The following is a 436,301-nucleotide window of genomic DNA, read 5'->3' on the forward strand; positions in this document are numbered from 1 at the left end:
TACAGAAAATTATCATGCTGGAGAAGGAATTGCAAATAAAAAAGATACATTCTATCTTTAACCATGAAACGGATTGGGTTAGTTATAGATATTTTCTGCTAACTGCCTTTTTATCCAGTAAGGGTTAAGTCTAACCATGTCACCTGACATTCGAGCTTCTACAGACTCACACTGTGAGATCCCAAGCTATTTTTCAGGTGTTCCTTCCTCCGCTCCCCATTCCAGTGTCTTCACTGGAAAACTAAGCAGCATTACAGTTATATTACTTGTAAACCCTACTGAAAAACAAACTCAAATAATTGTTTTTCTTGTATGCTAGGTGCCAATGAAAATCTATTTTAAGTTTAGAAAGCAGATGGGATTCTCTGTTGGGATTCTGTGTGCAATGTACATGCTTTGGGGGTGCTGGGGAGTTCAGTGGAGGTTTCTAAAAAGCGATGTTTAGTTTGTGACTTCTCTTTGGTTTGATGTTGAAGAATTTCTTGATTGCTACACTTCAGGTTTGCTTGGGGGTACAGGCAAGTAGGGCTACTGGGTAGTGTGGATCAAAGAGCAAAATCAGAAAAAGTGAAGGAAAAGATTTCTCCCCCCAAATTCTAGGGTGAAAAGCAGTACTCTGGGTCATGTGATAGGTATGCGTTTTGGCGTTAAACCCAATTTCACTAGGTAGTTTTTCATCTCAGCTTGCACCTAACTCCTGACTCGAATTCTATGACTTTTGGCAAGCTTCCCTTTCTACTATCACTTCTTCTCTATCTGTAAAATCGTGAAAATAACAGTACATACCTCACAGGATTATAATCAAAACTAAACAATACACTGCAAATTACACGCATAGCAGGATACCTGACATATGGTGAAAACGCCATAAATGTGTAACTGTCCGCTGTTACTGCTCAAAGGGAATGAAAAGAGGTACCTCCAAATGCCTTTAAAATCGTCATGAAGAATCCATATCCTTCCTCAAGTTTATACAGACCCTTCCCTAATTGGGAGGTCCTATCTCAAAGAGTGCTATTACTTCTCTCTCGAATGGTGATAGGAGATGAGAAGCGTGTCCCTTGGGAGTCTGCATTTAAGTTCAGTGTTACCAAGACATGCAAGATGCACAGGAAAGACAGACCCAAATGAAGTCTCCATGCTAAGAATTTACATTAAGTACAACCAAAGAGATAAATGCATTTTTGTGGTTTACTTCTTGAGACTTCTGGTATGATGAGTTGGCTCATTACATTTTTTTTTTTTTTAAAGGAACCTCATAAGACATTATCCAGGGAACTTTTCAATCCAATCTAATTGTGATTGCATCTTTGTTTTCAAAGAAACTATTTTTGGAATTGTTGGCTTAGAGTTCCAGCTCTTGGTGTTGTCAAAATGAACTAGATAGAGATACTGGGCAGAATGTAACTGAATCAGCTAATGGAACTCATGTGTCGAAGAAAAAATTACTCAAAAAAAAAAAAAATCGAAGGTTGTAGGGGAAAAAAAACTACCTTTGGGAATAATAATATGGTATAGAATATCCCTGAATTTTGGAGTCTGCAAAGATTTCATATCCTCCTCCTTATGGAAAGGAAAGTATCCTAAAATAGTAGCCATCTTCTTCTTTGTAATTAAATTCCACCCAGATAAGGGATCTTCATCTTCTTTTATTCGGGCTTGCTAACTGCCAGCTGTGCCCTGTGCCAGATAAACAAAACACCTTCCAGACTCAATCCATTTGGGATAAGCTCCTTTTAAAGCAATGTTTTAAGAATCAGATAACCCATAATATCCTTTGGTAGGGAAAGAGAAGCCCCTGTTTATTTGGGTAATTGAAATCACTGAGGCCTGAGAGAAAGGTTACCAAACAAAGAGGTATTTAATCTCGTTCTCTTTGCGTGTCCTGGGGCGAGGATAAGTAAGCAATCACCTATTTGTCGTTTGAAGAGCTCCGGGAGGGCTTCCTGTCCTTTAAAAGAAGCAAGCAAAGCAACAAAAACAAACCCCACTTATATCTGTTAGCCCCACCCAGGTGCTCACAATTCTTATATTCATTCATTCACCAGTTACTGAGCTCTGATGGTGCACAAGGAGTGTGCCAGGCGCTGGAAACCGTTTCTGCTCTCACAAACTTACATTCTAACTGCATTAGGCAACCCCTTGGTGAAAGAGGACTTTCTGAAGTGTCTTTTGGGAAATCAGCTCCTTGTGCAACACAAATTGCAGTATGTAAATAAAAAAGGGAGTTCTGTGAACACAAACACGTGGGAAACAAGGAGTTAAATACCACAGATACAATTTTTTCTTTCCTAAAACTTCTTAGCATCTTTAAAGTGCCCTGAAACACTGCTGAGTGCCTCCGAGACGGCAGGATGGATGCAGCAGCGCGTAGGGAAGGTCTGAGAATGGCCAGACCCCTCCAACGGCCCTCTCAACGTCTCCCACCATCACTGCATTCCAGTTCTACTGTCACTCCTTAGTTTTACAATAACTGTCAGTACGCGATTGTGTTTGTGTCTCTTCATGGGTGCCCCAAGCTATATTTTCTTGGCTATTCGATTTCTCATTACTTGCACTGTTCCGAGATGAGACATGGAGGAAAAGTCATGGGTTTGGGACTTAAAACAGCTTTGGCGCACAACTGCCACAGAATGGAGCCGTGACAATAGTAGTTGGATAAATGAACCAATGAAAGCAAGTCGACCTAAGTTCTGGCTCCACCGTGTCCAACACCCTGAGCCCTAGTTTCTTCCACTGTAAGGTGAGATGATGCTACCCGTTTTAGAAGAAGGTGACTGACACATCAGCTCTCTTCCCTTCCGGTGGAAGTACATTTTTCTTTTAACCTATAGAGATATCTGAGGGACCATTTCAAAGGCAGTCACCATCTTTCCTTTCTTTCTTTCTTTCTTTCTTTCTTTCTTTCTTTCTTTCTTTCTTTCTTTCTTTCTTTCTTTCTTTCTTTTTTCCCCTTTTTTGGCTGCCCAGCAACATATGGAATTCCCAGGCCAAGGACTGGATTCAAGCTGTATTTGCAAACTATACCAAAGCTGCGGTGAGGCTGGATCCTTAACCCACTGTGTCAGCTGGGGATTGAGCCTGAATCCTGGTGCTGCAGAGAGGCCACAGCGGGAACGCCCATCATTCCTTTCTTCATTCCTTCATTCATCCAACAATTTAATCGAATGCCAAGTATACGGAAGAGTGTGCCAGGCAGTGAGGATACAGCAGACAAGGGTGCTACCCACAGGAATATTAGCAGCACAAGAAAACACTGGGATCCAGAATTAGGGGCTACTCATCTCCAGGCAGAATGGGTGTTTGAAGTATCCAACGCACGAATGGGAAAAAAGCCATAAGGAAGCTCAACATGCCAATACTGCAGTATGCCAGGAGTATCCTGAGGGTTTTAAAAGTGAAAACATAAAAATAGGTCATATATAAAGAAACAGAATGCGAACACCAAGAGTCTGCTCACCAGCAACCCCAATGGTCAATGCTCTCAAAACTCTTTTGCCTCCCATTATGGTTTCTCAGGACATCGCTGGAAGACATGTGCCAGCAAAATGAGGATTAAAAGAAAAAAAAAAAAAAAAAGATGACCAGGAAACAGGGGTTTCAATCAAAAAAGTGGAGAAAACTAGGGAGAGGATTGTGAAGCAGGTGTAGGAGGCTAACTCTCCGGATCGAAGCAAGGGGGCAGAAACTTCTGGAAGAGACGTCTGTATGAAGAACGGGAGAACCTGAGGGGCCAGATGGTCCGGTGGAACATCTTAAAAAGGATGTGCACAAAAATTTTATAAGTGAAAACCTTAGGTCAATCAGCAGAGGGAAAGGAGCCAAGCAGCTGAATTAGGGTCCTTCGAGCTGCTGTCGCAAAGTACCGCCAATTGGGTGACGTAAAACAACAGAAACTTACCTCACAGGTCCAGAGGCTAGACCTCCAAAGTCCAGAGGTGAGCAGGACAGTGCATTCGTTGAAGCTGAATGCAACCCTTCCTCTCCTTGCCCGGGCTTGGATGGTGGCCGGCCATCCTTGGTCTTCCTCCGCTTTCAGCTGCAGGAGCCCCATCTCTTGCTTCTGTGGTCACATGACCATCCCTCTGAAGACTGTATCTTCATATGCTGTTTCCCTCTTCTTGTAAGGATACCAGTCATTTGGGACTAGGTTCACTCTCATGACCTCATCTTAGTGGAGTTATAGCTGAAAAGATTATTTCCAAACAAAGTCACCTTCTCTGGGACCAGGAGTTAGGACTTCTGCATATTTTTTAGGGGGGCACAATTCAGCCCACAATTACACCCACTGCTGAATTTACTAAAATTAGTGCTATGGAGATTGAAAGAATAGAAGGAAAGACTAGAAGGCTGGTGATAAGGTTAAATGCCTATCTAATAAAATATTGTCATCTTTAGGTGCTATCTAAAATATTTAAATCAAGCAGTAGCAGTATAAACCCATTATTGAGAAATGTGGAAGCAACTGCTAGAAGGAACAGGCAGCTAATAGTTTAAAGTGATCTCTTTCAGAAAACAGGACAGGGAGGTAAGAAATGATAGGCAGGGGTTATTGGTTTTCATTATAAATCTTTTGGTATTAGTTGAAATTTTCACTGTGTACATGTATTTCCCTATTCAAAATAGAAAATTCAGAGTTCCCGTCGTGGCGCAGTGTTTAATGAATCCGACTAGGAACCATGAGGTGGAGGGTTCGATCCCTGGCCTTGCTCAGTGGGTTAAGGATCCGGTATTGCTGTGAGCTGTGGTGTAGGTCGCAGATGCGGCTCAGATCTGGTGTTGCTGTGGCTCTGGCGTTCGACCCCTAGCCTGGGAACCTCCGTATGCCATGGGAGTGGCCCTAGAAAAGGCAAAATAAAAAATAAAATAAAATAAAATAGAAAATTCAAAGGGAAAACAGAGGAAGAAACCAGTGTTGAAAATATTTGGGTTTCCATTACTTCAAAGATTTTTATTTATTTTTTAATGATATTTATTTTTTCCATTATAGCTGTTTTACAGTGTTCTAAGACTTTTAGTACAATTAAACATAGACTGGAATCTTCCTGTGACCATAAAGAGTATTTAAGTAATTACCGAATTATAACAACAATACCTTGAGGGTAGAAAGCATATGATATAATGGAAAAGGACTGGTCTAATTTTTAGTCTTAATTCTGCAGTTTACCAGCTGTGTAGCTTTGTATATTCATAAGGATAGGCTGATAAGAAAAATAAAGGTGCATTTCTATAAAATAAGTATCCACTAGAACAATTCAAAAGTAGCTTCTTAATCTAATTTTATATTCAGCTATGAAAAATAAAATATGGAATGTACAAAATTCTTCCTCACCACAAAATCCCAAAAAGCCCTTCAGCAGACTGAAGTTCTCTGATGTAAAGAAACTGTATCAATTTATCCATAGAAATGAATGAACTGAATATCCTTCTCAGAACTTTTAGGACTTTTGCGCAATATTAGGTGAATCCATTTGGAACTGGTGGCTTTTGCTCTGATTCATTCCGATCTTTTTTAAAATCAACTTTTTCTGGGAATAGTTGAGATTGATAGAGAAGTTGAGATGATAGTACAGAGAGATCCTGTGTGTTTCACATGAGTTTCCCCGTCATAAACCTCTCTCATTAGTATAGTACGTTAGTCACAACTAAGGAACAGATATGATACATTATTATTAATCGAGTTTATGTTTTATTCAGATCTCTCTCTTTTTTTTTTTCTTTTTCTTTGCTTTTTTTTTTTGTCTTTTTAGGGCTGCACCCACGGCATATCAAAGTTCCCAGGCTAGGGGTGGAATTGGAGTTGCCAGCTTACACCACAGTCCCAGCAACGCCAGATCTGAGCCATGTCTGTGACCTACACCACAGCTCGCAGCAACGCTAGATCCCCGACCCACTGAGTGGGGCCAGGGATCGAACCCACATCCTCATGGATACGAGTCGGATTCCTTTCCACTGAGCTGCACCGGGAACTCCCAGATTCCTTTAGTTTTCTGCCAATGTCCTTTTTCTGTTCTGTGATTCACCCAGGACAATGAATTAGTCATCATGTCATTTTAGGCTCGTCTTGGCTATGGAAGTTTCTCTGTCTTTTCTTGTTTCTGTTGGTAGTTTTGCGACGTCTTGGTCAGGTATTTTGTAGAATGTCCCTGACTGGGATTTGTCTGATGTTTCTCCTCATGATGAGACCGGGGTGTGGGTTTTTAGGAGGAAGGCAAGAGAGGTGAAGTCTGTTTGCCGCACACCATTCCGAAGGGAGGGACCCTCATCAGGAGTTGTCAGCATCAGTAAGAGCAACCAGCTCACCTGGCTGAGGTAGTGCTCGCCAGGTCACGCCACTGTCAAGCTACCCCCTTTCCTCTGTTCCAAACTTTCGGAAGGAAGTCACAATGCACAGTACACGCTTAAAGGGGAGGGGACTCTTTTCCTCTCCTCGAGGACAGTGTGGTCGCAAAGACTGTTGGGAATTCTTCTCCATGGGCGAGCCCTCTCGCCTCTGGTTTGGGTTTTATGAAGCAGTGGTCGCAGTGGCAGCACCACAGTGACTGTCAGCATCATCATGTGGGGGCTGAACCAGTACCCTTAACATTTTAAAACTTCCATGGGCAAAATAGAAACTTGGGGAAAACATTCTGTGAAAGGTGCAGCTTTCTCTTTTTTTCTTTTTTTATCTATGATAAAAGGCACATTGAATTTTTATTTACATTTATTCTTGAGTGGGTAATATGTTTGCAAGATCCCAAAGACACACAAAATAATACACAGTAAAAAACTTCATTGCCTCTCCCATTTTTTCCCCCTCTCCATTTCCTCCTTGCTCCTATAGGTAAACATTTTCATATTTTTTTGATATATGTATTCTTCAAACGTTTCTTTATGCCAGTATAAGCAAATACTAGTACCTGCATAAATATTTTCCAGTTTCTCCTTTCATACATCAAGTATAGTGGTGTAATAAATACAGAAAGTGCTTTGAGTTTCCTTTTTAAAAATTCGTAATATATCCTGGAATTTTTTTCTATGTTGTTTACCTTGTACGGAAAAAGGGAAAATGTCTCCTCTCTTTCTAGTTGTCTCAGAGCTGCCGTCGTAAAAATGTATTAAAATTTTTCAGAAAATGTTCCTGAACCAATTGAGCTTATCATGGTGTTTTTCTTTCCATTCTATTATGGTGATAGTTTACATTGATTTTCTTCTGATGATCCATTCTTGTATTTCTAGCATAAATCTCATGTAGACATAGCGAATAATCTTTCTAGTATGCTTGTAGATTAAATGTTTATTTCTGTTTGTAATTTTGCAAACAGTTTTCTCAGTTGCAAGCCATGAAGGCCCTGGTCTTTGGTGTTCCTTTTCTTGGACAAGCTAAGGAGATGGGTCTATTATGCATCCGTAACAAAGGCCATTGTTTGAACCTGGGCTGCTTGAGGGCTGCAGTTCTAAGGAACTGCCCTGCGTCATGTTTTATGAAGGGTCTTTCATGGTATGGGTATACATTGCGGGTAAAAATTTGCAAACAAAACCTCCAATGTTCTATAAATGGTGTGTTTATTTTCTCTAAAATTTGTAAATCCGATTCTGAATCAATGCCATCTCAGCGATGACGGCATCTGACAAAGGTCCTAGAATTTTAGACACACCTCCCTGGTCACTCAAATGTGAGTTCTCTGTCCAGTCCTGCCTGGACTCTTCCTGTTGGTCGCTTTGCTAATAATTGGCACTCTATTTTGATTGCATCCTTTACTCTTCTGTAATCCTGAGCAAAGGCAATAGTTGCTTTACAAAATCAAGGGTATTCTCAATGTCCATAAGCTCCCCAACTGGAGTTGGAAGTTGTTCTTAGAAAGTAGAAATCACCCACCCACTCCTCTTAAAATTATAATCTACAGTTCAGCTCAGAACAGTTCGAAGGTTGATGATTTCGCAAATCCCATGAGAAGTTTACCCAGTGCCTAATTTTTCCTCTTCAATGACTTGCTTTATAATTTGGTAATGTTGCCTTTGTAGGAGTAGCTTTGCCAATTGTTAATAAAATTGCTGACCACCTGCAAAAGAAATATTGAAATATCATGGAAAAACACATTTCAGAAAAGAAAAAAAAAAAGCAGAGTAATTAGAACCATGTATTTTCCCTTACTGTGGCATTTTTTTTCCTAACTACAAAATCCTTTTAGATAAATGCTGGGTTTCTAAGCTTTGGGAATTAATTGTAATGTGGGATTTCATATAAGTAGATGTAGCATGCTTTCTCAAAACAGCAGAGTCATCTAAATGTATTCTGAATTTTTGATGCTTGCAGGTTAGTTCTTTTAATTTAGAAATACGTCAAGTATGTCTAAATGAAATCCACTTTGAACAAACACTCTTTGGGAAATCTGGATCGGTTGTGAAATTTGGATTTTTAAATAAAAATTTGAGTGAGAAGCAAACAATTTGCTTGGCCATTTGACATGACCAATAAACCAGAAATACCTCCCAATATGATCTGAAATATTTCACAATTTTGGGTGGACAGAGTGTAAACTTTTCATAATAATTTTAAAATAAAGAATTCAGTCCAATTTATGAACTCTTTGGGCCATTTAATCAATCCAGCTGCAGAACTGTCGGAGTTAAACAGCACGACTACAAAACGGATTTTCAGCTCTTCAAGGCAGGGGCCTATCATGTTTTTCAGGGTGAAAGTTGGTGACATCTCTCTAAGAACATCAGAACATATGTGAACAAGTCGAGGATGCTTCCTACCAACCCCGGGGGACAGCGTGGTGTCAAATCCACTCAGAGCCAGTTCTGCCACGTCCAAGCATTTAAAGAAGCTACACCATGTCCTGAAACCTTGGGTAGATATTTCATGAGGCTGCTGCCTTTAAGGTATTTTTGCTATCGAAAGCAAGCAGTGTTTATGCCAGACTTAAATGAATTACACCATAACCTGTGGCTAAAAGTTAGACTTAAGCCCTGACTCTAAAGAGTCATCCTTAAGGCCATCCAAAAACATCTTGAGAACTTCTTGTAATGGAAGACATATGAGTATTTCTTGTCATGAGTGTATGCACAACAAAACAGAAGAGGAGGAGGAATAAATAAGAGGAGGAGGATGACAGAAGAGAGGCACAGGGGAATTTTAGGATGAGTTAGATTTAGAGGATGACTCAGAACAAAGTAAGTAAAGGAGGGATTTAGGAAGAATGGGAACCCCCTGAAAAGTCAAAAGATTACTAACTTTATGCTGGTACGTTTTACTAATATTCATCAAGTAATCACTTGTATTTTGGGTACTGCTGTTTCACCAGCAAAGACTTCATTGTGCCCTCCAAGGATGAGACTATGAAATAGAGCCTTTCCTAAAGTGGTCCGTTTGCCCTGAGTTTCAAAGCAATCGTTCAATGAAGTAGTACAACCTGTTCAGACTGACCTCTTAGAAATGCCCGTGTTCCATTTTTTCCCCCCAAATAAGTGATCAGATTTCCATTTTGGAAACAGTTTTACTTCCACATTCTCAAGTACGTTTTTCTGTAAAGGGACAAAGAGTAAAATTTTAAGGTTTCTGAGACTGCGGTACAACGATTCAACTCTGCCACTGAAGTGCAAAAACAGCCTTAGATCCTATATTAATGTAGGCATGGCTGTGTCACATAAAGATTTACTTGTAAAAACATACAGCAGACTGGATTTGACTTATGGGCCATAATCAGCCAGTTCCTGTTCTAGAGAATCGAAACCTTTGTATTTTACCTTTATGTCTGTTTCCTTCCTGAAAGATAACAAGATTTACCCAAAGGCAGCAGGACAGTGTAGTAAAACCAATGTCACACACAGGATGCAAGAGCTATCTTACGTTAAGACAAGAACTCATAGCCTCATTTACCTCCCCTATTCCCTTTGTCAAGAAGAAGAGAAGTTGGTGATCAGACATAGAGAAAAAAAATTTTTTTTCAGCCACTGCAGCACAGGATCCTTAACCCTCTGTGCCAGGCTGGGGATCTAACCTTTGTCCCAGTGCTCCAGAGATGCCTCTGATCCTGTTGCACCACAGTGAGAACTCCTAGAAAAAACTTGAGTCATCAAAATGGTAAAAGCCTAGCAATTATATATATAATAAGAGTCAAAAAATAAGACAGGAGTAAATTTAAAAGGAATTCATTATGAAAGGGCAAAAATTAAAAGATATAATTGGGAGTTCCTATTGAGGCTCAGTGGGTTAGGAATCCGACTAGGATCCATGAGGATCTGGATTCGATCCCTGGCCCTGCTCAGTGAGTTAAAGATCTGGTGTTGCCATGAGCTGTGCTGTAGGTTGCAGATGCAGCTTGATCTGGTGTTGCTGTGGCTGTGGTGTAGGCTGGCAGCCACAGCTCTGATGAGACCCCTAACCTGGGAATGTCCATATGCCACAGATGAGGCCCTAAAAAGAAAGAAAAAAAAAAGGCCATAATCAATTTTAGACAACACCTAAAATGCACAAATAGTTATCTTACTTCTGGAGGAAACTGAGGCCGTGGCTGTGGAAGCAGAATGGTGTGCCCCCTATCTGAGTGTCCACAAAGACAGCAGATACCTGATCCTGGCACTCAGACTCCTTAGTAGGATAGAGTTATAGACCTGAGGAAATTCTAGCAACTTACAAATTCTGGTGTATATACAGCAAGCATGAGTCATCTTTAGTCATTCACTTATTCAATGAGTAATAATTTGCTTGGAGTCTTCAAAGTGAAAATCCATGGGCTTGCACGTTGCCCCTCTTTCCCACAAGAACCCATGAAGGAACAAGCAAGCTCACAAATCAGGAAACCCCCAGCTGGTACTCGGAGAAAGAGCCATCCCAAGAGCTCCTGCCTTCACGCCGGGACTCAGAGAGCTTGGTCCCCCTAGAACCATCATTCTCTACTCATCCTTCCTCCTTTTACTCCCGGCTCTGGCACCCATCATACCATGACCATGAACCTACGGGCAAGCCCTCCTTCTTCACAGAGCATTGCTGGACATTTCCATTTTCTGCTCATACCAACGAAAAGCACTTCGCTGGCCCTCATCCTCCCTCATCCCGCCCCCGCTCCCCAAATAGCCGCACCGTCACCCCAGGGCATTGTTGCCAGGCAACTTTGTGCTATGTCCTTGTTGTCCTCCTCCGCTCCGTGAAGAGTGCGGCAGTGTATGGTGTGGCTGTGGCAGGGCTCGTGTTTTGAGGATAAGCAAGTATCAAATGTATACGTGAAAGTCTTCCTGGGATTTATAAAGCTGTTAGAACTTAGCACATTAAAGCTCCATGTCATTCTCCAAAGACTGAGGTTGAGTCCTAAGTGTCCACCGAAAGGACCTCGTTCCACTGTACCTGTAAATGCAGGGACTCAGCACACATTAGTAATTGCCGTTCTTTTTACAATCACATAGCATTCCTGAAGAAACTTTTTAGGTATTATGTCATTGGAGTCTCACAAGCACCCTGAAAGGATACCAAAGAAAGTTACAGATGAAAATCCAAACCTCAGAGAGTTTAAATGCCATTACTAAGACACCATACTTAAAAGGTGGTGATAAATAAGGCAACGGAAAATAGAGATTTTCTGTCCCTGAACTCCTCTCTCTCTCCCCCTCCCTCCCTCAGATACTTTAGCCACTTTTAAGTGAAAGATAAATACTATCCTAATAAATCCTATCCTAAAGCTAATATACTCTAAAGTCTATTTTATTTATACTGAAAAAAAAAAACTAGGATCACTATACAAAGCACTAGATTTATTGGAAGAAATTATATGAAGGAAAATTTTATTCCTGAAAATTTAGGAAGAAAGACAGTCATGTAAAAGAATTTCATTCCAGATAATTTTCATTTAATCACTCATCTCATTTAGGAAAACTATAAACTTAGCGTTGAGCGTTTAGATTGACCATGCAGTACTCTGATAGCAAAGTCAAATATACAAGGGTTCTGATATAATACTTTCTGAAATATTTCAGACGGGTTAAGGTCACCTAAATTTGGTCGCAAAAGTAGTCAGTTGATATCTGAGACTTTGGGAGAGAACTGGATGTGTGATTGGACAGGGTTCCGTTGGCCTCGTTTTCTGATTTTAGGGAATCAGATTCAGCCTCCATGACCTTCCCTGAGTTCCAAAGGGCCAGTTTAAACAGATGCTAATTAGAGAAGGGAGGGGAGGCAGAGACCAAGGAGGAACAGTCAAGAAACAATGGTGCAGACATGGGGCAGGGTCCTGGTTCCTCCTCAAGGAATATACAGAACAATCTCTCTGAGCCTTTACTCAGAAATAAAACCTCCAATAAATGGAAAACTTGACAAAGCATTCTCCATTCCAGAAAGAAGGAGGACCACAGAGCCAGTCTCAGGGTCCCTAAACACCAGCTTTGAGAAACAGTGCAAGCTCGCCTCTATCCTGATCCTTATCTGTGTTCCTATCTTCCACTCCCCAGACTCTGAAACCACCCCCTAACCTCTCCCAAGGGGGTACAGTTTTGAGCACAAGTCTGCTGTGACCCTCCTTTACCTGGCAAAACAGTAAAGCCGTCCTTCTCTCCTTCACCCATGTCTCCACACAGTCTCTTCAGCCCTGGTGGACAGAGGCCAGGTTTCAGCAGCAGTTGGAAGACTTAGACCATGTCACACCAGCCCTCTGCCTGTCACATCAGTTGCTCATAATCATGGGGAACTGGGTGTCTTTGGGGCCTCACTGTTATCTCTGGACCCCGCCAGGAGTGGGACAATGCAGGATGGTCAGATGAGGACAGCCCGCCTGCATGTCCAGGAGACATCCATGACGTCGTCGCTACTTCCATGCAGAGCAGCAGAAACCAACAGCCAGACGTGTGGAGCTCGGCTCGCCATGCTTCTTCACCATAGCCTGACCCTACCGCCTGCTTTGTCCGGAAGGACCTCCTGTCCCCTTAGGCTGATGCTTCCGTAGGAGCGTAACGAGAGAGCAGGCCCAGGAACCAACACGGACAAGTTCAAGCCTTCATTCCCTGCAGCCAGTAATGTGACCTTGACACAGTTACTTGACCTGTTTTGTCTCAAGTAACTGCGCCAAGGTCATACAGCTAATATACCTTGAGGGCTGATTATAGGCCAAGTATTCTTCTAAGCACTTAAATGTATTGGCTCCTTTAATCCACGCAACTGTTATCAGTATCACCCCATTGTATAGATGAGAAAACTGAGCCACAGACTGTTTAAGGGACCTAGCCCGAGTTCATAGCTAATAAGTGGCTGAGCTAAGATTCAAACACAAGCAGTGAAAAGCCCATATCCTGATTTTTCATTTCTGTGCTTTCCTGGCTTTAGCTGTAAAGCCAAAACAGTTTAAAATCCTATTTTTCTGTGTGACTCTTAGTCTAATGTCTGTCCCCTTTGCTAGACTTAAGTCATCTCACCTCGTTAATCCTCAGTCACTTCCCTTGTAGAATGAAGACAGTAACCACTGCACCTACCTCATTGATTTCTTTGTAGGATCAGGGAGGCATACACACAGAGCCTTTAGTACAGGGCTCAGCACAGGGAGAGCCGAATTCAAGGTGCTTGCAGCATCCATACTTCCGGTGATCAGGATGCATTTATCCTGCGGTTCGTTCCTCTACCGTTTTGATCCTTCGTACAAAGATGCCATCTCCTGTCTAATTAGGTCTTTACACCTCAGCCGTCTTATTTCTTGCCTGTATTCAGGCAGCCCACAAAGAAGAAAAATTTCCAACTGCGACAGTTAAAGAAAATGCTTACCATTTCTGGAGAATTCTGTAGCCCCTGAGGTCCACATTCATTACAGAAGCATTTTTATTCCAGCGGATCAGTCACTTTAAAGAACACCTAAAAATGGCTTTTCTGTTTCTATAAAGTTGTAAGATCCACATGCAAGAAACATCACAAGAAGCTCGGTGTAGACAAATGAGCCCCACATAACTGAGCCCCGAGTCTCCTAAGCGGGGGTTTACACTCTTTTGCTGGAGCCGTGGGTGATCTTGGCTCGTCTGCAGAGAAACTGAGGCAAGAGGTGAAACACGGCCATGTCATCCGCATGCATCTACGCTTCTGACCCAACAACCCGATGGCGCTGTCCTAAGAGAGAGATTTTATAAAGGATTCTGGTCTCTAGCAAGTTATGTCATTAGTATTTCTTTTTTTTGGCCCCAACCTCTACACATGGAATTTCCCTGGCCAGGGATCAGACTGGCACCACAGCAGTGACCTGAGCCCTAACAGTGACGAGGCAGGATCCTCAACCTGCTGAGCCACCAGGGAACTCCTGTCATTAGCCCTTTTTACACATAGAAATGGTTCCTCTCGCTTCGCCCTCCTAGGGAGCTCTCAGCTTCCAGTTCTGTCCCTTGCAAAGTTACCACTCACATTAGAGAAGGTTCATAGTGCGAAAACAAAGGCATGACTCAGGGTTGGCTTTTGTCATAGAAGTTCGTTTCATTAGCTCTTGTCACCATTGTTTCGGTAATAGGAGCCACGGAATTATCGAGATGAGCAGCAGTAAAGTCCAAGATGACTGAGACCTTTAGTATTTTACTTCATTTCATTGCCACAGCAACTCCATCAGGCGGGTTCTTTTGTATCCTTTTATGAAAGAAAAGTAAGTCTTAGAGGGGCTATTTATCTTGCCAAGGCAGTATGTCTAGAAAGAACCAAAAAGGTGAATCAGATTGTGATCACTCAGCCACCTCCCAATTCCATTCTAGTAACATGCACCCTGGTTTACACAATCGTTAGTCTTACGAAAATCAGTGTTAAAACACCCTCAAGTTTTTTAAGGTTTCCCACTTGGCCCTACGGATCTCTTGATCTTCCTCATCTTATTAATAAAAGTCTTCTTGGACCTCCTGTCATGGCACAGTGAGGTAAGGACGAGGCCTTGCTGCCTCCGTGGTGTAGGTTGCAGCTGTGGCTTCGATTCGATCCCTGGCCCAGGAACTTCCACATGCCATGGGTGCCGCCAAAAAAAATAAATAAATTCAGAATAAATTAAAATCCCCTTCATTGATGTTGCCAAAGCTGATGCTTATACAACAATTTGTAGCTTTTGCATCCATCTCTTCTAGTGCAAAAGTGCTGAGCTCAAATGGAAGAGCTTTTCTTGCATTAATAAATGTTAAGTATGGTCAGATCTGTAAGATGTCAAAAAAGATGTGATCTTAGAGACATAACATAAACAGGAACCCATGAGTCACCTCTTCTGAAAATGTCAGGTTGTTTTGCGTGTGAGGGTTTGAATTTTTTGCGCAGATACTTTACACAAGGAATGCTGCAGATGCAGGCACCCTGTGAACTGAGCTTTGCGTTCCGGAATGTGAAATGCATTATTCCCACCCAAGTTGCTCTGCAGCTTAAGAAGATAAAACTGGAAGTTGCCCAACCTTTCCTTCATCCCCTCGACCTCCCTGCAGGAGGATGACAGTGAATCTGGTTGTCACGGGTGCCCTTGCCCATGTTAGAAAATGATGGTTATAGGAGATGCTCACCAACCAACAAGTTCTGCTTCACTCTTTTTCCACGACCCTTTCTTGTTCTGAGCTGCAAAACAGCATTCACGAGCTCAGGAATGTTTGAAAGTTTTCTTTTCCATCTTAATTGTATTTTGAATGTGTAGGAAAACCAGAAATGGCCAATTTTCCCATTTAGAATATTCCATCAAAGTGTGTGACCCAGGACTGTCTCTAAACACAAAATCCCAAATTAGCTTTCTTGTAACTTTGGCCCTTAGGCAGGTACCAGCTATAAAAGGCTGTGGCCGTGATCAGTCTGCCTGGGAACATTCTCTCAAAAATTTCCAGATCTTCATCTTGCCATGACTGTTGGAAGACTTTTGGCTTCACTCTGAAAGCCATAAAACCATAAAGCAGATCTGAGCAAAACCCACAGCTGCATACATCTGATGACAGTCTTAAACTGACTTTCCAAAGATAGAGGGCTCAGCAAAACCCAAACTCCATGATGTCAACAACACTGGACCTTCGCTTTTTTAAGCCAATGGGTTCTCTGTGGAAGATTCAATCCATGTGTTCCTGATCTGCTTACGGTTAACTCATCGAAATGCCATTTGCATAAGTGTTTCCAAAATTTCATGAGCTTTTATTTCTTGGATGGATGCTGGTGGGAGTCAAGTTTTACCAGGGAACCACAACTCCCAAGGTCTAAGTTGTTTTCAAAACCAAGACTTTGTAAATTTCAAGTAGCCATTTTAACCATCGCTTACAATAGTTTTTATTTTCTGCAACAGCACATCTCCTCACTCAAAGCGTAAAGGACCAGCCTTGCACCACCCCACCAGAGTGGGACCAGCTCTTTGCCAGTCTTCCTGCTTCCTGTGTTTTTCCATTGCAGCTTTAGAAGCACAGTCCCTGACCTACAGCAGCTTACAGTCCAAAAAGGATTTGGGACTTGGGCACAACTAACACACCACCCATATGTTTAGGGTGGCTGAAGATCCCGCATGGGTTCCCTCTTATGTCAACATAAAATTCGTTAGCTATTACCTTCCCATTTTCACACACAAGTCACTTTCTCAAACTCAACCTCCCAACTGCAGGTACATTTTTAATTTCACACCACCTGCCACATTATCCTGCCAATAGTTTTATTGCAGCCTTCTTATGTATGGATCAATAGCTAGGTAAAGACTAGTCTATGGAGTTCCCGTTGTGGCTCAGTGGTTAACGAATCCGACTAGGAACCATGAGGTTGCGGGTTCGGTCCCTGCCCTTGCTCAGTGGGTTAACGATCCAGCGTTGCCGTGAGCTGTGGTGTAGGTTGCAGACGCGGCTCGGATCCCGCGTTGCTGTGGCTCTGGCGTAGGCCGGTGGCTACAGCTCCGATTCAACCCCTAGCCTGGGAACCTCCATATGCTGAGGGAGCGGCCCAAGAAATAGCAACAACAACAACAACAACAACAACAACAACCACAAAAAGACAAAAGACAAAAGACAAAAAAAAAAAAAAAAAGACTAGTCTAGCAGGGTGACAATCCACTAACTTTGTGTGTGTGTATGTATTTGGATCTCCGTATGTGTGTGTGTGAGTGTGCGCACACGCGTGTTTGCCTCTGCTGAAATCTGACTTTATCAGGGAGACGATGCTATTACTAGCATTGAGCCTATTTTACACATGTGGGAAGGTAAATCAATATTTCTTGAGTTGCCAAGGTGGACACTCCAAATTGTCCATCCAGGGATGGAAAGACCTCAAGAGAGATAGGAGAGGAAACTTGAGGAAAAACAGAAAGCAGTGTACATGCACCTGCTTTGTTCTTTGGATCCCGCTCCCCGCGCCCCACCATGGCGGGCGTGAGAGTGATCATATCATCTCTTTGCTTGAGCATCAAGACCACACAAGCAAATCTCTGGACCATCACATAGCGACAACTGAAGTCAAAACTCTCATGCCTATTTTGGGATTGCCTTGTGGTATCTTTTGTTCCCCAAGCTGAATAAGCCATAGCAGAGACCCCTGTACATATTTAATCTGAACTCATGAGCCATTCAGTAAGTACATATGGAGTGACAGTCCAGGTTAACCTTGTATAGTTTAACAGAAAATTCACCAACACATGAAGTATAATTCCTGCCCTTAAGCTTGTCCTTAGAACCAGAACGAACCTCTAAAATCCAAATGCCTCACTATCCAGGTGAGGAAACGGAGGTTGGGGAGGTGATGGGACTGGCTTCAACCAACATCCTCTCTAGAACCCACGGGCTCTGCCTCAATTCTTTGATGCTTTGAGAAAGTATCCTTGTCTTGTAGATATTGTATCCCTCCCTCGCTGGATCATGGATTTCTTGAAGGCAGGGAGTAATGTCTCATAATTCTTCCACATTCAGGCCACCCAAGTATGTTATGCGTAACTGGGCAGATTTAAGTATTTAGTAAATGCCTGTGGGATGAACAAGTTAGGAAATTAATGAATGAATAGGTAACATTAACATGAGTTGCTAAAACGAGGGAGGAAAGCCTCAAAAACCTACATTCCTTCCCATTCCATGCCTTTCTGGTGATCGTCCTTTGGTTTGTGGCTTAGTGGCCATTGGTGTGAAAAAGATTTAGAGGCTTAGTTGACGCAGTGACTCAAAATACTATTGTAAATTAGGTCTCATTAAAGGACAGACATTGGTGTCCAACTAGTGGAAGCTATAATTCCACTCTCAACCCTTTTAATGGTCCATACCTTGGTATTCATTTTTTTTTTTTTTTTTTTAGGGTCACACCTGTAGCATATGGAAATTCCCAGGCTGGGAGCTACAGCTGCCAGCCCACACCACGGGCACAGCAAACCAGATCCGAGCCACGTCTGCAACCTTCACCACAGCTCACCACAACACGGGATCCTTAACCCACTAGGTGAGGTCAGGGATTGAACCTGCATTCTCATGCCTGCTAGTTGGTTTCGTTACCAGTGAGCCATGACGGGAACTTCATGCTATGACGATTAAGTGAAGTAATACATGTGAAGTGCTGAAGCATGGTGCCTGAAACAGAGAGGGGGTTCCCCCATTGTTAGCAACTGTGTTCTGTCGTTCACAAAAGGCACACATTGCACTGAACTGCTTTGATTTAAGAAGACAGTACCATCATCTCTTTCCCGGGGTTAGCTATATGAGTATTCTATCCTGATGGGAAAGAAGAAACATCACTGGCAGTGAATACCACTTTAGAAGCAGGATGGATATGAGAGCTGGATATGAGGTAAGCTGAAATGCTGCCCCCCTGCCAGCTTTTTGAAATGCAGATTCATCCATCTCTTTGATGTCCCTAGCCACTTCCAATGAGCGTCTTTCGGCACATTATTTGCTTTCCCAACCACATCACTTTTCACCGAGTTCAACATTCCTGGAGGATTCAAAGGATCTTGGTACATTTTTCCTAAATGAATTCAGAAGGTAAGTCAAAAAGAAGAGGAAACATCTTTGAGCAGGACTGTGGGTTCAGACTGGGGGCGGGAGGAGGTGGGGGCTTTGTGAGTCAAAGGACTGACGGTAAATTCAGCTCAGGCTTTCCGTGTGCCAGTCTGCTCTGCCAGGGCCCTGATGACTAACCACAGCCAAGTAACCCATTGTGCTCCTTTGAGTGGGTGAAGAGGTGGCCCTGGGTGTCTCCTGAAGGGGAAGCAGGAGGACCACACATGCAGTCTCAGGGTCTCTTTGGGCTTGTGGATGAAAGGAGCCATCACTTTGTCTTCCCTTAATCCTCTTGGCTGTTTGAAGGGCTTATGTTTAATAATAGAATATTCCTCCCTGTAAAGGTAAGCACTTTAACTTTCTTTTTCACATGTTTCATCAAAACCCAGATGCAAAATATGGCTCCTCGGGAGCCCTGTTAGCACCTGTCTCTAAAGTGCAATGAGCAGCATGGCAGTAGCCTGTGTTCATGAGTTTGGGGTTTGCTTCCTAGGCTGTGAGCTCCTTAAAGACAGAAATGGGTTTTTATTCATTGTGTGTCTGGGGAAGGGTCAGAAGGTACACTGGTCACTACGCATCTGACTTGCTTAACTCTCTTAAATAAATCCTTCTTACAGAAAACCACATTCTGGTGGAGGCCAGAAAGACAATGTTAGGGTAGTTTTGCAGGCTCCCTTGGAGCCAAGGTCCACTCTTGAACCAGCTTCTAAGAAGCCCACCCACCCAAGTGAGGTTTGAAAATCTCAGGATTGTGTAGTAGAGCCATGCTCTTGCCACCAGCATAGTTATAAATGCACCTGTATTTTCTGTGGCAACTGGAGTCCCAGTTTCCAGGCTTTAGCTATATGGGTATTGTCCTAGAGCACTGGCTTCCAGAACTTTCTATGTTGTAAGCCCCTAATTAAATGTCTTTCTGGTGAACTTAGTTGAGTGGCTTCTGTTATCTGCAACTGAACTCATCAAAAGTTTGTGGGACAGGAGTTCCCGTCGTGGCGCAGTGGTTAACGAATCCGACTAGGAACCATGAGGTTGCGGGTTCGGTCCCTGCCCTTGCTCAGTGGGTTAACGATCCAGCGTTGCCGTGAGCTGTGGTGTAGGTTGCAGACTCGGCTCAGATCCCGAGTTGCTGTGGCTCTGGCGTAGGCCGGTGGCTACAGCTCCGATTGGACCCCTAGCCTGGGAACCTCCATATGCCGCGGAAGCGGCCCAAGAGATAGCAACAACAACAACAACAAAAGACAAAAGACAAAAAGACAAAAAAAAAAAAAAAAGTTTGTGGGACAAACACACTAAGGACACGTTGGTTTCATCAACGAGGTCCCCTTTAAATCAGTTACTCATGGAGTTCCTGTATTAGTTCAGCAGTAATAAACCTGACTAGTATCCATGAGGACATGGGTTCGATCCCTGGCCTCACTAGTGACTTAAGGATCTGGCATTGCCATGAGCTGTGGTGTAGGTCACAGACACGACTCAGATCCCTCATTGCTGTGGCTGTGGTGTAGGCTGGCAGCTACAGCTCTGATTTCACTCCTAGCCTAGGAACTTCCATGTGTCACAGGTGCGGCCCTAAAAAGCAAGAAAAAAAAAATCCCAGAAATACTTCTATTAGGATTCTAAAATGCCATATAAAAAGAAAAAAAATTACTGCAAAATATCTTTCAGTCAGAGGGGTGGGTTTTTTGTTGTTGTTTTTAATCTTACTATTATCTAGAAAACCCATTAAAAGGCTTATTCTTATCACGTAGTTTTAAATTAAAACAGGGTGCTCCTGTATTTTCTAAATGACCACAAAACTGCAAGTGATAAAAGATTATTTATTCAAGTTTTACATTCTGGAATAAATTGTTTGTGGGAAGTCGGGGAACAAGCAGAATGATTAGAGCGAAGCAATTCTTTCAATGCTCAGATTTGGGTCAGAGGCTTGACCTCTGAGAACATACATTTAAGATGCTGTTTATTCTGGTGAATCCCATAAAAGGCTTTTGGAACACTTGAGCTTCCCTGGATAAGCTCGAGGCTTGGAGTAGTAAACCTCGGCCTAAGCATCCAGAGGCGGAGCTTGGCTTCTGCTTGTGCGGGTGAGAAAGACAAAGCGCTCACCTCGGAGTTTCTTTGGTGCAAGCATAACTGTTGGACTCCTCAAGCTAACACTTTTCTTTAAAATTACCCTCTTGTTGGGAGTTCTCACTGTGGCCCAGTGGAAACAAACCAGACGAGTGTCCATGATGATGCAGGTTCGATCCCTGGCCTTGCTCAGTGGGTTAAGGATCCGATTGCTGTGGCTGTGCTGTAGGCCTGTAATTGTAGCTCTGATTCGACCCCTAGCCTGAGGATTTCCATGTGCTGTGGGTGTGGCCCTAAAAAGCCAAATCTAAATGAAAACAATTTTTAAAAATCCATTACGCTCTTGTCGTTACTGAAGCCTCCTCGCTGAAGATTATGCCTCCTCACTCTGTCTGAAAACAATGCCCTCCCCCCAGCAACTCTGTGTTATTCGACTCTTAAGGCTGACTTATCGGCACTGACTCAGTTTAGCTGAGGATTACTTTAGCTCTCCCCAATGTTTCGGTGATGGATCAACGTGCTGACTGATGAGAAGATCTGCAGTCTGAATGGAGATTGGAAGAGGGCTGACTTGCCATCGAGAGAGGGAGGGGCTAGGGAGCCCCTTCTACAGCCACGACCTAATCAGTGGTACTCTTAGCAATCCTGCCGTTATAACCAAATGGGATGCTGTTCTGCATAGAATAAGAAAGCAGGGCTTTGGACCTAAAATAATGGTCCAGCCTGTCTGGATTTCATTACCCCTTATGCTGGGAGAAAGCATTTGCCTCTTGTTGCTTCTGCTCTTTGCTATGGAAGATAATTAGTGAGCAGCTATCGTGTACCAGGCTCTACCTGGTAGGCACTGGGTATTCCTGGGGGCACAAGAGATGCGGCATCATTGCTGTCAGGGTGATTAGAGTCAACTGGAGTGAAACAGACAATGAAAAAATAAACAAATAGATATAAAATTACAAATCCTGGAAGCGCTTGCAGGAAAAGAGGAGGCTCCTTTAGTAAAGAAGAATGGTGAAGGGATGTCTTTACCTCCGCTAGTGTCACCTGACTGTTGAGACACAGTGATGGTGGGAGGAGGGAGGCAGGCTTGTTCTACTGTTGGATGAAGCTAGGAGAGGGGATTCGGAGGGGGTCTTTCCCCTCTCTGAGAATGATGTCATGTTGCTTTGAGCCTAGGACCCCCTGGGGATGGTTCGTGGAGCTATGATGTCATCCTTTTTGAGGCAAGAGTCTACTGAAAAAAAAAAAGCATAACCTAAAAGTTGAGAATTATGTTTTATTTGGCTGACAAGACTAAAGACTTAAGCCTGGAAGGCAGCCTCTCAGATTACCCTGAGGGACGGCTCTGAAGCGGTCAGGGAGGAGCCAGGACGCACAGGAGTTTTGCAACAAAAACCAGGTAATAGGAACATCAAAAGATTGTTGTCAATTAAGAAGACCCAGACATCTTAAGTTAATGAATTTGGGCTTTTTTTCCTCTTTTTTGGCTATACCTGCCCCAGATGGAAGTTCCTGGGCCATGGATTGAATCTGAGCCTGAGCTGTGACCTATGCCACAGCCGCTGAACCAGCGCCTATACAGAGACAAACCGGATCATTAATCCTCTGCACCACAAGAGGAAGTCTCTTTTTTTCTTTTTTTTTTCTTTTTGTTAAATTTTATTGGAGTATATTCGACTTACAGTATTGCATTAGTGCCAGGTGTACAGCAAAGTGAATCTGATCTGGCAGGTGGCATTCTTCATCCACACGAGAAATAAAAATTCCAATCAAACATATCTTGAACAGTAAGAAAATTTAAAAACTGAACTCCAAGGGGATTCCAGGCATGGTCTAGTGACTCAGTGATGTCATCAAGGACCCAGGAACGTTCTGTTTTCTTCTCCCTTTCTCAACACGTTAGACCTTTCTACTTCAATGGCTTTTCAAGATGTTTTCCTAAACAAAGACAGTTTCTTCTTTGAGAGAAAAATAAATGGCAGCTATTAGATAAAATTCAGCATTAATTTATTTACTGAAAAGTTATTAGCTTTTAATGTGCATCTCTTTGATGGGTTTAGTTTACAATGTTATCTTAATGATAATAATAATAAAAGATCAGGGAGTTCCCGTCGTGGCGCAGTGGTTAACGAGTCCGACTAGGAACCATGAGGTTGTGGGTTTGGTCCCTGGCCTTGCTCAGTGGGTTGAGGATCCGGCGTCGCTGTGAGCTGTGGTGTGGGTTGCAGACACGGCTCGGATCCTGAGTTGCAGTGGCTCTGGCGTAGGCTGGCAGCTACAGCTCCGATTCGACCCCTAGCCTGGGAACCTCCATATGCCGCGGGAGCAGCCCTAGAAGGGGCAAAAAGACAAAAAAAAATCAATGACCATTTTCTCACTCATAGAAAGCAGATGATATGATTTTGGAAAAGGCAAAACAATAAAGAAGAAAGCCACAGCAAACAATAGGAAAATTTATTTATTTATTTATTTATTTTTTGTCTTTTTGTCTTTTTGCCATTGGGCCGCTCCCGCGGCATATGGAGGTTCCCAGGCTAGGGGTCGAATCGGAGCTGTGGCTGCCAGCCTACGCCAGAGCCACAGCAACGCAGGATCCGAGCCGCGTCTGCAACCTACACCACAGCTCACGGCAACGCCGGATCGTTAACCCACTGAGCAAGGCCAGGGATCGAACCCGCAACCTCATGGTTCCTAGTCGGACTCCTTAACCACTGCACCGCGACGGGAACTCCAGTAAAATTTATTTTTAAAAATAAGCTACAGGATCAACATAAAAGATAATAATCCACACATATATTCAAAAAGGCTATTTAGGAGTTCCCGTTGTGGCTCAGTGGTTAACGAATCTGAGTAGGAACCATGAGGTTGCGGGTTCGATTCCTGGCCTTGCTCAGTGGGTTAAGGATCCGGCGTTGCCATGAGCTGTGGTGTAGCTTGCAGACGTGGCTCAGATCCCGCATTGCTGTGGCTCTGGTTTAGGCCGGCAGCTACAGCTCCGATTAGACCCCTAGCCTGGGAACCTCCCTATGCTGTGGGAGCAGCTCTGGAAATGGCAAAAAGACAAAAAAAAAAAAAAAGGCTACTTACACTATATAGTAGAAAAGACAATTCCACTTATAATAATGAGAGATAGATCAAACTTAGAAAGGAATGTCAGCACTTTTATGATGAAAACTCTGTAACACGAAAAAACACAAAAGTAGACTTGAGCAAATAGACATATTATTAGAAGGAAGGCTCAATGTTACAAAGATATTAATGTTCCCTAAGTTAAATTGTAAGCTAACATGATACCAATATAAATATCATCACACTAGCTGATTCCAAAATCATTTGAATGAAAAAGAAACAAAGTAAAAATATCCAGAAATAACTGCAAAGAAAGCAATGGAAGGAGAGAGCAATACTATATATTAAAATACATTATAAAGCCATTATGATTAAAACTGTGTGATATGAGTGGGTGAAAAGATTAACAGACCAGTTATAAAAATAGAAATTTTTGAAAATGATTTGAATGCAAACAAATTTAGTACAAAATAAGGGCAGGATCTCAAATCAGTTTTAATAAAGCATTTTAGGATAAATTGAGTAGCCATATTTTTTAAAAAGCATAAAATTGTATCTCTCCTTCACATCATATCAGGATAAAAGTGAAATATATCAAAGATATAAGTGAAGAAAATCTAGAATGTACTAGTACTGAAAGGTGACATAGATTAATTTTTCTACAGAAGTGGATAATTTCATTATTTCTGAAAGTTAAGATGCAAAAAGAGAAAAGATTGGTGCAATATCTGAGTATGCAGAAGTTTTCAAAGAAAACATTTTTTTTATAGGGTTAAAAGAAACACCATGGGCAAATAAAGTGAAAAACTTGAAACAAATTTTTGCAACTTTTGCAACAGAGAAAGAACTATTAACCTTCACAGATGAAGATCTGGAAAGAGAGAAGAAAATGAACAAAATCCCAATAGAAGAAAAATCAAGGGGCGTGAACAGACGGTTCACAGGGAAGGATATGAGTATGGTTCTTAACAAATGGAAAGATGCTCAAACATGCTCATGACAACAGGAATGGAAACAAAACTACTCCAAGATAGGACTTCTTGCCTGTCAGATTGTCAAAAATTCAAGAATTAGATAATGTATGAACTACATTTCTGCTCTAAGTGATTAAGGTATGATCTCCACAGAGATAAATTTAACAGCTTGTAGTAAAACTACATATGCATTTATCCTTTGGTCCAGAAATTCTATTTTTTTGAAACCTATTCAAGAGATTAAGTGGCAAAAATATACAAAGAAGTATGCACATGGCTAGCTATTGTGGCTCTATTTATAAAAATAAAAGACTCAAAACAAATGAACATCCATCACTAGGGGCTTGGGTGAATAAGCTGTAGGACATCCACACAATGGAGTATTATGAAGCCTAGAAAGGAACAGGGACTATATTTAGACGTGTCACCGTGCTGTGATCTCCAGAATAGCTGGTTAGCTGATGAAAACCAAGTCGAGAAAGTGTGTATTGGAAGCTAACATGTGTTGCCTTAAAAATATGCACAACCTCAAAGTTGAGGGTCAAGTTTTATTTGGGGCACAATGGGGTCTACAGCCTGAGAGGCAGCCTTTCAGAGAGCTCGGAGAAACCGCTCCCAAGGGATGGGGGGGAGGTCAGTATATCTGAGATTTGGTGACGGGGCAGGTCCATGCAAACAAACACACATTTTGCAGAAGATCGCTGCCAATCCCAGGAAGGTCACTGCTAGTCACGAGGAGCAGACGTCGCCATGAAGGATTTCAGTGCTTTTCTACACATGAGGTGATGCAAAAACTGGGCTCATAAAATCTTCTCCTGAAAATATCTATCGGAAGACCTGTTCTGCCAGTTTTCCCAGAGCACAGAGCGCCTCACCCCTGGTCTCCACCCTGAGCTCCTTTTGAGGGTGTTGAGGGTTGGCAGCTCCAGTGGCTCCCAATTCAATCGGTGTGGAGGCAGATGGCAAGGGCCAATTTTTAGCTCACACATTTATTTAAGAAAGAGAGCAAGGGTATTTGTACACACACACACACACACACACACACACACCAGACAAATTCTTTTCAGTAACTGTATTAGTAGCAGTGCTGCCTTTCATTCATTGGAAATTCAGTATTTTGAATATAGAAAAAGAAGAAACAGATGTAAATTAAATTAGATGAAGCAGAAACCCTTTAGTCGTGAATTTAAATTGGAAATATTAATATGACTTCATGATAATTTTATCTTTAAAAAATATTCACTAGGAGTTCCCGTTGTGGCTCAGTGGGTTAAGAACCTGATGTAATATCCGTGAGGATGAGGGATCAATCCCTGGCCTTGCTCAGTGGGTTAAGGATCCAGCGTTGCCATGACCTGCGGTGTAGGTTGCAGACACAGCTCAGATCCGGTGTTGCTGTGGCTGTGGTGTAAGCTGGCAGCTGCAGCTCTGATCTGACCCCTACCCTGGGAACTTCCACATGCTGCAGATGCGGCCCTAAAAAAGAAAAAAATAGAGAAAAAAATATTCATTACTTCTGTCCATTGAAAATGTCTAAAAACAAATGTCAGTCCAAGAGGGTGTCCCCGAAGAAATTGGCTGATGTCAGATCTGGGAAGGAATTCTACAAGACGAGCCTGAATTACCTTGTACACAAAAAAGTCTACTAAGTCTATGTCAAAAGGATTCAGAAGCCGTCCCATAGGTCAAAGATGGGTCAATTTAAACCTCAGTCCTAACGCAATCGATTGAAAGACATCAATATATTTGACTTTCTCAGTTCATAGTGACTAAAGAAATAAAAAAAAGCAATTGATCGCTTTTGACTAGGGAGCTATTAAATTATCTTGAAAATCAATGAATAAAAAACTTAAGCATTGGTTCTGACTTTCTTACACCATATATTTCAAGGAAACTAAATAATTGATGAGAAGGATTTTCTCTTTATAGAAGGACTCCAGCTAAAAAAAAATTTCAAATGAATGACAGAATTGTCACATCTCTGTTTTGCTACATCCAATGAAATAATATATCTAAGCAACGATAATCAATCCCTGCTGACATCACAAAAGACATTATGTGTCTTAGTAGAGGTCCGCAGTGCTGCCTATGACGTAGACTCGTCAAATATACCCAAGCTGAGTCTGATTGAGCCTCTAGATCTAGCGAATAGGCAGAGGATGTCATACATGAAGCAAAAGGATTTGGTTAGCAAATCTTAGCCGTGGGAAACACTGCAGACAGACAACATGTCTTCTTCGCTGCAAATTTAAAAAAGAAAGGGTAGGAGAGAGACTGAATTTAGAAACTGAGATTTAAAGTAATTTTAAAATTTAATCTAATTTTTTTATTTTTATCTATTTATTTATTTTTGCTTAATAGGCCCCCCCGTGGCATATGGAACTTCCCAGGCTAGGGGTCGAATCGGAGCTGCAGCTGCCGGCCTTCGCCAGTCACCTCAACACGGGATCTGAGCCATGTCTGCGACCTACACCACAGCTCACGGCCACTGAGCTCAGCCGGATCCTTAACCCACTGAGAGAGGCCAGGGATTGAACCCGCCTCCTCATGGGTACTAGTCGGATTCATTTCCACTTCGCCACAACAGAAACTCCTAAAAGAACTTTTTTTAAAATTCTGCTTTGCAGATATTTTAAGCTTTTCAAAATTATAACAAGATCAGAGAAATTTGGATACAGATATTTAATGACATCAAAGAACTATTATTAGTAGTTGGATAATGGTATGGTGGTAATTTTTGAAAGAATATATTTTAGAGATGAAGACTGAAAACGTTTTAGATATGAGGTCTGAGACTTGTTTGAAATAATCCAGGAGAGGGTGGATATGAGTAGGGATGGAGATGAAGCAAGATCATCCGTGTGTTGATAACTATTTATGTATTTATCTTTTTATTTTCTTTTGAGGGCCACACCTGTGGCATATGGAAGTTCCCAGGCCAGGGGTCAGATTGGAGCTGCAGCTGCCACCCTATACCACAGCTGCAAAAATGTGGGATCCGAGCTGCGTCTGTGACCCATGCCGCAGCTTATGGCAGCTCATGGCAACACCGGATGTTTAATCTACTGAGTGTCGCCAGGGATCAAACCCACATCCTCATGGATACTAGTTGGGTTCTTAACCCACTGAGCCGCAAAAGGAATCCCTGGGTTGATAACCATTCAAGAAGGTAGTTGATATATGGCGGCTTGTTACACTCTTCTCTACGCTCACGTATGCTAAATAGTCCTATTATTTCTCACATATGACTAAATAGTCAAAATACTCTAATAAAGCTTTTTTTTTTTTTTTTAAAAAAAAAAAGGTATTGGATAGCTTTAGAAAAAAAAAGTATTGTAAGGGCCAGAGAATCAAGGCAAAATAGCTTCTTGGAAAGACCCCAAATCAAGTCTCAGACAAAGTTTAGTGAAGAGCATCCGGCAGACACCACCAAGCATTAGAGTCTTCTGCTCTGTTCCTGGAGCCAGTGAGAAAAAGAGACAGAAAAGAGAGAGACGGAGACAGACAGACAGACACATACACACAGACGAATCTCGTTGCCAGAGAGGAAGGGCTCACTTCTCCTTCTCCTCTCTCAGGAACTTGTGAGAGAAACTCTAGAACTGATGCCTCTGAGTATTAGAATCTTGGCCATAGCTGCCAACGAGCCTAGCAAAGTGGGGGAAAGTCAGCATCTAGTAGCTTCTGTTCCAATAGCAAGAATATTTTTTCTAATTGAAGAACTGTTGATTTACAACGTTGTGTTAGTTTCACGTGTACAGTAGTCATTCACTTATACCTACATATATGTATCTATCTATATAAGTATATATATATTCTCTTTTTCAGATTCTTTTCTATTATACGTTATTACAAGATATTGAGTGTCGTTTCCTGCGCTATACAGTAAATCCCTGTAGTTCATCTTACATATAGTAGTGGGCATATGTTAATCCCAAACTCCCAATTATATCCCCTTCCCCTTTGGCAACCATATGTTTATTTTTAGAGTCTGTGTTTCAGTTTTTGTTTCATAAATAAGTTCATTTCTTTCATTTTTTTAGATTCCACATAGAAGTGATATCACATGATACTTGTCTTTTTCTACCTGACTTACTTTCACATAGTAGGACAATCTCAAGGTCCATCCATGTGGCTGCAAATGGTATTATTTCATTTTTTATGGCTGAGTAATATCCTGTGTGTGTGTGTGTGTGTGTGTGTGTGTGTGTGTGTGTGTGTGTAACAACTCTTTTTACCCATTCATCTGTGGATGGACCCTTAGGGCACATCCATGTCTTGGCTGTCATCCATAGTGCCTTCAAAAGCAAGAAGATTTTACCTACTTTCTCCCCATTACTATGGACTGGAGAGTGAGCAATTCCCAAAATATAGAAAGAAATTCAGACACTGGACACAAAAATAGATGAACAATGATTACCTCACTATGTTAGTCACAATCTCTCTGGGTTGCATTTTCCTCCTCTTTAGGATGATTAAATAAAGCCTGCTATGAGGACCAAAAGGATGCTGGTCTGTGAATTAGCACAAAAGTCTCTTAGCATCTTTCCTTCCTCCTCCTTTTCCCTTCTCCCTTCCTTCCTTCCTTCCATCCCCTCTTCCCTCTTGTCTTATTTGGGTTGCTACCTCCTTTATTTCCCCAGGATAATATTCTGTTTACTTAAGGAACACAAATTAAATAAAATGTTTTGGAATTGAATTGGATTGAATCGAATCCACATTTTTACAGGGGGGAAAAAAGTTGCCTTTTCCCTGAGCTCTTTTTGAACACCTGGCTTCACAGGAAAAGAAATTAGCATTTGGAAACACACATCTCTCTCAACCACAGGTGAGATATTAAAGCATTCCCACATGTACCAAATCCTCAGCCTTTGATCAGCATGATGGGAACTTTCATTGCCCAATAAAGCAATAGACAGACTCTGTTTTATTGAAGTCAGGACTTCTCATGAAATCGCTCCCCAGGAGGGAAGAGCCCTGCCTGTCCCACCTGCATCTCCTCAGAGTCAGGTGGCGCTTCAGGCTTTGACTGCTGTGGGCTGGATTGACTCAGCCCCGTTCACTGACTTTTAAGTTGTTTCTTCCTGCCTGTCCATGCACAGCATCGGCCAGAGGGAAAGAGCCCTGTGTCATAAAGTCACCACGGCTGGGTCGGTCTCTCCCACTGCCAGTCAGTGTGATAATTTTGGAAAGGGGCTGGAACATCTGTCTTTATGACTACAGGAACGCTGTGTGACAAATGATGACTTTTGTCTTTGGACTTCAAAGATTGACTCACCGAGAGAATGAGCAATCTATAGGTCAGATATTCTACAGGCCGAACATTTTCTTCCTTGGGTCCGGAATTCAGAGAACTGAACACCACCCAGCTGTAAAACACATCTAACCTGTCAGCAGAAAAGCTGACTCAATGGGCTTCTGAGAGGAATGATTTAAAATAATGCTATGCAGTCTCCCCAAAAGTTTGTGCTGAAAAATGAACAAGTGGAAAATCGAACGCCTAGCGGATCTATACTTTATTCATGTACAGTGGGAAAATAAAATAAAATAAAATAATATACTTTATGCACAAAGCAAGATTATTCTCTTATGTTTCTGTCCTCTCTGGTTCAGATATTTTGCAGCCACTTTAATAAGCGTAACTACTTTTTATCTAGTCATTGGACAAATATTTAGTGAGGGTTCTCCATGCGTAAGAACCTGTACAGAGTCACAGTGCGATGACGATACAAATATACATGCCAGCACTCATATGTTAATGCAATTAATCACCTCTAATATGTCTATTCACCTTCACATTTCACAGTGCCTTAATGTGTCCTAAGTCATTTTAATAGTTCTTAAAATTGAATGTGAGGACTTTAAATTCTTTTAAAAAAATTAGGTAACCATTATATTTCATCCTTTCGTCCAGGTGATAATATGTTTAAGATACTCAGCCTATGAGTTCAAGAAATAGTAAAACCCTAACTTCCCCAGACACGTCAGACCATGCGTACACGTGTGTGCTCACATCAAACACGTGTCACAGAGCAGTTTTCTTTTTCTTTTTCTTTTTCTGCACCAGAGCCACAGTTTCGGCCTGTGCCACAGCTGCAGCAATACCTGATCCTTAACCCACGGCATCGTAAGTGAACCTCCTGAGTGGTTTTTATTTTGTTCAGCTAGGAGGATGTCATAACTTCATACCGAGTGTGCCCAGCACACTCCCTCCTCTTTTGCCTTGACTTAGGATTCTGACGCCTCGGTGTCTGCAGGTGGAAAGAGCTGACGCTACCCGCTTCATAGGAAGTTTGAAAATCCCCGGCTCTTCCCAGCCATCCCAATCCGTCAGCCCCTTGTTCCACGGTCATCTCGACAGCCCTCTCGAATTGACTCCCACACCTGTTCATCCTATTAGGAATGAAATAAAAGCAAAGGCTGTTTAAAAGCCCTCTTCAGCAAGGCCTTCTGTTTCGAAATTCTGAAAGGGTCCCTGGTCTGTTCCCTTACCGGCTGTGGCCTTTTATCTCCTCAAGAGAATAGCTGCCATCACACAAGGCAAGGCCATTGTGCTTACAGACGCCATAAATATCCCCCCTAAATCCTTCCTGATAGACTCCCCTCTGATTAATAAAGCAGATACTGTAATGTGCACGTGGGGAGAAGAGGGGCTTTGGGGATGCGGGACTAAGCCTCTGCAGAACTCCCGCCCCTGTCTCCAGAATTTCACTGCCCGAGACAGTGAGAGTCACAAAAACCACAGAAAACACAGTCTGGATTATCCACTCTTTTTTTTTTTTTAAGCTGGTTTCCAATTATGGACAAACTAAAATTCACTTAGGCAGAATCCAAAGCACATTGAAAGTGTTAAAAGTACACGCGGGAACATGCCTCTTATACCAAATCACGATATGCTTTTTACGGTGCAGTATGAAAAGAAAAGAAAAGAAAAGAAAAGAAAAGAAAAGAAAAGAAAAGAAAAGAAAAGAAATCCTGTGGCAAATGAACAGTAAGACACAGGACTTTGGTTTTTTACATGAACTTGAAATGCCTTTATCTCTGACTCCCATTCTGCCTTACTTTTGATTTGGGGAAAGACTTTGTGCCTATAGTGTGATTTTTTTTTTTAAATGGCAAGTTTCTATTTGTAACTCTTAGTTGGTCTTTCCATAAATTAGGTTGCTGGAAAGACTGAGCAGGAAAAGAATATTCCTGGATCAAATGGAACTGGCGAGCGGAAGTACACAAACTTGAGAAAGCATTTTCAATTCTGATCGCCTGACCAAAGGAGCCCGATAATTTCTGCATGTTTTAATGTCTGTGTATTCAAATGAAACATTTTTAAGTAGATACCTGTCAGGAGGTAAAAAAGTATAAGTTAAAAAATATTTGTATGTTTCTCCCGACTTGGACCTTCGTTTGTTGTGGGACGTAGGTTTATGGGAGTTTGGGGGGCTTTTGTTTTTCTTTTTTTTTTTTTTAGAGTGATAGCCCTTCGTGATCTGAAGGGAGTAATGTGGACAGTAAAAAAACCAAAAGGTGGGCAAAGAGCCAGCCCCCTGACTCTCCTTCCTTCTTGAGCCTGCTCCATAGACGCCAAGAAGAAGGTGAACAATGGAAAAGGAAGCGAAGGAAGCAGGAAGAGAAGGCAAAGGGCAAAGGCAGCTTGGGGACCAAGGTGAAGAAGCTGAAAACCTCTGTTCATTTATCTGTGGTCCAAACCATGCATTCTGTACGCAGCCCAGACCCAGTGGCCATTCAACGCCAGCCCCCAGGACACACGGCCTTCCCGCTCCACCTCCCTATCCTGCCTTGGATAAGAAGACACCAGGCACCACGTGTTTCGCTAAGACATTTGAAGTTAGTCACATCCACACTTTGCTCAGATGGAGGGTATAGGGTCTTGTCCACTGATCAGAGCTGAGCGTTTGCTTGGGTTACTCAGTTATCACGGCTCGGTCTCTGTAGGTTCTCCATTAACAGCTGGAGGCTGTTTTCCTTGGCCCGACAGTGTTGCCCAAACTCAGCCTCTGTCCACCGCTGTTGAATAGAAACTCAGAGACAGAGTTTTGGGTGAAGGAGAAAAAGATAGTTTTATTGCTTTGCCAGACAAAGGAGGCCAGAGCAGACTAATGCCTTAAAGACTGTGCCCTCCATTGGGAAACACGTGGGCAGTTTTATGGTAAAAAGGAGAAAAATGGGGTTTCAAATAGGAATCAGGATTGGGGCACACATGCCTTCTTCTTTCTTTGGGGGAATCTGAGTCATCAGCGCTGGCATCAGGAGATCTATTTGACATGAGCAGGTTGGTGGTCTTCTGGGTTATTGCCCAGAATAACTGCACTTGTGAAAAGGGCATATTGATCAGAGATGAGAACAGATAGGAACGTTCCTGAAAAACATCACGTGCTACCACAGGCAATGGTGCTCGGGGCACCTAATCTTTAGCTTATGGGTGAATGTGTTTAGGGTGCAATTAAGCCAGGGAGAAGGACAAGGAAGGACTCTAGGCTGTTCAGTTTTAAAGTATTCATTTCGAAAAGAAGCATAAGGAACATCACTTTTCTCTTAGGTGTGTACGATGCCTATGTCATTATGTGTATCCCTTGAGAGGGAACCAGGATCTTGCCCCAAGGCTGCACTATTGTTTCTTTTTTCTCTCTTTCTTTCTCTCTTTCCTTCCTTCTGTCTTTCTTTCCTAATTTCTATCTCCTTCTTTCTTTCCTTCCTTCTTTTTTTCAGTCTTTTTAGGGCTGAACCCATGGCATATGGAAGTTCTCAGGCTAGGAGTTGAATCAGAGCTACAGCTGCCAGCCTACGCCTCAGCCACAGCAACGAGGGGTCTAAGCCACATCTGTGACCTACACCATAGCTCACAGCAACACCAGATCCTTAACCCACTGAGTGAGGCCAGGGATGGAACCCATGTGCTCGTGGATGCTAGTCAGGTTCCTGACCACTGAGCCACAACGGGAACTCCTGCACCATGATTTCTTGACTGCATCCCCACCCTTCCCTGATCAGCAACTGTCTGAACCTGCCCCTTGGGACTCAGGGAAGGTTGTGGAGGCCGAAAGAGGCCCATCTCCTAAGAACAAGAAATGGGGGCCACAGAAGGGCTTTTGTGCCCAGGACCCCACAGGGCCCTGCTTGGTTACAAGAGGTGCAGCTTTATTCGTGGACTCCAGTGCTCTTAGGTACTGCGTGGAGCGTTTCCAGTGTCTTGGCTGTTCGGGCACCACCCTGAGGACACTCCTGCCTGATCCAGCCGGGATGGAGGAGAGGGAACTCCCTGGTGGAGGCTGCCACCCTGCTGATTCAGCCGCCACTCAGCCTGCCATCAGAGGTTACTGGCTTCAGGCTGGAAGTTACAGGAAACCTTTCGGCCTCGACGTGGTTATTTATAGAGGAGTTTATAGGATTCTTCCACAACTTGAAGGAGGAAAATCAAACACATGTCACCTCCTATTATCGTGGCAACTAAGTTCCACTCTGAAAATAGAAACTGGGACTTTAACCCCTGCACTAGGAAAGCAATCCACCGGTGTATTTATATTTTAGCAACACTTTTATGTTTAAAGGAATGCTTTCAAAATTTACCTCCTCTAGAGAATTTTCCTGATTAAGCCCACCTTCTCTGGCACTCTTTCATACCTACGTGTGTGGGACTCATTTTTTCTTTTTTTCACTTTTTAAAAATTAAAGTATCATTGGTTTACAGTGTTGCGTCAATTTCTGCTCTACAGTGTGGTGACCCCATCATACGTTTATATACATTCTTTTTCTCCTCCTAGCTTCCATCATGGTCTGTCCCAAGAGACTGGATATAGTTCCCTGTGCTGTACAGCAGGACCTCATTGCTTCTCGATCCTAAATGTCATAGTCTGCATCTACCAACCCCAAATCAACCCCCCCGTCCATCCCTCTTCCTCCCCCTCCCAATATGGACTTCAAGTGCCCAGAACTGAATTATTCATAAGACTTTCCCACCTTCCTTTCTCCTTCTTCTTCCTTTCTTTATCCCTCCCTTTCTACTTTTTCCAAATGCGAATATAAAAGTCACTCTGCGCCAGGAACTGCTCAAGGGAATTCCGTCCTCGTGACAGCTCTAGGGGTGGAAATGACTATGAACCCCCCTTCATGGATGAGAAAACTTGATTTCTGATGCACTGTCATTTCAGCCCTGTGCATGACTCTTTCTTCACTTACTCCTGTTTATCCATTTGCTTTTGCCTAGTTAGTAACGAGACCAACCACACAATCTGACAATTAGAGAATGAGCAATATTTCCACCTACTTCTGCCATGCACTCCTCGCCCACGACCCTGCGGCACTGGTCTGACATGCTGAATTGTGTGTTTTTATTATTTTTCGTTCCTTTGTAAGAATGATTTTAGGGAGTTCCCATCATGGCTCAGTGAATGAATCTGACTAGCATCCATGAGGGCACAGGTTCGATCCCAGGCCTCACTCAGTGGGTTAAGGATCCAGCTGAGCTCAGTTGCCATGAGCTGTGGTGTAGGTCTCAGATGTGGCTCTGATCTGGCGTTGCTGTGGCTGTGGAGTAGGACAGCAGCTACAGCTCTGATTCAGCCCCTAGCCTGGGAACCTCCATGTGCCACGTGTGGCCATAAAAAGACCAAAAAAAAAAAAAAAAAAAAGAATGATTTTAGTACATGTATGTTTGCTTAAAAATTGTATTGTTTAATTTTAGTAATCTTTGAACATTTATAAGAATATCATGCTGTGGTCATCTGAGAACTTACTCGGCGTCATATTACTACATAGTTGTGGTTCATTAATTTTCACTGGTGTAATGTATTCCAAAATATTTATTTCCCTGTGCATAGTCATTTATTATCTGTTCTTGCTATCACGAATAGTGCCATTATGAATATTTTCTGTATGTATCTCCTGGTGAACAAATGTAAGAATTTTCTTTTGTAAATGCCTGGGAAACTCTTGGGTCATAGGGTAGGTAAATATTCAACATTAAAAATAATGCTGGGAGTTCTCCTTGTGGCTCAGTGGTAACAAACCCAACTAGTATCCATGAGCATGAGGGTTTGCTCCCTGGCCTTACTCAGTGGGTTAAGGATCCGGTGTTGCCGTGAGCTGTGGCATAGGTTGCAGACAGGGCTTAGATCCCGCGTTGCGTGGCTGTGGTGAAGGCCGGCAGCTGCAGCTCTGATTTGATCTCTAGCCTGGGAACTTCCATATGCTGCAGGCATGGCCCTAAAAAAGCAAATAATAACGATAACAACAACAATAATAATAATGCCAAGTAGATTTCCAGAGTGATTAACCGGTTTATACTAGCAATATGCAAAATCTGGTTGATCCATAAACTCTCCAACTTTTGGTCTAGTTTAAATTCTTAATTCTCAGATTTCCCTTGTGGCTCAGGGGGTTAAGGATCTGGTGTTGTCACTGCGATAGCTCTGGTTATAGCTGTGCGTGGGTTTGAGCCCTGGCTGGAGAATTCCACATGCTACAAGTGCAGACCCCCAAAAATAAATAAATAAATAAATAAATAAATAAATAAATAAAATTCCCAAGTCTTGTCAATAAGTTGGGCATAAAATGGTGTCTATTAGAGCCTTGTCTTGCTTTCCACTATCTGGATTTGCTGCTCTTTATTACTATTAAATGCTGAGCCTCCTTAATGTGTTTTCAAATATATATTTTTCTCCTTCTGTGATGTGTCTGCTCCCATAGGGTCTTTCATTTTAAAATCTTTCTACTGAGCTGTTTGAATTTTCCTTTGTGCAGGAGTCTACATATTCTTGATACTAAAGTATCAGTTTATTGCCAGTTCTATGTGTTACATTGATTTTCTCTTAGTTTATAGCTTGCTGTTTCACCTTCCTCTGATGAACAGAATGTCTTAATTTTAATAAAGACAAAATCATAAATCTTTTCTGGTTTGCACTTTTTGTGGCTGTTTAAGAAACACTTCCCTACCCCAAGGTCAGAAAGATATCCACCTATATTTTTCTACTGAGTGTTTTCAAATTTGCTTTTGACATTTAAATCTCTAATCCATCTGGAGCTGATTTTTGGGTATGGTGTAAGGGTGGACTCCAAATTCATTTTTTTTTTCCAAATGACAACCAATTTTTCCAGCTCCTTTTATTGAATAATCCCTCTTTTCTTCACTTAAATGTCAGGCCACCTCTGCCCCCATTAAAGTTCCACATATGCATGGATCTATTTCTGGGCTTTCTTTCTGTTCGATTCCAGTGGTTCATGTGTCTGTACCTGCAGTGTGGTGAGCTGATAAAAGCACAGGGCTCAGAGTCCCATCTTGTCACCCATAATCAAGGGAACTCGAACAGGTCATCTGACTACTTTGTTTAATTTTTGCACTTGTAACACATGAATAACAATTCCTCAGGGAGTTCCCACTATGGCTCAGAGGTAAGGAACCCAACCAGTATCCATGAGGACTTGGGTTCGATCCTTGGCCTTGCTCACTGGGTTAAGGATCCAGTGGTGGTTGCCGTGAGCTGTGGTGTAGGTCACAGATGAACCTCGGATCTGGTGTTGCTGGGGCTGTGGTGTAGGCTGGCAGCTGTAGCTCCAATTCAACCCCTAGCCTGAGGATTTCCATATGCTGCAGGTGTGGCCCTAAAAAGACTATATACATATATATATTCCTCCCTCACAAGGATTCTGTGAAGATCAAATGGATATGCTTTGTCATCCATAAAGTTCCATAAAAACTTCTCTCCTGTTATTTGTTTTATAAAAGCTCTCAAATGTTCCTTTCTTCTTTTATTTTCTTGTCTTTTCGAGCTCTTTTGGTTGTCAGCAACAGAAAACCTGACTTACACTGGCTTTGAAAATAAAATGTAACCGCCCACATGGCAAATATTCCAGGGGTAGGGCTGCCCTCGGGTGACGCTTCCAACAGTGACTCTGCAGAGATTCCCAGAAAGCTTTTTCCACTGCTCCTCCCCAATCCTGCGGTGTCGCCTCCTTTGGAGGCCTCCTGGTCACAACGGGGGCTGTCCGTGGCTCCTGGGGCTGTTCACATCCAGCCTGAAGACAGCTTCCCTCCAGGGGCTGTCAGAGGAGAAAGGGACATTCCTCCCCAGACAGACCCCCCAGGCAGGGTTCTCACGTCTCACAGGCCTCGTCAGGGCCACATTCTTGGTCCCCAACCCAGCACTGGGTGCACGCGATGGCATATGTGAGGCTAAGGAACCTGTGCAGGGGTGAAAAATCAGGGGACTTCCTATAAGGAAGCAGAGAATGAATACTTAGGCAGGGGACCCCATGGCAAATGGTCATTACATCCTTCTTTTAATTTTTTAAATAAAATAACACTAGGTAAATGGCCACAGAGCAAGTCACAAAAAGAGGGCTCAGCATGGAAAAAGCAACAGCTGCTCTCATCAACCCCCATCCCACGTCTAGAGGGACGTTCACAGAAATATTCCATGTTCCTGGCAGCTGTTGTCCTCACTCTAAACGGCTTTGTAACCTCTTTGTTTATGCCGTGCGCGTTGTCCGCTAGACTGCATTTATACGCCTTCATTCTGACGACGTATTTCAATGTTTGATAGCAATTTCATTATGTTAAAATACATTATTGTTTACCTTTGTGATTTAAAAATATATATATCTAGCACAAACGATCCTATCAACAAAACAGAAAAAGACTCAAGGACATAGAGAGCAGATGCGTGGCTGCCAAGGGCGAGGAGGAGGGAGGAGGATGGATGGGGAGTTTGGGCGAGTAGAGGCAAACCGTGACCCTTAGAATGGATGGGCAAGGAGGTCCTTCTGTACAGCACAGGGATCCATATCCAGGCACTTGGGATAGACCATGATGGAAAATGATAACCAATCTGACTTGTATCCTTGAGGACGCAGGTTCAATCCCCGGCCTTGCTCCGTGGGTTGAGGATCTGGTGTTGCCAGGAGCAGCAGTAAAGGTCACAGACGCGGTTCAGATCTGGCATTGCTGTGGCTGTGGTGTAGACCAGCAGCTGCAGCTCTGATTCGATCCCTAGCCTGCGAACTTCCATATGCTGAGGGTGCGGCCCTGAAAAGGCAAACTAAATAAATAAATAAATAGTAGGAGAAAAAGAAGGTGCATATATATCTATGACTGGGTCGCTTTGCTGTACAGCAGAAATTGGAACAAAATTGCAAATCAACGATAATTAAAAAAAAAAGAAAAACTACCACAGAGAAAATGGATAAACAACAGGTCTTACTGTAGAGCACAGGCAGCTATGGTCAATATCCTGAGATAAACCATGACGGAAAAGAATAAGAAAAAGAATGTGTATGTATGTGTAGGACTCTGTCACTTTGCCTTGGCTCAGAAATAAACGCAACATTGTGAATCAACTCTACGCCACTAAAAAATAAACATAATAAATAATGTTATCTATATACATTTCCATCAATTTTCATCAGTATCTCAACTTTCTCCCTGAAGAATTTCGGCCCCCTTCTCACTCTTCTCCACCCTTGTCCTGTTCTTCCCCGTTCTGCCAAATCTCTTTTGATATTTGTGTTGCCAGCATTGTGAACATTCATATTCTTGCCTTCAACAATAAGTAAGACTTTCCTGCTCTGCACATGTTACAAGTTGAATTTGGGGGAAAAAAAAACTATTTTTTTTTTTTTTTTACCATGGGTCTAATTTTGTGCTGGAATAATATTTCTTTTCCTGCGTGTCCAGCGTTCCTCCCAGTAGACACCCTTTCAAGTAAAACATGCATGAGCAGCAAGGTTAAATGGAATCTGTGTATCGTACTTTTTCAATTGTGCTTCTAATTTTGTAGTATTGGGATCATAGCTTTCTACTAGGGATTCCGTTTCCCTTAGAGTTTCTAGCAGTCCTCGTTTTCTGTGATTATCCCTTCATTTATACCTTCAACTGCTTGTAATTCCTTTTCCCTCCCCACCCACCAGAAACCTCCTTCATAGATTTTTTTCTGGGGGGGGGGATTCTTTTTTTAAATTGAGGTGTAATTAATTTACAATGTGGTGTCAGTTTTAGGTGTACAGTGGAGGGATTTAATTATACACACGTGTCTGAGCGTATTCTTTTTCAGATTATTTTCTATTACAGGTCATTGTAAGATATCGGGCATAGGTCCCTGTTGCTCACCTGTGTTACCAGGAGTGGCGTGTATGTATCATTTATCCTCCTGCGCAAGCTGCAGGGCTCTCCCTGGGTCTGATTTACGGTGCTCGCCTGGAGACTTGCCTTCTCTTTTCTGTGTTGGGTCCACTATTCTCTACATCTCCCATCTTCCATTCCTTGTAGTTTCCCTCCAGTTGCTTGAGTAATGGCACAACTTCTAACTTCCTGAAAAAGCATCATTACAAGATCTATACAGGAGTTCTCCTGTAGGCAGTGGGTTGGGGATCTAGCGTTGTGACTGAGGTGGCTCAGGCTGCTGTGGGGCGCAGGTTCGATCCCTGGCCCGGGAACTTCCACACGTGACAGACCTGGCCAAAAAAAAAAAAAAAAAAAAAAAAAAGTCAATACTACCTTTCCTCACTGTCAGAAGATACCTTTATTCTGCTCTCACACCTGGTTGGTATGTTTTCTCAGAACACTGATGCAACATCGCTTCCTTGTCATGTAATATTTGGTTGTTTTTGAAAAGTCCAGTATCAGTCTGATCCTAACTGGTTTACATATGGCTTTTTTTTTCCTTACCAGAGATTTTACGAACATTCTTTTATCCTTGATGCACTATAATTTAATCAGAACATTATATATAATTCATCTTAATCAATATATTCACATAAAATCTGTATATATTAAAGCCATCTTGCTCTGCCATTGGCGAGCTCCTTCTATCTAAATATTCCAGGAAGTCTCTTGTGATATTTTAAAATATAATCTTCTCCCATTTTCTCTAATTTTTTTTCATGTCATATATAGTTCCTTTGGGACCACCTGAATTAGTCTCTTGGTTTTTGTGTTCTTTAATTTTTATTTTGTTTAACCGTATGTACCATAAAGTAAACAGATCTTAAAGTAAACTGATCTCAAGTGGATCTACATATTTATGTACATAACCACACAGATGAGACATGGAACGCTTCCAGCCTCTCAAACACCAATGCCCTCATTACTCAAGGTATCATTAATTAGTTTGGCCTGTTCTCGAACCTTATGTAAATGGAATAATACAGCACAGACTCTTTTGTCTGGCTTCTTTCACTCAACACGAGGTCTGTGAGAGTCAGCCACATGATTGGGAATGTCAACAATTGGTTCTTTGTTTAATTGCTGTAGAATATTCCGTGCTCCACAATTTACCTCTTTGTCTTCCTGTTGATGAACAGAGTGGATGGTTCCCAGTTTGAGGCTATTTTGCAAAATGCAGATGTGATCATTCTTATCCATGGCTGTTGATAGATACCTGTGCTTTTTTTTTTTTTTTTAAAGGAATATGTCTCTAAATGCAATTGCTGGCTCACTATATTTAACTTCATCAGAAACTGGTAAACATTTTTCCAAAGTGACTGCACCAGTGCACACTCCCACCAGCAACGAACGAGGATTCCAGTTACTCCAGGACCTCACCGACATGTGTCACTGTCAGTCTTTTTAATCTTAGCCATGCTGGTGGGTGTAAAATGGCATTCCATTATGGTTTTAATTTGCATTTTTCTGATGAGTCATGATGTGGAACACTTTTTTTTCTTATGCTTGTGGGCCTTCTGATAGCCTCTTTTATGAAATGTCTGCTCAAATCATTTGTCGATTTTAACATTGAGCTATATATGTTTTCTCATTTTTATGTAGGACATTTTATATATTCTGGACACCCAGTGCTTTTTAGATGTATGTATCCTGACTGTCTTCTTGCATTCTGTGCCTTGTCCTTTAACTCTATGGGTTTTTTATATGCATAGAAGTTTTAAATTTTTTACAAAATCCAAGTTCTCTACTTTTCATTTACGATGAGTGCTTTTGTGTGTTCTTATTAAGACCCATTTCCCTACCCCCAAGTTTATGCGGATATTCTCCTATAGGAGAAGAGGCTTTCACCTGAAAGCTCTATTTATTTATTTATTTTCACCTTTCCTGTTTAGGTTTAAAATCTATCACAAATTAATTTTTGTGTGTGATACAAGACAAAAGTCAAGTTCATTTTTCCCATAAAATATGTAATTGCTCCACAACCATTTTTATTGAAAAGTTTACTCTCTCCCCTGAAGGGCAGTAGCACTTTCGCTGTAAATCAAGTGTCTTTATATGCATGAGTCTCTTCAGGACTCTCCATTCCTTCCTATTGATCTACTAGCCCAGCCTTGTCCCAATAGTGCTTAATCACTGTTTTTACTATGAACCGTATAATCTGATAAGTGCTGCCATATTTTCCTTTTAACTTTTTTCAAAATTGTCTTGGTGAGTTTAAGTTTTTTAATGGTTCCCTATGTATTTTAAAACTAGCTTGTCAATTTCCACGAAATGTCAGGCCATTGTTTGATCGGGATTGCATTCAAGCTACAATTCAATTTGGATGGACTTGAGATCTTAAAAAAAAAAAGACTTCCATGCATATGGTGCGGCCCTTTATAAATCTCCACTGTTTTTAGACATATTTATTTTCTCCCAGCAATGTTTTGTAGGTTTTGCCTTAGATTTACCCCGAAGGTATTTGATAATTTTCACTGCTATTAAATATGGCAAATTTTCGATTTTATTTTTCATTTATTTTTCGCTAGTGTATAAAATATTTGAATTGTGTATATTGAGCCTACGTCCAGTGTTCAGACTAGCTTCAGGCTAGCTTCACGTGTTATTCTTCATAGTTTCTTTTCTTTCTTTCTTTTTTTTTTTTTTTTTTTTTTGTTGTTGTTGTTGGGTTTTTTTGTGTGTGTGTTTTTTTTTTTTTTTTTTTTTTTTGGTCTTTTTAGGGTCACACCCGCAGCATATGGAGGTTCCCAGGCTAGGAGTAGAATCAGAGCTGTAGCTGCCAGCCTACACCACAGCTACAGAAATGCGGGATCCGAGCTGCATCTGAGACCTACACCACAGCTCACCGCAACACCAGATCCTTAACCCGCTGATTGAGGCCAAGGGATCGAATCTGCATCCTCATGGATGCCAGTCAGATTCATTTCTGGTGAGCCACAATGGGAACTCCCTTTCACAGTTTCTTTGTAGTTTCTTTTGGATTTTCTATATTCCCAGTTGTTTCATCTGGAAATAGCAAAGGTCTTTTATGTTTTTTATATTTTTTTCTCATGCTTTTTCTTTTTCAGCCACTTTTGTTTTATGTACTGGGTGATTCCCTTAGCTTTGTTTTCCATGAAACTTGAGTTTTGCTTTTCATTTGGATATTCATATTATCACTCCTTAGGACTATCTTGTCCTCGGACTTTTTAAGAGGATCCTATACATGTTTTGTGGATGTAATAAAATTTCAAATTACTCTAATTATATTTGTGTTGCTTTTGTTTCCTGAATAGTATATTGTTTCTCTGTAATCAGTTTCTGTTTTGTTTTTGTTTTTTTTTAACCTTTCCCTTTCACGCCATTTGTTCTCATGTATCTCTTGTTTCTTACTTGCCCTTTCGTGTTTAAGAAATAACTGCTTGGCTAATAAGGATTTCCTCTGCTATTGCTTCTCTTTCTCCTTCAGCATCTCTCGAAAGAAAATATACCTAGTTCCTAAGCATGAGACAGAGCAGAGGATGTAATGGATTGGCTTTCCTTTGCGAGAGTGGGAGGAAACACTGTCAAATTCTTTATCCCTGTAAGAACGTAAGGAGAAGATCTGAAATCTGAGATGTCAGCCTGCACGCTAGGCACTTTCCTAAATGGCTCATTCCATTTCTTTAGAGAAGAAGCCGCCATATTTGGATTTAGAGAGGAAACTTGGTTCCCTGTGCTGTAAGGGAAATTGAGGGCAACTCTTTACAGTTTGATCCTACAAGCATATATGATGTCACTTCTCCAAAGCCCCCTTGAAGAATATTCTATCAGTGGCTTTACCATACACAATCTCCTTTAAAACATCAGGAAAAGTAGAAATCTAATAAAAAACAGAATCTAATAAAAAAGGATGGTATTGGGGAATGGGAGCTGTCAACTGAAAAAAACAAAACGCATATCCTGAAAATACTTAACCACCTAAAGCCTGGTTCTGCCAGTTGGTCCCAGAGCACAGCGTGCCTCATTCCTGACCTCCACCCTGAACTCCTTTCAGGGGGTGTCAGAAGCTCAACGACCAGAGTGGCTAGTGATGTCATGCCTATAGAACTAGATGGTAAGTGACAGTGTTTAGTTGGCAGGGTTACTGAGAGGGGCTTTTTAAAAACTATCCAGTTTTCATTCTTCCATGAAGTTTCAATGTTTTTGTCACTTGCAGATATGTTGATGCCAAGATTAATTTAAATGGGTATGTATAGGGAAAAAAAAAATAATTGGAAACACAGGAACAAAACAAGCCCAGAACTGAAGTATGTTAAAAAGAATTATATCTGAATAGAGGGAGAAATTTGGGGTGATATTCTCCTGTAGGCATAGTTTTTAATCATAAAAATATTACAAGTTTAATTTGGAGACTGTGACAACAAAGAAGAAAATCATTTCAAAAATTAACAAGATCAAAGATTTATCTAAAGCAATGGCTTAGAAATATATAGTGACCCCTTCAGGCAAAGGCCAATGTCCGGCATCATCTTTGCCCCCTAACACAAAAATGAAAATGTATGTCTCACAGACACAGAGAACAGAGTTGTGGTTGCCAGGGGGTGGGGGAGCGCTGGAAAAGGGATGGATTGGGAATTTGAAATTAGCAGATGCAAAATATTATATAGAGAATGGATAAACGACAAGAGCCACTTTATATCACAGAGAATTATATTCTATATCCTGTGATAAACCATAATGGAAAATAATATATATATACATATACACATATGTATAACTGAATCTCTTTGCCATGGAGCAGAAATTAACACAGCATTGCAAATCATCTAAGCTTCAATAAAGTAAATTTAAAAACAAAAGAATAGGATGTTTACATGGTTTCAACCTATTTCCTCCCTCCACAAAAGATGCATTAACTACGAATGGAGAAAAGAGTAGCTATACAGTTGAGAGACTTATAAACACCATTTTCATCAAATAATCAAAGTGAACATTCCTGGTAATGGGCCAAATTGAAATCACGGGCACCTATTACTAAATCATGCTGTGAGAACACAGTGTCACTTCTGTGATAGCTCTACAAAGAGGCATAACTTGAATCCAATCATGAAAAAATCATCAGAACAACCCAAATCGGAAGCATTCTACAATGTAACCAGCTGTCAATCATCAAAAGTGTCAGGTTAGTAAAGTCACATGAAGGCTGTGGTACTCTTCCAAACCAGAGGAGGGTGAGGACCTGAGAGCAGAAAGAAACGTGAGGGATATTACTGAAGAAATCGGTGACACTTAAATGGGGTCTGAAAATTAGAAGTAGTGATGTATCAATTAAAAAAAAGAAAGTATATGTTTTAATATGGACCTACAGGTTCTAAGAATCCTCAGAGATCAAAGAAAGACGCGGCTGTGTTTTCTACATGGAATTTTGCTGCAGGCATTTTATAAGGATTATTTGAAAAGTGTTGAAATAAGAATGATTTTCTGACTAACCTGCATTAAGAATGATTTTCTGACTAACCTGCAATTAACCATAACATTAAGCCCAAGTGTTCCAGTCCCCTAAAATTCTGTGTAATTACAATCTTCCCAGTTCCTCCTGCTTACCTCCTTAGGATTCTTTGCCAGTGTGTTATTCTGTATTTTAAACCACCAAAATACAGTCCAGTGAGTCAAAGCTGAAGAAGAAAACCCAACTTCTCTCTATACTCTAACTATGAGATCTGGTTCTTTGGGATTGAGGAGACAAGTCCCAGTATCCTTAGAACAGAGAGACTTTGTGGTGCAAGGAGGAAAAATTAATATTACAAAAGCATCAGTGATATTCTTGCATATCTCTTTCCTAATCAAAATCCTAGTATGTGAGCAGCCCTCTGCAAAACATAGCAGAGGACCTAAAAGAGGAAAGAAAGATCTGTCTTCAAGAAGGTTACAACTCCAAAGAAGAGACCAGATACAGCAAACCAGGAAAAAGCTTATGAACAAGTTGCTTTAGGAGCCTCATCAGGATGAACTGCATGGGAAGGTAGAGTATACATCTTCAAGGGAATCAGAAAATACAGTCAGGAACTGAACACTATCCAGCATTTTATGCAACTATAATAACGAACTCAGCTTGAGACTAAAAGAGATTCAGATGTGCCTGGGGACATCTGGAAAAAGGGCAGTGTCAGCCTCTGGAAATCTATTTGCTGAAGACTGAGAAATCTGGAAGGGAACTGGTCCCAGGGAAGGACAATCCAGACATGATATAGTGACTCAGTCAGAGAGCCTTAGTCATTGGATGTGGAAGATAATTCTGAACACAGTGAGTCTGAGATTTAGCCCCTTCTTAACCCCAGCTGAGCTTTGTCAGGATATTACCGCGGTTCTCAGTAAATGCAAAAATAGTTGTTTGACTCTGTGACCTAAACAGATCCGCTTTGGGATCCCTATAGCAGAACTGAACAGAAAGGGAAAGTCACTCTCCACCAGTTTTACATAGGTCGTTACACAGGGTTGGCACCCTGAAGACACCAGTGTGGTGTCCAGCAGAGCCAGCACTGTGTCTACCATGCCTTGTCAATAGTCTTGAGGATGGTCAGTTGGGAGGAAATGCCATGCTTTTGGATCAATAACAGAGACAGGTATCTGGCAGTGGAATCAGCATCTGACACAGGCTTTTATACCCAGCTCAGCATTAGCAAATGCCAGTGAAATACTGCTGAACCACAAGCAAAAATGCCGAGGCTGGCAGAACAGCAATGTACCTGTCATGCCAAGGAGAGCAGCAGCAAGCTCAGCTTAAGAACTGCTCTGCTCAGCACCATGAGATCCAACTCTGTGGCCACGTTAGAATGCAGGGTAAGAGCGCCTGCAGGGCAAGAATTTCCAAGGTTTAGGGAGGTCTTATGTCCACATAAACAGACATGAAATAGTGACAACTTTTTAAGTGTTTAACATTATCATACCCTGGGCTATCTGCAAGAAGGAGAGATCTTGAGAAATCTAGGCTGTACATTAGTTATTTCTCCAACTAGAGAAAAGAATGCTTTTAGCATGATATTCAAGATTCAGTTTATAGTGAAGTCAAAAATGGCATTAAGCATGTATAAAGAAATAGTGTCTAAATGCCCCAGGATGTTATTTATTCTACAGAAGCCTTGGAGAATCACAACCTTAGTGGGTCACAAAGGTAGACATCAAGTAGACCAGTCATCGGATGTTCAACAATGAGCGTGAGACCCAGGAGTGGTGGAATAGGCAGAGCAGAAATCTGACTTCTGGTCCAGGGCCCTTTGAATAGCACCATGAGTACTCAGGGAAACCAAATGGGAAAGAATAAGCCTAGACCTTCTGATTCCTTAATAGTGTCAGTAAATTACCTTTAGGCACTCCGTACAAATGAAAATCAAGCCGGAAATTTAAGAACTGTCAAACTGCTCTCTCCTTGAACGTAAATGGGTTTACATGTATTTCTACCAGCTCGGAAATGTAAATTCCTGGATGGATTTCCAAATGTGGCTCCTTAAAAACGAGAAGCGGCACTACACTCAGCTTCAGAAGAGTAAAAGGTTGCACAATTTTTTGTTTTCTTTTAGGAATGGATAAAGAAAAACATGGCGGGAAATGAAGGAAGCAGGAATGCAAGCAAAAATGAGAACCAGAATAAGGAAGAAAAATAGAAGAATAAGTAAGTAGAGGAGAAAGAGCCAAATGGGAAGTTTGGAGTTGCCACATGAATGAGATGAGGGGGGTGACCTCCACCAAGAGTCTATTGAATGTGAAGTTCATCTGTTTTAACGGGTGTGATTTACTTGACAGAAGTGACAGACCGAAACGGACAGAATAATCATCTGTCAAACAATCAGCTTGACTATTTCTTGACTGTCCCAGCTATTGTTTCCTTTTTTTTTTTTTTTAAACCTAACCTGGCTGTTTCCTTGACCAGTCAAGTCCAAACAGACACCCAATTTGCACATGTCAACACAGGCTCGCTCTTGAGCTAATGGCTCAGAGTCTGAGTCACTGCCCTTCTGAGAACCCCCGATCCTAACTTTCCTCTTCTTCTAAATTAGAATGAGATGGCCTCTGTTTATACTCGCATTAAATAGAACCACATGATTACAACCTTTCCACTGGGGGGGTTAGCAGAGAATTTATTAGCATGAGCCAGTATCCTTGACTGTAGGGCTGCTTTGGTAGTGATCCAGGCATGGCTGAGATACACTCTTGATGTGCAGTTTTTCCTCATGAGCTCTGCTTTAATGGGTTGCTTCTAGAGGCTTCTAGGGGCTTGTGTCCAAATACTGAAGTCAAAAAGAGAGATTTCGTTCACGTGGCCCAACTGTTTCTGCCACTCCTATGTTATAAGAGATTTTCCTTGGGAGCCTAAAGATTCTCTTTCACTTGTCCTGGGATAAAATAATGCACAGATTGCTGGGGAGGGGTGGTGGGCTTATTAATTCGTGATCTTTTATTACATGTGATAATTACACTGGCGTTTTCTCAAGGGTGTCTTCTTTTTATTTCAAAGGTCCTCTCCCCTTTGAATTCTATATCCTTTGAAACCCAGCCTCTTCGACGACTGCCTTGATACCCCCTCCACCTGAAAATCCATATATTCTCTGGAATTCATCATTCTTCCTCTGTGTCCTTAGAACGGACTTTCGTGTCCTCTGCTGTGTATCACGCTGTTCCTCCATTGTGACAGTTCCCTGATGACAGAAACTATGTCTTAATGTCATCCTTTTAATGGAGTAATGGGTATTTGTTAGATTAAATTGAACCACAGAAGGCAAATAAGGTGTCTGAAGAAGAGGTAGGGAGATGAAGGGCAAGTTTATTGGTAGTTGAAGGAACTAAGGGGAGATAAAGGGGATGGGACAAGATTTCTTGGCATTATTGTAGACAAGGGCAGAGGATGATGTGGGGCTCCTTGCAGGAAAGACAAGAGGATGACCAGACAGTGGATCACTAGGATGAAAACAGAACAGGAAGTGGTCAAAGGGAGCAAAGTTCTGCACACCAGTCAATGGCACACCAGGTCCCCTTGTGATGGCATCTCCTTCTTTTTGGCACAGGGAGGAAACTAAGGAGATCAGGAAAGGGCAATCGTCTCACCCCAGAATACCCCTCCTTCCCCCTTCCTCCAGGCAGTCCACCTTGTTTCTCAGGCTCCTGAGCCTCAGCAATGCCTTGCTGGTTTTGTATGCAGTCCCTATGCATACAAAACAACAGGTGCAAGCCTATTGTTCTCGCAGCTCCAGCATCACATGTTGAGATGAAATTCCCCAGGTCTGCTCCTTCTTTTAAAGATAGATAAGACAAATGTTACTAGATGACAAAAATATAAAGTTAGCATGTATGAGAGGTCTTATTTTTCATTGGTCTTAGTACAATTATAGAAAGATACATAGAATAGAAGAGTGAGGCTTTTGTATTTCTATTTCCCTTCTCTCATGATGAAGTAATCACATTCACCATGAAACTTTAAGAAGGATGTTGAGTCCTTGGTAAAATTGAGGAGAAAGTTCTGATGTTCAGAAGCAACAGGTGTTGACAATGAAACCAAGAGGCCAATCCACAGGGTTCTAGGAAGAAAACATGAAGGTGACCGAGAGAAGCCTGGACCAACAAATGATCTTTGAGGATGCCCATGGAAGAGAAGGTCCTCTCTACGAAGGAGCCAGGCTCTTGTCTCATTCCTCAGTAGGCTCTGTTTCTACTTCTGCGTCATCTTCCAATCTCTCAACCCCTTCCCTCCAGATTGGGACCATATGGAGAAACTTGAACAGGCAGGAGCCCTTCACCCCTGCTACTGATGAGGTTTAGCAAGGAAACGGAAGGGGAACCTATGGTTCTGTTATTTCAGGGGAAGGTGAACTCATTTTCAAATGGCTTCATATATGTTGTCTTATTCGATCTTTGCAATAACCACCCAGTGAAGGATGGAAAACAACTTTGATTACCTGCCCTCCTCTCCTTATCAAGTTAAAGAATCTTAGGGCTAAAAGGATTTCTGGGAATTGTCCAAAGGCACAGGGTTGATGAGAGTACAGCCTGGCTTTCTGCCGCCAAAGGTGGCGTTGGTTTCACTACCATTCCCATTTCTTGGTTCACCCATGATGCTTCTACGTTAGGAAGATGAATGCTGTTTATTGACTGCGTTCGGGTCAGAGAGACTTTTGTGAACTGGGATGACCTGGGGAACTAATCATGAGACGTGACTTTATTAGAAAAATTTGTTCTGAGTTTGAAACAACTGATTTACATACAATAGTTTACTCCACAGCTCCTTTTAAATTGAGGACTGCCTGTCCTGAGCTTCTAGCGTCTAAGGATAGAAAGATAGTCCTTTGTATTTTTCCTGTTCTGCTTTTGGAAACTACCAACAAGGGTGCCAATTAGCACCAGATGGGACAGTGACTGTGTGATGTGGAACTCCAACCACTGGGAACTGGAACATAGCCACGAATGTATTAAGCAACCCAAGAGCCAGAATTGGGGCAGGATTTGAGTTTGGCACAATGTAAACTTCTGATCTGTAAAGGCCCAGCTTTATACACAAAATCTGTCCCTTCTCCACTCACTGCCTTGGAGGAACGGCGAGGACATCACGGATTCAAAACTAGTACTTTCACAAGCATGTTGCCTTTCTCTCCATTTTGAACTTGAACTAGCCTTTACAGAATAAATAAGTAAAAGTGCGATGCCTGTCATCTTGGGCCATGGATTTTTAAGTATACAATTCTTACTTAGCTATCTTTACATTTACAAACGTGTCGATTTTTGAAATTAGAACTTTGCATCTGTGCAAAGTCAAGGGTGGGATGGAAGGGTTAGACAGGTAATGTGAACTTAAAGGTAATTCAGACTTAGATGGTGTATGTTTACGGAAAACATAGGTCTGTGAAGCAATGCAGGAATGTCTATTGATATTCTTCAGGTAATTGTTTATTTTTGTCCTCGTTTAGCTAGTTGTGTGTCTTTGGTGCAAAGGCATAGAGTGCAGCACAGGCCATTTGCTTGCTGATTCTATCACTTACCACTCACTACCTCGGTTCTCCCGGGCAGTGATCTAAGTCAGCTTGAAGCCACCTGAACACAAAGCAAATTGAACACAGTTTGGCCTCAGCTTGGGACCAGCTTGAATTGAATGGAAATGACCAAAGTTGGGCTTCATCCCTAAAATTAATGGGTTGGATTTAAACATTTCTTCGTGACCTTTTTCTCATTCTGGCACACATATAAAAGGGCATTATTTTGCAGAGCTCACAAAGCGAAAAGACAGCTCATGTGCGGAGGGAGACCCCTGAGGGCTAAAGGCACCTGAGAGCCTGCCCTGCTAGTCCAAGGGCTGAGGAAATCATTATCTCGGTTCATCTGGGCTCATGGGTAGCACACCAGTGTGTCACCACCTACACCTGGGCACACACGTTTGGAAGGTCTGGAGCAAAGGATGTTCATGGACCCACTGGGGATTCCATGACCAATTTTTAGCATAAATACACGCGGACTTAACCACTGATTTGTGATTTGAGCACCAGAGTCCAAAACCTTCTAGATAATAAACTGATGCCAGAAAGTGAGTTTCTTGGTTAACAGCATTGATGAGCCACTTAATGCTGGGGTGACCACTGCCCCCAGTGTAATCAGAGCTGAGGGGTTTTAGGGAATACTCCTGTTGTGGCTCAGTGGTAGTGAACCTGACTAGTATCCATGAAGATGCAGGTTCCTGGTGTTGCTGTGAGCTGTGTTGTAGGTCACAGACGTGGCTCGGATCCTGTGTGACTGTGGCTGTGGTGTAAGCCGGCAGCTGCAGCTCTGATTCAGCCCCTAGCCTGGGAACCTCCATAGGCTGTGGGTGTGGCCCTAAAAAAAAGAAAAGAAAAAAAGAAAAAGAAAACAAAAGAAAAAAAAAGACTGAGGGTTTTTTCACAAAATATATGAGATTTTTCAGGGCTAAAACTAGGACAGTCCTAGGCAAACCAGGGCAGCTAGTCCTCTACCTATGATTTATTCAAATACTCTAATAAGGAAACCAAGAAAAGAAGAAGTACGCTTTCTGCTCTCAGAGGCTCAAGGGTTTGTTGTGGTCCTCTTCGGGCCATTGGAACCAGAGCTGGCCCCTGAGTCCAGGGCTAGGGTTTATAAACCAAAAGCCTGCGACTCTTCTTATGAAATGCTGTCCTTTGCAGAGTTGTTTTTGCCAATTCAAGAGGAAATGGCTGCAATCAAATGGCATGACTGAATGAGGGCTAAGCAAATGATTCGTGCAAACTTCACTGGAAACATCCAGACTCACAACAATAGTAGTTCTGACATGACTACCCCTTGCCTGAGAAACTCATAAACATGGCCTCCAGGCTACACTTTTGTTTTTTTTGTTTTTTGTTTTTTTTTTTTCAGCAGCTGCTGGTCCTTTAATTTAATTACAAGCTCCAAGTAAGCATCTTAAAGAGGCACTGTGAGTACCAAACCGTGCCCAGAGTACACTCTGTTCGCAAAATTTAAGACAGTCAGCACTGTTGGAATTACATGTTCTAATAAGGGATGGGTGGACTGGTGTGGGGGAAATAAGAACCACCCCCGCCCTCCCTCCCTCCCTGACTCCAACCAAAATTGTTTTTGAGGTTCAAAAATATTCACATGACAGCTTTCTATGTTTGGCTGGAGCGGACTAAACTGCAACGCCAAGAACTTGGTTTCTTCTATCTTTTATGCTAATACAGATGTCACAGGACTTAGGAGATTCACAGCCCTGGCTTTCTGCGCTCAGGTAGAAAGGCCATTTCATTTTTTCATATCTATTGCACACCTACGATGTGCACCGAACCAGGCTTTGCCCTGAAGGAAATGAGAAATAAGGAGGGTGAAATCCCTCCTTTGCTGCACACACCAGGACTTGTGGCAACGTTGTTGCAGCAAGTAACTTTCACACAGAGCAGAATAAAATCTGTGCAGCCGAAAGGTGAAAACAGGAAGGAAGGAGGGCGTGGTCTTTGAGCTGGTGGTGCTTGGCAAGTAGGAGTCAGCGAAGCGGTGACATGGGACATTCTAAAAATAAACCACAGGAAGGCTTCTCCTTTGGGACAGCCCATCAAGATGCACACGCCTTTGCTTCCCTGACAGCCGTATCACATAGGTGCTCCCTTTCCTGAACAGACATTGACCTTGAAGTTAGGTAGACTTGAGTTTGAATTCCATCTCTGCCTTGTATTAGCTATAGATCTGTGTCAATTATTTAGTGTCTCTAAACCCATTCCTACACTATAAGGGAATTAATGACGAAGCAGTTTCACTAACGTAGAAAAGGTAAAGTGAAATACTACATGTAAAATTGTGTGACAGAGACAAAGACACAGAGAGGCGGAATTTCCAGGGCTATTTACCCATCTCTTTCTGATTTCTTGTGAAACCCACTGTGTAGAAGCCACACTTATTATAGTGGGATTACTTGTACGGAATTCTTAGTAGTGTGTAAAAAGCTCCCATTTCTTTTATTATCTGGGAAACCCACAAATGTGTTTAAAATTAAAGCTATGGTTGAAGTAGGTCCTTTTTTTTTTTTCGGTATAAATGTCTTGCTACATGGAAGAGGGATTTAAAGGAGAGAATGCTGGCAAAGAAGAGGGGAGAAGGTATTTAAGTAAGTAGACACCCCCAAACCTAAAACAAACAAAACATGGATCTTATTTTAGAGGACTCAGTCCTTAGACATAAACAGAACAGACTGCCTTGTAATACTCAATAGTCCAGTACCTACCCCTCTTGTCCATGTCGTTTATCACATTTTGGGGTCCTGGCATTTGGTCTAATGTAAGCAGAATGCTCACTAAACACGCCGAGTACCACTGACAACAACGCAACTTTATTCTGATGGAGAAATTGTTGCAGGTGTTGCAATACGGGGTTTGCAGCACATGCAACATTTTGGCACATGCTAGTGATAGGATTGCAATACTTTTTTCCCTCCTGAACACATTCCAGCTCCTTATTTGAACGTCTAATACGGCAGAACTAACGAAACAATGGTTCAGGGCTGGCAGGTAGGATAGGATAGCTGTAAAAGTCAAGTTCCTCTGCTCGCTCCCCCCTTAGCCATCATTTCCACTGCTCAATTTCTTTTACCGTTCGTAATATTTTTTCCAAATGCTGATTTTAGCTTTTTCTTCCTCAACAAATATCCATCTTAAGCAAGGACAAAAAACCACACTCATTAAAATTGCAAAAACAATATTATGTTTTCCCTTTTGGGCTCAAACATGGAGGGAGCCAGAGAATAGGTAGAACTGGACCGAGGGAGAAATTGGTGTGAAGAGAGAGAGAAAAGGAGAAAAGCGAGCATCATCTCCACGCTCCTCTGATGGGAGCCCACTTTCCATTGTCTCCTTCAAGCGTGTTTTTTTCTTCTTCTTCTTCTTCTTTTTACAGCCACCCCTGTGACAGATGGACGGTCCAGCATGGAATCAGATCTGCAGCTGCAACCTACGCCACAGCGACACCAAATCCTTAAGAGGCATCATTCTAGGGATCGAAGCCACACCCTCGCAGAGACTATGGCGTCATCCTCACTGAGCCACAGGGAGAACGCCTTTTGTCTCCCGTCAAGTCTTGATCAATTCCAAATCGACACGGCAAGCGACTGTGCTTCTACCTGGTTTCCATTACCTTAGAAGGAGGCCAGTGCCCACAACACATGTCAGTGTGTGCCTTGGAAAATTCAGTCACTCCACTGGAGGATATTGGCGGATAAGGAACAAATCCCATTTCCACTAAGTCTTTCTTTTTAAAGTCTCCACATCAATTTCCTTGTGCTGAATGAGTCAAATTCTTACAACTCTGGTTCTGTCATACTTGGCAGAATAATAGTACTTATTGATTTTTTTTTTTTTATGGTTGAGAAGAATCCTATGATCCTCAGCAAATTTGCCTTGTTCTATTACTGGCTTCTCTTACTCTCTATCTTTGGGATTTTTCTTTAAATGATCACGATATTCATAGTCATCAGCGTAAGCAGCAGTTGTGGCAGGTCTATTATTTTTATGAAATGCTAAAATTCCTCTAAGAAAACTTTTAAGGAATTAACTACAACAACTACGCAGAGAAAGAAATCTAGACCTGTTTATTCATGTATTTGTTCATGGATATGATAGTATTTACTTTGCTCCTACTATACATGGGGTTATAGGCATTGGTAATATAGTCATGGGGAAAAAGATCCTTCCCATCATGAATTTTATCATCTGCTGTGAGGAGGCGGAGAATGGACATAATACATATTGGGATTACCTGGGATTTTGAAGTGATAAGTGCCTTAGAGAAAAGTGACTTGGACTAAAAGAAATGAAAGATGCTGGATGGCAAGAGTGTCATTTTATTTTATTTTAGTCTTTTGGGGAACACACCCGAAGAACATGGAAGTTCCAGGCTAGGAGATCCAAGCCTTGTCTGCGACCTACACCACAGCTCACGGCAATGCTGGATCCTTAGCCCACTGAGCGAGGCCAGGGATCAAACCCACGTCCTTATGGATGCTAGTCGGATTTGTTACTGCTGAGCCACGATGGGAACTCCAAGTGTGTCATTTTGATTGGGATGCTTGTGGACATCTGAGAAGGTGATACTGAGCAAAAAATAAAGGGGGTAAGGCTGAAGCAGCCCAGACCTCTGAAGGAATACCACTCCTGGCAGAGACCCTGAGGGGGGCGTGTGGGGCACACTAGATACAAGATGTAATGGTTACTTTTATGCCTCAACTGGCCTGGGCTAAGGGATGCCCAGATAACCGCTAAAACACTATTTCTGCGTCTGTCTGCGAGTGTTCCTGGAAGATGCTAGCATTTCAATCAGTAGGCTGATAAAGGAGGGCACCTTCACCAAAGCTGGTGGGCAACCCAATCTGCTGGTGGCCTGATGAAAAAGGCGGAGAAGGGGCGAATTCTCTCTCTCCACCTGTGCTGGGATTTTCCTCTTCTCCTGCCATGGGACACCAGCACTCCTGGTTCTTGGGCCTTCGGATTTGGACGAGGACTTACCCAATGGGCTCCCCTCATTCTCAGGCTGACTCAGAGGGACTCACACCACCAGCTTTCTTGGGTTTCCATATTTGAAGCTTGCTGATGGCCAATCTTGGGATTTCCTGGCCTCCATAAGCATATAAGCCAATTCCTATTTTCTAGAATAAATCTCTCTCTCTCATCCTATTGGTTCTATTTTTTTGGAGAACCTTGACAAATGTGCCAAATAATAGCAGCCACACCTGCTGGCCCTATTATTTTAGGTTGTATAGTCAGGAAAACAATTTTACCATGGCATTTGAAAATGAAGCTAATAACACATGTTCCAGTAAAATATTACTCTATTTCCTTCATATTAGGTTCAGAAAAACTTTATGCTAAGTGAGATCAGTGTTTCCTCAGTTTAGATTTATTGATTAGAGTGTATAAAAATGTCCTAAAAACATGACACTGGAGCAAGTGTTATCATTATTCAGAATCAGGTTATTACATTTTCCATTGTGATGTAATGAATATACACATACAAACACTGAGATTTTTGCTTTTCAAAAAAAGTAAATGCTGGAGTATATTCTACAAACATTGTTTAAGTTATGATATAAAGTTTCATTTTATAGGCAATTTTATTGGTCTTCTATCCATCAGCCAAAAGTCTCAGGTGCTTAGGTTGGTGGAAAAATAAGCTACTGTCTGTAGAATTTTCAATAAAACAGTCAAAAAAAGAGGTTGATTTTAAAGAAAAATTGACATAAAAACTAGTATTATTTTAGGGACTTGGGGATTTTTTTTTCTTCTTGACTTCATATTATGCACATTGGACTGCTTTATAAGTTTATTTCTCTCAAAAGATTTAGGTTTTTCCAAAATGTCAGTTTTGTCTTCAAAGTTAAGTTTAAATTAAGATTGAATATATATATATATATATTTTTTTTTTATTTTAACAAAAGACATTTATTTTCCTACAGCTCTGGAGGCCAGCAAGTACAAGGTCATGGTGCCAGCTGACTTGGTTCCAGGTCAGTGCTTTCTTCCTGGCTTGCATATGACTGCCTTCTCACTGGGCCCCACATGACAGAAAGAGTGTGTGTTCTGCTGTCTCGTCCTCTTTTAAAAAATAATTTTATTAGGCGTTCCTGTTGTGGCACAGCGGAAATGAATCTGACTAGTATCCAAGAGGTTGCAGGTTCGATCCCTAGCCTCGCTCAGTGGGTTAAGGATCCGGTGTTGCTGTGAGCTGTGGTGTAGGTTGAAGACGTGGCTTGGATCCTGCATGGCTGTGGTGTAGGCCGTCAGCGACAGCTCCAATTCAACCCCTAGCCTAGGAACCTCCATAAGTTGCAGGTTCAGCCCTAAAATGGAAAAAAAAATTTATTAAAGTACAGTTGATTTACAGTGGTGTGTTATTTTCAGGTGTACAGAAAAGTGATTCAGTCACATATATACATATTAACATTCTTTTTCAAATTATTTTCTTATAAAGTTTATTGCAGAATCTAGAGTAGATTTCCCTGTGCTCTACAGCAGGTCCTTGTTGGTTATCTATTTTATATATAGTAGTGTGTATATGTTAATCCCAAATTCCTAATTTATCCCTAACCTCCAGAAAAAAAACCTATATTGTAAACTCTAATAATTGCTAATTCTTTTTAAATCATGTCTTTATTTGACATTGGGCTTACCTGCATGAAAACCCCCCAAAAGACATTAGCAATCGTCGAAAAGGGTATCTGAGTCACCAGCAGAAGGAAAACGTACATTTTCAACAGAGACTCTAAGTAAAACTGATATAGTCATCTTTTTCCAAAACAAAGTAGGAGAATTAATGGCAAATAATTAAATTGGGTTTCTAGGCTGAATGATAACTTTGCAGAGCTGACATCTGATCACTGAGCTCACCTATCCAAATAAACGTAGTATTAGTTGGTCTGTTTTTCTTTCATTATATTTGAAGCTAGGAAAATCTAGATGGAATAACCAGCCTTTCGCTGACAACTGTTTTTTTCCACTGCAAATGAGCTAAGAGTCTGTCCTCTTTTTTTTTTTTTTTCTTTCCTGTTTTAGACAAAACTCTAAATAAGTTTTATAAGTTTTTGCAATTTACATATATGTACCCCAAGCCCACCTGACTCAAAAGTAAATAAAGTTAAAGTTAAGTAACCTCCTTAGCTTGAAGTCCACGCACAGCATCCTCCCCAATGTCACACCAATGTCACACCAAGATTCAGGGGCATCCTTGGTGACCTGTGGAATCTACTCCCCTCCATGAAACTGATCCTCTGATTACCGGGTTCTTTAAGTTTCATTAGGCAGCTGGCTCATTTGTCGAAGCTAACCCACACAAACATGATATTAGCATGTTACTTCTAACGTGACAACCACCACACTGTGCTGAGAGAGTAAAGTGAACCAGGAATATCATGACAGCAGATTGGAGAGTGTGTTGACTGAACCAGTAAAATCTCATTAAAGGAAGAGGCCAAAAAGAAAAGTGAATGTCAAAGGCAAGCATCCTCATTGACTTAAACCAAAGGTACCATGTGCTGAAGGACTGTCAGGTCAGGTGTCAAAAAGGACTGGAGAAACTAAGCTGGGAAGGCACTTATTTGAGTTAATAGAAACTTGTAAACATTTGAGACCAAAAAGCATTGGTCCTCCGGAAGACCAGACCATTCCTCTGAAGAAATGGTTTCAGGAAACTCCCCAGGAGAATTCAAAGTTTACTGAAGTCACCATCAATTTCCATGAGCATAATGAATGCATTCAAATGTCAAGACCACCCAAAATCTATTAGGAAAGGCAAGCCCTAGACAGGAAGCCTGCTAGAAAGGGATGTTTACTGCTTAATCACAGCCGACACATTGTCGCCTTGCGTAGTGTAGTTCTGGAAACTCAAAGGGACCTCCAGCTGTGGATCCTGAAGGTACCAACAGCTCCTCCCTGTTGCAAAGAATGGCCCGTCTCTGTCTCGGCCACCATGGTGGTCAGGGCTTGTGATATATCTCAGCTTTTCATTCACACCATCTTCCCGGCAAATGGCCTAGGGAGAAGCAGCCCCTATACGACCAGGTAGTTTCCTAATAGGTCTCATTAGGAAAACAGAATGGTGTCATGGGAAGAGCCCTGGGTTGCAAGGCAGGAATCCTGGGTTCTGGTTCCAGACACCCCAATAACCACCCCGTGAGACCTTAGGAAAGGAGAAGGCAGATACAGGTGTGGTGAGCCTCTCCTCTGTTCCAGACCCTTCACCTGCTGTTTACTTAACCAGCAAAACAGTTTTACCATGGTTAAAATTGCCTCCTTTTCACAGTGGAGGCCCCAGAGTTCGAGAGGGGCTACAGGTTTTACCAGAGGCCGAACGTTGAGGAAACAGAACTGAGAAACAGAACTGCCAGTAAAATTTTTTGTCTTCTGGGTCTCAATTTTACCTATGACATAAAGGGGTTGAGATGCAAATGGTTCAATGTCTGCATAATTTTTCAGAGAATATTTAAGCTATTCCCTGATGTGTAACTGTTACCACAGGAAGTAACCATGATGGCAGGAAGTCAAACAGAAACTGACTGAAAAAACAGGCAAAATTATTAAGTATACGAAATTGAGTTAATAGCTTTGATTATTGTTTATGAACAATGCAGGTGATCTTTACACAGATGCCTTGCACATCACATTAAGAGATCTGTAATCTGTAAACACATGGGACCTAATCAAACTTATAAGTTTTTGCACAGCAAAGGAAACCATAAACAAAATCAAAAGACAACCTGCAGACTGGGAGAAAATATTTGCCAATGATGTGACAGACAAGGGCTTACTTTCCAAAATGTACAAACAGCTCATACAATTCAATAATGACAACAACAACAACAACAACAAAACCTTGTTGAAAAATGGTCAAAAGACCTAAATAGCATTCCTCCAAAGACATTCACATTGCCAATTGGCACAAAAAAAGAGGCTCATCATCAGTAATTATTAGAGAAACGCAAGTCAAAACTACAATGAGGTACCATCTCACACCTGTCAGAATGGCCATCATTACTAAGTCCACAAATAACAAGGCTGGAGAGGGTGTGGAGAAAAGGGAACCCCCCCTACACTGTTAGTGGGAATGTAAATTGGGGCAGACACTATGGAAAACACTTTGGGGGTTCCTCAAAAAACTGAAAATGGAGTTGCCATGTGATTCAGCAATCCCACATCCCACTCCTGGGCATCCACCCAGACAAAACTGCAATTCAAAATGATCCAGGCACCCCTATATTCATAGCAGCACTATTTACAATAGCCAGGACATGAAAAAAATCTAGATGTCCATCAACAGATGAGTGGATAAAGAAGATATGGCATACACACACACACACACACACACACACACACATGACTCAGCCATTAAAAAGAACTAAATAATGCCACTTGTAGCAACATGGATTCCGGACCTAGAGATTATCGTACGAAGTGAAGTAAGTCAGAAAGAGAAAGACAAATACCATATAAAACATGACACAAATCAATATAACAAAACAAAAACAGACTTACAGATATAAAGAACAGACTTGAGGTTGCCAAGGGGGAGTGGGGTGGGGAGTCTGGGATTAGCAGATGCAAACTATTGTATACAGGATGGCTATCAACAAGGTCCTACTGTATAGCACAGGGAGCTACACTATCCTGTGATAAACCACAATGGAAAATAATATGAAAAAGGATATATATATATACACATACACACATATATATGTATGTATAACTGAGTCACTGTGCTGTGTAGCAGAAATTAACCCAATGCTGTAAATCAACTATACTTCAATACAATTTTTAAAAAATTATAAGGGTAAAAAAAAGACATCTGTAGGAAGTTTAAATAAAATGTTACAGGAATTCCACAAATTATTTTCATTTTCATGTCCTATCTCTTCATCTGCTCAGAGGCTACGGGCAGTGCAGCTGTTAGTGCACAGCAATCTCACCTTGGTGTCTGGACTGAAACTTCAAGGGAAAAGTCTGCAGACTAACGAATGGACACACTCATTTGGACGCACACCATTAACACGAGGAAGGGAAGCTGTTCTGTGCTTCTTCCCGCCTCTGTCAGTCAGTCTAAACGCGAGGAGAGTAATAGCTTTCTCAGATGAAGGAGCTAGACAGCCTGGTACGCTTGTTTCACTGGCTTGTAATAAAAACTTTGCAGCCAAGGACCAGGCTGCCATAGCTCCCTAGGTAAGGGGGCTCCCCGCCCCCACTCCACCCCCGCCAAGCAGAAGGAAGCTGGGGAGCTTCTGCTTCACCATACCTATTCTGGGGAACAGAAGGCAATGTCAGCTTTCAGAAATGCCAATCCAGCACTCACAGAAGTATTAGGGTCACTTAAGTAATATAAGCAATAAAAAGGGGAAAAAAAAGGACTTTGGAAAACTATCAAAGACTTAAGAGACGCAGACTTTGGGCAGGCAGAAAATGATAAAGGGTCTTGGGTTTTATGTGCTTAAGAGAATTGAACCACAAAACCATAAGGAAATTCTGGCTCAAGTGCCATTCTGCCTGTAAGTGCAATTTCTAAGAGGGAGAGTGGATTCGCAAGGAAGGCTATGATTTGTTTGGGATTTTTTTTGCCCCCAAAGCGTAAGAATAGCTTAAGCATTAGGTATTCCTAATTTGTTATAACTTGTGAGCGACTGGCTACGTTGGCAACTGTAAAGAGGCTGGGACTGCCTCGGAGGCTAATAAAAGCCCTAATAAAAGTTTTAAACTAGTTCACACATCTGCAGTCTAATGGGGGGTATTACCTAATCTGTGCCATTGCCACGGCAGCCCCACCCACCCACCCGACTGGATACTTGCTGGAGAGTGAGGGTGGGGAGGGTTTTGGTGCACCATTCCCTCGAGGCAGAAGTTACTGCTTCTTAGAGAACCACAACCATCTTCAGAAGAACCAGGAGGAGGTTTATTTAAAGAAATATAGCTCTTGCGTTTCCACAATTTGCACTCTCAAAAATCTTTAAAAGGGGCTGAAGCCTGCCTCTTCAATGTTGAGGTATCTTCACCAGGAGACAAAAATTAAAGTCTGGCATTTTAATGCCCCTGTGCAAAAATAATCAATACACCCCAGGTTCCCAGCCGTGGTTCAGAGAGAGATCTTCCCCAAGAGTTAGGATGGCAAGATATTATTCCAGGGCAGAGGAAGAAGCAGGGAGCTGGTGGCAAGAGGTGGGAAGCCCCAGATTTCTTTGAATGCTTTGGAAATTACTCTAGAACCTTAGGAAAATATCAGAGGAGAATTTGTCATGACAAACGTAAAGCTTTGGAATATGTTGTTATGAAAAGCAAAAAAAAAAAAAATTCTTGTCCCATTTCAGAATTAGTGTTAGATTTTTCAGAATGTGTTTGCACTCTAAGCTGACATTATGTTTAATTAGGTGATTGTAGAGATTATTCTAGCACCGTCCATAAACCTGTCCCACATGTAAAGCCACATTGCTTGCTGGCTGGGAATCAAGAAGGTGAGCAAAAGGCACTTAGCTGCTAACAGTAGCAGCCTTTAAGACCTGTACCCACTGGGAACACACAGATCAAACTGGCTCTTAGAGTCTAGTCACACATGGATATTAAAAGGGGAAAGTCACCTTCTGGGATTTTTCCAGAGCTTCAAATAGTCTTGCTTCTCTCAGCTCATCAAGCTTAAAATGGCTTCCTTTGTTAGCCTTCAACCCACCCTCACCTCCCAGGCTAAGGAGATTTGAAACCCCTCTCCCTGGGTTATGGGAGATACAATGGACTTTTCAGTTCACCATATTTTCCTGAAAGAAAATCTCTCTCATAAAAGCAACCCCAAACCACACACCAGTGTGGGGCCGGGGGAAGGAGAAAGCCGGGCTCCAACCCTGGTTCCATCACCCTACGGCAAGGCTGAGAGCTGCCAGGGGTCCTGTGTCAGATGATTAGCATCAGGTGATCCTTGGGGCCAGACAATTAGCAAAATAATCTGCCTTCGTCTAAGAAGCAGAATCATCACAATGCATTTATTGTCCTAAACATGGATGCGCTGATCAGGGCTTTTCTGCCGCGCACCCTCGGACCAAGAAATACAGACCACAGACCTGCTTTCACGGCAGTAGAGTATATCGGGTTCCATGCCATGCCCCCCGCCCCCCAAAGCACTATTAAATTTAAATCCAATAAGGAACCACAACTACAAGGATGTCAATTCCACTTGAAAAGCTTAAATAAGAAAAGCCTGAATTTGAGTTATGGCATCAGTTCCCGACAACTTCATAAAGTCCCAGCACGCTTCTTCTCCTGCTTGAGGTCTGTGTACCTGGGAGTCTGATGTGGTTCTCACCTGTTTGAAGGCTGTCTGAGGCCTTGGCTTCAGGTCCTGGGGAAGTTGCGACTTAGGAAGGCCGGTTCCTGCAGGTAGGGAAAGAGTTAAGATTCAAATTCAAGTCTCTCTGAGGTTAGAATCTACACACTTCCGTACTTGTTGGTGCTTGAGGCTTCTCTCTGCCTAGCAACACATAATAGTCCTCGAGGTTCTGACTCGGGGCTTCAAAAGGCAAGGAACCCATTCAAGAAAGAGTTACCCCTTTACCGTCCTGAATTGCAACTTGGAACAATTACCCATTTCCCCACCACCGTGTTTTCTGGCTAAGAGACAAAGTGACTGCAGGGGTCTGGAGCAGAGGCAGTAAGCAGGTTCTTCAGAGAAAGTGGTACCTACGGTTCATTGGTGGGAGGAGAACTGGGAGAGAGGCTGGACCAGAGGAAATTAGCCAGGTAGAAGGAGGAGCCCGGTAGAGGCTCTGCCAAATCTGTGTCCTGCCTGGACCCAGGCACCACAGAGGGGCATTGCTATGTATTCAAGGTCATGGACCCGAGATATTTTGTGGCCAAGTTACCAACAATGTCTAGTAGTGTCCAGAGTTGGGTTTGGGTGGGCACATCAGCCAAATAAAACTTTCCTTGTGGCTCGCTGCTATTATTTTTCAGTGGCAGTGATAACTCAGAAAACAATGGTCGAAAATACACTTTGTCACCGTGATGCTCTCCCTCGTCGTGTGGCAGTGCCTCACTAACCCAGGTGGAGCCACACTCGTTCCAGTTTTCTGCAACCACCGTGCTTGACATTTGGAGGAGACACCAGATGCATGTGATTCTCCACTCCAGGCTCACTGTTTTACTCAGTCCCATCCCTCCAGCTCAGAGGTTCTCCACCCTTGCTGCAAATTAGGATTTCATAGAGAGTGTAATCAGCACGAATATCAGAGTCAAAAACAGAAATAGAACATATGTGGTGCCCTTAATAGAGAATGATTACAAAACACAATCTATTTACATATTTGAAAAGGTTCATCTTCATGCTTAATCCCAGTTTAGGACAAAGAAACTATCAACGGTCAGTAAATGATGTGTTGATTTTTTGCTAGAAAACCAGATATGATAATAGTACAAATGAGTAAAGGTCAGAGCTCTGAGTCCATGCTAAAGACGGTGAAATGTGACTTCATTCGCAGAACTCCATGCCTCTGAAATGACCCGTCAGAAGCTATAATACACAGTTATCTGCAATTATGATAATGTGGAAATAAAATATGTTAGGCGTTATCATTTTTTCCATCTCGAGAATTGCTTTTTCTTTCTTCTTTTCCCTTTTGTTTGCTTGCTTCTTTGAAATATTGAATGAGATGTGGGAGTCTCCTGCTTGACCGTTTGGTATATTATTTGCTTTTCTGGTGCCTTTGTACAAATAAGGAAAAGTGAGCTCTCAGGATCATTGCCTGGCAAGGGAAAGCTGCACTTTTCGGAAAGAAAAAGGTGCCTGCCTCTTCCTCCAGGCAGGATGGAGCGCAGACTGGATTTCAGATCTCTGCTTCCTCCACCAGGTGTTTATGGGCAGCATCTGAAATACGCAGCCTGCACCTATAACCTTAAAGGCTTGCCCATAGTCAGTTCACAACTCCTCTTCTTCAGGGTCCTTCAAAGAAGTTTCTAAGGAACGTTAGAGGACATTGCTGAAATTTGCCGTGGTGTTTTGGTTGAGACAAGGTTTGAGAAGTTTTTAGCATTGGGTAAGAAGGGACCAGAGGTGTCCGATGTCTTGCAACTAACTGGTTTAGTTCTAGGTGGTGCTAAATGACAAATAATTGTTCCACATTCTGCAGGTTAAAAAAAATTTGTTTTTAACTGGTATAATACCTGAATTTGACCTGAATTCTTTAGACATATAAATTAAAGAATTTATTTAACAGTTTCTATACGCATTACCTTTTCCAAAAATGCAACTACTGTGTAAACTAAGAGATGACTGTATTTTGTTACTTTACAAAGATTTTTCTCAACATTTTGGAAAATAGCACAATGAAAAGAAACGCAGGTCATAGGATTTGTGCTTCTAACACAAAACTCTTGTATTAGTCTGTATCACTAGTTGTTCTATTGATTGAATATATGTAGAATATATATTTATTTAGATCTTATTTCAAAATATGAAGTATAAAGGAAAGCGACAACAATATCCAGCTAACTATTTTAAATTGAGTTTTATAGTTTTACCCATAAAAGTCATCATTGTACTTCAAGTCTTATGTGCTTTTTTTTTGAATGAAGCAACAAAAGCATTTAAGATCAAAGACACATTTTACAACAGAACATCTTAATAAAATTGTTAAAGATATGCCGCATCTCCAGGTTATCTTGTCTCTGGGATGTTCATAAATAGTCTTTTAATCAAAAAAGAACAAATCTTAGAAAATAGTACAAGTGATTATAAAATGTGTTAACCTATACACTACTAGAGAAAAGCTAATCTTACTAGCGGTATAAGAATTTACTAGAATGGTGATGTTTTACTTTTTTATTAAGCAATGTTACTATTTCAAGAAGTCATGATGAGATGGCCAATAGTATTGAAAAATTAGCCTTGTAATGAACTTGCAACAAGCAAATTTTGGACAAGTACATGAACGTATCCTGTAAGAAAATAAAGATTTATTGTTCACAGATTTGCAAGGAAAGAAAAGTTGTGAGAAACTATTATTTTCAAAATTACTGATAGAGGACAAAAAAAAAGATGTCAATAGTTGAAATAATTTTTAAAATATTAAACAGAAAAAAACCCTCATTTTCAACATCATTTTTGGTACCATAGATGGACCAGCTATGATTTATCACCAACAAGGTTTTATAAACAGTTTTAAGTAGCATGATGTGTTAGCACTTGATTCTATTTTTCATAGAGAACCAGTAGACAAGGATCTTGGTGAAATGTTTCACAAATGAATAGATGTTTTGATCAACCTTAAGTTGATAAAATTAAAACTAATCCTTTGGCGTTCCTTCCTGGCTCAGCAGTTAACAAACCCCACTAGAATCCATGAGGATGTGGGTTCGATCCTTGGCCATGCTCAGTGGGTTAAGGATCTGGCATTACTGTGAGCTGTGGCATAGGCTGGCAGCTATAGCTCCAATTCTACCCCTACCTCTGAGAACTTCCATATGCTGAGGGTCTGGCCCTAAGAAGCAACAACAAAACAAACAAGCAAAAAAAATTATTTAGACAAATTATTTAGAAACCTGTGTCAAGGCAAAGTTATTAAAAATTTATCTGACGTACTAATAATTTTTTTCCTGCATTTGTGATGGCTCTCAAACGAAGCTGCTTACAAATATTTTGTTCACTATATGATAGGGTTGTAGAGTTATTTCATTCAACTAATGACAAATTAGTGACAAATTCAACACCAAAATTAAAAGGTTGCCAAATGATGTGTTTATTTTTCAGAGTTCTTGATGAAGTTAAATGAGACATCCTTGAGATGCAACTTAAAGTAAAAGGAATTTTAATAGGAATTATCAATAAAAATTTTTTTCTTTTAAAATCACCTTTGTCACCAAGCATTTTCCTTGTTCTTTCCAGTTGTTGGCTTGGGTTAAATGTAATAATACTGATTTAGGCATATATTCCGCTTAAATGACTAAGCCCAAAGGATGAGATATAAAGAGCTGAGTGACTTTTCATTAGTGATTGAGTGGGATTTTATTTCTTGGAATGGGACAGGTCAGTCAACATTTGCATTTACCTGAGAAAGGAAGGAAGGACAGAGGCCAAAGAATTTAATCAGCCTAATTACAAAGTTATGAATTCTAAACCTGCCTCTTTGGAAATAAGCTAAATTACTTACTAGGGCATTTCCAACTGCCTGCTTACTTGGAAAGAGTTCCAGCACTATCTCACCATTACTACAATGTACAGTTATCATACTATTGCAATGGTCACTGTAAATACACTTAAAAACATCCAGTAAACTTGATACTGTTTTAACAAATTAGAACTAAATATTACTAAGTTAGTGCAGTGTTCCATGAAAAACTTTAATTGTACTATGTGTTAAAGCTTATTTTAGAAATGTTTCATGCTATTACTCATGTATATATAGTAACTCAGTAATAAAACAACATTGTGAAAAAATGCATATTTATTTTGTTTGGGTTTCCTTTTTTCTGAGAAATGCAGTATTTTATTGAGCCAGTTGTTTTGTTAGAAAATTATGTTTTACATGAAATGTGCATCTCATCACAGTCTACTTTCAAATAATGTCATACTCACTTTATGAGTTACATAAGAAGTTTAGAGTCGTATTTTCCCATTTTCCCCTCCAATCCTTTGTAATTTATTTTTCACTTCTGTGCATATTATAAACTCCACATTACATTGTTACTTACGTTGCTTTAAACAGTCACTCGTATTTGGAGAAGTTGGAAAAATTAGAAAATATCTTTCATATTTGCCTGATACTTGCTATTTCGAAAGCCCTTAACTCCTTCATGTAGATCTGATCATGGTACATTTCTCCTTTAGACATAAGAACATCCTTTAACATTTCTAATAAAAGTTAGAGAACAAAATCTCTCAGCTTTTGTTTGGGTGAAAATATCTATTTCATTTTTTTTTTTTGAAGGATGTGTTTGCTGCTCTAGGATTCTTTTTTAAAATTTTATTTTTATTAGCGTATAGTTGATTTACAGTGTGGTGCCAATTTCTGCTCTACCGCTTGGTGACCCAGCCATACATATATATACATTCACTTTCTCGTGCTTTCTTTCATCATGATCTACCCCCAGAGATTAGTATGGGTCCCTGTACTGCAGAGTAGGAACTCATTGCTTATCCATTCTAAATGTAACTGTTTGCATCTTCTTCACTGACAAGAATTTTGTTTTGCTTTGTTCAGTATTTTCAAAATATCATTCCTGTCCTCTGGTTTGCATTGTTTCTCATAAAGTCAGTGGTAATTTTTATCTCTGTTTCCTGGTACAGAAAAATGTCTTTTTTCCCTCTGGCTGCCTTTGAGATTTTTCTCTTTCCCATGGGTTTCCAGGAATTGTATTATAAGGTGCCCCTTTGCAGTTTTCTTTGTGTTTCTACCATTTGGAGTTCATTTGATGTCTTGAACCTGTATATTAATAACTTTCATCAAGTTGGGATTTTTTTTAAAACATTATTGAATGTTCTTCAGGCATTCTTCTATTCTCCCAGTCTCTTTTCCTGGGACCCCAAATTACACATTTATTAGACCTTTCAGATGATCAAGAGGGAAACTGGGAATCTGCTTTTTCACGTTGAGTACACTTTGATTTTATTTGGAATGATGTGAATGTTATAATGTCAATGTTCTTTGTTTTGCTGTCTTCCTTTCAAGAGTGTGGAATTTTTGCTCCTGCAGTAGTTAAATTACACGTGGATTAGCTTAGGTCTTTGAAGTCTTGAGATTCAGTTTTACTGGGTCAAACCTTAAGTAACTGGTTTGGCCCTACTCTAGGGTGTGGCTTTTCCAGGACCTCTCCTAAATACTGCACATGTTTAATGAGGTCCTTCCACTCTGATTAGACCAAATTCAAACTGTCATCAAGCTTGCATATGCACTAGTAGTTGCTCACCCTATAGCTCCTGGGGACTTCTCTTTTCCCAGTAGATGCTTTTATCCAGCCTCATGGAATTTAGTCCAAGATTCAAGGGGACCTGTGTGCAAAATTTCTGGCACTTTCTCTGGACTTCTCCTTTCTGTCTGGATCTCTGCCCTGCACATTCTACCTCTCTCAGCCTCGTTGAGCTCTGATCTCAGGCCCAGGTTCAGCAAGATGGCTGGGCTCCTTGGAGGCTGTGCCTCCCCGTGCTGTGGTTCAGAACCCAGCTTGACTGTACCGTAGTCCAGAACCCGGCTTGAGACCAAAACCTAAAGCAATCAGATGACACGCCTTACTTTTTTCCCATCTCTCGGGAATCGCACTGGCTCTCATCCAACATCAGAACACATTTGTTCAGATATGCGCTGTTGACAGCCGGAAGGCTATTCCAGGACTAGCTCCTCAACCGTGACTGGAAGCAGAGGTGAGTTGCCTATTAATTCTGATTTTCCTCTTATACTTCCCCAAGAAACAGATCATAAAACAGTCTTCTACAGCCTCCTGTGTGTATTACCCTTTTCTTTTCTTAATCCCTCCTCTTCTCCCTACCACCTGCCAAAATATTTGGCCTTCAAAGTCTTAATAAATAGCAGAAACTGAAAGTATTCCCCAACACGTGGCAGGAATTTAAGCTAGAAGATATGTTTTCTGTGCTACTCTGTCACGACTCTGCCTTAGGTCGTTCCGTATAAATTATCTTGACCCCCTCTTACAAGTGAGATCTAACTCATTTGTCAGACTGTCACACTTCCCCGTTCTCTACTCTCTTGCTCTGCAGTTTTCCTTGGCATGTTATCCCAGCTTCAATTAAGGTTATTTCTTTCTCCCTTATACACGAATGAATCGAAGTCATTACAACCTATCCAAACACTGGTTTTCATTTTAGTGTCACTCAGACCTCTGCTATTTCATTTTCCTGCTTTTCATACAGGGTAGACTTTTTTATCTTTTTACTCATTGAGAATCCAGACTCACTCATTGGACTATCTTCTAAGTAGCCCTGTGCAAGTGTTACATAATGAAAGCATGTTGTCATAAATTGCTTTTCTTTTATTTGTTCTTTTTGTGATATTTACATGGAGATTATATTAGTGTTTTTGAATTATGTGTGTAGATAGATATCATTTGTTACTTTTCTTTCAGCACAGTGAAAAGCATGTGACAGGAGTGCCCGTTGTGGCTCGATGGGTTAAGCACCCAATGTAGGGTCCATGAGAATGCGGGTTTGATCCCTGGTCTTGTCCAGTGGGTGAAGGAGCCAGCACTGCCACAAGCTGTGGCATAGGTGGCAGGTGTGGCTCCAATCCAATACACACACACACACACACACACACACACACATATTTTTTGTCTTTTGTCTTTTCAGGGTCGCACCCACAGAATACGGAGGTTCCCAGGTTAGGGGTCAAATCGGAGCTGCAGCTGCTGGCCTACACCAGAGCCACAGCAACACCAGATCCAAGCTGTGTCTGTGACTACATCACAGCTTATGGCAACGCCCGATCCTTAACCCACTGAGCGAGGCCAGGGATTGAACACGCAACCTCATGGTTCCTAGTTGGATTCATTTCTGCTGCGCCACAGTGGGAACTCCCCAATCCAGTATTGCTGCGGCTGTGGCGTAGGCCTGCAGCTGAAGCTCTGATTCAACCCTTAGCCTGGGAACTTCCAGATGCAGCCCTAAAAAGAAAAGAAAAAAAAAGCACATGTGAAATATTGGCTATAAGGGGGCATTGTGTCTGAGAGTGTTGGAAACCACGGGTTTACTTATTTAAAACAAATTAGTAATTACTTTCCAAGTTCAAAGCACTGACTTATATAAAATGAAAAGGTGGAATAGATATCTTCAAGGAGTTCAGCCTAATAAAAGGGGTACCCTGGAGTTTCATGAGTCTAGGGCTCACATCTGTTTTGCTGGCTGCAGTATGCCCTTTCCCTACAACAGTCACTGAAACAGAGAGGGCGCTCAAGAACTGCACCTTGAATTAATGAAGGTAGGTCTTCAAAGAGCTTAATCAAAGGCAGTCAGTGAAGAATGAACTAATTGTGGTACAAAGGGAACACCGGGAGTTTAGGAGAGGAAGATATCAGATCTGCCCTGTGACCATCACAGGTTTCTTGCAGGATGACATTTTCTCCTTTACACCGTGCCGTGCAAACCAGATGGACACACAGGAAGCCGACAAGGTCATCTCAAAGTTGGGGGACAAGCAAAGGAATGCAAAGGCAGAATGACATGGACGTCTGGAAGACTGATCCCGACACCAAGTTTGTCTGAGCCTTAGTAACTAGTTCAAGAAGAAGAAGAAGAATCAGGAGAGAGCAGGCTAAGTTCAAGTCAGAGCTGGCCAAACTGTAGAAGGGAATGACACGCCACCGACGGGAGAAACCATTTATGGTGCAACAAAAATCACATTCCAGGAAGGTTACTCTGGCACCGCTGTGCAAGGAAATTATGATACGCACAGGACTTCACCTAAAAGATCTTCTCCCAATCAAATGCCCACCAAATGCGTGAGCTGCAGAAAAACCTCCTTTTGAAACCAGTAAACCTCAGAATGACATTATTATTTTTAATATCCTGTACCTGCCATGGAAAGATAAAGAGGAATTAGGTGGCACAGAAGTCATACATGGGTTTAGGGGCAAAAAAGAGAGACTCTGTCTGAAATAAAAGGAGAATGTAACGAGAGATTAAGAGGTTCACCCAGGAACTTGAGGGGTTTGTTCCTCTTCATTCTTCAATATGGACAATTTTACCACCATTCTGGGCACGAGGCACTGGGACGAAACCTACTCACGGTGGTTTCAGTTTCAAGAAAGCTGCCCCCCACGAAAGAGGACAGACTGGACAGCTCAGCTTTGGTTCCTAGCCAAAGAACATCGGAAGATGCATGACTGACAAGACAAGACCCCCGCTTCGTGGGAATTCGCTATTTTTGAACTTTCCTGGATGCTTTATCATTTCTTCTCAGTCACAGAGACTCTGGGTTGTTTTTGTTTTTATTTCTGTTTTTTTTATTTTTTATTTTTTCAATCTGTTTTGGCTTTGCAGTTACCTGAGAGAGCTAGACCTTAGACTCCAACGGCATCTTCTGTGCCGCCATCCCCCGAAGCCATGGAGTCATTCAACCTCTAAGACAATGGCTGATAACTATTTATTCCAAAGACTGAGCTGCAAGATAAAGCCTCCTCCAAAGACTCCAGCTAAGATGACACATGGGGGCTGGAATGTGGATGCGAATCTGCACTGGTCAGAAGAGATGGATAGTCCTGTAATCTTGTGGTCTAACATTCGATCCTCAGCACACACCACAGAAGCCCATTACCGGCCCAGAAATCCCCTGGTTACTTCCCCCCCACTCCCTATGAAAATAATTGCTAGTTCATGCCCAAAGATTAAAACAGCCGCAGCATGAAACAACTTCAGTGTTCCTCTTAGCATACTTATTTGCTTAAGGCTTCTTCCAGAATATCCCATCAGTCAGAATTCCAGGCAGTGCTTAAAATGGGCAACGTTGCTACGCTTTCATCTCGGGCTATTTTGACTCGGTCCCAGGCTCTTCCTCTAAGTGGGGTGTGATTTTTATTTTCATTCTTTTTCATATAAATCATACCTTTCTTCCATTTGATGTCTCCTGGTTGAGCTATGGTAACCAGGAATGAGCCTTCTTCCATGCTAAGTAGAAGAAAAAAAAAAAGGCAATGAAGGTGTTGTTTTTCTTTTAATCTGAATTTGAACAGACAAAACCTTTTTTCTTTCTTTATTTTAACAGCCGCCTTTGCAGCTGTGGCCTACACCACAGCCACGACAACACTAGGTCCAAGCTGCATCTACATAGCAACTTACTTCCATGCCAGATCCTTAACCCACTGAGTGAAGCCAGGGGTCAAACCCACATCCTCACAGAGCCAACATCCAATCCTCAACCTGCTGAGCCATGACAGGAACTCCGAACAGATAAAATCTTTGCATGTCAAGTAGGCGAGAGGAAAAACCAGCATTCTGTGAATGGATAGGGTGATTCAAATTAATGTGGGCAATTGAGATGTTAATTCTCATCAGTTGGAATCATTAATTTTAATTATAATTAATTCTAATAGCCAAACTCTTGCCAATTTTGTCATCATCTATTGCACAGGTAGGAAAACATTTGGCTGTAAACAGCACTGAATACACTTAAATGTCCTAAACAAATTAAAAGAGGTTCACTGCCCAGTATAACATGAAGTCTGGGGTAACTGGTTACAGAAGCAGGTTCAGTAGCTTGGCAATGTCATTAAGGACCCAGGCTCTTTCTGTCCATTCACCATCCTCCACACAGAGGCATGGGGGGTTGTCACTGCGGAGGCTTTGGTTATAGTTGTGGCATAGGTTCGATCCCTGGCCTGGGAATGTCTGCATGCAGAGGGCATGGCCAAAAAAAAAAGGGGGGGGGGGACATGAAAGAAGAGTGAGCTCCAAGCCTTAGGTCTATGTTCAGGTCCGGAAAGAGGAAAGAGTATGAACCAGGGGCATTCGTCCACTTAATTAGAAAATCAAAAGCTCTCTCAACAGTCCCAGATGAGACTGCTTTGACATTCTGCCCAGATCTGTCACATGGCTACATCTAGCTGCACAAAAAAAAAAAAAGGCCGCAAAGACAAAGCAATATTTTGGGCAGCTTTTATAGGTGGAAGTAGGCAAGAGAGAAGGAGATCAGGATTGGGCACAGAGATAGTCAACCAACAGTATCTGCTAAAAAAGTAAATATTCAGTTAAAGAGGCTCTTAGCCAGTTCTAGCTGCTATAACAAAAGGCATTTATTTCTCATAGTTTTGGACACTGGGAGGTCTAGCATCAAGGCCTCAGCAGATTCGCTTCCTGATAAGAGTCTTCTTCCCAATTTGCAAATGGATGGCTTCTTGCTATATGCTCACTGAGTAGGAAAAGAAAGATCTTGTCCCTTCCTCTTTTATAAGGACGTTAATCCCATCACGAGGCCCCACGACTTAACAATTCCCTTCCCGAAGCCCCACCTCCAAATACCATCACAATAAGGATGAAGGTTTCCACAATAAATTTTGGGAGGGGGCACACAGACATCCATTCCACAGCAGAAAAGACTATTTGATTAGCATCTCATAGCTTTTATTCATTGGTAATAGAATTCTTATAAACCCTATTTTTAAAGAGACGTGGTCTTGTGGAAAGCAAACAAGTAGTTTTCAGGGTCTGACAGTCCTGAGTAGTGCCTGTGTGCAGGTGCACTCTGGGGCATAGAGAGGATGATGCACCCAGGTCTCTTGACAGGTATGGGGAGAGGGTGGACAAGCAATTCAGATTACTATGCAAATAACTATAAGGTAATATGTGACACAGGCTATGGATCTGTAGCGAGCCAAAGGCAGACTTCAAAGGAAGGAGAAATTATTTTTCACTGGGGAGAAAGTTTTGCTCCATAAATGAGTTACTTGACTATTGTGTAGAGAGGGGAAAGAGACTCCTTGCATAAATGACTTTCTAATGGTAAAAGTTGAGATACGAAGGCAAGCTTGTGTAAGAGGTAAAAATGCCCAGTGTAAGTAAAAACAACAAAAACTGCTGCAGGGATAAGAGTCTGCCTGACAGTGTTTGAGCAGAGTGCCAAGGATCAGTGCCCTGGATTGCCCCTGGGGCAACGTGAATGTGAGCGTTCTTGATAAGCCCTGAGGTTTATATACCACCATCAGCACCTCTGGGATTTTCATGGCCCTTAATCATTTCATCAGTTTGAGATTCTAGGGTGCTTTGGGACTGAGAAATGTTTGGTGTGTTAGAGAAATACATAACAATTTAATTGTGCTTGGAGACAGAGGGGCTCAATGAGGGAGGCTAATTAAGAAACATAAATAAACCTGGAGTTCTGCTTTGCCTCACATCATATCGTTATGGTTCAGAATGAACTGCTAAGCTTCATTATGAGTCAAAGAAGTGATCAGAGTCAGGGATTTGGGAACAAGACTAAGGGCTATATGTCCCATATAAAATATAATCTACTACATGATCAAATTATTATTGCTATTGTACATTTACTTTTATTGCACATTTACTTCACCAAAAACACCACCATGGGGCATACATCATGTGCTCTGGTGTAATCTCTGAATCCACTATAACATTTTTTACTTAATCCTCACGTTAAACACATGAGATGAATATCCTCATTACTTTTATTTTCTAAATGAAGAAATAAGATGTTCAAGTGACACACTCAAGATCAGACATTCTTCCCTGGGTACCTAGCAGGTGACACACTTTGCTTTGAATCATGACTTATGAGCCACCCCCCCTCCCCCAAGAACCATGTTTTTAATCATCATGTAAACTGTGATATTTCTGTAACCCAAAGAAAAGACAAAAGAACTCTGGAGTCAAGGAGAGGTTGGCCGATTCCAGGTCTGCAGATATTTATCTTGAAAACAGGCAATGAAATATAAACACGTTTGCTATGGAATACTCAAATGCATATGGAAATTTTTCCATGATTAGATGTGATAACATTTATACAGCTAACAATACTATGTGAATGCTTGTTTCCATAGCAGCATAATTAATAGTGCTAAATGTCCATCTACCTGCAGGAGTTGGCAAGCTTTTTTGGTAAAGGCTATTTAGTAACTATTTTTGGCTTTGTGGGTCATGGAATTTGTCACAATTACTCAGCTCTGCTTTTGAAGTACAAAAGCAGCCATAGATAATATATAAATGAATGAATGTGATTGTTTCCAATAAAACTTTATTTACAAAAACAAGCAGTGGTGGACCTGAACTGTGGTCCACAGTTTGCCAATCTCTGTGTTAGAGGGCTGAAATCATTCCATTTCATTGAGGAAATTCTAAAAGATGCTACACTTGCACACAACAGAAAAAGATGCATTTGAATTTAAGTTATATCTAAATCTTATGATTAAAAAGGGAAGAGGTCAACATGATTTTTGTTCTTACTTGCAAATGTAATAAATGGTAAGAAGAAAAGGATTTATGCTAAATGAGAAAATAATCCAGTAATTCATAAGGAAGACTTTTTAGCTGTCAGATTAACTAAACATTGGAACGTACTCCAGAGGTGATATTAGCACATAAAATAATAAGAACCGAGTAAAACTCAGTATCAATCAATCTATACGTGTTTAATGCTGTAAGTCCTGTTGGAGAAATACAAAGATTAGGAAACAAATTGAAACAGAAAAAATGAATGTTAGAAAGCTAAACATATTTCACTTATGAGAAATTATCATGTGGTTAGTTAGTACTGCTATTTATTTAATGGTGAGGAAAATGCTTCCATGGTTAAGAGGGCTTAGGTTACTTGCATAATTAAAAGTCTATCTGAGAGCCGTCTCTAGAGATAAGAAAGAAGAAAACAGATTAGCCTTAACAGATTTAGCCTTTTAATCATCTGAAATCATGGAATGTGTTCATATAACTTCTTAAAATCAATTTATAGCTCTATTACTCCATAAAGCAGGCACCAAAATGAGCACACATATATGTACACATATATATGCATCTATGTATACATGGTGTGTGTGTATACACAGGATATGTACATATATTTTATACACATATGTACATTAGTTATTTTTCCCTATTCTCTGTAGAGTATATACGCAGTGCATATATTATACATGACATGTAGTGTATATATATGCACTGTGTATATCCTGTGTATGTACAGTATATAAAGTATACATAGCATGTATGCTGTATATAATATAGATGGTATATGAAGTATACATAGCATATATGCTGTACAAGATATATGTAGTATATGAATGTAAATCTACACATATATAGTGTGTATACAGGATGTGTGGTGCATATATACATATATATTGCATTCCACATATATATATATCTACTGTAGAGAGAACAGAGGCTAATATTGGTAAGGTACCTATTACCAATATTTCCACATCATTTTTCTCATTAGAACATCCCATCAACAGATAATACCAAAAAAATGCAAAGTAATTTAAGCAAAGATAATAGTGAATTTTTTTTTTTTTTTTTTTTTTTGTCTTTTTGCCATTTCTTGGGCCGCTCCCGTGACATATGGAGGTTTCCAGGCTAGGGGTTGAATTGGAGCTGTAGTCACTGGCCTACGCCACAGCCACAGCAACACGGGATCTGAGCCACATCTGCAACCTACATCACAGCTCACGGCAATGCCGGATCTTTAACCCACTGAGCAAGGTCAGGGATCGAACCCGCAACCTCATGGTTCCTAGTCAGATTCGTTAACCACTGAGCCACAATGGGAACTCTGTGAATAGGTTTTTAAGAAGAGACCAATGCAACCTTACTGCACATCACAGACAGATGGTTTGAAGTTTCTGCCCTCTCTTTCCCCAACAGATGGCACAGAAGAGAAAAATGGGACTCACGTTAGGTCATGCTCCAAATCATCTCTCTTCTCTAAAAGGTGGGAAAGCCATCAAACTGGTAAACAAGACTTTTGTAAGGGTGCATAAAACATATTCAATATTTGGCAGCAAGGGATTTCCATGAAGCTTTCCTGGGGGTTAATAAATCAACAGAAACCACTTACTGAAACGTTTTCATGGGTCCTGTGGAATTCTAAGCAAATATCAGGTTTAAGAATGAAAAGTCAGTTATATTTTCAACATAATCTAACGTTCAAAGGAGTGTAAAAGATGCTTAAGTGTGAATATTTTATGTTTCCCTGCTCTCAGCAGTAATCGCAGCCCATTAAAAAGAATGCTAAGCCATAGCTGTTAGCACTGGCAGAAGCCCAAGGAAACACTGAACCTTCACAGAAGGGGGCTAATTGCTACACCAAGAGGTAATTTCTTAAGGAACACTGAAGCCCTGTATACTCCCCAACGTGAGGCTGAATGCCACAATCTTATGTGAATATCGCATTTGATCATCTCGGCCTTTTGCTTGGTGGACTTCAGAACAAGCTCAGTTCAACGATACAGACAGGTAGAGGGAAGAAACGGAGAGAGAGAAAACTCCAACACCGTTTTTCTCTGTGGCTCCCATAAACCTGCCCCGCCCCTGACCCCCCGCCAGGAAATCTGACTGCTCCGTAAAGTTCCTGGTGACTGATGAGAAAGGCTCATGCAACTATCAAGTCAAGGGGCAACGTCCACTTTCTTTATTTGCCCAGATCTGGTGCTTCAGTCATCTTTTGCGAATTAAACAATTTTCTACCACTTGTCAGAGTTGGTGTTTGCAGAACCACATCACACTGAACTAGCCCTTCCTCTCAGCACAGTTTAGACCAGTGCCATGTGGCTTTATTAAACATCAAGTGACAATAAAGTGGAGGCCCCATGAATCCCTTGCCTGACGTCTCCCTTTTGGCAGAGTTTTGTCTCAACCCTATGGGTGCCTGGTTGTGTCTTGAGCTTATGATTTTTGTTCTGAAGGAAGAGCCCCCAAAGCAAGTGTGAGGGCAAGGTGGTTCTGAAGAATCATTTTCCCTAAAATGTTGCATGAGTTTCACCTCTTTGTCTCACTTTTTAATAACTGTAACAGCCAAATTTACATTGAAGAAAAATTCCCTTGAAAAAATAGGGTAAAGATGAAACAGTGGTTTCTCTAAAATGCATCACTGATGTGTCTAGATTTTTCTACTTTGCAGCTTGGTCCTTTAGGCATCTCTGGTCCTCCATAAATGAGTGTTTGTGGAGTCCTTGTTTTGCTCCTGGCATCAGGTTGAGAGCAATGCCATAACAGAATACAAGAGGCATACAGCGCATGGCCCCACCCTTATGGAGTCATCAGTATCCTAGGAAAGATTAGAAAAAAAGAATTTATATGAAACAAAGAAACATTTTATCATAGTCACAATATGAATGATAGCAGAGAGGGCTCGCAACATCGGCAGATTTTGATGGGTCTTTATTCAGCTCCTTTGTTGAACTTCTTTTTGGCTTCATGCTTTCTTTTCTCCTCTTCTACCATTTTTTTCTGTAATGCAATGGCACTTTCTTTCCCTTGATCTGCAGATGCTGAAAGCCAATATCTGGACGGTTCACAATCCACTTAGCACCATCCATCCTTGAAGGGCTTCACAATCAAAATTATGTCTCACACTTGAGCCCTTCCCCCAAAACACCCGCATTTCTTCAGTGTCAGTCAGCGAGGTGTTTGGGAAAAAATACCACTTAAACCAGATGACACTCAAGCATCCCCTACCTTCATTTTCCTCTTCTCCTTCAAACCTTCCGTGGACTATCCAGCTTTGAAACATTCTATCCTCTTCTAAGACTGTACCCTGACCATGGGTCTGGTGGTTGCAACACTATCTTTAAATCAGAGGAGAGAACAAGAAAGGCCCCTTTCTCAGCTTCGGAGGGCTGTTCATCCCATCATCTCCTCCTCATTTAACAGCAAATCCCATTACTATTCCTGATCCTTTCTTATTTAGAGTTGGACGTGCCAGCTGCTGTACTTGATACTAGGAGAGAGAGGGGACCACTCCTCTTAGAGAGCACCAGGAGCAGCGAGCCCTAGGTGGACATAATGCTTTCCAGCACCAGGGTGGGGGGCTGTGCACCTGTCCTCTGGGGACCCCAGAGGACTGAAGGCAGACAGGGTTCCCACTGGAGAGAAAGAAGGGGCTTGGCTCCCCCAGGATGCAGATCCGTGTGGCTTCAAGTTGCGTTCTCTTCCCCCCTCTTTCTTCTCTCAGTTTGGAACTCCAAATTCGCGCCCTGGCTGTTCGTAATTAATACTAAGCATGACATTTTCTATTTGTACCTTTAAAATATGCTCTAAAGAAAGAAGAATTTTTAATTTTTTTCCTGTCAGTTTTATTTTTTCATTCTTTATACCTCACAGATGCTTCCTAAATGAGACCAATGTATATCGCTAATGAGGGCAGCCTCTCTCCTAGATAATTTTTCATCTGTCCCTCATGCTAAGCAAATCTGAAAGTCATTAAAGGTCACTATTCAGCTCACAATATGAAATCAAACATACACACACGTGAACACACACACACATGTCCATGTGTCAGTCCTTTTTGTTTTGTTTTTTAAAGAAAGCTGCCTGGATGAGGATCTTATTTCCTGCAAGTATTCCATTGAGGAATGTCTTAGCTTTTTAATCTTGAAGCTCGTCTCGGGATTTATCTAAAAGGAATTCTTTTGGTCATCGAGGTCTACACCCCTTTTCTTTCTCTCTTCTCCTTTTCAATTGCCTTTCTAAGGAATTGGAAGAAAATGCAGGCAGATGAGTAGTTAAGTAAACCCAGCACCATGCATGTCCCTTGGACCTGAGCCGGGCACATGTAAAGGTCTCCATTTGCCAAAAACACACCAGGGACCTCTTAAGCAATCCAGAATTGCTACATGTGTGCAAGAGCTAACATCCCGAACACAACAGAAATCTGTAATTCAATTATCCCCTGTTTCTCGTACATTCTTCCTCTGAGCATCCGGATACGCTGAAGCATGAAGTTCAAAGTGGAAACTACGGAACCCACCCCCTGCATGGGGACGGCCTTGAGGTCAGGCCCTCTCCAATTCACAGAGGCGCAAAGGAGGAGGAAGGGGCACTTGGCGCTACCCTCAATTAAGCCCCCGGGGAAATGGGAAGGAAGGGAAACAGTAACAGAGGAAAAAGCAGACAAAGGAGAAACCAAAAGCAGGAAGAAGAGTCAGAGTAACAAAGCCAAGCCAAGAGAAACTTTAACCAAGTGCTAATTTCTACTGCTCCTTGAGTGCTCTTGGGGGTGCGGGGGTTGGGGTGCTGATAGCATTCTTGGGAAATGGTCCTCAAAAAAAGGGAGGATGTCTTTGCAGGAGTTCAGAAGGACTTCTTTTTGCTGTTGGCCTGTTTTCTTCTTAAAAGGAGATTTACCCGCTCCGGTCTTTCCCATGTGCAAGTGTTCTGCTTCTGAAAGTGGGATCCTCAAATACACAAGACATTATTCACTACCTGCATATGATACGAAAATGAGAAAAATGGGATCCCCTGGCAGTTTTGCTCACATTTATTACAGTGGGCCAGGTCGTATTCCATAAAAATGAGTAACTCCCAGCAGGCAAAAAAATGTATAGAATGTGCTGATCTTGAACACAGATTATTTATATAATATATTTTATCACCCAAAGACCTTACAAAGCTGGGTTTCTCTCCTGAGATCCACTGTTAATATTTCAACCTCTGTATATGCCAAATGGAAACAAAGACTGTCTGAAAAGGTAAATACAGCGCTGTCATTCTTCTTGGCACAATACTTGTGCAGTATATTTAACTAGAGTTACTATGAATATTAGTACTTTTTTTTTTTTTTACAAGATGTGGCAACATTATGCAATTAATGTTGCACTTAAATCCTTTTAAGCACCATGTGTTAGGCAAGGTTCTTCTGATTGCAAGTGACAGAAACCTAACTCAAATTCATTTAGAGGGAATTTACTGGTTGATACTGAAACATCTCAGGTTATCAAATGAAGGGTTAAGTAACCAATTCATTGGAATGATACAGATGCTGTTAGCTCCTCAAAAACAAATGAAGGAATTCCTGTTGTGGCTCAGCTGCAAAGGAAACCAACTAGTACCCATGAGGAACACAGGTTCAATCCCTAGCCCTGCTCAGTGGGTTCAGGATCCGGCGTTGCATGAGCTGCAAGGTAGGTCGTAGACAGGACTCAGATCTGGCATTGCTGTGGCTGTGATGTAGGCCGGCAACTAGCTCTGATGCGCCCCCCAGCTTAGGCACCTCTGTATGATGCAGGTGTGGCCCAAAAAAGAAAAAAATGGAGCCAAAGTTTCAAAACAGCTGGGATTTTCTTTCATTTTGTTTTTTAAGCTTTCATTTTTTTTTTCCCCCCGTAAGTTGGCGTCCCTCTCTTTTAGTCCACATTTGTTCCAAATTGCAGGGAAATACAGCCCCTGGCCAGTCCTAGGCTTCACATGCTGCAGCTTTTAACAACAGAAAAGGTTTTACCCTTTTCCTTATTCCCAGTTGGAAAACCCAGGGAAAGAATTCGGACTGGCTTGGCTGTATCAGATGCCAGTGCTAAGTCAAAGAATCACCCTCATATCAAGTATCAGAATATATTCTTCCTTGTGCCTGCAGTGCCTTCTTCCTGTTTAATATCTACCCACGTGCAGTGAGTGTTTTCTCTTCCTTTCAGTTCAGCACCACGAGCAACATCATGAGAAGTAATCTCAGATGCTGAAGATCTTATGTGAAGTCCTGGATGGGCTACTTGGAAGCTGAGACCTTCAGGAAAAAATCACTCAACTCTTCAAGTTGGAGTTTCCTGCTCTATGCAATGGAAAAAAAAAAGAGAGAGAGAGAGAGAGAGAGAGAAAAAAAAAGAACCCTTTCTCAAAAGAAATGCAGATTGATGCAACAACACAGTTGAGTCTTATGTTCACATAGTTTCCAGCACTATAAGACAGTTTTTGCCTTTTCTAGAATTTCATAAAATGCAATGATATACTATGCCCTCTTTGGCTTGTGGTTTTTTGCATTCAGCCTAATGAACATAAGGGATTCAGTAATACATATATACACATTCATTCTCTTCCATATTTTTTTTCCACATAAATTTTCACAGAATATTGGGTAGAGTTCTCTGTACTCTACAGCAGATCCCCACTGGCCAATCATTCCATTTACCTCAGTGTGCATATGCCAACTGCAAACCCCCCATCCACCCCCACCTGTCACTTTAAATTAAATAAAGTTTCAGGCCCAGCTTTGCTTTGAATTTAACAGAATTTCAGGTCCGGCTTCCTACGGGCACTTGTTAAAAGTCATAACTCAGATAGGCTTATGCTGAGGAGGGTGGAAGCCCAGTGGGAGGGCTCCAAAGCCAGGGTCTGAAGACTCCTTTCCAGCAAGTGTGCGATGCCCTCCTCAGCACCACCAGGGTCTCCAGTGGCCAAATCTACCAGGTCTTTTCCATCGGCTCGGTTCCTCTGAGGTCCCTTTTCTCTCCCCCTCTCTCCCCTGATGAAATCTTACTGATCCAATGACCTGTTTCTTCCAGGATCAACTGAATCACGAAATAGTGTTGACGACTGACAGCAGCTTCCTGGGTTACCTCTTCAAGAGATGTCTGCATGCGGATTCTCAAAGCAGAAGCCAGTGATCCCATAGGCATGAAGCTCTCATGCAACCAGGCAGAGGCATGAGGGAGCACCGGGGCCGAGGTCCCATCCCAGCATTCCTTACGTCCTAGGATGTGTGCAGCTTTTCTCTGCCTGGCAAATAAATATGTCTACTTTAAAAGCCCCACTCATTTTCTCCTGGAAACTGTGTGGCAAAAAACAAAACAAACAAAAAAAAAACTTGGTACATGGATATCAAGAGACGTATCACCGAGTTCTGGTCGTGGCTCAGCGGTAATGAACCTGACTGGCATCCATGAAAATGTGAGTTTGATCCCTGGCTCTGCTCAGTGGGTTAAGGATCACGTGCTGCTGTGAGCTGTGGTGTAGGTCGTAGATGAGGCTTGGATCCTGTGTGGCTGTGGCTGTGGCTGTGGCTGTGGTGTAGGCTGGCAGCTATAGATCTGATTCAACCCCTAGCCTGGGAACTTCCTTATGCTGTAGGTGTGGCCCTTAAGAAAGAGAGAGAGAGAGAGAGAGAGATCAGAAGAGAGCCCTTGATTTCTTGTAAGTAAGCCACCAAAACAGCCTCGTTTGTTTTTGTCAGAGACCACTATGCCAGAGCTTTGGGTTCTAGGAATTGATCAAGACCTAGAGCTTGAGGGGCAAGTGTGGTCACTGCAACACCACACGGCTGGGGTCCCGCTAACTGTCCAGGTGCGGGTCTGCTTTGCTTTAATGACGTGGAGCAGACTAATCAACGGAACAGGCTACATTTTGGAAAATGAATGGAGCCCAGTACCGGAGACTCTTGGGTGGAGTGTGTGTTAACCCTCTCCTGAGCCAGAAATGGGACCTCTGAGGTTTCTCGTGGAAATTACAATATTTGTGGAATCGAAAATAGAGAAGCGGCCAAATCTTCGAAGCTGAATGAGAATGACTCACTTGGGGAAGATACTTCGCAGGCTGTACAAACATCGCTCAGTCACTGTCAGGACTGGAAACGTCCTTCAGTGGGCTCTGAAAAAAGCCCTTTGGGTTCAAGTCCTGGTGACCACAGAGAAATTAACTTCTGTGCATCTTTGTTCCCCCATTTGCTGGTTTGTTGTTGGTTTTTTTGTTTTGGGTTTGTGTGTGTGTGTGTGTGTGTGTGTGTGTGTGTGTGTGTGTGTGTGTGTGTGTGTGTATGTTTTGTCTTTTTAGGGCCACACCCCTGGCTTACGGAAGGTCAAATCGGAGCTGCAAGCTGCCAGCCACAGCCACAGCCATGGCAACGCCAGATCCAAAATGCATCCTCAACCTACTCTGCAGCTTGTGGAAACACTGTATCCTTAACCCACTGAGTGAGGCCAGGGATCGAGCACATATCCTCACGCACATGAGTTGGGTTCCTAACCCACTGAGCCACAATGGGGAACTCCCTGTTCCCCCTGTTTTAAATGGAGATGATGAGAGTATCTATCTCAGATATTATGAGAAGTAAGAAAGGGCTTTGGAGCATTTTGAATGCATTTTGTGCCTGTGTCACATAGTAAATGCTCAACAAATATCCCTCATGCTTATCTAAGAATTGTCATCTCTTTATCATGTTTACTACACATCAGAGTAGCTGGACAGATATCCCCAATAACAGTAACCACACAGACATCTCTCTATCATGGGAATGAACTATATGCTTGCATTTAATTCTTGCTTCCAGGGATTTACGTTTCTAAGTATGTTGCCCAGGCTTAGCATTCTCCAAGCTTAGTCAATTATCGGTGAGGGGGATGGCCCAGCAGTACACTGCCAAATAGGAAGAAAACAGGCCAGCCTCCCTGGCCTCGTGCAGACTTAAAATCCTGTGATTTGGGGCATAAAACTTTCAGATGACTAATCCACAACGTGCCTATGTCTCCAATAGTGAAAGATGCATGGACATATTTTATTAGGAAAGCATTTCTTTGGGGCTCCCAGTGCTAGGTAACAACCCTTTCCCTCCTAATCCAACAAATGTCTTTCTCTGCTGAGCATCAGTTATTCAGTCCAGGACAGAGCAGTTGTGTTTCATCACCAGATGACCCAACAGATCTTTTATCTTTGTCAAAGTCCTCTGTATGTTCTAGATGGCACTCCCTCAGAAGTATACATATTTTTATGGTGGAGCATAAAATAAGCAAATGCAATGATACATCAAATACACACTGACAAGTTGAAGCAGCAGTAGTACCACAGGGGACCCAGGTAAAAGTGCTAAAAAAAAAACAAAAACAAAAACAGAATTTAACCCTTTAGAATACTCAGCCAAAGCTTCCAAAATAGGCAAATTCATTCATTCACTCTGAAAATGATCTGGGTATTTTCAGTAAGGATTCAAAGGCAGAACTCAGCATTATTGACAGAGTTTCTATGCGTGGTTTTCTCAAACTCTGACAAGTCCATGGACCTTTTAGATCTTGGGAGAAAAGATGAATCTCTGTCAATGGGACATGAGAGAGAGACAGCATTGACGGTTATGAATGAAAAACTAGGTGAGTTTTTTTTTTTTTTTAATGCAAATCACCTGAAAAACTCAGACTTATCCTTTGAAGAATAAAAGTATTCTTGAACCTTTACAGCAAAGCATCTGTCCCCAGCCCTCTCCACATGGAGGGGATGCAATGAGAAGCCCTTCACCCTCCTGTAGTTTAAAATCTGGTGAACACGGATAATACATCAATAATCAAATAAATACATGGTACAATTCCGGGTAGTGCAGTGAATGAAAATGGAACAGGGTAAGATATAGAGACAATGGGGTTGGGAATATTGCAGCAAGGGGTCAGGGGAGACAGACTAGTCTGGACCCCTTGTTTCTGGAGCGCCATGATGGAGTCAAGTGGAATCCCTTTGTGTGTTGATATTGATGGAGTCAGATTTAACTCCACCCTCTTAGATTTGTAACTATGCCTGACCTTGAGTCAAAGGGAGGGACATACGGAATGGTTGACAGACATGCTGGCTTGCCTGAAACCCCCCACTAGCAGACTTTCTGAAGTTTCTTTCAGCCCTGGAATAAACTCTCCTTTATCCATTTATCTCCAGAAGCTAAGATGCACTTGTCCCCAAGTACCCCGAAAACTAGTCAGAAGGAAAGAGTGACTATGCTTTAAAGGGTTTGGGGTTCCTCAACTTGCAGAGTCAGTATAAATAGACTGTGTTTTAAAAGGTAAGCCAGAACACCCTCCCCCCCAAAGGTGGAAAAATAGAGAAGCTAAAAATAAATGACTAAAAGAGAAAAGTTCCTGTAATTTTAGGTTTAAAATACGAGGTTGAGTAATCAAGGAAAGTATTTTTACTGCCTTGTCAATATTTTTCCTGGAAGCGCGAGTAAATAGACCTTCTTCAGATCTGCAGTGTGCGTGCCTGATGGTCTTAGGTATCGCTGACCACAGAATAACTTTATCCCTAAGAAACAGAGCAAACAGGAACTTTGTGGTTTTAGCATTCCCCACAAATAAGTAAATATATGGATGTATATTTTTAAAAGGTTCAGCGCCATAGGACAGATCATTTGGGTCTATTCGAGAAGTGTTTCCCCTCTCGTGGCATCTTGCGTACAAACCTTTCCACTCATTGAAAGGTAGCCCTGTTGGCCGAGACGGGTCATCCTATTTTCTGTGTCATTCATACTCCCTTTCAATTTACTGATGAATGCCCAGCAGTGGTGCAGAAAGCAGAAGAGAGGGCGGCCCTTCTCTAAGTTGAGTCCTCATTTATTTACCCTGCTGGTGAAAAGCCCACTGGCTTTCATCTCTTCTGAATCTGTGGCCAGGACAAGCAGGGGGTCACAAACGCTGAACAGAGTTTAAGGAGGGGGAGGTAACATCATAAGAGCCTTCGAGCACACACTGCTCACAGTTCTAGCTGTCCCTGAGTTTTATGAGGCCTTTGCCCAAAGCCCAGCTGCTCAAGCAAGGGGAACAGCATGTGGTTTTGTTGGCAGCCAGGAGCTCTGTCTCTAATTGGGGCATGCTTCCACTGGCTGATTCATTAGGCTGTACTGGTCCTAGGGTTTAACACAAACCCATCAATTGAATAATTGGCACCCCTCAACTTGTGGATCCTTGATTATTTGATGCTGGGTGGAAAGTAGGTGCTGGGATTGTCTGGAGAAACAAATAGCATATCAGATGCCCATCCATCACCTCGAAAGCCACTGATACAGTGTGTGTTCTCCAGTCAGACAGGACGAATATGTCTTCAGTCTGGACTTGGCCAGTGTGAACCCTGCAGGGTTAACAGAGAGGAAGGCTCACTCTCTCTCACCGGACCATTGAAAAAAGTCCAATGGAAACTAATATCTCCGTTTGTCAGAGGGCTCCTGGCTCAAAAGGTCACTTGGAGACCGAAGTTTTTAAATTGGTAAATTGGTAAAAAGTCATAATTTTACCCCAGAAGGAAAATATAATTTTGCTCTTCTAGATTGTTTGGCAACCTCTGACTTCCTCAACATGCCAAAACGTCCAGTTTATTCAGTCAAAAAAACCAGTCAGACCAGTCATTTTCAAGCAAATAAAGGAAATATTTCTTCAAACAGCAAGTAGCAAATGATTTCCAAGACATTGCGTGGGTTGAAAATATCAGCTGCTCTAAGAAAGCCTTAGATAAATCTACTGTGAATCAATCCAACAGAGTTTTTTGCGGAAAAGCTAGCATGTCCTAAACTCATCCATAACCAGACTAACACCAAAAAGGACAGTCACCACATTTTTATACAGAATGGCTGCAAAAGCCAAAATGCAAAGTTAAATGTGAATTTTCTGATGTTCTTGAATTTGATATAATGTGGCCAAAAATGAATGAATAAATAAATAGATAATAGCTGAGCATTCTTCTGCCATGTCGAGGCAGCCTTGTTTTTACCTCCTCCCAGGACATATCGGAGATGACTGTCCTGTATACCGATGTTGTCCTCACGTGTGACACGTCCATGCTTATTTCTCCCTCCAGAAAAGCAGTAAACAGTAAGCAAGCAAGAACTGTTCTTTTTCCCACAGTGTCTTGAGTCTGGTCCTGTTTATCTCCTATAACAATGGAAACAGATGTATTCCTGTGCTTACAGCTTTCCCAGATGTATTACTCGGAAATTCCATCTGCTCTTCAGAGATGTTGCTAGTTTTTCAAGTAGCGAGGGCTTTGCCAAGTTAACTGCTTGACTCAAGACGTCGCAGTCTCTGCGTGGGAAGCCCCCTCTGCAGTAGCTGGGGTCCTCTTGTCGTGCCCTGTGATCATAAATGCTCAGCCAAGTGGGCCTCTGCGTGGAACTTAAAGTTGCTGGAAGTACTGTGTGACAACATAAGGAAGACCTGGAGCTCAGAATCAGTGAAGAATCAAATCGCTTTAATCCTACCATCAGCTTTGGTCAGAACTGATCCCAAGGCTCTGTGCAATGGCTGGGGTCAGGCTGAGGTTGACTATCCCTGGTTATGGGAAGAAGCAGAGCTTGAATCTGGGTAGAAAGTAGGCAAAACCTGACCATCAGACTCTACTAGGGAAGGCTGTTTTGAAAGGAGGATCTTTCCTTTGCTGTACATTATAGTATTCCTTCAGTAAGGGTGCTTGTTTCATCCACTAACTTTAGCCTTTACCAAAAAAGCACACAGTTTTGTCTTTATAATTCTCCCTACCGGGGGAGGCAGATTATGCTAAGCAATAAAGACTGTACAAGGATGCTCAGTTTGAAGCTGTGTAAAACTCAGCACTGACAACAACAGTAAACTATACCCTTTTTTTGGAGTTCCCGTCGTGGCGCAGTGGTTAACAAATCCGACTAGGAACCATGAGGTTGCGGGTTTGGTCCCTGCCCTTGCTCAGTGGGTTAACGATCCGGCGTTGCCGTGAGCTGTGGTGTAGGTTGCAGACGCGGCTCGGATCCCGCGTTGCTGTGGCTCTGGCATAGGCCGGTGGCTACAGCTCCGATTGGACCCCTAGCCTGGGAACCTCCATATGCCGCGGGAGTGCCCCAAGAAATAGCAAAAAAAGACAAAAAAAAAAAATATATATATATATATACACTTTTTATTTTTCATTTCACACAGACTCATCAGCCAAATTGACTATATTCTGGGCCATAAAACAAATGTTAATGAATTTAAAATAATAGAAATCCAAAAAAGTATGTCCTTGGATCATAAAGGATTAAACTAGATACCAATAACAGAAAGATATCTGAAAAAATTCCCTAAGTATTTAGAAATTTAAAAAACATGTCTAGATAACCCATGATTCAGATAGAAGATCTGGAGAAATTTTAAAATACTTTAAGCTGAAAAAAAATTGAACTGCAATGTAACAACATCTGCTGGCTGCTGAGAAAGCTGTGATTACAATTTTCCTACATCAGGAAAGAGAGATATCACTCATGATTCCATAAACAAAAAAATAATGAAATGCTACAACCAATGATATGCCCCCCAAATTCAATGATTTATAAATTGAATTGGAATTGAAGTGGAACTGACTTATTCCTTGAAAGACACAAACTATAGATATTTATACAAGAAGAAGTAAATAATAAGAAACATCTATTACAGAAATTGATTTTGTGGAAAACAGTATGGAGGTTCTTCCAAAAACTAAAAATAGAAGTACCATATGATACAGCAATCCCATTCCTGGGCATATATCCAAAAAAAATTATGATTCAAAAAGATACATGCACCCCTGCATTCACAGTAGCACTATTTATAGTAGCCAAGACATGGAAACCACCTAAATGTCCATGAACAGATGAATGGACAAATATGTGGTATATATATATACAACGTAATACTACTCAGCCATAAAGAAGAATGAAATAATGCCATTTGCAGCAACATGGATGCACCTAGAGATTATTATACTAAATGAAGTTAAGTTAGAAAAAGACAAACACCATATGACACCACTTATATGTGGAATCTCAAATATAACACAAATGAACCTATCTATGAAACAGAAGCCGACTCACAGACATAGAGAACAGACTTATGATTGCCAAGGGGGTAGGAGTGGAGTAAGGATGGACTGGGATTAGCAAATGCAAAATATGCTACAGGGAATGGATAAACAACAAGATCCTACTGTATAGCACAGGGAACTATACTCAATGTCCTGTGATAAACCATAATGGAAAAAATATATATCATAATATGTATATTTATAGCACATGCTTATATATTAATATATTATATATAAATATATATTTAGAATTAATATATAATTTATAATATATATTATAAAAAACTGAATCACTTTGCCAAACAGCAGAAATTAGCATTATAAATCAACTATATTTCAATTAAAAAAAGAAGAAATTGAGTTTAAATTACAAACTTTTACACAAAGAAAACTTCAAGCTTGGATGATTTTACTAGATAATTCTATCAAAAATCTAAGGAAAAAATAATACAAATTATGAACAATCTCTACCTGAAAATAGAAGGGGAAGAACTCCTCAGCTCACTTAATGTGAGCATTGTTACCCTAATATCGAAACCAAACAAATCATTATAAAAGAAGTGAACTACAAGTCAATATCGCTCATGAAAATACACACAAATTCCTCAGTAAAATATTAGCAAACAAAATCCAGCAACATATAAAAAAGATGCAATGTCATGCTCAAATGGTGTTTAGCCAGGATAACAAGACTGATTCAACACGTGAAATATCCACCAATATTATTCACTATATTAACAGACTAAGTGAGAAAAACTATACTACCATTTCAGTAGATAGAAGAAAACTATCTGACAAAATTCAACACATTAATGATTTTTAAATCGCAGCAAACTAGAACCATAAGAGAAACACACCTGATAAAGAGCATCCATAAAACAAAATAAAACCCGCTTCCAACATCAGGATGTTTTCTCAATATAAGAAACAAGGCAGAGATATCCTCTCTCACTGAACCCATTCAGCATTATATTAGATGTCCTAATCAGTGCAATAAAATCAATGAAATAAAAAAAAATAAAGTGTATACAGATTAGAAAAAAAGAAAAAAGAAAATGGCCTCGAGTCACCAACAAAGTGACTGTCCACATAGAATCTAAGGAAGGTAATAGAACTAATAATTAGGTTCCAGGAAACAAGGTCAATACATGGAATCAGTTGTATCTCTATAAATCAACAATAAACAGTGAGAATTTGAAGTTCAAAAAAAGTACCTTTTTACGATAGCACCAAAAACATGAAATTCTTAGGTACAAATGTTTTAAAATGTGCAAGATCTGACTGCTAAAAAGTACAAAGCATTTATCAAAATCAAACAAGATCTACATAAATGGAGAGAGAGAACTTGTTTATAAAGGGGAAGAGTCAATATTGATAGCTAAGGTATTACTTCGGATCAAATCATTCTATGGATTCAATGCATTCTCAGTCAAAATCCCAGCAGGTTTTTTATAGATATTGTCACACTTACTCTAGATGTATACAAAAAGGCAAAGAAAATTAGACTAGCAAAAAGAGTTTTGAAAAATAAGAAAGTTAAAGAATTAACACTATCTCATGTCAAAACTTACTGTAAAACTTACTCTAGGCCAATACCCTTCATGAACATAAACCTAAAAATCCACAACAGGAATATTCATTTAAAAAGTCCAGCAATATAGTAAAAGGTTAATATGCCATAACCAAATGATGCTTATCCCAGAAATTCAAGATACATATCCCATAATTAAAATAGTATGTATTAGTGGAAAAAATACACCTATGCTAATATCTCATCAAGGCGCCAGCTGGGCTGAGCTTTCATCTGGAGACTCCAGGGAAGAATCTGCTATCAATCGCACATGGTTATTGGCTGAATCCAATTCCTTACAGGTGCAGAAAGAAGGTTTCCTCTTCTTTCTGGCTTACAGAGGTCAGTTGCAATCCTTGTCAGGTTCACCCCTCCATCTTCAAGCAAGTAAACGCATCTCAAATCCTCTTTATGCTTAGACTCTTTGAGACTTCCTCTTTTGCTACCTGCTTGTACAATCTCAAAATATTTCTTCAAGACATGTATTGGTGGCAGTTCCCACTGTGGCACAATGAATTAAAGACCTAAGTGCAGTGGTTTGGGTCACTGCAGAAGTGCAGGTTTGATCCCTGGCCATTTGCAGTGGGTTGTGGATCTGGTGCTGCCACAGCTGTGATACAGGTTCAAGCTGTGACTCACATTCAATCCCTGGCCCCGGCATGGCTAAAAAATAAAGTAAAAAAAAAAATTTTAAGAAAATATTTATTTATAAAGGCAAGTGTGGCAACTTTACAGTGGAGAAACCCATCAGATACCATCTTAACCATGTAAGGTGCCATGGTTAAGTGCCACTTCTGTGGCATTCTGGTGAAAAATGTGTAACCTCAATCTAATTATGAGAAAACATTGGACAAATCCAAATAGAAGAAAAATCTACAAAAGTACTGAACAGTACTTCATAGGGGGGTCAAGGTCATGAAAGAGAAGAAAACACTGAGGAACTGTCACACATTATGAGGATAATAAATAAGACATGACAACCAAGTGCGATGTAGGATTCCAGATTGAATCCCAAACAAACAAAAAGACATCAGTGGAAAAACTGATGAAATCCTAAATAAAGTCTCTAGTTTACTTCATATGTTGTTAATTTCTTAGGTTTGATCATTGTACTATGACTATGCAAAATATTAACTTTGGGGGGAGCTGGGCAAGAGGTATAAAAGAACCTGACATTCTTGCAGCTTTTTGGTAATTGTAAAATTATTTCATTTTTCTGCCTCAATTATCCTGCTATTGACTCCTTGAGTGTATTTTTTTATTTCAGATATTGTGCTATTCATCTTAGTTTAAATCCTCTAGCTCATGGTTAGACATTAATAATTCAAGAAGATACTTGCACCCCAGTGTTCACAGCAGCACTATTTACGATAGCCAAGACATGGAAGCAATCTAGGTGTCCATCCACAGAGGAATGGATAAAGAAGATGTGGTACATAAGCACAGTGAAATAGGAGCCATAAAAAAGAATGAAATAATGCCATTTTCAGCAACATGGATGGACCTAGAGATTATCATACTAATGAAGTAAATCAGATGGAGAAAGACAAATATCATATGATATCACTTATATGTGGAATCTAAAAAATGATACAAATGAACTTATTTACAAAATGGAAACAGACTCATAGACTTGGAAAAGAAATGTATGGTTACCCAAGGGGAAAAGGGGAGGGGAGGGATAAATCAGATGTTTGGTATTAACATATCCATGCTACTATATATAAAATAGATAATCAACAAGGACCTCCGTTGATTAGTAAAGGGAACTCTGCTTAATATTCGATAATAACCTATTTGGGAAAAGAATCTGACAAAGAATAGATATATGTATAGATATAACTAAATCATTTTGCTGTACACCTGAAACGAACACAAAATTGTCAATCAACTATACCCCAACATAAAACAAAAATTCATTTAAAAAATTGTTTTGAATTAAATAAAAAATAAAGATATTTCAAAATAAAAACATAGAAAAATAATTAAATGGCAAGAATGGGAATAGATACCAGTTGCTGGTCTATGGGAAGTATAGAGTTCTGATGGGTAGGACTTTGAAGTCTCCCTGTTCTGGTCACAGAGATAATCTCTTTGTTCAAACTCGTTCTGCTCACAAAGAGGAACGTGCATGATCACGTTTTTCATCCTCCCCAACACTGAACCCTGATAAGTTTTCTCCGTGTTGATTTCAGATTTATTGAGCTGTCATTGACAAATAAAATGGTAAGATATCTAAAGTGTACATCTTGGTGACCTGATAGATGGATAGAGTGTGAAAGGATTCTCCCCATTTCGTTACCATATCATCAACACAACATTTATCTATATGTGTGTGAGAGAAAACATTTCAATTCTACTTCCTTACAAAGAAGCAAATTTCCATGACACAATACAGTGTTATCCGCCAGTCACCATGTGTTAGATCAGCTCCCAACCTTGTTCATTTTATAGCCCCAAATGTGTGTGTGCCCTTTTGCCAACTTCTTCTCCCTATTTCCTCCATCCTTCAGCCCCTGGAAAACCTCCATTTTGCTCTGTTTCTATGAGTTTGATTTTTTTTTAACATTACACATATAAGGGATACGATGCAGTATTTGTCTCTGTCTGACTTGCTTCACTTAGCATCATGCCCCGAAGCGTCCCCCATGTTGTCACAAATGCCATGATTTCCTTACTTTTTCAGGGCTGAATAATAATCCATTGTAGACACATGCCGCGTCTTCTTTATACATCCACTCGTTGGTAGACATTTAGATTGTTTCCAGATCTTAGCTACTGTGAACAACACTACAAAGAACTTGAGGGCAGATGACTCTTTGATAAGCTATTTTCATTTCTTTTGCCTGTATAACCAGAAATGAGAGGGTCAGATCATAGGTAGTCCAGCTCCTAGTGTTTTTGAGGGACCTCCACCCTGTTTGCTGTAGGAGCTGCACCAATTTAGATTCCCATCAATAGCAACCAAGAGGTTACTTTTCTCCACATCCTCACCAACACTTATCTCTTTGAGAATAGCCTTTCTAACAGATGTGAGATAATGTTGAGCAACTTTTCATGTGTCCATTGACTATTCTGTGTGTCTTTGAAAAAAATGTCTATTCAGATCCTCACCCATTTTTAAATTGGATTGTTTATGGGTTTTTTTTTTGCTACTGACTTGCATTAAGTTCTTTATTTGTTCTGGGTTATTAACCCCTTATCAAATATAAGATTTGCAAATATTTTCTCCCATTCAGTAGGCTGCCTTTTCATTTTGATGGTGATTCCTTTTGCTGTGAAGGAAATTTTTGGTTTGATGTAGTTCCACATGTTTATCTCTGCTTTAGCCACTTTTTTTTTTTTTTCAGCTACACCCATGGCAAGTGGAAGTTCCCAGGCCAGGAACTGAACCCACACCACAGCAGTGACTCCAGCCACAGAAGTGAACACCAGATCCTTAACCCACTGAGCCACCAGGGAATCCCTGCCTTCATTGCTTTTGATTTTGGTGTCGAATCCAAAAAATGATCGCCAAGACCAATGTCAAGAAGTTTACTGCTTATGTTTTCTTCGAGGAGTTTTATGGTTTGGAGTCTCATTTAACTCCTTAATCCACTTTGAGTTAGTTTTTGTGTATGATATAAGATAGTTGTTTGGTTTAATTCTTCTTTTATGTGCTGCCCAGTTTTCCCAACACCATTTATTGAAGAGACTGCCCTTTCTCCATTGTATATTCGTGGCTCCTTTGTTATAAATTAGTTGGTCGGATATGCGTGGGTTTATCTCTGCGCTCTCTATTCTGTTCCACTAATCTATGGCTGCATTTTCAAAATTCTGGTAAGTTCTTGTTAGCCCATTATCCTTCAAGGCCACGTCTAAAATAGATGTTGGGAGCTATGTTCTCTTGGCAACTATACAGCATTTATATGGTATTTCCTGCTGGTGCAGTTTTTTCATCCTGTGAATTGGCTAAAGCTTCAATTGCCATTTCTTTGACAATACAATTCCCTTAAAAAATTAATAATAGACTTTAGATATTTTTGCTTCCATTTGGTTTCATGTGTCAGCAAACTACCTAAAGTACGTTTTTGGACATATTTCTAATTCCTACTTCACTATTTCCACTTGTGACACATGCCTCTTGCTCACTTGAATGACAGCTACTTTGAGGTCTTCTGAACCACAAGTCTGGTTGGAAAGGCCACACCCTTGGTCTGTTCCTTGTCCATCTTATGTCCCCTTGATGGGCTTAAATTTTTTTAAGGTTACATATAATGACTCTTCTATTTGAGGTATATAAAGAGTTAGCTTTCCCTAAAATGAGAGACTCCAAATTTCTAGACACTGTCTATTTCTTTTCTGTTTGCAAATGAGCCACTTTTTTTTTCCCTGAGATTGTATCTTTTTTGAAATGCCTTGCTAAAGCAGCAAAGACTTGGAAACACACACTAAGATTCTGGCTTCTTATTGCTTCTATTTAACCCACAGCCTCAGTGGACATGGGCCATACAATTTATTGCAGGATACAGCTTTATCAACTGTTTTGCCACAGCATTATAAAGGTTATAGGCTTGCTGGCATCTCCAGGCCACCTGGTGCCTGACCACTAAGCCAACGCATGTATATTGGTTAAGTTGGGAAGAACCCCACTTGTAGTGCTGATGTCTGAGTTAACTAAGATACAGCTGGGCAAACAATAGTGTCTTAAAGATCAAAGAGCCTTAATAGTAGTACCTCTTAAACTATACAGTCTTCATTTCTCTCTCATCAACAGTCCCAGTCTGAGCTGCTCTCCTCCATCTTTCCATCTTCTTTCCCTACCATCCTTAGTGCACTGTTCTTATCTACATGACGGAATCTGGAGACAGAGCACGGGAGAGAGCACGTGCAATGTGATGAGGAAACAGCCTGGAAATGGCATATGCCTTTCTGCTCACGTTCCACTTGGGGCATTTAGCACATGGCCATACCTCAGTGCAACAGCTGCTTGCAAATACAATTTTTCAAAGGGTAGGCATTTGCCCAACTACTATTCTAACTCTGCGGAAGAAGAAGAGAATGGATTTTGGTGGACGCTTATTCTCCATCACACTCTTCTCTTAAATTCTCCATACCTGCACTTTCTTGACCTCCTTCTCACCCTCCATGCCATTTCATTTGCCTCTTTCCTAGGCTTTTAACATCATCCAGCCAGATGCCCAAACCAAAAACACTTCAGAGATATCCTTGATTCATGAGTCCTTCTCTCATTCCACTCAGACCATCGGTCAGCAAAGGCTTGGTGGCACTGCTTTGCGATGGAGGCTGCACTTGTCGAGGGCAGGCTGAATAATGATTTCCAGAGTCTCATCTCTAGAATCTGTGACTATGTTCGAGGACATGGAAAGGGAACCTTGCAGTTGTGATTAAGTAAAAGATCTTGAGTGGGGAGATTATACTAGATTATCTGGTAGATTCAAGGTAATGTCCCCTGAGGTCATATCCTCATGAGAGAGGGTCAGATCAGAGAGAGGGAAAAGGTGATGAAGTGACAATGGAAGTACAGGGAGAAAAGGGCCACAAGCCAACCTATGAAGTCAGCCTCTAGACACTGAAATATGCAAGAAAATGAATTCTCCCCTAGAGTCTCCATGAGGAACACGGGCCTGCCAACACCTTGATTTTGGCTCAATAAAATCAACTGCAGACTTCTGCCCTACACAACTGTAGGGTAGTAAACACGATGAAGAAGCCACTAAAGCTGTGGCAATTTATTATAGCAGCAACAGGAAACGAATACACTAATTGAAGTTTCCCTATTTCCTCTGTGTCTACCATAACGGAGGGGTGGTTGAAAGCACTGACTCTGAAGCCAGACTATCTGTATTTGCATTCCAGCTCTGCCTCTTAACTGCTATGGACAAGCCTTTCAAAATTCCTGTGCCTCCGTGCTCCCCCCTGTGAAATGGATTAGTGATAGGATTGCAATGATGATTCTGTGAGTTGCCACACTGAAAATGCTTACAACAGTGCTTTAGCACATGGTACACCTTTTATAAGTGTTTCCTGTTATCGCTTCTGTAATCTAGGACCTGGATAGTTTTTCCATGAACCACTTTAATACTTTTCTTTCTCTGCATTCCTCCCTTGCCCCTGGAACCTCTTACTCACAGAGCAGTAAGACTGGTATATTTCCAACACATCACAAAATTCCCAATTGTCATCCTCCAAGGACTTCCCATTGCAAGAAAATTAAATTCAAAATTCCAGCCATGGCCCATCAGGCTGGCTATGTTCTGGTCCACTGTATCTGCTTCTCACTCCCTTTCCTACTCTGCCGCTGACTCTGTGCCCTAAACACACCAAACTTGCTTTTGCCTCAGTGCCTCCAACTAGGCTATTCCTCTGCCTGGAATGCCATTTTCCCAGATCTTCTCATGTCTGGCTTGTCCTTGAAATTCAATCAAGTTCTCCTCCTTGGAAAGTCTTTCCCTCATCACTCAAAATAAAATAACTAACTCCCATCACTGTTTACTCATTTATTTCATGTTTCTCCCCAAAGAGGAGCCCAAAGCCACATCCTCAGTGCTCAGAGCACTGTCTGGCATACTGTAGGCACTCCATCAATATTTCTTAAATGAGTAAATGGTTGGCTAATGTGCGTGGAGGCCATGTGTTGAGATATCATATTGGTGACTCCCATGTACGTTATGAATTAGATTAAGAGAGTTGTAAATCTTCCCTCTCTGCAGAAAGGTTCTGCCTAAAGACAAAGTTTTTGCCAGGGATGATTATGTAAGTCTCTTTTCTCACATTTTTCTTCTTCTTCTTCTTTTTTTTTCTTCTTAACAAGTGCCTCTGAGGACATTTTCTACCACATTTCTGAAAAGGGCATTTTTTATCGTATTGTGTGAGAGGCTGAACTGTGCTTAACCTCTAAGCCCCATTGTTTTCACTCTCATACGTTTTCTTGTTTTAATTAAATACAGTTGATTTACAAAGTTGTGCCAATTTCTGCTGTACAGCATAGTGTCCCAGTCATACATATATGTATATGCCTTCTTTTTCTCATACTATCTTCCATCATGATCCATCCCAAGAGACTGGATATGGTTCCCTGTGCTGTACGGTAAGATCTCATTTGGAAACAACCTAAATGCCCAGTGACAGACGAATGGATTAGGAAGATGTGGTATACACACACACACACATATATATTACTCAGCCATAAAAAAGAACTATACACACACACACACACACACGCACGCACGCACGCACACACACAATGGAATACTACTCAGCCATAAAAAAGAACAAAATAATGGCATCTGCAGCAACATCGATGCAACTAGAGATTTTTATCCTAAGTTAGGTAAGTCCTTCTAATTCTTAATTCAGTTGGGTTTCTATCTTAAGTTGTTTTGGGGAAGAATGAAAATCAGTGTGGACTATGGCATCTTCTTGAGGTGATCTTGCCTTACTGCATAGCACTTTGGAGATTGATGGTTGAATGAACTGGGAACTCACTTCTCTGAAGATGCAAAGAGAACTGAGATCCAGTAGCAAATGGAAGGCAGATCTTGCATGGTCCATAGACTAGTTCCCTTGAGGTCCCCGCATTGCATTGGCCCATGGAATGTGGGATGAATTTGTACTCCTCTGTTGCCTATTCGTCCATGTTTGTTTTATCCCCTCTCTCTTTCTCAGTCTGAGGGTTTGTACAAAAACAAAGAGGGCGTTTCTCAATCTCCATCTCTCTAAAATCTTTCCAGTAATATCCCTTAAAATTCAAGACTCTTGGTATTCCCTTTGTGGCTCAGGGGTAATGAACCTGACTAGTGTCCATGAGGATGTGGGTTTGACCTCTGGTCCCAATCAGTGAGTTAAGGATCCAACGTTGCCATGGGCTGTGGTGTAGGTCACAGACATGGCTCAGATCCCTGGTTGCTGTGGCTGTGGCGTAGGTTGGCAGCTGCAGATCCGATTTGCCCCCTAGCCTGGGAACTGCCATATACTGCAGGTGTGGCCCTAAAAAAACAAACAATAAACAACAAACAAAAATAAAAAATAAAAATTCAAGACCCTTCATGTGCCTAAAGTATATTTTCAGATTGACGGGCTTCTTGGGTGTTTCACTGTGGATCTTAACTGGCTACTTTGGAGCCGGTAATCAATCTTTGGTCATTTGTAACAAGTTGTGATGCTGGGATTTAGGGTTAATGGGAGGAAACAGACCCCTGGAGGGTGATTCACGTTTTCCCCCTAAAGACAACAAAATGTAATCCTAGGGTGGCCTTGTCCCCGTTGCAAGTGAATACCTGGCATTTCAACTGACAGCCAGAGAGTGTCTGCAATGACTCAGAAGAAAAGATGGTAGAGCTGATAATCTGAGAGAACAAAGACTCCAGTTACTTCGTCTCTCTTGCCTGAGGGTCTGGAATTAATTGTGTTCCTTTATACCCCATCTAATTTTACAAAATCATACTTCTCCATGGCAGCTTGCTAATTTACCACCTCATCTAAGATAAGACTTTGCCAACAGTAATAACATTTCGAAAATGCTGTCAGACCTGCTGAGAATGCTTTCTGCCCTCCCCAACACACACACACACACCCTACACAGCTCACTCAGACCTTAAAGCAGGTAGACCTGGCCTCTGAGGACAACACATCAGAATGAATGAGCTGGTGCCTCAGAAATTCTCAAGGCAAGTCAAGAATACCTGAATCTACTCAGAGACGTCTTTGGGTCTCTGCTTCAGTATCCGTTAAAGAGTAAATGTTGTAGGAAGAAATAATTTGCTTTTCAGGAAAACGTTTCATGGGTTTCCATGATACACACTGATTGTATACTTACTGTGTAAAAACCACTGTATGGTTTACCTCCTCTCCAAGACTGAGCGGAAGGGAAGTGGCACATTTTGAAATAAGCATGGAGACATCAAGCCTGAAGATTCTAAGTAGGAAAGTTGGTGTAATGGCATATGCGGGGGCTGGAAGGGAGGTGGGGCTTTTGATATTCACTTCAACGGCACAGTCAATGCTATCAACTCCTACTCTACTCTAGGGTTTGCGCAAATAGGCTCCGTATACAGATGTCTTCTAAATTCCACCCCTGTAGTATGGTTTATATATCTAGACTCAGCAGAGGAAAATAGGGCAGAGGTTACCCAATTCAACTGCGTTTCCACTGGTCTATAGTCTCTGGGCCATCAAGCAATACATCCTTGATCTTTAAGCATGATGTGGTGTGGATGCGTGAGATGTGTGCGTACATGCGTGTGTGCTCACGTGAGTGTGCGAGTGTGGGGTGGCGTCCAAAGCAAAGCAAAATACTGTATGTTTCTCTTTTGGTTCAGATTCCATGCATAGATATAATGGTTTGTTTACCATAGTCACACCATATTATGTTACATTCTGTGATTTCTTAGCAAAAGCATGCTCTTTAAACTCTACTTTCCCAAGCAATGATCATTTCTTGACATGTTTTGTTATTGGGAAATGACAAAGACATTTGTTATATCCTCAGACAATAAAACATGCCCTTGCTCAAATACCTTCATGGAATATTAAACAGAGTGAATGCTGTTCCCTTTCCTGTGTTTATCATAGCATATTAAAAATGAAGACGTAGCCCTTATGTTTTCTTTCCTGATAGACAAGACACTGGAAAGAATGAGTTTAGTTTACCCTTCATCCAACTGGGTTGACTTAGCGACGTCCAAAGCCTCCCACAGTGTCGTTAGGGTATCATTTCAATCATCCAGCTTCTCAAAGCCCAGTTCTAATGTACCTTTCTTTCAAATCCTCATGAAGAATAAGATTCAAAAATTCTCCTGTAAGTTTGCTCTTGGTCTCAACTCCAGGTTCAGTGAGTTTCAGACAGTGACGGGAAGAGCAAGAAGTGGGGAGAGATCCCACAGGAGGAGGAGGAACGAATCTCCTTGGAAACTGGTGTGGACCAGCCTTATTAATCTGTTGTAAGTAATTACCAGGCAACACTCAGGATCATTCTGAAACCAACAGCACTAACATCCTGAACCCAGCCAGAACACAGATTGGGACTTGAACCCAAAGTTTTAAATTAGAATCACTCACCCTGTGTCTGGACTCACTGGGGTTCAGGTTCTTCATGTCTCCCTGCAGAAGGAATTCAGCAAGAGACAAAGCGATAGGCAAGAAATAGATTTATTAGGATAGGACGCTTGTGAGAGATGCAAGAGGGCAGGCACAGAATCTCTGCCCTGAAGATCCAGTGGCTACGGTTTTATCCTCCAAAGGCCGTGGGGGTTGTAAAAGCCCACCTCTTCCTTTCTGGGAGTAGTAGCTCCTCCTGAGTATCCGGTAAGGTGTATTCAAATCCACAGAAGGCTGGTCCTCAAACTCTTGCCCTTGGTCTGAATCTGAATGTAGGCCTCATCCCATCCCCACCCAACGACCTGAGGCAATTCTCAAGGCTCCACTAAGGAAGGAAACCTGCCTTGTTCTGATGGCTTTTTGGAGCAATTTATTTACTTGCAGAGATCTCCCAATGTCCCCTAAGTTTCCCTCTTTAAATATGGTCCTTTATCAGGACTTCTACAGCTACCTGTGTCTACTCCATCCCTATCAATTCCATGTGCATCTAAAGACCATACAAGACATACAGAAATATCAAAAACATCATCTCGTCTGAGTAAGCGGTTACCTCTTCACAGGGTATAACACGCCCACAACGACACAGATATCCACATTCATTTTTGCAGATTTTTTTTTAATAGTATTGATTGTGATGCAAGGCCACCATAGAGAACAATAAATCACGCTTTGAGTTTCATCATCTGTGAGATTTTTTTTTCAGTGCTACACGTACGGTTAAGTCGAATCCATAGCATGTCTGTTTTTCATTTCTCATTAATAGAATCAGTATTAAATGGAAGGGAGCTTTGGTGAACACCCAAAATATAAGCTAAGGAAACATATGCACTTTTTGACATGCCTGTGGAACTACAACCTTGACAGTCTAAAACAACCTCAAGCTTAGAGTCAAACAGTCCAGGTTCTACCCTTTTTTTTTTTTTTGTTACTACCTTGTTTGAATGTAAGCTAACCAACTATATTCTCTATATGGGTTTTCCAATATTCACTGGAGAATAGATTTACTGGGAGGGGGCTGGGAGAATAAAATGAAATTATGCAATCAGGGTAAGCTTTCTGGGAGGACAACCAGGACAGCTGTTGAGGATCCTGCTCTCAGAAGAGCCAAGCATTTTGTCTAATGCTTTCCGACTTGAAATTCTGTATAATTTTGCCCTTCCCCATGCAGTCTGATGAGGAAGGAAGCATGAGCAGAAGAGATACGCCAGGCATCAGCACATTCGTGTGCAGACTTGGATCCTCTGGTAGAGTGGACAAGGGCAGAAGCCTCAGGGGTGCCAGCCAAGGCCATGGCCATGGCCCAGGCCGAGGGTAGGGGCTCTGCAGAGTGGCTGCCCCATGACCAGAGGCGAGAGGTCGGTTTGCCCATTCACCCCCAAACACTGTCCTTACAGCATCTGTACCAAACCTAACTCTGCAGTCTGAGGACTAGAATAGGCTCAAGCCATCCGCTTTATAAGTAAATGCTTAGAGAACATGGCTATGCACAGGGACACTGCAAAAAAACATGTTTGCGAATCGTTAAAATGCTTCAAAGGATTCAGAATCTCTGATTTTGAAAACCTCTACAGCACTGCAAAGCAAATCTCCACAAACTTAGATATAGGAGTTAAATGTAATTAAAAAATAATCTTATTCTCACATGAAGCTTCGGATACTGTGAACAAGGAAAGACATGTTAAAAATTATTTTCCCCTTGTAATTGTGTATGTTGTAATAGAGTGGAGAAACAAACATTCCAAATGGTATGTAAATCTTGTAGCCACTTTTGGTTTTTCATATGACCTCTGCAAGTCACAGGCAATGTTAGAGAAAACAATAAAATGCCGCCGTATAAACTTACAACTAAATTTAAATTCGGACTTAGGTGATGTGTATAAAAAGTTAATTCTTTTTTAAAAAGTTATTCCTTAAGAGTTATCAGCTCTAGATAATTTATTGCCATGTTGTCAGTCTATAAAATACTATTAACAGCCCCAATAACAGTTGCCTCAACAGAAAAAAATTCTTCTTAAAATTGAATATGCAGAAATGATTGGCAAACTTGCATTGACCAGGAGCACTGACACTGCTTTCAAGTACATCGATTGCAAAGGAAATTTCTAAAAGTATAAATTTTGATGACCTAGTACATTTGCAGAAAATGGAGTCAGAACAACTTTGTGATTAATCAAGATATCACACTAGTAAAGCGTAATTTATTGAAAACTGTGACACCGATCTACCATTGCACACTGTAAGCTTGGGTTGCTACTCAGGCATCGCCATTGTCTCTATTATGCATTAGGAGTAACAAACTGTTTGCAAAGAAAAAGCTTTTTAGTTTCATGCTTTTAATGACATTTTTCCCCCTGGTGTTTGAACAAGGAGCCTTGCATTTTCATTATGCACTGGACCATGCAAATTATGTAGCTAGCCTTGGATATAATATAGTTCAGATTTTTGCCACAGATTTGCTGAGTGGGCAAATGAGTGGGCTCATTTTTCTTTAAACATTTTAAGCATACTCATTATATGTTATTTACCCAACAAGTCTGCCTCATGGATATTTGCTTCTCTGTGTGTTACATAAACTGTGATTAGTGTGTTTGTGTTCGGCTGGTGTGTATCATCAGCGTTGACACCTGCCCCTCCAGTGGGAATTCGCATGTTTCTATCAGACACCCCAGGATGCTGGTGAGCATCCTGTTAATACCTTAGTTTGTGCTTTACAGGTCAGGTAATAGACCATTGGCCCTAAACCCATATGATGGCAGGTGAACATTAAATATCCCCAGGAAATTTGTTTTTCTAACCAGAACCCAAACAGAAAAAAAAAGCAACCTTCCTTATCATTTCCTTTTCTTGGGATTCTTTTTCTCAGTCCACATTTGGAAAGGTGTAACCTTCAGATAGCCCAGCTCTCCCCGCCTCTGAGCCCCCCGGGGCCCAGGCCTTGCCCTGGATTCTCTCTCAACCTGAACCAAGAGTTCAAAATTGGCATTTAGGTTAAGAAGTGTTCAGGGGAGTTCCCGTCGTGGCGCAGTGGTTAACGAATCCGACTAGGAACCATGAGGTTGCGGGTTCAATCCCTGCGCTTGCTCAGTGGGTTAACGATCCGGCATTGCCGTGAGCTGTGGTGTAGGTTGCAGACGCGGCTCGGATCCCGCGTTGCTGTGGCTCTGGCATAGGCCGGAGGCTACAGATCCGATTGGACCCCTAGCCTGGGAACCTCCATATGCTGGGGGAGCGGCCCTAGAAATGGCAAAAAGACAAAAAAAAAAAAAAAAAAAAAAGTGTTCAGGAAACCCAGGACCCTTCACCTGCTGGTTTCGACTTGACACTTACAGTTAGTCCCTAGTAATCACAGCTACTTTACACATTGGAGGTAAGATTGATGACACGTTACACACCTTTTCGAAGTGTCCTGTAGAAGATCATGCTAACAGAGACGGGCGTACCGGCACCGAGGTATATGGACGACTGGCCAGCGGACCCTACTGCGGAGCCAGAGAACTCTACCCCATGTTCCATGATGACTGACGTGAAGAAAGAATCTGAAAAGGAAGGGAGGTGTGTACGCGTATCACTGAATCACTCTGTTGACAACAGAAATTATCACGACATTGCAAATCAACTATACTTCAGTACAACTTTAACAAATGAGAAAAAAAATTTAAAAACATTATCTTAACACAAGGCCAGAAAAAGGCAGTTGGGTCTGGCCTTTGTTTTCTCTTAGTAATGTAGACTTATTGAGTTCGATAAACACTCAATTGTAGTTCAATCCTTCGATCTTCCCCTCAGTGTTTGTTGAACACTTACTAGGTGCTGGATACACGGTACAAGGTACAAAGGATACAGAGATAGATAAGATATGGTACCTGCCCACAGAGAGTCCACGGTTAGGTTGGGAAGAGAGAGACAGAAATACAAAATAAAAGGAGGCAATACAGAGTTCCCGCTGTGGCTCGGTGGGTTAAGAATCCAAACAGTATCTATGAGGATGTGAGTTTGATCCCTGGCCCAGCTCAGTGGTTAAGAATCTGGCGTTGCCACAAACTGCGATGTAGGTCACAGACACAGCTCGGATCTGGCATTGCTGTGGCTATGGTATAAGCCTGCAGCTGCAGCTCTGATTCTACCCTTAGCTTTAGAACTTCCATATGCTGCAGATGCAGGTCAAAAAAAAAAAAAAAAAAAAAGAAGAAAAAAACAGTGGCAATATAATGATAGGCTTATGCACAGGGCAGCATGCAGTATGGATCAGTGACAGCGTCCAGCAAGAATTGAATGGTCAGCCAAGTGTGGGAAGATGAGCAAAAGTTACCCTTGTGTTTGAGGGAGGGGAAGGGGGAGAGGTGCCACTGGAGTCGAGAATGTGATTTTTAGACAAAGGCGGATTCATAGTGACAACTGAGATAAAAACACACAATGTGAGAGCTATGAGTTTCAGTTTTATTTGGGGACTTACTGAGGACTACAGCCCAGGAGACAGCATTTCAGAGAGCTCTGAGAGCTCCTCCGAAGAGGTAAGGGGGGTGACGGCATCTATGTGATTTCAGAGAAGGTGTACATGCAGTCAAGCTCACGTCTCGGTAGAAATTTGCCGCAAGTTGTGAGGAACAGATATCTTATTCAATGACTGGTGCTTTTTCTAAGTATGAGAAAATGTATGAAATGTGGTTTATAAAATCTCCTACTGAAAATATCTCTCAGAAGGCCTGTTCAGCCAGTTTTCCCAGAGTGTCTCATTTCTGATCTCAGTCCTGAACTCCTTTCGGGGTGCGTTGAAGGTCAAAGACTGTAGTGGCCAATGACTCAGTCCTCGTAGATCCAGATGGCAAGCAACATTCTTTAGGTGGCAACAGCAAATGGACAGAGGTAAAAAAGAGTTAAATGAGAGTTGACTGATCCAATGAAACAGCCGTGTTCTCATCAGTTTTTATAAAGGATACTTGATAGATCCATGAAAATAGAAACTATAATTGTCCATTCAGTTCTCCTGATTTCAATACTTCTTAACATAACCCAAGGAGATTTATTTTAACTTAAGGTTTTGTTTCTTTAACTTGACTACTTTCTAAAAATTTACGTAAACCAAAACTATACCCTGGAATAACATGGGCTTTTAACAGCTCAAGCATAAAAAGTGTACAGCAAATTACAAATCACTTGCAGATATAAGAACAATGTAGAAATTAATCAAATCCCTTCTCTAGTGTATTAGTCCCTTGGCCAAGCTGTCAAGAGAAATATTTTTGCCCTATTTCCTGTTTCTGTTGTCTCAATGCTGTCTCCAATCCAAATCGTATGTGGCTGCGATTCTCACTGAATCAAGCTGGTCTGATTGCTTCCCTCCTAAGAGGGCTCAGTCCTCAAGTCTCTGCACCCGTTCCAGGTTTCCATCTTAAGACACAGGATTTTGGCTTCAACTGTGCTAAGATGTGCAGCAGAACATGTCCTGCTTTTGCATGTTACTCCTGTTCCTGGTATTTTATTGCACAATTCCATGCAACGTTAAACCTGTAAGAGGTGAGGGCCCTCTCAAACTCAAGGCGGCTCTGTCCTATGACTTTTAGAGGGAAACTCTCCTGGTTTTCAGATGGGTTACTTTGTGAACTGAGTCGTCTGCCCCATTACTCGAGTGACCTTTCCTTTAAATGTTTCCTACCCCACATTACAGATGTTCCATTGAAGAAGGAATTGCTTTTACCCTTTCAACGGAATTGGCCTGAAATTCTACTGTTTAGCTGTTCTGGGTCCGTTGTTGCCAGGTCACAAATTCACTTTGAAATGGTTAGCAGTGGTATATATAAATGCAAAGCACTGTTATTATATGTAAATTACTACCTACTTTGTATAATTCTTTCCTTTCCCTCTTCAAAAAAACACATACTTATATTAAAGTTCAATATGCACATTTTTTTCTGCAGATTTCTGTGAATATGAATATGAATATGACCCTGAAATTTCACCAACTTTGCATTTTCTAACAATGTAAGTGCCAAATTACTTTGTGTTTTGTGCTACAGAATGTGAAACATTCCACTTTGAGGGTTTTTCTTAATGTCTTTAAAGGGCAGTGTTGTGATGTTTGTAGCTTATGTTAAAATATTTCAGCATATACATTCTCTTTTCTTTTTTGCTTTTCTTTAAATTATTTAAAAAAATTTTTAGGGCCACACGTGTGGCATATGGAAGTCCCCAGGCTAAGGGTCGAATTGGAGCTGCAGCTGCTGGCCTATGCCACAGCTATAGCAACACGGGATCTGAGCCCTGTCTGTGACCCACACCACGGCTCACGGCAACGCCGGATCTTTAATGCACTGAGTGAGGCCAGAGATTGAACCCACATCCTCATGGATACTAGTCAGGTTCGCTACTGCTGAGCCACAGTGGGAACTCCTTATTATGACATTTTAAATATGCCATTGAACTTAAGCTTCAGCTCTAAGGACAGTCACTTCCTCCAACTGAAAATCTGCATTCTGGAAAAACCAACTGGCATTGTATCAGAAAGGCTACATGTGTCTACTAAAAGCACTGCCATTATTCATATCTTGATCAACCTCTGAGACTTTGATAATCAACATAATACATATCGGATTCTTAGAGTCAGTATTTGGATGAATGAATGTTACAATTGGATGCTTATCAGTGAAATTTAAATATATTTGAGATGGGGTGAAATATTTTATTAATTAAAGGTATTGAAGCTATGTACATTGGAAAGTGGATGAAATATTTTGAATTCACTCCTTAGTCTCTGGTGAACTGTACATAAGAATTTTACCAGCTCTCAGGATAGTGGTGCAGATACATTTTTTTTAAATAGTTAAAATCAGGACTCTATGATATAAAATGAACATGTATTGAAGATTTCATTTGATTCATTAAATAATGATGAAACTGGAATAGAAGTTACAATTTGTTCAAAGGAAACCTCAAAGACCAGATAAATATATAAATATAAGTCCACTGGTTATAAAATGAATTTTCTTTATAAGCGCAAAGCGGGCTTCTTCTGCCATAGAAAATGAAAGTCAATTGAATCTCCACCGGACAGACTGTCTTTGAATGGGTACAGACAAGAATTATTTGCATGATCAGCTTTCTACAGCTTAAATCTACAGAGTTATGGGAGAGCGCAAAACAGTGACTGGCAGAAACCCCAGAGAAGCAAAGAACCCCAAAGAATACACTCTAAACATAGCTCTCTACGAAAAACACCTGGTAATCTTTCGGTCTATCTAAAAGTCTTCCACAATTTTCCTTTCAATAGACCTATCTCCAACCACTGATTTTCAAGGATTTCATCTCGTTGCAAAACGGGGAACAGATGGCTGCTTCAAAAAGGCTGTCTAGCTTTCCTTGGGGTAAACTTTCTTGCAAGATATTGATCACAGTAAACAAAAGAAGAACTGTACCGCACGGAGCTTACGGAACAGGTTGTCTTTTGCTTGCTTGCTCATAAGAGTTTGTTTAAAAAGAAGTTCCTGATGTGGCACAGTGGGTTAAGAATCCAACTATAGCAGCTCAGGTCACTGCAGAGGTGCAGGTTCAATCCCCAGCTCGGCACAGTGGGTCAAAGGATCTAGCAATGCTGCAGCTGTGGCGTAGGGCGAAGTTGCGGCTCAGATTCAATCCCTGGCCTGGGGGCTCCTATGTGCCGTGGATGTGACCATTTAAAAAAATTTTTTTTTGTTTAAAAATGTCCGTTGGAGTTCCCATCATGGCTCAGCTGTTAACAAACCCAACTAGTATCATGAAGATACAGGTTTGATCCCTGACCTTGCTCAGTGGATTAAGGATCCAGTGTTGCCATGAGCTGAGGTGTAGGTCACAGACACAGCTTGGATCTGGTGTGGCTGTGGCTGTGGTGTAGGCTGGCAGCTGCAGCTCCAATTTGACCCCCTGCCTGGGAATGTCCATATGCCACAGGTGCAGCCCTAAACAGAAAAAAATAAAATGTCTGGATCTATGATAACATTTTTCAGAAGCTTGCTTTCATTACAACCTTGTAGCAGAGATGGGGGAGAAGAGTAGCCCTTACCAACCTCAAATATTTGGGGTAATTGCCTTTACATCAGAAACAACCCCAGAATTGTGCTTATCCAAATTAACTCAGGGAACTTCATGACAAGCAGAAATTAATATCAGAGTTGACCCTTGTCTATTCTTCCTTTGAGAGAGGGTTATTAATTCTGCTTACCGAGAGTGAGAAGTATCCGCTGTAAAAAATCTGGACTGACCTCTAAGGGATCCGCGCGGACCCTGCCTGGCTATTTACCCTCTGTTCCTAATTGTACTGTGGCATGGATGTGACCCACTCAACCTGAAGTAAGAGAACCCACGAGTTCCCACTGTGGCTCAGCGGAAATGAACCTGACTAGTATCCGTGAGGATGAGGATTTGATCCCTGGCCACGCTCAGTGGGTTACGGATCCAGTGTGGCTGTGGCTGTGGCTGGGGGATAGGCCAGTGGCGGCAGCTCTGGTTCAACCCCTATTCTGGGAACTTCCATATGCTGCTCTGCAGCCCTTAAAAAATAAAAAAGTAAGAGGAACCAGAAAACACAGTTTTTATTCTTTATTTATTCCCACCATGTCCCCTACCCACAGCCCCTAGACTCTATATCCTTATCACCGCCGCCTGTTAGCCAATGTCCCGAGGAGGTGGCAGGGGGCAGGGCGAGGGGCAGGAAAGACCCTCAGACGCAAATCTCTGAGCCAGTATTTTGTGCTCTTTTTCAGGAAGACTGTCTCACTGGACTATAAGATATTTTGGCAGTAACGACGTCAAAATGTGAACACATAGGACGGGTGAGCAAGCTACGCTGGGCTTATCCAGCTTGGTGGCAGAAGAATTAGAATTTCCATACACCCCCCCAATGAACTCTCAAAGGCAGGCCCCAGTGAGAAGGTAAAACAAAGACTGCGACATATGGTTTATCTTTTCAGTAATTACATTTTCAAATGTAATCCTATACTCTTTTTCCCCTTAAATAAAGTCTTGTTTAAAACCAAATGTTTCTCTGTTAACACAGAGGAGGCAAATGAGAGTCCGTGCGCGGGTATTGAGATACGCGGTGGTTTCATGGTTTTGAAAAGTTTGAATTAACATGCTGTACTTGTGGCCTCCTGCAGAATGAGGCTGTGCAAAGGGAAAAGTGGTTAAGGATGCGGCTTGTGTCCTCCACATGGACAAGCTCTCTTTCAGGCCACACTCAACTGCAGAATCAGCATGATTTTTTTTTCTTTTTTCTTTTTTTTTCAGAGAGGACAGCGCAGCGTGCATTCTGCAACATTTAGCATATTTCTGAATTCCAAGTCCTACCTTTAGATCCTCCTCTTGAGTAAAAGGTTTCCACTGAGCTCTTTATAGCTTTCAAGTCTCTCCAGAGGGAAAACATGGATTTTTCTAGAAGCTTTAAACTAGCTAATAGGACCAACCCTATTCATGAATGATCACATTCCAAATATGTTTTCTGCTCTTCTGGTGACAAAATGAGGTTTCCACATCTTTCCCAATACCTAAGTTTTCTGTTGATCCGCCATGGACCATGTTACTCCTTCAGGGAGAAATAACCCTTATTTCTGCTGTGGTGACTGTACAGGACATTGGTGGGCACTAGGACAGGCCCGGGACACTAATCTGGAGCCTTGGAGGTGGGCTGCAGCAGGCTGAGGAGTGGAAGGGCAGATGGCATTTAAAAGTCAAGAGAGGGAGTTCCCCTCGTGGCTCAGCAGGTTAAGAATCTGACTGGTACCCCTAAGGATGCAGGTTTGATTCCTGGCCTTGCTCAGTGAGTTAAGGATCTGGTGTTGCTATGAGCTGTGGTGTATGCTGGCAGCTACAGCTCTGATTCGACCCCTAGGCTGGGAACTACATAAAAACAAAATAAAAGTCAAGAGAGTGTAGCCGACACTTTTCTCAGCCTCCATTCAGCCCTCTTTCCTGGTTCTATAGAGGTTAGTGAACTGAAATCAGCATTTCCCAGACTCCTTAGCAACCAATGAATTAGGTTCTACATTTAGATGCGTGCATTAGTCCGAGATTTAGATAAGAATCCGTTTCCTATTTTCATGCCAAAGTCCTGCTGGCAAACCAGGTCACAGAGAAGTAACTCCTGAGAAGCCCTTTTGCTGGCATGTGCAGGAGGCCAGTGACGGATGTCAAGTCTTCTGGGTATCCAGAGGCAGTTACTATGGCAGCAGAAGGGACCACAGTGGTGTGGCAGCAGCCAGCCTCCTGGTGCCTAGGCCACAACCATGAACTAATTGGAATCACTTTCTGTCTGGAACATCCAGAGCCACTGTGCTGGCCTATACCACAGCCAAGTATCGCCAGATCCTTAACCAATGAGGAGGGCCAGGGATTGAACCCACATCCTCATGGATATTAGTCAGGTTTGTAACCACTGAGCCACAATGGGAACTCCCTGTGGCTTGTTATACAGAGAGGTTCAGCTGTCCTGAGCAACTTCTTCCAAACTTGTATGTCCAAACCTACACATATGTTGACTTTGGATGCCAACAGAAAAAGATCTAGATTAAGCAGTTAACTCAAAAATATAAAATCCAATAAAAACTACATCTGCAAAATAAATAAACAACATTTATAAATAAAATAGACCAGTCCTCGTTGGGAAAGGAAACACTCCTCAGCCTGGGTTCGTTCAGTCTAATGGTGTCAAAAAAAAAAAAAAAAAAAAGAGTGGATATGGGATTAATTCAACAATTATCTCAGCAACTAAGAGGAAAAGAAATTAGTCAGTTAGGCTAGCGAGAACCATTTTCATCAGTGCAATAAAATAGCCTTGAAATAATGTCACTGAAAATAGCTCTGACTGTTTCTCCTTCAACCTCATTCATCTTTCTTTCTACTTATTCATTTATTCAAGTGAATAAATGTGAATCCTCTGTGTGCAGGGACTGTTTCAGACACTGTGGGTATAGCAGTAAGTCAAACAAGGGCCCTGCCTTCATGGAGTAACATTCTGGTAGAAGAGAGAGATAATGAACCTGTAAACAGATGCATAAAATAAGGTCACGCAATGGTCAGCACTAGAAAGAAAACGGATCAGGTAATGGCACAGGGAGTAGCTGGGAGAGGTTGGGCCAGATTGCTGTGGTGGCCTCTCTAAAGAAGGCCCTACTGAGCCATGACCTTCTTGGTTAGCAAGGAAAAGGAATAGCAAAGAGAATTCCAAATGTGGGAAGAGCAGAGGGTGTGAGGAACAGCAAGGAGGCGGCTGGAAGGTGAGCAGAGGGAAGGAGGGAAGTGCTGAGAGCTGGTATCGGAGAAAGAGGCAGGCCCAGGTCACCAAGAGTCTTGGGAGTCTTGATAAGGGAAGGTGGGTTTTATCACCATCGGCACAATTACACTTCTAGCCGTTGGCTGAAATTTTTGGGGGGGAGAATCCGAAGTAGACCTACATAGTTCTGTCTCGTTTTTTCTTAATTAGCTGGCATGTGGAGCTTCGGTAATAATGTAGGACATCAGAATTCAATCGAAAGTTAAAAATATTAAAAACCCTAAGGCCCATGCCCACACTCACACACATCGAAGGGGCCCGGCCTTTGTCTTCAGGGTTTTACATGTAGGAGTGCCCATGGCATGTCATCAGGCACCTGCACGGCACATGGCCTTCTGCTCCTGCAAAATCCATTTCTTTTTTTTTTTTTTTTTTTTTTTGTCTTTTTGCCATTTCTTGGGCCGCTCCCTCGGCATATGGAGGTTCCCAGGCTAGGGGTCGAATAGGAGCTGTACCTGCCAGCCTACGCCAGAGCCACAGCAACGCAGGATCCGAGCTGCTTCTACAACCTACACCACAGCTCATGGCAACGCCGGATCGTTAACCCACTGAGCAAGGGCAGGGATCGAACCTGCAACCTCATGGTTCCTAGTCGGATTCATTAACCACTGCACCATGACGGGAACTCCAAAATCCATTTCTATAAACAAGAAAACAAGTCCTTGCAATGCTATGCCCCAGGATCCCGATTTCAGGCCACAGCAGAAGGTAAGCACTTTGAAAACTGGGCTGCATCCTCTTTTAAAACCCAAAAGAGAACCACTCTGGACTTTTCTGTTTCACTGGGGCCTTGGGATGACTCTGAGGCAAGTGCACATGGTTTTGGGAAACTGGATTCCTTGTAGTCCCTAGAGACGGGGAGGAAGAGGCAACTGGGTGCCAGAAGAGTGAGCTGAAACAAATTACGCAGCGGGCCTGACAGAAATCCCACCATGTGACGAAATATTCGCTCTCTCTTAATTTATGAAAAGTTCTCCCTGGCATGTTCCACGCCCATCTCTCCTGGGGCTTCCCAGGCCATTTAAACTGCATCACTTAAGAATTAATTTTTTTTTCTACAGCCAAGAATATTAATACAGCACAGCAAAGACCATGGGTTCAGATGGACCCCTTCAGGAATTCTCTTCCTCCTTATTCCAATATGATGCTGAATAACACCCATCCACCCCAATTTTGAAATAGAATTGATTTTACCCACTTACCTAGAAGTTAAAGGTATACAGAGCGATGGCTAAAGATGAAATCTTTTCAGTAACCTCCTAAACAGAATAATGTCTAATCCCACAGTAAGAATACAGTTTTAAGTAATGTGGGAAAACCAACTGACTGTGGAATTGCAGCCCGTCCCTTACTCCCTCTGGATCTCAGTTTGTCCACATATAAGAAACTAATTAAACAGGAGGAGGAAAAAAGCAATGTGAGCTAAAATGCTCATTAGGACATTAGCTATAATGGTAAAAAATTCGAAACAGTTTAACTTCCAAAATGCTAAAATCATAACAATTGTTTACTGGATTTCATTAATAATAAAAATGAGAATTCATGGATCATATTCCTTTATAAGACATTTGCAAGTACATTGCCTGATTTGCAAGCAGCCTAACCAAAAACAGACCAATTTGTGGTTTTTATTTACTTGTATTTCACAGATGAGGAAACCAAGGGCTCAGATAGGTTAAGTGATGTGTGTCGGGTTACACAGGTAGTGTGGGACAGAGCCAGAACCCAGACCCAGAGTTCGGATCCAGGCAGGCTTGGCTTAGAATTCTAGCTCTGTCATCTTCTGTTCTTCTGTATGCTGAAGGTTGTTTATCAGGATAGACCTCAGTTTTCTTCACAGCAAAACGGGGTGGTGGGTATTTTATATAATGCAGTATCTAGCATATTGTTGTTATAATAAATTAGTAAATCCTACCTTTCTTTCCCTTCTTCTTACACCTGCGGCATTAGGAAGTTCCCAGGCTAGGGGTCCAATCGGAGCTGCAGCTGCTGGCCTACACCACAGTCACAGCAATGCCAGGTCCTTAACCCACTGAGCGAGGCCAGGGATGGAACCCGCATCCTCATAGATACTAGTCGGATTCATTTCCACTGAGCCACAATGGGAGTTCCTCTTTCCCGTCCTTTAATTGGTCATCCTGCAGTCTCTCCATTAACCACTCCAGGCGACCTCTGCCATCACTGGCAGCAGTTACCAGGTAATTCTCTTCTCCTTATCTGCCCAGTCTAGGGCAATATATTTTCCAACAGGCCACCGACTTTATTAATACCACCCACGCCCAACAGATAGAGAGAAAACAATCCTTCCCTGGCCTCAGTGACCTCTAGTCCTGTTCTTTCGGGCCCTGACCTCTGTCGGAGTTTCTGCCAGCCTCTAAATCCATGGCACTGGCTGGCTCCTCGTTGAGTTCCCTGCTGTCAGGAAACAACGTGGAGATTTTCCTGTTTCTGCATGTTGAAGGCTCGCCAAGCAATCTGGGTTAAAGGATGAAGGAAGAGCAAATAAGCTAAGGTTAAAGAATAAATTACCCAGGAGAGACGTGTGAATGGATCTCCCTGGAGCTATCTATGTCCCCTCCTTCCAAGAGGTCGTAACACCCTAGAGGCCTTTCCCTTCTCTCTGCCGAGAAGATTTGCTTACACCAGAGAGCAAACATTTCTGTCCTTCTCCCAGGAGAGAATTAAAGACACCTGTATACCCACTGCTATAGAGGCGCCAAGATTCATCATTTCAGGGTTCAGCTCCTGTCCTAGTCACTCCCGCCCCTCCACACAGGCCTGCAATGGTGCTTTTATCACATGACCCTGAGGGGAAAGGGGGCATAAGTAAACAGATCCACCCCCCTCGAATGCAAACTTGTGTTTACCGTAAGGATAAAAATAAATACAGATAAATATAAAATAGTATCAGAGTTCCCACTGTGACACAGTGGGACTAGCAGCCTCTCTGCAGCAACGAGACGCAGGTTCCACCCCAGCCAGCCTGGCACAGTGGGTTAGGGATCTAGCACTGCTGCAGCTGGATCTGATCCCTGGCCCAGGAACTCCACATACTGTAGGACAGCCCCACCCCCACAAAAAAGAAGAAGAAAAGAAAAGAAAAAAAAAAAATATATATATATATAATATTATCTCCTTGGCTTGATTTCTCACCCATAGAAGCCTGAAAAATCTTTCGGCCTCCTTCCTGCTTGGTGGAACCTGGGTCATTCTAATTTACAGAGTCCCTGCACACAAGCGCGTAGGAAACATTAGACATCAGTTTCCACCCTAATCGGGTAGAATTAAATGGGAAAGAGAAATCTGCCTATCTCGAGCATCAGATTTATGATCCTCACTGAAACCCTAAATGCTCTTTAGGGAGGATGGGAAAAATAGAAGTCAGAGGAAATGAAAAGGTGCAAGAGACCCACCCAATTCACCAGTTACTCTCAAATATACTATCACATTATCATATTAACTATTTCAACCTAAGAGACCACCCAGGTACTTTCTGGCCAGAGCAAATGAGCTCCCAATGAAATCATGGCCCCAGTGACAAAGAGGCTGGAAATGACACGAGAAGGGTATGGCTGGCCTTCCTCTACTTGCTTCTGCCAAGAGGTTGAGAGCAAAAAAAATCCTCCTCAACCCAGTGGCAATCAGAATCTTCAGGTTTTAGCAGCTTTTTTTTTTTTTCCTCCTGCATGGTTGTTTTAGGGTGATCTTTGTAAGCCAAAACCCTCTTCCTTCAGAAGCACATAGGAAGTCAATCTCAACAGGGTGAGGTCAGAGACGTTAAAAAAAAAAAGAAAAATTATTATACTTTATTTACAATGTTCTGTCAATTTCTGCTGTATAGCAATGTGACCCAGTTTTATATTTATACACACACACACACACACACATTCTTTTTCTCATATTATCCGGCGTCATGTTCCACCACAAGTGACTAGATAGAGTCCCCTGTGCTCTACAGCAGGATCTCATTGCTTATCCACTCCAAACGCAGCAGTTTGCATCTACTAACCCCAAACTCCCTCCAGTCCACCCACTCCCTCCCCCTCCTCCTTGGCAACCACAAGTCCATTCTCCATGTCCATGAGTTTGTTTCTTTCCTGTAGGTAGGTTCATTTGTGCCATATATTAGATTCCACATAGAAGTGATATCAGAGACTTTTAGAAGCCTCTCAAAGGGCCCTGGATCCAGGTCACCACAAGGTTGGCTGAGTTAAAACCCATGAGCCATATCAGCAAGAACAGCAATAAGCACAACTGGAGCCAAGCTGCAACCGATCACCGTCTCGTAGCTCTGATGAGTTCGAGTTTCCAAGCTCTGCCCTCAGGCTTTAGATTTCTGGGGCCCTTCAGAACAGGCCTTGGTTGTCCATTTGTATAAAGCCTAGAGAGGTCCTGCTACTCGGCCATATGACTGCTTTCTCGATCCAAAGCTCGCATCCCTTGCAATCCACCCTCTGGCCTCACCTCTTCCTGCTCTGTCCAATTAGGTCAGCATTTACCAAAAGAGAAAATTTGAAAAGCCTGGTTTCCTTTATTATCTCAAAGATAGATGGATTCTATGGCTTGAGACCAGTCATTCAACCCTTCCTAACTCTGTTCTTTTAAACCATACGTAGCCCCGCCTGGCTTGTCAGTGCACACCGTCCCCCATGCTTCCAGGGGTGGCATTGGATAAATTATAAAAACCTCGCTGGAAGTGTTAGTTTATCCAAAGCAGGCAAATTCCAACCTTGGAGAGGTTAATCCCATCCCCAAACAGCATAAAAATCCCGAGAAACTAAGTTTCAGAAGAATGGAATCTGACTCTAGCTAGATTGTTCTGCCCTAAACCCCAGCCAATGTCATGAGCCAAAGAAACCTTAATAATTAAATGCAGTTGGATAACACAGTGGCAAAACCCACTTCCTGAAGGATGGAAATCATATCTACGTCCCCTCCCCGCACCCATGGGTTTCCTCTTTGCATGATGGCATGAAAACTACCATGGCAAAGCTATTTCATCTGGTAATTGACCAGTACTAGAACATACTGGCTTCACAACTTTGCATTTTTTGAAGAGAATAGAAAAGATCAGTGCACTACCATTTTGAGATATTAACAGTACTGAAAATGTCCATAAATCTAATTTATTGGAAGAGGCTTTTGATGACTGGGATGATCCTCTTTGCCCGTGAAGTTCAGCAGTGCGGCTGCAGTGACAAAGGCGGGCTGTTTCTATTTTTTCTGATTCTGTTCTAGGTGTAGAGTTGGCTTCTGCTGGGGTCTGGTGATCTGGGAAACTGACCTCTTTGCCCTGGGACTGCAAAAGCACAGAAGCCTCTGGGTCCCACCCAGCTCCCTTTGAAGGAACATTGAGGCAGTTCTACTCTTTACTGGGGGAGAAATTATATGAACAGCTTACACCCAAATTACAAGGAGCATGGTCTCTGCTCTATCATGCACACATCTACAGACTCCTGCACCAGCTTCAGTGATTAGGGCAGCCTTGACTTTGAATTGGACCACGTCAACCAAGCTTATCTCATGCGCTTTTATCAATTTTGGACAATTGCGTTGTGTTCAAGCCCAGTGCAAGACTCTGTTATCGGCTTTTTTGTTTTGTTTTGTCTTTTTAGGACCACACCTGTGGCATATGGAGGTTCTCAGGCTGGGGTTAGAATCGGAGCTGTAGCCACTGGCCTACACCACAGCCACAGCAACACGGGTCCCAAGCCGCATCTGCGACCTACACCACAGCTCACGGCAACACTGGATCCTTGACCCATTGAGGAGGCCAGGGATCAAACCTGCGTCCTCATGGATCCTAGGCAGGTTCATTTCTGCTGAGCCACGACCGGAACTCCTATCCGCTGTTTTATAAACCTAACATTCCCTTCCCACCCAGAATGGCCCGTGAATATACCAGGGCTAAATGTTTGAAGAATTACTTCACCATATGGAAATAGCGAATGAAGAATATAAAAAGCAGACAGATCTATGCCCTGGTGGATAGTGGTCTCAAATTCACTCATTATTCACATGAATGCAAGAAACTCTGGGAACAGGAGGAGGTCATGGGGTCCACGGAGGCCATTCCTTTCCAATGGGCTCTTTTTTGCCTTGGGCGGCATCTAATGGCTTCTGTGCTGGTTACACTTGGGCCTGGAATTCCATTCCAAATTATTTGCTATTTTCAGAAAGAAAAAAAAAAAAAAGGTATCTGGTGTCTGTTCTGTATATAAATTACTGAGTTTCAAATACTACTCAAGTTGCTGGCAAACAAGGTCCTGAGCAGAAGTGGGTTTCAGGGAGCCTTGCATTTTCTCCCAGGAGGTTCCTTCACTCTTGGAGAGAGAGAAAGAGCTAGTTATATATTTTATTTATTTATTTTTTGGCCACATCCCTGGCATGTAGAAGTTCCTGGGCCAGGGATCAAACCCATGCCATAGCAGTGACCGGAGCCACAGCCGTGGCCATGCCAGATCCTTAACCTGCTGAGCTTCCAGGGAAATCTGAGAAAGAGCTCCTTTTGAAGTCTCGTCATGGCTCAGTGGAAACAAATCTGACTAGGAACCATGAGGTTGCGGTTCGACCCCTGGCCTCGAGCATTGGGTTAAGGATCCAGTGTTGCGGTGAGCTATCGTGTAGGCTCGGATCTGGCATGGCTGTGGCTGTGGTGTAGGCGGTGGTTACAGCTCCAATTCGACCCCTAGCTTGGGAAGCTTTGTATGCCGCAGGTGCGGCCCTCAAAAGACAGAAATAAAATAATAAAAAAAAAAAAGAGCTACTTTTAACCCCAAGTTTTGTGTGTCATTTTCCATTGGAGGTGTACTTCTGGAAAACTGTGAGGAGTAGGAGACCATCAAGTGGGATAGTGTTTGTTTTTTTGTTTTCTTTTAAGAACTCATACTCCCCGGTTCTCAGGAAAATTGCCTCCTTCCCAGGCACCAAAGAGCATCTTTTCTTTCATCTCCTTTTCTTCTCTCCCTTCCTTTCTCTTGTTTTTGAGGTTTTTTTTTTTTTTTCTTTAATGTTCAGAGTCTACTCGAATAAAGATACGTATCTGGAAACTCATTTTTTACCCTTGTTCTGAGGAAATGGCCCAGCATCTTCAGAATAGCTGCTAGCTTTAGCTAACATACACCTTCAGAGATCTGGGAAGCTACTCTAACTTCATTAGCACCAAACTCCTCAATGCCAGGGACAGCCAAGTCATCCACGGCTAAAACTGGGGAAATGAGAAGACGCCACTTATGCTCACCCTCCAGTAACTTGTAGCCTTGCCAAGAAAACAACATCCATGCATATCAAACCATCAATTACAAATACACGACGGTATGCTGAGAGTATATGGAGAACCTCCGGATTCATTACATTAAGACCTGGGCTGAACCCACCTAAGCTGAGGTTCTGAAGTTCTACACCTGGCACCTGAGAAATGTTCCTGGGCCTCTTCCTCACCACACTTAAAGATTTCCATCACACTATATTAGCCCTTAAGAGATGGGTAAGAGCCACAAATCTTTGTCTAATAAATAGAATTCCTAACACTCTAGGGTTCATAAGTTTCCTTGCCTAATTCCTAAGATTCCTCGGGGGCTTCCTATGCTGGTGTACGCAAGGCAGTTCTGTGATCAGACAAAAGGATCACTCCTTTTTTAAAAAATTTCAGTCCAGCAAGTGAGGACGTGATGCATTTGGGCTGGAATTCTCTCATTCCTGGAACTGAACATTAATCATCCAATGAGCTGGTCTGTTCTTCCTCAAATCAAGGTCCACCTAGAACACGACACTCACACATGAGAGCTGGACAAATCCGGCCACCCTGGGCCGCCTGCGAAACAGGATGGGATTTTCAAAAAGTGCCGACCGTTTCCTCGCAGATCCTTGAGTACATCTGCCTGAGGTTGAGTCGTTCAGTGGAATTTTGATGGAGTTTAAAATGTATATAAAGAACTGCAGTAAAACGCCCAGGCAGGGTTCACCCACACGTGAACTAAGGACACTGACAGGCACAAGTGCTCTGAATACAAACACGCCCAACTGGCTTTGTGTGCTGGGACGATGATTTCACTCTTGGAAGCTCTGCTCCTCTTAGAGATGCTTTTTTTTTTTTTTTTTTTTTCCTTCTTCTTCTAATACAAATGTTTTACATTGAAAAAGGTAAGGCACAATAGCTTCTCATTGGTTTATGCTTCTTTAAATATCTACAAAGGGTAGTGGTTTAGGTTGGAAATACCATCTGTAAACCTCAGAGGAGGCAGAGCATGAGGAATTTTCTAATGAATTTCCCCCCACCATCCCCCACCGCACACACGGGCACTTCTGCCACATGCCTGTGAGATGTGAGTTCTTCCTCCATGAGATGGGTTGGTAAGAAATAATAAGGAATGTATTTTGACAACCCAGTACTTGCGAACTCAACACAAGTACGATGTACGTGACTGGATGGCACTCCCAGCTATTACATAGGGCTGAACGTGACCTCTGGGAAACTCCTGATGGAATTCACCAGTTTTCTTCTCTCTGAATCTACCAAGTCATTGCACAACACAAATCCAGCTGCGTGAGCCCTCCCTGTAGGGGAGCAAGAAGCTGTGGGGCTGCAGGCGGTGCCCAGTCCAGTCCATTTGTTGAAGCAATCCTGCTGTCATCACCCGTGACTGAGAATTAGCCATTTGTTTTGCGAAAATTGGGAGATGCAATAGACGTCTTCCAAGTTACATAACAGATACCCCAATCCTTGGGTTCCAGCACTTCACCTCCTGGGCATTGTTATCCCCCAGCCACTTCTCCACCCTCTGATCCCATCTTTGTTTCCATCATTAGCTTCAAGACCAGGCCCACTCACTTACTGTAAGTGGCCAAAGTTAAATGGTAAAAACAAACAAAAACAAAGACACCTACATTCTAAATGTGTTTAAAGGAGCTTATGCGATACAATGTGCATACCTCCGTATAAACACAGCTGTCACTGATAAGCCATCAGGGGAACATGAGCTTTGAGATGCTTTTTTAGTGATGAAGATGCATCGGACAATTGAAACAGGGGAACATAGTGGGGGCAGATGGATTGGTATCTATCCTTAGAATATTTAATAATAGAAGAGCCGAAAGTTCAGGCTGGGGATTATAAGGACACTTATGACTGCTCTATGGAAGGGGAAACTTCAGTTTAAGACCAAGAAGGACCTTCTAATGAAAGAGACTGGGATACTCTATTATTTCATGGAGGCTGAATGACCATCTGTCTGAATACTCTTGGCAGGAATTCTTCCGAGAAATGCTGAACCAGAGACTCTGACTCCTTCCCAACTCTCCACACCTGTGACTATGGAAATCCCTCTGATGGTTGGTTGAGAACAGAAGAATGTTCGATGGGTTTGGAAAGGACCAGGCTTACTGATAGATGTAGGAATTAGAAATGGACGCATTAACAGACTGTTCCAGCCAACTATGGAATGATTCTGTAGCTCACAGTGTGTACATTGTAGCTAATAAAACATTCAAAGACCTTCTATAATGAGTAGATAAGAATATTTTATAAATATCACACCAGAAATGTGTTTGACTTTTCAAGTACATGTGCATACTTCACAAGCTTATTCCCTTAGGTAATATAAATAGCAGCATTTAACAGAAGATTTGGGAAACCATAGTCCTTACTTCATAGAGGCCATGGGGTTTAAATGAAGTAATGCGTAAAAACTGCAGGGCAGAGCCCACAGCAGAGTTAGTCAACAATAAATATTAGCTGTTCATCTTATTTACAATCATAACGGATTTTCTCAATAAGCTGTTTCTTAGTAGAGAGTGCCTAGGTTAATGACCCACACTGGGTCAAAACTATCTTGATCCTAGATTCCCAGAGTTCCCTATGGGATCTGCTTCACCCCGAGGAACCTGCATACTGGACACAGTGTCAATCAATTATCAGAGGCTTAGACATGCGGCATATCCATATCACTTGGTCTCTTGGTGCGCATAAACTAAAACAAATTCTCAAAAGACTCCGTTTTTCTAAGAAAGTAACTAAGACCTCATTAAGGTGGAATCAAAGGAGCAAATGGCAAGAACTGGGTAAGGAGAGACTTCACATACACAGCTTTTTTTGTGTGACTAATTTAGTGGGTTAGTGTTGCCTTGCAGCTTGTGCTGTTTTCCAGCTGGCTCAGAGGAGGAGAGAACTGAGGGCCAAACATTTGGTGAGTTTCCTAATGAAAGAAATTAAACAATAGCTGCTCTGGCTTTTTGTAAGCAAAAATGTGTTCGCTGAGTGCCAGAAAGAGAAGCAGCTCTCCCTCTATTCCATACTTTTGGATCTATATGGTCAAATCAAGGAGGCCATCCCAGAGGTCCATGTGACCACTCTTTCTCTTCACTAGACCAGAAAAAAAAAAAAAACCCCAGCAACATACCCTGAAAAGGACTCTTTTAAAAGGCGACATCTGAAAAGCAAAAAATAGACACGTTTTACCCAGAAGAGCTAAAGGCACAAATTGCCCAAAGGCAAATGGGTAAATGCCCAACTAATTCCCATCCAGGACGCAAGACCAAAGACCTGCGAAGCCAAGGTACTTAGAGGACTCTGGACCCAACTCAGTCTCCTAAGATGATACAACCCCTTTTAGGCTCAACACCCTTAACCGTCAATCTCGCAGAGGTCTCTATCCCAGCCAGCAGCCTCGCCATGACCTCTTGGATTTTCCCAGCTAAGATCTGCGCAAAGAAAACTGAAAAAACGAGGTTCCGTCTTTGCCTATTCCTGGCCTTAGGAACTGCCTGGAACACCCAGTTGAGGTGTTCTTAGACCCAGAAGAGTGAAAACGGTCTCTGTCTCTGTCCATGTCACAGGTCATGGATTCCATTTTACCCAGAACAAAAAAACTGCCCACAGGACACATGATCATTCTTCTTTCAGCATAAATGATCCCAAGTGAAACCACAGAGCAGATGGCAACATTTTTAGTGGCATATCCTATGACCAGGATACTGACAGTTCCATGGAGTCTCAGCATTTTCATGTAATGATGAAATGGGGTGTCTAGCAGGCAGAGGTCTAAGGGGGCCCTCCAAGTTTCCTGCCCCTTGGCATATATATCCAATATAATTTTATAACCCCTTTCCCTTGAGTGAGGGTGGGACCTGTGACTAGGATGGGATAACAGCTCCACTGATTAGATGTTATTCTATAAGAATCCACTGTAAGACCAGAAGAGAGCTTCCCCTATTGGGTTTGAAGAAGTACACAGCCACGCACACTTCTATGTACACAGAAGTCCAGGTGGCTATAACAGGAGGGTGGCTTCTAGTTGCTGACAACAACCTTCAGTGAACAGCAAGCAAGAAAATGGGACCTCATTTCCTATAGCCACAAAAAACAAACAAAAAGCAGTTCTGCCAACAACATGAATGAACGTGGAAAGGAATTTTGGGGTCCAGAGCGATTACAGCTTGGTTGACACCTTGACTTCAGCCTCATGAGACCCAAGGCAGAGGACTTGATTAACGCATACATGGACTCCTGACCCACGGAAACCACGAGATAATAAACATACATCATTTTAAGCATGGAAAACAAATATCTCACCCCAACAGAGTAGCTCTATGTCCTCATTTACCAACTCTGTGGGCTCTAGCCGGTTAAATAACTCTCTGAGCCTCCCCTTTGTCATCTCGAAAATGTGAATTATAAACATATCGGCTCAATTGCTCTCATATGTTTGAAGCAAGAATGAAAGAGAGATATTATTTATGAAAGATGTTATTTTGAACATTGTAAAGCACTAATCAAGTCACTGGTAATATTCAGTGAAGATCTTCGAAGCCTGTGGAAATTCAAAGATCATTATGGGCTCAAGACACGACCTTAATGGCTGGCTCCAGTCTTTCAAACCAGCGTGGGACTGTGAGAACCTGGCTCCCGTGACCTATGCCCAATGCCAGAGGAGGCTTGGCTTCATCCAGCAGAAGGTGTAAATGTGGGCAAATTTTCTCTTTGCTGGAAACTGGCAAAGCCTCAGCTTACACACGACCTATTTCTCTACGACCTTGTATGTCACTGTGCCAAGTGCTAGGTAGGCAGTGTGGATAACGAGGCTGACAAGACCCAGGGTCTCTTGTTAAGCCAGATGAAGTGCCTAGGAAGACACAGGTAAGAGATGAACAGTTAATAACAGCCTGAAAATGTGATATTAGATGGTAGATGGACCACTGAGTGAGCGCAGAGGAGAGCATGGAAGATGAGCACACACTTCCCTGGGATGTACGGGGAGGTGCCCCACAGGATGGCAGGCTTGAGTTGATTAGTCAAGGACAATTAGGGGAGATTAGACAAGATGGGCAGGGAACTGAGGAAGAGGTTTTTTGTTTTTGTTTTTTTTTTGCTTTTGCTTTTTAGGGCCACACCCGCGGCACACGGAAGTTCCCAGGCTAGGGGTTGAATCAGCTGCAGTGGCTGGCTCACACCACAGCCACAGCAACACGGGAGCCGATCCACATCTGCAACCTACACCACAGCTCATGGCAACGCCGGATCCCCGACACACTGAGCAAGGCCAGGGATTGAACCCGCAACCTCATGGATGCTAGTCAGATTCGCCTCTGCTTTGCCACAACGGGAACTCCGGGAAGCATTTTAAGGAAGAGGGTTCAATTCAAGACATAGAGGTTTAAGAACATGACCCTTTTAGGGACAAGAGCATTTGTGCCACCTGGCTTTAAGAAAGAGAATATGAAGATACATCACCAAAGTAGAGGTGAGAGTGAGGAAAGACCAGAGCATAAAGGAGCTTACATTCTCTGCTGAAGAGTCCGATACATATTCTGAAGGGGATAAGGAGTCCTTGATGGCTCTTAAACAGGCTGGCATTTAAACTTGGAGAACAGTGTGGGTAGTGGATTTGAAAGAGGAAAGAATCCCCTTTGAAGGTAATTTGAATAATCCAGGTAAGAACAGATAAAGATGTCAGTGCAGGTGAAAAGATGGAAGAATTTAAGGGCCCGCAAGAAGGGAGTACAAGCTGGACTCATTTGGTCAGGGCGACTCTAGGAGAAAAAGAGGTCCTAGTTGAGTGTGAGGAGAGTTGGGTCTTTCCTGGGTGGGTAATTGCAAGATTCCTGAGTACTCCAGCTCTCGGGCTTCTAGAAGGGAGAGAATTTTGGTAAGGACTTCAGGATCATCTCAAGAAGTCTTGCCAGGAAGTAGGAGGGGACATTATTAATACGATGGCCACTTAATTTATGTTCCAGATCCACTGAGGCAAAACTTTACCCTGGAATTTTTCCTTGCTAACAAGAGTGAATGGCTAGGACAACACAAGTTCTTTTTGGAACTAAAAAAAGGCAGCATTCTTATGTGTCCCCTGATACTGTGAATGGCTGGGCATCTAGATATTCAGTAAGTTTCTGCATGGGTGTGTCCTCATCCCGGTCCAAGTTAACTGTAAGCATTTAGAAGGCAGAGTCAGGAATTTGTTGACTGGTTTATGGGCCTAGGAGTTTAAGGTAATCGTGACTTAGTTCAACACAATGCAGACTTTTAAAAGGAACTGTAAAGTGTGTCTCAGAAACAAAAGAAATTTTAGTCTCAAAAGTACCCTTGCAGCAAAGCAATGGCAGGGACTCAGAAGGATTGTCAACATTTTTTTAATTCGGTTTTTAGAGCCACGTCATTCAAAATGATGTTTTCAATTATTCCCACGTTTAAACTGAATTTTGCCCAAAAATAAATACACTCTACCACTTTTAGTGCAAACACCCTGTAAAAAGCACTAAGAATGTGGAATCGATTTTTAGCTTGTGCACGAGACCCTTGTATTCGACAAATTGCACCACTCCTTTTAAAACATATCTCAAGCTGGTCATCTGCTGGGAAGCATTGTTTCATTACTATTGATCTTGCTCCAACCCACAGCAGTAACCCGAATCCACCTTTCTCAGTGTGCATTGTTGTGGTTTGGGTATTTATCTGTCTTGTGCCTGGTTTTGACTAAATATGTTGACTCTCTCCTGTCTATTAGATTGGGCCCAACTTCAGTTTTTATAAAGTGTCCAAAAAACATGACATGGTCCCATCATCATAGTTAATCAACTAGTCCTTGTTTATTATTATTCAAGCAATAAACAAACAGACTGAATAACTGCATTCAGAAAGGAGATGTTTTTTATTATAACTTTCTTTGCTTATCATTGAAATTGATGCCTGCCTTCTTTGTTTCCTCTCTTTTCCATTACAGTGGAAGGAGGGGTCGAAGTGACAGATCTGTAACAGCAGAGTTCAAGTTCCCACTAGAGAAGAAAGACTCAGCTTATTGAGAGTCAGAGACTGGAGAAGGGCAACCTAGGGTGGTTAAGGGAATGAGAGCGGAGAGGAAGCCCACCTATCAGTGGTTAAGCCCAAAGAATGAGGATAAATACAGGAGAATGAGCATCCAGGTTAGTACCTGGGAGCGTCAGACCCTAGATCGGGTCAGATTTGTGGAAATCATTAGCCATCATTAAGAGTTACTGCAATTAAAGAGCAAGATCTGTTGCAGACCGCCCTTTCTCGTGGCTCCCAGATCATTCTGACTAGTGGAGGTATGTGGAGTTAACCCAGGAAACAAGCCGGAGAGTTCATCTCTATTCCATGCCATTTTAGGAACTGTGTAATCAAGAATAACTCAATATTCTCTTTGCACGACAGGTGAGGAGACATGGGCTGTGGAATCTTATAGATGCCCTGTCGTGACGCTTCTCACTTTATTCTAATCCTATTTTCTCTAAACTCAACACAAGCCAGCCAACAGGTGCTGGTTTCCCAAATCAGAACCAGATTTTGTTTTCAGTTTGGGATTCTACATCAATTATTCCATCCCCTTATTCACCACCAAAGCTTTGGCTAGAAGATTTACGTATGCAACAAACAACTGAATGACTTGGGGGTCGGGATGCTGGGGGGCAGGAGGTGGAGAGAAGAATGCAGTTAATCAACTGATGCTCCATCTTTAAGACACATAAATAGCTTGACCAGTTCCCTACCTGGATTTGCCATGACTTATGACCACTCACTCTCCCAATTCCTGATAGTCCCAAGACATAAGCACATGCCATAGGTCTTAATATGTGTTCTAGTATGTAGTCATTTCTCTTTTCAAATATTTTCTTTTGGGCTGGTTTTTTTTCTTTACAACTTTGGAATCTGAGCACAATGTGGCTTCAGATGGCTCAGGCTCTCCTCTATGAAACTTTTCTCCAGTGCTAGAGAAGGGGAGGCCATGCTGGAAAGCTCCGCTTACATAACCTCATTTGACAAATATGATATATGCCAAAAACGTGACATTTCACAATACAAACTTTTTATGGATCCGCTTTATGTTTCAAACACAATACAGCATTCAATGAGCATGTGATCATCCAACCACCTCCTCAAGTCCCAAGGGTTCAGTTAAAAATACATGGGGGAAGAAACAAAGCCCCTCCACATAATGGCACCAAATCCTCTGCTCTCCCTTCATCCCTGCCTCTTCCCGCCTGTGCTCTCTGGGGTGGCCAGGCTACAGCCCTTGGAGATTCACTTCACTGTCACTCCCAGGGGCTGACAAATCTCCTCCTTTGATCCAAGAAAGAGGGCACTGAGAGAGGTCTCCAGGGCCGCTCGTTGCGACAGAGCGGTCATTGTCCTGGATGAGATAATGAATGAGGAAATGCTTTGTAAACCATAAAACCCTAAGTGTTACTGATTCTTACTATTGTTAGTAATTTACTTATTGGTATCATTACTACTAACAGTGAGTCACCAAGCTTCCTGCTGAGAGTTCCAGATTAGGCTATGATGCCTCAGAAAAGTATGGCATGAAAAACTACTGAGAAAACCAGAGGAGAAAGGTCCCCAGCTCTGATCCAGTCTCCCAGAAGACCTGTCATGTTTCTAAGAGCCCACTGGGACCCCCGCTGACTCTAAAAGGAATTTTCTCTCACTGACATGATTCAACCAATTGTACAGCACAGGGAACTATGTCCAATCTCTTGGGTTAGAACATGCTGGAAGATAGCATGAAAAAAAGAATATGGGTGCTCCCGTTGGGGCTCAGTAGTTGATGAACCCGACTAGTATCCATGAGGACACAGGTTCAATCCCTGGCCTCGTACAGTGGGCTAAGGATCTGGTGTTGCCAGAGCTGTGGTGTGGGTCACAGAGGAGGCTCAGATCTTGCATTGCTGTGGCTGTGGTGTAGGCTGGCAGCTATAAGCTCCGATTTGATCCCTAGCCTGGGAACCTCAATATGCCATGAGAGCAGCCTAAAAAAACAAAAAAAAAAAGAATGTGTACACACACACACACACACACGGACACATATATACATATATAAGAATATATATGTATATACATATATAAGAATAGATACATATGAAAATGTATATATATATGTGACTGGGTCACTTTGCTGTACAGCAGAAATTGAAGTAACATTGTAAATCTATACTTCAAATTTTTAAAAAAATTATCAGTCAATGATAATACACCCATGCATTCCTATTACAAAAGACATCTGTTTTTGATGTCACCTCCGCTGTGGAAAAGTCACCTCTCTTCACCTGAAAGGCCTAAAGGTCTGGCTGCCTTCCTTCTGCCCCAGCTTTCATGGGTTTTTCTCAGACCCCCTTCCTTTAAGGGCCCCAACCATCTCACTAATTGGAATCACCCAAAAAGAAAAAAGGGGAAAAAAAAAAACAGTATGATTCAAGCAAAAATCTGAGTAAGCAAACGTATTTGGCACTAAGAGATGTGGAAAGCTGAGGCTGAAGCCAGAGGTGGCTACTTGATTCTGCCCATAATTCCACACAGACAGTTCCACGCAGGGAACTTGGGGGGTTCTGATGAGTGCAATGGGAGGCACTTTAGATTTTTTACTTTTGAGTATTTTTCAATAAATAGGTCCATTTAATCTCCTGTGGAACAGCCTGCCAAGCTACTTTTTCAACTAGGACTCTAAAAAGTAAGAAATAAAAAAGAATAATTTATAATGATCAAAGATTAAGTAAAACATTAGTCTGGAAGAAATACAACTTCAGGTTCAGAAGTTGGTTTTAAGAGGGAGATAATAATCCCCTATTTTTTCCAGGCCTGTAAATGCAATTTTTATTTTATTTCCTCCCCCACCTCCAGCTCTTGGGTTCCTACAAAGACTGAACATGAGGAAGATTATTTCGGGGGGTACTTGTCAATGACATTTTGCAGACCCACCTCATGCCGTTAAGGAGCATAACTTGGAACTGCCCTGCTAGCTCTTGCTTGTCAGTGGATCTAATCTTCTACTTTTACCATCTAATGAAGACCCAGCCCTTTTGCAGCTGGGGACAATATGAGAGTTTGGTCAGTGTCTGCCATTGTGTTTTATGCTCATTATCAACAATTAACACAAAGAACAGATAAGACCCTTGGCTAATTCAACCTTTGGGAAAGACCTTTTTTTTTTTTTTTTTTAATGCCAATTAGAATATAAAACTCAGTACCAAACCACTCACATTAAAGTTGCAAGCAGTTCTGAAATATGTCCAACATAAAAAATAACCCCAGTGTATGACATTCTGCTCACATCTCTCCTTTGTGCTCCAAAGGGTCCAAGAAGGTGCTATTCCAGAACAGGGAAGCAGAGACCACTCTGTTGTGTGGCTTTACCTGGGCATCCTCCTGCAGCCTGACAGCAAATGCGGGAGGAAAATGGATGTATTTTTTAATAAGGGGCCTTATTTTGTTATCCCACTTGTCAGCAGCTAATTGAGTAATGTGGTAAACATCTATAATCATACAACTTAGATAATCTACCTTTTTACTAGGAGAAGGTAAATGAGAAGAAAAATGGCACTGCTCATCAACCTCTAAAATGTTCAAGTATAGAAAATTAGAAAGAAGTGGAGAGGGAGACAGACAGAGAGAAAGGGAGCTAATCTTCTCTCCTAAATGAGATTGCCAGCCATACTGAGACGCAAGCCAGACGCTACCCAACCCTCAGGATAGAAAGGTGTTTACCAATGCCCAGAATGTGTCCACAGTGTCTCTCAAGAACTGGCACCATTAAGGAAACACAAACCCCAAAGTTACTTTTTTCATTCAATTTTCTAATAACATGTTTTTCAGGAAATCACAGGACAACAGAGATTTAATAGACAATATGGCAAAAGCACACTATGGACTATTTCCAGGTAATGGTCTTGGGAAAGCAGGTGGGTTTGATTTTCACTCAGTGTCAGATGAGTGTTTTGTAATCAGCCAAACAAAGGTTTGAAACCAAGCTCTGGTGCTAAGTAGCCATATGACTTTGGACAAGTCTTTGAGTGGGCTCCCTTATCTGTAAAAATAGGGTAATCATTGATATCTATCTCCTGGTCTAATTGTTAGGATGAAATTAGTTAATAAATATAAAGCAATTCAAGCAGTGTTTGGCACACAGTAATCTCTCAGTAAGTGCTAGCTCTCATTATCAGCAGTATTCCCAGATCTTTTTCCTGCTGTGTTGTGATTTTCTGCAGCCCTCATTCATTCTAGCTATCACTTAAAGGGGACAATGTATGGATTTCTGAGAAAAAGGTCATGTCAGGAACAGACAAGAAAATAGAGAAACACCAATCAAGGATCAGAGGACCCACTCATTTACACTGGAGGCAAAATTCCATTTTTCTGGAGATCTAGGGGGAGCTGGAGAAAGTAGAGTCAAATGTTTCCATTTCTTGCCCTCTTTCATGCCTGTGAACAGATTCCAATGACATGTTTCCCAATGGGGCAAGAACTTAGTCAACCAGAGCGTTTCAGGGAAAATTGCTAAAGATCTGCAAAACCCTCTTCCCACACCTGCCACCACAGAGGCACAGCTTGGGGGTCTAAGCCAGCTGCTCATCTAATTACTAAGCGTGGTCATAATTAATATACATCTAAAAAGGAAAGGTATGTAGTCAGCCTCTGTGCATGTTCTGCTTCCTTAGGAGGGACCTTTCTAAGAACAGAAACCAGCTGAGTCTTTTGTGCTTCATGGAGAACCATGCTATGCTGCCAGCAAATTTTGAAAGCAATGCTTCCAACTTTGCATGGTTAACCAAACCATCAAGGGAGGATTCCAGAAGGATGCCAGAAGCACATTTAAAGCGTGGGCTTTTGAGACAAAGAGATCAGGCTTTAAATCTTAGGTTGTGCTTCCACATGCGATCTTGGGCAAATTAGTTAATTCACTCTCCCTTGTTGCTTGTTCATGCCAGTTTGCCTGGGACAGCCCCAGGGTAACCCTATTGTCCTAGAGTGATGAATAAAAGCCCCCTACCACTCCACAAGGACTCCCGTTTGAACAATAAATTAATTCATAAAATTAAGATAACAGTCACTTCACAAGGGGGGTGTGAAGGCTGACCATGATGTACATTCATCGCTATCACAGTGCCTTGTATATAGAAGTGGTCAATATAAACTAGTCCCTTCTTTGTCTGTTTCCTTCAGATCCACTCCGTCCAATATAGTAGCTATTGGCCTCACCTCACTATTGAGCACTTGAAATATGGCAAGTTCAAGTTGAGATGTACTGTAAATATAAAAGACACCTCATTTTGAAGATTGAGTACGTAAAAAAGATGAAATAGCTCATTAATAATTGTTACATGCTCATGGACTTGGAGAACAGACTTGTGGTTGCCAAGGGGGAGGGGGAAGGAGTGGGATGGGCTGGGAGTTTGGGGTTAATAGATGCAACTCTTGCAATTGGAGTAGATAAGCAATGAGGTCCTGCTGTAGAGCACAGGGGACTATAGCTAATCACTTGTGATGGAACATGATGGAGGATAATGTGAGAAAAGGAATATATATATGTGTGTGTGATTGGGTCACTTTGCTGTACAGCAGAAAACTGACAGAACACTGTAAACCAATTATAATGGAAAAAATAAAAATATTTTTTAAAAAGAATATATATATGACTGAGTCAGTTTGCTCTATAGCAGAAAATGGCACAATATTGTAAATGAACTATACTTCTTAAAAAATGTTAAAAAGTAATTGTTATATGAATTACACATCCAAGTGATATTATTTGGGTTATATTAGGCTAAATAAAATAAATTATTAAAATTAATTACATCAGTTTCTTTTTATAATTTCAGCATGGCTGCTACAAAATGTAAAATGGCACTTGTGGCTTGCATTTCATGTCTCTTGGGCGGCACGGTTCCAGATGGTCCATTTGCGTATGGCCCTCACACGCCTCATCCCACCAACAGCACCCCACCCCGTCCCACCCATTGAATTCTTCCTTCTAAACTCCAGCTTAGCGTCAAGTATGCTTTCATCATACTTATGAACATGTTCTAAAATGCATTCTGCGCTTCTGAAGGTAAAAGGGCAATAATAAAATCAGGGCAAAATAAAATCAACTTTGACTGTGCTTCTCAGCGATGGTTTCTCCTCAGGGAGAGAAACAGTGACCTTGAGTACACTAGGAAAGCCAAAGAGCCGGGGCCAACGCTGGAAAATGTCCATGTTGGCAAGAAAAAAGACACTTGGTTTGCCAGAAAAGATATCGCAATCTCTCTCTGGGTCACGTTTGCTAATTCTTGTGAATGCTTATGAAACACCTCTGGTCTCAAATGACATAAGAGAACTGGGGCCATTCGCACCCCATAGGGGCTGCCTCCTTGAAAAGAAGCATTTCACCATGAAGAATCACCCCAGCACCCCCAAATCTTCTAAAAGCATGAAATCAGCCTCCTGTTTGATCCCCGAAGATGCCCCCGTCACAGGGGTGGACGAGTTGCAGAACAGCCATGCGTCGAGTAAATCCACTCCAAAATAATCATGAATTGAGTCAGTGCCCATGGCACACTGATTCAACTAGCTGAAAAACATCAAGGTCCATATTTTGAAATATTAGCAGATGGGATTTTTGGACACTTTTAATCAAACAGTCTACTTCATGACTCAGCAGTAATGAACCCAACTAGTATCCATGAGGATGTGGGTTCGATCCCTGCCTCGCTCAGTGGGTTAAAGGTCCAGCATTTCCGTGAGCTGTGGTGTAGTAGCTGTGGCTGTGGTGTAGGCCGGCACCTACAGATCTGATTCTACTCCTAGCCTGGGAACTTCCATATGCTGTGGAAAAAAAGAAGAAAAAATTAAAAAAAAAAAAAGTCTGTTTTACAAAAACTTTTCAAATATACAGTATTTTCCAAGATTTTTGTTCAGAAGAATCCTCTTGGCCAAGATAGCTGTCTTGGCATTTCATGTCAACTCTGTCCTAGAGGTAAAGAGAAGTGACCCAATCTAGGCTCTTAGCCCAGCCCAACCGAAAAAGCATGGTGGTCAACGTATTGAATTTTCCACATTTCAACCCATTGTTTAGCACCGTGCAGGCAGGCACGCTGACACACCTCCTCCTCAGAGAAGCGCCGTCTTTCCTGATGGCCCCCTGGTTGAGGGGGAGGAATGAGCAACATTATGAGAAGTATGGGTCGGAGAGCTCAATAGGTAATGTGTTCCATGAGATGCTTGGTGCCAAGTTCCTCCAGCTCTCATCAGCCCACCCCCCATCCACTCACCTCACCATCAAATCCTTCTCTCTTTGATAACGAGCCAACCAGAGAGAGAGGCGAGGGTTTGGAACCATAGCGTCTGAGGTGGAAGAAAACGCGACGGGGCCGCTCACTTTCCCTCTCTAACCACAACGATGGGAGGAGACTTGAGCCTGAAAAATCTATCTGCTGCTAAATGGTACCCAGATGGAAACCACAGCTGCTCTCCGGTACCAGCTGTGCCTGTGCCCATCTATCCTCAGAACATGCCTGCAGCTGAGAAGAGGGAAAAATTGGGTTGACAGAGCCGTCAAAGGGCCTCTCTTTTCTTCGGCACACTTCTCCTTTTATCTTTTCCCTTTCAGTTTCACAGTCTCTTGTTCTCACCTTCATGCTGTGGCAGTGCTGACAAAAGAAAACTGCCAGCTCGGGAAAACCAGTGGTGAGTAATGGCCCCAAGCTCTAAACCCCTACTGCCAATCGTATGCACGTGGGAGGGAGGAACAGAGGGAGGGCAACCCTGCGATGCTGCTGCCTGGGTTAGGAAAAGGCCCTGGTGGTGACGACCCCAGCGCATCCCGAGAGTGTCTGACTTTTGATACCTGTCTTCTAATTAAATCCAAACATCCATTATGCACGGCCTTTAGGAATGCATTGTTCAAACAGATTTGATTCCTGCCCAGAGCCTTTGCAAGCCACTGACCACTTTGAACCTAATTAGAAAAAGCAGAGGACACTGGAGACATTTAATAAAAGGAATCGGGTTGCAGCTTCGTCTTCATGACCTGGGATTTATAAGGGAATTTCACTGGCTTTGTAGCAATGTAAAATAAATAGACATTAGATGATGACAGGGAAAACAAAATTGCTGCCAAAGCTAAAAAGAGCTTGGCAAAAGAAGAAAGAACTACTACACAGTCAGTCATTATTTACTGTACAAACCTTTTCATAAAGCATAGAAGAGAGATACATAGGCATAATGGGCCCTTGCTAAAAGATGAAAAGGCCTTTCTATAGCTACATTATCCCCTTGAAGGAGGCACTGACTCGTCCCAGTGGTTACACAATCTTATTGTTCTATTCAGCCATTCAGAAAGCTGAATGAACAGCCCTGCTCTGGAACTTTTAAAGGCTGAAATAAAGAGCTTCCAAGGCACAGAATAAAACTGTAATGGATGGAAATCACTAATTAATTCGTTAATCCTTGCAGATTGCCATGGTCTACTTCATAGGGTCTAACCGGTTCATTATTCTTTTGCCTGTAATGCTAAAATGTAAATGAGTGCAGTTACCTGACCTACCAGCTCCTGACAAAGAGCTCCAACTGTGCACTATTTCATTTAAGAAGGGAAATGCTTTGCTTTTTGTTGGTGGTGGTATCTTTCAGATGTTGGCAAAATAACGTGACCTGAAAGGGCCGTCTTAAAGAAAGGGTTTGATTCTACCTTCTCCTCCCTTCAAGAAGCTGAAACAATGTGGCTTCTTTAAAGTTGTGTCCAACAATAAGAATTTTTTTTTTCTTTGCTTTGTAGGGCCTCACCTGCAGCATATGGAGGTTCCCAGGCTAGGGGTTTGAATCCGAGCTACAGCTGTCAGCCTACACCACAGCCTACACCACAGCTTGGATCCTACAACACAGGATCCAAGCCATGTCTGCAACCTACACCACAGCTCATGGCATGCCGATCCTTAACCCACTGAGCGAGGTCAGGGATCAAACCCACAACCTCATGGTTTTAGTCGGATTTATTTTCACTGCACCAAAATGTGAACTCCCAATAGGAAATTATTTTTAAATGTTAATGAAAAAAATCTTTAAACTGTGGCATGCTCATAGCCCTAAAGAACCACAGCTATGAACTTGGTCTAGACAAGAACAAGAGATGCACAATGGAAAGATGTGAAGAACCAGGGTGCATTGCTGATTAACGTTAAGTAACGGTCTGTTATGCTATGAGATTGCATTTCAGTAGTTAATATCATTGATGGATTCATTTAGCCTTTGTGTGTGTGTGTGTGTGTGTGTGTGTGTGTGCGTGTCTGAGTGTGTGGTGGGGAAGGACATTGGTGGCCTAGGGAGAAGAGTTAGGACTAGTGTGTTCCTATAGCATCTGAGAAGTCTGGAGGAAGAAATGAAAACTGTGTCCAGGGGACTATTCTAACAAAGGAAAGGACATTGACCCCATAGCTGCCCTGACATATTTTATGGTACCCAAAGCAGAGCAAAACCCTGTTCAACTATGGTGAGCCGAAAGTGGTGGATTCTGATCAACCTCACCTTCTAGAGCAGTGGAGTCATGTAAAGACCACTAACTGAGTATCCACCCTGACTCTCTGTCTTTATAGGACCTCAGTGTCTCGGGCAAGACATCTGCCTTCCTAAGTAGGCCACCACCTCCCGAATGGGAAAATTAGGAGTCTAACACCTCCTGCCTCACAGTGTTGTAATTTCGAAGAGCAAATACCAAAATTGTGGGAAGGTGTCTTGGAAGCAGTAAATCCCTATATGAAAACGTAGTTTAATTTATTATAATGAAGCAGCATCACCTATATAAGCAATAGATGAATGTTTCAAAGAACGTGGAAGAAATACTCAATGCTATAACAATCTTGAACACAATTTACTCATTCTCTGAGGGTTTAGAAAGTATTTTAGGAAGCTGCAATGTCTCCCTCTGCCATGAAGAGGCATCAATTATAGAAAGAGCCAACTGAATTATATGGCAAACATTAAAATTCTTATGATTTAATATATGTGGTTGTTGGAAACACCAATTATCAGTAGCTACTACATCCCATTATGTCTTTGAACTTCTTCATATAAGCTGTATACGAGATATTTATCGTCCATTAAAAAGAATGATTTAGAACTGCATTGGTTGACCAGAAGAATTTCCATATTGATTGAGCAATATATTAGCAGGCCAAGGGGACCTGAGTTTGGAGGAAAAACAGAGATGCTGTCCATTGGAGAAAGATGTTCCTTATTCAAGACACTTTATTCCTATCTGTTGGGGTGTCCTTATAATATACTTCCACCTGCTAGAAAAATCATTGCAATAAGTAGGAAAACTTTCACTACCTGTAGTATATTTGGAACCCTATTAGTGTGGTGCTCTTGTGCAGTGCACAACATCCTCAACCATACATGGTGGCCCTGGGAAATTTAGTTTTACATTTTACACCTTCATTTTGTATTATAACATTTACTGCAAAATTTATGAACATTTGCAAGCTAAAAAACATTTTCAAGCTAAAAAACACCAAATAGAGAACATTAAAAAAAAATACCAATATGCCCCTAAAATTAATTTTAATGGCAATGATAAAAACTAAAACGCTTGGACCAGACTTCTACATGTCTGAATATAGACACAGAGGCTATGATTTCTAGCTTGACTTCCCAAATATTTCCTGTGTGCTTGGGCCCCAATTAATTAATGCTCTTTCTCTGTTCTTACCTCACTTATAAATTTGCTAATTATACTTTTATAAAAGTACTTAATGACTTGTTTATAGGTCATAGTGAGTAAGCTATACTTTTGATTATGTACAATAAATCTGCCAATTTACATGGAAGCTCTTCCTAAGTTTTCAGTTATCATAATATTTTCACTTTTTTAATATGTAAGTGTCATGTCAAATTATAAATAGATGTTGAGGCTGTGATTCAGCCAGGATAACTTTCTGTATTCCTGTTTGTGTGCTCCAGTGTCATTTTCAATGTTTTAAAAGTATGAAAAGCATATTAGTATTGGAAACCACCTAGATGTCTACGAGTAGGGAATTGGTTAAGTTAATTACATATGTTCATTTACTGGACTGTTTAGAAAGCCATTAAATGGTGAGGCAAACATCTGTAATGTTTAGGGGAAAATGAAGTTAAAAAACCATGTGCGTAATATGCTACATAGAGATAGATGCTGATGAAGGATGGATAGACATTCATATGTTATCTGTAGAATAAACCTGCAGTAACACACAGCATGCTCTTTCAGTGGTGAATTATACGTGGATGGAGCATGGGTAATTTTTGCTGTCATATTTATATATTTTTATATTTGCTGAACTTTTTTTTTTTTTGTCTTTTTGTCTTTTTTTTTTTTTTTAGGCCCACACCCTCAGCTTATGGAGGTTCCCAGGCTAGGGGTCTAATCAGAGCTACAGCTGCTGGCCTACACCACAGCCACAGCAACACCAGATCTGAGCCGCATCTGTGACCTACACCACAGCTCACGGCAATGCCGGGATCCTTAACCCACTGAGCGAGACCAGGGGTTGAACCTGAAACCTCATGGTTCCTAGTTGGATTTGTTCCTGCTGGGCCATGACGGGAACTCCTTAACTTTTTATAATAATCACAAATTTCTTTTGTTTGGGAATTTTGTTGGTTAGGCTGTGCTAGGAAAATGCCTGTCTCCCACAAATAAATATTCTTTGGACATCCTAGAGAAATAGCCAGTGTTTAACTTAACAAACCAGGTAAGTTACTGGCAGAACTTTTCAGAGTTTGAGTTGTGCTTTCAGTACGCATCCAGGTTGATGTTTGTGTGTGTTTTCTACTAGTTTAGTTCTTGAGCATTTTCCCCAGGATAATAGAAAGGAAGGAAAGTTGGGTGTTGACCTGCTGGCTTCAAATGTACGGGAAGGGCTCAAAGGAAGTAGACAAAAGAACAGCAAAGAGGAGTTCCTGCTGAGGCTGAGCAGGTTAGGAGTCCAATATAGTGTCCATGAAGTTGTGGATTCAATCCCTGTCCTCACCCAATGGGTTAAGGATCCAGCGTTGCCACCAGCTGTGGCATAGGTTGCAGATGCAGCTTAGATCTGGCATTGCTGTGGCTGTGGTGTAGGCCGGCAGCTGCAGCTTTGATTCAACCCTTAGCCTGGGAAACTCCGTATGCCATGGGTGTGACCATAAAATGAAAAAAAAAATTTTTAAAGGAATGGGAAAGAGCATATTCCTTCTCTTTAGGTGATGGCAGCCCAGCTTGAATGTACTGGTTTGTGTTATCTCTTTATTTACACTATATCTATGTTTAGGCATCATGGCCAAGCACATCGCTGTTTTCAATCATGGGAAACACAAAGACGAGAAAGATTCACTGCTGCCCTCAAGGGACTTACAATTCATTCTATGTCTGCTTAGGCCTTAAGCTTCCAACACAGACTCAAACAACCAAGGCAATTTGCAGGGGACCAGCTGTTTTCCAAATAAGCCCTCAGGGCACTAAAATCAATGAATGTTTCTTTGCACACCATCACTCTACTTTACACAAGGAGATAGCCATTAAAACTCGTGAAAATAAGTCACCTAATCTACAGGCATCAAAGCTGAAACTCTTCACAGGGCCTTGGAAAGAATGATCTTTAGTCTCCGTTGGTGAATGAACCTGAGATGCGGTGTGTTCATGCAGGTGCCTTTCTGCAGACCTGGCCGTCAGCAGACACACCCTTAGTGTCAGGGCAGAGCTGAAAACACAGGGAGGGGCAGAAACAGCCTTGGGAAGCTGGTGGAGAGAGCTGTTTAATGGGTAAGCTCTCTACTGTCCGTCCACACAGAAGCATTCACATGGTTACGAACAAAGAGTAGTGGCAGGATGGTTTATTAATTGCAAGTAACTGTTTCCTCTTGCTGAAATGCCTTGATGTTGAAAAACCAAACACATGATAAAAGGACATATGCACAGTCAGCAGAGAAACCTCAGCTTTCAAAAATTTTCCAGGATGAAGAAAGTTGAGGATGGATTTGTTTTCTGGCTCCTCACAGCAAATGAACCACCAAGGGACTCCCAAGGCTTTGAATAATGAACCAGTCTCTCCCTCCCTCTTGTTCTCCACCTGCCACCGCCACCCCCCAGCCTCCTTTCCGCCTCTTCCTAGCTCTTGCTCTTTTGTCCACTCACATATGCATGGTGAACAAGTACCCAAGGAGTTGCTATATTTTGAATCTTCCTTCTTATGCAGCAACTAATACATTAAAAAAAAAATTCCACATATCCCATATCTAAGATCTAGGGGGTTACTCTAAGACAACATCAAAATTAGATTTCTAGTTTATAAGACATTTTTTCCCCATTGTTAAATAAACATGACCAGCATTCAACAATTGTGTTCATGAAGTGACTATCTGGGTATACTGAAGATTGAATTTCCTTTTTTTTTTTTTTTTTTTTTGGTCACGCTTATGCAAACTCCCAGACCAGGCATCAAAGCTGTACCACTGAAGTGACAACGTCAGATCTCATCACCTGCTGAGCCGCCAGGGAATGCCCACATTGAGTTTCTCACATATTTTATTCCAATGTTCAACATCAGTTGCTAATTTACACATTTCATAAGGTGGCTGCCTCAAAGAGACCTAGTTGGCTACGTTGACCAAATCCTTTGTGAAAAAATTTTAATTTGCTGCTGGGTCCTGCTGTAAAATGGGTGTGATAAAGTGTTCTCCAGTGGAGATACATTGCTTTGAGCCTCCCAGAAATGGGCCCAAAATATCTTTCCATGAAGAAACAATTAGAACCACAAAATACTAGGAGTGTTTGTCTTTAAACCCAAACAGTGGTGGATTCAAACAAAAGTCACACATACACACAACACACCCTATGGGATGCAGCACCTCCAAGTTTTCTCTCTTGTCTTAGACACAAAGAAGATGTGCCATTAACTTAAGTCAATGAGTTACGTCTTAAGATATTTGTTGGTAAATGATGTCTAAGTGTGTAAGAAAAGACTTCGACTACCTCTTTATAAACCTTCCAAGCCCTGAGGAAAGGCTTGGGGAAGTGGCACTGTTAAAAACCTATACCATGCTAGCCTCCCTTGAATGAACCAATCCCCTTTGCAAAAAAAATTAGGTGGAGGCAAAAGTGCATGTTCTGGAAATGAAGCCCTGCCAAGAAGTCATCGGTTCTTCCTGGTGTTGGAAAAACTTCAACTATATTACATGTATTTTCCAAACAAGGGTTTGAGGGCTCTGGAAAATTCTTCCTGGGCTACAATACAGAAAAACTGAAGGACGTAATTTGGTGTCCACTGTCCATTTGTCAGTCCAATGTTGGTTCTAATTTTTGAGTGTTGGAAATCTATAATCATATTCCCAGACTTGCCATGTGAGAGTCTTGGCTACAGTGAGCAAGAAGGTAGATTTTCTTTATTGGATGCTACTATTTTAGTTACTTCCATTTTCTTCCCCTGGACTATTAGAGAGGAAAATAAATCCCTCCAGGGGAGTTCTAGATTTGGCATCATGGTTTAAAAAGGGTGGGAGGGACTTGTGAGAGGCAAAAGGAAGGAGAAGATGGAGCCAGGGTAGAAGATGGAATGGGATGAAGAAATACCACTGAGCAGAGCCTCCTGAGGAAGTCCACGGCAGAGGCAGCCCAAGGAACAGTCACAGCCAAGCTCAATTTGCCCTCTGGCTTTTCATCATGGAAGCAGACACGACAGGCGCCATTTTTAATGCTAAAATGAAAGTGATGAAAAAGACTGTTATATATTTTGGGGTTTGGGGATGTAAACTGTTATATTTGGAATGGATGGGCAATGGGGCCCTCCTGTACAGCACAGGGAACTGGGTGTGATTGGGTCGCTTTGTTGTACAACTGAAATTGAAGAAACATTGTCAATCAACTGTACTTTAATAAAAAATAAATAATTTTTAAAAGATTTTAGCTACAAAAAAAAATGTAAAATGAAAGAATAAAAAGACTGTTATACAAACTTCAAAAGAACCCCCCACTTCTTTCTTTTTTCTTTCTTTCTTTTATTCTTTTATTCTTTCTTTCCTTCTTTCTTTCCTTCTTTCTTTCACAGTGAATGACATTCACTTTTTCTAGTCAATAAATAAATGTAAAACAAAAGAGAAACGTCTCTCCAAAAATGCACAAAGTCTCCATCCTCTGATGCTGGACACAAGGTTGAACAACATGAAAAATCATTCCAGCAGCTGTTTCTATACAGCAGCTATTAAGACGGGGACTCTCACGGTGTCACATAACCAGCGGTCGTACTGAGGAAAAGTGAATATACCGATTGATGTAATGCTCCTGGGAGGCAGGAGGAGTAGGGGTTTATTTGAGAAGAGAGGAAAGAAGGGTCAGGGAGCTGCGGCTCTAACCCGCCAACAGCGGTGGCATTGTTTGGGATGTTGATCCAGAAACCTACAAAGGCTCCATTATCCTTATTCTCCAGGTTGATTGTACACCTGACGAATGGTAATGGCAACATTAGCCGACCTGAGAGAGTTCTCCAGCCCTAATGTGTGCCAATAGTAAGCCAGACACCCTCACACTCTGTCTCTCCCTCTCTCCCTCTCTTTCTCTCTTGCCCTCCCCTCCCTATTTTGATAGCTGCCTGCTGTTTAAGCAAAGCGCTGGGTTTCCTGACAGCTGAAGCCCAGGTGGCCTCAGTATCAATCTAAACAAGTTGACATGAAATTGATCTTCCAGGGTTGGGACTAGGCGAGCTGGTGTCAACAGAGCATTCCACCTTCAGTAAAGATAATTCTTTCATCATCGAGGGTGAGGGGAGGGAGGACTTAAAAAGAGCTGACACAGGTGTCCAAGTTGCTCGCTGGTATTTGCTTTTGAAACTCCAATTGTGATGACATCACCCTATCAAAAGACTTTGTTTGTTGATGTTTGTTTCTGTGGGTTGTCAGTATATAACCATGCACAATTACAGCTGGGATCAACCGTCTATATTAAAAAGATGGAAAAATTGAACCACAAAAGAAACTTTGGGCAAAAGAAATGTTGACGGAAGCAAGCAAAGAAAATGCAACCTGGAAATTTCCATAGTTTTAAAAACAATCTGGACAGTGTGGGTGGACTAGTGGTTCAGAAAAATACATACAGTTGACTCTTAATTGTCCCACCAATAGAATAAGTAATCCAGAAATAATTTTCTATTTAGGTTTTCAAATCAATATGTGAACATTTTAGAAGTAGACTTATTTTAACCACGTTTGGCTTAGGATTCTTCTAGCTTTGGAACTTCATTCATCTTTGGGGACAATAATGTATGTTCAAAATAGAAGCCAGAGTGACCTTTCGATCTGTCTGAACTTAGCATGGTCAATGGGGAAAGAAAAAAAAAAAAAAAACTTTGTAGAGAGAAAATAAGTTGTACTCACGAGTTTAGTTTGGTGGCATGAATAGGGGCATTTCTTTCTTGAATCTCTCTGAGTTGGAACAGCTGGAAATGAGGCATGACCTAGAACGGCAGTGCAGAAACTACTAATCCCTTTACTATAGGAGTTGTCCTGAGATTAGGCTAGATCCTAAAATCACTATGAAAACTGATGGGAAAGTTAAAAATTTAGATAAGCAGCATGTTCTTTCATTTCTGCAACACAAGAATGAGTTGATGTTGGAGAAACCCAGACTTTTCCACTTAAAGAACATTCTGAAAACTCAACGTCAGCCTATAAAGATGAGAAAAATCTACACTTAAGAAACCAACTCAAGGCACCAAGGATTGTCTTCTAGTTTGGAAGCTGTGAAATTAGAGTTAGCAAATGTGTAGATTTTGTAGAATCTCAGGAAAGCTGGGCCCTAGCAGTGAAAGATCTAAAGGTACACATTGTCCTGAGCTTGCTCTGTGACTTAATGTGGGCTGAAGCTGAATGTGCAAATCCTTTGAGTGACAACTTAATTTTACCTCTAAAAGTCAATGGAAATAATAAAGAACACTACAAGTGTGCTAAGAGTATTGCTAAGATGATTGGGGAAATCAATGGTTGAGTATGTTAATAAAATTGGAACACTATTTGAAGTCTTGTTCTTAAACATTTAAAGAGGTAAAGCAAACTACTGAATATCTGTCCCCACCTAACCAAATGGGCCTTTCTAGAAATATTTCCTAGATCTTGGTGAGAAAACATTTTGGATTAGGGGAACTAAAGTCACCTCACTTCATTACTTTAATCAGTGGCACTCATCCTCCTCACACCAAGTCCCCTGAGATCTTTCACCCCAACCTAGAGAGTACTAGAAGTCACAATATCTGCTGGGGTCATAAGCTAACTGAAAGACAAGATAATTTTCATAAAGCAGCTCTTCTATACTATAAGAGAGATGAGGGGCATGGCTTCTTAGCATTTTGCCTAATTTCTCTCTTATTTTAGTGGATATCACACCCTCTAAGAAAGGTCTATGAAAGCCTGCCAGTAGAGACAAATCCATATAATAAGTCAAGCCTGAAGCACTGTACAACAGCCAAGACACAGGAAGAAACCTAAATGTCCATCAACAGAGGAATGGATAAAGAAGATGTGGTACATATATATATACAGTGGAATATTACTCAGCCATAAAAAAGAATGAAATAATACCATTTGCAGCAACATGGATGGACCTAGAGAATATGGTACTAAGTGAAGTAAGTCAGAGAAAGGCAAATATCATATAATATTACTTACTTGTGAAATCTTAAAAACGATACGAATGAACTTGTTTATAAATCAGAAACGAATTCACAGGTATGGAAGACAATCTGTGGTTACCAAAGCAGAAGGGAGGAGGGATAAATTAGGAGTTTGGAATTAGCAGATACAAACTACTATATATAAAGTAGATTAGCAACAAACTTCTACCATAGCACAGGAAACTATATTCAACATCTTGTAATAATCTGTAACGGAAAAGAATCTGAAAAAGAATATATGTATATATGGATAACGGAATCACTTTGTTATACACCTGACATTAATAGTACATTGTAAACCCACAATACTTCAATTAAAAATTTTCATTGAAAAAATCAAAATCAAGCTTGATGTAGCACTGCATATGTTCCTCTGATCACTGTTTTGCAGAGGACTTGATCTAGAGCTGTAAGTATTCTGGATCAATTCTTCTCAAAGCCACTTGCTCTTCATACGTATAATAAAATGTATTTTTGTTTTTTGATTTTTTTTAAGGGCCACACCCTTGGCATATGGAAGTTCTCAGGCTAGGGGTTGAATTGGAGCTACAGCTGATGGCCTGCACCACAGCCACAGCAATGACAGATCCAAGCCACATCTGTGACCTATGCCACAGCTCGCAGTAATGCTGGATCCCTAACCCACTGAGGGAGGCCAGGGATGGAACCCACATCCTCATGGATCCTAGTTGGGTTCGTTAACCACTGAGCCATGAAGGGAACTCTAATAAAATGTATTGTCTCTTTTTTGCACCATAAAAATACAAAATAGGTAATGCAAGTGAACATTTCAGATACCTTGTTTACCACTGTATTTGAGAATCAAGTTCAGTTCCTGACCGATCATAAGGATTCAAAATAAATAATTAGAGCATGTGCTTTTAACAGCAAGAGTTGTTTCGAATCTTGACCCTTCGTATCACATACATTGCAATCTTAAGGAACAGGACATTCTAAGTTAATTCCATGTTTTGTCAACAAGTAATGTTTATATGGAAACCCTGCATTGTTTAATCATGCTATTCTAGGAGTGGCTTTAGAGATGATTCGGGAGTTCAAGGCAATTGTCCCCTCCACTGCCTGGTCCGTTCATAGCATCCTTTTACCGCATCGAGTTCAGTAAGCCTGCCCTCCTCAGGTTCTGCTTGTCTCCGCTGACCATCTATTTCAAATATTTACTGGGTACCTAATGTGTATTACACCAGGCGTGAAAGTCCTCAAACCCTTATAGGCTTTATTCCTGTAGAGAAAAATGCTCACGGGTTATGGTAATGCTTTTCACCAGTGTCCCGGAACTCCGTTAACTTATATCTGCTGTTGTGCCTGTGTCCTAGATACCTGAGGTTTCTAGATTTCCAAATTCTAGGTGAGTGGGGCATCCCTGGAGTTCATCTTTTTGCTTTATATTTTTCCCCTGTGCTGGCACACTGCTCTCCCTCTGTCTCTATGTCGTTGCTTCTCATAAGTCAGGAGGCTGCAAAAGATTCCTTGCCTCTGTAGTGACTAGCCCAGTGCAGATTCTGAAAATATATCCGAAAAAAATATTTGGGGTTGGTGAATATTATAGCAGAGGAAGATTTGATTGTTTAAAAGCCTTGGCCTCACATTCATATAACTCAAGAAACATAAGCCCGGCTCTTTCCACATCGTTGCTCTGATTTCACTCTCATGGATGCGTTCTCAAGTTCATTCTCAAATCAATGCTGTTTTTCTGTCACGCTCGCGCCCAATTCATGCCATGCCCCATGCCCCGCCAGGAGGTGCACGAAACAGTATGGCGGGGCTGGGCAAATTTGAAACAGCCCATTGCCCATTAACTGGTTTTACAAACAACAATGAAACAGGAAATAACAAAGCGTGATCCTTGAATTAGTACTTCAGCTAAAATACTCAAGACTTTTTCCACAGTCTGTAAATTGCTCCAGCTGTGTTTTCACGGTTTATGAAATTGAGAGAGGCAACCTCTGGAGACAAATTAAAATCTTGGATCTGGTCAGAGATGATTTTATAATAAAGGTGCTCAGTTCTAGGGCACAGTCTTATAGATACGCCGAGCTATAAGCCAAGCTCCACTGAAAATACAAACAGTTTACTTTATGCATTGTCCACCCAGAGGGATAAGGATTGGCGTATATCAAAACACGGATCAGCCCAGAGAATAAGGTCGGTTTTATTGCTGTGTTTTACCAGGAGAGGATGAGGGTATAATATTTTATTATGAAACAACTAATAGAAGGAACAGAAGAACACGTAGAGATGGTCTCGCTTGGGAAGGAACTGAATAGTGGATGACGAGTGCCACCTTTTGGCTGGTGGATGCTTTGACGTTCTCTCTGTTAAATTGAAGGAAGGAGGGAAGGAAGGAAGGAAGGAAGGAAAGAAGGAAGGAAGGAAAGAAAGAAAGAAAGAAAGAAAGAAAGAAAGGAAGGAAGGAAGGAAGGAAGGAAGGAAGGAAGGAAGGAAGGAAGGAAGGAAGGAAGGAAGAAGGAGGGAGGAAGAAAGAAGACTTTTGGCTTAGCGAATATTGAGCTTTGCAATCTAATTCAGAAATATTACTAAAGTTCTTTTCCAGGTATCTCTGGGTCACATGCTGCTTGAATGAGCCTTTTCAAACGTCCTCAAACTCTACCCATTCAGATACTGCCGAGGAGGTTGATGTTAGCTATTTATTGCTCCCTGTTGCATCCCAGCGTCCCAAAGATGCAGCCAGAAAACTAAGAGAATATTGAAAGGCAGGCCACAGTTTTCAATTGCAATGCACTCCTAGCAGGGATGGCACAGAAGGAATCAAGACAGAGTCTGATTGAGCTAACACAGCCCTTGCAGTCTAATAGCCCTGAACTTAACCCAAGCTGTGACATTCTGGAAAAGATTTATGGCACCTGTTGGATAAGCATGGAGTTTTCCAGAGAAATAAATGAAACATACACGTAACACAAATACCATACAGGCACTGAGGCATGTCCCAGAGTCTCCCCACCTCAAGAAGATCTAAAATTAGCCACATGGGTGCCCACGAACTGTGGCGATGTGAAAAGATGTGGGAGAATAAGATCTGACCAAAGGCTTGGGTCACCAAGCCATAGTGACATGGGGAGTAAATCTGGGGACTGCATGTTCTCCAGAGAGGATGAGAGCTTCAAAAATCACTGGAGATGAGAGGTCTTCCTCCCAACCCCAGGAAAGGCAGGGATCATGAAAAGAGCCAATACTGAAAAAGTCTTTGGGGTTCATAGAGGCCAACTCTTACATTTACAACAGATAAACAGCACGGTCCTACTATACACAGCACAGGGGACTATATCCAATCTCCTGGGATAGACCATGATGGAAAATGATATTTTAAAGAAGAATGTATATGTACGTATGACTGAATCACTTCGCTGTAGAGAGAAATTGGCACAACATTGTAAATCAACTATACTTAAAAAAAAAATCCAGACAAGAAAAAGACTTCCCTTTAGAAGCATTTCCTAGCATCCCTAGAGATCTCCCTCATCATAATAAATCCTTAAAAGGAAGCAAAAGCATCTTGAGGTCCCACTGTGCGGGGGAGAGCCTAGGCAGACTCCATGGGGTCAGAGCCCTGGACTCCATCATGGCAACAGCTAGGCATCCTCTCCCTTGTCCTCATGGGCTTACCGAGTCCCTTCTGTAGGTGCCCTGGGCTTTGTCTCCATAGAGTGCTTAGGGAAAACATCGCAACAGCCTAAAAGAACTCCCCTTGTATTTCTGTAGGTAGACAGTCAGATGCAACATATGAGGAAATCAAAGAAACAATCCCGATGAGATGGAATTTAGTGCTGAGATACTGAGGATAAGCCCCAAAGTAACAGGTTGGGAGGACCTAGTCTAGTGTTTGGCACATGTCACACACTCAGAAAAGGTTACGTCACCATTCCTTCTCTCCTTCCTTCCAGCCACTCTCTCCTTTCCTTCCTGCTGTTCACAGTGACTTTGGCCCACATTTAACTCTGGGGCTGGGCTACCACACACAAGTCTTACTTTTTTTTTTTTTTTTTTATGGCCTCACCTAAGGTATATGGAAGTTCCCAGGCCAGGGACTGAATCCAACCTGCAGCTGTGACCTACGCCACAGCTTCAGCAATGCAGGATCCTTTTAACTCACTGCCCTCAGGCTGGGAATTGAACCCGTGCCTCCCCAGTGACCAAACTGCTGCAGTTGGATTCTTAACCCACTGTGCCACAGCAGGAACTCCACAAGTCTGACTTTGACCGTTATTGAAAGATCTTTTGATTGGAGGTTTAATAGAAAAGTTCCCCAGAGCTCAGCCCTTCTCCTGATGATGCTGAAAGGACACACCCACGTTGTATCCACAGCAGAGGCAGAGCTCAGGAGCCTGAGTCACCCCCATCAGATCAGTGACATAGGCTGTACGCAGTTAGAAGCTGGGATGGGCGGAGGGGGGAGGGGGGATGCACACAATTTCCCACAGTTTCCCTTACTTCAATTCCGAATTTTTACAACATGCTCTTTCTGACAGAGCTGACCCAGGCTTGACCCCCTCCCCCCCATAAAGGAAAGCATTTGATCAGGAACTGCTCTAGATGATAGATTTTATTTTCTCGCCATCATCCATGTGGTCTCCTTGCATGCCCGTGTAGCAGGCTCTGGCCATGGCCCCTCTTGAGGTGGTGAAGAGTGGGATTCACCATCAGAACCAGGACAATGAGCTGCCCAGAGGGCACAGGGTACCTGCAAATCCACTGAAGGAAATCCATTCATTTATTCCACAAATATTTGCCTATGAGACTCTCCCCTCAAATATACCATCTCAAAGCCCCAACCAACCCAACATGGTGGGCCTTATTCTTACCCCCATTTAATGGATGTGGAGACCAAGGCTCAGAAAAGTGAAATCAATATCTAAACCAAGAAAGAAATTTCCTTAGTGTGTCTGCTGAATGGAAAGAATTGATGGGCAGGAAAAAAAAAAAAAATCAGGGAAAAGTAGATCTTCAAGGAAAAGCTAACCAGAGGTTGGAGAAGGGCCAGCCGTGGAGGGAAGGTGAAATAAAAGACTGGGCACAGCAGATACAAGTGTTTTAGGTCAGTTACAAAGAACCAAAAGTTATATTAGAAAAGCTGTAAGACAAGGCAACATATTGATAAACGAAAATATTTCTACTTCGGATTATTCGCCTTTACTTTGTGCCTGTGGTCTGTGTGAAATTTTTGCATCTTTTATCTTATTTTCTTCCCAATCAAACACGGAAGGTGGGCATGAGAGACAGTACAGGCATCATTTTTCAAGCTAAGGCACCAAGGTTTGAAGCAGTGAAATCCCCTGGCAGAGGTCACATAGTTTGGAAGTACAGGGAGTGGGGCCCCCACCGGGTTTTGCCCTTGAATTCCAGTATTTTTATTTTACAGTGTTTTCACACCCCGGAAAAGCTGAACAAGCCCAAGGTTGGCAGTCTCAGGTGTAGTTAAAATAGATGGTTAAAAAAAAGACGAAACCTGAAGGAAGCCAATCCTGTTACACTTTTTTTCTCCCAGAAAAAATAAAGTACTAAAGATAGGAGATCAAAGGAGAACAACTGAGTCACAGCCACATGCTGAGAAACCAAAGCCAAAGACTTTGTTTGGATGGGAATTTTTTCAGCATCTAAAACATAACAGACTAATTATTAGTACATACTCAGTTTTCTATTGATGAATTTCATTCCAGAGGAAAATGTGGACACTGGAGCAAAACTATGACACAGCGAGTCATTGCATTATTATTCTCTATAAGAACAAATTTCACCTAGGGAGAGCATATAGACAATTTATACTGAACATGTTAGGTTAAAATTATACACAGGCATAGATTGCAAGTTTCCCTAGAGTTAGCCTGCCCCCTAGGAAGATGAAGACCCATCTCCGATTTTATATACAAGAGACAAAAAACAATTTTACGATAAATTATTAATAAAAGAAAAATTATCAGAGGAAAGTACCTAACACCAAGTCTGAGAAATAAAAAGGAGAATTATTCATTATTGCCTTCGTTGGAAAATAGGAGCAGTATAAAAAGTTCCTCAAGGCTACAATACAAAGAGCAAAGGGAAAAAAGGTGGTGGGAGGGAAAATGACCATTTACCTCGTTTCTAAATTGAAAAGGAGTTTGCTATCAGGAGATTCATAGAGCTGACCGTGTAATCATGCTCAGAAAGCTGGCATTTTTCCAACTGGAGCTGACGCATTCAAGATATAATAATGGTTTTCTGGCTTCCTACCTAATTTGAACTTGGCTCTGTTTTTTTAACAGACTTTATTTTTTTAGAACTGTTTTGGATTTTTCGGAAGACTCACAAAGATCGCACACACCCAGGTTCCTCTGTTAGTAATGCCTTCCAATCATGTGGTACATTTGTTGGAACAGGGACCAATGTCGATACCATCCTTTAACGAAGTCCACGGGTGATTCAGACCGCCTTTGTTTTCCTTTGTCATTTTCTGTCCCGGATCCCAGCCAGGGCACCACGTTAGATTTCGTTGCCGAGTCTCCCCAGGCTCTCCTTTTGAGGACCTTGCTAGTTTTGAGAGGACTGCTCACGTATTGCATAGAATGTCCCTCGATCAGGATTTGTCGAATTTTTTTCTCACGATTAGACGGGTTCTGAGTTTGGGGGAAGAAGATTAGAGAGGTGAAGTGCCGTTTTCATCATCTCCTAGAAAAGGCCACCCATGCTCATGGCCATGTGTCACTGCTGACCTTGACCTTGACCTTGAATACCAGGCTCAAGTCACGTTTGTCAGCGGTTGGGGGGAAGAACTTTCTGCTGTCTTCTCTCCCTTTCTCTCTCCCTCCCTCTCTCTCCCTCTCGCCCCACTCCCAATACTGTCTTCTTTCGAGGGCAATCACTCCGTCCAGCCGACAGTTAAAGAGCAGGAACTGATGGTCTCCCGCCTTGATGATAGAATACCTACATAAACATGCACTTCTTCCGCAAGGGTTCTTCTTTTCTCTTATTTATTTATTCCGCATTACTTATATCAGTGTGGACTCACATACATGTATTTTATACTTTGGGCTATAATTCACTACTACTGCATTTATTTTGTTGCTCCAATGGTTCCAGCTTTGGCCATTGGGAACCCTATCAACTGGTTTCTGTGTCTCTTTGACACACCCCCATCAATGTAGGGGTCTTTTGGTTTGTTTGTTTATTTGCAGGTTTGTTTTTTGTGTTTTAAGTACTGCCTTACTTTCTGGCACTACAAGAGACTCCAGGCTCATCTTGTAAACTGTTATCCCTCGGTGTCCATGGGATATTGGTTCCAGGACTTCCCCACACCCCTCCTTGGTTGCCCAAATCTGTGGATGCTACAGTTCCTCATGTACAGTAATTAGTATAGTTGGCCCTCCAGGTGTCAACTCTACTAATTAGAGGATTCAACTAATTGTGAATCTGCCGTTTATTGAATCTGCGGATGTCAACACACAGGTCCAGCTATACTTCCTTCCAAGTCCCAGAATCAACCATTTCTCCAAAGAGCCCTGGTTCTTTTTAATGGAGGATAATGTTAGAAACCAAGCTCTGAAAGCTAGATACGCTCATTGCTACTGGGCTGACTTGGCTCCATTTTTCTTTTTTTTCTTTTTAGGGCTGCACCTGAGGCATATGAAAGTTCCCAGGCTAGGAGTCTGGGCGCTACAGCTGCCAGCCTACGCTACAGACGCAGCAACACCAGATCCGAGATGCATCGGCAACCTACACCACAGATCACAGGCAATGCCAAATCCTTAACCTACTGAACGAGGCCAGGGAGCAAACCCACATCCTCATGGATACTAGTCGGGTTCTTAACCTGCCGAGCCACCATAGGAACTCCGGCTCTATCTTTAAGATCAGGTAAAGACTTTTTGTTCATATTTATTGAACATTTCATCGTGTTTGAAACTATACTGGACACCCAGCCATGATTAAGACACCTATGATTTTCCCTCATGAAGCTTACATTTTAAGAGTAAGAGTTTGAAAGGAAAAAATAAGGGAAAAAATAGATTATTCGTTTATTAGAAGGGGATGAGTGCCCTTGAAGACCAAATCACAGACAGGGAATAGGAGGGAGGGAAATTGCAATTTTAAATGAAGCAATCGGGGAACCCCCTCCACCCCCACCCCGCAAAGAAGGTGTGAGGACTGAAAGAGTCACATTGACATTTGGAGAACAAACACTGCAGGAGAGGGAACAACTAGTGTGAAGGCCCTGAGAAGAGAATATGCCTGGCATGTGCATGGAATGGAAAGGAGGCCAGTATACCTGGATCCTGAGATCCAGAGCAGAGCAATGCCAGATGAGATAGGAAAGCTGATGATGCAGGACTTCAAGGCAACAGGGAGCAGATGCCAAGCCTGTGGGGCAGGTCTGCCTCTGTGAAGGCTTTGAGTTTACTCTAAGAAAAATGGGATGGGGTCGGGGGCAGGTAATAGAGGGTTTGGATCTTCTTGGCTAATCATAAATGGAAACGTCCGCTCAAAATATATTTTTATTTTTTAACTTGCACAAGGGTCATGAAAAGACACTGTGACTCCAAGCCAAACCAAGGAACGCAACCAAGAAGGGATTCTACGTTTTCCACATGGCAGCAGTGGATGGCAGGGAATTCATCTTGAAGACCTCCAGGTGCCTTTCTTTGCCCTGGGATAGGGCTGTGAGCTCCTAAAGGCAGGGTGGGGCACCTCCCTGGTGGGGAATTCCTGAGTCTGTCTTCAAAGATCTGAGACAGAGCAGGCATCCAAAACATTCCCCCAGGCTTCTGCAGGGCACTCAGGAAAGAGGTTTCACCATCAGTCTTATCATTAGAGTGTTTGGTAAATTGATCTAAAGATTAAGAGTGGGTTGTAGTGGGTAAGGGGGAAACACTCATTTAGGAATGCTAAGTAACTTCAGTGGGGGAGCGCACAAGCTGACGGACTCACCAGCTTGCTGTCAACGCACTGTATCTCTCTCAAATTTCTTATTTTCCCTCTTACCTCCTTCTTCATTCTTTCCCTCTCTTTTTTCAAGACCCCTCTTGTTTCACACTAGGCATTTCTAGGGTTACCTCATCAACAAGGAGGGAGAGTTTTTGTTCGGGGGTATCGATCTGTAACAAGGTCTTCCATAATCCCTGGAACCTGGAGGCAGTGTCTCCCTCCTCCTCAGGCCCTTCGTTTCTCTCTGCCTCCCCGATGATGCTCTTAGGAAGGAATGGATGGAAGCACTAATAGAAGAAAGGACGTCACCACTTAGGGGCCGGCGACCCCGGTTAAGGCTCTCAACCTCTCAGCCTCAAACCCCTCAAGTTCTCAACTGGGAAGAAGGCGGTGCTTGGAAAGCATCCACTTCAAAGGGTTACTGTGAGATGTCAATGAACTAAAGAATGTCAAGTGCCCAGAACACGGCACAGTGAAGGACGAGGCTTCCACTATATCTGACTTGTCTTTCCCCATTTTGCTCTACTGTAAGGTCTGTGGGTCTAAAGCCTGTCCGGTTCATTTCTGTTTCTCTCTCAGAATCTAGCAGCGACTGGCACTAGTAGAGACTCAAAAGCTGTTGAATCAGTGGATTCATGAGGCTTATGGTATTGAGTCAGAATTCTAACACAGGGAGTCAGTGAAGGAGCATGGGCTTGGATACATTCTTTGATGTGGCCACTGATGAACATGTGTGGCTTAAGGGCTCCAGGGAGAAACATCCCCACAGTCCCTGTTTACTGTAGGGAGTGTGCCTACACCCAGATGGACAGTAATCCCCAATCCCCTGTGACTCCGTTTACGGGAAGAAAAAGACAAAAAAACCATGAGACTGACGGGACATTTTCACCCCTAAGACCCCTACTGGACAAGGATTGATATAGGTAACTGGGCAAGGCCAATGGGAGAAGACCACATCTCTCTGGACCCCACGTTGGTGCCCCCCCATCTTTAAGAGATAAAAATCCCTATTGGACAATAGAGAAGGGGGCTCTTCTATGCCCCCAGAAGCCGTGGGAACTTTTTGTTTTCCTTTAATAAAGACTTTGCTTGCTTGTTGTCTGTGTGTTCAGAGAGTTCCCTCTTCAACGTCTGTGAACAAGAACCCGGATTCGGGTATCATCTTTCTGGTATCAGGATCACCTCATATATGTTTCAGGAAGAACACACACCCACACACCCTCACACGCTGGCTCCGAGGAGTCAGGGTGCACCCCAAGGCACGCATTGTTGATGTCTCCTAGAGCTTTCCACGGCTCCACCATGTGTGGGGGTTCAGTCAGTGCTGCTGACTGACTGGGAGCTCAGACTCCAGGAGAGAGGGACCACTCTTAGGTCCGGCAGTTTGCACCTGCCGTCCTGCCTCCCCCATATGGGACGGCCCAGCAAAACCAAATTCTCAAGGTGCCCTTGTTGTCAAGGGCATAGAGACTTTTACCCAGGTTCACGCTGGCTGTATTTCTGCCTCATCGTGTGCTTTTCGGCTTCTTAATTAAAGGGGGAATTGAATGTGCTTATGGTAAATGGAACAAAGGGAAAATGATGGATGAGCTGCCACTGTGAGAACGGCCCTTCTGCAACCAGTGAACCTTTCCTTCTCCGAGCAAATATTTCAAGGGCTGCCCGTTAGCCTGGGATACGGGGACGAACAGAGCCTGCCCGGGGCCACCGGAAACCGGGGTACGTCATCCGCATTCACACGCCTCAGGGGACAGACTGTCTCCAGGTTGGTAAGGAGACAAGGAAAGCCCCACCAAAAGCTGCCTGCAAAGCACAACAAGAAAGCCTCTGAGAAGGGACGGCCAGACTGCCGAGAAAAGGCCCCGATGTGTCCCACGAAGGCTTCTCGGTCCTGCAGGCAGTGCCCCAGCTTGGCTCAGCCTGTACAGAAATGATGCTGCCCGCCAAGCAACACACTCTCCCAGGGGTTTGTTTAGAATTAAATGGTGGCAGCCCCGCTTGGGAACTGGGGAGACATTGCCTTCTCTGCCACCTTGGGAGTCTCTTTGAATCAAAAGTGCTTCTTTGGTAAGTTCTTGGGGGGCAGGAATGTGTGTCGGAGAAGTCAAAGCAAAGGCGGGGCCGGGGGTTCAGGTTGAAGGTTAGGCAACATGACCAGCTACAGTCTTTCCTCTGGCTGGTTCTACTCTTAGAAGCAGAGCCAAGCCACCAGCTCAAGTGTGAGCCCAGTCTCTTCTGCCTTGGTCTTGCTGCCCATCAAGGGAATAGCTACAGGGGGGAAAAAATGTGTCCAAAGAGACCAGAGGGAGGAATGGGGGGAGTTCAAGTTTTGGCCAGCAGATTTCATCTTTTGTGGCCATTAGAATCACCTGGAGGCTTTTTCAATTTTTATTTTTATTTTTTAATGTTTTGCTTTTTAGGGCCACACCCATGACCCATGGAAATTCCCAGGCTAGGGTTTGAATAGGAGCTGCAGCTGCCGGCCTACACCACAGCCACAGCCACACCAGATCCAAGCCATGTCTGCAACCTACACCACAGCTCACAGCAATGCCAGATCCTTAACCCACTGAGCAGGGCCAGGGATCGAACCTGCATCCTCATGGATACCAGTCGGGTTTGTAACCGGTGAGCCACAACAGGAACTCCACCTGGAGGCTTCTTAAGCCTCTGAAAACCCGTGGTCATTTCCACCACCAATTAAATCAGGTCTCTTGGTGTGGGTCCAGGCATCAGCATTTTTTAAAACCATCCAGGTGACTCCTGAGAGAAGCCAGGTGTGAAAACCAATGCTCAGGCCATCAGGGTCTGCTGGAAAGGCAGAGGTTGGAAGAAGGCTCTGCATGGCCTCACGAGCTCCAGGCTCCTGGAAGCTAGCCCATGAACACCCCCATCCTAGAGCTGACACACATCAGTTGGCACAGAGCCCATGAACACCCCCATCCTAGAGCTGACACATTTCGGTTGGCACAGAGCCCACCTGTCTCTACGTGGCCTGAAGGGCAGAACGTCCCTGGGAGTGATTTTCTAAGAGGACCGTTTTCACTGTGCGTAACCAAAAGATTACAGACATATCAGCTGAGGCGCTTCTGTTTCAAGACAAAGGACTTTAGTAAGAATAGACTAGAGTTCATCGCTGCTCAGTTTACAAGGACAAAAAGCAACTGTTGCACCACCACCGGTGTGCGCCTCAGATGTCAAAGGTTTGGTAAAAGCTGGGTTTAATTGTTGCTAAGAAGAACAGGAAATATTTATGTAGGAATAGCAGCAGCTGCTCCAGTGGTACAGCTGGGGCTGGTGGAAGATATAATTAAGAAAATTGTGTGCGGGAGGTCTGGAAAGCCACCAGAAGGCACAGGAGCCTTGGTTGACGTTGTTTTGCATCGGCGTTTTGTGTGTGGGCACCGGAGCGTCAGTAGGCACTTAGACCAAGATAAACACACCGTCTAATTAGCAGCTGACTTGGAGTTGCAAGATCAAATACAGGTAAAATCCCATTATAGCCTTCGCCACAGGTCCTCAAAATGGCTCTGGTGAGTGAAAATTGCATCATCAAGCATACATGTCAGAAATCATCACTCATATCGCCCTGTTTTTTCTCACCACTTTCCCTCACCTAGAATGCCCTTCTTGCAGAGAAGCGTTTGGGAAGGGAGTGGCAGGTAGGTTTACAGAATGTGCTGGAATGACCAACAATAAAAGAGGTGAGCTGTGCAAATAATGAGCAGAAGTTGCGGTTCTGTTTGTTCTCCAGAAATGTACAATTTGAATTGTTTCTGCGTGATAAAAAAATAAAACACGACCACGCACACATGCTCTGTGCCCTTAAACCAGCTGGTTTGGTCAAGCCTTTCATTTCTTTCTCTGGTGACAGCACCAGACCCTTCTTTCAGCCTGAGTGGCCGAGTGCCACTCGGCTGCCCAAATCCCGATGAAAGAAAAACTGTCCTCCTTTGCAGCCGCATCCCATAACATGTGTGTGTTTACTGCACATTTATTTCATTCTGCTTTGGATCATGTGGAGCTGTCTTACTTACCTCCCTCTCCAGCCAGGCTATAACTAATAAAAGAACAGAGAATGTATTTTATCCATTCTTTATGGGATGGTGTTCAGAGTAGATAAAGACTGGATGTTTATGGATTTGAGTTATGGCAGCCCATGTTCTCTCCAGAGACAAGATTTATCTGCCTGTAAATTTCCCTCTGTCCCTACTCTTTCAACAATGCTGGAATCAGAATGGCTGGAAAAAAAAAAAAAGTTACAATGTGCAGGTGCCCTTCTTTTCAAAAGATGTTGGGATTTTAAAGAACCCCATAGAAAAATGACCCTGGGCAATTAAGTGGTTTGCCCAAGGAGCCACAGAAGGTTGGCTCAGACCCGACCCGAAACTAGAACTCACACTGGCTGGCTTCCAGCCTCTTCTAGATGTCTTTCACCCATGCTACTGGGACACATGACAACCAGTCTGAAAAGTTGTTTACAGGTGTCCTTTTGGTCAATAAATATTTGTCACTTGAGTTACAAAATTTCAGAAATAGTTCCTTCCCCATTCTAATTAAAATAGAATTATCCACGTCTCCATGTTCACTCTTCCTTAGTTTCTCTGTTAATCATCTGCCACAAGCTCTATCAAATATTACTAGCAGCCCCATCCCTCCAATCCAACCACTAATCACAGGAAGGCAATCCAAACTTAAATTAACTGAAGTTAAACAAAGTTTAAAATCCTATTCCTCAGTTTCCATGGCCACACCCAAAGGGTTGATAGTCACATGTGGACTGTGGTGCCACAGTGGACAGCACAGGGAGTACGGGCATCAAGGCACAAAGCTGCTACAAGAGAAAGTCCATCCAGGGAGGAAATCCTGCGATGAATAATAGGAAGGATCCTCAGAGTGGGGACAAACACAGCAACATCCATCCGCTTGAAGTCTGAATTTCTCCTACCAGCTTTCTTCAAGAAGGCTACTGTGTGCATAGGCTCCTCAGAGAACTCCTAGAAACTTAAATTTTGGATTCATAACATAAATTATTCAATAAAGACCCCAAATTCACCACGAGAGGACTTTAAGGGGGAACCAGGAAATGTTCAGAACTGTCCTTCAGTCTAGAAAAACATTATTCCTTGTCATCACCAAGCAGTTCGTCAGACCAAAACAGGTGCTTCTGAAAGCAACTGTCACAGTATTTCGTCTAAAGAGTCTCCCATTATAAAGTCTCCCTGTTATGAAGCCAGGAAAAAGTTATTCCTTGAAGCCAATATTTTTCAGTTTCTCCTATGAGCCAGAGATGTGCTGTGTGCTTTATGCTTTATTGCTTTTAATGCTCTCAACAACTCTTTGAGACAAGCATAGCTATCCATATTTTAGAGGCAAAGAGAATGAGCTACAGATAAATGAAATCACCTGCTCATTTTAGGGTTGACCAACCATCCTGGCAGGCAAAGGAGTGACAGGTTTTCCAGGAGGTAGGACTGTCAGTGTCAAAACCAGGAAAGTCCTGAACAAACTGATAGGTGGTCACCCCATCAGGTCACAAAACTCATAATCTAAAAAAAAAAAAAAATTCAAACTGACATCTTTCTAGATGCAGAATCCAGGTGTAAGTACACCTAGAAAAAATTCAGATGTTCCCCTGTAATAAAAATGTCCCTGGAGAGTTCCCGTTGTGGCTCAGTGGTAATGAACCTGACTAGAATCCATGAGGTTTGATCCCTAGCCTCCCTCAGTGAGTTAAGGATCAGCATTATCACGAGCTGTGGTGTAGGTCACAGATGCGGCTCAGATCTGGTATTGCTGTGGCTGTGGCTTAGGCCTATAGCTGCAGTTCCGATTTGACCCCTACCCTGGGAACTTTCACATGCCGCTGAGTGTGAGGCCCTAAAAACAACAACAACAACAACAAAAAAAGGTCCTTGTCTCAAGTCCCTCATAATCTCATCCTTTTTTCTTCCTCTGTTCCTAGTTGTTGTTGGGTTAGAAAGCATTTTGACAATTTGGAGTCCATTTGATCAGATTTTTCTCCTTTTGTTCATTCCCAGTTTTCTTCCAACATAAATTAAGCTTTGTGTTGACACTGCAGATATTAGACCAATCCCACAGGGTTTCAGGAGCTTGTTCCCTGGCTTGGCACCTTCTCCAATACAATCTAACATATTTGAAGCGTCCCCTTATAGGAGCTGGATTGTCCTTTAAAAGACGCTGGCGAACCCATTTGACAGTTCGTCTTCCTCCACGATCTTCGCCTGCTCTGGATGCAGGAGAGAGAGAGAGAGATGAGGGGCTATACCTGTGCTGCTCAAAGTTTCACCACAGATAGCATCCCCTGGAATCTGGTGTGAAAGGAAAATTTCCGAGTCCCACTCAGACCTGGAGATCAGAATGGCCATGAGTGCAGACCAGAGATCTGAGTTTAACAGGCTGTATATACATGAAAGTTTGAGACGGATCAAGCTACACTAGATCAGTGATTCTCAGATGTTGCTGAACTTTAGAATCATCTCGGGGAGCTTTTAAAACTGCTCATGCCCACACCACACCCAGACCAATAAAATCAGACTTTCTGGGTTGGAAACCTAGAGATAAGCATCTTTTTTTTTTTTTTAACTTCCCAGATTCCAATGTACCACCCAGGTTGAGAATTGATAAAACTCAGGGGGATGGTAGCACCACCTTTTGTGATTTTAAGAGTCATTTCCTATCTCTGCAAAATAATGCAATGATACTTGGAGTGATTTCTAACATATTTGGTAAATATATCATCTTTTAGAATGAAAATGAATAAGAAAAATAATAGCTATTTATATACACCCACACCCACACACACACATATATATATATATTATATATTTTTTAATTTGAGGTGGAAAAGAAATGTCTGTTTCAGGAATGGCTTATGGTAAATGTCCAAACATAAACTGTGTGTCCATAACAAGTTTCAGTCCTTTCAACAAATGGATAAGCCAATACTGCCATAGGCAGGGTTGTATTTTCTTCCTGAGGTCAACCTAGATGACAGGGATAAGTTGGCAAAGAAATGGCTTGTGGATATCTGTTTTCCATTACGCTAATTATGGAAAGTGATGAGAGTCCATTTGCTATTAACGTTTCTACAACTCTGTGATTTGGGTCCAGATACTGACGTTTACTTGATGGTGTGGTGATTTTAAGCACAGCCAAAATGATCAGAGATAAAGGCAAAGGGTTGAAACGGGGCATTTTTTGAAGCACTGGGACCATGGCTCTCCTTCTTGGAAGTTGGAAGCAATGGTGTAACCTTGATGGCCCAGGGCTATGCTTATGAGCCCAACCAGTTCGACAGGAGTTGACTGAGTTAGTAGCTGATCAGTTCATTCATCCCCTTTTTGCTAGAAGTGAATTTTGATAAAAAACAACTGTAATCAGATCTGTTTGCCCAGTTGCCCAGGTTTTTTATGGTTTTTCTCCCCTCCCCCTCTTGAAGGATAATGTGTTTCTTATATAACCTGAGGGATGATGCAGAAGTGACCAAAATTAAGTTCTCTCGGGGGGGAGGCATGCACTATGGTGACACTGCAGATCTGTGATGGCCTTTGGATGGGAAATCCATATACATCTGGCAAACAACTGGAGTGATGAAACTGGTTGCCTCTTTAAAGCCAAGAAGCAATGGGAACCATGCAAACCCCTGGCTGCTTTAGCAGATGGTTCTTCTAGTCCTAAAACAAAAATATAGTTGATCAAAATAGTGGGGGGGGCCCAAAAGGGAGTTAGACTAACCATGAAAGCATGCTCAGTCTAGGTGCTCATAATCTGATAAAGTAGAGAAAAGCCATGAGAATTAAGCAGTAATGCTCAAAAGAGAGAAAATACCATTCTCTCTGGGTTTAAAGACCATATGTCTCGGAGTAGCCAGTGCAGTACCACATCCTATGACTTAATGCTTCATAAATAAGAAAAGAACTAATAAAAGTGGCCTGGAGTCACTCTAAGACATAATGTTTCTTCTTTCACTTCTTCTTGCCAAGAAAAGCTATCATATTTTAAAATGGTATGTACTAACCCCTCTTGAGGACACCCTCTACTCAGAATTTTCCCTACCATAGGATTCATGCCACTGATAGAACATAAGAGAATTTTAGGGACATAGCATTTGAAAATATGAGTTCAAATTAGGATTTTGGGGGTTAACATATAACACTACTATATATACATGAGATAAACAATAAGGACCTACTCTATAGCACATGGAATAATATTCAATATCTTGTAAAAATCTATAAAGGAAAAGAATCCAAGGAAGACTAGATATAGGCAGTTCCCTATATCTACTGTCGTGGCTTAGCAGTAACGAACCCAGCTAGTATCCAAGAGGATGTGGGTTCAATCCCTGGCCTTGCTCAGTGGGTTAAGGATCTGGCCTTGCTGTGGCTGTGGCGTAGGCTGGCAGCTGCAGCTCCGATTTGACCCCTAACCTGGGAATTATACTGCAGGTGTAGCCCAAAAAAGAGAATAGATATAGATACATATATGTATAACTGAATCACTCACTTTGCTGGACACCTGAAACATAGTAAATGAATTACATTTTGATATCAAAAAATATGAGTTCAGAACAAGCCCTGGGAAGGAATAGAGAAGGCTTCAGCTCACCTTCTTTCCTCACCTTCAATCTTGTCCTGCATTGGCAGGGTCTCGCATGCATGTCTATGGACTGGTGAGTCACATATCCACACACTAAATGCGTCTTCACAACATCCCCTCTTGCTCACCTCTCACACTTAGGTGTGTGTCCGTCTTCAGGAGGACCAACACGGAGGAGCCTCTGGTGGCCTTGGGTGTCTGAGTGAACAGTGAGTGTCCAGAGGACTATGGACTAGGAGGACTTGTCCCTCTGACCCTATGGACCAGTCTTCCCATGGGGCGACACACAGTTGGAAGAGAACCAACACAGGTCTTCTAAAGCATGGCACCCAGGGCAGGGGGCTGGTGGCTTTCATCCAAAGACACACCGAAAAGCCTATCTCCAGCAAGTGTTCTTCCCCGTGGTGCTTCAATATTTAATAAGGGTCACAAACTCAAAAAAGCTGCAAGAGTCAGGAAGTAACACAAATGAGTGGAGGAGGCTGAGGTAGGTCCAAAGCGAATGGTGGAGATGTGGTGAAGTGGAAAACGCGAGCCCTTTCCAAAGGAAACAGCCTCCATCTGAGGGAGGGGGAGTTTCGGGTCCATGTTGCTGAATCTTTCAAATTAAAAAAAAAAAAAAAAAAAAAAAAAAAAAAAAAAAAAAAAAAAAGCCAAAGTCTTAGGCCAATCCCTGATCATTAAATGTTGGCAACTAATTCCAATTTTGTTTTAAACACTGTGGGTACAACGAGCCACATCTGCTAGCAGTTTTTAACATCCAGGCTACCCATGTGCAACCTCAGAATAAAAGCCTTCTTCCTTAGGTTGTATTGAAATCTGTTTCCTTGGAACTCCATGCACCTGGAGTAACCAAGAATTACTATCTCTCTTCCATGCGACTTATTTGGGAGCTAGATTTCATGTCCCCCCAATAACTCCCTTTTATGAGACTTAGTTGAAACATCAACTGCAGCTTCTGCACCCTAGCTTCGATATCCCCCACTGTCCCAGCCCCCCACCTCCAAAAGTCCTTCCTTCATCATTTTCATGAGTAGGTAACACAATGAGTAAAATGCTTCAGCTACAACTGCTTCTCCTCGTTAGTAAGGAGTTTTCTTAGGTTTGCATGCTGGGCTTGGAAAAAGGAAGTGATGACTCAATCACCAGGCGGGTGATTTCAGTAAATGGATGGAAGGCTAACCCTGCTAACAGCATTCTTGATTAGTCGGAGAGTATAAAATGAGGTGTGTATTTGATCTACTGTCGGAGTAGCAGATGGAACACAGCAACCACGACACGGTGAAACTAGGACTTAATGGATCATCCTGAAGTGCCTGGTACTGATTAGCCGTGGTGCAGCTACATGCAGTTTTTAATTGATTGATTTGAGTTTGTGGTCAGAAAATGACTGTCGGCTCCAGCTTATCTATAATTATCAGTAATCAGAACCAGACTTCTCTCTCCTTAATCGGCCAGGGCTCCTCCAGTGTGCTTGACTTTTCTGCTTTTCAGACTTTCTGTAACCACTGCCTAATAGCTTTCACTGCTAGAACATGATACCTGGTGACCGTCGGGGAAAAAGACTCTGGGGGCAGGAATAGAAAGGTAACAGGAACTCTGCTCATTCATTAGCTTAATAGTTTGACTGCTTTGCGTTGAAGACAGTTTCAAATTAATAGGAGGTCTCTTATTCACAATTTCGCTTGACTATTGTGAGCAAAACCAAATAAAGGATTAAAACAAGAACTCCCATAACTCCAGTCAACATCTCATTATTAACCTAAAAAAAAAATTATCTTGATGTTAATTAGAGGCTGGGACTGTTTCTAGAGTCAGGGTGTCCTGGGTAAGTTACCACTCCACTCACTGTCCAAGAGACCACCCAAATCAGAAACCTGGAAATCATTCTAGACCCCTCTCCTCCTCACACCCTCCCACACCCTGCCATGTCTGGTCAACCAGGACAGAAGGCTGAGCCCAGGTTTCAAAATGGCCTGGCCTTAGAACAAGTGGCTTGGAGGCATACAGACCCGGGTTCAAATTCTGATACCATCGCTTCTTAGTCGTGAGACCCTGAGCGAGTTACTGCCTCTCCTCTGCCTCATTTCCCTCAACTCCAAGACACAAGACGACATCCTTACCTTGAGCAAGATGTGATAATAATTAAGATGACAGTATTTGACATGTATGTGCTTACTGATATTTTTAAATTATGACTGTTGATGTATTATATCCCCTCCCCAACAAGACGACCTAAGTCCTAGGCAGTGAATCTCATACCTACAAGAAAAAGGAAGAGGAAGTGGACAAGGAGAAAACGAGGATGAAGGAGAAAGAGAAGAAAAGAAAGAAGAGGAGGGGGAGAGAGGGAAAGAAAAGGGGGTGAGAGAGGAAGGGGCTGGGGAGCGTAGGAGGTTCCTATATCTGTTTAGCAAGAAAAGTCAGAATCTCTGAGGGGAAAAGTGAGACAAGCGAAGAAAATGCGATGTTGAAATTCAAAGGGAGGAAAGGGTAAAGACAGTTGACATTTTGAGGGCATCAACTATGCACAAGACACACCAGGCAGCTATTCAAGTGATCCAAATTAATTTAATTGTTGATGGCCGGCACTTATTAACGGACAAGATCCAACAAGGACGGGATATTCAGGAAGAGGGTAAAACAGAACAGCAGCGTTCAAGTAAAGCTATGCATCGGAGCAAGGGGTCTGGAGGGGCCAGCCTGTGCTCCAACTGTCCGCCCTCAGGAAGGAAGTACCAGGGCACGCCTCTTTCTTGAACAAGAACCACTGGTTGATAGAGAAGATGTGATACACACACACACATCTATATGTATACATGTGTATATATATCACATCTCTTTTATCGCTCAGTGGTTCAATTAACAATATAGATATATATTCATATAGCTATATAGATAGATAGATAGATAGATAGATAGATAGATAGATAGATGTATATACACATACAAACACACATTCTTAGCCACAAAAAAGATGAAATCTGCCATTTGCAATATGGGTAGATCCCAAGGGTATTATGCTAAATGAAATAAGTCAGATGAAAAAAAGAAAAATGCCATATGATCTCACTCCTATGTGAAATATATTAAAAATAAATGAACAAACCAAACCCAGCAAAAACACAAACACAGAGAGCAGAGTAGTAGTTACCACAAGAAAAGGGTTTTCGGGGGGGAGGGGAGGTGAAAAATGCGTAAAGGGGATCAGAGAGAAACAATCTTTGGTGCCAGACAGAAGTAGAAATACAATGCCATACGCATGAAACTTACATAATGTTATAAACCGTTATTACCTCAATAAATTTTTTTGATGTTTATGTACTTTTATTTGTGAGAGCCAAGAGTTGTAAAAAAAAAAAATGCACATCAACTGATAAATTGATAAAGAAATTGTGGTACATCCTCACCATGGGAAAATACTCATCATTTAAGAAAGGACTGAGCTATTGCTACATGCAACAGCACAATCATTCACAACAAAATAATCTATGCTGAATGAAAGAAGTTAAGACACAAAAGCCTGTAAATGCATGATTCCACTTATATGGCGTTCTGAAAAAGGCAAAATTATAGGCATAGAAATAAGATCACAGGTTGCCTAGAGGAGAGGATTGAGGGATAGAATATTGATTAAAAGTTAAAGTCTTTTTCAAAAAGAACCACTAGTGTGTCCATGGAACAGTGAAGCCAACATGGAGCCTCATCCTGAACACTTTAGACCCTGCTGGTCTCTGAGGCACATTCCTGCCTTACAACCAGCTCAACCCCAGAGCCACGGAGATCAGGCACATTTCATCAATCTCGCTGTGGACCACAAGCAATGCTGACTGGCTGGTACCCACCTCTCAGTTAGTCCTCAGATCCACGATGACAGAGCCCCACTCTTGACCCATACGTGCCGTGTCTTGGCTCCCTAGAGTCCCACTTCATCCTCTTGAAGGCCAGTGGGACTTCTGCACCCCATTTGGTTTTTCCCTCTGCATATTCCAGGACAATTAAATCCTGCACGTGCAAGAAGGGGGTGAAGGAAATGGACTTGCCTTGTCCAGGTTTAGAGTAAAGTATCTGTAAGGTAAGAACTTTCATGGCTAAACTGAATCACTTCTTGGCGTTAAATCTTGCATTTTTATTAGGCTTAGAATCTCTACTTCTTTTCTCTGCCTTGCCAAACATCTCCTTTGGTTGTCATCGCTAGGTATGAAGAACCTGGGGGCGGGGAGTACAAGTAAAGAGACACAAACCATCCTGCCACACACATAAGGAAGATGACACTCGAAGGTTTAAGTGACTTGCCTAATCTCAGACCCTTAGGAAACGTAATCTCTTAAAGCTTTTTCTCCATGAACTCTCCACCTCTAACCTAAATCAAACTCATGCATTTTGTCAGACATCACAGTATATCTATCTCTGATTTCAAGACAATAGCCAGGGCCTTGACTAGCTCATGCAACATATTTGTGTGGATCAGAAAGACACCCCTCCTCTATAGCAGACACAGCCCCATCCAGGCTAGATCTCAGCCTCCACTCAGCTGTGGCCATGATGCCTAGTGCTGGTACCACCTTGCCCCACTGTACACGGGGTACCTCCATCTGGCCGGATAATTAAGGTGGCACCCAACACAAAGAAATGCCCACGTAAGCATCATGTCAACATTTTGAGATGTTAAAACTTGAGGGTATTTTCCTCTTCATTAAACCCTTTTGCATTTGTCTGTTCCCATCAGTGGCCTTCTCAGACAACCTCTGCTCTCAGCTTTGGAATCAATATTTCTTCCAGCCGGCTCGTCTGCACCCTCACATCCAGGTCAACGCCAAATCTTTCCAATTCTCTTTTGAAAAATAGCCTAAGTATTTCCCTCCAACTACAGCCCTCCGTTAGCCTGTGGATTTCATTCTTAGACTCCCGAAACAGATTCCCAGTCTGGTTTATATTTTAGCCTCTTACATGTCCAGGTCTTCCAACATAGCAACAAGAATCATATTTCTTGGCCACCATGTTTAATCATGTTAATCCCTTTCTCAGAATACTGCATCTGCTAAAAATAAAATTAAAAATAAAGAATTCCCAGGCTTTCATTCCCTTGTCCTAGTTTTAACTCCACAAAAATCCCCTCAGCCATACAGCACTGTTATTGGTTAGGTGGTCCAGCAGCAGACTTGAGGTAGAGCTTAGTAAGCAGGATACAGTGTTCCCTTAGGATCAACACCTGTGGAAGGGAGGCTGGGGTGGGGGGAAGAAGGATTGAGCCAAAGGAATACAGGTTGTGATACAGACCTGACAGCCTTAGCCAACCCCACAGGGAGCCCCGGAGCCTGGGTTATCTCACTCAGAGTTGAAATGGATGGGCCTTTACACCCCTACCTCCATTGGTCATTGTCCCCCATGGAAGGGAGGGGGTGACCTTAGGTAAGGGAGCTCTCTGCAGCTGAGACCATCTCTGAAGGGGCTGAGAACTGTAGGATCTCTGTTGAGGATAACAGCCAGAGACACGTCCTTCCCAGAGCAGGGTTTGGGGTACACATCTCCAGGTCCATCACAATCTATTCCTGGTGCCACTTGGAGCCACGTCTTCATATACGTTCAGGAAGCAGTTGTTCCTCATTCTAACCAAGCATCACTTCCTGGGAAAACTAAGATGAAAGTCCCTGGGATGAACCACAGCCCCCATCCCTGCCCCTGGTCGTGCTGCAGCTGGTACTCATCATCTCTCTTCTCCATCGTCCAGTCTAGGTCTTCTTCATCCCAGGCAGGATCTTGGCTGGTGTCTGGCTATTCTGGTGGCGTGCACTAGAGCCTTGTCTCTGAGGGATCTGGGCCCCTGGGTCCCCTGTCCTTCTCAGGTGAGTCTGTGGCACTTGGCCATCTACCATCACAACTGGGCAAGTACAATAGACGCCTAAGTGGACTCGCTTGGAAGTCACACTCTTCTTTCTTGCAACTCTGCCTCCAGGCCTGATCAAAGCCTGTGACTCTGCCAAGATGGTGGCTCCACTTCTTGCCTGTTGGTCCCCGAGAACAAGAAACCCAAAGTCTCCAGACAGGAGCTGTAGAAACGAGGCTCCTGCTGTGCCCCTGGCAGAAACATCTCCCTTGGAGGAAAAGAACGTCTAACCCCACAGGACCCAGAAATGGGAGGATGGAAAATCCTGACCAGATATTCCTTCTCTACTGAAATGCTAACTGTGGTGCCCTGACCAACCATAGTTTGCTCTGCACTGCAACAACAATGCATGTATTTTGCCTTCTATCGGTGATTTACCTGCCTCCAGGTGCTTCTGAGTGATGTTTCTCCATTATGGGCTACTCTTCTACACCCTCCAATCCAGTAACATTCTTCCCTTCCAAAGCAAAACTAGTTAAAATGTTATCAGGCTAGCAGTTCCTACTAGAGATGGCTGTCTTCAAAAAGAATCTGAAAAGGAATGAATGTGTGCACACGTATAGCTGAACTGCTTTGTGGTCCAGCAGAAATTATAACAACATTGTAAATCAATTGTACTTCAATACAACTTTAAAAATTAAAAATCTTTGAAATATAAAATTTCCCTTTAAAATACTCATGCAGCAATAATAACAAATGAAAGCAGGTGACATTGAAATCTCAGCATAGCAGCTGGCAATTTGTCCTTCTTCCTGGAGGACTTTCCACAGCGACAGAGCAGTTAATAGTGCTCTATTATTCCTACCCGATCAAGGGCAAAAAGTTGCGGCTTGTGTGGTGACCTTTTCAGGGACCACTGTAGAAAAAAAAAAAAAATAGAACTACATTCTTTACTCCGATTTCTTAAATGATATTAAATTTGAGTCAATCCATGTGCTCTGGCAACCCTTCTCATATCTGCTTCTCTCTTCTTGGCATTCTCAACCGCACTGCCTCTGGACGCTCTCCGCATGCTCCCTCTCCATCTCTGTCCACTCAGCTTTTATCTTCTCGACTCTTTCTTTCTCCCGTATTGCCTTATTGAGCAGCGCCTCTTCGCCTCACTAGCTAACTCCTTTTTCTCATCTTTCTGTCACTTCTTCCCCATCTCCTGGTCCATACTCTGATTAGTCATCACGCAGGTGTAGAAAATCACTTTTGAGACCCAAACTGTCCTCAGAGGGTAGAGGGGGAGAGAATGAGGGAGGTGGGGAGAATCTGGCAAGTAATGAATCTTCTTTGAAAAACTGGATGTTTGGGAGAGGGAACAAAACTGCTCTGCTGGCCAAGAAGTAAATAAGGAGTCACTCCAACTGTCTTTCAGTGAATGACCACATAGAGCTCAAAATATGGAGTGAGAATTCAACCCAACAAACAAGCAACTGCTTCCTTCCTTAAGAGACGCTTTGGGGGCTCTAGAGTCCCCACCCTTAGCAGACCGCGGCCGTTCCCTTCCAGCCAGCCAGCCAGCCACGCATATCATCCAATCAGCCAATATTTAGTGGAAATCCCTGGTGGCCTAGTAATGATAAGTGATCAGATTCTGGATGTATATAGAAAAGGTAGAGACAAATAGTATTGAATAGATAGATTTTTATTTAGATAGTTTGAACACATGATATGAGATGAAGACAGGATCAGAAACGGCTCCAAGATTTTGGGCCTGACCTTCCGAAAGGAGGCAGTGGCCACTGGCTGAGATATGGAAACCAGCAGAAAGCAGGGAGCGCAGGGAAGAGAGGGAGCTCCGTGTGGGACACACTGTGTCTGAGCTGCCTACTGGACATCTAGGTAGAGGGTTGAATAAGCTGTGGAGTCAGAGCAGAAATTCTGAGCTGATCCTTTAAGCCTGCCTTGAATGGCACCATTTTTTTCACTCTAAACCTTCCAATTGCTTCCCTGGATATAAACCAGGGAGCTGCCAGCACCGGGATGCTTTTTAAAGCCACGACAAAAGATGAGATCACCAAGGGAACGAGGGCACCTAAAAATAGAGGCGAGGTGAAAGGATGGGGCCGTGGCTGACTCCAGCATAATCCCTCGCCAGCCCTACTCACATGAACCTGAAAATATCCCCGGAGAGAGGATCGGGGCCCCCGGACTTGGAGGGCTCAAAATGCACTCAGAGGCCTGAGAAAAGGGTTTGCGTCCATGTGGCTGGAGTTCCGCAAGGCCGTGGGCGTTGTCTGCTGTCCTCGCCGAGGGTCAAGGGCTGGAGAGAATCACAGAGAGAAGCTGTGAAATCAAGAGACGCCCTCATGAAGGGCCAGTCGAGACGCCCCAGTCAAAGGGCATGACTGCTGCCCCCGGAGAGCCTCAATTGTCTGCTCTGAAATTGGTATAAACTGTAACTGGTTACAGAGATGTAACCTTCCTCAGAAAATCAAAAGAAATTTTTCTTCATACTGCATGTAACCCTCTTACCCTGTACTATAATACTGAGTGTGAGGCCCTTCTTAAGTAACCTTTTTTTTTTTGTCTTTTTAGGGCTGCATCCACGGCACATGGAGGTTCCCAGGCTAGGGGTCCAATCGAAGCTGTAGCTGCCGGCCTGCGTCACAGCCACAGCAACTTGGGATCGGAGCTGTGTCTGTGACCTACACCACAGTTCCCAGCAACGTCAGATCCTTAACCCACTGAGCAAGGCCAGGGATCGAACCCACATCCTCATGGATACCAGTCAGATTCGTTTCCCCTAGCCACGATGGGAACTCCCTTCTTAAGTTATCTTAAACTGATTTACCAAAAAAAAAAAAAAAAAATCATTAGTTACAACATACCTCTTTCAATGACAATATATAATTCAAATTGTAACACTTTATCAATTCCAGAATTCCGGTTTTTCTAAGTAAGAGAAAATTCAAAAGTGTAGGGTTGACGGAGAAAAAGAGGAAAGACCTTCCGTTTGTTGTCACTCCTGGAAGCTTGAACCGAGCCTGGGCATCCGCCTCCACCTGACATCCCTGACAAATAGGGGGAAATGTTTTCTGAAGAGCTCATGAAAAGAGAGATTTTTTTTTTTTCCCCTCCATGTTTCCTTAAAACATCTTGGCTCACGTCCCTTTCGGATGAATACTGAGATCTTACCATGTAATTAGGAAGCTGATTGATAAAAGTATTTTTTAAACACCCACTGATATAGCCTTGGTGAAACTTTTTGGAGAATTTTATTATGGAGAGAAAGTCAGTTTCAACTTGTCAGGCAAGCTCATGGCAGGTAAGATGTGAGTGAAAGGGCCCTTTATTCATGACCCTCCCCGACCCATGCCAAAGAGAAGGGGGTTGGGGAAAGAGGCTCCAAGGTGCCAAGGGATCTGCTGGGCAACATTAGGTCTTGTCATGCTGCCCATTCTTAGGATTTTATTCCCCTGCAATGAGGGGAGAACAATGGAATGTTCTGCCCTACCTACTAAAGCCGTAGCCTCAGAAAAACATGTCCTGCTCATTTAGGGAAAGAAAGCTGATGATAGCGAGCAAAGGAGGAGTGACATTTGTACATCACATTAAAATAGTCCAAGTGATTCGTGGATGTATTTGAGAAGAAATGAATGGAAGCCCCTCCAAAGATCTACAAGAAGCTGAAGAAAGAAACATCAATTGTTCTCAATAAATCTAAACATTTTTGGCGCAGAGTTAGGGACTCTCACTTCTGCATGTGACGGCCTAACTAGGACCAAATGGTCCCCTTGCTGTAAATAACTTGAAAACCGGATAAAATCTATGAAACAGGTATTTTCAGACACTGGGAAATAGAGCCCAAGACTGTGAGTTCTGAAAACAGAGAGAGAAATAAGTCCTGCAATCAACACGGCTTTCTGGCTGGAGTCAGCTGTGTCCTAGACTGCCACAAAGGGTTTAAACCCAGGCAGAACACTGAATTTAGGAAAGAGAGGTCAGAATTCTAGGAGGCTGAGAGAGCTGAAATGGGAGGGGCAGGGCACCAGAGAGGAGGAGCTCAGACACAGAGAGGGTAGCTTGAGTCCTTTGTTGAATATTGAGCTATGCTTGCACAAGGTGAAGCTTCTCCTTCCCCAAGACTCAGCTGTGATGGGTAAGGATGGAGAGAACTTGCTGGGCACCCGACATAGACTAAAGCCACCTGCAGGGGCATGCTTCATAAGGAGAACTAAACTAGCCCTAAAGGAAGACATTCTCTAGACTCCCCTTAAGAAATCGTAAAACAAGCCTCACAGGGATCAGGTCAAGCTGCAAGTCACTTAACTCCCTGCCAAAACAAAATTCAACTTTTTTTATTTTTTTATTTATTTTTACTTTTTATTTTTATTTTTTATTTTTTTGTCTTTTTATGGCTGCTCACACAGCATATGGAGGTTCCCAGGCTAGGGGCCAAATTGGAGCTACAGCGGCTGGCCTACACCACAGCCACAGCCCCAACAACGCAGGATCCGAGCCGCCCCTGTGACTTACACCATAGCTCATGGCAATGCCAGATCCTTAATACACTGAGCGAGGGATCAAACCTGTGTCCTCATGGATACTAGTCAGATTCGTTTCCAGTGAGCCACACGGGAACTCCACAATGATTTTTTAAAAATATGAATATAGGTGTTCCTGTTGTGGCTCAGTGGTTAACGAATCCATCTAGGAACCATGAGGTTTCGGGTTCAATCCTTGGCCTCGCTCAGTGGGTTAAGGATCTGGCGTTGCCATGAGCTGTGGTGTAGGTTGCAGATGCGGCTTGGATCCCATGTTGCCAGGGCTCTGGCGTAGGCCAGCAGGGACAGCTCTGATTGGACCCCTAGCCTTGGAACCTCCATATGCCATGGTGCGGTGCTAGAAAAGACACACACAAAAACAAATTGAAAAATTTTAAAATAAAAATATGAATATAATGAGGATAGAAATGGAACACACACACGCAAAAAATAAAAACCTGGCTCATTGAAAATAAATCAGCAAAACTGACAAAAAGGTTTTCTTTATCAAGACTGAAAAAAAAACAAGGTATAAATCACCATAACAAGAAGAAAAGAAGGTATCACTGAAAAGAAGACAGATGGAAGACATCTAAAAGATAGGGAGGGAATTCTTCCCAAAACTCTACACATTTAAACTTGACAATTATTAAATGGACGGATTTCTCAGGTAACACAACTTATGACAACTCACCTGATATGAAATTAGATAATGTGAAGAGTCCTATGACAGGCTAAACTTTTAATTTGAAGACTCCTCCCCACCACCACCAAAAAACTCAAGGCTCAGTGGGATTTGCTGGAGAATTCTACCAAATAGTTATGTATAAAGCTTAAAAAAAAAATGCACAGAACTTATACACTGAGAACTACAAATACGAATGGAAGACTTCAAAGAAGACTTAAATAAATGGAGAGACTTAAGCGTCTTCATATATAATAATCATGTAATCATAATAAAATACTAAAGAAGCCCGTGGTTTTCCCCAAAATTGAAATACAGATAGACAGCTCCTATAAACATCCCAGCAAGATTTGTTGCAGATATAGATAAAACTATTCTAGCCATAGATAAGACTATTCTAAAATTTATAGGAAAAGGCAAAGGAACTAGAATTGCTTAAAAGAGATTTGAAAAAGAATAAAGTAGAAAGAATGAGCGTGTCCAATTTCCAAATGACCCTATAGCTAAAGTAATCAAGACGGCGTGGTTGAGCAGAGGGACAGAGACATAAATCAATAGGATAAACTGAAGCACCCAGAAAGAGACACACAAATATGCCCAGCTGACTTTTGACTGACATGCAAAAGCAGAGCAATGAAGCATGCAATAGCTGACACTTCAAGAGGACATCTGACTTTTTTCTGCAGAAAATAAAAACCATAAATGCAGACTTTTCTTAAAGGTGATCTTGTTGGTTATAAAGCTCACACTGCAGGAAGGAAGGAGGGGTGCTTACAAGCCAGAGGCCAGGGATTACCAGTTCTTTAATTTTTGAAAATTACAGGTTTGCTTTCACTCACAAGTTCAAATTAAGACCCTTCCAAGAATTTGTGTGTCTGGTCAGGAGGGAGGAGGTTCTTCCTGAGTCAGGTGTAGAGGGAGAGCGCCTGACACTCAGCAGGGGAGGTGAGCGACTGGGTCACCCCAAGAGAGGAGACCTTAGGAAGGCTGTTTTCAAAGAGGGACCGATAGCACACGCTAGAGAGAGCGCAGAGTATTTGTCCATAAATCACAGAGACCCTCTAAAAGGGGCACCCTGTTTGGCAAGCGATGTAAGACATTAAGAATCTCTCTGTTTCTACTAAGCCCTAGCTCCCCATCCATCCCAGCGATGGGGTCCTACTGTACAGCACAGAGAACTATATCCAGGCTCTAGGGATAGACTGTGATGGAAGGCAATAGAGGAAAAAGAATGTATATGTACATCTATGTACACTGTGGGTCACTATACTGTACAGCAGAAATGGACACAACACTGTGAATCAACTATAATCTATTTTTTAAAAAACATCTCTTTGTTGCTGTACAGCAGAAATGGACAGAACAAGGTAAATCAAATATCCCAGAAAAAAATTAAAACTTAAAAAAAATAAAATAAAACTGAAAAAAAAAAAGAATCTCTTTGTTGAAAGTTAACCTTTCTTGGTAACTGCGGTCAAAGTAGCACTATCTTATGATGGAGAAGCCAATTACCTCATTTCTTGATGGGTCTGAGGCTATCAACCCACACGGTCTGGTCAAAAACATTTTCAGAAACCAAATTTTCTTTTCTTTTCTTTTTCACAAGGAAAGGCCAGAAAGAAACATTACAACATGTTCAACCCGGTTGCCTTTAAATGCCAAAATTATGGATATATTTCCACTGACTTTCTATATTTCCAAATATTGTTTTATAAGTATTACTTTTGCAATGGAAAAAAACAGTAAACATGTCATTATGGTCTGCATTTATTGGTAATGAAAAAACACTGCAGGGACAACAAATTCTTCTGTTGTACTCTTCCAGCTTCTATAAATTTCTGTAACTTTTGCAAGAAAATTGCTGCGTATTCTCATCTTTTCTATTAATAAACAAAAAGTGCCTTCCTATACCACAAACAATTTTATCCCTCTTGGTTCCTTTTTCCACTGCTTGTGTCCAGTACGTCAATTTCCCTCCTACACACCGCAAGCCACAGACCACGCACGGCCACCTGGGGAAGTGGAAGCGTCCCCTCTGATTTTGTCCACAGGGAAGCAATTCATGTGACTTCATCCCAGGCTAGTTTGGTAGCTGAGATGCTCACGGTGCTAGCATGGGTGTCTTCACTCAGGAGGAAATGCCAAGTATCACAAATAAATTTAGAAAAGCGATCCAAGAAATGCCCCCTCCCCCCATAGGCTTATCTTTGCAATTGGAGACACTTTAAGATGTTGCTTGATTATCAGGCCAAGGCACTGAACGCTAAAGGCCTGATTTTCAGCCCTTCGCTGGAAAGAAAGTTTTTTCCACTATTTCTTTACACCTTCTTAAAGATTAATGAGCTTAGACAAATGCCAATATGCTGCCATGACAGAGAGCCAGCAGATGTGCTCAGGAGTGGAAGTCAGGTTTGGGGTTTGAAGATATTTTTGTCCTTCCCTTCTCAGTAGATCATAATGGAAAAATTACTGTGCAAACTACAGCTGGATTATGGCTTTAGACCATCATGTGGAGTGGCCACGAGCCTTGTCCAGGCTTGTTACAACTATCTCATTTCTTTAAAATAACTCTCAAAAAACATCTTTCACACTTTTCTGGCAAGTCTTCTACTTATTAGCTCAGTGAAGACAAAGTAATTGGGAACCTGGAGTCAGGCGTCCCCTCTGATCTGGGTAATTTTTCTCACATTAACAATGCCGGTGCCATACTGCTGAAAGCTAGAATATTCTTTCACTAGTGCATTCTGCTCTCAACTGCCTTCACAGAGGATGGTAAGAGGGGGTCTGTGTGAGGGGGTCTTTTTAAAGTGTATTCCATGTTATCCCCGACTCTTCGAAATAACGAGTCTTTTTTTTTTTTTTTTTTTTTTTTCATTCTAGGGCCAGAAGTGTGGCTATGGAAGTTCCCAGGCTAGGGGTCGAATCAGAGCTGCGGCTGCCGGCCTACACCACAGGCCCAGCAACACAGGATCCAAGCCACATCTGCAACCTATGCTACAGCTCATGGCAACACAGCATCCTTAACTCACTGATTAAGGCCAGGAATCAAACCTGAGTCCTCATTGATACCGGCCGGAATTGTTACCACCAAGCCACAAAGGGACCTCCTGAGTCAATTTACAGTGGATCCTAAAATCAAATGGCAAGCAGAGCAGATGGACTACTGAGGAAGGAGAAGGAAACTGCTGTTTATTGACTGTCTACCGTGTACCAATCTTGTGGTGTGAATTAATGAGACCCTTGCTGCTCCTGGTTGGCCTCCAAACCAGCAGCAGCATCTTCATTTGGGGGCTTGTCAGAAGTTCAGAATCTCAGGTGCCACTCAGACTTGTATGCAACAAGACCCTGAGCACTGCTTCACCAAAATCATGGATATACACAGTATTGAGTCTATTTTATTCTTGGAGATGAAGGATCAGAAAGGTTAAGAAATTTATGTACAAGTCACAATATAGTAATGAGTAAAGCTGGATCTGGGCCCCCCCCCCCTTTTTCTCTTTGCTTTTTTTTAGGGCTGCATCCACAGCATTTGGAGGTTCCAAGGCTAGGGCTGAATCAGATCTGTAGCTGCTGATATACATCACAGCCACAGCAATGCAGGATCCTTAACCCACTGAGCGAGGCCGTTGAACCTGCAGCCCCATGGTTCCTAGTCAGATTCCTTTCCGCTGCGCCGCAACAGGAACTCCTGGGCCCATTTTTAAAACATTGTATTTCCATTCCCCAAAGCCAAATCTAAAACAGCCTAAAGCCCAAAACTTGGGTTTCAACTCAAATTCCATCGTGACTATCTTCCAGGCTCACAGACCCCAGTTAACCTACCTGGCCATCACCATTTCTGTCCTGCTTATTTCATGGAACTGCTACAAAACAAATGAAATTAATATATGTAGAAGTACTGTGTAAAGTATTAGCACTGGCCAAAATCACCCTGCGAGCAGAACCTTTCTCATCGGTGGCCCTTTCGCACTTAGTTTTTGCTAAGGCAGAATGACCAAGACAGACCTCTAGACGCCAAGAACTTGAACTCCCACAGCCCACAGTGAGAGATTGGACTGCCTAGGTTCTGCAACTGGCTAGGTCAGCCTTAGCCTATCACCCACCTCAAGGGTATAAAAGTTAGAAAGGAATAAACACCCTAAAAAGTGTTTGTATGGTGCTGGGGCAGAGTAAGACCATCTGCCCTACATCTCAATCCTATAGAAAGGAGTGCGGCCACACAGAGAGCTTGCTACTTGTCCCCTGAGAGAAATGCAAATCAAAACTACCACGAGACACCACCTCACCCAAGTCAGAATGGCCATCATTAATAAGTCCACATATAACAAATCTGGAGGGGGTGGGGAGAAAAGGGAACCCTCCTGCACTGTTGATAGGAATGTAAATTGGTACAGCCACTATGGAGAACAGCATGGAGGTACCTTAGAAATCTATACATAGAACTCATATGACCCAGAAATCCCACTCTAGGGCATATATCCAGACAAAACTTCCCTTAAAAAAGACACATGCAGCTGCATGTTCATTGCAGCTCTATTCACAACAGCCAAGACATGGAAACAACCCAAGTTTCCATTGACAGATGACTGGATTAGGAAGATATGGTATATATATATACACAATGGTATACTACTCAGCCATAAAAAAGAATGAAACAATGCCATTTGAAGCAACATGGATGGAACTAGAGACTCATACTGAGTGAAGTGAGTCAGAAAGAGAAAGACAAATACCATATAACATCACTTATATCTGGAATTTAATATATGGAACAAATGAACCTTTCCACAGAAAAGAAAATCATGGACTTGGAAAATAAACTTGTGGTTGCCAAGGGGAAGGGGGAGGGAGTGGGATGGACTGGGAGCTTGGGGTAAATAGATGCAGACTGTTGCCTTTGGAATGGATTAGCAATGAGATCCTGCTCTGTAGCGATCAGAACTATTGTCTAGTCACTTATGATGGAACATGATGATGTGAGAAAATAGAATGTGTACATGTATGGGTAACTGGGTCACCATGCTGTACAGTAGGAAAAAAGTTGTAGTGGGGAAATAACAATAAAGAAAAAAGTTTTTTCAATTAAAAAAAAAAAAGAACCTCCCTCACCTTCGAGGCTTTCCAAACCAAAGCAATACTAGGTTATGGCATTGCCACGCTAACTAGGAAACTGGACGGCAAATTTCCGCTGTGTGTCTTGGGGCTGAAAGTGACTTGTGGGCTTTTTATCATTTAAAAGTGTCTGAAAAGTTTTCTGGAGGCTGGTCAGGATTTCAACCAAAAAGAAGGGATAAACTCACCCACAGATCTGGTTTAAAGAGACAGTGAGGAAAATAATAATCATATAGTTTGCTGCTTGCAACACTCTAGTTCCTATTATTATTATCATTATGACTATTAAAAACCATGACATCAATAGAAATTGTGCTTCTGAAGCAACAGTCTGGCTTTACAGGTCCGGTCACAGGAAAGAGGTGGAGCAGGCAGGTAGTCTTTCCCAAATTACCTGTTCTGATCCTAAATCCAAAACCCTAAAGGACATTTTGGTCTAGACTCTTCTAGCTACTAATCAGGCAGAGGTAGGTGACACTTCCTACCACGAAGGCAGCCTGACTCCATTTTTCTGCAGGAAACCACAGAGGTTTAGATGAGTAAGAAAGGATTCCAGCCCCCAGAGAAATACGACCAAGCAGACGGGATAAGATGGGAAAAGAGCATCCTGTTCGCCTTCACGGGATGCCTGTTGAGGATCAAGCCCCAGCCAGTTCACTAGTTAAGACGGGGAAGCCTGGAGCAGGAGTTCACGCAGACCCAGAAAGTTGGGCCGGATCCGGGGACCTGAAAAGGGGCACAAGGTCCCAGGTTTGAGACAAAATCTATTTGTCAACCTCTCTTTATTACTTACCACTTGTAAACTCTCAATCCTGTCCCTGCCCCCGCCTCAAATGTCCTGCTCCATGCGTTTGGCTCACTGACTTGTCTTCTTTAATTTGTTTATTCATTCCATGCTTATCAACTGCCTCTTGGGTTACTCTAATGATAGGGGGTGTGGTGTGAACAAAATAGGATTTAACCAGATGAAAAGCAGGGTGGAGGGCAGGCATTATAGGCAAGGGGGTTTCAGGGTTTGGATTTAAGTTAAGAACAGCTAATGTAGGGAATAACTACCTTCCTTTTTGGTTTGAGACAAAATCACACATGGATAGCTAGCTGGGAAACCAGAAGATCGATACATGTGTTGGAAAAAAGAAATTGAAAAGATGCGAATTGCCTAGCTTGTTCAATTACTATGTGTATTGAGGTGACTTGGAATTCATGTCTCCATCCCAAACCTGTACTGGAAGCTCAGTACCTATGGATATCATCTTTGTCTATCCTGATTTCATCTCCCTCCTCCCATCCCTGCTGCTCTCCTGACCATTCAAATGCCAAAGAGGAGACTTTGAAAAATTGTCCTATAGTCACCCTCTAAAAAACCCTTCACTGCCTCCCACAGCCTTTAGATAAAGCCTAGGCTCCTTAGCTGCCATCCAAGTTCTCCTGTGATACGGCTCCTGATTACTTTTCAAACTGATCTTTCACCAACTCCCATCCCACACCTTACATCCAGTCAGATGGAACTGTTCACAATTAGAGCCTTTGTATCGTCCATGCTGCAGAGTTTTCCAAACCTGGTGAAGATAAGAATCACCGGGAAGGCTTGTTAATGGGCAAATTTCCAAGTCCTTCTTTAGATCAACCACTTCAGAATTTCCAGGGAAAGAATCTGTGAATCTGTAATTTGACCAAAACTTCCCAGTGAAAAGCATCATCTAACAACTCCAGGACAAGCTCTATGAGGGCAAGGACTCCCTCTGCCCTTTTCATCGTGTTACATCCACCCAGAATCAGGACAAGGGCTCTTTCCCTCGCCGACAACGCCGCCCGCCACCCTGCTGTGCACCTGGTTAAATGCTACTTTGTTCACACCACACCAGTCTCATTGGAATAACTAGATAGGCAGTTGATATACATTGAATGAATAAACAAATTAATAAGAAAACAAGTCAGTGAATCAAAATGAATAAAGCAGGACATTTGAGGGGGGAGTGGAGGACTGAGAATTTACAAGTGGGAGGCAACGAATGGATGTCACGCACACTGAGGACAGCTTCTGGGAGGCCTGAGTGTGCTGATCTTGGTTCAGAAGCAATAAATGCAGGCCCCGGGGTACAGGCTACCAGATAAGCATCTGGTCACCCAAAGGATTAAGGTTCCAAGGCAGAAATCTTGACGACGACGATGGGGAAAGCAATGAGGTCCTACTGTACAGAACAGGGAACTGTCTCTGGTCTATACAGTCTCTCGGGATAGAACATGATGGAAGATAATATACGAACAGAAATGTATATCTATGTATGACTGGGTCGCTTTGCTGTACAGCAGAAATTGGCATAACATTGTAAATGAACTGTAATTAAAACAATAAATTTAAAAAAGAATAATGGGGACAAGCAGGGAAATTTGTTCACTGGAATGTTGACCAGAAGACAGAAACTCAGCTCTACTGAGATTTAGAAAAGATAGGAAGCCAATAACTGGGGGACCTATTGCTAAAATTTTAGTTGGACCTGCTGTATAGCACAGGGAACTATATCCAATCACTTGTGAAAGAAGAAGACAGAAGACAATATGAGAAAAAGAATGTATGTATGTATAACTGGGTCACTTTGCTGTACAGCAGAAATTGACAGAACATCGTCCATCAACTATTAAAAAAATATTTTAAAAAATAAAAAATAGAAAATTTGAGTTGGACTAACCACAAGACATTCTTAATTATTAATTACCGAGGGCCCCCTCGAAGTCAGGATGGGCTGGTCTGGCCATCCAGAGAGTGTTACAACCCAGCTCTGAAAATCAGGGGCGACACAACGTCTAAGAGCCTGCAACGACTTCTATCTGTGGCTCACCTCCCTTCCCAGGTGCAAAAGAGATCATTAAAATTAATGAGTTTTTTCCCTGCCTCCTTATCAAGGAAGAATGTACTTTTTTAGAATTATAAGTTATTCAAGGAAATAGCAGGGTTGATTTAATTATACTTGGGAGTATGTGAGGACAGAGAGATTTTAAGTGTCCAGGGAAATCTGAAAGCTGGACAAATAGAGAAACAAGAAACAAAAATCAAGAAAACCTCAGACTGGGCTCTTTTGACATTCGACCCACCTGGTAAAGCAGGGACTGTTTATTAGTTTTCCAGAGCTACATTTATTTATGTCATAAAAATTCATCCATAAAGCCTTCAGTGGTGGCAAGAAGAAAGCCAGGTGTAGCTGAGGTTTTGTGAAGCTCTCAAACCCTCCCTCGTCCTTCCCAGATGTAAGGGGAGAAGCTCAGAGGCTCAGAAAGAGAGAAAACTATGAAGCTCACAAGACGTAACCACTTTTCCATTCACGCTTGAACTGTGTGTGCCTGAGCAGAAATGCAACCCACGTGATCCTGATTCATTTACGCTTTGGTCATCAGAATATTGTTTTCCAGGAGCAATTTCGTGTCCACAAAGATTTCTTGGAATCTTTTCTCCAAGATTTTAAATCCATTTTCCTCATAAAAAAGGAAGTTGCATGCGCCAACTATCAAGGGACTCGATCTTGAAGAAAGAATTCAGATTCCCTTCAAATGTTCAAAGCCATGCATTCTGGTGGACATCCATGATGTCACACTAGGTTTCCTAGTGCCATAAAGAAAGAACAAGTCTTGCCTAGGTGGGTGGGTTGCTTTTTCGCAGGTGTTACTAGAAGCCGAACTCAGCCGGCAGGTAGGGTTCCTCGCCATTATCCACCGGCCCTGAGTTACAATGAGTTATAAAGAAAAATTAAAGTGTGGTCTTTGGGTAAAAGAAAAAAATCTATATAGAGATATTTAAATGCACAGCAAAGGGTAGCATTCTTAGTAAGGCACAGTTTGAGAGGAACCTCACCAAACTAAAGTGGTTCCAAAGGAGAGGAATCTAGATGAGAAAGAATCGAAATAACTTGATAGTGTAGAAAGAGAAAGACAAATACCACATGATATAACTCATATCTGGTATCTAATATACAGCACAAATGAACCTTTCCACAGAAAAGAAACTCACGGACTTGGAGAACAGACTTGTGGTTGCCAAGGGGAGCGGGGATGGATCGGGAGCTTGGGGTTAATGGATGCAAACTATGGCATTTGGAGTGGATAAGCAATGAGATCCTGCTGTGTAGCACTGAGAACTATGTCTAGATACTTACAACGGAGCACGACAATGGGAGAAAAAATTATGTATACATGTATGTGTAACTGGGTCCCCATGCTGTACAGTGGGAAAAAAAATTGTGTTGGGAGAAATAACAATAAATTGGGACAATTCAGCCTGAAGATGAGAAAGCTTGGCGGGGCGGGGGGGGAAGAGAGATAAGACCACTCTCCAAATAAAGTTGACGGATAAATAACCACTAACTCACTTCATAGTCAGGATCATACCAGTGGACTAGCTGATCCTCAAAACTTCGAGATCTGAGATTCTGCTTTTCATTCCACCAAGACCTAGCCAGCCCTTTTCCTTCAGAGTAACTCAGCTGGTTTAGAAATTTAGAAATACTAACAGCTGGTTTGGAGAGCTCCGGTATAAACGTTCAGCCTCAACAATGGCACCTGCTATGACACCAACTTTCTGACTTGTTTTTGGTTTCCGCAGGCTCTTCTTTTTTTTTTTTTTTTATCTTTTTTTTTTTTTAATTATTTTCCCACTGTACAGCAAGGGGGTCAGGTCATCCTTAGATGTATACATTGCAGTTACAGTTTTTTCCCCCACCCTTTCTTCTGTTGCGACATGAGTATCTAGACATAGTTCTCAATGCTATTCAGCAGGATCTCCTTATAAATCTATTCTAGGTTGTGTCTGATAAGCCCAAGCTCCCGATCCCTCCCACTCCCTCCCCCTCCCATCAGGCAACCACAAGTCTCTTCTCCAAGTCCATGATTTTCTTTTCTGAGGAGATGTTCATTTGTGCTGGATATTAGATTCCAGTTATAAGTGATATCATATGGTATTTGTCTTTGTCTTTCTGGCTCATTTCACTCAGGATGAGATTCTCTAGTTCCATCCATGTTGCTGCAGATGGCATTATGTCATCCTTTTTTATGGCTGAGTAGTATTCCATTGTGTATATATACCAAATCTTCCGAATCCAATCATCTGTCGATGGACATTTGGCTTGTTTCCATGTCCTGGCTATTGTGAATAGGGCTGCAATGAACATGCGGGTGCATGTGTCTCTTTTAAGTAGAGCTTTGTCCAGATAGATGCCCAAGAGTGGGATTGCAGGGTCATATGGAAGTTCTATGTATAGATTTCTAAGGTATCTCCAGACTGTTCTCCATAGTGGCTGTACCAGTTTACATTCCCACCAGCAGTGCAGGAGGGTTCCCTTTTCTCCACAGCCCCTCCAGCACTTGTTATTTGTGGATTTATTAATGATGGCCATTCTGACTGGTGTGAGGTGGTATCTCATGGTAGTTTTGATTTGCATTTCTCTTATAATCAGCGATGTTGAGCATTTTTTCATGTGTTTGTTGGCCATCTGTATATCTTCCTTGGAGAAATGTCTATTCAGGTCTTTTGCCCATTTTTCCATTGGTTGATTGGTTTTTTTGCTGTTGAGTTGTATAAGTTGCTTGTATATTCTAGAGATTAAGCCCTTGTCAGTTGCATCATTTGAAACTATTTTCTCCCATTCTGTAAGTTGTCTTTTTGTTTTCTTTTTGGTTTCCTTTGCTGTGCAAAAGCTTTTCAGTTTGATGAGGTCCCATGGGTTTATTTTTGCTCTAATTTCTATTGCTTTGGGAGACTGACCTGAGAAAATATTCATGATGTTGATGTCAGAGAGTGTTTTCCGCAGGCTCTTCTAAAGAAAGACGGCCAGCCACAAGGAAGTCAACTCTGAGATTAAAAGATGACATCAATGCCTGATCTTGAAGTATTTCATCAATTTGTAATCTGCAGCATTTTACATAGGCATATTCCCCCAAGTCTTTTTAAAATATCTAAGGGAGTTCCCATTGCAGCTCATCATGTTAAGAACCCGACATAGTGTTGGTGAGGATGTGGGTTCAATCCCTGGCCTTGCTCAGTGGGTTAAGGATCTGGCAGTGCTGTGGCTGTGGTGTAGGCCTCAGCAGCAGCTCCAATTCCACCCCAGCCCAGGAACTTCCACATGCCTCAGGTGCGGCAGTAGAAAGAAAAAAAAAAAGAAATCTAAGAACCAATCCCTTCTCTCCTATGGGGATTTTTCATTATTGAATTGAGCAGCAAGAAGTGGCAGATACGTTTGACGCTTGAAGAAATAATAGCCATGATTTCTTAGAAATTTAAAGAAATGGGAAAACTCTTTCTAGGTAACTACTCTAAAGGTTGAGCATTTGGCCACTTTCTTTTTCCACATTCCCATTAGGACTTGTGACCTAAAGAGTTCCAGAATACAAGACTGGGCATGCGGATGACAAGGGCCTGGTGGTGAGAACTCACTGTGTGTTCCATCCAAAGTATTCCATTTAGGAAAACGAAGACAAGAAGGTCAACTAACTTTACAAGAGCAAAGGAAAAAAAAAAAGTCAATTTTTCTCTTCAGTTTACCACTGTGAGAATCCAAAAAGACCCCACTTCCAAGAAAATGACCACTTTTTACAGCATCAGCATGCTTTTATTTTTTATTTTTTTCTTCGAACTGTATTTTTATGATACTGTCCTCAGTGTTGGGAATATTTTATACCCAGGAGGAAAGTCTGAGTTTTTCAAAGTGGAGGAATAGTATCATATTTAAACCATATTGAACTATTTAAAAAAAAAAAAAAACCACTGTCAGTAAGACTACAGAACAGCACATTTTAAAGTCTTTTAAAGAGACTCGAGTAAGACATTTCCTAAGTGTTGCGACCTGCTCGGTCTCCTTCGTCTTACCCTCCACCACACCCTGAACGATCCAAGAGCTGTGCTGTCACTGAAGTTCGATTGTTGGCGTCATATGTGTCACCCACATATCAGCAGGGACTCCTCCTGCCCCAGCATGAAGTAATCTGCTGCCTCCCACCCCCTGTTTTGGCAAGAGAAGAGCAAAGGGATGAGAAACAGTTCCCACAAGGAAAGGTTGAAGGAACCAGACAGAGGTGTTTTACCTCCAGAAGAGAGAGCGTGCCCTGAGCACAATCTTTCCATCCGTGGAGATTTCTCTTCTGAAAGCAATAAATGATTAGATTAAATAAATAGGCTCCGTGTCCGCAGAGAACCCACAAAAGGAAATAAACTTAGGGTCTAGCCAGAGAGTTGCCACTGGATAAAAGAAGGTCTTCTCAAGGTCTGAGGGATAAAGCACCGACACGCTCTCTTCTAGGAGGTCGTAGAGCCTGCCTTCCCGCAGAGCTCCCGCAAGACAAGAGCTGTGCCTTTGCCCTGGATGCTTGAATCAAGTGGAGAACGGGGGACCCTGTAGCTCAGGGATGCCTGACAGAGATGAATCCATCCTGCTATCAAGGTCTGTGGGAAAGGACTCCCTGAACTTGTTCTGGTAGTCAGGTCTAGGACTGAGCAATCTTCACTGTCAGGGAGTTTCTCTTCAGAGGCTCAAAGCCTGTACATCAAGTTCAGAACGTTCTCCAGACACGTGAGGATGCACAACATACCCTCAAGTGGTCCTTGATCTCCTTACTGATGAGGTACCCACTTGGACCCTGCTATAGTGGTGTCCTCTCTAGTTTATTCTCTAATGTGCCCCCTTATGGGGCTAATTCTTCAAAGAGCACCCACGTGGCTCCTCTGACGATGGGCAAAAGAGGCGCGTGGGCCCTTGGGTGATCTCAAAAGGCATCAGCATCAAATCCAACTGAACTTGCTAAGTACATTTTCAGTGACTCCCCTTTGCCCACTTCTAAGCTCAATGCTGGGCAGGTATACAATAAAAGTACAAGTCTTGTTTGCTTCAAGTCACAAAAAGATGTTAGGTAAAAATGAAGCATGTTTACATTAAGTCCTCCTGTATACAGCAGGGAACTATATGCAGTCTCTTGGGGTAGAACATGACGGAAGATAGTATGAGAAAAAGAATGTGTCTGCATGTATGAATGGGTCACTTTGCTGAACAGCAGAAATTGACACAACACTGCAGATCAACTATCCTCTAATAAAAGTAAACTTAAAAAACAAACAAACAAAAAAGAAATAGAGTAAGACAGCTTCTGACAAACCACAATGTGATGGAGTGAATAAGTGCAGAGGAAAAATCAGGGACAGCAAGGATGTCTGTGGACTAGTGGAGCGCTCAAAGCCCTGGTGCAGGTGTTGAGACACGGTTTGGAACTCTCGATTTATTTCTTAGCTAATTTTCCATCAAAATGACTTCCCAGTTGGATCCACACTCTCTTTTCTCTGCAAGGTAAGCTGATGGATACCCACAGGCAGCTGATCACTTTCAGTGTGTAGGTAGCTTGTCTTGTTTTCAAATATGAAAATCTTATACCAGTTGAATTTATTTTAACATCATTTTTTTAAGAGTTTTCGTTTTAGTGTTTAGTGTTTTAGTGTTTAGTTTTAGTTTCAGTGTTTTTACGTAGAAATCCAACTGGAAATCTTGGCTAATCAAATGAAGACAACATGAGCTCTAATTCCTGGACTCATACACAGAAAAAATAAATTATCCTTGGCCATGAATGTTTTTAAGCCATTTATTATGTGTTCACTTATATGTTTTCATGATAAAATAAAATGTTGATGTTAAAATATACATGCCATCACTTTTAATGATTCTCTGCTTTCAATGACTTAATTAACCTGTCAAATACTTACCCCATAGCATTGTATAACAGGGCTTTTCTTGCCAGAAATGACCTAAGAAGCACAGGACCAAAGGACCAAAGAAGTGGATTCTAGCTTTTACTCTCCATTGGAACTTGGTCAAGACCAGTTCTTCTCTGCTCCCCCTGCCCCCCATTTGCAATTCCATAAAAAGAACTGGGATAAAGGAGGTCTCTCTACGCCTCTGACCAGCCTTGGCATTTACAAATCGGTGATGCCAGCTTTCATGAGCTCGGTGTGCACTGCAAGGCCATAATGAATACTTGTTAACCAACAACCATTTGCACTTTTTCCTGTCCCAACGTAGCACATCTTTAAATACTCCAGGCCTGCAGTGCCCCTGGAGCTGAACTCACTTCTCCACGTGACTGCTTTTCTCAGCAGGAAATGTGGTATCTTAATTTTGATCTCCATTGGGTTTGAAACAGAATGGAGAGCAAGGTGTATGAAAAAAAAAAAAAAAGACACATCTGCACATGGAAAAATATGAGAGAGTTGTTAGAAGGCATTAAATTGGGGCAAAAACAAATCCTTGATGCTTTTGGCACATGCCTTGAGAAGAGATACGGTGAATACAGTAAATTCTTTTTATAGAGAAACAGACTGGGTTTTTCCCAACCAAAAAGCACAGCTATATCCTCAGCTGGGATGAGAAGTATACCAAATGCAATGCGATAGCCTGGATTCGATCCTGGAATTAAATAGGACACTAGTGGAAAAACTGATGCAATCTGAATTAATTCTGTAATCTAATTAATTAATCTAATTAATAGTGATGCACCAAGGCTAATTTATTAGTTTTGACAAATATACTATGATTACATATTTACATAGATGCGAAATTAGGCAAAGCTGAGGATAGGACGTAGGAATTCCTTATTACCTTTGCAATTTTTCTGCAATGGTTCCAAAATTAAAAGTTTATACCAAAAAAAATGAAGCACAAAAGAAACAGAGATCTACAAAGAAAGCATTTCATACAAAGAAGAGAAGTAAATAGAGGGAAAGAACGGGAAAAGACGACTACAGCAGGAAGAATTAGAGCTCAATCTTGGTTTTTATTTCCTTTGTAGTCTTGTTAGTCTGTGCCTTTAGCATTCTTTTTTTTTTTTTTTTTTTAGGGCTGCACCTGAGGCATATGGAGGTTCCCAGGCTAGGAGTCAAACCTGAGCTGCAGCTGCCGGCCTACACCACAGCCACAGCCACGCCAGATCTGAGCCACATCTGCGACCTACACCATAGCTCACGGCAATGCCAGATCCTTAACCCACTGAGCAAGGCCAGGGAGCAAACCCGCATCCTCATGAATACTAGTCAGGTCCATTACTGCTGAGCCACAAGGGGAACTCCACCTTGAGTGTTGCATAGCCATGGTCCACAGGAAGGGAGGTTTGAGTATTTAACAGCTTTCTGCTGCCATGCTTTGCTGTGACAAAAGCAGCTTTTCCTCTACCCACTAACTGCGACATCACATATTACCAAGATAGGATGAAAATTAGGCAGTTTTGACTTTATGGGCATACAAACAAGAATGAGTAATCAAGGGTAGTCCAGGATGTGACCCTTACCCAAACTCTCAACAAAGAAAATTCCTCTTCCAGTGAAACTGGAAATCTCCCTCCTCCCCTAAGTCACTAACTCTGAGGCCGCGTTTCTGAAAAGTTCTTTTTGGCCATGTTCCTGTCACCCCTATCTTTGGAGATGACGGCTCTGCAGCCCCGGGGAGAGAGAGTCGGCCCATTATCCACTGATGGGACTAGAACCCTGATGCTGCAGCTTCCTGCTAGCCTTTCACTGAAATGCCTGCTTTCCAGGAGGCCTGGATTATCCTAGGCCCTGGGGCATTCCTGTGAGTCATCAGAGCCAAATTCAGGACACAATGCCAAAACTCTGCACAGTGGCATGGCCATCAGCCCAGAAAGTCCGTGACAGAGTAACTCCCCCATGGGCAAATTATAAGATATATGTTTTCCACTGAAGAGCCAAGAGACATGCACAGAGGAAGTTTCTACGGGGTGCCGATTTGAAGGGATAAACATTCATGGGCGCTCCGGCAATCTTTTCCCTTTATGTCTGTGTCTCTCCTCCCATCAAGGACCAGTAGAGCCAAAGCAGTGAGAGGAAGAAGAAAAGGAAAGGAAATGTTTCTTTATTATCTAAGAAAGTACCATCGTTAAGCGGCTCCAGAGGAAACAGAGCACTGTTACGTCCCAGGACGTTACCCATCTTCACAGCATGTATTCTATAATCTTGTCGAACTGAGTCAAAGAGGATCAGACAAAAAGAGGATTTGGACACTAGTGTTTATTATCTCCTCCAGTTCTCTCGTGATTTGAACTCTTAGCCATATAATAAAATGAGAAGGATGAGTGAATCCTAGGCAGAGCAGGAGCACAAGCCTCATGGCTGTTACCACCTACAAATGCATTTTGCCCTGGACCACAGAGCTTGGGAAAATAAGTCCGCAACTGGACAGATGCTAGATGGTGAGTGTGCCACGCAGATGTGTCGGAACCTACCCGGGGTGAGGCAGCCACGGGCAGGAACAATCTCCAGGACCATCCTCGTGGAAACCCGTGAGGGAGCCACAGCCAGCAATGCAGCTTGGTGTTCAAAACCATTGATTAATGTTGCTCTGATCTCAGAATGTTCACTTCAAAGGAACCGAGAAAGCCCACGCAGTTCAAATTCCAAATGGAAATATTAATAAAGACTTTTACAATGCTGATGGTGGAGCCTGAGAGGCAAAACAAATGACCTGTTACTGCTGCCCTCGCTATCTTTCTTATATAATAGTTTCTTCATTGGAAATGAAGAAGTGATTAATGATGCAGAATGATCGTACGTTATCAGGCCCTGGAGAGTCATGAGAGAAGAAAGAGAATGAAAGAGAGCGAGAGGAATAAAAAAAAACCTCCCTCTTTCCAGTGCTTTCGAAACTATGCTCCTCTCTAGGGAAAGCTGCTCTAAATTCAGACGAGACTTCTATGGCAGCAGACACACCAACATAAGTACACCTGCTTCAGGAAGCTCACCGGGAATGGCTTAATGACTTACTGTTCTCCTAAAAGCATCTGGAGGCCCAGCTCCTTTGCACGAGTTGAGGAGGGCAATGGGCAGGGTTAATCCCATCCCTCGGGGTAAAATAAAAATAAGAGGTGATCGCTCAGCTACAGAGACGAAAGTGCTCTATTGCCCATGTGGGTGGAGTCCAAGCATTATAGGCTGGAAGTAGATTCAGAAATACAACAGAGCCTATTCTTTTTTCTACTCCAGGACATTTGAAAGGAAAAAAAAAAAATAATGTGTTCCTCAGGTTTATCCCTCTGGGGGGAAAAAAAAAAAAAACGAAAAATACACAGCCCTCCACGTTAGGAAACTTGTTCAAAAACACTCTTGAGGTCCACGCGCCATAAGTAATGCCACCTTATAATGAGGTATCGTTGGCCCATTTGGTCCTCATGCCTCTTGAATTGTGTCCAAGATTAGCCTGCCTCACACTGGATTCCACTCAACATGAAGACATGAGAGTGAGGTTTTGGCACAGGTTTAAAAGTCAAAGGAAAAAGCAACCTCTAGTAACATTTTATAGTTTCCACCATTTATAATCAGAAAGAAAATTTTTTGACTGTTTTATGCTATGCAGCCACTTAAACCAATATATTCAAATAGAAAAGCTGAAGTCATTATTGAAACTTGCTCAGAATTTAGTGGGGAAAAAAAAAAAACAAAAACAAAAACCTTGCTTTTTCACATCAAATATGGGGCCATGTTTAGCTGAATTCAGGGAACAGCAATCTATGAGTTGGGTCTACTGCCTATATTTATAAATGAAGTTTGACTGGAAAAGAGGCATGCTTGGTCACTGACTGCATTCACGATACAAAGGCAAAATGGAGTGGTTACCATGGAAACCATATAATTCACCAAGCCAGACATACTTACTCTCCGGTCCTTTACAAAAAAAAATCTTGCTGACCCTCAGATAAGTCATAACTTGATCTTCTAAACAAGATTACCTTGCCTCTGGAACTGTGAAAGACCCCTCTTAAAAAAAAAAAATCTCTAAATGATCATGGGTACAATGATGTATTTCCAGAAGTACACGCATTCTTCTGCCTCACAGAATCGACTCTCGGGGCAGCCGCCACTTTCCCGTCTTTCCTCCCGGCCAAGGTCGTGAAGAGTCTGGGTCCTCACAGAGTCTAAATAAAAGTCGGCGCTGCAATGGCTTTTGGTTGAAGAACATTTAAGACACCATGGCTTGCTTTCCGGAGTGTATGATTTTCCTCAGAACTAAGTATAAACAACCCGCATTAACTGATTCTCATTTCTTTAGAAGTCACCTGAAGATTGTGGAAAGGCCATCAAGCTTTTCAGCGGTACTTCTTTAAGACATTTCAAGGGGTCTCTTTTATTTCCCTTTAGACTTTCAAAAGCAAAAAGACTTATGCTCTAGCTTTTTAAACCTCATTCCCTGAGGACCAGTTGACGCTCCTTTCTGACTCAAAATCATTTTGTCTCTCTCTGTTATCTCTGAGGCTGAAAGAGACTGCTGAAAAACGACTAAAATTAATTCTGTGCCAGTTCAATAGTTTCTTCTCGGTTGTTTGCGTTTTGCCTCACCGAGTCGCTTGGCCTCAGGCCCCAAGTCATGGGAATTCTGTCCATGTGGATGCCCTTCGTTCTAATCCCCAAAGCCTCATATCCTGTTTTCCACTCTTTCTTTTGATTTTAGCAGATGTTGTCTATTAATGTGTCTGAGCGGTGAGGATGTTTCAATTATTGACTGAAGAAACAGGCTCTTTTCACTCCATGATTCCCCACAGTTACTGTCCATCTCTCACTTGCAAGCGTGTGACCATCGGGGTAAATAAACCACAAATTGAAAGATGTGAAATGATCAGGCTATGATGATTTGGTGGAGGCCTGGCATCAGAAAGCAGAAATGCTGCAGTGGTCCCATTTTACTAATCACAACGTGTAAACTCTCATTTGTCTAAATTAATCTGGGCAGGACCTCCTTCTTTTTAAAAATCTGCCATCCAGCTAATCTTCCTTGTTTGAGTGTCAAAACAGAGGTGTAAATCCAGAGGTAAGTTCTGAATATGTATTAGGTGTATGAAAAAATGACAGTCTCGTCTGGTTGAAGGTAAGATCCCTGGGGAAAGTTGGTGGAAGCTGAATCTAGAAGGGGTAGCGTGAGCCATGATCACCCTGTTAAAAATTCAGTGCCTATTCTCAAGGCCACAGAGCACCAGTGAAAATATTTAACTAGTCCAGACAGCGGGGTTCCAGAACTCCATTCTTTCTCATTAGCTGACTGAGTATAACCATTGGACTATTTTGTCCTCAGGTTTTACCAGCAGTCGAAGGGGAAAAGTAAAACCCAGTTTAGATAACTCAAAATATGGTTCCAAGGAGCAAATGAGATATGGTTGTAATATATGTATAATGATAAGGTTTTATGATTATCATCATATTCACCATAACGGCCCAAGTTATCTCACCATTTCAGTTCACTAAAATCAGTTTAGCAGAGTAGACTCAAAACGCCTGAGCTTGGATCCTGGCTTCACAACTTACTATGTAGTGAGTGAAGTTGTAGCTTCAACTTGCTCTTCCAAAAACAAAGTGATAATAACAGTACCTACTTCACAAACTACTAAACAATAAATATTTAGGGTGGGGGGAGTTCCTGCCATGGCTCAGCAGAAATGAACCTCATGGACTAGTATCCATGAGGATGCTATTTAAATCCTGGCCCCTCTCAGTGGGCTAAGGATCTGGCGTTGCCGAGAGCTGTGGTGTAGGTCACAGACACAGCTCAGATCCAGCATTGCTTGTGCCTGTGGCATACGCCTCAGCTGCAGCTCTGATTTGACCCCTAGCCTGGGAACTTCCATATGTTTCAGGTTTGGGGGCTGCCCCCAAAAAATTAGAGTGGGAATTTTTATTTTTTTATCTTTTTGTCTTTTTAGGGCCGCACCCGCGGCATATAGAGGTGCCAGCCTACACCGCAGCCACAGCAATGCCAGATCCAAGCCGCATCTGCTACCTGCACCATAGCTCACGGCAATGCTGGATCCTTAACCCTTTGAGGGAGGCCAGGGATCAAACCCTCAACCTCATGGTTCCTAGTCAGATTTGTTTCCGCTGCACCACAACAGGAACTCCCAGAATGGGAATTAAATAAGGTAGCTCATGTAAAGCACTAAGGACAAACTTGACAGGTGGTAAGAGATAAGAGCTTTAGCATCTGTATTCATAGCTCACAATGGGAATGTCAGATGAGTGTGTGGGGCAGAGCGACAGCTTCACCCACGTCACTAGGAAGAGTGTTCAGAGTCACCCCAGGGAAGGAACTTTATAAGTTGATAAATACCTTTCTTAGCATGATGAGCCATGCACAGAAGCTGCTCCCCAAACATTAGCTCCTTCCTTCAATAGCTTTCAACAAATGTGTGCTGCGGACCTAATTCATGCCACACGATGTGGATGGAATAGAACATTGAGAAAAACAATGGAGCGTATGAATTTTACAAGCCAAAGAACCAGCAGCGTGACAAGCGGAGAGGACTGAAGAAATGCCTCATCACAGAGCCACTTACTCCAATCCAGAAGGATTAAGGAGAGCTTCCTAGAGGAAATAAAGTCTAATTCAAGAGTTGAAGCAAGGACAGGAACTGGCCACATCAAGCAGCATGGGACAGGAAGGATGTTTCACCAGAGGCAGCGAGGTGTGGAACGTCTCGGCGGGACGAGGGACCATGAAAATCCAGACTGAAAAAAATGTGCTGTGGCTGGAGAGCATAATCTGATGGGGACATGGGGTGGAAACAAGACAGCAGTATACGGCAGAGGATCTCAACGCAGGGTGATGCAGTGGGGCATCCTCCCTCCAAAGGCAACAGAAAACAAAGCGGGTCAAGCAAAAGCAAGGGTGATGCGATCATCTTCGCATTTGAAAATAAGAAACTGAAACAAATGAAATCACCCTTGCTAGAGAATGAAGCTGTCTGGCTGGAAGGTGATGGTGATTTCTATTTGTAAACCCCAACATTCTGCCATTGAAGGGCACAGACATAAGGGCAGTGGCAGATAAGTTTGAGATACCAGGAAAATGGGGAATAGTGAGGGATTGCGAATTAAGCCACCGATTTCTAAGAGGGGAGGGAGTTCTTGTTCTTATTTCTGAGTTTCAATTGTGCTCAGTGATCAAGAACCATATTGTTCCAATTTATAACTCCCACATGTGACAGGGAGTAAATATATAAATATATTTTTTAAGTTATATGCTTGTCATCTTTCTCACCTCCTCCTCCCTCACCCACCTTCCAAGAAAGATAGATCCTTGCTTTTGTGTTCGACTTTTATAACCTCCTTTGCTGTGAAGAATGTAAGGGAAAATGCTCCAGCAGAACATTAGAAAGACACCCAAGAGACAAGGTTGATTTACCTAATAAGTAGTTCATCCAGAAGGAAGGAAAAAGAGGCAAGACTATATATAACTACATTTGTAAAAGTCTGGGAAAGCTTGACATGGTGGCAGAGACATCTCTGGGGCTGCAGGAAAATGCAGGAGATAGCAAATAAATGAGGAAAAACATTTTAACCGTGTTCCTCTGTTATAAATTATGTAATCACATAAAAATACAGAAATTGTTTTTCAATTATTTTAAATGTTAAAGAAGAATGTCTTAGACTGTAGTGGGGCAACAAGATTTCTAAACTACTCAAAAGTTACCTATATAATGAGGAGGCTTCCCCAGGACATTGTGGTCCATTTCCAGAAATATCTAGCGTTCTTACCAAGGAGGAAAAAAGAAAGAAAATAAAAGGGGGGGGGGGGGTTTCCACATCCAAATGCATGGGATATAAAGTAAGAATGTTGGCAGCCACTGGTTTTTCCCTTCCAATTTATGCTCACTTACTAGTATTTTAATAGGAAAGGTCTTAGGAAGGATGAATGAAAAAGAAGCTCCAAGGAAAAAATGCAAACCTGGAACATCCTGAGCAGCTGTACGAGAGAGGAGGGGCAGAGCCATCATGCTATAGTCATTATCTGCTCAGAACAGAGCAGATTAGGGCTTTGTGCGCTTTTGCTGCTTAAAACATTTCACATAAATGAATCAGCCAAAGAGTGGAAACTAAATGAAACAATTTAGCAGACTAGAATAGGATACCTAAGACCACAGAAATGAGAGAAAAAATACAGCTTAAATTGTGTGATTTAGAAGGAGTCCAAATGTATTTGTACCTTTTGTTATCGGAAAGCAGTGCCTTCAAGCAAACAGTTTCTCCATCTGTGTGGGAATAAGAAATGTTTGGGAGCCTAGGAGAGTCAGCAGCCCAAGCGTATGTGGCTGGGGCATTTGAAAGAGTGGGACAAGAAGGGGACGTTTTGTAGCAAAATTTTGTCTTTGAATCAAAAGTTTAAACTTCCTGTTTTACATGGAAGGATTAAGGCTTGGGGTGATTTCTGACCTTCATTTTAAAAACAATAACGAGCTTGTCTCTGAACCGTCTGTCTAGCCTTCTGTACATGCAATAAAAACTGGGGTGTAATGGAGAGTGCTGCATAGCTAACCTGCAGCCCCCCAAATGGGTAAAAGCCTGTGTTTTCATTCTGGACCCAGAAAAGGGGGAAACTGTATGAGAAAAAGAAATTTGGATACTGGATCTTCATTCAGTACTCCTACTTGTGCAAAAGCTGAGACAGGCTATTTTTAAACCTCAACGTCCAGCTATAAAGGAAAATCAATTTCAAACATGCATCATTGGACCAGAGTTTCTTCAATGTGTTCCATACGCTAAGCACCAATTACCAGCCCCACACTGTGTAGCTGATCCCATCAGAATGCCACAGCAAGATGCTTGCACTCATCTACAGATAGCAAAACAATAGCGTGTGGTCTTAATCCGCAGGGCATGCCAAGACATGAACACACAGGGAACTCCTTCCTTCCACAAAATCCCCAAAAAGGATGGAAAACTCAAGACCTAATCCCTGCATGATCGCAACCCTGGAGACCGAGTGAGCTGTCAGAAAGAAGAATGCTGGAGCAATTACCAATTGCTGGGTCCAGGTTTCACCGAAAGAAGATGCAGGTGATTACTGACCTGCACCTGACTGAGGGTGAACAATGCATCTCTCCACTCCCCTGCCCGCGAGAGAGCACCGCCATCCACAGCAGGGTTCGTGCAGACTCGTCATTTCACTCCACTGTCCTTTCTGTCTCAGTTACCTCAGTATGATTATCCCAACATGGCTATCTCAACTTCATAAGGCAAAAGTGGCAAATAAATTCTCATTTTTATATACAACAAACTGAATAAGGTAGGCTGCCCTTCCGCAAATTTTCTGGGCTATTAATGAGCACCCACATGTAGAACTCTGAATGCCCAGTCCAATACTTAGCCCATCAGACAATAGAGCTTCCTGTGGTCATGTCTCCAAAAGGGCCAGGGCTGTTTCTCATTCTTGGTTTTATTGATATTTGGACAAGGCAGTTCTCTGTTGGGGAAGGGAAGCTGTCCTGTGCATTGCAGGATGTTTAGCAGTATCCTGGATCTCTACCCACTAGATAGCAGTGGACCTCCCAGTTGTGACAAAACCAGAAATGCTTCCAGACACTGTCAAAGGCCAAAGAGTTCCTGCAGGGCAGACTCGCCCAGCTGAGAATCACACCATCAGTTCACCTCTTAAATTAACCAAGTATGTAAGTCCATCCTAAGAATTCAGCCACACTCTTTTAAGAATATTCTACCACTTGTTATTACCACTCTCACAAACCTCATGATAAAATTTTGATCTGTACATCTGTACTACAGTTTAGTGGTGAGTTAAATCATTTCTTCATAGTCATTAGGCAATACAGGGGATCCTTCTCATACACACGGGTATTACTTTTTTTTTTTTTTTTTTTTTTTTTTTTTGCTTTTTAGAGCCTTACCTGTGGCATATGGAAATTCCCAGGCTAGGGATCTAATCAGAGCTGCAGTTGCCAGTCTACACCACAGCCACAGCAACACCAGATCCAGGCCTACACTGCAGCTCACAGCAATGACAGATCCTTCAACCACCGAGGGAGGCCAGGGTTCGAGCCAGTATCCTCAGGGATACTAGTCAGGTTCATTACCCCTGAGCCACAACAGGAACTCCCTACTTTCAAGCTCAAGAGCAGCCATATGCTCATAGCCTACCTGCCTTTAGAAGCTGTGAAAATATACATTATCTCATAATTAATCACTTGGCACTATATAGACATTTTGAAAATACTGATATCCACACTGTCATATGTTATAAATGGATGAAATGAGACCAAGGAGCATTTTGAGGAAAACTTAAGTTCTGGGGACGTCTAGATTAATAGATATCAACTAGGAAAATCTGGACTATTCTAAAGTCGGTGTACTTACAATTACCCGCTAAAGTCAAATGTAAATTCCAAGTCAACGAGCCTAAACATCTCCTACAGTTCACGAATCCTTTAGCAATTATCTTCCTGAATCCATCAGGTTCTTGAAAAGATACCAGATAAATTATGGAGCATATAATTCTCTACCTAGAAAATGTTAAGTCTGAATTTGATAGTCTTTAAAAAAAAAAAAATTGGGCCAGGTTATTCACCAAAGATCACTGAAATGGAAAGGTTCCATGCATCTACCTCTTGGGTTGCATTTACATGAAGGTAGTAGGTGAAGCCTACATGCTGCTCACGTCTTGTTTGGGTCTTTTTTTTAAAGGACTTCTTCCTTTTGGACATAAGAATGTAAGACACTGGGGCCAAGACTCTTCCAGGAGCAGTACCACCACAGGAAATACAGTGGGAGATCATTACCGTTTCTTCAAATAACATGATTGTGTGAGGACGGGATACATACACATCGAATATTTTGAGAATTACTCAAAACTATGATATCTTGATTTCAAAAGGAATCATTTATTCAGAACTTGAATTTCTGTTCTTCCTGGAACACTAATTCCAAGGAGAAACATTTTCTGGGGTTGAAAATCAGAGTAGAAGAACACTTTTTGGAGGGGTGCCAGGTTAGGTTGTCTTTATTCACATAATGCTTTTCAAGATAAGATCCTTTTCCAAGTGACTACTCTGAGTAAATTTATCTCCATGCCCAGAAAAATAATGACGGATGACAACACAGGATCATACTGCAAAGACCCATCTCCTAGCAGACATAACCCTTGGTGATATTCAGCAAGAAGGTTTTCCGCTACCTTCCTGAAACATACCGGAGTTGAGACCACAGTAGAACTGGAAAAAAAAAAAAAGCTCAGAAATATATAAATATCATCGCCACCCCTACCACCACAGCCTGCTAAGGACTGGAGTTAAACCCTGGGATTAAACAATATCCAAGGATAATTCCAAAGAGCCACTTCGGCTTGTGCATTGTAGGAATTACTGTGGACAATTCCATACCTAAAACAGATAACTGTGCCAGTAGTGGTGAACTTGGAAAATGTCAGCTAATAGAAAAGAATACAATTCGGGTCTATTAGATTGAACAGCTTGAGCCTGAGGGGAAGGAAAAGATAAGATGTATTTATAAAAGAAAATGCAGGAGTAAAATAGTTGCAACTTACTCTCACACAAAGGTCACTTTACTAAGAACGATGCTGCAGCCAGGTTGGCAGTGATAGTATGAGAAATCCTCGAATGGTGCCTGGTTTTGTACACTAAACGGTTCTCCCTCATAGGTAAGAACAGTGGGTACAAAACCATGGGAATTCGGTTGGTGTTGGACATTTGCCCTGAGCACTTTTTGCAAAGAAAAGCCATTTGTGTATGGAAAAACAATACTCCAGTCAAGAGCAAGCTCCTGTGTATTTTGCAATCAAAGGGATAGTTGCAGAGCTCTAACCAGCTTGCCAAAGTTACACTGAGTCTTTTACAATGTTCAAGCAGCGGGGATTATAAAGTCCACATGTTGGCTGACCTGTTCGTTCCTTGCCCTTCTTGTAAGAGCAATGGGAGTTAAAGGTAGGCAGGTGAGTGGGTTATAGTAGGGGGGTCGTGGATGTAGGATTTATGTCCTCTTGTTTTTATACTTCCATTAAATGAGAACTGATGGAATCCCCTAGGAGAGGACTAGAAACATCTTTTTGACATTTCCGAACAAGAGTCATTTGACCAAGAGCTATCCCATGACACAAGCATGGAAATAATAAGATCCAGGCACATGAATGTGAAATAGAGTGAAATCTTAGGGACCCTTCTTCTTCAGAGAAAAGAGTAGAAAAACCAGACACATCCATGAAACCATCAGCACAAGCAAGATACTAAATATATCTATCACTCTCAGAGTTCCCGTTGTGGCGCAGCTGAAATGAATCTGACTAGTAACCATGAGGTTGGTGGGTTCGATCCCTGGCCTTGCTCAGTGGGTTAAGGATCCAGCATTGCCGCAAGCTGTGGTGTATGTCAGTCATAGATGCAGCTGGGATCCTGCGTTGCTGTGGCTGTGGTGCAGGCAGGCAGCTGCAGCTTCTATTTGACCCCTAGCCTGGGAACCTCCACATGCTGTGGCTGTGGCCTTAAAAAAAAAGAAAAAAAAAGTATACATGTATGTATATATATATCTCATCCCCAAATGTTTGCCTGTGACCCTTTGTAATCTATCCCTTGACCTTCTCCCAGGAACCCACCCCCATCCCCAAGAAACCACTTACCTACTTTCTGTTAATACAGATTTGTTTGTACTTTCTAAAATCTTACATAAATGAAATAATACCATTTGTACTTTTTTGGAGGAGGGGGGAGGAAAGACTGGTTTATTTCATTGTGCATAATTTTTGTAAGATTGCTACATTTTTGAGTGAATCAATAATTTTTCATTCCATTTTATTGCTGAACACCATTCCACTGTAAGATTGTAGCACTATTTGTTCATCTGTTCACCCATTCATTGACCATTTGAGTTGCTTTTAATTGTGGGTTGTTTTTTTTTTTTTACTGCAATTCTTTGTTTTTACAGTATAGTCATTTGAAGCAAAACCCAAATAAGACCACTACATAATTCTATAATTCCTACTGCATTTCTTAGCTGGAATACATCTATATAGAGGAATTTCCCCATCAGTATTTTGGTTACATTAAAATAGATTTTGTGGAGTTCCTGTAGTGGCTCAGTGGGTTAAGGATCCAGCATTGCTGTGAGCTGTGGTGTAGGCCAGCAGCTGCAGCTCTGATTCAGCCCCAGTCTGGTAACCGCCATATGCCACAAATGCAACCCTAAATAAATAAAATAAAATAGATTTTGTACGAGGGAAGGAAAGCATTCAGGCTTGATTGTAATGAGCTTCAGAATAGGATAGCTTCCCTCTGACAGGAACAACTCAGTGATTTGGATTAAGGCTCTTTTTTGACTAGTTAAACTCTAAAGTTGAGCTTCAGTTCAGTTGAGTACCAGAGACAAGAGTTTGGAAGACATCTCTGACTGGCTGTACACTGTGGCCCTTGAATTTTTGGAGTTCTGAATTAGGAAGGAAGACATCCTACATCATTTAAGTTTATATACCACTAACCTGTGAGCTCTTTGAGGACAGAGACTGAGTCTTCCAAAGCTGTATATCAACAGCATCCGGCATATAACAAGCTCCCAATACGTGCTTCTTTTCTTTTATTTCTTTTTTCTTTTTTTCTTTTCTTTTTTTTTTTCTTTTTTTGTATTTTGTCCTTTTATGGCTGCACCCGTGGCATATGGAGGTTCCCAGGCTAGGGGTCTAATCGGAGCTGCAGCTGCTAGCCTACACCACAGCCACAGCAATGCAAGATCCGAGCCGTGTCGGCAACCTACACCACAGCTCACAGGCAATGTCGGATCCTTAACCCACTGAGCAAGGCCAGGGATCGATCCTGAAACCTCATGGTTCCTAGTCAGATTCGTTTCCACTGCGCCATGACGGGAACTCCCAATACAAGTTTCTTAAAGGAACAGTAATATTAAATTAAATTTTATTAAAAGGCTGTGGGATCTGGTGTTAAAAAGTGGAAGCCCTGATTCTCATTAGCAACTGGGAGGAAGAAACTAAACTCATCTGGAAAAAGACAAGTTTTGGGTCCATTCAGCCTCTGGTCTCATCCCTCGTTTTACTCCTGAGTCCATTTATTGATAGGTTATTGGGGGGTTTTTTTGAGCTTATTAAGAATTTTTTTAAGAATTTTTAAAAATCAACTATACTTTCAATTTAGGGATGAACAGTTGGGGAATAGTTGCTATGTTGCTACTTGATGGCAGATTAGAGATAGAGAGAGAGAGAGGGGAGAGAGAGAGAGAATGAGAGAGACAACTGAAATGCCTCTTCTCCTTTCTTATCTTCCTGACAACCATATAAGCGCAGTGACTCATGGCTGATAAGAGCCCAAAATCTTATTGTGCAAAGTCATTCAATCCAGAAGAGTCATTGTGTCTAGAATCACTATATTTAAAATAATTAGTCAATATGGCGCAAATGAACCTTTCCACAGAAGAGAAACTCACGGACATGGAGAACAGACTGGTGGTTGACAAGGGGGAGGGGGAGGGAGTGGGATGGACTGGGAATTTGGGGTTCATAGATGCAAACTATTGCCTTTGGAATGGATAAGCAATGAGATCCTGGTGTATATAACACCAGGAACTATATCTAGTCACTTATGATGGAGCATGATAATGTGAGCAAAAAGAATGTGTATATGTGTGTGTGTGTGTGTGTGTGTGTGTGTGTGTGTGTGTGTGTGTGTGTGTGTGTGCATGCGACTGGGTCACCTTGCTGTATAGTAAAAAATTTACAGAACACTATAAACCAGCTATAATGGAAAAAATAAAAATCATTAAAATAAATAAATAAATAAAATAATTCACTAAAAAAACAGAAAACAAAAGTCAACAAGGATTTCAGAGGGAGACAAATTAGGATAAAACCAGGATATCACTTCTACCCACTACATTCCTTTGAGTACAACTTAACCTGCCCATCTTTCAATTTCCTTCTAAAATAAGAATAATAAAACTCGTGTTCATGATTTTGTGATGACAAATGATAAATGCCAAATGCATCTTGTAGTGCCTGGTAAAGGACAGCAAGTGGCATGACAGAGCGTGGAGGGCACGATCCTCGATAAAACAGGCTTTGGAAAGCCAATTCCTATGCTAAGGAAAACCTAGATTTTATTGGAAAGCCAATTCCTATACTAAGGAAAACCTAGATTTTAGAAGCAGACAAACTGGGATTCAAATTTTAGGTTTGTTGTTTCTTTGTTCTGTCTCCTTTAGGAACTTACTTAACCTCACTCGACCTCAGGTTCTTCCTCCGTAAGACAGTAATAATAAGATAACTCAGAGGAACAAATAAAATAATGTTTGCTCAATACTTGGCATAGAGCAAGGATATCATAAATTTTAGTTCTCTCTTCTTCCCATTTTTGGCAATAAGCCTTCTTAAAATATTTTTCACCTATATACTCTATATACAGACAGCCTTTTAACTGGCTAAACATGTAAAATTGGTATTTGCTGGAAGCAAAACTCGAACGGTGACTCCAGTCAGGATTATCCTCTGAGAAGTGAACCACAGCTACCCACAAATTCAATTCTTAGATCTACCTAGGGAGCATAACTCTTGTTCCTTGGGCCAAACCGTACTTTCTTTAAGCAATGGTCTCATTCAGAGCTTCCCTCTCGCTTCCTTCCCCTCCTATGGAGCCATCTATTTCCATTGTCCTGAATATCTTGGCTTAATACGCCATGGAGCCAGCCCTACCTCGGTCCTCCTCAGACCTGAAATTTACTCTTCCACAAAAATATTTATTTTGTTCAAGCAAACCAAAGGCTTTTCAAGTTCATCCAAACAGCAGGTTTCTGTTTTTGCCAAGAAGGCTCCTTTCGTTTTAAGGACATTGTTTCAGGCAGCAGAAATATAAATGATGGAAAACCTGAGTACGGATCTGTGAGGTTCCAATAGATTTAGGTTACCCCCAGACATTGAGCAAGGAGCCAGATAATTCATTAACCCTTCCCACCCTGATGGTGGCTGTGAAGAGGCCGTCCTCTTTGGCTCCAAAAGTCTAGATGCTTAGAACTGCACTCCTTCCAGCTGTGCAACATTGCACACAAAAATTAGAATTCAAGCTACAGTCTCAAAACTTAAAAATAAAGAGGGGAGGTTGAGGAATTCCATTAAAATGGAATTTACTTAATGGCCAGAAAAGTTTGCTGCTTCTTCAGATATTAAAGCTCTGTGGAGAAACAGTACCAGAAACGCAGGAAGACCTAGAATAAATTATGAATGGTGTCTATTGGTTGCTTAGATTTCTGAATTGAGATGTAAAATTAAGGTGATATTTTTTAAATGTACAGAAAGCTTGGAGAAAAAGATGTGCTTTAGGAGTTCCCAGCAGAAATGAACCCGACTAGCATCCATGAAGACTCAGGTTCGATCCCTGGCCTTGCCTAGTGGATCAAGGATCTGGCGTTTCTGTGAACTACAGCATAGGTCACAGATGAAATTTGGACCTGGTGTTGCTGTGGCTGTGGTGTAGGCCAGCAGCTGTAGCTCCAAATCAACTCCTAGCCTGGGAACGTCCATGCGTGGGCCAAAAAAAAGGTGTCTCTAGAACGTGGAGAAAAGGAAACCCTCATATATTAGTAAGAATGTAAACTGGTATAGCTACTACAGAAACAGCATGGAAAGGCCTCAAAAAATTAAGAATTAAACTACTATTTTTATCCGGCTATTCCCCACCTCTGGATATTTACCTGAAAAAAGCAAAAAAACACTAATTCGAAAGATATATGCACCCTTATGTTCACTGCAGTATTATTTACAATAGCCAAGATACTGAAACAACCTAAGTGCCCAGGGACGAATGAATCGAGAAAGAAAGTGTGTGTGTGTGTGTGTGTGTGTGTGTGTGTGTGTGTGTGTGTACACCATGCAATACAATGCAGTGACAGCAAAGGATGAAATCTTGCCAATTGTGACAGCATGGATAGGCCTGGAGGATATGCTACCAAGTGAAATAATTCAAATGGTGATAAACAAATACCATGTGATTTCACTCACATGGGAAATATATAAAAATACATAAGTAAATAAATAAAATTAACAAAACAAACACATAGACACAGAGAACGGGATCTGGTTAAGAGAGGCTGGGAGGGTGAACTGGGTAAAGGGGGTCAACAGTTTGGTGACAGATGGAAACTAAACCTTAGGTGGTGAGTGCCTTGCAGTGTAGACACAAGGCAAAGTATAGTATCGTAGAACACGAAATGCTATAAGCCAATTTTTTAAAAGATGCTCTCTAATGTTTTTAAATAACTATATGAATTGAGCAGTCTTTGAATACTTGGTAACCACCACTCACTGCTAATCGATTCCTGTGTCCCGGCCTCCCAGCTAGTAAGCAGTAAGACCTGAAGAATATTGCCTCATTCCTGCTGTATCCTCCACGACAGCCACCATGATTCCAGTAGTTTGTTGGGGAATGAGTGAATACACAAGCAAGTGACAGATGACGTCATGTACACTAATGCCCTAAGACACAATCTTGTTTGGTTTATTATAATGAAGATTGATGACTTCTGTTCAAGATGCTATTTTGAAAGCTTAGTAATAATTCTCTAATTTAAAAATGGCTGAATTACTATTCAATCTGCTATGAAAATTATAAGAAAACTTTAGACTAAAACAACCACTTTATGGGGCCGTACCCCCAGCATATGAAAGTTCCCAGGCCAGAGATCAAACCCAAGCCTCAGCAGTGACCTGAGCTGCTATAGAGGCAATGCCAGGTTCTGAACCCACTGTGCCACAGCAGAAACTCCAAAACAACCAATCCAATTTTTATCTACAAAGAGGATATAAGATAGGCAAATTCTGTAGTCTCAGTTTTCTAAATTGATTGCCATTAATATCACATTGCATTTGTAATAATTGTACAGTTTAGAAAGCATTTTTCTATGTCTTATCTCATTCAGGTATTTTTGCTGCTCTATGAGGGAGGTATTTATTATAACGGTGATGTTAATGATAAAGAAATTTGGATTCCGTGAAGTAGAGTGTCTTTCCCAAGTTCACAGACTGGGTCAGTTGTGGAGCCAAGACTCACATCTGGTTTCCTCACCTCAAGTCCTGTGTTTTCCCTGCTCTCCAGAAGTGGCTCATTACATATTTCAGGAGGGGCTGGATAGACAGACAGGTATGATCCAGACAGGGAGAAATGTCTCCTTTGTGACATATGACAAACAGTAGCCTGAACTGGGAGTGACTAAGAAAATACAGTCAGCACTTGAGAACTAGACAAATAGCCAAGATCTTCAAGAACCCCCAAACTTGAGAATAGCATATAATTTACCCCAGGGAAACATCCCCGTGGCAATGAGAAAAGAACAGTTGAGTCTGTTGAAAGGTTGATATCGGGCAGTGAGCTGGGCCCCTCACCAGCTTTGCGGCTATAACAGCAGAGAGACCAGCATTCCTGCTTCAGCCAAACCCCACCCCGCAGGTCTCCTAGGGCTTGTAATGTCAGACTGTGAGGTCAAAATGCCTGCCTGTCTCACCAATCCATGCTGCGTGAACTTTTTAAAAAGCACTGGCAATTTCGTGCATTTGCACCTGTTTATACTTTTGGAAAACTTCAACCACAAGGCAAAGTGAGGTGCAGCAGAGGCCATATTTGAGAGGATAAGGGCTGAGAAATTGCCAGACTTGATAAAACCTACTGGTTCCATAGATTCAAAGCCACAAGTGAATCCTGAGAAATTGCCAGACTTGATAAAAGCTATGGATCCATAGATTCAACAGCACCAGTGAATCCCAAATAGGATAAACATAAAAAAATCTATAGCTGGACAGATTTAAACTGTGACACTAAGAAACATTTGTGATAAAACTGTAAAGGGAAAGAAAAAAGATTGCTGTTTATTTCAGGGTAGTGGTCATGGAAAGACCACTTAGAAAAATATCTTGCGGATTTCTAGAGCTCAGACTAGATACCATTTCTCAATTTGGGTAATTGTTCCATGAATATTTTTATCATAATAATTATACATCCTGTTACTTTATGTGTGTGTGTGTGTGTTTTAGAACTTTTTAGAGTACTTTTAGGTTCCTGGCAAAATTGAAAAGAAAGTACGTCTAGATACTTACAACACAGCACGACAATGGGATAAAAAGTTATGTATACATGTATGTGTAACTGGGTCCCCATGCTGTACAGTGGGGGAAAAAAGTGTGTTGGGGGAAATAACAATAAAAAATAAATTAAAAAAAAAAGAAAGTACAGACATTTCCCATATGCTTCCTGCCCTCACACATGCACAGGCCTCTCCCGCCATCAACATTCCTGCAGAGAGGCACCTTTGTCACAACTGATAAATCTACACTGACTCATCAACACTGAAAGTGCTACGGTCTTGGTGTTGCACCTTATGTGAGTCTGGACCAATTTATAATGACATGTATCCACCCTTACAGGGTCATACAGAATATTTTCACTGCCCTAAAATTCTCTGTACTCACCTATTTCTCCTTCTCCATCCCCTAGCCCTTGGAAGCCACTGCTATCATTACTTTCTCTATAGATCTACCTTTTCCAGAATGACATACAGTTGGAATCACAAAATATAGCCTTTTCAGATGGGCTTCTTTCACATAGCAATATGATTTATGGAACTTCCATATCATTTCATGGCTCGATAGTTTTTTAGCTCTGAATAATATGACACAGTTGATTGATCCATTTACCTGTTGAAGGGCATTTGGTTGCTTCCAGGTTTTGACAATTATGCATAAAGATGCTATGCATGAGGAGATAAGATGCTGAGAATCAAGGTGGGTTTGTCTGAATGTATATGGTACTTTAGATGGTGATACAAATTGTTGCAAAAAATAGTCCTCCTAGGATACATGAGACGTCCTGTCTGGAGGAACACAAGAAGGATATGGCAGTCAGTACATAAAATTCCTCTTGAAGACATACAAATGGCCAAAAAGAACATGAAAAGATAGCTCAACACTGCTAATAATTAGAGAAATGCCAATCAAAACTACCATAAGGTATCACCTCACACCAGTTAGAATGGCCATCATCAAAAAATCTACAAATAATAAATGCAGGAGAGGGTGTGGAGAAAAGGGACTCTTGATGGGACTGTAAATTGGTACAACCACTATGGAAAAGTCTGCGGAGGTTCCTCAAAAAACCAAACATAGAACTACAATATAATCCAGCAACCCCATTCCTGGACATCTATCCAGAGAAAAACCATAATTTGAAAAGACGCATGCACTACAATGTTCACTGCAGCGCTATTTACAATAGCCAAGACATGGAAGCAACCTAAATGTCCATTGACAGAGGACTGGGTAAAGATGTGGTATATATATATATGGTGGAATATTATTTAGCTATCAAAAAGAGTGAAATAATGCCATTTGTAGCAACATGGATGAACCTAGAAATTATCATACTAAGTGAAGTAAGACAGACAAATATCCTATGATATCACTTATATGTGGAATCTAAAAAAAAATGAACTTATTTATAAAAAGAAAGAGACTAACAGACTTCAAAAACAAACTTATGGTTATCAAAGAGGGAAGAGGGGGATGGATTGGGAGCTTGGTATTGGCATATGCACACTATTATACATGGAATGTATGATCAGTGGGGACCTACTCTCTAGCTGGGAAATCTACTCAATGTTCTGTGATAACCTATATGAGAACGGATATGTGTGTGTGTATAACTGAATCACTTTGCTGTACAGCAGAAAGTAACACAGCATTGTGAATCAACTATGCTTAAATAAAGTGTTTAAAGATTTCTCTTCACAATATCATCGAACACTAACAATGATGCCCAGAAACGCACTAACTTCCCTGGATAATATTCCACTGTCTGGAATAAAATGAAAAAGTAGTCCAAATTTAAGATAATAATGGAAATTTTTAAGAATTTTTAAGAAATTTTTTAATTTAAATTAAAATTTTTTAATTTAAATTTTTTAAGAATTTTTCAGAATTAAGTTAATTTTAATAATACTTCAAAGATTTTCAAGATACCAATCTCTGTTATTAGCAGCAATTTGAACTTAAGCCAACCACGTGCCAACTCTGGTCCCAACTTTGTTCATGTGAATGATGAGTGGAATGAGTTAGGGTGCACGGAGTTCCCTTCCAGCTTTCACCACCCATAATAACATGGGTCCAACCCCATCTCACCTTGACTCCAAGACCTCTGTCTCTCAGATTTTGAATCAGATTCAAGTCCTTGGTCTCACCCATCAGAAACAGGAGCATCATTAACAAGTCCCTTGGTAGGCTCTTGTCCATATATAACTAGTTTATTGAACAGGCTCCTCTCAGTGGGAGTTTCCACTTGAAGTTGTTTTTCTTTATTTTCCTGCCATTGCATTCAACCCTGCTCTGCAGAAGCGCTCCTTCTAGCCCCCCAAACTTCAGAAGATTCTGGTTTTTTCCTTTGTTTTCCTTTTCGGATTCAGCTGAATTTCAAACTCAGAACTTCTCATCCATCATCACTTGGGGAGACAAAGGCAAGATCTGCTCTTTTCTTTCTCCCCCAGCCCTTCTCCTTAGAGTAGATGGAAGTGTATTCTGGATTTGGCATCTCTCCTCCGCCGCCCTCCCCAAGGTTTTACTCTCCTGATGTTGAAGGTTGGAAGGAAGAAACCTCTCTCTCTTACTCAACTGCCATCTTCTCTCCATCGCAATTCTCTCTCTGTTGGGTTCTGCCGCACATATGCCTGTTGCTGACCAGCTTCCAAGCCCTCTGAGTGATCAAACATTCAATACCGCTCTTTCATAAGACAAGAGAAAGTTCTTTAGAACAGCTGCAAGTCCATCCACACTGCACAGTTCCCTGCGCTGGGAATTCTGGCCCTGGCTCTACATCTTCCAATTGCTCACAGCTCTCAGACCCAGCAGAACAGCCCACAGCTTCTTGATGCCCAGTCCCTCGTGGCCCATCCTCCTGAGGGAGGAACGGGGAGGAGGCTTCAGACAACAACGTTTTTCAGAGTCCCTCTGGCCCCTGAGAAGATCCCCTACATTTTCGGCCTTCTAAGCCGTGTCGGTGTGGACTCCAACACTATCTCCTCTCTTTGTCTTGCCATCACTCTTCATTAATTGTCTTTCCTATGCTTATCTACAAGGGGTACTTCAATAAGTATCACCTAAGCCAGTGACCTATCAGGGGCAGGCTTTCATTTTTTCAGTTACCCTCAGTCTCCATCAGTGAATCCTTAGAGCCCTCACTCCCTTGATTTTGAAAATGTGCAGGAAGTCAGTGTACCTCCAAAGATGTTAATTATTGCAATAACTACTGATTCTCAAAGATTTCCATGCTCTCCTCTACATTTCTCAGACAGGCTAGGCTAGGCCTGGCTGCAGCTAGGCTAACCAGGAAACTAATTCTCACCAATAGAACAGAAGTGGAGATGATGTATTTTACCAGGATGATTTGGGAAACACAAGATGGTAGAGCCACAGATGGAATTATCAGCATCTAGAAGCCCTAAAGGAGGTTTATGTTCCCAACTGTTGGTTTCCATTTTTAGAATGTGAAATTCTTAACAGATCTCTGTCCTCAGCTTTGGGCTTTATTTGAAGGCAACAGAAAAAGTCATCCAATTACAAACGTTATTGTCTTTGTCTTCTCATGTAGTTGATCTGAACACAAAGCTGATGACTCAACAGAGCCATGCAACCACAAAGAAAATACCCCCATAAGGTTGTAATCTAATGTGTATGTGTTTCTTACCACAATATCACTCTTCCATTCACACGTGGGCAACTGTAACATCTCCAGTCCAGACTGTATAGCTCACAATCATGTACTGAAATACAAAGTTTAAGTCTGTGTAATGTTTAACATATATTAACTAAAATACACAAAATAAGAAACATTTGATAACCACTGCAATGTAAACTCTAGGAGGTTCCTATGTATGTAAGATTACTTGAGTGATAAACTTCCTTCATCAGATCAACTCAGTATCTGCCTAGTCAGAAGAAATAAATATTTTTCACAGTACTTTACAAGGAAGTTCATGAATTTAAAATTGACTGACTAAAGACCTGGAGCCAAGTGGATCCTATGGTGCTCAGCTTTCCTGTGTTCCTTCCTATTTGCATGGCTTCTTTACAGTGTCAGAAAGTCCCATGGTGACAGCCTACAGTGCATGCCCTGAGGAAGCGGTGTGTGCTGGAGTTCCGAGCGAGCGCTTTTCTTGAACTGAGGTTTCCTAGCACAAAACCATATCAAGTACAAATGCCAACTTATAAGAATTTCACCCACAAACTATATTTAAGCACGGCATAGTCACCAAATAAAATAAGGCTACAGAAACAGCTTTACTGCTTGGGGGGGAAAAAGCATGCTTTCAGAACAGTTCACCCACAATAGCACAGCTGACAACTTCAAATAATGGCCGCAATCCTGTGAGCCTGTAACTCAATTTTACATAGGCTTGGTGTAGTGTTTCATGTCATGGATAGAGTTTCTTTACTGCTTTTACTGGTGGACTTCAGAAGCCTTCTTCCTGCAATTAGTATGATGGAGGATATAGGAATGGAAATAGAAGACTTTTCCCCTGTTCGCCCAGGCCATGAAAAAGTCGAAAATCATACATAGCCCCAAGGTTAAACAGAGGTCACGTGGATGATCTCCCTGACCCTATAATTGTATTTGTGCTTTGAGAGCATTTCTTGCATAAAAATTATTCTGGTCAGATCACATCTTAAAAAGATAGACTCAGTCCTTTGTCACTGACAAATACAGGGCCCTGCAGGAAATTCTCAGCTGTGCAGGAGATACTTGGCGTGGCCAGTGCGGCCTTGTCCCCCCAGGGGGAAGCAGAGAGCTTTCTGAAGGCCGGGGCTTCAGTGCTGGCCCTCCACAACCTTCCTTTTGACCACGTCCACTTGGCTTCCAGGTTATCATTGCATTGTGATTCCTCACTGTTCTGTCTAACCCTGGACTGTGAGCTCCCTGCACAAAGATGGTGCCTCAGGCCTTGACTTTCCAGCCAAAAGTTCTTTGCCTATAGCAATCTCTCACTTAAAAACAGAGAAAAAGGAGTTCCCATCATGGCTCAGCGATAATAAATCCAACTAGTATCCATGAAGATGTGAGTTCGATCCCTAGCCTCCTCAGTAGGTTAAGGATCCGGCATTGCCATGAGCTGTGGTGTAAGTTGCAGACTCGACTAGGATCCCATGCTGCTATGGCCATGGCACAGGCCGGCAACTGTAGCTCCGATTCGACCCCTAGCCTGGGAATTGCCATATGCCTCCAGCGCAGCCCTAAAAAAGCCAAAAAAAAAAAAAAAAGGAGAGAGAGAGAAAAAAAAAAAAAAACAAAGAATGACTATACATATTTCTTCCCTTATGGACTTTCTAGATAAGTAACTAGTGTGACAAATTATTTAATCTTATTTTTCTTTATTTTTAGGGCTGCAGCTGCTGCTTATGGAGGTTCCCAAGCTAGGGGTCAAATCAGAGCTGTGGCTGAGGCCTAGCCACAGCCATGGCAATACCAGATCCAAGCTGCATCTGTGACCTATGCTGCAGCTTATGGCAATGCCAGATCCTTAACCCACCGAGTGAGGCCAGGGATCGAACCCTCATCCTCAAGGATACTATGTCATGTTCTTTATCCACCGAGCCACAACAGGAACTCCAAATTACTTAGTCTTAAAGCTCTGATGACTTCATAGATGATCTGTCTCATGCTTTAGCTACCAGCAATGAATTTGAATTTGATTTGGGGAAAGCTTCTAACACCCTGGAAAAAAAACATATCTCCACATGTTGGCCAATGCTTGAAATTCCCATTCTATGTCTTATTTCTTCGTGGGGAGATTAGTTATCTGCTAATAATTAAATATTCTCTGGAACATTAGCACATTAAATACTATTCTTTATAAAAGTATAAAAAAAGACTCTTAAGGAAACTAGGTGAGTAGAAACATAATTTGGACTCTGGATTTCTGAGGAGAACAGTGCAGGACAAGAGAGGAAGAGACAGAGAATCAAAAGTTTGAGGGCACAAAGGAATTTCATCCTTTTTTTTTCTTAAATAAGTAGTATTTCTGTCCCAGTAATTCCAGAGAGCCTCAATCTTCATCTAAAACCAGTACACTTTTTAGGAGCTCCTTGGAAACATACTTGGGAAGAAGAGGGCTTTCTAGGGCATATTTCAAAACACAGAAATAGCCTTATATTGAATGTGCCTACTGTATGCTAGTAAGTCTACCTATACAGTCTTGCTTAATTCTCAAACATCTCAAGAGATCCCATTTTATAGTTGAAGCATCAAAAGTTCAGGGAGATGAAACAATAATTGGACAGAGATACCAACCACATCATACACTGGACTTCCTACTCCAGTGCCAAGAGCTTCACCACCACCACCAAAAAAGCCTGTCCTCCCAAATGCAGCCAGCCCATGTGATTAGAAATACAATCCTGTGTGGTTCTGACCCACCTAAACACTGTGCCACATGGCTACTCATCCTGAGTCAGTGATGCTACAAAACCACATTCCGCACTGTCCCAGCACCGAACTCGTTTGCGGAAGCACCCCACATAGAAAAGGACATTAATATTAATATAAGTCAATACCTTTGGAAACTCAGAAAGCCAGGTCTAAGGAGTAACCAAAGGCTTTTGCACCGAACTCGAGGGCTGGTGCTGAGCACACTCATGCTTCACCATCCAAGCGATTCCCAGTCCCTGCTCCCCGTCAGTGCAGCCCATTCCCAGCAGCCCGGATCAAGCTGGTGCTGAGCATCCACTTGCCAGAACTGGAAATGGACTCAGCACCTTGGATGATCCAAGGTATGACTTCATGCAAGGACTTTTTTTTTTTTTTTTTTTTTGGTTGGTTGGTTTCTGTAGCTGTAATGATGCATTAAAGAGGAAAAATGAATGTCAACTCTCAGCTCAGCAACTGTCTTTGAACGCCTCTGACTGCAAAAGCCCCCATGCAAACCAGGCACTAAAGGGACAAAGAGATTTCAACATGTGCCCTCCAGGAACTTATCTAATTGTTGGCATGGATATTTAAGGGGAAATGGGCCACACTGACCTTCTAGAATGAGACTGTGGGGCATTCCTTTTCCTGAGTGAAAGAGAAAATGCTTATCTGTATGGAGGTGATGTCTTGGCCTTCTCCTGAAGCATCATACACTTTTTTTTTTTTTTAATTTTACAAAATCGACACCTACTGCGTAGAGAGCTCCTAGGAGAGCTGAGAAGTTTCCATCAGTCATGGACTGAGAAAATCATTGCTAAATCTCTCATCAAAGGCTGTCTCTCAGTGTCTTTGCACCCTTTGCTTGAACATAACGGAAGGACGTGTCATTTTAAGATGAATATCTACATTCCATATCTCTGCCATATCGGGGCCCCCTCTTAGTCACTGAGCCCAATGAGTGGGATACAGAGCGATGTTTTCCTTTTCATCCTAGTGAGAAACCTGGTTCTCATTAGGGCCAATTAAATTGGATCATCCCCCCAAAAGTATATTTAAAGTTTGTTCTGAGAACACAAGAGCAAATGCAGTATAATATGTCTCTTTACTGAGCAATATCTTTGTTGGGTTTGCTTAATGAAGAAATTGCTGTTAACTCATAAATAAGCCATTAGCAAAAAGAAAAACTGCCCATTAAGATATAATCACCTAATCTGCTCATCTCTGTGTCGACCACAGAGTAAAAAGGTCAATGAGTCTGTTGACTGATCCCCCATAGAGATAGAAGGAAAACATTGAGGACCTATAGTCATGTCCTTCAGACTCCAGAAGATAAATTAAAACAAAACAAAAAAAACCAAAAAACCTTTGGTTTGGATGACCTCAAAACTTTGCACTAAAAAATCATGCTTTGCGGTTGATTTCTTTGGTTTACTGCCTTGGCCTCTCACTTAATTTACAAGCAGACATAACCTTAGCACTTAGGGACCATTTAGTCCAATTCTTTCACTTTACAAATGAAGAACAAGAGCCCAAGGAAGGTTAAGGCAGCCCCATCCCCACCAGGAGTAGAGGGGAGCTAAGAACTAGGTGTCCTGACTTCAGCTGCTCTCAGAATTTCACATCCTTTAGCAAAAAAAGCGGGGGGAGGTGTTGAAAGGGACACCCCTTAGCACAGGAGAGAGGAGCCGTGCTTGAGTCAGCACTACCCAGGTAACGCACTGAAATGTTGCTGCTGCAGAGCCGATGACGTCAGTGCGGGCCAGGGTTCTTCCCAAAGGAAGCCTATGGTGCTATCCGAGCCAACGAAATCAGAGAAGATCAAAACGGGGGCGGGGGCGGGGAGGAGGGGTGCGGCTGGAGAAGGAGGAGACCCTAGCCCAGGACAGCTGCAAAGCATCTGACAGCTAGAAGGGGACCATCAAGGCTCCTCTCTTTCAGGTCCCCTAAAAAAATTTTTAAGGTTTTCAGCTGCATCTATTTTGTCCCGGGAGCCCTTTGTTTTCTGGGGGATGATTCTTTTCTTTTTCCTTCCCTATGTTTAAAAGGGGAAAGGAAAGGAAAGGGGATGCGTGGAAGCCAAGTAACTGTTCTGACAGCCTCTGCCTTCACACTGTGCAGCCGGCTTGCTGCACCGCAGCCTGTCTTAGAGCGCCCCCTGCCGTTCCTATCATTTCTCTTTGTCTTACCCAAACCTTCAGGGTTTGACACCCCATCTCCCGAAAAAGGTGATTGCTCTGTGTGTTGAGTTCTCCTAGTAACAATGTTACCACAGAATCTCTGCAGACACTGTGCTTCTGTATGCTCAGCAGGAAAAGCTTGGAAAGCAGCAAACTTAAATAAAACTTTAATCTTAAGCATCCACTTTATCATGAAAATGATACTGTTGATTCCACTGGTAGTATCTTGGGTGGAAATCTAAACAGTATTTCTCCTCTAATGGGAGTGAGACAGAAAGCTCTGCCAATCAAACAGCGAAGAGAAGCCCGCATCAGACAGCAGGCGTCTGTTTTCAGGGATAAAAATACATATTCATTCGCACAGGACCACTGCCACTTTAAAAAACAACGTCAGAAGGAAAAGACGTTAGAGTTGCAAAAGAAAGCGCTCTGGGTGCTTTTTGTTTGTTTCATCTCTTTTCTCTCTCTCTCCTTCCCTTAAGAGAAAAAAAATAAATAAAAGCAGTCGTAATTTCTTATTTGCTTAAGGGCTCCTGTATATTTACGAAAGCATCCAAGCCACGGATTGCTTTGAATTTAGTAGCTTTTAGATATACAATAGGGCTACTGTGTTTCAAAGGATTTGACCACCCATCACGGCCCACTATTCACTCTGTCCTTCCTGAGTCTACACACAGGCTCCCTCAGACAGATCCAGGTGCCCAACGACCTTTTGCCTGTTTTTGATACTACCTTCTGGCTGCTGTACCTAAAGGGAAAATGTTGCCAAAAGATATTCCAGAGTGTCTCCTGAAGGGTTTTTAAGCAAGTTCCCATTCGCTTGCCCTGTGCACAGAATAGGCCTTCTTTTCCCCTTATCAAGTATCCATTTTTGCACCAAGTAGATATGGTTCTTGCTAAACGGTGATAGAGTAAAAATGAAGCAGCCCACGGTGGGGAAAGTCTTCTCATTGCAGTGAAATCTGATGAGGATTTGGTTTGACTGCGAAACTCTTTTTTAGAGCAGCTTCTAATCAGCAGAAACAAAGTTTCTTCTAAACTGTAATAAATAAACAATAGCTATAGAACTTTAGAAGCATGAGGATTTTTAAAAAGAAAAAAAGGAAAGCTGACTCCTGAATTTCTATGCCAGTGAGTTGGTTTCCAGCTACTTTATTAGCTTCTTCTCCTTGCCTCACCAACACTACATCGCCAGTAAGTCTCCCCCATTGGATCAGGAGATTGATGGAGTTCACCAGTTACCAAAAACTGTCATTCTACCATAAAGCAATGTGGAGCCACATCTTCGTGGAACTGTCTTCCTCCTCAGTTTCACTCATGAAATCTTCCTGATCTAACACAATGCAAGAAGTCACCTATTCTGCCTGGAATTCATTTGTTTATCTGTAATATCAGACCACGGCCTCCTCTACTGTATTCATCATTGCATTGGGACTGACAAAAAGGGAAGACAAGGGCATTTGTGTTCCCCACGATCCCTTCTCATTTATGGAGTAAAGGGGGTTTTGTGGCACTATGTCATTATTCCTCAAATGTTAAAATATCCAAATCTAAAATATCTAAAATATCCAAAGCATTTTTTAAAAATCGCAGACGGGTGAAAGCCTACTCGATTTGAAGATATCCACCAGAGGAAGAAGAAGAGACCTTACATCCTTATTTTAACTTGTTGCTAAGTCTAAATATCCCCAACTACCAAGGTCTAAGCTGAATTCTTCCTAAAAATTCTTCCTAATCAGCTCAGCGCTGGTTTTTGGAACAGAATTTGACATGAAGATTAACTGTCCCAGTGATGACTGTTTCTATTTATCACCACCAGAACTATTTGCAAAAGTAAACATCTATTCAATCCCTCATTTTCATCCAAATGATATCAGAAAACATTCTGACCCACTTATGCACTGAAATTCTTTAATTATGGCCAGGTGCTCTCCAGAAATTATTCTTCTTTCTATAACTTCATCCCCTACAGCTTTCCTTCAATCACCCAACACTTTAACCACTGCCAACAGCATGGAAAAACCAATGCTCCAAAAATTATCACAGTGATCCATAACTGTCTTTCTACATGTTCTCTCTGCCTGTTGAACTCCTATGCATCCCTCAAAACCCAGAATTCATACCATGTGGAGTGACTGAAGCCTCTCCTGACTCCATCCCTGAACAAAGTCTTATCCCACCTCCTCAGTGTTGTTTCTGCATTCAACATACCGGAGCTCCTTCAAGCATGAACATCCTGCATCAGAATTACCCAGAGTTCTTGTTAAAACTGCAGAATTCCAAGCTCCATCCAGTTCTGCGAAGTTAAACACTCTGAGGTGGAGGCTCAAGAATCTGCATCTACTACACACTCCACCCTCTCCCCAGTGATCCTGGTGCAAATACAAACATTTATTTTACTGCCCACCTGATTCTTAATAGCACCTCATGTTTATTAAGCGCCTGTGTTGTGCCAGCCACTTTTCTAAGTGCTTCATACATGTATTAACTCTGTCACTGTCACCATATTAACTCAGTTAAATAGTACAGTTATCTTTATATGAAGATATAATTTCATCTCTATTTATATGTTGACTAACTTCTCTGAGACAAAGTGAAATTAGGAAACTTTCCCGAGAGCACATAGCTAATAAATGGCAGAGAAAAGATTCTGAACCAGGCAGTCTTGACCCAGCTAAATCACTGGGTTTCACACTCTTGAAAACAACTATTTGTCTTCTGTCTCTTCTACTAGGCTGTGAATTCTTTCAGAGCAGAAATTACGCCTTTTCACCTCAGTAACAGTAGCACCTCTCATAGTGCATGACATAATCAATAAATATTTAGGGAATTGTTTAAAATGTAGAATAAACCAAGATACCATATTTTGGCCTCTGGGTAATAATATTGATGAGGTGGGAAAATCCTCATGAGCCACAAAAATAAATAAATATGTAAATGTGAAAGTGCTTTGGTGAAACACAAATGAGATTATGTCTGATTTTCATTTGAAAATCATAAGTAGTAGAATAAGTGCAAATAAATTAATTCACGCCAGAAACCAAATCCTCCTCAGAGTCGCCTTGAAAATTTTAGTACTGCAGAAAGCAGACCTGGGGACAATGAAGTGGTTGCCAGAGAATTACTAGTGACTCCTCAAGTCATATTTCCTCACCCCTTCATTTAGATGCAATATCAAACAATAAATAAATTCCTAAGGCTAGAGTTCCCTCTGTGGCTCAGTGGGTTACAAACCTGACTGGTATCCATGAGGATTCGGGTTCACTCCCTGGCCTTGCTCAGTGGGTTAAGGATCAGGTGTTGCCATGAGCTGTGGTGTAGGTCTCAGATGCAGCTCAGACCCCCCATTGCTGTGTCTGTGATATAGACTGACAGCTGCAGCTTCAATTCAACCCCTAGCCTGGGAGCCTCATTATGCCACAGGTACAGCCCTAAAAAAGCAAAAAACAAAAAAATAAAACAAACAAAAAAACCAACGGTTTTGCCTCTGCTTTATTTTGAAGAATAGCATACGTTTGCACTCTTCTTTATCAAGCCCCTAGAAACTCTAATCAAACAGCTTGAATACGTACATTTTTCAAAATCTTCAAAGAAAGTTCTAGCATTACAAGGGTGGCAACACCTTTCAAGTAGGGCCCTGCTCCCTAAAAGTTATATCCTATGCATTCATTCCTGTCCTCCCATGGGGTATTGACAGGTAAGTCCAGTGCATCAGAAAAGCCACAGATGTTACCAGCTGTTTCCTCAAAAAAAAAAAAAAAAAAAAGGCCTGGATTCTGAACAATTAGAAACTGGCATGTTTTTACGTAAGTGATATCAGAACTTATTTGCTGTATCTATGCTTAGCCTAAAAACCCAATGAAAACTGCAAAAGTAGACAGCTTACATTAGAGAGCATTATATACATGGGTAACACCTGAGACAGTTTTCCATTTTTTCATCCAGATGTTTCATTGCCATGAACACATACAGATATACACAAATGGCCATCGTCCCCCTGTTTCTAATATGTTGCTTGACCTCTTGCATCTTCCAAGCTTTGGCTTCCAGCTAGAATCACAGGTTCTGCTTGTAGGTGTGCACCCCCCAACGCACACACAAACACACTCACTCAGTGCTCTTCCTGACAGAATTTTGAGACTCTAAGTGGGTCTCAAACTCGAGTCAAAAAGAAAACCCCATTTAAAAAAAAAAAAAAAAAAAAAAAAAAACCTCTGAGCCCCAGAGATAAACTCCTTTCTTGCTTTCAGACATGCTGGGGAAACATTTTCCTCTTTAAAAAAAAAAAAAAAGGGTAGACAAGACTCTGCAAGAACACATGCCACCTAAACGGTTCAGGTGTAAAGGGTAGTTTGCCAGTGGTGACCTCCAAGTTCAGAGCAAACCCTCAGAACTATCTCATATTTAAGGACAGGCTGTGACCAGACGCATGTGCAGCGGTGTGACACACAGACTTGCTCCCTCACGGACAGCTGGCTGAATATGCTTACAGAGGCTCCAGAATTGGGGTCCTAGGGGAGCTAAGGCCAGATTTCAGACAGGGTGAGAAGTGGCCCTGCACATGCAAAGCAGCCGAGTCTTCAGCCTCCCCATTGCTTTTAGTGGTAGAGCCATGACCTCCCTTGCATTTCCGAGAGGAGTGAGAAAAGGAGGATGAAGGAGGCAGCCACTGTCAGCTCCTCCAGGACCAACAGCAAAATTAGAGATCTCAGCACCAAAAGCAAGATTTTATATGATTTCTGTTTCCTTTTGCAATTTTCCTGTGTGTCCTCCTGCCAAGAATGTGACCCTTTATAAGCAGTGACAGGAGGGACGTAGCTGGACGTTCCGACGGAAGTCAGATGCGGTTTGCTTTGGACTCGCTAAGGGGAACCACTCTGTTCAGTCTGATGGGTTCGCTGAACCTGCCATCGAAGGAAGGCTTATCCCCAACTTGCAGAACCACAAAACACGGAACCATTTGTCTCTCACTTTTGAGCCTTGCCTGAGCCACTCAACACCCCTGACAGAGGCCTGCATCTCCCCATTCAGGGAAGCGTTTCTCGGAGCAAACGCACATTTCTCTAAACGCTTCACCTGGGAAGGAACAAAACCAATAAGTCAGAAAGCCGACTCAGCAATGATGAGAAGCTGTTTCCTCTCCTCCCCGTAGTGGTTTGCCAGGGGGATCGCTATGTGATGCTTGGCTGATGGTCAGGGAAGGACAGAGTATTTGGCTACCAGTATTGTGACTTTTACATCTGGGACAATTGCTTTTAATGAATGTGAATGTGGGAGTTCCCGTCGTGGCTCAGTGGTTGACGAATCCGACTTGGCCTCGCTCAGTGGTTTAAGGATCCGGCATTGCCGTGAGCTGTGGTGTAGGTCACAGACGTGGCTTGGATCACCCGTTGCTGTGGCTCTGGTGTAGGCCGGTGGCTACAGCTCCAATTGGACCGCTAGCCTGGGAACCTCCATATACCATGGGAGCACAAAGACAAAAAAAAAAAAAAAAAGAATGTGAATGTGCCAGTGGCAAGGTAAGAGGGGCCCGCCTTGCACGGCCCAGCGGTGGGTCCCGATGGGCCAACTCCAGATGTGTGGGAACCTATGATCTTTCTCAACAAAGGAAGCCAGCTGTGAGGAACCACTAGAGCCTGGGCGACAGCTGATGGAGCTCAGGACTTTGGACCTGTCCATACAGTGCCATTCACTCAGCAAATACTTAGATGGCTTATGCCTTGCCCGAACAGCACCAGATTCTTCACCTGAATCAGCCACGACTAAAAATAACCTTTGCTTTTATAAAACAGAACACTTTCAAGATGCATCATTCTCCTTTTGCTGCAACCACAGCATCATTAGGTAGCCACTCCTTCTCTCCTTATTGACACTCGAGAAACTGCCCTAGAGGATGTCAACGCTGTGCCCGAGTCACAGCTGTTAGGTCGGAGCCACACTCAGGCCTGGCCTCTTCCCCCTCAACTGCGGACATTAAGTAGAAACCAGCTTGGGTGCCCACCTCGGAAGAATTCTATGCTTCCAGAGTCCTACCGAGTTCTGCAAGAATCTCCCCGGGTGGGGGCGGGGGGTTACAGGAGGGAGAAGTTACTGTGGTCCTTGCTTATGCAAAGGCAGTTGGACTCCTGGCTCTGGCTGCTGCAGAATCTGCCATCAGGTGGGTCACTCTTGGGCCTAGGCGTCCAGCTCTCCCCATCAAGAAAATGAGAAGGTGAGATAAGACCTCTGATTCCTTGAAAAGACCTAGATCCCTCCCTCTGGACTCAAAAAGCTCAGCTTGGGATATGTTACCTCCGCTCTTCTTTGTCGTATGACCTTGGGAGGTTTGGTTTCTTCTGGGTTTTCCATTTTGTTTTGTTTTTAAACACCCTGAGCTTCAGCATTCTCATCTGTGAAACAGACATGAAGTGCCTACATCAAAGGGCCATTATAAGAATTAAATTACAGTGAAAGCAGGAGTTCCTGTCATGACTCAGCGGTAATGAACCTGATGAGCATCCATGAGGATGCGAGTTCAATCCGGGCCTTACTCAGTGGGTTCAGGATCCAGCGTTGCTGCGAGCTGTGGTGTAGGTCACAGATGCAGCTTAGATCTGGCATGGCTGTGGCTGAGGTGTGGGCCAGCAGCTGCAGTCTGATTCAACCTCTGGCCTGGGAACTTCCATATGCTGCAGGTACAGCCCGAAAAAGACAAAAAAAAAACTTATAGTGCGAGCAAAGCTACAGATTGCCTGGCATGGGTAAGCACTCGATAATCACTGTGAATATCGTTATTGTTATTAATGAGATATTATAAAATACTAATTTTGTTTCAAAATCATATACTCATTTCCTGTATGAAGATCGTCTTACAAACATTAGTGGAGCGCCGGGCACTGGACTAGCCCCAGGAGCAGGAGGAGGCGTTAGGTGCAGTCTCTTCAGTAGAGGAAGGAACTCCATTGGAGCAGGAACTTGAGTTATAGGAAGAGTAAGTAGGCATTAATCAGAACTAAGAGGGGTTTATTGAATTATTCAAAATTTGGAAAATGGAGCTTTAAGCAGGTCTGTGCGTGCGTGCCCTACTACCATGTAGTTTCCTCCAAGCCCTGACAGTTCTGGGTCCTGCAGCTTTTTCTCCACAATAATCCCTTACTTCTGCCCGTTCCCCCAGGCTTTTGCTAAGTGGATAGCTATGTCGCTTGAAAAAATAATCCACCCTGAAGTATGTGTCCTTTAAGTTTACTGCTACTAGAAAACACACTTGAATTTGATTGAAATACTGAAGTCGCTCTCCCTTAGGAGCTTCAGGTAATATTATCCTTCAAGAGTGGATACTGGGTTCAGAAGATGGAACTTCATTCATTCGTTTATCCAGCCAGCCAGCCAGCCTAGCATTGCTTCAGTGAATGTGCCAGGTTGCAGGTGCTGCACAACCCGAGCGTGACCCTGACTTCGCTAGCCTTACGATCTAGCAAGAGTGACAAGCCTTACACAAGCACCCTCACAATGAAATAATTACCCATAGTGGTGATGGCAAAAGAAAGAAAAAAGGTAAAATAGTAAAGGAGGGGGCAGAGGGCATATGTGCATAGAGTGATGTGGGGAAAGATGTCTCTGTCTTTAAATGAAATCTACAGAGGGATGTTTAAATGGAGGCAGGAAGAAGGAGCCAACCTGATCCTTTTGCAATACAGACACATATCAAATCTTTATGCTGTCCACCTGAGACTAACATAAGCTTCTATGTCAGTTATACCTCAAGTTTTAATTTAAAAAAAAAAGAAGGAAACAGCCTTACAAAGAACAGGCTGGGGAGCAGGTGAAATGGCAGAAAATGCCCAAGGCAAAAAACAATGTGGATTCTAGGACTCAGAAGAGACGAACATGTCGAAGCCTTGGGTGGAGAGCCAAGGAGGGATCACGGAGGACCTTGCAGACCCTGGAAGGAGGGTGGATTTTCCCAAAGGACCTGACCAGAAAGCTTTCCAGATCCCTTACAGGTATTGTGTGCTTTCATATATATTTTTAATTCAAGGAAATGTAAATGCGTTTTTAATTTGGGACAGAACCTTAGCTCTCTTAAGTCTTAGCCAACCCCTTCTCACGTGTCTGTAATTTCAGACTCTTGTCCCTGCCCAGCACCTGGTTCTGGAAAGAGTACAGGACGTCTTTGTTCTGGTGCTGGCACTGCCGGTGGCATGACCTTGAGCAAGTCCCCGCCATTGCAAGCCTTGACTCCAGCAACAAAGGGGGTGGGAGGGATCAGATGACCTTCAAGATGCTTTTAGCTCTAAGTTCATTTGACAAAATAGGAGGAGAAAATGATCTTGCTCTCTCAGGGCTCGGTGCTTACTGTTCCTTCTGGAGACAGAATGGAATGTAGGTTAAGAGCCTGAACTATGGAGTTAAAAAGCTGGATCCTAGGAGTTCCCATTGTGGCACAGTGATTACACACCCGACTAGTATCCCTGGGGAACTGGATTTGATCTGTGGCCTCACTTGGTGGGTTAAGGATCCCGCATTGCCGTGAGCTCTGGTGTAGGTTGCAGACATGGCTCAGATCCTGCATTTCTGTGGCTGTGGTGTAGGCCGGCAGCTGTAGCTCCGATTCGACCCCTAGCCTGGGAACTTCCATAGGCTGCAGGGGTGGCCCTAAAAAAAAAAATCTGGATTCTCATCACGACTCTTCATGCCAACTCGTCTACCTTGAGCAGGTGACTTTATCTCCCTAAGCCTCCTTTCCTCTCTCCTTGCCTGTAAAATATGACCAACATCCTTCCCAACTTCACAGGGTTCTTAGAGAGAACCAGGGGCTTGATGATGACTATGCCTTCAACATGCACAGGGCTTCCCACAATGGGATGGCAGGACTTGGACTGCGGAAAGGTCATGGGCGTAAGACTTGAGGCACAATCCCAAGCAGGTCTTTGGACCCTGCTCTCATGAATCAGCATCCATCATGCCACAATTAAGGGTGACCCAACATGAAGTCAGACTGGATCTCTTCAGAGGCCAGAGGTAAATGCTGGTCTAGAAACTTGAGGCCGTTGAAAGGAGCTGCAAAGGTATTTGCTCACTTGATGTGAAACACATGGTCCACTGGGAACATCAAAAAAAAAAAAAAGCACACGCGCAATCCACAGTTCCCGTCTCGTGTGTGTAAGAAAGGAGAGCAGGTGCTTGCACAAAGCTTTATTCTATTAGATATAGTCAGTGCCAGCAAAAAAAAAAAAAAAAAAAAAAAATGGAGAAGGAAAAAACAATTAAACTTCTAACATGAGCTAAGTCAAATAAGCCCACCAACCTCTTAGGAAAATATACAGGCGTTAAGCCAGGCTGTCCTGACACGTGTTGTAAAGACTACCCAACTTTCAGAGGAACTGAATAAATAGACTTCACGTCGTGCGGCGCTTGGGAATTTTTCAAAGGAATAAATACCACTCGGTGGCATCACTTTCCTCCCCCTGTTCATAAAAACCTCAGCATCAGAGGGCGGAGGAGAACTCTGAGGCCATCTTGTCCCAGCTGGATGTCTAATACCTTCATGTCAGAAGCAGAACGATTCCGAGCAAAATGATCCCCGAGTTCACGTTCTGACTCAACTGAATAACCAAATCCAAAGGAAAGCAAGACGAGGAGGCCCGACGTGGGTGACTTCTCATTTCAACAGCCTCGTAGTTAGCCTCGTCGTGAGCAATTCTGAGACGCATCCGCCTTTGCAAGTGATTCCTGGTCAAACACACCTTTTGAAATCGGCATGTGCATTTCCTAAATTTGGTGCCTTCTTTTTTTTTTTTTCTCATGTATTTATTTTTTATGAAAGTAGGGCTGATTTGCAGCATTGTGCCAATCTCTGCTGTACAGCATGGTGACCACCGTTTGGAAAGTCAGGAGGGAATGAGAGTGGGCGAGAAGGCTGGAGGACCAGCTCCCGTCCTGACTCCAGGCAGAGGAGCACCACGGTAATCTGGCATTGATCCTACTGTACCCAGTCTCTCTTGACAGAATATGATGGAGGAGGAGGGACTGGGGTTCACAGATGCAAACTGCTGCCTTTAGAATGGACAAGCAATGAAATCCTGGTATATAGCACTGGGAACTGTATCGAGTCACTTATGATGGAACATGATGGAGGATCATCTGAGAAAAAAGAATGTATGTATGTATATGTGACAGGGTCACTCTGCTGTACGGTAGAAACTTGACAGAACACTGTAAACCAGCCATAATGGAAAAGATAAAAAATCATTTAAAAAGTAAATAAATAAAAAGCTCAATACAAAAAAAAAAAGAAATGATGGAAGATAATATGAGAAAAAGAATGTGTGTGTGTGTGTATGTGTATGTGTGTGTATTTGACTAGGTCGCTTTGCCGTATAGCAGAAATTGATGCAACACTGTAAGTCAACTATACTTTAATAAATTAAAAAAAAAAATAGGCATTGACCAAAAAAAATTAGTGAATAGGGGAGTTCCCTGGTGGAGTAGTGGTTAAGGATTTGGTGTTGTCACTGCTATGGCATGAGTTGGATCCCTGGCCTGGAAACTTCTGCATGCCAGGGGTGGAGCCAAAAAAAAAAAAAATCACAAAATAAATCTACTTCTTAAAAAATTAGTGTAAAGGGAATGGGGTATGGAGCCCTAGTTTCTTAATAAGGATTACTCCAAGTGCGCTGGACAAAATATCTGTGATGAGGTGGTTATCAACTTGTATGTCGTCTACAGCTGGAAAGAAGGGAGAGACAGAAGGAAGGAGGGGCGGGGTGGCGGGCCGGGGAGAAGCAGAGTGGAGGCAGACAGGGGAACACCAGACTTGCACTAAAATGTGGATTAAACAGTATGAGCATGTGTCCAAGGGAAGGCCCTGTACTCTGGGCTTTAATTACCCCGTATTTGCCCTCAAAAAAGGGTAGGTTATTTTTTCCATTTTACAAACCCAGACACTTGACAGGTTTTTTTTAATTACTTCAGAAGGTTTTTTGAGCAATTTTTTTTCTCTTCTCTTTTTGTAATGTGGAAAGATTGCTTTGAAGATGAAAAACAAACGTTTACCGCTCATGGTTGGTCTGTGGATGGAAAAGCAATGAAGGAGGCAGTGACCTCCCAGCAGACTGAGGGCTCGGCAGGAAGATACGAAGGAACGTGCAGGCAGGACTTAGCCGCCAATGGGCGCAGACAAGCGACTTCAGCAAAAGTCGCCAACCTGGCAGAAATCCCTGTCCTTACCTTCTCCTACTCCGCTCTCCACGCTCAGAGCTGCACCTCTAACCTCTAATCCACATGCAACTTTCTCTCTCACTCAACCTACTCCTAGATGGATTTTTTTTTTTTTTTTTTTTTTGTCTTTTTAGGGCCGCACCTGAGCAATGGAAGTTCCCAGGCTAGGGGTCTAATCAGAGCTGTAGCTGCCAGCCTACAGGTGCAATCCAAGCCAAGTCTGCAACCTACACCACAGCTCACAGCAACGCCAGATCCTTAACCCACTGAGCAAGGCCAGGGATCGAACCTGCGTCTTCATGAATACTAGTCAGTTTCGTTACGACTGAGCCAGACGGGATTTCCCTAAATGGCTTATTTTAGCTAAGTCAAATTATCATGGCCAAGCACTTAGGGAGAGAGTCTTTCTTTGTCATATCAATAACATGTAAACATATACAGGTTTCCTTTTTCTGAAAAAAAAAAATTGTCCTATACTTCGGGACCACAGTGGTGCAGGTATTTAAGAGAACAAGCTTGTAACACCAGAGAAGCAGCAGAACAACCTTCCCTAACTGGGAGGGAAGGCCCTCATTTTTCCATCACGGCATCTACATTACATGTCCAGCTGGGCTGCCAGATTGTTAACTCTGCACCCCAAAGCATCTGATTTTGGCAGGCTTAGATCAGGACACACGGCCGAAGCCAAAAGTGGAGAGGAGCCATGGGAATAAAGACCAAATTAGCAGGTCAAGAAACAAACTAATCAATTAGCAGCCTGGCTTTCTCCAACGCACCACATTAAGATGCCTTGAAAAGCACAACCGATCCTTGTAAAGGAACTCTCCCCTCTGGTCCCTCCTTTGGGAGGTTAGATATTATAAGAAAATAATTGCATGAATCATCTCTATTTCTGGAAAATACTGAGCACCTCCAGGTGTGACACAGATGGTGGACAATAAAGGGGGAGAAAACAATCCTTCATGAACAAGGCACACACATCCATGCACTTGCATAAACAAGTTTTACTTCCCGGCAAGACGCCCACCTCTCCACCCAGGCCATCGCCTGTACCAGGAACCCCTAAGCCGCACACCCAGGAAATCAGCCAAAGGGAGAGAGAAATCGAACAAGTGCAAAAAGCGCCCAAAGAGGATGTCGGGGTCAGACTGCCTGAATTCAAATGCCAATCTGCCCTAAAAAGCAGAAAATTGTGGATTGCAGTCCTAAAAAGCAAAATAATAATAAGAAGAAGAACAATAATAAAAGAGATGTCTTCCCAGATCCCTCAAATGCCACAGGTTTCAAATTGGTCTGGGTATCAATGGCCTGTTGGCAAATGCCTGGCCACCGGCCACTGGCAGGCCAATTTTTGTTCTGAAGAGAAGGCCAGCGTGGATTCCTTCTCACCTTGGGTGCCCTGATTATTGAAAACCCTCCGCACTGGCCTCCCAGCTTCTGCTCTAGCCCCCCTCTAATCTGCCGCCCACACAGGGGTCAAAGTGCTAAGAATATGCCTCAGATTACATCACATCCTTGCTCAGAATTCTTTATTGCCACCCTGCCCTTAGACGAAAGCTGAGAATTGTACCATGGCCTTCAAGGCACTGCATGGTCTGGTCCCAACCTTGTTCTTCGACCACACGTTTCATCCAGGTCGTCAGAACTATCACCAAACTTGGGTGTCCTGACCAGCTCTCCTCAAGTCTTTTCTGCCTCAGAACCTTTGGTTATTGTGCACTTTCTTTCTAGAACGTTTTCATGCTACCCTCCCACACTCCCTCTCCACCAACACACACTCACACACACACATGCACACTCTCACCCACACACACCTTCCCTCTGTCACCACCTTCTCATAATTTTTTTTTTTCTTTTTAGGGCCACACTCGAGGCATATAGAAGTTCTCAGCTAGGGGCGAATCAGAGCTGCAGCTGCCAGTCTACACCACCCTCACAGCAACACTGGGTCCTTAACCCACTGAGCAAGGCCAGGGATGGAACCTGTGTTCTCAGACTCATTAACCGCTGACCCATGTCGGGAACCCCTTCTTCTCATAATGTCGGTCCCTGGAACAGCTTTTCCAGAACGGTTATCTAAGGTGCTGCTAGGCTAACACATGCCTCCACCCCTGCTTCATAATCTCAGCCCTTTGCTTTCTGGGGTTTTGGCTTCCCCAAGCACATGGAGATCCAGGGGTCAGGGATCAGATCCAAGGTGCAGTTGTGATCCATGCCACACCTGTGGCTACGCCAGATCCTTAACCTCCTGTGCTGGGCCAGGGATCAAACCTGCATCCCAGGGCTCCAGAGACACTGCCTATTCCTGATGCCAGAGGGTACAAAAGCCCTTTGTTTTCTCATCACAGGAGCAGTTTCCATCAGCTCCTCAGTGCCCAGCACAGTACCTGCCACATGCAGAGCCTCCAATAAAATTTTGTTGGGCAAATGACCAAATAAACAAATCATGTGTGGGGCATGTTATCTTCATTTTGCTTTTCTTCGAATCTCTCATCACTCCCTCAAATTCTGTTCTTGGTTTCTTTGCTTACTTTTTTATTGTCTGACTTCCCCACTAAAAAGCAAACTCCATGGAAATAAATAACTTTGATTTCGTTAAAGTTAAAAATGTTTGCTCCGTGAATGACAGTATAAAGAGAATGAAAAAGACAGACCACAGAAGGGCATGAAATATTTGCAAAATATATTTTCATCAAAAGACTGGTATTCAGAATATAATGACCTCCTAAAGTCAGCAGAAAGAAGACAACAATCCTGTTGAAAAATGAACAAAAGACTCACAGAGAAACTTTACCAAAAAGCATGTGTGGTAGGAAAATAAGCATGTAAATAATTATGTGAAAAGATGTTCAACATCATTAGCCATGAGGGGGCAAAAATTAAAGGCACGATGCGAGACCACTCCATATCTGTCAGAATGGCTAAAATAAAAATAGTGACAATGCCAAGTTCTGGCAGTGATGCAGAGAAACTGGATCACTCATAGATTGCTGCTGGGTGAATGGTACAATCATTCTGGAAAACAGTCCAGCAGCTTCACATAAACTTAAATATCCACTTACCTTACAACCCAGTAATCACACTTTGGGGTCTTTAGGCTTGAGAAATGAAAAACTTATGCTCACACAAAAATCTGTACATGAATGTTCATGGTAGCTATATTTGTGCTGGCCAAAAACTAGAAACCCTCCCCAGGTCCTCACCAGGTGAACAGATAAACAAATATACTGTCATGCTTTCAAAAAAAAAAGTAAACCATGAGAATAGTTTGCCATGTTCACCATTTTATCCCTAGGGTCTGAAACAGTGCCCAGTGCCAAAGAGGCACACAGTATTTGCTGAATGGATGAATTAATAAATGAATGAACAGTTGCATCTCTAGTGTCAAGTGCATGTCTAGAACAGAATAAATGCTTAATAAAGGGAAGTATACTTGTATTTCCTCTTATAATTTAGTAACAATTCAGTGTTGATGCATACCATGGATACACTTGAACTTTCATATAGTCAAAGGCAACAACAGACTAAATTTTATAGGGAGTTCACTTTCAGGAGCAGAGAAGTAGTTTTGCGTCAGGAAACCTTGACAGTGCTCATCTGCTGCAGGTCCTGAATCACAACATCTTCTCTGGGTACAAGCTTTTAGATCATCTTTGCCCTACTGGTCCTCCCCTAACTTCCTCCAAGGCCAATGAACATCAGTCTTGGGAGATGGTCTGTTGAGAGAGAAAGTCACGAGCCCTTCACACAGCTGTTTTCATGACCAAATCCCACTTCAACTCTTTCAAGTATTGCCTATAACACTCACCAAAGAAAACAAATCTCTCTTGATACATTTTGACCAAGTTCAATCTGGTTATTCATGTTATTCCAACTTTTTTTTTTGGGGGGGGGGGTGTATAAAAGATAAACATGGTCTCTGAAAAAAAAAAATCAAAAAAGCACCAGCCAGGCCCTTCCAAGGCCCAGCCCTGGTTCCCAGATACTCTCATTTTTCAGCTTGGTTTAATTACAGCTGCATATGCCAGCATCCCATCGGCCTCAGGTGTGATTCAGATTGCCCCAGAGCATCAGAAAGCCTGCCAAAGTACCCAAGCCGGAGAGCCCAGTTGAGAAATGCACTCCCTAGAACAAAGCCATCATTACAAGAGGAAGGCTTGTTGGGAAGAGAAGGAAAGTGATTCTTGTCTCCCTCCCTCCTTTGGATTTAGAAACACAACAAAGAAAACTTGGTTCAGATTTGGTCCGTGTCGTCAATCAGTGACAATGCCCTTGAGGGAAGCACAAGACTCCTGAAGTCTGACTCCTGGTCGGACTTGGCTCCCTCTCAAACTGTGGTCATGGAATGCGAAAGACGCTGAGATCTCTGGGGTGTAGGTACCCTCCCACAGTAGAAAACTCAGAGCGTGCTTGTTTATTCTTCTTCTGTTTCCCCTTGGTGTGTCAGAGCTGAACTTTTTCTAGTGCCTCTGGGTCTGTAGTTAGACCAAAAAATGCAATTAGCTAACAGAGTTTGCTGGCTGCGGTAGCCACAAATTGAAAGATAACTCCCAACATGATCCAGTTATAGATGAAAACCAAACTCCCGTGGGAGAGGGGGAGGGAATTCTCTTTGAATAAACAGGGCCCTTGCTCAAGACCTGGAGCCTGGAGCACACAAGCCCTCCAAGGGCAGTGAGAAAGCATGAAAAACTCCCCCAGTTTCATGACATAGAACACTGGGCCCCTAGTTACATGAATGGGAAGCTTGGCCAAGCTTCTTTAAAATTTTACTTCTTGCAACTAAAACAAACATCAAACAAAAGTGGTACTACGCAACAACCTCACTCCGGTCAGAATGGCCATCATTAAAAAATCTACAAATAACAAATGCTAGCAAGGGTGTGGAGAAAAGGGAACCCTCCTACCCCGTTGGTGCAAATGTAACTTGCTGCAGCCACTATGGAAAACAGTATGGAGGTTCCTCAAAAAACTAAAAATAGAGTTGCCATATGATCCAACAACCCCACTCCTGGGTATATATCTAGGAAAAACCATGATTCCAAAAGATACACACGTCCCTATGTTCACAGCAACACTATTTACAATGGCCAAGATATGGAAACAACCTAAATATCCATTGACAGATGAATGGATAAAGAAGATGTGGTACATATAGATGATGGACTATTACTCGGCCATTAAAAAGAATGAAATAATGCCATTTGCAGCAACATGGATGGACTTGGAGATTATCGTACTAAGTGAAGCAAGTCAGAAAGAGGAAGACAAATTCTATATGCTATCACTTGTACGTACAATCTAAAACATAACACAAATCAACAGATCTACAAAACAGAAACAGACTCACAGACATAGATAAGAGATGTGTGGTAGTTGAAGGAGGAGGGCGTGAGGGAGGGATGGACTGAGAGCCTGGGATTAGCAGATGCAAACTATTGTATATAGAATGGATAAACAACAAGATCCTACTGTACAGCACAGGGAACCATATTCAACGTCCTGTGATCAACCACAATGGAAAAGAATATGAAAAAGAATATATAAATCTATATAATTCTGTATAACTGAATCACTTTGCCATACAGCAGAAATTAATACAACACTGTAAATCAACTATACTTCAAAAAAATTCTTAAAGTGGTACCTACACAAAACCAGTTCATTCATATAATCCTGGAAATCACCAAGTATCTTTTCTCCACATTTCCAAAAGTTGTAATCAAATGTTTTAGGTATTGTGAGAATGCAAGAGCAGCTCATTAACATTTTATTCGATCTCTGAGCTTCCAGAACAGTGGATTTGAGTGGCCCGTGCTCAGGACTCAGTGAGCTGACTGGTTGTCTTCAGATCATGAAAAGAAAAGCTGTGCATCTGGCAGCTCACAATGATGCAAGTGGGTGAAGAGGGGTTTCCTGGCAACAGCTTTCATGGTATAAGATGCATCCTGAAACATGCTGAGAAGCATGTGAAAAACAAACAAAACCTGAAGCTCTTAGAGTAGCTCTGATGCACAGATTGCAGAGCAATGTGCAACTAGAGAGTTCATCACTGGGGTGTGGAATGGGGTTCCTTAGAAAGTCCACGAAAGCTACCGTAGTAATCAATATGCCATAACATTTTCAGGATTCAACCCTAGCAACAAATCAGTCTAATGGGATGGTAGCAAGGTAGAGTGGGAACAGAACTGGATGAATCAGGAAGCCTGAATGCTCTTCTCAGTTCTCTTCCAAGAGGCTAGATGACCTTGGGAAAGTTACTTTATATCTTTGTTTCAGTTTCCATGTCTGCAAAAGAAGAATAATAGCATCTGATCAGTCTACCGTACATAACTGAAAGAAGATGACCTATGCAAGAAAGATTTGGACCTAGGAATATTCCCCAAAGAACTGGAGGCAGGAACTCAGATATCTCCATACCAGTGTTCATACACGAGCCTTATCCACAAGAGCCAAATGTGAAAACAACTCAAATGTTCATCAACAGAAAACTGGATACACAAAGCGAGGCATATGCAAACGAGTGGGATAGATTCAGCCTTTAAAAGGAAGGAAGGGAGTTCCCGTTGTGGCCCAGTGGTAACAAGCCCAACTAGTAACCATGAGGATGCAGGTTCAATCCTTGGCCTCATTCACTGGGTTAAGGATCTGACATTGCCGTGAGCTGTAGTGTATGTAGGTCACAGAAGCAGCTCAGATCCCACATTGCCGTGGCTGTCATTGGCAGCCATGGCTCTGACTGGACTCTAGCCTGGGAACTTCCATATGCTGTGGGTGCGCTCCTAAAAAAAAATAAAAATAAAAACAGAAATAAATAAATGGAAGGATATTCTGACATATATTATGAACCTTGAAAATACTTTGCTAAATGAAATGTCAGACATAAAAGAACAAATACTATATATCGCATTTGTGTAACAAAATAGGCAAATTCATAGAGACAAAGTAGAATAGTGGTTATCAGGGCTGCGGAGGGAGAAATGGGGAATTTTCGGTTTGGGGGTAGAGTTTCTAAGATGATGACAAGTTCTAGAAATAGATAATATGAACATACTTAAAGCCGCCAAATTGTGTACCTGAAAATGGTTAAAGTGATACATTTTATGCTATGTGTACTACAGTTTTTAAATGCTTTAGAAAACAAAAGGTTTCATACAAGTATTAAGTTTTTTAAAGACCTAATGTTTCCTTCTATCAGTTTTCCAGCTCCATTTGAAAATGGAATTCCCACAACTTAGACATAGTACAAAAAAAATTTTTTTAAACAATTCTCAAGTTTTGCTCATCTTGTTGAAGAATCTTTTGATCACTAGTTATTACCTGTTGGAAGCACTGGGGAGGCTTATGAACTGTGAACTAATCTATGAACCGCCTAGAAAAAATCTCTTCACCGCCTTTTAACAAGACACTATTTTTCCTTAAGTATCACTGGTCAGTGATACCTAAGAACTGCTTCCAAGAGCGTTTAGAACCTGTTTCAACTAAAGTCAACCAGTATGAAGAAGCCAGAAGCCAGAGTTGCCTTTATGATGAATAAATATACATGAGAAACGGTCCGCAGGAAGGGGGTGGGTCAGCCGTGGATGAATCCACATGATCTCTTGCCTTCAAGGGTCTAATGGTCCCCTCTCAGCTGGTTTACTTCTCAAATGCTCGGCAGTGTGGAGATTCATTCACGACGTTCACCTGCTGTACATGTTTTGCATGATCTACTTGGTGAGACTGCATCCCCCTAAAACGCCCGTGCACCCAGAACATATGACTGCAAGCTTATCTGGAAATAGCAGCTTTGCACAAGTCATCAAATTTAAGATGCGGTCATAGGACGGGCCTTAAATCCAATGACAGATGTCCTCATAAGAAGAGGGAGGTTTTTTTTTTTTTTTTTTTTTTTGGTCTTTTTAGGGCCACACCCGCGGCACATGGAGGTTCCCAGGTCAGGGGTCCAATAGGAGCTGCAGCTGTCGGCCTACACTACAGCCACAGCAACGTAGCATCTGAGCCGTGTCTGCAACCCACTCCACCGCCCACGGCAATGCCAGATCCCTAACCCACCGAGCGAGGCCAGGGATCGAACCCGCAACCCCATGGTTCCCAGTTGGATCTGTTTCCCCTGCGCCACGACGGGAACTCCAGAAGAGGGAAGTTTGAGCGCAGAAGCAAGAAAGCCATGTGAAGGCAGAGACAGAACTGGAGTGATACAGCTCCAAGCCAAAGAACACTAAGGACTGCAAGCAGTCACCCGAAGGTAGGAGGCAGGAAGGAATTTTCTTCTCCAGAGCCTCGGGAGGACTGGGGCCTTTGACACCTTGGTTTCAAAATTCTGCCCTCCAGAACTGTGAGAAAATAAATGACAGTTTGTTTTAAGGCCCCAGTTCCTGGTTATCTGCAATGGCAGCCCTGGAAAATGCAAACATATTGTAAACCAGGTCTTTTACAATCCTAACCATTTGACGGCCTTCAATACCTCCTTAGGCTCTATGTTCTAGAAACATCAAAGTATTTGTCATGACCCAAATGCAACATGAAACTCCATTCTTCCACACCTTTGTTCATGCTGTTCCTTCTACCACAAAAGCTTTTCCACCCTTTATTCACCTAAAATAATCATAGGTATCCTTCTGCGCTCTGCTTAAACAGATTAAATTTCATCTCTGTAGAGCCTTCTAGAATACCTACCCCGCAAAGCTGGTTGTGTCTTACTCTCTGTACTGCCAAGGTCCTTAGGTATATTTACTAGGTACCAGGAACTGTGTAGGCAATGATGTTGCAAGAGTTAACAGGACACACTGTTTTTGGAGATTCTCCTGTCCGGTAGGAGAGTCCCAGAAGTGAAGAGGCAATCACAGGGTTCCTGTTGTGGCTCAGCTGTAACGAACACAACTAGTGTCCATGAGGATTCGGGTTCGATCCCTGGCCTTGCTCAGTGGGTTAAGGATCTGGCGTTGCTGTGGCTGTGGAGTAGGCCAGCAGCTGCCACTCTGATATGATAGCCTGGAAACTTCCATATGCCATGGGTGCGGCCCTAAAAAGAAAAAAATAGAAGAAAGAAAACCACTTCAAAACCAATACTCTCAGTATATTCTTACTTCACCAAATAAGAAAATGCAAAAGTAATTTTATTCATTGTCATTAAATATATATTGATTGAAATAGTCTTGGGTATAGAAAACAAGGATCACTGAGGAGCAAACATCTGAGTACAAAAGAGTAATGACTAAGAGAACTGAAAGTCTGGGAATCACTCTAAGCATCCCAGGGCTTTAGGGGCACCCCACTAGGGCCCATGTGTCTTATGATCGGTTTACCAGTGAGGAAGACTGGTGAGCTGATTTTATCGGTTGTGTTGTAGACTGGTTTTGTCAGGAAAAAAAAAAAAAAAAAAAAAAAAAAAAACCCTGGACTACTAACCTCTGGTGCTGCACTTTGCCACCCATTCAATTTTATTCTGGATAAAAGCCAGAATTAGCTCATTGCAAAGAAGTAACCACGCACTGACTTTTTGTGCAAATAAACACCACGGTTTGCCATTCAAAAAGAAAAACCATGACTGCAAGATCATTTTTCAGAGCTCAGACAAAAGAGGACCATGCTCTTAAGCAACCCACTGCTGTGCTCACTGATGACTAAAGGACACGGCGTCTCATGCTTTATGTAAAGAAATGCCACAGGGATCCCATCCTGTCGCCCAGGCGAGAACACTAAAGGATGAAGATCAACTGAGTGGCAAGTTCCAGAAACCCTCCGTTCTTCTCCGTTGAAAGCACCAAAACCAGCAAAGTTCCCCTGATTTGAAAATGATGTGCGCCCTCACTGATCTGGCGCATTGCCTTCAGCAGGTACCCTCTAATGTATGTATACAGGTCTACATAAACGAGAATAAAGGATTCCTATCATGAAAGTTGTGGTGTGAATTTCTTGACCTTGGGGCAAAGTTTCAAATAACCCATCAGTTGAGCAAGGAAAATACTCTGGAGTTGGTTGTTTTGCCTCATTTAGCCAGAACAACCAGTTGATTGTTAGATGTTTTCACTTGTCCATTAGTCCTTCTGCTATTGGAAAAATAGTGAATCGATACAGACTCTGAGGGGCTCAGTGTATCTGTCATCACAGAAGAGACTGGCTGAACTACTGCAAAATTCTGTGGGGCTATCCATAGCACTATGTCATTTTGTTTTTAAAAGTAAAGGGAAAAAACTTCAAGCACAAGTTGAAATATGCTATCTTCAGAAGGTGCTGTTATCTAAAATGAGACGTAATTATTACACCGATGTGTTTATTACTTTGTCTCTAAGAAATGGGACTGCTGCTGACTTTTAATTTCTTCTTATACTTTTCAGTATTTCCAAAGTGTCTGCAAATGTATGGTGACTTGCTGCTATTATAATGAAAACTTTCATTCAAAGCAATGATCTTCAGATTTAAAATAAATAAAAATAGTCTCTATAACTTGGAATCCTGAGTGGAAAACAAGAGTAGAGTCTGACACATGTAAAATTCTGTGTTATGGTCCCGAAAAGTCCATGGCAAAATAGACAAGCAAGGCCTAACTGCACAAGTTTGTATTAAAGGTGGGCAGGGAGGAGATAAAGAAGTAAACAAACAAAAAAAATAAACGTTTTAAATTAGTTGAGTGCAATTTCAGAATGAGCTTACCAGATTGATATGGTTGTGAAAGCAGTTAATGGAATATAAGGTTCCATTAGCAGATCAAAGGATGGAAGAATTCCTGTATCCTCGCACTCTTCACCCACATCTATGGCACTACACTTTAAGTACATTATCAAAATAGATTGCAGCAAAAAGACAAAAAAAAAAATAGATTGCAATCAGCAGTTCCCATTGTGGCTCAGTGGTAATGAACCTGACTAGTATCCATGAGGAAGAGGGTTCAGTCCCTGGCCTTGCTCATTGCGTTAAGGATCCAGCATTGCTATAATCTGTGGTGTAGGTTGCAGATACTACAGCTCAGATCTGGCGTTGCTGTGGCTGTGGTGCAGGCTGGCAGCTGCAGCTCCAGTTTGCCCCCTAGCCTGGGAACTTCTATATGCCCCAGGTGTGGCCCTAAAAAGAAAAAAAAAAAAATATATTGCAATAAGAAAAATGTAACCTGAATGATGAAAATGTTCTGAAAAACATCTTCACAAAAGGATGGTTAAAGGAATTTAGCAAATTAGCCTGAAAAGAGGCAATATGCAATAGTTCTCAGATAGAGTCTACACAGGTACACAGGAAAGAATCAGCCTAATTCCAGACTGATTTTTCCTTAGCAAATGAGTTTCTCTCTGCTAGGACTATGTAAGGTAACAAAGAAAAATACAGACTCTTAGTCCTTGGAGCCCAGTGTTAAAAGCAGTTCTCCCTCCCAAAAAAATGTCCACACTTCCTTCTTCTAATGCCAGCGGTGGCTGGGTTCCTTTCCTTCTTGATTCTAGCTGTTTAATTTTCACCGGCTTCTGGAAAGACCTCATTACCTCTCTTAGAAGTATACGTTTTTGCTTAAGCTATCCAGAGTTGCTTCCAAAATCCTAAGTAAAATATGTTTATTTAGGACTCTCAGGCAGTTTTCTTCTTTGTGTCTTCAGTAGATAAGAAGTTAACAGAACCTAACTCCTTTGACGTAGTATCCAGGATATTCATTAATATATGATAATAAATAACAAATAACTATTCATTTCTGTACACCGCGGCTTTCTCAAACTGCCACATGGAAAATATGTAACAAAAAGCTTTAAAAAACAAAAACAAAAAATTCTCTACCTGTGACCCTGAGTTCATATGCCCCACTAGACTGCCTATAACTCTTCATTTGCTGCAAATGAGTCTGTCTTTCTAATTGCCTAGTATGCCCATAGATTGCTCCACTAAGGAAAGATTTCTAATACCCTACATCTGAGATGTATGTAGACAGTTCAGGGGATCTTGCTCATTGGCCTACCATCAAATAAAAACTTACTGTTTAGGAGTTCCCGTCGTGGCGCAGTGGTTAACGAATCCGACTAGGAACCATGAGGTTGCGGGTTCGGTCCCTGCCCTTGCTCAGTGGGTTAACGATCCGGCGTTGCCGTGAGCTGTGGTGTAGGTTGCAGACGCGGCTCGGATCCCGCGTTGCTGTGGCTCTGGCGTAGGCCGGTGGCTACAGCTCCGATTCGACCCCTAGCCTGGGAACCTCCATATGCCTCGGGAGCGGCCCAAGAAATGGCAAAAAAAAAAAAAAAAAAAAAAAAAAAAAAAAAAAACTTACTGTTTAAAAGAATTAAACATGTTTGACCAACTAAGAAGAGGGAGGATGTGAGAAGTTTCTTACCAGAAAAGTGGTCTACTGCATTCAATGAGAATCTTGTATACAACAGCCCAAGTGCTAACTCCTGCTCTATTTTAGAATCCTAACCAAGGCCAAGCGACGTGTTTCATTTTCCTGTTAAAGGGTTCGAATGCTATATACAGAAAACATGTCTCCAGAAAGTATGCAAGGCAATATCAAATCAAACATGGAAAGCAGCATGAAAAAATAATATTTCACAAAAACAGTTGGACCATCTTTGGACTAAGATGCAGCAAACAGGGAGAGATTTTCACAATGCTCATATTTATGGCAAATGGCTACTTTCACCTAATGAATTGAAAATACCCAATAAATGCAATCATTGAATCACAATCCACCAGATAAGACTACCCTTATCATGTCCCTTTCTCATGAGCTTCTTCCACAGACTTTTACTCCTTGCCAAACACGAATGGCCTGTTTGCTCCATTTTCTGACTCTGCCTAATGCTAATGGAGTACTATCTGAAGACACACTTGTCTGCCTTTACTTAAATCAACACCAAAACTTGACAGTAAACAGTGGCCAAAAAAAAAAAAAAAAAAAAAGAAGGACTTTATTGTGGAAAATGCAATTACAATTTAAGATAAGTTCCTCAGCTTAAGATATTTTAGGTTATAAGTTCACATATATGCTATTACTTTTTTTTTTTGCTTTTTATAGGGCCACGCCCACGGCATATGGAGCTTCCCAGGCCAGGAGTCAAATCAGAGCCCCAACTGTCACCCTACGCCACAGCCACAGCAACACAGGATCTGAGCCGTGTCTGTGACCTCCACCACAGCTCACAATAACGCTAGATCCTTAACCCACTGCGTGAGGCCAGGGATTGAACCTACAACCTCATGGTTCCTAGTCGGATTCATTTCCACTGTGCCACAACGGGAACTCCCATATGCTGTTACTTAAACCAAAGAACAGAGCAAGTACTGACTTTCAGAACATAATTATTCCTTCCATGTGGTATGACAGCATGTTGGGACAGTTTAGTTCTGGATTGGCCCTCACTCCACAACTGTAATGGGGATTGTTTTGGTAAAAATACTGAAGAGTGTCTATGGGTCTCCTAGGTACAGCTCTTAATTGTTTGATATTCAAACCATTTTTTTTAGAAGCATACATGTTACCACTGGCCTTCTTGACTTTCTCGTCTTGATCTGTTGACTGTTTGAACTCTACCAGATCCCCCATTTGTCCATGGCTTTATAGATGATTTAAGCAGTGATTCAATATTATTTTCACAGGTTCTAAGTCCTTCATCTTTTTCTAGATTTTACGCTTACCTTTACCATTGATTTTCCCTTCATAACATCTTACAGTTAGTCAGTTAGAGACTAACTGACAAAGGAGTTGTCTTTAAGGATAAGGCTAGATGCTGCTATTTAAGGGCAAGATGTTTGAATGGGGCTAATTTGATGTGTTTAGTTTGTGCAGAGGCTAAGGTATTAATAAACTGCTGTAACAGAAAAATTCTGATGTGTCCCTGGAATCCGAGGTTATCTTGGGCAATGCCGCCAGTCAACAGATGAAGAAAGAAAAGAGACTTGCACACGGGCAGCTTTACAGGACGCATCTGGAAACGGGTGCACATCAGATCCACCCACTTGCCATGTGCCAGAACTCAATCATCCTCCGTGGCAAATCCCCCTGGAGAGAACCCCTTGTCCGCTGCTCTTGTTGCCGCAGCTCTGCTCTCGGAGACGGACTTCCTGAAATATTCTCCACCAAGGAACCTCACAAAGTGGGAGAGGATGGTCTCTTCAGGAACAGCACAGAGGTTTCACAGTTCACTTCCTGCCCAGTCTCTTGGCAAAGCAAGAGTTCAAAGACTTAAATCAACAAGGCTTTTTAGTCCAAACTCGTGGTTTCTTTGGCAGTAGGATTCGGCCGAAACTTGGTAGGTTTCGCATCTATTTGCTTCCACTCAACATCATGTGCCTATAAACACAACCCAACGTTTGCTGCCAGATATCATTTGCAAGCGTGTTTTATCTCTTTGATCTTCTGCCACCTTCCCAGACCCCTCCCTGCCTATTTCTCTCTACCTAGTGGCAGTTCTACTGAGTAAGTCATCAAACTTTGGTGGAAAGCCTCCCACCTTAAACAGACCTTTGCCACAGAGCCGAGTTTTTAACGGGCCTTTCTCATTCCGCTGTTTCGGTCTCGGTGTGCGGGCAGCATGTAGAAACAACTCACTCCTATAGTGTTTCAAGGCCTCACACTTCTGTTCTGTGTGCTTTCCCACCTCTGCCTGCAAACCAGCAAATTCTTGCTTAAGCACAGCTCTTTCTTTGAAAAACCAGCTAAGCAAAGCCAGTGACAATCAACCTGCTCCAGGAACATTCTATTTGCCAACCTAGACCCATACATTTTGTCTTCAGTTTGTTTTTCAACTCCTCATGAGATCATGGCTTTACCAAATGGTTTGCCACCGAATGGCATGGGTCTTATCTTTCCAGATTTCAATATTAATTTTCCCACTGTCCATTGCTAGGAAAGCAAAGATTAAGTCAGTGTCGCAAATTTTGATTTTGATAATACACCACTTTTGGTACCAAGTTCTATATTAGTAAAAGTAACAGTAGCTTCTATGACAGATAAACCCCAAAACCTCAGCAGCTTCACAAGTTTCTCCAGGCTTTAACAGCCAGAAAATTCTCCATGAAGGAAGGTTTTTTATGGACAAAACCTGGATATGGAGCACATCATTTCTACCCAAATTCTACTGGCCAAAACTCTATGCGGCCACTTCTAACTGCAAGGGATGCTGGGAAGTGTAGTTCTAGCTGCGAGTCTAGGAGGAATAAGAAGGTTTTTGTTTTGTTTTGTTGCTTTTTAGGGCCACACCCATGGGGAGTTCAGGCTAGGGGTCTAATCAGAGCTATAGCCGCCAGCCTACACCACAGCCACAGCAACACAGGATCCAAGCCATGTCTATGACCTACACCACAGCTCATGGCAACACCGGATCCTTAACCCACTGAGCAAGGCCAGGGATCAAACTTGCAACCTCATGGTTACTAGTCAAATTTGTTTCCACTGCACCACAATGGGAAGTACAGAATAAGACGTTTTGATAAGAGCTCCTGTCGTGGCTCAGTGGTTAACAAACCCAACTAGCATCTTTGAGGACTCGGGTTCAATCCCTGGCCTCGCTCAGTGGGTAGGGGATCTGGCATTGCCATGAGCTGTGGTGTAGGTCACTGATGTGGCTCGGATCTCCGTGTTGCTGTGGTTGTGTAGGCCAGCAGCTGTAGCTCCCGATTCGACCCCTGGCCTGGGAACCTCTATATGCTTGCATGTGCAGCCCTAAAAAGACAAAAGACAAAAAAAAATAATGGCAATAGATAAAATAGAAGTTTTGATAAACAGTTATCAGTTTATGAATATTTTTTTGTTGTGGCAAATTCAGTTACAAGTGAAGCTGTGTGTAGGTACATTTTTTTTTTTCGTTTTCATATTGTCAGCAAACAATTACTGAGTCTTTGTCTCCCAAATGGTGAGCCAGCGACCGTATCTACCTTTGTCCTTAGGAAAATCCAAGAACAAAGTCCTCTGCATCCTGCCTGCTTACTTTCCCCTCCCCCAGATATTACCTCGCCTTTTCTATTCATCGAAACTAGTTCTGTAGATATCATCTCCTCCGTGAAGACTAGGGATAAAAGAGAAGAGCAACGACGAAGAACAGCTCAACACCTGACAGCGTATCTTATGCTTGTCCATGTACAATCCAACTCGCTGTATAAAAAGAATCCTCTCCTTCTTTGTTACAGAAGATACAATTTAACCATGGGAATCAAAGGCAGTACTGCTTTTATTTCACTGAAAGCATTGCAGTCAAGGTTTTCCAAACGGGTCCATAATTTGCAGCCTACACCCAGTGGAAGGTAAATGAGGAGCCATTGATGGCCCTGGAAATATATGCACCTTGCTGTTTGAAAATCTAACCTGACGTTTCAATTACATAAGATGAAGAAGTTCTAGAGATCTGGTCTACATCATTGTGTCTTTAGTTAACCATACTGCATTGTGCACTCAAAATTTGGTTAGAGGGATTGATTCCACGTTAAATATTCTTAACACCATTTTTCAAAACTAACACTGAATGACATCAAGAAAAGAAGTTGTTCAAAACTGGTCAGGACATTTTTGCCTGGAAATTTGAGAGGTCTTAAGATTGCATTTTAGGGGACCATTAATGGCAGCCTGCCCAACTGGAAACCTTCCTCCTATGTGATGATGAAAGGTTATTTTTAAAGAAGCTGAGGAGTTCCCATCATGGCTCAGTGGAAATGAATCTGACTAGTATCCATGAGGACAAAGTTTCCATCCCTGGCCTCAATCAGTGGGTTAAGAATCTGGTGTTGCCGTGAGCTGTGGTATAGGTCTCACACGTGGCTTGGATCTAGCGTTGCTGTGGCTGTGGTATAGGCTGGACGCTACAGCTCCAACATGACCCCAGGCCTGGGAATCTCCACGTGCTTCAAGTGAGGCCCTAAAAAAAGACCCCCCAAAAAGTAAATAAATAAAGAAGCTGGAATTAGATACTAAAGGAATCTTTTAAAACCTTTTGTCAAAGCAGAAGAATTTCTAAGAGGTGAAAGTCAATCAATTCTGTTTTGTGTCTCTAGAGATAAAGCAAAGGAAACCGGCATAAATTACAGTTGGAAAGTTTTCACAGCAACCTAGGAAAGGGCCTTTTTGAAAATGATAAAGCGTTTGTTTAGAATACTGAGAAATGTGGTAAAGGCTCTATGCTTAGACATCTTCAGGTTGATCAAATATCGGCCCTAGACAAGCAGCCCTTGCTAAAGTCAAGGGAGAGACAAAATGTTTTCCAGTGGTCCCATCCAGATCTGACCCCCTAAAGTGAGTATCTCCCAAAGGTTCATGAAAGAGGCTGATTTTTTTTCATTTTCTCTGTAAATTCAGGGCAGAAATTTAAGCCTAAACCAAAGTGATGGCAATGTCTATTTTGATTATACTTGAAAATGATGAAATAGTCCTTCTCCAAAAAAAATTATTACTTGTTTTTTCTCTTTTTTTTTTTTTTTTTTTGGCAATTATAGCCTTCTGGTCTGACTTATCTTCATTTTTTTTCCTTAGTCTTTTTTTAAAATTTTGCTGAGGTATAGTTGATTTACAATGGTGTGTTAGTTTGAGGTGCACAGCAAAGTGAATCAGTTACACATATGCATATATCCATTTTTCCCTATAGGTTATTGCTAACATTGAATAGACCTCCCTGTGCTACACAGTAGGTTCCTGTAGTTATCTATTTTACATATAGCAGTGTGTATATATTAATCCCATCCTCTCAATTTATCCTCCCCCTTGGTTCCCCCCATTGTTTGGTAACTCTAAGTGTGATTTTGAGATCTGTGAGTTTGTTTCTGTTTATAACTTATTTATAAAAGTTCTTTTGTATCATTTTTATTAGATTCCACATACAAGTGGCATCATAGGATATTCGTCTTTCTCCGTCTGACTGACTTCACTTAGTTCGACAATCTCTTAAAGACATTTCTCCAGTGAAGGTAGACAGGGGGCCAAAAAGCATATGAAGACGTGCTCAAATCACTAATTACTAGAGAAATTCAAATCAAAACTGCAGCGAGGTATCACATCACACAGTCAGAATGGTCATCATCAAAAAGTCTACAGATAACAAGGGCTGGAGAGAATGTGGAGAAAAGGGAACCCTCCTACAAGTTGGTGGGAATGTAAGCTGGTACAACCACTATGGAGAACAGTATGAAGGTTCCTTCAAAAACTAAATATAGAGCAGTGAAATAACCTAACAATCACGTTCCTGGGCATCCATCCCTAGAAAAATCATCAGTCAAAAAGTTATATGCACCCCAATGTTCATTACAGCACTAATTACAGGGGCCACTACATGGCAGCAACCTAAATGTCAATGGACAGAGGAATGGATAAAGAAGATGTGGTACACATATACAATGGAATATTACTCAGCCATGAAAAAAGAATGAAATCATGCCATTTGTAGCAACATGGATGGACCTAGAAAAACACTACTTTGAAAATGAAATTTAAAATATCAACATGCTGATCTGACCCCAGAAAGTAATGTTCGTGCACATGTCCCCTCAATGGTGTGCTGCAGCAGCTCATACAGAGGCCATAAAAACCAGTCCTGCACCTCCCTTCCCAACTCCATAACTTCACCAGGGTATGTTGAGATGGGCCATGGTGTAAATATGTATACCATGGAAACTAGCAAACATGACAAATCAGAGATTTATTTGTTGTTGTTGCTTTCAGAAATCTAGTTGTTAAATATTTACCAGTTCATTACTATTTCTTATTGGAGTTTGTGCTCAGCAGGAATTCTAAGCTACATCTGACAAATTATGGAATCCTTCTAAGTCTCCCTGCTTCTTCATCTTTGAAATGGAAATGAGCATTCCTGCTTCACGGGGTGCCACAAGCACTCGCTGGGATAACTCGTGTGGAGTATCAGGCACAGTGCCTGCACATAGGAAGCACTTGGTCATGGCGACGGTGCTGGCATCCAGGGGATGTGCTAGCGACAGGCATTGCTGTGACATCAGCAGTATCCATCTTGATACAGTCTGGCTTTTTAAAAATTACTTTGTGACTTGAGTTTTTAAATTTTGGGGGCCAAGTCTACAAAAGAGATAGCATCAAGTTGAATAAAAATTCTTTGCGTTGCAAACTACTATCAGAAAGTTCCATACTTCATAAATAATTATACCTATGTGAGTGGTTGAAGTGAGTGTTTCCAGAATTACCCATCGTATTACCTGAAGAAATTTCCAAGAGAGAGGAATAAGAAATGTTATTCATAGCCCACTCCTTTTTTTAATCTATCTGAGTGGTTTTTTAGTTGTCTTGAGCATCAAACTCATTTGAATGGCTTATTAAAAAGTAGTTTTTTGGGCCCTACTTGCAGAGTTTCAGATTCAGAAAATCTAAGATGTAACCCCAAAACTTGCATTTCTAACAAGTTCCTGGATGATGTTGATCCTACTGGTTCTGCAATCACTCCTCTATCTCATTCTCTACTGTGATGTAAGCCATTATCCTTAAAACAAACCAGTGCCTGTTAGTGCCCCTCACCTTTAAAGTAGTTGGTTTCCCAGGAGACACCTTAATCCCTATATCAGTTATGTGCTATTGCAAAACAAACCATCCCAAAATCTAGCACCTTAAAAATACAAAAAATAATTATTTTTAATGAGTCTATCACTCAACTAGATGTTTCTGCTAATTTGAGCTGGCTTAATTGATCTCCAGCCGGGCTAAATCATGCAGCTGGAGTCAGCTGGCTGGAGGCTGGCTGGTCTAGGACTGTCTCACATGTCTGATGGTGACGATGGTAACTGGGCCATGTGTTTCTTGTCATCCAGGAGGGTAGCCTAGGATTTGCATAGTGGTGACAAGTTTCCAAGAGAGAGAGCAGAAGCACTCACAATCTCTTGATACCTAGACTTAGAACTGACATAATTTAATTTCTCCTACATTCTGCCTCCCAAAGTAAATCATAAGGACAGCCCAGATCCCGGGGTGGGGAACTAGTTTCTATCCCTTGACAGAAGCAGCTATAAACTCACATTGCAAAGGCTGAAGGGAGGGCTAGAAAATAGGAGCTATTTTTATAATCAATCTCTCCCAATCCCTTCTGCAAAGAAAACACTGGGTTAGTCCACTTGATGTACTAAGAAATGCCTAGACACATCTAAACGCTAAGGTAAAAAGTGCTTGGGCCCTCCAGCTGACCTTCCTACTGCATAGGTTACAACTTGAGTGTGCATTACGTCTTCCTACATCTGAGGATGAGAAAAGTACCTCCTCCAAATATAGGTACCCATAGCCGTGTAATGGCTGTAGTGGAGCCAAACTTCTACTTTGCAGGTGTCAATGGATCCACTCCCCCATGTGCACATGAACCACCTACCAGTTGTCTGGTCTTGGAAGGGGGTGTTATGTAAGTGGTTTACCATGTAATTAAGAAATCGTTTTCTTGAATCCATATATCTCCTTCCTCTATGATGCCCCAGATGCATTTTCTATTTTAGTAACATTTGCCCAAGACTCGGAATGCAAAGAAATTCAGAGAAGTCTTTTTAAAAGACACTTTGATCTAATGTCCCAGATGAAATCTCCCCAAATCCATTTAACCCTAATGTAGTAGTTTTAAAATGCCACGTACTATTTCCTTCAGAGAAGCAGTGCCGACCCCACCACAGGAAAAGGTCAAAGAGATGAGAGGGCTGAGTGAGCCACGTCAAATTTATGTTGCACGTGGGTATTTTTTCCCTCTTTATTCTTTCACTATTGACATTACCCTTTGAAAATGCTTCAAGGGATTTAAAGTGTTAGCTTTCTATTGGGATTTATTAGCTTCTCTATGGAAGCCGGAGCTCCTTTATAAGACCTGATGCTCTTCTAGAAAAGTCATCCCTAAGTTTACGCTGCAAATGTGAATATTGTAAAAAAAAAAAAAAAAAAAAAAATTCCACCAATAAATGAATTGTGTATGTAATAACCCAGAAAAATCCACTTATGAGCATGCCTAGAAGGCGTATACCCTGAAATAAAGCTAGAGGATCATTCCTCTTTCTTCCCTCCACTTCATCTCTGTATCCCTCTTTTCATACAAATACATATCAAGGTTCATTTTGAGAGGAAAAAAAGGGAAGTCGCAGAGAGCAACGTAAACCCCAACGCAGGATTCTATGAATGAGGTGGACTAGTCCCTCCAATTTTGCTTTCCTGAAAAGGAAATCTAGGAGTCGGCTGCATAGGCAGTGGATATAAAGTTTCCTTGTTGCAACAAACTTATAAAAATAAAGCTCTATTTTCTATTACTAATCTCAAACCTGGATGCTCCCTTTCAGCTCAGCAAAAGAAAACCTAATCTATTCCAACATGATCTCACTGAAAACTCAACTTCAACTCAGTGATTTCTCAAAGGAATTTCGCAACTGCTTCTGTACTCTCACTCACGTCAGCCTCTGCAGAAGGCATGGAGGATTGAGGGGGTCAGGTACTAGAAAGGGTAGTGTGTTCCCATTCCTGATATGGTTTTGTCCTTATTCTCTTTGATATATGGGCATTTGGCTCTCTGGGAAGGGTAAGCCTCTGATGTAGACTCAGTCTGGTAGCATTTTAGATGATCTGTAGCCACCCTACTGCATCCCTGGGCAGCTTCCTGGCCTGAATGATCCCTTGAAGGGAGCCCCCACCTCTAGTGAGCATTTCCTCCATAGACTTCATCCAACCAGTGTGCTCAAATTGCCAGGAAATTTGTGGAACCTGTTCACAGCGAGCATTCTTTCTTTATACTCTGGGTCCAAAGGAAACTCATGGATCTTTGCCATCCACGTGAGAACCTCAGGTTACCCACTGGCTGGATGGCTGACTGGTACTGCCCTCTCAGTCAAGCTTCCCAAATGTGTGAGGATCTATGTTCAGCCTCATTCCAACCCTCCATGAAAAAACTGGTTTGTGTCTGAAGATGAGTTTAAATTTTTTCATTTTAAATTCATTTTTTGAAGCCACATCGATATGTATATGCCTTCTAAGAGATGTTAAATTCGGAGGGGAAACTATTGCTATATTTATTGACCCAAGCACCAAAAAAATCCAAATCTACTCATATGTGGGGAAACCTGGAGAAATGAGAATTCACTTTATATATTAACTATGAAAAATGGACCAAAAATGGACCAAACCAAATGTTTCTAACTGAACAAAACATCCCTATTTTGCTTTAACAGATTCACCTGTCATGATAACACTAGAGAATGCCTCATGTATTCAAACTGACTACAGCAGGCAAGTGAGTAACCAAGAGTCCAGCCAAAGATCATCCCACAAAGAGGCTTGAAATATGTGATTGTTTTTGCTAATTAAACCTAAGCAGGAGTTCCCGTTGTGGCTCAGCAGGTTATGAACCCAACACAGCATCCATGATGATTCGGGTTCGACCCTGGCCTCACTCAGTGGGTTAAGCATCCGGCGTTGCTGTGAGCTGCAGTGTGGGTTACAGACGTGGCTTGGATCCTGCCTTGCTGTGGCTGTGGTGGAAGCTGGCAGCTACAGCTCCAGTTGGACCCCTAGCCTGGGAACTTCCACATGCCGTGAGTGTGGCCCTAAAAACAAAGCAAAAACAGACAACAACAAAAACCCTAATGATTGTTTTTTGCTATGAATTGCAACCTCTAAGGTTTACAGGTTGAGTTTTATTCCAATTACTTAGTGAGTGTTCATGATTTCTCTGTAGCAAGACGATAAGTTCGATGCGACAAGACCACACCTCATCTGAACAGGCCCAGCAGCAAATAGGAAACTATCTGAAATGTCTTAATACCACTGATAATTGAACAAAAATATTATTCAGAAATCTAAAGAAAAAGAAGACATCTTTCATCAGGGTGGTCTTATAGCTGGGTCATAATCCTCCTTTCTTGGTCAACATTTCATCTCTAAATTTATGAAAAAAAAAAAAACCCTTTCACGTTTGTGGAATGGATTAAGATAAAAGGAAATAGTTGATGAACACAACATTTTTTTAAAGAAAATACAGTAATCATACAGATGTGGAAATCCCTACCCATGAGCAAGGGTTGATTAGACCATATCAGTGGACAAGCTGGCAGACAATAATAATAATAATTAACAAAGGATCTTTCAGTGAAATGGAGAACTTCAAATACATAGTGACACATTGTTTATTTCCATTCATGTCCTGGAAGCTTGTGAAATAAAATGGCATACTTTTGTTCATGGAGAGACCTGTAAACTTAGGAAGCAAACGCTTCACAGCAAATATGAAAATTTTGAGCATACCCTGGAATAGCATTTCTCAACAAGTTTCGTTTGAAAGAGTCATTATGTGTAGAAAAAGGATTCCATGGTCAAATGAGTTGGGAAATACTGGATTAAATAAAAGTAAACAGATTTCTTAACTGTGGGACTTTTCAAAGCCTTAAATATGCTAAGGAGCGTGATGAGCCTCAGAGAGCGTATTACAGTGTGTTCATTTCCAAAATTAACCAAGACTGTTGCTTCTCAGAGAGGGAAGGTCTGTATTTGTGGGGGGAAAAAATCTAATTTGTGGAACCCAGGCCTGTTAAAAATAGCATATGTACCTGGACTTTGCCGGAGATTTGCCAGGGCTGTGACTGAGTCTGTGCCACCGTTCCGGGAGCCAGGGCTGTCCCATGCCCTCCTCTTCCACTTCTGGTTGCAACCAATAAAGGCCATTTGTCCTGTAGCATGTAAAAAAAAAGAAAATGATGAACATGGTTCAGTTGCACATCAAAGAATTTGTTTCAGTGCTTTTAGGTGTTAAGCTCATCCAAATGGTCTGAGTACGTCTGTTTCAAGGAGCTGGGTCTACATCATATGAAACATTTAATGCTGCCAACTATCTGGGTGTCTGCCATTACTTAAATAAAAAGGCTTAGATGGTAAGATGAATTTTTTACTTTGGTTGCAGACACAATCTGTATAACATGTGCCATGAAGAGAAAGAACGGAAGAAAGAAAGAAAGAAAGAAAGAAAGAAAGAAAGAAAGAAAGAAAGAAAGAAAGAAAGAAAGAAAGAAAGAAAGAAAGAAAGAAAGGAAGGAAGGAAGGAAGGAAGAAAGAGAGAGAGAGAGAGAGAGAGAAAGAGAGAGAGAGAGAGAGAAAGGGAAGAGGGAGGAAAGCTAGGGGTCTATTTAAGCCTTCATTTTCTCATCTAAAATTTAGAATTATAATAATTCCTACTACAGAAGATTCATTCGTTAAAAGGATTTACTGAGCACTTACTATGTGCCAGCATTATTTCAAGACTGAGGCGATAGAGATGAGTGGGGAGGGACCAAAGATGAGACAGACGATGAAGCAGGAAACAAGATGATTTCAGAGAGCAGGATGAACCATGAAGACAACAAAACAAGTGTGGAAAGAAAGGAACTGGAGGGAGCGTCCAGTCTGAATAATCAGGGACCACCTCGCTGAGAGCTCCAAACCAACACGGAGCCTGGATGTCCTAAAGGAGCCAAACCGCAGAGAGCTGAGGAGGAATGTTCCTGGTAGATGAAGCAGAATGCCATGGCCCTCTGAGGGAACACGCCTGCCCTTTTCCAAACATCAAAGAACTGGGCCTGTGTGGCTGGAGCATGCCAGGCAGAGGCAGGTGCAAGATCCCAGTTTAGCAAACTGGGTGTAGAAGCCTTCAGCTACCACCTGACCTGCAGTAAGTGCTCAGCGTGTGAAGGTTGGTGATGATGACGAGGATGGTGATGAAAGTGTTTTAGGGGTTTTAGGAATAGAAATAACGTAGAATATGTTTGGGGATTTTTTTTTCTACTTTATTTTCAGGAATTTTCAGAATAGAAATAAAGTAGAATAGGAATAGAAACAAAGGAATAGACATAAAGTAGGATAAATTTCCAAATGTCAGAATCAGAAAATATATGTTTAGAGAAAACTTAGAGTCAAAATATATATCAGCGATTCCTGACCTTTCTGTCATGACATAGGTGGTATGTACCACTCAAGGTAAGTAACACTAGTAACAAAAAATCTTGAGTCTCAGGGGTTTGACAAAATAACAATTAACTTCTCACTTGTATCACCCTCTGCCTTGAGTTCTCAGCTCTCCTCCAACCCTTAATGATTCAGAATTTTTCCATCACGCTTTTCTGCCATCTTGGCTCCTTCAATTCTTGTGCCAAGCAGGTAGGAAGGGCAACAGAGAGGTAGGAATGGTACCCAAGATGCTTCTTCATCTCCCAGAAGTGATGGACCTGATTTCATTGGCCTGCATCCTTCACATGATCCTAACTAGATCCAAGGATCCTGGGAAGTACCATCCTCCTTTATACCCAGGAGGGAAATGGAGCAGCTTAGTGAACACTGGTGAGCAAGATCATGGTGTCTCTGCACAGTATGCTTAATCCCATGAGCTTAGCCAGATTTTGAGAAAAACTCCCCCTCAAGCTGGCAGAGAAGTGAAACAAATTGTGCAGCAAACTTTGAGAGATTCAAAAATCTCTCCTTCGGGCTGTGAAAAGATTAGGCAGATTCTAGGTTATCCTACCTCTTGTCCCCTTTTCTCCCATTCAAGAAAGTTTATCTCTTTGCCAACTGTTGCCTCGAGTTACATTATAAATGCTGGTTTTTAGAAAATCAAGGAAAAACTTTGTTTAACAACAAATTATTGAACTGGTCTCATGGCAGATGATGACACGGTGTTGCATCTACACGCCACAGTGAGGAGCTGCTAAAGGTACCATATCATAATATATTATACACAAAAAACATAAAGGACAGGACTGATCACTGTTCAGTTTGTCTGTCCTTTGAGTCAGATTGTTTGCTGAGCACTCATTATGTGCCTTCAGTGGTCACATAGGGACCTTCCCATTTTGAGAATACTTCTAGCACCTCCCCCCATTGTGAAGATCCAGTTGCAGCCCTATCCCTCCCCTGTGGCTTCCCTGATGATGTTTTAAGGGTAGAAAATTGTGGGGGGACTGGGTGATGAAACAGAAGTTCCCTCTTATAGTTGTGTAGACTCGTAGTCTTGTAGACCTCCAGGTGTGCAGTGGTTGCCAATCTCCAGATGAAGATATTTGGACACTTTGGTGCAGGAACGGAGATAACAGGACAGTGTTTAAGAGCACAACCCTTTTGAAAGAGTGGGACATTACACGAGTTAAGAGTTACTTCTCCCTCAGCCCCAGGTTCCTTACCCATAAAACAGATGACAGGGTTATGGTAAGATTAAATGAGAACATGCACACAAAACCCTTCGCCAAGAACCTGTGTTATGATAAGTGGTGGGTTTTGTGCATCGGATGGTAAGGGGAGGCTATGTGTACGTATCCTTGAAATGTGGTCTATGGGATTAGCTGAGGTAACCAATGAACGGTGTCCAAGAACAAGCTAAGGGAAGATGACTAACGTGATGAAGGGCACGGATTGCAAGAAACCACAGGAAGATAGCGTGGGATGAGAGCAGACGGGAGGGAGGGAAGCAGCGTCAGCGAGGCTGCCCTGCAGGAGAGCTCGGCATGGGGGGAGTGGGTGACCCGGGTGTGCTCCCTTCTAACCACGCTGTTGAAATGAGGCTTCTCTGAACTCAGGCCACCCACTCCCTGTTATGATCCAGTCCTGCCAGGATTTCTGAAACAACCCGCCGGCTACACCACCCTCTGAGCTCAGGCCACCCACTCCCTGTTATGGTCCAGTCCTGCCAGGATTTCTGAAACAACCCACCGGCTACACCACCTTCAGCCTGTGGTTAGAGCACCTCCGAAAAAAGAGGAAGGGTCAGCCCCAGAAAAGAGAGAAAGGAAATCACAGAAGAAAATGGGGAGCAAGGAGAGACAGCATGTGCTGATCTTAGCTCTGCAATAAGGCGCTCGTGCTTTGAAGGGACAGAAAGCCAAGTCTAGAAGTCTTCCATTCAACCAGCTTTGATTAGTGTAATTAACTGCAAATAAATGCATAAAGATGAATACTAAATCAATTACAGTGAACGCCGATGGTGATTACCGACCCTGATGGAGCCATGATTAGCAACTCAAGTGATCAACAAGAACCAAATTCTAACAAGCGAGACAGATGATCCTTAAAAGTAATTATTAACCCTATACTTGGAATCTTGAATCACCAAAATTACTTTTCAAGTTTTTCACTAATTGTTGATGCTCTGAATCTGAGGAGAGAGAACAGATTAAATGTTTAAGAGACATTGGGCACAAGGAACTAGCCCAGGATTACATTCCACAGTATCTCCTCAGCAGGTTACTGAAGTCATCCTAGAACACAGGATAGAGCCCTGAGCGAATGTACAAGAAGAATGGCTACAACGGAGATCCTAATTAGTCCAGAATCCACAGTGGGCACTGGGGGACGAGCACCCAGGGAAGAGGAAGATCATAAAGGTGGGGGGAGAGGCCCCAAAGGCGAACTTCTCCTCCGTGACTTTGTCTGAACCAACCCCGTCCAAGACATATGATTGCACACAGTCTGTGAAAGCCAAGTTCAGATCCCATTGCAAGAATGGATTTAGACAACATGGGAGAGCTATGAGCCCACACGCAGGTGTAAGAAGGCTCTATTCCATTGGGAAGGTCCATATTTATATTCAGTTATATCAGAAAGCTTTGGGTCCTAGCTTATAAATATGTAGAACTCTCCCGAGTGTTATAAAGCTTGGTTATCTTTATCGGAAGGTTTCCAGGCTGGTGAACATTGTGGTGAGTCCAGATCCTTCTAAACTCTTTCTGCAAATCTGATTAAGTCCATCTGGCTCTGATTAACTTACCATTAACCTGCCAAGTACTGTCTTGGAAGAACGGCAGGGTCCAAGCCTCTCTGAGCCATCCTCTCACTAAAACTGGATCTTAAAAGAGCGTGTGAAACCCAACAAGAGTTCAAAGGAAGCCCTGATGTCACTGGGGGCCAGAGGCACCAAGACGTTCCATGATGGAAACCGAACATGGGCCAAGCTGGAAGGAAGCAAGAATTTCTGTTCCTTTGTATCCACCCCAGGGCTTAACAGTGTCTTGCAAATGATAGATACATAATAACTCTGTGTTGATTGAAAAGGGGGCCAAAATAAGGACTAATATACTTCTCAATAAATCAGCAACCAACATCTCTGAAGTTTTAACATCATCCCATGGTTTCACCACCCCAGTGAGAAAATGTGCCTTCCTAAGATACTAGCCACCTGCCTTGGGGCAGGTGGGAGCGCTGAGATGTCTGATTGGGACTGCTGTCAAATTCAATTAGTCCACACATCAGGAGAGTCAGAAATCCTTTCTAAGGTGATGGGGTAGGGAGGAGAAGAATTGTAGAATTAGCTAAGTTCATTAGAGTTATTGATGAGTCCTTGTTTTCTTCTTTCTTCTGATGGCAGTCCGATCTATTTCTGGCGGGTATTTTTTAGCCTCAATATTCAGTGCCCACAACCTTAAGAGAAAAGAAAGAAAGTGGAACAAATTCTTGTTTGTCAGGGACAAGCCTGGGTCTGGCTGGATGTCTGATGTTCGAACATTTGTTTGCTTCCTTTTTTTTTTTTTTTTTTTTTTTTTTTTTGTAGGGGCAGGGGGAGAGTGGGGTGGGGGGTGGCATGCAGAAATTCCCTAACCAGAGATCAAACCCTTGCCACAGCCATGACCCAAGCCACCACAGTGATAATGCCAGATTCTGAAGCCACTCAGCCACCAAAGGAATCCTACTTGCTCACTTTTGCACAAGTTATTTTGCTGCATTACAGACTCAGCTTTTGGTTCTGTAAAGAGAGAGGTTTTTTCCTGAAGACTCAAAACTCAAGGGCTCAAGGGTTCTCTCTTGCTTCTCCTGGAATTGGACAAATACATTTCCTCTCATGTCCCCAGAGGCCTTGACGGAAGAGCGTTCTCTTTCCCGGCCCCGGGGGGTGGCTCCTCTTCCTTGGCCCTTCCCTCTGCACTGCACTGCCCCGGCTTCTGCCTCCAATCCTCTTTGTCTCTTATGCTCTGTGATCTTGCCTGCTTTACAGGTACCTTCCACCTTGTGACATTACTTGGAGGCTGATGACTTCCAAATTATAACTTTGCCTAGATCTGCTCCTGAATTCTTTTTTTTTTTTTTTTTTTTTTTTTTTTATAGCCACACCTGTGGCATATGGAAGTTCGCAGGCTAGGGGCTGAATCAGAGCTGCTGCTGCTGCTGCTGCTGCTGCTGCTGACCGGCGTCACAGCCACAGCAATGCAGGATCCTTGTCCTGCTGAGCAAGGCCAGGGATCGAACCGCATCCTCACGGATACTAGTTGGGTCTGTTACCGCTGAGCCACGATGGGAACTCCCAGGACACATGTTTTAAAATGGCAACATTTACACATCATGACGGAGTGTATTGAGAAGTTTCCAAGGGCCCACAGGCTAAGGAATTTGACAGTTTAACACAGCTATAGTCCATGTGTCCCATAGCCAGATCAGGGAGCTCTGAGTTAGGAAAAACCAGTTCAACATTCAAGTTTTGCTTTCTCTATGAAATCCTTCTCTCCCTTTTGTGACTCTACTACTGCCTGGCAGACTTTTTAATAGTATTCTGAGTACTTATTGTGTTTACATTCCTGCCTTTATGATGAGACTTAAAACCCTTTCGGAACAGGGAATAATATATCTCCCCGCTTCTGAATTCTCAGAATACAATGACGCGGCTCAGATGAATGGATAACGAACAGAAAAAGAGACTAGAAAGACCCAAGAGTCCTTAATCCAAAAATTCTAGATGACTGTTAATTTTCTACAATCATCGCTTAAAGATAGATAGATAGATAGATAGATAGATAGATAGATAGATAGATAGATAGATAGATAGATTTTTTTCTTAAACTAAAGTGATTTCTTTTCCTTTTCCCCAGCCTTTTTTCCTAGAGGTAAGCTTCCAAACCATGACTATGACTAAGTAAAGTGCTGGCATTGCAAATGATAAATATCCCCAAGACAAAAACATGGCCACTCTGTGAAATTGCGTCCCAAGTACCCAAAAGGCAATGATGCTTTTTGCTGCCAGAACATTTTCTGTCAATTGATGCTTCCAAAATTAGAGGTTTCTCATCAGCAAGAAGAGAGAGATTCCAGAAGTTGAAGCTTTTATAAATGCATTGAGAAAGTCAACATTTTCAGTTCAAGTTATGACTGAAATGAGTATAACCTCATATTTTAAAATGCGAGGAATGCTCTTGAAGTGGTAAAAAAGCAAAGGGAGAGCTGAGGCTGCCAGGAGAATTTTTTGATTTCTCAGATGGATTTGACAGCAGAGCAAGCACGCCAAGGGTCCCCCTTCACCTGGAAAGCTCTCGTGCGCTTACTGAGAAGGCAATGAACCTCATCAAGCCAATGGCCAGTTCCAAGCACATCCCACCCCACAAAGGGTGGCTCCAAGCCACATGACCAGACTCAACAATTTCCTTCAGGTTTCACTTGTGACAATTTATTGCTACTGACCTAAAAGCCAAGGCATTACTTCTTTGTGGTAATAATGTGTCTGCTTTTCTTCCCCAACCTCAGATTCCCTGATGAATAAACGGGGAATGTAGTGCCTTCAACTGTAAAATACAGGGCGTAAAACCCCTATTTCTAAGGGTAGTGGGGAGGAATAAGTGAGAAAATAACTCCAGAAGCTCACGGATCGGCCCAGCTTAGTATTAAACACCAGCTGGATCAGAAGCCAGCGCCATCCCCTCCTCCAGGAGCGCAGAGGCATTCTGGGAGGATGTGGGAGAACAAGACTCTGCGGAGGCTTCCCTCAGGATGCCCTGAAGATGTGGCCGGTGGCTCTGCCCTGTGTCGCCTTAGACAAGCTGGACTCCGTTCCTCAGGGCGCTGCCAGGTTAGGGCTGACAAGGAGGAAGTTCTGTGAGGTTTATGAGGCCGAAGGGAAGCAGCAGCTTGTGTGTTCTGAAGGTCCGTAAATGTCGTGAGACACAGGGGCAACTGGTGGATCTTGTCCCCGACCTGTCCGCTCATCTGGCGCGTGACACACCCAGGCCCACGGCGGCTCCAGTTCCTCCAGTCCAAGGCAGCTGGACCTTGAGGAGTCCAGTTTCCTCGCGTGGTTGTCGCTCTCCTCTGCTTCATGGACAGCTGTCCTTTCTTGCTGACAACTAGTCCCCCAGACCCGCAACAACTTCAGGCCCACATCAGATATACCTCTGAGGCCACAGTCTTCCTCAGATCCCCCAAGTTGCTGGGGCTGTGGCGTAGGCTGCCAGCTGCGGCTCCAACTTGACCCCTAGCCTGGGAACTTCCATATGCTGCAGGTGTAGCAAAAGGAAGAAAGAAAGGCAGGGAAGGAAGAAGGAAAGAGGGAAAGACTTGCTTTTATTTTAGATTGGAAGAGTATAGATTGCATTATAAAAAGTCTTACTAATATTATCATTCATAATAATAATCATGATGTAGGAAGAAGCTTCTAACTTAAGTGTAGTTGAGTTACAATGTTGCACTGGGTTCTGATATACAGCAAAGTGATTCAGGTGTATATGTATATATGCTTTATCATATTCTTTTCCATTATATGGTTATTGCAAAATACTGAATATAGCCCTCTGTGTTATACAATAGAACCTTGTTGGTTATCTATTTTATACATATGATTTAAGTTCCATTAAATTAATTTTGGGGAACAAAACAATTTGCCAAAAAAAGTAAAAAATGGCCTATAGCCTATTTGATTTGGATATCAAAAGCTATATATTATATAATTTTATGCATGTAAATATACATGTAGATATAAAGAAACATATATATATGTTAAAATGTAGACTAAAAACAACTACATTTTGGCAACAAATTAGACTTTTTCATAACTTTTTATTTTAGTTCTAAATTAATTCAGAAAGAAGATTTTAGGAGTTTCCTTGTGCACAGTGAGTTAAGGAGCTGGTGTTGTCACAGCAGTGGTCTGGTCATGACATGGCTAAGGTCACCACTCTGACGTAAGTTCCATCTGTCTCAGGAGTTTCCACACATCAAAGGCACAGTCGAAAAAAAAAAAAGTTTTATATCTTTATTTTCAAAACCTCTCCACATATAATATATTGCTGGCATATATCTTTATTGCCAATGCATTGGATAATCATTATTATCATTTCTCTGTTAGCTTTTTTTTTTTTTTTTCTTTTTTGGCCACACCACCTCCATATGGAAGTTCCTGGGCCAGGGATTGAATCCGAGCAATAGCTGCAACCTACACCACAACTGTGGCAATGCCAGATTCTTAACCCACTATGCCAGTCTGGAGACTGAACCCGCACAGATACAGAGACAATGCTGGATGCTTAGTCAGCTGTACCACAGCAGGAACTGCGGGGTAAGCTTTTTTAAAGTCCTGGAAAGATCTCAATGTATTGTATACATTTTTCCGTCAGATAAATTAAACTTATAAATACAGTGAGGGGCAACTTGCGATGAATTTATAGGATTATACCCTGTGTTGGCATCAGTGTTGTTTACAACCTAATGTTTAACTAACAACCTATTGTGGGGACAAAGTTTAAGACAGGTGAGTAAGAATCAAGCCACTTTTAACTGTGCCACATGTGGAAGGCAGTGTGCAGCTGAGACACAAACTAGCTGAATGACAGACTCTTGAGCAGCCTCCCTACAGGGTCATATGTTTGCTAGACCCTTACTCAGAGCCCCTCACGTTGATTTGTTTATAAAGGAAAATTTTAATGACATACCTACTTTTTTTTTTCTTAATTTGTTTATTAAGGTATAGTTGACTTACAATGTTGTGCCAATTTCTGCTCTATAGCAAAGTGACCCATCTTTTTCTCATACTGTCCTCCATCACATCTATTCCAAGAGACGGGATGTAGTTCCCTGTGCTGTACAGCAGGACCTCATTGCTTATCCATTCCCAGTGTAATCGTTTGCATTTACTAACCCCAAACTCCCCATCCCTCCTACTCCCTTCCCCTCCCCCTGAGCAACCACAGTCTGTTCTCTGTAATGACATATCTATTGATTAAAACACAGATGGCATTCCTCTCTTTAGTTATGTGATCCCACACAATACTTCGCAAACCCCAAGCTTGACAGGCATGGGGTAGGAAATGTCATAAAATTGAATCATCTTCTAAAAGCCTGTGTTGTAACTGAGCTCTGTATGTCAAGATCGCCAGAGAGCCTGAGGAGAGACACCCGCTTCCCTGCTGTAATCCTCGGACTGACCACTTTGCCAGATCTGCCCTATCATTGGACCATCTAAAAATACAGCCTTTTTTTTCAAAGGCAGCCTTTGCTTCCTGTCAGAGAGTCTTTCTTGCTAATAAATCCCCTCTGACACTGATGCTTATGGACCGGGTTTTCTTGGCCTGTGCAACTTTGTGGCAAAGTTCTTTGCCAGCTTCTTCATCCTTTAAGGCTTCTGAATTACCTATGCAACCTGACCTTGGACGTGCTTCCCAAGCTTTCCTTTCACCTTGTTAACCCCCACTTCCAGTTCAGAATCCATTCAGGCTCAGGTGCTGCCCCTGACTCAGCACTCTAAATAAAAGCAGTAATTTGCTCTTTTTTTCAGAGTTACTTTTCATCTCTAGGAGGACAGCTCTGAAACTGCACCTTGGAATTTCAGGAGAAGGGATTAAGTTCTAAGCCATGGTAGACAGGCAAGAGAAAACCCATCAAACTGCTTTTCTAGACACAGCTGGCATCTTCCTTTTAGAATGAAAGGAAAAAAAATACACTTTATGGATTCTCTTAATTAGGTCTGGGTTTTTTTTTCTCACTTCTACATTGTGTTCCTTTTTAAGTTCAAAAAAAATCAAAGAAACCTCTTGAGGCAACGAAATCTCTCCTTGTCATTGAACATGTTACAAACACCTTCACTGAATTACCATAAATTCAACACAGCATAAAGTGAAAAGCTTATACTGCTTGTCTACACAGACACACACGCAATTACAAGTCCTCTCCATAGCACTCCTAATTGCTATTTTTATGCCCCATGCGCTCTTGTGAACTTTCTCTGCCTATCGCAGTGGGATTGTTCCCAGAGGTTAGGTCCTTGTCTCATCTCGAGAAAGAATTCAGAAACGAGCTGGAAAATTAAAAAAAAAGAAATTGAGGATTTATTTAAGTGAGAAATACACTTCTTAAGGAGAGGCAGGCAGAGAGGCAAGCAGGTGCCCTGATGGCACACCGGTTATATGGGGCATCTAACTGCCTGGGCGGGATATTCACTGGGAAGGTGGGATTTGGGGGATCGTATTCCTTAATTTTCATCTCAGCTTTACCTTCCTGAAGGAAGGAGGGATTTTTTTCCTGATTTAGTTTTATTGGCAGTGTCATGGCATCAGTGTATGATGGGTACTTGTTATCTGCATAACTAATTTAGTTATAATTTTATTATAATGAAGGCATAATAAGCAACAGTTTCCTTCAAACATTGGAGATTCGAACTCTTTTCCACCTTTCTTTGTCTGCTCCCCGGGGTACTTATCACCTGAAAAGGTGTGGCTTCCTGTCAGCCTTGGGGTTCTGGCTTTTCTTTATCCAAGCATGGACCCTGCTGTTTGCAGGATGTGTGGTTTCCTGCCATCTAGCCCCATGTACCCCTTCTCTGCGCCTGTCTGGCTGTCTGCCTGCTCTGACAGGATCAGATCAAAACAAATTTTGGTATTGGAATGGAAATATCATGTGCAAACGAAGCAAACATCAGATTGATATTTACCATATCATTCACAGATGCCATTGCTCCGCAAATGAGAGAAGAGGTTTGTCTTGTTGGAAAAGAAAAGCAACATGGAGTTGGTATCGCTAAGCAAGTTCTCCATCTAAAATGAAGCCCAGAGACCACTGAGGAAGCCTGTGATTTATACATATCTCAGCCCAGGTGGCATCTGACCACGAATTGTCCCAAAGAAGGCATCCAAAACATCCGCCTGAAACTCCAGATACATATCGGACCCTTAACTCTAAAATAACGGGCAACAGCCTGTCTACCTGGCAAACCCCTACCCTAACTCCTGATTCCTTAAGGACTAATACATCCTGACTTGCCTCAGGGTCAACGACAATGCTCGCTGGGCATCTTTAACAGTCCTTTGGCTTTTGGTCTTCGTGAGCCTTTGACTCCTCCCCTTCCCCAGAACACTCCTTCCGTTCCACCCTACACTGTGTCTCCTGCATTGCAATTCTTAAGACCACAGCTCTTTGTTCTTTGCAGCCTTGATGCTATGTTCAACATCTCCACCTGAAAGCATGGACCCAGGGAGTCTCTGTCTCTAAAGGGACAGAAAGAAGCCAGGGCTGCTGGTCACAGATTGGTCTCTCCCCCTCATTGATATGGCAGAAGAGAGTGGTCCAGCTTATCAGTGTACCTCACTGATTAGGGTTTATGAAAAGGGAGCCTCAGAAAACTCAAGGAAAGTCCTCCTATGGGGTTGCCTCTGCCTTGGCATGGCAAGACGTCAGAAGGAGCACCCCTATTGCTTAAAGGAAATCAGAGAAATAGATTTCCACCCTTGTGAGAGGTGGAAGTGTACAGAATCCAACAGGCCATTCTCACTGCAGTCAGGGATGGCCAGGATAAAAAGGCATTTGTTCCCAGGGAACGTTCTCTTCTCTGACTCCACCATCATCTCTTGGCACAGAAGTGGCCATTACAAAATTCATTATTTTGGGAGTTCCCTTTTAGGCTCAGCGGTTGAGAAACCCAACTAGTATCCATGAAGATGGGAGTTTGATCCCTGGCCCTGCTCAGTGTTCTAAAGATCTGGCATTGCTGTGAGCTATGGTGTAGGTTGCAGGTGTGGCTCAGATCCTGTGTTGCTGTGGCTGTGGTGTAGGTCGGCAGCTGTAGCTCTGGTTTGACCCCTAGCCTGGGAACTTCCATATGCCATGGCTGCAGCCCTAAAAAGCCAAAAAAGAAAAAAGAAAAAAAAGGTTTTATAAGTCATCTAGAGTTGACTTAAAGTATACAGGAGGATGTTCATAGGTTATGTGCAAACACAGTAATGTTTTATTCAAGGAACTTAAGCATACATAGATTTTGGTATCCACAGGGGTTTGGAACTAGTGTCTGTGGATACAGAGGGACAACTGTACCATAACTGTGTGTTACTGATCCTCTCTTCCCAGGTCCTTCCTCAAGGGCATCGTCATGGTAACTAGAAATCAGCCATGGTGAGGTGTCTACACCACGGAAATCAGCAAAAGGTGAAAATCTCGGTTTGATTTATTGTTTCATTGATTGTCGAAGCTTAAGAAAGAGATGCAGAAAATGTTAACATTGCAGACGAAATGTTTTTTAAAAGGGTATCGTATCTGTAGCCACACATTCTAGAGCACACGAAATAGGAAATCATCTTCCAGTATTTGAAAAGTATCTGATTCAACAAAGAAGTCACTCAAATTGATAGGAATGGAGTCGGCACAGGAAGTTGTTGAAGTCCCATAAGGGACCATAGATAGAGAGGGAAACCTAGGGGACCTTGGGAGACCACCGGGAGTTAATAACTGCTCAAGAAAAGCCTTCAGCACAAGGCAGGCTTGCTTGACTAGTGGAGGCTGGAGAATTGCCTCAGGTCATAGGGGTGAGGCCTGCATTCAGATTCAGACCAAGGACAGGAGTTTGAGGACCGCCCTTCTGCAAATTTGAATACAAAATTTACCCAGCACTCCCATTAAGGAAGAGGCAGGCTTTTCCAACACCCACCCCCTTGGATGATAAAGCTGTAGCCCACCAGATCCTCGGGACGGAGTTTCTGTGCCTGCCTGCTTGCATCTCTCACAAGCGTCCTATCCTGATAAATCTATTTCTTGCCTATCCCTTTGTCTCTCACTGAATTCCTTATTTGTGCTGAGACACAAAGAACCTGAACCTCCAGTGGGTCCAGACAACGGGGTGAGTGATTCTAATTTAAAACTGTGGGTTTAAGTCTCAATCTGGGTTTTGGCTGGGTTTGAGTCCCGCCACGTGGGTTCAGGTCCCAGTCTGTGTTCTGGCTGGGTTCAGGCTGTTAGTGCTGTCAGTTTCAAAAGCATTGATAAATGAGTGAAATTTTGGCATACGTAGTACTGGAGCTGAAAGAGATTTCTGTTTAATTATGTATAAGAATGTGAAATAGTTTAATCATAGATCATATAACAGATGTGATGACAATAAATTTTACCAGGAAAAGGGCAGACTAGGATGAAACTCCATTTTTCAGGTCATGGTTGAATTGCAACCGTAGGTTGTCTATAGACAAGGATACAGCAAAAATCAACAAAAGCATTTACGATAAGGAGTATTGTATATGCTATTAGACTTGGAAATTGTGTGCGACACATCTGCATACCAGTAATATTTATAAATATAATATTTATAATATTTATACCACACACTATTTCCCTGACTTTTACTAATGATGCACTCCCATCTAAAGCCAATCTCTTTACATGTACACTAGATCCAAAAAAGGTATGCACTGTCTCTAATTCTTCTATACACAACGTTTCTCTTTCCAACATTTATAAAAATGTCAAGCCCACTGAAAAATTACAAGAATAGTATAGTGAATATCCATATACCTTCCAGAGAAGAACAAATCCAAAATGCCATCAAATATGTGAAAAAAAGGTACAAACCCATCAGTAAGGACATAAAAATAGCACTTGAGATCTACCAGACTAACAAATCTAAAATAACGACACCCATTACTGGTAAGGATGAGGAGGAAATGGGCAATCGTATGGCAATTATCTATCTATGGACAAGCTGGTTACTCTAAAACATTTCTTTAGTACAATTGCTGAGTTAAACTTTTAAACAAGCTGCATCAAAACAGTAGCCCCAAACGGAAATTTATACCTTCCAGGCAGGTATTTTCTTACCCAGAAAAATACCTAAGATTATTAGACAGAGACAGAGGGAAGGGAAATGCAAAAAGAGAATGAACAGCCAAAGGCCCTCTATTCTCCCCTGAGATTCCCTGCCAGCCGTATAGCCAGAGCACTAGAAATTTCCTTAAGGATCTCTTAATATCATCAGGAGTAATGAGTATTGATTGATTTGCAACACAATTAAAATCCTTATACCCAGCACTGAAACTCCCCAGCGCATGAGCTGTATTCTAGTTGTCTATAGCCTGGGATTTATTTGCCCATAAACACAGTATGATAAATCTCCTAAAGCAATTCACCAAACTGAAATCACTGAAACTGACAACAGAAGAAGAGAAAAGGTAAAATCTTGTTGCTAAAGCACATTATCTCAACACATATTTCAAGGGGTTTGCCTTGGAACCTAAACTCCATTTCTAAAAGCGTTGCAAAAGTTATCACCTGTAAGATGGTTTCCCATGAGAAGAAAGTGCAAACACAACAGAAGCCCAGTTCTTGGTCATCTCCTGTTTTACTATATGCCCACGTTCTGCCCCCTGACTCTCAGGTTGGAGAATAATAACAATATTTACCACTTCACTCTGGTTAAGTTCAGTTCAGGATACTATTCACATGTTGGATTTAATTTAATCCTCACACAACATTGTACTGTAGATACTATTATCCCCATCTTATTTAAATAAGGCAATAGGTGTCCTCTGCCATGTAACCAGTAGGGGGCGCTGAGGGAGACTTGTCTGATTCTTGTTTTGTTTTCTTTTGTTTTTGTCTTAGGGCCTTGCCCACGGTATATGGAGGTTCCCAGGCTGGGGGTCAAGTTGGAGCTGGAGCTGCTGGCCTACACCACAGCCACAGCAACGTCAGATCCAAGCCTCGTCTGCAACCTACACCACAGCTCATGGCAATACCTCTTAACCCATTGAGCGGGGCCTGAGATCAAAACTGCATCCTCATAGATGCTAGTCATATTTGTTTCTGCTGAGCCATGATGGGAACTCCAGACTTATCAGATTCTAAAGCCATGTTCTTATCAGCTACACTCCACCAAATTTCTGGTCTCTGCCCCTGGAGCACTGGGTCACCCGCTACTGGCCCTGGGACCAAGTGCCCCAGCTCCAAATTCTATGCGGGCATCCTTCATGACTACCCACCCAGAAGACATATGGACACTTGGATAACAAGGATCTGCTCCTGAGGACCCTACTTGGAGTGAGTGGACCTGCCGTTTGAATGTATGGAATAATTTTACACCCACTGGAGACGCCTGTCTAGTATGTGGTTATATCTGTAGATTCCTTGGAGAGAAGGACTGTGTTCCAATTCTTGAAGAACTTTAACCAGGGTCCAACTGGCTTTGGACACTCCACCTTCGGGAACATTTTGACTCACAGAGGTCCATGACCTTGTACGCGAGCCCCACATGAACCCAGCCCACGAGGTTCTTGTTTAATAGGTGACCTTCTCAAAATAACTGCAGATATTAGCTCTCCCTGCAAGATCTCTCTGGGGAAGCCTAAGAGACAGATTTGCCTCTCAGCTTTCCAAATCCCTTGTTTGGGGCTTCAGAAAGTCATCTGAAATCACAGCACTCCCTGAACCTCTCATCACTCTGCCTTTTAGAAAGCTGAATCACTTGGAGCTTTGTACTATATTCATTTTGCACTGATCTCATTTTTTCCCCCTCTCTTCACTTTTTCCACTTCAGGGGACATTTTCTCACATTTTGCCTAAGGCTCTGTTCCGGGAGAGGCGATAATAACTCAGTTAAGTGCTGAAAACTTCTGAGATGTTTCATGTGGCTCCTTGGGAGCTGTCACATGTCTTCTTCCTCTTAAGAGTAAAGACAAAAGGGATGGTGGGACAGGATCACATTGAGATGCTCTAACAGGTATCCAGCTTAACCAAGATGAGCTCATTTCCTATTTTGGAAGAAGTGGGATTTTTAAGAACTGAATTTCTCAAGTGATATCATCATCCTGTAAGGAAAAAAAAAAGGCTAGGAGACAAAGGACTCCAAGGAAGCAGGATACTCTTCAAACAAAATCTCCATAAACAGAGGCAGACCCGCCCACATGAAAGGGGAAAGGAAGCCAGAGGTCAGGCTGCCCACACCTAACTCCACAGACATCTAAAGGGAGGGACTAGGCTATAGGACAGTCAATTTAAAAAAAAGGATCAGCAATGAGGTCCTACCGGATATCATGGGGAATTATATCCGATCTCTTGGGATAGCCCATAATGGAAGATAATAATGAGAAAAAGAATGTACACACACACACATACATACATATACACATATGCATCTATGTACATATGACTGGGTCCCTATGCTGTACAGCAGAAATGGACCCAATACTGTAAATCAAACATACCCTAATAAAAAATAAATTTGAAAAAGAAAACACATTTATTCATTCTTTTATTCACACTAGTTATTGAACATCTGTCAAGTTCCTGACACATTATGCTAGGCTCTAGGATATCAAGATAATTAAGACCTGATTCTCACCACCAAAGAATCTCTCTCACTCAAGGGCAATAGCTTGTAACATTTTTTTGTCATAGGTCTTTTTTAACATCAAAAACTTTGGTGATTGTCATTACAGTAAATCCATCGATGTATGCAGATTGACTGCTAGATTTCTTACAGTAAGTCTAGGCACTTCCAGGGTTTCAGAGACACACACGGCACTGGCGTTATGAACAATGAAAGCAACACGGTGAAAGGAGAACCTGCCCAGCGCTGCATGAGAGAGGACTACCTTTTGCCTTAAAAACTACCAACACCTAGGTCCGCTGCACTCACAAAAACACCCCTAATTCGTTGCTTGATGCTCCAAACTCCACATTCGTAAAAATGTTTCTCTAGCTCTACAGCATTACACGGTCAGAACTGTCATCTCATGAGCTGCTGGCAGCAACCCTGCGCAGCGAGGGCTATTAACAGGGACTATGAAACAGGCAGGAGTGGCTTGCACAAGGTCACTGAGCTAGAGTGACAGAGCCAGGACTCCTCCACCTCAACTGTGATCCTTCCAGCTCCAAACCCAATGGGCTTTTTCCTACTCAAGCTGATCCCGCTAATAAAGGTTATACATAATTCCCAAAATGTCTGGAGCTTGTATTGTATTACAAATAAGATGAAGGAAGGAAGAGAGGGAAGGAGAGAGAGAAGGGAGAAAGGAAGAAGGGAGAAGGAAAAGGGATGGGCATTTAGTTAGCAAAGTGGTTTCAAAGCGGTTTTTATAATTTTATCATCCTCCTCACTTACCCGCTTATGTGGCTGTAATTACTGATAATTTCACAAATGAGTAACTAAAGTTCAGAGAGATTAAATCACATACACGCACACACACACACCACCAAGGTCACACAGCCTGCAAGAAATGGAGCACAATTACATCCTAAATCCACCCAGCTCCAAAGCCCACACTCCTACTCAAAGTGTCCCTTTGAGGAACTCATATATCCTAAGTATTGTTCTTCTCAGCCCCCAAATGGGACCTGAAGAGAAGCTACCTTTGTTGAACCTTCTTTACTCAGTTCTCTTTCAGATCTTATAAAAGCGGGACAAGCTGTTCACTGAAAAAGAGACTGAATCTCAAGAGAGCCAACGGAAGGTAGAGTCAGGATTTGAACCCCAGACTCACATCACGACATGAGCACGTTCCACTGTTGCGTGCCATCTCCCCACCTGCCGCACGGGCATGAGATGGGGCACAAATGAGATCATGACTATGAAAGCCCTTCATAAACGAATACACGAAGAAGACGCTTTATTATTGGTATGATGAATGTTATCATTCAGCCGAGGTAAGAGAGTAAATATCTTGCCCAAGCTTACATTACAAAGAACTGAGAGTTCGATTCACTTTCCAAGTTCGAAATCCTAATCCACTTCTTGCTGTGACTCAGTTATCTGATTTATGGTTGCCTGGGCTTCCTTGGGAGCCCTGAGAGCTAACTGGCAATTATAAGGATGAAATGAGACTATAATGCCCCCCATGAGGACTCCGTAAAATAGTATCCTCCCATCTGCCCAGTGCTCCCACCACAGGGCTGTGCCCTGGCTCCCATGTTTCAAACGATTTGCCACCTTATGACAGCCACAAAAAATAAAGCAGCATGTGGAAAGGTCACTGCTATATCCTCCACGGCTACTTGGAGACACTGACTGCAGTACGGTCCGATCCGATCTGTAAAAAGCCTTCGCTCTTGTGCAAGCCACTCGGAGGTAACGCAGGGGTGATCTCAGTCACCCCGGTGATCTGGGGCCAGCGGAGATTGTGTTTGTTTCATGCCACCATCCTTTCAACAAACGTCCAACCGCCCCTTTCACAAGGAAGAACTCTAATGACTGAAAGCACCGGAACCCGAGAGCTCCTTACACCATCTTCTTAATCAATTCATGCTGTCGCGATGCTTCCAGGAATTGTACAGTTCAGCAACTGAGGTTTTAAAAGCAAATAAAAAGACCGAGTTCTCAAGGGCAGGATTTTCCCATGGGAGCATATAATTTAGCGGATGTTTAGCTAGTGCCAGATTTATCAGGCTACTTCCAATGTGACATCTGATAAGCGTCTGGAGAATGGAAACCTTCTATTTCTCCTTCGGGCTCAAACAAGCAACACCCCACCCCTCCCAGATGCCAGAGAATGAGCCTGAGCCTCTGCTACTTGCAAGAAGTTCACCCAGATAAGCTTGTACATGGTTTACAAATAAATTTGAAAAATGAAATTCCTTCAGCAACTGCCATTCCATCCTTTTTTTTTTTTTTTTTTTTTTTTTTTTTGCAGGCCACTCCTTCACAAGCATCTATCTTTCTATGACATGCTTATTTGGATTAGATACTGATTACTGAGATAATTAAATCACCGGGGCTCAGACCACCTTCACACCGGGGCATTCCACACAGTCGGTTCAGGGCAAGACCGCTCAACCGAGCAGGCGGGCAAAATCTAGGGACGCTCAAGTCCTGGGCAATTCTCAGGCCTGGCTCACATTCTGTCCACCCTTTGGCCTGGAAAAGCCACACCGCACACATTCTCATGCCGTGTGAGAAATGAGTGGCTCTCTCCTCTGTGCTCCCACGGCACTGAGTTCCTGGTTTGTATAAGTTTGTGGTTTATCTGTTTGCATGTCTGCCTCCCCCATAGCCTGAGTTTTCTCAAGACCAGACCAAAAGCCACAGTTCATTGATGTCTTATATTCCCACTAGCAAGCACAATGCCAGAGTCCCAAAAATGCCAAGTGAATAAACTGTGATTAAACCAATTAATAAAAATGAGGCTAAGAATACCTTCTTATTGGCCTTCTGCGGATAGGACCCATGAAGTGAAAAATCTGAAGAGGGGCCACATAGGTTGTAGGCCAGGAGTTCGGGTAACCCGTACTCTGGTATCTGTCATTAAACAAGCAGCTGGATCCCGTGAGCAATGAGACAACTGTGTTTCTAGGAGCTCCCGTTGTGGCTCAGCAGTAATGAACCCGACTAGTAGCCATGAGGATGTCAGTTCAATCCCTGGCCTCGCTCAGTGGGTTAAGGATCTGGCACTGCCTGGAGCTGAAGTGTAGTTTGTAGACTTGGATCAGATCTGGCATTGCTGTGGCTGTGGCCTAGGCCTGCAGCTCTGATTTGATCCCTAGCCTGGGAACCTCCATATGCTGCAGGTGTTGCCCTATAAAGCAAAAAATAAAAAGTGCCTAGATCCTGTAGGCAATGGACAGAACCATGGTTCTGAAAGAAAAACCCATCAGCAATGCGAACCACTCCACCTCCTCTGGAGCCAATGATAAATTTCCCCAGCTCCAGCTCTGAGATGTGCTCTCAGGCAAACCCACTACGACTCTGAAGCAAATGGAACCCCTGTGTTTCTCCCTTAGCCCCGAGTAGCATCCTTTTGTCAATGGCTCCTCGCCCATCTTTCTCTCCATCAGAACATAGCTGGTCTCTCGGCATTGACACTGCCCTGTGCTGGACTAACTCTTCTTCCAACGGCTGATGTTGACTGATTCCCCCACCAATGTCACATGCAGATAATCCCTGTTCCAGGCTCCCTGGAGCAGGAGAAAGCAGCTTGGCATGGGGCAAACCCTGCTCTTCCAGCCCCAGTCACAAGCCTATTTGGCTGTCCATCTTCTGCTCTGCTTTTGATTTACTCGTCACCTCCTTCCCATATTTATCTCTTCTCTGGGGCACCACACATAGGTCCTGAGTCAGAACCAAGGCAAATAGACAAAAGAGTCCACCCAAGCACTTTTTCATCACTCAAAAACTGACAACATTGGCCTCTCCCCATGTTCCATAGTGAAATCTTGTCCATTGGAGATGGCTGACAAAAAGGATTTTTAAGTAAAATAAAGATGAGATGAAAAAACACAGCCATGGTGATTGTAACAGGTCCATTTGGTAGAAATTCCCTCCAAATTTTTACAGACACCAAATGAAAAAGATTCATCTGTATGGGGTGAAGATAAAGAAAGGTAAGATAAAGAAAGGCTTTGAATTATTTTTTTTAAAATGTGATGATGTCTTCACTGGTTCTGAAAAACATACGAAAGAAACTTTTAGCTGTAGGGTAACAGGAATACGATGTTGTTGCATTGATATAATTTTCTATTTTACACAAACTGGGAGAACAGATTACTGGGGAGAGTAGAAGGACACAGTAAAAACAAACAAACAAAACCCACAATGTTCCATACCCAAGTTCAGAAGCAATTGAGAGGCACAAAAATGTATTAGCTGGAGATTTTTAAAATCACTTTTTTTTTAAATCAGTCTTGTATTGGAGAACATGGCTTACATGTGCAGCTGCAATAAACCCTTTATCACAGAATCCCAGAGGTCAGCGCAAGTAAGGCTGAAAAAACACAAGCCTCCTTATTTGCGGGATTCCGCATGAAAAGGCAGGTCCAAATGTGTTTATCGGAAGCCAAATCGCTCTATCCTCCATCAGCGCCCACCACCCCATGCACACTAAGCAGAAAGAGGTGGACCTACTTCCTCATCCTCTTCCTCCTCCCAAATTTCTCTGCCACGCAGGCACTTCCTCCTGAGGAGGGGGTGAGGGAGGCCAGGGTGTTCAGCTGGTAGAAACCCATCCTCCCGGAAGAAACACCAGTACTGGAGAAGAGCAGTCCCTCTCTGCACAGGTGTTGTGCACATTCATCCCACAGGAATCTGCACATGCTTAGCTGGCCACAAACTTTGCCTTGGGTGTGAAGGAGAGCAGCAAAGAAAGAGGAGGAAGGGATGTTTGCCGAGCACCTGCACACACTGGGCACCATGTCAAGGGCTCCTGCATACATCATACATCTTTTCATGTCACCCACACCGTTCTCTTTTTTATTTTATTGAAGTACAGTTGATTTACAATGTTGTGTTCATTTCTGTTGTACAGCAAAGTGACTCAGTTATGCATATACATATTTTCTTTTTCTTTTTCTGTCTTTTCAGGGCTGCACCAGTGGCATATGGAGGTTCCCAGGCTAAGGGTCCAATCAGAGCTGTAGTCGCCAGCCTACACCACAGCCACAGCAACACTGGATCCAGGCCGCATCTTCGACCTACACCACAGCTCACAGCAATGCTGGATCCTTAACCCACTGAGCGAGGCCAGGGATAGAACCCACCACCTCACGGTTCCTAGTGGGATTCGTTTCTGCTGCACGACGACGGAGGGGGGGATCTCCTACATTCTTTTTCATATTCTTTTCCATTACGGTTCATCACAGGATATTGGATATAGTTCCCTGTGCTCTGCAGGAGGACTTTGTTGTTTATCCATCGTATATATACTAGTTTGCCCCTGCTAATTCCAAACCCCTGGCCCCTTTCCCATCTCCCTCCTTCTTCACCACCACAAATCTCTTTTCTATGTTTCGTGAGTCTGTTTCTATTTCACAGATATGTTGATTTGTGTTGTATTTTAGATTCCACACATAAGTGACATCATATACTGTCTTTCTCTTTCTGACTTACTTTCCTTAGTGTGATAATCTCTAGGTCCATCCATGTTGCTGCAAATGGCATTGTTTCATTATTTTTAATGGCTGAGTAATATTCCTTTACATATGTATGCAGTGGCTGTGGTGTAGGCCAGCAGCTGCAGCTCCAATTGGATCCCTAGCCTGGGAATGTCCATAAGCAGCAGGCATGGCCCTAAGATAAAGAGACAAAAAAAAAAAAAAAAAACCGTCATGTATGGATCAACCACCTGCAAAGCCAGAGAACAAAGAACACTGAAATGGATCCCTACTACAAGCAGCTACTCAGGACTGAAGATGGGCGTGGGGAATGGAGAGCAGAAAGGCATTCCAGAGATAAAGGAGGAAGTAAAAATCCTTGACCTGTGGCCTGGCTGATAGAGCTTTGATCAAAAGCAGGCATTCCCGCTCAAGTGCACGCCTGTCCTTAGACCATTATCAGCACTTAGACTCCAGAGAGGCTGAAGAAGGAAGCTCAGGCTGAGAAGGGGACTGGGTGGAGAAAGAGGAGAATGAGTGTGGAAAACTTCCCTTCTTTGTTCCTCCTGCCCGTTAAATCCAGTGTGTTTACATTTTATTCTCCTCCATTGCACGGGGCAACAGTCTGCAATGGGATAAGCACAGGCTGTTGCCAGGGTGCCAGTGTTAATGCTAAACATTCATTCATCTGAGACTTAAAAGGCCTCCTTCGCAGCCATTCAGAAAGGGAAGGGTTTGGCCGACCAAATAGGTGGCTATTGTTTGACATCATAATAGCTTGGTTTTTTTCAAAAGGCATGCTTGTTCATCCTAGGAAAAAGTAAACCAGTTCTTAATAGTTTTACCACATACATCTAATAAAAACACTACCACCTGCTGGTGGAGTTTGGGTAAAAACAGTGGATCCCAGTTTTCAGGTTCTACAAATTACAAAGCTGCTTCACACGTAAAATCAAGTGTATTATAATTTTACAGGTGATGAAACCGAAGCTTGCAGAATGTAACATACCTGCTGTCACCCATATAAAGATAGTAGGTTAAGATTCACCTCTAGGAGCTCCCAATGTGGCTCAGGGGGTTAAGAACCCAACACAGTATCCATGAGGATCCCTGGCCTTGCTCAGTGGGTTAAGGATCCAGCATTGCTGTAAGCTGTAGCATAGGTCTCAGATATGTCTCGTATCACGGATTTCCTTCTCTGTGGTGCAGGCTGGCAGCTGCATCTCCAATTCAACCCCTAGCCTGGGAACTTCTATATGTCACAGGTGCAGCCCTAAAAAGAAAGAAAAAAAAAAAAGTTTCACTTCCAGAGTTCTCCGATTTCAAAAAAATACCCCAAATATTTCCTCATGCTATCCAAAGAAATATAACACCAAGATAGCTAGAAAATTCTGAAATGGCTCATAATATCTTGGGTCAAGTGCTTTGTTTTGTGAGTGAAACTGAACAACCATCAAAATAACCAAAATTTTCGGGAGCTTTTTAAGTTTGTCCTTTAGGAACTCATGAGAGAATTTTGTTTGTTTGTTTCGGTTTTTTGTTTATTTGTTTTTAAGGGCTGCAGCCACAGCATATGGAAGTTCCCAGGCTAGGGGTCCAGTAAGAGCTACAGCTGCCAGCCTACACCACAGCCCCAGCAATGCCAGATCCCCAACCCACTGAGCCGAGCCAGGAATTGAATCCACATCTTCATGGATACTAGTCGGAACTTCCAAGAAGTACTTTTTATTTTTTTTTTCCTTCTATTAAAAGTGAAAAAAGCACTAGGACAGGTGCTGTAGTGATAAATGTTTAATATCCCAATCACGGGGGGAAAGCCCTGATTTAGACAACGTGACAATTTCTGTGGTATAACTATTCGCAGTCAGTTTAAACTACCAGGGTGACGTCACTGCGTGAAGAATTGGGAAGCTCTCGGGAGCCAGGACACGCTGGGCCCCGAACCCCAGTGCCAACAACTGCCAAACTCAGTTCATCAAAACCCCTCCTGATGGTGCATCTTTCAAAGAAATACCTCAGTGACAGAGAACTGCATGTGAACAGCCCTCGGGTGTGGCTCTCACGGGCTGAGTATTGGCAATGGAATTGGTCTGGCTTTCCGCTGAGGATGTGACCTTGTAAAGGAATCTCAGCTTTCCTAACAGCACCAAAGCCGGAACTGCCTACCTGCCGATCTCTAACTTGAGAAGGCACATCTCCAGGTGTGACGAGAGAGGTGACTCTGCAGGAGTTTTGACTTTTCCCCTTGGCTTTGACCTTTCCCTTCAAGTTCTCCAATTTTCATCCCCCACTGCCATCAATTCACTGGCCCTATGGAGAGCTGCTTTCCCTTTCAACACAACTGGTTCCTCTTAGCAGAGGTCACTTTCAAAATCCTTTCATTTAACATGAAAAAAAGTCCAGAGACAGCAAGAAACGCAAAGAATCTGGATTCTGATCCAAACTTGGTTTCCTGGATCCTGGAGTTCTCAGACGCAGTCCTACCATCTGCGACACCCACACTCAAGCCCCAAAGGGCTGGTACCACTAGGCACAAGCCCACCCTTGTACCACTAGCTGGTACCACGAGGCACGCCCACTCCTGCTCCTCACTTCTAACTTCTGGCCCCTTTCCACAAAGAAGCCACCATGCTAGGTCCCACTCAGTAGCCCGCTTTGAAACATCTCAGCATCTTCTTCATCCATGCTTTAAACCGAGCACTAGATGAACAGAATTAATTAGCACCTGAAATCATCTCATGTTCTCCCTCCTGGTGCCAGTACCAGACCTGAACCATGACTCTTCCCCACACCAGAAATATCCTCATCTCCATGGGGTCCAACCACACCTCCTTCTAGACCCACAAAAGTTTTGTTAAACTACACAATGACCCATAGCATTTCATGATGAGAAACGTACACAGGCAGCAATGACGGTTTTGTAACTTCCCTCCATGTGATCTAAGGTCCACGCATTCTGACACCTTCCCCACCTGCTCTGCATTTTAGGGAGCCAGAGGCTACAGGCACTCCAGGTTTGGAAGAGAGATGGCCTCCCTCTCATATTCAAATGTTTTTAAAAATTAAAAAGAAACCACCTCTATATTTTGAGGGTCAAGTCAATCTCCACAGCTTTTTCAGCCAAATCAGTATTCCCCTTAAAGTCGCCCCCTACGCAGTTATGTACGCACACCCTACAAGTCCTGCTGATGCTGAAACCACTTTTGGAACTTCGCTTTGAGAACCGTCTTCAGATCAAAGTCACAGCTCACCCGAGATTGTCCATTTCATGACGTTTTATTTTTCTATTCGTCATGTGCTTGGATCTTGAACACAGGCCAAACGTTTTGTCATCAGTGAACCTATCCAGACAGAACAGCTGCCAAGCAACAGTATCTCCTCCACACACATGTACCCACACCACCCCTCCCACGGCCCCAAAGACCCTGCTAAGGACACACAAACTGTCTCACAACTGAAGTGTCCATCTTTGTTCACACTTACCCAATTGTTTGTTTTTTGGCAATTGTTTTTTTGTGGAGGTTTTTTTTTTTTTTTTTTTGGCTTTTTTTTTTTAGAGCCACACCCAAGGCATATGGAGGTTCCCAGGCTAGGGGTCAAATTAGAGCTGTAGCCGCTGGCCTACACCACAGCCACAGCAACAATAAATCCTTAACCCACTGAGCAAGGGATCGAACCTGTGTCCTCATAGATACTAGTCAGATTTGTTTTCACTGAGCCACAGTGGGAACTCCTTACCCAATTGTTTTTTGACGAAATGACTAGAGATTGGAGGGTAGCAGTTTGAGCAAAGCACAGACTGCTCTCCTTCTAAGAGGGGCCAAAAGCTATGACCTTGGAAAGTAAGAGGAACCCAAGAAAAAGACCCAGGACTCATCTTCCAGGCTCAAGCTGGGTTTCTTCTCACAGTCAGAGACCGAGATAGACTGGAACAGGTCTCAATAACGCAGTGCTAGCCACTTGCTGCTCCTCAAACGTGCTACGCATGGTCTCAGTTTACATTATTCAGACTGGTTCAGATGACCCCTGCATGGCTAACTCGCCTCCTTTAAGCTGCTGCTTAAATATCACTCTATTTACTGCAATTGATATTTAAAACAGGAGTCATTCTCAACTCCTCTCTGGATTCCTGTCAACGCCACTCTTTCTTTTCTCCATGTAAGTGTCATCTTCTAATATACTATACAATTTATTACCTTTATTCTTCATCTTCCCTCTCCCCTAGTAAAAGATATGCCCCGAGCAGGCAGGGAGTTTTCTCTCTTTTGTTGATTGAATTTCCAAAGTGCTTAAAATAGACAGTAACACCCAGGTGGCACCCAAAAACATGAGTTGAATAAGTGAATGCTAGCAAGGGTTTTCTCACCCTAACTGCTGCCCACTTGCTCAGTGGGTGGTCATCAGCTCGCTCTTTGCCCACGTGTGTTTCCATTGTCTGGAGAGGCTGGGCACAAAAGCTAAGGTGTTTTCAGGAACTGACGTACCTGTAGGATTTTTCTAAGTCTGCTTCCTCTTCCAGAACCAGAAGCATGAGTGATACCTAGTGTCCACAGCATCATCCACAAGTACATGGAGAAGAGACTGAGCCGGGAAAGACGAGGTAGAGTGTGGGGCGAGGCATGTGGTGCACACGTGCAGGTCAGGGAGCCTCTGCAGGTACACAAGGCAGCCCTGATTTGCAAGTGGGGGGATGAGGTTAGCATGTTCCACGGCTCTTGTGCCTGGACCATCTGGGACATGAGCGATCCCGCTGTCAATCCCCACGCCTCTCCCGGCCGGCCAGCAAAAATAAACACATCCAAAGCTCAGTCCTCACACGCATTTTCACCATGTGGTTTAGCTCCTGCTACACCCCTCCCCCTGAAGGAAAAAGAAAAGCCAACTTTCATCTTTATTTTAAACCTTTAGGACGGCAAAGAAAGAATAAAGATAAGAAAAGTCTATTGTTGAAGTTGGTTTTTTTTTTTTTTTTAAGATTTTCTCTTCCCTTTTATAAAACAGTTTTAAAGGTTGAAAAAGTCAAAATTCGCTATCCGTGAATTGAAAGCCATCATTTAAAATGTGTGCTAGCACCTTGCTATTGACATGGGTGTTTCCTCTGTGGTCTGTAGTGTTATTCTAAGGACGTATGAAGTATGGCTGTAAAATGGGATTTACAGCCCATCGCCACTGGGTTGGAGGAAGTTAAGAGCCCATCCACTGCTGGGCAAATTAAAGACATAAAGTTTACGTGTCTACCAAGGAAACTTCTGTCCTACTCATCACCTTCTGGTGTCCTGCAGAACCATTATCAGAAATAAATTGTTAAAGCACTCCCCTCTCTCCATCAGCGGTTTTCATTAAGCTCACATAGGCACGTACCATGCTGCCTTTAGAAGTGTATTCGTCTTTCTAAGCTTAAAGAGTGTTCTAACAGCACAACTGTAGAAAATCCAGTGGCCTCTGAAACAAAGCTACTAGAGATAGTGAGTTTATCAGGGTTTCAGGATACAAGATCAATGTATGAAAATCAACCATATTTCTATATACTAGCCACAAACTATTGGAAATTGAAAAATTTTAAATTCAACTTACAAGAGTTCCCACTGTGGCTGCAGCAGAAACAAATCCAACTAGTATCCATGAGGATTCAGATTTGAACCCTGGCCTCACTCAATGGATCAGGCTCTTGTGTTGCTGTGGCTGTGGCACAGACCAGCAGTTGTAGCTCTGATTCAATCCCTAGCCTGGGAACTTCCATATGCTGAGGGTGCGGTCCTAAAAAGCAAAAAAGCAAAAAAAAAAAAAAAAAAAAAAAAAAGATGATAGCAGCAAAAAATATGAAATATTTAGGAATAAATATCACAAAATACATGAGAGATCTGAAATCTACAAAACCCTGCAGAAAGAAATTAAATCAAATTTACATATGTGATGAGATTATAATACATTAAGGGGTTAGAAGGCTCAATTGCTAAGACACCAGTTCTTCCCAAATTGATCTGTAGACTCAAAACTATTCCAATCAGAAGCCCTGTAGACATTTTTTTTGTAGAAACTAACAATATGATTATAAAATTTCCCTGGAAATGAAAAGGACCTACAATAAAACAAAATAACTTTGAAAATGAAGACCAAAGTTGCAGAACTAACACCACCTGATTCCAAGCCCTGTTATAAAGTTGCAGTAATCAATACAGTGTGATATTGGTATCAACAGAACAATGGAACAAATATATGTTCCATGCTTTTCTCACATATATGGACAACTGAATTTTTTTTTAGTAATTAGCATACAACACGATATTAGTTTCAGGTGTACAACATAATGACATGATATTTGTTTATATTATGAAATATTCACCACAAAAAGTCTAGTTACTATCCATCGCCATACTGGAGATATCTACGTATGGTGTATGGCAATGAACATAGGAGTGCATATATTTTTTCAGATTAGTGTTTTTGTTTTCTTTGGAAAAATACCCAGAAGTGGAACTGCTGAACTGTATGGTAGTTTTATTTTTAATTTTGAGGGGAAACTCCACAAACATATCACCATAAGCATCTTAAAATAGATAAAATTGGAATTCTTATTGCGGCTCAGAGGGTTAAGAACCTGACTGGCATCCATGAGAATGTAGGTTCTATCCTCGACCTCGCGATGTGGTTAAGGTCCAGCATTGTCACAAACTGAGATGTAGGTTGCAGATGTGGCTCAGATCTCAAGTTGCTGTGGCTAGGGCTCTGATTTGACCCCTAGCCTGGGAACTTCCATATGCCGTGGGTGCTGCCCTAAAAAAAAAGCTAAAATTAAAAAGGCTGACTATACCAGGTATTGGTGAGGATGTGGAGGAACTGGTAGGACAAGGAAATGTTTCAATCACTTTGAAAAAACACTTTGCTTCTTTAAAAGTTAAGCATTCAGTTTCTTTAAAAAATTAATCATTCTCCTATGAGCCAGCCATTCCACTCCTAGGTATTAACCTAGGAGAAACGAAACCATATGTCCACACAAAAACTTGGCCAGGAAGGTTCACAGCAGCTTCTATGTTCATAGTGAACTGGAAGAACCGAACTCTGGAAATATCCCAAATCAACAGGTAAATGGATAAACGGATTGTGGCATATTGATACCATAAAAAGGAATAAAGTATTGATACATGCGTAACATGAATGCCTCTCAAAAGAATCATTCTGAGTGAAAGAAACCAGACCAAAAAAGAGTATGTGTTGTTTTTGTACAAAATTGTAGAACATGAAAACTAATCTATAAAGACAGAAAGCAGACAGCTGGTTGTGCAATGATGACTCGGGGAGGGGGGCGGGGGCGGCGAGAGGAAGAGAGGACAAAGGAGATGAGGAGACTCGGGGATAGTGGTTGTGTTCATTATTTTTACTGTGGTGGTGGTTTCGCAGGTATGGAATATGTCAAACCTGACCAACTTGCGTACCTTAAGGATGTATCATTACTGTTTGTAAATTATACCTTAAGGAAACTTGCTAATTTCAAACACACGCATTTTTAAAGAGTGCTCTAAAAAGATGCCATTATCCCCAGAAGAGCGCCTAGTAAGCCTCTTTATTTAACACCTTCCCTGAGGAAAGAAAATGAGAAGTGGTGACCAAGGACACACCTCTTAATTTTTCCAAGACCCTGCCCTAAAGACACACTTACGAGACCACCCAAAACTCTGGCAACAGTTTTTACACTGTCATGTAATACTTCATCCACTCAGAGACAGTAATTTTCCCCAAAGGGGCCACTCCGGTCCTCAGAGAATTAAAGAGTGAGTATATCACCTGGCCTGGAGCAACTTTTCTCGCTACTTGTGCCCACTTTTATTTCTCTTCCCTTTCCACCCGGGTCCCAGAAGCAAGAATCAACCAATCCCAGGGGAAAAATAATTTCCTGGATCCCAATTAGTCGCCTTAACCTCTCTGATGCTATTTCCTCAAGGTCAAGAAACGGCATCAGGAGGTCCTGCCACCCTCAGAAACAACAAAGTGCCTGCTCCTGAGTTGGGACCCGGAGCTGCTGCATGGAGGTGGTTTCCTCTCTACGCCACTCTCAGCGCCCTGAACCACAAAGACCATACGTGCTTCCTGAAGACGGAGTTCTTGGGCTGAGGGAGTTTGGCTCCACCGTTCATGTCTAATGGAGCAAGCGCTACTGCTTAGAACAGAGAAAAAGCTCAAGAGACAGGGGAAACAGCAATGCATGTGTTCAGAACAGCCTTCTAAAGATTTCCATCCCATGAGCTTGCTAATACATGATGCTCAGCACCTCATGGGTACTCAGTGCTGGCAACTGACCAGCTCAACTGGGAGCGGCCCAAAGTCAAGTTGAGTGGAGGAAGGAAAGGACATTGAATTTCTATGCACGCCTTTCATTAAAAAGGTGAGGGGCTTCTGGCAGAGTCCTCAGTCAGCCAGTGGAGACCACGTCAAAGCCTGCTTCCTGTCAGATAGCATCCTCACGCTGAAAGAGCTCGCAGGCGCCCTCTAACCTGGCAGAGTTGACCATGTGGCCGGCCCCTGGAGTGGGAGCCCCCCGCCCTCAGCAACTTTGACTTCCTTGCACTGCGGTGAGAGGAAACTGTGATCCAGAGCTGACACTTCCTCGGAGCATCACCCAACCTTCCCAACCCAGGGACCACAACTCACTGATAATGGAGCTTTGAAGGGCCTGGCCCAGGGCCAGCAATCATTGGCAGAGTCCTTGGGAGAATATCTGTTTAGTGACTCCCAGCTTCTAGGAAGCCGCACATGTTAACTTTCTCCTGCCTTCACAACACAGAGCGTTCAGGCTGGCTGATCGCAAGCTGGCTCTTTGGCTCAGCTCTAAATAGCAAGCCTACTGGGTCTGGATGTTATTGTTTGGATCTTTTCCCCTCTGTACTGCCTTCCAACCCTATATACATTTCTCTTCTTCAGGTCTTCACTCCAGCTGTTTTGATCATAATTCTCACATCCACGGAATGTTCTACTTCTCCTTGTGGAGGAGTCTCCGTCAAACTCTTGTCAGGCTTCCCCTAAAAGCTAGAACTCGCCTCCCGTACCCACTGAGATCCTATTCCAAAATGGGCAGTTGACTATAAACTTGACACTGATACTGTCAGACACTGGACATCCCCATGTTAAGGAACCCCTCTTGCTCTGTCCCACCTGAGAAACTTTTTCGTCTGTTCTATTGGGCTTTAAACGACTCCTTTCATCTCCCCACTAAGAAAACAGCTCGTCAATGAGGAAGACCCAGCCCAACCTCTTCCTGGCTTCCTCTATTGCTTTAATGCCCATGCCACTGAAATCCTAATAAACTTCTGGCCAAGCCCCCCTGTTATAACAGAGGTTAGCAGCTGCAATGGTCCTGGCCACTCATTGGCTTAGCCAGCCCCTGATGCTCTGCATACAAATACCCTGTCACCCCCAGGGCAGGACTAGGAAAGGTAAAGCTGAAGAACTAGGAAAGTAGCATTTCTCACTTGAGCTTCTTCCTAAAGCGGAAGTTTGGCCCAAGAGAATACTTCATGGGGACATGCAAATACTAACTGGCCTTGAAGTATCCTTCCTGCTCAGCAGCATTATTGCTTCTCTTGTCATCCAATTGCCTTGTAAACTCATAGACACCTGCGTGTCTTGTTAATAGAGGAAGACCTGTCAGTCTCCAAGGAGGGGAGGCCATGTCCTCTCTCCCTCTTAAAAAAGGAAGCTGCACGGGAAAAGCCAGCCCGTGCTTTTAGAGGAAGTTGGGAACCTTATAGAAGTGAGCAAATAAAACACAGCCTTTTGACAGAGATTGAACCAAGCCTCAGTCTAACTCCGTAACCCACGCACCAATATAACCAATGCCACTGCGGAGTGGGAGCCGCAGGCGCCATTTTAAAACCTGAATCTGGGGGGGGGGAAACGCCAGATCTGTTTTCTGGAAAGGGGTAAAGAGGAGAGACAAAGAAAAGAGAAGGTAGTGAGAAAAAAACAGTCATTGAAATTTCTCCTCACAATGAATGTGGAAACAAAAATTCCAGAACAGTTTGGAGAAAGATTATGCTAACAGAGACAGCAGACAAAAGCAGTGGTGGAACAGGATGAAAAAAAAAATTATATCTGAGGGTTTAAAAGAGATGAAAGAAGGAATAGTACTCATTTCTTAAAAAGAAGAATAAATTACATGTTTTATAAATGATAAAAAATGAAGTAAGGAGTTCCCACTATGAGACTGATCGTATCTCTGCAGCACTGGGACACTGGTTTGATCCCCTGCCCAGCGTAGCGGGTTAAGGATCCAGCATTGTTGCAGCTGTGGTGTAGGTCACAGCTCTGGCTCGGATTCAGTCCCTGACCTGGGAACGTCCATATGCCAGGAACTGCCATACAGCCGGAAAAAAAAAAAAAAATGAAATAAGAAGTGATGGCTAAGGAAAGGGACCTAAGAGAATTCTTGGAAGGAAAAAACTTAGTGATTAAAGTAAAAAAACTTCAAATGACAGAATAAAATGACATAAGTTTAGCTGTTAACATGGAAAGATTACAAGATAGAAATTCAATTAGAAATAAAAGTTCATAAGCAGAAAAAATGTTGGAAAAACTCTATAATGACATTCCTAAATAACTCATGAGAAATCACAATAAAATTACAAAATCTTTAAAAATGAAAAGAGACAAAGTACTATAAAAAAAAAAAAAAAAAAAAAAAACGGAGGAGTTCCCATTGCAGCTCAGCGAAAACGAATCTGACTAGCATCCCTGAGGATGCACGTTCAATCCCTGACCTTGCTCAGTGGGTTAAGGATCCAACGATGCCGTGGGCTGTGGTGCAGATCGCAGACATGTCTTGGATCTGGAGTTGCTGTGGCTGTGGTGTAGGCCAGCGGCTACAGCTCTGATTCGACCCCTAGCCTGGGAACCTCCATATGCCATGGGAGTGGCCCTAAAAAGACAAAAAAAAAAAAAAACCCTGAAATTCCTGCCATGATGTAGTGGGTTAAGAATCCAACTGCATTGGCCTGGGTCACTTTGGAGGTGAGGGCTCAATTCCCAACCCAGGGAAATGGGTTAAAAGGATCAGGCATTGCCTCACATCTGTGGGAACTTCCATATGCTGCAGGTGTGGCCATAAAATTAAAATAATAATAATAAAATGCTTGTGAGAAGTAACTGAAATCAACTTACAAGGCAATTTATAGCTCAAAATATACTTATTTAAAATAAAAAGGAATAAAAATAATTCATTAAACTTTCAACTCTTGAAGATAGAAACAAACAGGAGAATAAATTTAAAGTTCTAGAAGAAAAACCCTGAAATAAAAATTAATGAAGTAGAAAGCAACAAAATAATAAGTAACATAAATAAGAAATAAAAAGATAAAATAAATTTTAAAAATAAAACAGGAGTATTTCTGTCGTGGCTCAGTGGTTAACGAATTCAACTAGGAACCATGAGATTGCAGGTTCGATGCCTGGCCTCTCTCAATGGGTTAAGGATCTGGTGTTGCCGTGAGCTGTGGTGTAGGTCACAGATGAGACTCGGATCCCACATGGCTGCAGCTATGGTGCAGGCCGGCAGCTGTAGCTCCAATTAGACCCCTAGCCTGGGAACCTCCATATGCCGTGGGTGCAGCCCTAGAAAAGACAAAAGAAAAAAAAAGAAAAAGAAAAAAAGAGGAACTCCCTGGTGCCCTATTGGTTAAGGATTCCACATTTTCACTGCTTTGACTTGGGTTTGATCCCTGGCCTGGGAACACAGGTGCAGGCCAAAAAGAAAGGGAAGGAAGGAAAAAGAGAGAAAGAAAGAAAAGAACGCTAAACCTGCTATCTTCAATAGCTGATACTTTCAAAAAGGTATTAAAAGAGACATCACTTCAGCAGAATAAATCAAGAAAACAAACAGCCATCTGCAGCAACATGGATGGCCCTAGAGATAATCATCCTGAGTGAAGGAAGTCAGACAAGGCATGTATCGTATGATAGCTTTTCTATACGGAATCTTAGAAATGATACAAATGAACTTATTTACCAAACAGGCTCACCGACTTCCAAAACAAACTTATGGTTACCCAAGGGGAGAGGGAGGAAGAAGAAATTAGGAGTTTGGGATTAGCTGATGCACACTACTCTATATAAAATAGATAAACAACAAGGACCTATGTATAGCATGGGGAACTACATTCAATATCTTATAATAATCTATAATGGAAAAGAACCTATAAAAGAATACGTACATATATAAACGCACGTATACATAACTGAATCACTTTGCTATACACCTGAATCTCACACAACAGTGTCAATCAACTGTACTTCAACTTTTAAAAAAGGAAAAAGGGGAGTTCCCGTCATGGTGAAGCAGAAACGAATCTGACTAGTATCCATGAGGATGCAGGTTCGATCCCTGGCCTTGCTCAGTGGGTTAAGGATCGGGCATTGCTGTGAGCTGTGGTTTAGGTCACAGATGTGGCTTAGATCTGACTGTGGCTGTGGCTGTGGCTGTGGTATAGGCCGGTGGCTTTGGTGTAAGCCAGCAGCTGTGGCTCCAATTCGACCCCTGGCCTGGGAACCTCCATATGCCACAGGTACTGCCCTAAAAAGCAAAAAAAAAAAAAGAAAAAGAAGTGGCCACTTACTTCATACCATGTGTTGGCAAAGACGGTTTAAAGAGGTGTCACTTGAGCCAAGACAGGATGGAAGTGAGGGGGAAGGCACAGAATAATCCATCTGAGTGTTCAGGCAGCAGAAACAATGAAGGCTAAAGTCCAGAGACAGGATGAGTTTGGCTTGTTTGAGGAACACTGAGACCAGTGGGACCCGCTGGAAACAGCAGTGAGGAAACGGCGCTCGGCTCTTAGTCAAAGAAGGCGCCAAGGCCAGATCTTGGAGGCTTTGCCCGTCATAGTCATGTAATCTGACTCACAAGTTTAAAAGACAACTCTGGAAGCCGGTGAATGAGATGTGGGAGGGCGAGGGTGGGAGCAGGGAGGTCCGAGAGCAGAGGGTGGGTTGTGAAGAAACGACACCATGAACTGGATCAGGATCCAGTAGTGGTTAGACACGGGATAGAGTCTCAAGGTAGAACCCACAGCACTTGCTGAGAGATTACGGATCAGTCTTCTATTACTGCGTAACAAATTGCCACAAACTAGCAGCTCAAAAAACGGCATATGTGTGATACTATCTCAGTTTCTACAGGTCGAGTTTAAGCACAGCTTTGCTGGGTCCTGTCCTCGGGCTTTTTCCTGTGCTATATTCCACTGGCTAGAAGCAAGTCATAGGTCCCACCGTCACTCAAGGGCAGGAGATTAAATGGGGGGGGTGCTTCACTGGGGTCATCTCAGCATTCTTTCCACCACAGATTGGTGTGGGGGTAAGAGAAAGAGAGCTTAGGGTGACTCTTGGGTCTCATGTGCTGGAGTGTTTGGGTGGAAAGTGAGTTCACTTATTGAACAGACTTGAGGGTGGAGACCAAACTTGGTGGAATAAAGCAGGGCAGGGTAAGTAAGTAGTTCAGTTTGGACATATTGGGTTTGAAGTGCTCACTAGACACCCAGTAAATATGTCAGCGAGGCTGTTGGATACATGAATGTGGAGCTCAGGGAAGAGGTCCGATCTGGATACTAAAAATTTAGAGTTATTAGCGAATGCAGATGGTATTCAAGGCCATGCACATAAATTGGATCATCCTGGCAGTTAGGAGTTTTGGGGGCGGGGAGGGGGGTATATAGAGAAGAGAAGAGGGGCAAGGAAGATCCTAGAGAGGCTCCAATATTTAAAGATCAGAAAGAAGAGGCGTTTTAAGGGCATCTCGGATTTATTTTAATCAATTATGGAGAGACATATAGATACAGAATGACTGTCATGGTGAAGTGGTTTCTTATAATCACAGATCCCTAGAAATAGGAGCCATGGACACCATGCAGGGCCACTTGGGGAAGCACCAGAGTCAGTCAAGAGGCAAAGGCAGTGATGAGGAAAATGTGGGCAAGAGTCTTTACTGTGGGTTCACTCAGAAAGAGTGAATGGGGGGTTCCCAGGTTTAGGACTGGCTCCTTTGAATAAGTTCAGTAGGTGCTGGGCTATCCCTAGTTGTCTGGCACCTGGCGCTGGGTGATGAGTAGGGGAATATTGTCCTGGAGTGTAAGAACCCAGTAAAGAACTTTGTTGGGGAGCACGGGGGAGAGGTGTTAAAGAATAGGGGGTGTGGGCTTTGGATTGCTTGGTTTGCACTTGAGAGGCTAACTTGGGATCATTATCTAACTGTGGGAGGAGCAGCCCCTCCATGTCAGCAAGACTCTGGATGCCAAAGCATCAGAATTTGAAAAGACATGGGTAACCAAGCGGTCATCCAAGCAGAAACAGAAGTCACCAGTGATGTGAGAAGAACCCTGGAAGAATGTAGCCCCCCAGAGGCTGGGGAAGGAAGCGTTTTCAAGAGAAAGCGAACAACCCACCCCATGTGCTAGTGACAAAGTAAGGTACCGATGGATAATCAACTGGTATATTTATCCAGATGGAGTCACTCGTGACTTTGACAAGTCTCATGCATGGAGGGAAATAGAGCCCATTTCGAATGGGCTGAGGGGAGAATAGGCAAATGGCACGTCTATAAAAGTGCGAACAACAAGTATGCGCCATGATTTCAAGAGGGGCTCTTAAGAGTAGTTAGGGGAGGGTGGTTGAAAGCAGGAGGGCTTTTGAAAGATGGATCTTACTAAGGAGTTCCTGTTGTGGCACAGTGGAAATGAATCTGACTAGGAACCATGAGGTTGCAGGTTCAATCCCTGGCCTCACTCAGTGGGTTAAGGATCTGGCGTTGCGTGAGCTGTGGTGTAGATCTCAGATGCAGCCCAGACCTGGCATTGCTATGGCTGTGACCTAGGCCGGCGGTTACAGCTCCGATTAGACCTCTAACCTAGGAACTTCCATATGCCTAAAAAGACAAAAAGACAGAAAGACAAAAGAAAAAAGAAAGAAAGATGGATCTTACTAAGACTAGCTTATGTGCTGCTTGGAGTGATACCAAAAAGAAGGACAAGTGGTGGAGACAAAAAAGAGGTAAATGAGGACCCAAGTCCTTGAAGTCTCGAGGACTGGGATCCGGGGGCAAATGGAAGGACTACTCCTGTAGTAAGAGAACAGTTGTTATCTGACAGTCTGTATCATCATGCAGATGCAGATGCGGGTACAGGGGTAGAACTGGAGCAATTCCAGCTGGTTCTGTCTGTAGTCTCTGAAGTAGAGGATGAGCTAACCAGGAGTACGAGAATGGAAAAGTGAACTTACCAGGGACGATCAGGCAGAGAAGAGTGTCTTTTTGAGCTGTCATCATCAAAGCCACGTGATTATCTCCAGTCACATTCAAGGGCTCAGATGCAGGGCCAGTGCCATTAGACACTTGTGATTCTCAGTTCTGGGTCCCACACTGTGACCATGAAATCCAAAAGAAGCACGAAAGCTGGGCCCTCCCATCCCAGGGGTTATAAAGGGCAAAATTAACACAACCAGAAACAAACCCAGAGATGTATAAACTAGGCAGTATGGTTAACGACTCTTCATCCGATCACCTTTATTAGTCATCCAATATGGAAGCCATAGAGCAGACAACCAATAAAAGGAGAGAATTGGAAAGTTTTTATTTGACTTTTGTTTTATAACTTTATTCTTTTCTCAATGATTTTTGTTAATGTAATTATGTTGGAATCCAACTGAAGACCAATGAGGAGGCAGGCGAGAGGTATGATGGGTGGAAAGTAAAAAGGGAGCTTTGAGCTTAAATGTCACAGCAGGTAATCTTATAAATCCATAGACAACACGTATTTCTCTTCTAGATTAGAGGTCTACAAATTGTTTCTATAAAGAGCCAGAGAGGGAATATTTTAGGATTTGTAGGTCATAGGGTCTCTGCTGCAACTACTCAGCTCTGCCATTGTAATGTGAAAGGGCTCTTAGAAGGTATGTAAATGAGTGGGTGTGGCAACGTTTGGTAAAACTTCAATGGTGAACGCTGAAATTTCAATTTCATGTTAATTGTCACATGTCACAAAATGGCAGTCTTGATTTTTATTCACCAAATTAAAAATATAAAAACAATTCTTAGCCACTACAGGCCATAAAAAAACTGGCAGCAGGCTGGATTTGGTCCACAGTCCATAATTTGCCTGTCCTAGACCACAGTGAGGTACACAGAGTTGGAGAGAACATTTGTGGCCAAATGGGGAAAAGAATGTTCAATTCACATCATCCCAGCAATTATCGAGCACCTGATATGTACTCAGGCACTCTGCCCAAGGACTTTTTTCTTCTTTTTCTTTTTCTTTTTTTCTGTTTTTCTGTTTATGGCAGAACCTGAAGCATATGGCAGTTCCTGGGCCAGGGGTCAAATTGGAGCAGAGTAGCTGGGGCCTACACCACAGCCACAGTAATGCCAGATCTGAGCCAGATCTGAGCCACATCGGCACCCTACCCCGAAGCTTGTGGCAATGCCAGATCCTTAACCGACTAATCGAAGCCAGGGATGGGAGCTGCATTCTCACAGAGACAACGTCAGGTCCTTAACCTGCTGATCCACAGTGGGAACGCCTATGCCCAAGGATTTTAAGGTATTTGGAGATCAGGTGAATTTCCCAAGTAAAAACTGAAAAGACAACTCAACCAGATTCCCATGTGGCTTAGAAAATGATCTCACGTTTGCATCAGTTAAGTACACGCTATTAAACTCCCCCACCCATGAAAGTTACCGGCTTCACACTATAGAGCATGTTTTAAAGGCAAAGGAAAATAACCCACAGTGTCTGCTCAGTGCAGTATTTTTAAACAGGCATAACTTTGTTATTTCAAAACCAAATTTCTTCAAACAAGGCAAGGCACACATTCCTTATTCGGGGTTATGTACCAGAGACGCCAAGTTTGAAATTTCCAAACAAAGCTGCTTTTGAGTAATCTGAAGACAAAAAAGCATTTGAAAAATCTCTGCTCTGCTGAAAAAAAAAAAAATAGCATTTTTTTTTCACCTTTAGGTAATTCGGAATTGGGTAAATGGCCTTTATTTACTTTCCAAAATAAATCCATTTGGGAATGAAACTGAGAAAGAGAAGCCAGAGAAATCTTCCATGGATTCCATTCATTGCTGTTGATGCCATGGGCTTTAGAGAAAAAAAGAACAGGGTATCAGAAGACCTGAGTTTCTGTTAGTTGGCTGCGATTCCTTCTCATCATCACATACGTCCTGTAAAAAATGGGTCCCAAACAAATCCTACTTATTCCTGGTAGGATATATGAATGTGGCCGTGCAGATATCTTTGGTAATGCAATGGCCCCATTAACCTGGTTGAGAGAGGGAGGAGGGAGGCTGGGAATGGAGTGTTGGGTGCCAAGAAGAGTGGGGAGGGGGTTGGGGGAGAGAGCGGGACGGGGCTGATGGAATAAGTAGGATAGGAGAGCCAATTCTCTCCATAGCCTAAAAGGATCTGTAAATATGGAAAGGATTGATAAATATGGAAAGAGAGAAACCCAGAATATACTCCATGGTGTTTAATTAGAATTGGATATAGAAAGTCAATGCATGGTTTGCAAGGTCTGTAATAGATAAAGAGACAAGTGTAGACAGACACGTGCATGGGCACGTTTCAAGTCTCAGCGCAAACGTCATTTCCTTACGGAGGTAGGTTTTCCTCATGGATCTCATCTAACGTAGTTCCCACACTCCCAGGTGCTCACTTATCAAGTCTTCTTTTATATCCTTCTTCGCATCTTTCACGATGCATGGTTATCTGTTTATTCGTTTATTTGGATGTATGGCTTATCTCCTCCTCTAGAAGGCAAGCTCCTCCAGGACCATCTGTCTTGCTTTGGCCTTTTCGCCTGCCACTTACCAGGCACTCAAGAGCTAAAAGGATAAATCCCTATTTGGCCCCCAATTCCTCTTCCTTCATATCTTAAGATGAAGCTGCGTTTTCCTTTCTACTAAGTGATATTCGTGTGCAACCTCAGAGTTTAAGATCATTTTTGGCTTTTCTCACGTCACTACCAGTTACCAAGTGAAACAGATGTAAACGCGATTTCATTATTAACTAGCACATGGAGGAACTGAAACATAATCCTATTATACTAAAAAGCATATGTACATCAGGTTGAGTTTTTAAGGAATTATAACAATTTAGAAAATGCAGAGCTGTTTGTTACATTGTTTGATGTTGGTCATCTCACTTGCATTATTCACTGCTTTCCCTGTTTTTTTGTTTTTTTTTTATGTTTAGTTTAGTTTAGTTGTTTAGGGGTTTTTTATGGCCACACCTGTAGCATATGGAAGTTCCCAAGCTAGGGGTTGAATGGGAGCTGCAGCTGCCGACATACACCACCGCCACAGCAGTGCCAGATCTGAGCCATGACTGTGACCTACACCTCAGCTTACAGCAACACCAGATCCTTAACCCACTGAGCGAGGCCAAGGATCAAACACGCATCCTCGTGGATACTAGTCGTGCTCCTTACCACTGAGCTGCAACAGGAACTCCCTGCTTTCCCTATTCGTTTTGAAATTTTTCCTTCATGGTCTATAAGTTTCCTCTTGTTTGGCATTTTTCCAACTATAGGTTGAGGTTCCCTAATCAGTGGCAGGGAATTTTAAAAACTTCTAACTATAGAACAGAAAAGGTTAGAGTGTCTGTCACGTATTATTTTAAGGATAAGTTCATGGGAAGATTTGCTTTATTTTTGTATACTGGGTTGCAATGGAAACTGAATTTCTTACTGCAGGTTTTGGTAAAAAAAAATTACCAAAAAGCTACTGGACTGGATGAAAGGCAACTGAAGAACACTGTATACACTCTTAGTTCTTATGTCAATTGTTCATTTACTGTATTTTATCTATACGTTGGAATACACAAAAAAATATGATCAAGTGGCAAACTTTCCCCCGCAAATAAATAATACCACATGTAGTGGCTTCAAATTTTTTTCTCTTGACTTTTTGTCTTTACCAAGCCCTCTCCCAACACACACACACAAAAAAATTTACTATAAATACCACAGACTGTAATGGAATTAAAATATCACAAAGATGAAAAAGAAGTAATATTTTTAATGAACCATGAAAGTTTCTGTCAAATTTTTGAACTCACTGAATAATTTTTGACAAATCCAAAAATCAGTTTCAAAGGGTCCTAGAGAGCAAGCCCTGCCCACACCTACTGCTTGACGCAGGGTCAGATGTCCCCATGGTCCTTGTCCTCTCGGGGCTCAGCCCTCTCCTGCCAGGTTGGCATGTGTCTGTCCTGATCACAAGGAACAGAGAGCCATCCTAGCTGCCTCAGGAAATGAAAGTTTATGGTCAGAATGTGCAAAGTAATAAAGAAAAGGGGAATGTCAGCCAAGAAGCGAGACTTCAGAACAATTCAGGAAAAGATGAACCAAGCCTGATGGGAAAATCCAAAGTGGAGACAGAAATAGAAGGATGGTTCTAAAGCCAAAGCAGTTCTAGGGATCTCAGCAGACAGATTTCTAGATCTTCATTCTAAGGCTCTGCCCTTCACGCCCTTCCAGAGACCCTGCTTTTTCTGCTTCTCTGGATCCAGTTTCCTCTCTTCCCATTGCAAGGGACCCATTCACTCTCTTCTCTCCCGGTCGCTCTGCCTGTTCATTGATTCTGCTCTCTTATAACCTCACCTGGCTCTCAACACCCAAGACTACAGCACTACATCAGAGTCCACTTTTGGCTTTTTTTCATCTTCAGCTCCCTGCCATATCCACGTGTGTCCTGATTCCCAATTACACATTCCTAAGGATGACATGCCTGCAAGGCCGCTCCTGGGGTCAGAGCATCTTAGCTGCTCAAGACGGAGATGCAGCCTTGAGGTGGTTGTTCCCCCTCTTTACTGCGCTGTGCCTGGAAGCAGAAACACACGCAGCTCCAAGCACGGCAGGCTAGGACCCCTTAGAAGCAGGAGCTGAGAGTGGGGCAGTGTCCATGAGAAGGAGCTGTGAGCAGGCATGGACCATGGTTACATGTTCACTACTTAGCACTGATGCATTTGTTTAACATTCTGATGACAGTATTGTATTATAGCCGGCTTCCTTTGTGTTCTCATGTGCTTATTTTATGCCTCTAAAATCGTTCTTCTGCAAAGGCTTCCATAGGCTTCGCCAGACTGACGAAGGGGTCCACTGCACAAAGGTTAAGATCCCTTTCTGCCCTAAAACCAGGTCATCTTTAGAGCATGGTAAGTGTTCAGGGAATCATACTTTTTTTTTTTTTTTGGCCACACCCATGGCATGTAGAAGTTCCTAGGAAGTTCCCAGCAAGTTCCCAGCAACCCGAGCCAAAACAATGACAGATCCTTAACCCACTGAGCCACCAGGGAACTCCCAGGGAATCATTTTTTGTGTTAAAGTAAGACTAATGATCATTCTAAATTTTAAATAGTTGTTCCAATGGCTTTTTAAGCATAAAAAGATGGCAGTTCATTAAAACCTAGTGTATCTTCTCAACTGCAATAGATAGAAGTCATGAATAGAAGTTGACATGGTTGAAATAAAGACATCTTCACAGATACCCACGGGTAGCTGCTGTGCCCCTGGGGTCCACCACCATGCCTAGCATGGAATAGGCATGAAAACATTATGGAAATAATGGATACTTATACCCCAAGTGTCAAAAACGGGCCTGGCCCATGGAAGGTACGCCATGGACATTTCGAAATGAATAGCTCGACCTTTGAAGCCCCAACTTTCTGGCCCATGGCCTCCCAACTCGTCTTCTCCAGTGGATTCTGCATTCCAGCATACTGAAGCAAGGAATCATTTCTCAAGTAGGCTGGTACATCATCCACAAGCAATTTTTACAATAATACAAAATCCTTGGTCACTCATAAATTACTTCAAGATAAACACCAGGCCTTGAAGTGACGTGTTGCCAGACTAATGAACAGTTCCAGAATCTAAGGAGAGGTTTCTAACGGCTGGAGGGCCTCCTCTGAGGGGAATTCTCCAGGCCGGGGAAAGGCCTGGTATTCAGCCATCCGTGTTCCAGGCCCTGCACAGCACGTATTTTCAAGCCAGCTGGTGAGGCAGTCTAAGGCCTTGGACAGCTTCCTCCGTGTGCAGAGTTAACTGGCTCATATGGAGACGGATCCCGTGACCCTGATTCCTCAGCCTGCAGCCTAATAGCCGCACTAACCTCTTGACCACCAGAGTGGACATAGAGCCTCTTAGACAAGAAGCATTGCACAGGAAGCCTTGGTGATACAAAATGAAGAAGAGAGAAAGTTCTGGAATAACATCCTGGATACTCGGCTTCCTGCTCACAATAATGGCTTCAAAGGGGTCACCTCCTTCCTTCCTCCCCCCAGCCCGGACCCTTGAGTGTAAGACAGCGGGGAGCAACAAAGGTCGTGTCCTCGACTGTCTAGCAAGATCGCTGGTACTGATGCCAAAAAGAACCTTTTTTTTTTTTTTTTTTTCTTGCTATGATATACTTTGAGTTTTCCTTTTCCGGCATTAAATGAGCTTTGCTTTTGATCCACCCAGAAGAATATAGGAGGGCGGGGTTCACATCCTCCTCTGCCTCCCAAGGAAAGCCCTTCCTGACCAGAGGCAGGGGCTCTGCAGGCTACCAGGCTCCAAGGGGTAGAGATTCACAGCCAGCTTTGGATGTACCAGAAATAGTCCTGGGCATTTGACATCTGTTATTTCACTTAATTCAGAGGGATGGACTTTTCTCTTTTTTCTTTTCTCTCTCTCTCTCTCTCTCTCTCTCTCTCTCTCTCTTTTTTTTTTTTTTTTTTTTTTTTTTTTTTTTTGTAGGGCTTCACATTTGCGGCACATGAAGTTCCCAAGCTAGGGGTTGAATCGGACCTGCAGCTGCTGGCCTACACCACAGCCACAGCAATACAGGTTCTGAGCCAAATCTGCAACCCACACCACAGCTCACGGCAACACCGCATCCTTACGCACTGAGCAGGGCCAGGGATCAAACCCAGATCCTCATGAATAGTAGTCAGTTTCATTTCCACTGCACCACGACGGAAACTGCCAGAGGGATGGACATTTTAAAAAGCTATTTAAAACACTTTGCTTCTAACCTGCCTTCAAAACCAGTCCTTAAAATTTGAAGAAGAGTTGATTCAAGTATAAGCAATGAGAACAAGTAAGTTCATGGAAAATAGATCTGCTATGTAATTCTTACAGCAAGTGACTTATTAAGCAAGCCCACTGTCACTCTGGCTGTGCAGGAAACATGACCGATGGGATTCAGAGAGCCTAGGGGTTTATTTATTGATCCACTAGTGCCAGGAATGTACTTAATACTGCCAGAAGCATAATCGGTTTTGAAGATGACATGAGTAGAAAGTTCTGGGGACCATGCCACCAGCGTGATATCATCATATGGGTGATGAGAGGGCACCAGAAAGGATGACCAGACTTCCCAGTCCACCCAGGAACAGCCCTAGTTTATGCCAGCTGTCCCAGCATAATTATTCAGTGTCCTCATTTACTCTCGAAAGTGTCCCAGTGTGCACAAGCATGCGTCAGAAGACCCATACCACTGAGATGTCAGTTCTCCTGAAATTGATCTACAGAATCAACAGAATTTTAATTAGGAGTTCCCATCATGGCTCAGCGAGTTAACAACCCCACTAGCATCCATGAGGACGCAGGTTCGATCCCTGGCCTCACTCAGTGGGCTAAGGATCTGGCATTGCTGTGAGGTGCAGTGTAGGTCAAAGACGAAGCTCGGATCTAGGGTTGCTGTGGTGGCGGCGTAGGCCTCAGCTGTAGCTGCAATTCAACCCCTAGCTTGGGAACTGCCATATGCTGCAGGTGCTGCCCTAAAAAGAAAAAAACATTAATCAAAACCTCAGCAGGCTTCTTTTGTAGACAATGTCAGACTGACTCTAAAATCCATACAGAAATGCAAAGGACCTAGAAGAGCCAAAATGACTTCAGAAAAGGCAGAATTGGAGCGCTAACACTACTTTAGTTCAAGATTTATTGAACTAAAGAGCAATATGGTTTTGGTGTAAATATAAAGAAAAAAAAATCAATGAAACAGAATAGAAAGTCCAGAAGCAGGCCCTTGTATATATGGACAACTAATTTTTTACAAAAATACAAACGCAATCTAGTAGAGAAAAAATAGTCTTTTCAATAAATGGTGTTGAAATAGTTGCGCTTTTTTTTTTTTTTTTTTTTTTTTTTAAGGTCTCCGGGGCATGTGGAGGTTCCCAGGCTAGGGGTCCAATCAGAGCTACGGCTGCCAGCCTACACCATAGCCACAGCATCATGGGATCCAAACCACATCTGTGACCTACACCACAGCTCACGGTAATGCCAGATCCTTAACCCACTGAGTGAGGCCAGGGACTGAACCCGCATCCTCATGGATACTAGTCAGGTTCAGTAACAACTGAGTCATGATGGGAACTCCAATAGTTGCTTATTGATACACTGGAAAAAATTGAACTTTGATCTACACCATATACAAAAACTGACTCAAAATGGATCACACACTGCAAGATAAACCTAAAGCTATGGGATTTCTAGAAGAAAACATAAGAGAAAACCTGACTTTAGATTACACATGAAGAAACAACTCGATAAATCAGATATCATCAAAATTTAAAACTTTTGCTCTGCGAAACACATTGTCAGAGCATGAAAAGATAAGTCACAGAAATGGAGAAAAATTTACAATTGTATATCTGATAAGGAACTTATCAGAACAAAAGATTTTAACAGACACTTTAGGAAAATATATGATATCAAATATGCCTGTGAAAAGATGCTCATCATCATCAGTCATGAGCAAGGAAATGAATTAAAACCACAGTTAGATGTTACCACATACCTATTAGAACATCTAAAATTAAACATACCCAGCCAAGTGCCGAAGAGGATGTGGAGAAGCTAGAACTCTCACACGGTGCTGGTGAAAATGCAAAATTTACTTTAGAATTTAGAATGTAAAAATAGTTTAGAAAATAATTTGTCAGCTTCTTAAAATCCTAAACACACACCATCAGTTCCAACCATTCTACTCCCAGAAATTTACCCAAGAGAAAAGAAAGCATATATCCTTGCAAAGAATTATACGTGAATGTTCACAGCAGCTATATCTGCAAGAGCTAAAAAGTCAGAAATGGAGTTCCCGTCGTGGCTCAGTGGTTAACAAACCCAACTCTAACCATGAGGACACAGGTTCGATCCCCGGTCTTGCTCAGTGGGTTAAGGAGCTGGCATTGCCATGAGTTGTGGTGTAGGCCACAGACACGGCTCGAATCTGGTGTTGCTGTGGCTGTGGTATAGGTTGGCAGCTCAGCTCCGATTTGACCCCTAGCCTGGGAACCTCCATATGCCGTGAGTGTGGCCCAAAAAAGATAAATAAATAAATAAAGTCAGAAACTACCTAAATGTCCATCAACAAGTAAACAGATAAGCAACCCATGATACAGCTATGCAATGGGGTACAACTCAGCAATAATAAGGAATAAAAATCATGGACTATTGATACAACACAAAATGAATCTCGAAATGATTATCCAGCGTGATAAGAAGTCAAACCAAAAAGAATACCTACTGCGTCATTTATATAAACCTCTAGAAAATGCAAGCTAATCCATAGTGACAGGAACATCGGCGGTTGCTTGTGGAAGTGGAGGGGGAGGGGAGCAAGGACCAGGAAAGGGTGGTGGGAAGCCTCTTAGAAAGTGATGCACAGAAACTGGGAGGTGGGGGTGTGGGTATATTATCTCCATTGTGGGCATAGTTTCATGGTTTCATGGGTATATACACATATCGAAATTTAAGAATTACACACTACTATATATCAAATAGATAAACAAGGACCTACTGTATGGCAAAGGGAACTACATTCAATATCTTGTAATAACCTACAATGGAAAAGAATCTGAAAAAGAATATGTATGAAATGTATTATATGTGTATTATATGTACATATGTAATAAACTTTTTTAACTATTAAATCTATAAAACTTTAAAATTATCCACAATAACTATATACAGTTTATTGTATGACAACTGTACTATAATCAGACTGTTAAGAAAATTTTTAAGTGACTTGTTCCAGATACCATCCTGGTAAGTGATGGAGTTAGGATTTGAATGGAGGCTTCTAGCTGCAGAGTCCAGGTTCCTAGCAGTCTTAAGAAGCCACTTAGCAGAACCACTCAGTATATAGGAAAGTGTGGCTGCTACTGCTAGTATTGTTATTTCCATCTAGCCCTAAGCCTCTCCCTTCTAGACACTGACACTGGCCCCAGAAAAGCCAAAGGATTTGCCAAGTTTCCCTGATGCATAAGAACCAAACCTGAGACTTTCCCTGGATGTCCTGACTCCCACACCAGAGCCTCAGCCCCTTCCCCTCTGCCATGATGTCCCCTTGCCAGAGTCAATGTGGGACAGGGGTGGTGCAATAAGAAAACACCCCTTCAAATCCCGGGAGTACCACCAGCTGAGTGACTTTGGAGTACTTCTGTGAATTCTTAGTTTTCTCATTGGTGTATGGGGGAGGTCATAAAGGAAAATGCCCTGGTTTGGATGATAAATCATAAGGTTACTTTAGCATTATTTGACCCTGGGTAGAGGAGATCACCAAATCGAGTCAAGGACATTAAAAGGGGAGGTGAAGAACCATCCAAGACCAGTGTTAACTCTTCAAGACTCTGCCCAACCCAGACTCCAAGACCAGTGTTGCAGCTCGGAGGGGCCGTGGCTGCTTGTCTACCTGTCCGAGCACACTTCTGGAATCCCACCAGGAGGTCCTTAGAAATGTGATGCTCCAGTTACCCCAGGTGTCATGCTATGGAAGGGCCCACCTGAGAAAGCCTCTGGGAGTTTTCTCTCCAGAGCTTCAGGGAGCCAGTGCTTTCATGATACGGTCCAGGCTTTACGTTTTTAACCATGTGGTATAGGAGGGAGTCTTTCTGGAACCTCAAGGACTCTCCACGCCTCTCACTTGTGTTCTTTTCACTTCCTTCCTTCCTTCCCACTCCCTAAGCAGGTCTTCAAATGGAGAGTGAAGAGGTCTCTCCTATGCCCCCTCCCGAATCTGTATGTTCTTCTCTTCCCCACACACCCAGAAAGAGAACTTTCTATTTTAGTTTGGGATGCCCTCTTTTGAAGATCCTAAGACATGAATTCAAGTGTAAACAGTTTATTGGAGAGGGAATCCCAAGAAACACTGCCGGGAGTGTGGGGCAGAAAGACAGGGAAGGAAAGAGAGAACAGCCAATAATAGGTTTGTGGTCAAGCAAGGCACCACTGTGGACAAATGGAGCTTAACCCTGTTGATGTCTCTGGAAGCCAGTGTAGAAAATGCACCTCAGGGTTTTGTCACCTGGGGAGTGAGGGATCAGAGCTTTCTATACACCAACTCCCATCAGTCATTGGTTGAGTGGATGCTGCCTTAGACAAGCTAAGTCTGGTGGAGGAGACAGAAATTTAAACAGTGCAAACTCCTTGATGGCTGCTACACATCTTATTCAATTCTGAGTCTCAGCCTGGCACACAGTAGTTTCCTGCCACTGGGAGCCTCCTACACGGGAAGCAAAGCAGGAGGCTAGTGCAAATCTCAGGCTTCCCAAGATAGACTTCAAATGAAGAAATGCAGATGTGGACATGTGGAGGGTGGCCAGCAGTCACTGAAGTGGTAAGAGTGAGAGTGGGATGCCAACCATTGCTCTCCTCGGGTGTTACAGCATCGTTTAGCCGGCACCAGCACACAGCATCTAGTGTGGTACGCTCACCAAGGACTCATGGGCTCATCCCCACTTCCCAGCCACAGAACCAAAAGACTGTGAACAGAGGCAACTTGCACCATTTCCAGGCAAAAGCGTTTTATGAGTCAACTGCAATCCCCTCAGCCTCTCTTCCCCTAAACCGCAACCCCAAACTACACATTCCACAGAAAATAGCTATGGTTTGCAGCCAGACTGGATCCTCGTGTTGCCACTGAGAAAGGAGTTGATCTGCAAGGCTGCAAGACCCAAGGCCAGCTCTACGACAAAGAGAAATATACCTATATGCATTCAGCTTCTGGGATTTCCAGGTTTGGTTGTTACGGCGGCGTAGCTTAACTCAACCTGTCCGGCAGGTTAGGATCTTTTGTTCTGCTTTCAACTTTATATATTCATTCAACAGATAATTACAAATAATTCAACACAGAATCACTATATTCAGGACAATATATTTGGTACTGGGGATACAGCCATGAGCAAAAGGACAAAAAAGTCTGTCTTTGCAGGTCACGATACATATTCCTGGGAAGTCACTCTTGCCGTGAAGGGGAAAGTTTGTTCCTCTTTGCAGTAGTTGCAGGAACCCAATGGGAAATAAGCATTTTTAAGGAGAAAGCTTTTCCCTTGTTTGGAGAGGAGGAAGTCCGTTAGCTGGTATATGTGAGGCGAGAGAAAAAGGAAAGGAAACTCCCATCGCAGCAAATCTGTCTTGGCACATCATTTCAACACCTGCTGAACATCTGTTTTGGACCAGCCTCTAGGCTAGATGGCAGAGGTCAGAAGGTAAATAAGAATTGTGTTCTGCTTGACACGCTGCGTCTACTGAGGGGAAAAAAAATCAATTCCTTTGTGGCTGGTCTGTGTCTTTTCTAACTTTGAATCTCAGCCTGACACAGATGCCCATAAATGTTTATAGAATCTACTAATATTAAGTGTTTCGCTCGATCTGAAATGAAAAGCTACTTTATTAAGGACCAAATCGATCCATCCCAGTACACATGCTCAGCCTCACCGACTGGGCTTTTGTGGATGAGGGCCCAAGGACAAGACCGGGACAGCGACCTCATCTAGCACTCCCAGAGGGCGGGGTACAAGGCTCTGCAACCAGCAGTCAACTGAAAGATCAGGCTCGGGGAACATGAGCCTCAAAGTCCTAGCAGATGTTTTAGAGCTCAACGTGAACTTGAAACTGAATAGAGAATCTAGGAAATGGAAGGTTAGCCCTAGGGACTAAAATTCAGTCATCAGTCTTCCATAAGAAGCATGTGCCGCCTACATAGATCACTGCAAACCCCTGCAGTCTATTTCAAGGACTAGGGCACATTTTAAGAAACTCGAGCATTGCCCGCCCATTTTAAAGAGGTGTGAAGGCACCACATGCATCCAGAAAAGAAGTCACACTGGTGCATTTGTTAAATCTTGGGGTCTCTTGTGAGGCTATTCTCACCTCTGTGCGTCCTCAGCCAGCCACATGCCTCTGTCCTGCTGGGACTTTCTTGGTTCCTGCAATAAGTAAGCAGATCCTGGGGAAAGTCCTTGGCAGATTCTGCTTTGAGGAAACTGACAAACTAAGACATCTTTCATGAATGACCACAGTCAAAATAAATCAGAGCTGTAGAAAGGTATAAACATTTACAATTTAGCAACACAGCTTAGAGCAAGGTTGTTCTTCCCCTGGAAACAGGGAACCCTCAGCCTCTTCACTCTTCCAGGTAATATCAGAGGTGCAGGAAACTTCTGGTCTGGAAGTTACCCCCCAGCGGGCTCTGGAGAAGGCACAGTACTAAACTTTCCTGGTCAGACCCTTGCTCTCCACCTGGGTGGTCTACACTAGCTCCCCTCTGCCCGTCCCTGCACTAACTGGCCCCCATTTCTTGACGACTGCTCCACTGCTGGTAAATTAGCACTATTTAAAATACAGGTTATCTGAAACGGCCACTACAAGGCACCAGCGCCTTTTAGCCTCTGTTGAGTTCTCCTTACTTAGCCAAAAGCTTTCTCTGGCCAGCAAAGAGCTCTGTGAAGTCAAATCCAATGCACCATGAAGTTAGTCATCACTTTCTTTTAGATACATAGCCTACCCTGCATCTTACCCCAACAGTTGGAAATGATATTATGTGACCCTCTGATAAACATCAGAAACCAGTTGTTTGTCTCACCACGAATCATCTATTTTGGGAACTAACTGCAAAGTCAGCATATGCTCAGTCATAACTCTGACTCTTTAACACTGTTGATCTTTTATCTTCTCCCATCACTTGATTTGCTTTCTTGTCCAGCCACCCCCAGCTATCACTTCAGCCCTAAGGGGGAAAAAAATTGGGATTGTTTTTCTTTCCTCCATGCCCTCCCTACTCCAAAATGCACCCCTGTAGCACAGCAAACCACATCTTACCTATGTGGAATGCAGAAGAAATGTTTTCCTTTTGATTTTAAAAAGTCCTCCCACCAATTGAGTAAACATTGGCCTCACCACAGAGCTGGTATGTTATTGCAGAGCACAGGAGAGCACAAAGCCAGAGGTTTTTTTTTTTTTTTTTTTTTTCAGAGCTGTGTCAAAAGGAACCTCAGGCTTTGGCCTCAACTCCAGGAAAGAGAAGAAAGCATCATGCAAGGGTCAGAATGCCAACTGCAACTGTATGCTCTGATTGCTACGGTGTCAGAAGACCTGATGGAACAACAGCTATTCTTCACAAATAGCTTGTGGGATTCCCTCTCCTCCTCCTGGACAGGATCCAAGCTGAGACCAAACCCCATGTTCTGGGAGGTTCCACTCCAGCAACAACAGGCTGACTTTTGAGTGATGCTGTCAACAGAGCATCTTCCCAGAGTCCAACGCTTCAGGGATTGCTGAACAAAAGGCAAAGGGCCAGACTATGCCACGGGCATCAGCTAAGCTCGTGTCTTTCCCAAATGCTTAGGGCTGCGGCATTCTCCACCAGAAGTATAAAACAGGACAGTGGAACCGGGGAGCATTGAAACGATTATTTTCAACACACCTGCGTTTCAACACAGACAACTTGTGATTATCAAAGAGGAAGGTTCAACATTCAGAAATGCATCACTGAGCTAATGTGGTCCATTCTGAGGCTTCACAGAGGGAACGTGGCAGGCTGCTCCCATTCTGCATTCGATTTGCCTAACGGTAATAGGAGAGTCATTTCATTTCTCTTTCTCCTTTCCCCGTCCCTTGAAGAAGAAACTATTTCAATTCTTCAATAGAGCATTTAAGAGGACCGAGAAATAATCAAGTCCCCATGTGAAAACCCCCCAGTGCACCCACAGAGATTTAGCCAATTATTCACAAAAACGCCCCAACCAAGCTCTCCATCTTTCACTCGGTTCTGAGTATGTGGTTACTTTGGTCCATGGCATCCAAGGGCAAGTTAACTTTATTAAGGACATTTTTAGAAAGCTAGAATGTCAGAAGTTGACCCTACTCCCTTTCCAGTCCTCTATTCTTGGTAACATCGTTAAATATCAGCTGGCCCCCAAAGCGAGCTGCACCTTTTTCCAATCTAAGAGCCATTCTGTGGACAGTCTTTGTTTTCCATCGCTGCCAAGGAGACAATCTGGCTCTCATTTCCTTTGAAGAAGAGCCCGTCATGATGAGTCAGGTCTACAGTGGGAATAATTAGGTCAAATAAATGAGCCCTTCCAGCTGCCTGTGGCATCACTCAACACCCCCGTGCTGCAGATAAAGGAGACAATGTTGGAGCAAAAGCAGAGTTTATCTGTTGCGGGTCAGCCTTACCTCTTGCTCAAGGGATGTTATCAACATGTAGGCAAGGTAATTAGGGTTCCTCTCTCTGCATCTGGAGAAGTGAAAACTGATCCATACAATCGCGTGTGGTGGTCCCACTGCCTCGCCACCCTACAAGAAAAGGCTCCTGTCCCAGCTGTCAGGCTCAAGACAGCCTTCTGCCTTGTGTCATGTTTGCCCTCATCATCTCCCAGTCACCCTCGCCTGGGCTGTTATGTCCACTGGCAGAAGAAAAAGGAAATTCAGTGAAGGGGGAGTCATTCGCCAGCTCTACTTAGCATTCTACTCAAGCTGATATCTGCAGCTCATCGCTCAAAGCAAGACTCCCCAGTAGCTTGTTCAACATCTCACACACACAGCAGGAGACTGGGGTCAAATAAGAAACGCCAACCTGCTACCCAGATTAAGGAACTCTCCTCGCCTGCAGGAAATAGGGGATGGAGAGAGAAACCCTTATAGAATAAGTTAGCCTTTCATCCAAGAGTCTCACTACTCAGAGGGAAGAAGAATCTTTAGTTTTGTTTTTCTCTCTCATCTCTTTTTTTTTTTTTTCAATTTTATTAAACCACTTAAAAAATCACTACAGCAAAGGTGCCCCACCACCCCAGGATGTCACACCTCACATTGACATGGTCACAGACCTCATCCAAGGGCCAATGGTGCATCTCAGTCCACATCAGGCTGACCAGACCTGATGCTCCTTCCCAGCAATACGTTGTCTTAAAGATGCCACCACTTGCTTTTCAAATCTAAACCACCCTTGGAAGCCTCTCATGCAAGTGGATTCTCCTGAGTTGTGGCTGCATTTTCCCCCAAGGGGTTCCATTAGTTTGGGTTACTCCAGCAGCACAGAAAATGAGAAATTTCCTATCTTTTAAAAATAAAAAATTAGAGAAACTAGTTTACATTGAAGTCATAGGTAGGAACCAAAACACTACTTCCCGATCCTTCCTCCCAAGCTGTCTACAGCAATTGCCACATCTCACACCCATCAGATGGGATATGATGCCTGCGAAGAATCTCAGGAAGAAGGGAACAGCTGTGAACCTCAGAATGAGCACATTCTTTGGAGTTCCTGTCACAGCTCAGAGGGTTACGAACCCTCTAGTATCCATGAGAATGCAGGTTCAATTCCTGGCCCTGCTCAGTGGGTTAAGGATCTGGTGTTGCTGCGAGCTATGGTGTAGGTGGCAGATGCAGCTCGAATCCCACATTGCTGTGGCTGTGGTATAGGCTGGCAGTTACAGCTCCCATTTGACCCCTAGCCTGGGAACTTCCATATGCCATACTTGTAGCCCTAAAAAAACAAACAAACAAAAAGCACATTTCAACAGTTCTTCGGCAGTAGCCTATCAGAAAATATCTTTCACTTCATATCATGAATTATTAATTATATATTAACTAATTAATTCATGACTGCTAGGTGCGAGGCTCTTTTCTGCCCCTGCTCCTCCCCTAGACGTGAGCCCTGCTGCCCCTCTGTTGTAAAGTAGATACTGAATGGGGGCAGCCTCGCCTCTTCAGGTGCCAGCTTAACTCACAATGACGGGTTGCCTTGGGGGAACTCGGTTTAAAGTGGCAATGCTGGTTCACAGCCTAGCTCCTATGGGTCCAGTCCATCCCAATTTCCACTGACATGAAACTGACCAGGTCTGCACTGGGGCAGGCCGACTTCCACAGTGCCTGCGAATTTTCCCAGGAAAAAGGACATCATAACCCCAAACAAAGAGCAATTAATTTTTTCATCTCTTTTCCTCCTTTAAACAATTTCATTCATTTGTCCTGCCCTAACCTAACTTCCTCTCCTGGGATGTGTCTGCAAGGCTCATTCCTAAGAAATGCTGGCATCATCCACACCATAGACTCACAACTCAAGCACCTCTGTTTCCATGAGCAAACCACAGCTGTTCCAAAGTGAAGCCATATTTCACCTCCCCAAGAGGCCAGATTCAAGCATACATATTGCAAACTTCAGAAGGGTGGGTGGGTGTGGGTTAGGAAGGAAGACCCCTTCACTGGGGAAGAGGGTGGAGGCCCACCTTGAAGAGGCAGACAGATTTGTTCTGAGTCCCCAGGCTGGAGGTATGGCATGGTTCACACATGCACTAAGTTCAGTATCTGTTTTGGGTCCAGGGAGGGAGTGGGTGTGCTCACACTTGCTGCCTCGGAAGCCTGGGGCCCCCACTCATCAAGGCGAAAGTGAGGAAGCCAAGGTCTAGCAGGACCCATTAATTCATATAAGCATTGTCCTAGTTGCCTGGACTGGAAATCAGTGCACAGCAGGGTGGGCTCATGGTCCCTGCTGCTGTAATCAGGGCGTGGACCACAGAGAGTTTTAATTGCTGGTAATACATATGGAACAAAAACTTTTTTTTTTTTTTTTTGGTTTTTTTATAAGGCCGCACCTGCAGCATATGGAAGGTCCCAGGCTGGGGGTTGAATCAGAACTGCAGCTGCCGGCCTTCACCACGGCCAGGGCAACACCCAGATCCTTAACCCACTGAGTGGGGCCAGGGATCAAACCCGAATCTTCATGGATACTGGTCGGGTTTGCAACCCACTGACCCACAGCGGAAACTCCAAGAACAAAATTTTAAAATAAAATGTCTTCCTCTTTTTCCCAGACCCTGGACTTTTAATCTGATTGAAAGGGTATGAAGATCTTGGGTGCATCAACAGGACAAAGAAGAAGGAAAATCCTGTGATGTGAAACATTCTTGAGCGAGAAAAGGAGTTGGAGAGGAGACTGGAAAACCATCGCAGCTGTTTCGCCCTCTTCTTCCTCTCTTTCACCATCTCTCTCCTGGAATCCCCCCAGTACAAAGCAAAAGAGGTGAGGGTTTTGGATTACATGTTTTTACTGGACTTGAAAGGAAAAGAAAGATGTCAAAAAAAAATCCAGCATGAAACGCCCTTTGCACCTGAAGCAGGACAAGATCTGTGGCCCCAGAATCATACAGCACCAGCTTGGGATTGAGGCGGGTACTCCTGATAAGCTCTCAGCAATTGCTCTGTTTGCAGGAGCTGAAGCTCCTTTGCTTGACAACTGATGAATACGTTTTTCTTTTGTGGGACAAGAATAGGTGACCTTTTCCACCCTGGATTCCCATTCTAGGGGCTGTGCAAGAGATCCCTTCTCTCAGCCTGCACACCGTGGGAAAGAGGACGCGGAATTTCAAAGCCTGATAAATGCCCTCCAACAGCTTTGAAAATCACTCAGCGTGAGCACTTGCCCCCTGAACAAATGCCTACGTTGTAGTTGTATCGGGACAGAAATGCCTCTCAGGTCGTTGACCCAGCCCCAGACTCAGAGCTGATTCCCTTTGTCAGTAGATTCATGCCACTTGTCTCCATTCTGAAAACAGTTTCTAAAGAATTATCTGATGAAGTCAGTTTCCTAGGAGAAGCCATCACGTTTCCCCAGTGGATATTTTCCACCCTTGCAAATCGTTGGGTAAATTTAAAGAACAAATTGGTTCTCACTGTCGGCCATCTCCACTCCCGCTTCCAATTCACCTATTAAATCATGCTGTTTTCTCAGTGGATTTGAAGCCAAGCTTTCAGAATAGAGCCCTCCAGCCAAGAGCCTGAGTCTATAACTCATAAGCACAATCACCGAACAACTGTTGCTTCAGTGTCTCCCATCTGGTATCTGCTCCCTTGTGAATGGGGTGCCCACCAGCAGGAAGGGTTCGGGTTGGGGTAAGCTAAGTCTTGAAAAGAAAGCTGTGAGGGAAGAGCAGCAAAATCAGAACCGTCCTCGAGGCAAGTTCAAAGAGCTCTGTCTGCTCTGTCTCTACTCCTCCCACCTCTCCAGTTTTACACACCTGCCACCCTAGAAACTCTGAGCTTTGCCTGGCCACTCCCCAAACAACTGCTGGGAACTTTAGAAAAGGGTCTGTTCCCCATCAGAATCAGAACAAAACCTATTTTGATTCAGTTGGCATCCACTAAACTGAATTAGGGATCATAACAGCACAGACTTCAGAGGCAGGCGAGCCACAGTCCGTGTCTTGCCTCTATGATCAGCATGATCAAGGCAAGCTCCTCCCTGTAAAACTGGAATGATTGTACTTATTTCATACTACTCGAGTAAGAATAATTTTTTTTTTAAAGAATGAAGTGGCAATAGATGTTTAACACACTTGGGACAGTGTTATAATAAATGGCACCTACTTCCATTCTTGATGTATCTGCAGCTACTGAGACCCTGTTGTTAACCAGTCCTGACATTTTGATGTGTCTCGGTTTCCCTATTTATAGCAATGGGCAAACAATGTTACTAGCCAGCCCATTTACCCATAGTGGTTGTGATGTTGATGCACCAAACGCCAAAGCAATTATACGCCAAATTATAAAGGCAAGTATTTCACACAAAAGGGCAAAAGAAAAGGCTGAAAAGAGGTGAGGCGTAAATTCACAACTTTAGCAGCACATTCTCTCAAGAAAGGAGTTTTACTGTATCTTAATAGGTCATTTTAACATCCAGGATAACATGACAGAAGCACATTTTGTTGAATTATAGAATTTCAGGGTCATTAAGCCCAAATCCTTATCCAATACCTGAACACCATTTTAAATGCTTTTTACTTTTTTAGTGCACTTTTTTAAAAAGGCTATTTGAAGATTCCCTGAGATATGCAAAATGATCAGAACTCAAGAATAAGAGGGTAGAAGTGATAAAGTTAAGAGAATCCTCTCAATTCATAGGTACTGAGCTGTAACAAGGTATATGCTCTATAATAACTCACAAAGAGATGGGTTAGAAGAAACTTACAAATCTAAATATACCGGTCACTCCCTGGGGGGGCCAAGGCAACTGAGACAGATGATGTGATGACAGGCCAAGTTCACCTGCCAGTTATTCTAGTCCCATATTTCTCAAGGTGTGGTGCACAGCCCAAGGATACCTAAATCCTTTGGGGAGGGGGTGATGGTGGTGCCTATTGAAACTGGAGCTCAACCCAGAACTCTTGAACAGGATCTTTGAAGATGGCTCTGAAATTTTGTATTCTTCACAGAAATATGCATCTCTCCCAAAGTCTGAGTGTGAAACCATGTTTGTAATCTGTGAAAGAAAGTCCAAAGGCCAAGCAGTTCACTCATTAGAAGAGGCAAAGTAGGTTATATGGTAGCAGAGAGAAAGAAGGAAAACAGAAAGCCAGCCATTGTCTTAAAGCGCTCGTGTGGAAGAATGTATCCTTTAGAAAGCATCCACACAGCTCGTTCCCAACTCAGCTGCATCTGGGAGCATCGCCCTAGAAACCCAGGCTTCCTAAATAATTCCCAAAGTTTAGTCACCCTTGAAATAGAAGAGAAGACGCTTAAACATTCATTTGCCTTAATATATTACTCAAACACTCAGTATTACATTTTTCTCAACAGTCTAAACATGAAGTTCTTTAGAGAAAGGAAACCCAGTGGAAAAACAATATTTGTTGTTGGGTATGACCCACCAAATTCTAGAAAAGTGGTGTAGCCACATTCAGCCACCTGAGGATAAATTCTTCAGAAAGATTCTCAAGAGATAATAGTAGAGAATCGTTCACCTTAACATTGTAAACACAAAAATTTTCTTAAATTTACAGGATGAAGAACCAGTACCCTCTTCCAGTTCAATGAAAGACAAGGCAAGTGTGTCTAATATTTACCAACAGGTAAGTTCCTACTGTTCATCCTATTCTAACTAAAGCTACTGAGAATCTAACTTTAAAACTTCATCATAAGTTAAAATATTTTTAAATAAAAGGAATAGGGAGTTCCCGTCGTGGCCCAGTGGTTAACGAATCCGACTAGGAACCATGAGGTTGCGGGTTCGATCCCTGCCCTTGCTCAGTGGGTTAATGATCCGGCGTTGCCGTGAGCTGTGGTATAGGTCACAGACGCGGCTCAGATCCAGTGTTGCTGTGGCTCTGGCGTAGGCTGGCAGCTACAGCTCCGATTAGACCCCTAGCCTGGGAACCTCCCATATGCCGCCGGAGTGGCCCAAGAAATAGCAAAAAAAAAAAAAAAAAAAAAAAAAAAAAATTAAATAAAAGGAATAAAAACATGACAGAGAAAAATTTTAATTCATACCACCTATGAAATAGAGTTTGTAATTTCACCTTCGTCATGAGACTGTGTAACCTCATACTTACAAACATTCTCCTTTCACTTCTTTATTCCTATATCTTTTGATGATAGATAGACAGAGACAGAGAGATAATTACATACCATCCACCTAAAACCAGCCTGAGGGGATTGTCTGTGTAAAATAATGAGATCAAAGTTAAGATAAACAGAGTTCCCACTATGGCTCAGCAGGTTAAGAACCGGACATAAGGCATTCCTGCTATGGCTCCGCGGTAACAAACCCAACTAGTATCCATGAGGATGCCGGTTCAATCCCTGGCCTCACTCAGTGGATTAAGGATCCAGCATGGCTAAAAGCTGCAGCGTAGGTGGCAGATGCAGCTTCGATCCTGCATTGCTATGGCGGTGGTGTAGGCCAACCACTGCAGCTCCAGTTCGACCCCTAGCCTGGGAACTTCCATATGCTCCAGGTGCAGCCTTAAAAAAAAATAAAAATAAAAAAAGTTAAGATATACAAAGTACTATGGAATTCTTTTTTCTTTTTACTTTTTTTTTCATTCTTTTTTTTCATTACTCAAATGAATTTATCACATCTGTAGTTGTATAATGATCATAACAGTCTGATTGCACAGGATTTCATCCCGCAGCCCAAGCACATCCCCCCACCCCCCAAACTGTCTCCTCCGGAGACCATAAGTTTTTCAATGTCTGTGAGTCAGCATCTGTTTTACAAAGAAGTTCAGCCTGTCCTTTTTTCAGATTCCCCATGTCAGTGAACGCATTGGATGTTGGTGTCTCATTGTATGGCTGACTTCACTTAGTATGACAGTTTCTAGGTCCATCCATGTTGCTAAAAATGTTGGTGTTTTGTTCTTTTTCGTGGCTTAGTAATATTCCATTGTGTATATGTACCACATCTTCTTGATCCACTCCTCTGTCGACGGACATTTGGGTTGTTTCCATTGTCTTGGCTATTGTAAATAGTGCTGCAATGAACACTGGAGTACATGTGTCTTTGCAAGTCGTGGTTTCCTCTGGGTAGATGCCCAGGAGTGGGATTGCTGGATCAAATGGGAGTTCAATTTTGAGTTTTCTGAGGAATCTCCATACTGCTTTCCACAGTGGTTGCACCAATTTACAATCCCACCAACAGTGTACTAGGGTTCCTTTTTCTCCACACCCTCTCCAGCACGTATTGTTTGTAGACTTTTGGATGATGGCCATTCTGGCTGGTGTAAGGTGGTACCTCAGAGTGGTTTTGATTTGCATTTCTCTAATAATGAGTGATGTTGAACATCTTTTCATGTGTTTCTCAGCCATCTGTATGTCTTCTTTGGAGAACTGTCTGTTTAGCTCTTCTGCCCATTTTTTCATGGGGTTGTTTGTTTTTTTGGCATGGAGCTGCAGAAGGTGTTCATAAATTTTGGAGATTAAGCCCTTGTCAGTCGATTCACTTGCAAAGATTTTCTCCCATTCTGTGGGTTGTCTTTTTGTGTTGTTTAGGGTTTCCTTTGCTGTGCAGAAACTTTGAAGTTTGATTAGGTCCCATTTGTTTATTTTTGTTTTTATTGTCAATACACTAAGAGGTGGATCTGAGAAGATGTTGCTGTCGTTTATGTCAGAGAGTGTTTGGCCTATGTTTTCCTCTAAGAGTTTTATAGTGTCTGGTCTTATATCTAGGTCTTTAATCCATTTGGAGTTGATTTTTGTGTATGGTGTTAGGGAGTGTTCTCATTTCATTCTTTTCCATGTGGCTGTCCAGTTTTCCCAGCACCACTTATTGAACAAGCTGTCCTTTCTCCATTGTATATCCTTGCCTCCTTTGTCATAGATTAGTTGGCTGTAGGTTCATGGGTTTAATTCTGGGCTTTCTATCCTGTTCCACTGATCTATGTGTCTGTCTTTATGCCAGTACCATGTGGTTTTGATGATTGTTGCTTTGTAGTATAGTCTGAAGTCCGGGAGCCTGATTCCTCCAGCTCCATTTTTCTTTTTCAGGATGTCTTTGGCTATTATGGGTCTTTTGTGCTTCCAAACAAACTTTAAAATACTTTGTTCGAGTTCTGTGAAAAATGTCCTTGGTACTTTGATAGGGATTGCATTGAATCTGTAGATTGCCTTAGGTAGTATAGTCATTTTGATAATATTAACTCTTCCAATCCATGAGCATGGTATATCTTTCCATCTATTTACGTCATCTTTGATTTCTTTCATCAGTGTCTTATAGTTTTCAGAGTAGTACTACAGAATTCTTAGAAACTAAAGACAGTATATACCTGGAGTGAAGAAAGATTTAATGAAAATTTAAAGAGTCGCAATAAGAGGTGTGGAATTCAATAAACAGGGATGACCAGAAAAGGATCATGTTACAAAAATTGAGATATGAGCAAAAACACGAAGGTCAAAATTAAAGAAGGACATGACGCTCTTGCCATTTTTCTCCACAGAGGTATCAATCCTCATTTCTTCTCTATTAGGCTCCCTCAATATCTCTTCCATCTTTGCTTTATATTCAATTCTCTTTATCATTTTTCTCATTTGTACCTTCAGCGCCTTTCTCTGTCCAGACTCTAGTGACAATCTTCCACTCATTTTTCATCTTTGGATTAATCTACTTACTATAGAGTTTCACAGATATTAAAAAAAAAAAAAAAAAACCATGATTGGATCCCTAATGTCTGCTGCGTGAAGCCTTAAATCCCTGCTCTCACATTTAATGTCCTAATCCATCGTTCTAGTGTTTGGTTTCAAAATTTCTCCTTAACGCAGATAAGGAGAGGTCAAGGAACAAGTGATGGAGTCAAGTCACAAGAGGACTGGGAACCAATTATAAAGCCATGCGTGACCTTGGAGAACCCAATTTCAGCAACATGCTGGGAGTGAGCCAAGTGGGTATGAAAAAGCTGAGACTTGAAGGGGGGTGCTGAAGAGGTGAAAGTGGCTAATGTACATAGTCTGGTGGGGGGGACGGGGGGATTAGACCCAAAAAGTGCTAGGGTGGTACAGTAGAGGAGTTGCTGGTGGTGGTGTTACTGTTCCTGGTAGGCTGGATTGAGAGAGAAGACATGGAGTCCCTGGCTCCCTTATCCAAAATCACAGCAAAAAAGGGAAAAAAAAGAGAGAGAGAAAGAGGTGCTCACCCACAACCAGGGAAAAATTAGGAACAAGTCAAAGGCCTTTACCAAGCCAACCATCTGCAGAGAAATCTTGAAAACATTTATAAGAACCACAGATTTGAGCAGAAAATTCATTTCAGCATATTTTGGGAAAGGAGGAGGCAACATTAATTAAATATAAACTTATTTGTGCATTTGTTTATTCCCCCAACTTTTCCCAGAGAGAAATCTAAGGCAGCCTCAAGGTACTACGTGCTGGATACAAGCCACCACATCCTGGATATAAGCTGAACTGCCTTGACCACCAGACCTATAAGACCCAAGCAAAGAAATCATAAACAAAGAGCTCAAAGTAGCAAGTTTTTAAACAGAAGGAAATAAAACTAGGAAGGGCCATGATGAGAAGGGGCAGTTTCCCCAGGTGTACCCGAGCATTGAACTGGTTCCCACCACATCAAAAGCAATGGCACAGTCCCTAATTCCAATTGCTGAAACATTTTAACAGCTGGGAATTAAAATAAGCTGTCAGCCAGCTCAAAAAAAAGATTTTTTAATTCAAAATAAATCAGGCTAACAACCTGCAGATGTTTGGAAAGAAAATGTTTGGGTGACTCACTTTCAAAACCCAATTCCCTAACTCTACCATTTCAGAGTTTCTGAATGGCTGCTACCTGCCCTCAGCCTCTAATCAGGAGACAAACTCTTAGGCAGGCATTTTCAGACTTAACGTTGGTTTCACATGTCAATGAATAGCATGGAGTCTGTCTAATCAACCAGACGAAGATTGGGAGTCAAGAGCTGAGAGTTGGTGGAAGATGTCAAGGAGTCCTTGGTCCCACAGGGGTCCCTCAGTCTCTGAGAGCAGATGCGGAGAAGCAGTTCTGCCCACCAGTCTTTGCAGTCAGGTCTGCGTTAAGCATTGTTCTACATTTCTTAGAACACACAATAATAATCTCAGTGATGGGTTAGAACTGCAGAATAGAAAGAGAGAGAAAGAAGAAGAGGTGACTGCATGAAGAATGAATAATATCCCAAGACTCAAGATAAACGGCCAAAGACAAAGCAGCACCTCAGCATCCAGACCGAGGACGACCACAGGAGGTGCGCGCATCTGTGCACTGGGGATGCTGAGGGAGGAAGAAGGACAGAACACCAGCTTTTCCACCTGAGAACCATCTAGGTCAATCATGGCTCAGCCTCTTCCAGCTGAGAATATGAAACAGACCATAATAATACATGCAGTGCTAAAGCTGGTTCTAAAAATCTGGGGCGCTGTTGGTCATCCAGGTGCAGCAGTAGAGCCATTCAACCGCTGCCCATGGGATTCTGGACTTTTCACCTGTTCTCAGCCAGTAGGTGATGTCGCCCCCTCCCTTTTTACTTTCCCTGCCCTAGTCCAGGCCACTGTCACAAAGCACTGCAGACTGAGTGGCTTGTAAACAACAGAAATTTATCTCTCATGGTTCTAGAGGCTGGGAACTCCATGGTCAAGTTCACATGAGAGCTCTCTTCCCGGTTGCAGACTGCCAACGTCCCATTGTATCCATGATGGAAGGGGCAGACGAGGCTGCTGACCAGGGTCTCCTTTACAAGGTGTTGATCCCGTGAGGCATCACCCATGAAAGTCTCCACCTCCTAACACCACTACACTGGGAGTGAGGACTTTAGTATATGAGTTAGGAGGACACAAACAGGCAGTTTCTAGCACTCTACTAGCCTCAGGCTGCCAGTGCTGGGAGGCTACCTGTGGCCTCTGTGTCTGCCTCTTTTGTGCATCCATAGTGCTTGCCTATTCCCTCACCAACCAGGATCTGCCTATAAGTCCTTCTCCATCTCTTATCCTCAAAAGCAAGAGCTGTGTCTTAGTGTCTTTGCTTCCCCAGCACCCAGCATAGGACCTAACACTCAGTAACTATTTGCTGAATTATTCAAACAAGTTCACTAAAGAGAAAACTACTATTTTAAAAGAGGATAACCTCAAAAATATCAAAAAAAAATTTAGAGATAAACTTTTTCCCCAAACTTTGATGATCTTTCCTCCATCAAAATGACCTCCAACACCAGAAGCTAAAACAGTAGAATGTCCTTGACTAGAGGTTGATCAAACTGAGAAAGAGGAAAGATTTCTCTGAAACATATCACATTTATTTCTTCTTTTGGAACCTGCTCATGTATCACTGAGTTTGCAAAAATGGAAGAGTCTCCCTGAATCTCTTTGATGCCAAATTCAAAAAAGACAAAACAGTGAAAGGCCATGGATACTTGGCTATTAGAGACAAAAAGGCGAGCAAGAGTGAGGGGTTCCATTGAGCCTGTTTGCTTTTCTCATTTGCATCCAACTGATTGGGAAAGGTGTATGGATGGAGTTCCTGTCATGGCTCAGTAGAAACAACCTAACTAGCATCCATGAGGATGCAGGTTTGATCCCTGGCCTTGATCAGTGGGTTAAGGGTCCAGTGTTGCCGTGAGCTGTGGTGTAGCTCACAGACGCTGCTTGGATCCCAACTTGCTGTGGCTATGGTGTAGGCTGGCAGCTACAGCTCTCATTTAACCCCTAGCCTGGGAACCTCCATATGCTGTGGCTGTGGCCCTAAGAAGATGGGGGAAAAAAAGATATTAAAAAAAGGTATTAAAAAAAAAAAAGGTATACCTTTATACCATATAAAGGTATATGGCTAAAGACTGGCTCACCAAAGAGCCAACATCCTCGACAAATGAAAATCAATTGACTACCAAGATTGTGTTCCTTTCCAGAAAGGCTCTGTGGCCAAAAGCACGTATACTGTTTGGTCTTCCTCTGCATCACACAACATAGACTTTTCTAGCCATGACGATGTCAGATCTAAATTGTCAAAATCAACTAACTTTCTATTTGACTCCACCCCTTCCTAGTTATGCCAACCTAGACAAGTTATTTCATTTTGTCAGTCTGCAAATATGATTAACTTTTTTTCCTTTTTTGTATAATGATTTTTACTTTTTCCATTATAGCTAGTTTACAGTGTTGTCAATTTTCTACTGTACAGCAAGGTGACCCAGTCACACATACATGTACACATTCTTTTTTCTCCCATTATCATGCTCCATCATAAGTGACTAGACATAGTTTCCAGTGCTATACAATAGGATCTCATTGCTTATCCATTCCAAAGGCAATAGTTTGAATCTATTAACCCCAAACTCCCAATCCAGCCCACTCCCTCCCCCTCCCCCTTGGCAACCACAAGTCTGTTCTCCATGTCCATGAGTTTCTGTTCTGTGGAAAGGTTCCTTTGTGCTGTATATTAGATTCCAGATATGTGGTGTCATATGGTATTTGTCTTTCTCTTTCTTTCTTGCTTCACTTAGTATGAGAGTCTCTAGTTCCATCCATGTTGCTGCAAATGGCATTATTTTGTTCTTTTTTATGGTTGAGTGGTATTCCATTGTGTATATATACACTACATCTTCCTAATCCAATCATCTGTCAACGGACATTCAGGTTGTTTCAATGTCTGGGCTATTGTGAATAGAGCTGCAATGAACATGAAGGTGCACGTGTCTTTTTTAAGGAAAGTTTTGTCCAGATATATGCCCAAGAGAGGGATCGCTGGGTCATATGGTGGTTCTATGTATAGTTTTCTGAGGTACCTCCATACTGTTCTCCATAGTGGTTGTACCAATTTACATTCCTATCAACAGTGCAGGAGGGTTCCCTTTTCTCCACACCCTCTCCAGCACTTGTTATTTGTGGACTTATTAATGATGGCCATTCTGACAGGTGTGAGGTGGTACCTCATAGTAGTTTTGATTTGCATTTCTCTAACAATCAGGGATGTTGAGCATTTTTTCATGTGCTTGTTGGCTATCTGTGTATCTTCTTTGGAAAAGTGTCTTTTCAGGTCTGATGCCCATTTTTCAGCTGGGTTGTTGGTTTTTTTGCTGTTGAGTTGTGTAAGTTGTTTGTATATTTTAGAGATTAAGCCCTTGTCAGTTGCATCATTTGAAACTATCTTCTCCCATTCTGTAAGTTGTCTTTTTGTTTTCTTTTTGGTTTCCTTTGCTGTGCCAAAGCTTGTCAGTTTGATTAGGTCCCATTGGTTTATTTTTGCTTTTATTTCTGTTCTTTGGGGGACTGACCTGAGAAAACATTTGTAAGGCTGATATCAGAGAATGTTTTGCCTATGTTCTCTTCTAGGAGTTTAACAGTGTCTTGTCTCACATTTAAGTCTTTAGGCCATTTTGAGTTTATTTTTGTGCATGGTGTGAGGGTGTGTTCTAGTTTCATTGATTTGCATGCAGCTGTCCAGTTCTCCCAGCAACACTTGCTGAAAAGACCCTTTTTCCTATTTTATATTTTTGCCTCCTTTGTCGAAGATTAATTGACTGTAGGTGTCTGGATTTATTTCCGGGTTCTCTATTCTATTCCACTGGTCTGTATGTCTGTTTTGGTACCAGTACCACACTGCTTTAATGATTGTGGCTTTTTAATATTGCCTGAAGTCTCGGGGAGTTATACCTCCTGCTTGGTTTTTGTTCCTCAGGATTGCTTTGGCAATTCTGAGTCTTTTGTGGTTCCATATAAATTTTTGGATTGTTTGTTCTAGTCCTGTGAAAAATGTCATGGGTAATTTTTTTTTTTGTCTTTTTTTTTGCTATTTCTTTGGGCCACACCCGCAGCATATGGAGGTTCCCAGGCTAGGGGTCGAATCGGAGCTGTAGCCCCCGGCCTATGCCAGAGCCACAGCAACGCAGGATCCGAGCTGCATCTGCGACCTACACCACAGCTCACGGCAACACCGGATTGTTAACCCATGGAGCAAGGGCCGGGACTGAACCTGCAACCTCATGGTTCCCAGTTGGATTCGTTAACCACTGCGCCACGACGGGAACTCCTCACGGGTAATTTGATAGGGATTGCACTGAATCTGCAGACTGCTTTGGATAGTATGGACATTTTTACAATATTAATTTTTCCAATCCAGGAGCATAGAATATCTTTCCATTTCTTTACATCTTTTTTAATTTCCTTGATTAATGTTTTATGGTTCTCAGAATAAAAGTCTTTCACCTCCTTGGTCAGCTTTATTCCCAGGTATTTGATTTTTGGGGGGTGCAATTTTGAAAGGTACTGTATTTTTGTATTCCTTTTCTGATATTTCATCGTTAGTATACAGAAATGCAACTGATTTCTGAATGTTAATCTTATATCCTGCCACCTTGCTGAATTTGTTGATCAGTTCAGGTAGTTTTTGGATTGAGTCCCTAGGGTTTTCTATATATAGTATCATGTCATCTGCATACAGTGACAATTTTACCACTTCTCTTCCAATTTGGATGCCTTTTATTTCTTTGTTTGTCTGATTGCTGTGACTACGATTTCCAATACCATGTTGGAATATTGGTGAGAGTGGTGAGAATGGTCATCCTTGTCTTGCTGCAGATTTTGGTGGGAAGGCTTTCAGCTTTTGTCCATTGAGTATTATATCTGCTGTGGGTTTGTCATAAATGGCTTTTATTATGTTAATGTGTGTTCCCTCTATACCCACTTTGGTAAGAGTTTTTATCACGAATGGATGTTGGACTTTGTCAAATTCTTTTTCTGCATCTATTGAGATGATCACGTGGTTTCTGACTTTTCTTTTGTTAATGTGGTGTATGATGTTGATTGATTTGCATATGTTGAACCATCCTTGTGAACCTGGGATGAATCCCACTTGGTTGTGGTATATGATCTTTTTATATGTTGTTGGATTCAGTTGGCTAAAATTTTGTTGAGCATTTTTTGTGTCTATATTCATCAAAGATATTGGCCTACAGTTTTCTTTTTTGGTGATATCTTTGTCTGGTTTTGGAATTAGGGTGATGGTGGTGTCACAGAATGTCTTTGAGAGTGTTCCTTCTTCTTCAACCTTTTAAAAAAGTTTACGGAGGATGAGCATCAGTTCCTCTTTGTATGTGTGGTAGAATTCACCTGTGAGGCCATCTGGTCCTAGACTTTTATTTATAGAGTGTTTTTTATGACATATTCAATTTCATTTCTAGTTGTTGGTCTGTTCAGTTGATCTATTTCTTCTTGATTCAGTTTTGGCAGGATGTAAGTCTCTAGAAAGTTGTCCATTTCTTCTATGTTGTCAAAATTGTTGGCATATAGTTGTTCATAGTTATTCGCTCATGAATTTTTTGTATTTCTGTAATATCCGCTGTGACTTCTTTTCCATTTCTCATTTTGTTTATTTGGGTTTTTTCTCTCCTCTTCTTGGTGAAACCTCCTCTGGCCAGAGGTTTGTCAATCTTGTTTACCTTTTCAAAGAACAAGCTCTTGGTTTTATTGATTTTTTCTATTGTTTTTTGAATCTCTATTTTATTGATTTCCTCTCTGATCTTTATGATTTCTTTCCTTCTGCTGATTTTAGGTTTTGTTCTTCTTTTTCTAATTCATTTAGGTGGTGGGTTAAGTTGTCAATTTGAGATTTTTCTTCTTTTTTGAGAAAGGCCTGTATCGCTATGAACTTCTCTCTGAGCACTGCTTTTGCGGCATCCCATAGATTTTGAGTGGTTGCATGTTCATTATCATTTGTCTCGAGCTATTTTTTAATTTCCTTCTTAATTTCCTCATTGACCCATTGGTTTTTTAGTAGCATGTTGTTTAGTCTCCATGTAGTCACTTTTTTCTCATTTCTTTTCCTGTGATTGATTTCTGGTTTCATGCCATTGTGGTCAGAGAAGATATTTGAAATAATTTCTATACTTTTAAATATGTTGAGGTTAGCTTTGTGCCCCAGTATGTGATTGATCCTTGAGAATGTTCCATGTGCACTTGAGAAGAATGTGTATTCTGATTTTTTTGGATGCAATGTCCTAAAAATGTCGATTAAGTCTGACTTTTCTATTGTTTCCTTTAGGATCTCTGTTGCCTTATTGATTTTCTGTCTAGAGGATCTGTCCATTGATGTGAGTGGGATGTTAAAGTCTCCTACTATGATTGTATTCCCATCAATTGCTCCTTTTATGTCTGTTAGTATTTGTTGTAGGTATCTGACAGCTCCTATATTAGGGGCATATATATTGACTATTATAATATTCTCTTCTTGAATGGACCTTTAACCATTAAATAGTGTCCTTCTTTGTCTTTCTTTATGGCCTTCATTTTAAAGTCTATTTTGTCTGATATGAGTATTGCAACTCCTGCTTTCCTGTCTTGTCCATTGGCATGAAATATCTTTTCCCAGCTCCTCACTTTCAATCTTTATGTGTCCTTTGCCCTAAGGTGAGTCTCTTGCAGACAGCAGGTTGTAGGCTTTTGTTTTTTTATCCAATCTGCCATTCTGTATCTTTTGTTTGGAGCATTCAGTCCATTGACACGTAATTATTGATAGATATGTATTTATTGCCATTTTAAACCTTGTTTTCCAGTTGATTCTGTTTCTCTTTTCTTCCTTTCTTTTTTTGGTTGGACGATTTCCATTTATTTTATGCTTGAGTACTTTTCTTTTTAGTTTTTATGAGTGTAATGTTTGGTTTTGATTTGTGGTTGCCCTGTTTTTTAAATATGTTAACCCCTTCCTGTATCTGCTTGCTTTAGCCTGATAGTCATATAGATTTAAAAACATTACTAAAATTTAAAAATCTATATTTTCTTACTTTCCTTCCCAACATTCTATAATTTTGAAGTCTTTTTTTAACATCTTCACGTTTAGATCTGTATGCTGGCTTACTTAAGTGATTGCTTTCCAATTGTGGTCTCCTCCATCCTATTTCTTCTTACATCTTTTTTTTTTTTTTTTTTTTTTTTAGAGAACCCCTTTCAGTATTTTTTTTAGAATGGGTTTAGTATTGCTGTACTCTTTTAGCTTTTTTTTGTTGTTGAAGAAATTCTTTATTTCCCCTTCTATTTTAAATGATATTCTTGCTGGATAGAGTATTCTAGGTTGCAAATTTTTCCCTTTCAGAACTTTAAATATATCTTGCCACTCATTCTGCCCTATAGTGTTTCTGTAGAGAAATAAGCTGATAGCCTTATGGGGGTTCCCTTATAATTAACGCTTTGCTTTTCTCTTGCTGCCTTTAGAATCCTCTCTTTGTCTTTAACTTTTGCCACTTTTATTACAGTATGTCTTTGTGTGGTCCTATTTGGGTTCAACTTGTTTGGGGTCCTCTGTGCTTCCTGTATCTTGATATCAGTTTCCTTTAGATTTGGAAAGTTTTCAGACATAATTTCTTCAAATATATTTTCAATCCCCATTTCTTTTTCTTCTCCTTCCAGAATTCCCCTTATAAGTAGATTGGCCTGCTTTATATTATCCCATAGATCTCTTATATTGCTTTCATGTTTTTTCATTTGGTTTTCTGTCTGCTGCCCTGATTGGGTGATTTCCATTATTCTATCTTCCAAGTCACTAATTCATTTTTCTGCATTATTCATTCTGCTCTTTAGCACCTTTAGCTCAGTTTGCATATCTGCAAATGAATTGTATAATTCTTCTATGTTCCTCCATATATTTTCTAGTTCCTTTCTAAAGGAATCTGCATTACTGTTCATATCTGCTCTTAATTCCTTGATATTCAGGCTTAATTCCTTCAGTATTTTCACTATCTCCCTTTTGAACTCAGTGTCTGTCAGACTGCAGAGGTCTGTTTCATTGTTTGCTGATTCATGCGAATTCTGTCCTTTTAACTTGGAATGGTTCCTGAGCTTCTTCATTTTGCTTATGTTTTTCTTTTTTTGGTGCATTTAGGGAAGCCAAACTGTAGTCTTGCAAGGCTACTTCTATGCAAGAGTACGCCTTTGTATTTTTTAGGGGGTTACTATTTATTTTTGGCATGGGAGTTTGAATATTTGCTGTCCCTTTCTTTGGCATGAGCAAGCTATTATCCCCAGGGTGCTGAATGTGTTTCCAGGGAGAAGGAGGCCATGGGTAGGGCTAGTCGTCAGTGCCTGGTTGCTGGGCTCTTAACAGCAGCAAGGACCTGCAGGAAGGTGGCACAGGCTACTCCTAGGTGCAGGGCCCTTGGAAGTGATAATGAGCCTAGGCAGATTTACAAGGTGCCCAGAGCATCTGGCGGTGGCAGCAGCAGAGTGTGTGAGTTCCCAGGGGAGTAAGAGCAACAACAGGTAGTGTTCAATTGCAATGCCCTCCTCTGAGGTGACTAGAGCCTCAAGTGGTGCCTGTTCATGGATCCCTGGTGGTAATGGGTCACTCCCACCTCTAGAGTCAGAGATAACCATGGTGGTTTGCCCCTGCCACCTGCACACCATGCCAGAAGCACCCCATCTCACTTAGCCTACACAGGAGGTGCTGCACAGGCTGCTCCTAGTGGCAGAATCCTGGGAAGTGACAGAGATCAAGTGTGTGGGCACTGCCGGGAGTGTATGGCAGTGGCAGCAACAGGGCCGGTGTGCTCCCAGGGGTGTGAGAGCAACAACAGGTGGTGTTCGGTCACAGTGTCCACCTCTGGGTAAGCTTGAGGTGATTGGGGCCATGGGTGGTGCCTATTCACGGACCCCCTAGTGGTGGCGGGGCACACCCACCTCTGGAGTCAGAGATAACTGACCTGCAGTTATCTCTGCAGGTCAGTTAACTCCAGACCATGCCAGAAGCACCCTGTCCCACTTAGCCCATGCAGGAGGTGCTGCACCAGCTGCTCCTAGATGTAGGGTCTTGGGAAGGGACAGTGATCAAGTGTCTGGAAGCTGCCCAGAGCATTTAGCAGTGTCAGCAGCAGGGTAGGCGTGTTCCCAGGAGGGTGACAGCAACAACGTGTGATGCTTGGTTGCAGTGCCCTCTTTTTTGTTGTTGTTGACCCCTGAGGTGACCGGAGCCGCAGGTGGAGCCCACTCACAGGCCCCAGTGGTGGCAGGCCATGCCTCCCTCCGGCCTCTGAGCAACCACCCCAGTCCGTCCCTGCTGCCTGTGGATCACGCAGAAAGCACCACATTGCCCTTAGTCCCATGCTGCCCTTAGACCACATGAGAGGTGCCCGGCCACCCACAGCCTGCACAAGAAGCGCCTGGGCTCCTGTAACCCAAGCAAGTGGCTTCTTGCCCCGTGGCCCCCGCCGGAGCCGCCGCCCGCCCCCTGCGAGCCCGTGCATGCGCAGGATTTGCCTGTGCCCCCCGCCCCCCCAGCACTGGCGCCCCGCCTCCCCTGCGGGTCGGGGCCTTCTCCTGGGTTCCCTCTGCGTGGAGTTCTCCTCCCCTGCCTGGGGCGCAGCGCTCCTCACCCCTCAGGCTGTCCCCACACCGCCAGCCCCCGTCCTCTCCCAGGACTGACCTCGGAGCGTCCAGGCTGTGGTGTCCCGGCGGCCATGGTTCGGAAGGTCTGTGCGGCTCTCACTCTGCTTTCCCCTCCGCAGCCCAGCTGCTGTTCTCGGCGACGTTGAGGTCCCACCGTCTTAGCTGATCTGGGGGTCGGTCAGGTGGCTTCCCAGGATGGGGGTCCCTTTCCCCTCCACGGCTCGTCCCGCCCCGATTCCTTTTCTCTCGCTGGTTTTCCTGTGTTCCACCCGGTGACGTCAAGGGCTTCTTGCCCTTTGGGGAGGTGTAAGGTCTTCTGCCAGCAGCCAGTAGATGCTCTGGGCGAGTGGTTTTCCGGGTAGCCGTGGCTTTCTGACGTGCTGGCGGGAGAAGGCGAGGCGGCCTCCGACCCCGCCGCCGCCATCTTGCTCCGCTCCCAGCGAATAAGACGTAAAGGCCGCCTGCGCACTGGCCGCACCGATGCGGGGAGCGCACGGAAGAGGATGGGCAGGCATCACCTCTGCGCGCGCAAAGCCTGCTCTGGTCCTCCCGGCCGGGTAAACACAGGCTCCTGATGGGAAAGGCACTGAGTAGTAACAAACGAGATAGTGTTTGTCAGAGGTCAAACAGAACATGGTCCATAATAGGGATTCATCAAATGGAAGAGACTATTCATATGACTCACCAAATGAGATAAAGTCAGTGTTTTATAAAAGCAAAATAAGTGCCATTGTTCCTGTTGCCGTTCCTAATATAGAGATTTTTAGAACAAATTGTTAAAAGAAAGCTAGGATATATTTCCATCAGTTAAAATGAATTTCATGCACATCTAAACTTCAAAGGTGTGGGAGTTCCCTCTGTGGCTCAGTGGTAAAGAACCCAACTAGTATCTATGAGGACACCGTTTCGGTCCCTGGCCTTGATCTGTGGGTTAAGGATCCGGCGTTTCTGTGAGCTGTGGTGTAGGTGGAAGACACGGCTCAGATCCCGTGTGGCTGTGGCTGTGGAGTAGGCTGTGGAATTGCAGCTCCAATTCAGCCCTTAGCCTGGGAATATCTATATGCCATGGGTGTGGCCCTAAAAAGACAAAAAGGGTTTTAAAATAATATTAACAATAAACTTCAGATGTGTAACTCTAACAGGCTATGCCCACTGTAGATGCTAGAAAATGTTTTTAAGCAGCCTCACCTCCCGTCACCACCCCCCAAAGGTATTCTCTGCACCAGCTACACCAGATAGCTTGCAATTCCCTAACATAATAAGGTCATTTACCCTCTGCTCCAATGGGATCCTGTGCAGCCTCGGATTTTGTGACACTATTTTACAGACTGTTTTCTCAACCAGAATTCAGAGTTTGAGGACAGAAGTCATGCTCATCCCTAGCTCTTTATCCCTAATGGCTTCTAGCTCCGTTCCTGGGGTATCGGAAGGACTTGATCCATAATTGCTCCCTAACTTAAAGGTAATGAATGAACAAAAGGAAAAAAAATAGAATATATTACCTCTGCCCTAACCATCTTCTTATATGTAAAGTAAATCATGCTAGAAGCATAGCTCCTTATTATGTTTTTTATTCATGCATAATTCAACATGCATCTAACAATCACGGGATTAACCATGGTGTGCCCCGCCGTGTAAGAGCCCCTACGGGTGGTATAAAAATGATGTAAACACCACACACACAGCACACAACATTTCAAGCTTTGGAGGCCACAAAAAACTGTGGACATCACATTATTCAGACTTAGCATCTTATCAGTGATGAAGCTGAAGTTCACAGAGTTTGATTTGTCCAAGATCAAAAAAAAAAAAATCAATGGCAGCTCACATACACTCTATACATGCTGTGTGCCAAATACTTACCTGTATTATCTCCTTTAATGCTCAAACCACACCAGGAAAAATAGGTCCTATTATTACCCCATTTCACAGATGAGCATACTTAGTATTAGGAAAATTAAGTGATTTGCCCAAGACGAAACAAAATCTAAGGAGACCACATCATATCCACACACACACACACACACACACACCCTCTGCCCAGTTCTCAGGCTCCTCACTGCTCCGACCAAACAACTGAAAGATCTGAAAACCATACGTGACCAGAATTCCAAGCCGGAGCCCCGCCAGCCTGGTACCTACCAGCACGGCAGAGTCACACAGGCCTCGACGGGCTTCTGAAGCCCAGCAGAGGTCACTGGCTTCAGATGCAAACAGCTCGGAGCGTCTTAGCTCTCGTAGTTTATTAACTGTGATTCTGGTCACTTTAATAAAAGGGAAAAAGGTGATGTTTCTCTCTCCCCTGCCCATCCCACCCCTATCTCTCGTCTCTGTCTCCCTCCCTGTCTCTTGTCTCTTGGGTACAAGAATAGAGGCCAAAAGGAATTCTCATTGTGGCTCAGCAGGTTAAGAACCCAACTAGGATCCATGAGGAAGCAGGTTTGACCCCTGGCCTCGATCAGGGGGTTAAGGATTGGGCATTGCCATGAGCTGTGGTGCAGGTCACAGAGGCAGCTCAGATCCTGCGTTCCTGTGGCTGTGGTGTAGGCCAGCAGCTGCAGCTCTGATTCAACACCTAGCCTGGGAAATTCCATATGCCTTGGGTGCTGCCCTAAAAAGACAAAAAATTAAAATAAAAGTTTAAAAAAGAATAGAGGTCAGAAGAACATAGACTCACTGGCTTTGCTAGAACAGGACATCCCAGGATCCGTCACATATCTGCCTTCCAGCCTCTCTGCTCCCCTGCACCATCACCCCCACCCCAGCTACCAAAGTCCTTGGGTAGGGAGTTCAACTCTTCTACGAGGCACTCCTGCCACCTAGTGTGAGGAGATCTAGATGAAAAGATTTGGGTCGACACAAAAAGAACCACAACACAACGTCCAAATTGCAAAACACTTTCCAATAAATACCATTTACACTCCCCAGACTATTGTATGCGCTACAAACGAATGAGCATTCAGAGGTCCAGTGCAGTAAGTGGAGGCCACGATTACAACCAGCTGAAGACTTTTTGATACTGGATCACAAAGAATGGACCGTGAGTATAAATTCTGGTATAAATTTCAAGATATGCCACACTTACTTTAAGATCAGAATCGTGCATACAAATTACAAGACCTTTCAAATCAGCAGAGACCAATCCCATGAGATTTTATTTATATCGACTCTGACATTGATTTCCCCAAGAAACCAGTTTGGGAGAAACACATTTCTCCTGATACTAAAATACGGGAAAGTCTATTTACTTGTTTTGTTGTTGTTGTTTTTTTTCTGCTAAGAAGGAAATTGTGTGACAGGATGTTTTCCAAAACTTCTTGACAATAAACACAATATGTTTCATACAGTTGTCCATATTTCATCTCTCAGTGTAGGTGAAATATGTAACATCACGGTGAAATTCAGTGAAAGCATTTATTCAAGAAGCCAAAACACATCCAAAGCACACAGCTTTCTGACAAAGTGGTTTTATTCCAAGGTAAAGTGAGGTGCCTGCTTCTACCTTTCAGAAAATCCTCAGTAAAAACTGTATCTCACGTCCCGACATGGAAAAAGTTGGGACAGAAGAGAGTTCAGGTCCTTACCTTATGTGAAACCTTGGGATGCAGATATTCTGATTAATATGTTGATGAATAAAACATTCTCCTTGTGGGAGTTCCCTGGTGGTCTAGTGGTTAAGACTTGGCGCTTTCACTGCTGTGGCCTGGGGTTCAATCCCGGGTCTGGGAACTGAGATCCCACATCAAGCCCCTACACAGCACGGCCAACTCAATCAATCCATCAGTAAAAAAAAAAAAAAAAAAAAGGACTCTCCCTTGGTTCATCAACCAACCAGGAAAAGGGTAAAGCGAAGTCCTCTAACAGAATGTAAAGTGCCAAACGAGCCCCTTTCTGCTGTGGAGGGAACAACAACAACAAAAACCTGGCTACATAGAGTCCCTCTTAGCAGAGTTAAATTCAGAGTTGAAATTCGTAGCACCTGCCCACCCCGTCATAGGTGAGTGCACACCTATCACATCCCATCAGCTTCGACTCTCAAATTTTCTAGGAAACATAGACCTTTGGGGAGAAATGCAAGAAAGCAGAGGGGCGGCCTGACCAGGCTCCCGGGCTGGCAAACCACAGGGTGGGAGAAGGAATCTGAGCAGCAGCCTCCCCGGGGCACAGCACAGGGAGTCCGGTTACATCACAGGAGGTGAAACCACTTCAAAGCCTGGAGACTGGTGGCCTGAAGCCCACGATGGACGAGATGAAATGATGCCTGTTTTGCCAGGCCTGGGGCTGCGAAGCAAACCACTTAAATCCCTCCGCAGAGCCTGAGAGGCCTGTCCCTCCCTGACCCACTCAGCAGATGGCATGTAGGTCGTCTTTATGTATGCGATTCTTTTTTTTTGCAAGGCTATACGAGATGGTGGAAAGGCATAAATTAAAGAGGTATTGGGGGGGGGGGCACAATGGGTTTTTTTAGCCCTGCCACCTGTAAATTTCTTTCAGAGCCGCAACCGATAGAAGATGATATTCCAGAAGGGAAAGAGCCAAAAAGTGAGTCACACTGTAAAAGAAAGGCTCCCTCCCGGAAGGCAGCTGTAAGCCTGAGATTCTAAACTGGTTATCTCGGATGCCCATTCTTTAAAAATATTCTGCAAGACTCATGAACGTAAAGAGAAAACTTGTGGTTCCTGGGGAGGGGGGGAATGGCCCAGGGGGAGGGGGAGGGAGTGGGATGGAGGGGGGGCTTGTGAGGGAGGGAGTGGGATGGACTGGGAGTTTGGGGTTAGTAGATGCCAACTATTGCATTTGGAGTGGATAAGCCATGAGATCCTGCTCTAGAGCCCAGGGAACTCTATCCAGTCACTAGTGATGGAACAGGATGGAGGATAATGGTGAGAAAAAGAATGTGTATATATATGTATCACTGGGTCACTTTGCTGTACAGCAGAAACTGACAGAACCTTGTAAATCAACTGTAACAGAAAAAAAAATCTTTTTTAAAAATTAAAAAAGAAAAGGCACAAGAAAGGTAATAAAGGACTTCCCACCCCATTTTCAACACATTCTAAAAATCTGGAGCCTTTGGCCAAGCTCAGTCAAATAACATGTCACAGGAAGGCCTGGAGGACGTGAGCTGGTTTTGAGAAATCGGTGCCCAAGCAGAGAGAGAAGCCTGTTCAGGGCGAAGTCCTAGAATGACAGTGCCACTTGCTCCAGGACAGAGAACTTTGCTGCAGAGGAAAATTAACTCTGCACAGAAACTGACAGGGAGGAGAAGCCAGATTCCAATGCATCGGAACCAGCCCAAGGCACCCTTTTCACGCAGGCACCGTTGGCCCTGAGCTCCCTTGCGGTTCCCTTTTCTGCACCTGTCTTTCTTCTTTCCTATTTCCCATCCTCCAAGTCAGCCCTCGTGCAAACTGCTGGGTTCCAGGACTCAGCGCTGGGGCCCCACCCGTGACCGCTGTGCTTCGTGATCCCTCAGGTCTCGAACTCATTCCACGCGTGAAGCACCTGGTTTGGAAGGCGATCTGACACACTCAGAAGTGCAAAGTTTCTCCGCAAAAAAATATTACTTGGAGAGGGTTTCGTCTGACCCCTTCCACCAAACGGAGGCCACAGGGCTGGCATGCTTTGCCCTAAGTCCCACAGTGAAGCAGTAGCCGGCCCAGGACCACCCCAAGCCTCCAGAACAGCAGTGCTTCCTGCCAAACCACTCAGGCATTCACTCTACAGATAGTCCCTGACGACCAGCTCTATGCCAAGCCCTGTGCTAAAGCACCAAGTTGGGATCACCAAGCTATAGAGACTAAAGTTCAATATTCCTCTTTAAATCCTTGATTCAAGCAATAATCGTTCATTAGAGACACACCATGGGGTAGAGTCTGCTTAAACGTTCATCTCAGGAGTATCTGAAAATGAATTCTTGTCAGGGCTTTTTACGGTATGAACTTAGCTAGTCTGGAACAGATGTGCCCAGAATTTTGTCCCCTGTGTGGTGCAAGTTGGCGGTGACCTCAAGAGAAATACGCCTGAGATTCAGAAGGTGGAAGTGAGAAGGTGGCCGTCCCCTTCCAAGGCTGGTGCAGGTACCATGCAGGCAGCAGTGGACCTGCTGGCTCATCCTGTTGGCAGCAGCCAAGCCTGCATCTTGTCCAGCATCTCTCTGACCCGCAGCTTCCACGTTTCCCGTAGGCAGCGCTTCAGAGAAGAGTCCAGCTCTTTCCACAAGTCACTTTGTTTGTTGTCCTTGGGAGGTGGTAGGAGACAGTTGTGGGTTCCTGGTTTTCCCTTGGGAGCTGCACTTGCCCTCACTCTTCTGAGTTGTTCTGCGTCCAGCTTCCCCCATCGCCAACTCCCAGCTCTGCGAAGCAACTTCAGGTTTGCCAGCAGGCCGGACACAGAGCCAAGAGCCTTCCACAGCCGTCTCCTCCACCTCCCGAGGTGGCATAAGATCAAACCCCTCCAGCACACCTCTTATTCCGTACCTCCCATAGGGGTTCTCCTCCCTTGATTGAATCCTGATATAGAAAAACTCCCTAAAATCTCCTTTAATCTAGGATTTCTAAAACATGAATAATGCACAACACCCCCCCACCCCCCCCACCCCCCACCCCCCACCCCGCAAAATTGCAATTTCAGGAGTTCCCACCATGGTTGCAGTGGGTTAAGACTCCAACTGCAGCAGCTTGGGTCACTGCAGAGGTGCAGGTTTGGTCCCCAGCCCGGCACAGTGGGTTGGTTAAAGGGTCCAGTGTTGCTGCATAGGTTGCAGCTGTGGCTTGGATTCAATTCTTGGCCTAGGAATTGAATTTTATGGACGTGTCCATAAATTTTTTTTTAATTGCAATTTCTTTGTGTTGGCTAAAATTATTTGAATTGTGACCTGAACATGTTACAAATGTTGATCAAATACGTACAGATATTGATATAAAACTATAACCTTTAAATTTTAAATATTAAGAAAACTCAAAACCAGTGACAACTGAAATGGTTACATGAATTTAAGATGCCCAACAATGTCGTCTTGCTGAAATGAAGTCATGAATAAACCCTCAGGACAGATGCCTTTGAGATCCCAAGACTCTACCCAGTACGAAGTTATCGGTCAATCCTTCTGACCCTTTTCTCTACTCGGATAATTACGAAGCCTTCCTTAATTTTTTAAATTTATTTATATTTTTATTAAAGTGTAGCTGATTGACAGTGTTGTGCCAGTTTCTGCTGTACAGCAAAGTGACCCAGTCATACATGTATACACACACACACACACACACGCACACACACACACACACACACGTTCTTTTCCTTACGTTATCTTCCATCATGATCTATCCCAAAAGATTGGATATAGTTCCCTGTGCTATAAAGTAGGACTGCATTGCTTATCCTTTTTTTTTTTTTTTTTCCTTTTAGGGCCATGTCTGCAGCATATGGAAGTTCCCAGGCCAGGAGTCAAATCTACAGCCACAGCAACACCCGATCTGAGCCGCATCTGCAACCTACACCACAGCTTGTGGCAACACCAGATCCTTAACCCACTGAGCGAGGCCAGAGAGCATACCCCCATGTTAGATTCTTAATCTGCTGAGCCACAACGGGAACTCCTATCCATTTTTTATACAGATTTCTGGAAGCTTATTTGTTTGGTCTTCCCTTGGTGCAAACATATCATTCAGTTAAATTTACATCCAAATTTCACCAAGGAAATGGGAAGTTAATTTTGCAGGTGCCTGGGTCTCCCTCCTCAAGCCCTCCCCCTCCTCGTTCTCCCTGGGGACACCATCCCAGCCAGGAGCTGGATCAGGGACACTGGAAGGCCCCTCAGAGGAATATATTTGATTCGGAAGAAAGAGTGGAATTTGCGTGGAGACCACCTTCTGAGAAGGGCTGCAAGGAAACCAGGGCAGGGGCTTTCCTGGGCTCTGTACGTCCCACTGCAAGACGGGGTGATGGGTGACTCCAGGCCCATTCTTACAGGAGAGAACACTGACTCAGAGGGGTTAACAGACTCGACCAAGCTCACAGCTTGTCAATCTTGATCCCAGGCATCCTCAGCTTTGCTTTGGATGGCCCAGCTAGCAATCTGGCCACCAAATGCCTAATGTTTCTCTATTGTTCTTAAAAGTTGCCAGATTTTGCAGATCGTTTGATGATTTGGCCTCTGGGCGAACAAAGAGAGGTTTGTGTTCAGGGCTGGTCTTTTCATTCTTTAGCCTCTCCTGCCCTCCTGTGGTTATACTGTATTCCAGCTACCGGGGCTGGCTTTCTGCAGCCCAGGGCACACCCATCCAAGTGTTATCGAATTGTATTTATGTAAAAAGAAGCAGTGCCTGCATCTTTAGAAAACCCAGCTCCAGCGGAATCAAATGTCAATGCAGATTGTGGAAACTAAGGGACAGAGTGATGGGGAAAGGATTGCCCTGGACAAAGCTATTTTTTGTTCTGGACCCCACTGGCTTGTCCACCTGGCTCTGTCTTGCTGAGTAGGAACAATGCCTTCATGAAGTCAGGTAAGAAATAGACACCTGCTTGTCCCCAGAGAGAGAGGACACCTGCGAGAACTCTACAGGCATATGTGAGAACCAGACCTCATCCTGGGGCTCGGGCAAACAGCAGTGAACCATGGGTTTTGCCTTTTATTCTTCAGAATCCTTGCTCACTTCGGACACGTGCAAGTGTGGAATGGACATCTCCCCCTCCCGGGAGAGGAGAGGATGACGCCCCACTAACAGAGAGCGCCCCGTTAGCCAAGACAGAGGACTTCTTAGGGCCAGGAAAAATGGCCAGCCGTCATCGCTCTTTGTGGAGACGATAGGAAAGCGGGATCCAAGCACACAGTGAAGAGTTCAAGTGAGACGCGGGGAAGAAATGTCCACGGGAATCCGAATGACAATGTAGCATGTTGCAAAGAAAACTGAACTGAAAGTCTTGAGGGCTGCATTTTAGTTCCTGCTCTGCCACAGACCAGCAGTGTGACCTTGGGAGGGTCGTGTCACTGTTCTCGGTCCCCACATCGGCAAAGAGAATGTCACACTAAAAAATAATGATCCCTTCCTCCCCCAGTATTTATATAAACCCGAGATTCTGTGCTGCTTCCCTTTGAAGGCTGTCAAAGGCAGAGGCGGGGGAGTGGGGAGGGTAGACGCAGATTATTTTTCACTCCTTCCATTGGTTTGGATGCACATGTATTTGAAACCGGAGAATGACTAGATGAACTTCCGGGTGGCCTTCTCTCCCAAACTCTGGAGAATTTCAGGATGCTTCTCAAAACAGGCTATTTGCCTAATGAATAGAACCCAAGCATCTCAAGATTTTAAAGCTTCATGGTCATCTAATCTCCTCCCCTGACTGATATTTGAATCCTACCACGAGCATTCCTGCTCCTTCTTAAATACTTCAAGTGCCATGGAACTGGTTCTTTGGAGTCAAGCAGTCCCTGGAAAACCTGGCCATTGGAAAGGCCTTCTGCATACTTAGCCAAAATCTGCTCACTATAGCTGCTAAGCATTGGTCCTAGTCAGAAAGAATGACTCTCATTCCTCTTTCTCTTAATAGTTATTCATTTATTTAAAGATGGAGGTCCCATTGTGGCTCAGGGGGTGAAATATCCGACTCTGTTTCTGGGAAGATGTGGGTTCGATCCCTGGCCTTGTTCAGTGGGTTTAGGATCTGGCATTGCTATAAGCGGTGGCAAAGGCCACAGATGGAGCTTGGATCTGGTGTTGCCGTGGCTGTGGTATAGGCCTTGGCTGCAGCTCTGATTTGACCTCTAGCCCAGAAACTTCTATATGCCACAGGTGAGGCCATAAAAAGAAAAAAACATATATATATATACACACATATATATATATGTTTAAAACACACACACACATATATATATATGTTTAAAACACACACATATTATATATATGTTTAAAACATATATATATATATATTTCCTGTGAGCCTTTTCTTTCAACACCCACAGTCTTTTCAATGTTTCCCTGTCTAGCTTGGTTCTAAATCCTCTTTATCTTTAGGAGTGTTCTCTCCTGTCTAGATCTCTTTCAAGTGTCTGAATACAATAGTTAGAGAGGCGATGCAGCATGTGGTCAAGGTTCTAGAACCATACTACCTGTTCGTATGAATTTGCATGACCTTGGACACATTACTATTTGTGTAACCTTGGACAGACACTTCTACTTTTCCGTCTCTCCTTTCTCTCATCATAAAGTATGTATTAAATAAGTTAATATGTGTAAAGCACTTAAAATAGTGCCAAGCACAATGAAAGTGTTCAGTGATTATAGCTATCATTATTATTATTATTACCAAAATATGGCTTCACAAAGTAAGTCAATCACCTCCCTCATTCTAAACATTATATATTTATTGATGAAGCCCTAGGAATTCATTAGCTTTTTTAGTGTGCACTGGTACACTAAAGGAGGTAAATGAACTTCCTCTCAATTAAATCAACAATCAAGTAAAAGCTCGAAATCATTTTTTATATATTCTACTTGTAAATTACACTTCTTCCATATTATACTTGATATGCTAACTCAACCTTATTTGCAAATGTTACATTTTTCCTCAGATATACCCTCCTTCAACTGCTCAAGATTATTTCAGATCTTCTTCTGTGACCCAGTGCATTCAAAGTCTCTCCCAGGTTCAAATCACCTACAAATTCTACAGTTTCATTGTGGCCAAAACCCAGAAAAAGCCAACAGCAAACAATTTCAAAGAAAAAGAATCTATGCAAGAAGGTAAAAATTCCAAAACCAATAATTAATATTCTTATAGAAATAAAGACATTCCCTCCATGAAACAAGAGCAGTGATCTTTTAATACAAAACTATCAGAGAAAAAAGAAGAGCTCTTAGAAATTAAAAATATAATAAAAGATATTATAAACTCAAAAAAAGTGTGGAAAAAATATTAAGGAAATTTTCCAATACAGCAAAAAGACAAAGCAGTGTGAAAGTGAAAAGAACACATGAGAAAATTAGAGATACAGTCCAAGGAGTTCAGTTTCTAAACAAGAAAATTCAAAGAGAACACAGAGAATAGATGGGTAGAAATCATCAGCTGAATGTTTTATCAAAGAAAGAAAGAGGAGTTCCTATCACGGCACAGCAGAAACAAATCTGACTAGGAACAATGAGGTTGCAGGTTCGATCCCCGGCCTCACTCAGTGGGTTAAGGATCCGGCATTGCCATGAGCTGTGGTGTAGGTTGCAGATGCGGCTCGGATCCCATGTTGCTGTGGCTCTGGTGTAGGCAGGTGGCTACAGCTCCAATTAGACTCCTGGCCTGGGAACTTCCATATGCCACAGGTGCAACCCTAAAAAGACAAAAGACAAAAAAAGAAAGAAAGAAGGAAGGAAGGAAGGAAGGGAGAAAGTCCCAGAGCTAGCACATTGAAATTTCCCATTTTTATCAAGTGCACAGCACATTAGATGAAGAGAGACTCAGACCAAAAACATTGCAAAATTCAAAACTCTAAAGATAAAAAGGGAATCTTAAGGCTTTCAAATAAAAAGAGAAATGTGCATGCAAAAAATGAAACAACAACAACCAAAAAAAACAGGAAAATGTGGCTTAAGACTTTACAACAGCAACAGCAGAAGACAATGGAGCAATGCCTTTAAATTTTAAAAGAAAATAATTCAACAGAAAATTTTCTACCCAGCTAAGCTATCAGTAAAGTGTCATAATAGAGCTGTAAGTTAGCTTTTGCTGGGAAAAACAAATCACCCCAAAATTTATTGGCTTAAAATTTGTCACAATTCTATGGATCAACAGGATGGTTCTTTTGCTGGCCTCATGAATCTTTGCAGCCAAGCATCAGTTCACCAGGGGTTAGATATCTAGGATTGCTTCATACACATCCTGCAGGCTAGCAGGTCTAGAGCAGAAGGAAGAGAGGCCCTTAGTTGAAACAGCTTTTCTCTGTTCCACACAGTCTCTCATCCTCCAGCAGACTAGTCCATCTTCTTCCCATAGTGATTCCAGGCTTCCAAAAACAGAAAGAGACAACACATCCAATGCACAGGCATTTCCCAATTCTGTTTACTTCATGTTTGATATTGTCCCATTGACCAAAGCCCAGACTCAGTAAGGCTAGGGATTACCCAATGGCATGAATACAATGTGGGGAATTATTGCGGCTGTTTGGCAAACAAATATCACAGATAGACTAAAAACATTTTTTATGGGCATGGTCCCCCAAATTTATGTCCCATGCAGCATTTTGCAGAAGTTGTTGGATAAAGTGCTCTACCGAAATAGGGAAATAAATTAAGAAAAAAGTAAAATCTGGAATCCAGAAATCAGGGATCTATCACAAAAAGAAACTCCCCCCTAAATATTCTTGGGTGGTCCCATGAGGACAGATCTGTGGCAGATCCCGAAAGCAATCAGTTCAAATTGAGGTAGATCAAAAAAGACTCTAAAAAAGACTTTTTCAAAAAGGTGAATTTGATGGCACACCTTATTATTTCAACATACAAAGAGGATTTACCAATTGGAGAAAATGGCTGGGGTTGAATTTGTGATGTGTAAATAGAAACATAAGCAAACCAAAAAATAAAAGTTTTACCAGTTTTAGGAAAAACAAAGCATTGTGCAAGAAGGGAAAAAACACTTTGTATTTGCCACTATTATAGGACAAGTCAACTCTGTTTTGCATTTATTTTGTACCAGTGTGTTGAGGAAAGAAAATTTCAAATCATTGGCAATCAAACAAAAAAAAATTAATCACTGTTTTCATTCACACTCTGTCAGATCTTCCTTCCCTGATAGGAAATCCTTTAACACCTCAGGCAGGTCCCATAACTTTCTAGCTATTTCCAGTTGTTAAAACTCCTGTTAACATGTCTGGACTCATATTTGATTCAAAACACACCCTCTCCCTCATTGCAAGTCAGGCATTTGGCTTGAGGGACTTGGAGCAGGAAGGAAGACATTCTTTCACGGCTGTACCTCCTCCATCCGCAGATTCTAGACCCTTGGGGATGGGAACAGGGAAGGGAGATGGGGGGAGAGGTACTGGTGGTATCGCCTTCCTTCTCTCTCTGGCCCACCTTGACTGGTCGGTAAGGCTAGGCACTTAGGGCAGGTGCCCAAAGCTGGCCCTTTTGTGGGGCTCACTAGTGGGTTAATGGTGATGTCACAGGATCCTCCTCACTCCATGGTTCACAGATGTGGGATAGCCCAGCTCCACCTCTTCGATCCTCCCAACTCCTGGCACGAGTGGTCCATCCAGCCGCCCCTTAGTAATAGGGCACCCTCATCCTGTGAGCAGCCCTCTTATGAGGAGTATCGGCAAAAAGACTCAAGGCCAACCACCCTCTGCAGAGAACCTTCAGTTCCCTAGAGACTCACGGCCCCTCCCCGGTTAGGGCTCATGCAGGCCTTGGAATCGTTGTCTTTTCCGTGTCTCAGGCACCCAGAGGCAGATCAGCAAGTCAGATGCTTGGGGTAGGGGATGCCAGTCTCCCCCTACCTGGCAGTAGGCACATCAGAGCTGTACAATGATTGTCTGAGGGGTCCCTTCATTCAATATTGGAGAAGGAAAAGCAACCCTGTGCTCCCCCGGGAGGGCAGCAAGGCCTGCTTCCCATGAGCACTGCACTCCCCGAAAGGCTAGGGACTTAAATTCCAGACTTGTTATGTAAACAACCACCACCACCCCAGCTTGTCATCTTTGGCATGGTGGCAGGTCGTGGCAGTAAGCTCTACTCTACCATCTCCTCTGCCCCTTATAACTGACCCCCCTCTGCCCCTGCTTAAGAAGTAGGGTCCTTGAGCCTCTTTCTTTCTTTCTTTTTTTTTTTTTTTCTTGGTCTTTTTGCCTTTTCTAGGGCCACTCCCACGGCATATGGAGGTTCCCAGGCTAGGGGTCCAATCGGAGCTGGAGCCGCCAGCCTACACCAGAGCCACAGCAACGTGGGATCCAAGCCACATCTGCAACCTACACCACAGCTCACAGCAATGCCGGATCCTTAACCCGCTGAGCAAGACCAGGGATCGAACTCACAACCTTATGGTTTCTAGTCGGATTCGTTAACCACTGCACCACGATGGGAACTCCCGAGCCTCTTTATTTCTGTTCGGGGTTTTAGTCACAGTTCTGGGACAGCCTGCTATTATATCTGTTCCTATACCTGTTGCTCTGGCTACACTGTGGGCTCCTTAAAAACAGATGCTATAGCCTATTCCTCAGTGTATCACAGCCCCTAGCATAGAACCAGGGAAGCAACAGGACCTCAGTAAATGTAGATTGAATGAAATGGGAATGGAAGAATAATTAACAGACAGATAAAGATAGGTAGGTGGGTAGTAGGTAGAGAGATGGATAGATAGATAGATGATAGATAGATAGATAGATAGATAGATAGATAGATAGATAGATAGATGATAGGTAGATAGAAAAAACCTCTTTCCAGCTTCCACTGATACTAACAAAGAATAAACCACTACTTGTCTTGTGTGTTCATCTCAGCCCGAGACTAGCAAGGGCACAACAATGAGAATTTCATTTTGGAGCCCTCTGGAATTGATGGTTTTAGGCTCTCTTTTTTTAAATTATAGTTGATTTACAAGGTTCTGTCAGTTTCTGCTGTACAGCAAAGTGACCCAGTGATACATATATATACACATTCTTTTTCTCACATTATCCTCCATCCTGTTCCATCGCTAGTGACTGGATAGAGTTCCCTGGGCTCTAGAGCAGGATCTCATTGCTTATCCACTCCAAATGCAATAGTTGGCATCTACCAACCCCAAACAATAGTTTTAGGCTCAATTTTCATCCTGTTTTACTCCTTTTCTTTCCCCTTCTCTCAGGCTTTATTAATCTTGGAAACAAGGGTATTTTTGCTATATTAAGAAGGAGAAAAACAAAAATACTCTCTTTACTCATCTAAAATAACTGGATGAGAAAATTTTTAAATATCCCTGGTATTTTTAACAATTAAGGCTTTTTCAGATACCACTTCACTACTACATGACTGTAATTAAAAAAAAAAAAAAAAAAAAAACCACAGGGAGTTCCCATCATGGCTCAGCAGTTAATGAACCTGACTAGCATTCATGAGGACATGGGTTCAATCCCCGGCATTGCTGTAAGCTGTGGTGTAGGTCGAAGACACAAGCTTGGATCCTGCATTGCTGTGGCTCTGGTGTAGGCCAGCGGCTACAGCTCTGATTGGACCCCGAGCCTGGGAACCTCCATATGCCGTGGGTGCAGGCCTAAAAAGACAAAAAGCCAAAAAAAAATTAAAAACAGAGAATAACAAGTGTGGGTGATGAAATTGGATGCCCTCATATATTACTAGTAAGAAAGTAAAATGGTGCAGCTGCTTTGGAAAAAAAAAAAAAAAAGAATCAAGGCTTTTAAATTTTTCCACAATTCTCCAAGGGTAGAAAATAACCCTTAATAACTATCAGAATTCCACCTTGAAAATGCTTCCTAGAGGTCAAATCTGGAGAGGAGAAAAACAAAAAGCCTGGTTTGCCCATTACTAGGACTCTTCATTTACCTCTTCTTAAAGATCCACCATCCCAGGAACACAGTTCGTCAGCATTTCTGAGAATCTGAGCCACGAAGAAAGATCAGATATCAGAGTTCCCACCATGGCTCAGTGGAAATAAATCTGACTAGCATCCATGAGGATGGAGGTTCAGTCCTTGGCCTCACTCAGTGGGTTAAGGATCTGGAATTGTCCTAAACTGTATTATTAGTTGCAGATTCGGCTCAGATCTGGCATCGCTATAGGCCAATGGCTGCAGATTCCACCCTAGCCTGGGAACCTCTATGTGCTGAGAGTGTGGCCCTAAAAAGAAAAAAAAGAAAAGGAAAGACCAGATATCAAGAATCACGAAGTGAACTTTCATTCAAACAATACATGTGCCCCAATGTTCTTTGCAGCACTATTCACAATAGCCAAGACATGGGAACAACCTAAACGTCCATCAACAGATGAATGGATTAAGAAGATGTGGTACATATGTACAATGGAATACTACTCAGCCATAAAAAGGAACAAAAAAGAATGCCATCTGCAGCAACATGGTTGCAACTAGAGACTCTCATACTGAGTGACATAGTCAGAAAACGAAAGACAAACATCAAATGATATCACTTATATGTGGAATCTAAGATATGGCACAAATGAGGGAGTTCCCATTGTGGCACAGGGGAAATGAATCCAACTAGTGTATCCATGAGGATGCAGGTTTGATTCCTGGAACCTCTCAGTGGCTTAAGGATCTGGCATTGGCATGAGCTGTGGTGGAGGTCGAAGACGCAGTTTGAATCTGGTGTTGCTGTGGCTGTGGTGCTGGCTGTGTGCCAGCAGCTGCAGTTCCAACTGGATCCCTAGCCTGGGAACTTTCATATGCTACAGGCGTGGTGGTATAGATGGCAGATGCGGCTCGGATCCTGTGTTGCTGTGGCTGTGGCATAGGCCAGCAGCTGTACCTCCAATTTAACCCCTAGCCCGGGAACTTCCATATGCTGTGGGTGCGGCCCTAAAAATAAAACATACATACATACGTACATAAAATAAAACAAAACATGGCACAAATGAACCCATTTACAAAACAGAAGCAGACTCACAGACATGGAAAATAGACTTATGGTTGTCGAGGGGAGGGGGAGGAAGTAGGATGGACTGGGAGTTTGGGGTTAGTAGATACCAACTATTCCATTTAGAGTGGAAAAGCAATGAGATCCTACTGTACAGCACAGGGAACTATATCCAGTCTCTTGGGATAGGCCGTATGGAAGAGAGTATGAGAAAAAGAATGGATATGTGTGTATGACTGGGTCACTATGCTGTACAGCAGCAATTGGTACAACATTGTAAAGCAGCTGTACTCTAGTTTGTAAAAGAAAATAAAAGAATCCATGGAGTGCACGCATGACCATCCCACCAGCCTCCCATAAACGAGTAATTCCATTTGGTTTCCTCACCTGTGAAGAGAGGAAGTTGAAACTCATGAATCTTAAAATGCTGCCCCCCTTAAAATTCTATAATTTGGGAGTTCCCATTGTGGTGCAGGGGAAACAAATCCCACTAGGATCCATGAGGACGCCGGTTGGATCCCTGGCCTCACTCAGTGGGCTAAGGATCCAGCATTGCCATGAGCTGTGGTGTAGGTTGAAGGTGCAACTCGGATCTGGCGTGGCTGTGGCTGTGGCTGTGGTGTAGGCTGGCAGCAGCAGCTCCCATTAGACCCCTAGTCTGGGCACTTCCATATGCCATGGGTACTGCCCTAAAAAGAAGAAGAAAAAAAAACACATCCTTGCCCACATGGTCACTTCAACCTTGTGATGCCCAGAGCAGAGAAGCCACCTGCAGCAGGATGCACCCAGCCTCCTGACCCACAGAAACGGTGGCATCATAAATTTGACATGTAAGATTTTACATTCACGGCAATTTTCTATGGCGACAAGAGCAAATTAGTACACCAAGTATACCTGTAACATCTTTGCCCTGAATTTTCTCCTTGTTTCTCAAGAGAAAAAAAGAGAGAGAGAGAGAGAGAGAGAAGAAAAAACTATGTTCTCCCATCTTCTAGAGAATAGAAACTCCCCAGGCCTCAGCTTTTCTGCTTTTAGTTAACTGTGTATTAATTACGTATAAACATCATCCATGCTGTTTCCCCCTTTTGAGTATTTCTTGTCCCAAGTTGTTGATGTTACTGTTCTGCAATCAGTCTTTAGGTTAGGAAACTTTAATTAAATTACGTTACAGCAAAAGGAAGGAGGTTTTAAGCTTTTTCCAACCTCTTTGTCTCTGGGCTTCAATGTTGTGCCTTAATAAGAAGGAAGAGGAGGAGGAAAAAGTTCCTTTATCATTTTGGCAGCCTTCATGCTACTCCCATTAAGAAACTTGTAGCATCTGTATTAGAACTTCCTGAGGCCCAAGAATTACGCCTCCATAAACCGATTACATGACATTGCTCCCTCTGCAGTGCAGGGATTCTTCCTTACAGAGCCAGGACAGTGGGCAGTCACTACACAAAGTATTCGATCTGTATGTTTCATACTATGGGTCACAACTCATTGATGGATTGTGAAATTGATTTCGTGGCTATGATTAGGGATTTTTTTTAAAAAATATGCGATAGAATGGAACAGAAAACATCAGGAAGGGTAACTATTGTTTCATGAAATTTTTGTGAAAGTTATTTGCCTCTTTCTGGAGATTTGGGTACACTATCTAGCAGGGCCAACACTGTATTTCCTGCTGCAGAGTATAGTTGAAAATTGAAAACACTTCTGAATCATCATTGCATTTAATCTTCACAACTGCATGTAAGTAGGTAGAGTTATGATCCTCTGTTCGAAGGTAAGAGACTGAACAGGGTTGAGCAACACGCTGAAGACCAAACGGATAATCAGTAACAGATGTGGGCATTCCCACCGGGGCTCAGCGGGTTAAGAACCCCACAGAGTGTCTGAGAGGACGCTGGTTGGATCCCTGGCCTCGCTCGGTGGGTTAAGGATCCAGCATTCCCGTGGCTGTGGTGCAGGCCTGCAGTTGCAGCTCCTCTTTGACCCTTAGCCTGGGAAGCTCCACATGCTGCACGTGTGACTGTAAAGGGAAAAAAATCATAGATGTGGGATTCAAATGTAGATGTGTTGATTCAGGTCCACTCTCTACCATGCGCTGTCTCCCTCCCTCTCAGGATCAGGACACAAAACAAGAGGCCACGTTCAAAGCTACATTCACACCTTTCCATAAACAGCCTAATCCAAAGGGAATAGACATGGATTTCCTAGACGAAGCGTCTGCTTGCACAGATCAGCTCTGCTTTCTGCCCTATGGAAACATGGGTGGTGTTTAGGATGAAGCCAGGTTGGTGATGGTTACTGCAATTGACATGCCAAAGCGACCGCAAAGGCAACGAATTCGCCACATTCATTCTAGGGGCAACGCTTCCCCGCTGTTGCGCTCCGCACTTCACAGGGAAGTAGGATCTGCGTCAGAGCCTCCTTGGGGTTTTCCATGAATCACGCACGCGTTTCGAAAGAGCACGGGGTTCTCTGATACTCCTCTCTCTGTCCTGTCTCCCCAGGGTGCTTCTGGCCACTGACTTCATGAAGGCATCGGGGAGCGCATCAAACACAGAAAGCCATCTGGAGTTCCTGCTGCGGTGCAGTGGGATTGGCGGCATCTCTGCAGTGGCAGAACGCAGGTTCGATCCCTGGCCCTGCACTGTGGAAGGAATGGGAACTCCATGTGCCACTAGACAGCCCCCCAAAAAGGAAAAAAAACTACCCAAAGCCATCAAGCCACAATTGCATTTCTTCCTCCTATTTTCTATGATTGGCATTGGAAACACAGGTAGGAAAAATGTCTTAAAGGAATGTGATTTATCTTTTCTGATATTACCTTCTTCTCTTTCCTACACATTTGTGCAGAGAACGGGTGAACACTTTATAAAGACACTCCTGAGAATCACTTGAAACTATCCAGTCTCAGCTGGCGAATGAGACGGTTTTTCTACAGAAGTGAAAACCCGTTTCTTCCCGTGTTCCATGTGGCAGGTTGAATGGCTTGCTGGCCTTTTGTGTGGTTTTGCAGATCTGACCCAAACATACAAAAATGACTGTAAGTTTCTGATTCACTTCATGCTTCAACATGAGTTCTGACACTTGGCAAAGATTTAAGAAAAAAACTGCAAATTTACTGTGGCAACCAGGGCTTGCGTGACCCCTCCACCAACACCCTGTGAAAACCCGCACAGGAATAAAATCAGACGACTCCAGGTGCAGCCTTTGGCCCTCAAATTCTGTGGCTCTTAAAGGGGTGTCGTGTGTTCCTTTCAATTATATTACGTTAAATAAGCCCCTGGCTTCTCAAGCCTTCCCACGCAGGCTTGCTGGGGAATGAGTGAACCCCTTGTGTGTACACTGAGGAAGTCTTTATTCAAAGCCAGAGACCAGCGTAGACCCACTCAGGTCCAAAAAGGCCCGAGTGACTCCAGGGTCACCAGCCGGGATGCCAGATTTCATCGCGTCCCCGTCCCTCCAGAGCCTTAGAGCGGCAGTGAACGCTCGCCATAAAAAACATCCTCGAATCATGAAAAATCCTCACATGCTTCCACCCTGAGCCAAATGGATCCAGTCCTCATGCAGAAGGTCCCAACCGCGCCGGGTGGGGAGGGGGGCCTCTTTCTGGGGCTCAGAGCTGTCAGTCACAAGCCCCCCGGGAGTGATCAGATGTTACCTTTGACTGAGGCAAATTGGGTTCTTTGGCCAAGGACAAATCACCACCTCTGATGTCCCCATTGATTGGGAAGCTCAACCAGATGAACAGCATCCCGTTGAGAGCAAAGATACCGCCTTGTCGGGATTCACACGGATAACAGACATCTCAGATACGGAAAACACACAGGTTTCCGATTAAAAAAAGAAAAAAAATTGGAACGTTTCTGGTAGCCAGACAGCCCATAACCACCAGCCTCAGGAACAGCAACTGCTTCAAGTGTTGAGCCAGGGGATTCCTTGGGCCACGCGTTTTAGCGGAGCTGCCACCCCCGAGGTACTGACTGTTCTATGACCTCACCCTCCAGCTGCCTGGACCACGTCATTTGTTAAAAATACCCCAGGACGCTCCTAATTTCCGAACAAGCAGCGCCGTTGTAGCCAAGGTGGATGTGGCAGAAGAAGCCAGCCAATGAGGCCACACCGATTCCGGTCCAGCCACGCAACCAGCTAGGAGAGCCTTCTGCCCCTGGAAAGACTCTCTGAACCCGAGTCCTCAGGACATGGGCTACGCCTCAGAGGCTCTGTGGGACCATCCAGCCTCTTGGTAGCAACATGCTTCAAAAATGGAAACACAAAATGCAGATACATATAAAGAGCATCGTCCCTCTAATGCGCTGCCCTCTTTCCACCACCACCCTTCTCACGTGCTGATGAAAACCAGAAACAGACATTTTCTTCAAGACAGAACTGAAGCTCTGGTTTGACCCATCCCATAACATCTGAACACTACCCTAATTCTTCCAGAAAGAAAGTGAGAGAGTTGACTCTGCCAGTGGACAATTTTACCCGCCCCTGACCTTGGCAACACTGAAAGGTCACTGCTTTCCCACTGATCCAGTCGGTGCTATTTGAATAATTACTCTAGATAATCACAGCAAATAAACTGTCTCTCTATAATAGTAGCTATTCCATTTCTGGCTTAAACGTTATTCACCATCTTCCAAATAAACATCATTTCCCAATGCCTGGAAAGTTCCCCATCGTCTTCCAAATTTACGTCTTACTTTTCCATTATCTCAGGGCAGCAATAATAATAATAATAATAATAACAGTTATAACATCTTCCTTCTCCTAGAAGAATCCTGGCCACTTCTCGCACTTTGCTGGTTTGGAAGTCTCTAAGGAGCTTTTCCTTCTCTCTTTCTTTCTTTCTTTCTCCTCCTCCTCCTCAGTGGAAAATGTTACTTCTAGCTGCTGGATTTAATTTAATTTAATTTAATTATGGTATTTTCCACCCATGCCCACAGGCTCTTGGTAATAGTTGCATTTTTAATAAATCTAATCTATAATAATGACTTTGTTTTTTCATTTTCCACTGAGAGCTGGATCCTGAGTTGAATATGGAGCTCCAGACAGGGGCGTCTGTTTCACTTCGTGTGGTTGGGTTTCGGGGAATCACAAAGATCCTAGCTGGAAAACGGTTGTGCCTTCAGCCTCTCTCTCCACACACCTGCGTTTCACGCCCTCAGCAAACATCCCATAGGAGGCAAAATGACCAGTTGTTCCAGTCAAAATCGACCAGACAAACAGGTGGTGGAGACCTTCCTCGGCCGGACGGCCAAAGGAAAAGGAAGGTGTGCAGAGGGTGCCGGCCAAGACAGGGACACAAAGAGATTTTTGTGGACAGCCCCCTCTGGTGGTGGCCTTTGCCAAGGGATCTGCCAAGGTCTGCCCGGAGCCACAAGTCCCTGGGGCCACAGAGAGTGAAAATTAAAGGCAGTCCCGTCGAAAGAGAAAATCCCATGAGCATTGATTTCTCCTCGACAAGGACCATCCTATAACCATCGTCACTGTCCACTGATGCCCAGCTGCACGACAGCCTGTGCACGTTCAGTTGATTCAACTGCCTGGCAAATTAAGAAAGCTCGTGTTTTTTCCCCTTGTCTTTCTCCTCTGTCCCAAGTCCTCGCTAGAAAGCTCAGCACTGGGATTCCCATCCTGGCTCCGGGGAGATGAATCCAACTATTATCCATGAGGACACAGGTTCAGATCCCTGGCCTCACTCAATGGGTTAAGGATCTGGCGTTGCCATGAGCTGTGGTGCAGGTTGCAGATGTGGCTCGGATCTGGCTTTGCTGTGGCTGTGGTGTAGGCTGGCAGCTGTAGCTTTGATTCCACCTCTAGCCTGGGGACTTCCATATGCCGAGGGTGTGGCCCTAAAAAAAAGAAAAAAGAAAAAAGGAAGCTCAGCATCACAGAATGTGCTCAATGGTACCTCAGGCCCCACTTTCAGCCTGCGGCCTGCACGGTCTCACACGAGTCCCCGTGCTACTGTCCCCAGTCTATCGGTGAGGAATGGAGACCTGCAGAGGGGAGACAACCTACTCAAGTCCACCCTGCTAGCCCAGCGCCCAGACAGCCAGGGACAGAATCTAAGCCACTGACCACTAGGCTCTGCTTACCAGCAAAACCTCAGGGCAGCAAAATCTGCAGAAAAGCACCCCAAAAAGTGCCCTCCCACCTTACAAAGTGGGTGTCCCCTGGGGTCAAGGGTAACAGAAGGCCAAAGCTCTCCCAGCCAATCCCTGCCCAGAGGGAAACGTCGCCGTGGATTCCGAGCAGCTGTGCGAAAACCAGGCGAGCAGGACAAGCCCGAGCTTCCCTATGGAGCCGGAGTCCCTGCTCTGGCCTTTCTCACTCAACCATCACAGGGGCAGCGCCTTCCAAAGGATGTCCCGGGCAGTGGCTCCACCATGGCGCTTTGGCGACCTTCCTCGTTTCCACATCGGCCACGTAGGGAAGGCTTGAAGCTCAGCTCCTCTTCAAAGACCACGAGAGCCTGGGAGGCCTGGGGGAGCAGGCAACAGGCCCCAGCCCCCCACCTCCCTGTCCGCCCCGGGAGGCTATGCAGAGACGGTTCTCATGGTCTCCCAGGTTCTGAGGCCTGAAGCTTCTCGGCCTGCCTCCCTCAAGGCAGAAACGCCTAGGATAAATCCACTGAGCTGAGTCCTTGACAGTGGACCCATATCCTGTGTTGTCCTTTTTCCCCAGGGGGGAAGCTTTCTAGTGTGTGGGAAAAGGGCCACAGGAATCTCCCTTTGCTGTATAGATGAGGAATAAATGGTTTGAATCTAAAAATGACTTTTTTTTTTTTTTGCTTTTTAGGGCTGCACCCAAGGCATGTAAAAGCTCCCAGGCGAGGGGTCAAATCAGAGCTACAGCTGCCAGCCTACACCTCAGCCACAGCCACACCAGATCCAAGCTGCGTCTGCAACCACAGGTCATGGCAATGCCAGATCCTTAACCCACTGAGCAGGGCCAGGGATTGAACACGCATCCTCATGGATACTAGTCAGGTTCGCTTCCACTGACCCACGACTTGTTCTGTCTTCACCAGCCTCGTTAGTCAGGCTTACATCACATCTTGTGTGTCTTGACAAACTGTCCCAGCCAGGCCATCACCTACTCAGACCACGTTAAGGGACATCAGCCAAAGGGATGTTTAAATGAGAGCCCTGTCATTTCAGCTCAACTGATACTGCTGCCAAATGTACATGTATTTACATCTATTTCTCACACACAACACACACACACACACACACACACACACACACACACACACACACACACATGCTTCTGTTGAAAGCATCCCTGAGAAAAACAGAAAAGTCCCTCATCCAGGAGCATATTGGCCTCTACTTGCCTTGGGTTAGACAAGCTGATGGTAATTTGGGAAAATCAATGCAAATGCATTCAGTTTAACAAAATTAATATGTATTTTTCTATAAACAAACTCAGCAGAATTCTCAGCGGGCACATATTTCCACATCAGAATTTTAAATTAAGTATGAATCCTGACTTTCAGAATCTGGGTGACTCCAAATCCGAAGACCGTGTGTGAGAATGGATCCCATTGTCTCCTCTGGGCCATAACAATAAAAAGAAGGTAGGGAACTCCCTGTCCCCTGGCAGGGCTTGAGAATGGACTGTTGTGGTGAATAAAGACACAGATGGCCAATTTTCAAATCGCAGTGTTCAAAGAATATGTGGAAATGGGTTAACACTAGAAGTACCATGAACTTATTTTAAACCACATTCGATGATTTCAGTCACTTACGAGACAGAGTGAGTGATTATTAAGTGATCTAATTACTGCAGAATACTAAATATATATATATATTACTAAATATATTAAAGTAGAGGGGACAATTTTGTGTCCAAAACCCAGACAATCTGTTGGAGAGGCAAGATTTTTTTGCGCGTGTGCGGTTTTTAGGCCCGCACCTGCAGCGTATGGAGGTTCCCAGGCTAGGGGTCCAATCGGAGCTGTAGCTGCCGCCGACACCACAGCCACAGCAACACCAGATCTGAGTCGCCTCTGCAACCTACACCCCAGCTCACGGCAACGCCAGGTCCCCAATGCACTGAGAGAGGTCAGGGATGGAACCTGTGTCCTTATGGGTCCTACTCGGGTAGGTTGACCACTGAGCCACAACGGGAACTCCCAAGATTTTCATGCCTCTCACTAGAGAACAAAGCAAGGGCCTCGGGGGCCTGAGAATTAACCTCTAGAAAAATCGATTCTGCGCTATCAGATCGGCAGCGGCAGTTGCAGCTCATTGAAGGAAAGGCTGACAAACAACCACATTTTCACGTTGTGATTTTTTCACGTCTCTCTTTCTCTTGGCCGATCAGCCGCTATAAATCCCAGGTACGACGAGCCTCGCAGACATCACAGCCAAAGGGAAGTTGAATTCCGCCCTTCGGCGAAGTCTGAGTGTGCCTGACACGCCCAGTCTCATTGGGATACTCGGATACTCGCACACACACACGTTACTACAAAGCCATCTGTCTTTCCAGCTGGACTCCTGAACTCTCTTTTTATTAAGAATGATGTCATGCACTACTCCTTAGCTCACTCTTAAAATTTTTTTTTTCACATTTCTTTCCCTCTAGAAGCATCTATCCATAAAAGCCAGTCTACAGACCCCAGTCATTTGAAGGTCATCCAGTAGGTTCCACAGACAGGAGGGAGACGAGCAGAGGGGTGGGCAGGGGCCGCTGGCCCAGGTGGTCCCAACCAGAGCTCTCATTTACAAAGCCCTTCAGCGGGAAGACGCTCTGGTAAACCCGGAACCAGCAGCTCATTTCATCCTCCCATCAAGCCCAAGGGCTAGATTTGGTTATATCCCTTTAGTGATTGGGAAGCTGGCGCTTGAGTGGTCGAGGAACTGACCCTGCAGTGGCTCCCGTGGTCTTTGCTTTTGCTGAACTGTCAACCCTTTAAGGACAGAGCACCTACTCCATCATCATCCCCCCAGGTCCTAGGATGCTGCTCTGTGCACGGGAGACGTTAAATAAACTTTGCCGAACTGAACGTCACGGTTCCTTCTGCTTATGCAACAAGTTTGCATGGAAAACAATTGGCTGTCACCAAAGCACAGCTTGATTTTTGTCCCCACTGGCCTCTTCAAGCCCAGCGGTGACCAGGTCCTTGCTCTGTCCTCACATGAAACCTTGATCAGACCCCAGGGCTTTTCTAAGCTCTCCTAGATGCTGTAAAATCATGAGTCAACCATCACTCAAGACCAGTCCAGACAGAGACTATACTGGAAATGCCCCACAGTGGGAATCTTGCCCCCCCCCCACCCAGTCCCCAGCCCCCAGCCCAGGACCCCTCTGTCTCTTGACGCTGGTGCTCCCCCGGAGACCCCGGCCATGGTGCAGCCTGCCTCTCCTCTTGGGAGAGTCAAGTTCAGAGCAAAGTACCTCAGGCTAAGGAAGCAGTCTGGGTAGCAGGAGGGAAAGTTAGGCCACCTTAAAGAGTTTCAGGGAGTTCCCCCTGTGGCGCAGCAGGTTAATGATCCCGCTTGTCTCTGTTGGAGGTGCCGGTGAGACTCCTGGACCAGAACAGTGGGTTAAGGATCCGGCGTTGCTGCAGCTGTAGCGGAGGTCCCAGTTCCAGCTCAGATTCGATATTCCCTGATCCGGGAATATCCATATGCCACGGGGGTGGCCGAAAAAGAAAAAAAGAAAGAAAGAAAAAATAAAAGCTTCAAATTATGTAAACTGCCATTCACAGAGAGTCAGTGAAAGGCCAGGAAGTGACACTGTGAGATTCGCATCTTCTCCTCCAGAGACAGAATAGTGGGAATGAAGTAAGGGAACCTGAAGAGAGTGAAGCTAGAGCCTCTGTGTTCAGGTGTAAGGGCTCGGTAAGCGACACTTTTCCAAACTGTCCAATCAAATGCCCATTTTGGGGGTGGGGGGTCCCCGTTCATTTAGCTCTACGAATGCTAGAATCTGCAGAACAGATTCAACTGGTCAGGACTAAATTAAGACCGTCTCTGAATTGGTTAAACCAGCAATTTTGCCTTTGTTGAGATTATTCCCCAGTGTTGTATGTGAATCTCTTGAAGGCATCAACACACAGCCCAGAAAGAGAACCCTTTAATGAGTTTAGATCTTGGCAAATCCTTTCTTTGCTGTTCTCAATACGGTGAAAAAAGAATTTTTAATTACTTGCTTACTACAGTACCTCCGCTTTATATTAGTATAAAGATTTGGTCCAGGAAGTTCACCCTGGCTTGCATTTATTTCATCACCTTCCATAGGAACTGATTTAGGGAATCATTTTATTCAGTGGTAGACATGACAAGACGTGCACAGGCCAGAAAATTCAAACCCCATCCATCAACAAGCAGTTGGTTTACAGGATGCAAATGTCTTAGCAGGCATCTCCCTGGAAATTATTTTCCCCTCTCCACTTTAAACTAGCCCTTTGGAGATTTACAACTTTAAAATCAGAAGTTTCCTTTTACCAAAGGTCAGCCCTGGAAAAAGCACTCCCTACCCTGCAGAGCAACCTCCCTTTCGGGATTCTCAAGCTGAAGTTGATTTCCTGAATTTACCAAATGCTTTTTCTCATTACTGTTTTATGTCCTTTAATTGAGAACATTCTCTCTTTCCAAAGGCGTAACTGTTCCCAACAAGATCCCACTGCTTCTCCACGAGACGCGCGCCAGGAAAATCACTGCTATATGTTTCAGTCCTCGCTGATTTCTGCCAGCTGAAGGAACTGCCCCAACATCATCCCCTCTCTCAATCAAGTTTTATTTATTTCCCAATGTATCACAGGAACTAACAGAGAATAACCTGCCGACTCCCTTGAAGCAAGAGGCGTGCAAGCCAAAGTTTTAAATTACCGTTCTTCTTTGTGTTATAAGGCATCTCCGCAATTACGCCTCTGTCCTCACCTACCCAATTAAAAAAACTGACTTCAAGCCAAGGGTTAGAGGTGGGGGTGGAGGAGTCGGGGAGGAAAGCGTTGTAAAAAACACCAAAAACCAAAGCAGTCAATCTGAAGACAGAAGAACATGTCTGCTGTTGGAATCATTGCAACAACTCTTATTATCTCTGTAGATCTGTGTAGCACACGCACCAGGCTTAGAAAAGGAAAGAAAAGCTCAGAGAATTAAAATGACCTACCCCCAGTCACGTAATTCGAAAATACCACATTATGGATCTAGAGTCTTCTCGTCTCGGGACGGCTGGCCCCGCACCCCAAGTCTCCCCAGTATGTCCATCATATCAGAAGGAGTGAAACGTTCTCGTAAGATCTGATTGGAGCCATAGATACATGACAAGATACGGCCTTTAATAATTAGTGCTATTAAACTACTGTATATAAAATACATAAGTAACAGAGACCTACTGTACAGCACAGGGAAACGCACTCAATATTCTCTAGGAACCTACATGGGAGTAGAATCTGAAAAGGAGTGGATATTTGTGTATGTAGAGCAAATCACGTTGCTGTTCACCTGAAACTAACACAACTTTGTATGTCAACAACACTTCAATAAAATTAAAAAAAAATAATTAGTGCCATTAAATTATATAAACTCCAGATTTATAAAAAACCATCTCAGCCATTATACATGATACTATGTACTTTACTACTTCCCAAATAAGTTCTTCCTGAACTGAAATGTAGTCCTTCTGTAGCACAATTTCTACATTCAAAAAAGCTCAAATAAACAAGCTAACTTTACAACTAAAACAGCTCGAGAGAGGAAAACAGATAAGACCTAAAGTTAGTGAAGGAAAGAAATCATACAGATCAGAGCAGAAATCAGTGAAATAAAAACGAAAAAAACCATAGAAAAGATCAATGAAACGAAAAGCTGGTTCTTTGAAAAAAGCAACAAAATTGATAAAGCCTTACCCAGACTTATCGAGAAAAAAAGAGAGAGGACGCAAGTTGATGTCTGTATTTAGATAATTTTACTAATATCCTATTATCAAACGTCGAAGTTCAAATTCCTTGGTGGTTACCAAAACCTTCATCTTGAAACAGGGACATTTGGCTCTGAACCCCTATGGGTTCTTCCAGTGCTCTAAGCTGGAGAAGGTCAGGGCCAGTCAGAGGACAGGTTTAAGCAATCTGCTTTATTACTGCTGACGCTTAAAGATAAGTCTCTTCTGTCTACTTTTGGTATATTTGAAATTTTACCATAATAAAAAGTTAGTCTTTCCCTCCCCCCCCCCCTTTTAAGGCTGAACCTGTGGCAGATGGAAATTATCAGGCTAGGGATCAAATCAGAGCTTCAGCTGCCAGCCAATGCCACAGCTACAGCAACACCAGATCCCAGCCGCATCTGCAACCTACACCACTGCTAGAAGCAACGATGAATTCTTAACCCACTGAGCGAGGCCAGAGATAGAACCCGAATCTTCATGGACTCTATGCCGGGTTCTTAACCCACTGAGCCACAATGGAAACTCCATAAAAAGTACTACACACTAATAGCATATATTTTCCAAATTTAAGGCTTCATGTAGCACCTTTCTAATTTGGGCCATTTCTTCAGTATTATTTTTAAAATATCATATATTCACACATAATATTTTTCTTTGTTTTAACTTTAAACTGATCATCTGTCTAACAGGACTTGTGTTAATAATAATACACATGAAATCACAGGCTTAATATGCTAGTGATAGCATCTTCTAATATACATTAAAATCAATATATAACTAATTGTATATTTTATATCTAATTATATCTAATTATCTAATTAATATACATTAAAGTCAATATATAACTATCAAATATCAAATATATATCAAATTATATCAAATCAAAATATAAATATATATAAATATATCTATATATAAATGTATATCAAATTATAGCAAATCAAGATATAAATATATAATATATATGATTGCATATTTATATGACTATATAATAATTATATAATTAATATACATTAAAAGCAATATACAACTATCAAAATAAAAATATTTCTACATGTGCCATCTACAAACAATCATTCATGCCAACAAACGTACATACAGATCCTACTTCGGGAAAAACCAACAGGAGAAAACCTATGGAGATTTGGCTTTATCAAGAAAAACAAATCATTCAGTTACACTGAAACAAAAGCAATGTTGAAGAAAAGAATAAATATAGCCTTTGTAAAGTTTGAATGAAGCCAAACTGAGAAAGACTTTGAATGCCAAGCTAAAGAGCTTGGGTATTCACTGGGGAAATTCCACTACTGAAGAAATGGAATTATCAGTCAAAGAAAGGCAATGATCAGAGCTGAACTTTGGGAAAGCTAATCCAACTGCAATGCGTAATTATTCATTACATTTCTGGTCTCCCCCATCCCCTAAGCCTCTTCTTTCACAGTTTCCCCAACCGGGTAAATGATATTCTCCCTGTCATTCAGGCTAACTCGTGGCACATTTTTTCCCCCAATCCATCCATCAACAAATCATTGTGGTCAGTCATTTCTCACTATTTCCACAGCTATCCTTCGTCAAAGCCTCGTTGGTCTCTTTCTTGAATTACTTAAATCACTTTCTAAGGGCTTCCTGCTCCCATCTCATCCCCTCCACCTTCTCTTCTCCACAAAGCAAAGAAGAATCGCTTTTTGCACTAAAGTCTTTAGCATGTATTTTGTAAGAACATCATGCTCTTACCTAACTACAGTGTCATTATCAAGACACAGTACTATTACCCTGTCCACAGTCTGTATTCACATTGTATCAACTGTCCCCTTAAAGTCCTTTAGTAGCTGTTTGTGCCTTTCCTGTGCCGGATTGACTCTTACATCACACGCTGCGTTCGGTTTTCATGCTGCCTCACTTCCTTTAACCTGAAACAATGCCCGTGCCTTGTGTATGTCTCACCACCAAGCCGTTTGTGAAAAACATAAGCCCCTTTGTTTGGAGAAGTCCTCTGAATTTGAGTTTGGCTGATATTTCCCCAGCATTTGCTTGCATCTTGGTGGCAGGAGAAGCACTGAAAGTGATGTGGTGCCAGGAAAATGCATCAATTCCAGGAGCCTGTGACAGTGGTTTGTCCAGTCTGGGTGACATTAACGTTGATCCCTCACAGACGTCTGCCAGGTTTCTTCACCATTTCTTCACTCACTTTGTAGGCAAATACTTTGAAACTAGCTAACCACACTGTTCCTCGTGAAACTTTCAATCCCTAGTTTCAGGATCCACTGCTGATTCTGTCATTATTCCTCCTTCATTTATTAGTTGGCAATTAGAAGGTAAGGAAGAGCTTTCCAATGTTCCCAATTAATGTATTTATTCATTCATTTATTCACACGAGTACAAGTTCTTAAATCTTAACTGAATTTGTTGGCTTATGATCAAATTTAGATGCTCGAATTGGCCCATATTTGGCCAGAGGGAGTCTTTTCAAGCTAATTGTTGTTTCCTAAAAAAAAAAAAAAAACACACAGAAACACACACACACACTTCTGGAGTTCCCACTGTGGCTCAGTGTGTTATGAACCTGACTAGTATCTATGAGGATGCAGGTTCCATCCCTAGCCTCGCTCAGTGGGTTAAGGATCCAGGGTTGCTGTGAATTGAGACGTAGGTCACAGATGCGACTCAGATCTGTTGTTGCTGTGACTGTGGTGTAGCAGCAGCTGCAGCTCCGATTCAACCCCTAGACTGGGAACTTCCTCAGGTGTGGCTGTAAAAAGAAAAAGAAAAAGAAAAAAAAAGAAAAGGAAAGAAAGAATAAGCTATGGATATACACAATGACATGGATTAATCTCACAGACATAAAAAAAAAAAAACCCTACATTACATAATTTAATTTCCCTGTAATTCAATCTCCTTTCCTATAAAACGGAGAAGGTAATACCTGTACTACAGGGCTATTTTGAGGGTCAAATAAGAGAAAGTGAGAGTTCTTTCAAAACTTTTTAAGTGATACACAGACATACAGCTTTAGTCCTATTGGTGCTGCTCTAGCATTATCCTCTAAGTTCCTTTTGCATTCTAAAATCACGGCTCTGAAGACTCAAAATGAATTAATAACTACTATTTGTGATACTTCCATGACCCTTCCACAGACTTTTATCAATTCTTCCTTGAAATGGGATCTCAGAATAAATAAACCAAAATCAGCCTCAACAGCCACCTCTGCCTTAATGAAAAAATGGTCTGTGTGTCAGATCTGCTTGGAGTCCCTTGAAGCCATGTAAGTCCCAAACTGTCCACCAGGGGGCAAGATGTTTAAAAGTTACACCTCGTAGAAGGAAGAGCACATGAAATATAAACATTTGGGAAACTCCATAAGCCTCAGGTGCAGCCCTAAAAAGACAAAAAAAAAAAAAAAAAAAAAAAAAAGATATACACCCAACTAAGTGTTAGAATTTGAGTGTGGGAATATTCTGAATGTATTGTCTTTAAAGGCATTGAAACTTGTCAATTGTTTTTCATACTTGCAGAGCTTAAGGTCCCCAGTCAGTATTCCTGCTTTTAAATTTTAGGGAGTGATAGATAATGTTCCTATAGTGGTGGTTTCACAGGTGTGGGACTTGTCAAAACCCATCAAATCGTGCCCTTTAAATATGTGCCATTTATTTTTTGCCACTCAAATCTCTATACAGGAGTTTTTGGAGGACTCTGTTGTTCACAAGGTTATGAGACCTTCTCAGAGTCATATGGTTAGTAAATCTGTGAAAGAACTAGAAAAATCACTCGATATGTAGTAGATGTTCAATCAGTGTTTGCTGTTCCTGTCACTGTGATTCGACAATGTTGGGTTTCAATCACAGATTTTTTTTTTTTTTTTAAATGGCTGCACCTGCAGCATATGGAAGTTTCCGGGCCAGGAACTGAATCTGAGCCACAGCTGCGACCTGTGCTGCTGCTGTGGTGATGCCGTATCCCTAACCTACTGTGCTGGGCCAGGGATCAAACCTATTCCTTCACAGAGACCCAAGCCACTGCACTCAGATTCTTAATCCACTGAGCCGCAGTGGGAACTCCTCTTTTAAATTTTTTAAGTTGAAGTATAGTTGATGTACATATATATGAATGACAGGGTCACTATGCTGCACAGCAGAAATTGGCACAACATTGTAAATCAACTTTAAAAAAAAAAAACAAGGCTTAATTCAGATCACACAAAATTCATACTCAGATGGTTTTTAATTCTTATTTGGAGGTAATGTGTACTTTTTCTCTCTACTTTCAGAAGCAGACCAAAAAGATTCATGCTAATAAATAATGCATGGTTAATTTTTCTAATTACATTCTTTCAGGATAGTGATGGAATTGGAAGAAATAATATTGAGGGGTGAGGAGGGTGTGGAAGAAAGAAATGATGAGGAAAAAGCTAAGTATGTAAGTTCAGTTTGAGACAAAATCACATTTTTTTAATTTTTATTTATTTTTTTATTTTTTTGTCTTTTTAGGGCTGCACCCGAAGATATGGAAGTTCTCAGGCTAGGGGTAGAGTCAGAGCTGTAGCTGCTGGCCTACACCACAGCCACAGCAACACTAGATCCTTAACCCATCGAGTGAGGCCAGGGATCGAACCTGCGTCCTCATGGATACTAGTCAGATTTGTTTCTGCTGAGCCACAACAGGAACTCCCAAAATCATGTCTTTTAATAACTGTGAGAAGACACACTAATCACTGCGTTACATTCCACATCCCTGAGATTCTAATTTTACAACTACATAAGTGTTTGAAAGTTAGGTAGTTTGGGGCTTTGTGGAATCAAAGGGAATATATATTTGAGGGGCTTTTTTATATTTTGTTTTTTAATTTCAAAGCATTAGAAATAAAAATCTTCCTAAAATAATAATTACAATAAACGTAGAAATCTTCAGTAGACTTCTTAACAACAAATGCTATCCTAAAATATTTTTAAAAGTCCCCTGTATTCGGCTTTCTATGCAACAAGGATAAATAAATATTATGATTTACGAGGTACTTAAGAGAATATGATTTGACTCAGATCTTTGAGATCCTTTGTCAAGATATCAACTCTATCTTTTAAATCAGTGCAGAATTTAGTCCTTTAAACAAAATTAACTTGGATTGCGGATGAGTCTTAAGCAATGTATATTCTTCCCTGTGGGGGCAATTTTTGTAGAAAAATAAATCCACATTTTCTATTTCCTATCCATTTTCAAATGCTAGACACAAGTTTTAATCTATGCAAGAGTCCAAAATGCAGGACAGGTGCGCGTTCTTTCTGTAAGCGCAATAACAGACACATCCCAAGATAGATGGCAGGTGAGGGCTAGGAGTATGGAAGAGCCTGAGAAATCCTTCTTCCCTCCAGAACAGTGATGATGGGGGAGGAAATCAAGGCACACAGCTCAAAGTACGTGATCTGGGGAGGGAGTCCCCATTCCCGCCTTTAATGTCCCCAAACATCAGCGCTGTGCTTTCTGCTCCGTGGCTGCTACTGTCCCCCAAAATCAACAAGGCTACGCCCAACACTCATGTACGGGTCTCAAAAAAGAAAAATATAGCCCCATTTCTTTCTCTTTTGTCCGGGAAAGGGGGATGTATTTGTTCATTTGTTTGTTTGGAATTTTCACAGTTCAACCGAGAAATGAACCTGGACAGGTTACTGTAATTGAAGCTACCAAGCAGCCCGTATTTTCATTTTAGCATTCAGCAAAAGTAAATCAGAATTTTCTTCCCCTTGCTTCCAGGCAACCTCAGAAGCCACCCCTCTGACCACAGGAAGGCTTCCATCCTGCATCCTTTCCACTGGTCCTACATCCTACAGCCATGCATTCCTTTCCGCGGGTCCCCCACGGCCACAAGGAGGCTCCCAGGAAATGGAAAGCTCCCCTCCACTGACGTGGGCCTTGGGAGATGAGCCACAGAAAACAGTGGTCTCAGGAACAGAGGCTGGGTTTGCAGGCTGCGTTCCTCCAGTTGCCAGCAACTCTGAATGCCTGGGCACTCAGGACACCCCTCTTCAGATCGGCTCAGCTGCACACAGTTTTGTTTTGTTTTTTAGGACACTGTTTGTTTACAGGTGGCTCTTTGAAAATACTTGAGGGTCATCAGACAAAAGGAAAAAGACAAGAATTATGTCCCGTTTCTCTGTCCCTTCTCCCTCAGTATCCCAGGCTTAACTCTTCCTTCCCTGGAGAATGGCTTTGCAGGAGCATGTTAAGCTGAGTGAACGGACTGCCAGATTCTATTTCCTGGGTAATTCCAATTTAATGATTTTTATTCTTTCCATTATAGTTGATTTACAGTGTTCTATCAGTTTCTACGGTAGAGCAAAGTGACCCAGTCATATATATATACTATTTTTCTAACATTATCCTCCATCATGTTCCATCATAAGTGACTAGATATAGTTCCCTGTTCTATACAGCAGGATCTCATTGCTTATACATTCCAAATACAATAGTTTGCATCTATTAACCCCAAGCTCCCAATCCATCCCACTCCCTCCTCTACCCCTTGGCAACCACAGGTCTGTTCTCCACGTCCATGAGTTTCTTTTCATTTGTGCCATTTATTAGAGTCCAGGTATAAGTGATTGTCACATGGTACTTGTGTTTCTCTTTCTGATTTACTTCAATTAGTATGAGGGTCTCTAGTTCCATCCATATTGCTGCAAATGGCCTTATTTTGTCCTTTTTTAGGACTGTGTAGTATTTCATTGTGTGTATATACCACATCTTCTTCATCCATTCATTTGTCAATGGACAGTTAAGTTGTTTCCATGTCTTGGCTATTGTGAAGAGGGCTGCAAGGGACATATGGGTGCATATAGCTTTTTCAATGAAAGTTTTATCTGGATATATGCCTAAGAGTGGGACTGCTGGGTCATTTGGTAGTTCTATACTTGCTTTTCTGAGATACCTCCATACTGTTCTCCATAGTGGTTGTACCAATTTACATTCCTATCAACAGTGCAGGAGGGTTCCCTTTTCTCCACACCCTCTCCAGCTTTTGTTATTTGTGGACTTATTAATGATGGCCATTCTGACTGGTGTGAGGTGGTATCTCATAGTAGTTTTGATTTGCATTTCTCTAACAATCAGGGATGTGGAGCACTTTTTCATGTGCTTGTTGGCCATCTGTGTTATCTTCTTTGGAGAAGTGTCTTTTCAGGTCTGTTGCCCATTTTTCAGCTGGGTTGTTGGTTTTTTTGCTATTGAGTTGTTTGTATATTTTAGAGATTAAGCCCTTGTCTGTTGCATCATTTGAAATTATTTTCTCTCATTCTATAGGTTGTCTTTTTGGTTTTGGTTTTGGTTTTTATGGTTTCCTTTGATGTGCAAAGGCTTGTCAGTTTGATTAGGTCCCACTGGTTTATTTTTGCTTTTATCTCTGTTGCTTTGGTGGACTGACCTGAGAAAACATATGTAAAGTTGGTATCAGAGAATGTTTTGCCTATGTTCTCTTCTAGGAGTTTAATGGTGTCTTGTCTTACATTTAAGTCTTTAAGCCATTTTGAGTTTATTTTTGTGCATGGTGTGAGGTGCATGGTATTTTTGTTCATTTTGTTCCAGTGTCATTGATTTACATGTGGCTGTCCAGGTTTCCCAGCACCACTTGCTAAAAACCGTCTTTTTCCCATTTTATATTCTTGCCTCCTTTGTCAAAGATTAATTGACCGTAGGTGTCTGGGTTTATTTCTGGGTTCTTTATTCTGTTCCATTGGTCTGTCTGTCTGTTTCAGTACCAGTACCACACTGTCTTGATGACTGTGGCTTTGTCATATTGCCTGAAGTCTGGGAGTGTTATGCCTCCTGCTTGGTTTTTGTTCCTCAGGCAATTCTGGGCCTTTTTTGGTTCCATATACATTTTTGGATTGTTGGTTGTAGTTCTGTGGAAAATGTCATGCGTAACTTGATAGGGATTGTGTTGAATCTGTGGACTGCTCAATTCAACACCTTTTTAACGGGACTCTTATCGCGCTGGAATCTCACATTCGAGGTCACCGAGTCTGACTGTGATTATCCCCAGTATTTGCTTTGGCAAAGCCTTGGTTGTGAGGTTCACTTAGTAATGTATCATCAAAGGAGTTGTGTGTTTATTTATTTATTTAATCAAGCAAAGCTGGCTTCACGCTTCACAGTAAAGATCATAAGCCCTGTCATATCCACGAAGGCTGGACCCGGGGTTCGGATATCTCTGCGTCACCCCCACACACCCCACTACCGCCTCCAGGACACAGCACAGTATTTTTCAGAGTCAGGTACTCAGTTAATGAGAGATTGAATCAATGCGTCTCTGTTTATAATGAAAAGGAACAATTCATATCATATCGTCATCGTAGTTGTTTAATAAGCAGATAAAAGTCCAGAGTAAATCTGTGTCCTACAGGTGGGCTGGTGCAGGTTACCTGGAACGCTGCCTTAAGAGGGTTTTTTGTTTGGTTTTGGCGTTTTGTGTGGTTTTTTGTTTTTTGGTTTTGGTTTTGGTTTTTGCTTTTTTTTTTTAGGGCTGTACCTGCAGCATATGGAAGTTCCCTGGCTAGGGGTCGAATCAGAGCTATAGCTGCCGGCGTCCACCACAGCCACAGCAACGCAGGATCCGAGCCGCATCTAGTATGTACACCACAGCTCATGGAAACGCTGGATCCTTAACCCACTGAGCGAGGTCAGGGATCAAACCTGCATCCTCATGGATACCAATCGGGCTCTTAACCCATTGAGCCACAGTGGGAACTCCCTATCATAATGCTTCTTATAAAAATGATAGGAAGTTGTTTTCTAATATGGCATTAAATTATTTTTTTCTCTGACTTATGTAGAAATAGAAAATAAGGAACTTGCAAGGCAGCCGTCACTGCTGTTAATCAAGCACCTTCGAATATGACACAGATTTATTACGCATAGCGAGATTTCTTCCACGATGAGTTGTAGCCAGTTCTTAAAGGAATTTGCTAGACTCTGATCCTTGAGACTTTTCTATTAGTCTATAGTTGATTTACTATATTGTATAAATATTACAGCAAAGTGATTCAGTTATACCATATGTTTTTTACAATTTTTTACAATTGTTTTTTACAATTATAGGATATTACAAAGTATTGAGTATAGCTCTCTGTGCTGTGTAGTAAAGCTTGTAGTTTACCTATTTTATATATAGTAGCGGGTATCTGTTAATTCCATACTCCTAATTTATCCCTAATTTATTCCATGCTCCTAATTAATCCCATACTCTTAATTTATCTCACAGGATAACTTAGGAGTATGGATTTTAACTCCTGATAAATGCAATGATGAAGATGTCCCAGTTATACCAAAATGAAATAAAAATCCTAAATCCGGTATAAACCGAGTTTCCTGATTTAAAGCAAAGACATAAGTGAATTTAAGCTCTTGGTTTTTATCAAGATCATTCTCTCTCTGGCCCTGTCTTCTTGCCCAGCTACAGTTAAAAGGTTTCTGGGTTTCTGATTTTGTTAAAACCAGGAAAGCTTGAGGTATGGAAGAAAAATAAAAGCCAACAAAACACAATTACATGGAAAAAGGGGGGGGGGTTCCCCGTCGTGGCTCAGTGGTTAACAAACCCAACTAGCATCCATGAGGACGTGGGTTCGCTCCCTGGCCTTGATCAGTGGGTTAAGGATCCCAAGTTGCCGTGAGCTGTGGTGTAGGTCAGGACACAGCCCGGATCCTGTGTGGCTGTAGGGTAGGCCAGCAGTTGTAGCTCCAATTCGACCCCTAGCCTGGGAACCTCCATGTGCTGCAGGTGCAGCCCTCAAAAGAGAAAAGATAAAATAATAAAACAAGTCAATAATTAAAAAGTATCGGTATGAATTCTAAGGGCTGCAGAACATGAGGCAGCGCTTCCTCCCTGTCCTAAACCCCGCAAGGCCTGACAGTGCCGCATTTCAGAAGGCCAGCTGCTGGAGGCTAAGGGCTGAAATCTGGTCACGTTCGGGGCATTGGCGGTGTTGGGCTCTGGAAGCAGCCGTGTTTGCTCCGTGGAGGTTAATATTAAACCCGACGCTCTCAGGAGATGCCTTCTCTAATCTGCTTACGTCCACTTTATCTCAGAGAAAAAGGCAGCAGTTTGAAATGTGAAGGATAATGACTGCTGGAAATGACCGCACAAGCTGAAAGACTATCCAGACAGAGATAACCTCACCACTCGGCAGGTTCTTTATTTTTTTATGAGACTAGTGCCATTGTTATATAACTTTATTATTTTATGGTCCTTTGAACCCCAAGACCTCCCCCTCCCTTCTTACATGAACCCATTAAACCCTGCCAACATCACTGAATCGGTGGCAAGCTTTCTTTCTGTTTTTTTTTCATTGTGCACTTGTGATCGATTGGGCGAAACTGCTTATTCACCGGTGGTCACTGAGTTCACTGGGGAAATGGACTGGGTGGCAACTAAGTCATGTAATATCTAGAAATCTAGGAATGGCAGGCACCAGGAAAAAAAAAAAAAAGCCACTCCCTGTTAACTGGGTCAGGACTAGAGCAAGGCAAGAAAGGCATTGAGCGGGTGTCTGGTGGGGTCGGGGGGGATGTGCAGAACTTAAAGAGGAATCCAAAACTTAGAAATCAAGAGAGACACTATTTTGATGCGATTTTTAAAATTACACCAGAAATTAATGCAAAAAAAAAAAAAATCCATGGTAAGCACACCGTCGATAAGGTACACACAGAATTGAAGCCTACACTTAACAATTCAGCCCCATCTCGCCCTAACCCTGGCGTTTCTGTACTGACTCAGTGACCCCAGAAATTCCACACTTCAGGAGCCCCCCTTTTTACAGCACTATCTACAATTAAAAAGCAAATCTCCCAGAGGGAGCCGCATATTAAATCTCAGCAAATATGTCCTACTGTTAATTAGTCTACTGCAATGCCTTCCAAAAAACAGACGGGGGAGGCTGGAAAGAAAACCAAACACAACCACTGTTGGGTCCTCAGCAGACGGTAAGTGGGACAGCAGTGAGTGAAAGGCAATTCTGCTGCTGATAGTCCAAGACTAAAGCCAACAGGAGCAGTTTTTGACTTGAGGTTTAGATCTCGTTTGTTGTGTATTCTAGATCCTGGACATCAGGGGGCGCTGCAAAGCCATAGACGAAGGCTCGGAGTTCATTTCTACTTGCAAAATTCGCCAGGATCTGCTGCAGCCCAGAGGAGAAAAGAAAAAATTTTTCTCAACAGACACATCCGGCATTGATAGATTGTGCAGCTACTGTGCGTTATCTAACTACAGGGGATTTGTAAAAACTCCTTCAATTCAAGAAGACCTGTAGAAACTTTCTTTGGGCCGCAGAGTAAATACTATGCAAAGCTAGAATAAAAATATTGGATAATAACAATAATAAAGCTATGAATTTTCTCCATCACAGCCATCATTTGCAAACAATGTAGTGTTAAGATTAGATTCAGTATGTTATGTAAATCTGAACTCCCTTAAAATTTTAAAAGTGCTTATTTTTAGTTAGATACTCAATAGACTTCCTTAACCAACAGTAGATAGTATCTCTGGCCGCCGATGCCAAAAATGTACAACAAATAAGAAATTCGTCAAAACAGCTTCAGCGAGATTCCCCCTCTACTTCTAGATACATATTCTCCCTCCAAACAAAGTGATTGTTTATTTTATTTATTTTTGACTAAGTCCAATAAAACAAGTCTATATTTTAAAATATCAAATAACCTCTTCATTGCATCTGTGGGGATTTTTCTCCTTTTCAAAGTGTCTAGAGATGAAAGAACAAGGGATTCACTTCTCAGCCTTTTCTCTTTTCATTTTGCCCAGTCCTACCCCCCACCACCACCCCAAACCAAACGCAAATGTACAAAGAATATATAAAATGTAGATATTTGAAAACCAAAGACTAATTTTAAAGCTGTGATGCTTAAATGGAAGGGGGGGGCATTTTCCTGGAAGAGCTTAAAATGGTTAAATCAGCGCTGGGAAGCTCATGGACTGTCTCTGCAGTGAGAGAAATGGGTAGAAGCAGTTAATCCCAAGAGGAATACAATCCACAGTGGTAATGAAGAAAGCAGAGAACTTAACCTGCACATTTATAATCTTATAAAACTAACCTTTAGACACAGTGTGGTGTGTGCATAAAATAAGGCTTCACATCAGAAAGTTGCAAAATATGAGCACAAGTTCAGAGGAAAAAGAGTCAGTTTCTTCCGTAGTGAGAGAAATTAACTTCCGTGTCTATGTTTTCTCTCTAGTTGGCTTAAGGAATTGGAGGCAAAATGTGTGCATAATATACAGTTTTCCCTGGGTTATAAGTTGTGTGAACCTCAGCTAATGAAAATGAAAATAAGGTACTTAACAAAATATTAACAAGTGTAATACTCTAAGAGGTAAACTGGTTTAAGCATAGGTTATCAAACTTTCAGAAAAATAATTTCTTAGAAAATAATTTCATGGGAGCAGGAGAGACATCATTAAATTTAAAATTTGAGAAAAACTTAAACAGTTTTTAATGTTGATTACTGAATCACCTCTTCTGCTTTCCTTATTCTAGAAACTTCACTGGTCTCATATTGCTGCATACTACACTTTATCCATATCAGAAAAATTACTAAACTCTAATGCTTTTATCCAAATGTTTTTCTCTTTGTTTTTACACTATGTGTTGATAAACATGAAGGAATTTCTGAACAAATTCGAGCTCTATGTAGATGCATAAAATATAGCCTATTCCTTTGAGCATCAACCTTAGAAATCCTGATTTGGCTTTGAATAAATTTCTTGACAAACCTGTAAAATGAGAAGCTGACCCTCAGTTCACACACAGGACTAACTTCCAGCCTGAGCTTTAGAGATCTACAATCCCTGTGTGGGTGATTTCATTACACGGTAGGCTCTTCGAAATTATCATCTGCATCAATCTTTCCCAGAATTTTTTCTCTACATTTTACTTACAAGGTTCTAGTGCCATTATTTAAAAAAAAAAAAAATCCATTCACTACATGCTGGAGTTTGAAAAATTAGCATTTGATATTAGAGAGTCTTTTTTTTCCTTTACAGTTTAAAAAAGATTAAGTCCTTGTGAGTGGATCAATTAATATACTAAGGCATCAGATTACAAACTTGTCATCATAACTGTTACAAACAAAACTGTAATCAGACCAGAAAGATTATTTATTTACGAAATTATCACATAACTCCAGATTCTTTTTCCAAAGAAAAGCAAAGGGAACAGTATTGAGGAGATATAAATGGGAATTGTACTTTAACCAGTGAGGTAAGCTGATGAGTCGTTCACAGTTCAAAATGTTGAGCTGTTTGATTATAATTAACTGTAAAATCATTTTTCTTCCACCAGGACTTTTTCAAAACAAAACCAAAGACAGCCCTGTTATTCAACTCAAAAACATTAAATGAGAAAAATGTCGAAAGTGCTCAAAAACTTTTTAGAGCTCCATCAAGTGTATAAATAAAAATTAAATATAAATACATTTCAGGAAAAAGATAAAACCTACACAGAGAATTACACTAAAAAGCAAATGGAAAGGTACTGATACCTTTATTTCATCAAGCCTATTATAACTGACCATTCCTGAATTAGAGGAGAATTACTTTTAAGGATTAAAAGTGTTTAGTTTTTAATCCATGCTAAACTATTCTAGATGACATCAGAGCTCTCATAGGCAATACTAAATTCTTAAGAAAATAATCAAAATATTTAGGAAGAAAATATTCAAATTCTTTGTTTCTAATCCATTTCATATATATATATGAAAAGCTATTGCACTCACAAATTTCATCTTCATGCTAGTTTGATGTAAGGTTACCATGGTGCAGGATATAAAAACTGATATTAAGATAATAAATATATGTGCACAAGTTATGTTATACTTTGTAACATTCTTATTATAACCAAGGGTGTGACCCACTCTACAGAGAAAAATCAATCAGTGACAAGCAAATTGAAAGTTTAGCAATCAAGCGAATGTGTCATTTTGAAAATATTTCAAATGTGAAACTAGTGTATCATATTTATCATTGTATATCAAAAATTGCCTTTTTATAATACTTGGCTTCCTGGCAACCTTGGATAAACTAAAGGTTTAAGAAATGAAATGAGATTATGGTCAGCCAAAGAAATTCAGAAGTAAAAAGCTCATTTGCCTAATGTAACACTCTTACAAGCCACTAATAGTATAATTATTTATTTTCCCTTTGCCACTGAATCAAAATGTTTGATTAGCGATTCACCCTGCCAATCAAAAGTAAATATCTAAATAGCATGACATTTATGTCAGTTCTTTTTTTTTTTTTTTTTTTTGTCTTTTTGCCATTTCTTGGGCTACTCCCTCAGGGCACATGGAGATTCCCGGGCTAGGGGTCTAATCAGAGCTGTAGCCACTGGCCTACACCAGAGCCACAGCAACTCGGGATCTGAGCCACATCTGCAACCTACACCACAGCTCACAGCAACACCAGATCCTTAACTCACTGAGCAAGGCCAGGGATCAAACCCGCAACCTCATGGTTCCTAGCCGGATTCATGAACCACTGAGCCACGACGGGAACTCCATATATCAGTTCTTTTATTTTGCAACAAATAAACAGATACAGTGAATTCATTTTTTCTAGTATAATAAAATGCATATCTTATTTATAATAGTTGCAATTTGGAGGTTTTTTTTAATGATATCTGCATCTTTACATTGCTGAGTGAATTAAATTATGTAACACAAACATTCGATTTGTCCAGGAACTAGTTAACGCTGGAAATTATCTATATTCTGAAGCAGTAGGAGACCTTCATACCCAGGATTTTGGTCTGTCACTTGAAGCCTTTCTGTAGTCTTTTTAGAATAAAACTAACAAATTTATTCCATCCACACCTGAAAATTCTTTTTAGCCATTGCTCTCTGCTTATCTTCGACAGAATTTCAAAAAGACATTAATCAAAAAATGCAGCCTCATCACTCATGCAGCAAAAAGTGAGGTGCATGAAATTTGTGTCCTTCGTATGCTTTTTTTTTGGGGGGGGAGATGTTGATTTCCTCTGTATCTAATATCAGTTTTTTATTTGACTTGTTACATGCATCTTTCTGTGTGTATTTATAGTATATAAAACTGCTAAAAGACACAGATAATAACCCCATATTTAAGTTGTAGAAAGCTGCAAGCAGTTTACTGGTACTATCATCTATGTTCTTTCTACCCCCTTGGGAATAAAGATGATTAGGAAGACTCAGCAATAAATGTTCTAACTTTTTTCCAAACAACAGTTTATGAGAGCAGAGTCTTCAGTTGATATTTGCAGATAAACAGTGTGTGGTATACTTGCTACCGACTTTTGAGAGGGAGGGGGAGAGGGGAGGGCTGGAGCCAGACTTCCTGGGTCCAGATCGTGGATTTAGCACTTCCTGGCTGGATGAATTTAGGCAAATTACTTCATTTTTCTACGCCCAGCTGTCCTCATCTGAGGAATGAATGGCAGGGGAATGAATGATAATGATAATGATTTGCTTCATTGAATCATGGAGGCACTGAGGGAATAAATGTGTTTCCATAGTGAACAGCTTAAGACAGGCTGTAACTGGCATTTTAAATGATTGCATGCTTTTCATGAATCTGCATTTAATCTCATCAGAGGGGTAGTTTTATTTTCCCAATTTTTCAAAGACTGAGCATAACTCTGCCTTTGTTATCATTTATCTTTCAGAACCTCGTGGCTGAAGGCAGCAACTGGGGGGTTCACCTTTTATTTCAGATCTTTCCCCTTTCCTTTGTAACTGGTTCACCTAGTTAATAAGTCTTTCTGTAAAAAATAACAAGTACGGAATCCCTTGTGCTTTTACATGTCTGTCAGCTGGACTGGAGATAAGATGACTAGCAATTTGTGATTTTAAAAAAATGCTTGATTCTAACATCCCATTAACAAATGTGGTTCTTGCTAAGGGGTGTGAATTTTTATGTTATCTTATTCATATGTTATAAAAAATTCCAGTTTAGGATTAGGGTTCTTCAAAGCATAAGATGTCTGTCAGTAAACTGTCAAAATGAAAAGTGTATTCCCCTGTCTAATAATATGCCAAAATTATGTTTATTTGAAAAGTCTCACATGGGAATGAAAGGTTCATTCATTTGTTCATTCAAAAAATATGTAGTGGTGATTTATTATTTGCTAGAATAAACTAGAATTCAAAGCAAGCCCTACGGGAGTGGTGAAAATTTATTATAGTATCTAGGAGCAATTTTGTGAACCCAGATTAAACCTCTTCTTTCTCTCCAAGGAGTTAACCTTCAAGTCTGCAAAAATAACCTTCAGTACAGCAAAAATTAATATAACATTGGAAATCAACAATACCCCAGTAAAATTTTAAAATTAAAAAAAACCCTTCGGTTTGTTTTCAACCCAATAAAGTTACCACAAGACTATAAAAGCAGCTATGGCTCCTGCACCAAAGAGTCTACCTTGCTAAAGAAGCCAAGAGTAGGAATATATACATAACAGGGTAAGAAAAATGTCCTGGTCAACTTCACACAGACTGCATCATCTAGCTGCTCAGGTTTGTTTTTGTTTTTTCCGAATAAAATATAGTTGATTTATAGTATTAAATTGGCTCCAGGTGTACAGCATAGTAATTCACTATTTTTATAAAATATACTTATTTAAAGTTATTACAAAATAACAGCTCTATGTCCCTGTGCTGTAAAAATCTCCTTGTTGCTTATTTATTTTACAGATAGCAGTTTGTACCTCTTAATCTCATACCCATACTGGTCTCTCCTCCCTTCTCTCTTCCCACTGGTAACCCTTAGTTTGTTCTCCGTAGCCGTGGGTCTGTTTGTGTTTTGTTATATACATTCATCTGTGTTATTTTTCTATTCCATGTGTAAGTGATAACAGAGTATTTGTATTTCTCTGTCTGACTTATTTCACTGAGCATAATACTCTCTAGGTCCATCCACATTGTTGCAAATGGCAGAAGTTCATTCTTTTTATGGCTGAGTAATATTCCATTGTGTGAGTGCATGTATATGTACCCATATGTTATACATATAATATCCATATATATTGTTCACAATATTCCAATGGTATATATACACACACACACATATATATCACATATTATATATAATATATCCTTATATTATATTCCAATGATATATATATATATATTTTATGTATATGTACCATTCTCTCTCTGTATATATGTATATGTCATTGGAATATTATATATACACACACATACCATATAGCTGGTCATGTTTTTAATATCTTCTGCCATCTCAGTGAAATAAACACATTTTTTTCAGTCTAATTCACACGGAAAAGGGATGAATATCTTGAAAATCTGTAGTTTCAATGCAAAATCACACCAAGTTTCTTTAAGAATCACAGTGCGTGTTCCCTGTCTTCCTGAACTAAAGCAAGGCCGCCTTGGGAAGCAGTTGAAAACCAGGATTCTGCTTCTACGTTGCTCAGTTGCCCGGGCAGCTGAAGCTTTCTCAGCCAAGACTCTGAAGAGTCCCTCAAAAGCACTCTTTTTAGCCAGGATGGGAACAGTTCTTTTGAGTCATACTATTAACTCCTCTGTACAAGCAGAGGTCTGGTTAGTGCTCAGGGAACGAAGAAAAGAAACAAAGTTCCTCTTTATTCCAGGGGAAAAAAAGAGAGAGAGAGAAATTTTAAAAAACTACACCAGTATGTTTTAGTGTTGCGTGATAGTCAGACTCTATCCTAAAGAAGCTTGGTGGAATTGTGATGCACAATGACAGATCTGCAAGACACCCATCCGGTTCCCATGCGTGTTTCCTTAGAGGAAAAAAAGTGCATCAACCACACTGATCTATAGTAAGAGAGGCTTTGCTAGAGTTGATACATGTAAAGTGCCTCTCGTATCATAAGCACTCAATTAATATAAATTATGACCTTTCACTCAAGTCCCACACAGTAAGCTGCAAGCACTCAAGCCTCAGTCCAGCAGGCGCGCCAGCCTACTGGGAGCGGAATCTCAACTTCCTCAGGAGAACAGGAACGGAATCCTAACCAGGCTTTTTGCATAAAGTCAGGGGCCAGCTTCGCACACACAAGACTGAAGGCTACATTTACCACTGGAAAGAAGCTGCTCTCTTGGAAAACAAAGACACACCTACCACCAGGTCCTGCTCACTGGCTCCTGGGGCTGGGATTCTAACTTCCCCCAACCTGCTTCTCAACTGACCTCACCTCCATCATCATTTTCTCCTTCCTGCTGCGTTATTGCCATCCACGTATTAAGTATAAGCATCGCTCCATATACATACACACACATGTATTTATGGCTGCAACTGCCGCATATGGACGTTCCTGGGCCAGGGATTGAATCCCACCTGCAGTAGCAACCTAGGCAACAGCTGCAGCCACCTCAGACCCTTTAACCCACTGCACCGGGGTGGGGATGGAATCCTCCCCCCTCCACAGCAACCCAAGCTGAAGCAGTGGGATTCTTAACCCACCGCACCACAGTAGGAACTCCACTTAATATTTTGTATAGGTTTTTTTTTCACCTTTATGAAGATACAGCTGACATGCAACATTGTGTAAGTTTAGGGTATACAACGGGTTAATCTGAACAACACATATTGCAAAACAATTACCGCCATAGCATTTCCAACACCTTCCACTCATCACATAGTTTTCTTTTTTGTGGTGAGAACATTTAAGATCTACTCTCTCGGCAACTTTCAAGTATATAGCAACTAAAATTACCACGCTGTAAAATCGATCACCAAAACCTGTGCATCGTATAACTGAAAGTCTGTACCCTCCCACAAACATCTCCCCATTTCCCCATCCCCACCTCAGGCAACCACTATTCTGTTCTTATTTCTTTGGCGATGTTTTATTAGGTTCCACATACAAGGGATGTCATACAGTATGTGCGTCTCCATCTGACTTATTTCACTTGGCACAATGCCTTCCGGGTCCATCTATGTTGTCTCGAGTGGCAGAATTTTCTTCTTTTTTGAGACTGAATAAAATTCCACTGTATATACATACATATATGTATGTATGATATACATCTCTCACCTTTTCTTTATTCCTGTACCAGTGGACACTTAGGTTGTTTCCATGTGTTGGCTATTATAAATAATACTGCAGTGAACATGGGTGTGCAGAAATCTCTTCGAGATAGTGATCTTGTTTCCTTTGGACATACACCAAGAAGTGGACTTGCTGGATCGCATGGTAATTCTATTGTTACTCTTTTGAGGAACCTCCATACCCTTCATCAGAGTCGCTGCACCAGTTTACGTTCCGGCCAACCGTGCACAGTGGTTCGCTTTTCTCCACATCCCCTCCAATCTCATTATCTCCTATCATTTTGGTGATAACCATTCTAACAGGTGTGATTTGGCATCTCCTTGTGGTTTCATTCCCCTGATGATAAGTGAAGTTAAGCCCCTTTCCTGTACCTGCTGGCCATCTGTATCGCTTCTTTGGAAAAGTGTCTATTCAGATCCCCTGTCCATTTTTTCATTAGATTTTGTTTGGGATGTTTTGCTGTTGAGTTGTATGAATTCTTTATATATTTTGGATATTAACCCCTTATCAGAGAGATGATTGAAAATATTTTCTTCCATTTCATACGTTGCCATTTCATTTTGTTGACTGTTTCTTTCCTTCTGTGAAAGCTTTTTAGATTCCTATATCCCCACTTCCATATATCTCACAAAAAGGAGTAATAGACTAGCACATAAGCCAGAAGAACATCTTCAGAATAAAGTACAGAAAGATAAAGAGACGGCAAATAGATAACAGGACAAGAGGTATATTGGATACAGGGAGAAGATTTAACATATGAATACTTGGAGAAGAAAAGGAGGAGAGGAAAGAAAGCAATCTTTGAGATATTAGCTGATGAAAAACTGCAAATGGCATGAACTCCAAATAGAAAAAATAAAAAGAAATTCACACGGGGTTTTATTACTATAAAAAGTAATTATAAGTTCATTATAAGCTGATGAACATTAAAGACAATGAGAATATTTCAAGAGGCATTTTTGAGGATAAAAGGAAAAGGGAAGGGGAAAAAGGAAAGATTGTCTTCAAAAAATGTAGGACAATAGCTGACATTTCAACAGAAACAACAAAAAGCAAGATGGCAACAGAATACTATAGTTACATTCGAAGAGAAAATGACTGCCAACCAAGAATTGTATCCCTGCTATAAAGACTTATGAGGCTACAGCACTTACAAGGGTGGTACTAATCCCAGAATAAACAAATGACCAACGTAAGAGGACAGAATCCTGGAACAGACCTATGTGCCCTTGGGCCCTTGACGTATCACCAGGGTGATACTACAGAGCAGCAGAGGATCTATTCAAGGAATGGTACAGCGTCAGTCCATGAGGCATATAGAAAAAAAATAAAACTTAGCCCCAACTCCACACTATATGTATATATAAATTCCAGGATAACCATATATCTCGGTGTGAACTGTGAAACAACATTTTTTGAAAATGCCATAGGAGAGTCTGTGCTCTTGAGGTAGAAAAAGCCACTTGAAGAGCACGCAGTAAACACCAACTGTATAAAAGGGGAAAAACTGATCAACTAAATGGCATTAAAATTGAGAGCCACTTGGGGAGTTCCCATCATGGCTCAGTGGTTAACGGATCCGACTAGGAACCATGAGGTTGTGGGTTTGATCCCCGGCCTCGAGCGATGGGTTAGGGATTCGGTGCTGCTGTGAGCTGTGGTATAGGTTGCAGATGCTGGCATTGCTGTGGCTGTGGCGTAGGCCTGTGGCCACAGCTCTGATTAGACCCCTAGCCTGGGACCCCCCCGCCCATGCCACAGGTGTGGCCCTAGGAAAAAAAAATAATGATAAAATAAAATTGAGAACTACTTGGAGTTCCCATTGTGGCTCAGCCAGTTAGGGACCCAGCCTCTGAGGATGCAGGTTCAATCCCTGGCCTCACTCAATGGGTTAAGGATCAGGTATTAGTGAAAACTGTGGTGTGGTTTGCAGATGTGGCTTGGATCCCGTATTGCCGTAGCTGTGGGGTGGGCCTCAGCTGTAACTCCCATTCAGCACGTAGCCCGGGAACTTCCACATGCTGCAGGTGAGGCCGTTAAAAAGAGAGCGACAGAGAGAAGTCCTATTGTTACCCAAAGACATGAACAATTAAGAGAGTGGAAAAGCGAGCACCAGACGGGAAGAGATACCCTCCCCGCATGCGATTAGAATGCCTGTAGTTGTCGATTGAAAACGGTCACATCTGTCTACTGCCCCCTGTGGCCCAGCCCTCACATCTGCACTCTGGCCAGCCAGGGGGGTGAATCTGCACATTTTTCTGGCTCCCCATTCCTACCTGACCCTGCTTTTTAACGTAAATGCAGCCTTCCCTCCTGGTCCTCCCCCTGCTTCTCCGCTTCAGAGCAGCTGTGCCAATGTTCACGCCTGTCCTTCAGCCTCGCCTCATGGTGCAGCTTCTGCTTGGAAATCCCTCCTCTTCCCAATGAGTTCTAGACCATCCCACAGGGACTCACTCGGCCTCCCGTGTCCCGGCTAACCATTCACCTGCCTCTCGACCTCCCTTCTCCTCCTCCTGGCCTCAGGATGCCCTTCCTCCGAGACAAAGGGACACTCTTGTTCCTGCTTCACATACAAGGAAAGCTGAGCTGAAGTCACTTGCTCAGTGTCACCACCACAAATCTGCTGAGGAGCTGTTAGAGGGACTCGGGTCTGACTGATAGCAGGTGTCAGCCAGGGAGGTAGAAAACAAGGAGCAAGAAAATAAAGAGCCCTCCTTGACAGGTTCTGCTCAGATTATGGAAGCAACATAAATGCACGTGCTTAAGTTCCCACGACATGAGAGCTCGGATTGCTGGAGCGCCTTGATGGGTCGGAGATCAAAAAGAAGAGGTCATTTGGAGGAGTTTTGCTTTTAACATGTTGAGTTTGAGGGGTTGATAAGACTTTAGCTGGGTGTGTTTAATAGACTATTAACCACAGCGTTCTCGAGCTTAGGAAAATAATGAAGTGTGCGGATACGATTTGGAGCCAATCGCGAAGCGGAAACCATGACCCCATCAAGTGAAAACAGGCACTAAAAGAAGGAAAGAAGGCAGAGTTTAGGAAAGCAGGAGAAAAAAGAGATGCCGGTGAAGGAAACAGAGGACAGGTAACCAGGAAGCCTGGAGCCGCAGCTCAGAAGCCAAGGAAAGAGTTTAACTCATCGGTGACCCAGAGGTAGGTCCCTGAATTTCTCTGTAACTCTTTCCCAGATGCAAAAGGTTAATAATAACTTCTGACACTGTAACGACTTGCCTTGTGTGCATGAGGCCACATGCCATTAAGTTACACTCTATCCAGACTGCTTTGCAAACTACAAAGTTCTATTTAGATTCACTCTTATCATCAATGGAGGTCCCACAAAGTTGTCTTAAAAAATTCTAGAGTGTTCCAGTCTCCTAAATGGGACTAGTTTCATTATGTTAACGTCCTAAAGTGAAAAACACTCAGTGATCAATTAATACCAACTTAGAATGTGCCATCACTTGACTTGAGCTGAGCTAAGGGCCACCTCTGCATTAGCGTTGGAGGGGTCACTTAACACATAGTTAAAAATAATAATAATAATAACAACCAACTTTACCATTGCCATTCTTACCCTGTATTCAACAACTGGCTAAAGTCACCCCATCCATGAAGTTTTCATCTGTTATTTTAGCACAAAACTCCCCCTTCTGCCTCTAAAATGAGAACAACATTTGTACCATTCATTTGACAAAACATCCCGCTCTGGAACCCGCAGACTCAATGGACTCCGATCAGTTGCCATTTGGACAAGCCAAAAATGAGACAAAAGTATTTTTGACAAATGAAGGAAGGAAGAAACCAAATGCCCATTTTGTTCGTGGAAAAATCAAAGTTTCAGGGACTTCCCCAAAGTCTTCCAAGGACGAGGTGTCAGAGGTGGGATCCAAGGCCCTCTGGAGGGGCTCCTGAGCTCTTTCCACACACCCCCTTGCCTCCTGAGTCTCCAGCCAAAGAATAAAGTATCTGACAAAGACAACTTTAACATTCTGTACATCGTGACATCTACAGAACGGGATTCATTAAACATATATTTACTGAGGAAAGAGTTGGGAATATTGAAACAGCGGGGGAAGAGCTTAGTTACCCAGGAACTTGGCTGAAGGGACGAAAGAGGATCATCCGATCAAAGACGACACCTAAGTTATTTTCACCTTTACTCTTTCTTTTGCTTCCTCAAAATTACATGTCAGTTTGAACTTTGCATCCTATTCAAAGAAGTTTCAAAATGTATTGAAACTGAAGCCTGATCATGAGATTACACAGTTAAGAGTTATGACTTATGCAGTTTTCTAACGATTTCGCAGCTAGTGGAGGACTGGATGTTAGAACTCTTACTGTGATGATTTGTTATGCTTAATAAATTAATTTAATAGAGCGATATAAGCACACCCAGGCAAAACTTGTCTTAGCTTATACCTGGCTTGCTAATTTCTTTTGAAAAGACTTTTCTAAGTTTACTACTGACTACCTATAATTTAGCCATGTTCTCTGACTCAGTTCATAAGTTTTTTTTTTTTTAAATCACAGATCCTTTGAGAACCTGATCCATGAGAGCTATGGATTATCCCTGCAGAAAGTTTACAGAGAACATACATGTCAAGCTACCCTGGGAAAACCCACCTGTGGACCCCCTAAGAAGCCCCAGGTGAAAGTGTCTGCTCTGCTCTAGTTTTTCCTTAGCCTCTGGAGCATATCTCTCTCTCTCTCTCTCACACACACACACACACACACACACACACACACACACACACACCCCTACCTAAGCTCCATCAAAAATTTATTTTGCAGCAGCAACATGGATGTGACTCAAGATTTTCATACTAAGTGAAGTCAGTCAGAAAGAGAAAGACAAACACCATATGACATCATTTACATGTAGAATCTAAAATATGGCACAAACGATCCTATCTATGAAACAGAAACAGATTCACAGACATAGAGAACAGACTTGTGGTTGCCAAGGGGGAGGGAGAGAGGGAAGGATGGCCTGGGAGTTGGGGTTGGGAGATGCTACATTTGGAATGGATGAGCAAGGAGCTCCTGCTGTACAGCGCAGGGAACTACATCCAGTCTCTTTGGATAGAACATGAGGGAAGATAATATAAGAAAGGGACTGTGTATATATGTATGTCTGGGTCGCTATGCTAGAGAGCAGAAATTGGCACAACACTGAAAATCAACTATACTTTAATTTAAAAAAAGAAAAGAAAAAATTCTTTTGTATCTCCTTGAATGTGGGCAGGTGCACAGGGGAGGTACTTAAAACTCATGCTATAATGGAAAAATATAATGAAATCGTGTGTTAATATTTTGAATTGCTCCTTGTTTTTCTTCCTATGATGTTCACCAGCTTTCCCTCAAGTTACTGAGATTGGATTTTGTGTTGACATAAATACGTAGCTAAACAAACAGTTCTTCAGGAGTCACTGAGGCTTAAATTGGCCAGCAGAATCTCACACTCTCCCAGCTCCTAAACCATTTTGGAATTAAGCTTTAGGGAGGAGATAGAGAAGGCTCATGAAATTGAGAAGGGAAAAATGACCTGGTGTCCGATCAGAAGACGTGGACCTGTATTCTAGGGCATTTCACTGTTTTCAGAACACTTTCACATATATTATCTTAGGCAATAATCCCCAACTGAGACCTAAAAAGCAGATATCTTTACCCCTACTTTATTGATAAGAAACACAGGTCCAGAAGGGCCTCATTCATTCCTCAAGGTCACGCAGCCGTCTTAAATGTAAAAGCAGAGAGCCGAATTAGAGCTTTGGAGCCAGAGTCTGCCTTTCCCTGCATTCCAGGAGAAATCAAGGAGAATGAAGTATTAAAGAAAAAGGCACATACATTCCTGAGGGAAGAGAGAGAGCTTGGAAAAAGCCCTTTCGACCAAAATGCATGAAGCGTCCCTTTCAGTTATTCTATCTGGGTGGACGGCTATTTTCAAAATGCTTAGCAAATCAATCTTTTTCCTTAAAATGCAACTCCCTTGTCTTAGTCATAGAAGTTTAATCATTTGTGAGGAATAAAATGGCCCTATCTTTACCAAATGCCAGTAAAATCACTTGGGTAAATAGTCTGGAGCCATTTGTATTATTCCTTACAGGATAATGGGTTCAAAGTTGTAAAATCTAGAAATATTTTACCACGAGAATGCTGCTATAGGCAGTTCCCACTGAGAACCTCAGCCGTCCCTGCCCACAATCGCACAGCGCCGGCCAAGAACTTCGCTTTCTGAAGACACATGTAGTGAACCAACTAAATCTGAAGCTACCTGACAAGGGCCTGGAATGGAGTCGCGAGGGGTCACCTCCATCTCCCACTCCCCTCTCTTCTGATGGAGACAGCAGCCCTCTTCCATCAGCCCAGCTCCACTGAAGAATGTACGCTCTTCAGAGTTCCCACTGTGGCTCAGTGGGTTGAGAACCCAACAGAGTCTCCGTAAGGATGTGGGTGCAATTCCTGGCCTTGCTCAGCGGGTTAAGGATCCAGCATTCCTGTGTTGATGCAGCTTGGATCCAGTGTTGGTGTGGCTGTGGCGTAGGCCTGCAGTTGCCCCTCTGATTCGACCCCTGGCCTGAGAACTTCCATACGCCGCTGGTGCAGCTCTAAAAAGAAAGAAGAATGTACTTCTTTCCCGGCTACGGCTACCCTGCACCCCGTGTCCTTGCCAGTGGGGAGTGTGGCCTCAGTGAAATTCACCAGGCTGCCCTGTGTTGGTCGCTGGCAGGGAGCCGGTGAGAGGGGCCTTTCCTTAGGGCACTTGGGCATCAAAGATGTCAAGCTGCCAATGAAGAGGGGTCAGCAAAGTGGAAGACACCTGTGTGTGCTTTTAACAGACACTTATGATGTATCGAGAGCTGTTACTTTGTCTAATCTTCTTAATATTCACTGATCTTAATGGGGTTTTTTTTTTTTTTTTGGTTTTTGGGTTTTTTTTTTTTTTTTTTTGTCTTTTTGCCTTTTCTAGGGCTGCTCCATGGCACATGGAGGTTCCCAGGCTAGGGGTCTAATCAGAGCTGTAGCCACTGGTCTACACCAGAGTCACAGCAACACGGGATCTGAGCCGCGTCTGCAACCTACATCACAGCTCACGGCAACGCCGGATCTTTAACCCACTGAGCAAGGCCAGAGCCGAACCCGCAACCTCATGGTTCCTAGTCGGATTCATTAACCACTGTGCCACAGAGGGAACTCCCTGATCTTGATGTTTTATGGGTGAAAAAAAGAAAACTGAGGTTCACAGAGAGGAAAGGAAATTAAGATGTGTTAAAAACTGGCTTTCTGCACAGTGGGTTAGGGATCTGGCTTTATCACTGCGGTGGCTTGGGTCACTGCTGTGCCACGGGTTCGATTCCTGGCCTGGCAACATCTATGTGCCGTGGGCACAGCCCCCTCCCCATTTTTTTTTAATTTATGAAAACTTATCGTATGATGTGTACTTTATATTCCCTCCAATGTTTTAATAGAAGTTAAGGGATGTGTCTAGAAACACACAATTGATCAATAACCAATCCAGCGCTTGAGGTTTGTCTGACGTCAAAGCCCTTGTGATTTCCGTCAAGGTGGTACTTTCCAAGCATCAGTCATTCAAAACCACCTGCATGACTTTTGCCAAAATCTTGGGCCATTTACTCTCTCTATTATTTTCCTAGAGACAGTATGGTTTAGTGGTTAGAACAGTTCTGAATTCAGCCTGCCTAAGTTCCAATCTTGATGCTAACTTTTACTAACTTTGTGACTTGGGGCACCTAGCATGACCTCTGCCTCTCTCCTCACATTTAAAACAGAAGTGAGGGCGTTCTCTTTGTGGCTCAGTGGTGAACGAACCCGACTAGGATCCATGAGGACGTGGGTTCGATCCTTGGCCTCGTTCTCTTTGTGGCTCAGTGGTGAACGAACCCGACTAGGATCCGTGAGGATGTGGGTTCGATCCCTGGCCTCGCTCAGTGGGTTAAGGATCCATCGTTGCCATGAGCTGTGGTGTAGGTTGCAGACTCGGCTTATATCCCACATTGCTGTGGCTGTGGTATAGGCCGGCAGCTGCTGCTCCAATTTGATCCCCTAGCCTGGGAACTTCCATATGCTGCAGGTGTAGCCCTAAAAAGATTTTAAAAAAGAAAAGGAAATCCATAAAGAGAATATAGAAGCTTTTAAAGCTTAAAGATGATCACAGAGAAAGTTTTTGGCTTCCTTCATCTAGAGGAATAAGATAAAGGAGAGAAAACCAAAAGCTAGAGCTGGAATATAATAGAGCAGATGCCAAAACCATCTAGCAAAGGAATGAAAAAACTTTTGCAAGGCTTTTTGTTCTCTTTTTAGGGCCACACCTGTAGCATATGGAGGTTCCCAGGCTAGGGGTGAATCTTAGCTGCAGCTGCCGGCCTACACCACGGCCGCAGCAACGCCGGATCTGAGCCGCATCTACCATCTATCTGGCAACGCCAAATCCTCAACCCACTGAGTGAGGCCAGCGATGGAACTCACATCCTCATGGCTATTAGTTGGCTTCTTAACTGCTGAAACACACGGGAACTCCCTGCAAGACTTTTATTTCCCTGGATCCAGCTGTGAGGAAGACATTCTGAAAGAACACAAGCGGAAGAACACAGAACTCAGGCCAATCTCCTGATGCTCCAGTCAGAAAGACCTCCTGTGTGAGGGAGCGACAAGGGGGAAAGAAGCCCGAGAGAATTCAGTGCAAGAACATAAGGGAGAAGGATGGAAACGGAGCTGGAGAATGGGGGGTGGGGGATGGGAACGGGAGGGGGGATGGGGGATGGGGCGCTAAAGGGAAATAAAGTTAGCCAAGAAAGAACGGAAACCTTCATCGTGGGCCACAGGTGTACAAGCAGAGGAGACATCAAAGCAAAGTAGCAAGAAGTACTTAAGATGCCCAAGAATAAGAAAAGAAGAGTTTCCTGGTGGCCTAGCAGGTTAAGGACCCAGCATTGTCACCTCTGGCTCTGGTTCCATTCCCTGGCCCAAGAACTTCCCCATGCCACAAAAAAAAAAAAAAAAAGACAAACTGAAGCATGAACCATGAGACCCTAGAATAGATGTGCTGAAGGGGCCCTGGAGATTCGCCCGACTCCCTCCTTTACAGAGGAGAAAAGAAGGCCGGATGCGGGGGGAGATTTGCCCAAGACTCAGAAGCCCAGCCCAGGAGTTCCTGTCCCCAAGGTCAGATCCAACATCCAAAATGCAACAGCAAGGAGTTCCCGTTGGGGCTCAGTGTGTTATGAACCTGACTAGTACCCATGTGGACGTGGGTCCGATCCCTGGCCCCAAACAGTGGTTGAGGATCCGGTGTTGCCGTGAGCTGTGGTGTAGGTCACAGGCGCGGCTCGGATCTGGGGTTGCTGTGGCTGTGGTGGAGGCCGGCAGATGCAGCTCCCATTCCATCCCTAGCCTGGGAACTTCCACATGCCGCAGGTGCGGCCCTAAAAAGAAAAAAGAAACATAAAATAAAAGAATTTGTAGTTAAGGACGGATTACTGTATCTGTAACATATTAAAGATGCTTATAAAGGAAAACATCCCAGAGAAAGAGGAAAGACCACAACGAGCCTGCAAGACACGACGTATTTCCAGAGGCCTGGGCGAGGTCACTGTGCAGTGGGGTTAAGCAGCACATTCAAAAAGGTTACAAAGGCCGGAGTTTCTGGGTTCCCAGCCCTGCCCAACGCAGGCCCTCTTTTCTGACACGGCGACTATGAATTGTCACCAACAACTGTTAGATAAGACGGTTGCCTCAGAGGTGCCCCCACACGCCAACGTCCACGGCCAGGGCTCTGCGGCTGTCACCCTCTCTGAGCTTCTGAGCTTCACCCCCTGTCCTCCGCACGTGTTTTTCCAGAAGCCACATCACCCTTCCCCCCGTCGCCTTTGCTCCTTCCTCGTTGTGACCTCTCAGGTCCAACATGCTGAAGAGAACACGGTCGCCGATTCCATGAAGAGAGGACGTTTCAGCGGAGCCGAGGAGGTCAGGTGTCATTTGCAGACTGATCTCGAGGAGACGGGCGCGGGTGTCCCGGCCGGGGCTGGGCTTGGGGGAAGGAACTGCCCGCCGTCCTCTAGGCCCACAAGGTGTAACTGCACATGCATGGAGGGTCCCCCCCTCTGCCAGCAGTGGATTCCAAGGCAGGGGACAGCGCAGGGCCGAGACGTGAAGAGACCTTGGTTCTCGTCCCGGCTCCGCTGCAGCTGAGCTGAGCAAATCCTTTCAACTCTCCGGGTTTTATTTGCTTCACAAGGAAAAGAGAGAACTGGGTTTTGTGACAATTAAATGAGCTCGTCTATACACGTTAAGTACCTGGAAGGTGGAGGTGCTGAGCCGGTGTTATTATTAATATTGAAGGGCAGTCCACGTTGTCAAGGAGCAACTGTTTCTTTGAAGAGGTGAGACACGAAATCAAAAATTAGTGAAAGGGGAGTTCCCACTGCGGCTCGGTAGGTTAAGAACCTAACTAGTATCCATGAGGATGCGGGTTCAATTCCTGGCCTTGCTCAGTGAGTTAAGCATCCGGTATTGCCTTGAGCTGTGAAGCAGGTCACAGACCCAGCTCAGGTCTGGCGTTGCCGTGGCTGGGGTGTAGGCTGGCAGCTGCAGCTCCAATTCAGCCTCTAGCCTGGGAACCTCCATATGCCACAGGTGCGGTCCCTAAAATTTTTAAAAATCAATCAATCAATAGCAAGTGGGTGGAAGAACCAAATGCATACGTAGGAAATGACTATTTTATTAAGCCTGCTCTCCTCTGAGGTATGGAATTATTTCAAACACTATACATGTCTGTACTATTTTGTTTAGTCCTGATTTAATTTTAAATTTAATTTAATAACTTTAAAATAGTTCTAAGAAAAGCAAAAAGCACACGAAAAGGGAGGTGGCACAGGCATAAAGAACCCTAAAATAACAGAAGTCACCACCTTGGCACACGCGCAGTGGGGATCAACCACCTGCTTCGAAAGTGAAGGCCTGGAACGGGTGCGGGCGTGGCGCCAGGTCAGGCCACTGTAAGAGGGAGATAGAGGCCAACATTGTTGGCTCCTGGAAACCACAACTGCTATCTCACCCAGAGCAACCTTTGCATGGAGCGCTGAAGTGACTTGTCAGCTGTTCCCCAGAACCTCCTTTGAATGCTGGTGTCCAAGCACAAAGAAAACCCCTGCTTGAGAGCCTGTGCGGTGAGAGGCGACCCATGCTTGACCGCTGACAGGCCTTCGTTCCATCGTGGACTGATGACTGACAGATAGCTGGGTATTCAGGTAACAGTCTGGCCACTCACAAGATGGGGTGGCCTCCTGTCGCCCACACACACCAGGCAGATGCTCTCTGGCCTTTCTTGTTTGTCACCATTGTGTTGGGAACAGCGGTAGCATGGTGGCAGTGACGTGAGAGAATTTCCCAGGAACAAGTACAAAGGAAGAGATAAGCTTAGGCCTTTGGCAAGTCTTTGCATCATTTTTTTTTTCCTTTTTTTTCTTTTTCTCTCTTTTTTTTCCTTTTTTGTCTTTTTAGGGCCGTACCCGCGGCATATGGAGGTTCCCAGGCTAGGGGTCGAATCGGAGCTGTAGCCACCGGCCTACACCCCAGCCACAGCCACTCGGGATCCGAGCTGTGTCTGCGACCTACACCACAGCTCACGGCAACACCGGATCCTTCACCCACGGAGTGAGGCCAGGGATCGAACCTGTATCTTCATGGTTCCTAGTCGGATTTTTTTTCCCACTCAGCCACGATGGGAACTCCCCCAAGTCTCTAATCTTGGTAATGAAAGGATTTTTTAAAATAGTGCCCAAGATACAAGGCAATAAAATGAGGCAGAAGGAGCGAGTGCCTTTGATTCATGTCTGAAAATGAGCCAGTCCTGGAGGCAGATATATACAGAGGGGCTCCCTTCAAAAAGAGCTGACATTTTAAAACCACTGACTCTCTGCCAGGAACAGGTGTGAGCTCATGGCGTTTCCACGACATCCCTAAGAGCAGGTATCAGTCACACTGCAGCGAGAAAGGATGGAGGAGCCTGACACGCCAAGAGGGGAAGTAACCCGCCCAGCTTCGCACAGCTTCTAAGTGACCTTCTACCCAGGATTTTTTTTCTTTTCAGGGCCACACTTGCAGTATATGGAGGTTCCTAGGATAGGGGTCAAATGGGAGCTGCACCTGCCAGCCTACACCACAGCCACAGCAATGCGGGATCCGAGCTGCATTACAGCCTACACTGCAACTCCCAGCAACACTGGATCCTTAACCCACCAAGTGAGGCCAGGGATCAAACCCGCATCCTCATGGATCCTAGTCGGGTTCATTACCACTGAGCCACAGCGGGAACTCCCATACACAGGAAGTGCTCATAAACCTGCTTCGTGAACATGTACAAATAGAGTAAGTACTGAAAACATGAAAAAGAGACAAGCAGGTCCCCTGACATCTGGAAAGTGACACAGCTCGGCCTTGGTGTGACTAGGATTGGCCTGGCACCCGCGGCTAAGCCAGTGTCCTGCTGAACGTTATCTCTCAGGACACCAGCACCAGACAAGAGGCCACTCTGCGTGCTTCTCTAAGCTCAGATAAAAGCAGGAGCTTTCTGGGAGTTCCCTGGTGGCCTAGTGGGTAAGGATCTGGTGTGGTCACTGCTGTGGCTTGTATCCCAGCTGTAGTGTGGGGGTTTTGTTTGGTTTTGTTTTTCAGGGCCACATATGGAAGTTCCCAGGCTAAGGGTTGAATCAGAGCTGCAGCCACCAGACTACACCACAGCCACAGCCACATCAAATCCAAGCCGCTTCTGGGACTACACCACAGCTCACGGTAACACTGGATCTTTAACCCACTGAGCAAGGCCAGGGATTGAACCTGCGTCCTCATGGATACTGGTCAGATTCATTACCACTGGGCCACAACGGCAACTCCTGCGGTGTGGGTTGGATCCCTGGCCTGGGAATTTCTGCATGCCACGAGCATGCCCCCCCCAAACAAAAACAAGAGCATTCTTCCAGCTGTAGAAACGCCAGACATCCCCCTGCCTGGCCAATGTGAGTGGCTTCTGTTCTTCCCCGAAGCTGAGGCCTCGCTTCGCCCCCACCCCCGTTATGCGGAGGATTCGTACAGACCCCCGCCCTGGCATCCCCCGACTCGCTGGCAGCGTCTAATCAGGGCATAGCCTGCTGCATTGAATCTTCCGCCAGGTCACCTAACACAGCAAATGCTCTGCTAAGATGCTGCCTGGTTCTTGGGATGGACCCTGCCCCCTTCGGCGTTGAGCATTAAACCCGTTTCTTCTATGATTTATCCACAGGTGTGTCTGGGGAGGCGGGTGGTCTGTGGCTGAAATGCAGTGACAGGCGTGGAACTGAAGCCCTCACCTCTGATGGCCGGAACCCGGACCCAGGAGCCTTCCGTACTATTCCTGTTGGAGACGCGCCCGAGCTTGGGGGGTGAGGTCCTGACTCTGGGCCCTGGTGTTCCGCTGAAGCCCCTCCGTGTTGGGTCAATTTTGCTTTCCTCCAAATGAGGCACCTTGGGATTTCTTGGTCATGTGATGAAGTCTGTATCATTCTTTGGTGAAATATTGGAACATGGCCTTTGCCCTCGAGGTGTTTAAAATCTGAGTTCCCGTTATGGCTCAGCAGATGAAGAACCCGACATGATGTCTATGAGGGTATAGGTTCCATCCCTGGGCTTGCTCAGTGGGTTAAGGATCCTGCGTTGCTGTGGCTGAGACGTAGCCCAGCAGCTGCAGCTCCCATTCGATCCCTAGCCTGGAAACTTCCATATGCTGCAGGAGCAGCCCTAAAAAGCAAAAAATAAAATAAAATAAAATCTAATAGGGCACTGACACTCGGGTTGGTCTACACTGTACGTTCTGACACTTCCACTCTGTGTAGTGAGTTCAAATAGGACTGTATCTTGCAATCTTACTTGCTAACGCTGGTAGTTTAAAGAAGGCCTAGCTTTCCTAAGAGCATCTGTAGACCTGGTCCCCGAGCTGGGCACTCCCCGGGGGCATCCCCTTTAACCTTCCCAACAGTCTCCTGAGACAGGAATTATGACTTTCTGCACCTGTACAGATGGTTAAAAGGAGGCTGTTTTTGTATTAACAGACCATGAGGTCCAGCTGCTGGTGGAACTGGGATCGGACAGCAGGCAGCCTCCAGAGTCAGAAGGCTTAAGCCCCAAGTTATACTTAGTTGCACATTTTTGTTTGTTTTGTTTTCTCTTTTTAGGGCCACACCCACTGCATACATATGGAGGTTCCCAGGCTAGGGGTCGAATCGGAGCTATAGCTGCTGGCCTACACCACAGCCACAGCAATGCCAGATCTGAGCGCCTTCTGCGACCTACACCACAGCTCATGGTAATGCCAGATCCTTAACCCACTCAGAGAGGCCAGGGATTGAACCTGTGTCCTCATTGATACCAGATGGGTTTTTAACCCACTGAGCCACAATGGGAACTCTGTATATGTTAATTTCTAGAATAAAATCTTTCTGGAAAGCCCTTTTCTGTAACCTGGGTTTGGTCAGGCCACGGGCCAAGTCACAGCTCCCCACTTAGAAAGTGCTCTGAAGTCCAAATTTTGACAATAGAAACCAAAAGCTATAAAGCAAAGCCTCAAGCCTCACTCCTTCTCAAAGTGTCACATTTGGGCTTTTTTCTGAACACCTTTGCACACCAGATCACAGCCGCACACTCACAGCCCAGCATGGGTCCCGGTTTTCTGAGACAGATAGGGGACCTGGTTATTATCGTCGCTGCTGCAAGCTCATATCAACAGCGGCCACTCAGAGAATTTTCTCTTCCCCTTCCCCCTCCCCTAAGAAAATGCAGGCAAAAAAACCACATGGCCCTGTGGTTATGAATCCCACCAAAATTATGCCTGCAAGTCCATGCCTAGAAGAAGCGATGTGATCAGCCCGTCTTTGGGCTCTCTATTGGGGCCACCTCCCGGACCACGTGGTACAAGCGTGAGACAAAGAGAGGCTGCCCTCCTTTGCCCCGCAAAAGACCAGCGAGATCGCAGCTCCATTTCCCCACCCAGAATTACATTCACAGCCCTGAATCAGGACACCAGGGCTGGAAGGGTGGCAGCCTGTCATCCACATGGAATCACCTTTGGGGCAAAGGGACATACTCACAGAGAAAAGGATGGAATTGGGACAGAGAGAGAGAAACCAGAAAGGAAATCACTTGGTACCTCCAATTCCAAACGCAAAAAAAAGAAAATGTCTTTAGGATAAAAGGCATAGGCTACTGCACAATAGTCACTCCCCAAATCATGAGAAAACTCAGTTGACGCAGGGATCCACCCCTACGCAGGCTCATGTTCCAGCTTCCCTCGTTATCCTGGCACTCCTCTGTCTGCTGGAGGAGATAAAGCTTGCCGGGGGGCCCAGCGGATGGAGGGGGCTTTGGTGACAGGCTGAGGAGTTTGTCCTTCTCCGGCAGCAGAGGGAAGCAAGAGGGTTGATGGGAAGTTCAAGGTGCCAGGACACTGGTCAGGAGCCTTCTGTACCCGCATTGGTGTGAGGTGATAAAGCTAAACCCAAGAAACAGACAGGCATAGAAAAGGGGGGGCAGGAGTGCCCACTGGGGCTCAGCCGGTTTAGAACCCGACAGAGTGTCCCTGAGGTGCAGGTTTGATCCCTGGCTTCGCTCAGAGAGTTAAACGTCCGGTGTTGCTGCAAGCTTTAGTGCAAGTTGAAGATGTGGCTCAGATCCCGAGTTGCAGACCTCAGCTGCAGCTCCGATTCAACCCCTAGCCTGGGAACCACCATGTGCCACAGGTGCAACCATTAGAAACAAAGAAAGAAAGAAGAAGAAAAGGAGGGGCTGACATCAGGAGTTCTTTGAATGCACTGTTGGTGGGAACGTAAGTTGGTGCAACCACTATGGACAACAAACAGTACGGAGGTTCCCAAAAAACTAAAACTAGCATTGCCATATGATTCAACAATATCACTTCTGGGCATGGATCCAGACAAAACTGTAATTCAAAAAGATACATGCACCCCTATGTTCATTGCAGCACTATTCACAACAGCCAAGACATGGAAACAACCTAAATGTCCATCGACAGATGACTGGATAAAGATGTGATATATATACACAATGGAATACTACTCAGCCATAAAAAAGAATGAAATAATGCCATTTGCAGGAACATGGATGGACCTAGAGATTATCGTACTAAGTGAAGTAAATCAGAAAAAAGACAAATACCATATGATAACAGAGGTGGAATCTAAAATATGACACAAAAGTACCTATCTATGAAACAGAAACAAGACTCAGACACAGAGAACAGACTCATGGTTGCCAAGGGGGTGGGAGGGAGTAATGGATTGGTAGTTTGGGATTAGCAGAAGCAAACTATTACATATAAGATGGATAAACAACGAGGTCCTACTGTATAATACAAGGAACTTTATTCAATACCCTGTAATAAACCATAATAGAAAAGAATATAAGGAGTTTCCTTGTGGCACAGTAGGTTAAGGATCCAGCATTGTCACTGCATGGGTTTGGGTCACTGCTGTGGCACGGATTCAATACTTGGCTCAGGAACTTTCACATTCTGCAAGGGTGGACCCCAAAAAAAATACAAAAAAAAAAGAATATATATATATATATATATATATATATATACACACATATATATATATGTATGTATAACTGAATCACTTTGCTATATAGCAGAAATTAACACAACATTGTGAACCAACTATACTTCAAAAAATTTTTTAAAAAAGAGTCCTTTGAAGAGAACATGAATCGAGAGTGAAGACTAGTTAGACACCGGATGAGAATGAAGTTAGCATTAAATGTGGTGCCAAGTGTCCAGCTGGTTTGGCAGGAGGAGCAGGGAGGGAATGTGGCCAGAATGCTTCCACTGAAACCAACAGAAGATCACCACCACAGAATGCTGATTTTATTTTTTTGTCTTTTTATTTTTTTTCTTTTTAGGGCTGCAATTGCCACATATGGCGGTTCCCAGGTTAGGGGTCAAATCGGAGCTGCAGTTGCCAGTCTATGCCGGAGCCACAACAACACCAAATCTGAGCCGCATTTTATACCTACACCACAGTTCATGGCAACGTTGGATCCTTAACCCACTGAGCAAGGCCAGGGATTGAACCTGCGTCCTCATGGTTACCAGTCAGATTCGTTTCCAGAGCCACAGTGGGAACTCCATGGAACACTGGTTTCCTTATCAGGATCAACTCCCGGTGAATTTCGAGTGTCTGCAGCCTCCTGGAGGACACGCCCAGTGAGTCCTTAGCCACAGCTCAGGAGGTCAAGGTCGTGGGCAGGACCAGAGATGACCGGCAGGTCCTCCGAACAGTGAACGCAGAACAGCGTAGAGGCTGGTGGGAACGTGTCCCCCCAGCTGTTCCTGGCATTGCCCAGCCTGCCCCCTCCACCCCTTCTACCTGCCTCCTGCAGAAGCTCCGGGTCAGCCGCCCAGAGGATGAAATCTCCGCTCTCCAGCGGCGTTATCCTTTCCACCTCGGTCCACCCACGGACCTACTCCAAGGCCGGTTTCAAGGGGAGGTCTTGGGTGCCACTGCCCAGGTCCCTTCTCCCCTCTCCACTCCCACCCATGTCGACTGCACCGTGTTTAGCATCATCTAGCTTTCAGTGGTGTTTAACAAACAAAACGGGATTACAGAGATGAGAGGAGACAGGCTAAGAACAGGAAGCGTGTGAACCCCGGACGGAAAGCCTAAGAGAACAAAATCCATTGACATTTCACTCTTCTGTCACCTGTCTGATCTCCTAGGGTTCTGACAACAACCCCGCAAGGCAGGTAACACAGGCTTTCATCATTAACCACCTCTATAGATTAGAAAACTGAAGTGCAGTGAAGGTACAGGATTTGTCCAAAGCCTCCAGCCAGTAACCTACTCATTCACTCATTCACTCATTCATTCATTTATTCACGCATCTGCCAGATACTGTGGCACTATTCCAAACACTGTGATAGAGGCCGAAGAACCCAGTGGAGATGGTACAAAGCCTTATTCTAGCTGGAGAGACAGGAAATGAACAAATGGGTCATATGATGTTACCAAGTGACAGTGCTGTGAAGAAACATCAGCCAGGGTGAGACACAGAGCGAGACAGGGTTCATTCCTTTTGTTTGTTTGTTTGTTTGTTTGCCTTTTTTTAAGGCTGCACCCGCATCATATGGAGGTTCCCAGGCTAGGAGTCAAATTGGAGCTGTAGCCGCCAGCCTGCACCAGAGCCACAGCAACTCGGGATCTGAGCCACATCTGCAACCTACACCACAGCTCATGGCAATGCTGGACCCTTAACCCACTGAGCGAGGTCAGGGATCGAACCTGCATCCTCATGGATACTACTCGGATTCATTTCCGCTGAGCCAAGATGGGAACTCTGAGACAGGGTTCTCTTTTAAACAGAGTAGTCAGAGATTCTGTAGCTTAAGCCCTAGAGTACTAAGGACTCTAAGCTCTGCTCCCTACCGCAGACTCTTAAGTGCTAAAGGAGACTGATGTCATGAAATGTTATATAACCCTCTCCTCTTACAGGTGCTAACCAGGGCTTTGAACATGCACACTGGAGCATCAGAACACATCCAGCACAAGCTCTCCATGCCCCGGCCATCCGGGCTATGGGAAGCTGTCTTTAAAGTCCCACCAAGACATGGAAACAGCCTAAATGTCCCCTGACCTATGAATGGGTAAAGAAGATGGGGCACATATATACAACAGAATACTACTCAGCCATAAAAAAGAATAAAATCATGCCATTTGCAGCAACATGGATGGACCTAGAGGTTATCATACTAAGTGAAGTCAGACAAAGACAATTATTATATGATATCATTTATATGTGGAATCTAAAAAAATCATACAAATGAACTTATTTACAAAACAGAAATGGATACACAGGGAGAAGAAACAAACTTAGGATTCCCAAAGGGGAAGGGGAGGGATAAATTAGGAGTATGGAATTAACAGATACTACCATATATAAAATTGATAAACACCAAGGATTTACTGCATTGCCCTGGGAACTATATTCAATCTCTTATAAAAACTTATACAGGAAAGCAATCTGAAAAAGAATAGATATATATGCACATGTAAAACTGAATCACTTTGCTGTATACAATGAAACGAATGTAACATTGTAAATTAAATGTAAATTAAATTGTAAATTAAATTAAAAATTATTGCAGGAGTTCCCATTGTGGCTCAGCAGGTCAAGAACCTGACTAGTGTCTGTGAAGGACGCATGTTCAATCCCTGGCAGTGCTCAGAGAGTTAAGGATCCAGGTTGCTGCAGCGTAGGTTGCAGATGCAGCTCGGATCCAGTGTTGCTGTGGCTGTGGTGTAGGCCTGCAATTGCAGCTCTGATTCAACCCCTAGCCCAGGAGCTTCCATATGCCACAGATGCAGCCCTAAAAAGAAAAAAAAAAAATGCATTTAAAAAGAAGATTAAGGAGTTCCCACTGTGGCTCAGCAGGTTAAGAACCTGACAAGTCTCTGCAAGGATGCAGGTTTAACCCCTGGCCTCGCTCAGTGGGTTAAGGATCTGGCGGTGCCATGGGCTGTGGTATAGGCCGGCAGCTGCAGCTCCAATTTGACCCCTAGCCTGGGAACTTCCATATGCCAGTAGGTTTGACCCTAAAAAGCAAAAAAAAAAAAAAAAAAAAAGCCTTGTCTAACAGAATGGATGGACAAGGTCCTACTCTATGGCATAGGGAACTATATTCAGTATCTTCGAATAAATCGTAATGGAAAAGAAACAAAAACCCAAAAAGAGCCTGGCTTCTCTCCACTCCCTCCATCCCTAGAGCCTTCCTCCTACACAAACCCAGGGCCAAAGAGAGCCCTCTAGAAAACCTGGTCAGTCCAGATCATGGTAGGCAGGGGATAGCCAGGACAATCGGTGACATTTCTGCCAAGAGTGGAGACTGGCAGAGGGGTATGAGGAAGAGCAGCAAAATGGAGACAGAGAACGCGGCCCAAATTATTAAAATCCTGAGCGATTAAACTGACGAAAGCAGGCAACAAAGGCAAAACACGCTCAGCTACTTTGAGTGATCAGTTTAATTTTCACCAGCATATCTCGGATCTTCCGTTTAAAAACTTTTTATTGACAGCACCATTGAACATCTTTCACTTCACAGCCATATGCATCCATGCACACATCGACGGGGGGAACCCACATGCAATTAGGAATGAATTATTGGAACTTCGTATCTTAGCGTTTTAAGAATTCCCCCGAATGTGACAATTATACTTTGGCAAAATCGCCTGTGACGACAGAAGGAAGGCTTCAAGCAACAAAACTCCACGGTACTGTAACATCATTTCAGACCTCTGGGAAGGGGTCACGCTCCCTCGAAAATCATTGTCCTTTCCAGATTCTTGCCATTAGAATTCGGAGCAGGTTCAGTGTCTCTGGCTTGGCCTTGGACCAGGAGGAAACCACTGACCCAACTAGCAATATTCAAGAAAGTTCCATGTAAACAGAAAGTCCAGAATGAAACACCTGAAAAGAAAAGCTCTAGAAAAAAACAAACATATTTTCATGAGCCAAACCCCAAATTCATGAGGACATTTAGATTACAGGAGGACTAGGGTCTGATGTGAGTTCCATTTGAGCAGCTAGTTTCCTGAACCCCTAACTTCATTCCTGCTTTATTCTTGCGGCGAAACATGTGCAAATACACACAGAAGCATGAATAGGTGACAGTTTATCAAGGGAACAACAGGCGTATACAATAAGTAGCCTTGCTCAGTCCACACTAGAAACCCCAATTAGTCATCTTTCCTTATTTTTTTGAAACCAGTCTTTCTTTGCAGACTTTAATTGCAAGAGTGTGAAGATACATTAAACAAGGGATAATTTAAGAGCAAGAACTGTATTTTGTCCTCTTGGAAAAAGAAATGAATATAATTTGGCAAAGGATTGGGTTAAACATAAACAAGACAGAATTTTTTTTAATATCTGAAGTTATTAGCACTAAGATGAGCTGCTTTTCAGAAACCAATAACAAGAAATACGATCAAGTTCCAAATCAGTAGAAAATTAAACTCCTTAACTCAAAGAATCGATTGTGCTGATGTAACCCTTTCTCATTTAGCAGTGGATTCATCAAACTGAGGCTATTTATGAGTTGAAGAGGGTCACAGAATAGTAAGAACAAATGCATTGTTTTTTTGGTTGCATTCGCTGTTACATGACTGATCTGCATAATCTGGTTTGTAAGGGCCTTATTTTTTCCCAATTACGTTTTTCTTTAAATGTCCAAGTTCCTATGTAAAGATGACAGTATTCTTTGTAAATAGTTTGACACCACCTTTAAACGTATTTTTTTAAAGAGCAAATTTGGTTGGTTATATTAAAAGGAGTATTGGGCCCTGGAAAGGCTTTCGTCAACAACACCCCGAGTACTCTCAGATTAAGTCAGTGGCTCAGAACTAGGAGCTATTCTGCTCCTCAGGGGACCTGTGACAATGTCACACCTTGGGGGGATGCTGCTGGGCATCTAGCAGGTCGAGGCCAAAGGGTGCTCCTAAAAACCTACAATGAGCAGGACAGCCCCACACCACAAGGAGTTATGCAGCCCAGTATGTAAATAACGCCTGAGACTGAAAGAGCATAACAAACGCTCTTGCTACCTCAAAAGGCAGCTGCCTTATTATAATCCAAAATCTACCCCAGTGGTTTTTTGATGTTCAAAGCACCCATCCTGACAGTACTTCGCAAGCTCCTGACTGACCCCGTCTAGGGTTTGGCCCGCTAGTGGTCAAAAAAGAAAAAAGAGAAGACAACTAATATGGAGACTCTTCCAAATTCTTCCTCAGTGTCTCCCGTTATTATTGATGGTTTATCAAAAACTTGAAAGGATGATTTTTTTTGGTCAGCAATGGAGACGGATAGCCCTGTGGATATTCGCAATGGCCAAATATCATGGGGGGGAAAGTACCTTCTATTTTCAAAAGCAGAGTTGGAAGTTGGAAAGTAAAAGCGGACACAGTATTTCCTATAGTTGGTGTTGAAAGAGAGCAGAAAGGACTCTTGGCACAGAAACAGGTGATAGTAAGGGCTGCCCTCTGTGTGCCCGATCCTGCCCCTCCACATGGAGGATCGCCCAGACTTTTAAAAAATTGTTTTCAGTTCTTAGAAAAAAGAGAGAGAATTTTCTAGAAGGAACCTAAGCACACAGGAATGCTAAACTGAGTACGTTTCCAATCTCAACAAAAAAGGCAGTGTTGTTTAAACTCGCTGTCCATCAGGCACCACTGCCACATCACAGGGCTGCTTCAAAGGGAAAAAGACAATCCTTGCCTTTCCTTGGGAGAATTGAAATGCAGAACAACTGAAGGGAGAGTAAAACCCAAGCGAAAATACCATACAGCAGGCATCATGGTGCCGGAGACGGCAGATGCCAGCACCTAACCCGAAACAAAAATATTGCACTTAATTAGCTTGTTTGGACATTATTAAACACACAGGGCCAAACTACCTTCAAAAGATATTCTTTCACATTGACTATACTTCATAATCTGGTATGTTCATAAATGTCCATCAAGATAACTTTGTGAGGTTAGATTTAATTATACTGGAATTAAGGGCCTTTTACTTGCCAGAAAAAATACTTTAGAGATTAATGAAAGCACCTTATTTGAACGCAAAGTAATATGCATTCCTTTAGCCAGTGGCACTAAAACTGTAAAATTGTATTTTTTTTCCCTTTTCATAAAAGCAGAGTGATTTGAAATCAAATTAGACCTTCAAATCTGGAAGAAAGAGATTTCTCCTTTGGCTCCAATCAATGCATCTCAACCAACAATTACATGAGAGAATTTGGTCCACGTATCACTGTGATGAGTTTCATAGAGAATCCTCTGTTTTGTGTGGGTACATGTCATACTTTTAATATCAAAAATAAAAACTAAAATGTCTTCTATTTACCCCTGTTTTTAGCTATTAAGTATATACACACGATATCATATACTATAAAATACTGAGTATATATGCTCAATAAACTCCTAGGGATAAAACATATTCAGGCATTTTCCTATTTACCTAATTCACAGCCAATTTAAACCCAGAGAATACATTTTCAAAGAATAAAAAAACTGCCCATCCTACTGATCACAGCTGCTTCCTTATTTCAGCCTTACAACGGAAAACCAAGACATGGTGTCTTAAATGGAGTTTGTGCTGAAAAGCGTGGGTGTTTTGCTGTTCCCGGGGCCACATTTCTGAGGAGTCCTGTACAAATGCTAAACAGGATTCCATGCTTAGCGCCTCAGAGATTGTCATTTTCAGACCATTTGCAATCTATCAAAGAATCTAGCTCTTTAGAAAGGCACTTCCCATTTGGAGACTGTTCTGGTTTAACTACGGCTGCCGAAACACGTTAAATACCGATGTTTCTCCAATACTAATACAGGTCAGTTATGGAACCAAATCAGATTCTAATACATTTATTTGAATTTGGCAATATGAGTCAGAGATATGAAAGTGTAAGCTCCTCAAAGCACATTCAAGGCAGCAATGTAATTAATTCTCATTTCTCCCTTGGATATCTACTTTTCCATCAAATTACCAGTTGGCAACGATAATCAATACTTAAAAGCTGTCTAAAAGCAAGTCAATCTAGCTGCTGCTTCTTCTTTTTTTTTTTTTTTTGGCAAGAACGCATCTTCAATGCCATATGTTTTTCTATCCCAGGAATACTCATTTACTCCTGGTAAATGCTGCATAGATGAATGTGATCATATAAAAGAAGACTCGGAAATTTAGGCAGGTAGGCAAATCATTAATAAGCAAGAAATGAAAACCATCCCAACTGGACCGACTCTCAAAGAGGACCGTGTCACACGTTAAGAAGTAGAAATGTTCCCATGCTTCCAAGGGGTTAAAACAAAAACAAACAAACAAAAAACCATCTTCTATATTTAAACATTTGAAACATCCTATCACTGTAGTTCAGTTCACAGCAGAGAGCGCTTTTCTCTCTAACCCCCCCAATGAAGACATGGTCAGCATGCATTTTGTTCCTGCCTTTCCCCACCCCCAACAAGCTCGACTTCCTCTAATGTTCAGAGAATGCGTTCCACTTTACCAGGTATGCACTTTACATTTATTCAAAAATGAGTCAAAGAAAAAAATTTTCTGCAGGACCACCTAACTTTCCTTTTTTGTGATCTTCTAGCAGAATGGAAAAGAAGTCTGCTAGAAAGAATTACAGTTCGAGCTATTCTATCATGGTTCGGAAGGGTGTTCCGAGTACTTGGTATGACCTCACCTGAGAGTCAGCTAGAAGGTCGAATCAATTTGAAAAACAAACTACTGTGAATCCTGTGCCCACAGCCATTGAGTCCCACGGCCTTCGACGTCCCTGATGGGGCGACCTAGTGCATGTACTTCAGAAAATAGGTGTTCAAACGGAAGGGCTGGAGAGCGCCGTGAAACACCCAGGATGGTGTGAAGGGTTCTCAGCCACACAGCAATCAACCACCACCCCCAAGAGCCAACCCCTTAGTGAACACGGAGCTTGCACACTCAGGGCTGATTGGTGCCCACAACCCACAAAGCTCGTGCCACAAGCCAGGCTAGTGGTTCCAAAGTGCCTTATCTCTACAGTCTTACTTGTGCAGGCACCAGATTAAAAATGCGTGCTGTTGACGCAATGCGAGTTCTCCTGAGTTTTGCTAAGAGCTTGTCCATAGCCACTTAGACAACCTCCCAAAGGTACTTCAACAGCCACGTCTGCTGTTTCTCGTCGACCGAGGCCATCCACGGGCACCATGTCCAGTGGGGGACCGCCGTTGTGCTCTGCGCAGCCGTTGACGTGGGCCAGTGGCAGTGCCCCTGGGGGACAGCACAGCTGCTTGGCACAGCCCTTGGAGATGCAGGGCGAGCTGCAGAGCACCTGCAGGTCCTTGTGCTCCGGGGCCTCCTTCAGGTCCACCTTCTCCAACTGGATGGTCACGCTGTGGATTCCCACGTTGTGGAAGATTTCTCGAATCTTTCTAGTGGCATCCTGATCGCCCCTGTCCTGCTGACACTTGATGTGCAGAGTGGCAATGATCTTCCCACTTATAAGTTCCCAGATGTGGACTTCGTGAACACTGCTGATTCCAGGCACCGCAGACAGTTTACTCACTAGAACAGGGAAGAGCAAGCGATACCCAAGGTGAGGGCTTCACCTGAAACACGGAGCCACCAGGGGACGGATATGGCCCCTTTAAGCATTCTCACCGGAATGATGCAGTTACTAAGAATAACAGGAAAAAGTAGCTGGACTTATATGGGCACACTGTCCCACAGCCCTCCCCCTGCTCTCTGAATTCCTCTATCAGGCATTGTTAGCCCCTAAAAGGCAATTCCAGCAGGTTCCCTTGCGGTGCAGATTAAGGACATCGCGTTGTCACTGCTGCGGCTCGGGTCACTTCCATGGTGTGTGTTCGATCCTTGGCCCAGGAACATCCATAGGTCAAAAAGCAGGGAAAAAAAAAAAATGCCCAGGGTTGTTGAGTTTACAAGGGATTGGAAGCTCTGGTGGACTGGATGGAAATAGAAGCTAGGGATGCCTTTTTTCAAGAGAATTTGGCAATATGGATCCAAAACCTTTACTAGCAATTCTAATAATTGAAAGGAAATAAATAACCAAATATTTATGTACAAGAATGGTTTGGACAATGCTTTTATATTAATGAAAAAAAAAGAAACAATAAGGAAATCATTAAATCACTTATGTGAGAGAATATGATATAGCTGTGAAAAAAGTTGCATATTTAAGGATATGAGAAAAGGTAAATAAGGTATTTTGGGGGCAAAAAAGCAAATGGTGAGACTATATATACGGCACGATCTTTTTTCCTTTTTTTTTTTAACATCAATGTGTATACATGCAAAAAACAAACGTTTTGTTTTATGGAATACCTGATACAAAAACATTACGAGTGGTCATTGCTGGGTGGTAGGATTATGAGAGATTTCTGCATTCTTATTCAGGCTCTTCTCCATTTTCCATACTTTCTAAAATAAGTATGTATTTAGAAAGATGCTATTGAATGGTAATCATGAGCAACGTGTAGCCAGCTAGAGCTTGAATCCCCATTTAGTCATTTACCACGTGCATGACCGTGGGTAATTCGCTCAGTCCCTCTGTGCCTCAATTTCATCTATAAATTAGGAATGATCAATAGTGATCATGATTATTTTAATCCTATGAGTTAATATAAGGAAAGCACTTGGAACGATATTACCTTGCATGGAATAAGAGCCACAGCAGTTACTATTGTTATTACAATTTAATTTTTCTTTCTTTCTTTCTTTTTTGCTTTTTAGGGCCACACCTGCAGCATATGAAAGTTCCCAGGCTGGAGGCTGAATCAGCGCTGCAGCTGCCGGCCTACGCCACAGCCACAGCAACAACGGATCCAAGCCGCATCTGTGACTTCAGCTCACACATCTCAGCTCACAGCAACACAGGATGCTTAACCCACTGAGCCAGGCCAGGGATCGAACCTGTGTCCTCATGGATACTAGTCAGATTTGTTTCTGCTGAGCCACGACAGGAACTCCACAATTTAATTTTTTCAACATTTGCTTTTCACATTGCCTGTGAACAGGCAGCATAAGCCCATATATAGCGCTGATTGTGGTGTATATGTTTATTTTGTTTTTTCCACAGGGAAACTAGTCCCTGGAAGGAAAACAATGCTGTATATTGGAGCCTCCTTCACCTCTGTCCTCCTCTGCCCAGAGCACGGGGCAGAAATGGGCTCTGCAGGACAGTCCCGCAGTAAATCCTGCCTCTGAGGAGAAAGCCTAGTGATGGCCGTGCAAGGCGTTCAGATCCATCAAATCTCATTTCAGCTACTGGTCATGAAATCACGTCTCCCAACTCTCAGCCGCAGAGGGGATCTGGGCTCTAGTTTGTATTTGCCAGCTCACGGGTGAAGCAATGACGGAGAGAAAAAGAGCCAATCTGCACAGAAACTGTCTTCTTTTAAACACCCCATCTCCATCTAGAAACACGAGGAATAAAGGTGCATGTTGGGTTTCTCGCCAGTATGCGGAGCGCCCCATTTAGACATTTTACAATGTCTCTAAAATTTGTATCCTCAGATACACATAAATTTGAGTTTGACCTTCTGTTGGAGCAAAGCAAACAAACAGATTCCCTCCTGAATGAGGTCATGAATCATCTGAATTTACACATGGTCCATGCAGGTCCCTGGAGGCCTAGCGTTCAGGATCTGGTGGTGTCACTGCTGTGGCTCGGGTTCGATCCCTAGCCTGGGAACTTTCACATGCCATGGGCGTGGCCGAAAAACCCAAACACGGTCCACTTTCCTGTGTTACTAAGACACACGGTGACTTACGTGCCCAGAAAAGTCAGTTAACTAGAAAGCAGGATCCAGAATACAAATGAGCAACTCGTGTTTTCAAAATAGGGGGAATAAAAATCAAGTTCGGGGCAGAGTGGCCTTATCTGAGCTAAAATAAATCTCTGATGTGAACAGGTAAACAGATGGCTCAGGAATAGGTGGTACCCTGATGTGAACAGGTAAACAGATGGCTCAGGAATAGGTGGTACCCTGACGTGAACAGGTAAACAGATGGCTCAGGAATAGGTGGTACCCCGGCACATCGGCAGTCGAGTCAGAGAACCATGGGCTATAAAGGACCTTCCATTCCTGGAGCTGTGAGTCATCTTACTAGGCAACAGAAAGCTGGATGAACATCTCCATTGCCTGGGGCTTAGTGTATCTCAGGACACACACACCCAGCACGGCTCTCAAGCGTGCTGGCCCTTTGGCCTGAAGAACATTAAGTGGGCAAGAGTTCCAGGTCAGGGTCGCCTGACTTACTCAGCTCCTCCATGTTGACACCTTTAGGGACCATCTGCAGCAGAATGGCAGCGGTCTCCTTGATGAGCGGGAAGGCGGAGGACAAAATGATGATGACCATGACGACAGTCAGGCTGGGGTCGATGTAGCACTGCCAGTTACACGGGTCCTCCCGTTTCAGGGGAAGCACGTAGAATATGATGGCTGTGATCACCACAACCACTGACCCCAGTGCGTCTCCCATCACGTGCAAAAGCACCCCTGTCGGGAAGAAAGATAGGAAAATGGATAAATCCCAGACCCGGGTTTGGGAGCCACGTGGCACTGGGGGACTTGGGTTCCCAAGTGTTTTAACACCCATCGCTATCCGTTGTCTCTTTGGTTAGAACAGCAGGCTGGACTGGAACAGCAAAAGCAATGGCCACTGCTTCTCAGAAAGCAAAACCATCGTCCCAGGACCCGGAGAACCTGGAACAGCTTGGGAAGGTTCTGCGCTGAGTCTGAAGAGGGACTGTGCCCGTTCATGGTGCCACATCGCTGCCACCCACTGCCCATCAAAGGGCACCAAGCCGGAAAACAGACGCTGTGCAACTGGTTTTGTTTTTTTCTTCAAGACAGGTGTCTGCTTTAAACTGCTTCAGACATTTTTGAGAAGAAAGGGAACTAAGAGATAACCAAGAGTGGTTCTTTTTATGCTTTGTCTTCCCTCTACAAAGGAGGTGTAGATCCATTTTCCTGGATTTATGGGAGATGTATGGGAGATTTTGATCCATTTTCCTCCTCCCTAAATGCTTTTACCTATTCTCGCTTAGTCTGTAGTCACTGAAGTTGCATTTGGTTTCAGAGGTCCTCCGGAACTGTGACTCCAGCAACATTCCCACTAAATAAAGAGCCCTTGGTCACAATAAAATGACATTGAAATTCTACAGATAAAAATCACAAAAACTGTGGATGCCTTTACCTATGGGACCCACATCGAAAGTTTGGATTATGATACAGAAAACATGTCATCCTAGCAAAGTAGATCTCCGAGTCCAGCTGTTCGTTAGACGGAGATGAAACTGGGATTTAGTGAATGAGGTGGAGATGCGTCAGAAGGATTATAAATGATGAGCACCAAGTATTTTTCCCACAGGAAGCAACATCAGAATCTTGCTCGTCAGTGCATGGTTGGCAAAACGACAGCTTCAGCATCACCCAGAAGCCGGTGAGAAATGCAGAATCTTAAGCCCCACCTCTAACCCGTTGAATCTGATTCTGCATTTTAATAAGATCCCCAGGTGATTCAAACGCAAAAAAAAAAAAAGGTGCCAAAGCACCGCTCTAGAAGAAAGCCTATAGATTAAAATCTGTTTCTCCAAATATCCCAGATTCACCTGGTAGAATTCACATAGCCTCACTTAGAACAGGCTAATTTTTCCTCTTGGCAACAGTTTTAGGATTCTGAGTAGCATCATAGGCAAAATGGCATTTTGTAAACACACTGAATATAACTCATGGCAACTTTTCCCCAAAAAAATACAAGAATAAAAAGAATCCCCATATTTCCTTCTGACTGAATGTTTATGGTACTAGGATCCTGATTCAATAAACACATTAAATAGCCCCCTTTTCAAATTCCATGCCCCCTGCTGCCCACCTCACCCCCAGAGGAGCTCCTTCTGCCTCAGTCCCACCTCGACCACAAAGAGAAACTCAAAACAGTCCCAAGAGTTGGTCTCTATACCTTGTTCGTCCAGGAGGAACTGAAAACTCAAACTTTAAGCTTTTCCAGGGCAGCATACAAATATGAAGACCTGGAGTTCCCCCTGTGGTATAGTGGGTTAAGGATTCCCAGTTCTCTGTGTGATGTAGGTCACAGCTGCTGCTCAGATTTGATCCTAGTTCTGGGAACTTCCATGTGCCACAGGTGCAGCCAAAAAAAAAAAAAAAAAAAAAGAAGGCTAAATATTACCCATGTGTACTCAACACTCAACATCATTTTTACTGCCTGAGATTGTCTGTTTTGGGGTTTTTTTTTCCATGAACTCTTTTTCAGTAATCTCTGTCTTTTAGTTAATACTCCTAACTGTAATGCAAGCCAACACATAGGCGCCGGGCACGTATGCATGGCATGTGCATACGCTGCATGTATTTACACAGTAAGTCCTCTTAAGGTCTTTCTGAGATGGTTACTCTCTTCATTTTACAAATGAGGAAACTGAGGCACAGAGTAACTAGGTAACTTATCCAAGATCACACAGCTAGAAAGCGTTTGAGTGGGGACAGAAGTCTGGCTAGCCTGACCAAAGAACCACTGTGCCTCCTATCTAAGTCCTAAATTCTAGTTTCAGCTTCCACTTCTGAAAAATATCTCACTCTTAGCCCCCATGAATTACACGAAAGGGTGTTCAAACTTACTGTTCACATAATCCACAGTAAGAATCATATTTTGCATCCCAGCCCATGCACAAACATACCCCGAAACACAGGTTTTGCGAAAAAACAAGACTTGGCCTTACAGATGATTTATTACTGTTTTCTATTCTATTTCATTTAATTCTAGTTATTTTTTTTTTTTTGTCTTTTTTAGGTACTAGAACCCAAGGCATATGCAGGTTCCCAGGCTAGGGGTCAAATCAGAGCTGCAGCTGCTAGCCTACACCACAGCCACAGCAATGCCAGATCCGAGCCATGTCTGCAACCTACACCACCACTCACAGCAAACACAGAATCCAAGGCACATCTGTGACCTACACCACAGCTCACAGCAAACACAGGATCCTTAACCCACTAAGCGGGGCCAGGGATCGAACCTGCGTTCTCATGGATGCTAGTTGGATTGGTTTCCACTGAGCCACGACAGGAACTCCAATTCTAGTTAATTTTCTAAATGCTGATCCTACTCTACTAAATTGATTTTATGACCCAAACTACTGTGATCTTTAGTTTGAAAAACTGCTTATGGCATCGTTTCACTAAATTCCTGAGATTGGTTATTGCAGTGTGTTTTCTGGCCTCCTGTGCAAATATGCTCGTTATCTTCTGGGGACCACAGTCCACTGGCAGGATTGTGAGATAAGTGTGTCAGTAACTTCTAGAGGGAAGATCATTCCCTGGGAAGGAAAATCTCAGGAAAGGCTTCTCCAGATACAGCTTGGATCTGATGTTGCTGTGGCTGTGGTGTAGGCCAGTGTCTGTAGCTCCAATTCGACCCCTAGCCTGGGAACCTCCATATGCCGCAGGTGCGGCCCTAGAAAGACAAAAAAAAAAAAAAAAAAAAAATGATACGAAAGAACTTATTTATAAAACAGAAACAAATACACAGATTTCAAAGTAAAACTTATGGTTATAAGAGGAAACCACGGGGGGGGAGGGATAAATTAGGAGAATGGGATTAATATATACACACTATTATATATAAAATAGATAACTGGAGCTCCCTGGTGGCACAGCAGGGTAAGAAGCTGGTGTTGTCCCTGCAGCGGCTCAGGAAAATTGAACCAGTGCAGGTTCAATCCCTGGCCTGAGAACTTCTGTGTACCTTGGGCTTGGCCAAAATTTTTTAAAAAAATTAGGCATTCCCATTGTGGCTCAGCAGGTTACAAACCTGACTAGTATCCATGGGGATGCAGATGTGATCCCTGGCCCAGGACTTGAACCAGACCTGCCGGACTAAGCCCTGCTCACCCCTCGATAAGTTGCCTTAAATGGTGGGGGGCAGGGAGACAGTTGAGGGATCGAGGTGAGCCAGGGAAGGGGTGAAGAGAAGGACAGAAACATCCAGAAAGGAGTGTTCACTCCGGACCAGCGAGTCCTTCAAGTGTGAGGACAGGATGAGCCACACTGGGAACTCTGGAACGTGTTTGTTAGAAGGCATTTTTTTTTATTCCATTGGCATGAAAGAAACAGTAAAGGAAAATGAAGAAATGATTTTTGTTCACAAGAATTCCCGTAACGATTTATTCCCTGAAGGTCTGGGGCACAGTCCTGCTCTCTAAAGCCGTGGCTAAAATGTCCCAAAGGTAGCCATTCACCGGTCTGTGGGCACTGAGAAGCCAGCCATCCTGCATGGGCACCGGGGTATCCTGAGAGAAAGCGCCAGACATGTGAAGGAGGAGCCCAGGACACCAGTCCTGTCTCCACCGCTAGCCGGGTGAGCTGGGTAGTCCCCAGACCCGCTGGTCCCTTTTTCTCATCTAGAGGGAAGGGCTGGGAGTCCAGTTTCCCTGGGGCCTTTCCAGCTTTAAGACACTGTGCTCCTCCTCCGAGTCGTGGCTTCCAGATGAGGACCCGGGACCCAAGGTAAGGCCAGCCTTCCCCTTGGCCAGAAATATGGAAAGGCTCGCGCCGGTCACCGCTAGGGCCCTGCGCTTCCCTGTCCTGAAGCACCCTAGGCTGGAGCCCAGCAATTCTACTCACCACGAGACGATCAAGAGGACCCACCTCACAAAAAAAGCTGTTACAAGGGCAAAGCGACCCATTCGTGAACGGTGTCTGGCCCCGAGCATGCAGGCCATAAAGATGGTAGCTGGGTTTCCTCCCAGGTGCCTGAGCCCTTTTCACAACAACCCCATGAAGAGGGTACTATGAGTCTCCTCATTTTAAAGATGAGGGACACGGAGGCTTAGAGAGGTTCAATAACTTGCCCACAGTCACACTGTTCTCAAGTGGCAGAGCTGGGACCCAAACCCAGGCAGCTGGAACCCAAAGCCCAATCATTCCGACACTGAATTGTTTACCTCCATCAGAAGCTAGAGGTACATGGGTCCCTGTGGACCACAAGGCTCAGCTAGGTAGGCCAAGGCACCTTTCCACTGTGACGTCTTTCTACCGGGGGATTCCAGCAGCTGTGGGCTAAAAATTAGCAAGATCAGAGTTCCCGTCATGGCACAGCAGAAACAAATCTGACTGGTACCCATGAGGATGAGGGTTCGATCCCTGGCCTCGCTCAGGGGGTTAAGGATCCAGCGTTGCCATGAGCTGTGGTGTAGGTGGCAGACGTGGCCGGGATCCCACTTTACTGTGGCTGTGGTGTAGGCCGGCAGCTGCAGCCCAGATTCGACCCCCAGCCTGGGAACTTCCATATGCCGCAGGTGTGGCCCCAAAAAGCAAAAAATAAATAAATTTAAGAAAACGAAAATAAAAATTAGCAAGATCAACTTTCCAAACATGGTCCCAACATCTACTGGGGCCTACTCTTCACTCTTTGCTTCTTTCTATCTACCTGGTCTCTTTCTCTGTAATGGAAGAGAAGGAATAATCAATCATTTCACTTGTATGTGAATCTTAAAAAAAAAAAAAGCTCACGGAGACAGAGAACAGGTTGGTGGCTGACGAGGGGGCGGCCGGGGGCGGGGGGTCAGGTGAATGGAGCCAAAAGGTACAAGTTTCTAGTTATAGGAGAAATAATACATGGAAATGCAACATATGTCATGGTAACTATAATTGATAATACTGAATCATATATTGCAAAGTTGCCAAGAGAGTAGATCTTAAAAGTTCTCATTACATGCAAAAAAAAAGCTATGTATGACAGTGGATGCTAATAGACATTGTGGTGATGGGTTCACTATATATACAAAGATCAAATCATTATGTTGTACACCCGAAATTAACATGCTATACGCCAATTACTTCTCAATTTAAAAAGAACAAAAAATTAACAGAATGTGCTTTGAAAAGATAAAGTGCTATGATGGAAAACTCTATCTTAAAAACCTATTATATGTATATGGATGTATATGTAAGCTGAATCTAAAAAAAAAGGAAGGATAAATTAAAGAATTATGAGTTTTCATCAGAGAGTCTCTTCCCCAAAAGACTCACCACCACACCTTTTAGGAATTCCCATGTTGCAGTTAAAATTTTTTAAGCTAACTCATTTACAAATTTTTGGAGCTCGTGTGTTGCTGCTGTTTCCTGACTCTCCCTCCAAACCCATTCTGGGTACCACTTTGTCGAGGAGATGTGAGTCTCAGACATGAAGGCATCATTGGCTGTTCTTTGTACTATTTCCCTCTAAGTCACGAGACAGGCTTCCCCAAACACGCAGAGGTAATGATCTTTGCATAATCTCTGTTGACATTTTCCATCAGACTGGAGACTGACCCTCAGGATTCCTTCTGCAGCAAACTTGTGCTGGAAAGCAAACCTGTGCCCAAGGCGCTGGAAAGGGGACATGTGGTGCACCTGTTGGTGTCTGGTGAGTAAGGCACACCTGAACTCCCTGGGCTGAACTTCACCCTGGGCTTGTGACCCTGAGCACAGGGCAGGAGGAGCGCTAGTGATGTGCTTTCCACGTGGCACCCCAGAACCCCCACTGTGGGCCTGGAGGTGGAGTGTCAAGAGAGCCCTCAGCCCCACCCAGGAGCAGCTTTCAGGCTGAAGCCACAAGGGGACAATCAGGGTCATTCAGCAGGGTCCTCAGGACATAACCTGAGAGGGCAGCCCCTCTACTCTCTCCCAACCTTTATCAAAACGATATTCAATTCAAATCAGCTGCATTGTATGTTAGCAATATCCACAAGCAGACAAAGTCAAGCAGCAGCATGCCACGGATGCGTGAGGCCCTGGAGCAGGCAGCAAGAGCAGAGCCTAAGCAGAGCAAGGATAAATCATTAGCAGCTCTGTTTCCCTTAGAATCGATGCCCTGATTAGGCAAGAGACCAAGGTCATAGTCTCGGCATGTCACGGCCTACTTTCTAACACACCTGTGACAAGGCACACAGAAAGGAAGCACACAGCCCAGTCCACAAGTAACACTGCAAAGGATTTCAGCCCGGCCCCCAATCAATCCTACCTCTGATATTCAGGGCTTCGGACTTTTTCTCCTTTTTCATCATCTCTTCCGGTTCATTCTGGGTGTTCAGGGAATCACCTGCATTCAAAGAAGAAACCTTGTGTTGTGTATAAGTTCTACAAACAAAAAGAACCAAGGGACTCAAAAACAAGTTCCGTTATTTTCAATTCCAACTAGCTTATCAGACCCCCCCCCCCCCCCCCCGCCCGCCCTTCCAAATCACCCAGCCCAGAGCAGCACAGGTGGCCTTGGAAAAGCCTAGGGATTCACCTTTGAACTTCATTCACACTTCCATTCAAGTTAAAACAAAGAGGCGGTTCGAACCCACCCCCAAACCCAATAACCCCCGAGGGGATGGAAAGACAGGCGGAGGGGGAGGGAGAAAAACAAAGTTCAGGTAGCATCTAAAGAAGAGGCGAGGGTTGGGAGGGCTCTCTGTTGCCCAATAGCAATAACTGATTTCCCAGAAAATCAATACTCCTTTGCAGAGGGGGTGGGGGAGGGGAAAGAGGCAAAGGGGACCGAAGGATCCAGAAGGGGGGAAAATCGTGGGTAATATGTTCAGTTAACGGCAGAGACTTAAAGCCGGATTGCAGAGAAAATCGATTTAAAAAAAAAAAAAAAAAAGCAGACAAGCAAAAAAGAGGGCGTGGGGCGAGGAGGAATGGAGTGTATGCCGGAGGGAAAGGCCACGCGGACCGGAGGATGCAACCGAAAGGCACCTGCTACGTTTGAGAACACGGTCGCCCCCTTCTCGACCTTCCTGTCCAGCGAGGCCGCGCGGAGGGTCACGGCCGAGTCTCGGCCGGGGGCCGGCGGGGCGGCGGCTGGCCAGCGGCCCTCGGCGCCCGGAGGATCCCCGAAAGCGCAGGGGATGCCGCCCCCGGCCGGCCGCTGCTGCTGCTGCTGCTGCTGCTGAAGCTGTGGGCGGCGGCGGCGGCGGCCGCAGCCGGCGAACCAGGCGGCGCAGTCCTGGAAGATGAGCAGCCCCAGCACGTTGACCGCCAGCCCCAGGGCGCCGACGATGAGCACCAGCTCCGGGTCATCGATGCGCTCGGGCCGGGCCAGGCGCAGCACGGCCTCCACGAAGATGGTGAAGCAGAGCGCGGTGAGGAAGACGGCGTTGCTGAGCGCGCCCACCACCTCGGCGCGGCCGTAGCCGTAGGTGGCGCCCAGGCCCCCGCGGGGGCGCCGCGCGATGTAGCCGGCGCTCAGGCCCACGCACAGCGAGATCAGGTCGGACAGCATGTTGAAAGAGTCGGACAGCAGCGCGATGGAGTTGCCCAGGTAGCCCGACACCAGCTCGGCCACGAAGAAGGCGACGGTGAGCACGAGCATGAAGAGCAGCCGGCACGTCTTGCCCGAGTAGCGGCCCATCTCCCTGCGCGACCGATGGCTCGGCGCCGCCGCGACAGGTGGGGCGCGGCGCCCTTGACTCCGCGGTGGCCTGGTCCCGCCTCTCGGCCGCCCTGCCTGCGGGCGCTGGGGCTTCTTATAAGGCGGAGGCGGAGGCGGAGGCAGAGTGGCCCGGGTACCCGCACGTCCAGAGTCTAAAGGAGGGGCCGCGCGGCCGTATCTCAGGGACCTCTCGCCGCCTCCCGGGCCCCTGCCCCTCCCTCGCGGCCCGGCCTTACTTGTCTGGCACGCGGCCACCGGCCAGCGTGTGTCTTCCCGAGGGCCGGAGCGAGCAGAGAATGGAGCTGCCGAAAGAGGGGGCGTGCCTGGATGGCACCCGTCACCCCTAAGCAGAGGAGGGGTTCACCCGACCGCCCCGCTTCTCCGGTCCCTCTGATCACCCGGGCCGTGACTGTGGACTCTTAGTGATAAGGACCTTGACTGCCGCGGGGTGTGTTCGCCGTGGCGGACGTGAACGCCTTCGCGTACCTGCCCACACTGGGTTTTATGACAGAGTCCCTTTAACCCCGAGCACCAACCCTGCCCTTCCCAACGCTTCCTGGCCCACGCACGATCCGTGCAGTTTGGGCTGATTCCACCCTCAGCAGCCGCACTCCCCCCCCCCCCCCCCCCCCCGCTATTTCATCCTTTCTTCTCGCTCACAGCCTTCATTGCTTCCGTCGCCCCTCCGGGGTACAGCATCACCTCTCTCCCCTTTTGGAAGCTTCGCTCACAAAGCCACCTTCCAGGGAGCCCTGGAGGAGCGCGCAGGTCCCACTTGTGTGAGCCTGACACTCCCGCCCAGCGGTCAGAAACGCACTTTCTCCGTGGTAGGCGCAAGCCAGGGGCGGCCTCCTCTGTGCACCTGACTCCTTCTCCATTGGAGAAAATACTCTGCTCACCCCGTGGGCCCCTGGTAGCATGACCGGATACTCAGAGTTCAGTGACTGACCTACATGCAGGCCTAGTCCAAATAGAGCCTTTCTGTTGACACGGAGCCCTGTTCCAAGTTACCAAGAAGAGGCCCGTCTCAGGGATTCCGGCAGAAACCAAGGACCCGTGTGGGCCCTTGAAGAGGGGTGCTCGCCCATGGTCAGTTCGGGGACGGAGGTGAGGAGACCCTTGCAGGTTTCCTTACTGGCTTGTTTCAGATTTACACTCCTGTCTCATTCTGAAAAAGACCCAAGGGTGAAGGCTGATGACCTCGCTAATCGCTGCCCCATCCCCAACCGCTGAACTTTAACCATTCCTAAAAAAAAAAAAAAAAAAAAAATGCAAAAACACATCTGCTTTTGGCTTGGACATGAATAAAAATGCCTCACTCCAAAAAAGCCACAGAAGCCATTAGCACAATCTTCTAATTCAAGTCCCATAAAACCTGACCTTGTCTTTCAACAACCCCTGAGGGTCCTTAGCAAGCAGGCGAAAACCTCCTGGATCTGAGGGCTCCCCCTTATACCAGAGGAGCCCCCCAATTCAGAGAGCCTGTTATGCACTCCATGCCCACCTCCAGGAAGGAAGGGGACTGTCCTACACTGAGAACCTGAGGAAATCCATCACTGAACGTCTCCTCTATGAATTCGTATTACAATGACCAAGAACTTAAAGCAAGGAGATACAGGCTGTTGAAAGTTTTGAAGCTGCGTGGGTTTGCACACAGTCCTAATCGTCAGAGCCAGTTTTCACTACTGTGAAAAAGTAATAATATTTTAGTGCCCCCTCATAGGGTTGTGAGAGCTAAATGGCTTAGTAGGTGTAAAGTGATTATAACAGTGCTCTTATTATACAGATCATCACAGCAAGCACTCAATAAATGTCAGCTTTTTTTTTTTCTTTTTTGGCTGCCCCATGGCATTTGGAGTTCCCAGGCCAGGGATCAGATCCGAGCCGCACCTGTGACCTAGGCCACAGCTGCGGCAACAATGCCTTCAACCCACTGTGCTGAGCCAGGGATCGAACCTGCAACCCAGCACTGCAGAAACGCTGCCAATACTGTCATGTGTCACAGCAGGAACTCCAGCTGTTTACTTATTTAGGAAAAAAAAAAAAAAGTTCCCCCTTTGGCTCTGTGGAAATGAACTCACCTAGTATCCATGGGAATGCAGGTTCAATCCCTGGCCTCACTCAGTGGGTTAAGGATCCAGCATTGCCATGAACCATGGCGTAGGTTGCAGATGTGGCTTGGATCCCACATGGCTGTGGCTGTGGTGTAGGCTGGCAGCTGCTGCTCCAATTTGATCCCCTAGCCTGGGAAGCTCCATATGCCGTGGGCGCAGCCCTAAAAAAAAAAGACAAAAAAAAAAGACAGGAAGAAAAAGAAGGTGTGGGGTGAGGAAGAAGAGACTAGGGGAGGGGAGTAAGACGGAAGTGGCCCAGAGGAGCACCTATTAGCCAGGCTAGTAGATGAGTGTTAATACAGAATGTTAGTATATAATCTACTAATACTGATTGGTACTAGTATTAATTATGAAGCACATGTGTAACAGAATTAGTATGGAGCCTCAGACAACACGCTCTAAGAGAAGAAGAGCGGTGCCATGCCAGAGCCCCAGACTATGAAACCTCTGGGACCTGGGACCTATGGATAGCAAGCCAAACAGTCCCAATAAGAGAGGGGCCTTTTGGAGATCATGCGACAGCACGAACACAATCCCTGCTGGCTGCCTTTCTTGGTTATTCACAACTACAAGAAAACCTGAGAGCAACAGAAAGAGATCCCCTGTGCCTGTTGCCCAGCCGTTCTCCTAACCCAGGCAGATAAGAACCACATCACAGCCCTGGGGAAGGCAGTGATGGATCTAGAAAGCCAGTGGCTGAGGAAGCCTGGGTGCGAGCTGTACTGCCCAGTTCCTGCCTTGAAGAAAGACTCAGGGTGTCAACCAAATATACCGAAGGATAACATTCTGACTAATATCTAACTATAATTATATATATAGTCGGGTGTGTGTGTGTATATATATGCACACATATAGGTTATACGTATATAATCTAAGTTAATTGTCCAAAACTTAAATGGCATCTATGGTTACTATAAATCATGAGGTTTCGTAGCTTCTGTTTATTGAGCTCTGACTCTCTTCCCAGCCCTGAGTCGAGTGCCTCATTGTCTCATTTCATCCGCACGACAGCCCCCTTAAGTACAGACAGAGTTCAGCGATATTGTGGGTTCGGTTCCAGACAACCTCAATAAAGCAAATGTAGCAATAAAGTGAGTCACATGAAGTTTTTGATTTCTCGGGGCACACAATGGTGATGCTGGCATTCCCATCGTGACTCAGTGGTCACGAACCCAACTAGTATCCATGAGGATGCGGGTTCAATCCCTGGCCTCGCTCAGTGGTTAAGGATCCAGCGTTGCCCTGAGCTGTGGTGTAGGTTGCAGATGTGGCTCGGATCTGGTGGTGTTGTGGCTGTGGTGTAGGCTGGCAGCTGTAATCCTTCTTTTATTCTAAACACATGAAAGGACTTAGAAGTTCACTCTTTCCTGGAACAGAATGGCATGTGCTACAATTTAGACAGTCAGATGATGACCCTCAAAATTCTTTTTACATTGTGTTTACATTGACCCAGAAACTAGCAACCCATTATTTTCTCTTTTTTTTAGAAATTGAAAAAGCAGCTATTTTTGTTTTCTTTTTTTAGCTCAACGTGACAAGAGATGGCCCTCCTTTCAGAGAAAAGAATGGACATCTTGTCCAAGGCCATATTCTATTTTTTTTAATTGACTTACAATGTTGGGATCATTTCTGCTGTACAGCAAAGTGATTCAGTTCTACATGGACACACGTCCATTCTCTTTCAGATTCTTTTCCCACATGGATGATCTCAGAATACTGGGTAGAGTTCCCTGTGCTAGACAGCACGTCCCTGTTGGGTAGACATTCCATTTACCACAGTGCATATATGTCCAAAGCCATACGCTTACTCAAAAGAAGAGGTACGGAGTTCTCATCATGGCTCAGTGATTAACGAATCTGACTAGGAACCATAAGGTTGAGGGTTCGATCCCTGGCCTCGCTCAGTGGGTTGAGGATCTGGTGTTGCCATGAGCTGTGGTGTAGGTTGCAGACTTGGCTTGGATCTGGCATTGCTGTGGTTCTGGGGTAGGCTGGCAGCTACAGCTCCAATTAGACCCCTAGCCTGGGAACTTCCATATGCTGCGAGTGCAGCCATTGAAAAAACAAAAGGACCAAAAAAAAGAGGTAGTCTTTTTCCCCACTGCACCTGTCTCCAGATTGTAAACATATCATCAGAGGATGGTGCTGTCTCATCATTAGCTCAGCTCCGAACATGCAGAGCACCAGACAACAGGATGACTTTCCAGAAGGAAACTGCTTCTCCAGGTAGCTGAGGACTCTTGCGTACAAATCAGTTTCACATCCATGAATTTTGTAAAATGTGTATACTTGTAACACTTTGTAACACAAAGATATTTTTGTGCCTCAATTTTTTTTTTTTTTTTTTTTTTTTTGCTTTTTAGGGCTGTACCCATGGCATATGGAGGTTCCCAGGCTAGGGGTTCAATAGGAGCTGCAGCTGCCGGCCTACACCACAGCCACAGCAGCACCAGATCCAAGCAGCACAATGCCAGATCCTTAACCCACTGAGAGGGGCCAGGCAGCAAACCCACAACCTCATCATTCCTAGTCGGATTCATTTCCGCTGCGCCACAACAGGAACTCCTGCCTCAAAGATTTTTAGAATACACTAAATTTAAGAAATGCTTTAATTGCGATGATAACTATTCTTCTTTTTTTTTTTTTGCTTTTTTTAGGGCCACACATGCAGCATATGAAAGTTCCCAGGCTAGAGTTTGAATTGGAGCTGCAGCTGCCAAGCCTATGCCACAGCCCCAGCACCACAGGATCCTTAACCCACTGAGCGAGGCCAGGGATCAAACCCACATCCTCATGGATACTAGTTGGGATCGTAACCCACTGAACCATAATGGGAACTCCTGAAATAACTATTCTTTTTTTAATAATAAAGTCACAAGATTTGGAAAAGATAAAAGCTCGGTAGTGTTCCACACCACTTCAGGTGGGCTATTGACAGAAATATGATCCACATAGGAGTGGCAGCCCAGGAGAAGGAGGCAGCTCTAATATGAATTCCGAGCTGTGCCCTCAGCCTGCCAGGTAGCATCTCCATAGTTTCACCAAAGGTCAAGTGTTCCTGCCTCAAAGCGGGCCATGTGCTAGCCTAGGGACTGGTGAGACCACAAATCCTACCACGAAACATCAAACAATACAATCTTTGTGCTGAGAAAAGACTGGCCTCTGGGTGTTTTTAATTTTGCACTCACTTTAAGAAAACGTGAATGGCAGGCAGTGCAGAAGTGAGTAAGTGGAGCTTTGGAGTCAGACAGACTTAGAACCAGAGCCTAGCTTTGTGACGCACACACTGGCCTTGGGGCAAGTTTCTTAGACCTTCTCTTTCTATAATAATAATTATATTATTATTAATTGAATAATAACGGTATCTACCTCATGGAGTTATCAGGAGACCTAAGTGAGAAACAGTATGTAAATTACTTAGTATAATGCAAACTACTGCATGTGGACTGGAAAAGCAATGAGAATCTGCTGTGCAGCACAGGGAACGATATCCAGTCTCTTATGATGGAACATGATGGAAGATAACGTGAGAAATAGAATATATATATATATATAAACTGGGTCACTTTGCTGTACAGCAGAAAATCGACAGAACTTTGTAAATCAACTATAATTTTTTTTTTTAAGTACTTAGCATAGTGTCAGGTTTTACAAGAAGGCCTCAGTACATGTTAACAAAAAATAACCACCGCTTTGATTTTTTAAACCCAAGTTTAGGGAAGGAGAAATAGTTCCCATCACCAAAGGATGCACAGAGGGGTTACTTCTTAAAGAAAAACAGACACTTACGAATTGGTTTGCCACTCAATCTAAGGAGCAGTGAAACTTACACAGATGTTAAGATAAAACATTTTAAGCTCTTTGTTTATTATTTTTTTATTTTTATTTGTCTTTTTGCCTTTTCTAGGGCCACACCTGCAGCATAAGGGGGTTCCCAAGCTAGGGGTCTAACCGGAGCTGTAGCCGCCGGCCTACACCACAGCCACAGCAACGCTGGATCAGAGCCATGTCTGCGACCTACACCACAGCTCACGGCAACTCCAGATCCTTAACCCACTGAGCAAGGCCAGGGATCAAACCCGCAAACTTGTGGTTCCTAGTCGGATTCCTTAACCACTGAGCTAAGATGGGAACTCCCATTTTAAGCTTTTTAAATGGAAGGTCTGCATGTTTGTGTCCCTGCCCCATCCCCAGATGTTTCTGGCTGCTGAATGCGTGGGTGTAGAAGGATGACGGGGGTTCTTATATGGCACCGGGGTGACGGGTTTGGGCTGCTGGATACCTTTGGCCCTAATGATCCTGGGTTCTTCCGGCTCAGCCTGTGAGCTCTGGTCCACGTGCCTCCGACCACCTGCGGCTCACAAGGGCACACCCAGACATGCACTCATGGGGAAACCCTGTGTGTGAGGTGTGGAGAGTAAGTGAGAACAAGCTAGAGGGGATATGGCTAGAGGGGGGAGGAAGTCGGTGGGGGGGGGTAGGGAGGGAGATGCCAGGTAGTGATAAAGGCTCTTTTAAAAACAAATCATCAGAGTTCCTATTGTGGCTCGGGGTAATGAGCCCAACTAGTATCCATGAGGATGTGGGTTTGATCCCTGGCAGGGCTGGGGGGTTAGACTCCTGCATTGCCATGAGCTGTGGTTTAGGTCACAGACCCACCTCGAATTTGGTGTTGCTGTGGCTGTGATGTATGCCGGCAGCTGTAGCTCCAATTCGACCCCTAGCCTGGGAATGTCCATATGCTGTGGGTGTGGTCATAAAAAGGAAAAAGTAAATAAAAATAAATCATCTGCGGCAGTGGCTTTCAAACTGTTTTGTTCTATAGAATAGCTATGGAAATACTTTAGGTGGGAAGGTTGTGGAAGTCCTCTCCAAAGAGGTGAAAACTGAGCCGGGACCAACGTGACAGAAGCCAGCCAGGAGAAGAGCCAGGAAGGGTGTTCCGGGCAGAGTCCACAAGTGCAAAGTCCCAGCAGAGAGAAGCTACTGAGATGCTCGGGGGGAATAAAACGTGGCAGGGTGGCTAGAAGTCAGTAAGGTGGGCGCGCAGTGGAGGGGGGGGGACGCGGAAATCAGAGCAGCAAAAGAAGATGTTCCGTGGAGTTGTGTCTTTCTCAAAAAAAGACATGAAAGCAAAGAAAGCCATGCCATGGAAAAACTTGTCTTAAGCCTGGCCTGCTTTTACTCTTTCGTACAGCTGCCTGGCCCCGGAGGCATTTGAGTTTCCAATGCATGGCTAAACTTTTTTTTTTTTTTTTGGCTTTTATCCTTTTAGGGCCGCACCAGTGACACATGGAGGGTCCCGGGCTAGGGGTCCAATCCCAGCTGCAGCCGCTGGCCTACACCACAGCCACAACAATGTCAGATCCACCCAAGCTGCGTCTGCGACCTATACCACAGCTCACGGCAACACTGGATCCCCAACCCACTGAGCGAGGCCAGGGATTGAACCCGCAACCTCATGGTTCCTAGGTGGATTCGTTTCCACTGCGCCATGACGGGAACTCCTAAACTTTTTTTAAAGTAGACTGTTTTTTTGTTTTTTGTTTTCTCTTTTCAGGGCCGCACCTGCGGCATATGGAACTTCTGGGCTAGGGGTGGAATTGGAGCTGCAGCTGTGGGCCTCCACCACAGCCACGGCAACACCAGATCCGAGATGCATCCGTGACCTGCACCGAAGCGTGCAGAGCCTTAATCCACTTTGCCAGGGATGGAACCCACGTCCTTATGAACGCTAGTCGGGTTCTTAACTCGCTGAGCCACAGTGAGAATAAAGTAAGTAGACTTTATTTTTCAAAACAGTTTCAGGTTCACAGCAAAACTGAGCACAAAGGACGGAATTCCCACATAACCTACTCCGACCCAAGTTCAGCCTCCCCCATCATCCACGGCCAGCACCAGAGTGGTTTGTACACTGGTTGTATTCGATGAAACTACACTGACACGTCATGGTCACCCATTCTCCACAGTTTACACTGGGGCTCACTCTGGGTCTCGTATGTTCTATGAATTTGGACACATGTTTAATGACATGTCTCCACCATTAAAGGACCTCACAGACTAGTTCCACGGCCCTAAGAATTTTCTGTGCATCCCCTGTTCAGCCCACCCTCCTCCCTGACCCCTGCCATCCGGTCATCATTTTTCCTGCCCCCATATGTTTGCCTTTTCCAGAATGTCATAGAGATGGGATCATGCCAATGTCTACACTTTTTAAAACACGAGGTAATAAGCAAAGCTCTCAGAACAAACTAAGTTCTTTCCTGCAGTGGAAATTATGTGCAATAGTGCAGCAGCCTGGATGCAGCTAGAGATTCTCATACTAAGTGAAGTCAGTCAGAAAGAGAAAGATAAATACTGTGTGATATCAATTATACAATATCAATTATATTATAAATATATATAGTCTTTTTGTTGCCATTTATAAATGAACAAAACTTTAGTGGGTATTAAATTCTTAGGTTCATGTTTTGTTTTCTCTCTCAGGACTCTGTAAACATGGGTTCATGGTATCTTGCCTTGCATGTTACTATAAAGAAATGTCAATCCAGCCTGATATTTGCTCCTTGTAGATGAGTTTGTTTTCTGCCTGGATGCCTATGAGATTCTTTCTTTTGCTTGGTAGTCAGAACGTTTTCCAGAATGTAGGCATGTCAATTTTTTGTTTTTATTTGCAGATGTTTTTATCTTCCTTTAGTTCAGAATAAATTCTTCTATTTTATCTTTGAGTACTTTTTTCTGATGCACTTGTCTGCTTTCTACTTCAGGAACACCTGGTAGGTATGAGAAGGGCTACCTACCATCTTCGTCCTAAGTGCTTTAAATTGCTTGGTCTCCTTGTCATGCCTGCCTTCCACACCGTCCCCTGGTTTTCCATAGCGCTGCTTCTATGTCTCACTGCTTCCAATGCGGTTTTCATTTCTGTACTGTTTCATTATCCTCCACTTTTCCCCCCCGAGTTCTGGTAGTCCAAGTTCAGTGGTTTAGCTGAAAACGTCTTCTGTCACCCGGGTTGATCATTATTCATCCATGTACTTTTCATCTGCCTTTCTTGCTTGTCCCTTTTTAACTTGTTCTCTGCAGTATATCGGTGTGGTTTCCACACTGGATCTTTGCTACTTATTACTCGTCTTCGAGTGGGTGCTCAGCTCCAAGTCAGCTGATAGTGCAGAAGGGGGGAGGGGAGGGATCCCCGCGCGGATATCTGGGGACTTCAGATGGGACCTCTCAGAATTCTTTACCAAGTGTGCTTCTTCCCATCAAGATAAACAGGTCACCCGCAGGTGGTCTACAGGGTGGAGCCCCCCAGCTCACACTTTTTTCTTTGTGTTAAGGAGACCCTCTGTTCCCTGAGCTTCACAATCCCTCGAGGCCTCTGCAGAGTCCTAAGATTCCCACCCTCTCTCTGTCGCTTGCCTGCCTTTTCCTGGGGAGGTGGGGGGGTGCCTGCTCGGGTTAGTAAGCACGGGAGAAAGCCTGGAGCATGTTCAGATAACCTTTTCTGGCCTGTCTTTTTCCTTTTTTTTATTTTTTGCTTTGTAGAGCCACACCCGTGGCATATGGAGGTTCCCAGGCTAGGGGTCTAATCGGAGCTGTAGCCCGCGGCCTACATCACAGCCACAGCCACGCGGAATCTGAGCTGCGTCTGCGACCTCCACCACAGCTCACGGCAGGACCGGATCCTTAACCCACTGAGCGAGGCCAGGGATCGAACCTGCATCCTTATGGTTCCTAGTCAGATTCGTTTCTGCTGAGCCACTGCAGGAACTTCTGGCCTTTTGCAGATTTGCCTTCCCACAGAGACCTGCAATCCTGGTCTGTGTGGACGTGAGGGAAACGAGTTGGGACAGGATCTGGGACTGGGGTGGGGAGGAGTCTGGGACTCAGTGCGTGAGTGTAATTCTGGGCTGCACTATTCAAAAGCTCTTTGCTGCTACACATCTATGCCATGTGCTGTAATATGTCTATAATAAAGCTGACAGTATGTTCAATTATCATCTGTGTCTTATCTACCCCAAACCTAGGGGAAAATGAAAGGGGTATTATTTATTAGTCCCTAAAGCCCTTAACAAACTGGTGAGTTGGCAGGAACCTTGAGAAGGATAAAGGTGAGACTCTAGAGGCCAAAGGAACACGTGGAGATTGAGGCTTCTGGGGAGGCAGAGCCGGTGCTGTTAGGTGTTAAGGCTCTAGTAAGTGTGAACTAGGTGGGATTTTGACCTTGACAGCTCAAAGCAGCTTATTGCCTTCAGAAGAACAGCTGTCATTATAGCCACAGGAGTGTTTTAACAGGCCTTTGTGAGCAGGAGTTCTTAAGATTATTTTACTGTATGCATCGGTCTTGCTGTGCAAAGAAAGTGAGAGGCAAGGCAGTTTGCTCTCAGAAACAATAGGGAAACTGCCCCAGAGTTTCCAAGTCAAACAGCTGCTGTGGCTGTGGGGGTTTGCCTGTGCCCTTGGGCCAAGTCAGGAACAAAGTTAGGACACCAAGGAAGACACAGGAGGGTAAGGCACTCTGAGGGACCAAGAACACAATAGGTCAAGGCAGGCCTGGCTTAGATTCGGAGTTTATTTGCAAAATGCTTTTCCAAGTGAAAAGATCTGACTCAGAGAGGTGAGAGTTGACAAGATTTGTTTGGACAATGGTTGCTTTTGGCCAACCCATGAAACCCTGACTTCATTTCGTTCACTGAGATGAGAAAAAAAAAAAAAAAAAAAATCTCTGCTGGAAAAATAAGTATCTGACCCAGAAAACAAGGACAAAGTGAAAGGGGAAAAGTCCAGCAAAAACACCAGCCTTACATGGAGTGGGGGAGGAAAGGGAAAAACTTTAAGAACTTGATAAAACCAGGAACCCATGAACAGCTCAACTGAGAGGACAGTACACAAGTAAAACACTAGAAGCTCCTCTTGTACTTGAGAAGATTGAGCAGGATGACCTGCTCCCCTCCAGGGGGGCTGCCAGAATCAAAGGCTGTGGGAAGACCATCTCTGGGGGGCGGGGCTGTCAAGCAGGTGCAGGAGCAACAGGAGGAACAGTCACAACAGCTTCAGCTCAGAAACCTGCTGAGACTGACCCTCAGGCAGAAAGAACACAAGCTCAAGAGAGAAGCCTCCTCAGGAAGCAGGAGTCCCAGGCCTGAGCAGCTGGGGTTGGGGTGGGGGCAGGGGGCAGTGGCAGAAATCCCCGAGGCACAGGACTGGGAAAAGCCCACTCACAGGACAGTGTGTAGAGAGAGCCACAAAAAGGAGCTCAGGATGGCAATGCAACTCAGGAGGTTACTGGCATGTTCCCTCCCTTTGCTCTTTCTTTTTCTCTCTCTCACATGCATACACACACACACACACACACACACACACACAGGGAAGGAAAGGTGCCACAAATAAAATCTGGAACCTAGGATATTCCTGCTGTAAATTTCTAAACTCTGCAAGTAGGCAGGAATAGTTTAAACATCGCTCCCTGGAAAGGATGCAATGTGTTTACCAGGTATGGCAATCTCAGCACCATAATTAACTTCCTGCTGTGAGGTCTGTGCCAGTGGAGCCAAGTGTGCCAAGGCCAAGACCGGCACACACTGACAGGCATCTGGAGAGGCAGAAACCAAGAAGACGCCACCTGTCAATCTCCTTTTCCTCCAACATCCTTGAGTCCCAGCTGTGGTCCTTGAAAGTGGTAGTGAGGGCCTGGCTGATATTCAGTGCTGACTTCTCATTACCTATATTAAGTACTCTAGCTCTGGGATAATGTTATGTGGTTTTTTTCCAAGCTTTTTGAACTCTTGAAAAAGTGTGGCAGAAAATTAAGGGAATACTCAGAGGCCAAAAATGAAGTGGAAGCCAAAATCCAGAAAGGTGAATTGAAGCCAGAATCCAACTTAAAGATATCTGCTCAATAAAGACAAAGGTTTTAGCCATGGGATCGGGTATGGCATAAGAGACAAAACTTAGATCCATGAAAGGTGAAATCAGAGATTCCCCTTACAAAGGTAAATCCGTTGGTAAAAGGTAGGACAACAACAACAACAACAAAACAAAGGAGAAAATAAACAAACAAAATCTCACTGCCTCAAAGGAGACAGCATGAAAACTTGCACGTTTCAGCCTTAGTGTTGGGTGGAGAGAAACACATTCCCTGTGGGAAGCTGGAACTCTACTGTGGCTTTCATGAATGCAGTCTAAAGTCTCAGTGCAATAATAATAAAAATAATAACCCTCAAGCAAAGAACTTTTTAAGGACTCACAAGTTGACAATGGTTTTGGGAACCTGATGAAACGAAATGCAAATCTTCTGTGGAAAAATGTAGAATTTAGAATCTATTCCTCAAAGAATTCCCTCAAAGAAAGTTCTATGGATCATAAGTTTGCAATAAAAAAAAATATGAAACACATAAAACATGAAGAAGCAATCCACTGTGTGAGAGGTAGTACAAATAATAAACAGCAGAATCAGACACTCAAAAGTTGCAGATGTTGAGAATAGCAGATACAGATTATAAACTAAATATATTTAATAATGAGACTCAAGAAAGGTATAGACAGGATAGGTAAAGGTCAAAGCACTGTAAGTGAAAAATACATTAGTTGAAATTAAAAACTCAATATAAGGCACCCCTACTCCTCCTAGTCAGTGTGTTATTGGTAAAGGTTTAATGGGGAGCCTGAATTCCCACCCCTGCCCAGCAGTAATGCAGCACCCCTCTTCCTCCGAGGTCAACAGACGCTAAGTGGGAAGCGTGTATGTCCATTCCTGTCTTACACCAGTACAACGTCAGAGGTGGTTTGCTCAAACAGAACATTTAAATAAGATCCATGGTCTCTTAAGACCCCAAAAGTTCAGGATTCAATTGAAATCTTTTATCAGACCAAAAGCCAGGAAAATCTCAACTTGAGTTAGCAAAGACAGCAATGCTGAGATGACACAGATATTAGTATTGTCGTACAAGGATTTTAAAATAGCCACCGCAAAAATCCTTTGACAAGCAATTACAAACACATTTGAAACAAATTAAAAAAATAGAAAGTCTCGGCAAAGAAAGAGAAGATATTAAGGAGAACCAAATGGAAGTTTTAAAACTGAAAAATACAACAGCCAATGGAAAAAACAGTAACTCAGTGAATAGGCTCAGTAGCAGAGAGGATAAGACAGAGGAGAGAACCAGTGAACTTGAAGACAGAATAAGAGAAAGTTCCCTATCTGAACAGCAGACAGAAAAGAGGAGCTTCCAGTGGGTGAACATGTCAGAATGCGAGGAGGGTGGTGCACCCAGAAAGGGGCACCCACATCCCCTAAATGTAAAGAGTCTAAATATACCAATTAAAAGGCATACAATTGGCAGAATGACTCAAAAAGGTACATCCATACCAAGGCCCAGTCAGCAAGAAAAATAAACCAACTAGTGATAGAACAATGGGGATGGATCTTAAGGGCACTATATTGAAAGAAAAAAGCCAATTTCAAAGGTCACATATATTTGATTCTATTTATAAAACACTTTTTTTTTTTTTTTTGTCTTTTCCAGGGCCTCTCCTGCGGCAAATGGAGGTTCCCAGGCTAGGGGTCAAATCAGAGCTGTAGCTGCCGGCCTACGTCACAGCTCAGAGCAACGCCGTATCTGAGCCTCGTCTGCAACCCACACCACAGCTCACAGCAACGCCGGGTCCTTAACCCACTGAGAGAGGCCAGGGATTGAACCCACAACCTTATGGTTCCTAGTCAGATTCGTTAACCACTGAGCCATGATGGGAACTCCTCAAACATTCTTGAAATTAGAAGATTATAAAGATGGAAAGAGATTAGTGGTTTCCAGGGCACAGAGACGGGAGTGAGGATATGAACTGATGGGTGTGATGCTAAAAGGGGGAGCAAAGGGGACATCTCTGTGGTGACGTGATCATTCTGCATCTGGATTTTGGTGGTGGCCACACATATCTACACACGTGGCAAAGGGCCACAGACCTGTGTACACACATCGTGTCAATCAGTTTCCGAATAAGTGCAGGCACATCTAAAGAACTACCCAGACTACCTAGAACGCAGCAGAGAACAGCAAAAAGTGGAAACTATGAAAAAGAGATGATAAGACATAGAGGTCAGAGTGAGAGGGTCTAATGCGATCTAATTCGTGTTGCAGAAGGAGAAATGGGGGAGAGGTAAAATTAGAAGTGATCATAGCTGCACAGGTGAAAACCTTCCAGAATTTAGAAAAGACATAACTGCTGTGATGTGGGAAACACAACAATTCTTGAGTGGGATAAATAAACAGAAATCCACAATCTGAAATACTGTAGCAAAACTGCAAAAAAAAAGAAAGCGGGGGGGGGGGGGAGAGAAAGAAAGAAAAAGAGAAGATCTTTAAAAGGTGGGACCTATGGCCGTCTGGAAGCTAAACTTATTCAACCTTGGATGTCCTGAAGGCGTGACATCTATTTCAGAAAACTACTGAAGGGACCATGAGTCTACCAGGCCTGAGATGAAAGACTGGGCTCAGAAAGAGGAAGATTTGGGGGTTTATAATTTTATTTTATGGCCTTTGGTCTGGCCTTTAATAGTCAGTGACTGTGAGTTCTCTGGATAGAAACTCATAAGGTCAAATACATGTAACTTTTTTTTTTTCTTTTCTTTTGACAGCTGCACCTGCGGCATATGGAAGTTCCCAGGCCAGGGGGCAAATCAGAGCTGCAGCTACAGGCCTACGCCACAGCCACAGCAACACCGGATCCCAGCTGCATCTGCGACCTACACCAGAGCTTGCAGTGAAGCCAGACCCTTAACCCACTGAGCGAGGTCAGGGATGGAACCCACACCCTCACAGAGACAATGTCAGGTCCTTAACCCGCTGATCTACCACAGGAACTCCCAAATATATTTAACTTTGAATTTTAATTTTTTCCTTATAATTTGATAATAGGATGAGATTCACATTATTTAAATTTGGGGCATTTTCATGTTACTGACATTGAATTACCAGACTCTTTTGAGGCTATTAATTCATGTCACCGTGTAATCTCTAATGAGCAATACTGAGCGGACTCAGAGTTAATTTAACTATTGTACTCACAGCGCTAATCCATCTTCGTCACTGGGGGATGGATATCAAAACTGCCAAACACTGGTGCCAAGGAGAATACCCAAAGGAAACAGTGGGTGTCGCAGGGGGTGTGGGCCTTGTGAGTAGCACTTCTATCCTGATAACTGTCTAATCGGCCCTTTGGGGGGAACCCCCCACCCCACCCGGGGAAGAGCTCATAAAGCTGAAGAACCAAGGGGGCCGGGAGGTTGTTCCTCTCGTGTTTCTGCGAGGGGACCGGCACACAGGCTCCTTCTGACCCCTTCATTCACCCTCCAGCCTCCCTGGGAGAAGTCCTTTCTGGGGTAGGAGGGTCTCTTCTCCTGGGCAGGTTTAGTGGAAGGAGCGGAAGAGGCCTGGCCCGGCCCCTCCTGGGCTTTCCTCATTAAACGACCTTTCCTGGGGTGTCCACTCTCTCTGTTCCTGGGCCCATCTCTGTGCCTCCCGGTGCTGAGCTCGGCGTCAGAGGAGAGGGGTATGTGTACTGCGGAGGTAGCTATTAGGAAGCCTATTGGGACAGCTTCCGATTCAGCTGTTGTCAAAAACACAGCTGCAATTTCTGTCGCCATCCGCCTTTGATCACTGAGTTCTCAGTCAGTTCTAGACGCAGGAGTGGCCTTTTTTCATTGGCCCCATAATGTCCTGACAATGGCACCCATCAGATCTGGTCAGCAGCTCTAGAGCCAGTGGCCAGCTCCCCTCTCTTCTGTCCTGCAAAATCTCAAGGCAGTTTCTTCGGGTTACCAATGCTACAGGGGGCCTGTCCGGACAGTTCCTCCTTCAACCTGACTTTGCTGCTGCTCCAACCTCTAGTTCCCATTGGCCTGAGTCAAGGAGTGTCATTTTTTTCTTTTTTCTTTTTTTTTTTAAATGATTTTCATTTTCTCCATCATAGTTGGTGTACAGTATTCTGTCAATTTCTACTGTACGGCAAAGTGACGCAGTCACACCTACACACATACATTCTTTTCCTCACTTTATCCTCGACCATATTCCATCATAAGTGACTAAGGTTCCCTGTGCTATACAACACGATCTCATTGCTTATCCACCCCAAATGTGATAGTTTGCATCTATTAACCCCAGACCCCTAGTCCATCCCCCTGCCCCTTGGCAACCACATGTCTGTTCTGCATGTCCACGAGTTTGTCTTTTTTTTTTTTCCTACTGTCTATTGGGCTGATACATTTTTAGAATTTAACACAGCAGATATAGAGAAAGAGCCCAGATGTACTTCCTTGAAAATTACTTCCCTCAAAATTCTCTCAAGACACCTTCTCAGATACATACAATAAATACGAAAACATTCCTCTAAGAAAAAGTAGTCTCTGGGTATCATTGCCTCTTATAAAAAATAATGATAAAACTACTGTATTTCATAATCATCAGAGGCAGTTATACATAAAGTTTTATAAAAATCAATAACTATTGTCTCCATAAGCGAGCGAGAAAGTGGCAAAAATAACAAATATTTTCTTTCTTTCTTTCTTTTTTTTTTTTTTTTTTTTTTTAAGGGCTGCATCCTTGGCGTATGGAAGTTCCCAGGCTAGGAGTCAAAACAGAGCTACAGCTGCCTGCCTACACCACAGCCACAGCAACGTAGGATCTGAGCTGTGTTTGCGACCTACACCATAGCTCATGGCAACGCCAGATCCCTAACCCACTTGCGAGGCCAGGGATCAAATCTGCGACCTCATAGTTCCTAGTTCCTGCTGCACCACAATGGGAACTCCACAAATATATTCTTTATATCTTGTAAGCATCTGACCAAAAGAAAACAAAAATAACAAGCTTACTTTTAGCTACAGTTACCTTGAAAATTAAGCCTCTTAATAAGGAAAATGGGAGCCTCTCCCTAGATAGAACTGTAGGAAAATGTTTAAAAGGCAAATCCTTTTATGGCAGAAAAGAGGTGTAGAAATGCAAAATCTTGGCTCTAACATTAATTTGGGGTTAACTATAAAACATGCGGTGGCTGGGCTTCTCCGTTTGTAACTTGGAATGTCACCTGGATATGTTAGCTACATTTGCATTATTTTAGCAACATGTTAATAATATTACGACACTTTAAAACATACGATTTTTAACAGCTGAAAAATATACATAATGCTTTTCTACAATGTGCTTTCTTCAACACTGAAAGATGAAGAATGTAACATCTACAAGAGCCCTTTGAAAAATGATGCATCATGAAGGTTAAGGATCTGGCATTGTCACTGCAGTGGTTCAAGTCACTGCTGTGGCGCAAGTTCGGTTCCTGCCCTGGGAACTTCTGCTTGCCACGGGCATGACAAAGGAAGAAAGGAAGAAAGGGAGGAAGGGAGGGAGGGAGGGAGGAAGAAAAGCACAGAGATTCTTTAAAATAGGTGTAGTGAGGGAGTTCCTGTTGTGGCTCAGTGGTTAGCGAACCCAACTAGTATCCATGAGGATGTGGGTTCGATCCTTGGCTTCGCTCAATGGGTTAAGGATCCAGCATTGCTGTGAGCTGTGGTGTAGGTCACAGATGCGGCTCGGATCCTGCGTTGCTGTGGCTGTGGTGTAGGCTGGCAGCTGTAGCTCCAATTCGACGCTTGGCCTGAGAACTCCCATACGCCTTGAGTGCGGCCCTAAAAAGCAAAAAAAAAAAAAAAAAAAAAAAAAAAAAAGAAAAGAAAAAGGCACACTGATCTCTGAGATGAAGCTCCAGATGCTTAAGTGCCTTCTCCAGTATTAGACCCAGTGGCTGAGGGAAGACGTTCCAAACATGTATTCCCCAATTACACACAGGCCCATGCTCCTGATTCACCCCACGCAAGATACTGCTAAGCTGCCATCAGGAAGACATGCGTTTTGTGAGGTTTTGCAGGAATGGCAATACGTCTGAATTCTGTTATTACTACATGACCAACAGTAAACCATCCTGAGCGTTGGCCTGGGATGAGATTGGCTGCCGGTCCCAGGACGGGTCCCCAAGGGATTCTTACTAACGTTTCCTTTCCCCGTGTTCCTCCAGCTCTTGGACCGTCACAACCAACCAGCGCCACCAAGTGCCACGTTGAGCGGGGCGTACGCACCGTACCCTCCATCCCCACAACATCCTTATTAGGAGGTAATCACCCACTTTACAGACCCAGGTGAAGTAACTTTCTGCAGATCATTTAGCCACCAGAATTAGGATTCAATTTACGGTGAATTAACTCGCACTTTTCGACGTGCCATTTGCCGTTTATTGCCAAATTTTCACTGTTCAGGACTTTTTTTCCTTCCTTTGGTCAAGCCAAGAAGGGTTTCTAATTAAAGGCCTCGATTCAAACTTTGGATCCTTTGTCCTCTCCCATTAACTAGTGGCAGGACTGTGGTCCTGACTCCCAGTTTCTGTTTTCTTATCTGATTAAAAGAAGAAGAAGAAGAAGAAGAAGAAGAAGAAGAAGAAGAAACAAAGAAAGAAATAGCAAGTATCCTCTTTCCCTGATGTTTCAGAAAACATGTATGTGATGTGCCGCTCTGATTACTCCCAGGGCTCAACCACTCACAGATGTCCAGAACTACTTGGTTTTATTAAAATTCAACTCAGGTGTCGGTGGCCTCTGCGTAGTGGAAGAAAGTGGCTGAGGACAGGAGCTGGTTTCTTTTTCTTCAGCTGAATTTGATCTCACTGCAGTGAAACGGCACCTGCTTTTTCAGCCTTACTCCTTTCGGTAACTGGCCCAGACAGAACCTGGTCCCTGGGCAGCAGGGAGGTGGGTGCAGAGAGGGCTCAGGGACGCTGGCGGAGCTTGCAGAAAGAGGCACAAGGGAATCCAGCCAGTGTCTGCTCTGGGGCAGCTGCTGTGATGTGTGAGAGGTGCGTGTGTGCTCACACTGAACGCTCACATGGAAGGTAATTGTTCACAACGTTTAGAAAACCACGGTGAGCCTCGGATATGGACAACCGGCCAAGGAACAGCCTCTGGGCAGGAAGCATCACGCCTCCTAAAACGATGTAATAATTACTGCAGATGCCCCATCATTGCAATCCCGCCTCGGAGGAGAAAGAGAACGCGGGGAGCAGTACCCAGGAGGCCGCAGTTTCCGATCCCAGACTCGGCGCCGGCTGCTGGGAGAGAGGCCGCCACCTCCCCCCGCCTCTCCTAAAACCCCCAGCGCCCCGCCTACCTCGCTAGTCCCGGGATAAAACTTGCTCTTAAAGGAAGGGAAACTCGATGTGCTGTCAGTGTCTGCAGAACTGTCCGTGTCAGAGGCTCCCATCCGCTACCGCACACGAACCGCCGGTGACAGCGGCCAGTCGGCAGCCCGCTTTCCTGACTTCCTGATTCCTGGGCGGGCACTGCCCCTAGCAGGTTGGCTGGGGAAACGTAATGCTGCAAAGGTGCTGGGGATTTCCGATGGACATGTTCTAAAATTAGGTTTTGATGATGGCTGTACGACTCAGAATTAAATTCACTGAATTATTAAAAAAAAAAAAGAAACTAATAGGTACTTTGCTATAAGTGGCCGAAAGACCACAACAGGATCAATGAGGCCAAAGGAAAAAAGGATGTAATTTTTCTTTGGGCACGAGTTTTTATCATAACTAGTCCTTATCCACCGTTATTTTCTATTTGCCTCGTAGAAATAATATAATATATATATCAAAAAATTGAAAGGGACAAATGTAGAAGGAAATAATTTTTAAAACAGATGTGAAGCAGAATTTTACTAAGGAATATAAAGAGTATATAAGAGAAAAAATAAAAAGCAAATATATAATAAAAATTAATGTAAATAGATTCACAGGGGAAGGCACTTTGTTTTTAAACAATTAAATAATAAGCAGGTATTTCAGATCTAAATATGTCATTTATAAATTATGCAACCAGCAAGCCTATCCTAGCCAGAGCTGCACAAAATCACCTTTGGTTTAAAACAAAAGACAACGTACAGCAAAGTATCTGTTCAAATACAAGCCAAGGGCAAAGAGAGTTCTGTTCGTGAAACTTTAAAGAAAACTCACGCCTGGAAAATAATCACAAATAAAAGGCAAGCAGAAAAGACAATGCGAAAGTCAAGGAAAATCTAAGAAGTAAACAAGAAGGAAAAAATACAAACAAAGCAAATTCTGTCCCAAAGTCCAAAGGAAGCGGGGAGTGTCCCCTATTTTCTATGATCTGCATCAACAGGTTGTGTTCACCGCTCTCTCCTTCCCCCAAACACATTTATATCTCTGCCCCCAAACTCATTCACATATAGAGCCGTCCAAAGTTTGGACTTTAAACCTACTTTTTTTTTTTTTTTTCCTTTCATGCTTACAGTTTTTGCTTCTTTCCCTTTGCTTTTTACTTTAGCCAAAAACATCTGTTCCACCACTGCCTTTTCCTGTCAGGGATGGACTCCCACAGGCTAGAAATTGATCTAAGGCTTCCAGACTCCCTGTCTCAGCTAAATCTTCCAAACATTCTTTTCTCCCAGGTGATTTTTTTTTTTTTTTAATTTCTGACTCCTTCTGTCTGATTCTTCAATGGATCTTACTCCACGAATCCCAGAGATGTTTACAGTCTTAACAGTATATGTCATCTATTAGTGGAGCTGTTTTTTGCTTTTCTAAGATCTCAAACAGAATATAACTGGTACTAATTCCAACACCAGAGAAATAATGCAAAACATGTAAACAATCCCCAGAACCAGAAGAGACAGAAGGCTTGCTAAGTAATAAATTCTCCTTGGCCACAGACCACATCAAAAAAAAAAAAAAAAAAAAAAAAAAAAAAAAAAAAAGGCATTACTGACTCTGATCCCCAAACCAGGAGGTACCACTGTTCTTTACAGGTACTTCAAAATCCATCAAGCTAGAATTCTAGATAGACAGAAAATTTTTATCCTAAATTTGGGTTGAATCTTTTGAAACCAAGAATATTTTCTTTCCTCACATTTTATACCTACTGGTATAAATCAATACATATGAATTAATCACATTTCTTCTTGGACTAGGAGACAGTTGGTTTGATGTCAGTGTATGAGATTTATTTAACTCAAATATTTACTCTTTAAGCTTATTTAGGTGATGGGACGGATATCAAAATGTAGGTTTTAGTGAAAGGAATAAATACAGAACTCAGGACACAAATACTAAGAAGCTAAGTAGTTAGCTTGGAGGGTTACTTGGAAATTACTTGGAGAGTTTAAAACTCTAAATACTAAGAAGCTAAGTAGTTAGCTTGGAGGGTTACTTGGAAATTACTTGGAGGGTTTAAAACTCTAAAACTTCTGATGGAAGAATCCAGCAAAACAAAAATAATAATTTAAACTAGAACATGAATCTTAAAGCATTTTCTACACGTGCATAGAACTTTCATAAAGGAGAACACTAGAGAGCATTGAACACTTTATGAAACTAAAACCATGGTTGTCTACCAATTTTTGTGTTGGCCAAAGAGTCAAACGCTTTGCCTAAATCACTTTTGCTATATCATATGTCAACAGCAAAGACAAAATTAGAATTAAAAGCCCAAGGTAAATTTAATAATAGTGACACTTCCATTGTCAATACTAACCATTTGTTTGATCAGCTTCCTTATCATAAATTTATATTCAGCAATAAATATATTTTTTCTCATACCAAACGTGAATTTTAGGATTCAGAACCTCACGTAGTAATTTTTACATGGTGACTGATGTAAAAAAAGGCATATGATCTCCCATTAATTAATTATTGTCTCTTACAAAAGATGAGGCCCCGATTAATTAAATCAAATAAAGATACAGACTCTAGTGTCTTGTCTGTTCCCTTTTATACTTAATACCCACTGTAGCTGCTCTCATCATGTACATTCTACCAACAGGACAGTTTAGGGAGAGATCATATAAAGGACTGTCCCCAGCTGACCAAGTTCACAATGGCCGCAAAGATGAGAGAAAAGCAACCAAAAAATGCCAACTCACTATGGTGGCCCCAGGCTGAGTTATATGCCCTGACTAATGAGAGAAAACTCTTCCACATCAAATAAAGCCAAATCCCTAACGTTCTTAAAAATCCAGATGAGCAGTTAGAATTCAGTGACACTGGATGATCACACAGTTCAAAGGCTTGCATTGTGACTTCTTTTAAAAAACAGTACTCTTTACCAAGTGCCTAATACGCGCCTAAACACTTGGAATCCCACCCAGCAGCCCTTAGTGGCTCCGTGTTACAGGTGGGCAAACAGCCCGGTGACGGGAACGTGACCCCTGCCCTGTGGGAGAATCAGAATTTGGACCAGGTCTGTTCACACCAGAGGATTCCTTAGCAAGCACTGGAACTTGCTCTTCTGCGAGAAGCTTTTGACATGTATTTTAAAAATTTCTCTTGTAGTGATAAATGTATCTTCTGATTTATTGTCCTCTTCCAAAATTTAAATTGCTCTTTTGACAGATGATTTAATTTAATTCGATCTTTTGACAGATGATCCAGTGAGTCCGGTACCCACTGCTACGTCCTCCCTAATGATTCACATGTAAATAGCTTTCCTTTTCCTCAAACAGGGCAGATGCCTATCCCATGAGATCCTATTGTACAGTACAGGGAACTCTAGCCTATCTCTTGGGATAGAACATGATGGAAGACAGGATGAGGAAAAGAATGTATATACACACTCGACTTCATTGTACAACAGAAATGGCAAAATGTTGTAAATCAACTATACTTTCAAAAAAAGAAAAATAAATAAACATGAATCTTTCCTTTCAGGAAGAGAGCTACATTTACTCAATCATCTTCTTTACTTTCTTTCCTCTATTTTATGTCACCTTCTTTGAGTATGGCAGCCTGGCCGATTGTTTGTTCCTTTGCTTGGTGTGAGCTGATCACGAAGCCTAGGATTTTTGGAACATACCTTGTGTGGGACATCAAAATACTTTTTTTTTTTTTTTTTTGGCCATTTCTTGGGCCGCTCCCGCGGCATATGGAGGTTCCTAGGCTAGGGGTCCAATCGGAGCTGTCGCCACCAGCCTATGCCAGAGCCACGCAACGCAGGATCCAGAGCCAGGTCTGCGACCTACACCACAGCTCATGGCAACGCCGGATCGTTAACCCACTGAGCAAGGGCAGGGATCGAACCTGCAACCTCATGGTTCCTAGTTGGATTCGTTAACCACTACGCCACGACGGGAACTCCAAAATACTATTTTTCAATTCAAACATAGCCATGTCACATCTGGGTAGACAAAAGTGAGTCACTAACTTTAGGAGACTTGCATTCAAAGCCACATCCACTTTCTCTCAACTTGTTCCCTCTTTACTGCCTTCTCCCCCCCTCACCTGTCCACACAGTTGTTCATTCCTTGTGGCTAAAAAAAGACCCCCACGTGGCCGGCTGCCACCCGGCTCATAGGGAACTTTGGACTGAAAGTGACTCTTTGGAGGAAGACCTTTAGTAAAGTCCCTAGGGACAAATGCATCAGGCCTCTCTCGATAGCACCCCCAGGGGCCCCCCTAAGATTGCACCTGCCGGGCCTCTGACCAAACTCTAACAGCCAAGCAGCCCTTTACCTGTTCCAGCGGCTCCCTGGGGCCCGGGAGCCGCGCAGTAGCAGCAGTCCAAGAAGATGACATAGTTAAGAAGGTTGAAGAACAGCCCGATGACCCCGGCACTGAGAACCAGCAGCGGCTGCTCCGTCTTTTGGGGTGTAATATACCTTTTGACAGCTTCCACCAGGATGCTGAACATCAGGGCCACGGCAAAGACGGAGTTGCCGAATGCCCCCACGACGTCGGCCCGGAGAAGGCCGAACGTGCTCTTCCGGTGCTGCTGTATCATGCTGGCCCTGAGGCCGAAGAGACCGATGATCATGGACACGAGGTGGGAAAGGACGGCAAACGCGTCGGAGGCCAAGGAGAGGGAGTTGCCGATGTGGGCGATCACCAGCTCCATGGCGAACAGGAGCAGCGTCACCACGCACATGAGGATCAGTCGGAAGCTTCTCCCTGAGTATCGGCCCATCGCGCCCTGCGCGCCGCGGTCCCTCTCCCTTTCCTGGGAAGGCTGAGCTCCTAGGGGAGCAGCTACAGATGCAGTGATTACAGCTTCTGGGGAACTCTCCCCTTCAGCCTTGCACCACTTGTCATATTTGAAAATCACCGTTTACAGGCTGCTATAAAGCCATAAAACAGTTTAAAGGGCAATTAAGCAAGACACGTCATGTGAGCGGGGACTTGTGGAAATTGACCACACTGACGTCCAGATATGAACGTGAGGGGTTTCTCTCCTTCCTTGGTTGGTGTGTTTCATGACGGGGTCAAAGAAAAGCCTGTGTCTGAATCGCGCAGAAGCTCAGACGTGGCTGTTGGCCTTCCCAGAGTCCACACCCGGGGTCTGCAGTAACTGCTCTAGTATTTAACATAAACAATCTTGTTTTGACAACCTGGTATGTATGTAAGTGGTTTTGAATTCTGTTTACTGCATGGAACAGGGAACATTCTAGGGGTTACCCATCAGAGATCAGAGCTACAGTAGGTGGAAGCCAAAGCAGCAGCCAGGGAGATTGTTTTTTCTGCCTTGCCCACTGAGCTGGGATAAACAGGTACGCTATTTCCAAGCATGCCCCATAAATGAGAAAAACATCTCTCATGTTTAGGAAAATCTAATAACTTTAAACTAATGGAGGAGCTAATGATTTGATCCGTCATCTGTCACTTATAACCCTTAAAGCTTTACCAGTTTCTGAATATCTAAAAGAGTAGCCCAGCCCACACTTATAACCCTTAAAGCTTTACCAGTTTCTGAATATCTAAAAGAGTATCTTGTGAGTAGACCGCCTATTATCAATCCCTTAGAGGAATACAAATTGAAATTACTATACCAAATCTTTTCTGATTTTGAAGTCTATGATGGCTAATTTTTTTTACTTGCCTTTTTTTTATTACTCAAATGAATTTATCACATCTGTAGTTGTATAATGATCATAACAATCTGATTGCACAGGATTTCCATCCCACAGCCCAAGCACATCCCCCCACCCCCCAAACTGTCTCCTCCAGAGACCATAAGTTTTTCAATGTCTGTGAGTCAGCATCTGTTCTGCAAAGAAGTTCAGTCTGTCCTTTTTTCAGTTTCCCCATGTCAGTGAAAGCATTGGATGTTGGTGTCTCATTGTATGGCTGACTTCACTTAGCATGATAGTTTCTAGGTCCGTCCATGTTGCAAAAAATGCCAGTATTTTGTTCTTTTTAATGGCTGAGTAATATTCCATTGTGTATATGTACCACATCTTCTGGATCCACTCCTCTGTCGATGGACATTTGGGTTGTTTCCATTGTCTTGGCTATTGTAAATAGTGCTGCAATGAACATCGGAGTACACGCGTCTTTGCAAGTCGTGGTTTTCTCTGGGTAGATGCCCAGGAATGGGATTGCTGGATCAAATGGTAGTTCTACATTTAGTTTTCTGAGGAATCTCCATACTGCTTTCCACAGTGGTTGTGCCAATTTACAATCCCACCAACAGTATACTAGTGTTCCTTTTTTTCCACACCCTCTCCAGCACTTATTATTTGTAGACTTTTGGATGATGGCCATTCTGGCTGGTGTAAGGTGGTTTTGATTTGCATCTCTCTAATAATGAGTGATGTTGAACATCTTTTCATGTGTTTCTCGGCCACCTGTATGTCTTCTTTGGAGAACTGTCTGTTTAGATCTTCTGCCAATGGTTAATTTTTTAATTTATTTTATTGAAGCATAGTTGTTTCACAATGTGTTAATTTCTTCTGTACAGCAAAGTGATTAAGTTATGCATATAAATACACTCTTTTTTGTTTGGTTTGGTTGGTTTTTTGTTTTTGTTTTTGTGGCTTTTTAGGGCTGCACCTGTGGCATATGGAGATTCCCAGGCTAGGGGTCGAATTGGAGCTACAGCTGCCAGCCTATACCACAGCCCAGCAATGCCAGATCTGAGCCAGGTCTGCGACCTATACCACAGTTCACAGCAACGCCAGATCCTTAACCCACTGAGCAAGGCCAGGGATTGAACCCGCAACCTCATGGTTCCTAGTTGGATTTGTTTCCACTGCACCACAACGGGAACTCCCATCCACTCTTTTTCAGAATCTTTTCCGTTTCAGTTTATCACAGGATATTGAATACAGTCTTTCCCTGTGCTCTAGAGAAGGACCATGTTGTTTATCCATCCTGTATATAATAGTTTGCCTCTGCTAATCCCAGCCTCCCAATCCATCTGTCTCCCACTACCCCCCTTGGCAATCACAAGTCTGTTTTCCATTTCTATGAGTCTGTTTCTATTTCATAGATAAGTTCACTTGTGTCATATTTTAGATTCTACATATGTGACATCATACAGTATCTGTCTTTCTCTAACTTACTTCGCTTATGATAATCTCTAGGCCCATCCTTGTTGCTGTAAAGGACATTATTTCATTCTTTTTTATGACTGAGTAGTATTCCATTGTGTGTGTATGTATACAAATTCCACATTTTCTTTATCCATTGTGATGGTTAATTTTATGTGTCAATTTGACTGGGCTCCCAGGTACCCAGGCAGTTGGCCAAACATTATTCTGAGTATTTCTATGAAGGTTGTCTTTTTTTTTTTTTCTTTTTAAGGCCACACCTGCAGCATATGGAAGTTCCCCGGCTAGGGGTCAAATCAGAGCTGCAGCTTCCAGCCTACACCACAGCTTGTGGCAGCACTGGATCTTTAACCCACTGAGCGAGGCCAGGGATCAAACCTGCATCCTCATGGATACTAGTCAGGTTTGTAACCTGCTGAGCCACAAGAGGAATGCCCTGTGAGGGTTTTTTTGAGTGAGATTAACATTTGAGTGAGTAGACTGAGTAAAATGCCGTCTCTAAGGTGGGTGGGCCTCGTCCAATCAGTCGAAGGCCTGAACAAAACAAACTGGCTGACTGTCCTACAAGTAAGAGAGGATTCCTCCCACTGACTGCCTTCAAGTCAGGACACTGGCTTTTCCCTGCCTTTAGGTTCAAAGTGAAAGGCTGACTCTTTCTGGGTCTCAAGCCTGTGGGGCTTCAGCCGGAAAATATACCCACTGCTGGTTTTCCTGGGTCTCCTGCTTGCCATGCAGATCCAGAGACTTTCTCAGCCTTCATAAACATGTGAGCCAATTCCTTCGCATATCTATTTATATACACAGTCTACTGGTTCTATTTATCTGAAGGACTTGGACTAATACACTGACTTTAACGAAAACCTGACAACTTAAGACGTAGCTCTAATAACTCGCTTAGCATCTCATAAATAATCTCCAATTCACTTGCTAGTCTAACAGTGAGACTTTTAATACAACCAGATTGTAAAAGTTACTGCACTAAGACTCTCTCACCCATCCATTCATGCAATGAATACTGAATTCCTACATATCAGACACAGTGCTAGGCACTGGGGAGACAGCGACAACTAAAACAGAGAGAAACATGAAGCTTACCTTCCAGTGAGGGGAAGACACTCAATTGTAAAATATATGGACTGTCAGACGGTAGTAAGAGTGATGGAGACACACGGGGGCTGTCATTAAAAAAGTGGTCTGGGAAGACTCTACCGAGATGTTCCCCGAGGAAAGGAGGTAAGAAGCTGAGCCGTGAAGACATCTGAAGATCTTTCCAGGCAGAGGAAGCCATGAGCACAGGGAATTCAAGGAGCACTCAGAGTTCAGCACAGCCGAGGAGGAGGGACCGAGAGAAAGAGGATACGAAGGCAGAGAAGTGATGGAGCCGGGGGGCAGATCACCTGCGAGACGGGAAGGTATGGAGTCGAATGACAAGATCTAATTTATGTTCTTTAAGAACAGTTGGGTCCTGCATTGAGATTACAGGAGGGCAGAGGTACCCATTAGGAGGCTGCAGGTAATAATCTAAAGATGGGTGACACAGACCAGGTGGGGAGTGGGAGCATCCAGGCACAACTGGTCACCTGATCCACGGTTCTAGGACAAAGTGACGTGCAGGCCCCAGTTCAAAAATTATTACGCGTTTTTAAATGGCACAGCCACTGTGGAAAACAGCATGGTGGCTCCTCAAAACATTGAAAATCGAATTGCCACATGATCCAGTGGTGCCACTTCTGGGCATCTATTCAGAAGAACTGAAAGTAGGGGCTCAAAGAGCTCCTTGGGCACCATGTTCCCAGCAGCGCCGTCCCCAAGAGCCAAGAGGTGGAAGCCACCCAGGTGTCCATCGACAGACGAAAAGAAACGTGGTCGATTCATACAACGCAATGTCATTCCACCTTCAAAGGGAGGATGTGCTGACCCAGACGAACCTCGAGGACACCAGTGTGCCGGTGAAGTCCGTCCGTCACAGAAGGACATGGATGATTCCCCTTCCGTGGGCTGTTCAGTGGAGTCAAGGTCACGGCAAGGAAAGCAGAGTGATGGCTGCCAGGGGCTGAATGCGGGCAGGGCTGGGGCACGAGGGAGGTGTTGTTTAATGGGTATTGAGTCTCAAGTTCACAAGATGAAGATCAGGTGATGGGTGGCCCAACCCCATAAACATTCTCCACATGGAAGTACACACTTAAAAAGGACGAAGATGATATATTTTATCACAATTTTTTTTTTCCCCCTGGAAGTTCCTGTTGTAGCTGAGCAGTAAGGAGCCTGACTAGCATCCATGAGGATGCAGGTTTAATCCCTGGCCTTGCTCAGTGGGTTAAGGATCCGGCGTTGCCGTGAGATGTGGTCAAGGTCTCAGATCCCAAGTTGCTGTGGCTGTGGTGTAGGCCGGCAGCTATAGCTCCAATTCAATCCCTAGCCTGGGAATTTCCAATGCCACAGGTGCAGCCCTAAAAAGCAAAAAAAAAATTTTAATTTCCTTATTAAAAGTGTCAGCAACAGCAGAGCATGACACCAAACCTGGAGCCCTGAATATATACAGGATACATTTTGAAGTTCAAGTCAACAGCAGTGGCTGAGCCACTGGATGTGAGGTATGAACGAGAACAGTGAAGATGACACTGGACTAGGTTTTAGCCTAGAAGAATGACACTGCAGCCGAGACAAAGGTAAGATAAAGGTGACAGGTATGGAAACGGCGTGGGGAGCCAGGGATGGAAATGATATTATTAACTCTGGTGCATCTGTTGGTGAGTAGGGGGTCAAGTGGCGGCATCCGGAGTTCCGAGGAGATGGAGAGGCTAAGAATATATGAACCTGAGTGCTGACAATATGGCTTACATCTGAGTGCAGATGTAAGCCATAAGACTGCCTGAGATGCCAGGGAAATGAGAGAAAATTGAGAAAGAAGATATGGAGAGAGCAGAGGGAGGGACCAGAGGGATGAAAGGGCAAATAGGACAGTGGAGTCTTCTGAAGGCCAAGGAGGAAGTGTTTCAAAGAGGAGGACAGAATCAGCTGCGTCAAATGCTGAGACGGCAAGAAACATGAGAACTGGAAGTGGTGACTGCATTTTCCCTTTTGGAGGCCACTGGTGACCTTAGCGAGAGGGTGAACCCGAGGTGGCTTCAAGGAAATAGAGGAGAAACTGGAGATGGCAAGGCCATCCTTTCAATGAGTTTTACTGTCAAATGAACAGAATATGGAGCCAAGAAAAAGTGTTTTTAGGTTGGGGAAGATGACACGTTTGTAAGCTCATGGAGAGATTCAGTAGAGAAAGCAAATGTGATGACGCATGGGGACAGCTGCTCCACTGCCACCACTGAGAAAGGAAGCGGGGGTTGCCCTTTGCTAGAAGATGGTTCATCCGTCTCAATAGATATTTTTCCAAAAAAGACAGACAGATGGCTAGCAGGCCCATAGAAAATACTCAATATTGCTAATTATTAAAGAAATGCAGACCAATGAGGTATCACCTCACACCCTCAGAATGGCCACCATCAAAAAGTCTACAAAAAACAAATGCTGGAGAGGGTGTGGAGAAAAGGGAACCCGCCTACACTGTGGGTGGGAATGTGACTGGTGCAGCCATGGAAAACAGGATGGCTTGTCAAAAACCTAAAAAGAGAGTTGACATATGATCCAGCAGTCCTACTGCTGGGCATATATCCAGACAAAACTCCAATTCAAAAAGACAAATGCACCCTACGTTCATAACAGCACTATTCACGACAGCCAAGACACGGATCAGCTAGATGTCTCATGGCAGGTGCCTGGGTAAAGACACGTGGTACACTTCCGTGTGGCTCAGCAGGTTAAGAACCCGACTAGCATACATGAGAATGTGGGTTCCATCCCTGGCTTCGCTCAGTGGGTTAAGGACCCGGTGTTGCTGTGTCTGTGGTGTAGGCCGGCAGCCGCAGCTCTGATTGGACCCCTAGCTTGGGAACCTCCATATGCCGCAGGTGCAGCCCTAAAGAGACAAAAAACCAAAAAAGAAGATGTGGTACCTATAATACAATGGGATACCATTCAGCCATAAAAAAAAAAAAAGAATGAAATAATGTCAAATAATGTCACTTGCAGCAACATAGATGGATCTAGAGATTCTCATACCAAGTGAAGTAAGTCAGAAAAAGACAAATACCATATGACATCACTTAAATGTGGAATCTAAAATATAACACAAATGAGCTTATCTACAGAAAGAGACTCACAGACATAGAGAACAGACTTGTGGTCGCCCTGGGAGGGGGAGGGATGGACTGAGAGTTTGGGATTGGCAGATGCAAACTATTGTATGTAGAACGGATAAACAAAAGCCCTACCGTAGAGCACAGGGGA

At 43.0% G+C, this 436,301-nt stretch overlaps 2 protein-coding genes, 3 long non-coding RNA genes and 1 pseudogene across 14 annotated transcripts; 3 read left to right on the forward strand and 3 right to left on the reverse strand.

Annotated features, from left to right (window-relative positions):
• Positions 1 to 6,634: 6,634 nt before the first annotated feature.
• On the reverse strand, positions 6,635 to 322,358 carry LOC110255627 (uncharacterized). 3 transcript variants are annotated; one of them, XM_084979143.1, is made up of 11 exons: positions 321,959 to 322,358; positions 249,825 to 249,944; positions 143,725 to 143,804; positions 141,929 to 142,052; positions 105,178 to 105,321; positions 63,469 to 63,536; positions 17,602 to 17,876; positions 12,501 to 14,624; positions 11,330 to 11,440; positions 9,413 to 9,510; positions 6,635 to 8,042 (listed from the first exon to the last, which is right to left on the reverse strand). In XM_084979143.1, exons 1-5 carry the CDS (start codon positions 321,992 to 321,994, stop codon positions 105,283 to 105,285), a joined length of 399 nt encoding a protein of 132 aa, XP_084835269.1. In that variant the 5' UTR covers positions 321,995 to 322,358; the 3' UTR covers positions 6,635 to 8,042; positions 9,413 to 9,510; positions 11,330 to 11,440; positions 12,501 to 14,624; positions 17,602 to 17,876; positions 63,469 to 63,536; positions 105,178 to 105,282. The 3 variants fall into 3 exon arrangements, 2 of the variants coding, with proteins under 2 accessions (XP_084835269.1, XP_084835270.1); XM_084979144.1 differs by lacking the exons at positions 17,602 to 17,876; positions 141,929 to 142,052; positions 143,725 to 143,804 and adding exons at positions 22,644 to 22,919; positions 24,049 to 24,137; XR_014817324.1 differs by lacking the exons at positions 6,635 to 8,042; positions 9,413 to 9,510; positions 11,330 to 11,440; ... (2 more) ...; positions 63,469 to 63,536; positions 141,929 to 142,052 and adding exons at positions 81,372 to 83,362; positions 106,239 to 106,421.
• Positions 18,617 to 32,282, forward strand: LOC146398791 (uncharacterized). Its single transcript, XR_014817326.1, has 3 exons — positions 18,617 to 18,685; positions 31,072 to 31,131; positions 32,165 to 32,282. It is a non-coding gene; the product is annotated as an uncharacterized LOC146398791 (long non-coding RNA).
• LOC106507893 (uncharacterized) lies at positions 69,475 to 85,747 on the forward strand. 2 transcript variants are annotated; one of them, XR_001304255.3, is made up of 3 exons: positions 69,475 to 69,513; positions 82,233 to 82,461; positions 83,097 to 85,747. It is a non-coding gene; the product is annotated as an uncharacterized LOC106507893 (long non-coding RNA). The 2 variants fall into 2 exon arrangements; XR_014817325.1 differs by having other exon boundaries at positions 82,238 to 82,461.
• On the forward strand, positions 321,815 to 343,078 carry LOC146398792 (uncharacterized). Its single transcript, XR_014817327.1, has 4 exons — positions 321,815 to 322,004; positions 324,850 to 324,961; positions 340,990 to 341,109; positions 341,336 to 343,078. It is a non-coding gene; the product is annotated as an uncharacterized LOC146398792 (long non-coding RNA).
• Positions 343,079 to 389,508: 46,430 nt separating this feature from the next.
• SLC30A10 (solute carrier family 30 member 10) lies at positions 389,509 to 424,952 on the reverse strand. 7 transcript variants are annotated; one of them, XM_084979148.1, is made up of 5 exons: positions 406,139 to 406,272; positions 404,803 to 405,780; positions 404,081 to 404,158; positions 397,321 to 397,560; positions 389,509 to 394,603 (listed from the first exon to the last, which is right to left on the reverse strand). In XM_084979148.1, the coding sequence occupies exons 2-5, from the start codon at positions 405,455 to 405,457 to the stop codon at positions 394,104 to 394,106; spliced, it is 1,473 nt and encodes a 490-aa protein (XP_084835274.1). In that variant the 5' UTR covers positions 405,458 to 405,780; positions 406,139 to 406,272; the 3' UTR covers positions 389,509 to 394,103. The 7 variants fall into 7 exon arrangements, 6 of the variants coding, with proteins under 6 accessions (XP_084835274.1, XP_084835278.1, XP_003357675.3 ...); XM_084979152.1 differs by lacking the exons at positions 404,803 to 405,780; positions 406,139 to 406,272 and adding an exon at positions 424,797 to 424,952; XM_003357627.5 differs by having other exon boundaries at positions 404,803 to 406,272.
• Positions 424,953 to 429,121: 4,169 nt separating this feature from the next.
• LOC146398793 (calcium/manganese antiporter SLC30A10 pseudogene) lies at positions 429,122 to 429,595 on the reverse strand (annotated as a pseudogene).
• Between the last annotated feature and the right edge of the window lie 6,706 nt (positions 429,596 to 436,301).

Source organism: Sus scrofa, chromosome 10 (genome assembly GCF_054392235.1).
Source record: "Sus scrofa isolate SSC_HxYL_T2T_F1_AM1 chromosome 10, Sscrofa_HxYL_maternal_Yorkshire_Landrace_v2.0, whole genome shotgun sequence".
In the NCBI taxonomy this organism is placed as follows: Eukaryota; Metazoa; Chordata; class Mammalia; order Artiodactyla; family Suidae; genus Sus; species Sus scrofa.

Excerpts from the sequence above, each read along its gene's own strand:
- SLC30A10 (XM_084979148.1), bottom strand. The coding sequence starts at position 405,457 with ATGGGCCGCTACTCGGGCAAGACGTGCCGGCTGCTCTTCATGCTCGTG. Across the intron at positions 404,159-404,802 it reads CGTGTTCTCAAACGTAGCAG|GTGATTCCCTGAACACCCAG; the intron begins GTGCCTTTCGGT and ends CTTTGAATGCAG. Across the intron at positions 394,604-397,320 it reads TGTCAACATGGAGGAGCTGA|TGAGTAAACTGTCTGCGGTG; the intron begins GTAAGTCAGGCG and ends TCCCTGTTCTAG.
- LOC110255627 (XM_084979143.1), bottom strand. The coding sequence starts at position 321,994 with ATGGCCGCCGGGACACCACAGCCTGGACGCTCCGAG. Across the intron at positions 143,805-249,824 it reads AAATCTCCGGCAAAGTCCAG|GTCATGCCTCATTTCCAGCT; the intron begins GTACATATGCTA and ends CTGCCGTTCTAG. Across the intron at positions 142,053-143,724 it reads CATGCCACCAAACTAAACTC|CATTAAAAATGGCGCCTGTC; the intron begins GTGAGTACAACT and ends CTTTCATTTTAG.